Source organism: Bubalus kerabau, chromosome 7 (assembly GCF_029407905.1).
Source record: "Bubalus kerabau isolate K-KA32 ecotype Philippines breed swamp buffalo chromosome 7, PCC_UOA_SB_1v2, whole genome shotgun sequence".
In the NCBI taxonomy this organism is placed as follows: domain Eukaryota; kingdom Metazoa; phylum Chordata; class Mammalia; order Artiodactyla; family Bovidae; genus Bubalus; species Bubalus kerabau.
In genome coordinates, this window is record NC_073630.1 from 94,854,435 (window position 1) to 95,368,892 (window position 514,458).

General features: G+C 40.9%; 9 protein-coding genes, 4 long non-coding RNA genes and 1 other non-coding gene across 29 annotated transcripts; 6 read left to right on the forward strand and 8 right to left on the reverse strand.

Annotated features, from left to right (window-relative positions):
* Window positions 1-15,944: 15,944 nt before the first annotated feature.
* LOC129657284 (uncharacterized) lies at window positions 15,945-30,220 on the forward strand. The gene is made up of 3 exons (XR_008716649.1): window positions 15,945-16,046; window positions 18,320-18,445; window positions 29,532-30,220. It is a non-coding gene; the product is annotated as an uncharacterized LOC129657284 (long non-coding RNA).
* On the forward strand, window positions 16,680-16,843 carry LOC129658222 (U1 spliceosomal RNA). The gene has a single exon (XR_008717321.1). It is a non-coding gene; the product is annotated as a U1 spliceosomal RNA (small nuclear RNA).
* A 14,100-nt stretch (window positions 30,221-44,320) lies between the features above and the next one.
* Window positions 44,321-47,296, forward strand: LOC129657987 (uncharacterized). Its single transcript, XR_008717212.1, has 2 exons — window positions 44,321-44,692; window positions 46,980-47,296. It is a non-coding gene; the product is annotated as an uncharacterized LOC129657987 (long non-coding RNA).
* PPEF2 (protein phosphatase with EF-hand domain 2) lies at window positions 46,629-92,333 on the reverse strand. Its single transcript, XM_055588824.1, has 17 exons — window positions 91,892-92,333; window positions 82,742-82,879; window positions 77,088-77,215; window positions 76,886-76,943; window positions 75,768-75,943; window positions 74,345-74,459; window positions 72,901-72,947; window positions 71,970-72,136; window positions 71,387-71,423; window positions 71,155-71,304; window positions 61,962-62,348; window positions 60,534-60,719; window positions 58,149-58,291; window positions 54,871-54,977; window positions 53,743-53,906; window positions 52,949-53,036; window positions 46,629-50,788 (listed from the first exon to the last, which is right to left on the reverse strand). The coding sequence occupies exons 2-17, from the start codon at window positions 82,794-82,796 to the stop codon at window positions 50,535-50,537; spliced, it is 2,262 nt and encodes a 753-aa protein (XP_055444799.1). The 5' UTR covers window positions 82,797-82,879; window positions 91,892-92,333; the 3' UTR covers window positions 46,629-50,534.
* LOC129657986 (uncharacterized) lies at window positions 60,671-70,248 on the forward strand. 10 transcript variants are annotated; one of them, XR_008717206.1, is made up of 6 exons: window positions 60,671-60,735; window positions 61,939-62,096; window positions 62,405-64,897; window positions 67,124-67,714; window positions 69,086-69,656; window positions 69,914-70,248. It is a non-coding gene; the product is annotated as an uncharacterized LOC129657986 (long non-coding RNA). The 10 variants fall into 10 exon arrangements; XR_008717204.1 differs by lacking the exon at window positions 60,671-60,735 and adding an exon at window positions 61,536-61,637; XR_008717208.1 differs by lacking the exon at window positions 60,671-60,735 and having other exon boundaries at window positions 61,728-62,096; window positions 62,405-62,459; window positions 62,753-64,897.
* A 14,122-nt stretch (window positions 92,334-106,455) lies between the features above and the next one.
* On the reverse strand, window positions 106,456-132,063 carry NAAA (N-acylethanolamine acid amidase). Its single transcript, XM_055588825.1, has 11 exons — window positions 131,734-132,063; window positions 130,984-131,148; window positions 127,915-128,041; window positions 121,789-121,879; window positions 120,173-120,249; window positions 115,957-116,129; window positions 115,749-115,811; window positions 114,449-114,515; window positions 113,005-113,033; window positions 107,364-107,472; window positions 106,456-106,529 (listed from the first exon to the last, which is right to left on the reverse strand). Exons 1-10 carry the CDS (start codon window positions 131,934-131,936, stop codon window positions 107,397-107,399), a joined length of 1,071 nt encoding a protein of 356 aa, XP_055444800.1. The 5' UTR covers window positions 131,937-132,063; the 3' UTR covers window positions 106,456-106,529; window positions 107,364-107,396.
* Window positions 132,064-146,292: 14,229 nt separating this feature from the next.
* SDAD1 (SDA1 domain containing 1) lies at window positions 146,293-177,897 on the reverse strand. The gene is made up of 22 exons (XM_055588826.1): window positions 177,634-177,897; window positions 173,250-173,354; window positions 172,678-172,776; window positions 169,923-170,033; window positions 167,776-167,847; window positions 167,452-167,552; window positions 166,218-166,275; window positions 165,608-165,679; window positions 163,778-163,879; window positions 163,171-163,240; window positions 161,974-162,077; window positions 158,892-158,949; window positions 157,637-157,695; window positions 156,960-157,036; window positions 155,317-155,414; window positions 155,134-155,210; window positions 154,304-154,433; window positions 152,790-152,884; window positions 152,508-152,698; window positions 152,316-152,400; window positions 151,373-151,534; window positions 146,293-147,196 (listed from the first exon to the last, which is right to left on the reverse strand). Exons 1-22 carry the CDS (start codon window positions 177,721-177,723, stop codon window positions 147,149-147,151), a joined length of 2,064 nt encoding a protein of 687 aa, XP_055444801.1. The 5' UTR covers window positions 177,724-177,897; the 3' UTR covers window positions 146,293-147,148.
* Window positions 177,898-179,931: 2,034 nt separating this feature from the next.
* Window positions 179,932-182,265, forward strand: LOC129657287 (uncharacterized). The gene is made up of 3 exons (XR_008716650.1): window positions 179,932-180,047; window positions 180,391-180,452; window positions 182,180-182,265. It is a non-coding gene; the product is annotated as an uncharacterized LOC129657287 (long non-coding RNA).
* A 19,059-nt stretch (window positions 182,266-201,324) lies between these two features.
* Window positions 201,325-208,686, reverse strand: CXCL9 (C-X-C motif chemokine ligand 9). 2 transcript variants are annotated; one of them, XM_055588833.1, is made up of 4 exons: window positions 208,333-208,686; window positions 206,856-206,982; window positions 205,323-205,407; window positions 201,325-203,725 (listed from the first exon to the last, which is right to left on the reverse strand). In XM_055588833.1, the coding sequence occupies exons 1-4, from the start codon at window positions 208,391-208,393 to the stop codon at window positions 203,621-203,623; spliced, it is 378 nt and encodes a 125-aa protein (XP_055444808.1). In that variant the 5' UTR covers window positions 208,394-208,686; the 3' UTR covers window positions 201,325-203,620. The 2 variants fall into 2 exon arrangements, with proteins under 2 accessions (XP_055444808.1, XP_055444809.1); XM_055588834.1 differs by lacking the exon at window positions 208,333-208,686 and adding an exon at window positions 208,132-208,279.
* Window positions 208,687-210,758: 2,072 nt separating this feature from the next.
* ART3 (ADP-ribosyltransferase 3 (inactive)) lies at window positions 210,759-355,436 on the forward strand. Of its 4 annotated transcripts, XM_055588831.1 has the most exons (13): window positions 210,759-210,897; window positions 310,672-310,780; window positions 311,945-312,022; window positions 316,533-317,244; window positions 344,824-344,856; window positions 345,783-345,809; window positions 346,817-346,846; window positions 348,968-349,000; window positions 349,594-349,626; window positions 350,260-350,292; window positions 352,034-352,066; window positions 353,365-353,394; window positions 355,036-355,436. In XM_055588831.1, exons 3-13 carry the CDS (start codon window positions 311,954-311,956, stop codon window positions 355,173-355,175), a joined length of 1,173 nt encoding a protein of 390 aa, XP_055444806.1. In that variant the 5' UTR covers window positions 210,759-210,897; window positions 310,672-310,780; window positions 311,945-311,953; the 3' UTR covers window positions 355,176-355,436. The 4 variants fall into 4 exon arrangements, with proteins under 4 accessions (XP_055444806.1, XP_055444807.1, XP_055444805.1 ...); XM_055588832.1 differs by lacking the exon at window positions 310,672-310,780 and having other exon boundaries at window positions 210,765-210,897; XM_055588829.1 differs by lacking the exons at window positions 210,759-210,897; window positions 310,672-310,780 and adding an exon at window positions 311,189-311,556.
* On the reverse strand, window positions 227,271-230,249 carry CXCL10 (C-X-C motif chemokine ligand 10). 2 transcript variants are annotated; one of them, XM_055588836.1, is made up of 4 exons: window positions 229,929-230,249; window positions 229,288-229,414; window positions 228,974-229,063; window positions 227,271-228,544 (listed from the first exon to the last, which is right to left on the reverse strand). In XM_055588836.1, exons 1-4 carry the CDS (start codon window positions 229,981-229,983, stop codon window positions 228,508-228,510), a joined length of 309 nt encoding a protein of 102 aa, XP_055444811.1. In that variant the 5' UTR covers window positions 229,984-230,249; the 3' UTR covers window positions 227,271-228,507. The 2 variants fall into 2 exon arrangements, with proteins under 2 accessions (XP_055444811.1, XP_055444810.1); XM_055588835.1 differs by lacking the exon at window positions 229,929-230,249 and having other exon boundaries at window positions 229,288-229,745.
* CXCL11 (C-X-C motif chemokine ligand 11) lies at window positions 248,641-250,183 on the reverse strand. Of its 2 annotated transcripts, none has more exons than XM_055588838.1 (4): window positions 250,074-250,183; window positions 249,366-249,492; window positions 249,182-249,254; window positions 248,641-248,940 (listed from the first exon to the last, which is right to left on the reverse strand). In XM_055588838.1, the coding sequence occupies exons 1-4, from the start codon at window positions 250,132-250,134 to the stop codon at window positions 248,881-248,883; spliced, it is 321 nt and encodes a 106-aa protein (XP_055444813.1). In that variant the 5' UTR covers window positions 250,135-250,183; the 3' UTR covers window positions 248,641-248,880. The 2 variants fall into 2 exon arrangements, with proteins under 2 accessions (XP_055444813.1, XP_055444812.1); XM_055588837.1 differs by having other exon boundaries at window positions 248,641-248,944.
* A 2,232-nt stretch (window positions 355,437-357,668) lies between the features above and the next one.
* Window positions 357,669-390,014, reverse strand: NUP54 (nucleoporin 54). Its single transcript, XM_055588827.1, has 12 exons — window positions 389,861-390,014; window positions 386,198-386,281; window positions 385,954-386,106; window positions 378,119-378,345; window positions 376,342-376,529; window positions 375,447-375,643; window positions 373,690-373,744; window positions 373,177-373,270; window positions 365,025-365,132; window positions 360,872-360,991; window positions 360,455-360,565; window positions 357,669-358,510 (listed from the first exon to the last, which is right to left on the reverse strand). Exons 1-12 carry the CDS (start codon window positions 389,925-389,927, stop codon window positions 358,382-358,384), a joined length of 1,533 nt encoding a protein of 510 aa, XP_055444802.1. The 5' UTR covers window positions 389,928-390,014; the 3' UTR covers window positions 357,669-358,381.
* A 7,657-nt stretch (window positions 390,015-397,671) lies between these two features.
* On the reverse strand, window positions 397,672-477,065 carry SCARB2 (scavenger receptor class B member 2). The gene is made up of 12 exons (XM_055588828.1): window positions 476,645-477,065; window positions 450,834-450,991; window positions 430,163-430,310; window positions 428,112-428,300; window positions 421,796-421,887; window positions 415,736-415,855; window positions 411,631-411,800; window positions 407,341-407,459; window positions 404,675-404,748; window positions 402,451-402,502; window positions 399,722-399,880; window positions 397,672-397,974 (listed from the first exon to the last, which is right to left on the reverse strand). The coding sequence occupies exons 1-12, from the start codon at window positions 476,759-476,761 to the stop codon at window positions 397,936-397,938; spliced, it is 1,437 nt and encodes a 478-aa protein (XP_055444803.1). The 5' UTR covers window positions 476,762-477,065; the 3' UTR covers window positions 397,672-397,935.
* Window positions 477,066-514,458: the final 37,393 nt, after the last annotated feature.

A 514,458-nucleotide genomic window follows, 5' to 3' on the forward strand; every position in this document is an offset into this window, starting at 1 on the left:
TCACAGTAGGTCCCCAGGTTCCCAGGTGCAGAGGCCTCTCTGTTCCCTTCCGAGGTCTTGGGCTGGACGGAGGGTGTGAGGACAGGGTCGCTCACAGCTGTGCTCCCAGACGAGGAAGGGGCCCGGGTGGATGCACTTGGTCTGGAAATGACGGGCACTGGCTGAAGCTGGACGTGTGCCACCGTGCTGACTCTGGGCCTAATTCCATCTGGCACTCCAAAAATACTGGATGGCCACAAAACTAGCAAGGGCACTGCCCCCCTGTTGTAAGCATACTCTGGTCGCTCCATCGGTCTTTGAATTGGCTGTAAGGAGGATGGAGAGACCAAGTTAGAGAAGACACTTCCTGGCTGGAATATACAAGCCGCTCTGTGCTAATTGACCATTTTGGTCTGAAAGAACTTTTTTTTTTTTTTTTGAAGGAGCAGTGCACAAGAATTGGCTCAGTGGCAAAGAATCTGCCTGCAATTAAGGAGACCCAGGTTTGATCCCTGGGTCAGGAAGATCCCCTGGAGAAGGGAATGGCTACCCACTCCAGTATTCTTGCCTGGAAAATCCCATGGACAGAGGAGCCTGGCGGGCTAGAGTCCATGGGGTCGCAAAGAGTCAGACATGACTTAGTGACTAAAACACACATGCAGTGCATGTATGGCTTCTGCAGGAGATGAAGAGGGTGTCTGAGACTGGGGTGACTTGCAAAGTGTGGTTGAAGTTGGGCTAAACTGGGAAACTGGTTTGACTTTTGCCTGCTTTGCCTAGGTTTTGAATGCCATCTGTCCCCAGAGATAGAGACATAGAGCGTAAAGAAGCAAGTCCCGAGGACAGGTCTACATCAATGTCCCCAAGGAGAAAGGTTCTAACGTGTCCTTAGATCCCTGCTATAGCCTGGTCCCTTCCACCCACGGCCCGAGTCGTGTCCATGCTGGTGCTTTGACCAAACAGTTACAGTGGGCCAGATATTTTGTCCTTTCATTTTTTCTCCCCTTTAGTATTAGTGTGTCAAAACGGTAGGACATTTTCAACAAAGAAATCCTTTTGGCATGACTGTGCTATATTCTACAAACCCTTTCACCAATCAGTGTCCTTTAATTTGGTCTAATATTTTGTATGTTTCTTGTCTCCATTGACCTGTTTCTTGTCCCCAGTTTCCTATTAGAATGGTAAAGTGCCACAAGCAAACACAAATAGGTCAAACTTTTTCTTTCTTTTTGTATTTTGGCTCCGCTGGGTCTTCACTGCAGCGTGTGAGCTTTCTGTAGTTGCAGCCCATGGCTTAGTTGCCCCATGGCATGTGAGATCTTAGTTCCCCATAAGGGATCAAACCCACGTCCCCTGCATCGGAAGGCTGATTCTCAACCACAGGACCACCAGGGAAGTCTCACGTGGTTTTTATGGCGCCCAGGTTCTGTTGGTCTTTCTTGCTAAGGGAGCCACAGAGTTTTTTAGGTAGCCTGCAAATATCCTAGTCATTATGTCCTAAATGATTAAATATTTTCTTGATGTAGCTATTATTGTAGACTTAGGATTTCCTTCAGGATGATAGTGAAATTAAAATAGTTTCAACTTTATATCTTCTACACTAAAATTCCCAGTACAGAATTTTTCTGATATGATAGAAGAATATTATAAGAAAAAAAATATGTTCTCGCTGAATCTAAAACATTTCTCTCTGGGTTCAGTACACAAAAAGTTTGAAAATTTTAGACACCTTAATTTTACCAGTCCCTCAAATATTAACAGTGTGCTGTTTCTACAATTCAGATATGAACTTCTCTTGTAAGTGATCTAAAATAAGGATTCTAGCCTGGGAGAAATTCTGCCCTCCAGGGCACATTTGACAATGTCTGGAGACATTGCTGATTGTCCCATATAGAGGATAAGGGTGGTAGTGGCATCTAGAGTGGACAGGTCAGGGATGCTGGCTAAACATCCTACAACGCACAGCACAACCCAGCCACAAAGAATTATCCTGCCCCAGAAGTCAACAGTGCTGCTGTTGAGACACGCTAATCCAAAGTAACTGAATTCTTTTAGGAAACATGAATGCCCCAGACTTACCAGCACTGGAACTATATAGTAGCCTTTTCTGTATCCAAGACTGCTGTCACTGCTCTCTTTGGACAAACCAAGCACTCCTTTCTGTAAACAGAAAAATGCAGTTGTCTTAGAACCCCTTTTGTTCTTTTGGTCTGTGACTTCCTTTCCAAATATTTTACAGATACATATATTTTAAAACTTTGAAAATGATCCACAAAATGCTAGAAAAGGAAAAGGTATTGTATACATGGCTGATGAAAGAGAACTGATTAGAAAACAAAACCAGAATAAGTAGTGTTTAAGATCCTGAGGTGATCTTTAATGTTCTGACTTTGTAAACATTAAAAACAGTATTATAATGTTATTTCATGGATTCACGTGGTGGTTTTCTTTCTTTTTAAATAATTTTTACTTTTTGGAAGCAACACTCAGCACGTGGGATTTTAGTTCCCCAACCAGGGATCAAACCCGTACCCCATGCATTGGATTCATGGACTTTTAACCACTGGACTGCCAGGGAAGTCCAGAGTGTTGTGTGAGAGTTTGTGTATGTGTATGGGCTAAGTTGCTTCAGTCATGTCCAACTCTTTGTAACCCCATGGACTGTAGCCTACCAGGCTCCTCTGTCCATGGAATTCTCCAGGCAAAAATACTGGAGTGGGTATCTCCTTCCCACTGAAGTGGGGGAAGCCATTTCCCTCTCCAGGGGATCTTCTGGACCCAGGGATCAAACTGTATAGTCCATGGGGTCACAAAGAGTCAGACACAACTGAGGGACTTTCACATTCACTAGAAAAAGAGAATGTAGCCATGATTCTTACACAAACATGAAAGGAGCAAGTGTCAAGGATTATATTTAATTCATTAATTAATGGGGGCACTGGCAAGCTGTTATAACAGTTTAAAAAAGAACTCAATACCACACATTTCTGCTCATATAATGGAAACTGAAATGAATTTACAGATAGTGCAAAATGGGCACAACTGGTCAATATCCACAGGCAATAATCATGTCCTACCAGACAGTTCTCATTTCTATGCACAGGACTTATTACATTACTATCAGTTTTGTGCAAGTTAACTTCTATCTCTCCAGTGTTCTAAAACAGTCAAAGGCAGGGCTCCCCTGGTGGCTCAGTGGTAAAGAATTCACCTGCTGTTGCAGGAGACAAGGGTTCTATCTCCAGTCCTTGAAGATCCCACATGCCTTGGAGCAACTAAGCCCCTGAGCCACAACTGTTGAGCCTGTGCTCTAGAGCCCAGGAATCGTAACTTCTGAGCCCACATGCTGCAACTGTTGAAATCCGTGCGCCCTAGAGCCTGTGCTCCACAGCAAAGAGTTAACCCCCCACTCATTGCAACTAGAGAAAACCCTGTGCACCAACGAAGACACAGCACAGCCAAAAATAAATAAATAAAATTTAAAAATAAAACAATCAAAGGCAAAATGACAATAACTGGAATAAACGCACTAGCCAGATTGTCACTAAATGTCAGTCTTTCATGATTTTTCTTTACTCTGCCCTTATTCTTAGGATGTTTTCTTCTCGACAAGCCTTATGTTGCTGCTGCTGCTGCTGCTAAGTCGCTTTAGTCGTGTCCGACTCTGTGCAACCCCATAGACAGCAGCACCCCAGGCTCCCCTGTTCCTGGGATTCTCCAGGCAAGAACACTGGAGTGGGTTGCTAGTTCCTTCTCCAATGCATGAAAGTGAAAAGTGAAAGTGAAGTCACTCAGTCATGTCCGACTCTTAGCAACCCCATGGACTGCAGTCTACCAGGCTCCTCCATCCATGGGATTTTCCAGGCAAGAGTACTGGAGTGGGTTGCCAGTTCCTTCTCCACGACAAGCCTTATGTTAGTGGCCACCAATTCACTATGATTTGGGGCACTGAGAAGACACTTTCTTATCACCTGACTCTACCTACCTGCCTGTAAGGTACCTGAAATCCCACACGAGGACCTTTAGTCTCTGAGCAGACCTGGCTTCATGCCACACAACATAAATGAATCCCCACAGAGGGCAATGTTCACAAAGTGCCTTTTGGCACACAAAGTTCTTTCACGTGTGTGATCATGTTTGATTCTCAAGGTAGTTCATTAAAAAAAAATGACGAAACTGGGAGGCTTGCCCAAGGTGATGAGAACCTGGTGAGTGATGCAGTGGGGACTTGAACCCCATCCAGGCTTCAGATGGTGTCCACTTCCTGCCATGCTCACATGCCTTACAAGACTGGTGCTTCTGGGACAGGTCTTACCGAAGACAGATGGAGGCACAGGAAGAGGATTCACACTTGCTCACTAAGTCCCCCAACACCACCATCAATACTGGGAAGTTCCTTCAACACTCATGACTCACACATTTATTGAGCACCCACTATGTTGCCAGGCGCGGGGGTCACAGTATTGAGCAAGACAGAGTCCCCATCCTTGGGAACATAAATTATAGTAGGGAAGACACACGTCAAACAACTAAGTACAATATGGATTATTCAGTCAGGGCTGTTAGAAGTGCTACAAAGAATTGCAGGGGGTGCAAGTGAGCCTGGGGTGATTTGACTAGACTGGGGATGGGGAGGGAGGATCAGGGAAGCGAAGTTCAAACCACACTCCCAGGGATGACTAGAACTTAAGGGTTTAGGGATGGGGAGGAGGGCAGCTCTGGGGCAGGCTGGAGGGAAAAAATATTTCAGAGGAAGTAAGCAGCAACAGTGGAGACTGAGTCAGATCTTTGTTGATCTCCTTTTTCTTCTGCCTCTGTGCCCATGGGCTCTTCTCTGAGTCTTCAGAAAAAAAAACCTAAACTTAAATATTTTTTAGGTAGAATGTGTTGTGGAGCTGTTATTGAGGAGACAGACCTTCCCTTTATCCAAGTTAGTCTATCTTCAAGCCTTGGAGTCAGTAACTTAAACAATAACCCTGTATACGAGACAGCAAAAGAGACACTGATGTATAGAACAGTCTTTTGGACTCTGTGGGAGAGGGAGAGGGTGGGATGATTTGGGAGAATGGCATTGAAATATGTATAATATCATATATGAAACAAGTCACCAGTCCAGGTTCCATGCATGATACTGGATGCTTGGGGCTGGTGCACTGGGACGACCCAGAGGGATGGTATGGGGAGGGAGGAGGGAGGAAGGTTCAGGATGGGGAACACATGTATGCCTGTGGCAGATTCATTTCGATATATGGCAGAACCAATACAATATTGTAAAGTTTAAAAATAAAATAAAATTTAAAAAAACCCACATCACTTCTGAACATTTCATTTCAGCTCATTCAGTCGCTCAGTCGTGTCCGACTCTGCAACCCCATGAACCACAGCATGCCAGGCTGCCCTGTCCATCACCAACTCCCGGAGTTCACTCAAACTCATGCCCATTGAGTTGGTGATGCCATCCAACCATCTCATCCTCTGTCGTCCCCTTCTCCTCCTGCCCTCAATCTTTCCCAGCATCAGGGTCTTTTCAAATGAGTCACCTCTTTGCATCAGGTGGCTAAAGTATTGGAGTTTCAGCTTCAACATCAGTCCTTCCAATAAATACCCAGGACTGATCTCCTTTAGGATGGACTGGTTGGATCTCCTTGCAGTCCTAGGGACTCTCAAGAGTCTTCTCCAATACCACAGTTCAAACGCATCAATTCTTCTGCACTCAGCTTTCTTCACAGTCCAACTCTCACATCCATACCTGACTACTGGAAAAACCATAGCCTTGACTAGACGGACCTTTGTTGACAAAGTAAAGTTTCTTGCTTTTGAATATGCTATCTAGGTTGGTCATATCTTTCCTTCCAAGGAGTAAATGTCTTTTAATTTCATGGCTGCAATCACCATCTGCAGTGATTTTGGAGCCCCAAAAAATAAAGTCAGCCATTGTTTCCCCATCTATTTGCCATGAAGTGATGGGACCGGATGCCATGATCTTAATTTTCTGAATGTTGAGCTTTAAGCCAACTTTTCACTCTCCTCTTTCACTTTCATCATGCTACTGCTGCTGCTGCTAAGTTGCTTCAGTCGTGTCTGACTCTGCGAGACCCCATAGACTGCGGCCCACCAGGCTCCTCTGTCCCTGGGATTCTCCAGGCAAGAACACTGGAGTGGGTTGCCATTTCCTTCTCCAATCACTTTCATCATATGGATACCTAAATTACCCTTAGGGCTTCCCTGGTGACTCAGCAGTAAAGAATCCACCTGCACTGCAGGAGATGCAAGAGACACAGATTCAATCCCTGGATCGTAAAGATTATTTGGTGGAAGGCATGGCAACCCACTCCAGTTTTCTTGCCTGGAGAATCCCATGGACAGAGGAGCCTGGCAGGCTACATACAGCCCATGGGGTCGCACAGAGTTGGACACGACGAAGCAGCTGAGCACTCATGCAACTTACCCTTGGTTGCTTTCATTTTAGCATAAATGAATTTAGATCCTTTCTTGAAAGACGGAATGGTTATAAAAGGGTGGAGAAAGGGGAGGGGGGAAGAATTGATATAGTCACTCATGTCCAGAGCATGAGAAATCTAGATGTCACATGCCTTTGTGTTCCTATAGGCAAATCTAGATGACCTGGAAGAGAAAGAAATGTGAAGACATCAGTGGCTACTCACCATCTGAAATGTGAGAACTCCATGGAGGAAGACCAGAAGACTCACATGCTGCGCCATGCTGAGTGGCTGAAAGCACAAGGGAAACTTTTTCATTCATGTAAATGAACACAAGTGTGTATATACACAGATGATGTCTTGATCAGTGTTTATTTAACAGCGACCATGTACCGTGAGCACAAGGTACTAGAGCAGGTGGGGTTTGGAATCCTCACTTTGAAACACTTGCTAGCTGTGAGACCTGGGACAAATTATTTAACCTCTTTGTGCCTTATTTTTCTCATCTATAAAATGGAGAGAATATTAAAAGCTATTTCAAGGGTGATTATGAAATTCAAATGAGGAAGTTCATATGATGCATTTAAAATAGTACAGGAACGCGGCAGCCCTCTATACATTTTTAGCTTTTATTGTTATTACCATGCTCTGAGCTGGGCAGCAAATAGATAAATAAAATAGAGGCCTGGCTGTGAAGAATTTATAGTCTGTTCAAGAGACTAAATAAAAGGAGTGGATTTCTGCCTCCACTGCTTACTGCTTTATCCCTCGTGTTAGTTGCTCAGTCATGTCCGACTCTTTGTGACCCTGTTAGGGGAAGCACACAGACTGAAACCGCCCACCCGGGCCAGGCTCTCAGGTAACCATTCACATGAGTCGTTTTATGCCAGGAGGTCCTGGTAAGGAATACGGAACTAATAAGCGATTTGTGTGCCACCAGGAAGGACTCTGAGTCAGAATGATTGACCAAAGACAACCCGGAAACTAATCCCATCACCATAAGACCCGAGACTGTGAGCCACATAGCAGAGCAGCTCTCCTGGGTTCCCTTACCCTGCTGCCCAGGTGCCTTCCTCCAATAAAGTCTCTTGCTTTGTCAGCATGTATCTCCTCGGACAATTCTTTTCAACACACTTTTCAGAGTGTTAGACAAGAGCCCGATCTTGGGGTCCTGGAGAGGGGCACCCCATTCCTACAACAATCCCACGGCCTGGAGCCTACCAGGCTCCTCTGTCTATGGAATTTTCTAGGCAAAAATACTGGAGTGGGTTGCCATTCCCTTCTCCAGGGGATCTTCCTGACCCAGGGATGGAACCGGGGTCTTTCCTCATGCAGGCAGATTCTTCACTGTCTGAGACACTAGGGAAATGGGATAAAGAGGATCCATAAACTGGATGCAACTCAGAGTTTGACCTGAACAGTGCTTTGCACAGCTGTCTAGATCAGAAGCTGAATCTTTCAAAATTGAAAAATATTTAAAGCAACCTAATGGTCGCATGGGTCCTAGAAAATCAGGTTCTGGTTAAGCACTGGACACTGCTGAGATCCTGGCTGCTTCTTGACATGCATAACTTGTCCCCTCCCACTCAGAAGCCCCAAATCACTTTCCTTTGTGTTAGCACAAGATAGGCTATGAGCCCAAGTTCTAACAACACCTTTAAGGTTTTCATCGCTGGGTGCGCCCTTGTGCACATGTGCAATGCACATGTTAACAAACTTTTGCTTATTTTTCTCTTGTTTATCTGTCTTTGTCAGTCTTCGAGGGTTCCAACTGGAGATCCTAAAATGAGTAAAGGAAAATGGATTTTTTCCCTTCCCTATTTCCTGCCTACCTGTCACCCCAAAATCCTTTTTATTTATTTTTGGTTGCACTGGGTCTTTTTGCTATGTGTGGCTTTCTCTAGTTTCTGCAAAGGGGTTACTCTCTAGTTGCAGTGGGAGGACTTCTCCTTGCCATAGCTTCTCTTGTTCCTGGAGTGCAGGCTCTGGGCACATGGGCTTCGGCAGTTGTGGTGTGCATGCTTAGTTGCTCCGCGACATGTGGAATCTTCCCGGACCAGGGATCAAACTCGTGTCCTCTGCATTGGTAGGCAGATTTTTATCCACTGAGCCACCAGGGAAGTCCCACCCCAAAAATCCTTTGAGAACTTTCTATACTCCAGGTCCCCTGTAGTGTACTTTTCACATATAATTTCATTTGATCCTTTGAGTGACTGCATCAGGAGGGTATTTTATATGCACATTTTGTACATGAGGAAGTCAAGGTTAGAAAGGTTAATAAGTTCTCCAAAGTCACACCAAAGGAGGTGGTACAGCAGGGTTTGAATGTCTGTCTGATTCCAGCTGATTTTTTTCTGAAGCCCATGCCTGTTTCTTACTTGGCTCTTCGGAGTTGGACAGGGTAATGGGCATGCATAAATATTTTACCATTTACACAATCCCTTTCTCAAAACAGCCTAAAGCTGTGGTTCTCAGATAGATCCAGGCAAAATTGAACTTTGGAATTTTCCCAGGAGTCGTCCACCATTTTGGAAAATCACAATACCAATGGCCAAACTGCCTGCCACAAGCGCTTATTGTATTCATGGCAGTCTGCCTGGAAGCCACGGAGCTGACAAACATTGTGTTCTGGGATAATAGTTACAGGTTGGCCTTTGGGAGATAAGTAAGTTTAGATGAAGTTATAAAGCTGGGATCCTCATGATAAGATGAGTGTTATTCTTTCAGTCTTGTCCAACTCTTTACAACCCCATGGACTGTACCCTGCCAGGCTCCTCTGTCCATGGGATTTCCCAGGCAAGAATACTGGAGTGGGTAGTGATTTCCTTCTCCAGGGGATCTTCCTGACCCAGGGATCAAACCCAGGTCTCTGCAGGCAGGTTCTTTACTGCCTAGCCACCAGGGAAGCCCTTGGTAAGATTAGTGCCCTTAAGAAGAGATCAGAGAGATTGCATGCTTCTCTTTCTCTGTGTCTCTATCATGTGAAGATACAGGAAGAAGGTGGCTGCCTGCAAGCTAAGAAGAAAGCCCTCACCAGAACCTGACCATGCTAGCCCTGACCATGCCTAGCCTCCAGAACTGTAAGAGACAAATACCTGATTCTCAATCTGCCCAGTCTATGGTATTTTGTTAGGTATGGTATTCAGCTTAGGAGCCCAAGCTAAGACACAGGCCCACTGTACTGCTCCCAAGACTTGCTCTTCAAGCCCCTTGGTTCTAGTGTGGTACAGTTCCAGGTGCTGAGATACCTCTGCACCTAGGAGCCGCCTGCCTGTCATGCACAATGATACTGTCTACTTTTATCTTCCCATGAATCTAGGGTCTTCCTCTAACACACCCCAGACCAGCACCCCCAGAGTAGGCCATTCCCTACCCACCACTCAGCCTTCTGTATTAATGAAGGACAGCTGGACTGACTTTATGGAGGCCGATTAAGCTGATTCTCTGAGAAAAATTAACCCACAGAGATGAGCTCTCTGTCCCTCCATATGACATCGTCTTGATATTCTACCTTTAAATAATCATTCTTTTGACTTAAGTTATTGCCTCTCCTAATATTTGGTTCAATCCAATAAACATTTACTGTGAAAGGTGATAGGGATAAAGAGATGAAAGTTAGTATCTTTTTACTGAAGGCTTGTCAGGTCTGCCAGTTACACTGGGCCCTTATGAAGGAAAAGCAACCTGGCCCAATCTGCTTATTAAGAATGCTCCATGTCAGAGGAGAATTAAGCATTCATGTTTGGTCAGGGACAATGAGAAGTGAATCCAGAACTGCCCGGAGAAAGGGTCACAAAGAATACATTTTTCGGGGTCCCAAATAGCTTCCAGAAATCTAGAGAACCACCTCAAGAAAGGCCAAGTGGGGAGCTCTGTCATAGCGATAAAAAATTTTAAATAATAATTAAAAAACCAATCGTAGTAAAACTAATCCTCACTAAGCTCTCATTACAGCTCTCATTACTGTGCTATCCGTTTGACCTTCCTACAAGCTACAAGGGGCTTCCCTCATAGCTCAGTTGGTAGAGAGACTGCCTGCAATGCAGGAGACCTGGGTTTGATTCCTGGGCCAGGAAGATCCCCTGGAGCAGGAAATGGCAACTCACTCCATTAACCTTGTCTGGAGACCTGAGTTTGATTCCTGGGTGGGGAAGATCCCCTGGAGCAGGAAATGGCAACCCATTCCATTATCCTTGCCTGGAGAATCCCATGGACAGAGGAGCCTGGCAGGCTACAGTCTGTGGGGTCCCAAGAGCTGGGCACAACTGAGTGACTAGGCACACACACACAGGCTACAAAATAATCAATACATGTTTAAATTACCTGCTCTGTTTACTTTTTTTTTTTTAAAGCATAGCTGGAATGACTTTAGGAAAGTGAACAGTCTAAGTAAAATGTCCCTTTTATCCAGTAGATCCTAATTTTTAAAACGTCTTGTAGGATTGGGGTAGTTTTGGTTCCTTCAGCGCTTCTACTAAACTATACACTCCTCTAGATGTTTGGCAAAGGGGAAAACATATAATGACCTAGTCTTACCATTTCAAGTTTGAATAACAAAGAAATGCATGGAGAAATCTTTCGCAGCCACAAACTTGGCTGATTCCGTTTCTGCCTTTTCCCTTCAGCAAAACTGCAGGGGGAGGACTTTAGGGAGAAGGAACTGGAAAACTTGCAGGCAAATCAGGCCCTCTTGCCTCACAGACTTCTACCACCATGGTCTTGTTTCTTGTTGGTTTTTATCATACATTTCATCAGTAAAAAATTTTGAGCATGCACTATGTATATATAAATGTATAGATATAGATATCATTTAATTATGTATCCATCCTTAAGCATGTTCTACTGCATATTTATTATGTACATTATAGAAATCACTGAAAAGTAAGTTTAAAAGTATGGAATTTAAAAATATAAAAATCTTAAAAAGTTTTCCTTCCCTAGTGGGTCTGTTGCCCATCCCCAAGATACAAACACTCCGCTCTACTCCAGTGACCAGCTCCTGTTGCCACATCCACCAGAAGTCGTTCCCCCTCTAGCTGACACCGAAAGGTTCACTAAGCCTCAAATCCATAAATCAATAAATCTGAGGGTAGATGTTTCCCTCCAGACTCCTCAAGACTCACCTGCTGCCGCTGGAGCTTTGTGAGATAGACAGGAAGCTCCACCGAGAGTAGCACCGACCAGGCCTTCTCTCAGCCCCACAAAATGCCCAGGGCTTTGTGCGCTTTCTAGACAGGAGGCCTTACAAAACATGATGTCAGATGGGGAGTGACAGTCTGTTTTCAGGATTTGCTTTTAAAAGAACTGCTTACCCCTGGCTTTGCAGCCAACCACACATCCCTGATTTCACATAATTATACGGAGGCTGGAGGGGACTGCACACGTCAGAAGCTGGGTGAGGCCCGGGTGTACTGTACATGAACCGACAATGAATTCCTAACCGGCAGAGAACCCATCAAAGAAACAGAACCAAATTCTGCAGACAAGTAACATTTGAAAGGCTTTGTGTGTCAGTTTTATTTTTTTCCAAGTTGAAACTACCACAGTTGTCAGAGAAAAATACAAGGCAGATGTCAAATTCTAATTGAGTGAACCTAAGTCCTATCACGGGGCTTCCCTGGCAATTCAGCGGTAAAGAATCTGCCTGCATTGCGGTTCGATCCATGGGCCGGGAAGATCCCCTGGAGAAGGGCATGTATTCTTGCCTAGAGAATCCCATGGACAGAGGAGCTTGGCAGGCTGCAGTCCATAGGGTTGCACAGTCAGACACAACTGAAGTGACTAAGCAACAGCAGCAAGTTATATCACATCCCTGGTGCTGGCCTTTGCTCCAATGTTACCCTTGGTAGGCACATAGAAATGTACCAGAAAATGTACACATCCACAACCTGCAAGGGGAGTTCCTCCAACAGAGATTTCTAGACAGTGAATTTGTATCCTGCATATATGTACAGTATACTTATGTGTACTTCAGGCCTATGTTCCTGGTGTGAATCCTATTTAGTTATTGCATATGTCTTTCAATACCCTTCTAGCTTCAGTGCATAAAGATTTTATAGGTTTAGTTAAGAGTTTTACATTTTTGTTCATAGATGAGATTTATCTATGAGATTATTATGTCTACTTTGGTTTTGGCACGAGGTTTGCAACCTTTGTAAAATGACTAAAGAAGCTTTCTCTATGCTAACTTCTGTTAGTATTTAACACACATGTATATTTCCTTATGTTTTTCTAATCAAATACGACTCTCCTCAAAGGATATTCAGATCTTCAGGGCTTCTGTGAGGATTATAACGCTAATGCTTTAATTAACCCGCTTGAGCTACCAGAGAGTGGAGGAACTTCTTTCCCTGAGGCAGACGGTCTTGGACAAATATTTTGATTACTAGGCCAAAATCAATGAATTTCTTTAAAATTTTTTAATTTAAATCATTTATTTTTGGTTGCACTGGCTCTTCATTGCTGCATGTGGGCTTTCTCTAGTTGCGGTGAGCAGGGGCTTTTCATTGTGATGCCCGGGCTTCAAATTGTGGTGGCTTCTTTTGTTGCAGAGCACTAGCTCTAGGGTGCTTCGGGAGTAATGATGAACAAGCTTCAGTACTTGTGGTGCATGGGCTTAGTTGTTCCATGGCATGTGGGATCTTAGTTCTCTGACCAGGGATTGAACCTCCGTCTCCTGCATTGGCAGGTGGATTCTTAACCACTGGACCACCAGGGAAGCTCCTGAATTTTTTTGTAAAATTTTGAGACTAGTCTTGAAAGACTATGGGTTCTTGAACAGCTCTATTATTTAAGAAAGCACTATTAGTCGCAAATATGAAAATGGCATTTTACATTTAAAATTTGTTTGATAGTAACAGTAATCTGGTGGCTCAGGTGGTAAAGAATCTGTCTGTAATGCAGGAGACACAGGTTTGATCCCTGGGTTGGGAAGATCCCCTAGAGAAGGGATTGGCAACCCACTTCGGTATTCTTGCCTGAAGAATCCATGGACAGAGAAGCCTGACAGACTATAGTACACTGTTACACAGAGTTGAACACAACTGAAGCAACTTAGCATACACACACACATACACTAGACTACTGTTTTAGTATAGTGTGTTAGTCGCTCGGTCGTTTCCAGCTCTGTGGGATCCAATGGACCGCAGCCTGCCAGGCTCCTCTGTCCATTGGATTCTCCTGGCAAGAATACTGGATTGGGTTGCCACACCCTCCTCCAGGGGATCTTCCCAAGATGTGGGATTGAACCCACATCTCTTAAGTCTACCTGTATGGGCAAGAGAGTTCTTTACCACTAGCACCACCTGGGAAGCCCAGTCTAGCACCACTTTTTCCCCTTACACGAGTGGTTCCCAAACCAGAGTTCCAAGTATCTTAACTTTTATGTCACAAAACAAACTATATATAGATTTTATCTATATATAAGTTTATGTGGGTGTATGTATGTATCATATGTATGTCTATATTACATAATACTTTGGAGGAGATAGTCTGTAAAAAATCAAACTAGTAGACTGTCAAAAGGTCAGATTTCAGGAATAGTTGCAGCTCACCTTATTACCAAGTCCAAGCTGGCTCTGCTCCCGGCAGGACAGGCCAATGAATCTGAGTGAGGAAGTGTTGAGGCAAGGAATATGAGGAAAGCTCAGAAAGCTTCCCAGGGAGAAGATAGCAAACTAATGTTTCAAAATGACCATCTTCTAGGGGGTCGGGGGCGGGGGGGGGGTGGTGTCCTCTGAGTGCCAGGTTCTTTTACTGAACAGAGATGGGGGAGGTGAGGAAACAAAGTAAAAAGGTCATTAATCCTTTCTAATATGTCCTAGAATGGCAAGCCTCAGGCAAGGGGATGTGTTAATTTCTTCCTTCTTGCCATCCAGCAGGTGGACAGGGTCAGGCTGAGACGGCAGGATTCTCTGAGGCAGGCCATTCTGTATGATTATAATAATAAACGTGAGGAAATGCAAGTCAAAGAACAGTTCCAACATGGAGTCAGAATTGGCTTTTCCCTTCAACAACAGAGCTCGCTCCTTTCTTACTCTAATAGTGTTTGTGTCTCTACCCACCTCAGACACCTCTGTGTTCTCAGTTATTCTGGTTCATTTTTATTAAGATTTTTAAAACATCATTATTTCTTCCTGTTTTAAAGATATAAAACTCTGGCTAATTTATTTTGGCCAAAGGGAGAATACCAGAAGAGTACTGGTGCTGCTGTCGCCACGCGTTCCAGGAAACAAACTCACTCAGAAGGACAATGCAGACAGTGGAGTGCAGTTTATCACACTGGCAGGGCCAAGGCAGAGTCTCCTCTTAGCCAAGGACCCCGACCAGTTTTTGTGAAAACCTTATATACCCTAAGTGTATAAGGTTCCCTGAAACTAGTCTGAACAAAGGAAAAAGAAAGATACAATCAAAGTTAATCCGTGATCATATGCCTCAAGCCTAGGTAGTTAACAGTGAACAATTATCAATAGGCCTGTGGTCATACCCCAATAAGCATAACAGAATGTATGATTCTATTAGGTTACACAGATAATTAGGGTATTCTTTTAGGCGATGGAGGGCCCTGGGGCTCTTCCTTCCAGGGGCCTGGTTTTCCAGTTGGTATATCATTTCCATAGATACTGGGCATATAGCTCAGAGTCCACAGTCCAGCCCAAGACAGAGTCCTGCTTTCAAGATGGAGCCTGTTCTGTTTCCTCCTTCAGTGCAATCCCAGGAAAGACAATTCAAGACTAGGTAAACTTGGAAACTCCAATTCTAATTCACAGTGAAGAAGTGAGTCAGGCTGGGACCTGGGACACTTTGTTTCAATGTTTGCACCTGGACACACCTCTGAAATTCTATGGGACTAAAAATCACTGTGTGCTTGCACAGTTGCAGCAAATTTGGGACCCAAAAGATGCAGAGAGATAAAAAAAATCCAACTTCCTCTTTCGAGGGAAGCTGGAGCAAAAACAGAATGTTAGGAGCAAAAGCAGAGTATTGAGCATTCATCTTGGACACAGCACCACCCGAAGGAGTGGGCAAAACACCTAAATCACTCCTTTGACTCCAGCCATATACCCCTCCCCTCACCCCATATAAGAAATAAGCTTCTCCCCCACTCTGGGGAACCAGCATTCAAAGGGACCTGTTGTTTATTCTCCCTGTCTCCGCAGCATGGGCCGCTAGTCAATTTCTATTGACTGGGGAAGGCCAGGACCTCTGTTTCCTAACAGAGGGAGGGAGAGGACTGGGGACACTCACTGATAATATTTATTTCGTGAATGTGGAAATGTGAATTACTAACTGCTGCCTGAGACAGGATTTGCTCTTTTGGAAGTCTAATATGAGTCTAGGAGGGCTCAGAAGTTTCTTTCTTGCAAGACGGATTCTCCTGCAGTCTTGTTTTGGACTTCAAAGGTCTGTGAAAAAGGGAACAGATGACCCTGTGCTTGTAGTGTTGAGCACGAGAGGGTTTAAGAATACAAGGAAACGCAGTTTATTCTTGTTTGGGAAGGAAGACACTGATCACGAAGCTGGTTTCCACTGGCGGAGTGTGATCCCTACGGCTGTGCAGACTCCGGAGACTGCACAGATATGAGGGAGGGGGGCGCTTGTGTGAGGTTGTCCGTCTAGTTTGCCAAAGTGAGTGTTTATGCAACTGACCTTTCAGGTTAAGGGCGACCATTTGCTGCTTGTTTGAAAGAAAGCATGTTTTGTCCTTGGGCTTGAAGCTTTAAACTGACAACCTACTTTTATCGACCCAAAGACTGGACTGTCAAACGTAGGGTTTTGTGTGTGTGTGTGTGTATGTGTTTTGTCAAGTTTCATCTTTCCTGACTTGCTGTTTTAGTTACGTGGACAGCGGCTTGTTGAACCGCGCCAAATGTCAATATCGACGTTACTTGTCCCAAGGCTTTCAAGATAGAAGCTAACTTATATTGTCTAAGTTTGTGCAGCGTCTTTACCTTTATAAGTTTTACTGGAACTGCGCCACTAACAATTTGCTCTAGGAACGGGACGCGCGTTAAATGAGATCACGAAAGGGGTGTGGAATATGTAGATACGCGCAGTGACTGCTGGTCGTGCTTAAGCAACATATATATATTTCCTAAGAGTTTAGACAATTTCCAGATGTCAAATGCTGCTGGTGGTAATTATCTCTTGGAAACTCTTTATACTTCAGAAGGGGAGTAGTATAGACTGCATGAGAAAAGTCGTCCTACGTACAGAGTGATTTGAATCTGATGGTGTGGTACCAAGCAATGAGAATGACTCATACTTACCTGGCAGGGGAGATACCATGATCACGAAGGTGGTTTTCCCAGGGCGAGGCTTATCCATTGCACTCCGGATGTGCTGACCCCTGCGATTTCCCCAAATGTGGGAAACTCGACTGCATAATTTGTGGTAGTGGGGGACTGCGTTCGCGCTTTCCCCTGGTCTTTGTTTAAAAGTTAGAATTTTGGGTTTACTGTAGTTTTTAGTTTTTTTTCTAAGGTGAGGTTGTTATTATCTATCTCTTAAGTGTTAAGTTAATGTTTTGCACGCTTAGCTTTTTCTGTCGTTAACTGTTTTATAGAACTTATTTGAGTTCAGCGTCGTTGAATTGCTGATATTTTCTTCTACTGTTCTTTTTGTCGTTTCTTTTTTCTTTGGTTTTCGGTCTTTTCTAGAACCAGTGTTTTCCCATGAATCGTTTTTTTCTTATGAGTACTTCACTGAGTAAAGCGCGCGTCTTGTTTTTCGTCATTAGCTCCGCCCTCTTGTGGGTGTGCGTAGAGGCGGTTGTCAGACCTCAGACCGGCCGCGCGGTTTTGGTTTCTGATTTTCAAAGCACTACTTTTTGAGAATGAAGTACTTTAACCACGGCTTTGAAAGTGTTCAGCGAAAAAAAAAAAAAAAGAAGAAAGTGTTCAGCAAAAGTTAGATTACAGGTCGAACGTCGAAATGCAGGAGCTCCCTTTTTTTTCCTGAGAAGAATTTCCACTTTACTTTTCTTTCTCTCCCACCTCTGTGCATTACTTGCTGTTGCTCTTTCTTTCATTTTGAAGCCAGCAGTGTTAGCGTCTTGTGTCCGCTGACATATAGGCCGTCTTGGTAATTTGCTATGCTTATCCGGCTCAAATCTTTAATCACATCTGCCAACATTTTTTTTTTTTAAACTTTACATAATTGTATTAGTTTTGCCAAATATCAAAATGAATCCGCCACAGGTATACATGTGTTCCCCATCCTGAACCCTCCTCCCTCCTTCCTCCCCATTCTATCCCTCTGGGTCGTCCCAGTGCACCAGCCCCAAGCATCCAGTATCGTGCATCGAACCTGGACTGGCAATTCAACATTTCTTTTTTTGTATGAAGTAACAACTTCGCTGTGGTGTTGCAGAAGACTCTTGAGAGTCCTTTGGACTGCAAAGAGATCCAACCAGTCCATCCTAAAGGAGTCCTGGGTGTTCATTGGAAGGACTGATGTTGAAGCTGAAACTCCAATACTTTGGCCACCTGATGCGAAGAGCTGACTCATTTGAAAAGACCCTGATGCTGGGAAAGATTGAGGGCAGGAGGAGAAGGGGACGACAGATGATGAGATGGCTGGATGGCATCACCGACTCAATGGACACGGGTTTGTGTGGACTCCGGGAGTTGATGATGGACAGGGAGGCCTGGCGTGCTGCAGTTCATGGGGTCGCAAAGAGTCAGACACGACTGAGCGACTGAACTGAACTGAACTGAACATATTTGCAGGTTCCAGAGATTGGAATGTGGGCAGTTTTGGTGGGTTGTCATTCAGCCTTCCACCTTTATAAAACCTGCTGGTTTTTTCGTCATTCTCAGGAGTGTGGAGCATGTAAATTTGCTGAGTGTCTCCGTCTCCTGTCCTTGTTCACATTATACGTATATTTATGATTTTCGCAGATACTGTGAGATCCAAAATATTACTGCCTGGCTTTTGTAGTACGGAGAAGTCTTTCTTTTGTAAATGACAGACTAGAACTTGTATGAAGAGAATGACCGTATATTCGGAGTGTTCAGAATCTGAAGGTAAGCGGTGTCAGGCGCACTTTCTACTTCAGGTGTTTGGAGAGGGGTACGAGGTGAACCATTGAGAGCTCGATGACGAGGTGAAATTGTTCAGTCGATCACTCGTGTCCGACTCTTTGCCACCTCGTAGACTGCAGCACGCCAGGTTTCCCTGTCCAACACCAACTCCCGGAGTTTACTCAAACTCATGCCCATTGAGTCGGTGATGCCATCCAACCATCATCCCTTGTCGTTCCCTTCTCCTCCTGCCTTCAGTCTTTCCCAGCATCAGGATCTTTTCAAATGAGTCAGCTCTTCGCATCAGGTGGCTAAAGTATTGGAGTTTCAGCTTCAACATCAGTCCTTCCAGTGCATATTCAGAACTGATTTCGTTTAGGATGGACTGGTTGGATCTCCTTGCAGTCCAAGGGACTCTCAAGTCTTCTCCAACACAGTTCAAAAGCATCAGTCCTTGGGTGCTCAGCTTTCTTTATAGTCCAAGTCTCACATCCATACATGACTACTGGAAAAACCATAGCTTTGACTAGAGGGACCTTTTCTTATTTGGCATCAATCTGTTGTTCCATGTCCAGTTCTAACTGTTGCTTCCTGACCTGCATACAGATTTCTCAAGAGGCAGGTCAGGTGGTTGGCTATTCCCATCTCTTTCAGAATTTTCCAGTTTATTGTGATCCACACAGTCAAAGGTTTTGGCATAGTCATGAAGCAGAACCAGATGTTTTTCTGGAACTCTTTTGCTTTTTCGATGATCCAGAGGATGTTGGCAATTTGATCTCTGGTTCCTTTGCCTTTTCTAAAACCAGCTTGAACATCTGGAAGTTCACGGTTCACATATTGTTGAAGCCTGGCCTGGAGAATTTTGAGCATTTCTTTACTAGCGTGTGAGATGAGTGCATCTGTGCGGTAGTTTGAGCATTCTTTGGCATTGCCTTTCTTTGGGATTGGAATGAAAACTGACCTTTTCCAGTCCTGTGGCCACTGCTGAGTTTTCCAAATTTGCTGGCATATTGAGTGCAGCCTTTTCATAGCACTATCTTTTAGGATTTGAAATACTCAACTGGAATTCATCACCTCCACTAGCTTTGTTCTTAGTGATGCTTCCTAAGGGCCACTTGACTTCACTTTCCAGGATGTCTGGCTCTAGGTGAGTGATCACACCATCGTGATTATCTGGGTCGTGAAGATCTTTTTTGTACAGTTCTTCTGTGTTTTCTTGCCACCTCTTCTTAATATCTTCTGCTTTAGGTTAGGTCCATTCCATTTTAGTCCTTTATTGAGCCCATCTTTGCATGAAATGTTCCCTTGATAGCTCTAATTTTCTTAAAGAGATCTCTAGTCTTCCCATTCTATTGTTTTCCTCTATTTCTTTGCACTGATCACTGAGGAAGGCTTTCTTATCTCTCCTTCCTATGCTTTGAAACAGCATTCAAACAGGTATATCTTTCAGTTTCTCCTTTGCTTTCTGCTTCTCTTCTTTTCACAGCTATTTGTAAACCCTCCTCAGGCAGCCATTTTGCTTTTTTGCATTTCTTTTTCTTGGGGATGGTCTTGATCCCTGTCTCCTGTACAGTGTCACGAACCTCTATCCATAATTCATCAGGCACTCTATCAGATCTAGTCCTTTAAATCTATTTCTCACTTCCACTGTATAATCATAAAGGATTTGATTTAGGTCATACCTGGATGGTCTAGTGGTTTTCCCTACTTTCTTCAATTTAAGTCTGAATTTGGCAATAAGGAGTTCATGATCTGAGCCACAGTCAGCTCCCAGTCTTGTTTTTGCTGACTGTAAAGGGCTTCTCCATCTTTGGCTGCAAAGAATATAATCAATCTGATTTGGGTATTGACCATCTGGTGATGTCCATGTGTAGAGTCTTCTCTTTTGTTGGAAGAGGAGGGTGTTTGCTGTGACCAGTGCATTCTCTTGGCAAAACTCTATTAGCCTTTGTCCTGCTTCATTCTGTACTCCAAGGCCAAATTTGCCTGTTATTCCAGGTGTTTCTTGACTTCCTACTTTTTCATTCCAGCCTATAATGAAAAGGACATCTTTTTTGGATGTTAGTCCTAGAAGGTCTTGGAGGTCTTCATAGAACCATTCAACCTTAGCTTTTCAGCATTACCAGTCAGGGCATAGGCTTGGATTACCGTGATATTGAATGGTTTGCCTTGGATAGAATTGTTACAGTGGGTTTTCTTGGTTTGGAAATTTGAGAAGTTTGTGGCAGCTTTCCAACAGGTGCAAGTGTTGAGGGGTCTGATTTTCAGCAAGCGTGGCACTTCCAAAGGGAACAGTTTTCTATTATGTAACAGGTCCTGGCTGTTACTGAGCCTCTTCTGAAGCATTCATTATCTATAATCAGGACCCAGTTCCTCCCACTGAGATGATCCTTCTGATGTTCTGTCAGAAGTTCAGCTTAGCCTGAAATCTCAGTGCCAGACATCCATGTGGGCACTGTAGGCACCATAAGGCAGTGGTCCTTGGCATCAATGACATGGTTATCTAGGTTTATCAGGAGAGAAAAACCAGGGTTTTGGTGAGTATTAACAGTGTATGTGTGTGTGTGGAAGACAGAGGGAATGAATTTATAGTTTCTTTATATTTTCTCTATGTACTTGTGTTTTAAATATTGTTTTGTTCTCTGTAGTTCTCTTTGAGGTCATTAAACAAAAGCAATCTAAGTGTTGAAAGAAAATGTTAGGTTGTTTTTTTGACCTGTACTATGTAGTTAGGCCAATGATGGTTGTGTCTGTACTGAACACAGGCAGCCTTCTTTATTCTTATCCTTATTTCCTAAAAAATACAATGTAAAAACTATTTACATAGTACTTAACGTTGTGCTAGGTATTATAAGTGGGCTTCCTGGTGGCTCAGTAGTAAAGAATCCACCTGCTAATGCAGGAGATCAGAGTTGGATCCCTGGGTGGGGAAGATCCTCTGGAGAAGGAAATGGCAACCCACTCCAGTATTCTTGGCTGGAGAATTACATGGACAGAGGAGCCTGATGGGCTACAGTGCATGTGGGCCCAAAGGGTCAGACAGGACTGAGCAACTGAGTACCCACCACGAATTATAAGTAATCTAGAAATGATTTAAAGTATTCAGGGAGGAAGGGTGTGTATAGGTCATATGCAAATACTAGGCCATTTTATGTAAGGAACTTGAGCACCCCCAGGTCTTAGTATCTGTGGGGGTCCTGGAACCAATCTCAGAGCAGAGGGACCTCTGTGCTTCCGAGAATCCGTTTAGAGCTGTGGGTCTCAAACCCCCACTACATGTTAGGACCACCCCAGGCAACTAAAAAATGGTGATGCTCTGGTTCCTTCCGCAACCAAAGATGGTCAATTCAGTAGGCTTGGAATGGGACTTTGGTGTATTTAAAGTCCCCAGATGATTCTGAAGTGGAGCCGGGGCTGGGTAGTTCTGGATGAGCATTTTCGTACAGGACCCAGGTGTCAACATGCATGTAACATATCCTTTATTAGCCAAGTAAATATTTGCTTTACTAAGTCCTTCTTCTGTTCATTCTCAGTGCTCATGAAACTGTAATTTACAGCCCTTAGGGTATCTGCTATACCATCAAATATATTTCATTATATTTAATAGCACCCTCCCAGGGATGGCAAATACTGCTTCAAAGCAGTGAGAATCAGAAGAGGACAGAAGCCCAGAGTGTCCTGTTCTCATCTGTTTCCCCTGAAACTGAGGAGATACTTAAAATTTTTGGATGGATAGGTGAACAGAGTTAAGACCACATATTGAACTACTGAACTCAAATTTATTTATTGCTTTTTAAAAAGATACTTATTTAAAAAAATTTTTTTTCAAACTTTAAACTTTTTATTTTTTACTGTTTTTTTTTTTTTTTTTTTTTTGTATACCAAAACAAAACTAACCATGTTGTGATGGTTTCAGGTGGACAGTGAAGGGACTCAGCCATACATATACATGTATCCATTCTCCCCCAAAACTCTCCTTCTATCCAGGCTGCCTAACAGCATAACATTGAGTAGTGAACTTGAATACATTTAAAGACTAGAGCGTTACATTTAAAGACTAGAGAATACATTTAAATAATTAGAAATATCTGTGTGTGAGAATGCTGATCTGGGTCTAATCACATAAGTGATAACAGGAGTAAATGTAAGTGAGGCCCCATCCTTCTGTCCAAGGGTTCGAGCACAGAAGACATCTGCCATGTTTTTAGCAATGCATGGAAAGGACTTTGTGGTTACCCAGAGAGACAGCCCTGGATCATATTAACAGGTGTAGGATCTGGAATGTCAGAAGCAATCATCCCACTTTTGTCCTTTTCCACATCACATCTGTGGTATTATGTGCAGTTCTGAACTGTCCCCATTGAGGGTGGGGACAGTATAAAAACTAGAGAATATTTGGCAAAGACTCCCAGGATGTGGGGGGAAAAATCAAACCATGTCACACAGAGAATAGTTGGAGGACTGGGCAAGTTTTGCTTGGAGGAATGCAGGACTGTTTAAGTTATTTTTATTTATTTGAAAGGTTAACATTGAGAAAACAGACTGGATTTATCCGATATGACCACAAAGAGTGGATTAGAACCAAATTTTAATTCCATACAAAGAATAACTTTTTCCAAGATCAAAGTTAGCCAAGAAAGGACTATGGAATGGCTCTCTTACATAGACTGAGGTATTCTGGCAGCTGTCTATATGTCAGTGATATTGTGGAGGAACACTTAATCAGGGGCTCCTGAGTAAATGCAGATACTGCTTGGGTTGGTCCCCAGTGGAGCCTGATCTCACCTGCATTTCTAACAAGCCCCCAGGTCATGTCGACTCAGTAGCCTCTAAGGTTCTTTTCAAGTCTGAGACTTTGACTTCTATGCAGTTGATTGTGTGTCCTCTCCTCTGGGCTTCCAGGTGGCGCCAGTGGTAAAGAACTCACCTGCTAGTGCAGGAGACAGAAGAGATGAGGGTTCCCTGTGTCTGGGATGATCCCCTGGAGGAGGGCATGACAACCCACTCCAGTATTCTTGCCTGGAGAATCCCACAACAAAGGAACCTGGTGGGCTCTCTCCACAAAGAGTTGGACACAACTTAGAGATGTAGCATGCACACACACCTTTCCTATGCAGACTTCATTTCCTTTGATTTCTAAGTATAGCCTGCTGCAACCTGGTGTAAGGAGAGACCTTTGGGAAACTTCCCAACAAAACCAAAGTTCCCTATGAATGTCATGCAGTGGTTTTTCACTGTGGAAGAACAGAAAGGACTAATAGACTGTGACCATTGTTCTTAGTTCAGAGGTGCCAAACCATTCTCTTTCCTGAAAAGTGGGCCTGGTATTTGTAGAGATGGAGAATGAGTCAAAATCTTTCTTCCTTTTTGGAAAGGAAAAAATCTTTCTTCCTTTTTGCTTTGTACATCTGTATAAACAGATCAGGGAGAAACTTGTAACTTTGCCTCTCAAATAAGACAAAAATAAATTTTAAGTGCATTTCCTCATGGCTTCATCAGTTTCCCTCCCAGTTAAAAGGGTCAAAACGCCATCTCCTCTTGCTGGAAAGCATCCCAGAAGTCTCTCAAGGGCTTGGATGTAGGCTGGGGATGGTCCTGTCACCTCTCACCTCCCCATGTTTGGCAGAGACTGCAGCCTGCATACCTCTCCCCGAAATTCTTTTTCCTTCCTTCCTTTGTCATAGAACCTCTGGTTCTTAACTATAGGCCTGTGACTTCCCAGAGAAAGAGATCCTGTTTCTGAGATTCCTCTGCTCATTTTCCTGATCTATCTTTAAATGTCAATAATGATGGAAAATGACATTCCACTCAGGAATAATAGGAATGATAAAAGCATTTTTTTTTTAATGAAGCATTGCCGTTTTATCCAGGATGCTGAAAAGGGTGTGCTGTGGTCCAAGGAACAGAGAGAGTCTTTGATCATCAATTGTGATAAACAGTGCAGGAGAAAGAATGCTGTGTTTGGCTAGGAAGTCTCTGTGGAACTTCATGAATCACATGTCTCCCCGTCTGTTAGGGGTAAAGGGGCCTGGTGGTGTAAAGGGGCCTGATGGAGTAGGAGTCAGAGAAGGAGCAATTTCTGTCACTGGTGAGAACGGTGGCATGGAGTCTACGGTAGTCCGTCTATTCACTGGTGGTTTCCTCTGATAAGACAAAAATCAAGACACAAGAATGCATCTATAAATACTCAACATAAAAATATTACATAGCCATTACTTGAATAATAAAACATTGTTAAGTTTATTATAGATAAGAGAATTTTCAGTCAGTACCATTTTTTTTTTTTTTAGTTTTATTAAAAGTATCAGCTTCTTCTAGTTCTCTGTATGTGTAGGACAGTTAATGAAATTTCATTGTTTATATTTGATCGTTGAAAAGAAAATCAACTACTTTCTTTCCAACCTGTTGTTCCAGCCAATCCCTTTGGAAAGAACAACTGGAAGAGTTGGAACCCCCACCGCCGCAAATGTTTAAGCATGCTTCTGAAGGTAGCAGAGTTATAAGAAAGTGAGGTTATGGACTTGAGATTCCGGGGAGGCAAGAATCCCAGGGAGGCAATTGGCAATCCCAAAAGTAGTGGCTGAAAGGCTGGAAGCTGAGCAGGACTTTTAACAAACTCACAGGGCTAGGGGACAAAAGTTCCAAGTTCAGGGGCTGCCGGGGAGAAGGAGTGAAGGAAGGGCATTGCAACCCTCTCCAGTATTCTTGCCTGGAGAATCCCACGGACAGAGGAGCCTGGTAGGCTATACACGTTCCTGGGGTTGCAAAGAGTTGGACACGACTGAAGCGACTTAGCACGCAGGGAGAAGGAGACTTAATAAGTAACCAGTCTTACAGCTAGAACTCCAAAGACCTCACCCTGGGAGTAAGAATGAACCAGGGGGACTTGTTCTAATCAACTCAGTCTCCGTATGGATCAAGGTGGTCTGTGAATGTTGTGTCCATAGTCTACACAGTCTAGGAAAAAAAAAAATACTTTCTCTTTGGAGGAAGGCAATTTCATCTAGAACCTCAAATTGTCTACAGTTTTCAAAAACAATGTTAACTGCTCAATCAACAACAACCAGGTTTAAAAAAAGTATCAGAGGGAGTGGTGGGGGACAAGACTGGACTGACAATGAAAAAAAAAATTAGATCAGAGAGGCAGATCCTCAGGAGATCTAAATAGTTGTAATTACTAGACACTGACTTTAAAATAGCTATGATTAAAATGCTCAAGGGATTAAAAGATAAGATGGTGACTTTGACATAAAATGGACATTTTAGAGCTGAAAAGTGGAAGGAAAGAAATACAATATGTTTAAGAAATTATGATTTATTAAATGGTTTCACGTATTTATATATATGAATATATGTATTTTTTTTAAATTGAAGTTCCTTCTCAGATATTATTAGTAGGATACATGTAATGAAAATTTGAGGGGACTTTGGCTTAATAACTGTCTTCAACATTTTCAAAAAATTCTAAGGCTTTTCAAACAAATTCACAAGTGTTCTTCCATTAATTAGTATTTTGTTAGTATGTGGAACATTCTTAATTCATAATAAGTGACTTAAAGTTGTATTAAAAACAAGATATAAATGGGAAATTAGCCAATATTATGATGCTTGCTTGCTTGCTAAGTCACTTCAGTCATGTCCAACTCTGTGCGACCCCATAGACAGCAGCCCACCAGGCTCCTCTGTCCCTGGGATTCTCCAGGAAAGAACACTGGAGTGGGTTGCCATTTCCTTCTCCAATGCATGAAAGTGAAAAGTGAAAGGGAAGTCGCTCAGTTGTGTCTGACTCCTCGCGACCCCATGGACTACAGCCCACCAGGCTCCTCCGTCCATGGGATTTTCCAGGCAAGAGTACTGCAGTGGGGTGCCGTCGCCTTCTCCGAATATTATGACGACAAACCCTCAAACATGATTTCACGTTTCCTATGTCTTTCCCTTTATTTTCCTGAGCCTTCATTCTTCACTCAAGTGCTGATAGTGATAGAAAAATCAAGAATGAAAACTTACACAGGTATTGCAGAGTTCATAAAGCCTCTGAAGGCACTGTAAGGGGGAAAAGAAAAACCAAAACAGTTATCTGACACTTAATTGTTAGGAAATTTTGTTTCAGTTCAAAGATTTTTTTTAAGTTCTCAAAAAAAAAATTACTTCCAAGAGGAAATTACAAAAATTACTTTAAGGTCTGTGAATAATAAAGGAGCTTGTTGTAATGTTAATTGGACAATCTTATGAAGAGAATGGAGTTAGGAGTTAGCCGAGAAGAGTACTGGTACAAAAATTTTCCAGAGATGAGCAGCCTCACTAAAAAAAAAAAGCAACAAGGATCCATAGAAACATAGAGATTCATCCCTGCCTATGAAAGGAAAGGACAGTCAAGTATCAAGGTGAGAAACAGAGAGCTATATGCTTTGGCAGTTCTCTCTGAGCAGAAACCTGAGCTTTCAAAGATGTTCCAAGCATCTTCAGGGAGATGAGAAGAAGCAAGCAATATACCAAGAAGCCGCCATCTACAGATCAAAAAGTCTATATGAAACATAATTCCTGAAAATAAGTATAAATTGATCTCTGAGCTTGTTTAGCAAAAGAGAGAGAGACAAAGACATTTGTCAGTTGAGATAAAGTGTTCTAAAAGGAATTAATTGCACGTGTAACTTTTTAATGAGGACTTTTAGATATTAGATTGAATGAGTTTACCATGTGATACAAGAATAGTTGATATGGGCTCATTCTGTGATGGATCCTCTGAAAAGTAAAGACATAATATTAAGTTGTAAAAACAAAATATTCTGGTGATTTCTGGGTTCTACATTATTGAAGTCAGATTATGCTAAACTTGTAAAAGCAGTTTTACGACTTACGTTGTCCCCTTATTTGCGAAAGAGAAGAATCTAAATCAGTTGCACACTGAGAACGGTGGTGTTCACTCAGACAAGAGATAACTCAAGGCTGATGTTCTGATTTTCACAGGCCTAGAAAGGTCTGTTTCTCTGGAGATGATTTTCCCAACTGGCAGAACTGTCCACAGAATTCCTAGCCATGCCAGTGAGGCTGGTTCCTATGCTTCCCACCTTAGATTTTTTTCATTTTTACCTTGGAGAAAATATATTTTTTAATGTTTTTCAAATATAGTTGATTTACAGTATTGTATTAATTTATGCTTACAGCAGAAATTATGGCACACTGACTCAGTTATGCATATATATTCTTTTTCATATTCTTTTCAATATAGGACGTTGAATGTAGTTCCCGTGTGCTATATAGTAGAACTTTGTTGTTATCCATTTTATGTGTGGGCTTCCCTAGTAGCTCAGACTGTAAAGGATCTACCTGCAGTGTGGGAGACCTGACTTTGATCCCTGGATTGGGAAGGTCCCCAGGAGAAGAAAATGGCAGCCCTCTCCAATATTCTAGCCTGGAGAATTCCATGGACAGAAGAGCCTGGTGGGCTACAGTCTGTGGGGTCATAAAGAGCTGGACACGACTGAGTGACTAACACACACATTCTATACGTAATAGTTTGCATCTGCTAATCCCAAACTCACAATCCATCTCTCCTCCATCCCACTTTCCCTTGGCAACTACAAATCTGTTCTTTATGTCTATGAGTCTATTTCTGTTTTGTAGATAAGTTCATTTGTGTCGTATTTTAGACTCCACACATAAGTGATATCATATTTGTCTTTCTCTGTCTGACCTAACTTCACTTGGTATGATAATCTCTAGGTTCATCTGTGTTGCTACAAATGGCATTATTAATATTTCATTCTTTCTTATGACTAATACTCCATTGTATATATACTACATCTTCTTTATCCATTCATCTATCAGTGAACATTTAGGTTGCTTCCATGTCCTGGCTATTGTAAATAACGCTGCTATAAACACAGAGGTGCACGTATCTTTTCAAATTATAGCTTTGTCTGGATATATGCCCAGGAGTGGAATTGCTGGATCATATGGTAGTTCTATTTTTATTTTTCCAAGGGACCGCCATACTGTTCTCCATAGTAGCTGCACTAATTTACATTCCCATCAACAGTGTAGGAGGGTTCCCTTTTCTAAGAGAAAATCTTGTAATCATACTTTATGCTCCTGAAAATATTACTTCTTGAAAATGTCTCACATATTTTCTCTTTAAATCACATTTTCCTAGGAGACCACAAATATTCCTAATTTAGGTGGTTTTTAAAACACACACACACACACACACAATTACCTGCCAGTTTAAGAAGTAATCATGGTGAATTTCAGGATAAAATTCTTGTACCTGTGAAAATTGAGAGACAGAATATGGAGACTGAGGAAATAGATGTAATGATAATAATAGTAATTAACTAGGAGGCTTGGACTTTGAGTTCCCAAAAGGCAGGGACTATGTTTTGTCATCTGAGTAGTTCTGGCACCTTGCATGATCGCCCATCTCAAGAAACATTTGTTTTTAGAATAAGCAAATGAATATTGTATCTGTTAACATCAGTCACTAATCTGTTTTAGTACCAAAAATATGATCTCAAATACAAGCATACCTAGTTTTATTGTGCTTCACAGAGAGTACATATTTTTCAAAACAAATCGAAGGTTTGTGGCAACCCAGTGACGAGCAGGTCTACTGTCCATGTTTCCACTAGCACTTGCTCACTTCGTGTCTCTGGGCCACAGTTGGGTAATTCTCAAGTGTTTCAGGCTTTTTCATTATTATTATATTTGTCATGGTGATCTGTGCTCAGTGATCTTTAATGTTACTACTCCGACTTGCTAAAGGCTCAGATGATGGTTAGTGTTTTTTAGCAATAAATTATTTTTCAATAAAAGTGCACATGGTTTAAAAATAAATTTTAGAAAAGGAAAAATTTAAGCAAACAAAAAATATTAAGGTGCACATTGTTTTGCAGATATAACGCTGCTGCATACATACATAATAGGTTATAATATAGATATAAGTTTTATATGCACTGGGAAGCTAAGAAATTCATATGACCCGCTTTCTTGAGATAGTTGCTTTATTGTTGTGGTCTGGAACTGAACTCGCCGTATCTCCGAGGTAAGCCTGTAATCATCTCATTGTGTTCACTTTCTCCTTTGTTCACAGTAACAACCTGAGCTGCAGTCTTCCTAAACCACCATGGGGCTTCCGATTGTCTCAGAGTTCATCAAGGGCTTCTCCAGAGCAGTCAACGCCCCTTCCTCCACCAGCACTTCTCAGCCTTGGCTGCCCAGTGGAACAGTCACCTGGGAAGATGATAAAAATCCTGATGCCTGCATCACACCCCAGGCCAATTAAGTCAGGCTTGGGAGGGCAGGACCCAGGCCTTAGAACTTTGTAAAGTTTCCCAAGCAATTCCAAAATGCAGCCAAGATTGAGAACCACAGCTGTGCTCTGAGGCCAGGCGAGGTTCCCTGCTACGTTTGACTCAAATCTGTTGCTTTTCTGACAGCCTTCTTTTGATTTTCTAACAGGTTGTTGTTGTTGTTTTTTTTTAATATTTATTTGTATTTATTTTTTTGGTTTCTGTGGGTCTTTTGCGGCATGTGGGATCTAATTCCCTGACCAGGGATAGAACCCAGGTCCCCTGCCTGGGGAGCTCGGAATCTTAGCCACTGGGCCAGCAGGGAAGCCCTCTAACAGGGTTTTTAAAGCTACCTTGAAAGAGCTACTTTTAGCTCCAAAGAACTGTGACTTTGACTCCAATGATAGATTTATTTTTTTTTGAAGATTTGAGTATTAAAGGCTGATTTGCAGAAATAAACATTAAGAGTTTACTTACTGGTGTGCAGTGAGCCGTGACCAAAAGGAAAGTGATCAGAAACACCACTTTCATCTTTAGACTCTATCTGTAAGTAAAACAAGAGTATTAATTCTTAACTTAGAAAATATGTAACCCTTTCCTGCTTATGTAGCCTGACCCTGGATCAGGCACGTTCTTAAGAAACTTGACTGAAGCTTATGCTATTAGGAACCAAAGGATGTATAGATTAGAGATTCTGGAAGATAATTTTGTTGTGGTTGTTTAGTCACTAAGTCTGTTAAACAATTGGAACATAGATTATGATTCACATGCCTTATGAATGGTGTGTGGCTCTAATTCAAGATCTACATCACACACACACACATTCAGGTACAGTATGAAACACTTCATAAAGGGAAGGTTGCTCAGTCGTGTGTGACTCTTTGTGACTCCATTGACTGTAGCCCGCCAGGCTCCTCTGTCCATGGAATTCTCCAGGCCAGAATACTGGAGGTAGTTGCCATTTCCTTCTCCATGGGATCTTCCCAACCCAGGGATCAAACCCAGGTCTCCCACATTGCAGGCAGATTCTTTACTGCCTGAGCCACCAGGGAAGCCCAAGAATACTGGAATGGGTAGCTTATCCCTTCTCCAGTGGATCTTCCTAACTCAGGAATCAAACTGGGGTCTCTTGCATTGCAGGCAGATTTCATACTTATTAGCAATATTTACCTAGTGAAAGGCAATGGCACCCCACTCCAGTACTCTTGCCTGGAAAATCCCACGGACGGAGGAGCCTGGTAGGCTGCAGTCCATGGGGTCGCTGAGGGTCAGACATGACTGCGCAACTTCCCTTTCACTTTTCACTTTCCACTTTCCTGCATTGGAGAAGGAAATGGCAACCCACTCCAGTGTTCTTGCCTGGAGAATCCCAGGGACGGGGGAACCTTGTGGGCTGCTGTCTATGGAGTCGCACAGAGTCGGACATGACTGAAGTGACTTAGCAGCAGCTGTTTATAAAAACACAGTTTTTGAAATACAGTTATTATTCCATTTGATTCTTACAGTGACTTTGATAGGTAGATAGTAGTATAATATCCACTTAGAAGTGGGTATTTGTCTTGTCTATACTCCTATATTATGATATAGAGGGTTTATTTGATGTGATAGTAAATTCTAATAGATTCACAGTTTTCTGTTTTCTACTATATCATGGTAACTTTTATTTCAATCATTTTCATTTTTCTTGAAAACAAGAAAAAAGCTACACTGTTATTAAAACATCTTTTAAATGGTATACAAAATGCCCTTTATTGTTGTTTTGTGGGAAGAGAAGAGAGATGAGGCATTCTGAAGATAAATAATTGTTTTCCTTCTCTGTAAGAATGCTATAATTTTTACCAACAGTATATTAATTTTTTTTCAGTATATTAATTGATTCACTTTTATAAGAGGGGTCACTTGGTAAATGTTTATTATAAAAATTAATTCTGTCATTTAGAATACTTTTTACAAAGGGAGCTATAATTTTAAAATAAATCAAAACAGAAAATGACAACGCATATCCAATAACCATAGATCTGTGAAATGCCATAAGAGAATATGTCTTGAAACAAGCTGCCAATGATTGATTTAAAAAAATCCATCTTTGAGGTTAAATTATATTTGAAATGGGGAGAGAGCCTTCAAGAGGATGATATCAAGACCAAATTCTTGTAACTATTATTGCCTACTGGAAGGCTTGCATCCTTTATGTTCCCCTCTTATAACTGTTGATTGATGCTCCTCTTTTTTTCCATATATTCATTGCTCTAAATATGGAGGAGGGAAATAGGCATAACTTCTAAAATTCCACCTATGTAGGATTTTTGTGATTGCTCTTTTTCTATAATTTGTTTTCACTCACTATTTTAAAACCCTAATACAACCCAGAACAAGTATCAGAGTAACATATTTAAAATAAATAAAATGTGAATCCATGGGATAATATTTAAAGAGTTAAAAACATAGGCCACATGACTATAAAAGAGAATTAAAATGTTATTGTCAATATATTAAATTCTTTAATTCTCAGCCTTTCCAGTTGTCTATATTTTTGATAAAATAATAAAATTTATAATTGAAAGGATATTTATTACCTTGTACACCAGGAAAAACAGAATGTTCAAGATGGTTGAGATTTCCTTGACGCCTCGTTTCCAGATGATCTGGATAACTGGAAGGTATTTATATATGTGGATTCTAATGACGTGTAGTATCAGCACATTAAAAACCAATGAGTCCTTATGACCCTCATTTGCATGGGACTAGGATAGGGCCAATACTTCATTCTTGGCGGGGCCAAGACACTTGTCTCTGATCAGAATACGTTTTTGTGGTTGTTCTTGAGATATGAATAATTCAGGAGACCTAGGGTTTGCTAATGAACAATCAGGACAAATAATTGCAACAAGTAGAAAAGTACCAAACTGTATTAGTAGCTTGGCTGAAAGATACATGTTGAGAATTTCAGCTTAAAAGATTTAAGGTAAATCCATTGACCTTTGCATGAATCATGCCTTGACAGAGGAAGTCTTGTTCTGCCATCTCATTCATGGTGGAGACAAGAGGCTATGAGCTGGATAAGCGGAGGGAGCACTAGCCCCTGAGTCTAAGCTCAGCTCTGCCGGTGCTGGCGTCACTTGTTGAAGGTCAGTTCGATTTCCCACAGAGAACACACCAGGGGTCTGCTTATCTCAGAGTCCAGGTCCCTGCTAACTCGGTACCAGAGAAAAGACATTCTTCCCTCCTCTGACAAAACCTCACTCATCTCTTGCTCTGTATGTTTGGTAGGATAAATATTTAGTTCCTTTTGGGGAAGTCCTGTACTCTCCACGTCTACAGGTTTTACTTCTGTGGTCCAGGTATATTGGTCTGCTGCTGCTAAATCACTTCAGTCGTGTCCAACTCTGTGCGACCCCATAGATGGCAGCCCACCAGGCTCCCCTGTCCCTGGGATTCTCCAGGCAAGAGTACTGGAGTGGGTTGCCATCACCTTCTACGAAATTGATGTGCAGTATTTTTTTTTAAATCAAAATCTTGGTTATTCACTCTTGAATAACATCACCTGTGAGACACTAACAGCTTAGCTAAGGTATCACTTTGCCAAACCCAATTCCTTTCACAGGATTTCTTTCTAATGAGCAGTCTTTTATTGGGCTATATAACCTAGTTCTGTGAAAAGGTTCTAGTACTTTTAAGCTCAAATGCAAAATGAAATAAAACGCAAGCTTCACAACTTTGCCTCAGAGACCTCCCATGTTCTAGCTATGAAACTATGTGAATAATGTAACTGCCTGCAACCCAGAATTCACTCTTTCTCTCTAGTTTGATGAAACAGATTGAGCCCTTTTAAAGCAGTATCCCCTCTTCTCTTTCATCTTATCTGGAACAGAGATAGTGATGAGTGAGAAAAGTCAAAGAAACCTCTGGATCTATCATCATGGGGACCCAACCACCCTACTAAGCAGGAGCAAACAGGGTAGTCTGGGAGCCATAGAAGAACCTTGTTTGTTTTTAAACCTTAAGGAAATTTTATATTCGGAAAAAAAAAGAAAGGTGCGGTGTGGTGTAAGAACAGAAAATGTGGATAAAGACAGAACACGAGAGATGTGGCACCACTCACTTGAGGGGCAAATTAACAGCCAACATGGCCTGCCAATGCCAGGATCACAAAACCTGGCAGCCTCCAAGGAACAGAAGCCATCTCCAAGAAGCAACCAGTCCTGAAAGATACAGGTTTCACCTTTTCCAATCTGCTTCCTCAGGACCACGTTGTCAGAAGACCGTGCTTGTTCCTCCCGCCTTGGCAAAAGGGTGGCTGGACCGACGAGAGAACCTTGCTTGTTAACCTATCTGCGTCTCCTAAAATCAAGGCACTAACTCTTGGCTTCTCAACAGTGGGGATCAAAAGTGTGGTCCTTCAGGAATAAATTTGAGGGGGTGGACCTCTCAACTTTCTGAGGTGTGACATCCCAAAGGAGTGTGTGCTTTCCCTTTGAAGACTCACAAGCTCTCAGCACTAGGAAGCACAGACTACCACCTGGAGTAGAATGTAACACATTTTCTCAGTGTGCCTGTTGTTCTTTTTTTTTTTTTTTGACTTGATTTATATATTAGTTGAAAATATACAACATAATAATTCAATATTTTATAGGTAATACTCCATTTAAAATTATTATAAAATATTGGCTATATTCCTTGTGGGTGGTGGTGGTTTAGTTACTAAGTCACATCCTACTCTTGCAACCCCATGGACTGTAACCCACCAGGCTCCTCTGTCCATGGGATTCTCCGGGCAAGAATACTGGAGTGGGTAGCCACTTCCTTCTCCAGTAAATCCTTATATCTTATTTTATACAAAGTAGTTTGTACTACTTTAATCCCCTACCCCCATCTTGCTCTTCCCTCTCCCCACTGGTAACCATTCATTTGTTTTCTGTATCTGTGTCTATTTCTGTTTTTTTAATATTCATTTGTTTTATGTTTTAGATGCCACATATAAGTGATGTAGTATTTGTCTTTCTGTTATTTCACTAAGCATGATACCCTTCAGGTCCATCCATGTTGTTGCAAATGGCAAAATTTCACCCAGGCTTAATGGGAAGGACAGAAAAGACATTCCAAGCAAAGGGGACAGTGTGAGCAAAAACATGGAAGTGAGAAGAACTTGGTGGGTTGGTGGATCCATAGGTGGTTCAGTCTTCTTAAAGGATGAGATGAAGCAGGAAGTGGCAGGAGTGTCTGCATGCACTGTGGTGTTTTAGAAATCCTGACTAGTTGAGTGATTCAGAAGCCACAAGAGATAAGCAAAAATCACCAGATCCTCATTCTCCCTTAGGAAAGAGGAAACCAGTCATTAATGAAATCAAAAGGAAAGTGTCATGGATCAGTTGACTCAGTCTCTTCATATATTAAAATCTCTTAAAAATTAGAACGCTAATTTTGTAGATAAAACTTTCATCTTTGGAGATGTCATTTTCCTAAAGCATGTTCAACCAAATACTCCTCCTGATAGAAGGGAGTATGTGAAAGTGGCCAGGAAATCCAGAAATCAAGTTTTAATCCATATTCATCTTAACAGAATTTGGTGAATGTGTCAGTAGTTTTCCCAGTTCTGCTGAGTTTGCTGTCTACGTCATGGAATGGTTCATTCCAAACTTGCCTCTCAGATAAAGAGATTAATTTTGGGAATTCTTTTATAGTTTACAATGCCTTTTATTTCAAAATTCAATGCATCCAGCCAGTGTGAGTGAGGCACACCAAAGCCTCTTCCCTGCAGGTCCTCCCCTTGGGGCCGGGTCAGCAGCCAGGGCTTCCCAAGGTGGGAGCTGGTCTTTGGTTCTATGCCCTCACTGAAGAGCAAATTATCCTCACCCTTGGAGTAAACACACTTACACCATGATTACAGTTCATCCCAACTACTGCTGTGCTCAGACACAGTGTTCCCACTGTGTCATTAAAGACATTAGAATCTTGTGTTTTGTAATGAGAGGCTCCTGCCTCTTGGTCATCATAATTTTTGCTCTAAAGTCTGAACAAAACAGAAACCCCCTGAGGCGGCGGTTTTCAATATGGCCACACATTAGACTGACTTTTTAAACAATTATTTATTTACTCCTGGCTGTACTGAGTCTTCGTTGCTGCTCAGGCTTTTCTCTAGTTGCGGCCAACAAGGGCTACTCCCTAGTTGCTGTGTGCAGGCTTCTCATTGCTCTGGCTTCTCTTGTTGTGGAGCACAGGCTCTAGGTCACACAGGCGTTGTGGTGTGTGGGCTCAGTAGTTGTGGCTCCCAGGCTCTAGGGCACAGGCTCAATAGTTGGGGCACACGGGCTTAGTTGCTCCATGGCATGTGGGATCTTCCCAAACCAGGGATCAAACCCGTGACTCCTGCATTGGAAGGTGGACTCTTTCCTACTGAGCCACCAGGGAAACCCTAGACTGACTTTTTATAATAGTTGTCGATGCCCAGTTTCTACCCCCAGACATCCTGATTATCTTAATGTCGATCTGGAATGGGGCTCAGGCATCAGTAAACGGTTGCCTCCCCAGATGATTCTAATGTGGAGAACCAGGTTCTCAGGGACTTGAACCCTGGGGTATCTGTCTTACCTCCTCTCCCTTTGAGACTGGAGACCCCTGAGAATTCCTGCTGCTGACTGGAGGGAATCCTACTGTTGGATGGGCTGGCGGCAGGCACTTTGGCCTCAACAGCAGTTTCTTCTTAGGTTAGATTGTGGACAGGACAGCTTTTTAAAGTGGAATTAAGGATGCCGGGTGACCTTGTTCTTGTGCCTAGTGACCTTGATCCTGTTCCCAGTGGCTAAGGAAATGGACCCATTACTGCAGGATTCCTGCAGACCACTCCATGGAGAGATACACACTAGTGGCAGCCCACGGTCTGAGGCTGTGTCAACCTCTGGTGCAAGAAACAGCTGTGAGCAAACGCACTAACTAAAGCTCCGTTCGCAGCTCTCCAGGGAAACACGCTGTCACTCGCTTACGCAGGCACGTTTGGAGAACCGTTGCTTTGGGCTGCCGGTCATGCCAAGCACACAGTGTAGCTGAGCACATCCAGTTCTGTTTTCACTTGCTGATACATAGCAGTGACGACTGAATAAAAACTAGAATTCTAATGAATGCTGTCAGGTCCCACACTCAACAGACACGCTCAGCAGTTTTCCATGTGTCCTGTCAGTAAGATGGTAAATACAGAGATGTTTGACACGCCCCCGGTCAGACTGGGAGGAAGGCCAGCATCCAGTGGGTGAAGCAGATGCTCCCTGCTTAGGCTGGTGCTGTCTTTCAGTCATGTCCGACGCTTTGTGATCCCATATAGCCTGCCAGGCTTCTCCATCCCTGAGATTCTCCAGGCAAGAGTACTGGAGTGGGTTGTGATGCCCTCCTCCAGGGGATCTTCCTGACCTGGGGATGGAACCCAAAGCATCTCTTGCATTGGCATGTTGATTCTTTACCACTAACGCCACCTGAGAAGCCCCATTTAGGCTGGAGAACCTGTCTTTACCCCAACCATAAATGTAAGTGGGGAAGGAAAGGCTAAGGTGATATGGGAAGCATTTGCTTGGGAGAGTTCCCTAAAAAGAACAGTCAATACAGGGAAAAAAACAAAGAGGGCCTTAAGTAAGATCCTGTCTGCTTACATAGAGAAACAGCCCTGATTTGATATAAGAGGGCTGTGACCCAAGATCAAGGTTTTGCTTGAAGGAGAGGAAGAATTGCATTGGCTCCGAATACAGTTATCATGTGTTGTTATTCTGGGGATCACAGAGACAAGGGATGTAGAAATGCCTTATGTTAACTGTAAAGTGTAATATCAATTTGATGGTGGTGGTTCAATACCCAGAGGACCTTGCTACTCAAAGTGTGGTCCACAAACTATCTTCATCAGCCTCGTCTAGGAGCTTATTCAAAGTGCTACTGAAAGTGCATTCTATTTTTTCCTTTAGGCTGTGCTGGGTCTTCATTGGGCATCCCTGGTGGTTCAGATAGTAAAGAATCTGCCTGCAATGCAGGAGACCCAGGTTTGATCCCCTGGAGAAGGAAATGACTACCCATTCCAGTATTCTGGCCTGGAGAATTCTACGGACAGAGAAGCCTGGAGGGCTACAGTTCATGGGGTTGCAAAGAGTCGGACACTACTGTGAGGGCTGTTGTCTAGTTGCGGTGTGCGGGGATCGCTCTCTTGTAGCAGAGCACAGGCTCCAGGGTTTGAGGGCTTCAGTAGTTGAGGCATGAGGGCTCGGTAGTTGCTGCTCCCAAGCTCTAGAGCACAGGCTCAATAGTTGTGATGCAGGGCTCAGTTGTTCCCAGGCATGTGGGACCTTCCCAGATCAGGGATTGAACCCATGTCTCTTGCATTGGCAGGTGGATTCTTTACCACTGAGCCACCAGGGCAGCCCCTGAAAGTGCTTTTAAGTTGTGGCAAAAATGTACAGAAGATTTGCCATTTTAACCATTTTTAAAAGTACAGTTCAGTGGCCTTAGGTAATTCACATTGTTGTGCAACCTTACTATCCATCTCCGGAACTTTTTCATCTTCCCAAACTGAAACTTGTACCCTGAATATGCAAAGTCTCCAGATAATTATATGCACAAAGTTTAAGAAGCACTGGCCTGAGGGATTTCTGGCAGTAGATTGTGTGTTAAACTTAATCGTAGTTTACTATGCAGCGGATGCTGTTCTAAGTAGTCTTTATCTCAGTCTCATTTACGCGTAATCTCATTTAATCTTCCCAGCAACTTGACTGAAGTAGGTATTATCTATCATGAGCCCCACTTTACCGAGACAGAAATTTTAAGCATTTTATTCAAGGTCACACAGTGGGTAAGGGGTAGAGCTAGGGTGTCACTTGGTATCTGTAGTTTCAGAGCATGTATTGTCTTCCTTCTGGACTTGCTCTGTGCCCAGAAAGATCCCACTCAGGTGTTTGCATTTGAGGATATGCATTGAGGAAGAAAAGATACCTGGATATGTAGAGAAAGAGGTAAAATAAGATCTGCAAGTAAATCCATATTTCTGTGGTTTTATATAACTCATGCATCTAGTAATGAGACTTGGAGAATCTGGGACTCTGCTTTCAGAGCATTATTTTACTTGTTTCTCCAGAAATTTTACTCTCAACCTGATTTTCTTTCCTTTCTTAAGCATTTCAGCAGATCCTATTTCTCTCTTTCCAGAACCTTCTGGAACAAACTGGAAAGTCAAACAGGAAGTGTTTGTGGGGAATTCTGTGTGGGGTAGACTAGTGTGGTTAGGCTCACTGATCTCTTCCTTCACACCCCGTGGTTTCAGGGCTCAGTGTGACTCAGGGTGCAAACTCTGGAAAGTCTGACTTCAAATGTGAGTCAGGACACTGACCAGTCTCGTTTGTTCATGTCTGAAACTGAGAAACTTGTACAACCTCAAACTTTTTATCACCGACTCAAGGGACATGAATTTGAGCAAACTCTGGGAGATAGTGAAGGACAGAGAAGCCTAGCATGCTGCAGTCTATGGGGTTGCAAAGAGTCGGACATGACTTAGTGACTGAATAATAACAGCAAAACCTTTTATAATCAAAAAAAGATAAATCCCCTCTACGGAAGAAAAACACAATGGAAAATTCCAGGGGGATCACCTGAAATTACGTGACTTTGTCGACCACTGGGAAGTCAGGTATGGCCAGATGGCCATTTGGTGCACAGCTGGACAAGTCCTTGTCCTTTCAGAGATCAAACAGCTAGAGGGTGTCTCTAGTCATTAAAAGTTGCTTGAAAATTACATAAACCAAGACCCAGGTTTCTTTTTTTTGTTTTTGTTTTATTGGAGTGTAACTGATTTAAAATGTTGCCTTAGTTTATGCTGTACAGCAAAGTGAATTAGTTACACATTAGAGGAGCCTGGTGGGCTACAGTCCGTCGGGTCACAAAAGAGTCCGACATGACTTAGTGACTAAACAACAACAGATACATAGATCCACTTATTTTTAAATTCTTTTCCCATATAGATCATTACAGAGTATTGATTAGACGTCCTTGTGCTATACAATAAGCCCTTTTTAGTTATCTATTTTATATACAGTACTGTGTGTATGTCAATCCCAGTCTCCCAGTTAATCCTCCCCACCTTTCCCCACTGATAACCACAAGTTTTTCTACATCTGTAGCCCTACTTCCATTTTGTACATAAATTCATTTGTACTTTTTTTTTTTTTTAAGACCCAGGTTTGTAAAAGATTGCTTAGAACTACTCATCGAAATTGATGAGAAGACTGGTTCTCAACCCTCGAAGCTGAATCAATCACTTGTGAAGCTCTAAACAAACAACCCTATAACCAAGACCCACACCCAGAGACTATGGTCTGGGTATGGATGCCCAGGCACTGGTGTTTTTAATGTGTACCCAAGGTTGATAAACATGGAATTAGACAAAGCAAGGCTAATGTTCCATCTTTGTATTCACAGTGCCTAACACAGTATCCGGCTCTTCATAAATGTTTACAGAATGTCTGTGTGAATAAATGAATTAGTGTTATCACATGAACTACTAATAGTATATCAAGTAGTATGTCATGTAGCACTCCAGTAGTATGTCATGGGTTTAAAAATACTTTTATAGGCTTCTTTCATTTAAGTCTTCTGACTCCCCTGGAAAATCCTGGGTCAGTCGTGTCCAACTCTGCGACCTCATGGACTGTATCCCACCAGCTTCCTCTGTCCATGGGATTCTTCAGGCATGAATACTGGAATGCGTAGCCATTTGCTTCTCCAGCGGATCTTTCTGACCCAAGGACCGGGAGATTTTTTACCATCTGAGCCACCAGGGAAGCCCTAAATGAATTAGTGTTATCACATAAACTATTAATAGCACTTGGTAGTACGTCTTGGGTTTCAAAATACTCTTTTATATGTTCCTTTCCCTTTCTGTGACTCCCCTGAAAATACTGATGTGATGCCCATTTACACTTGAGGATGGAGGCTTAATAAGATTAAGTGGTTTCCCCTCCCAAATCCCACAAAACTGATGGAAATTGTGTTTAACTCTCATCCACTGAGAGATTTCATGTCTGCTATGGTTCTCATCTGGCTCTAGTAGTGCCTTGAGAAAGTTTCTCTGTTTGCTTTGTCAAGTATGTCATTTATTCCTCCCGCCTTAACACTGATGTTTAACTTTATGCTTTAAAGTAAAATTCAAACAGAAAATTATTTTAAAAAAAAAGTATAATTAACTCATGTAATCACCCAGTCAACAAGAATCAACTTAGGGTCAATGTGACTTTATCTACACCCCCACACACTGACCCCTCTTTTGAAACAAATACCAGTAGATATTCCAGTGTGTTTCTCTAAGGACTTAAAAACAAAATAACCTCAGTGTCATTATCATACTTAAAAAGTTAACAGTAATACTTAAGTATCATCAAATACCCAGTCAGTGGGGCTTCCCTGGTGGTTCAATGTAAAGAATCTGCCTGCCAAGCAGGAGCTGCGGGTTTGATCCCCAGGTTGGGAAGATCCCCTGGAGAAGGAAATGGCAATCTACTCCAGTATTCTTGCCTGGAGAATCCCATGGACAGAGGAGCCTGGCAAGAGACAGTCCATGGGGTTGCAAAGAGTTGGACACGACTTAGCGACCAAGTAACAGCACGATCCAGTCAGTATTCACACATCCGATTGTCATTTTTTTCCCCCAACAGTTTTTTTGATTAGGGGTCTAAATAAGTTCTATATGTTGCAGTTGTTTGGTTTGCTCTTAAGTCTCTTTTAATCTGAGGGTTTTCCCTTCATCTCTTTTTGCTTGTCTCCTTATAATCTATTTGTTGAAGAAACCAGGTCATATGTCACATACTGCCCCCAGTTGTCTGGGTTTTGCTGACTGTAAATCGCTCTTGTATTTCATACTGTCCTTTGGGCTCTGTAGCGCCTATAACTTAGTAGGTAGATCCAGATGTTTGATCAGATTGGGATTGGATTCCTACTCCTCTCCCCCCGGCCCCCAAATACCTTCCTAAGTGCTGGAAAAGTATTGCCTGAAGGTAGAAATTTTGGAAGCAAAATCAATAGTGAAGGCCAGGCAGCCAATACACATAAATTCATGGCCCAGGAGGAAGACGGGGCCGGCCTGCCTGTGGCCACGGTGTGGCCAGCCCCTGCCAGGAGGATCCCTGTCCCAGCTCAGGGTCCAGGTGCAGCCCTGCCTCCCTCAGACATCCTGCCTCTACCTGGGTGATTGTGCCTCTCCTTTCCGATTGTCGCTACTTGGCACCGAGTGTGGCATCTGCAGTTCAGCGGGGGCTCTTCCCCAAGTCAGCATTTCCTGAGACCAGATGACATCTGTATTTCTAGCTAGTTGGGATCATCAGAGGATCAGCTTTTTCTACAGCTACAGCTTTGTGATACAGAACATTTGCTCAGAGTGACATCTAGTGGCTTTAAATATACAATTTATTGAGGTGTAGGGCCCCCCTCTTTTCTCTTGACTACACTGCTGCCAGTGGGATCTGAGCCCCCCGCCCCTCCTCCGCCTCCCCACAGTGGGAGCACTGAGTCTTAACTATTGGACCGCCAGCTAAGTCCTAGGGGCCCTTTACTGAAGGAATATCAAACTTCAGTTTGGTTTTAAATTTTGTATTTTTTAATTACAAAAGTATCTCACAATCAGAAGAAAAATCTTAAAGGATACTGAATAGTAAGTAGCCTTGGCAATTAAATTTGTTTCCAGAATTTCATTCAAAACTTTCCTCGTGCACTGTGTGAGTAGAAAGTCAAAGTCCCACAAAACCCACACCCCAGGAGTAGCCACAGCTAATGGTTGATAGTTCTCTTTAATAGCTGCATAGTATTTCATAAAATTTTCCCCTCTATTCCTCACTAATGAACTCTGGGGTAGATTCTAAATTTTTTTTTGCTATTACAAACCATGCTACCAAAAACATCTGTGAACGTGTGATTTTCATACTCCTGAGAATGTTTCTGAAGATAGTAATCTTGAAGACAAATTACTGGGACAAAGAATTCTTTGCATTTTTTGCATCAGTTTACACCTCTACCCACAATGTATGAACGTACAGTTGCCCTGTGTGGTCAGATCAGTGCATTATCATTTAAATAAAAATCTGTGTAGCTTGTTTTGATCTTTAAAAAGAACAGGATTTTTTTTGTTGCCATGACTAGGCTGGATTGTGTGTGATACAGTTTTTTCTGTTAATCTTCCTGGAAACATTTCATGCTGAGTTTGTAATTTGTGTGTGTCTGTGATCAGTTGTGTCTGACTCTTGCGACCCCATGGACTTGTAGCCTGCCAGGTTCTTCTGTCTGTGGAATTTTCCAGGCAAGAAATAGTGGAGTGGGTTGCTGTTTCCTACTCCAGGGGATCTTCCCGACCAAGGGATCAAACCAGTGTTTCTTGCATCTCCTGCATTGGCAGGCAGATTCTTCACCACTATTCCACCTGGGAAGCCATTTGTAACCTTGTGGTGAACAAACCTAGAAAGAAGGAAATTTTTGACCCTTACTAATAGTAACAAATCGGAGAAGGCAACGGCACCCCAATCCAGTACTTTTGCCTGGAGAATCCCATGGATGGAGGAGCCAGGTAGGCTGCAGTCCATGGGGTCGCTAAGAGTCGGACACGACTGAGTGACTTCGCTTTCACTTTTCACTTTCATGCATTGGAGAAGGAAATGGCAACCCACTCCAGCGTTCTTGCCTGGAGAATCCCAGGGACGGGGGAGCCTGGTGGCTGCCGTCTATGGGGTCACACAGAGTCGGACATGACTGAAGTGACTTAGCATAGCATAGCATACAATAGTAACAAATGGTATCTGCAGAGTGTGTAGCCAGGTTGCTGGAGACGCAATGAGAATAGGCTATGAACCCTGCCTTAGGTTCCTGGGGAGTCAGTGGAGCCAGCATGTAAGCCAGTCACCGTGAGACTGCGAGTCGGTCTCCAGTGGCAGGAACCTCAGGCCAGCTCCCTGGAAGGCCTCACAGAGGAGACGGCATTTGAGCTGGGTCTTGAAGAATGAGGCCAGGCCAACAGGTGGGGAGGGTTGGGTAGATCAAGGAACCAATATGTGAATAGTAGGGTATAACTGGGGTACGAGATCCAAGTGGCTAGAAAGAGTTTGGGAAGCAGCTCAGATTTGAGACTATAGAGATGGGCACAGGCTGGGTAACAGAGTTTGTACTTTGAGAGTCTGGTGTTTCTCAAACTCTGGACTCTAAAAAAAACATTACCCTAATGCTCTAATTGAAAAATCAATATCCTTTGCCATAAATGTAAGACACCATAAAAACAACTTTGGTAAAAAAGGAAAAAAATCCAAGTGAGTACCTTTGAAATAGTTTAATATTACAATACATATAACAATGAATCTAATGTTTAAAAACGCACACCGAAATTATCTTCATCTGGGAAAATAAAGATTTATAATGAAGAGATTCAGCTCTGTGTCTTATAGTTTCAGACCAAGATGAGGGTTCTGTCAAGACAGTTGTTTCTGATTCTGTGTTAATTAACCCCAGACCCCAACACACCTGTGGGTGTGTTAATCGCCCACCCCCCCCAATCCTCCACCCCACCCCCGCCCCACTTACCTTGTAAAGAGCAGGAACAGGGATCTCAGATGACCACCCAAGTCCCACAGCTGGGAATCAAAATCTAGCGTCTTCTGACTCCAGATCCTCATACAAGGCTGATACTTGACGCAAGGAAAACTTACTAACACATATTAGCTCTCCAAAAACAGGACTAAGCTGCCTCTAGGAGCAAGGACCTTCTGCCTGGAACATTCCAGCACACATGCTAAGTCGCTTCAGTCGTGTCCAACTCTTTGTGACCCTATGGACTGCAGCTTGCCAGGCTTCTCTGACCATGGGATTCTCCAGGCAAGAATACTAGAGTGGGTTGCTGTACCCTCCTCCAGGGGATCCTCCTGACCCAGGGATCAAACCCGCATCTCTTACGTCTAACCTGCACTGGCAGGTGGGTTCTTTACTAGCACCACCTGGGAAGCCCGTTCAGCACATAGCTGTCTGTAAAGTGGTGTTGAGATTGTAGGTTAGTGTCTAAAGTCTGTGTCTTTGGGAATATTTCAAGACACTCGCTCAGAGATTAAGAAATTTACAACCTTGTGTGAATCATTAAAACATAGATAAAAGGTTTTGACTTCTACAGAAATAAACGTTCAGTTTTAAAGCAATGATTGTTAAGAGATTTAAGGAACCCTAATTATAACTGTGTGTGAATTCTGTGTCCAGCAGCAGTAGTATTAATAATTGCTTTGAAAAACTTCTATAATATTTATAATTTGATATGTCAAAAATCCTGAAATAGAAAAAGACTGTTAGTATATTCTTTTTTTTAATATGATGTTTTTTTGTTTGTTTGTTTTTGTTGTTGGCTGTGCTGGGTGTTGGTTGCTGCGTGTGTCCTGAGCTGTTTGTAAATTTTGGAGACTAATCCCTTATCGCAAAGAGTCGGACAGGACTGAGCGACTGAACTGAACTGAATCCCTTATCAGTCACGTCACTTGCAAATATTTTCTCCCAGTCTATGGGTTGTCTTTTCTGTTTATTGTTTCCTTTGCTGTGCAAAAGCTTTTGAGTTTAAGAAGGTCTCGGTTGTTTTGTCAGTTTGGTTTTGATAATGTTCTGTGGCTAAGATGTCATCCCTGGGGGAAGCTGGCAGTTTCCTCTTCTAAATCTAAAAATATTAGGTTTCTGAATTGGCCTCTCATACTTAGTTATGCCACTGCAAACAGCAGTTAATGTCTTACCAAATAATCATCCTTCTCTATTGCAGGGTAAACCAGTTAGATAAGCAGTATTGGAGCCCGGCTGCACTTCAGGATTACCTGGGGAGTATTTAAAACATCCTGACAGTGTGGTCTCTTACTCAGATTTTGATTTAAGTGGTCTGGAGTAGGGCCTCAGGCATTTTATGTTTTAAAAGCTCCCTGGATGATTTTAATGAGCAGTTAAGGCTAAATCACTGGATTAGAGGCATGATTTTCCTATTTCTTCCTAGGACAATGTAAATGTTCCTTTTAAATAAAAACTCCCCAATCCCTATTAATTTTGAATGTTAATCGATAAAGGAAGTTTTCTGTAAGCCTTGAGTGTGCAAATAGGACTCGCCTATCACAGGACACAGAGTCGAAAGGGTGTAACTAGCAAACAGTGAGGGCCCCTGAAGAAGGAACCAGAGCAGCTACTTCCCAGAAAACTGGTTAGGGTGAGCAGACGCGAAACCCAGAGTTAAGCCATCAGCCCTTCAAGCTCCACTACAAACAGTCAATCCTGAACTGACAAGCCAAGACCTTGTTCATGCTGACCCATCATTTTACCTGGTGAAGCTCTGTGGCTTTTGCCTTTGTAAGCCCCATCCTTGCCCTTGGTGGCAGAGATTATCTTCATGGGCTGCTCTCAGCAGTATATTCCTATACATACTCACCGCCCAGGGCCCTACTTATCCTCCCTGAGTTATCTTGGAGCTTCAGAGTCCTTGTTTAGCTTTAATCATAAAGAACAGTGTGGGGGAGGTTGTTGTGGAAATAACACATGCTTTATTTGTTGAGTTTGAACTGTTTTCACGAGATAAGGAAAGTGAAGTCGGTCAGTCGTGTCCGACTCTTTGTGACCCCATGGACTGTAGCCTACCAGGCTCCTCCATCCATGGGATTTTCCAGGCAAGAATACTGGAGTGGGTTGCCATTTCCTTCTCCAGGGGATCTTCCCAACCCAGGGATCAAACCCAAGCCTCCCACATTGCAGGCAGATGCTTTAACCTCTGAGCCACCAGGGGGTCAGATATAAATGTGAATTCATTAGTATGCTTGGTCTCTCAGTTAGTGACACAGGCAAGGCAAACACATGGGTCACAGGTATTCACTTAAAATATTTGAACTCTTCTCCAGATTGTACTCACTGATGGAAATCCAGACTCTTCTGGAGTGATGGAATAAGAAAATGAAAAGTTTCCCAGGAAGCACACTGTGTTGCTTCCCTACGCTCAGAAACTAACCACAAACAGTCGATTAAAACCACACACGTTTATTATCTCAAAGTTTCTTTGGGTCAAGAATTCAGGCACAGCTTTACTGGGTCCTCAGCTCAGGGTCTTACAAGTCTGCAGTCAAGGTGTTAACCAGGCTGACTTTCACCAGGAGGTTCAACTACCTCTGGAAGAATCTGCTTCCAAGTTAAGTCAGGTTGTTCGAAAAATTTATTTCTTTGTATGAGGGAAGGTCCTCGCTTTTTGTACCCATCAGCTGAAAACCATGTTTTGGAACCAATGTGGAACCACACCATCAACTCTGGAGTCTCCAACTTGCTGACTGAAGATTTTGGGACTTCTTGGCTTCCATAATCATGTGAGCCCTACAGTAAACCTTCTTATAGACTAATCCAACACCTGACAAAATAATCTCTTGCCTGGGAATCTAGCCTAAGAGGATGTATAATTTGAAAGATTTTTATGAAACAAGCCATTGCATAAAGTTTTGAACCAGTGTTATTTATAATAATGAAAACCTGGAAATACATGTTTAACAATTGGAGAATGGCTAAATAAATTAATTACATCTATGTGAAATTATGCAGCCATTAATAAATAATCATGAAGACTATGTAGCAACACAGATGTGAATTTATAAAACAAGCAGAACATTAAGTTACATAAACATTATAGTTATAACAAGAAAAAGTAAATAAGGAAAAGGATACATATATTTTGGTCATGGGATTACATAATTTCTTATACTTTTACCAATAAGACATCATAAAAACAATAAATAAAAGGTATACAATGAAAACAATGAAGGGGTTGAATTATTAGTAGTTCTTAACTAGGATAGACCTCAGAATTTCAGAATACTTAACACCTGGGTGCTACCTTGTGAAAATTCTGAGATGGGGCTGGGGACCTATATATTTAAAAATAATCTCATCCTCCATACCCAATACACAGGTGATACTTTTTTAAATTGAAGCAGAGTTGAGTTACAATGTTGTGTTCATTTCTGCAGTACAGCAGAGTGACTTGGTTGTATACATACATTCTTCTTACTATTCTTTTCCCTTATGGTTTATTACAGGATATTGAATATAGTTCCCTGTGCTACACAGTAGGACCTTGTTGTTAATCCATTCTCTATGTCATAGTTTGCATCTACTAACTCCAAATTCCCAATCCATCACTCCCCCGTCTACCCACCTTCACAACAAGAAGTCTGTTCTCTATATCTGTGAGTCTACTTTGGTCTTTAGATAGATTCATTTAGATTCTACATATAAGTGATAGCACATGGTATTTGTCTTTCTCTTTCTGACTTATTTACTTAGTGTGATAATCTCTAGGTCCACCCATGTTGCTGCAAATGGCATTCTTTTGTTCTTTTTTATGACTGTAGTATTCCACTGGGAGTGGAATTGATGGGCGTAGTATTCCACTGTGTATACACACTGCATCTTCTCTCTCTATTCATCTGTTGATGGGCATTTAGTTTGTTTCCATGTGTTGGCTATTGTAAATAGGGCTCCGGTGAACATAGGGGTGCATGTATCTTTCTGAATTGTACTTTTGTCTGGATATATGCCCAGGAGTAGGATTGCTGGATCATATGGTAATTCTATTTTTAGCTTACTGAGGAACTTCCATACTGTTTTCCATAGTGGCTGCACCAACTTACATTCCCACCAACAGTGGAGGAGGGTTCCTTTTCTCTACACACTCTCTAGAATTTGTTATTTGTAGACTTTTTAATGATGGTCATTCTGATAGGTGTGAGGTGGTACCTTATTATAGTTTTGATTTGCATTTCTCTAACAGTTGGCTATGTTGAGCATTTTTTCATGTGCCTATTGGCCATCTGTATGTCTTCATTGGAAAAATGTGTTTAGGTCTTCTGCCCATTTTTGATTGGGTTTGTTTTTTTGTTGTTGAGTTTTATGAGTTTGTATATTTTGGAAAGTAAACCTTGCGGGTCATATCATTTGTAGACTTTCCTCCCATTTTATAGGGTGTCTTTTCCTTTTGTTAATGGTTTCCTTTGCTGTACAAAAGCTTGTAAGTTTGATTAGGTCCCATTTGTTTATTTTCATTTTTATTTCTGTTGCCTTGAGAGACTGATCTAAGAAAACACTGGTACAGTTTATGTCGGAGAATGCCTATGATTGCTTCTAGGAGTTTTACGGTGTCATTTCTTAGGTTTAAGTCTTTAAAGCATTTTGAGTTTATTTTTGTGCATAGTGTGAGGGTGTGTTCAAACTTCATTGATTTACATGCAATTCTCCAACTTTCCCACTAATTGAAGAGATTGTCTTTTTTCCATTTTATATTCTTGCTCCTCTATTGATGGTTAATTGACCATAGGTGTGTGGGTTTATTTCTGGTCTCTATTCTGTTCCATTGATCTGTGTGTCTGTTTTTGTGCCAAGTCCACACTGTTTTGATTATGGTAGCTCTGTAGTATTGTCTGTAGTCTGGGAGAATTACATCTCTTGCTTTGTTCTTTTTCTTTAGGATTGCTTTCAGCAATTCTGGGTCTTTTATGGTTCCATATAAATTTTTAGGGTTATTTGTTCTAGTCCTGTGGAAAATGTCATGGGTAATTTGATAGGGATCACATTAAATCTGTAGATTGCTTTGGGCACTATTGCCATTTTAACACTATTAATTCTTCCAGTCCAAAAGCATGAGATATATTTCCATTTCTTTGAATCAGCTTTAATTTTCTTTATTAATGTTTTATAGTTGTCAGCATATAAATCTTTCACTGCCTTGGTCAGGTTTATTCCTAAGTACTTTGGGGTTTTTTGGTGCAAATTTTAAAGGTATTGTTTTTTCTTACATTCCCTTTCTGATATTTCATTGTTAGTATAAAATGCAACTGATTTCTGTATGTTAATCTTGTATCCTGCTACCTCGCCAGATTCATTTATCAGTTCTAGTATTTGTGTGGAATCTTTAGGGTTTTCTCTATATAGTATCATGTTGTCTGCATATAATGACAATTTTACCTCTCCCCTTCCAATAAATAAATAAATTTATAAATAAATAAATTTGAATACCATTTATTTCTTTTTATTGTCTGATTGCTGTTGTTCGGACTTCCAATATGATGTTCAATAGAAGTGGTGAGAGTGGGTACCCTTGTCTTGTTCCAGGTTTTAGTGGGAAGGGTTTCAGCTTTTCACTGTTGAGTATTATTTTGGCTGTGGGTTTGTCATAAATAGCTTTTATTATGTTGAAATATGTTCCCCCAACCCAGTTTTTATCATGAATGGATGTTGAATTGTGAAATGCTTTTCCTGTATCTTTTGAGATGATCATGTGGTTTTCGTCTTTTCTTTTGTTGATGTGGTGTTTTCCATTGATTTTGCTTATGTTGAACCATCCTTGTGAACTTGGGATGAATCCTACTTGGTCACGGTGTATGATCATTTTTATGTGTTGTTGCATTCAGTTTAATAATATTTTGTTGAAAATTTTTGCATTATAAATACAAATATCTATATTTATCAAAGATATTGGCCTGTAATTTTCTTTTTTGGTGATATCTATCTGATTTTTGTATCAGGGTGATGGTGGTTTCATAGAATGATCTTTAGGAGTGTTCCCTCTTCAGTCTTTTGGAAAAGTTTGAGAAAGATTGGTAAAAGTTCTTTGGTAGAATTCACCTGAATACACAGGTGATTCTGTTGCATATTGGTAAGCAAATTCTCAGCATAAAGTTCCATGAATTTACGGAGAATAAGGAAGACATTCCAGCAACGAGCTCGGCATTGCTTCCGAGGCACCTTGGACGATGGGGACAAAGCTGGCCTTAGTGTGCACCTGGGCTGCTGCAGCCACTGTTACTACTGTTTGTGACTTGTGGGCAATCTGAGACATCACCCCCTGAGCAGGATTGCTCCACAAGGCGGAAGGCCTCCAGGAATTCATTGATGTCAATGTGGCCATCCTTGTTGAAGTCAATGCTCCGGGCAAGGTCACAGATGCAGTCGTCTGTGATGTCAATGTTCATATGAGAGCTGAATAGCTTCCAAGTATGCCTGAACTCGTCCAGTGAGATGGACCCTTACCAGAGAGAGCAAGTCACTTTAGTGAGTCAGTCTGGTCTTCAGTGCTCATTTCCTCTGATATTCTTTCAAGGACCGCCTATTCTCTACTGTTACAACAAAGACACCCAAGGCCTGCCAGCCACTTTAAACTCCCAAGAGGATCACACTAAATCACTTGATTAGTGGTTCTTAGCTGGAAGCAGTTTTGCTGCTCTTCTTATAGGGACGATTGGAAATGTTTTGAGACACTTTTGATGGTCGTGACTGGAGTGGGGGTAGGGTGTTACTGGTATCTAATAGGTAAAGGCCAGGGATGTTATTAAACAACCTAATAGGTACAGGGTGGGCCCCAAAACAAAGAATTACTCAAGCCCAAATGTAAGTAGTGCCACACTGAGAAACCCTGCATTAAATCATCTCAAACATATGCTAATTTATTCTACTTATAAAAGGCCTATGGCTCTATACGTCTATGGTCAGTTAATTTTTTACTAGGGTTTCAAGACCATTCAACAGGGGAAAAATGATTTTTTCAACAGATGGTAGAGGACAATTGGATATCCACATGCAAACAATGAAGTGAGACCCCACCTTGCACTACAAACAAAAACTAACTCAAGTAGATCAAAGAGCCCACTGTAAAAGCTAAAACTGTAAGACTCTTGGAGGAATAGGTACAAATCTTTGTGACCTTCAGTTACATAACATTTTCTTAGATACAATACCAAAAAAATACAAACAGCAAAAGAAAAAGGATAAATTGGACTTTTAAAAAATTAAAACCTTTGTACACCAAAAGACACTACCAAAAAAGTGAAGAGATAACCCATAAAATTAGAGAACATATTTGCAAATCTTACATCTGATAATGGACTAATATCCAGAATATATAAAGAACTCTTACAACTCACCAATAAAAAGATAACCCAATTAAAAAATGGGCAAAGGATTTGAATAGACATTTCTCCACAGAAGATACACAAATTTCCTATAAGCACATGAAAACATGTTCAACATTGTTAGTTATGAAGGAAATGCAAATCAAAACCATAATGAGATATTTCACACCCAGTAAGATGGCTATGAAAAAAAATTTTTTTAATGAAAAAAAACAAGTGTTGGTGAGGATATAGAGAAATCAGAACCCTCATACATTGTCAGCAGGAATGTAAAATGGTATAGCCACTGTGGAAAAACAGTTTGGCAATTCCCCAAAAAGTTAAACACGGTTTTTCCATATGGTCCAACAATTGCACTCCTGGGAATATATCCAAGAGAACTGAAAACGTATGTTCACACACAAAGTTGTATATGACTGTTCATAACAATGTTATTCATAACAGCCCCAAAGTGGAAACAATCCAAATGTCTATAAACAGATGAATGGATAAACAAAATGTGATGTGTTCATACAATGGAATATTATCCAGGTATAAAAAGAAAGAAACTGATACATGCTGCAACATGGGTGATCCTTGAAAACAAGCTAAGTGAAAGAAGCTGGACACCAAAGGCCAAGTGTCATGACTCTATTTACATGGAATGTCCAGAATAGGCAAATGCGTAGATACAGAAAGCAAACTAATGATTGCAGGGAGAAGGAACAGGGAATGGGGAGTGATAATGGGTATGGGTTTCTGTTAATGGGTATGGGTTTCTCTTTAGAATGACGATACTTACACAAGCTTGTGTACATACTAAAGAAGCACATTGTAAATGAGTAAGTTATATGGTATGTGAATTATATCTCAAAGAAATAATATTTGAAAAGGCCTTTGAAACAATGAGGAAATAGGGTGAGGGTATATAAGACTTCCTTGTACAGTTTTTTGCAAACTCCTTGTTAACCTGTAATTATTTAAAAATTTAAATAATACTTTAGGAGTGAGTGCCAAAGCTTTTCTGTTCTAGACACTCTTCATTCCTTTGTGGCAATCTCTGATAGACCTATAAAGGATATTACAGCTAATATAATTCTTCCTGTAAGATGTTCTCATTCAGTTTGTCTTCATTCTCTTTTTGCCCAACCCCTCATCTATAGGGACAGCTGATGTGGGTCAAATACTATTCTAGTTTCTGTTTTTAGCACTGCCACTAATTTTACTCCAAAAGATGCAAGGGTGGGGGTAAAATACTTGCCATGTATCAGAAGTGACAGGACGGTGAGTGCCTTTACCTGAGTGATCACTGTCTATGATCCTAAAAATGGTCTCCAGGTTGGATCGGTTGCGATACAGTGTTTCCAGCAAACTTGACTGTATGTTCTGCAAGAAAAGAAATCTCAATTTCCTTCTGTCTCTTATGTTTACATTTTTCTTAATACATAGTTACCACACCATCAACCCTGACAACAAGACTCCTGAAAGTTTTATGATCCCTCCACTCTAACCCCCTCTAGCCTGCTAAATAATCTGATGGTTTAAGAAGCACCTACCCATGAGAAAAAATATAAAATTCATCATGATGGTGATGTTTGCACATAGCTGCAAATATACTAGAAACCACTGAACTCTACACTTTAAATGGATGAACTGCATGATACATGAATTATACTGCAATAAAGCTTTTTTTTTTTAAGTACATAGCCCAAGGCCTCACATACATTACATGTAAGTATTTACTGAACAAATAACTTTTTAAATGGGGGATAGACCTGGGTTTGAGTTCCAGTTCTATAGCTTAGAAATTCTGTTCAAAGTTATCCTAGGCAGGTTATCTAACCCCAGTGTTCTCTTGGGTATGTTGGTGCTGATTATATGTACCTCTTGGAGACGGTTTTGAGAATAAACTGTGAGCCAACATATATAGGTCGCTTAACACAAAGTCTGACACACAGGAACTCAACAGATAGTTGTTTCCATTCATCTTCCCTCTGGGCTTTTCAGTATTTGGCTGTTACTGATTCAAAGTTCTCCACAAGGGGCTTCATGGTCCATGATGTGCTTTCATCAACCATTTTAACATCCTTACCTGTTGGCTCAGTTTTTCTTTGGCCAAGTTCTCCAGCCAGGACTTGTACGCCAGCTTGTTATCCGTCAAGCTGCTCACCAGCTGTGGCCTCAGCATCCGCCAGGGCAGTCCCAGGTGCAGCACAGACTCCACGGCTGCAGCCCAGTCGCTCAGGGTGATTAGACCTGTAGGAAAGAGCTGACTGGTTGACTCATCACCTATAAATCTTCTATCCCGACATTCTTCTTAGTATCTGTAGGTAACAGCAATGGTGAGTTCTGTCACTATTCTTGTTGGTTATGGAAGAGCTGGCTGGAAAGTAGGGTTGCCAGATAAAATACAGGGTGCCCAGTAGATTCGATTCTTAGACTACAGACTATAAGTATGTCCCATATATTGCATGGGATATACATTATATATATATTTACATATATATTACATATTTGCATATATATTACATTTATAAACTATTTGTTGTCTATAATTCAAATGTAATTAGGTATTTTGTTTTAATTTGCCATATCTATTTGGCAATACTCCTGGAAGTCACACAAGACTCTTATAAATAATATTATATATATATAATGTCATATATATGCATATACACTCACATATACACATATGTATGTATACATAGCATTAATTATTTCTGTGTATATGAAAAGATAGTGCTATGAGTTTAGGACTGTTACTGCTATTTTTTGAACTGGGCTACATGTAGTCAGAGTCCATTAGACATTCCACTGAGTTGAGAAAAGAAAATTTCCAGCTTGGGTAATAGAACACAGAACAGGTGATCACACACTTACTGATGAGAAACCAAATTATTGGTCTTTTTGGTCTTGGATCCACTCTTGTAACCTGTCCCCCGTTGCTTTTTGCCTAGTTCTGGCTTTATCACCCTTCCCTTGACTCCATTTCTTTTCACCATCTTTGTTTATATTTAGCCAAGTTTACATTCTGTTAAAAGCTTAGAATCAAAAAATTTAGAAAAGATAGCTAGGACATCAAGTTGAATAAAATGGAGGAAGTAGTCAAAGAGGTCTTCTGGTCATTTAATCCTTAAGCCAATATTTATTTGCTAATTACTGTGAGACAGGTTTTTTGACCAATTTTCTTCCTCTGAATATTTTACTTGATTAGTCTTACCAGTTTCATCTTTATCATGCTTCTTAAATTCAACTAGAATATCTGAGGAATGGGCAAATAACTTCTCCCGTAGGGCTCTCAGAGCTGACTCCTCCACTCTGCTAATCCTGGTACAGGAGATGACAGGGAACATTAAAAAAAAAAAAAGAATCAGTATAGAAGAAATCAGTTCAGTCCCTCAGTCATGTCTGATTCTTTGTGACCCCATGGACTGCAGCACGCCAGGCTTCCCTGTCCTTCACTATCTCCTGGAATTTGCTCAGACTCATGGCCATTGAGTCGGTGATGCCATCCAACCATCTCATCCTCTGTCATCCCTTTCTCCTCCAGCCCCCAATCTTTCCTAGCATCAGGGTATTTTCCAGCGAGTTGGCTCTTCACATCAGGTGGCCAAAGTATTGCAGCTTAATTCAGCATCAGTCCTTTCAGTGAATATTCAGGGTTGATTTCCTTTAGGATTGTTAGTCATGGGTTTTTACTACACTGTCCTCTCTTTTTCTTAACATCTCAACCTCCCAAGAGCTCCATGTCTTACTTCTTTCCACTGCTCTCCTGCTTTTCCCTATTGTGCACAAACAGGACTGGTCTGGGGAATGCTGCTGTCCTTCCCAGTGTGGGACAGTGGTTAGGGCAGAAGTCCCATAATGTGTTATGGAAAAATCCAAACAGACTTTTGGGCCCACCCAATACACTGTACCTCATTTTCTCCATCTGCAAAATAGTGACAAAAATGGTACCTAACTCATACGATTATTGTGAAGATTAAATAAGTAAATTCATGTAAAGCACCTAGAAGAAAGCCTGGCGTGTAGAAAGCACTCAGCAAATGGTATCTATTATCATAATCATATATGTTTTCCTTATATTTATTATTTATATTAAACATGGCAGGATTTATGAATCACAAAATATCACTAATTTAGTTTTCTTATACTTATGGAGTCAACACAGTCCTGCTGGGCATGGCACTTGGCCTAAAATAAGTGTTCAAGAAATATCTGTAGTTGAATGAACAAGAATATTACAAGAGATAAAAGGTAAATATAAACTCTGTCCTGTCTCATTGAAGAAGCAGCCATTCTATAAATGGTGACCAGATAATCTATCTTTAGAAGTGCTAAAAAAAAAAAAAAAACCCAAAACATTTTAATCATCTTTGATGAAAGTCTTCCTTGAGGTTTAAGGTACTTCACATAATAATCTCCATAGACCCTCAGAATAGTGTGAGCTGCCTAAAAAATTCATCTCAAATTTCATGGGTATGTGATTGTATGTACTTTTTCTGGAGAATTTTTTGTTTTATCAGAGGCTAAAAAAAGTATGAGAGCCCCTAAAAGTTTAAGACCATTTAAACTATTTTAAATGCAAAGCATTTAAACTATTTCTGGTAAATCATACTCATTGATGGTTATCATTCAGGGATGGGGTATAGCAATGACCTTGAAGGCTGTCTCAGTGCACAAGGCTCTCTGTTCCCTACATCAAGCAGCACATATTGAGCCCTACATGGACCATCTGATTAATCCTCCAACACCCACTGAGGTAGGTACGACTCTTCTGCCCACTAGAGTGTAAGTAACTAGCCTAAAGTCACATAGCTAACAAGTTGCGGGAGGGCAGGAATCAGTCTTGATAGGTGGACTCCAGGCTGGCTAAGCTTGAGACATGGATTTAAACCAGAAGTAAATGGATGCTGGGGATTCCCTGGTAGTTCAGCAGCTAAGACTCTGAGCTTCCACTGCAGAGGGTGTGGTTTTGATTCCTGGTCCAGGAACTAAGATCCTGCATGCTGCACAGCACAGCAAAAAGTTAAAAATCAAATAATAATAATAATAAAGGATTCTGAATGAGGGTTCCCCTAGGAAAAAAATGTTATCTTGAGTTGATGACCATGGAAACATATGGTTGGTCAAAGGCATTTCCTGCCTTACTTCTCAGTTCTCCATTTGTGGTCCAGAGTGTTGAAATTGTTAGGTGACTTCCGTGTAAATTAGGGGATGTCGTACTTGCTTTAATACAATCAATGAATATTTTAAAAAGCTGAGTGTTCTTTAGCTATGGTATTAAAGCACACTATTTATAGGATTCCTCACAGTGACTCCTTTTGTAGTGGCAACATCTAAATCACTTGGAATTATGGTATTCCAGGTGCTGGGGTCACACCCCCTGGAGATTCTAATCATAGAAGGCTGGGATGAGGCTCCAATAACGACTTTTTAATAAAGCTCCAGAGACCATTCTGCTGCATAGTGGGTTTGACTATCATTTAGTGAGCTAAGTTTTCACATCATACTTCTTTTTGAGTGATGCTGGCTCTGATTGTGTAAAACCTGAGTGTTTAATAACTGTTGAGTATTTAATAACTCAAGAGTGACTTAATGCCCTTTTATAGCACTCACACAAAGGGCAGATGCTAAATATTCTTGTGTTCTTTTCCCACTAGATTTATGCTGACTTTGATTTCTAACTTAGTTTGTCTGATAATTAAATGAGCTGGTTCAGCAGCATTACAACTGTATCTTTCAGCAGCTTACACACTCTAGGGCCAGCTTCTTAGTGGGCAGCAGCACTGCAGAGCTGTTATGTATGTGGGTTCTGAAATAAGATTGTCTGGGTCAGGGCTTACTTTCACCACTTACTGGCTGTGTGACCCAAGACCACTGATTTAACCTCTGTTCCTTAATGGTCTCATCTATAAAACTGAAATTAGTAACACTATTTTATAAGCTCACTGAGAAACAATATGTAAATTCTTTGTAATAACACTTAGTGTATATTCAATAGTAAGCTCTCAACTAATATTAGAACTCAGGATTATAGCAACAGAAGCCATTTAAATAATATTATATGCTCCCTTCCCAGGAAGAAAGAAGCATTGGTAACAAATGTGTGCAGATGAGAGTCCATCTGCCAAACCCCCAGACAGTGAAGGAAGGTTTGTCTGTGGTTGACTGGGTATTGCAAACACTTTAAGAATGAAGGAAAAAGGAAAAGTGATCTTGGAATGATTTAGTGGCCTGTCATATGGATTTTACCTAAGACATACCCACCGAGAATAATTTCTACAGGAAATAAACATGTCACTTCCATTAATGATGGGTAGGCAGAGTATATTGGAGGACAAGAAGAGCCCCCGTTTTAAAGTCTATTCTAGGTCCTAGTGCTGACATAGCTAAATTTTGACTTAGCATCTGGATAAATTTAACAACATTTGCACTTCACAGTTTCCACAAACACTGTAATTCTCTTTATGAAAATCATTCATTGACAAGTCTTGCCTTTGCCTCATGGTAAGTGTGTGGGTTGCCTTGTTAGCTTGAAACTGCATGATGTGTGGGGTCAAGTCTGGCCCTAGTTTGACATAGGCTCCTCTGTTGCTGCCAACTTCGTAGTAGTTGGAGGCAGAAAAGATGGTTAACACCTAAATCAAAACAGAAGAGAGACGGGCATTCAGGTTCACTGAAGAACTGTTCACCCTCAATCCCGTAGGGCCCAACCCAATTTTGGAGGTAGTTATTCCTTCTGTTCCTTCTTGATTTCATCTGTGTTGTTGTTGTTCGGAGAAGGCAATGGCACCCCACTCCGATACCCTTGCCTGGAAAATCCCATGGACGGAGGAGCCTGGTGGGCTGTAGTCCATGGGGTCGCGGGGAGTCAGACACGACTGAGCAACTTCACTTTCACTTTTCACTTTCATGCATTGGAGAAGGAAATGGCAACCCACTCCAGTGTTCTTGCCTGGAGAATCCCAGGGACGGGGGAGCCTGGTGGGCTGCCATCTATGGAGTTGCACAGAGTCGGACACGACTGAAGTGACTTAGTAGTAGCAGTTGTTGTTGTTGAGTTGCTAAGTCATGTCTGACTCTTTTGCAACCCCATGGACTGCAGCCCACCAGGCTCCTCCATCCATGGGATTTCCCAGGCAAGAATACTGGAGTGGGTTGCCATTTCCTTCTCCAGGTGATCTTCAAAGCCCAGGAATCAAACCCGGGTCTCTTGTATTGGCAGGAAGATTCTTTACCACTGAGCCACCAGGGAAGCCCTATCTATCTATCTATATATATATATATATATATATATATTTTTTTTAATCCTCCATTGCAGGCAGATTCTTTACTGTCTGAGCCACCAGGGAAGCCCAGTTTATTTATGTTAAATCACTAATGCTAGCAGGGCAGGAGTTGTGAGTCATAAACTTGAATTCTGACAGGACATCCACAACATGTTTTCTTCACATTTTTATCCCAATAAAAAACAGCAGTGGTCATAGATAACACTTTATTTGGTCCAACTCAGAGGCAAGCTAGGCCTGATAAACTGGGATGGCCATTACAGCTAGTAGGCACATCGGCTGTTAACACTGGCGTTAAGCCTCAGAGCAGAGTTTACTGAGGAGCACTGAGCCTCCTGAGATGCCCTGTGAAAAAAAGTTTCTGTTGTTGATACATTGGGAAATGCTGGACCCTGGGGATTCACAGTGAATATAGGAAATTAAAGGCTCTGAGAAGTTCTACAATATAGAAATGTATACAACTATTTAGTTTAGATCAGATAATGAATCCTCTTGGAAGAATTATACATTGTATACTCTCTTGTTTTGTGTCTCACTTGTAATTGAACATTAAGGGAATGTAGCATTTTAATCATAGCTCTGCCAGTATGTTTATCTAGAGGCCTGTTGCCGTTTTTGTCTTTGAAATTTTTTTCACCAAGAAAGGCAAGATGACATTTTTTTTCCTTCCAGATTGAGTTGGTGTAGTGTATTCTTGGTTATCAAAATACTCATAGCTTTGGACTTTGAAATGGTAAATATTCATTATGTGTGAAACAGGATGATATATAACTGTATGATCTTAATTATGTTAAAATGGATGCCTAGTTGTGAAAATACATAAATGAGACCTAGAAGGACATGTCAAATGGTAAACTGCTTGTGATTAGGAATGACTTTGTTTTTTGCTTCTTGTGTTTTCTGGTTTCCTATTATGCACATGTTAACTTTTTTTTTTTTTTCACATGTTAACTTTTAAGAAATAAATGTTATTTTAAAACCTTTAAAAAAAAGAAATGTATACAACTGTTTAACATTCCTGTTAAACACTGTTTACATTAGTTGACCTCAAGCTTTGTTTTCTGCATGGAAACATGTAATTCTCCTGCAGGATTAGTATTCTCGGGGATAGTCTCATTGTAGTAGCGTTAGACCAGCAAATATTGAAGGATTTGGAGATGCCCAGAGATTTAGACAGGATGTTAATTATGCTCCCAAGAAGACAAACAATCCTGAATTCCTGCCTGGGGTGCCGTGCAGAGATCCTGTGACCCTGTTGTGTAGTTGGAGACCTGTGACAGTGGGCAGTGTGACAAAGAGTAGCAAGGTGGCTGGGAAAATACCCAGCCATATTTTCATCCATGAAATGGGGCTCTATCTGCTCTTTACTTTCCTTTCAGTGTATGTATTGGTCGGTGGTGGCCTCAATCAAACTTTGAGTTTTAAAGAGGCTACAAATGCCAAGGATAAATGACAGTAAAGGGCCTTGTTGCTTTGAGCAATGGGTAACAAATATCAGGCTCAGCTGTTTGTGAGGAGCCAGGGCCTTGGCCCATCCATGCCCTGGAGGGGCAACAGGACCACTCCTGTGCTGTAGGAAACACCCACCCACCTTGCGACTGTGGCAGAATTCATAGCCTTCAGGTTTGCACTCGTGTGAGCGGATCAGGAACTGCAGGTGGTACTTCTGTAGCAACCGCTCTGTCACATTAGGCCCAAAATAACAGCCGCCTCCTCGAACAGTGTTGGCCCTGCAGCCCTCCTGAGCCATGGGGTCACTCCACAGTATATCCACCACCTGGAGAGAAAAAAAGGTATGTTTTGCGAAAGGAGACTTGTATTTTAAAGTTTCAATTCTAAGTGGATGTTGAGGTCCCGATCCATAACTCAGTGTAACCCAAACTGACCATCTTTCTTGGAGGTTTCTAGCCTCAGAATCACCTGCGATTCCTCCTCTTTCTCACCACCCTCCATCCAGTCAGCCAACAAGTTCTGCTAATTTTAACTCTTAAGTAATTCTGGATTCTCTCCTTTTCTTTTCTTTATTCAATGAAGCATAAGAAGCTGCCATTTTTGTAGATCAAAAGTGGTTGAAAAAAAACGAGTTCAAGTAATCCTGTTAACTCTACTACATGAGATCACCAGCAGCAGCATCTCCCACCTAGATTACAGTCTCCCTGCCACAATCTTGCCCTGGTGAAATAGTCCATTTAACTGCCAAAGTCATCTGTTTTGGCAAGCACTGTGTGTTCCTCCTCAGTATCCATTCTCCTCCCTTTTCCTTGCTAACAGAACTCTTAGACTGGGGTATTTGGCATGGCACTGTGCTGGCTAAGTACGAGCTTTTCCATTCCCCTTGCAGCTTGGGGTGGCCATGGGATGCAGTTCTGAAGATTCTGGAACAGGTTTTAGTTGCCTGCAAACACAGAGGACGGAGGCTGCTGATATGCTACTTTTGGCTTTGGGCTGCAGCGGTCATCTGATACATACGTCAGCTATGCATAAAACAGCAGCCGATAAATTGTGGCTTACCTTCTCCCCCCAGTGATGCTGAGTCACTAAACCAAGCTTACTCAGACAATACAGCCCACCTGGCACAACTTCCATCTTTATAAAACTGCAGACTATAGGCGTCACTAGGCAAATACTGGGCTTCCCAGGTGGCACTAGTGGTAAAGAAACCCGCCTGCCAATACAGGAGACCCAAGAGATAAGGGTATGATCCCTGGGTTGGCAAGATCCCCTGGAGGATCCCTGGGTCGGGAAGATCCCCTGGAGGAGGGCATGGCATGGAGGGCCACTCCAGTATTCTTGCCTGGAGAATCCCATAGACAGAGGAGCCTGGCGAACTACATATAGCCCAGTTCGCAGGGTTGCAAAGAGTCAGACACGACTGAAGCGACTTAGCACACCAGCAAATACCAGTTTGGGTGCTCTGGCCTCAGGGAGAGAGAAATAAGGACGAAAAGAGCCAGGAGGAGATTGGTTGGGTTTTGTGAAATCCTTGCTTTTTGCAGAGAGCGGCGCCGGCCACACCCACCTGCCTCCACTCCTCCGGTGTGGGTTGCGGCTGCTCCTCGGCATCTGAGTCCACTTCTGACTCCGAGGACGAGGGCTCCTCCTTCTCCTTGATCGCCGGGAAGCCGGCTTGCTGCCGGCACCTCTCCAGCTCCAGGTCTACAGAGCGCCGCACCCTGCGGGAGAGCTCCTTGGGGTCCAGGGGGACGCCGCAGGGGACGCTGGAGGAGCGCCCGGCTCTGTGGGCCTTGTGGGTGCTGGGGCGGAGGGGCGAGGAGGGCAGAGAGCGGCTTTGGGGGAGAAACCACGGGGAGGGTTTCCCGGCAGAACCCGTCTGGTTGGCGTTTCCCTTCTCCTCCGCCTGTTTCTTATTCTCCTTTCTTGTTTGGTACCTCATGGTGGAAACAATCTAAAAGTTGTCAGAAAAGATACAGATGCTTCAATGTAACTTTCTCCCTTTGACAGCAGCACTTTGGCATCAAGTCAGCTGGGCCCCATGGATTGTCCCGATGGTGACAATGTCAGCATAGAACTGAGACTAAGCCTTTCCAAGCTTTTATCGCAATTTGATATCACTGTCATTCAAACACATGATCAGTGGGCTTATACTTTCGGTTTGCATTTCATTTTTCTAGTAATTCACATTTATCATATTTTACAACAGTACTGGTCTGTGACAAATTAAAAATTTATGAAACCTGGCCCTCCACCACAAATAATTGGAGAAATGCTGACCTGTTTCTAGGAACCTAGCGATTTTTAGACAGAGCACCTCTTAGAAGGCGAGCCCTTATTGACTCTCTTGTGCCACAGATGCAAACACAAAGGGGAGGAAATGCAGCCTTGACTGAGGATGGCTGGAATGGGAAAAACCTGATACCTGCTATGACTGGCCACTCACAGGAAGTGCCTGCTGAGGAAGGGCCCGTGAGGGCACCGGAGCGCCTTATTTCAACCTGGACCTAATCGGGAAGATGCTCTTCTTGCCAAAGGGACCAGGTGTGGTTCCTCTCCCTGCCTCAGAGTCATCGTGGTACTGGGACCAAGCTGACAATATAGAGAACACAAGCAGGAGGAATTCTGATCCTGAGCAAGAGTTGGTTCAGGCCGCAGCGCAGACCTGGGGCATCCAGCCAAAGGCAAGAGCAGCCATTCCCAGCATGCCCGAGTGCCGCAGCATCCACAGGGATATCAAGAGAAACGTCTGGTTCACAAAGAAAACGCTTCAGGTGTGTGTGTAATCAAGGAGCGAGAACTTTCTGCAAATAGATCTAAGGACTGCAGTACAAGAAAGCCACATCCCGGTGTGGACTGACTGCGGGCGGGAACAAAGACGGGCACGTGATGTGGCTCGGCAGTACCTGACTGACATTTCAAGAGGGATCCTGATGCAAGAGAAGAGAACAGAGGTTATTCTGTAACACTGGACAAGTGCTAATTACTTCCTAGGCAGTTCTGGCCCTGGGCGAAGACAGCGGGAGTCCAGAGAGTGTGACCGGACTCCTAACCACCTCTTCCCCTCCCTGTTGCCACCTCACAGTCAGGGCCAGTCCACCAGTCCCGCCCCTTCCAGTCCTCAGGTAACTTTATAAGGATGTGTTATCTGCTTCAAGAGGTGTCCCTGACTTTTATTCTTAAGGATAATAGTGTTAATATGTATCGAGCCTCTTCCAAATAGGTGCTATCCAGGGCCCTTTTATGAATACATTGATTAGCCTGAACACCCCTATGCAATAGCATTCTCACTTAATAGTATGTGGGCTCACTCAGTCATGTCCGACTCTGTGATCCCACAGAGTCTGCAGCCCACCAAGCTCCTCTGTGGGATTCTCCAAGCAAGAATACTCTAGTGGGTTGCCATTTCTTTCTCTAGGGAATCTTCCTGACCCAGGGATCCCACCTGAGCCTCTCACGTGTTCTGCATTGGTAGGCGGTTCTTTACCACTGCCACCTGGGAAGCCCTCACTTACAGTACAAGTAAGAACCCCAAGGCACAGAGATATTAAGACTGCACTGGGATGGAATCTAGATAGCTGACTCTGCTGCTGCTACTGCTGCTAAGTCGCTTCAGTCGTGTCCGACTCTGTGCGACCCCATAGACGGCAGCCCACAAGGCTCCCCCGTCCCTAGGATTCTCCAGGCAAGAACACTGGAGTGGGTTGCCATTTCCTTCTCCAATGCATGAAAGTGAAAACTGAAAGTGAAGTCGCTCAGTCGTGTCTGACTCTTTTCGACCCCATACCAGGCTCCTCCGTCCATGGGATTTTCCAGGCAAGAGTACTGGAGTGGGGTGCCATTGCTTTCTCCGAGCTGACTCTAGACCCCCTGCTTCTCTAAGTTTCTGAAACAGTGGGTAAGCGTTAGTGAAATCCATTTCACCTGTAACCTACCTTCACTAATCAAGGCTGTTTTAATTGTCAGTACGGAAGACATGCATGTCCTCCAAGCAGCATGTGGCCTAAATAAGATGTTTGCCCAAGTTGTTTTCTGGGAACTTGGAATCAGCTGTGTCTAGTTCCAGCTGAGCTGACTAAGACTGGATGGGACCACTGACCCTTCAACCAGGCATGCACGAGAGTTCCATTAGTGCCCTTTTGAAGGTGCAGAGCCTGTAGCCTAGTTACGCCTGCTCAGAACCATGATTACTGCAGCTTTTCCTTATCATCTCCCCCCAACTACTCTCACAGCTCAGGTGCCCTGCTTCTTTCTCCCATAAATACCCCGAACCCCTGCCTTCAGGGAAGAGGATTCGAGATTTGTTCTTTAGCCTCCTCACTTGGCTGCCTTGTGAATAAACCCTCTCTTTGCTATAAACTGGCATCTCAGCATTTTGGCTGCAAAGCTAGGGCAGAGGGAACCTGGTTCGGTAACAAATACGGCACACCAGCCAGGAGATAAATCCAGATGGACCTGCTGCCCATGGTTGGTCAACCTGTTGCTGGTATTAAAAGCCTGTGGGTGAGTCCAAACAGTCCCCTTGTCCATCTGTTCCAGGGAGGATCCCCTGGGTTTCCTGGCGAGGTGCAGCCAACATTCAGTGCTTAGTTTTGTAGCTAGGAGGTGATTTGGAGGATTTGGGGTTGGAAGACATCTTGGGGTGAGACGATGTCTTTTGGATGAGTAACCCTGTTCAAGAAATTCACCTGTACCTAGACTGATCGGCAGCTCTGACCTCCATACCCGAGTGAAAAGCCCGGGGCCCATCTGGGTTTGGTTTCATTTTGGTCTTGTCCTTGTCCATCTGTATCTGATTAAGTTGTTAATGACTGGCAATTGGGGATTCAACTTTTTGGTGACTGTAACAGGGACCCTTGGAAAAATTTCTTTGCTGCAACCACCTGAAAGTTGAGTCCATTCAAAAGGGGGGAAAATTGATTCAATTCCCCCTGGAACATGATTTAATACATCCCTGCTGTCACTTTATAATACTTCAGGTTTACTGTCTGGACACCAGGCACAGATGAATATCGGTTTGTGCACAACTTAAGGGATATTAATCAAACTGTAGAAGATATTCATCCAGGAGTCCCTAACTCATACACTCTGCTCAGAACTTTTTCTGGAGATTTGTGTTGGCTTACTGCATTAGACTTGGATTCCCTTTTTTTGTATACCCATGAGTTTTGAATCCTAAGAATCTTTAGATTTGAATAGTAAGATCTAGATACAGAAGTTCAGCAAGAATACCGCTGGATAGTAGTCCCACAGGGATTTTAAAATACTCCCACGATATTTGGAGAAATCCTGGCAAAAGATTTGAGGGACCCTCAGCTAAGCGAGGAGAAGGCAATGGCACCCCACTCCAGTACTCTTGCCTAGAAAATCCCATGGACAGAGGGGCCTGGTAGGCTGCGGTCCATGGGGTTGCTAAGAGTCGGACATGACTGAGCGACTTCACTTTCACTTTTCACTTAGAGAAGGAAATGGCAACCCACTCCAGTGTTCTTGCCTGGAGAATCTCAGGGACGGGGGAGCCTAGTACGAGGCCATCTATGGGGTCGCAAAGAGTCGGACACAACTGAAACGACTTAGAAGCAGCAGCAGCAGCAGCTAAGCGAGGCAGCCTTGATCCAGCTTGTGGATGATATTCTGATTGCTAGTAAGACAAAGGGCACCTCAGACCAGGACACAGTTTTGACTCTGAACTTTCTGGTTGAACAAGGCTATAAGGTGTTCAAGAAAAAGTCACACTTTTCTGTCCTCTGCTAAATATTTGGGTTTTGAACTCCCGCAAGTACAGACCTGCTCCCTGACAGGAAGCTCTAGCCAGGATTCCCATCCCTACTACCAAAAGACAATTGCAGGGGGACTTTCCTGGCTGTCCAGTGGTTGAAACTCCACACTTCCACTATAGGGGGCATGAGTTTGGTTCCTGGTCAGGGAATTAAGATCCCACATGCCATGCAGCACAGTCAATACATAAATAAATAAACTGCAGGGGTTCCTAGGAATGGCCAGGTTCTGCCTCATCTGGATCCCCAATTTTGCACTCGCTGCAAAACCCTTTTAGGAAGCTCTTTTAAAGGAGGCTTCCCTGCTGGCTCAGATGGTAAAGAATCTGCCTGCAATGCAGGAGACCCAGGTTTGACCCCTTGGTAGGGAAGATCCCCTGAAGAAGGGAATGGCAACCCACTCCAGTATTCTTGCCTGGAGAATCCCATGGACAGAGGAGCCTGGTGGGCTACAGTCCATGGGGTCACAAAGAGTTGGACACGACTGAGTGACTAACACTTTCACTTTAAAGGAGGAGACATGAATCTCTAGACTCAACTAGGGAAATGCCATAGAGCATTCCAGGTTATCAAAGAAAAAAACTAACTGCCCTGGCTTTAGGTCATCCAGATATCAGAAAGCCCTTTGACTTATTTGTTCATGAGAGACAAGGAATCAGCCTTGGAGTCCTGACGTGGAACCTGGGTAGCATAAGGAGCCTGCTGAGTATTTCTTAAAGCAATTAGATACAGTTACTAAGGGATGGCCAGTTTGTCTTTGGGCTGTAGCAGTGACCTGTGATCTTTTACCAGAAGTGGAGAAATTTATATTAGGACAACCTGCCACAGTGCATATCCCTCACTGTTTATTTTTCCTCCTAGAACAGAGGGGGAGGATATTAGTTAACTTCAGGAAGATGTGGAAAGTATCAGGCTATATTATTGGATAATCCTAATGTCACTCTGAAAACAGCCTCCACCTTGCATCCTGCCAGTGTGCTCCCAAATAATGCTGAAGAGCTTATGCATGATTGTATTCCGATAATTGAACCAGTCTATTCCAGCCATCCCAACCTGATGGACCAGCCACTGGAGAAACCAGACCTTGAGATGTTCACAGATGGAAGCAGCTTTATGGATCAGGAAGAATGCAAAGCTGAGTATGTGGTGGTAACTCACCAAAATACCCTGGAAGCAGAAGCTTTTCCCCCAGGAATCTCTGCACAAAAGGGAGAACTAAGATGAGAGCCCTCCATCTATGTAAGGCTAGGAGAGTAACTGTTTTCACTGATTCTAAAGTATGCTTTCTTGGTGACCCATGTTCATAGGGCCATTTGGAGAAAGGACTGTTAACTGCAGGGAATAAGGAACTTAATCCTGCTGAAGAAATTTTAACCTTATTAGAAACTGTCATGGAGCCAAAAGAATGAATGTCCACTGTTCAGGACATCAGAAAGCAGATTGTGTGACTGCTGGAAGGAATAATCTGGCAGATCAAGCAGCAAAGCCAGCAGCCAGGAGCACCTAGGTCCCAGAGCTGGCTCTGGTCGCCGATGTAGATCTGGTAAGATACTATCTATTTTCTTGAAGATTTAAGGCCAATGAATGGGATCTGATTGGAGTCCTGGTCATTCTCAGGATGCTGACTCTGGGAAGGCTGGGATTATAATGCATATAGTAAGGTCCTTGTACCTGAACACCTTACAGAAGGTGTAACATTATGTACACCCGAGTACCCACTGTGGGAGAGATAGCACCCTCTAGTGGATTTGCAAATGTATTACAGGACCAAACATGCAAAGGACAATTCAAAAGCTGATGCACGATACTGGATGCTTGGGGCTGGTGCACTGGGACGACCCAGAGGGATGGAATGGGGAGGGAGGAGGGAGGAGGGTTCAGGATGGGGAACACATGTAAACCTGTGGCGGATTCATTTTGATATTTGGCAAATCTAATACAGTTATGTAAAGTTTAAAAATAAAATAAAATTTAAAAAAAAAATAAATAAAACCATAAAAAAAAAAAAAAAAAAAAAAAGCTGATACAGACATGCATGGTGTGTGCTAAAAATAATCCTAAAACTGGGACACTGCCTTTAATCAAAGGAGTTCAGACTCCAGGTGCTTGACGGGGAAATGATCAGTGACTTCACTGTGATGCCAGTAGTCACTGGAAACCTTAGGCCCTTATTAGTTATTTGTGAACACTTGTACTGGCTGGATAGAAGCATTTCCTTGCTGGCCTGAAAACTCATGAGGTTGTTAAAGCTCTCATAAAAAAAATAATTCCTAGGTTTGGGTTACTTATGTCCATTTTGAGTGACAATAAAGGGGCCTTTATAGCAAGACTATCTCAAGAAGTATCTGGAGCTTTAAACCTTCTTTGGAAATTACATGCTTCTTGACAACCCCAATCTACTGGCAATACGGAAGAGGAATCGCACTCTTTTTTTTAAAGACTATAGCTAAAAGTTGTCAGGAGATTACTTTAACCTGTGATAAAGCCTCACTGGTTGCCCTACTTCCAGTTGAAGGTAGCCCTTAGAAGTGAAAGTTGCTCAATCGTGTCTGACTCTTTGTGACCCCCATGGGCTATACAGTCCATGGAATTCTCCAGGCCAGAATACTAGAGTGGGTAGCCTGTTCCCTTCTCCAGGGGATCTTGCCAACCTAGGGATTGAACCCAGGTTTCCCACATTGCGGGCGGATTCTTTACCAGCTGAACGACGAGGGAAGCCCAGGCCTTAGAAGCAGGTGCCAGTTGAGCAACTATGAAATGTTGTTCTAGAGACCCTGCCATTGTTTCAGAACTAGTTTGAGATCCAGAAGGAATTCAATTAAGGAACATAGACACTGTCGGGTATGTAGAATCACTGGAAGCTACTTTCACAGCTCTATGTAAGTTTACTTCTAGCGGTTAATGTTTCCCACAGATGTTCGCCCGTGCCACTGCTGTCCTGGAGGCTGGATCCTGGAGAAATCTTGGGAGAATAAACATCCAGAAAACCAGCCCAAGTGTTGGCCCTGATCACTGATGTGGATCTCATAAGATGCTATCCAAAGTATTTTCCTGAAGACTTAAGGCCAATGAATGGGGATCAGATTGGAGTCCTAACCATTCTCAGAATGTCGACTCTAGCAAGTGTGGGTCTTGTAATGGACATAGCAAGGTCCTTGTACCTGAACAACTTATGGAAGGTGTTATTTTTCTTTTTTTAGAATTTTATTTTTAATTAAAGAGTAATTAGTGGAAGGTGTTATTATTTTTAGCACATACCGTGCATTTCTGTATCACCTTGCTGGACTGGATCTTGTGATACTCATGACCCATTTCCCTGGTGAAGTTGAAGGGAATTAAGCCATGGATCCATCACACTGGAGTTAAGATGGTCCCACAGAGATCAAAGGAGCCACCACATCCTGCCTACAGGAATGCACTAAGTTCTGACCAATGGGATGAGAGCAGAAGAGATGTTTGCAACTTCTTCACTATGTCTTTAAAGGGTAGGATATTCTTCTTCCTTTCATTCCTCTACTGTATTGCTTGGAATGCAGGTGTGGTGGCAAGCTATCTTGAGCTATGCACATGAGGGCATGGGGATGTCACTCTAAGGGTGGCAGAGTAACAAGACATAAGAAGCCCTGGTGCCTGGACAACCGAGTACACAAAGCTGCCACACCAGCCAAGAAGTGCTTGTTTCCAGATTCTAACTCAGGTCTGTCTGATTTTAAGGCCACACTCTTTCATTTATGTCTCATAGGGGTCGCAAAGAGTCGGACACGACTGAGCGACTGAACTGAACAGAAGAGTGTGACAGAGGATGAGATGGTTGGATGGCATCACAGATTCAATGGATGTGAATTTGGGCAAACTCTGGGAGATGGGGAGGGACAGAGAGGCCTGGTGTGGTGCAGTTCATGGGATTGCAAAGAGTCGGACACCACTTGGCAACCGAACGACAACAGCATAGACTTTTACAGTAAGTCTTTGTATATATGAACCTACAGGTTGCAAACTTCCAAAGACGTGCCTGCCAGCCCCTGTGTGCCAGCTATTAAACTGTACTACTGTACTTTTCAAGGTACTGTCCTGTAAGATTTAAAGTGTTTTTTGTGTCTGTTTTTTAATGTATGTATTATTTGTGTGAAAAGTGCTATAAACCTATTACAGTACAGTACTGTATAGCTGATTATGTTGGGAACCTAGGCTAACTTGGGACAAATTGGACTTATGAATGTGTTCTTAGAACCAAATTTGTTTGTATATACAGAACTTACTGTACATCAATTAGAGTTGCCCAGAGTAGACTGGCTTATGTGGAATGAGTTCTCTGTTTTCGGAACTGCTCAAGGATGTCATAGCAGGGATTCATTCCTGTGTGGATGGGCAGTTGGAGGAGAGAGGCTATAATATACGATTCAAGGGTAAGAGTCTATGATTAAGAGAAAACAGAATCATTGCTTCTTTTTTTGGCTGCACTACACAGCTTGCAGGGTCTCAATCCCTGCAGTTAAACTCAACAACCATGTTTTAAGCGCTTACTATATGCAAGGAAAGTGCTAGCACAAATACAAAATAAGCAGAGATGGTATTAATACTTGTCCTAAAGGAACTTAACAAAAACAAGCAGGAGGAGGGGGAGTGTAAAAAACAGAAAACCTTATACCCCAATAGTTTCTATTTTTTCTGTTTCATTTTGGAAGTGGAAAATTAGAAAGCAAAGGTTCTAGGGAGTTCCCCGGCAGGTCCAGGGGTTAGGCTTCAACAGATGGCAGTAGCTGCCATTCCCCACCATCATCCATGGCAAATGTGAATGGATCACAGCACACCTGCTCCAGCAGTGGATTCCCAATCCTCCGTTCAAAGATTTAATGTATTCTCTTAGCCCTTATTAGTCAGCTGGAGTCAGCATGGAGTCAAGATGACATCTGTTTTACGTTCGTTGGCAGTGACGCCTGGCATTATACAGAAATCCACGTTAGTTTAATGCTCAGTCAGTACCTTGTGCCTGTCTAGTTTAGCCAAGAGCTCCAAGTCAGTCCTGTCTGACACTCCACCGTGAAGAATCAGGACTTTCTCATCAACCAGAGTGGCCAGTGGAAGCCAGCAGAACACATCTTGCAGTAGTTTTAGTATTTTCTTGCCGTGTATCTGAAAACATGATACTAAGTTTTAAATAATGCACTTGATTTATCTGCACTGAGAGAAACTTTTGCTTTTAAGAGCTGCATACCTTATATTTATGCATCACTTCCTTGGTAAAACCATATCTAGAGTTAGAAGCAGAAACAGATATTAAATTTAGTGATATTATGTATGGCACAGTTGCATTTTTATAAAAATGCATATTCTATATGTATACCTATGGCTGATTCATGTTGATGTATAGGAGGAACCAACAAAATATAATAAAGCAATTATCCTCCAATCAAAAATAAAAAAAATATATAGAGAAAAAACATTGCAAAATAATTGCCAACTGTTTAAAATTATAATATTATCTGTGGGTAGAAATATGGGATACTTCAATTTTCTTTTGCTTATCTGTATTTTGTACATTTTCTATAGTGAACCCTTACTGTTTGTATGATTAAAGTGTTTGGCCATGTGAAAACAAATGTAATAGTTTTATTAGAATAGTAGGATAATGTGTAAACTTTTAAGAAAGTCTTTTAAAATGGTATCTATTGTGTATTCCACTTTATAAACTTGAAGACTGCTTTAAAAATGCATCTAACAAATAAGAAGCTCTGGAAAAATAACTTCACAGTTGCAACCAGTAAAGACCAAATCCCCAAGCGTGTTTTGGTTTGTACCGTAAGTTCACAATATGGTCCTCATGGTTTCCTCGGTTAAGATGGAACTCTTTTGGGTAAACCAACATGAAGGCAAAGAGAACCATTAGGATCTCGACTGAATCCTTCCCTCGGTCCACAAAGTCGCCATTGAATACATAGGCCCGCTCTGGTGATGGGAGGCCGTTCTTCCAAACGAGCGTCAAGTCCAAGAAGAAACAGTGGGAGGAAGGAAATAGGAAATCAGGTCAAGCCATTGTGCATCTGACAGTCACATCAGGCCTGAAAGCCAGTACTGTGCTGTCTGGCTCTTTTCCAAACGGGAAATGTCAGTAAAGGATGTAAATATTGGAAATACTTGCTGCTGGTCTCGTATTTCCTTTCTAGCCAGGCCGAGGTTATGACATGCTCACCAAAATAAATGTGTTCATTATCCAAATGCACAGTGTTGCCAGATGGTTTGTGCCAAGGGCACTGAACTTGTAATTCCAAGGCTCATTTTAAGTTCTGGCCATTCTGTCTCTAACTGGCAAAAATAATAATAGCTGCCATACATTTCTCAGGATTTAACAAGACAATACATCAGAAAATGCTTTGTGTTAATTACATTAGTGGAATAGTTATCACATACAAAGCATTTGGTAACTAAAAATAGGTATGAAAATAGCTTTCAGTTGCTTTGATAATAAATAATTTTCTCTATTTAGTACTTGATTTTCTTTTTCCAAATAATGATTTTATTAACCATAGATTTTCTGTTTTTTAAACAGCCTACAAAAATACACTATAATACAATAATCATTTTTATATTCTGCATTTGCTACAAAGTAGCAAATATTACTCAAATATTTTAAAATACAAGTAATACTTAAGCATTTTTTAATAGATACTGTATGTGAACTTCTAAATTAAACCTCAGAACAAGACAGGAACATAATTTGAGGGTTCCTACCTTATAAAATATAAATATTAAGTCATCCAACTGGCCATGTAAATCTCCTAAACAAAGAAAAAAATAACAGTTTTGAATGATCTTCACCATTGTTTCTAATTTTTACTATAAAAAAATACTCATTGTATACCTAAAACTAATGCAATTATGTCAGCTGTAACTCAATTTAAATAAAAATACCCAGGAAAACATGATAAAAATATGGTCACTCATTTTTCCATATATAAGACAGGGACAAATAATTAGCTGCTTCCTAGGTGGTTAAGTGGCAAAGAATCCACCTGGCAACGCAGAAGACGTGAGTTTGATCCCTGGATTGGGAAGATCCCCTGGAGAAGCGAAATGTTACCCACTCAAGTATTCTTGCCTGGGAAATTTCATGTACAGAGGATCCTGGTGGGCTATATAGTCCCATGGGTCAGAAAAAGTCAGACATGACTTAATGACTAAACAACAAAATATTAGCTTCCCTGTTGCAAGGTTAGTTAATATTGAAAGCAGAAAGCATGATATTTCTTCTGTATGAGTATCACAAACAGTAAATGACAAATTTTTACTAAAGCAGAAATGGGACAGAATGGTGTAGGGCTGAAAGCCTGGATGAGAACTGGAGAGATTTCTGCCCCATCTTAAAGTAAGAAGCTGGTACTCACTTATGTGGGTCAGTGTTACAAGATTTTTCAAGAAGTTGGAAATCTAGATTTTAACATGAAATCCTTCCAACTTTCAAACGCTGGAAACTAGAAATTTAAGAATATTTTGAAGCAGACAAGACACATCGCAGGCTGCGTGTGGCCCTGGAAGTGCTGGTTTACAGCCCCTGTGTGTTCTCGTCTCCCCTATAATGGGTATTGGATGAGGAAATGGCAACCCACTCCAGTGTTCTTGCCTGGAGAATCCTGTGGACAGAGAAGCCTGGTAGGCTGCAGTCCATGGGGTCGCACAGAGTCGGACACGACTGAGGCGACTTAGCAGCATAATGGATATTAAAACATCACTGATCATATAAGGAGATGGAGAAAGTTGTCATTAACAGGATTTCTCTCTAAGAGGAAATGTAGATGGAAGGCATCATTTGCTAGGCATTTAGACCTGTTCAGGTACAATAAATAAACTTGTCTTCTAACAAGCGAAGGTCTAGTTATTTGCTGGAATTCTGTTCTGAATGGACAGCATAAGTTTGGGGCCAAATCTGAATCTCCTGGAAAAATCAAGAAGAGGCTGGGCCCTCTGGCCTACAGTTCTCCTTCATGGCACCTGCCCTCCCCACCCCCATTTTAAGAAATTGTGGAATAAATATGTAAACATATTCAGTATGAAGGCATGAAGCTGGCCTGCCCACATGGCCATCAGGACCCCTCTAGCCCTCCCCTCTCTCCCCCACAACAGGCAGAATTTTCTGGTTCGTGTCCAGCACATAAAGCCACTTCTGACTGGCTCTTACCACACACTGTGATTTCCTCGCTGTAACAAGTGGAGACCCGGTTGATGTTTGGCAGTTGTACCAGGTGTTTCCTGGCTTCATGCAAAAGATTCAAGACATAGCGAGCATGGAGCCTCTACTAGGAAGAAGAGCAGGGAGGGGACAAAGAAACACATATTCATGAAGGAAGACGAATTTACCACTGAATGACCCCAAGACCGCGTTAAGTGACCCTAGTAAACTGCTCCTGGGACCTATGCACAGATCGTTTCTTTTTCACTCATCCTCTGCCCTTGCTCACGTTTTTCATCATCCTTCAAATACTGAACCAATGTCCTCTTCCTTCCTACCCTGTGTAACCCTTCCTTGCCTTTAGCTAGGGAGAAACATATGATTGTTTTATGAAGAAGTGCATATACACTGATGGTATCAGTGATCCTGACATTACTGGGAAAATCATCCCAGCTTCTGCAGTGAATTGTCTTCATGTGAAATAAGGGGAAGGATTGGAATCTGGCCTAAGAGCCGGAATCTGGCCACTTTTCACTACCTCTACCGCCCGGGTTTCAAGCTTGGACTATATTACAGTAGTCTCTTGACCCAACTCCCTGTTTCAGCCCTTGCTCCCTACACTCTATTCATCAAACAGTATGACTATTTTAAAAAGAAAGCTGGATTATATCATTTCTGTGCTCATGGTTTCCCCATCTCCTTCAAAAGACTGAGTCTACCCTACTTACCCCTCTGTCTCCATCTCCTGATACTTGTTTCCTGGTTCCCTCCTCTCCAGCCCCAGTGGCCTTGCTGATGTCCTGGAGCAGTCCAGGCGAGGTCTTGCCCAGGGCCTTTCCATCTATTCCCTCTGCCTAGAACTCTTTCCCCAGATGTACACGTGGCACACTCCCTCGCCACGTTCGACCCTTGCTCAGAAATCACCTTTTTAGTAATGCCTTCCCAGATCACTCTGTAAAAGTGCCATCTCTCCCACCAGGAACTTAGCTTTTGCTCTGACATAGCTCTATCACCTAATATATTACATATTTTATATATATATATATAATGTATATATGATATATTATTTATTACTAATTTGTTATTTATTATGTCTCCCCACTAAAATGTTACCCCTCTGCAGGCAGAGATTTGTGTCTGTTTTGTTCACTGTTCAGTGCAGTATCTGGAACAGTGCCTGCCCATGGCAGTGCTCAATATCTGTGAGATGAATGAACAAAGAGATTACACGATTAGGAGGAGGGGTTTTCAATATATAAAACCGGGCTGATCAACCACAAGGTCCTGGCTAAGAAAAGGGCGAGTGGCTCTCTCTGGTGGATCCCTGACATGAACACCCTAAATCCAGGGCCATTCCTTTTGCATTGCCTCTACTCTGCTGCTACACTTTACATGCGATAGCTGGTGACCCAGGACCCTGGAGTGAGCTTACTTGTTTTCCTCTGAAAGCTTCCACCAGGGCAGTTGCATGGTCAGGAAGGAGCGGGAAGGAGAGGCGTGGCCCTGTGTAACTGTCCGGTACCTCGATGGAGTCATAATCACCGCAGTTCTGCGTTTCGAAGGCCTGGGGGGATCGCTCCTCAGTGAACATGCGGTTCAGGAAGTCCCCTAGGCAGCACAGAAAGGGTGGGCAGGCTTAGAGCAGGCCTTCAGACTCAGGCAATACCGAGTCTATTCCCTGGACCGTGTTCATTCCCTGGAGGGGACGTGGCCGGTTGGGCAAGGTCGCCAACACGGGAGGAAAACGTAGAAGGCCAGGTCATGGGAATCTAGGATGGGCAGGAGAAAGGTTATGTTATCATGTCAAAGCCATTTGACTTTTATTTTAAGAGACTGACTTAGAAAGTACAGAGACTTAGGGGCTTAGGTTGGTAAGCAGGAGGAAAGGGGTACTGGGGAAATGAACATATTTTCAATATGTTTCCCATATTTTTCTACATTTACTTCTTTTTGTCCCCCTTCTCTACAAGGATGGTGTTTTAAAAAAAATTAATGCACATTTAATTTTCTTAAAATTTTAAGTGGAAGTTCACAGGCATTTCTGGGGTACTTAGTACGGCAGATGCCTCAGACTCTCGGGCAATTGATTTCCAAAGGCCGACCGAGCATTGCTGCTTGAGGGCTTCCCCTGGATCTGCAGAGAGGCCGGATGCACGTGAATGACCCCTCCCATCCGCCCCTCCCAGCAGCTCCCACCAGAGACTCTCAGGAGTTGATATAGACTCCAGTTCCTGCCGCCTTCAGGCTGGAGGCTTCCTGGGCTGTGTTTTGCGTTATTTCCCTGACAAACTGCCGGTTTAGCTCCCCACTCCTTCACTGTGTGCCTCCCTTTTCCTGAGCCCCTCCTCCACCTCCCAGTGCTTCCTGTATTTACCAAATAAACTCCTTGTGCTCAAACTCTTGTCTCCAGGTCTGCTTGCAGGAGAACCTCCTTGCTCATTCCCTGGCCGTCACTAGATTCACATTCTCACTCCCCGTGCACCCCCGGCCTCACCCTGATGTCTCTGACCCTCAGACCGGAGGACCCGCCGGGCGGCATTTCATACTCACTCTCATTGTGACTGCTGGGGGTGAAGTGATCCACAAGGTAGCTGAAGAAATTGTGGAGCTGCAGAGAAACCCAAGCAATTATGGCTTTAGAGACAGAAGGGGAACCCAGGAGTGATCCACATCCTTCCAGGCCCCTGGGGCTTGCTGCCCGGGGTGCTGAGGGGCAGAGCTGGAGGTGGTCCCGTCCCACATCCCGGCACACCTTGACCTGGTCTTGCTGCCCGGCATACTCGATGGACTGGAAGATGCTCCAGGTGCAGCGCCGCCTCATCTCCAGGCGGGCCACGTAGCGTCGGTACCACCTCTGGATCAGGGCTGCCGCCCTGAAGGCTGTGACACAGATGGAAAAGCCAGTCTGTGAGATGGGACTCCTGGGGCCTAGCGGGAAGCTGAGGGTGGCGGGGGCACGATGGGGCGAAAGCACTACATTGTGCCATCAAATAGGAAGGATTTGCCCCACTGATGGCCAGGGAGCCCGAGTCCCCCTTCCGGCCCCCATCCCTCCTCCAGTCTTACCTGTTATACTCATGTCACTGGAGGGTTATTGGAATTCCCACTGTTTAATGAAAACTTTTATACATGTAGAGGTGGAAAGCTTGGATTCTGAGAAGGACATGTAAACTGGGGAGGCTGCAAGGTTGCAGTATACTTGAAGAGTGGGAAGATGCAGATAGTACTCAGCCATTAACAGAGAATGAAGTTTTGCCACATGTGTCTGTGTGTGTATGTGTGTGTGTAACTTGGATGGACTTGGAGGGCATTAGGCTAAGTGCAATAAGTCAGAGATAGGCAGATACTGTGTGATATCACATATGTGGAATCTAAAGACTACAACAAACTAGGAAGCAAACTAGTATAACAAAAAGGAAGCAAACTCACAGATCTAGAGAACAACTCCCAGATCTAGTGGTTGCCAGTGGGAGACGTAAGTGGGTAGGGGCAATATAGAGGTGGGGAGTATGAGGTACAAACTATTAGGTATATAATAAGCTACAAGGATATATTGTACAACACAGGGAATATAGCCAATATTCTATAACAACTGTAAATGGAAATTCACCTTTGAAAACTGTATAAAAAAATAAATACATTCAAATGCAAAAAAAAAAAAATGGAGTGGGATGATGCGGGGGTCACAGGGTGGGAAGGATATTTTGATACCAGGTGGCTCAGATGGTAAAGAATCTGCCTGCAATGCAGGAGACCCAGGTTTGATCCTTGGGTTGGGAAGATCCCCTGGAGAAGGGCATGGCCACCCACTCCAGTATTCTTGCCTGGGGAATTCCATGAACAGAGGAGCCTGGTGCGCTACAGTCCATGGGATTGCAAAGAGTCGGACACGACTGAGCGACTAACATAATAGACAGGATGTCAGGAGTCTGGTTCTGAGCCTGGAAATGCCCTGACCAGCTATGTAGCCTCAATCCAGTCAACTTTCTGGGCCTCAGAGTCCTCATCTAGAAAAGGAGATGAACTAGATGATGAGTGGGGGGAATAAACATGCATCACTACATACTATCATGTCAGGTGGGGGTCAGGGCTTGCTGTCCCCATATTCACTCTATCCCTGTGGCTTGTATCCCCATCACCTCACATCCAGGATGGTGCTGACTGTCCAATCCGAAGGGCAGTCTGTGGACTTAAGACCTGTGCTGGGTGCTCATGTACTGCAGGATGGCTTGAGGAGGTTTCATTCTTCCTTTGAGCTTTAGGACCTTTAGTCAACTACTGCTGCCAGAGAAGAGGACAGCTGTCCACATGAGTGACTAGACTCTCCTTAAACTCCTGGGCCTGAAAGTGCCCCCAGGGATGAATGGAGCCTTTGTGGATAAAGCTGGATTACAAAGGAAACCCAGCAGGTTCACTCAGGTCAACCTCGTGAAAAGCAGACAGATTGATTTAATATATTTAGCTGGCATTAGAGGGCTTGTGGAATTCTTGCTGATATCCCTAAGAGGAGATCCAACAGTGAGTGGGAAAAGAGAACCTTGAGAGGAATTTAAGCAAAGCTGAATTTGATTTTCCGTGAGGAAAAAAATGTCATACACTAAGTATGTTCCAAAGGCACTCACAAAATAATAAGTGACAAAGACTAAATTATGTAAATCCCCATTCAGAATAGTGAATGCAACATCCAGAATAAGTGGTCCTTACCTAAAGTAACGCTTTAGGAATTCAGGGCAAACACACAGACATCTGCTCCTCACTATGACTCTGACATGGAGCCCAGGAATCTGCAGGTTCAACAAGCTCCACGCATCATCCTCACTTGTGCCGAAGTGTGAGCAACACTGAGGAACATCATGGCCACCAAGTTTCCGTGAAAATGTCGTTTGCCAACTCCTTGCCTCAGGCATTTTAAGGCAAATGCTGCCGACTAGACATACACTCAGCTCCGCTTCGGCTACTCAGGGCAGGGAAAGCGGGTAGTACCTCTGTGTCCACTCTCCCAAGCCTCCATCTAGAACCTGGGTTAGCTTTCATTGAGATGGCCGCTGTGAGGTACAGCGTAGTCTAAGGACCTCCACTCCATCCTCCGTTCCCTACAGTGCAATATAAGATGCTTGGGTTTCCCCTCCTCAGCCATGTACAGAGTACATCCTATAGGAAAAGTTACAGACACACCTGGCTGCGAAAACTCCACACTGAGGACCAGGCAACCACCTGGGGAGACAGAAGTCCAGGTGAAGAACCATCCCGGAAGCTGAACCTCCAGCTGCAGCTGTCCTGAGGGTCATAGGCAAACCATCAAGCTGGGCCCTTGGCAAATTCCTGACCCACAAAATCACGAGCAGAATAAAATGGTTGTCTTAAGCCACTAAGTTTTGAGGCCGTTTATTATGCAGCACCAGATAATTGGAATGTGAATTGTATACATGTTTTATAAAATTATAGAACAAATTTAAATCAAAACAAAAAAAATCAATGTTTAAAAAGCAAATGTTAAACGAGAGAATCTAACCTTTTATGCACTGGTGGAATAACCATGTAGAAAGGAGTTCTTTCAAATGACTTGGAAATTCAGGAATTGTATATGACTAAGTGGATATACTCAAAGGGCAAAAAGAACTACAAAAAAGTCTTAAGGAGTTTTCAGTAATCATATTGTTGTAATAGTACTGTTATTGTATTTCTGATACTGATTTATATACTGTAGGATAAAGTAAATAATACCATACTGGTATCATTATTAATAAAGAGAAAGGAGATAGAATGTCAAAGTTGTTAGGTAAAATTATTGTGATCCTAAGTATAAATTGTCCATTAAAATAATGCATATTTTCCAGATCTGTTCATTGAAAAAGTATAGGAAGTAATGACCAGCCTGGTCACGAACACCCCAAACCCTGGAGAAATAGTGATTTCTAATCTGGAGACAAAAGTATGCAAGATGAGCGTGGGATGTGTTGCCAAACTAGAAAGGAGGCCATGAGTTTATAAAGATACTTAAGCTCATAGTAACAAGTGAAAGTGAAAGTCGCTCAGTCATGTCTGACTCTTTGTGACCCCATGGACTATACAGTCCATGGAATTCTTCAGGCCAGAAAACTGGAGTGGGTAGCCATTCCCTTCTCCAGGGAATCTTCCTAACCCAGGGATCGAACCCAGGTCTCCCACATTGCAGGCGGATTTATTACCAGCTGAGCCACCTGGGAAGCCCCATAGAAACAAGGTGCTAGCATCATTTCCCTTGCTTCCTTCTACATCTCTGGTTGCCTCATCCTCTTCGACCTGATGCTTAAGTACTAGAATCCTTCATTGCTCTGTCTTTACTCTCACTCTAGGCTACTTCAGTGACCCCCATGGCTTCAACAATCACCCATACTCTGATGCCTTCCAAAGGCATGGATCTCCACTGACGTCTCCAAAAACCAGATCTGAATATGCAACTGTCTACTCAGCACTGCCACCTGCATGTTACATGGGCACCTCAAACCCAATATGTATAAATCATCATTTTCATTCTACCTGAACTTGGTTCTTCTCCATTAATTTTATGTCAGAAATTGGCATTATCACCTACCCAGGTATGCTGGATTTCCCAGCTAGCTCAATGGTAAAGGATCCGCCTGCCAATGCAGGAGACCCAAGAGAAAGAGATGTGGGTTTGATCCCTGGAGTAGGAAATGGCAACTTACTCCAGTATTCTTGCCTGGAAAATTCCATGGATATGGGAGCCTGGTAGGCCACAGTCCATGGTCTGCAAAGAGTTGGACATGACTAAGCACAGGACAGGTATCTAGAAACCTGGATGTCAATCTTTTCTTTGTTAATACTTTATTTTGTTGCTCAAATTGATTTTTTTTTTTGCTTGTTTGTTTTTTTAACTGCTGTGCTGGATCTTCATTGCAGTGCACAGGCTTAATTGCCCTGTAGCATGTGGGATCCTAGTTCCTCAACCAGGGATCAAAGCTGCATCCCCTGCATTGGCAGAAAGAAGAAAAAAGTGTAGTTGCTCAGTCATGTCCAACTCTTTGTGACCCCACGGACTGTAGCCCTCCAGGCTCCTCTGTCCATGGGATTCTTCAGGCAAGACTACTGGAGTGGGTTGCCATTCCCTTCTCCAGGCTGCATCGGCAGGGGGATTCTTAATCACTGGACCACCAGGAAGTACCCCGGACGTAAATCTTGATTCATCCTTCTCCCCAACCCCATATATGTAATCAGGTGGATCCTGTCCATTCCACCTCTTGAGTATTGTAGGAATTCATCCTCTTCTCTCCCATCTCTATAGCCACCAACTCTGGACCATGGCATTATCATCTCTTGCTTAGATGACTTTTGTTCTTGTTGTTCAGTCACTCAGTTGTGTCCAACTCTTTGTGACCCCTGCAGCATGCCAGGCTTCCCTTTCCTTCACCGTATCCTGGAGCTTGCTTAAACTCATGTCCGTTGAGTTGGTGATGCTATCCAACATCTGTCCTTTGTTGTCCCCTTCGCCTCCTGCCTTCTATCTTTCGCAGCATCAGGGTCTTTTCCATTGAGTCAGCTTTTCACATCAGGTGGCCAACGTATTGGAGCTTCAGTTTCAGCATCAGTCCTTCCAATGAATATTCAGGGTTGATTTCCTTTAGGATTGATTGGCTCGATCTCCTTACTGTCCAAGGGACTCTCAAGAGTCTTCTCTAGCACCACAGTTTGAAAGCATCAATTCTTTGGTGCTCAGCTTTCTTTTGGTTCAACTCTCACATCCATACATGACTATTGGAAAACCCACAGCTTTGACTATACAGACCTTTAGCTTCTAAATTGTTCTTCCTTCTACTCTTACACCACCCACTCCAATCCCTGCCACAATCCCTTCTTCATGGAAGCCAGAAGAGTCTTTTATGGATGTTTTGAATTCTACAATGGTTCTTCAAGCCTTTAGAATGAAGTTTAAATCCTACCTGCTCCTGAGTGATCTGGGCTCTGCACAGCTCTGCACAGCTCTGCAGCCTCATGTCACGCCATTCTCCATCTGATTCACGTCAACCATTCAGTTCCTTGAAAATGCCTTTCTTTTTGCCTACTTCATGACCTTGTTACCCTCTACCTGGAATACCTGGAATGCTATTTCATCCCCTTTTTGCCCAATCTTATTTCTCTCACTCGTAAAGGTGGAGTTTGGGGTAAACTCAATGGACAACACTGACTCCTTGAGTAAATTTTAATTCTATTAAATATAGTTCATCAAGTCCTAAGATATTCAGCTGAGTATCCTGTGGTCATGTCACAAGGAAGAGAAGCTGATTTTCAGGAGTCAGCATGAGGAGCAATATAACGATTTCCTGTCCACCCTGAGAAGCCCCTCCCTGTGCAATGCAGGCTTCCACTGAGGTCCCCACAGTTAGGCTGAAGGTAGGAAGCACATACCTTTCTCTGCATTCTGGAAAGCAAAGTGGTGTTGGGTTGAGGTGCCGCTTCCCATAACTTAAGTGCGATGTTTCTGCAGGACGCAGATAGCAGGTCCAAGGAAGAGTGAATTGTTTGCTGACAAAAGGAAGAGGGAACCTGCAACAGGGAGATTTGGGTAGAATATTAGTTCAGGTAGAGCAAACTACCTATGAGCCTTGTCTCCCACATCATGAAAATATATATAAAGTTATCATGTGTTAGCACCCTCCTCCACACCTCACCAGCACATGAGATGTCCTTCCCCTGAAAACTCCCTCCATGCGTCATCTCATCTCTCTCCCCTGTCTTCATCCTTCCTACTAGCTTCTCCTTTTCAGTCTAAAACATGCTGAAGTCTCATCTCAGAGAAGTTCATCACCACCATCCTTTGACCTCCTCTATCCCTCCAGCTATAACCCGACCTTTATTTTCTTCTCATCCAGACTTCTCCCGAGCAGACCACTTATCTTCTCCTTAATTCCTCTTAACACCATATTTTTCATCCTCACTATTGATCAAAACATTTTATGCTGATGTCCCCAATGCTTCATCTTGTCAGACTTGACCTTGCCAGAATAGCAAGGCCGTCATCTCATAAGTCATGCCTTGATTTAAATTTTACTCCATGGGTCTCCATGAGTCTACTCTTTTGTATGTTGACAAAAAATTAATCAGTCACTCTAAGAAAGAATTGGAAAATTTTATTTGAGCCAAATTTGAGGATTATAACTGGGGAAGAACACCTCAGAAAGCGCTGAGAACTGCTCCACTGGTGAGAAATCAAGGCACTGTTATATATGTTTTTTTTGAGACAGAGGGCTGTACATCAAATGATGTATTATCGACAGTTTATGCAATCTAGATCATGGTTGGTCATGTGGCCCCTTACAGATTCAAGAAGGAATATTATCTTTAAGGAGTCATCTTGTTGGTGCTAGGAGAATGTTGCTCTTTTGGTCGAGCAGGCATTCCTGTTAATGGGGGAGGTATGGCTGATGCATATTGCAGGTATACAATGCACAGTGTGGGGAGAAAGGAGGTCAAGGGCAGAGAAAATTTTTTATGTTGAAATTTTTCTTGTCTTGCCATAAAATATGAATTTTATTTCATTTTATTTATTTTCTCTCCTTCTTGAGCTCATTTTCCTCTATCCATCCCTTGAATGTCAATTTTATTTGTATTCTACTCTCAACTGTCTGCTTTCTCACTCTGTATATGCTTCCTACATAACTGAATCAACTCACATTTTCAACTATTACTTCCTCCCTCTTAAATCTCCATCTCAGCTGCTAAACTTTGGGGTGCCTCAGACTCCATGTAACACAAATACAACTCATCTTCCCAAAAGCCTTCTCCTTTTCTCCTTTCTTCAACACAGCTCTTACCTAGAATTTTTTTTTTTTTTTTCTTTCAGGGAGAAGCTTTTTTTTAAGTTGCAGCAAGTGGGTTCTTTAATTCTGACACATGGCATCTAGTTCCCTGAACAGGATCGAATCCAGTCTCCCTGCTTTGAGAGCACAAAGTCTTAGCCACTGGACCACCAGAGAAGTCCGCCTAGGATATTTTTGCCTTTACTGAGTATGTTCTTCCTAGCTGACCCTTGACTAACTTTACTCGTTTCTTAAGTAATGAGTAAAGATGCACTTCAGGCATCATCTTCCTTAAGCAAGTTTGACATGCGCCTCCTCTGAACTCCTGCATGTCCTAGTCACATCTCTGATGAAATATAATTTGCATTTTAAGACAGGACAAGACAAATTGAATACAAACTTCTCTCTGTGTTGGTTTGGGTCTTCTCCTCTCCTCCCTGCTGTGGAGTGTGCCTCCACAAGAACCAGACCTCTTTTGGGAGGTGGGAGTGCCCGCTGAACTGTCGAGAGCGATATTTTTTCTGTCTTAGTACAGTGTAACTTCTTAAATGAATAGCACTCTTTCCCAGCTCGCTTTGCACCACGTGCTTACCTGGACTATGTACCCTTGTGTTTACCTGGACTATGTATCCTTTTGTGTTTACCTGGACTATGTATCCTTGCTGAACTGTATGTAAAATACCAATATGTCATTTCGATGTATGATTCTTTGTTTCTAAAATGGATATAACCATGCCTTTGACTTCTAACACGTGGAGCAAGTCCTTAGAGCTTTTGGAAAAGCTGCTTCCTGGTTTATAATCCTCAGTTTGGCTCAAATAAAATGACTTTTTTTCCTTCTTAAGTTGATAACTGAATTTTCCTTGACATTTTCTTGGGGTAGCCAGCAAGCTTCAGAGACACCCAGCAGCTGACATCTGGAGTCTACCCTGAACCAGCGCTTGGTACCAGCATGGGCCCATTAAGCCTTGTCCACGTCTTGGTATTCCTCAGGTGTTTTTGATGAGTTCTCCTCATTGCTTTAAATGATGTCCTGAATTTTATTCAAGCTGTTTCTCTTGGGACTTGGAATACCGGTCTATTTCCTAGGCAGGGGCCTAAGTGGAAATTCCTAGGCAGGCATGCACCTAGGAGGAACTTTGGAGTAAACTGGGTTGGCTGTCCTCTTTAAAAATTTGGCTTAAATTGGGAAGAGTGTGTTCATATGGTCTGAACAAATTGTTTGCTGGTGAAATGAGAGACTGAACCTGCTCAGCTCTTAAGAAAAGGGACTTTGCTTCTTCTAGCCATAATGTGTCTTCAGATGACTGAGAAGCTGGCAGAAGTGTCTGAGAATCAATTCTCATGACTCATACTGGTCCTATAGGGCATCCCACTACAATCATCAAGGAAATTCTGCTCACCAAGGGCACAATAAGGCTGATCACCCAGTGCTCTGAGCACCCACGGCAGTTTCAGACTGCGGGAGGGAGAAACCCAGACTTGTAAGAGAGTCGAACGGACCCAAGGGTAACTCCTTAGGGAGTCAGAAGCAGCTCACATTCGATCCATCACATTGCCCTCAGTTGTTCAGATTATATCTGAAATAGGCTACCAAATGAATAATGAGAAACCACGCTTCAGAGGCTGAACAGCTTCAGATGGGCAGTCACTCCTAGAACCCCAGCTGGCTTCCTGGACAATTAGAACAAAGTCACTGCTTACATTTAACTCTTAAATGGCCAGGATGGGACTCTTGACATTCCAAAACTATAGAGAAAGCCTCCTTGATAAAACATCTTTTCAAAATTCTGACCCTAAGAGAACAAAATTATTCCTAGGAGAAAGCTTAAAGTTATAACTCTTATCATTGTCCTTGAAATGTAAACACAGCCCACATTGCCTAAAACTATAGCCTTGGCTCAAAAAGTAGAATTTAAAACTAAAAAGGGAAAAAAAGAGGGTGGGAAGCTTTTTAAAAATCAAGCAAAAAAGCTATCAGACTCTGTCTGTGTCTATCTGGATATACATATGATTGTGTATCAATACATCCCTACCTCTGGATGGTGCTATGAAAATTAATTTGTAAAAGAGCTTTATTTAATTGATTTAGAAGTAAGTGCTTACAAATAAAATATTTCTAAATGTAACTTAGACTCACTCAAAATTCTAAAGGATCGTGTGATCTAGGATTAATCTTTGCTGGAAAAAAAGCAAGTTTAAACTGATAGTTTAATTAATATAGACATGTCTTTAGAGTTGAGTGGGCTCCCCTTGTGGCTCAGCTAATAAAGAATCTGCCTACAATGTGGGAGACTTAGGTTTGATCCCTGGGTTGGGAAGATCCCCTGGAGAAGGAAAAGGCTACCCACTCCAGTATTCTGGCCTGGAGAATTCCATGGACTGTTTAGTCCATGGGGTCGCAAAGAGTCGGACACGACTGAGCGGCTTTCACTGTAAAGTTAGGTATGCTAAGTCACTTCAGTCGTGTCCGACTCTGTGCGACCCCATAGATGGCAGCCCACCAGGCTCCCCTGTCCCTGGGATTCTCCAGGCAAGAACACTGGAGTGGATTGCCATTTCCTTCTCCAAAAGTTAGGTATAACAACATTAAATACAATACTTTCATTGTACATAGGTTTACTGAAAGTCAATAAGCTTATTTATCTATGTTATAAAATCCAACAACAAGAAAATTAATGGCCTGATGATATTTTCACAAGTAATGAAAGAGATAAATGAGATGAAAACTTTTGAGTAAACTATTTAAGAACAATTATGTTTTATGCTATGTCTACCTAAAAACAGTTTCTCCATATTTTTGGCAACTTGAAACTTTAGAGGTCTGATAAGTTAAATGATGAAAATTCAGTGAATGTCTAGATCATTTTTTCTCTAGATTATTTTTAATAGGATAAAACTAGAATTGGTTTCTTCTCTAGGTTTTCTTGAATGTTAATCTGCTTTTAATAACAGATTGTGAAATTTCTTTACCAGTAACTTTCTGCACGTGCCTTTGGAATCTTTTACCGTCATTTTGGTTAAGTGAATAAACATTGTTCATAGTAACTTATGATCCTACTTGTCAAACATTTAAAACCTTTTGATATCTTTGACAAACTTTCTCAAATTCCAAAGGAAGTTTTTTTGACCTCTTACTGACCGTGGGATCCTTCAAAGGACCCCCTGAATATCTCAAAGAGAGACATTAAACTAATCAAGTTTACAAGTTTATTTGGTCTGCTAAATTACATGGAAAACATTGTCAAATGAGTAACAGTAAACCTTCTTAAGTTATATTCTATGGATAAACATTATTAATATAAATGTTCTAGAAATTATAGGAAGTTCCTAAAATTTGAAGTGTCCTGGTATGTTGTCATTCATAATTCTAGTTATTATCTTAAAATTTCAAATGTCACAGAAATAGCCAATTTCCTTGATGACTGCATTATAATCAGGTCTTTAACGATGCTTTTTAAGCCTTTTGTCACTTACAGATAGCTACGGTCCCACTCTGATACTTTTACAAAAATGCTTGTAGATGACTTACTTTTACGCTCCCAAACTAACCTGGACTCGGTAGTACAAGGACTTCCGCCTTGTATGTGGCCTATTTCAGCAAGGGCTCTCTTATATAAGGATACTGAAGAAATAGTAATGGGGTCTCCTTTAACGAGTGATGTGCCATACTCGGTTGAGTCTCTTCTAAACTCTCACCACATTTAGCACCATTCTGTATGCCACCTAACTTCTTACGAAGTATTGTTGTTTTCTGCACCAAATACTATCTTGAGTCCATATAATAACCTTAACCTTACAGTTTTGTTTCCAGTACTACAGGAAGAAAACAACCAAACTGCGTTTTGTTAACAGATTATCTTTTTACTCCCAGAAATGACTTAGAAGATTCTATTGATAGGCTGATCTTCTTGATTTACAAATGGATCCTACTTAAGGGGTGAACAGGACATGACTGAGCTGGTTTGCAATAACACCCACAATAGACATAACTAAGAGCTCTTATTGACCAGAAAGAAAGTGAGCACAACAAGCTGAACTAATTGCCTTAACCCAAGCTTAACCCACAACTCCCCCGCAAAAATGGAAAACAGGTCGCAGTGTTGTTCATTCTTACACAGCTGCCAAAACAATGAGCCATTATGAAAACACCAGGGCATTCTGAATCCGACGCTGTGGAAGCTAAAGCAAATCAGTTCACTGATACTACAGTCAAAGAAGCAACTTTAAACACTGGTTCTGCCCAGCCTCGATAATGTTCACTGCTCTCCATGAACCCTGCTAAGGAAATATGATTTTTTTCTACAGGCTCAGGAATCTACCATGAAAGAAAAGAAACAGATACCATATAGCAACAAAAAGGGAAAATTAACTCCATCACACAAATATTGTTGAGACCTGATAAAACGCCCCTCCCCCCACAAACCTTATAGTGTCTATTGAAGCACATTTGCCATTACTCCAATATGTACATTCTTTAACCCACTGGGCATCTGAGAAAATGGTTTTATGGAAAAACAGTATTTTTGGAAACTTTCACCCACAGCAGTTGAAAAGAAATATTATTACATTATTTACAGAGCCTTATTGAGACACTTAAAAAATGGTAACCAACTCTTTTTTCAGCAAGCTTCTAGGATATGAAAACCTTAAGGATCATGGATTACAACATAAAGGTTTTGTTTATTGGAAAGGACACCAAATTAAAGATTCTTTGTAGCCATGATGGCAAGAACATTTTCAGGTATTATTAACTAATCCATATGCAGCTAGACATTAATGGATTCACAGCTCTCATTTTATTTATTTATTTATTTTTGGTTGTACTGTGTGGCTTGCAGGATCTTAGTCCTCCAACCAGGGATCAAACCCATGCCCCAGCAGTGAAAGCACTGAATCTTAACCACTGGAAGGTCAGGGAATTCCTTCACATCTCTCATTTTAAAAAGGCCCCTCCACCCAAATGGACTTCGAGCCTGTTTCTAGCACCTGACTTCAACTAATTCAAGAATCACCAAGCCTAGATGAGAAGAAGATGATAACAGTAGCAGAGAGCTAACCCAAGCACCTGGACCAGGCTTGTCAGACCCATCTTACTAGTTCAGTTGCTGCTGCTGCTGCTGCTGCAGCTAAGTCGCTTCAGTCGTGTCCGACTCTGTGCGACCCCATAGACGGCAGCCCACCAGGCTCCCCCGTCCCTGGGATTCTCCAGGCAAGAACACTGGAGTGGGTTGCCATTTCCTTCTCCAATGCATGAAAGGGAAAAGTGAAAGTGAAGTTGCTCAGTCGTGTCTGACTCTTGGCGACCCCATGGACTGCAGCCCACCAGGCTCCTCCGTCCATGGGATTTTCCAGGCAAGAGTACTGGAGTGGGGTGCCACTGCCTTCTAACTCTTTACTAAAAGTTAAAATTACTTTTATTTCTAGGTATTCTTTTGGAAGGAAAAGATGAGATGGAAGGAAATCCTATCCTTCCTATCCAGATGGAAGGAAAATTCTTTAAAGTTGTCACAAAGTACAGTCACTGGAGACAATTTAACCAATGGTTGGATCTATCATCAAATAAAAGGCTGATATAAATTTTTTTTTAATTTTTGGCATGCTGCAGTCCATGGGGTTGCAAAGAGTCAGACACAACTTAGTGACCAAACAACAACAGGCCCCTCATAATTCTTGTCACTGACTTCAGATGTTCCTCTTATCTATAAAATGTTTCCTTTTAGCATATACCACATTTGTTTACTACATTTGATTAATTTACTCAATTCTGAAGTTTCTATAATGGGAAAGTGAGGTTGCAAAATCAAATGGCTCTTGATTTTTAAAACTGTTTTGTAATGGGAAACTTGTTCTATAATTCAGACTGAAATTGTGCTTTCATACCAGATTAGTCTGCCAATTTAACTATCTACTGACTCACATATAAAATCAGATTTCTTCATTGAACAATCTCCTCTCTAGTCTAAATGAAATTCTGGGTAAATGAGTAAGCCCTGAGGAGTCACAGCTTAAATCTTTGCTTCTGACTTCGCTATTGTTGTTGGCTATCTATATTGACTGGGCTCTGTGTCATTCATAGAGTAATAATCTCTTGTGCCTCTCAATGTATATTCAAAACTCCAACTAAATCAATGATGTCTAAATGACTTGAAACTATTGATTATATTTATAGTTCAGCATTAAACAGTGGGCATGCACAATGTACATACAGGGTAAAACTGTCAAAGTCCTATTAGACAACCTAGAATTGACTATCAGTCCTTGCCAAGAATCCAATTAGCCATTTTGATGTATGTATGATCCTTCGGCTCCAAAATATATATGACTGTGCCTTCAAGAGGCAGAACAGTACTCAGAGCTTTCTGAGAATTTGCTTCCTGGGTTGTAATCCTCACTTTGGCTCAAATAAAAAAAGAATTTTTTTCTTGATAATTAATTGAATTTTTGTCAATATTTTCATCACTGTAACACCATATTATAGTTTTCTATTTTGTGTCTTTATCATTAGACTGTGAGTTCCTTGAGAGCAAAGACTGTATGTTAACAAATTCATCATTTTTATCTCCAGGACTTAGCACAGTAACTGACACAGAGTGGAGAGTCATTAAAAAGTCATTGAATAAATTTTATGCCAGGTTTATTTTTACACCACATAGATGAATCTTTCTCTAGCTCTTCTACAGGAAGCATTGTGAGATGTACTGACTAAATATTAAGAGTGGATTCCACTTCTGTATTTTTCCCCTCCCTTACTTTTATCCCATTCAACTTTATTTTTGAAGGTTATTATATCAAGGATGGTCAAAGAGTTGTTATCTTTACCCCTTGCATATCAAAATGAAAGGTTCCTCTAGCTTATGTTGGTTAACAATAAAGAAATAAAGAAAAAAAGCAGTATATCTTTTTAATCTTCAAAATGGTTCCCAGATATAAGGGATGTCATGAAAGCAGATTCTGAGTATGAGGTAAAGTGAGAAGCCATTATGACCAAACCAACCAAAATACACCTAGATACCTGTAGTTCTAGAGCTGGAAGGGACTTCAATAATGATTGACTCCACCAGTGAGTCACAGCTTGCTTTGATCATTGGTAACTTGCCTATAGAGCCATGCTGTATACTAAAATGTTTGGGTTTTGGAAGTGCACAGAATAGAAAGAAGTAAAATAATTCTCAGGGCAAAATCTGAAACAGTGAAAACTGTAAGATCAAAGATGAAAAATGAGCTTGATATGGCCTCAGACTGTTAAAGCAGCATCATTCAGTAAATGACTAAAAGATGCCTCTCTGGTGATTCTCCAGCTGAGCCACCTTCTCAGGTAACTGGCATATTTACACTGCATGGGTGAGAGTCCTTGCCTTCTAGGATCTAACTTAGTATCATCTATAGCTGACATTATCTCTTTTTTTTTTGCCACACCATTTGGGATCTTAGTTCCCTGACCAGGGATTGAACCTATGCCCTCTGCAATGGGAGCGCAAAGTCTTAACCACTGGCCCACCAGGGAAGTCCAACATTATCTTTTCTTTTTTTTTCCTGAAATGTCGGTGATTGTTTATCTGCCCACTAAGTAAACCCAAGAAACGGAAGATTCATCATCCAGGACTTGAAGACCTCGAAACACACACAGCAAACAAAGGGGCCTGCTCTGACTCTCTCCCCAGGCCAAATCTGCATCTCTTTCCCACGTGAAATGGAAGTTTGTTGCCCTCGTGGTCTCAACCATTTCTGTATATCAGGCTAGAAAGAAAGTTCTTACCTTCTTTCGTATTTTTTACTATGAGTCACAACGAGGCAGAAACCTCTTTAACACAAAGATATGGTCCCCATCTTATCTTCAAAGTTGACTCAGGGATCCCAGACTGATCAGACTTCTTCCAGATCTAGAGTCCGATAAATCAGGTGCAGGCCTAGTCCGGCACGCCTGCCCCCAGAAAGCAAGTGAAAACATTCACAGCCCTGGCCAAGCATCCAGGGCTCCCTGCCTCCTGGCAATATGCGGCTCTTGATCCCAGTCAGATCAGGCCTGGGGGAGGATTTGAAGGAGGAGGCTGCTCAGTTGGGGTGTCTCGCTCACACTCAGGGCCAACCCCTGAAGACTGTTCTCTGCTGCTCACTCCTGCCTCCTCCTCACTTCTAAGTCTCCTTAAATCCTGGATTAGGAGGCTATGTTTCTCAAGCCACATCTGAGAAGGCTGAGCTCCTTAACCTAGAAATAGAAGAGTGCTGACAAAACAGATGGGCCCGGGGGCTCCAGAGCTCAAGGCATCCCAGCTGGAGCCATGCAGGAGGCCACGGCTTTCTTCCTTGTAGCTGGCTTTTCTCTATTTGCAAAACCTGATTGGAATATCCTGTCTTTTTTTGCTTATTCCTACTACAGACACTTTCCCCAAAGTTTATAACCTAAACTATTCATATGTTAAAATATCAATCATTATTCCCAGAAAACTTACTTTTTCAATAAATCTAAGATGCTTCTGTGTGTGCTAATAGGCACTAAATAGTCCATGGGAATTTGTAAAAGAAAGAAAAATTATACTCTGTTTACTTACCTGTATTTAGTAGGTCAAACTCGTTAATTATGTTGTCCAAATCCTCTTTATCCTTATTTATTCTTCCAGATCTGTGCATCTTTCAAAGAAATATTTTAAAGATTTCTATGATAAGTACAGGTTGAGAAATTTATCTTTGCATTTCTGAATCTTTGCATTATATGTTTTGAAACTCTACAATTAAATATTAGTTTGAACCATATGACATTGACATTGGAAATTATATAATACTAAAGGTTTATGGCTATTTTCTTGGTAGAAGGTAACTTATAAAAATAAAATATCACTCTACCTTTTCAAATCCTTTCTGCCTTGAATTCTCTTTTCACATAAGTTCACTTTTCGTTAGTGGTTGACAGTTAAAATATTTTCCCTAAATTGACTAAAAGTTAAAAGATGGGTAAAATCCTATATTATTGAGAGTATGAGAAAAAGAGCCCTCTCCATTACAATATTGGTGGAAATATGAATTGTTTTACTTTTTTGAAATTAAACTAGATTAAATTTTAATTGAGATTTATTAAATTATGTATTTAACTTATTAAATTAGAAATTTGTAAACTGTAAACCCTTTGGTCCAGAAATCCCACTTTGAAGTATCTTATAAAGCTGCTGCTAAGTCACTTCAGTCGTGTCTGACTCTGTGTGACCCCATAGATGGCAGCCCACCAGGCTCCCCCGTCCCTGGGATTCTCCAGGCAAGAACACTGGAGTGGGTTGCCATTTCCTTCTCCAATGCAGGAAAGTGAAAAGTGAAAGCCCACATAAAAAGTGATAAGGATTTTTGCTACCATATTGTTCTTGATCATGAAAAACTGGAAACAATTTACAAGTTCATAAATTGTAGAATGGTTTAAGTTATTGTATATACAGGAGAATACTATGTAGTCATTTAAAAAATGTAGATCAATATCCCGTCATGAAAAGATGTTCATATTTCATGTTATATGGAAAACACAACATGCTATATATATAATCTAACCTCAGTTTGGAAGATGAAAATATATTGTATATTGAAACATGTTCTAGTTTCTGTAATTGATACTTTGACATCTTGGGGCTTTGCTGACCAGATAGGGATTGTCCCTCCCAGGGTTAGCTGATGCCTAGAGATAGCAATGAACCTGTATATGAATATTATTGTTGATTCCAGATTATGTTTAAGAAAAATTCTGGTCTCCCCATGGATGTTGAGTTCACACATGTGGCCTTTAACTCTAGGTTTATTAATGAACTAAACTGAGACCTCTGTCTTTTGGCAAAGAGAACTAGAATAAAATGAGAAACTATGTTCATACTGGAGTTGGTTAATTTAGTAAATCAGCTAACCTCCCCACACACTGTATAAAATGAGTTACAAAGAAATATTGTATAGGTTTTTCCCAGGTGGCGCAGTGGTAAAGAATCCACCTGCCAATGCAGGAGACACCAGAGACACTGGTTTGATTCCTGGGTCCAAAAGATCCCCTGGAGAAGGAAATGACAACCCATTCCAGTATTCTTGCCTAGAAAATTTCATGGACAGAGGAGCCTAGTGGGCTACAGTCCATGGGGTCACAAAGAGTCAGACACGACTGAGCGACAGAGCACAAACACAAATGTTGTATTAATACAACATGGATAATGTAGCCAATATTTTATAATAACTACAAATAACATAAATTTTAAAAATTGTGAATCACTATGTTGTACACCTAAAACTTATATAATGTTGTAAATCAACTATACTTAAAAAATAAAATAAAGGGATGACTAAAAAAATCCAAATGGATTCCTCAAAGCCTCACCCCAGAATTAATCAATACCCTACAAATAAGGAGGGCTTCCCTGGTGGCTTAGACGGTAAAGCATCTGCCTGCAATGTGGGAGACCCAGGTTTGATTCCTGGGTTGGGAAGATCCCCTGGAGAAGGAAATGGCAATCCACTCCAGCACTCTTGCCTGGAAAATCCCATGGACGGAGGAGCCTGATAGGCCACAGTCCATGGGGTTGCAAAGAGTCGGACACGACTGAGTAACTTCACTTACAGGGAATCAGACCAACCACAGTGGATTATAAAGTCCAGGGGGTTATAATCCCTTGTATTATTAGTCCTGCAATCAGTTACCCATTGGGAAACCCAGTGGCCATGGATAGAGATATGTGCAAGACCTCCACACTGTAAACAATATTGCTATCTCTTTTCACCTTGTTGTTCCCAGCCCTTACACCTTATCAGCTCCCATTCCTACTGAAAGCAAGCTTTTCACTGTGAGTGATTTTTGTTATCGTTTGTTGTTCAGTCGCTGCTGTGTCTGACTCTTTGCAACCCCATGGACTGCAGCTCGCCAGGCTTTCCTGTCCTTTATTATCTCCCAGAGTTTGCTCAAACTCATGTTCATTGAGTTGATGATGCCATCCAGCCATCTCATCCTCTGTCACCCCCTTCTCCTCCTGCCCTCAATCTTTCCCAGCATCAGGGTCTTTTCCAATGAGTCAACTTCTCGAATCAGGGGGCTAAAGCATTGGAGCTTCAGCTTGAGCATCAGTCTTTCTGATCTTTTTTTAGCATCCCTAGGGATAAGGCCCATCAATATCTCTTTGCCTTTAACTGGAAATGACAACAATACATCTGAACAGTAATTTAAGGTTTAACTAAAAGTCCTGATTTCTCACAAATCCTAAAGGCTTATTTTTATTTAGATGATGTAATGTTCTCTAGAGGCTCTAACCTATTGTAACATGTACATGACTTGCTTTGCTGCTCCCCTCTCAGGACTCCTCACAGAAAGACAGCATCCACCTGGCAAAGCCTCTAGCCTCAAAGAGACACAGGGTCTCCAAGGAGAAGTTGAAGTTTGTTCTAACTCAAGCTTGCTTTTTTAGGGGACTTCCCTGGTGGTCCAGTGGTTAAGAACTCACCTTGCAATGCTGGGGATGTAGGTTTGATCCCTGGTGGGAGAACTAAGATGCCGCAGAGCAACTAAGCCCACACATCTCAACTACTGAGACTGCACACTCTGGAGCCCTTGTGGCACAATTAGTGAGCCCACACGATGCAACTACTGAAGCCTGTGAGCACAACTAGAGACTCTGTGCACTGCAACAAAAGATCCCACGTGCTGCAGCTAAGACCTGACGCAGCCAAATAAATAAATGATTTTTCTTAAACATTTGCTTTTCAGACATCTGATTTCAAAACAAGGACTACACAAAGATCCAGAAAAACTCCATGGCATCCTGAATCTCCTAAATCCCCAAACTAAATCTCAGTTGTGAAGCTTTCTTGGGTTAGCTGGCTACTGTCATAACAGGGTTCCAAATTTTTCTCTCATGGTTCAGCCTATCTGTCTATCTATATAAATCTTGTTGAAAAACACTACAGTTCAATTGCTTAGTTGTGTCCCACTCTTTGTGACCCCATGGACTGCAGCACGCCAGGCTTCCCTGTCCATCACCATTTCCCAGCTGCTGCTGCTGCTGCTGCTGCTAAGTCGCTTCATTCGTGTCCGACTCCGTGCGCCCCATAGACAACAGCCCACCAGGCTCCCCCGTCCCTGGGATTCTCCAGGCAAGAACACTGGAGTGGGTTGCCATTTCCTTCTCCAATGCATGAAAGGAAAAGTGAAAGTGAAGTCGCTCAGTCATGTCCAACTCTTAGTGACCCCATGGACTACAGCCTACCAGGCTCCTCTGTCCATGGGATTTTCCAGGCAAGAGTACTGGAGTGGGTTGTCATTGCCTTCTCCACACCATCTACCGGAGCTTGCTCAAACTCATGTTCATTGAGTTGGAGATGCCATCCAACCATCTCATCCTCTTTTGTCCCCATTTCCTCCTGCCTTCAATCTTTCCCAGCATCAGGGTCTTTTCCAATAAGTCAGTTCTTTGCATTCGGTGGCCAAAGTATTGGGGTTTCAGCATCAGTCCTTGCAATGAATATTCAGGGATGATTTCCTTTAGGATTGACTGGTTTGATCTCCTTGCTATCCAAGGGACTCTCAAGAGTCTTCTCCAGCACCACACTTTAAAGACATCAGTTCTTTGGCACTCAGCCTTTTTTATTGTCTAACTCTCACATCCATACCTGACTACTGGATAAACCATAGCTTTGACTATATGGGCCTTTGTAGGCAAAGCAATGTCTCAGCTTTTTAATATGCTGTCTAGGTTTGTCATTGCTTTTCTTCCAAGAAGCAAGCATCTTTTAATTTCATGGCTGCAATCACATTTTGGAGAACCAAGAAAATAAAGTCTTCCAGTCTTTCCATCCTGATCCTATTATTTGGGAAGATCAGGACAATCTATGTTTTAAAACATTGATAGAAAGCTCAATGAATCTCTCTGACCTTGGACACTTTAATTATCAACTCTCCTTTTTCCTCAAAGTCTATGAAAAGGAAAGAAATGCCCTCAGGGTACTTATTTAGAAACATGGAGATGGCCATCACCGATAGGGTATTACAGTCAACAGCTAGACCCTGTGGTACTCCTTGCCTCTGAGCCATTCCTTCCACTGCCCTTTCAGTAAAGGCCACCAAGAAAAAGTCATGAGTTCCTCTCTGACTATCTTTATTCCTCACACTGTTGAAAGCCCTTCTGAATTCCAACCATACCCAACATCTGTCAGCAAGACTTCTTACTCCCTATGAAATTCTCCTGTTGACCACACCCCATATTACTCTTGCTCACTGTAATAAGCCTAACCTTGCCACCCTTTCTTCATCCTCTGTGTACAAAACTCCTCACGACCACTTAACTTCGACAGACCATCTCTCTCTCTCTCTCTTTGGCCATGCCACATGGCATGTGGGATCTCAGTTGCCTGACCAGGGATCGAACCCATGTCCCCTTCACTGAAGCATGAAGTCTTAACCACTGGAGGACCAGGGAAGTCCTCAAAAGACCATTTCTTGACCCCCCCCCCATATGACTTGCAAGAAACCCAAATGATTTTTCATGGCTTACTGATGGTTCTTATTTAAAAGATGAAATGGTAAATATTGTGCTGGGTATGCAATGTAACCTCTTTTGAAGTTATCAAGACAGTGTCTTTGCCTTTGGTTACCTCAGTACTACAGACTGAATGACATGCTTACTCAATCCTATATTTCAGCCATGGGCAAAACCATATATATTAATATTTATATAGACAGTAGATACTCCTTTGGAGTAGCCCATGACTTTGGAATATTATGGAAGTAGTGAGATTTCCTTACATCTAATGGGGATAAAATTTAAAATGTCCCATATATTCAAGATTTATTAGATGCTCTGCTTCTACCAGCCACTCTGGCTACTACTAAACTTCTGAGCATTTTAAACTTGATTCTCTGGAAGCTAAAGGGAACCACCTCACTGATTATCTGCACTAAAAATTCTCTGATTTCACAGAAACCAACAACCAAACCTCTGTGATGGTCCAAAAAGATGTTCCCCCAAATGATAATCGAGACAGATTAGCTAGAGATACCCAACAACTGGCCCCAGAAAAGGAAAAACAATATTGGAACTCTAGTTTGCTGGGAGCCGGCGAGAGACATTCCACTCTTGACAAAGGTCATGAGGAAGGAGGCTCGGCATACGCAAAGGCGGGATCGAGCCTCGGGAGTCCCCCCGGATATTCTCTATCTACCCCCAAAAACCAGAGTCTGCCTACTTTATTGCTTTGTGCTCTCACCTCTGACTTTACTGGGGGCTGTCCCCTACCACCATCTCACTCTCTCTGTCAAAGAGTTAACTTACAGCTCCAATTAATAAAGTTCCTGGGCAATTAGGAGTGTTTAAATCCAAACCCCTCAGATGGCTCTCTAACTCGCCTGACAAGTTTACCCGGACACCTACAGCTATGCAAGCTATGCATACGATTGTTTACAGTCTCCCAGCCTCGAGAGGCACGGGAAGCTTAAGATATTCACATAGCTTAGAGCCTCTCAGAGAGTTAGAAACTGTCAGAATAAAACTAGTAAAAGATTTCATTAATGAGCCAATGTTTGTTGCCAAGTTTCCACATCCCCTGTATTGTATCCTTGAATGTGTATTAATTAATATAGTTGGTATGTAGAAAAAATAAGTAGTGGCCTTGGTGCTAGTAACTTTAGACCCTTAAGGTAATAAATTCTTTCCTTTGTTGTAAACCCATTACACATCCGCCCTATAGGAATGCAATTTTATCTTCGGAAGATGGCGCCAAACCTTAAAATAATTACTCTTAGAGAAAATAAGTCTTTGTTGATAAGTCCTTGTCAAGAGTCATAAAATGTTAATAGGCCTTCTGGCCAGAAGATGATGTAATCACCTAAACCATTTGTATACGATAAATTTGCAGGAAAGAAACCCTAGTTTTTGATAAGCATCAAAGACTGCTGACTTTGCATCCCCTATTATCCTCTATGTGTAACTTAGGGTATAAAAGCCCCTGTTGAAAATAAAGCTATGGGCCTTGCTCACCAAACGCTTGGTCTCCCCATGTCATTCTTCCCCTTAACCTCCAGCTGAGTCTCCATCTGGAGCGTGGATATCCTCTGCGACCATTTATTTGCCTGGGCTTCTAAGACCCACTGGAGAAGGTGTCTAAGGTGGGGCACATTCCGCTATTCGAGAGGGCGTCTGCGGCCTCCGTGGTCAGAGCTAACCTGGTGTCACGGGTTATATTGATTTTCTGCGTAAACCAAGCTACTCAGCTTCTTTTCTTCACTGAATTTTCCTACTGAGCTATCCTCATTCTATTACTCTTTATATCTCTAATTAACATTTGAAAAGTCACCTACGCTGTCTCTCCTTCGAATACCCTGTATCAGCCGGGGCTGGACCCCGGCACTAGTTAGTGTTGGTTCGGTAAAAAAAAGCTCTGGTTTGGACCAAATGATGATCCAGTCCTGCCAGAGACTGACTACAGTTGACCCTTGAACAACACAATCCTTGAACTGCAAGGGTCCACTTATACTGGGTTTTTTTTTCAATAAATACATACTACTGTACTACACGATCTGTATTTGGCTGATGTAGAATCTTGAATACAGAGGGCTGACTGTAAGTTATACAGCTGCAGGGGGCTCTGTTGCCCTAACCCCTGCGTTGCTCAAGGGTCAATCATACTGTATATACATTGAATCATTGATCAACTGATAAAATTACAAACTTTATGAGCCAATATTGGGAAAATATTAATAAACCCACTAAAATTATCTACTTTATTTGCCACGCCCACCCAAAACACAAACCTGGAAAATCTATTCGTGCCACCTAGAACATTTTAAATTACCCAGTAGACTGTTTGAGGTTCAGCAAACGGATTTCCTCCAGCTTCCTCAACTCAAGGATATAAATAGGTTTTGGCAACAGTTGTTACGTTTTCTCACTGAACTGAAGCTTTCCCTTGTAGATAGGCCACTATCTCTTCTGGGGCTAAGATTCTATTAGAAAGGGCTTCCCTGGTGGCTCAGGCAGTAAAGAATCTGCCAGCAATGTGGGAGACCTGGGTTTGGTCCTTGGGTCAGGAAGATCCCCTGAAGAAAGGAATGGCTACCCACTCCAGTATTCTTGCCTGGAGAATTCCATGAACAGAGCCTGGTGAGCTACAGTCCATGGGGTCTCATAGAGTTGGACACAACTGAACTACTAACACTTTCACTTGCACCTAGCAAACCCCACCTCAAACATCATAGTGACCAGGGAATTCACTTCAGCCAGGTGCTTGGACAAGTCTGTGCTGGCTGGCCAATTCTACAATACTTTCACTGTGCTTACCAGCCAAAATCCCCAGGGCCAGTTAAATGCATGAATGGCACCATTAACTCTAAAGGCAAAAATCTGTAGAGACTCTTCAAATATCCTGCCCAAAGTCATTGTCATTGGTCCTTCTAAATCTTAGGTCCATGTATCCGTTTTGCAACCCATAAACTCTCACCCTTTGAGATAATCACAGATGCCCAATGCTCCTAGCTCCTGCTTCTTTTGATCTATAGCTAATAAGAGGATATATACTCAATTATTTTAGGGACTTCCAGACGGTGCAGTGGTAAAGAATCTGCCTGCTGGTACAGGAGACACAACAGACTTGGGTTTGATCCTCGGGTTGGGAAGATACTCTGGAGTAGGAAATGGCAACCCATTCCAGTATTCTCACTTGGAAAATTCCAAGGACAGAGGAACTTGGCAGGCTACAGTCCATGGGGTTGCAAAGAGTTGGACACAATTGAGCACATAGGAATATACTTTATTAAAGACCTAATTTTTCCTGTTGAAAAAGTTAACTATGATTTAGTAGAACAATCTTTTTCACAGCATGCTCTCTGGACACAAAGGTCTTCAGTATCATCTCTTACAACCTAGAGATTTCATCTCTTAGAAGAGACATCTTCAAAGACATCCCTTGGGGACTTCCCTGGTGATCCAGTGGTTAAGACTCAGTGCTTTCAATGCAATGGGTGCAGGTGTGATCCCTGGTTGGGCTTCTCTGATAGCTCAGTTGGTAAAGAATCTGCCTGCAATGCAGGAGACCCCGTTTTGATTCCTGGGTTGGGAAGATCCACTGGAGAAGGTATAGGCTACCCACTCCAGTATCCTTGAGCTTCCCTTGTGGCTCAGCTGGTAAAGAATCCACCTGCAATGCGGGAGACCTGGGTTCAATCACTGGGTTGGAAAGATCCCCTGGTGAAGGGAAAGGCTACCCACTGTAGTTATTTTGGCCTGGAGAATTCCATGTAACGTATAGTTCATGGGGTCACAAAGAGTCAGATATGACTGAGTGACTTTCACTCTCCCTTCACTTTGATCCCTGGTCAGGGAAATAAGATCCCACATGCTATGTGGCACAGCCAAAAAATAAAATAATTTTAAAAAATTTAATTTAATTCCAATCTTGCTGGAAGGGCCCTTACCAACTGTTGTTAACCAATCCACATACCGCTGAGATCCGGGGAACAGACCCTTGGATCCATATATCACATATAAAGAGAGCACCAAACCCCGATTGGACCTGCACAGCAACTGATGACCGGAAGTCAAGATTTCCAGGAATTGAAACAGATGACAGCTGAAGGAGACAGCTTCTCCAGGGTGGCCAGATCAGGCCAGGATACCTTTCCCCACTGTTTCTTGCCTTTTCTCCTTTTCTTGGAAAGACAATGCTCTTATGTGCCCTTCTCAACCTGCTGCTTATGAGGGAAACCTCTGATGGTTGGCTTTGCCATCAGAAACTCCAGTCTGTACACGACAGCCGTGACTCTTTAGTCTGTTCTGTGACCAGTTTTTCATTTATCCTTAATGGCACTAATTTCACTCAACTTCCCCTCAACGTTAGCTACAGAGTGAAACTGCCGTCAACATTCCCTCCCCTGCTGTTTCCTCCTGCACACCACACTGATGACAGCGACGAAAGTACCATCCTAGATCGGCTCAAAATGACGACACTACAGCAACCGCCCCACTCAAGCGCCTACTTTTATAATGTTTGTCCAAAAAAACAACTTAAAGTCAAGTACCCTGCGCTGTCATGTTAGAGAATGGTCTTTTTGGCTTGGAGGAATCCTTCCAGAATGCTCTCAAAACATCACTGACCCCTGGTTGACTAATGCCAACAGCTCCATTTCCACAAATTCACTAATAAACAACGACACTTCAGCTGGAGTCCTTTGTGCTCATCTGGTTTCATCTTTGTTTGTGAAGGATGTTATCGTCCCTGGGTTAATAAATGTCAGGATAGTTGGTGAATGGGAGGACAATGCTCACTAGGACATCTAGTTGTTCCACTGTCCATTTATAACTGATCTGAAACTGGACCAACCCCTTAAGCCTACATCAGAGAACCCAAAGTTAACTGGCTGGCAGGGTCCAAGACTCTGGGCTTGCCTCATCCGGAGATCTTTCCTCCTTTCTTGGTTTGGAGTATACATTAGTGAGCACATGATTGGAAACCTATCCATCACCCTAGGTAACACAGCTGACTCTTCACCGCCAGAGCAATAGCTGCTCAACAACAGCGTTAGATTTCTGTCCACCTTAGTAACAGGAGAGCCAGTTTTTTTGTCAGCAAGAGCAAGTTTATTTGGGAATAGCCACAGGAGTACAATTTGGGGTGTGCAAACTATGGCAGACCACAGGCAAATCCAGAGAACAAGAAAGAGAGGAGTTTGTTTTTAAAGGGAAAAGAAGGGGCTTGGGAGGCAGTGTAATCATGAAAGAGTTCACTGGAGGAAGCCAGCAGTCCAAAGTATGGAGACTTCTCATTGGTTGGGCAGCTACAGTCTGATTGGCTGGGCTGTCGCCCGAGTTTTCTTCTTCCTGTTGGATAGTAGAGTAGGCAACACCTTCCTGTCTGAGATGTAGACATATATCTCTTCCTGTGTGGAGTACAGTCCTCACATACAAACGAATTCCATTCCAAGAGTGTATTTGTAAGTCCAATTTGCTCGTATGCCCAACAAAGTTAGCCTAGGTATCCAACTAACACAATCAGCTATATAGTACTGTACTGTAATAGGTTGATAATTCTTTACATGCAAATAATACATAAAAACAAACACACAAAAGAAATAAAACATTTTAAATCTTACAGCACCTTGAAAAGTACATTAGTACAACAGCTGGCATATAGGGGCTGGCATCCAGTGAACAGGCAAGGAAAGTTATTGACTGGAGGAGGGAGAGGAGTTGGGAGATGTTAGGGATGAAGGGTGGTCAGCAATAGGAGATGGAGGGCAAGGGGCAATTTCACTAATGTCTGACACTGATGGCACAGGTTCTGGTTCCTTGCTGGAACAAATGCATGCTTGCTTCTTTGAGGATTGAAGGTTCGTATATAGGGGGCTTACTGTGATCAATGATGCATTGGTTGGGAGCGGTTCCCCTACGGGCCTGGCTCTGCTCCAGTTTTAGCTGAGGTTTCCTTAATTCTGCAATACCTTGGCTAAGGTGGTGTTAGGTAACCAAACTTCCCTTGACTACCTTGCAGAACAAGCACTGCTTGTTGCTCATGGATACATTTCTCTGGGAAAGTAGAAACTCAATTACAAAAAATCAGGGAACAAGAACACTGGTTACAACATTTCACCTGATTCCCCATGGTCCTTCAATCTTTAGGACAATTATACAAACTGGATTTGTCATTCTGCTTTTAATTTTGACTTGCATCACCATTTTAAGACTTTGTACCTGTTGGCTGGCAAATATCTGCAGGAATGATGCACTAAACAGTATGATGTCAGCTCAAAACTTCGCTTTCAGATTCCAAGGCTTACAACCTTGACAAGACGTAACTTAAGAACGGGAGATGCCTGAGAGCTCCTCTTTACCTTCCTTGTTGCTCAAATGTGGCAAATAGCAAATGCTCTTTGCTCTTTCCGCCAACACAACCCTTAGGAAAGGTCCTTCCTGGCACTGAGGGACGCAGACAAAAATATTTCAGCCAAAACAAACAACATGATGCTGCATCAGTGATGCTTTCAGAGAAAGGTCTTGATCAAAAGGGAGAAATGTGAAAACAGATAAAGCATACTGCTGCTGCTACTGCTGCTAAGTCGCTTCAGTCGTGTCCGACTCTGTGTGACCCCATAGACAGCAGCCCACCAGGCTCCCCCATCCCTGGGATTCTCCAGGCAAGAGCACTGGAGTGGGTTGCCATTTCCTTCTCCAATGCAGGAAAGTGAAATGTGAGTGTAAAGTTGCTCAGTCCTGCTCGACTCTTAGTGACCCCATGGACTGCAGCCTACCAGGCTCCTCCGTCCATAGGATTTTCCAGGCAAGAAAATCCTATGGAGTGGGGTGCCATTACCTTCTCCAATAAAGCATGCGAGCATGCTAAGGTCGCTTCAGTCATGTCTGACTCTTCACAACCCCATGGACTGTAGCCTGCAAGGCTCCTCTGTCCTTAGGATTCTCCAGGCAAAGATCCTGGAATGGGTTGCCACTTCCTCCTCCATGGGATCTTCCTAACCCAGGATCAAACCCGCATCTCTTATGTCTCCTGCATTGGCAGGCAGGTTCTTTACCACCAGTGGCACCTGGGAAGCCCAGATAAAGACTCGACACACGGGCATCACCAGATGGGCAACACCGAAATCAGACTGATTATATTCTTTGCAGCCAAAGATGGAGAAGCTCTATACAGTCAGCAAAAACAAGACCAGGAGCTGACTGTGGCTCAGACCATGAACTCCTTATTGCCAAATCCAGACTGAAATTGAAGAAAGTAGGGAAAACCACTAGATCATTCAGGTCTGACCTAAATCAAATCCCTTATGATTATACAGTGGGAGTGAGAAATAGATTTAAGGGCCTAGATCTGATAGATAGAGTGCCTGATGAACTATGGAATGAGGTTCATGACATTGTACAGGAGACAGGGATCAAGACCATCCCCATGGAAAAGAAATGCAAAAAAGCAAAATGGCTGTCTGGGGAGGCCTTACAAATAGCTGTGAAAAGAAGAGAAGTGAAAAGCAAAGGAGAAAAGGAAAGATATAAGCATCTGAATGCAGAGTTCCAAAGAATAGCAAGAAGAGATAAGAAAGCCTTCCTCAGTGATCAATGCAAAGAAATAGAGGAAAACAACAGAATGAGAAAGACTAGAGATCTCTTCAAGAAAATTAGAGATACCAAGGGAACATTTCATGCAAAGATAGACTCAGTAAAGGACAGAAATGGTATGGACCTAACAGAAGCAGAAGATATTAAGAACAGGTGGCAAGAATACACAGAAGAACTGTACAAAAAAGATCTTCACGACCCAGATAATCACAACGATGTGATCACTGACTTAGAGCCAGACATCCTGGAATGTGAAGTCAAGTGGGCCTTAGAAAGCATCACTATGAACAAAGCTAGTGGAGGTGATGGAATTCCAGTTGAGCTATTTCAAATCCTGAAAGATGATGCTGTGAAAGTGCTGCACTCAATATGCCAGCAAATTTGGAAAACTCAGCAGTGGCCACAGGACTGGAAAAGGTCAGTTTTCATTCCAATCCCAAAGAATGCTCAAACTACCACACAATTGCACTCATCTCACATGCTAGTAAAGTAATGCTCAAAATTCTCCAACCCAGGCTTCAGCAATACGTGAACTGTGAACTTCCTGATGTTCAAGCTGGTTTTAGAAAAGGCAGAGGAACCAGAGATGAAGCATACTTGATTTTAAATGGAGTGGGGAAGCCATGAAAAGAAAGTTGTTATCTATGGTTATACAGCCAGGAAGAAGAAAGATTTTTTGCATTTCTCAGCAACAGCAAACTAACAATCGCTTGCAACCAATGTGAAACTGCAACAACCTTGAACTCTCATTCTCTTCTAATGAACTTTTGTTCAAAACAGTGCTCCCCAATTTCCTCCCACATTCCAATAAAAGCTAACTTCCCCTTTGTTTTTTAGACTTGCCTATGGTTTGCCATTGTTTGCTTGTCTTGAATTGTTAACTCCTCTGCTATTCCCTAATAAACTTCTCTTTGCTTAAAAATAATTGCTGTTAATTTTATTTAAGGCTGGCAGATACTTCCAGAAGCACTTCCTAATGAATAAGGAGGTCTTACCTGCTCATTTCTTTATAAGCTGAGATATGACCACATAGGTATAAATAATGGTGAGAAGCTGGGAATAAAGCCTGAGAATATGGCTTGCCCTCTGAGATCAAAAAAATTATCTTTGAGTTGTTCAAGCTAGCATAGAAGAAGCTCAGAGAAGGTCAAGGCATACCTTGAAGAAAGGACGCCCATTACCCACTTTACCATGACAAGCTCCAGACGGATCCTCCTGCTCCCATTGCACAAGGTTGAAAAATTTAATGAGGAAGAAGCCTGTATTGGTCATAAAATATAATCTTTTCACTTTATTTTTTAAAGTGCAGCTCTTCAAAAAGTTCATTTAAAAAATCATCTGTAAGGGAAAAAAAAATAGGCTTAATTTAAACTGATTTTAATATCCTCATAAGTGAATGACCAAACATCAGTCTAGGTTTATAAACTTCACAAGATCCTTGCAATCAGAAAAGGTGTCCTGTCCATCAGTGGCTGCCAAGATGGTTTGATTTGAGGGGCAGCAGAAAGGACTCCTGCTTCTTCCTTACATCTTTCCTCTCACCTATAGACTCACTGATGCCTACAACAAATTCTGAGTGTCCTTGGTCCTTCAGGGTCTGTCTGCAAAGGAACTGGGCTTGCCTCCCTGTTACTTTGGACACACAGAAGTCTTACAGATATTTGCCCCTCTGTGTAAGTGAAGAGATACCACTTTGCCCTGAAAGCAGGTTTTAATAAAGGGCAAAGGTCACTGGGCATCAGATGATTAGCTTTCAATCAAACAATTAAAAATAAATACCTAATTGTGACAATAAGTACATGCTGTCACCTCAGTCATGTCCAACTCTTTGCAACCCCACGGACCGTAGCCCACCAGGCTCCTCTGTCCATGGGATTTTCCAGGCAAGAATACTGGAGTGGCTTGCCACTGGGGGATCTTCCCCACCCAGCGATTGAACCCAGGTCTCCTGCATTGCAGGCAGATTCTTTACCAGCTGAATCACCAGGAAAGCCCAATTGCAACAATAACCTGACACAAATGACAACCATACACCAGATACCTGTCAGAAAATATTATGTATATATTAATGTTGAGGATGCCACTGTCTTCCAGGAGAAATACCAACACACATCTACCTGCCCCTAGCCCCACCCCTTGGGGAAAAAACACAAAACAACAACTTTAGCAAACCTTCATAGAATAGGTGAACTCTCTCTTCTGCTTTTAACTCAGATTCCTGATCCTAGTCATGTACTTGTCTGGATTGGCAGCACTCATTACAGTAGTATAGATTGTATAGCTGAAAATAAAGAGAGGAATTTTAATATATACATCATTTTCTCTAATATCCAAAGAGGAAAAAAAAAATCCCAAGCCTTCCCCCTAACACTTGGGATCAGGGACAAGAATACAAATAGAAATCCACGTATGTCAGAATAATTAAAAGTTATAATTCAAGCAACCACACAAAGTGTTCTTTCCTATTCTGAAAACACTGTGGGAGGCTGAGCTTACATTTAAAATTCTCAGATCCCTCTGAGTTCCTCCGTGGCAGGAGGGAGAGCTGGCTTTGGCCTTCAGCCTCGTTCTGCCTGGCCCACAAGTGGCACATGTGTGGACACTCCCCTGTTACATCCAGGCTTCAACTGTGACACCCAGCCATCCCCCACCAGACACAGGACATCCACAATGGCTGCACACTGCCCTCAAGAGACCACCACCAGGAAGCAGACCACACAGGCCCTAGCAATGGCTTTGGTGCTGTTCAGGCTAAGAATTCCAGGGTCCTAGGTACTTGGGTCAGACTCTGAGTGGATTCCTTATATCATGGGAGAGTCAGAGGAAGGCCAGAGTGGGGCCCCTAGAGTTCAAGAATCAAGACCGGTGGCCCACTTGCTTAGATCTAAGGATGAAAAGTACAATGTCACTCATTCAACATTCTGCAGAGTAAGAGATCCCAATAACTTGTGTGTGTGCGCGCACACACACTCAGGTACTTCACTTCATTTCTTTCATCTACCTCTTGCCCCAGACACTATCTGGGATTCATGCTCAAAGCATCTGGAGCCAGGCTATTTAGGGATAGGTGCTGGCACCCTGCAGCTGAATCGTACACCGGACTGAAGACAGCACTATGAGCACATGCAGAGCTCATCCAAGGGTAATGAAGGTTCCCAGAACAGGATCTCAGTTACTTATTTGGTCACAATTCTATTCTGCATCACTGCTGCAATATTTCCTCTGCTGATGGCCACAGCAGAGGATGGTGTTCTACTGCAGGGGCATGTAATTTTGTAGCACAGCACAAGGGGGAAGCATAGAGATAACTGCTTCTGTTCAGACATTTCTATTAACCTCACACATAAAATAGACTTTAGTTCAGTTCAGTTCAGTCACTCAGTCGTGTCCAACTCTGCGACCCCATGAATCGCAGCACGCCAGGCCTCCCTGTCCATCACCAACTCCTGGAGTTCACTCAAACTGATGTTCATCGAGCTGGTGATGCCATCCAGTCATCTCACCCTCTGTCATCCCCTTCTCCTCCTACCCTCAATCCCTCCCAGCATCAGGGTCTTTTCCAATGAGTCAACTCTTTGCATGAGGTGGTCAAAGTATTGGAGTTTCAGCTTCAGCATCAGTCTTTCCAATGAACACCCAGGACTGATCTTTAGGATGGACTGGTTGGACCTCCTTGCAGTCCAAGGGACTCTCAAGAGTCTTCTCCAACACCACAGTTCAAAAGCATCAATTCTTTGGCGCTCAGCTTTCTTCACAGTCCAACTCTCACATCCATACATGACCACTGGAAAAACCATAGCCTTGACTAGACAGACCTTTGTTGGCAAAGCAATGTCTCTGCTTTTGAATATGCTATCTAGGTTGGTCATAACTTTCCTTCCAAGGAGTAAGCGTCTTTTAATTTCATGGCTGCAATCATCATCTGCAGTGATTTTGGAGCCCCCCAAAAATAAAGTCTGACACTGTTTCCACTGATTCCCCATCTATTTTCCATGAAGTGATGGGACCAGATGCCATGATCCTAGTTTTCTGAATGTTGAGCTTTAAACCAACTTTTTCACTCTCTTCTTTCACTTTCATCAAGATGCTTTTTAGTTCCTTTTCACTTTCTGCCATAAGGGTGGTGTCATCTGCATATCTGAGGTTATTGATATTTCTCCCAGCAATCTTGAATCCTTAGTTGATAGTAATCATTACATGTAAAGGGCCTGAGAGTCAGGGATCTGTGTTATTTCTGATTCAGGGATCATTATCATTTTAAGGTCGTTCCTTTTGGATTTTCAATTAGACAGTAGAGAAAAATGCTTCTTGGTAAACTTTAGAATTTCTGACAAATCTCTTTTGACAAAGCATTTCAGATGCCATTTAAACATTTGTAGTCTTTTAACTCAGTAATCCTACTTCTGGGAATTAGGCCAAAGAAAATAATAAAAAGCGGGGTGGGAGGGGAATAATGTACTAATAATATTTATTTCAGAGTTTTATTTACTTTACTTCAGAGAGAAAAATAACAACTGAATAATTTTTAACTCAATTATACTACATTTGATTGTCTATGATGAAACCATTTAAAGTTATATGGGCTGTTTACAGTATGGAAACTGCTTTATTACAATAAATATTGATTATACTATTAATCTGTAGAAAACATCATTTATATAACTTTTAAAAACTATAAGAACACAAAAATAGGTTTTCATATATATTTTTTAAATGAATATTGAAAGGGCAATATTGTGCCCTAGTGGAAGTGGGTTGGAGCTGACTCCGGGAGGCTAGTGAGAACCAATGGTTAAATATTCAGGAAGGTTATGAGCCAACTGTAATCCTGAAGTAGGTCAGGGTAGGTATTTACACCACGGAAGTCAATACATGCTACAAATCAGGAGAATCTTTTGTTTTTGCTCTCCCTGCCCTCAACGAGCTAGTTCACTAATACAGTACTGGGTCATTTGTGACCCAAATAACTCATTTGTTAGAGTGGGAAAATACTAATTTGTTTTTTCTGTTTTTGGCTGTTAGAATATGTTTATAGGAAATTTTTAACAATTATATTTTTATCTGCTGCTGCTGTTGCTGCTAAGTCGCTTCAGTCGCGTCCGACTCTGTGCGACCCCATAGACAGCAGCTCACCAGGCTCCCCCGTTCCTGGGATTCTCCAGGTTTGGACATACTTAAAAACAATTCCAAAGACATATATTCCTGTTGCGGTGCAAAGTGAGAAGAGTAACACCAGTTTTTAAAATATCATTGTAAACATACAGCTGATTCACTTTGCTGTACAGTAGAGACTAACATAACACTGTTAAGCAATTATACTCTAACAATTTTTTTTTTCTTTAAAGAAAGTGTCATTGTACCTAAGGAATCTTAGAACACCCAAATACTACAAAAGTTCTTTCAGAGGCCGTCAGGAAAACTGCTGTTTTACAGTTGTGTAAAAGAGGATCCTTTCAAAGAAAAAAATCAATTGGGTATTTGAAACTAAAACTCACTTTACAAATGTTATCTGTACTAGACTATTTCTTGAAGAATACCGTTTTAATATTCTTGCCTTGGAGAAAGAAGCAAGGATGAAACAAGTGGTGCTGGGAACTCTGGTCAACCACTTGTAAAAGAATGAAACTAGAACACTTTCTAACACCATACACAAAAATAAACTCAAAATGGATTAAAGATCTAAATGTAAGACCAGAAACTATAAAACTCCTAGAGGAGAACATAGGCAAAACACTCTCTGACATACATCACAGCAGGATCCTCTATGACCCACCTCCCAGAATATTGGAAATAAAAGCAAAAATAAACAAATGGGACCTAATTAACCTTAAAAGCTTCTGCACATCAAAGGAAACTATTAGCAAGGTGAAAAGACAGCCTTCAGAATGGGAGAAGATAATAGCAAATGAAGCAACTGACAACTAATCTCGAGAATATACAAGCAACTCCTACAGCTCAACTCCAGAAAAATAAATGACCCAATCAAAAAATGGGCCAAAGAACTAAATAGACATTTCTCCAAAGAAGACATCCAGATGGCTAACAAACACATGAAAAGATGCTCCACATCACTCATTATCAGAGAAATGCAAATCAAAACCACTATGAGGTACCATTTCACGCCAGTCAGAATGGCTGCGATCCAAAAGTCTACAAGTAATAAATGCTGGAGAGGGTGTGGAGAAAAGGGAACCCTCTTCCACTGTTGGTGGGAATGCAAACTAGTACAGCCACTATGGAGAACAGTGTGGAGATTCCTTAAAAAACTGGAAATAGACCTGCCTTATGATCCAGCAATCCCACTGCTGGGCATACACACTGAGGAAACCAGAAGGGAAAGAGACACGTGTACCCCAGTGTTCATCGCAGCACTGTTTATAATAGCCAGGACATGGAAGCAACCTAGATGTCCATCAGCAGATGAATGGATAAGAAAGCCGTGGTACATATACACAATGGAGTATTATTCAGCCATTAAAAAGAATACATTTGAATCAGTTCTAATGAGGTGGATGAAACTGGAGCCTATTATAGAGAGTGAAGTAAGCCAGAAAGAAAAACACCAATACAGTATACTAACGCATATATATGGAATTTAGAAAGATGGTAACAATAACCCTGTGTACGAGACAGCAAAAGAGACACTGATGTATAGAACAGTCTTATGGACTCTGTGAGAGAGGGAGAGGGTGGGAAGATTTGGGAGAATGGCATTGAAACATGTAAAATATCATGTATGAAACGAGTTGCCAGTCCAGGTTCGATGCACGATACTGGATGCTTGGGGCTGGTGCACTGGGACGACCCAGAGGGATGGAATGGGGAGGGAGGAGGGAGGAGGGTTCAGGATGGGGAACACATGTATACCTGTGGCGGATTCATTTTGATATTTGGCAAAACTAATACTATGTAAAGTTTAAAAATAAAAAAAATAAAAAAAAAAAAAAGAAGCAAGGATGATGAGAAAGTAGGAAATGCTGGGCTTGGGAATTTATTGAAGTATAAGAAGGAGACAGGACTCTGTATTGACTTGCTTCCTCTTTTATATTAGTAAATTAAGCCCTGCCTCACTGATTGTTGATAAGGCAATCAGGCATCACTGGGAGGGGGAGGGGGCCCTGAGGAGTGGGCTATTGGCCCATTTAGCCTTGCTAAGATGGTGACAGTGGACCTCAGAGAGTCCTGTTCAAGTTTGGCGGGGGCTACACATCAAGTTTAACTAAGAGCCTCCTGTGGCAGCGGCAAAACAGCCCAGCGATTCACCTCAGAAAAGGAGGTGGGTGAAATCCCAGCCTGTAGATCCGAGAAGCCATAGCTCACAGAATGCTACTGTCAAGGGCACAGGCTAAAAGAGAGTCATTCAGTTAGGCACTGAATCATCTGTGAAATGAGGATGAGGGTAGCAGAAACTCCCCGGGGAGATAAAGGAAAGCCAAAGGTGGCTATAGTTTAGTCCTCAGAGAGATGTGAAGGAGCTGACAACCAGGGAGGGTGGCCCCCAGCTAGCAGATGGATTTAGGATGAACATGTCATGCCCTCTTCTTCCAGATCACCCTATCCTCCTTACCTCTGGTTTTCTCCATGGACTTCCCACTTGACATGGTACATGAGTTTATCTTCCCCTCCCTGCCTCCTCCTGCTCCTGCCAGTAGAATGCTGGTCCCAGGAGAACAGAGACTTTGTCACTGTTGTGTCCACAGCACCTAGACAACCTGCTCTGTGGGAGCCCTCAGGTCCCTGCTGAGCCAAAAAGTGCATGAGAGAGCCTACCGTGCTGGGGTGATGCATGACGCATGCTTAACACATCACTTACTTGTTATAAACTGGAAACACTGATAAGACCTGCATGGGAAAAATCATATTAAAAGACATTTACAAATACATAAATTTAATTTTAAAAAAGACTACTAAAAACTTAAAAAGATACATGCACTCCAATGTTCAAGGCAGCATTAGTTGCAATTACCATGATATAGAAGTAACATAAGTGTCCATCAACAAATGAATAAAGAAGATGTGATAAATATATGTGTACTCAGTCATGTCCAATTCTTTGCAACCCCCTGGACCTCTCCTCTGTCCATGGGATTTTCCGGGCAAAAATACTGGAGTGGGTTGCTGTGTGAATACACACACACACACACACACACACACACAGTGGAATACTGCTGCTGCTGCTGCTAAGTCGCTTCAGTCGTGTCTGACTCTGTGTGACCCCATAGACGGCAGCCCACCAGGCTCCCCCGTCCCTGGGATTCTCCAGGCAAGAACACTGGAGTGGGTTGCCATTTCCTTCTCCAATGTATGAGAGTGAAAAGTGAAAGTGAAGTCACTCAGTCGTGTCTGACTCTTAGTGACCATACTAGTTAACCATAAAAAGGAATGAAATATTGCCATTTGCAACAACATGGATGGACTTGGAGGGGACTCTGCTAAGTGAAATAAGGCAGAGAAAGAAAAATATAGTATGATATCACTAATATATTGAATCTAAAAATTAAAAATGAATGTATATAGCAAAACAGAAACAGACTTATAGACAAGAGAACAGACTAGTGGGGAGAAGGAAGGAATGGAAGCAAATTAAGGGTATGGAATTAAGACATACAAACTACTATATAAAATAAGATTCAAGGATATATTATAAAACACAGGAAATATAGCCAATATGTTATAATGACTAGAAACAGACTATAACCTTTCAAAACACTGTGTTGTATGCTGTGCTGTGCTGTGCTGTACTTAGTTGCTCAGCCGTGTCCAATTCTTTGCAGCCCCAGGGAGTGTAGCCCACCGGGCACCTCTCTCCATGGGGATTCTCCAGGCAAGAATACTATGTTGTATACCTGAAGCTTATATAATATTTATAGCAAGTATACTTCAATAAAATACTACTATCAATAAATCAAAGACTATTAAAAGGTAGGAGAAATACATGCAGAATATCTACAGGAAAAAAATAACTTTGGTTTATCTTGGGGTGATAGTTTTGAAACCTTTCTTTTATTTTTTCTTTTAAACAAATGAACATATGTTATGACTATGCCTTTTTTTTTTTTTAACATGCAGAAAGGTTAAGATGGACACATTAATCTACATGGTTACAAGCTCAGAAAATGTCATCTGGCTTTTCTTTTACATGTTTTCAACCAGGTAAAACTTTAACAGTGTTTGATTTCAGAGAATTTTTTTTTAATCACTATTGAGAAAGACACCAAACATCCTGGGTAAAAACTGGATACTGTGATACAAGTTACCTGGAAGAGAGTCTCCAGGCTGAGGTTGGCCTGGCCCGTGGCATTCAGGGCTTTGATGGCAGGTGTCCTGTAAGGACAATGATCAAAGGTCATCTGGTACTTCAGGAAACCCTGAGTCCCTCCAGCTTTCATCTGGGGAGGCTCAATACAAAGCCTAGTCTCAGTATCGCCCTTTCCTCTGAACAGACGCTGGCCCCCACGTATGTGTGCTGCCTTGCCTCAGACCACCATGGTAAAGGCATTCAAGAGCCTGGCCCAGTGGCCCCATCTGCTCAAGGAAGCAGGATGGGGAAAATGTTTGCTGTGACCTGAACCGTTGCCATCCAACATATGGGCCAGTAAAATCAAGGAAAAGTATATGACTACTTGCTCTTTGGGGACACACTGAATTATAATTAAAGAGTTTTTCAAAATTAGAAGGGACATTAAGGCACCCAGTTTTATTTATTTATTGTTGTTGTTTGTGTTTTTGGCCACGTGCAGAATCTTAGTTTCCCAAACAGGGATCAAATCCAGGCTCCCACACAGGATTTCAGAATAGGCTTTCAGCACAAAGTTCTGAACACTGGACCCCCAGGGAATTCCTCAGTTTAAGTTAGGAAGTATCTTCCTTCCCAAAATAGTCTTACATAGAAAACCATGAATCTTGTTCCATCATTTCCTTTTAAAGATGAGTCAACAACAGAGAGACTTACAGACTTAGAGAACAAACTTATGGTTGCCAGGGAGGAAGGGATAGTTAGGGAGTTTGGGACGGACATGTACACACTGCTATATTTAAATGGGTAGCCAGCAAAGACCCACTGTATAGCATAAAGAACTCTGCTTAATGTTATGTGGCAGCCTGGATAGGAGTGAGCTTAGGAGAGAATGGATACATGTATACATTCAGCTGAGTCCCTTTGCTGTTCACCTGAAGCTATCACAACATTGTTAATCAGCTATACCCCAATACAAAATAAAAAGTTTTAAAATAAAAAAGGGGTGGGGGTGGGGGAGATAGGTCAACAGAGGCTCAAGAGGCCACCCAGTGAGTCATCAGCAGAGCTAGTGGTGAAATCTAGGGTTCCTGCCCCCGAGGCCAGAATTACCCTTGTCCTCCCAACTCCCAACCAGCTTCCTGTCATGCTCTCTACCACATACTACACTCTCCCATCCTGGCCGAGGCACTGGCCTGGGGCCCAGGTACATCTTCTGGGAGGGGAGAGCATCTGTAGTCCTTTCCATTTCCTGGAGCAGGAGGGGCACGTTCTCCTGACCACAAGAAAACACTGCAAACCAGGCAGTGTGCAGAGCCTACCTTCGGTCATCTCCTTTAGGCACTGGCTTCCAGTGGTCATAATTTGTCTCAACTCGGAACCACCTGCAACAAAGCACATCATCCTGAGATCAATTGGGACACAGCTAAAGAAAAAAAGCACATATAAAAATAAACAGTATCTCTAGGCTCATCAATTTAAAAAAAGGATTATTGACACAAAATGACCAGAGCCTTTAATTCTACTCACTCTCCATTTAAAGGATCTAGAGGCCATATGTCTGCAGGGCCACCTCTGTTCCTTGTGATGACCACTCCCTCCCTGGGGGATGTGCCGCCAACAATGTAATAAACATCAGCAATAAGCGGAGTCTGGGCCAGTTTGTAAATAGCTGCTTCAAAGTTTTCTGATTCACTCAGAGTCTGAACAGAAAGACAAACCTGCATTAGCATCATCATAGTTGTCACTTACCCACACCAGGTGATGGACAATTGGTCCAAAACACATGCTCCTGCTCTATGAACCCATGGCTATAATCTTGAACTGTTCTGACCTCATTCCCTCGTCATCAGGGCTCCTGAGATGGAGGAAGCTCTAGTGGAAAGGCAACAGCAGGAGGGTTTTTCTCACAAAAGAAGAGAACTTTGACATGTTATTTTGGGTGAGAGGGCTTCCCTTGTGGCTCAGCTGGTAAAGAATCCGCCCGCAATGCAGGAGACCTGGGTTTGATCCCTGGGTTGGGAAGATCCCCTGGAGAAGGGAAAGGCTACCCACACCAGTATTCTCACCTGGAGAATTCCATCAACTGTACAGTCCATGGGGTTGCAAACAGTTGGACACGACTGAGTGACTTTCACTTCACTTCACTTGGGTGAGAGACCCTGCTCACCAAAACAAAGGCTGTATGATTTCAAGGCAGATCACCCTTGCAAAGGTCTCCCCATGTTCTTCACTGATTTGTTCTCTCTGCAGGCATTTCTTGAATACCTATACTATGTGTCAGGCACTGTGCTGCTGTGGCAACTGAGCTGTCAATACGATGGGCCCAGTCATTATTCTCCCCAGACTTCCACAGATGAAAGTAAAGTCAACAGACAATAGTGACACAATGCAATGAGTGTCACCACCAGAGAAGGAGATGCTGCGGAAGTCACAGCAGGGGACTGGTCCTTACCCAGGCCATTGAGTAGACCTCCGAGGGAGGTGTCACATGAGCTGAGGTCAGAGAGACAAACAGAAGTCGGACCAGAGAAAGCAGTGATTGTGAGGGGTTGGGAGTGGGGGTGGGGAAGAGCTTCAGCTCAATGGAACACATTGGCAAAGGGCTGGAGAGGAAAGACAGCATGCTGGGTTAGAGTGGCAAGCTGAACTGGACTTCCTGAACACTTCCGCAGGTCCACAGCACGGATGGCTAAGGGGATCACTTTCCAAATCTTCTGCTTCCACGTGTACTCTTTCCTCAAGCTGATCTTGCTGCAGAATGTCCTGGCTAGAGGGCCAGTCCCTCCCACCTACACCTTCACCAACATTATTTCATCACTTTTAGAGGGTACAGCCATCTCACCATCCTGAATAGTGCCAAAGTCCAATGTCAAGGGTAGGGAGAGGGGCAAACAAAAGAATGATTCAAAACACTGGTGTCTGCAAAGGTGCCATCATTCAGCATCATAAACCATTAACCACGGCAAGCTTTGTGGACTTTTCCCAGCCTTATGTGTATCGCTTGCTGTCAGGGTAGGGTAGTGAGACTTGAGTTGGTTTGTTCTGAACTTGGCAAAATTATATGTGAGGCAATAGGAGATGATATTGTGATGGGATACGTGATGGAATATTTTTTGGATTATGTTACCTATAGCATCCTCTAAGTGCTAGCGAAGAATTCATTGCCTCTAACAGAATTCTGCAAGAACAAAGCAAAAGAACATCAGTAAGAAATACTGAAAGTAGCTGGACTTTCCTGGTGGTCTAGTGATTATGACTCCATGTTTCCAATTCAGAGGCCATGGGTTCGATCCTTGGTTAGGGAACTAAGATCCCACACGCCACATGGTGCAGTCAAAAAAAAAAAAAGAAAGAAATACTGAGGGCAGTGGTGACTGCTATTATTCACCCTAGTGGCACACTGAGGGGGAGATAGGAAGCTCATCTATCTCAGGGAACAGAGGAAATGGAGTGACTGCTAATGGGTGCAGGTTTCTCTTCAGGGGAATGAAGATGTTCTAAAACTGACCATAGTGATAGTTGCCTATCTGTGACTTATACTAAAAACTAGTGAGTTGTATACTTTAAAATGGATGAATAGTATGGCATATGAATTGTATGGCATTACTTCAATTAAATATACATCTACCTTATGACCCAATAATCCCACTCTTAAGTACTTATGTAACCAACCAAACTGGATATAAGTTTACAAAAAGACTGGTACAAGAATTTATACAGCAGCCTTATTCATAGGCACTGGACCACCAGGAAAGTCCAGCTACTTTCAGTATTTCTTACTGATATTCTTTCCCTTTGTTCTTACAGAATTCTGTTAGAGGCAATGAATTCTTCGCTAGCACTTGGGGGATGCTATAGGTAACATAATCCAAAACATATTCCATCACGTATTCCATCGCAATATCACCTCCTATTGCCTCACATATAATTTTGCTAGTTCAGAACAAACCAACTCAACAGCCCCAAACTGGAAATGACCCAATGTCCATTTATGAACAATAAAATGGATAAATTGTGGCATACTCGTACAATTGAATCTTCTTCAATAATAAAAAGGAATGAACTAGTGATACCAATAAGGATGAGTCTGAAAAACATGCTGAGTGAAAGAAAAAGAGTCTATTTACTACAATTTGGGGTATATGAATTCTAGAACAGGCAAAACTTTTTATACTGATAGAAGTCAGAGTGGTGCCTGGCAAGGAGGTGGGGAGTCAGAGAAGGTTGGAAGTTGACTAGAAAGGAGCACTAGGGAAAATTTCCAGGGACATTTGGAAACATCTGCCAACTAAAAACTGTCACCCACTGTGTGCCTCTACAAAGATCAGGTCACTAGCCACTGCAGTCGCTGACCTTCAATATACCCTGAAAGGAGTTCAAGGTGGAGAGATGAGGAATGAGGCATTTTGTGCTCCGGAAAAAACCGGCAGAACAGGGCCTTCAAATAGTTACTTTCAGGAGAAGATTTTATGAGCCCAATTCTTTCATTTCCTCATACCTAGAAAAGCATTAAAATAATCAATGATGACATCTGCTCCTTATGACTAGCAGCAAGCCTCTGCCAAAAGAAGTGCTTGACAGCCTGTTCCCCCTTCACTGAAATCATGTATTATACTGATCTTCCCCCCATCTCTTGGAGCAGTTTCTCAGAGATATCTGAAATGATGACTCCCTGGCTATACTCCTCATTTTGCTGCAAATAAAACTTAATTGACAACTCTTACATTGTACATTTTATTTTAGTTGTTAGGGTCTATATTTTGTGTATGTTTGGTGGTTACATGGATGGATAAATGAGTGTGTAAAATTGCCAAAACACACTGAATAAAACCCTTGATATTTCTGCATTTTATTATATGTAAATTATAAAATGAAAAAAAAACTCTTGGTATTTAGATTCCCCTGGAAAGATTTAAATTATAGTTTTATTTTTAAACGTCAATGCGTCCAATACACTGGATTTTTGCAGCTTTTTAATCTTAAGATAAAATACTTTAGAAGTCATCTTAAAAATATGTGAAGGGTGCAGTGTTTATTAACATATTTAGGGAATATTCAAATAAAAAGTTTAGGAAAATTTCAAGCCTAGAGAGTCTTGATTATTTACAGCAGGACAAGGAAAGCCCCAAAAGGCTAAAAGGGAGACAGGGCCAGCTCCTTTCACCAGAGGTGTGCTTCAAAAAAATGTGCTTTCAATTTATACATGACTTGGAACTCTGCTGACTAATAGGTAATGTAAAGCCAGATGTTCCTTTTGTTGTGCATAGAGTTATCTTCTAACACATTTGTTTTGCTTATTAAGATACTTGCCGATGGAGATGAACGCATTTGCAGTTGGAGATTCTAAAAGAAGGGTACATCTACATCCTTAGAAAAGCTTGATCTCTTATCGCAATCAGCTATTGTGGAAAACCGGAGCCTATGACAAAGATTCTCCTTCTTGACCAAACTCTCGCCAGGCACCTTGGAGTGCAGCCTCTTCACGCTCTGTGCGTGCTATGTGCTCAATTGCTCAGTCATGTCCAACTCTTGCAACCTCATGGACTGTAGCCCTCCAGGTTCCTCTGTCCATGGGATTCTCCAGGCAAGAACACTGGAGTGTGTTGCCATTTCCTTCTCCAGGGGATCTTCCCAAGCCAGGAATGGAACTCGCATCTCCTGCATTAGCAGGTGGGATTCTTTACCACTGAACCACCAGGGAAGCCTTGAGGGTGAGGTGAGCTTGACAGTAAAAAATACTCACAGTGCGGATAAGCCAGCTGACCGGTGAGTGTCTCTGAAAAAGGGCCGCGATCATATTCTCCCACCACCAGCCTTTATCTGCCAAGGAAGGAATCATAATGTTGACACACACTAGAATTGCTGCCCCAGAGGCAATCGTTCAGGCATTTTAACTCAATCTTAGCAGGCTAATGATAGAACTAGTTTTCATTAGATAAAAGAGGTTTGTTTTTTTTTAAATCTGCTCATACCATAACTATCAGTTAAACAATCTGAGCCACAAAATGATGGAAGCAAAGCCCCTTTTGTTCATTCTCTGTAAAACTTCAGTAACTGTCATGCTGTGGTTTGGGTACCACTGGTTGAGAATTAGTCTCATTCACAGCTGACACTTAAGGAAATGAAGAAATATAAGAGGATAAAGAACTATTATGGACACAGATACATCCTCAACCAGCATCTTCTGGTCAGGCTTATATAAAAAGGTAAGAATACATCAATGGAAATGAGACTCCTGGTACATGTCTTTCTCCTTTATTCAGCTGCAAATTCCCGAGGACAGAGACCAAGGACAGAGCCGAGTTTTCTCAGGGTTTCCCACATGTTGGGTAACTGAGTGGTGTCCCCTGAGCTTTGGGGCATGGCAGTGGGCTGTATAATAGAGCAACGAGGCAAGGACCCAGGATATCAATTTGAGAACCATCTCTCCCATCTACTAGCTGTCTTCACTTTGTAGCTTCAGTTTCCTCTTTTGCATAATAGATCCAGTTAATGAAATCAGCCCTGCCTAACTAACAGGACTGCTGGGAGGGTCTAATGAGAGAACTTAGAGAAAATGCACAGAAAATGGTAAAGTGCTTTATAGATGTTGTTTGTGTAATGCCATCACTATATCCTCTGATGACTGCAATCGTTTCCAGACAGTCTTCTGTATTCATCTTAACCCAACACGATCTAGCCTCTATAGAGCAACCAAATGAAAGTTAAGAATGTAAAAGCAAAACAGATCTGTTCACCCCGGCCTAAAATCTTCCTGTGAAAGTCACTCAGTTGTGTCTGACTCTTTGCGACCCCATGGACTACTGGAGTGGGTAGCTGTTCCCTTCTCCAGGGGATCTTCCCAACCCAGAGATCGAACCAGGGTCTCCTGCATTGCAGGTGGATTCTTTACCAACTGAGCTACCAGGGAAGCCCCAGAATCTTCCTAGGGCTTCCATTTTGCTTAGAACCCAAACTCCTCCTCACAACCCTGCACCTGGCCTCAGCCTCCTTCTCCATCTCTAATATACTCCCCCTTACTCCATCCTGTAGCCACATTACAGTCCTGTTTCTGGAATTCCTCGCCCAGGTTCTGTAGACCTGGGTCATGTAAGTCAAGCCTTCCCTGACTCTATCCCTGTAGTACTTGCTCCATGCCCAACTTCATTCTCTACCACATCTTCCTGTTTTACTTCCTTGGGAGCACTTATCAGTAGCTGAAATCATGTTCATTGCTCACATGCACTCTGCCCACCTTCCCCCACTGAACAGAAGCATGGGACATGGAAGGTGTTCCGTGTGCTCTGTTGGCTGAGTGAATGACGTGCTTGGATAAAACTGAACAGGGATAGGGCTAAAAATGCTTGGGAGTTTGAGTACCTCGTTCGTCACCAGAAATTGTAAACTTGTGTGGACTCTGACCCGTCCATAATCCTACATAGCCAACAAAGGTGGTTCCTGTGTAGGCAATCTGAAATCAAGAGATAAGACATCATCTCATTACGCCAACCAAAAGGACTTTGAAATACCTGTTTTGCCCCCAAATTTCATGGATTTCTTTTTTTAAGTTCCATCCTAATACTCTGAAATAGCCTTCTAGATTTAACTTTGAGGGCCCAGGGACAGAAGTCAGTGGATCTGTGACCTTGGATGAGGAAAAAAAAAAGATACATCTTAATTTTCACTAACTTCTAACTGAAATTTTACTCCCTCTGTAATGAATAAATGCAAGAACTCGTGTAGTTATAGAGTGTCTATGGTTTCATCACCAGGAGAAATTGCAGGTATTTTCATTTACATAATGGCATCATACATACATATCTTGAAATATCATTCATACTTATCACTATTCTGCATTTATGGTGGAGTTATTAGACCCATTGTTAAATTTTACTAGCTAATGTGTTAAGAAAAGTATAATATAGAAATAGCTGTATTTCAACATAACTGGTTTCTTCACAATGTTGTACATTTCATGTATTTATAAAACATTATTTTAAGACGGGATCAATAAGCTTCATCAAACTGCTCCATACAGAAAAAAAGAAGCTCATCCTAGAAGTAGCAAATGGGCTTCCATTTAAAAACTTGTCTTGACTCAATTATAAGAAATTAATATCATGCTCTTATAAACTCTACAAAGTAAAGGGAAACAAGTAAAACTGTTTAGTAATAATCAAATTTAAATTTTAATTATGAAGAAAATTTTTACATCTTTCACTTAATCCCCTGATTATTCCATGAGTTGTAGGGATTACTCCCAGTTTATTTATTGTTTCTTTTTTTTTTTGCTTTGCTCCCACTTTAAATTAAAGAAATGAACGCCAATGACTGCAAGACATTACTATATCCCTGAGAAAAAAAAAGACACTCTACTAGCTATTTCAGACACCAGATTTCATTTTTCTTTTTTGGGGGGGCCACATCACATAGCATATGGGATCTTAGTTCCCAGACCAGGGACTGAACTCACACTCCTTAAACTGAAGGCACAGAGTCTTAACCACTGGAACCACTAGGGAAGTCCCGAGATTTCAATTTTCAAAGAGGTACTTAGAAGAGTGCCCAGCTTATATGGTTCACTAAAAGTGAACTAATATTCTTATATTTTGAGAAATGAATGGACATAGCTTCATTTTTTCTTAAAAAGCTGAATTTTATGCCAGTAACTTTTCATTTAGCTGTATATTTCCACCTTGTTCGATTGTAAAACAATTTAAAGTGGCTAAATTACAAGAGAAAAGTAGTGGCCTCAATTTTCTAAATGACCTCTTACCCAAGACACACTGAGGGCCTTCCATGAATTCTCCCCATTTCCATGCATGGAGGTAAAATGGTAACAAGTCTACTCATTATTAAAGCCTTTGCAAAATGTAACTATAGGAAGAAAAAAGTAATCATATGGTCACTTCATTTTCATGATACACTCACATTCATGTAACTTTTGAAGAGTTCAGAAAATTAAAGTTATAAAAATCAAAATCAGTTGCAGTTTCCCAGATATTTTAGAATATGTAATTATAAGATAGAATTTGTAAGATATTGTATCTTGTAGCTCTGAAAGATAGCTTTTATTTCTAAATTTCTACACTTTCAATTGGGCTTCCCAGGTGGCCCAGTGGTAAAGAATCTACCTATCAATGCAGGAGATGCAGGTTCAATCCCTGGGTCGGGAAGATCCCTTGGAGGAAGAAATGGCAACTCACTCCAATATTCTTGCCTGGGAAATCCCATAGACAGGGTAGCCTGGCAGGCTGCAGTCCATGGGGCTGCAGAGTCAGAGATGACTTAGTGACTGAGCATGCATGAATGCTTTCAATTGTTTGTGACAGGTCATTTTGCATAGACTCTTAGCTGGGGCAGGAGACTAATTTACAGTCTGAGTTTTGTGGAGAAACAGCTTGAAGGTTGAAGGCCTGGGTTTGGTCCCACCTCTGCCTCATCTCCTCCTGTTGCTTGGAGCAAGTCACTGTCTAAGGCCCGGCCCTTTCATCTGGCAGATAAAAATGGAAGTACTGATTTGAGTCTGCTTCACAGGGCTGCTATGCAAATCAAAAGAAGCCCTGTATCTGAAAATACTTTCAAAACTATGACTACTAGATAAAAATAAGAGCTTAATTCAGTTCAGTTCAGTTCAGTCGCTCAGTTGTATCCGACTCTTTGCGACCCCATGAACCGCAGCACACCAGGCCTCCCTGTCCATCACCAACTCCCGGAGTTCACCCAAATCCATGTCCATTGAGTCGGTGATGCCATTCAACCATCTCATCCTCTGTCATCCCCTTCTCCTCCTGCCCTCAATCTTTCCCAGCATAAGCGTCTTTTCAAATGGGTCAGCTCTTTGCATGAGGTGGCCAAAGTATTGGAGTTTCAGCTTCAACATCAGTCCTTCCAATAAATAGCCAGGACTGATCTCCTTTAGGATGGACTGGTTGGATCTCCTTGCAGTCCAAGGGACTCTCAAGAGTATTCTCCAACACCACAACTCAAAAGCATCAATTCTAATTTCACGGCTGCAATCACCATCTGCAGTGATTTTGGAGCCCCCAAAAATAAAGTCAGCCACTGTTTCCACTGTTTCCCCATCTATTTGCCATGAAGTGATGGGACTAGATGCCATTATCTTAGTTTTCTGAATGTTGAGCTTGAAGCCAACTTTTTCACTCTCCTCTTTCACTTTCATCAAGAGGCTCTTTAGTTCTTCTTCACTTTCTGCCATAAGGGTGGTGTCATCTGAGTATATGAGGTTATTGATATTTCTCCCGGCAATCTTGATTCCAGCTTGTGCTTCTTCTAGCCCAGTGTTTCTCATGATGTACCCTGCATAGAAGTTAAATAAGCAGGGTGACAATTTACAGCCTTGACGTACTCCTTTCCTGATTTGGAACCAGTCTGTTATTTCATGTCCAGTTCTAACTGTTGCTTCCTGACCTGCATATAGGTTGCTCAAGAGGCAGGTCAGGTGGTCTGGTATTCCCATCTCTTTCAGAATTTTCCACAGTTTATTGTGATCCACACACTCAAAGGCTTTGGCATAGTCAAGAAAGCAGAAATAGATGTTTTTCTGGAACTCTCTTGCTTTTTCGATGATCCAGCTGATGCTGGCAATTTGATCTCTGGTTCCTCTGCCTTTTCTAAAACCAGCTTGAACATCTGGAAGTTCACGTATTGCTGAAGCCTGGTTTGGAGAATTTTGAGTATTACTAGCATGTGCAATTGTGCGGTAGTTTGAGCATTCTTTGGCACTGCCTTTCTTTGGGATTGGAATGAAAACTGACCCTTTCCAGTCCTGTGGCCACTGCTGAGTTTTCCAAATTTGCTGGCATATTGAGTGCAGCACTTTCACAGCATCATCTTTCAGGATTTGAAATAGCTCAACTGGAATTCCATCACCTCCACTAGCTTTGTTCGTAGTGATGCTTTCTAAGGCCCACTTGACTTCACATTCCAGGATGTCTGGCTCTAGGTCAGTGATCACACCATCGTGATTATCTGGGTTGTGAAGATCTTTTTTGTATAGTTCTTCTGTGTATTCTTGCCACCTCTTCTTAATATCTTCTGCTTCTGTTAGGTCCATTCCATTTCTGTCCTTTATCGAGCCCATCTTTGCATGAAATGTTCCCTTGGTATCTCTAATTTTCTTGAAGAGATCTCTAGTCTTTTCCATTCTATTGTCTTCCTCTATTTCTTTGCATTGATCGCTGAGGAAGGCTTTCTTATCTCTCCTTGCTATTCTTTGGAACTCTGCATTCAAATGGGTATATCTTTCCTTTTCTCCTTTGCTTTTCACTTCTCTTCTTTTCACAGCTATTTGTAAGGCCTCCTCAGGCAGCCATTTTGCTTTTTTGCATTTCTTTTTCTTGGGGATGGTCTTGATTCCTGCCTCCTGTACAATGTCACGAACCTCTGAGCATAGTTCATTAGGCACCCTGTCTATCAGATCTAGTCCCTTAAATCTATTTCTTACTTCCACTGTATAGTCACAAAGGATTTAAAAGCTTAATTATTCAATGGATAACTTGTTATTGGGCAGATAACCTGTTCTTTTATTTTTTAATGTTTATTTATTTGGCTGTGCTAGGTCTTTGTTGCAGCATGCAGGATCTTTGGTTGTGTCATCTTTTTTTTTTTTTTTCAGTTGCAGCATGCAGGATGCATGCTGACCAGAGATGGAACCTGGACCCCTGCATTGGGAGCATGGAGTATTAGCCACTGGACTCCCAGGCAAGTCCCAGGATAACCAGATAACCTGTTCTTAATTTAGCAAAACAATTTATTGGTCATGAGCCTTCATCAGAAAGACAATACCCAAGTGTAAACAGTTAAATTTGATAATAATAGCCTGAGCACTGAGAAAGTGAAATGAAGTCACTCAGTCATGTCAGACTCTTTGCGACCCCGTGGACTGTAGCCTACCAGGCTCCTCCGTCCATGGGATTTTCCAGGCAAGAGTACTGGAGTGGGTTGCCATTACTTTCTCCCAGGGGATCTTCCCAACCCAGGGATCAAACCCAGGTCTTCTGCATTGCAGGCAGTCTCTTTACCCTCTAAGCCACCAGGAGCACTGAGAAAAACCAAACCAAAAGACTATTTCCCATGGGAGCTCTAGGAGCAACAGAAACAAATGAAACAACTGTTGGATAGAGTGAGTCTAGAGTGAGCAGTTGATTTTTATTGCACTTATGTCAATTTTTAAGAATTTTTTCTTACTGTAAAATAATGGAGAAAAGCATAAAGTAGTAAAAGAAAATAATTAGTGTCCCCTCATTCAGTAATAATTACTAACATTTTGTCAGATGTCCTTTCAGAATTTATTTTCATGGATATTCTGTCATTGCTACCACTTAAAACCATTTTTGAAGTAAATCTTCAGCTACAAATCAAATTGGTAATAGTGCTGAAGTGAAGGAATGAAATTGGGAAAAGGAGCAATTTTCACCTTAAATTTCTGTACTGTTTGAATGTTTATGACAAACAATTATTGTTTGTAAAAGCAAATGAGTTTTTAGTAAATGAGTTTGTAGTATTTGTGACTCAACCTCTAAATGCAAAGAACAAATGAAATAAAATCCTTAAACAGTGTTCTCCCCACAAAGCCAAGATCTGACTTTTGGATGCTCTGCTCTGTTTCATGGCAATGATATGCTTTAGGTATTCAGCGAACACTGATTACTACTATATCCCTAAATATGTACACAGAAATGTGACAATAGTACACATTTGGTTGTACTTTTAAAGAAAATAAAAAGATTTAAGTATAATTTCTTAAATATTAAAAAGAGAGTAGTTTGGGTCAATTATAGTTGTAAAGAACTATTTATTATTTGGCCACTATTTATCAAGCATCTACCTTATGCTTGCATAGATCACTTCATTTAACCTTTATAACTATCTCCATAAAGTAGTTATTAACCTCTCTGAGCTGTAATCTGCAAAATGGGTATAAGTAATTTCTCAGGTTCACAAAGGGAGTAACAGAAGTAAGATTCAAACCCAGCCCTGTTAGATCCCCAAAGTAGGTTTTCCTAGCCACTGTGCTATCCAGCCCCTCCCTATTCTAGCAGCAGCCTGAACATGGAAAAGCAGAGAGCTGACTTCGTATTGTAAGTAGACGATTGGGACTTCCCTGGCCGTCCAGTAGTTAAAATTCTGCCTTCCAGTGCTGGGGGTGCGGGTTCCATCCCTGCTAGGAAACTAAGATTCTGCATGCTGAATGGTCCAGCAAAAAAAAAGAGAAAGAAACCAAGTAGATGATTGATCATACCGCCATAGAGATTTCCCTAGGGAAAAGTGATTGAGCTCTGTAAGTAGGTGCTCAATAATAATAAATGACTCTCATTTCTACAGGCATACTTGATGCAAATCTCTCCATAGTTTTGTTTTTCCAGGAGGTTGATGTTTTTTGTATCTTAAATTGATAACACACTTAAGCTGCAGACCATCTAAGTGATGCCCAACCAGTTAGCAAGTCTCTGATTTCTGAATCTCACACTGTACGGACTATACCTGCCCATTCTTTATGAACTGTACATCCAAAGTCAAGTTGCGTAAGAAACTTCCAAAAACATAATCCAGATTCCGGCCATGGTAAATGTGGCCTTTGGAGTCCTGAGCCACAATACTGGTGCAGAATCTGGGAAAAGGGAAAAGTTTAACACGAGTGAACAACAAAAACAAGAAAAAGGAAATGAACTTTTTATTTAAAAACTAAGTCCTCAAAGTGTTTTTTTTTTTCCCCTTTTATAAATAACACATATGCTATGTAATCCTATGGATTCATAATTCAAGATGAAAAAGACAACTGGACACAGCTCTAGTGCTTCTTCAGTGTTACTAGACCTTTGCTCTCAGCACACATGACATTGAAAATATACTGAGAGAGAATTTCATCCTAAATCTAAATCTGAAATGGACCTATTCTGGGCTCAGTGAGATCACTTAAATTTGCCTGTTCCTCTGCTTGGAAGCATGTATCTATTTAACATGCAATTCAAAGCTGGTTGAAGCTCATCTCTCTTCCAAATTTCTCAGAACAAGTACAGTGGCATCAAACTATTCTGCCTCATAAATTGCTTCACTTTCTCTTCTTGAGAAAGGGGTGAACAATTTACGGGTTTAGCACTTTTCCAGTCCTCCTTAGGGCTCCCTGCACAGAGCTAACAAAAGAATCTTTTAAGAACTACCAGCCAGAGAGATGTATTTTGAGGAAAAGTGGAAGAGGTTTGTTAAGATGTCTAAATGTCCATATTCCCTAAGAATATGTAATATTACATAAAAATATTTAAATATATCATGTTCAATTCTAGGGCAGGGGAAAGATACACACACACATACACACACACAAACTGAGAGTAAATATCTTGAAGGATGGATGGTCATTTCTGAGTAACAAGATGGTGGTTAATTTTCTTTATTCTTTTCTTTATTAATTTTCCATAATGATTACATAGTACTTTTATAATTAAGAGGAAACAAATTTTACTTTTTTGTCGTTTAAAAAAGGAAGCTTGGTCAGGTTTTAATTTTTTCCAAGGTTTCTGGTGGCACCTTCTTGGCAGTGGTGCCAAGAAGGAGACAAAAGAGACGGAGGTTTGATCCCTGGGTTGGGACGATCCCCTGGAGAAGGGGATGGCTACTCACTCCAGTATTCTTGCCGAGAGAATCTTATGGACTGAGGAGCCTGGCAGGCTACAGTCCGTGGGGTCATAAAGAGTCAGACAAGACTGAGCAACTAAACCACCACCTCCACCATCAAGATTTCTGATCTTCAAAGAGTTCATGTCAAGAAGGGAACTGACAGAACACCGGAAGCAGATAAAGTTTGTAGACTTTCTGTCCAAGGTGATTTTTTAAAATTGGGGGGGCAACAGTTCTTCTGTGTCATGCCAAATGTTTTTCATGAGAGGCCCCCAAGCACAGGTGACAACTAGGGAGCTGGGCTCTGCGCTGGGAGATGCGCCACAGTGCACGGGGGACAGCGCTTTTAGCAGCAGCTCTGATGACTCAACATGCACCTGACTTTCAGCAAATTGTCCCCTTTGAGGCTTGGTTTCCACATTACAAAATGTAATACCATCTCCAGGGCCTCATACCTAGGAGGCTCAATAAAGGGTAGCTAGTCTTACTTAAGTCTGAGCAAACTCCAGCCTGGCGTGCTACAGTCCATGGGGTCACAAAGAGTCAGACATGACTTAGCAACTGAACAACAGCAACCACAGTCTTGCTTAATCTTATGCAAAAAGTCTTATACCAGAAATGAGGACAAAACATTTCCTTTGTTAATGCTAGTGGAATCTGGTGGTGCTTTTCCTGGTCAGGCAATTCAGTATATACCTTAAAATCAAATCCAAAAGTTAGAATTTCTTTACTAGAACTTTTGCTTTAGTTGGTTTGAATACAGTGACTCCAACAAAAGAAGAGGAAAATGAAAATAACTGATTTTTTTCACTGAGACAGTCACGTCAGAATAGGAAAAAGATAGGGGTAGGAGACGAAGAATGACAAAATTAACTTAGGTCAATTGAAAAGCACTTTAACAAATTTGTGTCTATTTGTGTCTTAAAACATTTCCCTGAAGAGAATGGCAGTCACAGTGATTCTTAACCTATCCTGCCTAGGTATTCTAGGAGATGCCAAGAAGCAGCAAAGTTTCATTACCTAAAGGGAAAAAAAAAATGTTTTTTTAAATATCTTTTGCAGGCAGAAGTTATAAGTATCTAAAAGATGTTACTAGATGAAGCTGGTCTGGTGGCAAAACAGTAAGTCCTGAAGACAGAAATCAAGTCAAATCTCTCTTACTTCCAAGACCTGTTACTGAGCCCACAGACTTGAGGCTCCCCCCTCACTCTGCCTGGGATCAACCACACACTTCGATTGCTTTCCCCGGTGTGCACCACAGCCTATCATGCCCACTGCGGGTATCAAATACCCGCTAGGCCTACAAGCCAGAACAGTGTACTGTGCTCCCACCCGCGGAGGAAATGGGCTGAGAAAGAGGAGTCCTGATCACTAGCCATGATGAACATGGAGGGATAAAGTCAGAGAAACAAATGAATGCTGGGACAACCCCCCGACTATAAGGTTGGACCGTCACTGGGTTAACTTAAATGGGGGATTATTTCAAAACTTTCCTGGGAGACTACGTGTTAACAGAGTTTTGAAAGTGGGAGGCTACCCGGATTGGAGAAGGGAAAAAAGGGGGTTTCAGATCCAAGAACAGTTCAGTGTTGAGGTCAGAGAAGGTGCTTTTCTTCTTGAAGCTCATAATCTGCTGCTCAGACTCACCCAGAGAAGCAAAGAGGAAGCACTGTAGGTTTCTGGAGAGCCCGGTCAGCACCCTCTTTTTATCACACTGAAAGCATATCTCCTCCCACTCAAATGTCGCTGGCTGCTGCTGCTGCTGCTGCTGCTAAGTCGCTTCAGTCGTGTCCGACTCTATGCGACCCCATAGACGGCAGCCCACCAGGCTCCCCCGTCCCTGGGATTCTCCAGGTAAGAACACTGGAGTGGGTTGCCATTTCCTTCTCCAATCCCCGCTAAATCGCAAATTAATCCGCGCTAGCGCTGCGCACTCACGCGCTGAACTCGTAGGCCAGGTTGAGAAGAATGCAGTCAACCAGGGTGAAGTCCAGGGCGTCGCACACGCCGCGTATCTCGTCGGCGAAGGGCTGCGGCAGGAAGAGTTCCAGCTCCGGGACGACTTTTCTGATCAATGCAAGGACCCACTGCGGGACATAATCTCTAGAAAGGAAAAACCACTAGGGTGTCTGATCTGCTCGGAGGTCGGTACTATGCGTGTGTACTGGGGGTGCTGGGGGGTACCTAAAGCTTTCGTTCTCGGGGTGAGTTCTAGATGCCTCCCTTACCCAAAGAGCTGACAATCCAGGTCTAGCCAGCATCACCCGAACGCGGAGTCCATGAGAGAAAAGAACATCCAAGAGCGGGAAAGAGGGCGACGGAGAGTGGATCCCAAAGGGGTGAGCCTGGGGTCCCTCGAGGCCTGCTAGGAGTGCGTGGGGGTGCGTTCCCTACTCTGTAGCTGAGCAGCCGGGGCGACAGCCTGGTTGACAATACGCGCGCCACCTTGATCCAGAATGGCTGGTGGACGAGGATGCCATTGGTGACACCTGACTTGAAAGTTAAACCAGCTGCGCTGGGTCACCCCCAACCCCGACGCTACCGGCCTGGAGCAGTGGCCAATGCCAGTTCTGGGCGCCCCTACCCGCTGCCACTCCAGACGCCCGGGGATTGGAGAGTGTTTGGGCAGCACGTGTCTGGGCTTTCCCACACTCCCACCGGCGCCCGCGCCCCCTCGCCCGCGCTCACCCGATGATGTGGGCCATGGCAGAGTGCAAGAAGTCCCGGTCGTAGTGCTGCAGCACTGGCAGCCAGCGCAGCTGGGGAGCCGCGTCCAGGCTCACGTTGAAGAGCGGCGGGGCAAGGGGAGCGGCGGCGGCCGACACCCCGGCTCCGGCCAGCAGCAGCAGCAGCGCCAGCGCCGGGCGCGCACTTGGGCCGGCGGCTCTCATTGCTCGGCCGACCGCAATTGGGACCCTGCGGCCACCCGCTGCGCCCCGGAGGAGCTCTGAAGGAGGAGAAGGCGGAGCCTTGGGGCTGGAGGGGGAGCCTGCGCGCCACTCGGCCCGCTTGATCACCGGGACCCGGAACTAGGAATAGAGCTGCCTCTCTAGCCTCGCCTGTGGGCTCCCGCCCGGATGCCTCCTTACCACGCCCCCATCCCCGCCCCCGGCCAAGTGTGCGGCGGGGTTCCAGGTCCCGGGATGCTAAATGCGGCCGCCGGTTTCTCTCTCCAGCTCCCCGCCCCATCCCACCCAGGTGGGCCGAGAGCGTGTAATCGGCAGCGTTGAGAGTATTTGAGAAAATTATTTCAGCGGTGAAGCGGGACAGTCCCATTGGGGTAGGAAGAGTCCTCCTACCCCCCACCTCATTTGCTTTTATTTAAATTCTTCAAAGGTTTATATGGATTTTATAAGGGGAAGGAGAGCTTTTTGAGTTCAACAATCCCACTTCTCAGTTTCTTTTAAAAAGCTAAAAACTTAGCTAACATCTATGTGCCAAGTGCTTTTGCCCTTTTTGTCTCATCTAACCATCAAAACAAGCCAGAACACTGTATCACAATCTACAAGGGGTGGAATGGGGTGGGGGTGGGGGTGACGGAGGTAGAGGGACGTTCAAGAGGGAGGAGGTACATATAGTTATGACTGACGTTGATGTACGGCAGAGACCACAACAGCATTGTAAAGCAATTCATCTCAGTTCAGTAGCTCAACCGTGTCCGACTTTTTGCGACCTCGTGACTGCAGCACGCCAGGCTTCCCTGTCCATCACGAACTCCCGGAGTATGCTCAAACTCATGTCCATCGAGTAGGTGATGCCATCCAACCATCTCATCCTCTGTCATCCCCTTCTCCTCCTGCCTTCAATCTTTACCAGCATCAGGGTCTTTCCCAACGAGTCAGTTATTCGAATCAGGTGCCAAAGTATTGGAGTTTCGCTTCATCATCAGTCCTTCCAATGAATACTCAGGACTGATTTCCTTTAGGGTGGGCTGGTTGGATCTCCTTGCAGTCCAAAGGACTCTCAGGAGTCTTCTCCAACGCCACAGTTCAAAAGCATCAATTCTTCAATGCTCAGCTTTCTTTATAGTCCAACTCTCACATCCATACATGACTACTGGAAAAACCACAGCTCTGACTAGATGGACTTTTGTTGGCAAAGTAATGTCTCTGCTTTTTAATATGCTGTCTAGGTTGGGCATAGCTTTTCTTCCAAGGAGCAAGCATCTTTTAATTTCATGGCTGCAGTCACCATCTGCAGTGATTTTGGAGCCCAAGAAAATAAAGTCAGCCACTGTTTCCATTGTCTATTTGCCATGAAATGACAGGACCAGATGCCATGATCTTAGTTTTCTGAATGTTGAGTTTTAAGCCAGCTTTTTCACTCTCCTCTCACTTTCATCAAGAGGCTCTTTAGTTCCTCTTCGATTTCTGCCATAAGGGTGGTGTCATTGCATATCTGAGGTTATTGATATTTCTCCCAGCAATCTTGATTCCAGCTTGTGCTTCATCCAGCCTGGTATTTTTCATAATGTACTCTGCATATAAGTTAAATAAGTAGGGTGACAATATACAGCCTTGATGTACTCCTTTCTTGACTTGGAACCAATCTGTTGTTCCATGTCTAGTTCTAACTATTGCTTCTTGATCTGCATACAGATATCTCAGGAGGCAGGTCAGGTGACCTGGCATTCCCATCTCTTTAAGAATTTTCCAGTTTGTTGTGATCCACACAATCAAAGGCTTTGGCATAGTCAATAAAACAGAAGTAGATGTTTTTCTGGAACTCTCTTGGTTTTTTGATGATCCAGCGGATGTTGACAATTTGATCTCTGGTTCCCCTGCCTTTTCTAAATCCAGCTTGAACATCTGGAAGTTCTTGGTTCATGTACTGTTGAAACCTGAGTTGGATAATTTTGAGCATTACTTTGCTATCATGTGAGATGAGTGCAATTGTGCAGTAGTTTGAGCATTGTTTGGCATTGCCTTTCTTTGGGATTGGAATGAAAACTGACCTTTTTCAGTCCTGTGGCCACTGGTGAGTTTTCCAAATTTGCTGGCACATTGAGTGCAGCACTTTAATAGCATCGTCTTTTAGGAAAGCAATTACCCTTCAGTAAAAAATAAATGCGGGTGGGGGGTAGCCAGAAGATGGGTTCTACTGACTCAACCCCTTTTTCTTGACAAGAAATGTTATGTAATTTGCCCGAGGTCTCATTACTGGTGAACTAGCCTCAAAGCCAGACTGTCAGAATCCAAATTCCACCTCATAATCAGTAACTTGAAGCATCTTTACCTTTTTTGTGTTCCCAGTAAGGGAGACAAAACATGTTAGTCTTAGGAAAAATCACCAGACTTAATAAGACAGAAACATTCCTTAATGGTTAGCACTGTTTGTGAAGTGTGTAGGGAGAATTTGGAAAGTTTGCTTTTTTTCAGTAAGGTTTACTTTTTTTCAGCCACCCCTCTCCCAACTAGAGTACACCATCACTACTCCTGATTTTTATAGTGCTGTGTTAATTTCTGCTATACAGCAAAGTGACTCCACTGTACATATTCTTTTCGATTATGGTTTATCACAGGATATTGAATATAGCTCCCTGTGCTAAACAGTAGGACCTTGCTGTTTATCCATTCTATATAAAATAGCAGTTTGCATCTGCTAACCCCAAACTCCTGATCCACTCCTCCCCCTGCCCCCTTTGGTGACCACATATCTGTTCTCTATTTCTGTTTGGTAGGTAGGTTCGTTTTATGTCATATGTTCACGGATTTCCTCCATTTTTATGGCTTCCGTATCACTGGGCTGAAGTTTCAAGCCTCTGTTCCTGTTTCTTCCTAGTCTTTCTATAAAATTTAAGCGAAGACCCAGATGTTAATTTGCTCATTTACAAAGCCTGAGTAACAGCAGTTGCCCGTTTCAGCCAAAGGTGCATTGAGAAAAAAATCAAGGGAGCCAACAGGTTAGCTGGGTTGAAAGAAATGCACTTGCATTAAAAAAAAAAAGTGATTTCCTGTCACTTTGGGAGTGATATTAAAAAAAATAAAAATTAAAAACAAATACAAATTTTAAAACAACCATAAATGTATTGAATGAATAGATCTATAGTGTGGTAAAATAGGTATTGTTTACAATTAAACAATTTCATATAATCTATTACTCTTCTATTAAACAGCTTTACATAGGTTTATGGGACAGTTAAAAACAAAGATTAAAAGGGATATCTGGAGTTAAAAAACTATCAGCCCTCTGTTTTCTGTTGCTTCTCTGCTCTGCCGATTTCAGAGATGTTATATGCTAATTTCATGGCTTATCATGCCAGAATCTACAGTTTAAAAATTACTTCTGTGGAGAATTCAAAAAAGTAGATGATACATAGGAAACACGGAATATAATGCTTTTATAGCTGGCATCTCATTTTGTTCAGCTGACAAATAGTGTGGCAGTCTTAAACTAGATCTACGTGTTCTTCAATACTCCTCTCTTCCAATGGTGGAGCTTAATTCCCTTCCTCTTGATTGTGGGTTATATTTAGTGACTTGCTTCTCACATATAGAATAGAGCCGAAGAAATCATGGTGTCTGACTTCCTAAACTGGGTCACAAGACATTTTGAATTTCTTGCACTGTCTCTTGGATTGCTCACTCTGAAAGAAGCCAGTTGTCATGATCTGAGGACACTAAAGAAATCTCATGAAAAAGTCCCTAACCTAAGGAACTGAGACCTTCCACCAAGAGCCAGGAAGGAACTGAGACTTCTTGCTAACAGCTGTATGAAGAAGCCATTTGGGGAGTGGATCCTCTAGCCCCATGGAGAGAGACAGAGAGACCACAGGTTATAACCTGCTCCATGTGTTCAGTCATGACTGGCTCTTTGCAACCCCATGGACTGTAGCCTGCCAGGATCCTCTGTCCATGTAATTTTCCAGGCAAGAATATGGAGTGGGTTGCCATTTCCTACTCCAAGGGTCTTCCCAATCCAGGGATTGAACCCAAGTCTTTCATGTCTCCTGCATTGGCAGGCAGGTTCTTTACCACTAGAGCCACCTGGGAAGACCCAGCTAAGCCACCCAAAATTCCTGACCCACAGAAACTGTGAAATGATGTTCATTGCTTTAAGCCGCTAAATTTTGTGGTAATTTGTTATACACCAATAGATAACTGATACAGATCTGGTTAATGCAAGTGGAGTAATATTGAATACCTAAAACCGTGGGTGTGGCTTTGGAATTGAGTAAGTGGAAGCTAGAAGGAAGATAGTTTGATGATTTCTTACAAAACTAAACATATTCTTACTATATAATCTAGCAATCACTCTCTTTGGTATTTACCCAAGGAGTGGAAAACTTAGGTCCATAAAAAAAAAAATGCACATGGCTATTAATCTCAGCTTTAATCATAACTGCCAGAACTTGTAAGTAATCACGATGTTCTTCAATAAATGATTGGGTAAACTATAGCACATCCAAGCAATGAAATATTGCTTACACTAAAAAGTGATGAACTAGAAAACTATAAAAAGACACGGAGGAAACATAATGTATAGTACCAGGTGAAAGAAGCTAATCTGAAAAAGCTAAATACCATTATAATTCCAATTCTAGGATATTCTGGAAAAGGCAAAGCTGGTGAAAAGATCAGGGATTATCAAGGGTTAGGGGGAAGAGAGTTAAATAGTAGAACAGAGATGATTTTTAGGGTGGTGATATTATTAATAGTGGATACATGTCATACATTTGTCCAAACCCATGGAGTGTACAACATCAAGAGTGAACCCTTATATAAGCAAGATACTTGTGACAATGTGTCAGTGTGGGAACATCAGTTGTAACAAATGCATCACTCTGGTGGAGGGTATTGATAATGGCAGAAGCTATGGGTGGGGTGGGGGTGGGGGAAAGCAGAAGTATTGGGAGCTCTGTATATGCTGCTCATTTTTGCTGTGAACCTAAAACTGCTCTTAAAAAGTAGTGTATTAAAAGAAAAAGAATCCAGGACTTTTTAAAAAAAATTCCCATATCCAAAGTATATAGGGAACTTAGTTTATTACTGAGATGCCATTTCCTATCTGTAGAGTTACTTGCAACATAAGTAATTGACAAAGAATTTGTATCCAGAATATATAAAAATCAGTAAGAAAAAACAAAAGGCTGTAGAAAGAGGAAAATCAAATGGCAAAATCCACATGAAGCAATCTCAGCTTTACTGAAATGATTTACTCAGAATCACTGAAATGCAAATTAAAAGAATATGATTTTATCAGCAACAGATTATCTAAAATTTTAGAGTCTAATAACACCAAGTGTTGATGTGGATGTACTAAAATAGAAATGCATATGAGTTCTTGCTAGGAATGTGCAACTCAGCATTGCCTAGTTAAGTTGAAAGCTCACGGGAAAAAAAAAAGCGGAAGACTCATGAGCATAACACAGGAGGAATTCCCTTTCTAGGCTTTTATGTAAGCTTTGGATAAAAAAAAAAACTAAGTCATATGCCAGGGAGACGTACAAAAACACTAACTGGGGCAGGATTTTTAAATAGTGAAAAAGTGAGAAAAAACTAACTGCTCTTCAGTTCAGTCACTCAATCATGTCTGACTCTTTGCGACCCCATGAACTGCAGCACGCCAGGCCTCCCTGTCCATCACCATCTCCCGGAGTTCACTCAAACTCACGTCCATTGAGTCAGTGATGCCATCCAGCCATCTCATCCTCTATCATCCCCTTCTCCTCCTGCCCCCAATCCCTCCCAGCATCAGAGTCTTTTCCAATGAGTCAACTCTTCACATGAGGTGGTCGAAGTACTGGAGTTTCAGCTTTAGCATCATTCCTTCCAAAGAACCCCCAGGACTTATCTCCTTTAGGATGGACTGGTTGGATCTCCTTGCAGTCCAGGGGACTCAAGAGTCTTCTCCAACAGCACAGTTCAAAAGCATCAATTCTTTGGTGCTCTTCAGTAGGATAATGATAAAATTTTGGATTTATGGGCAAATAATGGAAAACTATTGCATCAGTTAAAATGATAGAATCTTTATTTATCCAGAATTTAATGTTGAGTTACATAGTCAGCAAAAGTATATATACAATGATAGTATTTATGTAAAATTTTAAGAGACTAAATGATACTTTTATTACATACACATATATATAGCAATGGCACCCCACTCCAGTACTCTTGCTTGGAAAATCCCATGGACGGAAGAGCCTGGTGGGCTGCAGTCCATGGGGTTGCTAGAGTCCAACATGACTGAGCGACTTCACTTTCACTTTTCACTTTCATGCATTGGAGAAGGAAATGGCAACCCACTCCAGTGTTCTTGCCTGGAAAATCCCAGGGACGGGGGAGCCTGGTTGGCAGCCGTCTATGGGGTCGCACAGAGTCAGACATGACTGAAGCGACTTAGCAGCAGTAGCAGCAGCATATATATCAATACATGTGTGTGTTAGTCACTCAGTCGTGTCTGACTCTCTGTGACCCCATGAACTTTCCAGGTTCCACTGTCCATGGAATTCTCCAGGTAAGAATACTGGAGTGGGTTGCCATTCCCTTCTCCAGGGGATCTTTCTGACTCAAGGATCGAACCTGAGTCTCCCATGTTGCAGGCAGATTCTTTACCATCTGAGCCACCATGGAAGCCCTATCAATACACACACATGCACAAATGTAGTAAAAGAAAAATACTTAAAAGAATAATAGACATCAACTACAAAATAGTGGTTATCCCTGAGGAAGGGAGAAAATTGAATGGGGCTTTAGCTATACTCTTAACAATTCTATTTCTTTAAAACAAAAATATATGGTAAAAATTACTATTGAATAATTTAGAAGATGGAAATGTTTCATTATTTTCTATATGTTTAAAAATATTATAGTTAAAATGGTAAAATGTTTCTAAAATTTTTAAAAAGAGGAAGATTCAAGTATCCTTAAAATAAGAAGTTGTGAAATATCACAAATTTAGTTTCCACGTAATTCTTTTATGCTTCCTCTTTTTAACACTTTCTAGAGTTAGGTTCCCATGTTGTCTTAATTTTTCTTTACCCCTTGGCCAAATGCCCTCTTAAAGCACTCCTGGATCTGATCTTAGTATCTAAATAACAGGAATACTAGGTACACCAAAACTGGATCTTGCTATAAGAATGGAACTAGAGGGGTTTTTATACTAAAAAGGGGCCGGGAGTAGAGGGGAAAGAGGCCACTGGCACTCCTGATTCTCAGGACTTCAGACTTGAACTGAATTACACCACCAGCTTCCCCAGTTCTCCAGCTTGCACCACAGCAGATTGCAGGATTTTTCAGCCTCCATAATCACCTAAGACAATTCTGATAATAAGTCTCCTCATTTACATAGTATATATAAAATATATATAAAGATAAATCCTATGTGAAAGTTCAGTGGTAAATAATCCACCTACAATGTAGGATACCCAGGAGATGTGGGATCAATCCCTGGGTCAGGAAGATCCCCTGGAAAAGGAAATGGCAACCCACTCTAGTATTCCTGCCTGGGAAATCTCATGGACAGAGGAACCTAGCAGGCTACAGTCCATCGGGTCACCAAGAGTCTGATGTGACTGAGGGACTGAGCATCCACGCATGCACACATACATACTTAATATGTAGAGAAAAAGAAAATCCAACCAGCTATATTTGAACCACACTGTTTACTTTTTTTTTTTTAATTTTGGTCACATTCCATGGCAAGTGGAACCTCAGTTCCCTGACCAAGGGTCGAACCCACGCCCTGCACCCACACATTGGAAAGCAGAGTCTCTTTCTCAGAGAGACAATAGTATTGAAGCAGGATCTTACTTCCCTTTCCAGGGATTAAGCCTAGCCACCAGTCCACCAGGGGCCAGAGGCTAGAAGTGAAGTTCCCTGATTCTTACCTGGTCTGACACCAAGAATGTTTCAAGGAGGCAAAAACTGCAAAACAGGTACAAAGTTTATTACTAGAGAGACACAGTACCGTGTATAGGAGAGCACACAGAGAAACAGTTTATTTATTTATGGCAGAGGAAAGGCAGAGATACACACCCGGAGAGGAGTGTGGGGGTCCTAATGAGGAGTACAGTAAAGAGGTGGTTTACATCACTTTATAGGATCTGGGTCTTTGTTTCAGTCAGTTCAGTTCAGCTGCTCAGTCGAGTCCGACTCTTTGTGACCCCATGAATCGCAGCACGATAGGCCTCCTTGTCCATCACCAACTCCCAGAGTTCACTGAGATTCACGTCCATCGAGTCAGTGATGCCATCCAGCCATCTCATCCTCTGTCGTCCCCTTCTCCTCTTGCCCCCAATCCCTCCCAGCATCAGGGTCTTTTCCAATGAGTCAACTATTTGCATCAGGTGGCCAAAGTATTGGAGTTTCAGCTTCAGCATCAGTCCTTCCAATGAACACCCAGGACTGATCTCCTTTAGGATAGACTGGCTGGATCTACTTGCGGTCCAAGGGACTCTCAAGAGTCTTCTCCAACACCACAGTTCAAAAGCATCAGTTCTGCGCTCAGCTTTCTTTATAGTCCAACTCTTACTTTGTTTACATATGGCCAATTAACTTCTTTCTTTCTCCACACCTGACTGGTCCTAGGATCCTCCCCAAGGTGCATGTGCAACTTTTTTCTAAGATGGATCCCATCCTACAGCCTGGTGGGTGCATGTCCAGACTTATTATGGGGTGGGGCCCCCCTCCTTTTTTGACCTCCAGAAGCCTTCCTGTGAAAGTGCAGAAGGGGAAGTCTTCCTTGACCTCGGGAGTGGGCCGGCCCTTTATCTCTCTACTCCAGCAGATCTCAGCTTTTGCCACTAGCTTTGTCCCTGGAGTGTCTGGGTGAGAACAAAGCTTGAATTTTACTCCACTTGACAAACACCAGGTGTCCAGCCCAGGTGCCCTGCCTATCTCTGATCTCAGTCTCAATCACTGGACCACAGGGGAAATTCCCAGACAACAGTATTTTATTTTTTTAAAAATCTGTATATTTATTTATTTGGCTGTGCCAAGTCTTGATTATGGCATGTAGGATCTTTAGGTTATGGCATATGGGGTCGAGTTCCCTGACCAGGGATGGAACCGGGGCCTCTACATTCAGAGTGTGAAGGCTCAGCCACTGGACTTCCAGGAAGTCCCCACACTATTTTCATGTGTATATTACACTTATAAAATTGTAAGTTGTAAGAAGCAGCATTATTTTATATATCTTAAAGAGGAACTTGCTAACATTTAAACTACAACACGATGCTTTCTCATTAGATAAAAATGTGTATGTGTTGAAAGAGTTCTATGTCTTGTCACAGACACTTAAACATCAAATACCTACATGTTTGAAAAAGTGAAACAAATTGATTAACGTATTACATAAGCTTCTTTGCATTCAAAATCAGACTCTGGACAATCTCCCTTTGAGTTGGCATCCTAGATGCCCATATTTTTCCACACGACACTTGTGCCATTAAGGACTTTGGCGGTGCAGCATTTCTTGAGTTCTCCACTCAAAAAGCGGGCTTCCTAGATGTTGGTAATATTGTTTCTTGATTTCGGTGCTGATATCCAGGGATGTATTCCATTTGTGTAAATTCATTGAGCTTGTTGTTGTTCAGTTTCTTAGTTGTGTCCGACTCTTTGTGACCCCAGGGACTGCAGCATGCCAGGCCTCCCTGTCCTTCATCATCTCCTGGAGTTTGTCAAACTCATGTCCATTGAGCCTGTAATCCATTCAACCATCATCATCTATCATCCCCTTCTTCTCCTGCCTTCAATATTTCCCAGCATCAGGGTCTTTCCCAATCAGTTGGTTCTTCACATCAGGTGGGCGAAGTATTGGAGCTTCAGCTTCAGCTTCATTCCTTCAAATGAATATTCAGGACTGAATTCCTTTAGGATGGACTGGTTGGATCTCCTTGCAGTCCAAGGAACTCTCAAGAGTCTTCTCCAACACCACAGTTCAAAAGCATCAATTCTTCCGTGCTCAGCTTTCTTCACAGTCCAACTCTCACATCCATACATGACCAATGGAAAAACCATAGCTTTGACTAGACTGACCTTTGTTGGCAAAGTAATGTCTCTGCTTTTTAATATGCTGTCTAGGTTGGTCATAACTTTCCTTCCAAGGAGTAAGCGTCTTTTAATTTCATGGCTGCAGTCACCATCTAAAGTGATTTTGGAGCCACTGTTTCCACTGTTTCCCCATCTGTTTGCCATGAAATGATGGGAGCAGATGCCATGATCTTAGTTTTCTGAATGTTGAGTTTTAAGCCAGCTTTTTCACTCTCCTCTCTTTCATCAAGAGGCTCTTTAGTTCCTCTTCGATTTCTGCCATAAGGGTGGTATCATCTGCATATCTGAGGTTGTTGATATTTCTCCCGGCAATCTTGATTCCAGCTTGTGCTTCATCCAGCCTGGCATTTTTCATGATGTACTCTGCATATAAGTTAAATAAGTAGGGTGACAATATACAGCCTTGACGTAGTCCTTTCTTGACTTGGAACCAGTCTGTTGTTCCATGTCCAGTTCTAACTGTTGCTTCTTGACCTGCCTACAGATTTCTCAGGAGGCAGGTCAGGTGATTTGGCATTCCCATCTCTTTAAGAATTTTCCAGTTTGTTGTGATCCACACAGTCAAAGGCTTTGGTGTAGTCAATAAAGCAGAAGATGTTTTTCTGGAACTCTCTTGCTTTTTCGATGATCCAGTGGATGTTGACAATTTGATCTCTGGTTTCTCTGCCTTTTCTAAATCTAGCTTGAACCTCTGGAAGTTCATGGTTCAGGTACTGTTGAAGCCTGGCTTGGAGAATTTTGAGCATTACTTTGCTTATGTGTGAGATGAGTGCAATTGTGTGGTAGTTTGAGCATGCTTTGGCATTGCCTTTCTTTGGGACTGGAATGAAAACTGACCTTTTCCAGGGGCCACTGGTGAGTTTTCCAAATTTTCTGGCATATTGAGTGCAGCGCTTTCACAGCATCTTTTAGGATTTGAAATAGCTCAACTGGAATTCCATCACCTCCACTAGCTTTGTTCATAGTGATGCTTTCTAAGGCCCACTTGAATTCATATTCCAAGATGTCTGGTTCTAGGTGAGTGATCAGACCATTGTGGTTATCTGTGTTGTGAAGATCTGTTTTGTATAGTTCTGTGTATTCTTGCCACCTCTTTTTAATATCTTGTTTCTGTTAGGTCCATACCATTTCTGTCCTTTATTGTGCCCATCTTTGCATGAAATGTTCCCTTGGTATCTCTAATTTTCTTGAATCGATCTCTAGTCTTCCCCATTCCATTGTTTTTCTGTATTTCTTTGCATTAATCACTGAGGAAAACTGTCTTATCTCTCCTTGCCATTATTTGGAACTCTGCATTCAAATGGGTGTATCTTTCCTCTTCTCCTTTGCCTTTTGCTTCTCTTCTTTTCACAGCTACTTGTAAGGCCTCCTCAGGCAACCATTTTGCTCTTTTGCATTTCTTTTTCTTAGGGATGGTCTTGCTCCCTGTCTCCTGTACAATGTCATGAACCTCTGTCCATAATTCTTCAGGCACTCTATCAGATCTAATCCCTTGAATCTATTTGTCACTTCCACTGTATAATCGTTAGGGTTTTGATTTAGGTCATACCTGAATGGTTCAGTGGTTTTCCCTACTTTCTTCAATTTAAGTCTGAATTTGGCAATAAGGAGTTCATGTTCTGAGCCATAGTCAGCTCCCAGTCTTGTTTTTGCTGACTGTATAGACCTTCTCCATCTTTGGCTGCAAAGAATATAATCAATCTGATTTCAGTATTGACCATCTGGTGATGTCCATGTGTAGAGTCTTGTGTTGTTGGAAGCGGGTGAAGAACAGAACATTCTGCCTGATTGAACACTGTGGTCAGCACTGAGTTGCCGTGTAACACGATATAGATTACACATTTTCAAAGAATTAGGATATGTGATAACAAAACCAAAATTTATATTAATCAAAATCTTCAAAAAATTATACCAACTTCTAAACCCTAAACTTTTATGATTTGTGAGTTCGTCTCCTACTGCTGTTCTGTTCCTAAGTATCAGTGTATTAGCGATCAGGCATTCTACCTTTCTGCCAGTTTAACTGTTCCTCTCTAGGCTGTCCCTAGCCCTGTGATGTGCCTTTCCTTCAAAGGATTAAAATTTTCTACATGGCAGGAACATTGTGTTTGTACAGCTTCTAGCTTCTAGCACCCCACACAGCTTCTAGCACATGCTTGGCCCACAGAGAGCATTCAATATACATTCAAAAATATTGTTTTGGCCACACCATGTGGCTTGTAGAATCTTAGTTCCCCGAACAGGGACTGAACCTGGGCTGCTGGCAGTGAGAGCATGGAGTCTCAACCACTGGACTGCCAGGTAACCCCCAAGATAAATTTTTATGTTTCAAACTAGTTGCCCCTAAATGGATAAGGGGTAAAACAAATATTTATAGCAACGTTAGTGATGCTAAAGCTGAAACTCCAGTACTTTGGCCACCTCATGTGAAGAGTCGACTCATTGATGCTGGGAGGGATTGGGGGCAGGAGGAGAAGGGGAAGACAGAGGATGAGATGGCTGGATGGTATCACTGACTCGATGGATGTGAGTCTCAGTGAACTCCGGGAGTTGGTGATGGACAGGGAGGCCTGGTGTGCTGCGATTCATGGGGTCACAAAGAGTCGGACACAACTGAGGGACTGAACTGAACTGAACAACTATTGTTTTAAGTAAATTAAGCAAAAAACCCAAAACTAAAACAAAAAAACTTAATAGGTATGTAATCTTTGATGAGAAATTTACTGAATGCTTTCTTGGTGGTAAATACCATGCTAAGTGCTTAGTTCTCAAAACAATGAAGTAGGTGGTATTTTATTTACAGAGAGAAGACTGACAGATAGGGGTTTTTATCAAGTATTTGTTGAGCATCTACTTACTGGGCACTGAACTAGCACAGAACAGACTCACTGCCTTCTGTGGAGCCTATTTTCTAGTAGAAATTGCTAAGATCACATATATGTATCAGTATTCTAGATTTATACTTTATATGAGTTTGGACAGTTGAATGTTCATCTCTGAAATGGCCCTATTCTTACTGTTGACAAAAATTTGAGACTCAAGAGCTGAAGTTCAAGCCCTGGTGACTTCTTCAAGGTAAAAGTCACCTTGAAGGTCACTCTACCCTTGTTGACAGCATCCAACCTTGTAAGGATCTGACCTCCCAACTTAAACAGAAAATATTCTCAATAATAATAAAAGGAATTATATGCTGTGAGAGTCTGTTGAACAGCAAGAAGATCAAGCCAATTCTAAAGGAAATCAGTCCTGAATATTCACTGGAATGACTGATGCTGAAGGTCCAACTTTGGCCACCTGATGCAAAGAACTAACTAATTGGAAAAGACACTCACAATGGGAAAGATTGAAGGCAGGAAAAGGGGACAACAGAGGCTAATATGGTTGGATGGCATCACCAACTTAATGGACAGGAGTTTGAGCAAGCTCCAGGAGTTGGTGATGGACAGGGAAGCCTGGCGTGCTGCAGTCCATCGGGTTGCAAAGAGTCGGACACGACTGAACTGATACTATGGGATTAAAGAAATAAAAGTTAAAGATATAGCTTTTAAAGCCAGAAATTTAGCTGCCATACAAACTTCAGTTAAGAGTAGTAGAACAGAGAGGAGACTACAGAATGGACTCTGGCCTCTCGGCAGCTCAGCGGGTGGAAAAATCTAGGGGAAGGATGAAAGTACCCAGCATCATTACAATTTCAAAGAGCAAAGCTACAGACCCTAGGCGATTTTGACTTTTATTTACTTCTTTCTGGAGCTAGACACATACACAGGGAGACAGCTGAAAAACGCAGAGGAAAGAGCAGTTTCAGGTCTGAAACATTCAAACATGCACTTCCTGTGAAACACGGAAGCTGCTGGGGGTTGATGGAAGGCTCCTTCTGCCAGGCCACTGCAAAGTAATCATTAATCACTGAGGTCTTCGTAACTAATCCCTAGTGGTATGGGGTGTCTTAGGAAAAGTCACAAAGTTTCACTGAAGTAACACTGAAGTTGAACTTGGAAAGCAAACAGAAGATGCTAGAAAATGAATAAGAGAAGTGGTTTTACAAGCTGCTGAGCGGGCAGAAAACTGCCTTTTTCTCTAGTTTGAAGCAATTTTTCCGACTATCACAATATTATCTAGGAAATTTGAGACAGAGGGCAACCATTTCCAAATGCAGAAACTTGTGAACAGCTGACCATGGCTCTCGTGGCCCTTGGAATCTACTCAAGTATGCCTAGGGGAGGGAGAAAACACACACCACGCAGCACACAGAGGACCTATTTGACATTAGAAACCTTTTATTGAGACAAGGCCAACAGAGAGCTGGACATATTACAGGATCAAGGAAGACTGAGGAAACTAATCTGATTTCTTTTTCCTCTGTGGGAGTGGGCAGCCCAAATAATGAACAGAAGCCACTCTGAGATTACTATTTATACTTAAGGCAATTTAAAAAATGACATCTCAGCCAAAAAGCCTATACCTGGCATTAAAAAAAAAAAATTACATCTTTTGGATGGATGGACTAAAAAGGCTAAATTGTCTACTCAAAATCTGTACAGCAGGAACCTGTTTTCAGCAGGTAAGCCTATTTACAAGTAAGATCCTCTTACTCTTGTAACATTGTCCTGTTTTAAGAAAATATATAATACCCATCCTCTGCAGAGTTAGTCCGTAAGGCCTCTGTGACTCCACAGAAGTATAAAACTGTCTCTACTACAGAACTATTTATACAGCAGTGTAAATACATATAAACACACTTGCCCCTTGCCCTATCCTACAAACAGGTTATAAATATCTTGAATGAGAAGTTATGGCTCATTCATTTTTATATCTTCAGTGACAATTAATAGGCACTCTCTCTCACTCTTTTTTTATACATGTGTATATAATTATTTTCTTGCATGAATACTAAATGAAAATGATTTTATACCATGACTGTATACATTTCAAGCATTCCCACCATTACCCATCTCTAAAATAAGAACACCAAAAGCTACCAAGTTTACTGTGGTTTTCACAACACAGTGCTTCTGGACTTTTTAATGTAAACAAATATTCTTAATTTGCAAGTTTTCAGAGTAATGATACAAATTTAGCATTCTCCTTGGAACAGAAGACTTGCTTGGAAGTTACTTCATTCTTTTTCTCTTTTTCAAGAGTGCATCTCGTAGCGCCAGCTATAAGATAAAGAAAAAATGATGTAAACATGATCTAGAGAAGAAGACCACTAGACCAGTGTTCAAAGTGAACCTGTAAATATACTCAGAAAGTTTCACAGTCCCCAAAAGAAAATAAATGGAATATTAAGTAAAAGATTATGAAGAATAACCTAAATATAAAAAGAAGATAACCAAGGCCAATGTGTACCTTTTAAGTTTGTGATGAATATTATTCCATTAATTCCCCAAGCACCCATCACCTTTTGAGTCCTAGAAACTTTAAAGCATTTTGGGGGGGTAGAAATTGCCTGGCTCTACATCTACATATTCAAACTTTTTGAATTTTATGATTTTAAGTTATTGATTTCTTGCCTTTAACTCAGGTCTGGGTCTTAGTATGTCTGTGTAGACACGCAGAATAACTGGGACACTTGTGGTAGAAAAAAATTAACAAGTTTCTTTCAACCTAAGTTGCATAGCTAAGAAGGTATTTCTGATTTTCATATCTGTAAAGTCAGTTTAATTATAGTATCTGTTCATATTGTTTTATATTGATTCAGTTCAGTTCAGTCAGTCATGTCCGACTCTTTGCGGCCCCATGAATCGCACACCATGAATTGCACACCAGCACACCAGGCCTCCCTGTCCATTACCAACTCCTGGAGTTCACTCAAACTCATGTCCATCGAGTCGGTGATGCCATCCAACCATCTCATCCTCTGTCATCCCCTTCTCCTCCTGCCCCCAATCCCTCCCAGAATCAGAGTCTTCCAATGAGTCAACTCTTCGCATGAAGTGGCCAAAGTTTCTGAGTTTCAGCCTCAGCATCAGTCCTTCCAATGAACACCCAGGACTGGTCTCCCTTAGGATGGACTGGTTGGATCTCCTTGCAGTCCAAGGGACTCTCAAGAGTCTTCTCTAACACCACAGTTCAAAAGCATCAATTCTTCGGCGTTCAGCTTTCTTCACAGTCCAACTCTCACATCCATACATGACCACTGGAAAAACCACAGCCTTGACTAGATGGACCTTGGTTGGCAAAGTAATGTCTCTGCTTTTGAATATGCTATCTAGGTTGGTCATAACTTTCCTTCCAAGGAGTAAGCGTCTTTTAATTTCATGGCTGCAATCACTATCTGCAGTAAATAAGTTCAAAACTGGAAAGCTGTGGAAGTCATACATATGGTTAAGAATGATATATTAGCTAATAATATGTCACCAATGCAATGGACATGAACTTGGGCAAACTTCAGGAGATGGTGAGGGACAGAGAAGCCTGGCGTACTGCAGTCCATGGAGTCATAAAGAGTTGGACACGACTGGGCAACTGAACGACAATCAGCTAATAATGTTGTAACTCAGGTTACATGGATTTAATTCCACTCATTAAACTCTGTGACAAAGCACAGGCTACTCTCACACATATATCAGGCCCCTTCCTCATTCACACCATCTGAACACACTGCTAGGTCCTCTTCTTTTTCTCTTCTCATGTGCTTTACCTTCCTTCTCTAGTCTCACCTCTTTTTGGAGATGCTCTATAACTGCACCATCCAATACAGTACGCTAGCTATACATGGCTGTTGGGCAATGAAACATGGCTAGTCCAAATACTCCCTGGTAGCTCAGTTGGTAAAGAATCCGCCTTCAGTGCAGGAGACCCTGGTTCGATTCCTGGGTCAGGAAGATCCCCTGAAGAAGGGATAGGCTACCCACTCCAGTATTTATGGGCTTCCCTTGTGGCTCAGACAATAAAGAATCCACCTGCAATGCAGGAGACCTGAGTTTGATCCCTGGATTGGGAAGATTCCCCTGGAGGAGGCCATGCAACCCACTCTAGAATTCTTGCCTGGAGAATCCCCATGGACAGAGGAGCCTGGCAGGCTACAGTCCATGGGGTCACAAAGAGGCAGACACGACTGAGCACAGCACAGAGCACAAGTGTAATACACACTGGGTTTCAATTAGCTCAAAAACAAGAATGTAAAATATCTCATTTAATAATTTTCATACTGATTACCCTGCTGGCCTAGAGGGAAGGACAGAATAGAGAAAATCAGGAACCCAGAGTCAAGCTTCATAATGAAGAGACCCTGAAGAAAATATAGGACAAGGAAACAAACACAGAAGTTCTGATCATGGCAAGAAAACCGGAGGAGGAAAAAGCATTCTTGAACCAACGTGTGCGCATGTCCAGTGAACTCTTAACTTCGTCTTAAAAAATTCTTTAAGACAAATATTTGATACTTCCAGAGGTGCTGATGGGAACAAAGCAGGGCTTCTCTATCATGTGAAAAAAAAGCTGCTAAAAATAGAGGAAGTAGGGAAGGGAACACTCCTAGCTAAGTGTAGCAAGATTACAAATATCTCAAAATAAGGCAAGGCTTGCCAACTGCCAACTATTTCCTCAACTGTAAAATCGTACAAAAGGCAGGGAAGGATAAACTAGTAGATTTAATCAATTCAACCATGAATTTAAATTGAACTGGGAAAATTCAATTTAAAATCTTTTAAAATAAATTAATTTTCGGCTGCACTGGGTCTTCATCACTGGTCTTCTCTAGTTGCTGTGAGCAGGGACCACTCCCCAGTTGTGGTGCACGGGCTTCTCACTGCAGTGGCTTCTCTTGTTGTAGAGCACATCGTATAGCACATGGGCTCAGTAGTTGTGGCACATGGGCTTAGCTGCTCCTCAGCAAGTGTGATTTTCCTGGACCAGGGATTGAACCCCCGTCCCCAGCACTGGCAGGTGGATTCTAACCACTGGACCACCAGGGAAGTCTGAGACTATTTAAAATCTTTAATGGCATCTTTCACTTCAGCTTTCAACAACTTCTATTCAGAATATTGTCATTTTATTACTTACACAATGCTGCTAAACAGTTGCGGAGAAGGCAATGTCATCCCACTCCAGTACTCTTGCCTGGAAAATCCCATGGACGGAGGTGCTTGGTAGGCTACAGTCCATGGGGTTGCGAAGAGTCGGACATGACTGAGCGACTTCACTTTCACTTTTCACTTTCATACATTGGAGAAGGAAATGGCAACCCCCTCCAGTATTCTTGCCTGGAGAATCCCAGGGACAGAGGAGCCTGGGGGGCTGCCGTCTATGGGGTGGCACAGAGTCGGACATGACTGATGTGACTTAGCAGCAGCAGCAGCTAAACAGTTGAGAACTAGCAAGTTTAAATAGATAGGGAGGCCTTAAGGGGTACCTTAATTTAGTTCATTCTGACTTGGTTCCCACACAGATGGAGCCCTGCCCTGGAGAGCTGGCTCTCACATTTGGAACTGAGGGGTTCATAACTGGCTTGCAATTTAGGAATGCTGGTTCAGGATGTGGCACTAATTTACTTTACCTGATTTCCTAGAGATTCTCCTGGGTACAATTAGATATATACTCTGGTACATGCTCAGTAGACAAGGATATACAAACAAAAATCTGTTTTACTACAATAACAGGACTACTCGCCCAAGACAGAAAATGGATAAAATAAAATGCCAAAGTCCTATAAGGGCACACAGAGGAAGGACCATGGCAGGGACGGACTGTTTAGTCTGTACTGCTCTCCTGAAGCTGTTTCTGAGACACTGTTGTTGCTTAGTCACTCAGTCTTGTTCCACTCTTTGCGACCCTGTGGACTGTAGTCTGCCAGGCTTCTCTGTTCATGGAATTTCCCAGACAAGGATACTGGAGTGCGTTGTCATTTCCTTCTGCCGGGGATCTTCTTGACCCAGAGATTGAACATGCGTCTCCTGCGTTGGCAGGCAGGTTCTTTACCACTGAGCCATCTAGGAAGCCCTTTCTGAGATACTACCACACATAATAATGTTTTTTTGGAGAAAAGCACCAGGCATATAACAAACACTCAAAAATTATTCTTCAGTTGAGTTCTATATTGTACTTCACAGATGCAACACCAAGAGACTCTTAGCATAGGAATGGACCTTAGCAATCATTTAGCCTAAACTCATTTACACAGGAGAAAAAAACCCAAAAGTCACACAGCTGAATCTCAACCAAGTTAGATATAGAATTTACATGCCCTGACTGCTCTCCATGCTAAGAATACAGCCCATTAATCCTGAGACACACATTACACCAGGTCTTAGAGGGCTCAATTCCACTCACACATAGAGAAGTCTCAGAACACCACCACCACTCTGCCTAGTCAAGCTTCAGGTTGAACTCACCTGCTTTTCTCGGAAGGAACGCTTATTTTTTGACCGGACATTATGACTATACCGCATCATCATGAAGTTCTTCTGCTTTTTCTTCTCTTTATTGGTGGAACTGGAAAATGGGTTCATTTTGGTTTTCTTCCTCACAAATTCTTTTCGGTCTGTTTTTCCAGCCTATTAGCACACGTGCACAAAAAATTACCATGGCAGGAGTTAACACATCAACACACACGTCTCCTCTGTGGCAGCTCTCCTGGAAGTCAAGGATATGAAGGTGGATGGAACCCAGTCCCTGCTCCTTGGTGACAGTTCAGTCCAGGGGAGACATGTGATGCACTGTAATGGGGCCGGGGAGCACAGTGGAACAAAGGGAGTTCAAGAGGTCAGAGGAGCCTCTGAGAAAGGGAGACCTCGTGAGCTGTTCATTGCAGGGTGAAGGCCTTTCTGGTGAGGAAAGGTGGGAAAGGTACAGCATTTCAGGAAGTAGGAATAGTTTATGCACAGGTGTAGAGAAGAAACAAGGGTTTTCAAACTTGTCTAAAGAGATGTCAGTACCAATGGAACAGAGGTTGACGTAGGGAGTGTTTGGAATGGTGTCTGAAACAATAAAGGCAGAGAAAATGAAGCTGGGAAGGCAGGCAGGCTCCAACTGTCTCTGCTTTTCTTTAATGATTATAAACATTCCACTGCTTTTCTCATAGCTTGGATAAATGGACTGTGAACTGTGCACCTCCTTTAAACTGGGAAAATGTCATGGTGCCTTTCTGCGCTCCACAGCTTGTCTTGGACAGTGGTTACATGGCTGTCAAGTTGCTAAAACTCATCTAACTTCCCATCTATGCCTTCTATTCTATGTTAATTATAGCTTTTCTGTGCCTATACAAGTTTTGAGTCGTATTTCACTTCACCGTATCTGCTGTCTTTAAAGAACCAGGCAATGACATGCCTCACTCACCATTGCAGTTGCTAGTCTTGTCTCCTTGTCAGACTTTGGCTTTTTATGAAGGCGTTCAATGTCCCGAAGAGAAAGTAACTCACCCCTGGGGTAAAGAAAAAAACCATAATATCAAACAAGGAGAGAATTCCTTTTCCTACGACTTTCATAGTCACGTAGCTAACTGAGGGCCTGGTGCATGTGCCGTCTTACCTGCGCTCCTCATCACTGTCTATTTCGATGTATTTCCTCTTTTGGGCTTTCCCAGGGGCAGCGTCAAGCTCTTTCCTCATTTGGGCCATTCGGATTTTCTGGAAGTCTTCCTGACTTAACACTCGGCTAGTGCTGACGGCCGCCGCTTTGGCCTTCCGCTCTTCCAGGGGCATGCTGTTCAGTTTCTCGGACTTGAGAGAACACAACACAGGCTTAAACGGCCATTAGCTCTACTGAGAGCATAGCCCCTCAACACTTGGGACAGGAACTTTTAGGACTTACGATCTCTTTCTGTTCTTCATCGGAAGAATGGTGCACGTCAACCCATTCACCATCAGAATCTGCCTCGTCACTGAGACTGGCACTCTCCCAGCCATCTGCATGAAAAAGAGCGTGTCAGCACCCCTGCCTTCGGCTCAGCGCTCATGGTACACTGAGGCAAATCAAGCAAAAGAAAACTTATATAATGAACCTCAAGTAGGGGCTCACCAAAAGTTGACCAGTAGTATTGTTAAATAAGTCACGTCAATTTAACTAAGTCAAAGAATGGAGAATAAGCACTGATTAAGTATCCACCATGAGCCAAAATCTGACAATCTTTCTCTGACGGTCGTGACTCAACAAAAGAGGAGTCGATTCTCAAGTTACATAACCTGCCCCAGGCCAAAATACTGCTAGAAATGCAGGCTATGCTGAAATTAGGAAAATCACGTATGATTCCAGAGCCTGTGTTCTTTCCACCAAACCAATCACGTCCATTAAAACTGTACCTGTATATTTACAGTGACTGCATATGAGTTATTTAACTTTTCTAAGCACACTTAAATGTTTGAGAAATTAGCTAGAAATAAATCATTCAGGGAACCAAGGCAGAGAATTCTGGTTGTGCAAGAACCTTGTAGACATCTCATTAAAAAGGCATCAGAGTTCCTAGGCATGGCACACCACCACTCACGAGAAGGCCCCAACTCCATCTCCAGTCTCACAGCTTTCTGTGCATCGCCTCGTATCCTACATTCTAAAAGTTTCCTAAATCCTTTGCCTGGAAAAGTCTCCACTATTCTACAATTGCTCACTCAGCATTCAAAGTATGACTCATGGCTCATCATTTCCTTGAAGATTTTATTGAACCTCTGAGGCGTACCTGACCTCTCTCCTGCCCTTATACCTGACTCTAATCATAAATCCTGTTAATGCTTTATTAGCTGTGTATGAAAAATTCTCAAAGATAGGAACCATGTCATTCATCTTTGCTTTGACAGTGGCTGGCTCATAGCTAATGTTTATCAAAGTTTTGTTGAAATAATGAACAAACAGGAAGAAGATAGGACTCTAGTAACCAATGCAATAAATGCTAGCCTTGGAAATCAGAACGGGGTTCCTCGAGCATTCCTCAACAAGTTCAACAAGTATTCTCCTTCAGTGGGAGGGCTGCTAGAGACTGTAATCCTCTCCTTCAGTGGGAGGACTGCTAGAGACTGTAATCCTCACCATTTTTTCTAGGCAATAACAACAACAAAAACCCATTATCTTTCTCAAGTATCAAACAGCATGCCCTTGATCAGGGGCAGCCAATCTGAAGGACACAAAAAGGCATTTCCTACAGTAGAATGTCAGTTCCCTCAGAGCAGGAACCATGCCCATCAACGCCCATCAATACCTGCAATGCCCACATCAGCAGTCATTACTCAGTTAACTTCAGCTAAATGAATGTCCAAACAGTATAAAGAGTTCAAGGTCAATACAGATATAGCAGGAGTGATTCTGTCCTGAATAATGGTGCAATAGAAACAAACCTTCATCGCCTTCAGCATTTTCTTCTTCATTTTCAACTTCCAGAATTTCTGCTCCTGGAATGTAATCTTTAGCATCCAGTTCTCCATATTCTTGCACTCTTGCTTCTATGGAGGCTTCTGTAGGTTTACCCTAAAGGAAAGGAATTAGTTTTTTGCTTAGACAGCAAAACATTATTCATGAAAAGGATTCTTTAGGATTATGAATTCAAAAGAATCACAAAAATGGAAGCAAATGAATGACAAAAACAGTTCACCAATGTCTTGGGTCAAAGTAAATTCCCTCTCAAAACTCTGCCCACTGTTTTCTTGCTTTCTTCTGAACTACCCCAGGAAACTTTGATTCTTCGGTCTCGAGATCTCTGCTTCCGTTACATACATACATCTCATTTCCTCCCACCTCAATAGAGGTAGTATCTGGTTAAGGAATAGCCTGTTCAATGCTGTCATCAGCTACAGATCTGAAAAGGTCTGTAAGACTCATTCAGTATCAAAGAGCATATACCAACTATAAAATAGTTAAGGAATAGTATTCAGCTTTCTTCTGAGTTTAAAGAATAAAACTATGTGTATCACCAACACTCTGAATGGAAGCATCAGAAATGTGCTCAGTTGTGCCCAACTCTTTGCAACCCCATCTAGTCCAGCCCTGACAGCCTGACTGTAGCCCCCCTCCAAGGCTCTGTCTGTCCATGGGATTTCCCAGGCAAGAATTCTGAAGTGGGCTGCCATTTCCTACTCCAAGCACCATAAATACTCAAACTCAAATTGGAGGAAATGACGCTCACTTTCTGAGGCCAAATCCTTGATCAATATATGTATGCTTCACCTACCCGGAATTTTTTTTGTAACATCTGAGGATTCAGTGTTCGGAAAAGCTGAATCAAAGTTCTAGCAGACATCATCACATCTGAAAAATAACAGCTTTAACTAGAAACTTCAGAGCAAAGAGTCTATTGAGACAAAAATGAGATACTCTATACTCCTTCATCTACTGAGAATAACACAGCACTTACTCTTATCTTTGTGTGTTTTATACTGAGCCAGGTCTTGCAGAAGTTCCTCAGTCATGGCTAAAGGACATCGTGCTGTTATCTCTTTTATAGCATTGATTCTAAAAAAGGAAAAAATGAAATTAAAAAAAACAGCACTTTCATGTGGTTCAACCTAAGAAGATTTTCTAAAAAGACTAAATCACAAGGAATATAAGGTTGGTTTTATAGGGCTGAGGTCTCTGGTGGGATGTGGGAGTGGGCAGCCTCACAAGGGTTTGTTTCCACAGAGTTTACTGCTATTTTCTCTATTAGAAGAATAAGCAACATTGTCACCTCTAAAACACAGGCACGCCTTGGACACAGTGCAGATCTGGTTCCAGAACAATGCAATAAAGCAAGTCACACATGTTTTCTGGTTTCCCAGTGTATATAAAAGTTATGTTTCAACTATATTGTAGTTTATTAAATGTGCAACAGCATTATGTCTAAGAAAAAAATGTACATACCCTTAATTAAGGCTTCCCTGGTGGTTCAGATGGTAAAGCATCTGCCTACAATGCGGGAGACCTGGGTTTGATCCCTGGGTCGGGAAGATCCTCTGGAGAAGGAAATGGCAACCCACTCCAGTATTCTTGCCTGCAAAATCCCATGGACAGAGGAGCGTGGTAGGCTATAGTCCATGGGGTCACAAAGAGTTGGACACCACTGAGCTACTTCACTTTCACTTTCACCCTTAATTAAAACATACTTTACTGCTAAAAATGCTAACCTTCATCTGAGCCTTCAGTGAGGCATAATCTTTACGCTGGTGGATTACCAAAACATTACACAGAGACATGGAGTGAGCAAATGCTGTTGGAAAGATGTGATGTTGCCATTAGGCTCGCCCCACACAAAGTTAACACAGACCTTCAATGTGTAAAGCAAAGGGCAATAAAGGGAGGTGGGCTCGTATATGTTGGCAGCATTTATTCGCCAACTCTAGGGGAAACTGTATTAGGTCAAGTAAAAGTCTTTTTTTTTTTTTTTTTTTAAATTGGAGGATAACTGCTTTACAATGTTTTGTTGGTTTCTACCGTACATCAACACGAATCAGTCATAATTACATATACATCCCCTCCCCTCCCCCTATTCCACCCAAAAAATTAGTCTTTAGAGCTGTTATCTCCCAGCAATGTTTTCCAAGTGAGATAAAAAGCAGCTGTTCAGCATACTGCTTAGTTATCAGGACAGACTGGACTTCCTAAACCAGTGCTCACACTCACTAAGTGTTTTTGAATTAATCAAAAAGGTCACTGAACTGCTTTGGGATTAAAGAATCATTTAATAATGAATCATTTGTTCCAGGGAAGACAGGAATTCAGGGTAGCAGGCAGGGGAAAAACATTTAGATTGCACACAAGCATTCATTTAAAAGAGTAAAAAGCTAGTTAAAAAACAAAATGTTGACTAGAAGGACAGAAATCTTTTCTCTGGCTCAAAATTCTAACCAATAAATTAAAAAATTACCAAGAGAAGAAGAAAAATACCGAGAAGGCGGAAGTCTATTTTAAGTTTTTCTCAGAGGGCATATTTTAGCTGAAATTTCACATCTTGGTAATGGAAAGCAAAGCCAGCAGAAAGCAGAAAACCACCGCCACCGCCTCCAGCCACGTTCTACATACCCTACTGTCATGACTTCTCCAGAGTTCTTGTCAGTAACAAAATTGTTGGCCACAGTCATGAGCAATGACTGGATGATCTGAATGGGATGGGAAGAAAGGATATGAGTATTGGTAACATGTCTCCACCTACTTAAATGCTTGACGATGAAGGGATGATATACTATCATAGTGGAAAAACAGCCCTTCACCTTCAGTCTGGGAGGTGGAAGGAGCAAGACTGAGGAAGGCAGAAAAGTACTCTACTTTGGGTGTCGCTGTCTTCTTGGCTATTATGAGATTAAAGCTGGCTCTCCTTTAATCTAAGTTCTCAATGTTGCTTTGACCCTGGTTTATCCAACACTGTTTTAATCAAAGAAAGGAACTACCAGCTTTGAAAAATAATCACTATATAAATTCACTGATATTCCTGCCTTCTCCAGGATAAAATTTGGCCACTCAACAAAACAAGAATTCTCAACCACTGGTTCAAAACAAACTTTATTTTCTATAGTAAAATGTTTTTATTTCTAAAAGTAAACTTCTCTATATAAGTGTCCTTAAGAGCTAGTGTCTCTTCTACTCAGTTTAAGAAGGCGGGGAGGACAGTAATCTCTGTGGGAAAAGCCACCATGATATACTCAGTGGCACTGCTATGTACTCACTAGAGCCTGAGAGAAGTAAAGTTTAAGAGTTCTCACCTCTGGGGGTACTAAGTGATGAGACGCTTGTGCAGCAAACAGGAGGATCTTCGTTACTTCTAACCGCGTAAGAGATCAGAAAGGCACGGTCAGTCAGTTTACAGCCCCGTCTCAGGACCACAGCAAACATGGCGAGCACACACACCGGCCTAGCGCTCCTGCTGAGTACTCCGCCTGGAACACCCAACTCTCAGACGTCTGCATGGCTCACTGCCTTGCTTCCTGCTCAGCTGCTGTTTCATCAAAATGTCTCTCCTGACCACATAATCCAAACAGAACCCACCCTGGCACTTTCTATTCCCCTTACCTGCTTCCTTTTTCCCAAAATACTTATCTTCACCTGGACATATTATATACAACACTCTGTGGATCTCCATCTAGAATGTAAGCTCTATGAAGGTAAGAGCAATACTTTATGTTCACTGATGTCTAATGCAGTGCTCACTAGGAATCACTAAATAAATGAAAAAATATAAACATACACATATACACACACTCCCCCTTTAAAGAAGCGGTATATATAAAGAATCTGCCTGCAATGCAGGGGACCCGGGTTTGATTCCTGGGTCAGGAAGATTCCCTGAAGAAGGAAATGGCAATCCACTCCAGTATTCTTGCCTGGAGAATCCCATGGACAGATGGCTACAGTCCATGAGGTCGCAAGAGTCGGACACGACTTAGCGACTAAACCATCCATATATAAAGAACGAGGCCTTTGGCAAACGAGGGGAGGGATCTTGGTCTTTCTTCTTTCTACACCTCATAGGACTGAAGTGAGGATGAAACAAGATGACTACATGTGAATCACTTAGCGCAGCATTTGGCTCATGCTAAATGTTCAATAAATGTTTACTTCTTTCCTACTTTGGTTCAAGTTCAAAGGCAAAGACAACCATTACTTCCTTCTTGCTTTTATTTATTTATTTTTTCCCCCAAACTTTAAACTCTTTATTTTGTATTGAGGTATAGCCTATTAACAATGTTGATGGTTTTAATTAAGAATACAAATAAGGGCAATGAAAGCAGTAAGGCAAACCCTGGTATCTATTACCAAGTTATAGTAAATAGTCAAAAGTCTTTTAAGTATTTTCCATATGAGTATGGTATTACAAACAGACTTGCTTTGAGAAACCAAATATTTTAGAGTCCCCCCCGCCACCCCCACCCCCAGTAACTGTAATTCCAGAACAAAAGACTCTGAATGGTTATTCTAACCCCAAGGCCACAAAAGGAACACAGCAAGTGGAAGTCTTACCTCTTTGGTGAGGCTGTAGAAACCTTTGCACAAAGGGGTAGAAGTTGAAGAGAAAAAGCTGTGGAGAAAAGAATGCACGAACTTAATATATAAACTCTGCTGAGCTGCAGCGTTTCAATGTTCCATGATGGAATTATATCACCAAGCTTAACTAACTGGGAGTCTTTTTTTTCCCCCACTCAACAAGTATGAGTGATGCAGGATGATTCAATGCACTGTATTAATCAAGGAAAGGCAGGCTATGTTCCTATCCTCATTATGTCAAGGCAGAAAGTGTACACAGAATAAACCAAGGGAGGAAAGGCAGTCAAAATGCAACATTCTACTTTTAAATTGGTGTGGCTACAGAAGCAATTTTTTAGTCTTCAAAGGTAATAGTAATTCAAACCTGAATAGCACCTAGTGTAATCTGATCACCAAAAAACCCACAGTCTAGTTTTCTTATTGTATACCAATCGAACCACACTGGAGAAATTACTCTGAGCTCCACCTAGATGTGGGCTGCAAAATCGCTGCAGATGGTGACTGCAGTCATGAAATTAAAAGACGCTTACCCCTTGGAAGGAAAGTTATGACCAATCCAGACAGCATATTGAAAAGCAGAGACATTACTTTGCCAACAAAGGTCCATCTAACCAAGGCTATGATTTTTCCAGTAGTCATGTATGCATGTGAGAGTTGGACTATAAAGAAAGCTGAGCGCCAAACAACTGATGCTTTTGAACTGTGGTGTTGGAGAAGACTCTTGCAAGTCCCTTGGACAGCAAGGAGATCCAACCAATCCATCCTAAAGGAGATCAATCCTGAATATTCATTGGAAGGACTCATGTTGAAGCTGAAACTCATTTGAAAAGACCCTGATGCTGGGAAAGATTGAAGGCAGGAGAAGGGGACGAGAAAGGATGAGATGGTTGGATGGCATCACCAACTCAATGGACATGAGCTTGAGTAAACTCCGGGAGTTGGTGATGGGCAGGGAGGCCTGGCGTGCTGCAGTCCATGGGGTAGCAGAGTTGGACACAACTGAGTGGCTGAACTGAACTATCTCGATGAAAGTGATGAGGATCCAGCTATTAAAGCAACTGTAATCTTTAACTTCAAGAAGAAAAACTTTGGAGATGGCTTAATCTTTTTCAAAGCTCATCATGTGAGAATAAATTTTTTTCTATTTTAGTCACAGAGCAAAAGTAGGACCAGAAAACTAAATGGCAAGACTTGTGTTTGATATAGAGATGGATGTTTAATTGCAGTCAGTTGTGAAGCTCCAGTTTTCATTTCTATCAAATCAGACTTCAATTACAAATCACTTTTGCTTTTGTATTGAGCTCAAATTCAGGTGTGACTTGAAATTACTGCACAAATGTAATAAGAATTGACTGGATGATCTTCCTTTAGAACTGCAGCCCATGGAAAAAAAGCAATTTATTTTTAAAATGTTAAATTTTTCTTTTAGAAATGGAATAAGTATATACACTCATGTCTACTTTCATTTTTATCTTGGTATTTGTCTATACTGCATGATATTCAATAAAGAAGCCTGTTTTAGTTTTTGAAGAAAGCAGCATATTCAAGGACAATCAGATCAGAACTATTCACAAGAGCAAAATGACAGGAACAACCTCATGGTCATTTCTTCATGGCCTGAATTTTTGAGAATTCCTCCTTTTCTATAAAGGCAGAAAGTCTGAGTATGTTCGATGTTTCCATATGTATACATAATATACATACATTATACCACCAAAAAGTTCTTGCAATCTAATTTAATATTAAATGAATAATCGGAGAATTTAGCTTTGTATATTGTCACCCTGCTTATTTAACTTCTATGCAGAGTACATCATGAGAAACGCTGGGCTGGAAGAAGCACAAGCTGGAATCCAGATTGCCGGGAGAAATATCAATAACCTCAGATATGCAGATGACACCACCCTTATGGCAGAAAGTGAAGAGGAACTAAAAAGCCTCTTGATGAAAGTGAAAGTGGAGACTGAAAAAGTTGGCTTAAAGCTCAACATTCAGAAAACGAAGATCATGGCATCTGGTCCCATCACTTCATGGGAAATAGATGGGGAAAAGTGGAAACAGTGTCAGACTTTATTTTTTTGGGCTCCAAAATCACTGCAGATGGTGACCGCAGCCATGAAATTAAAAGACGTTTACTTCTTGGAAGGAAAGTTATGACCCACCTAAACAGCATATTCAAAAGCAGAGACATTACTTTGCCAACAAAGGTCCGTCTAGTCAAGGCTATGCTTTTTCCTGTGGTCATGTATGGATGTGAGAGTTGGACTGTGAAGAAAGCTGAGCACCGAAGAATTGATGCTTTTGAACTGTGGTGTTGGAGAAGACTCTTGAGAGTTCCTTGGACTGCAAGGAGATCCAACCAGCCATTCTGAAGGAGATCAGCCCTGGGATTTCTTTGGAAGGAATGATGCTAAAGCTGAAACTCCAGTACTTTGGCCACCTCCTGCAAAGAGTTGACTCACTGGAAAAGACTCTGATGCTGGGAGGGATTGGGGACAGGAGGAGAAAGGGAAGGCAGAGGATGAGATGGCTGGATGGCATCTCTGACTCGATGGACATGAGTTTGGGTGAACTCCGGGAGTTGGTGATGGACAGGGAGGCCTGGTGTGCTGCGATTCATGGGGTCGCAAAGAGTCGGACATGACTGAGTGACTGAATTGAACTGAACTGAAGTGAGTAAGCCAGAAGTCAGGAAAGCTATGAAGGGGTAAATGGTGAAACATAGGAACAGTTGATAAAAATACGTGGGCTATGTTGGCTCAGAAAAAAGTATAAGTGAAACAAAGGTAAATAAAAGGAAGTAAAAAAAAAAAAGAACAAAACTGTCTGTCTATAAACTGAATACATGTACAATTCAACATTCATACTTACTGATAAGGAAAAGTGACAAAAACAGCTGTTTTCTAGTGAAAGATTTTATCCTTTTGTAAACTATATGGGTTGAAATGGTGTGCGAGGATAAAATTAAGCCATTGCTCTACCTTAGTCAAAGCTGTCCTTTTACCAAGAATAATTCTACTTCTAATATTCATCAAGAGAAACACAATGCAATTCAAACCTCGTGAATTCCCACCAATCTGGAGATGAGGTTCATGAGCATCATCTTCACTTCAAACCTCTCCTTGGAGCTCTCCAGCTGCTTCAGTAGCTTTTCTGCAAAATCTGGAAAGAAAGTAATCAGAGATGTACACTGTGGGCCCATGGTCTGCACAATATTATCCAACAAGTGTAGAGAAAATCGGAGGTTTGATCGTTGACTCTAGTGTGACTGTGCCTGAAATCACTGCAGAACCAGGATGGTGAAAACTGACAGGACAGGTGGAAAGACTTACACACAAGCAAATATACCTTCGATGGTGCCCAAAGTTAAGTCTTAAGGATTCCCAAGATTTTCAGCATCGACATCAAGCTACTGTTTGACAAACACTCTAAGACCGTGCTTCTTAAAGTGTGGCCTGCAGACCACCCACAGCTGTCCACCGTGTAGCTTATTACAAATAATGAAACACAGGACCTACCCCCAGACCTACTGAAAATCAGAATCTGTACTTTAACAGGATCCCACAGTGGTCTGTATATGCTTTAAAGTCTGAGGAACACTGACCGAAAGGAAGGGTCAGTAAACTGGAGTACAGAAAGCATTTAAAAGCCCCATTGCCAGGGGAGTGACAGATTCGGAGTTTGGGATTGACATGTAAAACACACTGTTGTGTATAGATAACCAACAGGGATCTACCCTAAAACAAACAAACAAAACAACAACCCCATTGCCCAATCATACCCCCTATCAACTAATCAGTCTCTGGGAATAACAGGACCTAAGTACCACTATAGTTTCATAAAATTCCCCAACTGATTCCATGTGCAATCTAGTTTGAGAACCAGTGTTCTAGAACAGGTTTTCCAAATTTTAGGTTTCCACCCGCCAGTTTTAAAACAAAACAAAACAAAAAAAATGCAAATAACAAGAGATTGTTAATTTTTCATTTGGTCAAGTAGAATGTCCTACTATTACTGCATTATGAAAGACATGAATTGCAAAGAGAGCTGTTCCCCCACATTTTTCTTATTTTGCTGTGGGCTGGGAATCACTGCTTTAGAACATAATTCTCTAGGCCACAACCAACAGGCAACAATTTAGCATTTATTGTCTGTTAAGTGCCAGGGATTTTATATTCTCTGATAACCTGGAAGCTGGGAAGCTAAATAGGCAGATAAAGCCAACAAGGAACTTGGGAGGTCATAATTATAGTACCTTGGGGATCATGAATCAAGTGAATAGCTGAAAAGTTAAACACCTCCGGTTTTTTCTTCTTTTTATGTTTCTGAAAGAAAGGGAGAGGAAAATATTTACATTCTGAATTATAGTGAAGAGGCCCTAGGCTGTTATCAAGTCTATCCCACTATTTAAAAAAAAAAAAAAACAAAACTTTGTTCCAAAAACCTTTCTTTCAACTGGAAGAACTAAAGGTGCTTTAAGTCTTATAAGAGTCAGCTTGGGAATGTTCCAGCTCTTAGCACCTGTGAGATTTATAGGGATTTGGAAATATAAACATTAAAAAACAAACTAGGGAAAATTAATGACTTCAAATAATCACTACAAAATATAAGATTTACTTCATTTGTGTTCTCTTCTGAGAAGACGTGATCAAAATAAATAAAAATGAATTTAATCAAATTAATTTATTCAAGTCACAGACTTTGCTAATCATCTAAAAAAATCAGGGCTTAAAAATTCATCACACATTTCTAAGTCTTTAACAAAAATGCTACTTTATTTCAAATGCCTAAAAGCTTTTCCTAAAGACCACATATTCTGCGTTTTAATGAATCCCGTCTCCTTTCCTAGGTATGAGTCTCACCGTGAGGACTTTCATAGCCTTTTCCAACTTTTTCTTGTTTTTAGAGCTTTTCTTCCCAGTGGCATACTGCACAAGCAGGTCTCTTGCTGTTGGTCCTTCATCCTGAAGAAAAAACTACTTTGTAAAACCATCAACAAGGAAAATCTGCATAAGAGCAGAGAATAACCCTTTCAGTCACTTCTTTGTATTTGTACTCTTTGCATGAAGCTATTAAAAATAAACACAACTTTAAAAATTCAATAAAATATTTGCCCATGTACAGAAACAAGCACATACAAGATTTCCACTACAGCACTAACCTGTTTTTCTGCTTTGAGTTTTTACTGAAGTATAATATATAGACAGAAGGCAAGTATGTTTTTATTTGAAGGAAAAAAACAAACCTGGAAACAAGTCTTTATCAATAGGGAAATGCTTGATCTACACTACGTTCATTTCATATTCTGAAACGTTATGTGGAGGTTAAAATACTGAGATAGATCTCTATGTACAAGTAGAAGACTATCCAAAGGCACTGATACATCTATCAATCTATATATATGTCATCACAAAAAAAACACAGTGCAAAATAAAATATATTGTTTATATATATTTTAAAAACAGACTACACACATAAGACAATATGTATATGTGTCCACATACATATGCATGAGAAACGAAATGGTTATCTATGAAAACGGAGGTGAGAAAGAAATAAGAAAGGATTGAGAAAACTTTTATTTTATTATATCTATAATATCTGAAATTTTTTTACAGTAGGAATGTATTGTTCATACATTATTTAATAAAATAATAACAAAACAAATTAGAAGATGTTATTTCATATTCCAGTATTATTACCAAAATGCAAAAATGAGAAGGGGCATTTTTTTAGAATTTCTTTTTCATCTTAATAAAAGTATTTTTAACAAAGAAAATTTCATGACATCATAAATCCTGATTCTTCCTTTTAAAGATGCTATACCACAGAATTCTCCCACTCCAGTACTCTTGCCTGGAGACTTCCATGGACAGAGGATCCTGGTGGGCTGCTGTCCATGGGGTTGCACAGAGTCGAACACGACTGAAGCGATTTAGCATGCATGCATGCATTGGAGAAGGAAATGGCAACCCACTCCAGTATTCTTGCCTGGAAAATCCCAGGGACAGAGGAGCCTGTGGGCTGCCTTTTATGGGGTTGCGCAGAGTCGGACATGACTGAAGTGACTTAGCAGCATACCGCCCAGGGCTTCCCAGGTAGCGCTAATGGTAAAGAACCTGCTTGCCAATGCAGGAGATATAAGAGATGCGAGTTGGATCCCTGCATTGGGAAGATCCACTGATGGAGGGCATGGCAACCCACTCCAGTATTCTTGCCTGAAGAATCCTATGGACAGAGGAGCCTGGCAGGCAATAGTTTTTAGGGTCACAGAGTCGGACATGACTGAAGAGACTTAGAACACACACACACACACACACATACAGCTTCCTTTCTCTACTCTATAAACTTCCATGATGTTTAACCTCAAAAATATATTGGCAGTAATTTTTAGATTTAATTATTAGTAAAATAATTAAATAAAATAGTAAAATTAGTAATTTTCTAGATTTAAACAGTGAGATATAGGTATAGCTCTAGAAAGAACAAGACTGAATGAATCTAAGTTTTATTAGTTATTTAACCAATCTTACTGAATGGGACAAAATCTAAATAGAACAAAATCTCAGCATGGCAGAACTCAATAAAGGATAAAGGTAGCATAGAAGTTTCTAATTTTAACAATCTACTCTGAGAACAATAATAAAATCCGATAAACTGTGAAGTTCAAAAGTATCTGTGGTTAAACTAACCTCAGACTCTGAGTCACTGTCTTGTTTCTCTTCATCTTTCCCAAGGAAGAATGTCAAAGCAGCAACTAATATCTAAAGACGAGTTCAGACAAAGTCAATTACTCATCCCAGCTTACAACAAAGAATAAATTCTTCTGTCTATATTTTATACATGCATATGAACTAGGATCTGAAGGGGAAAAAAAAAAGAAAAGAGTGGTAGGATTTGGGCTCATCTTTCTTAGCCAGGTTCTACAGAGTTGTTATCCTTCAAGCAGCAAGTCAAGAATTTCTACATCCCCCATAAGAAAAGTGATATTATAGCCCTTCTAACAGAAAGTCAAACATGGCCTTAAATTTCTCTCAGCTTTGTCCAAGCCCAGTCAAGAATTATAGGGGAAAACATAAAATAAGTGCTAAGGCTATTGTTTAATAGACAGCATTTTAAAAACTCTTAATTTTGTTTGACTGTTCTAGAGCACAGATAAACCAGGGCAGCAGCCTGAGCACAGTTTGGACAGTGTGTCTGCACACCAGTGCTTCCTTGCACATCCACTCCTCTCCTTCACCTTTCAGCTAGAAAAGTGACTACCTGCCTATGGCGCCTTCACACAGCCCTGCAGGAGCTCACCTTGGTGACCTTAGAGAAACAGGCCGTTGTGATCACATTGACAGTTTTGGCATCATTCCTGGGGGAAGACAGTTGAGTGTTTTAAAGTAAATTTTCATTCTACTGTACTTGACAATATAGACAATGGCACAAAATAAATAATAAATACTTCTGACATGTTAAAATTTATAGTTGGTACTACTTCAAAAAGTCATGGGTTGCTAAATAGCCAACTGTAGGTGAACATTTCTAGCCCAGTTCAATTCTAGCCCAGTTGTGTGTCAGAAAGCTATGCAGACATTAAAAAGTGGCTTTTTTGAAGGATTTTAAATGACATATAAACCCTATTCAAGATAAACTGGGGGGATAAATAAGAAAAACTACAATACAGCAAAATTCCAACCATATTTCAACATTCATATTAAAGAAAAGACAAGAGGAAATATCATATTAACTGTGATTATCTCCTTGTGACACTATGGACCTTAGCCTGCCAAGCTCTTCTGTCCATTGAATTTCCCAAGCAAGAATACTGGAATGGGTGGCCATTTCCTTTTCCAGGGGATCTTCCCAACCGAAGGATTGAACCCGTGTCTCTTTGTCTCCGGCACTGGCAGGTGGGAGTTCTTTATACTAGCGCCACATGGAAAGCATACAGGTGGTAGGACTACTGATAAATTAAAAAAACAAAAAACCCTCAAAAAACCCTAACTTTCCAGCTTTTCCGCTGCAACAAATATTACTTTTATACTTTTTAAAAAATTAGTAAATAAGAAAAGCAAAAGACATGAATTGGGGGCACTGTACCAACAAGCTGAAGTTTATAAAACATGATAATTTAAGTATAGAGGATAAATTGACTTGAAAATCTTCACAGAGGCAGACTAGGAAGAGCCTAGACTTCAGAGTTAGACAGATCAGGGTTTGAATTTCAACTCTACCTTTTATTAGCTACTACACTTAAGCTTGTGAACCTACAGGTCTCATTACCTGTAAGATGGGAATAATCCCAGATAAGCTACATTACACTGTTCTGCAGGTTGAACAGGGTAAAGCATAGTGCAGGTGCTCAAGAAATGGTAGCCAGTGTTATTATTAGTCATCTGGATTGCCTCTGTATTTTTACTTCCAACTTAATCTATATCAGTGATATATTAAAGAGCTCAAAATCAAGAAATATATTTGTGTATATGTTCTATGGTAATTACAGATGTATACAAGCCTATTTGTCAAGAGATAAATACATATATATTACCAGATGTTTCTTCTGTAGAGTTCAATCATGACATCCAAAGATATTTTGGCTGCAGTTGCATTGCTATCTCTTAACATGGTATACATGAAATTCTGCAATACCTGAGGAAAAGTGGAGAAAGAAGGCTTAATATATTGCACAATACTGCTGCTGCTGCTAAGTCGCTTCAGTCGTGTCCAACTCTGTGCGACCCATGGACTGCAGCCTACCAGGCTTTTCCATCCATGGGATTCTCCAGGCAAGAACACTGGCGTGGGTTGCCATTTCCTTCTCCACAATACTGCAGTACAACGCTGCAAACATGGAAAACAAAAGGGTACTTACTATATTCACTTTATTGTTCTTATGTTTTGCATTTATATTCTTGATATCAGTCACAATATGAGTGTATAAAGTCTGTGGAAAAGAAACAAAAACATGCACATTAACTGACATTTCTAATCTCACTTTATTTGGAGAGAAATACAAATGTACAAGAGGATTTAGCTTACCCGTTTTTCATTCTATAACAAAAGAGACCAAAAACAAACAAAACAAAAAAAGCGGCTAAAGGAAAGTTACCCTCAAAAAGGTTAAATATAGAGTTACATGACCAACAAATCCATTCCTGGTTAAATTCCCAAGAGATATGAAAATACATTTCCGATGTTCACACAAATATTCATAGTAGCATTATTCCTAACAGCCAGAAAGTGAAAACTAAATGTTCATTAACTGATAAGTAAATAAACAGAACGTGTATAACCAGACAATGAAACATTGTTTGGCAACAAAAAGGAATGAGGTGCTGACTCAAGCTACTTGAGTACAAAGTACTCAAAGTACATGCAGGTACTTTGAAACATGCTAAGTGAAAGAAGCCAGTCACAAAAAGCGCACATTATATGATTCCATTTATAAGAAACATGCAGGGTATGCAAATCTATAGAGTCCACAAGTACATTGGTGGTTGCCTAGGGCTGGGATTGATGGGAGGATAGATGGGAGGATGGGAATGGCTGCTAATGGGAATGAGGTTTCTTTTAAGGAGGTTATGATGTTCCAAAATTGACTGTGTTGATGGTTGCCAAACTCTGTGAATGTACTAAACACCAATGAATTGTACACTTTAAATGGATGAACTGTATGTGAATTATATAATTATCTCCATAAAATCGTTATTTTTTTTTAAATGGGCAAGTTACTCCCCTCAGTTCAGTTGCTCAGTCGTGTCAGACTCTTTGCAACCCCATGAATCACAGCACGCCAGGCCTCCCTGTCCATCACCAATTCCCGGAGTTCACCCAAACTCATGTCCATCGAGTCAGTGATGCCATCCAGCCATCTCATCCTCTGTTGTCCCCTTCTCCTCCTGCCCCCAATCCCTCCCAGCATCAGAGTCTTTTCCAATGAGTCAACTCTTCGCATGAGGTAGCCAAAGTATTGGAGTTTCATCTTCAGCATCAGTCCTTCCAATGAACACCCAGGACTGGCCTCCTTTAGGATGGACTGGTTGGATCTCCTTGCAGTCCAAGGGACTCTCAAGAGTCTTCTCCAACACCACAGTTCAAAAGCATCAATTCTTTGGCGCTCAGCTTTCTTCACAGTCCAACTCTTAGATCCATACATGACCACTGGAAAAACCATAGACTTGACTAGAAGGGCCTTTGTTGGCAAAGTAATGTCTCTGCTTTTGAATATGCTATTTAGGTTGGTCATAACTTTCCTTCCAAGGAGTAAGCGTCTTTTAATTTCATGATTGCAATCACCGTCTGCAGTGATTTTGGAGCCCCCCAAAATAAAGTTACTCCCCTAAACGCATGCAAATATTGGTACCTGAAATATGGACCACTTTTATTCCACAAGTTAGATCAAGAAGTATAACTGCTAAAATCAAATGAATACAGTCTCTTAACACTTTGAAAAACAATTTAAGTTAATGAATGTAAACTTTAGTTTCTCTTTCTGAAAATTCTTTCACAAATCTTCAGCTCCTGGTCTTACTTATATAAAAAGTCATATAGAGTGACTTTATATAAAGCAAACATAAAGTCACAGGGAAATATAAATAACAAAAAAGGTCAGTTTTAGCTGGTCAGTACCGTGCAGTGGAAAAGGGACTGGGTTCTAGAGCTAGGCTGCCTGGCTTTATGCTCCCGCAGGAGCTGTGTGACACTGGGCACGTTACTCTCTCTCTCTGTGCCTCAAATTTTTATCTGTGAAATAATAACAATAATAAGCCCTATCTCATAGCACTTTGTGAGTAAAAAAATATGTAAAATGCTCTGAAAATGGTAATTCAGCAAAAAGTAAACAATGAACATTAGCTATTACCACTATATTGCCCTGTACACAATGCTCAATTTTTTCCTATTAAAATTATTTCTTAGCTGTTTCCAATGATACAAAGCCTCAAGAATTCAAGAGACTCCAAACTCTTTAAGTTTTATGTCACTGCACATATGGGGGTAGGGAGTGGTTTTGTTCTTTACCTTTCGGAGAAGTTTATCATGGCAACGTAGAAGTTCAAAGAAGAGTTCCAGCAAACTTGATGGATTGATGAGATTCTTATTTCTCAGCAAGATCAAAGCTTTGCAAAATGTCTCAGGAAGGGAAAAAAAACATACTATAAGACAGTGATAAAGATGACAAAATGGAGGAGGAACATCCCCAAACTGCTTAATATCTTCTACTAACTAGGTATTATTCCAGGTGTTGAGACAGAACAGAAAGTCTCTGCCCTTGTGGATCTTATACTGGGGGTGGAGCAGAAGAGGGGACAGACAAGCAAGTAAGCATATAAACAGGTGAATCTCAGGAAGGAAATAAAACAGGGAGGTGTAATTACTACATAGTGACTGAGGGAGGGCTCCTTTACACAGGAGGTCAAGGAAGTATCAACATAAAATGCTAGTGATCAGTGAATCCACAGACATAAGAAAGGTGGGTAAAAATAATGTAACACTAAACTGGAATAATCAATCTGAAATTGTGACTTTACGAGGCATTTTTTTTTGAGGTACCGTTAGCAGTAAGAACAGCCCAATGGCAGTTGCAGCACTCTCACCACCAACTTCCATGAGTACCCTTAACCCCCCGAATTTTGGCCTCTAATACAATTCTCCATTAGATGGAACAAGCGATCCTTGGCGAATAGTTGATTTCAAGTCTTGGCACAGACAAAACAGTAAGAAAGGATTTGGAACTATTTCTGCCAGAATGCAAGGATGCTTTCAAACACATCATGGGGATTGTTAAAAGGACTGGCCAGGTTGTGACAATTTGAACTTAAATAATAGGTACCTATGATGTCAAAGATAGAGAAATATAAATTTTATTAATAAACCATGATTTTTTAAGTAAATGTTAATATACATGAGTATTTTGTTTCTTCCACTAAAAAACACAGTTGTTTATACCTATATAAGCAGGAAAAAGTGAACAAAAATTTGGGAATGATTCAAAAAGTCCTGGAAAAATAGCAAATAGGCTAGGAAGAAAAAGTCCAGGAGTTGAAAAGGATTGGTGGTTATCACTACAGCTAATTAAAAACAGGATTCACCACTGTGTTCTAATGATTCCTCTAAAGAGGAATGCTAATTATACTGATTCAATCCCTTGTTTCCTAGCAATCTCCTAATTATTTTAAAAAACCTACTAATCATCGTAAAACACTACAAAGAAATAACACACACATTTATTTAATAATGCCTGCACATCAATTTGGTTGGATACTGTTAGCACACAAAACAAAGAAAACCTAACTACTTGGAAAGACAGTAAGTCTCTACACTCAAAATCTCTATGGCCCACAAGGACTTGAAAAATCCATGACATGAGTAAAAGTCTTCCATAATGGTTCAAGTCTGAAGCCTCTCAGACTTTGCTGGGATGGTATTCTTTTTCTTTGGGGCCTAACCAAATTAAGATAATCCTGGAAAAGTATAAAAATAGAATTACAGAAAGCATGGGAAAATGAAAGAATAAGAAACAAAGTTGAATCTACAGACTTGGCATTTTTATAAGCTTTGGTAAAGGATATTAGTATGTTTTGTGACCATAATTTTTGTGTAAGTTCTACCAGCTGTAAAGATGTTTGAAAAGTTGATGTATGATATTTAAATAATGCTTCTGACTGGGTTCCCTAGATAAGAGTGCAATTCATTACAGAGGCTTGTCCAGTGTGTGCTCTTTTCTAGAAGGAAAGGAAAGAAAGCAGGAGAAGGCAGAGAAAAGCCGGGCAAGGATGTATCCGTGGCTGGACACAAACTTTAGTTTGATCACAGAAAAGCCCTGGCGTTGGATCCACCCTGTGGGAAGGGTTGGGCTTTTGAACCTCCAGGTTAGTCAGACATCACCTATGGGCTGGAAGGGCCACCCCTCAGGGGCTGCTGCTGCTGCTGCTGCTAAGTCACTTCAGTCGTGTCCGACTCTGTGCAACCCCACAGACGGCAGCCCACCAGGCTCCCCCGTCCTTGGGATTTTCCAGGCAAGAACACTGGAGTGGGTTGCCATTTCCTTCTCCAATGCACGAAAGTGAAAGTGAAAGTGAAGTCGCTCAGTCGTGTCCGACTCTTAGCGACCCCATGGACTGCAGCCCACCAGGCTCCTCTGTCCATGGGATTTTCCAGGCAAGAGTACTGGAGTGGGGTGCCATTGCCTTCTCCGCCTCAGGGGCTAGGGCTCCTATTTAGCTGAAGACAGTGCTCTAGAGAAAGGGCAGCTGGGTGCCTTTACACTTGACATTCTCCGCAGGTGGGAACACTGGCCAGGTAAAAGGGACCCAATGCTAGTCACCCAGGTAACAGTGTTTAAAATTGCACAGACTTAATGGATAAATGTCTCAATTCAGCTTTATAAAAACTATAAGTTGTAATTAGGGTTCTTCATGCATAGGAGATTTGAATGACTAAGAGGAATTACTTACTCAAAATGGGAAAAAGAACATCCTGACAGGGTTAGCAGGCTGGCAGAACAGAGAGATCAGAGGGGAGTGTAGCAGAAAAGGAGATGAGGTCAGAAACACAGGCAGGAAGCAGATCATGAAAGGATTTACAGGCTAAGTTAGTAAGTTTGAGTTGTTTTCTGTGTAGATGAGAAGCACAGAAGAGTTTTAATGAACGGGGACACACTGATCAACGGTTTAGAAAGATGTTTTGATGACAGACGGTTCTCATTTAAATATCCATACACATTATACACATACATGACCACAGCACAATTTATCAACCCAAGTACTGGTCCTACCATTCGGAGATCTGGATCCAAGACAGTGTGGTTGTAGGAGAGAAGATCTTTCAGCTCTTGAGGAAAGTTACTTAAATGTTCTGGATAACAGTGACTAATCTGTAACAAAGCAAAAGCTCTTCTGAAGTTTTCCTTTCTCTCCTATAATTCATATGCACAGATTAAGGATGCTCTGCAAAAGGAGAGTAAAAGGCTATGTTTCATAGAAGTAGATGCTCCAAGTCATCTCTTTCTCTTCTACACACTAGTCTCTCTTTCATATTTCTTCTAGTCTTAGTAAATTATATGACATGATTCAGAATCTGCTTTCATGATGAATGTGAAGAAAACAAATAGTTTGAAAGCTTTTTTTGCTCTGGTTGGTTCTGTGAAAAGTTCTAGTGAAATCCTCTAACTTAACATAGGAGAAAAATAAAATTTGCAAAAAGGGAAAGTAAAAAAAAAATTTTTTTTAATTAGGCTTCCACTTACAAATGGAATGACATTGGGTATAAGTGGGAAAATATTCTGCAAACTGTGTGTAACAGCTGATCTGTGATTTACTCCCCACCCTTGAAAAAAAATCTTCTTACCTGAGCCATAAACATCACCAGCTCTGCCAGTTCTTTGCTGGGTTTATTTGGTTGTAATTTGAAAATCTCCACATTGGATTTGTAGTGATTATATTGCTGTACAAACTGTAAAAAAAAATAAAATTTAAATTGGTCACCTTCTATTATAAGACTTTCTCAGTACAGAATAAGTTACTTAGAAATCATTGATAGTGGCATTGAGAAAAAGATGTGGTAAATGTATGTAAAAACACTGTTTTACTTTATCACTATTCTTCAAAACGAGTTTTGAAAAATCTGTGCACATCACAGGTAATTTAAAGGCCCTTTCCCTTACCATTAGAAATCTAGGTATAAAGGTATGAAGAACAGTGAAACAAGAGTCAAAGACTCAGATCTGGCTCTATACTGCCATTTACTATCTAAATGATCCTCTATTGTATTGTCTATGATATGGAGCCCCGAAACTTGCAAAAATATATGAAACAGAAAATGGGCAATAATATATAAAATTATACCTCAAGTACACAAAGCTCTCCAGTCAAAATTTCCTTCTTCCTTTAAATAAAAATTATGATTTTACCCTGGAGTTCTAGATGTGTTAACAGGCAAAAGCAATAGACATACAGAAATAATACTGATAATAGTTCCCCTTTATTCAGTGCTTGCTATGTGCCAAACTCATCATGTACATTACTTCATTTAATTATGTTTAATCCTAATAACAAACCAATAATCTAATGCTGGAACTCCCTAACTGTCAGTTCTATGCCCTACACCCACTTTTCATGCCTAGGTCAAGGCTTCAAACTATGTGTGTTTCTGTGAGATACAGAAGGGGAGAGAATGGAGAAGAGGGGGAAGGGAAGTGGAAGGGAGAGAGAGGGACACTTAGAAACAGAATGAATATTTCTTTATATTACCACCCCTGACTGGTTCAGTGAACTCCAAATTCACGTATCCAATTGCCAGCTGAGCTGTCTAACAGACATCTTAAACTTAGCTTGGCCAAAAAACATGACCCCTGATTTCCGTGCAAAACTGCTGGGCCTCCAGTTTTCTCCAAGAATAGGAATCAAAGAGGGAGACTTGCAGTCCCTACGTGCTTCAGTTAAGACCCTACTTCTCTTGACTCCACAATGCCACTGACAAGTGAAGAGAGGGCCCCATTACTCAGAGTGCTCCTGGCAAGATCCTTATCCCACTTCTTCCCCTAGATGACTAGAAAATAATTTAATTAAAAAGGTATACTTATCTGTATAGCTCACTACCATAGTCCCAGTACCTAGTACACAATAGGTACTAAATAGTATTTGTCAAATACCCAGACACAGAAATAAAAACACCTGAATCATTCTTCCTTCCTTTTTCCTTATCCCGCATGTCCACTCCACCTGGAAGTTCTACTAGCTCCATTTCTCCATTTCCATGAGACCTAGTCTCAATCTGTTCACTTCTCTCCACTTCTGTTGATAATTCCAGGGGTACCACCAACCCTCACTAGGCCATTCTGACAGCTATTACATCAGTCACCCTGCTTGCAATCTTTCTGCTCCACAACCTATAACCTCCAGAGTAAATTTTTAATAATATAAATCAGATCATGTCACACCTCTGCTTAACACTCTTCAATGGCTCCCTAACACACCAAGAGTAAACTCTTAACTTTACCTTGTTTTCAAGGGCCCCACATGACCCAATCTCTGTCTGCCTACATTTCCCAGGTCATATTACACTACCCTTATCTGTGCTCACTACACGTTAGCCACACCGGCCGCCTCTCTACCTCTTCTCCACTGAGAGCTTCTACACTTCCTATTCTCCCTATCTAGAATGCTCTTGATCTGCCTCAATATCATAGGAGAAAAGCCTTCCCTGTTTATGGGCAGCCAAATCAACAGCCTCCAATCCTAACATATTCATATCCAGTTTTACTTTCTTCCTAACTCTTACCACTCTATGTCTTCCATCATCAGAATATAAATCCAAGAAAAGAAGGCTCTCATATCTTATTTATCATTGCATCCTGAGTGCTTGGTGGTGACTGAGTTGGTAAGTCGTGTCTGACTTTTTGCAACCCCATGGCTTGCAGTGTGCCAGGCTCCTGGAAATTAGAATTTTCCAGGCAAGAATACTGGAGTGGGTTGCCATTTCCTTTTCCAGGGGATATTCCCAACCCAGGGATCAAACCTGTGTCTCTTGCATCTCCTGCTTGGCAGGTGGATTCTTTACCACTGAGCCACCTGGGAAGCCCAGTACCCTGAGTGCTTAGAATTATAAATACTAACACACAGGAGATACAGTATGTGTGAATTTGTATAAGAATTTCTTAAGGGAATGGATGGATAATCCTCTGAGGTAGGTATTATCTCTTTGCACATTAAAATACACATAGGCTCAGGTGGTTAAATCTCTGATTATACAATTGGTCAATAGTAGGCCCAGAGTCGGAGAAGGCAATGGCAACCCACTCCAGTACTATTGCCTGGAAAATCCCATGGATGGAGGAGCATGGTAGGCTGCAGTCCATGGGGTTGCTAAGAGTCGGACACGACTGAGCGACTTCATTTTTACTTTTCACATTCATGCATTGGAGAAGAAAATGGCAATCCACTCCAGTGTTCTTGCCTGGAGAATCCCAGGGACGGGGGAGCCTGGTGGGCTGCCGTGTCTGGGGTCGCACAGAGTCGGACACGACTGAAGCGACTTAGCAGCAGCAGGCCCAGAGTACATAGTGCTGAAACCAGTGCTTTTAAATACAGCATTGTATAGACTCTCAACTATGCTCTGTCTAATGGTTTATGCTGGGCTGTGCTTAGTCGCTCAGTCATGTCTGATTCTTTGCAACCCGCCAGGCTCCTCCGCACATGGGGATTTTCCAGGCAAGAATACTGAGTGGGTTGCCACGCCCTCCTCCAGGGGATCTTCCCAACACAGGGATCCAACCCAGGTCTATTGCATTACAGGTGGATTCTTTTCTGAACCAGCAGGGAAGCCCCAAAATACTGGAGTGGGTAGCCTATCCCTTCTCCACGGAAACTTCCCCACCCAGAAATAAAATCAGGATCTCTTGCATTGCAGGAGGATTCTTTACCAGCTGAGCTACTGTGGAAGCCCTTAAGGTTTACACGGCTCTACACATCTCAAATCCTCACCTACATTACTTAACTTCTTGTATTTGTTCCTAACTCTTGATTTCCACTTCCTTGAATCTTTCAAAAGGCTCTCTCTGCTGGTGATCTAAACCACTGAGACCACTATATGTGCTGCAGTCTATGACATCACAAAGTTGGATTCGACTTAACTACTGAACAACAATAGTTCATATAAATACTTCCATGTGAAACTCTGGAGGAGGGGAAATGAGAAGGGCAATCGAAAGATGAATAATTATGTTAGCCATTTGCACAAATAATTGCAGCAGATACCTGTTTAATGCCTGCCCGATAAATGGGTGTCTGAAGAAAGCACTCTCCAAATTAATACCAAAATCATCACTTTCATTTTGTCATTTCTCAGCTCAAACACGCGTAATGTTCACAGTTTGTATGAGGTCAGTATACAAAGCCCCTCAGAGTCTGGATCTAATCTCTAATTTTCAACTTTGTCTTTTCCCGACTTCAATTCTGACATTCAGGTCATGCCAGCTTCTGATGAGACTGAATCTGGTTTTAAATATATATACCAAGCTAGAAAAGACCCTGATGCTGGGAAAGATTGAAAGCAGAAGGAGAAGGGGACAAGGGTATGAGATAGTTGGATGGCATCACCGACTCAATGGACATGAGTTTGAGCAAACTCCGGGAGATGGTGAAGGAAAGGGAAGCCTGGCATGTTGGAGTACATGGGTTCGCAAAGAGTGGACAGGGCTGAACGATTGAACACCACCACCACCACCACCACCACCACCAAGCAAGCTACTTGAGAATCCGCCCCCTTCCCAACACAGTCCCTGGCACAGAACGCCGGCTCCCGTAAACAGACTTAGATCGAAAGTATTATAACAAAAGTTTCATCAAGTGTTAATGACTAATTCAATTTAGGGGTTTCAGAAAACAAAAGGCTTGGGAAAGTTGTCTGGAAATCGGAGGTTAAGGGGCGGAACATTTGTCTATCCACCTCAATAAGGTCCGGAGATAAAGCAAAATGAGGTCTTTTAAAAGGTGTTTCTGTGGCAGCGGGGTCTACCAAGCAATCAGAAAATCCAAACAGGCAGCAGATTTCAAGTGGTGGGAAAAGAACCCTGAGCCATGTCTCTCCCTTAACCTCTTTTCTCCTCGCGGGGAACCCCTGAACTTAAGAGACGAACACGCGGCGAGCCAGAATCCCAGCTACATACTACGCCTCGCTATAGCCAGCCAGCGTTTCAACCCGGGTTTCCAGCGTCACCGCGCCGCATTCCTACCTCCTCCACATAAGCCGGCGGGTCCCGCTTGATCAGATTCTGTAACTGAGGAAGGTTGCTGGGCAGCTTGTTATTGTTTCTGCTAGACATGTTGGCTGCTGACCGGCTCCGCGACGAGCAGTTTCAAGAAAACCCACAACGCTGGCAACTTCCAACCGTCTCAGGAGCGGTTCGGAGTCATGCTTCCGTGTATGACCGGAAACAGCACATGGGTAGCTCGGCGGGCAGCGCCATCTTGGTTTTTACAGCGAGCTTAACTACGGGATCCTCAAAGTGTCAAACTTACTCTCGCGGTTTACTGATTTCCCCGCTCCCCCTCCCTCGGCCAACCCTGCTACTACCTAGCGTTGCTGAAATTATCGGAAATGCAAAGACTCCCCCCACCACACACACAATAGTTTATTTCACTATCCCGACACTCTCATGAAACAGACAAATGAAAATTGTTACCAAAACAAACAAACAAACCCTCAGAGCCTAAAGTTTTAAAGAAGGCTAAGCGCAGAAGACTCGATGTTCTTCAACAAAGCTGTTGGAGAAGACTGTTGAGAGTCCCTTGGACTGAAAGGAGATCAAACCAGTCCATCCTAAAGGAAATCAGCCCTGAATATTCATTGGAAGGTCTGATGCTGAAGCTGAAACTCCAATACTTTGGCCACCTGATGCGAAGTGAGTCATTGGAAAAGACCCTGATGCTGGGAAAGATTGAAGGCAGGAGGAGAAGGGGACGACAGAGGATGAGATGGTTGGATGGCATCACCCACTCGATGGACATGAGTTTGAGTAAACTCTGGGAGTTGGTGATGGATAGGTAAGCCTGCGGAGAAGGCAATGGCACCCCACTCCAGTACTCTTTCCTGGAAAATCCCATGGATGGAGGAGCCTGGAAGGCTGCAGTCCATGGGGTCGCTGAGGGTCGGACACGACTGAGCGACTTCACTTTCACTTTTCACTTGCATGCATTGGAGAAGGAAATTGCAACCCACTCCAGTGTTCTTGCCTGGAGAATCCCAGGGACGGGGGAGCCAGGTGGGCTGCCGTCTATGGGGTCGCACAGAGTCGGACACGACTGAACCGACTTAGCAGCAGCAGGGAAGCCTGGCGTGCTGCAGTCCATGGGGTCGCAAAGAGTCGGACAAGACTGAGCGACTGAACTGAACTGAACTGAAAGTTAGAAGCGAAGTGTCGATGGGGCGTAGATGGGTGGATGCGAACTAAGTCGCTTCAGTCGTGTTCAACTCTGCGACCCTATGGACCGTAGCCCGTCAGGCTCCTCTGTCCATGGGATTTTCCAGGCGAGAATACTGGAATGGGTTGCCATTTCCTTCTCCAGGGCTCTTTTTTACCCAGGGCTTTTCTCTACCCAGGGATCTAACCCGCATTACTTGCATCTAGTGCATTGGCAGGCAGATTCTTTACCACTGGAGCCCCCTGGGAAGCCCCTGGGGAGTAGATAGCACTATCCGATTTTAGAGAGGGTGAAAAAGATCAATGAGGGGCATAAATTAGTTTTCCTGTAAAATTTAAAATACCTGTTCTTGTGTTGTTTTTAATTGTTTCAACCCAAGGGGCACAGTGGTAAAGAATTTGCCTGCCAATGCTGGAGACACAGGAGATGCAGGTTGGATCCCTGGGTCGAGAAGATCTCCTGGAGAAGGAAATGGCAACCCTCCAGTATTCTTGCCTGGAGAATCCCATGGACAGAGGAGCCTGGAGGGCTACAGTATACAGGGTCGCAGAGTCTTACAGGGCTGAAGGGACTTAACAAGCACTCAACATGACTCAGGAAAAGAGTGGATAAAATATAGTCATGTTGACTGATTTAAAATGAATTTGTATTTAAAACACCACTCTTGTTATAGCCTTTGTAAGTACTGTTCTCCAAGAGTTTTAAATTCAGATTCTGTTCATTCAAAGAGAGTACATTTCCACAATTTCAAAGTGTACAAAAATAAATATGTGGAGAATGAATTAATCCCTCACCCTGCACTTGTATTGAATCCTGAGAAGAACCCTCTAAAATAGGTGCTAAAATTACTTGTACTTTGCAGATGAAGAAACAGGCTTGGACAAGTTGATTGCCTAAGTTCATAGCAGGTGAGGAAGCTGGGATTTCAGTCCAAGCAGTCGTGATCATAACTAGATGAAGAAGAAAAATGTAGCCTGATAGTTGTCAGCTGGTTAGCTGGTCTGGCGCCAAAAGATGGACAGTGGTATTCCCTTGCTTAATATAAGCAGTTTCACAGAACACCAGCTTCAGTCCAGGTCATCTGTGGCCGTGTCTAAATGAGCCAAAACACAAGACAACTCTGTAATCACATCTAGGCACAAGCAAGTTCAAGAACTCTGTGCAAACCACTTGCAGTTTTTCAGCTACACTTGGAGAAGGACTATCCTACCTATCATTGAACCAGGTACTTGTGAAATTATTAAGAAGTAAAGGTAAACAATAAATTTTTTTAAAGCCCTTTCACAGATTTAAATTAAAAACATTGTTTTTGGTTGGTTGGATTAGTGAGGGAAAAAAGCATTCTCAAAACAAAATATATTGAAATAATTTAATTCCTATCAAAATTAAAAGCTTACGTACTATGAATATTTAAGTCACTAAAATGTGACTTATGAGTTAAGCACTCAGGCCATGTCATCAGCTTTTATTCATAGTCTGTACATCAGGCACTAGGGTAAGTGTTTGTCTGTTTTTGTTTTGTTTTTGGACATGCCTCTTGGCTTTCATAATTTTAGTTTCCCAAACAGGGATCAAAGCCAGGCCAGCGGTGAAAGAGTCCTAACCACTGGGCCACAGGGAATTCCCTAGGGTAAGTGTTTTGAATACAAAAATAAGTATTTTGAATACAAAAATAAATAAATTTCACCCTCAGGATATTCAGAGACTAATGAGAGAAAAATGGAAAATACATTCTTACAATGAATAACAGAGCAATGGAAGCAATAGAGAAGACAATCTACCCCGGAAGAATTAGCATGTTTCACTGGATCATGGAAAAAGGAAGAGAGTTCCAGAAAAACAGCTATTTCTGCTTTATTGACTATGCCAAAGCCTTTGACTGTGTGGATCACAATAAACTGGAAAATTCTGAAAGAGATGGGAATACCAGAGCACCTGACCTGCCTCTTGAGAAACCTATATGCAGGTCAGGAAGCAACAGTTAGAACTGGACATGGAACAACAGACTGGTTCCAAATAGGGAAAGGAGTATGTCAAGGCTGTATATTGTCACCCTGCTTAATTAACTTATATGCAGAATACATCATGAGAAATGCTGGGCTGGAAGAAGCACAAGCTGGAATCAAGATTGCTGGGAGAAGTATCAATAACCTCAGATATGACAGATGACAGATGACACCACCCTTATGGCAGAAAGTGAAGAGGAACTCAAAAGCCTCTTGATAAAAGTGAAAGTGGAGAGTGAAAAAGTTGGCTTAATGCTCAACATTCAGAAAACAAAGATCATGGCATCCGGTCTCATCACTTCATGGGAAATAGATGGGGAATCAGTGGAAACAGTGTCAGACTTTATTTTTTGGGGCTCCAAAATCACTACAGATGGTGACTGCAGCCATGAAATTAAAAGAGGCTTGCTCCTTGGAAGGAAAGTTATGACCAACCTAGATAGCATATTGAAAAGCAGAGACATTACTTTGCCAACAAAGGTCCATCTAGTCAAGGTTACTGTGGTCATGTATGGATGTGAGAGTTGGACTGTGAAGAAAGCTGAGTGCCGAAGAATTGATGCTTTTGGACTCTGGTGTTGGAGAAGACTCTTGAGAGTCCCTTGGACGGCAAGGAGATCCAACCAGTCCATTCTGAAGGAGATCAGCCCTGGGATTTCTTTGGAAGAAATGATGCTAAAGCTGAAGCTCCAGTACTTTGGCCACCTCATGCGAAGAGTTGACTCATTGGAAGAGACTCTGATGCTGGGAGGGATTGGGGGCAGGAGGAGAAGGGGACGACAGAGGATGAGATGGCTGGATGGCGTCACTGACTCGATGGACATGAGTTTGGGTGAACTCCGGGAGTTGGTGATGGACAGGGAGGCCTGGCGTGTTGTGATTCATGGGGTCGCAAAGAGTCGGACATGACTGAGCAACTGAACTGGCTGACAGTTGTGAAATTAGTTTCACACTATTTGATTGAAATTTTTGATGATGAGGAGTTTGTTTGTTTGTTTTTTCGGAGAAGGGAAAGAACGATTTTCTACATAAAGAAAATGACCAGTATAAAGGTGTGATGGCTTGGAAAACTCTGGTGGAATTAAAGGATGACCAGAAGTCTGGGTGTGACTCATGGTTGGGAGGAGGTGTGCAGCAGGGAAGGAGCTGAGGAGAATGAGTCAGGTGAGGTTATGCAGTCCTGATGATGAAAGGCTTTACATGCCCATCAGGAGGGCTCATGAGTCTGCTCATTTTACCCCCAAACACCCTGAAGCTGGACTTTTTGTTGTTACTGTTGTTAGATGAGAAGACTAAGACTGGAAGTGTTTAATTGAATATGTATTTTCTTCTTTTTTGTCCACATCTCGAGGCATGTGGAATCTCAGTTACCCAACCAGGGATCTGAACCCACGTCCTTTGCCTTGCAAATTGGACTCTTAACCACTGGACCACCAGGTAAGTCTGAATATGTATTTTGAATGGCTAACTAAATATGTATTTTTTAAATGTTAAATAATGGCTGCTTGCAAAGTTGCTTCAGTTGTATCTGACTCTTTTCAACCCTATGGACTGTAGCCTGCCAGACTCCTCTGTCCATGGGATTCTTTAGGCAAGAATCTTGAAGTGGGTTGCTATGCCCTTCTCCAGGGGATCTTCCAGGTCCAGGGATCGAACCCAGGTCTCCTGTGCCTCCTGCATTGCAGGCGGATTCCTTACTGCTGAGCCACCAGGAAAGCCCCAGATAATAGCTTAAACACAAGTAATTTAAGTATAATACAGTGTACATATGTTTAGTATGTATTAGCCAGATCAACACTGAAAAAACTCCGTATTCACTTCTGAACTTAATCTTGAATTGGCAAAGGAACGTTCCATCTTTTTATGATCCCCAAATGATTTTTAACCTAAAGTGAATTATTCTAAAAGAGAAAATCTTTATACCTTTGTAAAAGGAGACTATTATAAAATGGATCATAATATGTGGATTCAAATGGCTTTAAAAATGTCTTATTTGAAGGATCCTAGACTCAGTTCAGTTCAGTTGCTCAGTCGTGTCCAACTCTTTGCGACTGCATGGACTGCAACACTCCAGGCTTCCCTGTCCATCACCAACTCCCAGAGTTTACTCAAACCCATGTCCACTGAGTTGGTGATGCCACCCAACCATCTCATCCTCTGTCGTCCCCTTCTCCTCTTGCCTTCAATCTTTACCAGCATCAGGGTCTCTTCAAATAAGTCAGTTCTTCACATTAGGTGGCCAAAGTATTGGAATTTCAGCTTCGACATCAGTCCTTCCAGTGAATATTCAGGACTGATTTCCTTTAGGATGGACTGGTTGGATCTCCTTGCAGTCCAAGGGACTCTCAAGAGTCTTCTCCAACACCACAGTTCAAAAGCATCAGTTCTTTGGTGCTCAGCTTTCTTTATGGTCCAACTCTCACACTCATACATGACTACTGGAAAAACCATAGCTTTGATTAGATGGACCTTTGTTGGCCAAGTAATGTCTCTGCTTTGTAATATGCTATCTAGGTTGGTCATAACTTTCCTTCCAAGGAGCAAGCCTCTTTTAATTTCATGGCTGCAATCACCATCTTCAGTGATTTTGGAGCCCCCTAAAACAAAGTCTCTCACTGTTTCAACTGTTTCCCATCTATTTGCCATGAAGTGATGGGACCAGATGCCATGATCTTAGTTTTCTGAATGTTGAATTTTAAGCCAACTTTTCACTCTCCTTTCACTTTCATCAAGAGGCTCTTCAATTCCTCTTTACTTTCTGCCATAAGGGTGGTATTATCTGTATATCTGAGGTTGTTGATATTTCTCCTGGCATTCTTGATTCCAGCCTGTGCTTCTTCCAGCCCAGCATTTCTCATGATGTACTCTGCATATAAGTTAAATAAGCATGGTGACAATATACAGCCTTGATGTACTCCTTTCCTGATTTGGAACTAGAGGGACTAGACTAGAGGGCTATTTTAAATTTTTTTCCAAAAGAAACACACTCTTGACTTATATCTCTTTTTGGGGTGCCTTTTTGGCGATAGTCCAGGCAGCAGTTTGAGCACCATTCTTGAGCCATTAAATCTCTATTACAAGGACATTAATAGGAAGGAGGGAGGTGGGGGAGGGCAAAATGGTCACCTCCCAGCCGAATTAGTCCTACTTAGGAAAGTTCCAAACAGTATAATGCTTTTTAAAAAAATCTGTGTCACACAGTTTGTCTTCATTGCTTTGTTCAGGTTTTCTCTAGTTGCCGCGAGCAGGGGCTGCTCATTGTTGGAGTGCATGGGCTTCTCAATGAGGTGGCTTCTCTTGTTGAGGATCACAGACTCTAGGATGTGCGGACTTCAGTTGTAGCAGCTACTGGGCTCAAGAGCACAGACTCAACAGATGTAGCACGCACGCTTAGTTTCTCCACGGCATGTGGAATCTTCCCAGACCAGGGATTGAACCTGCGCCCCTTGCATTGGCAGGCGGATTCTTTACCACTACTGCCACCTGGGAAGTCCTGTATCCTTTTAAATCAAAACCCTATGATCCTTCAAGACTTCTCTCAAATACATCATCCATCCTCATGAAGCCTTTCTTCAGTCATCAAAATAAACACGACCTTCCTTTAGTTACAGCCTCATTGTATAAGAAACAGGCTAGAAAGTATACAATGTGGTAAGTTTTGATATATGTTTGCACCCATGAACCCATCATTACAATCAGGATAATGAGGATATTCATTATCCAAGTTTTCTTTTGCTGCATCATCCCAGACAAGCACGCATCTGCTTTCTGTCACCATAAATAAGTTTGCACTTGGAGAAATTTTATACAAATGGAATCATACAGTATCTGTTCTTTTGTGTCAGACTTCTTTCACTTTTAAGTATTTAAAAATGTGTCCATGTTGTGTATATGAATAGTTCACCCCTTTTATTTTTAGGTAGCCTTCCATAGTATGGATATACTGTAATTTGTTTATCTGTAATTTGTTTATTGAATATTTGGGTTGTGTCCAGTTTGGCGTTATCAATATTTGTGTTCAGCTCTTTATATGGATATGTGTTTTCTTTTCTCTTGGTGAGTGCCTAAGAGTGGAATGCTAGACCATGACAGGTTTGTATTTAACTTAAATACCAGTTAGTCTTTTGTTTCCACCGTTCCACCAAAACTGTTTTTATCAAGGTCACTGATCTCTTTAATGTTGCCAAGTCCAAAGGTCAGTTTTCGTCCATTGTCTTACCTGCAGCACTGGGTGTGCAGTTGGTCTCTCCCTCCTTCTGGAAACATATTTGGTAATTAATTGTCCTTTACATGGTCTCTCTGCTTCTTCCCTTGCCACACTATCATGTATTGGTATTGGTATCATGTATCTTGTGTTGGTTACCAGAGGGATCCTTAAATAGATTCAGTTACTCTTCTAGCTCCCCTTCTCTCTCAGATTTAAAGCTAAAGCAAGTCCTTCAGGAACACAGAAGATGGTGTATAACCTGACCCCACCTTACCTTTCTGGGCTCCCCTCCCCATCATGCTCCTCTTTGTCTACTCTGCCCTGGCCTTGTAGCTGCCTTCATGGTGTCCAGCCTCAGGGCTTCACGCTTCCTGTTTGCCCTCTCGTAAGCACCACATGCCTGGCTCCCTTATTTTCCTCAGTTCTCTGCTCAAGTGACATCTTTTTAGGGAGGCTTTCCCTGACCTCCCATCCTGCCTCCCCTCCCCACACTCCTTTCTCCTGCTTTATTTTCCTCTTTTACACTTAAAAGCCTCTGGCATAATATGTATTTGCTAGCTTAATTGTTTTTTTTTTTTTTTGTCTTTCTGCATAGATGAGTTTAATAAGGACCCTGTCTTGTTCCCTGCTCTGTCCTCCACACTCGGAGCCATGCATGGGCCATAGTAGGTAATCAGCTAATATTTGTTGAAGGAATGAATAAATCATTTCTAGTCTTCCAGTGCAATGGCACCCCACTCCAGTACTCTTGCCTGGAAAATCCCATGGACGGAGGAGCCTGGTGGGCTGCAGTCCATGGGGTCGCCAGAGTTGAACACGACTGAGCGACTTCACTTTCACTTTTCACTTTCATGCATTGGAGAAGGAAATGGCAACCCACTCCAGTGTTCTTGCCTGGAGAATCCCAGGGACGGGGAAGCCTGGTGGGCTGCCGTCTATGGGGTTGCATAGAGTCGGACACGACTGAAGTGACTTAGCAGCAGTCTTCCAGTTCTTCGTTTGTGTGATTTATTAACGTAAGAACTGAGCAAAGTTTTCCTCAAAATCAGTGAGTGACTAACATGCAAATTCTACTTATTGTTTCTCTCATTAGAAACCAGAGATGGTGACTATGTTCAGAAAAGCCAGGTGCCTGTCAGTCCTTTTCTAATTAAAATATTTTTAATTGTTAGATTGGCCACTGGAGGGAGCTCTTGCATTTCTTTTTAACAAGAAAATTATACTACTTGACTAAATACATACTGGCAACCCACTCCAGTACTCTTGCCTGGAGAATCCTACGGATGGAGGAACCTGGTAGCTTACAGTCCATGGGGTCGCAAAGAGTCGGATACAACTGGGCGATTTCACTTTCACTTTATACACAATAGGAAACTGGTATTGGAAGAAATTTTATTTTTCATATTTTCATCAGATCTTTTATTAATTTTTTATTGATTTTCCTTTTCCCTCCTCTCTTTCCAGATTTGTTGTTGCTGTTGTGCAGTCCCTAGGTCGTGTTTGACTTTTTGTGACCCCATGGACTGCAGCATGCCAGGTGCTTCTGTTTCCCACTGTCTCCCAGAATTTGCTCAAATTCAAATTATTTCCAGCTTTATTGTGAGTTTTATCCACAATCCCATCTATCCTCTCCTCCTTGTTGGGTTGGCCTTTAGGCGTATCTATCAACCCCAGGCTCAATAGGGACTAGTTCCACCATCTTTCTTGAATTTTTTTCTCTTAAACCACAGTAGCCAAGTTCAGAAAGTCAAAGTATTTCTCAGAAACCAGCTAATGGTTTTTATGTTCTATGTGGTTAAACCTAAAACCTCAAAGCAAGGTAACATTTCAGCTTTCTTGGAGTGAATGATTTTGCATATAGAGAAGAGAGTAACCAGTTCCTTTGTAGATAGACCACTGCATATTGTATCATCTTTTAATGCAGTCCAGTGGCTAAGATTCTGCACTTCCACTGAAGGGGACCCAAGTTCCATTATTGGTCAGTGAGCTAAGATCTTACACGCCACGTGGTCAAAAATAAATGTATAGAAATGTAATATTAAAAATAGCAAATAAATAACAGAGAAACTAATCTCATTATGGGTAACTGAAACAAAGATTTGCTTTTATGCTTTTGCCAGATTTCTTTTTTTTTTTTTAATTTTATTTTATTTTTAAACTTTACATAACTGTATTAGATTTCTTGAGTGTGCCAGCTAAACCTGATGTTATTCACTGCCTAATTCTGTAAAAATCTACTGTTACTGCTGGATTAATTTAGTCTGCGAAGACTATTTATCTGACTGAATTTGGATGATCCAGATTTTCAGTTATTGGACTCCATTAGGAAATTTTTCCTTTTGGGTCCCCAAATCTCCTATTACCACTACATAATTTTTCCATTTTACGGGAAATAGGGTAGGCTGTGGATAGTATTTTTAAAGTGCTTAAGCAAGGTATAAGATTTTGGGGTCCTTTTTCAGAAGATGAGTTATAGTAAGGTGAGAAAACATATGATATATATAAATTCCCTATTTCTTTCTTTGCTTATAAATTATGCTTGCTTGCTTTTTAAAAACTTTCCATAAATTTTTAGGGAGAAAACTGTTCCTCTGTGACCCAAATGATATAACCGTTGTGGAGGGATGTCCTTGAGCATCCACAACATCAAGGATTCTATTATTTGGGGGGGAAAATAAATGAAATTGATGAGAACACTTTTCACTACTCCCCTGGAATGTTCTCCTGATTATATCCTCATAGACTCAGTTACAAATGGAATGACATTCCCTCTTTTGTCTGTCCCCAACCTGAGGGACCCACAGGGATAACCAGACAATTGGAAAATTCCACTTTAAGGCTGAAAGATGGAGTAATGTGAGAACTACCTGGACATTACTTGGCATCAGACTTGCTGGAGAAGAAAGAATGAAACTTTTTTGAAGTCTTCCAATTTCCATCTCATGTTATCAAAATTATCTAAGATCAGAGAAATGGGCTTCTCATCTTTCAGCAGTCCTAAACTATTTCCGCAGTTTATCTTAAAATACAACTAAATTTTTTAAAGCAGTACAGGGGGCATCAATGTAAAAGGTGACCAGTTTAAGGTATCCATTAAGCAAAAACTGTGGTGTAGCAGGCAGAAACCTAAGAAGGGATAGTGTTTGGTGTGTGTTAGTCACTCAGTCATGTCTGACTCTTTGGGACCCCATGGACCGTATGGACTGTAGCTTTCCAGGTTCCTTTGTCCATGGAATTCTCCAGGCAAGACTACTGGTGTGGGTTGCCATTTCCTTCTTTAGGGGATCTTCCTGACCCAGAACTCGAACCTGGCTCTCCTGCATTGTAGGCAGATTCTTTACTGTCTGAGCCACCAGGGAAGTCCTGGTGTTTGGGGAGCCCTTAGAGAAATCTTAGAGATTATAATCTCTTATGCTTTGACAGTTAAAGAAGCAGCCATGAGACTTAGCTCCACAGTCCATGAGTGGCAGGACCAGAAATTTCTTCTAGTCTCTTGATTTTGAGGCTCTTGGTTGTTCTTCCATCTGAAAGTTTTCTCCCAGTGTTAAAAGTCTGTGTTGGGGGATATAGGAGATACTCATAAAGATAATAGCAGCTAATACTTATTGATTCAAATTTAAAAAAGTGTATGTAACTTGCATCATTTGGGTTCTCTGGCAGGCACTGAGACAGAATCAGATATGCAAGAGGTGTATTGTTGGTGACCTTTGTAAGAATAAAAGTGGGAGGAAGCAGAATTGGGCAGAGACTGTCTCACACTGGGATGCAGACCTGCCAAAGTTTTAGTCAATCCAGTGGGGAGCTCCTGATGAAAGCTGCCCATCTGGTGGAAATGATAGGGTTCTAGTATTTCTTCTATACTCAGTCATCGGCTGGAGGGTACCCAGTGAGAGCATGGCCTCAGCTCAAAATCTGGGGTAAGTCCACAGTTCTGCAGCTGGAGGTGGTCAGCTAACCACCCTTATTGGGGCTAAATAGCAAGTTCTTCATTTTTGTTGGTTCTTTTCCTTGGCTGTGCTGCTTAGCATGTGGGATTGTAATTCCCCAATCAGGGATCAAACCTGTGCCCCCTGCATTGGAAGCATGGAGTCTTAACCCTTGGGCCACCAGGGAAGTCCTACAAGTTCTCTGTTGAAGGGTAACCCAAGCAGCACACCTCCAAGGCTGCCATATAACCCAAGTGGCCCCAAAGATCTGTTTTTCTGGAGTTACCTTCAATATCCAAATAAAGTGACCTAAGCCCTGGTTCCCTCAATTATGAAAAGTTTAAAATCTTTCTTAATATTTTTAGAGTCCCAGGCAGGCTGGCATTTAAAACTAAATGTTACACACTGGTGGTTTAAAGCTGACTATCCCACTAGAGGAGATTTCTCACTGATATTCCATACCTTTATTATTGCAACCTGCTGTCTTTTTTTTTTTTTAAGATTTTCTTTTTTGAAGTGGACCATGGTGACTGCAGCCATGAAATTAAAAGACGCTTACTCCTTGGAAGGAAAGTTATGACCATCCTAGATAGCATATTCAAAAGCAGAGACATTACTTTGCCAACAAAGGTTCGTCTAGTCAAGGCTGTGGTTTTTCCTGTGGTCATGTATGGATGTGAGAGTTGGACTGTGAAGAAGGCTGAGCACCGAAGAATTGATGCTTTTGAACTGTGGTGTTGGAGAAGACTCTTGAGAGTCCCTTGGACTGCAAGGAGATCCAGCCAGTCCATTCTGAAGGAGATCAGCCCTGGGATTTCTTTGGAAGGAATGATGCTAAAGCTGAAACTCCAGTACTTTGGCCACCTCATGCGAAGAGTTGACTCATTGGAAGAGACTCTGATGCTGGGAGGGATTGGGGGCAGGAGGAGAAGGGAACAACAGAGGATGAGATGGCTGGATGGCATCACTGACTCCATGGATGTGAGTCTCAGTGAACTCCAGGAGTTGGTGATGGACAGGGAGGCCTGGCGTGCTGCGATTCATGGGGTCGCATAGAGTCGGACACGACTGAGCGACTGATCTGATCTGATCTGATCTGATTTTCTAAAAGTTTTTATTGAATTTGTTACAATATTGCTTCTGCTTTATGGTTTTTTTTTTGTTTTTTGGCTGCAAGGCATGTGGGATCGTGGCTCCCTAACCAAGGATTGAACCTGCACCCCCTGCATTGGAAAGCAAAGTCTTAACCACTGGACTGCCAGGGAATTCCCCCTGCTGTTATTTTTACAGCAGGCTTTGACTCCCATCTCCTTTGGCCTCTCTTTTTGCTGTTCTAGGATTCCCAACACCCTCCTTGCCTGCCAGAGGTTAATTTCTGTTTCCTTATTAATTTGGGGGAAATTTAGCTGACTTTCACTTTAACTTCCATTCCATAAAAACCCCCAGCCAGTCTTGCCCTAATCAAAAGCCCCATACCAGAGACATCTGCTTTGAGATATGTTCTGATGGTTTTAATATGGTAGAAGTGATTGCTGGCATCTTTCTTTTTAAGTAACATGTTTTTTCCTGTTAATGATTTCCCTTGACATTTCTCCTCTCACATGAATAGATTGTGATACTAGTTCCCTTTTCTGGAGGAAGTTCAGGTTGTCTACTCAGACAGTGAAGGGAAGCTGATGGTAGGTGGTTGGGCCTACTTGGTCCCACACGCTACACAGAAAGGCCTCATTCCCTGGAGATAGAAGTACCAGCAAATTTTCCTTTTTGTTGTTGCTTTTTTGTGTGTGTGTGAAACAAATTCCTTATGAAAACAGTCTGCTTGAAGCACTAAAGTGAAATAGCATATTTAAAGGATGAGATTTTTTAAATTATATAGCAAATTTTATAGTATCACAAATTTTGTATAGTATTACCTGACACCTTTCCCTCTAATCCCTTACCAGTTTGTCTCAGTTCACAATCTCATTCACAGACCTTGACTTGATTACTCATTTGTGATTCACTTACCTCCCTAAAATACAGGGTCAAACCCCAGCCTGGAAACTTGGTGCAAAATGCCTCAGGTGATCTTTTAGCCGGGTGACTGCCTAGGAGCTAATTAACTCCTTGTAAGGAAGCTTGCCGGAGAAGGCAATGGCAACCCACTCCAGTACTCTTGCCTGGAAAATCCCATGGACAGGGATGGAGGAGCCTGGTGGGCTGCAGTCCTTGGGGTCACGAAGAGTCAGACACGACTGAGTGACTTCACTTTCACTTTTCACTTTCATGCTTTGGAGAAGGAAATGGCAACCCACTCAAGTGTTCTTGCCTGGGATTCCCCAGGGACGGTGGAGCCTGGTGGCCTGCCATCTATGGGGTTGCACAGAGTTGGACACGACTGAAGTGACTTAGCAGCAGCAGCAGCAAGGAAGCTTGCTTGTTTTTCCTCTCACCTAATTTCATCCTCTCTATACCAGCAAAAAAAGCCCAAAAACCAAATTGACCATATTATCCCCTGGAGGAGAAAATGGCAGCCAACTCCAGTATTCATGTCCCGGAAATCCCAAGGATAGAGGAGCCTGTTAGGCTACAGTACACGGGGTCGCCAGTCAGATATGACTGAGCAAGCAAACAATAACAACGTAGAGGACTGTCCCCACATAAGTGGTGACCAACTGTTGCAGAAAGTGACTGACTGAATGAGGGCACATGTCCGTCCCTCCCCAGGGAGGAAGTCTCACTTTTTCCACAGGAAATCAGGATGTGACACAGGGTGACCTAACAAACGCATTGAGTGAAGCTGACTGTATCAATCACTGACTTCGGGTTTATAGTATACCTTCAGTTCTTTCTTATTTTTCAGATGAAATATGTTATAACACTATCATTACATCTACCCCATAGGATGCACACATCCCACTTTAGGAAGCATTACAACAGAGAGCCTGGGGAGAGGATGTCATTTCACTAAGGGTAGGTAGTAAGGGAAATGACAGGGTATTAAGTAAGGTGGTGGTCTTCTGTGACTTATGCTTTGAAAGGATCATTCTGGCTGTCATGAATGGTAAGGAATCAAGAGAAAAGTTGAGAAAAAGAAGCAGAAGAGAAAAGAGGATGCTACTGAGGTGGCCTAGGAGGGAGACAATGATGGCCCAGACTATGGAATTAAAATGCAGATAAAGAAAACTGGTTAGGTGGACTTTTGGTTTCATTTCTCCAACCTGTTTCTTCAGTCCTGGAAACATCTCTCTGTGTGCATGAGATGTGAAACACATTCTGTTGTGAAGAAAGTAAGCAGAGGTAAATGGTGGGGGGAGGTTGGGGCTGGCAGTGGGGACTTTCTATGCATCACGATCTATGCTGGGTCTGTTTCTCAAACACTCCTGGAGGAGGAACCTGGTGTACAGGGAGGTCAAAAGTGCACTTGAACCATGGTCATACATTTAATAAATGGTGGGCTTCTGATCTTAACCCAGATAGCTCAGAAGCCACAATCTTATCTCTTTTCACAGTAGCCTTTGAGGGCTTTGTCATATCACCATCAGCAGCTGTTAGCTGCCCAAATATCATATCTGTTTGGTCTATCAAGTGGACCTCAAATATACAAAGCTGATAGTCTCTATCCACTCCCAACTTCTAAAGACTCCACACTGCCCAAGTTTCCTGGACTCTAGAAAAACTTATCCTATATTTGGGTCTCTGTAACTTCTTGAGGCTTTATAAAATTTAAACATATATAGTTTTAGTGTATGGAAAAGAGTTGGGACATTTATGGTCTCTTGGATATATGTCTTATTGGAATGGTATTGCCCTTGAGGATTAGGAAATAAATTGCATTCCATATAACTCTTGTAAGTCAATGTTGTTATAAGGCATGTTGTCAAATGTTCTGTGAAGTTTTTTTTTGTTTCCAAAGAATCCTTTAAAGAGCTTCCATGTATTTATCTCAATTACACCTTATTTGAGATGAAAGCAAATGAATAAGGACACATGAGAATTACTGTTAAACATGTAATAGTTGAGGCACATATTCACGACATTAAAAAAATCAAGGGGAGGAGCCAAGATGGCGGAGGAGTAGGACGGGGAGAACACTTTCTCCCCCACAAATTCATCAAAAGAGCATTTAAACGTCGAGTAAATTCCACAAAACAACTTCTGAATGTCGGCAGAGGACATCAGGCACCCAGAAAAGCAACCCAACTCTTCAAAAGGAGGTAGGAAAAAATATAAAAGACAAAAAAAGAGACAAAAGAGGGAGGGACAGAGTTCCGTCCTGGGAAGGGAGTCTTAAAAAGAGAGAAGTTTCCAAACACCAGGAAACCTTCTCACTGCGAATCTGTGCCGAGCTTTGGAAGCACAGAGGGCAACATAACAGGGAGAAAAAAATAAATAAACAATTAAAAATCGCAGATTGCGAGCCCTACGGTAACTCCCCCAGCGGAGAAGCAGCGCAGACGCCTGCACACGACATCAGCAAGCGGGGGCTGGGCAGGGAAGCGCGGCGCGGGCTGCGTCGCTTAGGGTAAGAATCTGGCCCGAATGTCCTGAGCGCTATCTGAGCGAAATAATTTGGGCTAGCAAACCAGACTGTGGGATATCTACCATGCGAAAAGCCAGCCCTAAACTAAGATACTGCCACGCCCGCACACGGAACAAAGGACTGAACAGAGATAGCCGGCTGCAGACCTTCCCCCTCCGGTGACAGGCAGCCAGAGCCGGAAGGGGGCAATTGCAGCCTCAGAGAGACACTATCTATAAAACTGTAAGCAGGCTTCTTTGCCAACTAAAACTTCTTGGGGGGTCTGGACGGTCAACATCTGCCTGAGAAGGTGCGCCGGTTTTACACCCAGATAACCGAGTGGCGGGGAGGCGATAAGTCGCAGCATTGGCGTTCGCCAAACACCTCATCACCTGAGCTGCTCGGACCTGGGAAGAGACAAAACGCAGGCCCAACTGAGTCTGTGCCTCTGAGGACTACCCGAGTGCCTGAACCTGAGCGGCTTGGACCTGAGAGGTCAGCCCAGGGCTGGCCTCTGATTGTTCCCGGCGGAACAACCTAGAGCCCGAGCAGTGTGGGCAGGGAGGCTACACGCGCCGTGAGCGGGGGCAGACCCAGTGTGGCTGAAGCACTGCGAGCGCACGCCAGTGTTATTTGTTTGCAGCATCCCTCCCTCCCTCCCCACAGCGCAACTGAACAAATGAGCCTAAAAAAAAAAAAAAAAGTGTCCTCCACCGTCCCCTTTGTGTCAGGGCGGAAACCAGACACTGAAGAGACCAGCAAACAGAAGAAGCTATAACAGAGGGAAACGCCTTGGAAGCTACAGGCCATAGATTAAAACCCTGTGGTTACTACGGACTACATGGGAAGGGGCCTATAGATCTTGAGAAATATAAGTCGGACCAAGGAACTAGCCAAAAATGAACTGAACCCACAATACTCACAACAAAACCAGAGAAAGACCTAGATATATTTTTACTATTTTTACGATCAATCTTTCTTTTTTTTTTAATTTTTTTTAAAAAAATTTTAAGTCCTCTATTGTCCTTTAATTTTCACTTTTATAACCTATTACTTTGCAAAAAAAAGACCCTATTTTTTTCTTCTTCTTCAGCAAACTTCATATATATATTTTATCATTTTTTGACCATGTTTTTTTGTTTTTTTTTTTCTTTTTCTTCTTTTCTTTAACATTGTATTTTTGAAATTCCAAACTCTACTCTAGATTTTTAATTTTAGCCTTTTGGTATATGTTATCAATTTTATACCTATAGTTTTTTTTTATAATTTCTGTGACTTTTTTTTTCCCTCTGTTTCTTTCTCTTCTTCTTTTATATAACATCATATATCTGCAATTCCAAACTCTACTCAAGATTTTTAATTTATGCTTTTTGGTATTTGATATCAATTTTGTACCTGTATTTTCTTTATAACTTTTGCGACATTGTTTTTGTTGGTTTGTTTGTTTTCTCTCTTTATTTTTCTTCTTCTTTTTTTAACATTGTATTTTTGAAATTCCAAACTCTACTCTAGATTTTTAATTTTTGCTTTTTGGTATTAGTTATCAATTTTGTACCTGTAGTTTCTTTATAATTTTCACGACCTTGTTTTTCTTTGTTCGTTTTTTCTCTCTTTCTTTTCCTTCTTCTTTTCATTAACATCGTATTTTTGAAATTCCAAACTCTACTCTAGATTTTTAATTTTTGCTTTTATGTATTTGTTACCAATTTTGTACCTTTAAGAACCCAATCTTCAGAACCCATCTTTCACTAGGGAGCGAGATTACTGGCTTGACTGCTCTCTCTCCCTTTGGACTCTCCGTTTTCTCCACCAGGTCGCCTGTATCTCCTCCCTAACCCCTCTCTACTCTACCCAACTCTGAATTTCTGTGTGTTCCAGATGGTGGAGAACACTTAGGGAACTGATTACTGGCTGGATTTGTCTCCCTCCTTTTCATTTCCCCCTTTTATCCTTCTGGCCACCTCTGTCTCCTTCCTCCTTCTCTTCTCTGTATAACTCCGTGAACATCTCTGAGTGGTCCAGTTGTGGAGTGCACATAAGGAAGTGACTACTGGCTAGCCCACTCTCTCCACTATTGATTCCACATCATCTCATTTGGGTCACCTCTAACTCCCTCCTCCCTCTTCTCTTCTCCATGTAACGCTGTGAACCTCTCTGAGTGACCCTCACAGTAGAGAAACTTTTCATCTTTACCATAGATGTTTTATCAATGGTGCTGTATAGAAGGAGAAGTTTTGAAACTACTGTAAAAATAAGACCGATAACTGGAAGTAGGAGGCTTAAGTCCAAACCCTGGCTCCAGGGAACTCCTGACTCCAAGGGACATTAATTGACAGGAGCTCATCAAACGCCTCCGTACCGACACTGAAACCAAGCACCACACAAGGGCCAACACGTTCCAGGGCAAGACATACCAAGCAAATTCTCCAGCAACAAAGGAACACAGCCCTGAGTTTCAAGATACAGGCTGCCCAAAGTCACCCCAAAACCGTAGACATCTCATAACTCATTACTGGACATTTCATTACACTCCAGAGAGAAGAAATACAGCTCCATCCACCAGAACATCGACACAAGCTTCCCTAACCAGGAAACCGTGACAAGCCACCTGTACAAACCCACACACAGCGAGGAAACGCCACAATAAAGAGAACTCCACAAACTGCCAGAATACAGAAAGGACACCCCAAACTCAGCAATTTAAACAAGATGAAGAGACAGAGGAATACCCAGCAGATAAAGGAACAGGATAAATGCCCACCAAACCAAACAAAAGAGGAAGAGATAGGGAATCTACCTGATAAAGAATTCCTAATAATGATAGTGAAATTGATCCAAAATCTTGAAATTAAAATGGAATCACAGATAAATAGCCTGGAGGCAAGGATTGAGAAGATGCAAGAAAGGTTTAACAAGGACTTAGAAGAAATAAAAAAGAGTCAATATATAATGAATAATGCAATAAGTGAAATTAAAAACACTCTGGAGGCAACAAATAGTAGAATAACAGAGGCAGAAGATAGGATTAGTGAATTAGAAGATAGAATGGTAGAAATAAATGAATCAGAGAGGAAAAAAGAAAAACGAATTAAAAGAAATGAGGACAATCTCAGAGACCTCCAGGACAATATTAAACGCTACAACATTCGAATCATAGGGGGTCCCAGAAGAAGAAGACAAAAAGAAAGACCATGAGAAAATACTTGAGGAGATAATAGTTGAAAACTTTCCTAAAATGGGGAAGGAAATAATCACCCAAGTCCAAGAAACCCAGAGAGTCCCAAACAGGATAAACCCAAGGCGAAACACCCCAAAACACATATTAATCAAATTAACAAAGATCAAACACAAAGAACAAATATTAAAAGCAGCAAGGGAAAAACAACAAATAACACACAAGGGAATACCCATAAGGATAACAGCTGACCTTTCAATAGAAACTCTTCAAGCCAGGAGGGAATGGCAAGACATACTTAAAATGATGAAAGAAAATAACCTACAGCCCAGATTATTGTACCCAGCAAGGATCTCATTCAAGCATGAAGGAGAAATCAAAAGCTTTTCAGACAAGCAAAAGCTGAGAGAATTCTGCACCACCAAACCAGCTCTCCAACAAATACTAAAGGATACTCTCTAGACAGGAAACACAAAAACGGTGTATAAATTCGAACCCAAAACAATAAAGTAAATGGCAACGGGATCATACTTATCAGTAATTACCTTAAACGTAAATGGGTTGACTGCCCCAACCAAAAGACAAAGACTGGCTGAATGGATACAAAAACAAGACCCCTACATATGTTGTCTACAAGAGACCCACCTCAAAACAGGGGACACATACAGACTGAAAGTGAAGGGCTGGAAAAAGATTTTCCATGCAAATAGGGACCAAAAGAAAGCAGGAGCAGCAATACTCATATCAGATAAAATAGACTTTAAAACAAAGGCTGTGAAAAGAGACAAAGAAGGTCACTACATAATGATCAAAGGATCAATCCAAGAAGAAGATATAACAATTATAAATATATATGCACCCAACATGGGAGCACCGCAGTATGTAAGACAAATGCTAACAAGTATGAAAGGAGAAATTAACAATAACACAAAAATAGTGGGAGACTTTAATACCCCACTCACACCTATGGATAGATCAACTAAACAGAAAATTAACAAGGAAACACAAACTTTAAACGATACAATAGACCAGTTAGACCTAATTGATATCTATAGGACATTTCATCCCAAAACAATGAATTTCACCTTTTTCTCAAGCGCACATGGAACCTTCTCCAGGATAGATCACATCCTGGGCCATAAAGCTAGCCTTGGTAAATTAAAAAAAATAGAAATCATTCCAAGCATCTTTTCTGACCACAATGCAGTAAGATTAGATCTCAATTACAGGAGAAAAACTATTAAAAATTCCAACATATGGAGGCTGAACAACACGCTGCTGAATAACCAACAAATCACAGAAGAAATCAAAAAAGAAATCAAAATTTGCATAGAAACGAATGAAAATGAAAACACAACAACCCAAAACCTGTGGGACACGGTAAAAGCAGTCCTAAGGGGAAAGTTCATAGCAATACAGGCACACCTCAAGAAACAAGAAAAAAGTCAAATAAATAACCTAACTCTACACCTAAAGCAACTAGAAAAGGAAGAAATGAAGAACCCCAGGGTTAGTAGAAGGAAAGAAATCTTAAAACTTAGAGCAGAAATAAATGCAAAAGAAACAAAAGAGATCATAGCAAAAATCAACAAAACCAAAGGCTGGTTGTTTGAAAGGATAAATAAAATTGACAAACCATTAGCCAGACTCATCAAGAAACAAAGGGAGAAAAATCAAATCAATAAAATTAGAAATGAAAATGGAGAGATCACAACAGACAACACAGAAATACAAAGGATCATAAGAGACTACTATCAACAATTATATGCCAATAAAATGGACAACGTGGAGGAAATGGACAAATTCTTAGAAAAGTACAACTTTCCAAAACTGGACCAGGAAGAAATAGAAAATCTTAACAGACCCATCACAAGCACGGAAATTGAAACTGTAATCAAAAATCTTCCAGCAAACAAAAGCCCAGGTCCAGACGGCTTCACAGCTGAATTCTACCAAAAATTTGGAGAAGAGCTAACACCTATCCTGCTCAAACTCTTCCAGAAAATTGCAGAGGATGGTAAACTTCCAAACTCATTCTATGAGGCCACCATCACCCTAATACCAAAACCTGACAAAGATCCCACAAAAAAAGAAAACTACAGGCCAATATCACTGATGAACATAGATGCAAAAATCCTTAACAAAATTCTAGCAATCAGAATCCAACAACACATTAAAAAGATCATACACCATGACCAAGTGGGCTTTATCCCAGGGATGCAAGGATTCTTCAATATCCGCAAATCAATCAATGTAATACACCACATTAACAAATTGAAAAATAAAAACCATATGATTATCTCAATAGATGCAGAGAAAGCCTTTGACAAAATTCAACATCCATTTATGATAAAAACTCTCCAGAAAGCAGGAATAGAAGGAACATACCTCAACATATTAAAAGCTATATACGATAAACCCACAGCAAACATTATCCTCAATGGTGAAAAATTGAAAGCATTTCCTCTAAAGTCAGGAACAAGACAAGGGTGCCCACTTTCACCATTACTATTCAACATAGTTTTGGAAGTTTTGGCCACAGCAATCAGAACAGAAAAAGAAATAAAAGGAATCCAAATTGGAAAAGAAGAAGTAAAGCTCTCCCTATTTGCAGATGACATGATCCTCTACATAGAAAACCCTAAAGACTCCACCAGAAAATTACTAGAACTAATCAATGACTATAGTAAAGTTGCAGGATATAAAATCAACACACAGAAATCCCTTGCATTCCTATACACTAATAATGAGAAAACAGAAAGAGAAATTAAGGAAACAATTCCATTCACCATTGCAACGGAAAGAATAAAATACTTAGGAATATATCTACCTAAAGAAACTAAAGACCTATATATAGAAAACTATAAAACACTGGTGAAAGAAATCAAAGAGGACACTAACAGATGGAGAAATATACCATGTTCATGGATTGGAAGAATCAACATAGAGAAAATGAGTATACTACCCAAAGCAATCTATAGATTCAATGCAATCCCTATCAAGCTACCAACAGCATTCTTCACAGAGCTAGAACAAATAATTTCACAATTTGTATGGAAATACAAAAAACCTCGAATAGCCAAAGTGATCTTGAGAAAGAAGAATGCAACTGGAGGAATCAACCTACCTGACTTCAGGCTCTACTACAAAGCCACAGTTATCAAGACAGTATGGTACTGGCACAAAGACAGAAATATAGATCAATGGAACAAAATAGAAAGCCCAGAGATAAATCCACGCACATATGGACACCTTATCTTTGACAAAGGAGGCAAGAATATACAATGGATTAAAGACAATCTCTTTAACAAGTGGTGCTGGGAAATCTGGTCAACCACTTGTAAAAGAATGAAACTAGAACACTTTCTAACACCATATACAAAAATAAACTCAAAATGGATTAAAGATCTAAATGTAAGACCAGAAACTATAAAACTCCTAGAGGAGAACATAGGCAAAACACTCTCTGACATACATCACAGCAGGATCCTCTATGACTCACCTCCCAGAATATTGGAAATAAAAGCAAAAATAAACAAATGGGACCTAATTAACCTTAAAAGCTTCTGCACATCAAAGGAAACTATTAGCAAGGTGAAAAGATAGCCTTCAGAATGGGAGAAGATAATAGCAAATGAAGCAACTGGCAAACAACTAATCTCGAGAATACACAAGCAACTCCTACAGCTCAACTCCAGAAAAATAAATGACCCAATCAAAAAATGGGCCAAAGAACTAAATAGACATTTCTCCAAAGAAGACATACAGATGGCTAACAAACACATGAAAAGATGCTCAACATCACTCATTATCAGAGAAATGCAAATCAAAACCACTATGAGGTACCATTTCACACCAGTCAGAATGGCTGCAATCCAAAAGTCTACAAGTAATAAATGCTGGAGAGGGTGTGGAGAAAAGGGAACCCTCTTACACTGTTGGTGGGAATGCAAACTAGTACAGCCACTATGGAGAACAGTGTGGAGATTCCTTAAAAAACTGGAAATAGAACTGCCTTATGATCCAGCAATCCCACTGCTGGGCATACACACTGAGGAAACCAGAAGGGAAAGAGACACGTGTACCCCAATGTTCATCGCAGCACTGTTTATAATAGCCAGGACATGGAAGCAACCTAGATGTCCATCAGCAGATGAATGGATAAGAAAGCTGAGGTACATATACACAATGGAGTATTACTCAGCCATTAAAAAGAATACATTTGAATCAGTTCTAATGAGGTGGATGAAACTGGAGCCTATTATAGAGAGTGAAGTAAGCCAGAAAGAAAAACACCAATACAGTATACTAACACATATATATGGAATTTAGAAAGATAGTAACAATAACCCTGTATATGAGACAGCAAAAGAGACACTGATGTATAGAACAGTCTTATGGACTCTGTGGGAGAGGGAGAGGGTGGGAAGATTTGGGAGAATGGCATTGAAACATGTAAAATATCATGTATGAAACGAGTTGCCAGTCCAGGTTCGATGCACGATACTGGATGCTTGGGGCTGGTGCACTGGGACGACCCAGAGGGATGGTATGGGGAGGGAGGAGGGAGGAGGGTTCAGGATGGGGAACACATGTATACCTGTGGCGGATTCATTTTGATATTTGGCAAAACTAATACAATTATGTAAAGTTTATAAATAAAATAAAATTAAAAAAAAATCAAGACTTTTTTCTTATCAATGGTCCATTTATTGATAGCATTGTCTTTTTAAAAAATTTTAAAAATTAATTCTTATGGAGTATAGCTGCTGATAGCATTGTCTTAACAAAGAAAATAGTTGTCAATACTGCTTTGAATTAATATTTGCTTAGAGCATATATGTATATATATAAATGATAATATATATATCATAGCTAACTTAGTCAAAACATGTAGTCTTTGGGTATTAGTGATACACTGACCACTTTAGCAGTAAGATGCAAGGTAACTGGGTCAAACTCTCAGATTATGGAACATTTAGATTTTTCAGGGAGTTACATGAAAGGAGCTAAGAGTCTTATGACTAGTTAAGACGCTGTTTGGGATCGCCACTGGGCAGCACTGAAAATCATCTGCAGTGTAAGGAGTGACAACATTTGAGAAACTAGACAGGGGTTAAATTCTGGCCTGACATCCTCTCTTATACAGTGCTTGAAAAGTCTTCTTTAAGAGGGTTTCCAAGCCCTGCAGAGGCTCACTGGGCACTATCCATGCCTCCACTAACAGGATTCACTGCTCCCTCTAGCACTTGGTGACTTAATACACTCTTCATGAGACCTGGTGTGGTGATTGATAATCACAATATTCACAAACCTGGAAACAAGTTAAACTGACAGTGAAATTCACATTTATCTAAAATGGGTTTTCAGAAGGATCTTGGTGACTTTCTTGTCAGATCTCAGAAAACTGAGGGTTGTCAGGAATGATACTGAAGGAATTTTTATATTCTGTGGGGAAAGGTTAAACACTGGTTGGTCTCCAAAGTGCCTCTCCATTGTTAAGATTCTATGATTCCAGGTATCCTGTATATTTAATTAAAAACAGTTTAGAATATCCACAAATGATTTAAACGTTTCCTTCTTATCCTTTGGAGAGGCCAAGTTAACATCCTGTCACAATAAAACAAGGATGCATCCCCAGAATAAAACATGTTGATCATGTGCAATATTTCTTACTGTGCTGAGAAGCTGCAATGACCAAGATTAAAGCTGTTTACACACACTCAAAAAAGAAAAAAGAAAAAAAACAAGGATGTTGCATCACCCTCAGTCCTTGAAGTGATAAGGGCCTGAAGATAATGAATAAAAGATGTTACCAGGGTTAGACTACATGGAGTAGCCAATTAACTCCTCTTTCTTTGAGGAGACGGTCTATTGTCCTCCTACCTGTAACAACTGTGATTAAGAAATGATTCAAAACCTAGTTCCAAAGTATATTAGGCATGGTGGCAGATTCAGGGAAATAAACTGTGCCCCCTGCCCTCAAGGAGCTGACAATCTTGTTGGAGAATTAAAATGAACAAGCGAAAAAATAGTTAGAAAGCAATGAAGTGCTCACCTGTATGGTGTTGAACACCAGTGAAATAGGAGTCTTTAAAAGATCCAAGTGGAAAGATTTTGTTGCAGAGGCAGGATGAAAAAATGACCCTTGAAGACTGGATCAAGTGAGTATGTGTGAGGGGAAGGAGATGTTTCCATGGGCTGTTGGGGGAAGAGTGAGAAAGCTGTAGACCCAGGTGAGGCAGGATGTGACCTGTGTGGTAGAGGGGGTGGACACTGAACCGTGGGAGGATGGTGAGGAGCTGGCTTGACTGAAGCAAAGGGAACAGGAAGGAATGAAGCAGTCAGCGTGGGCAGGCGAGATGGAGTAACACGGCCTCAACACCAGATGGAAGGTTCTGAAAGCCAAGTGCTAGGGGTCTTCAGTGGTGACGCGCCGCTCCCCCCCCCACCAAGAGAAATAACCGGCATGAATCTCTCAGATACACTGTATATGAGGCCCACAGGCTGATGCAAATACAGATGCTGACAGCTACAGCAGCTTGGCAAGGCCCAGCTCGACTCCAAACTGCTTTGCTTGCCAGCACACTGCCAGGCTCGGGGCCTGCTGACCTGGGCCTCAGGATGTTCTCTGGAGGCCTGGGAAGCCTGCAGCTGTTCTCCCGGGCAGCTGTTGTGTGTGGGCCGTAGCTGTGAGGACATTTGTCCAGATGTGGGTGTTGCTAAGACTGTGGGCTTAAGCATGAGGAAATTCAGAGGTCGGAGGTGGAAGAACAAAGACAAACTATAGCCTCTAACAACTGTTCACATTCGGATTTTGAAAAGCAGTTTTCCAGATTTAATTACAATTACACAATAATGTTTTAAATTTTCTAGTCAGATCAACAAGCTTTTGTATTAAGATGCCATCCCTTTCAGGAATTATTTCAGTTAGTTAAAAAGAACCTGTTTTAACACAAGATAGTGGTTGGTGAAGTGGGAGCTCATGTAGTCTTCTTTTGAGAAGGACGTTGAGATCTTTTAACTTTTGGAACTTTCTTGTTTTTTTTATATTTTTTCCCTTTCTTTTGCTTTTTCTTTTGGTTGACCTGTGAGGAGACAGCAAAAAACAAACAAACAAACAAAAAAACGGGGGGTTAGTGTTTCTCTATCTTACCATTTTTCCTTCCTTATATTATATTTGGACTCTCTAGACTGTGGTCTTTATTCATCCTCATAACCAGTTTAAAGTTGCATCACTCTCAGAGAGGCTCCTTTTGATTCTATTTCAGTTATTTCGATGAAGAAGCAATAGCCTTCTAACTGGTTTTCTTTTGCCCATTTTCTTGGCTACCCCCACTCCAACCTTGCTTATGACTTACCTCTACCAACTGTGGGGCTTCCCAGGTGGCACAGTGGTAAAGAATCTGCCTGCCAATGCAGGAGATGCAAGAGACCTGGGTTCAGTCTCTGGGTTGGGAAGATCCCCTGGAGTAGGAAATGGCAACCCACTCCCTGGAAAATTCCATGGACAGAGAAGCCTGACGGGCTACAGTCCATGGGGTTGCAAAGAGTCAGACACGACTGAATGACTATTGTTTTCTGAGAGGTTGGGTTATCATCCAATTTTTACAGACAAGGAGATGGAGGCTCGGAGCGGGTGACTTGGCCAAAGTTGCACAGCTGGCATGTGCCAGAACTGCTCCTCTGTCAGAGTCCAGAACCAAGTTCCTATCTACATATGCTGTGGCCCTCTTCAAATTTAACCCCTCAACATTTCAAACAGGATTCCTCTGGCTTTGTCCTGGTCTACTTTTCTACCTCAGTCCCTTCATTCCTTCCACACAAACTCAAGCCATATTACTTAAGGTTCCCTGAGCACAGTGAGCTCTCTCATGATTCTAGTCTTTTTTTTACATGCTGTCCTTACCCTCCCAGTGAACTACTTATGCTTCAAGATCCAAATCAAATCACCTGATATGAAAAGTCTTCCTTAACACCTTCTCCTTGTCCCCACTCCTTTGGCAAAGTTAATTACTCTTTTCTCTATTATCTTCAAGATTCTTTTTTTTTTTTTTAAATTTTATTTTATTTTTAAACTTTACATAACTGTATTAGATTTGCCAAATATCAAAATGAATTCGCCACAGGTATACATGTGTTCCCCATCCTGAACCCTCTTCCCTCCTCCCTCCCCATTCCATCCCTCTGGGTCGTCCCAGTGCACCAGCCCCAAGATTCTTGTACATACCTTTATTTTATATTTTCCACATTGTACTATAATTAATTGTCAGAGAATCTGCTACAGCAGGAAGGGACCTTATCTCATTACCTTTTTTTTTTTTTTTTTTGGCTATGCTATGAGATAGTTCCCTGACCAGGGATTGAACCTGGGCCCTGCAGTTGAAGTGTTGAGTCCTAACCACTGGACCACCAGGGAATTCCCTATCCTCACGATCTACCATTCAATATGTATGTACTATATTGGATAAGAAAGACAAGCTCCCTACCCACATGGAACACACATTCTAGTGGAAGAGACAGACAGGTGATACCATAAGCAGGAATACAATTCCACATTCTAGGGGAAAAAAATGATAGCACAATAACATGAATGAAAAATGTAACCTTAAAGGCACTCCATAATTCTTTGACTTCCAAAGTTAATTTCTAAAAGAAAGAAAATTTTGTTTCTTTTTCACCCACCTGTTTCTCCCACTCTTTAATCAGTTCTTTCACTTCTGGTAAATCTGGGTTTAGGCAGGCTTCATTCCCATTCTTCATTGTAGCACTACCAAAGAAACAGCAACAAGTTGTTTTTTTTTTTTTTTTCTACTTTTAATGCTTCAAATGCTTTCTCTTATCCACAGAATTCAATTCCCCAATTAAAATATATTTGTAGCATCTGGGACTTCGGTCTTTTTCCTGCCTTTTCATTTCTTTAAGTGACTGGGGGGACTTAGATACATTTCTAAGATAGCACATAACCCTAAATTTAAAAAATCCAACAGATGTATGCAATGGGAGAACTTATATCTAAAGATAATATTGGTTCTGTTAGGCTGGAAAAAGCTATTTATGTTTAAATGAAAACATAAAATAGAAAAGTTGTGAATATATCTACTTTCCTCCCAAACAAGGAAAATGAGCATGAATTTTACTAAATTTTCTAGTAAAAGAACTTAAAACATAATAAAATGTTTTCCTAAGACAAGATTAATGGACTGGTTGAATTTTTTAAATTACATCAGACTCTCCAGGAATAATTTAACGACTTTTTTCTTTAATTTCTGACTAATCTAAGAATAAAAGGAGTCATTCTATACATCATCCTTGATTTAGGCTTCAAAAAAATTTAGAATATGCATATCTTTAACCTAGCCTGGAATTCTAGGCTCCCTGTATCTCAGATGGTAAAGAATTCTCCTGCAATGCGGCAGCCCAGGTCAGGAAGATCCCTAGTTCTCCAGTATTCTTGCCTGGAGAATTTCATGGGCAGAGGAGCCTAGTGGGGTACTGTCCATGGGGTCACAAAGATTCAGACACGACTGAGTGAATAACACACACATCTTTAACCTACCAATTCTAATCTCTAGAAAAATATTAATATAGGAGAGAATTAAATAATATTGATACAGTAACTATTTTATAGCAAAAAAATTGACCTACATTTAGGTTTGGTCATATAGATTATGCTACATGCATATAATAGAATAAAATTTGGTTATTAAAAATGACATTATTAGCAAAAATGATGTTATTACACAAGACTTAATGACATGAAGAAAAGTTCATGATATAGTGCTAATGAAAAAAGCGGCTTACAAAAATGTATATGGTATATGATTTTGTTTTTGTGTACATATATTGTGTATATAAATATATGTATATGTACATATATGTTTTGTATCTATATATGTACACACAAAGCAAAAGTGTGTATATATACCAAGAGAATAACTGGATGGTAGAATTTAGAGAATTTTTAATTTCTTCTTTTGGGTAATTTACATTAAACATTTTCTTCAATGAACACATAATACTTTGGTAATATATCATCCTTGGTTCCTTATCTCTACCAGAAATTGCTTATTTTTTTTAAGAAGAAAAGAAAGAGGTATACCGGATTTACGGAGGGGCAACCATCTGCATTTTGAGTGTCTGAATGGGCAAGTATTCCCAGGGTAGTACTCACATTAAATTTAATGCTAGATATGTGTTGAATGAGTTTTTACTTACATGATTTCAGTTTTCTCACAAGAAGGGCTTGGAGCAAATTGTTTAAGGTCCTTTAAGGATTTTGGATGGATCACCCCTTGGCTGGTGTTGATGCAGGAACAGCGTCCATTCCTTATTGCTGGGACTCCTAAGGGAAAAACAGAGGGTAGAAAACATCAATTGAAATATATGTCTTCATTTTGGTGATCCACCAAAACAATACATTTGACTTAGTAATGATTATTACTATCATCTACTGAGTGTCTTTCAATCATTACCACAAGATTTTGAAGTAGGTGTTATCTCCTTGGTGTTATATCCATGGGATTCTCCAGGCAAGAATACTGAAGTGGATAGCCATTCCCTTCTCCAAGGGTTCTTCTTACTGGGAGAATCCCACGGACAGAAGAGCCTGGTGGGCTACAGTCCATCGGGTCTCAAAGAGTGGGACATGACTGAGGGACTAACACTTCCACTTCATATCATATTTTACAACCTTAGGAAAAGAGATTTTAAAAATATTCAATAAATGCCTATGATAGGTCAGATACATGTATACCTAATTCATGTGTGCTATGCAGATCATAGCTTCTCAAACACCTCCCAAAGCCATTTTTTAATCTGACCTTAGTGTAATGAAGTTGGTGTTAGTTTCAATAAAAAGGTCTATTTATAGTAACTAATTACCACTAATCCTAATCTTCCCCACTGCCTTGGTTTTCAGTAGTGCTTTAAACTTTCAAAAACTCTTTACACTATTTTCATTCCTTAATTTTTTCATTTAGTAGTAGGTAGAAAAAGCATAGTTATACAATCTCCATTTTACAGCTGAGGGAACTGAAGTCTAGAAAAGCTCATTAGAAAGAAAGAAAGGAAGGAAGGAAGGAAGGAAGAAAGAAAGAAAGTGAAGTCGCAAAAGAGTTGTGAAGTCCGACTCTTTGCAACCCCATGGACTGTAGCCTACCAGGCTTCTCTGTCCATGGGATTTTCCAGGCAAGAATACTGGAGTGGGTTGCCATTTCCTTCTCCAGGGGATCTTCCCCACCCAATGATCGAACCCGGGTCTCCTGCATTTCAGGCAGACGCTTTACCCTCTGAGCCACATTAGAAGCAGAAAAGCTCATTAATTTGCCACAAATAACAAAGGTAGTAAAGGTTGTTCCTCATTATCAGATACTTAATTGGTTAATCACAGACATACTTATCAACAAACTGTCAGGGTGGCAAAAATTATTGAGGAGACAAAGTCTCCCATCTCATTACCAAACAGTTCAACAAACATTTACTGAACACCTACTGCATGCCAGGAATTCACACATGTAGGCTGAGAAGATTTGTATTTGACTTGGCAGGTCTATCCAAGATACGAACTTTGGATAACTGCCCACAAGTGACTCACATCACTTTCTGATGCATGCAAAGCAATGCAAGTCAAAAGGCTTTTATAGCAATTTACATCTCTGACTTTACCAACTTAATATAACTTATAATCCCTTACCTTGAACTCCAGTCAGAGTCAGGAAGATGATACCCAAAAAGAGAGGAGCACTTTTCTTCATATTGGTAGAGTGAAATCACTCCTGTATTTGTTCTAGTGAGTCACTCTTTTATTAGATTTTAAGCCCAAGAAAGTCTTTAGAGAACATGCTCTTTGAAATCATATTTATTTAGGAATCCATTTCCCTCCTAAAATCTGATTGGCTGGTGGTATTAGCTGATCCAGCTAAACTGGCCACAAACTTAATTGTGCTAGGGGAAACCCTACTCTCCTATCCAAGGGAATTTCTGCATATTTTATTTCTTTCCATTTCACATAAATGGGTAGTTTATAGTAAGAGATGTGAAACCATCAGCATTAGCAGCCTTCAGCACACACAGCGGCTCACCTGGATGAGGGACAAGTTATATAATGAATATAATAAAATTATACAAGAAGGGTTGGAAGTGTTTCCAGATGGAAACCATGAAAGTCCAGATAAGAAAAACACTCTTCAAATTTTCTTGCTATTTGTAGAATATCTTTATGAATAATATATGGCCATATTTATTTTTTTTCTAATAATGCTTACCCAACAATCTTAAACTATCAAAATACATTAAAGGTATCTTAACTCAGGGACTAGGTAATTTTCTACTTTGGTAAGTTCATTTTGTTTTTATGTGATTTCTGCTAGGTATTATTATTATTTTTTAATGGTTAGATTAATTAGAATAATTGATTATTTGAAAATAATTGGTACAACATTGAACTTAAAAACCTCTGTGTATCAAAGAAAATAATCAACAGGGTGAAAAAGCAACCTATGGAATGGGAGCAAATAATTGCAAATCATATACCTGATAAGGAGTTTATATATATAATAACTTCTACAACAAAATCCAAATAGCCTGACTGAAAAATGTGCAGACTTGAATAGACATTTCTCTAAAGAAGATACAGAAATGGCCAATAAACACATGTATAAAGCTCGACATTACTAATTGAAAGTGAAAGTGCTAGTTGCTCAGTCCTGTCCGACTCGTTGTGACTCCACGGACTGTAGCCCGCCAGACTCCTCTGTCCATGGAATTCTCCAGGTGAGAATACTGGAGTGGGTAGCCCATTCCCTTCTCGGGGGGTTCTTCCTTATCCAGGAATCGAAACCTGGGTCTCCTGCATTTCAGGCAGATTCTTCATCAGGCCACGAGTTATTGTAATATCTAGGAATTTTTAGCACCCCAAAAACCGATTATTGTCCCCTTGAGGGCAACCCTTCCTCCCCCACATTGAGAATGCATGCTGTAGAGTGTGAGGGGAACAGATACCAGCATTTTCTGTTACATGATGCACATGTTGGAACTGGTTTCTAGACGGATTATTATGCTTAAATACAATATTAAGAATTCTTTTTGAAGAAAACTTGTGGTGAACTTTGACACAGCTTATTCATTTGGTTTTGCTTAATTTTGGTAACAACTGTGACATGGGTAGGGTGCAGCTGGGTTCTGGTCCCAGCTTTGCTACTTGAGTATATGTGACAAAGTCTGTGAGCTTCACTTCCCTCAGCTGAGAAAACTGTTACTGATCTCACAGGCTAGTGAAATGAATGGCAACAAAGAATTTCAACTGCAAAATACCACAGAGACAGTGACCATTTTTTTTTCTAGCAAAGAAAGTTATGTGGAAACTTCTTAGAATAAAGATCAAGGCCCAGAATGGTCTGCCCATGCCCACCTTCAAGTCTCTTCTTGCATCACTCTCTACTCCATCAGCTCTCCTTTTCTTCCTTCATTTCCTCAGAGGGGCAATGCTCCTTTCCTATCACACGGCTTTTAGTCATGCTGTTCCCTGCCTGGCATGTGTACCTAATCTACCTCCCTACCCTACTGCTTACCCACCTTAGATTCTCAGCTTGGCATTTCCCTCGGGGAAACTTCCCTGATCCCCACACTTGGTCGGGTCCTCCACCATGCCATTTCATGGCACTACGTGCCTCTTCTCATTCAAATGCCGTGCAAGGCAATGTTATTAATACGCTATCAGCCATCTTATGCTTAACATCTCTCTTCCCACATGGCATTAGTGGTAAAGAACCGGCTTGCCAATGCAGGAGACTAAAAGAGGTGGGTTCAAATCCTGGGTCAGGAAGATCCCCTGGAGGAAAGCATAGCAACCCACTCCAGTATTCTTGACAGGAGAATCTCATGGATGAGCCTGGACTCCAGTCCATAGCGTCTCAAAGAGTCAGACACCGCTGAAGCGACTTAACATACACCACCACTAGAACAAGGAAGGCTTGCGAGGGCCCACACCTGAGTGTGGTGTCGAGCACAGTGCCCGTAGGCATTCAGTTAACCAGCGCGCAGCTGCGAAGGAACCTGAGAGCGAACCGAGGCTCCGGCCCTGGCTCCGTACTGCGCCTGCCTGCGAGGTGCAGCCAGGCTCTAGAAGCGTGAATGCACTGCGCATGCCCAGCCAGCTTCCAGAACCTTCTGTGGGGAAGCATCTTGCGCCGCTCGTGGCCGTGTTGGGTGTTTCTGCTACCTCCGCTGCTCCCCGCCGAGAAGCCCGTCGAGAGGAAAGGTAGTGGTCGTGCGCCTCGGATCTCTGCCCTGTCCCCGCTTGTGTCCCCCTCTTCCAACCCGAGGGGGCCGCGCTTCCCTGGCGGACGCCGGGAGTGGGGTCCGGTTTGCAGCTTCGGCGCGTGGCTTCGGAGGCCGCAGGGAACGTTGGCCTCGGAGGGGCCTGGTCATGGGGCAGAAGCCTAGGAGGGTCGTTCGGCCTTGGTGACTGGGACAGAAGACTTCTGAACAAGAGGAGGGGCGTTGGGGTCAGTGAGGAGTCACTCGAGGCCACGTCGTATTTATTTATCCGGAGTGGTAAACTTTCCCCGGGGCTTTAACGTGTTTGGCCTGAGGGCTGGACTCGCCGCCCTCAGAGTAGGCCCGTACCTCCCTTGTTTCCCAGGCCTCCTGTGGGAAATTGTCCCGAAAATTTTGTAAGAAAACATGTTTCTGACCGAAAAACCCCAGCGAAGCGGCATTTATGGCTCGATGGGGTATTTAGGAGAAACAGAAACCCAGAAGAGGACCTTTCTGGCAGTTTTCACAGCCTTGGGAAGGGAGCCAAGGATTTTCAAAGCCTTCGAAACCAACAGATAATTCCCAGTTTCCCTTTGGATAGAGTTTTAAGCTCTTTTGAGTCGGAAAAAACCTCCAGTTCCTGTCCCCGGGGGGAGGGGGGGTGCAGGGGGAACCAAGCGCTGTGTCAGCCTCCCGAGCAGAGCAGCGTTTTGTCTTCACATGTGCTTGCCCGCCTCCCGCTTCCGTCTGTTTGGTTATGGGGTCAGTGCGGTCTGTTTAATTATATGCCCAGTGTGACCGTGCCGGAGTGAAAATCTGAGTCTTCCCTTTTACTTTGAAAGGAGAAGCAAGTTTCTCTCATAGTGAAACTCCCCAGGCCTTTTTGAATTTCTCGCAGTGTGGACTTCCCCTCCTCTCAGCAGCTATTAAAGGATGCTTACTTGAAAAGAGTTTATTTCTTGAAAGTCTCTCCAGCCCCTACTTAGCATTCTGATTTTTCCTTTCCTCCCTATGCAGGGAGTCATTCCTTCTAAAATATTATAGTATGCCTGCAAGCACATCATAGTCAGTGGGGGCTGTGGTGGGATTCAAGTCATGTCTGCATTCTCAGGTTAACAGAAAGGAACAAGTTCTTCCTTTAATGATCTTAACATCTGGCCTCCTTGTTTATATGTTTTATCTAAAGTTTACGAACTGGATTAAATATGTGAATAAATTGTCCTGAGATGGAATGTAAGTGCATCATTTAAAGGACAGCTGCAGATGAATGCTGGCAGTAACATAGCATTTTTGCTCTATGACTTTTGGCAAGTCAGCTTATAGTCTGCTAAAACATAACCACAGTGGTTGAAGCTGCTGTGTGACTTGAAAAAAAGTTATCCTGAAAAGGAAGAAAATATCTTTGTTTAAAATAACCATATTTCTTTGAAGTGATTGACATTAAGATTGCTTATCTAAGTAACTTTAGAAGAGGAAAACAATCTGTGTTCTTGGAAACCCTTCGTTTGCTGTTCATTTATTTCATCAAGCTTTTATGATTATTCTAGGACACAAATATGAACAATAATCTCTGCCCTTAAAGAACTCAGTTTAGTGAAAGAAAGCAGCATGTAAACTAGCAATTACTGCAGAAGTGGTACGATAAAGCATTGTACACAAGTTATTGGAAGTGCAGAGAAGGTCACAACTTTGGCTCATGGCTTCAAATCACAGTTGTTTAAATTAGGTCTGAAAGAGGGCTTTGGTTGGAATTAGTTACTCAGAGAAGGTGGGAGGCATGAAAAAGTATGCTAAGTTTTAGAAACTGGAAAAACTTCAAGAACTTTGATAAGGGTGAAGGGTAGAGTGATAACAGGAGAGTGGCGAGCAATGAGGCTAGAAATGTAGCAGGATCTAGAGGATGAAGGCCCTTGTAAATCCTTGTGGTGAGGACAAGTTAAAGGATTTTACCAAGGAAGTGACATGAGAACATTCACAAACACATGCCACACACACATACACCTATGTCTACATCTGAGTCTTGTCACTAAACAATATCATTTTACATAAACATTTCCCAGTATCTATGTAGTTTATATGATTTAAAAATGCTTCCTTTTATTTGTAGTCTGTTTATTCTCCGTGCTGGACTGAGCAGTTTCTGATGTTTCTGTAATCAGTTCAGTCATGTCCAACTCTTTGTGACCTCATGGACTGCAGCACGCCAGGCTCCCTTGTCGATCACCAACTCCTGGAGCTTGCTCAAACTTATGTCCATTAAGTCGGTGATGCCATCCAACCATCTCATCCTCTGTCATCCCCTTCTCCTGCCTTCAATCTTTCCCACCATCAGGGTCTTTTCCAATGAGTTAATTCTTTGCATCATCTGTCATCCCCTTCTTCTGCCTTCAATCTTTCCCACCATCAGGGTCTTTTCCAATGAGTTAATTCTTTGCATCAGGTGGCCAAAGTATTGGAGTTTCAGTGTCAGTCCTTCCAATGAATATTCAGGACTGATTTCCTTTAGGGTTGACTGGCTTGATCTCCTTGCTGTCCAAGGGACTCTCAAGAATCTTCTCCAACACCACAGTTCAAAGGCATCAGTTCTTCAGCACTCAGCTTTCTTTATGGTCCAACTCTCATATCCATACATGGCTAGTGGAAAAACCTTTTGACTGTACAGATTTTTGTCGGCAAAGTAATGTCTCTGCTTTTTAATATGCTATCTAGGTTGGTCATAGCTTTTCTTCCAAGGAGCAAGCGTCTTTTAATTTCATGGCTGCAGTCACCATCTGCAGTGGTTTTGGAGTCCAAGAAAAAGTCTGTCACTGTTTCCATTGTTTCCCCATCTATTTGCCATAAAGTGATGGGACCAGATGCCATGGTCTTAGTTTTCTGAACGTTGAGTTTTAAACCAGCTTTTTTACTCTCTTCTTACACCTTCAGCAAGAGGTTGTTCAATTCCTCTTTGCTTTCTGCCATAAGGGTGGTATCGTCTGCATATCTGAGGTAATTGCTATTTCTCCCCGTAGTCTTGATTCCAGCTTGTGCTTCTTCCAGCTCAACATTTTGCATGATATACTCTGCATGTAAGTTAAATAAGCAGGGTGACAATATACAGCCTTGACATACTTCTTTACCAATTTGGAACCAGTCTGTTATGCCATGTCTGGTTCTAACTGTTGCTTCTTGACCTGCATACAGATTTCTCAGGAGGCAGGTAAAGTGGTCTGGTATTCCCATCTCTTGAAGAATTTTCCATAGTTTGTTGTGATCCACACAGTCAAAGGCTTTAGCATAGTCAATAAAGTGGAAGAGGATATAATAGGGGTACTCTTATTTTTGTCAGAGATTCTACTTTCTTGGGATATTTTCTTTCTTTAGAAGCTTAGACACAAAGATTAAAAACATTTTTATATCTTTTGAAACAATTTGACAGTAAGACTGGACTGATTTTGTAATACCTTCATCAGTGTGTAGATGTACCAGTTTCCCAATTCCCTTGTCATTTCATTTACTTTTGTTAGTTTAATGTATGAAACTTGAGATCAGAGCTTATTTCAGTTTTTTGTTTGTTTGTTTGTTTGTTTACTTATTGACATTTTAGTTTGTATTGGCTTAATTTCTGCATCATCTATATTGTGAGGAACAGTTGTCAAGTGGAGTCAGGATATTAACATTATAAATGTATGCCATTTCTTTACAGACTTTGAATAGGAAGATCTAATCCATTTGCAGTTAAAATACTTGCTTTTTATATTTTGTTGCCTTCATTTCTTGCATAATTTTTTCAAAGTGTGACATGTTATGTGAGCTGAATTGTGTCCCCCAAAATTCATATGTTGACGTTCTAGCTGCCAGTACCTCAGAATGTGACTTTATTTAGAGATAGGATCTTTAAAGAGATAATTAATTTAAAATGGGATCATTAGGATGGTTCCTAAACCATTATGACTAGTGTCTTTATTAGAAGAGATGAGGATGCAGAGAGGTACAGGAAAGACCACATGAGGAAGACATGAGGAGGAGATGGCCATCAGCAAGCCAAGGAGAGAGATTTCAGAAGAAGCCAACCCTGCTGACTCCTTGGTCTTGGACTTCCAGTATCCAGATTTGTGAGAAAATAAATTTCTATTGCTTAAGCTGCTCAGTGTGTGATCTTTTGTTATGACAGCTCTGGCTAAATAATACAACATCCATACTGGAGGAAAAAAAAAAAAATATATATATATATATATATAGAAGAGTGTACCGGTATGGCTTAGTGAATTTTAACTGAGTGTTAGTAGCATGACAGTACCCTTCCCAGCTTCCCCAAAGGTAACTTGTATCTTAGGTGAGTTTTGTCTATTTTTGAACTATATAAATGGCATTATATGATATGTTCTATTTAGTGCCTTATTTCTTTCTCTAAATATTATATTTTTGAGATTCATTCATGTTATGTGTGGAGGAGTTGTTTGTTCATTTTATTTTTTCTTATAATATTCTGTTGTATGACTTACAATGGGGTGTACATCCAGTTAATGGACATTTTGATTGTTTCCCATTTGGTGTTATGAGTGTTCTTGTGTGCATCTTTTGGCCCACACGTATATGCATTTCTCTTGAGTGTATCATTGGGAGTGGAATTGCTAGTTCATAGTGTGTGTATATATTCAATTTAAGAAGTTATACCAATTTATGCTTCCACTGTTAGTGAGTGAATGAGAGTTTCATTGACCCTCCAGCCTCATATATATTTCATCAGGCTCAATGTTTTTTTGCTTTTAATGATTTAGAAGTTTTTCATCATTATAAAATATTGACTTTTATTTCTATAAAATAGAGATTGTCCATAATTGATTGTTTCAAACTATGAATTGTTGCCTGATATAGTGTGAATTTGGAGAAGGCAATGGCAACCCACTCCAGTGTTCTTGCCTGGAGAATCCCAGGGACGGCAGAGCCTGGTGGGCTGCCATCACTGGGGTCGCACAGAGTCGGACACGACTGAAGCGACTTAGCAGCAGCAGCAGCAGCATAGTGTGAATTTAAGTTACTTGATCTCTAAATTAATACCTAACTTACCCACCGAAGTTTGTTAGTGATTTTTCTCTGTTGCAATCAGCTACTGGGGCTAGAGTCATCTGACGGCTTTACTGGACTGGATGTCCAAAATGACATCACAGGTCTTATCCATGTAACTTCTTTCTTCAGCGGTATAGTCCCGGCTGTTAAAGGGCTCCTGAAGCCTCCTTCATGTGGCCTCTCCAGCACTATAGTTTAGGTGGTGGTGACTCCACCGCTCCTCCTCTCTCTTCTTCACTATGTAATCACTTTTGCCAGTGTTCTCTGTTTTGTCATAGTTTCAGTTCATTGTCTAGTGTCCTTTCTCTTTGGTCTGAAGGACTCCCTTTAGCATTTCTTGTCAGGCGAGTCTAATAGCAGTGAACTCCCTTAGTTTCTGTTATCTGGAAATGCTTTTATTTCTCCTTCATTCTTAAAAGATAGTTTTCCCAGATTTAGAATTTTTGATTGACAGAATTTTTTTTCTTTCAGAATTTAAAATACGTCACCTCTCAGCGTTCTGGTCTCCATGGCTTTTGATGAGAAGTTGACTATTAATCTTATTAACGATGCTTTGTATATGATGAATCACTTCTCTCTCAGTGCTTTCAAGATTCTCTCTCATTGGTGAGAATTTGATTATTATCTGTCTCTTTCAGTTTATCCTGCTCTAAGTGCACTGAACTTCTTGGATGTGTAGACTCATGTGTTCTGCTAGATTTGGGAAATTTTTGGTCATTATTTCTACAAATATTCTTTCTATCCCTTTCTCTTTTCTCCTTCTGGGACTTGCATTGTATTACTTTATTTTATGGTATTCCATAGGTCCCTTAGGCTCTGCTCACTTTTTTCCATTCTTTTTTTTTCTTGCTCCTCAGATGCAGTAATTTCAATTAACTTACTTTCAAATTTGCTGAGTCTTTCTTCTGCTGGCTCAAAAATGCTGATAAACCCCTCTAGTGAATTTTTCATTTCAGTTTTTTACTTTTCAGCTCCAGAATTTGTATTTGGCTCCTTTTTGTAATTTCTGTGTCTTTTGATAGACTCATTTTCTTCACACAGCCTTTTTCCCAGTTTCCTTTTATTCTTTGTACATGATTTCCTTTAGCTCTTTGAGCATATTTTAAGGTGGTTGATTTAACATTTTGTCTAGTAAGTCCCATGAATGTCTGGGTTTCTTCAGGAATGGTTTTTCGTCAGTTCTTCCTTTTTGAAAGGGCTGTACTTTTGTGTTTCTTTGTATGCCTTTCTTGTTGAAAACTAGACATTCTGAGTATAGTAGGAACTCTGAAAATCTAATTCTCTCACTTGATGACTGAAACCATCCATTTGTTTCTTTACCAAGTATTTTTGCAAAGTGGGTATTCTTTGTTATGTGTAGTCACTGAAATTTGTTTACTTGTGTTGTGGTCAACCAGTGACCTGACATGACTTTATAAATGTAGGTCAAGACAAGTAGAATGACACACAAAGTCTACTCATGTATGTTAGGATAAATTTTATCCAAAATGAATTTCAGGAAGTTATCTTAGAGATCTGAATTAAAGTTGAATTCCAGATATTACTTTTAGATTTCTTTTCTCAAAATGAGATTAGATTGCATCCTTTGCAATATATACTAAATTTATATGGGAAATAAGTGAATATTTTATTTCTTTTGCATGTCAGTGCCCATAACCACGGAGAAGGCAATGGCACTCCACTCCAGTACTCTTGCCTGAAAAATCCCATGGACAGAGGAGCCTGGTAGGCTGTGGTCCATGGGGTCGCTAAGAGTCAGACATGACTGAGCAACTTCACTTTCACTTATTACTTTCATGCATTGGAGAAGGAAATGGCAACCCAGTCCAGTGTTCTTGCCTGGAGAATCCCAGGGGTGGGGGATCCTGGTGGGCTGACATCTCCGGGGTCACACAGAGTTGGATACTACTGAAGTGACTTAGCAGCAGCCCATAACCTAAAACCATTCCCTTTTGATTCCATCACTTGTTGGTACCTCAAGTCAGAATCTAAGTGGTATAATTTTGAAAATGTTCTTGGTTTACACCTTGCAGGCTCAAGAGGATCTGGAAGTCTTGAAATAGAGGAAGTAGCAGATGTGACAAAAGTTAGCTTTGGGGAACTAAGAGCACCTTTTGTATTCTACTATAGTACCCAAAATTTCAAACTTGATTTTAAAATAAAACATATACTCCCTTGAAACAAAGAATGCCTGTTATGTTAGTAGGAAGCAAATGTTAATATATAGCATTTATGCTAAGGCTTACTCTGAAAACGTCCTTATCCTATCTTTGAGAATTCCTACAGCAAGCCAAGATGATTGTATAAACTTTGTTTTTTTTGTAGTTTTTATTAAAAAAGTAATGTTGCTGATTTCCAGATTACAAAATTGGGTGTTTCAAACTGTATTTGCTACTCATTCCAAGATTCAAATATATTTCTCGTGGTATGTGCTCCCAGTTGAAAATTATGATCTAACATTTCAACTAATGTTATAGTGTCTGCCATTGTGAATATATCTTGTCTGTCTTTTCTCCTCTGGTATTTGTGGTATTTGTTAGTTAGGCTTTGTGGTTGCTGATGTGTAATTTGTGAAAATTCATTTATTACTTTAATTGTGAATTTTTTTAATTGGAGTATAGTTACTTTACAATTTTGTTAGGTGAATTTTTATTTTGAGTGATTTAGTTAGATGTAATGCATTGTGTTATTACTCATAATTCTGTTTCAACCAAAATGTATAATTCCAATTTAATTAGGTTCTGTTTTTATGTTCTAAAACACAGATGAGATACTTCAGTAAATGATGGTCTTTGACTTGGAATTTTATTTTCTGTCTCAATCCATTCTTTCCCTGCAAGCTAAGTAATTGTTTTACTTAGTCCCAAAGTATGGTGAGCTATTTACAGAGGTCTTTGTGTGTATATGAATGGTGGCTGTCTACAGTGCTAATGCTGTGATTCTTGCTTCTTGATCAGGCTGAACTTCAGCAAGCTCCTCAATAAGAATTTCACTTAGAATTCTGTTTTCTTTGTCAAATCTTCCCTGAACACACCACAGCCCTAGGTCATCTTTCTTTTCCTCAGTAGCTCTTAAACTTAGTTTAGAATTTATTATGTTGACTGTCTTATCCTGCTCCCTTTAGTATTCCTTCTGAGTGATGATGAGCATCAGTTAGAGTGAGACAATGTAGATCCATATGCATTTCATTTTTTTGTACCTATTAGTCATCAGGAGGTATAATTGATCTGCATGGTCTAAATTCAATAACATAAATACTATAATTCCTTATGACTGTAATCAAATTTTTAAAAATGAATTATTAAGGTAATTAAACAAGGAGGCCATTAGATTGAGGTGGCTTTAGTGCCTTGGTAGCCTACACCAGCAAACTAAAACCAGAGTCAGTACACTTGAATCTGAAAAAATGAAAACCAGTCAACTAGGTTTTCCCAAGTAAGGCAGCTATTTAAGCTGTAGTCAATCGAATACTTTCCTTGCTTTGCTTCTGCATCTTCTCTGTAAAAACCTCAGCCCTAACTCCTGTCAATGGAGTGTTTCTAACCAGCTTTGGTTTGGCGCTGCTTGATTTGACTTAATGTTTGCTCAAATAAACTTTTGAAAAATATCAATGTGTGTGCCTCAGTTTCCCTTTTAACAAGACTGTCTTTGTTTGTTGTACAGAAGCTTCCCAAACGCCTTCCAGGTACCACTATAAGGTGGATCTAGCTAGGCTAGGCTTCCCAGGTGGCTGAGTGGTAAAGAATCCACCTGTCATTGCAGGAGATGTGGGTTTGATCCCTTGGTCAGGAAGATCCCCTGAAGAAGGAAATGGCAACCTACTCCAGTGTTCTTGCCTGGCAACCCACTCCAGAATTCCATGGACAGAGGAGCCTGACAGGCTACTGTCCATAGAGTCACAAATGAGTCTGACATGACTTAGCAACTAAACAACAACCAAGCTAGACTACATATTGTTCTGCCTCTGTTTATGGTTGACTTCGTTACTATGTGGGCTTTTCTTAATAAAACAAAATTAACAAGATGAGAAGTCCAGTTACCTACACAATTTAGAATGGCACATTCATGATTTAGTCTCAATTTTACCCTTACTCATATAGTCAGAATATGACTTTGATCTCTTTATATCTCCTGTGATTGTAATAATATAAGCATTCTTTTATCTTGAGGAAAGTTAATATGTATCCCTGTAGTGTTTTAGTGATAACTTACATGTTCCTTTGAATTTAACACAAGGTATTTCTACTAACTGTATGTAAGATGTTTATCACTTCCAACATAATAGATTTCTTTTTTGATCAGCATTATTTACAATACCAGTTATCTAAACATCAGTGTTTCCTACCTTTGATTGCTGGTGATATTTGGTTTATATATGTGCTTTTTTCCCACTGGAGTATAAAAATTTTAAGGTCAGATATCATGTTGTCTTTGTTGCCTCATTGGATCTTGACGATAGTAGGTGCACAGTTCGTTAAGTTGAATTTGATTGAGTTGAGAATATGCCAGGAATCCATTTAGTCTCATATAGTAATCTGAAGGATGTCTTTAATTTCTAACAGCAAGTTTGTGCCCTCAGTGGTTCTAGAAGTTTTTTAAAAAGGTGGTATTATGGTTAATAGTTCAGATAGTCTTGAAATTCTAGAAATACCTTGGAAATAATGACTATTTATATCTCCTTTAGGGCCAGATCTTGAAGTCAGCTCAGGTTTCTAAATCCCTAGACTGCCAAATATGTCCAGAGTCATTTGCATGTAAGATTACCCAGATTGAAGTGTGTATACTGATGTCCCTGGGGCCTGAAGTGAATGTTCTGCAAACTGAAATGGTCTGTTCAAGGTCTTGAATGAATTAGTACAGTCATGGTTTTTAGCCATTTGGAGGTTGTTGAGCTCTCTGACAGTCTGGTAAAGGCTACCTATATGTGTGCATTTGTATGTTTTGCTTATAATTTTAGGAAACTGTTGAGCCTTGAAAACCACACATACCAAGGTAAAATCCATGCTCCTCACAGGGTTTCATTCTGAAAGACACTTATTTCAAAACCAAAAATAACTTGTCTTATTTTCACTTGTGATAGAGACAAGCATATTGTTTACATATAATGCAACATTTTCCCAGTTTGTTCAAATTTAATTAGAGCCAGAACAACATGGCCATCTCATTTCCTAGGCTCAGATGCAAGAGAAAAACTCCCTTACTTTTACTTTAGTTACTGCTGCTGCTAAGTCGCTTCAGTCGTGTCCGACTCTGTGCGACCCCATAGGTAAAAGTCTTCTGGGAATGATGGAGTTGGACAGACTCTTTAACTCTCCTTAAGATGAGATTGATGTTAAACTTTTTTCAATTTCTCCTTTTGTCCTCTTTTCCTATTCTGTAGTAACTAAAGTCTCCAGTACTCTTGCCTGGAAAATCCCATGGATGGAGGAGCCTGGTGGGCTGCAGTCCACGGGGTTGCTAAGAGTCGGACACGACTGAGCGACTTCACTTTCACTTTTCACTTGCATGCATTGGAGAAGGAAATGGCAGCCCACTCCAGTGTTCTTGCCTGGAGAATCCCAGGGACGGAGGAGCCTGGTGGGCTGCCGTCTATGGGGTCGCACAGAGTCGGACACGACTGAAGCGACTTAGCAGCAGCAGTAACTAAAGTAAAAGTAAGGGAGTATTTCTCTTGCATCTGAGCCTAGGAAATGAGATGGCCATGTTGTTCTGGCTCTAATTAAATTTGAACAAACTGGGAAAATGTTGCATTATATGTAAACAATATGCTTGTCTCTATCACAAGTGAAAATAAGACAAGTTATTTTTGGTTTTGAAATAAGTGTCTTTCAGAATGAAACCCTGTGAGGAGCATGGATTTCCCCTACTCTTAACAGCTTTTGGTGCTGTTAGAGCATTAAATTTAGTTTTAAAGCACATTTATTTTTGAAAGTCGTGTAAGCCGCTGCCTAAAACCTAACCTTAATTCTGTTTCCAGTCGGGGCCTCTCATGGTTTAGTAAACAGTTTGCCAGTACACATAGTGGATATTGTAATGGGAGAAGGTTGTCATGCCTTCTGTGCCTGTGATGATTCAACAAAACTAGTAAGCTTCTCTTTATTTCTAAGTTGACTTTCTCCTAAGGTTTAAGAGTGTCCCACCAAGGGATGCTCCTCTATTTGGGGCTTCCCAGGTTGAAATTAAAAGACGCTTACTCCTTGGAAGGAAAGTTATGACCAACCTAGATAGCATATTCAAAAGCAGAGACATTACTTTGCCAAAAAAGGTCCATCTAGTCAAGGCTATAGTTTTTCCTGTGGTCACGTATGGATGTGAGCACATCCATGGTGGATCCACAGTATGGACTGTGAAGAAGGCTGAGCGCCAAAGAAGTGATGCTTTTGAACTGTGGTGTTGGAGAAGACTCTTGAGAGTCCCTTGGACTGCAAGGAGATCCAACCAGTCCATTCTGAAGGAGATCAGCCCTGGGATTTCTTTGGAAGGAATGATGCTAAAGCTGAAACTCCAGTACTTTGGCCACCTCATGAGAAGAGTTGACTCATTGGAAAAGGCTCTGATGCTGGGAGGGATTGGGGACAGGAGGAGAAGGGGACAACAGAGGATGAGATGGCTGGATGGCATCACTGACTCGATGGACGTGAGTGTCAGTGAACTCCGGGAGTTGGTGATGGACAGGGAGGCCTGGCGTGCTGTGATTCACGGGGTCTCAAAGAGTTGAACATGACTGAGCAACTGAACTGAACTGAACTGAACTGAGGTGGCTCTAGTGGTAAAGAGTCTGCCTGCAGTGCAGGAGACCTGGGTTTGATCCCTGGGTTGGGAAGATCCCCAGCAGGAGGGCATGGCAACCCACTCCAGTGTTCTTGTGGAATGCTATGGAAGTGATGGGAATATGCTTGCTGTATTTGAGAAGTATAGGAGGCTGGTATGGCTGAAGTAGAAAGGTAGAGGTGGAGAGTGGCAGGAATGAGGCAGGAGAGTTATGCAGAGCCTTACAGACCATGATGAATTTTGGATTTCATGTCAAGTGTGGTGGAATGGTATTGGAGGGATGAAACCAGGGGAGAAATATAATTATATTAATTTTTTATAAATGTTGCAATGATTTGTATAGTGAATAACCTGTAGCAGGCAAGAGGTTAAGCAAGGAGACTGATAACAAATACATTTGGATCACCATACATTATTATATGATGATCCAAAATACATTCACTAATAGGTTGGTGATTTTTAACACGAGCTGTTAAGTTTTAGTCTAGCATGGAGAAAGAAGTTCTGGTATCTATATGACTCTGTTCTCAGTTTAGATCTTTTTTCAGAGATGATTAGTTTCATAAAGGTCCCTGAGAGCATAAATCTTAGTCCTTTAAGACTGATGCTTAAAATTCAGTGCCTTTGAAAATTGCTTAACTTTTTCCCTCTTATTGTAATTAAAAAAAAAAAAAACAGTAAAAATGTTCTTATAGGAAACTTGGAAAATAAAATTTAAAAAAATTATATATAATCCTATCATGTCGTTCAGTCATTCAGTTGTGCCTGATTCTTTGTGACCCCACAGACTGCAGCATGCCAGGCTTCCCTGTCCTTCACCATCTCCCGGAGCTTGCTCAAACTCATGTCCATCGAGTCAGTGATGCCATCCAACCATCTCATCCTCTGTTGTCCCTTCTCCTCCTGCCTTCAATCTTTCCCAGCATCAGGGTCTTTTCGAAGGAGTCAGTTCTTTGCATCAAGTGACTATGGTATTGGAGCTTCAACATCAGTTGTTCCAATGAATATTCAGGACTGATTTCTTTTAGGATTGACTGGTTTGATCTCCTTTCAGTCCAAGAGTCTTCTCCAACACCACAGTTCAAAAGCATCGGTTCTTCAGTGTTCAGCTTTCTTTATGGTCCAACTCTCACATCCATACCTGACTACTGGAAAAACCATAGCTTTGACTAGACAGACTTTTGTCAGCAAAGTAATGTAGAAATAGTATTTTAATTAGCTCTTGATAGTTTGTTGTCTTAGCAACATTTATGGAGGATTTCTACTTCTCTTTTATTTGAGAAAACAGAGGCCCATACAAGCTGTAATGACTTATTAAATATTGTATTCTTACTGCTTTATTGAGGTTTCAGCCAGTCTCTGAATGGAGGGAGAACAGTGTTAATCAGTTATCAAGGTCTAGATATGGGACATGAATTAACCAAATATGGTTTGACAAAGAAAATTAAGAGGCAAAATTACAATTACTTTTCCCTTTCCCATTTTCCCTTCTTTATAGGAAGCCAGTGTTCTTAAATCAGGTTGCAACATATTGGTCATTGTAGGCCATATATTCCCTCCCCCTGCCAAAAAAAGAGATTCTCCCCTTGAGATTTACAACATGACTGTAATACAGTAGATATGTCCGTTTTGTTCACTGTGTACATCAAATTTTACTTACATCAGCTTTCTGCTTAGAAAAGATGTTCTTTTTCACCTCTTAACTTCCCTAAGAATAGAGACTTATTTTTTAAAATATCTTCATAGATTTCTCTTCCTGAACTAGATTTCTGCATGAGCCTTGTCTTCTGGCTTATAATTTTTAAAAATCTCATTAAATTTTTTTCTATTTGTGTAAGAGACAAGTGCACATTCGAAGGATGTGTACTTGTGTCCCTCATGGCAATTAAGTAAGGGAGTCCCTTGTTGTGGACAAGGCGGTGTAGACTATATATCATTTAAGAGCCAATATGTCACTTCCATCCTTCTCTTCCTGTCATGGCGACTCTCAACTGAGATTGAGGGAGACTGTTCTTGAGTTAGCGTAGAGGCCCTGTCCACCTGCATGGAACTTGGTGTGAACAAGAAATAAATTTTTATTGTGGTGCATATTTAATATTTTGAGAGCTTTGTTACTACAACATAGTCTGGCAGTCTTGAACATTTTTTCAAGTATGTTTTATAATATGTATATAGTTTATAAATATGTACTGATAATGATGGCATACATAGAAAGAATTTTTCCTGATCTGATTCCTGTCTGTCTCCTCAAAATCATTTCTCACAATATCCATTTAAACTTCCATTCTTCCAGACTGAATGCACTATGCTGTTTCACACCCGTGTCTTTGTACATGCTCTTTCCTTTACTAGAATTCGCTTTTATTTTTCTACCTATCAGATACATACGTGTCTTTCAAATTTCAGATTGTCATCACTTTCCCTGATTTCCTCTATTTCCTTTGTACATTTGGGATTTTTTCAGTTCAGATTTATTTACCTTTGTTTCTGTCATTAATAGTAAATTATGAACTTCACAGAGTAGTAATTTCTTTTAACCTGGGTATATAATGGGGATAAATGTTTGTTAAACAAATGCCCTGCCTTTGAACAGAGAACAATTTAAAGCTCTGTTGGTTAATACCTTCCTGAAAAGTAGTTGGCAGTTGGTTGAGAATAAAATAGGTGATCTTTTGTGTAAATTCATGGGGTCAGGAAGAAAAAGAAAATGAGAGGGCAGGAAGGAGAAATTCTGCCACTTCAATTTTGCTGTGATCCCCTTAAGGTTTTCATAGTAAGGGCCATGTAATGTGGTGTTAGTGTTTGTGCTTTCTCTGCATTAGATTTTTATCTATCTTTTCAGTTTCCTTCATTGGGTACAGTTGACATACTGAACTGGTACTATCATATTAGTTTCAGGTTTAGAACCTAATGGTTCAGTATTTGTATATATTGTGGAATGATCGATCATCATGTCACCACAATAAGTCTAGTTAGCATCTGTCACATAGTTACAGTTTTTTCCTTGTGATGAGAACCTTTACCATTTACTGTCTTGCATAACTTTCACATATGCAGTACAGCGTTATTAACTACAGTCGTTATGCTGTACATTACATCCCCAGCGATAGCTCTATTATTCTGTCATTTTTGCTATGTGAAGTTGCTTGATGTTCGTGAAGACATCTCAGAGTTGGTAATATTCTGAAGTTCTTTGTTTCTTTGCTAGTTTGTTTTGGCTTATTAAGTGTAAAATAGAGCATGTATTTAACAATTAAATGTGTAGGTACAGATTAAAGAACAAATTCTCATGTACCCATTATTTAGGTGAAAAATAAAACTTTACTATAGTCCAGAAGCCCCTTATGTGCTATTCCCTAGTTTCATTTCCTTCTCACCTCCTGAAATAATCACCATCCTGAACTTTATGGAAATGATTCCTTTGTTTTTGTTTTCATCATATATGTCTCTACAGTTGACCCTTGCACAACATAGGGATTGGGGTGCTGACCCTTGCACAACATAGGGATTGGGGTGCTGACCCTTGGACAACATAAGGATTGGGACGCTGACCCTCTTCCCCACCCAAGTCAAAAATCCATATGTAACTTTATAGTTGACTCTTTGTACCTGTTGGAGAAGGAAATGGCAACTCACTCCAGTATTCTTTCCTGGAGAATCCCATGAACAGAGGAGCCTGGCATGGGGTCGCAAGAGTCAGACACGACTTAGCGACTAAACCACCACCACCACCACCTCCATATCTGTGGTTCCATATCTGGGGATTTAACCAGCTGCAAATCATGTAGTACTGTAGTACGTATTGAAAGAAATTTCGATGTAAGTGGATCCATATAGTTCGAACTTGTGTGTTCAGGAGTCTTTGTCAGTGTTTATTTCCCCTGTTTTAAAACTTTATATAGTAAATGGAACCTTGCTGCATGTACTTTTCTGTGGCAAGCTTCTTTTGTGCAAGACTGTTTTTGAAATTCATCCATGTTGATGTGTATAGTTGTACTTCATTTATTTTCACACTGTATAATATTCCATTGAATTAAAATACTCTTGTTTACTTATCCATTCTATTTATGAACATGTGGCTTTATATACAGAATTTTACTATTGTAAACAGTGTTGCTAGAACATTCTCTCTGTATATCCTATGTAAGAATTTATCAGTGGTGTCTACATAGTAGTTGAATTGGTAGAGCATAGAGTGTGCACATGTTAAATTGTATGAAATAATACCAAATGGTTTTCAGGGTAGTCATAGCTGTTTTCTCTTTCATCAAAAGTGGAGGTATCTCTTTACTCTAGATACCTTCCTGATACTTGATATTACCCAACATAAAGTTTTTTTTCTAATTTGGTGGCATGAAATGGCATACCATAATGATTTGAATGTATGTGTCCCTGATTACTAATGAAATTGAGCATCTTTTCATATGTTAAGGGATTGTGCTTTTTTCTTTTCTGGAATTCCTGTTCATTTGTTTCCTGTTTTTCAGCTAGTTGTCCTTTCCTTTTCAGATACTAATAATGTGCCAACTAAATGCTTTGCAAATACCTTCTCAGTGACTGATTGGATATGGGAGGTGAGGGAGAAGTAGTGTAGAAGTGCTCAGAAAAGTCTGGTTTTGGGAGCTGAATGGATGGTGCTGCTGTTCATCTAGGGTGTAAAATAGAGGAGGAGAAATAGATCTGGGCGCAGGGGGAAGAGGCATTAATTTAAGATATTTTGGAGTTTGATGTTATCATGTTGCAAATGTCTCAAAGAAAGTTGACTCTTAAGGATCTGAAGCTCAGGCCAAGCTCTGCTTTGCCACATAAGCCCTGGAAGAATCCTGTATAATGGGCCTTCCAGGAGACTACAGTTGGAAGGAATGTGGTAATCCTCAAACTAATTTGTCCTCCACCTACCCCTGCTTCTTTGGCTCTGGATTCTCCGGTGTATGCTTTTTATGAAATAAATGTCCCAGTCAAATGATCCACCAGACACTTCATCTTAGTTATAATTATTTATTATGTTTTTGGCTTCTAAACAATTACATAATCTTTCTTAGTTTTTCTAAGAGAGAACATTACTTTTATTTTGGAAATCATTTAGCATATTTGTCTTACATAGCATGCAGAACATGTATCTACATTTAAAAATTTATTCCATTGCAATAATTACACAAGTTAATAGTTGTATACAAGTTATTCCATGAACACTGAAAATCATATAAAAAACATATATCTTTAAGAATTCTACTTTGTATAGTTTTTGACTAAGTACTACTATTTTCACCTACATTTCCAGATATTTCTGGCTGCTTCTATATATTTGGAACTATGTGCATAACACCTGAAAGAATACAGGCCCCTTGGAGGGGTGGCAGTGGAAGCTCCTGGAATAAAGATCTTTCTTTAAAAAGCAGATTGTGTTATTGGTTTGAGTATCTCTTAGTTATTTGAGATCCTAAGGTCTCTAATAAGCCCAGAGCTGGAAAGATCCCTTAATTACCTAGAAAGATTGGAAAGGGGAGGAAACTGTCAGTAGCAAGGCTGGGACTTAGCACATTGACTGAGAAAGTAGTGCCTCGGTGTAGCTTACAGTTATAGTGCCCGGGCAGAGTTACTACTGAACAGCTCAGGGTGATGAGCCACCCTCTCCCTTGCAGGAGTAGTAGCAGCTGATTTGGTGACTGGCTTGGTCACCTTTTAGGAAAACCGAAGTCCACGGACAATTAGGGCTTGACATATACTGTACACAGGGAAACAGTTGTAGAGGTAGCTTCTCTCTGGTCCATCCTTATCAGTAGTGCAGTGATTATGCCTCTTTCTGTGTTCGAGGAGATCTTTTAGTCCTGTAAGAAGAGAAAGAGGGTGTAAGGGACTCTAATGAGTCCAGTCTAAATTCTGCTAGGAACGTACTGAGTTCATAGGTAATCCTAGGTCCTTAGATGAAGTGTGGTGAGACAATCATTGTGGGTTACACAGGATGCTTTTTTAAGGCCAGGAAAAGCTTATGGGAAATTTATCTTTGCTTGCATTGTTATAGCTCTGCTTCAAGGTTGAAGTGGCCTAATGACACTTCCAGACAGGTAATTAGGGTAACTTTTGATACCAAACAAGATGACACCTGAAGTATAGAAGCAGATGGAGGTAGTGGAAGCATGGTGGTAGCACCGTTTTAAGCCAAGAATTCCACCGGAAAGCCCAATGCAAATATTTCTAACTTCCCAAAATCGACATTTCTTAAAAAGCAGTTCTTCTGAAAGCAATAGCAAACCTACCTTTGCTTGTTAATTGCTTTCAGTAAATTCTTGATGGTCTTAGATTCTGGATTCAGACATCTTTTCTCCCCATTCTTTTTCATTGTGGCACTGTAGGAGTAAAAAAGAGTGAAAATATTTAAAACAATGTTGGGCCAATAAAACAGATGGAATATATAATTTTAAAGTCAGGCATTTAGGTTTCACTTTAGATGTTTCTCTTTGCTCTATGGAAGTCTTAGGATCAACATAAACCCTTTACTGATGTTTGGAATAATCATCACGTATTTATTGTTTGATTACAGCCAGGGAGATGATCATTAGGTTTTACTCACATAATCTCAACACGTGGGCAGGATTGACTTGCAGGAATCACTTCAAGTTTTTCTAAGGACCTTGGATTAACAGATCCATTACTGATCTCGATGCAGGAACAGCGTGTATTCCTAGAGAGAGGTATGCCTGCAGGAAAAGAGACAGGTATAGCAGAGGACATTAGCACAGTTTTCATTTTAGGCATTTAATGTGGATTTGGTAGTACTTAGCAGAACCTCTGCCTCCATGTGTAATCATAGTCAATCTGTGATCATACAGCTCTGTTTGATTTAATTAGTTGATTCCCTGAAAGAATGGAATTGTAACTTGTTGATTGTAAAATGCATTGAGCCCCAGTCATATAGTTAATTACACTTAAGTTAACTAAGGAGATACCTGTCTCTTCCTCTTTCTCTTCCTTCCCTCATATTTTCTCTGTATATCCTTCTTTCTTTTCCACTCCCACCTTCCTCCTCCTCTCTTCTTTTATTCCACTTGCTTCTCTGATAATAAGCTCTGATCAGAAGCAATCTCTTCATTTACCCTTCATTTTTAGGCAGGCTGTAAAACTTTTGCAAATACATTATTTCTGTACTTCAAAAATCTATACCCTAGTCCTATTTCTGTTCTTATAAGTTAAGTATCCCTTGATGTTCCTTACCTTGACTCAGAGTCAGAAGGATAAGGCAGAAAATAAGAAAACCGCTTTTGTTCATGGTGCTGCAACTGAAGGTACTTCTGCAGTAGGCTCAGACTGCCTGAACAGTTGAGGAGTGTCTCAGAAAACGTCGATCTCAGATGCAGTATATATTTGCAAAGGCACTTTCCCTCTCTAACTCTGATTGGATGACATTACAGTTGACTTGGCAAAACCTGCACTCTGTTCTTTGGGGAAGTCCCACACTGCAGAATCGAAGATATTGTTTATATTTATTGTGGCTTCTGAGGTACGGAATTTCCCTCTCCCTCCTTTGTTTCAATAAGAGTGAGTTAGGTTTCACTTTCTAAAAGATGAACAGTTTCTTGAAAACCATAACTTTATTGCAAGTAGAATTACTTTAAAAAAAGGAACTTATATTCTTGCACTTCCTGCAAAATAAAAATGTCAACTTAAACTCAAATCAGAGTCCTAAATACAGTTTTGTTTTTTTTTTAACTATGTGTTGCACAGATCCATCTCTCCTTTATTTTGTTGTTCTTACAAATATATCTATACATTTGTGTCCATTAAAATTAATTTATATTGATGTTTTATGCCTAAATACAGTTTTAAAATGAGTAAGCCTTAATATTTGTTTCAAATCCATTTAAATTTGCATCAGTAAAGCATAAATAGGAAATCTTACTTTTATTCACTTTTTATACTTTTTATGGGTTTCAGCGATGTCATATATGTTCTCATTTTATTTCTATAATCTGTAAGAAGATAGGAAATTATTTTATATGTGGGAGAGTAATTTTAAAGATTAGATAATAGTGTTAGGTTTTCATCCATTTATTTTAACTATGTTGCTTTTCTCTCAACATTTTAAATTTTGGTAATACTTTCAGAGGCTCAGCAATTTAAAAAATGTCCTTAGTAATAGCAATTTCTCCTCCTTTGGAGGTAAATTTAATTTTTGGAAACAATAATTTTGCCAGCACTGCAGTATTTGATCAAATAGCGGAGAGTTTGATCAAATAGTACCAAGTAATAGGTTTGGTCTTCTGGAGAAGGTCAAAGACATGGAACTGGCAAGTTTCAAGGAATTCTAGAAGTGCTCCGATTATTCAGTAACATCACTAAAATAAGTGAATAACCTCCAACATAATTATTTCTAGGTTAAATACTATGTATTTGGATATCTGATTTCTTGTATGTTAGTAAACAAGTTTCATGTACTACAGTCCATCCCTGAATGAAAACATCATAGGATCCAGAATGGAGTAAGAAAAGGATTTGTAGCTATAGTAGGGTTAAAAGCTTTTTGAGGAAATAAATTTAAAATAGGGGCATAAATAAAGACAGACCTTAGGAGAACAGAATGGAAACAGAGATTGGTTTAAGATGGGTACAGCTCTAAGAGAATGTCACATGCAAAGCAGAGGCAAAAATGTGATAGCCTTAGAGCTGGTAACATTGATAACTAAAATAAGCACACTTTCAGCTGGGCAAATAGGGTCAAAACCTGGTTTCTTATTTTAGCATTCAGTAATGCTTGGCTGATTATTCACAGCAGACATTATTAGTAAGAAGTAGGTAATACCCTTTTATATAACATGTGTTAGAAATTCACCAGTGTTCAAAAGACAAATAGTCTGGTTGTATTCTTGGCAAGTGATTGACAACAGGAGATACAAAATTAAATACTATTCTAAATGCTGGCATCCAGATGCAGGTGATACTTGGGACCTAGGAAAATATCTGGGGGGGTCTTTTCATAGTCAGCCTGGCTGCAGCAATGTAGGAATGGTCCAGGGAAAGGTAGGGCTTCCACACTAGGGTTAGACTAGTGTACCTGGCAGGAACTGGCCTAAAAGTTGGCATAGAGGCCAAGATAAAAGCCCATATTTGTAAACTGAACACATGTAAAACTTGGAACCTCATATGCAGGGGCTCCATCATCAGAACAGTGTATGAGTTTTGCTTCGGGATGCAGAAATTTCTGGATTGTTGAATCTCAGGTTGGTCTGTTCTAAGGACTGGGGTAGAGCTAAGCTTGCAAGTGGGTAAGTCAGTAGACTTAGCTGTGGGGAAACTGGAAAGTAAAAAGGAGAGTGAAGTGAGGCAGAGACTGATACAACTGGGAAGACTTTCATCCAGCAAAAAGGCCTTCTTCTGATGAGGGAAAGGGGTGTGAGAGACAATGACATGGAGGAGCCCTCCCATAACTGTTTGTGTAGAATAAAAATTGGACTGTGAGTAAAAATGCCAAACATTTTTTGGGGAAAATTCTTGACATCATGGATGGAAGAGGCACTGGACAGTTCAACATTAAACAATAAACAGATACATGGTGATAATTTTATTTTTGTTAGTATCTAATTTCACAAATAAGATGCTATCTATACAGCACAGTAGGAGAGTTGAGGTAGAGATGCCCAATAATGGACTGTTAGTAAGAAAATATTTATTACTCATTTAATTGATCTTTAGTTAAATATTCAGTTCAGTTCAGTCACTCAGTTGTGTCTGACTCTTTGTGACCCCATGAATTGCAGCACGCCAGGCCTCCCTGTCCATCACCAACTCCCGGAGTTCATTGAGACTCACGTCCATCGAGTCAGTGATGCCATCCAGCCATCTCATCCTCTGTCGTCCCCTTCTCCTCCTGCCCTCAATCCCTCCCAGCATCCGAGTCTTTTCCAATGAGTCAACTCTTCGCATGAGGTGGCCAAAGTACTGGAGTTTCAGCTTTAGCATCACTCCTTCCAAAGAACACCCAGGGCTGATCTTCAGAATGTACTGGTTGGATCTCCTTGCAGTCCAGGGGACTCTTAAGAGTCTTCTCCAACACCACAGTTCAAAAGCATCAATTCTTCTGCGCTCAGCCCTCTCACAGTTAAATATTACATAGCATTAACTATATGCCAGGCATTGTTTGAAGTGCTTTATGAATACTGACTTCATCCTTAGTTCTGGGGTCCATTTTCTTGACAACTTTGTTGTGTTGTCTTTCCAGAGAGAACATTGTCCTTGATTTGGATTTCTGATTTTTGTTCTCTCTGTCTTAATTAGCTGAAGACATCATTGAGGTTATTTTGGTGCCTCAATAATTAAACACCTAGGGTTTAAGATGGGTCTGTTTTACACTGAATCTCATACTGAAATGAAAAATACTGTATTGTATATGTATGTTACACACATATATTCAGATAAACACGTGTTAGCCAGTAAACAATCACACAGATACACATTTATTTACTTATACTATTTAATATGGTAGTTTCCTTTCCTGAAACAGATCATGTTCTATTGGATTTGTGTTAGAATATATTGAGCATTGTATATCCTGGGATTTTTGTGATGGGGAAAAAGACATTTATTTCTTCCTAGTTCTGATATTTGCATTTTAATTCTGTTAAAATATGTAAATTTTATTTGAGTTGAGTTTTATTGTGGTTTTAAAAATACTGCAGATAGATTTTATCATTCAGCATCTTGTCATTTATTCAGCTAGATAATTCCTCAGCTATATTCATGAGCCTGCTCAACGTCTCTTTCATCAGAAATATAGACACTTCCCAAAGTTTTTTGTATTCTTGTGTTTAACTGTTATGACTTAATGAATCATTATAAATTATCTTTCTTTGCCTCTACTAACAGTGTTTTGTTTGGTCTGTTAAGTGTAGCTACAACTATTCAGCTCTCTTTTGGTTACTGTTAACATGAAATATCTTTTTCTGTTGTTTAACTTTTAACATGTTTATGTCATTGAATATAAATTACATCTTTTGTAAAAACTGTACAGTTAGATCATGTTTTAAAAAAATCCATTCTGGAGGATAGTGGCCAAGATGGTGGAGTAGACAGATCCTGAGCTCACCTCCTTTTATGAGCACACTAAAATCACAACTATCTGCAGAACAATCATCAGTGAAAAAGACTGGAACCTGCCAGAAAATATCTTCTACAACAAGGACGTAAAGATGGAAACATAACATGATAAGTAGGAAGGGCAGACTTGTGATAAAAATCAAATCCCATTGCCCTGGGAATGCAACCCACAAACCAGAGAATAATTATATTGTACAGATTCTCCCTTAAAAGTGAGAGTTCTGAGCTCCAACACAAAAGATTTCAAATAGCCAAAGCAATCTTGAAAAGGAAAAACAGAGCTGTAGGAATCAGGTTCCCTGACTTCAGACTATACTACAATGGTACAGTAATCAAAACAGTATGTTAACCATCACAAAAACAGAAATACAGATCTATGGAACAGGACAGAAAGCCCAGAAATAAACTTACTCACTTGTGGTCAATTAATCTACTGTAAAGGAGGCAAGATTATACAGTAGAGGAAAGACAGTCTCTTCAAACAAATGATGTTGGGAAAACTGGACAGCTACATGTAAAAATGTAAATTAGAGCATTCTTTAACACCACACACAAAAATAAACTCAAAATGGCTTAAAGACCTAAATTTAAGACTGGATACTATAAAACTCTTAGAGAAAAACATAAGCCAAACACTGACATAAATTACAGCAATATCTTTTCCACACCATTTCCTAGAGTGATTGAAATAAAAACAAAAAATAAATGGGACATAATTAAACTTAAAAACTTCAGCACATCAAAGGAAGCCATATATGAAACAGAAAGACAACCCATAGAATGAGAGAAAATATTAGCAAACAAAGAAACTGACAAGGAATTAATCTCCAAAATATGCAGACATCTCATGTAGCTCAATAGCCAACAAAAAAATGAAAAAACCCAATCCACAAATGGGCAGAAGTCCTAAATTTCTTCAAAGAAGACATGCAAATGGGCAAGAGGCACATGAATAGATGTTTAACTTTGCTAATTATTAGAGAAATGCAAATGAAAACTGCAGTGAGATATCAGCTTACACCAGTCAGAAGGGCCATTATCAAAAAATCTACAAACAATAAATGGTGGAGAGAGTGGAGAGAAGGGAACCCTCCTACATGGTTGGTGGGAATGTAAATTGGGATAGCCACTATGGAGAACAATATGGAGGTTCCTTAGAAAACTAAAAGAGAACTACCATATGATCCAACAGTCCCATTCCTGGGCATATATCTGGAGAAAACTCTAATTTGGAAAGATACATGTACCCCCAATGTTCACTGTAGCGCTGTTTACAATAGCCAAAACAAGGAAGCAACTTAAATGTCCATTGACAGATGAATGGATAAAGATGTGGTATATACATAACAATGGAGTATTGCTCAGCCACAAAAAAGAATGAAATAATGCTGTTTGCTGCAACATGGATAGACCTGGAGATAATCATACTAAGTGAAGTACATCAGACAAAGACAAATATCATATGGTATTGCTTATATGCAGAATCTTAAAAAAAAAAAAAAAGATGCAAGTGAACTTACTTACCAGACAGAAACAGACTCAGAGACTTAGAGAAGAGAACAAACTTATGGGAACTTATGGTTACCAGGGGAAAGGGATAGATTCAAAGTTCAGGATTGACATGTACACACTGCTGTCTATGTCAAACCTGCGTCCCCTGCCGTAGGACTGCAAAGTCTTAACCACTGAACCACCAGGGAAGTCTCCAGCCACTATATGTAAAACAGATAATCAACAAGGACCTACAGTATAGCACAGGGAACAGGGCTCAATATTCTGTAATAATCTAACTAGGAAAATAATTTGAATCACATCACTGTACACTTGAAACTAAGACAATATTGTTAATCAACTATGCTCCAATATAAAATTAAAAAAAAAAATCCGTAAGTTGTCATGTCATTCTTCTGCATAGGACCTTTCAATAACTTAGTTATATTTAGAATTAAATCCAATTCTGTATCTTGTTTTACTAAGTTCTCTGTAATCTGGTTACTACTGATTTCTCCACCCTTATCTCACATTTTCCCTCTCAGCCACTATACTCCAGTCACGGAGGCTTTTATACTAGCAATTTTCTTTATTTGGAATGTTTTCCCCCTTGTTCTTTGCATTGGTGGTTCCTTCTGGACGTTTGGATTTTATCTAAATAGTCCCTTCTCTTACCAAACAATCTAGAACATCCATGACCTTATTTTAATTCTCTGGCATTTCTCACACTCTGATACTTGCTTAATTTACTTATTAATGTCTGTTTTGTCTCATTCAATTATAAGCCCTCAAAGAACAGGGACCTTATCAGTCTTTTTCAGAGCTCATACCTTTCACCTTTGCATGTCACCTGGCATATGGAAGGTACTCAATAAATACTGGATGGATGGATAGATGTATACATCTTTCCAGACTTTAAGCAATGATGCAAATAAGAATTATACATCTTCAAAAAGAATTTCCATTGACTCATCACATGTCTACATTAAGACATGAATAAATACTACTGTTTCCTAGCTTTAGAAATCATGTTTAACCTAAGAAAGCTATAATTTCCCCAGAAGTTAGCATAGATTCAGATAAGTGGAATAAATACAGGTATTCTCAGCTAGCTATAGGTCAAAATCTTTATTTCTAGGACAGTGGGGTAAATAAGTAAAAGTTGGTACACTAAAACTTTTAAATTATTCATTGGAGGTTCTCTGCAATTATGTACTGAATGAATGAAGGAATGCAGGTCTTTTCAATGCATATTGCTTACGTGTTCATTGATGGTTTTGGAAGCAGAAGAACAAGGAGGATTGTACTTGTTCTCATTATTGTCTCTCTACTTTATGAAGGGAACCAAGCTAGTCTCATGGGATACTAGGATAAGATCCAGTGTCTGTCCTTGATGGATTTGCATTCTAACTAGAAAAGCCACAAATATGAAACAGTAAATATCAATTTAAAAAACTGTGTGATCAATGACAAATGAGTGGTATAGATAATATATGATATGGGGGGTTATAGGTGATTATATTTATTAAGACCAGTAATAGATGAACCTTAAAGTGTGGATTGTATTTAGACAAGTGGCCAGGAAGGGAAGCATACGCAGTTAGAGAAGTGTCACCAAAAATGGACTAGAGAGATGCCAGCCAGCCAATCAGGCAGATTGCTTCAGTCTCATAGGGTTGGTAATATCTTGTTAGGATTCTGTAGGATCTGGTCCTGAGGTTTACAGGTCTGTAAACTCATTTTTTTTCTAATAATTCAGGGTAAACACGTTCTTAGAGTTAATTCTGCAAACCAGATACACAAGAACGTGAGATGAAAATTAAATTTATTCATTTATATGAAGACCTTCCAGTGACTGGAATGATTGAGTCTGATAACCAATTCACTCTTTTCTAGTATCAGAGTACCTGAGAAGTTGAATTAGTTATCAGGTTGTTTTCTTGTGAAAATAGAATGAAAACAAAGGACTGTTTTCTCCTTGTTTTTAGTGGGGCTCTGCTCAGGAGAGAAACCTTTATAAGTGTGATCAATGTGGAGAATTCTGGAAAAAAAAAACCTTTAGAGACAATAGTAAGCCAACTATTACTTGTTATATCCACTGGCAGCCTTACATGAATCATGTGAATAAAAATCTAAGTAATAACTTTTAAATTTTAAATTTTGCATGACTTTTTATATATTCACTTTCTTAGTATTCACTGATCTGAGTCTAGTTTTTAAAAGAAAGAATTAAGGGGAAAAGTACATCTGTAGTTTCAGTTTCATTTGCTTTTGGTTTAAGACTATGGCATCAGGCCAAAAGAAAGTGTCTGCTGTAACAGACTTGTTACAGACCCAGAAAAAAAATGCTTTCCGAGAAACTAATGTGCTTAGAAGAAGTTTCCTAAAAAGTGAGCAGGAGCAATTCAGTGATTTCCATAGGCTGAGAATCCCCTCAGCTGATTTACAGTACGCCTTGGAGAGTCTGGGAGAGGAGGGTAAAGCTTTGCCTTGAGTTGTCAAAAGAGCCTCCTAGCTAACAGTGGCTGGTAATACTGGTTATATACTTTTGAGTTACCAGTGTGTCTCATCATTCACAGCCAGGGCAAAGTTGGTGATGTATACTTAAAATGAGCATGCTTGGGAAGGCCTGCAAATAAATAACTTCTGTTTGTATGCATACTGAAACCATGCCGTGCTTTGCTTTTCTCACACTTAATGGGATGATGAGATGGTCTGGGTCTCTACAGATAGCAGTGTATAGTTTGGTCTCTTACTTGCTCTGTAAACCTGGACAAACTGTTAGGTAGGTCTGTGCTTCAGTTTTCTTATTTTCAAATATGCATTATAATACATACCTTGCACATTGTTCTAAAGATGACAGATTATTAAAAAGGTATTTTAAGAAGTCTAAATGAAGTTTTAACTGGCCAGCATTTTAAAAATATAGCCAGGTCTCTGTCCAAGTTTAAGCTTATCTCCTAAGTGCAACAGGTAGTATTTTCTCTCTAGATGATGTAGTAACTCGTATGATCAGATGTGTCTGTTAGTCTACAGCATTGACCAGCCATAGCATGCCTCTCCTGGTGGAACTGAGGGCTGGAATCATGCAGCATTTAGTCTTAGGAAAGGGCTTATTTAGGTAACTTGTCTTACCTTCAGTGCATAAGAGTATACCATGAATTTACTAAACAAGACACAGATGCTCATTTTTTACTTTTCTTCTTTGTGCTATAGGTCATAGCCTGAAAAATTTAAAAGAAAGAAATTCAAGCCAGAAGTATTGATAAGGAAGAAATAAAATTTTGCATAGAAGATTTTTGCATAGGAACCACCCCTTCAAATTTAGAAATAATCAAATTTATCAAAGTAGGTGGCTATAAGATCAGTGTACTACGCATTCTCCATCAGAAACAAAATAATTTTAATGTTATTTTATAAAAATTTACAGAAGAAACAAATTCTTAAAAACATGAATATTAGGAGTGAAACTAACAAAAGGCAAGCAAGACTTGTTTGCAGAAAATGTAAGTGAATTTTTCTAAAATACTGTTGAGATTAAATACAGAAAGATTACCCTTTTGATAAAGTTAAGCAAAACTAAAGTTAAATAATATTTTAACTGTGTGTTTATAAATAAAAACTAATTTTAAAATGGCTTCCCAGGTGGTGCAGTGGTAAAGACTCTTCCTACTAATGCAGGAGATGCAAGAGACATCAGTTCGATCTTTGGGTTGGGAAGATCCCCTGGAGGAGCAAATGACAAATCGCTCCAGTATTCTTGCCTGGAGAATGCCATGGCCAGGGAAGCCTAGTAGGCTACAGTCATAAAGAGTTAGACATGACTGAGCAGCAGAACACACACAATTTTAAAAAGCAAGGGAGTGATGGTTGCACAATAACATGAATGTACTTAATATTGCTGAACTGAACACTTAAAAATGTTTCAGTTCAGTTCTGTTCACTCGCTCAGTTGTGTCCAACTCTTTGTGACCCCATGAACTGCAGCACGCCAGGCTTCCCTGTCCATCACCAACTCCTGGAGTTCACTCAATCTCACGTCCATCGAGTTGGTGATGCCATCCAGCCATCTCATCCTCTGTCGTCCCCTTCTCCTCCTGCCCTCAATCTCTCCCAGCATCAGAGTCTTTTCCAATGAGTCAACTCTTCGCATCAGGTGGCCACAGTACTGGAGTTTCAGCTTTAGCATCATTTCTTCCAAAGAACACCCAGGACTGATCTCCTTTAGAATGGACGGGTTGGATCTCCTTGCAGTCCAAGGGACTTTCAAGAGTCTTCTCCAACACCACAGTTCAAAAGCATCAGTTCTTCGGTGCTCAGCTTTCTTCACAGTCCACCTCTCACATCCATACATGACCACTGGAAAAACCATAGCCTTGACTAGACGGACCTTTGTTGGCAAAGTAATGTCTCTGCTTTTGAATATGCTATCTAGGTTGGTCATAACTTTCCTTCCAAGGAGTAAGCGTCTTTTAATTTCATGGCTGAAATCACCATCTGCAGTGATTTTGGAGCCCCAAAAAATAAAGTCTGACACTTGTTTCCACTGATTCCCCATCTATTTCCCATGAAGTGATGGGACCAGATGCCATGATCTTAGTTTTCTGAATGTTGAGCTTTAAGCCAACTTTTTCACTCTCCTCTTTCACTTTCATCAAGAGGCTTTTGAGTTCCTCTTCACTTTCTGCCATAAGGGTGGTGTCATGTGCATATCTGAGGTTATTGATATTTCTCCTGGCAATCTTGATTCCAGCTTGTGCTTCTTCCAGTCCAGCGTTTCTCATGATGTACTCTGCATAGAAGTTAAATAAGCAGGGTGCCAATATACAGGCTTGACGTACTCCTTTTCCTATTTGGAACCAGTCTGTTTTTCCATGTCCAGTTCTAACTGTTGAGACATGCATACAGGTTTCTCAGGAGGCAGATCAGGTGGTCTGGTATTCCCATCTCTTTCAGAATTTTCCACAGTTTATTGTGATCCACACAGTCAAAAGCTTTGGCATAGTCAATAAAGTGGAAATAGATGTTTTTCTGGAACTCTCTTGCTTTCTTGATGATCCAGCGGATGTTGGCAATTTGATCTCTGGTTCCTCTGCCTTTTCTAAAACCAGCTTGAACACCTGGAAGTTCACGGTTCACGTATTGCTGAAGCCTGGCTTGGAGAATTTTGAGCATTACTTTACTAGCGTGTGAGATGTTAGGTTATGTGTATTTTACCACAATTTTTAAAAATGCAAGGGAAGAAACAGTTCAGAATAGTGATTGTCTTGGGGTTGGCAGAGGCAAGGCAATAGGATAGGGAAGAAACACATAGTTACATTAAGTTATTAATGTTCTAGTTCTTGATTTGGGTGGTGTGTTCATGGGTCTTCATTTTATTATATATATGTGTATGCCTCAGAGGTAACAATGTATGTATCATCAACTACAGTGATTAATCCAAGTCTGTATACCAGTGGTCCACTGAAAAATTAATTGACTGTAAAGTTCTCATTTCAGAGAAAGTGTGAGAGTAAGTTTTTATTCCTGGTTCCTCCTTTTGAGAGGAGCAGAAGAAATGTGGCATAGATATGCCGCTGCTTTTCTGAGTCATTTCATATATTAAAAATGGAAGTTTCCAAGAATCTCAATTAAATTGTAGCAATGTTTTGACTTAACAGAGTGACTGATGGATTTAAATCATTGTGCTATTCAGAAAGGGACTTGTTCAGTCACTAAGTAGTATCTGACTCTGTGAATCTTATCCAGTGAACTGGCTCTTCACTTTGGGTGGCCAAAGTATTAGAGCTTCCGCTTCAGCATCAGTCCTTCCAATGAATATTCAGGGTTGATTTCCTTTAGGATTGACTGGTTTGATCTCCTTGCTGTCCAAGGGAGTCTCAAGAGTCTTCTCCAGCATCACAGTTTGAAAACATCAATTCTTCCAGGGAAGCCCCAGATCACATCTTTATCCATTCATCTGTTGATGGTCGTTTAGGTTGCTTCCATGTCTTGACTATTGAAAATAGTACTGCTGTGAACACTGGGGAGTGTGTATCTTTTTGAATTAGAGTTTTCTCTGGATATATGCCCAGGGGTGGGATTGCTGGACCATGTGGCGGTTCTGTTTTTAGTTTCTTAAGGAACCTCCATATGTTTCTCTGGAGTGATTGTACCAGTTTACTTTCCCAGCAAGAGTGTAAGAGGATTACCTTTTCTCCATCCTCTCCAGCATTTACTCTTTGTGGATGATGACCATTCTGACTGGTGTGAGGTGATACCTCTTTGTAGTTTTCACCTGCATTCTAATAATTAGCAATCTTGAGCGTCTTTTCATGTGCTTTTTGGCTGTTTGTTTGTTTTCTTTGGAGAAATATCTTTTCTCCAAAGGTTTTTCTTTGGAGGAAGGTTTTCTGTCTGTCTTTGGATTGAGTTGTTTTTCTTTCTTTTTTTAATATGTTGAGCTGCATGAACTGTGTATTTTGGAGACTAATCCCTTGTCAGTTGCTTTGTTTACAAATATTTTCTCTGATTATGTGGGGTGACTTTTTGTTTTGTTTATGTTTCCTTTGCTATGCAAAAAGCTTTTATGTTTAATTAGGTCTCATTTGTTTACTATTGCCTTTATTTTTTATTACTCTAGGAGGTAGATCTAAAAAGATACTGCTGTAACTTATGTCAAAGTGTGTTCTATGTTTTCTTCTATGAGTTTTATAGTCTGGTCTTACATGTAGGTCTTTAATCCATTTTGAATTTATTTTTGTATATAGTATTAGAGAATATTCTAATTTCATTTTTTAATGTGTAGCTGTCCAGTTTTCTCAGAACCACTTATTGAAGAGACTGTCTTTTCTCCATTGTATAGTCTTGCTTCCTTTGCATAAATTGTCCATAGGTGTGTGACTGTATTCTGGACTTTCTATCCTACCCTATTGATCTGCATTTCTTTTTTTTTTTTTTTTTTTGACTGAAATGTCTTTGTTTCACTATCATTCTTTAAAAAAATTTTTTTATTATTATATATATATTTTTTTTTACTTTACAATATTATATTGGTTTTGCCATACATCAACATGCATTCACCATGGGTGTACACGTGTTCCCCATCCTGAACCCTCCTCCCACCTCCCTCCCCATACCATCCCTCTGGGTCATCCCAGTGCACCAGCCCCAAGCTTCCTGTATCCTGCATCGAACCTGGACTGGCGTTTCATTTCTTACATGATATTATACATGTTTTAATGCCATTCTCCCAAATCATCCATCCCCCTGCCTCTCCCACAGAGTCAAAAAGACTGTTCTATACATCAGTGTCTCTTGCTGTCTCGCATACAGGGTTGTTGTTACCATCTTTCTAAATTCCATATATATGCGTTAGTATACTGTATTGGTGTTTTTCTTTCTGACTTACTTCACTCTGCCTAATAGCCTCCAGTTTCATCCACCTCATTAGAACTGATTCAAATGTATTCTTTTTAATGGCTGAGTAATACTCTATTGTGTATATGTACCTCAGCTTTCTTATCCATTCATCTGCTGATGGACATCTAGGTTGCTTCCTGGCTATTATAAACAGTGCTGCGATGAACATTGGGGTACACGTGTCTTTTTCAATTCTGGTTTCCTCGGTGTGTATGCCCAGCAGTGGGATTTCTGGGTCATATGGCAGTTCTATTTCCAGTTTTTGAAGGAATCTCCACACTGTTCTCCATAGTGGCTGTACTAGTTTGCATTCCCACCAACAGTGTAAGAGGGTTCCCTTTTCTCCACATCCTCTCCTGCATTTATTGCTTGTAGACTTTTGGATCACAGCCATTCTGACTGGCGTGAAATGGTACCTCATTGTGGTTTTGATTTGCATTTCTCTGATAATGAGTGATGTTGAGCATCTTTTCATGTGTTTGTTAGCCATCTGTATGTCTTCTTCAGAGAAATGTCTATTTAGTTCTTTGGCCCATTTTTTGATTGGGTCGTTTATTTTTCTTGAATTGAGCTGCAGGAGTTGCTTGTATATTTTTGAGATTAGTTGTTTGTCAGTTGCTTCATTTGCTATTATTTTCTCCCATTCTGAAGGCTGTCTTTTCACCTTGCTTATAGTTTCTTTCGTTGTGCAGAAGCTTTTAATTTTAATTAGATCCCATTTGTTTTCTTTTTTGCTTTTATTTCCAATATTCTTGGAGGTGGGTCATAGAGGATCCTGCTGTGATGTATGTGGGAGAGTGTTTTGCCTATGTTCTCCTCTAAGAGTTTTATAGTTTCTGGTCTTATGTTTAGATCTTTAATCCATTTTGAGTTTATTTTTGTGTATGGTGTTAGAAAGTGTTCTAGTTTCATTCTTTTACAAGTGGTTGACCAGTTTTTATATTTCTTTTATGGTTTATGGTACCACAGTGTTTCGATTACTATAGCTTTATAGTATAGTCTGAAGTCAGGGAGCCTGATTGCTCCAGCTTCATTTTCTTTCTCAAGATTGCTTTGTCTATTCAGGGTCTTTAGTGTTTCCATATAGATTTAAAAATTCTTTGAAAAATGTCACTGGTGTTTTGTTAGGGATTGCACTGAATCTGTAAATTGCCTTGGGTAGTGTAGTCATTTTGATAATACTGATTCTTCAGTCCAGAAACATGCTATGTCTTTCCATCCATTTCCACAAATGACATTTGTGTCATTTTCAGTTTCTATAGTTTTTGGAGTAAAGGTCTTTTGCCCTCTTTGGTAGGTTTATTCATAGATATTTTATCCTTTATGATATGATGGTAAATAGGACTGTTTCCTTAATTTCTCTTTGTGATCTTTTGTTAGTGTATAGATATGCAACAGACTTATGTATATTAATTTTGTATCCTGCAACTTTATTGAATTCATTGATGAGCTCTAGTAGTTTTCTAGTAGCATCTTTAGGATTATTTTTGTATAGTATTGTGTCATCTGCAAATAGTGACAGTTTACTTCTTTCCAATTTGATTCCTTTTATTTCTTTTTCTTCTCTGATTTATGTGGCTAGGACTTCTAAAATTATGTTGAACAGAAGTGGTGAGAGAGGACATCCTCTTCTTCCTGGTCTTGAGGAAAGGCTTTCCGCTTTTTACCATTGAGTGTGATGTTAGCTGTGGATTTGTCATATATGGCCTCTATTATGATGAGGTAGTTTCCACTCTGTGCCCACTTTCTGGAGAATTTTTATCATAAATGGGTGTTGAATTTTGTCACAATGATTTTTCTACATCTATTGAGATGATCGTATAGTTTTTATTCACCAGTTTTTTCCAGTGTTGTGTGTCATACTGATTTGTGGATATTGAAAAATCGTTGCATCCCTGGCATAAATTCCACTTGATTGTGGTGTCTGATCCTTTTATTGTCTTGTTGGATTCTGTTTGCTATTACTGTGTTGAGGACTTTTGTGTCTGTGTTCATCAGTGATACTGGCCTGTGCTGCTGCTGCTGCTAAGTCGCTTCAGTCATGTGCGACTCTGTGCGACCCCAGAGACGGCAGCCCACCAGGCTCCTCTGTCCATGGGATTTTCTGGGCAAGAGTACTGGAGTGGGGTGCCATTGCCTTCTCTGCATACTGGCCTGTAGTTTTCTTTTTTGTGGTATCTCTGTCTGGTTTTGATATTAAGATAATGGCAGCCTCATAGCATGAGTTTGGAAATGTTCCTTTGCAGGTTTTTGGAATAGTTTCAGATGGATAGGTGTTACCTCTTCTCTAAATGTTTGATAGAAATTGCTGTGAAGTCATCAGGTCCTAGACTTTTGTTTGTTGGGAGTTTTTAAATCACAGTTTAAACTTCAGTTCTTGTTATTGGTCTGTTCATATTTTCTATTTTCTCCTGGTTCAGTCTTGGGAGGTAGTACCTTTCTAAAAATTTGTCTTGTTTCCTTTTATTGTTACATTTTATTTCTATAGGAAGTGATGTTGATTTCACATGTACAGTAGTGAAAATTTGCTTTTTATGAACATGAAAGCAAAATAAAAGTGTTAAGAAGTTGCTGAGAATAATGAAGATTGATCAGAAATATGATAAAAGAAAATTTGTGATGATGGTATGAGAATAATTTGAAGTTTGGGAAATACAGACCTGAGCTATGGCAACATACTCCTTTTCCCAAGCTCTCCTAGTTCCAGTCAATCTTCTAAGCCATCCCCAGAATTACCTAGAATAACTAGGAAATAACTTAATTAGGGTCCTTATCTTATTCATGAACATTTAATGAATCCCCATTTTATAGATAGTAAAATTCAAGGTTGTTCAGTTAGACATTTGATATCCTTCATCCTCACTTCAACCAAACTAATTTAATTATTATTTTTAAAACTCAATTTATACTTTTCTACCATTATGCATTCCTTCATAATATTCCTTGATGTAAGTTCCTTTCCTTTAGTTTCTATTGCCATTTAGTTATTCCATTCTTAAATATTTATCAAGAATCTGATATCTGCTAGACAGTATACTATGGGCTAGGATTATAGTAACTTTCTTACTGAGCTTGCATTTGTGGAAGAGCATATATTAAGCACAGAAATACTTCTTTATTTGCAACAAATAGTGTCATGAAAAAGTGCAGTGTTCTGAAGACAAATAGGGAAGAAAATGTCATTTAAGCTGAGATGTAAGTGACAAGTAGGAATTAGTTTAATGAAGAAACAGGCTAAGCAAATGGTATGTGTAAAGGTACTAGGACTTCCCTGGTGGCTCAGATGGTAAAGCGTCTGTCTACAAAGCGGGAGACCTGGAGACCCGGGTTTGATCCCTGGGTCGGGAAGATCCCCTGGAGAAGGAAATGGCAATCCAGTACTATAGCCTGGAAAATCCCATGGATGGAGGAGCCTGGTAGGCTGCAGTCCATGGAGTCACTAAGAGTCAGACACGACTGAGTGACTTCACTTTCACTTTTCACTTTCATGCATTGGAGAAGGAAATGGCAACCCACTCCAGTGTTCTTGCCTGGAGAATCCCAGGGACAGGGGAGCCTGGTGGGCTGCCGTCTATGGGGTCGAACAGAGTCGGACACGACTGAAGTGACTTAGCAGCAGCAGCAGCATTTTAATTATGATGATGAGAAAGATTGAGGGCAGGAGGAGATGGAGGTGACAGAGGATGAAATGGTTGGGATGACATCACAGACTCAGTGAGCATGAGTTTGAGCAAACTCTGGGAGGTAGTTAAGGATAGGGAGGCATGGTGTGCTGTAGTCCATGGGGTCACAAAGAGTCGGACACAACTTAGCGACAGAATGACACAACTTAGCGACAGAACAACAACAGCATTAATTCTTTTATGTCTTATTTTGCTGTGAACAAATTTAAGTATTATATTGTTTCCCAATGATAACGTACTGATCTATGCTGCTACTGCTAAGTCACGTCAGTCGTGTCCGACTCTGTGTGACCCCATAGACGGCAGCCCACCAGGCTCCTCCGTCCCTGGGATTCTCCAGGCAAGAACACTGGAGTGGGTTGCCATTTCCTTCTCCAATGCATGAAAGTGAAAAGTGAAAGTGAATTCACTCAGTTGTCTGACTCTTCGAGACCCCATGGACTGAAGCCCACCAGGCTCCTCTGTCCATGTCCATGGGATTTTCCAGGCAAGAGTACTGGAGTGGGGTGCCATTGCCTTCCCCAACTGATCTATGCTACTTTACTTTAAAAAATATCAAATTTATAATGTAGCTCTTACTCGGTTTTTTTATTTTCAAAGATATTCTTTAAAAAAAAATCACTGTAAATTGTCAAATGTTAGATCCAAGTTTTAAAACTATCCAGGGAATTCTTATAGAAGTCCTATATCTGTATAGAAATCTATGTAGATTTATGATATATACACACGTAATATTTATGCTGTATATCTATACAGTATACCATAGAATAAATATATGATTTAGGTATTTATTTATTTATATACAGATATTCTGGATAACATTTTTGCTTCTCATTATTGCTTGTAGGCACAGTCAAAAGTTAGTCAGTAGGACTGTTGGGCTCTAGGCACCCTACTGTTCTCTTTACTTTTCTGTTCATTCTCTGATCTGTTTTATGGTTGGCTCTTTGATATTGATAAGAAGGATACACAAAAGATGCATTTAAATTGTTCTTTTGTTTTCAAATAAACATAACATGATTTTTGGTAATTCTATAAATATTTTAGTTTTCCCAATGTATGGATATCTATCTAAAGAGTGCTATAACAGCTAAGGTTTTTGGATCCACACAGAGAAACCAACTCTGGCTCACTTCAGTGGAAAGAAATTTAATTGGTCGTTGAAAATTTCACAAAAAGACTGAAGAATTGCATTTGGAAAATGTACAAAACCTAAGGGTGCTAGGTGGCAGGAAGGATTATAGCCACAGTCATGCTACAGGGACACGTTAGGGAGTCACCACTATCAGACTTACACTGTTACTGCTGCTGCTTTAAATATATCTTAACTGATAGCATCTTTGTGGTGCCTGCTGGAGTTCAAAGTCTAGGGTAGGAATGGTCTTGCTGAGACCTTGTTCTGGCCTTCAGGGAACGCCTTCCTTTGGCTTTTTCCTTTTGGCCTCCCGCCAAAGCTCACATAAGAAGAAATTAGCCCTGAGTAAGAAAGCAGTTTGACTGTAGGAAGATCCTTTAAAAAAAAGAAAAGAGATAGCTGTCCTTCACAACTACTCATTAAAATATATTTCAAAACAATTCTTTGTGATGACAGGTAGCTGTGTACCTCTTGAATTACAAGATAAAATTGTTTATGGTATCTTATGTTTCTGAAAAACATGTATTTGTTTCTGTTTTAAGGAGGGTTGTGGTAGCTTATTAGAGAAAAATTACTTGATTATTTTCAAAGTGAAACTACCTTAGATATCTCTAAATTTTATAGTACAGGCATGACTAAAAAAAAGATATTTTTCTAAGAAAAAGAATCACAGAAAGTAAATGTGGTTGCGAGATATGCACATATTATTTATTTTTCAGTATTTTTCTTTGGTAGACAAAAATATGTCATATTTAAAATGTGTCCAATGTATTAAAGAATGGATAAAACCAAAATTCATGGTTAACACATACATCCTAATTGCTTCAAATATCTCAATGAAAAAACGGTTATTTAAAAAATTCAAAACACCAGAGCTACTCATTTTGTTTTGAAATATTTGCACTCTTACCAGTTACCATTAGTTTATAATTGTTTTCATAGTACATTTCATGAATTACAGCCTTCTTTATAAAATAAGATAATGTTTAAGGACTTTCTCCATATATATATATATATATATATATATATATATAAAACTTCTGGGAAAAGGACTATGAATTGACATAAAAATTATTTAAGGAATGATTATTATACACATGGATGCTTTGACTTATGAGTCATGGTCTTAATTCTAGTAATAATAATATATTGTAATATGAAATATAGGTCAGGTATAGACAGATAACTTCTAGAGACAGAAGTGCATTCATAGCCATAGCAAAATAGTTATAAGTATCAAATCTCCTGGAGAGTTTCCTAACCTAGAAATGTGTGAATGTTCATTGCACCCGGCAGGAGAAAGTCAGTTTCCTTACTGCAGAGTTCTTATCTTTTCAGTAGTCACAGTTACACTTGTTCTAGGTTTTCAGATCCTCTTTTCCAGGACTTCATATATTTTTATATTTTTCAGAATTCTTTCTTTGAACTTTCTGTAATGAGAAAATGAGAATTTTACAGACTTGGACTGTTCTTGTTTCCTAGTGATTTAAGAGTTGACATGCAAAAATGTGTAGCAGGAAAGGAAAGTCGATAATAACCAGAGATCCCTTATCAGAACACTTCACACAGGATCATAACAAAACCATTCTGCAGTTGTCAAATTTTTTTCCCAAAAGATTTGTCTTGGATAAAGCAGATTATAAAATAGAAGTAATCTGGTAACCTACCTTGATAATAGCTTTTGCTTGCTTTGCCTTGGGATTTAGGCATCTTTGTCCTTTATGTGTTTTCAGGGTGATACTGTTAAGGGAAGGTCCAAAACAGTCTTAAATTTTCAATGGAAAAACATAAGAAAAACAACACAAAAAAGCTCCCCCCGCCACTATTATCTTCACCACGTCCATTACTTACATCACTTCTGTTTTGTCACAGTTATTAGTTGGGTAAATTATAGAGACTTTCTCAATATCTGCCACTTTGACTGCTTTTACTCCAGGGCCTATGCAAAGACACCGTCCCCCTTTGAACATAGGGAAGCCTAGAACAGATCACAGCATCAGTTACTAATACATTTGATTGCAGCAGTGGGCTCTGTTTTATAATCTTGATGAAGAATGTGAGCCAAGTTTTTAGTGAGACTAGAGATAGTAATTTGACAAATAGCACTCAACACTGCTGTTACTAGGAAAGAACTTAAGAAGTTGACAATTTTCTCTTTGAATTTGTAAGCAAACTATTAAAAAATAAAGAGAAGAATAAAAGAAGTTTATTAGAGATCAAGATTATTTGCCTGTTGCTTTTATGCTCAAGAACTTTTCCAGAAAGCAAATAACATTATCTCTTAAAATCTTCTTGGCAGACGTTTAAAACTGTTCCTAAAGGCTCTTGCCAGATTTTGTAGCTAAATAAATTCTGTTAAACGTATCATTTCTAGTTTCAGTTAAACATTTCCAATATTCTCTGCCAAAGCTGTAGCAACTGCTAATGTTTGAGGGTAAATAAAAATTCACTGTATATTTTGAGATAAAAGTGAACGAAAAGACATTTGAAGCATTAGAAAAGACATTTGAAGCATTAGAAAAGACATTTATAGGTTGAGAAATAAAAGGTACCATATACCTTGAACAATTGCAGCACATAATATCACAGTCAGGACTATAGCCATGCCCTTCACACTCATGCTTGTTGCTGCTGCTTTGGCTTTGATATTCTTCTTGGAGGAAGGAGAAAAGCAGATCGTGGAAGAGAATTCTTTCTGGCATATTTAAGGCACTTTATACACCAGCAGTCCTCTCCTACGGCAAGAGGAATTTCCCTCCTTGAGTCATGTTCCTTTCTTCCAAGAGATTCTATTTTGTTCTCATCTGTCGTTCCTTCCTTTTGTTACAGTATTGAAAGTAATATGAATGTGAAAGCACTTTGTAGACAGTAAAGGGCTATATAGAGTATTCCCAGCCTTCCAGTAGCATTTCCTAGAAATGTTTATTGGACTACCCTGGGCAGTGAAATTCTGATTGCCATTCATTCTTCCATTTAGGAAGATTGTCTTCTGATTTTCAGTCCTTTCACCTCCATCCTTCTCAGAACTATATAAAAGAACATTCTGTAAAACAAATTATACTTTTGCTTTTAAGTCCAAACTTTTGAATGGGAGGCCTATTTTGTTTGACATCAAATGACATTTTATTTCAACTTATTTATATTTTTTACTGTAATTTATAATTTATTTATTTATAATTTTTGACTATGTCTGAAGAAATCTTCTAAAGACTTGTACTTCTGAATTTATATCCATTTATTTTTGCATGTTTAACAGTTTTTGCACATATGTATTTCTCAAGCATTATTGTTTAGTACATAAAGTTGTGTGAATTGTGGATTTTTAAAAAACGGTTCTTTTTTTATTTTTTATTTTTTTTTCAAAAAAAAGTCACCTATTTTATTTCAAATTACAGTTATGAACATACAGAGAAATTATGTAATCCATGGATGACTTTTTAAAAAACCTAAAGCACTGAGAAGAATATAAAGCTTCCCCATACACTCCTCTTCTATTCATCAGTGAAATAACTACCTATTTTTAAGGTAACATAACAACCAATTACTCTTGACAAGTCGTTTATACAAAACACCTGAACACCTGTGCTAAGACATTCACTAGCAAATCATTATTCAAAGGTTATGATTTTTAAAAATCTAAATAAATACACCTTGCTGTTGTAAGAGTGCTCTTTAATTGCAGGGCTTTTTTCCCTTTCAAGTTCTGAAACAGTTTTATGGCACACCACTCCCTTCTCCACACCCCCCAACTCCCCTGAATAATTGCTATGTTCACTGCCAACATTATAACCATTTTTTTGAGTCTAAAGTACCCATATTTAAGTGGCAGTAAAGAACAAATACTCAGCCTTTCTAAACTTGCTTTTGCAATCAAGGCTGAAAGAAAAATATTAAGTTTTCCACTTTTTTCCTCTGTAATCTTCCTGGAATAAAATTAAAAGCTTCTGCACAACAAAAGAAACTATAAGCAAGGTGAAAAGACAGCCTTCAGAATGGGAGAAAAATAATAGCAAATGAAGCAACTGACAAACAACTAATCTCAAAAATATACAAGCAACTCCTGCAGCTCAATTCCAGAAAAATAAATGACCCAATCAAAAAATGGGCCAAAGAACTAAATAGACATTTCTCCAAAGAAGCTATACAAATGGCTAACAAACATGAAAAAAATCTCAACATGACTCATTATCAGACAAATGCAAAGCAAAACCACAATGAGGTACCATTTCACGCCAGTCAGAATGGCTGTGATCCAAAAGTCTACAAGCAATAAATGCAGGAGAGGATGTGGAGAAAAGGGAACCCTCTTACACTGTTTACACTGTTGGTGGGAATGCAAACTAGTACAGCCACTATGGAGAACAGTGTGGAGATTCCTTACAAAACTGGAAATAGAACTGCCATATGACCCAGCAATCCCACTGCTGGGCATACACACCAAGGAAACCAGAATTGAAAGAGACACGTGTACCCCAGTGTTCATCACAGCACTGTTTATAGTAGCCAGGACATGGAAGCAACCTAGATGTCCATCAGCAGATGAATGGATAAGAAAGCTGTGGTGCATATACACAATGGAGTATTACTCAGCCATTAAAAAGAATACGTTTGAATCAGTTCTAATGAGGTGGATGAAACTGGAGCCTATTATATAGAGTGAAGTAAGCCAGAAAGAAAAACACCAATACAGTATACTAATGCATATATATGGAATTTAGAAAGATGGTAACGACAACCCTGTATGCGAGACAGCAGAAGAGACAGATGTATAGAACAGTCTTTTGGACTCTGTTGGGGGCGGGGGGGGGGAATGATTTGGGAGAATGGCATTGAAACATGTATAATATCATAAAAAAATAAAGATATAGTATCAACATTATTTTATAAATCAAGGCAGATTAAAGAACAACTAGAGAAATCAACTTCTTCTCTAAATTATTTGGTTAGAAATATGCTTTCATTCTCTTGTGTGCACAGTTTTATAGAATACTAGTGATACTACTATTTTTAAATGAGTTGGGGAAAAAAACAAACTACAAGCAACTGAAATGGGGATATGGTATTTTTTTCAGCTCTTCTGTGGAGTAAATTAGTTTTGATTATACTCCTAACTTGTTTGCCATGATTGATACCCATGTGGTCATTTATTTCCTTCAAAATCATCTATTTATAAACAGTTGTTTTTAAAAAACGGTTCTTTCTCATGCTGTGTTTGTATTTCTTGGATTCTACTTTGATATAACCCTGCTTTCTTTTTATCTTTACCGTTTCCTCTTAAGGGGCTTCCCTGATAGCTCAGCAGGTAAAGAACCACCTGCAATTCAGGAGTCCCTGGTTCAGTTCCTGGGTTGGGAAGATCCCCTGGAGAAGGGGTAGGCTACCCACTCCAGTATTCTTGGGCTTCTCTGCTGGCTTAGCTGGTAAATAATCCACCTCCAAAGTGGGAGACCAGGGTTCCATCCCTGGGTTGGGAAGATCCCCTGGAGAAGGGAACAGCTACCTACTCTAGTATTCTGGCCTGGAGAATTACATGGACTGTGTAGTCCATGTGGTAGTAAAGAATCGACCGGACTGAGTGACTGTCACTTTCACTTCACTTTCCTCTTAAGCTTTCTAAATCTATTTGTTTTAAATGTCTTTTGCAAACACTTAAAATATCATATCAAAGGGATTTTTAATAGGTGAATGTAATTATTTACTATGTAATTGGTAGAAGGCAATGGCAACCCACTCCAGGACTCTTGCCTGGAAAATCCCATGGACGGAGGAGCTTGGTAGGCTGCAGTCCATGGGGTCGTGAAGAATCGGACACGACTGAGGGGCTTCACTTTTCCCTTTCATGCATTGGAGAAGGAAATGGCAACCCACTCCAGTGTTCTTGCCTGGAGAATCCCAGGGACGGGGGAGCCTGGTGGGCTGCCGTCTATGGGGTCGCACAGAGTCGGACACGACTGAAGTGACTTAGCAGCAGTAGCAGCAGCAAGCTTTATAAAATGCTTCCTAGATGTTTCTTTTCTGTCTTTATGTTTCCTGTGGTTTCTTTCTAACTTTAAATATATATTTTTTTAACATTTTCTTATGTGATTTGGACAGAATACAGCGTTTTGTGTTCTGCTAGTAATATTAATTTTTTTTAACCTGACTTTTTCTGGTATTTTACATCAACCATAAATAGAATCTTCTGGTTCCTCCCTTTGTAAGATGAGAAAAATCAATGTAATTTTCAAACCTTTCTTCCTATTTCCTAGTTTTGTATTTTCAGATGGTTATTTCACATTACTCAACTTCTTTTTTGGGAATTATCATTACATTTTATTCTGAAATCACATACTTATTTAGATGTGTGTGTCTTAGTCACTCAGTCATGTCCGACTCTTTGTGACCCCATGGACTGGAGCCTACCAGGCTCCTGTGTCCATGGAGTTCTCCAAGCAAGAATACTGGAGTGGGTTGCCATTCCCTTCTCCAAGGGATCTTCCCAACCCAGGGGTCAAACCCAGTTAGTTCTCCTGCATTGCAGGCAGATTCTTTACCATCTCAGCCAACAGGTCCTACATTTATCAATCATTCAAGTCTTTAAAACCTCTTAGTCTTTATTTTAATTAATCTCAAAGTGGTTGGAATATTATTTCTCTTTCTCATTGATTCATTTAACATTTTTCTCACAGGAAAACAAAGTAAAAGGAATATGTTCTTTGATTTCATAAATCCTTATCGATTATTTTTTCTTCAAGTTCTTAGGTAATACATAGAACCAAAATTATGCAGAGTTGGTTTCGTGCTCTAACCTTTTTACTTCTTTTTTTGAGCTATACAAAAAGTAAACTTAATTAGACTCTGGCAGGTACTAATATGGATGCTTTCTCCTTCCTTCACACTCTTTCCCTTTTTACTGCCTTTTCCTCCCAGGGTCTCTGCCTTAAAGATTACTGGGAAGCACCACCCCATTCTATAGTATCAATAGTTCATTGTTCATTCATTCATTGGACAAATATTTATTTTATTACATGCCTAGCACTCTTTTTTTTTTTTTTTTTTTTTTAATTTTTTTTTTAATTTTATTTTATTTTTAAACTTTACATAACTGTATTAGATTTGCCAAATATCAAAATGAATCCGCCACAGGTATACATGTGTTCCCCATCCTGAACCCTCCTCCCTCCTCCCTCCCCATTCCATCCCTCTGGGTCGTCCCAGTGCACCAGCCCCAAGCATCCAGTATCGTGCATCGAACCTGGACTGGCAACTCGTTTCATACATGATATTTTACATGTTTCAATGCCATTCTCCCAAATCTTCCCACCCTCTCCCTCTCCCACAGAGTCCATAAGACTGTTCTATACATCAGTGTCTCTTTTGCTGTCTCGTACACAGGGTTATTGTTACCATCTTTCTAAATTCCATATATATGCGTTAGTATACTGTATTGGTGTTTTTCTTTCTGGCTTACTTCACTCTGTATAATAGGCTCCAGTTTCATCCACCTCATTAGAACTGATTCAAATGTATTCTTTTTAATGGCTGAATAATACTCCATTGTGTATATGTACCTCAGCTTTCTTATCCATTCATCTGCTGATGGACATCTAGGTTGCTTCCATGTCCTGGCTATTATAAACAGTGCTGCGATGAACATTGGGGTACTCGTGTCTCTTTCCCTTCTGGTTTCCTCAGTGTGTATGCCCAGCAGTGGGATTGCTGGATCATAAGGCAGGTCTATTTCCAGTTTTTTAAGGAATCTCCTCACTGTTCTCCATAGTGGCTGTACTAGTTTGCATTCCCACCAACAGTGTAAGAGGGTTCCCTTTTCTCCACACCCTCTCCAGCATTTATTACTTGTAGACTTTTGGATCGCAGCCATTCTGACTGGCGTGAAATGGTACCTCATAGTGGTTTTGATTTGCATTTCTCTGATAATGAGTGATGTTGAGCATCTTTTCATGTGTTTGTTAGCCATCTGGATGTCTTCTTTGGAGAAATGTGTATTTAGTTCTTTGGCCCATTTTTTGATTGGGTCATTTATTTTTCTGGAGTTGAGCTGTAGGAGTTGCTTGTATATTCTTGAGATTAGTTGTTTGTCAGTTGCTTCATTTGCTATTATCTTCTCCCATTCTGAAGGCTGTCTTTTCACCTTGCTAATAGTTTCCTTTGATGTGCAGAAGCTTTTAAGGTTAATTAGGTCCCATTTGTTTATTTTTGCTTTTATTTCCAATATTCTGGGAGGTGGGTCATAGAGGATCCCCTCAAGAAACAAGAAAAAAGTCAAATAAATAACCTAGCACTCTTTTGAGTATTGAAGATAGAGCAGTGGACAAAACCAAGTTCCTTCTTGTGTCTTTAAAGTTTTGTAGTGTTCTAATTTATTGTAGAAGGCAGTCTGCCTAATTTCAAACGTGTTCTTTAAGTGTGTCTTTAACCCTATGACTTTTTCTGACCTAAACACTTTCTATTATCACATGAGGAGGATTAATTCTTTGAGAACATCCCCTTCTCTAGTGAGTTTGAGAGATCCCTCTTATTTCTGTCATATAATATAGTTCCTTTAAGATGGAATGTACTTTCCTCAGCTTTCCTGAATCCTTTCCTTAAGTTTTGATATCTTCATAAAGTTTTCTTTAATACCTTGATTTCTTCTGGCTTGATAGCATTTACTGTCTTGTCTAGCTTTATCTAGAAGTATAATGATTAACCACATACTTAATTTTAAATATTCTAGTAGCCACATTTAAAACATTTTTTTTCTCTTTATTTTTTTGGCCTTGTTGTGCAGCTTATGTGGTCCTAGTACTCTGACCAGGGATTGAACTCAGGTCTCTTCCAGTGGAAGTACAGAGTCCTAACCACTGGTGCTGTGCTCAGTTGCTTCTGTCGTGTCCGACTCATTGTGACCCATGGACTGTAGCCTGCCGGGCTCCCCTGTCCATGGGATTCTCCAGGCAAGAATACCGAAGTGGGTTGTCATGCCCTCCTCCAGGGGAAATTCCCGACTCAGGATTGAACCCATATCTCTGGTGTCTCCTGCATTGCAGGCAGGTTCTTTACTCACTGAACCACAGGACTGCCAGGAAATTATCTTTAGTAGCTACATTTAAGGAGTAAAAGGAAATAGGTGACATTAATTTTAATAATATTTTTATTTTGTTTAAAACATGAAAGATTATCATTTCAAGGTGTAACCATTATAAAATCATTAAGTAAGATTTTAATTTTTTAGTACTATTATTTATTTATTTTTAAATATAAATTTATTTACTTTAATTGGAGGCTAATTACTTTACAATATTGTATTGGTTTTGCCATACATCAACATGCATCTGCCATGGGTGTACACGTGTTCCCCATCCTGAACCCCCCTCCCACCTCCCTCCCCATACCATCCCTCTGGGTCATCCCAGTGCACCAGCCCCAAGCATCCAGTATCATGCATCGAACCTGGACTGGTGATTTGTTTCATATATGATATTCTACATGTTTCAATGCCGTTTTCCCAAATCATCCCACCCTCTCCCTCTCCCACAGAGTCCAAAAGACTGTTCTATACATGTGTCTCTTTTTCTGTCTCTCATACAGGGTTATCGTTATCATCTTTCTAAATTCCATATATAGGTGTTAGTATACTGTATTGGTGTTTTTCTTTCTGGTTTATTTCACTCTGTATAATAGGCTCCAGTTTCATCCACCTCATTAGAACTGATTCAAATGTATTCTTTTTAATGGCTGAGTAATACTCTATTGTGTACTACACTTTTAAATTGGACTAACCACATTTCAGATGCTTAGTAGCCACATGTGTTTCAGTTCAGTTCAGTTGCACAGTCGTGCCCGAGTCTTTGTGACCCAATGAATCGCAGCACGCCAGGCCTCCCTGTCCATCACCAACTCCCGAAGTTCACTCAAACTCATGTCCATCGAGTCAGTGATGCTATCCAGCCCTCTCATCCTCTGTCGTCCCCTTCTCCTCCTGCCCCCAATCCCTCCCAGCATCAGAATCTTTTCCAATGAGTCAACTATTCGCATGAGGTGGCCAAAGTACTGGAGTTTCAGCTTCAGCATCATTCCTTTCAAAGAACACCTAGGACTGATCTCCTTTAGAATGGACAGGTTGGATCTCCTTGCAGTCCAAGGAACTCTCAAGAGTCTTCTCCAACACCACAGTTCAAAAGTATCAATTCTTCGGTGCTCAGCTTTCTTGACAGAAACTCTCACATCCATACATGACCACTGGAAAAACCATAGCCTTGACTAGACAAACCTTTGTTGACAAAGCAATGTCTCTGCTTTTTAATGTGCTAGCTAGGTTGGTCATAACTTTCCTTCCAAGGAGTAAGCGTCTTTTAATTTCATGGCTGCAATCACCATCTCCAGTGATCTGGGAGCCCAAAAAAATAAAGTCTGACACTGTTTCCACTGTTCCCCATCTATTTCCCATGAAATGATGGGACCAGAAGCCATGATCTTAGTTTTCTGAATGTTGAGCTTTAAGGCAACTTTTTCACTCGCCTCTTTCACTTTCATCAAGAGGCTTTTTAGTTCCTCTTCACTTTCTGCCATAAGGGTGGTGTCATGTGCATATCTGAGGTTATTGATATTTCTCCCGGCAATCTTGATTCCAGCTTGTGCTTCTTCCAGCTCAGCGTTTCTCATAATGTACTCTGCATAGAAGTTAAATAAGCAGGGTGACAATATACAGCCTTGATGTACTCCTTTTCCTATTTGGAACCAGTCTGTTTTTCCATGTCCAGTTCTAACTGTTGCTTCCTGACCTGCATACAGGTTTCTCAAGAGGCTGGTCAGGTAGTCTGTTATTCCCATCTCTTGAAGAATTTCCCACAGTTTATTGTGATCCACACAGTCAAAGGCTTTGTCATAGTCAATAAAGCAGAAATAGATGTTTTTCTGGAACTCTCTTGCTTTCTTGATGATCCAGCGGATGTTGGCAATTTGATCTCTGGTTCCTCTGCCTTTTCTAAAACCAGCTTGAACACCTGGAAGTTCACGGTTCACATATTGCTGAAGCCTGGCTTGGAGAATTTTGAGCATTACTTTACTAGCATGTGAGATGAGTGCAATTGTGCAGTAGTTTGAGCATTCTTTGGCATTGCCTTTCTTTGGGATTGGAATGAAAACTGACCTTTTCCAGTCCTGTGGCCACTGCTGAGTTTTCCAAATTTGCTGGCATATTGAGTGCAGCACTTTCACAGCATCATCTTTCAGGATTTGAAATAGCTCCACTGGAATTCCATCACCTCCACTAGCTTTGTTCGTAGTGATGCTTTCTAAGGCCCACTTGACTTCACATTCCAGGATGTCTGGCTCTAGGTCAGTGATCACACCATCGTGATTATCTAGATCGTGAAGATCTTTTTTGTACAGTTCTTCTGTGTATTCTTGCCACCTCTTCTTAATATCTTCTGCTTCTGTGGGTCCATTCCATTTCTGTCCTGTATCGAGCCCATCTTTGCATGAAATGTTCCCTTGGTATCTCTAATTTTCTTGAAGAGATCTCTAGTCTTTCCTATTCTGTTGTTTTCCTCTATTTCTTTGCATTGATCGCTGAGGAAGGCTTTCTTATCTCTTCTTGCTATTCTTTGGAACTCTGCATTCAGATGCTTATGTCTTTCCTTTTCTCCTTTGCTTTCTGCTTCTCTTCATTTCATAGCTATTTGTAAGGCCTCCTTAGACAGCCATTTTGCTTTTTCACATTTCTTTTCCATGGGGATGGTCTTGATCCCTGTCTTCTGTACAGTGTCACGAACCTCCGTTCATAGTTCATCAGGCACTCTATCAGATCTAGTCCCTTCAGTCTCTTTTCTCACTTCCACTGTATAATCATAAGGGATTTGATTTAGGTCATACCTAATGGTCTAGTGGTTTTCCCTACTTTCTTCAATTTCAGTCTGAATTTGGCAATAAGGAGTTCATGATCTGAGCCACAGTCAGCTCCCAGTCTTGTTTTTGTTGACTGTATAGAGCTTCTCCATCTTTGGCTGCAAAGAATATAATCAATCTGATTTCGGTGTTGACCATCTGGTGATGTCTATGTGTAGAGTCTTCTCTTGTGTTGTTGAAAGAGGGTGTTTGCTATGACCAGTGGGTTCTCTTGGCAAAACTCTATTAGTCTTTGCCCTGCTTCATTCTGTATTCCAGGGCCAAATTTGCCTGTTACTCCAGGTGTTTCTTGACTTCCTACTTTTGCATTCCAATCCCCTATAATGAAAAGGACACCTTTTTTGGGTGTTAGTTCTAAAAGGTCTTGTAGGTCTTCATGGAACCGTTCAACTTCAGCTTCTTCAGTGTTACTGGTCGGGGCATAGACTTGGATTACTGTGATATTGAATGGTTTGCCTTGGAAACGAACAGAGATCATTCTGTCATTTTTAAGATTGCATCCAAGTACTGCATTTTGGACTCTTTTGTTGACCATGATGGCTGCTCCATTATTTCTAATGGATTCCTGCCTGCAGTAGTAGATATAATGGTCATCTTTAGTTAAATTCACCCATTGCAGTCCGTTTAGTTTTGATTCCTGGGATGTCAATGTTCACTCTTGCCATCTTCTGTTTGACCACTTCCAATTTGCCTTGATTCATGGACCTAACATTCCAGGTTCCTATGCAATATTGCTCTTTACAGCATCGAACCTTGCTTCTATCACCAGTCACATCCACAACTGGGTGTTGTTTTTGCTTTGGCTCCATGCCTTCATTCTTTCTGGAGTTATTTCTCCACTGATCTCCAGTAACATATTGGACACCTACCGACCAGGGGAGTTCCTCTTTCAGTATCCTATCATTTTGCCTTTTCATACTGTTCATGGGGTTCTCATGGCAAGAATACTGAAGTGGTTTGCCATTCCCTTCTCCAGTAGACCACATTCTGACAGACCTCTCTACCATGACCCATCCGTCTTGGGTGGCTCCACATGGCATGGCTTAGTTTCATTGAGTTAGACCAGGTTGTGGTCCATGTGATCATATTGGCTAGTTTCCTGTGATTATGGTTTCAGTGTGTCTGCCCTCTGATGCCCTCTTGCAACACCTACTGTCTTACTTGGGTTTCTCTTACCTTGGATGTGGGATATCTCTTCATGGCTGCTCCAGCAAAGCGCAGCCGCTGCTCCTTACCTTGGACGAGGGATATCTCTTCACAGCCGCCCCTCCTGACCTTGAATGTGGACAGTACTTGTCTAGTTATTCATTTAGCATATTATACTACCTTGATATTATATTTTAAATAAAGATGGGGATAGAGCTAAGAAGAGATACTACGCTTTTTAAAATTTTTTTAGTTTGTTTTAGAAACTTTTCTAAATCTTCCTAGTCCTTTTGTTCTTTCTCTCTTCACTAAGTGGTTATATCTCATTGTGTCTTCTCTTTGATTAAGCAGGACAAAAATTAAACTTCATTCTCTCTGTTTGTAGTAGTGTTTGCCTTTTTTGTTGTTGTTGTTTCTGGAATTGAACTATTTTAAGTTCATCCATTCAAACAAGTTTCCATTTGAATTTGAAGGAGAATCTCTGAATGTAGTTCTTATGATTAATTTCCAAAAAACTTTGCAGCTTAACAGTTCTATAATCTGTGATTCATATGAAGTTTTAGTTATGATTCTCAATTATGCAATTAATATAGAGTTTTAAAGTGTTTTCAAATGGGGAGAGATTAGCGCAAGGCAGTTAAAAATAATTCCCAACTCAGCATTCATTAAGTCTTTGAATAACATATTGTTTGCGGAAAAAATTAATCAAGACTGTTTTGCTAGTTAAATTAATTAAAAGTGGGTTAGAAATAGAACAGTTCTCGTTTATTATAAAGCAGTATAATGTAACAGAGGGCTTCCCAGGTGGTGCTAGTGGTAAAGGACCCACCTGCCAATGCAGGTTAGACTCAGGTTCCATCCCTGGATCAAAAAGATCCCTGGAGGATGCCACAGCAACCCACTCCGGTATTCTTGCCTGAGAATCCCACTCACAGTGGAGCCTGTGCAGTCCATAGGGTCGCACAGAGTCAGACACGACTGAAGTGACTTACCATGCATGCATTATGTAACAGAATCCTGTTGTTTTGAGTTTATAGAAGACAGATGACTCACTCCTAGGGTAGAGGTTGCCACACATGTGATAGGCACCTAAAATAATGTGAATAGGTTGAACAGATTGATGTAGAGTCCTTAACTCTTAAAAGTACAGTAGTACAAAACCTGATGCTCTTTCATAGAGGGATTAAGGGGAGTTGGTGATGGACAGGGAGGCCTGGTGTGCTGTGATTCATGGGGTTGCAAAGAGTTGGACACGACTGAACGACTGAACTGAACTGAACTGAAGGCATTTAGGGAGCTGCCAGTGGATTTTTTCAGAAACCCTTAATGGAATTCTACTTCTGTGATTTTCCTTTAACATTAATAAATACCTTTTCCAGAAATCAGAAGATCCTGCTGGCTATATTCAAGGCAGCTATTAGGCACTGGGCAAGGCTGTATTTTTTCCAAATTAAATTTTGGGAAAAATGGTATAGACAATAAAAAAATTATTATGGCATGAAGGAGTAGTGTATGTGTTATTGCTATTTGAAAGCATTCCACAGAAATAATGAATTTTGAGAAGGATTTTTCTGAGCTTATACTTAGTCTCCTTCTGGGACTTTGACATAAGACATTTTCAAAATGTAGTGTAATGTAATCTGGCATTTGTGAGTAAGATGTACAAGAACTCACATTTCATAAGGATGATTTCATCTGTGATATGCACTGCCCCAAACATTGCAGTCTCAAATACATGCACAAAAGAAGGGCCAGTTTTCAGTGGCCTTCATCTCCATACTGACCCAGCTGACCCACTGCTAGCCATCTACTTTTCCTCTCCTTTTCAGAATGATAGAAGGAATCAGAACCTGATGCACCTTGTGTGAAAGATGACTGAATTCTACCAAATTTCTGATGTTAAAGGAGAGACAGTTATTGGTACTCTAAAAGATGAGCACAAAAAGAAAAAAAAATGAGCTTTTAGCTTTCAGGGATTGAAGATTTCAAAGTTACTGTCAGTTCAGTTTATTTTGCTTTTTATCTGTGCCTTTTTGTGCTGGTCAGACACAGGCTACCTGTATCTTGTTCCTGGAGTTGGATGGCTTCCCATTGTCTTAATTAGATTTATTGCAAAGGAAAGGGTTTCCTGGAACAGCTAAGCTGCAGGTGATTTATTAAACTGTAATTCTTTCATTTTCTTGGAAATAAGTTAAGATTTCAATCTACCATTCTTCTGAAAAGGAAATTTAATGTTTTACCTTTGAGGAAGGAAGAGTTATGAAATAACAACCATTATTCACTTTTTTCAACCTGTTTGTTTTATGTAGAACCAAACTTACTTGCCTTGAAATGTTAACTTTTTGCCAAGTTGATTTTATTAAAGTATAGTTACTGCTACTGCTAAGTCACTTCAGTCGTGTCCGACTCTGTGCGACCCCACAGAGGGCAGCCCACCAGGCTCCCCCATCCCTGGGATTCTCCAGGCAAGAACACTGGAGTGGGTTGCCATTTCCTTCTCCAATGCATGAAAGTGAAAAGTGAAAGTGAAGTCGCTCAGTCGTGTCCGACCCTCAGCGACCCCATGGATTGCAGCCTACCAGGCTCCTCCATCCATGGGATTTTCCAGGCAGGATACTGGAGTGGGGTGCCATTGCCTTCTCCGAAGTATAGTTAAGTGTCAGATAATTCAGAAGGAAACAAAGAACATGGGTTTGAAAGTGAATTGCTTTCCTTTAGTATTTTAGGTATGATTTTAAGACCTCATATGTTGAAATTTAGAAGACAGAGAAGTTCTGTTATCTCACTGAACAGATTATCAACCCTCTTTTCCATGTCCTCTGTACTCCTCACAGAATGTTTGCTGCTATTTGAGCCAGGAGCAGTGGGTTGTATATAGCAGCTTCAGCATCACCATAAACTTCAAAGAAATCATTTTTCTCACAACAAAGGCATCTCTATTCATGGCCTTAAATTGGCCGCCTGGAAAATGACTGCAATCTACAACTGCCAGGTCAATGTGGACGTTCATGTTAATTTTCCAAGTTGGAAAACAGCATGCTTATTGTTAGGGGATAGAAACATGTGAGAGATTAGTGATGAGCAACTTTACAAACAACTAACTGAAAGAAGCTTGATTCAATAAGAGGAAGAAAAATTGTGCAGTAGTCTCCCTTATTATCATTAGTTCAGGTTTTCTGCTACTCAGAAAAGCTGAAGGAGAGGAAAGAACAGATCTGGCAATATTATTTCAGAGCTAGTTGGAAAGAGTGTGCATGAAAAGATCTTGCCTGGAGAGATGAGTCCTGCATGTGAATGTTAGAGGAGCTGTGTATGTAAGGTATGAAGTTGCACTGGATTTGTTTGTGTTGTTTAGAAATAGGATATCTAAAATGGTGATTTGTAAGAAGTATTTCAGTACACATGGCTTGCCAATTTAAACTTTAAATGTAATGTTTTAAATAGGAGATATAATGAGGAATGTGAAAAAAGAATTGGAAGGACCTTTTTTAGTGCAGATCTTTTATTTCTTATATTATCTTGATACTTAGAATAAATGAATGTCTTGGAGTCAAAACAAGAACAACACTTAAAAATATTTAGATAGGCTGTGTATTGTTTTTATTTTATAGATTATGCTGAATGGTATTTCCCTTTTTAATAAAAAGCCAACAAAAGTATTCTAGCTTACTTTCCATGATTCTTGCTTCTGTAGTCTTTTAATATGTGGGTAGGTGAGCAGTAAGAGGTGTGGTGAGGGAAACAGCTCGCTCCTCAGCTCTGGTCTCCTCCCTCTCAACCTTGCACCCGTGCCAGCTGGAGGTAGCGGGGTGGTGATGGAGACCATGGTAATTGTCATTTGTTGGGTGCCTGCCACGTGCCAGGTGTTGCTCCTAGTGTCTCACTAGTCCTTGCAGTAATTCTGTAAGAGCACCAGTGTCTTCTTTTTAAAGGTAGTTTAAAAGAGTTACATCCCACAAATTATGTAACTCTTCCTGAGTCATTTAACACATTTAATAAGTACTGGAGTCAGAGGACAGCAGCAGTGAAAAAGCCTACTCAAATTCTTTCTTCTGTGATGAAACAGGGAAGTGAAAGGCAACCTCTGAGGTTTGACTGTGTAACTCCAGATCCAGACCTCCCTAGAATATAGAAAGTTCAAGAGTATTGGAGTAGAGGACTAAGTATGGAACAATTCAGGATATAAATAGAATCTGAGGTTTCTGGTAAGAGAAATCAGGAAACCTTGAGAAAGTCTAGAACCCCATTTCATTTATATTTCATTGAATACCAGGAGAATGATTATTGTGACTTCTTAAAACTTAATCTTTGTTAGTAATGTTTTTACTCTTATTTTCCCATCATGACTAGTAGTAGTAACCATTAGAAAACTTGGCTTATTCCAAGAAAAAAGAAAGATGGAAGAAGCCTGTATTCTTTTTTAATTAATTAATTATTTTTAATTGGAGACTAATTGCTTTACAGTATTGTGGTGGCTTTTGCCATACATTGACATGAATCAACCACGAGTGTACATGTGTCCCCTATCCCAAACCCCACTCCCTCCTCCTTCCCCATCCCATCCCTCTGGGCTGTCCCAGTGCATCAGCTGTGAGTGCCCTGTTTCATGCATCAAACTTGGACTGGTGATCTGTTTCACATATGGTAATATACATGTTTCAGTGCTGTTCTCTCAAATCATGCCACCCTCACCTTCTCCCACGGAGTCCAAAAGTCTGTTCTTTATATCTGTGTCTCTTTTGCTGTCTCACATATAGGGCTGTTGTTACAATCTTTCTGCATTCCATATATATAAGTTAATATAATATACTGTATTGGTGTTTTTCTTTCTGGCTTACTTCACTGTCTATAATAGGCTCCAGTTTCATCCACCTCAATAGAACTGATTCAAATGTGTTTTTATTAATAGCTGGGTAATATTCCATTATGTATAAGTACCACAACTTTCTTATCCATTCGTCTGCCAATAGGCATCTAGGTTGCTTCCATGTCCTAGCTATTGTAAACAGTGCTGTGATGAACATTGGGGTACACGTGTCTCTTTCCCTTCTGGTTTCCTCAGTGTGTATGCTCAGCAGTGGGATTGCTGGGTCGTGTGGCAGTTCTATTTTCAGTTTTTGAAGGAATCTCCACACTGTTCTCCATAGTGGCTTTACTAGTTTGCATTCCTACCAACAGTGTAAGAGGGTTCCCTTTTCTCCACACCCTCTCCAGCATTTATTGTTTATAGACTTTTTGATAGCAGCCATTCTGACTGGCGTGAGATGGTACCTCATTGTGGTTTTGCTTTGCATTTGTCTGATAATGAGTGATGTTGAGATTTTTTTCATGTTTGTTAGCCATCTGTATGTCTTCTTTGGAGAAATGTCTGTTTAGTTCTTTGGCCCATATTTGATTGGGTCATTTATTTTTCTTGTATTGAGCTGCATGAACTGTTTGTATATTTTTGAGACTAATTTTTTGTCAGTTGCTTCATTTGCTATTATTTTCTCCCACCCTGAAGGCTGTCTTTTCACCTTGCTTATAGTTTCCTTTGTTATGCAAAAGCTTTGAAGTTTAATTAGGTCCCATTTGTTTATTTTTGCTTTTATTTACATTACTCTGGGAGGTGGATCATAGCGGATCGTGCTGTGATTTATGTCAGACAGTGTTTTGCCTATGTTTTCCTCTAGGAGTTTTATAGTTTCTGGTCTTACATTTAGATCTTTAATCCATTTTGAGTTTATTTATGTATATGGTGTTAGAAAGTATTCTAGTTTCATTCTTTAATAGGTGGTTGATGAGTTTTCCCAGCACCACTTGTTAAAGAGATTGTCTTTTCTCCATTATATATTTTGCCTCCTTTGTCAAAGATAAGGTGTCCATGGAGAGAAGGCAATGGCAACCCACCCCAGTACTCTTGCCTGGAAAATCCCATGGATGGAGGAGCCTGGTGCGCTGCAGTCCATGGGGTTGCGAAGAGTCCGACACAACTGAGCGACTTCACTTTCACTTTTCACTTTCATGCATTGGAGAAGGAAATGGCAACCCACTCCAGTGTTCTTGCCTGGAGAATCCCAGGGATGGGGGAGCCTGGTGGGCTGCCGTCTATGGGGTCGCACAGAGTTGGACCTCTGGGCTTTCTGTTTTGTTCCATTGATCTATATTTCTGTCTTTGTGCCAGTACCATACTGTGTTGATGACTGTAGCTTTGTAGTAGAGCCTGAAGTCAGGCAGGTTGATTCCTCCAGTTCCATTCTTCTTTCTCAAGATTGCTTTGGCTATTCGAAGTTTTTTGTGTTTCCATAAAAATTGTGAAATTATTTGTTCTAGTTCTGTGAAAAATACATTGGTAGCTTGATAGGGATTGCACTGAATCTCTAGATTGCTTTGGGTAGTATACTCATTTTCACTAAGTTGATTCTTCTGATCCATGAACATGGTATATTTCTCCATCTATTTGTGTCATCTTTTATTTCTTTCACCAGTGTTTTATAGTTTTCTATATATAGATCTTTTGTTTCTTTAGGTAGATTTATTCCTAATTATTTTATTCTTTTCATTGCAATGGTGAATGGGATTGTTTCCTTAATTTCTCTTTATATTTTCTCATTGTTGGTGTATAGGAAGGCAAGGGATTCCTCTGTATTAATTTTATATCCTGAAAGTTTACTATAAGTATTCACTGATTAGTTCTAGTAATTTTCTGGTGGTGTCTTTAGGGTTTTCTATATAGAGGATCATATCATCTGCAAACAGTGATAGTTTTACTTCTTTTCAAATCTGGATTCCTTTTATTTCTTTTTCTTTTCTGATTCCTGTGGCTAAAACTTCCAAAACTTTGTTGAATAGTAGTGGTGAGAGTGGGCATCCTTGTTTTGTTCCTGACTTTAGGGGAAATGCTTTCAATTTTTCACCATTGAGGATAATGTTTGCTGTGGGTTTATCATTTATAGCTTTTATTATGTTGAGGTATGTTCCTTCTATGCCTGCTTTCTGGAGAGTTTTTATCATAAATGGATGTTGAATTTTGTCAAAGGCTTTCTCTGCATCTATTGAGATAATCGTATGGTTTTATCCTTCAATTTGTTGATGTGGTATATCACATTGATTGATTTGCAAATATTGAAGAATCCTTGCATCCCTGGGATAAAGCCCACTTGGTCATGATGTATGATCTTTTTAATGTGTTGTTGGATTCTGTTTGCTAGAATTTTGTTGAGGATTTTTGCATCTGTGTTCATCAGTGATATTGGCCTGTAATTTTCTTTTTTTGTGGCATCTTTGTCTGGTTTTGGTATTAGGGTGATCGTGGGCTCATAGAATGAGTTTGGCAGTTTACTTTCCTTTGCAATTTTCTGGAAGAGTTTGAATAGAATAGGTGTTAGCTTCTCTAAATTTTTGGTAGAATTCAGCCGTGAAGCCATCTGGTCCTGGGCTCTTGTTTGTTGGAAGATTTTTGATTACAGTTTCAATTTCTGTACTTGTGATGGGTCTGTTAAGATTTTCTGTTGCTTCCTGGTTCAGTTTTGTAAGGTTATGCTCTTCTAAGAATTCATTCATTTCTTCCAAGTTGTCCATTTTATTGGCATATAGTTGCTGATAGTGGAGAAGGCAATGGCACCCCACTCCAGTTCTCTTGCCTGGAAAATCCTATGGATGGAGGAGCCTGGAAGGCTGCAGTCCATGGCGTCGCTAAGAGTCACATGTGACTGAGCGACTTCACTTTCACTTTTCAGTTTCATGCATTGGAAAAGGAAATGGCAACCCACTCCAGTGTTCTTGCCTGGAGAATCCCAGGGACGGGGGAGCCTGGTGGGCTGCCGTCTATGGGGTCGCACAGAGTCGGACACGACTGAAGTGACTTAGCAGCAGTTGCTGATAGTAGTCTGTTATGATCCTTTGTATTTCTGTATTGTCTGTTTTTATTTCTCCATTTTCATTTCTAATTTTGTTGGATTTTTTTTCCCATTTTTTCTTGATGAGTCTGGCTAATGGTTTGTTTATTTTATTTATCTTCTCAAAGAACCAGCTTTTAGGTTTGTTGATATATGCTATGGTCTCCTTTGTTTCTTTTTCATTTATTTCTGCCTAATTTTTATGATTTTTTTCCTTCTACTAACCCTGGGGTTCTTCATTTCTTCTTTTTCTAGTTGCTTTAGGTGTAAAGTTAGGTTATTTATTTGATTTTTCTCTTGTTTCTTGAGGTAAGCTTGTAATGCTGTAAACCTTCCTCTTAGCATTGCTTTTTAGTGAATTCCATAGGTTTTGGGTTGTCATGTTTTCATTTTCATTTGTTTCTAGGCATATTTTGATTTCCTTTTTGATTTCTTCCATGCTTTGTTGGTTATTCAGAAGCGTGTTATTTAGCCTCTATATATTTGTATTTTTAATAGTTTTTTCCCTGTAGTTGACATCTAATCTTACCACATTGTGATCAGAAAAGATGCTTGAAATGATTTCAGTTTTTTTTAATTTACTAAGGCTAGATTTATGGCCCAGGATGTGATCTATCCTGGAAAATGTTCCATGTGCACTTGTGAAATTCATTGTTTTGGGGTGAAATGTCCTATGGATATCAATTAGGTCTAACTGGGCCATTGTATCATTTAAAGTTTGTGTTTCCTTGCTAATTTTCTATTTGGTTGATCTATCCATAGGTATGAGTGGGGTATTAAAGTCTCCCACTATTATTGTATTACTGTTAATTTCCCCTTTCATACTGTTTGCATTTGCCTTAATAGTGAGGTGCTCCTATGTTGGGTGCATATTTATTTATAATTGTTAAGTATTCTTCTTGGATTGATCCTTTGGTCATTAGGTAGTGTCCTTCTTTGTCTCTTTCTTGGCCTTTATTTCAAAGTATTTTATCTGAAAAGAGTATTGCTACTCCTGCTTTATTTTGGTCTCCATTTGCATGAAATATCTTTTTCCATCCCTTCACTTTCAGTCTGTATGTGTCCCTTGGTTTGAGGTGGGTCTCTTGTAGACAGCATATATAGGGGTCTTGTTTTTGTATCCATTCAGTCAGTCTTTGTCTTTTGGTTGGGACATTCAGCCCATTTACATTTAAGGTAATTATTGATAAGTATGATCCCATTGCCATTTACTTTGTTGTTTTGGGCTCAAGTTTATAAAGCTTTTCTGTGTTCCCTGTCTAGAGATGATCCTTTAGCATTTGTTAAAGAGCTGGTTTGGTGGTGCAGAATTCTCTCAGCTTTTGCTTGTCTGTAAAGCTTTTGATTTCTCCTTCATATTTGAATGAGATCCTTGCTGGGTATAGTAATCTGGGTTGTAGGTTTTTCTGTTTCATCATTTTAAGTATGTCCTGCCATTCCCTTCTGGCCTGAAGAGTTTCTTGAAAGATCAGCTGTTATCCTTATGGGGATCCCCTTGTGTGTTATTTGTTGCTTTTCCCTTTCTGCTTTTCATATTTGCTCTTTGTGTTTGATCTTTGTTAGTTTTATTAATATGTGTCTTGGGGTGTTTCACCTTGGGTTTATCCTGTTTGGGACTCTCTGGGTTTCTTGGACTGGGGTGGCTATTTCCCTCCCCCATTTTAAAGAAGTTTTCATCTGTTATCTCAAGTATTTTTTCATGCCCTTTCTTTTTGTCTTCTTCTTCTGGGACCCCTATGATTTGAATGTTGGGGCATTTATCATTGTCCCAGAGGTCTTTGAGGTTGTCCTCATTTCTTTTAATTCTTTTTTCTTTCTTTCTCTCTGCTTCATTTATTTCCACCATTCTATCTTCCACCTCACTTATCTTCCTCCCTTGGTTATTCTACTGTTGGCTCCTTCCAGAGTGCTTTTGATCTCAGTTATTGTATTATTCATTATTGATTGACTCTTCTTTATTTCTTCTAGGTCCTTGTTAAACATTTCTTGCATCTTCTCAATCCTTGTCTCTAATCTATTTATCTGTAACTCCATTTTGTTTTCAAGATTTTGCATCATCTTTACTATCATTATTCTGAATTCTTTTTCAGGTAGACTCCCTATCTCCTCTTTTGTTTGGTTTGGTGGGCATTTATCATGTTCCTTTACCTGCTGAATATTTCTCTGCCTTTACATTTTGTTTAGATTGCTCTGTTTGGGGTGCCCTTTCTGTAAGCTGGAAGTTTGTGGTTCCTCCTTATTGTGGAGCCTGCTCTCTGTGGGTGGGGTTGGACGAGTGGCTTGTCAAGGTTTCCTGGTTAGGGGAGCTTGCGTTGGTGTTTTGGTGGGTGGAGCTGGATCTCTTCTCTCTGGAGTGCAATGAAGTGTCCAGTAGTGAGTTTTGGGTGTCTTTGGGTTTGGTATGGCTTTGGGCAGCCTGTCTTTTAATGCTCAGGGCTGTGTTCCTGCTTTACTAGAGAATTAGTGTGGTATGTCTTGCTCTGGAACTTGTTGGCTCTTGGGTGGAGGTTGGTTTCAGGTTGGGTGGAGGATTTTGGATGAGCTCTTGTCTGTTAATGTTCCCTGGAGTTCCCAGGAGTTCTCTGATGTTTTCAAGTTTTGGAGTTAAGCCTCCTGCTTCTGAGAAGTCTGTATTCTTTTTTACAATTAGCTGATATGGACAGAAACTCTGGTCGGAGACAATAGTCGATGTCAGTGCTTCAGTGCACTAGGCAGCCAGCAGTCCCTGTCCCTGGGAATTTGTACCATATGAAGACCTTACAGCCTTCTGGGAAAAACAGGGAAGGATGGAATAGGGCAAGGAAACTATTTTATGACACTGGTACTATTACAGTCCTGCTCTCTTATTCCCATCCTTCCATTCCACTAACAGTTTTTTTCTAGTCTACATTCTTAACCCTTTCTAGAGTACTAGTTGGTACCTCCCCTCATCCCATGTCCCTTCCGGAATCTCTAAGTCTGAATTTACGTATCTGGGAGAATACCAAGGATCAGCCCAGCTAGTAGATGGAGCTCTGTAAGAGTTAAACTAGTGGAGGCAGACTTTAACTTACACCTGTGGCATCTTCTCAAAATCTGAGGAATGTGCAGAGTCTAGGCCTGAGTCTGGAAAGCCTCAGAAGAGAAGCATGTGAACATATTGCCAAACGTGAGGGCTCCAGAAATAAGTCTTAAATTGCCAGAAGTCCAAGAATTAGGGAAAGGGAAAAGAGAAGCAGTTTTAGAGTAAAAGGGGAGTGGTCCTGGGAATTGCCAAGAGCCAACATTGTTGTTTAGTAGTGGTAGAGTAAAGAGAAATCCCATGGACAGAGGAGCCTGGTGGGCTACAGTCCTTGGGGTCGCAAGAGTCAGTCCTGACTGAGCAACTAAACCAGCACCACCACCAAGGGTGTGCTGGATGTATTCAGATAGACCAGGAAAGAGGCAGAGTTCCTGTTGCCCATCATGTTGGGGACAGAGCGAATAAGGGAAAAAGATGTATTCCTGACATTTCTAATTGAGACCTATAATACATTTCTCCCTAAAAAAATGATATATATTAGGTTAGTTAGGTTTATAAGGTAGCCTGCTAAAGTAGAGTTACCTCTTAATGAACTTGAAATACAGGCTCTGTCATGAAGAAAATCATCTTGGTAGAAAATAATGGGTCTTCAGATGAATTGTGAATTAGGTTCCGTAGATAAGTGGGGAACTACCTGCAAATTTAGAATTAAAGAAAAGTTACCCAAACTTTGGGATGTTATCATGACTTATAGATATTGACTTAAAAAGATAATTTACTTTTAATTTTTAAAAAGTTAAATAATAGTGATACTTGTGAAGCATACTTATCAGTTATTTTATAGAATGTTTCTCAGTTTTGGCTTATCTTCTATTTTCTCATAACTGGAATGAAGTTATGCATTTTTGGCAAGAAAACAAACAAATGCTGTTATGTCCTGTTTAGTGTATCATATCAAGGAGCTTATATTGTTGATATGTTTTATGACTAGTAAAGAGTCATAAACATATGACTTTTACTACTAGTAAAGTAGTGATATTTACTTTGATCATGGGTTAAGTTTGTGTCTGCAAGGAGAAGCTGTCCCATTTGGAAACTAAGTAGAAATAACTGACTTAGTATGGGTCCTGGACAGGATCTTAGAAAAATAATGTTAGTGGAAGAATTGGTGGAATTTAAAATCTGTCATTTTGTTAACAAAATTGTACCAATGTCTGTTTCCTGTTCTTGAAAATTGTGGTATGGTAATATAAGATGTTAGCATTAGGGGAAGGGAAGTGATGAGATAAGGATACCTTTCCTTATCCTTATCCTAAGAATATTTTTGCAACTTTCTGTAAGTCTAAAATTAACTCCAAAAGTTAAAAATAGTGATATCTAATATTTACATGGTGCCTACTGTGCACCAGACTCTATCTATTAGCTCATTAATTCTTCTCAACACAGTGAGGGGAACTATTATTATCACCATTTGACAGGTGATGAAATTGGATACAGAGAAGTAAGAAACACATCCAGTATCACATGGTTAGTAAGTGATCACATAGCTAGAAGGTGGATGAGATGGGATTTGAACTGAGGTATTCTGGATCCAGAAAGCTTTCATTGTGGTATATATGCATGTGTATATATACACAAGTGGTTTAAAAATAATTCAGACGTGCAAAAAAAAGGCCACAGTATCTTCCCCCGAGGCAGTCTCTGCTACTAAGGGTTTTTTTTGTTTGTTTTAAACCTTCAGAAAAGAGTTTCTTCTTAAACAGTGATAACAGCCCATTTTGGGTTTTATCCATAATATTCAAAGCTGTTCCGTGGCAGTGTTCTTTTCTCTCTTCAGAAGCTTCTTGTGGTATGCTGACAATTATGGACAACAGCTGTGTTGGAAACTTAGGGAATCCCTTCTGAGATAGTTGGACAGGACACCTTTATGAACAGGATGCTAATTGCTCATAAGAACAAGGTACATTCTGTACCATAAGATTAAGTAGAACCAAATTTCATTTAGAATTTAGCCAAGAGCTTCTGCTGTGGCTCTCATGAATGCTTTAGTTAGTATAAATGCCTTTTCATCTTAGAGTTGAGATTATTTATATTTTAAAAACCCCAACTTGTAATAACAATGGCGTTGTTTGTATTCTGTTTTTTTAATTGAAGGATAATTGCATTACAGAATGTTGTGGTTTTCTGTCATACATCAACAAGAATCAGCCATAGGTACACCCATGTCCCCTCCCTCCCGAACCTCCCTCCCATCCCACCCTTCTAGATTGTCACAGAGCCCCTGTTTGAGTTTCCTGCTGCTGCTGCTGCTAAGTCGCTTCAGTCGTGTCCGACTCTGTGGGACCCCACAGACGGCAGCCCACCAGGCTCCCCCGTCCCTGGGATTCTCCAGGCAAGAACACTGGAATGGGTTGCCATTTCCTTCCTGAGTCATACAACAAATTCCCATTGGCTATCTATTTTACATATGGTATTGTAAATTTCTGTTTGTATTCTTAAAAAAGAAAGATTATGACATGTGGAGTACTGTAGATAGGACCTTTAATGAATTAATTACTTGAGTCTGGTTACCAGATAAGGTAGAGAATGAACTAGAGCTTCCTGTAACTGCTGGAGGTGGAGGTTTCCACAGGAACATACTGCTTTGAAGAAAAGATTTTATCTTTGAGTGAAATTGAAAGTTGGTAAAATATATGTTAATACTTATGGTTTCACTGAGTTTCATAATTCTAAGAATTAATCATTGCTGATGTGTATGTTTAAAGAAATTCATTTCTGTCTTTCACCCTGGGCCAAGAGAAACTATTTAAAAGGTGAAAAAAGAGAGTAGGAATTTTCTGCCAATTAATATACACACACAAACGCAGCAGGCACATAGTCTTTGCTGCAGAAGTAACTTTCCCCCTATGTTTTGAATTAAAATTTGTAAACAGCAGCAATAGTGACTTTTCCCTGTTAGCTTTGTGCTCATGGTGCAAGGAAAGAACCTCATAGCAGATATTTGCTTTGGAAAGTCCAAAGTTCTTTTAATTTTTGAACTATCTTCCCTTCTCTTTCTCTTGCTTTTATTTCAGAATTTGTTCATCTCTCCATCTTTCTCATCCTTTTTAATTGATTGTAATATGGAATTGAATTTTTTAAAATATTTGTAAAATTTGTTTTTAAAAAGTTACTTCTTGAAAAAAGACATTTCTTGATTTTAAATTTAAAGATTGTGAGTTGCACCTTTCTTGTTTCTCTAAAAACTTAGTATTAAGTGGCTTTTTGCTTTTATTCTCAATTGTTCTCAATTGACTTTTTTTCCCCTTTTAGGGAAAAAGAAATGTCTTTTATTTGCCACTCAGTATGCTCCTTACATATTCAGCGCATTCCAGATTGTGTGGATAACTTAACTACTCAGTGACTGTGGCAATTTAGAGAAATAGATTAGTGTGAAGTTCAGTAGCATTAAGGGCAAAGGGATATACTTAAGAAAATAAACAAGTAAACTATATAAATACGAAGTGGAGAACTACTATGTTTGTGCATGTCTGACAGAGAGGGATGAGGGACACAGAATAAACCGATAGCTAAATATGAGTTAAGTGTGTATCACTAACATTTATAAAATTAGCAAAAGGATTGTTGATGGCACATTGGTTAGGAAATCAGAACCTACTTTCCTATAGATGTTAAAATGATGGTGGTGATTGTTAAATTTGAGAGGTTTTATCTGGGAAAAGAACCTTCTCTGACTTATCTTTTATATCCTATTTATTTCCCTTGCATAAAGTGTATGTATGAGAATAAGTCGAGATTTGAAATATAAGACATAATAATTTGGTATTTGTATACATTGCAAAATGATCACCAAAATAAGTCTAGTAAATATCGCCATAATATATAGTTTTTTTTTCTTGCAATGAAAACTTTTAAGATATACTCTTGTTCATTCCCTAAGTTGTGTCCAACTCTTTGCGACCCCATGGACTGCAGGCATGCCAGGCTTCCCATCCTTCACTATCTCCCGGAGTTTGCTCAAACTCATGTCCTTTGAGTCAGTGATGCCATCCAACCATCTCACCCTCTGTCGTCCCCTTCTCCACGTGCCCTCAATCTTTTCCAGCATCAGGGTCTTTACCAATGAGTCAGTTCTTCGTATCAGGTGACCAAAGTATTGGAGCTTCCACTTCAGTCCTTCCAATAAATATTCAGGGTTGATTTCCTTTAGGATTGATGAGTTTGATCTCCTTGCTGTCTGAGGGACTGTCAAGAGCCTTATCCAGCACCACAGTTTGAAAGCATCAATTCTTCGGCTTTCAGGCTTCTTCATGGTCCAGCTCTCACATCAATACATGACTACTGGAAAACCCATAGCTTTGACTATATGGACCTTTGTCGGCAAAGTGATGTCTTTGCTTTTTAATACATTGTCTTGGTTTGTTATAGCTTTCCTTCCAAGAAGCAAGCGTCTTAATTTCATGGCTGCAGTCACTGCAGTGATTTTGGAGCCCAAGAAAATAAAATGTGTCACTTTCCATTTTTTCCCCATTTATTTGCCGTGAAGTGATGAGACTGGGTGTCATGATCTTTGTTTTTTTAATGTTGAGTTTCAAGTTAGCTTTTTCATCTCTTTTTGCCCTCATGATGGGCTCTTTAGTTCCTTTTCACTTTCTGCCATTAGAGTGGTATCATCTGTGTATCTGAGGTTGTTGATGTTTCTCCCAGCAATCTTGATTCCAGCTTGTGAGTCATCCAGCCTGGCATTTTGCATGATGTACTCTGCATATACATCATGTATGTATACATCATACATATGCATACATACACCCTGTTAAATAAGCAGGGTGACAATATATAGCCTTGACATATTCCTTTCTCAGTTTTGAACCAGTCCATTGTTCTATGTCTGGTTCTGACTGTTGCTTCTTGACCTGTGTACAAGTTACTCAGGAGGAGGTAGTGTGGCTTGTTATTCCCATCTTGTTAAGAATTTTTCAGTTTGTTGTGATCTACAGGGTCAAAGGCTTTGGTGTAGTCAATGAAGCTGAAGTAGATGTTTTTCTGGAATTCTCTTACTTTTTCTGTGATCCAGCGAATGTCAGCAATTTGATCTCTGGATCCTCTGCCTTTTCTAAATCCAGTGTGTGTATCTGGAAGTTCTTGGTTCACATACTATTGAATCCTAGCTTGAAGATTTTGAGCAATTACATTGCTAGCATGTGAAATTGTACAGTAGTTTGAACATTCTTTGGCATTACCCTTCTTTAGGATTGGAATGAAACTTTTCCAGTTCTGTGGCCACTGGTGAGTTTTCCAAATTTGCTGGCATATTGAGTGCAGCACTTTCACAGCATCATCTTTTAGGATTTGAAATAGCTCAACTGGAATTCCATCATCTCCATTAGCTTTGTTTGTTTGTAGTGATGCTTCCTAAGGCCTACTTGACTTCACATTCCAGGATGTCTGTCTCTAGGTGAGTGATCATACCATCGTGGTTATCTGAGTCACTAACACCTTTTTTGTACAGTTCTTCTGTGTATTCTTGCCACCTCTTCTTAATATCTTCTGCTTCTGTTAGGTCCATACCATTTCTGTCCTTTATTGTGTCCATCGTTGCATGAAACATTCCCTTGGTATTTGTAGTTTTCTTGAAGAGATCTCTAGTCTTTCCCATTCTATTGTTTTCCTCTATTTCTTTGCATTGATCACTGAGGAAGGCTTTTTTATATATCCATGTTATTCTTTGGAACTCTGCATTCAAATGGGTGTATCTTTCCTTTTCTCCTTTGTCTTTACCTTCTCTTCTTTTCTCAGCTATTTGTAAGGCCTCCTCAGACAACCATTTTGCCTTGTTTCATTTCTTTTTTGGGGGTATGGTTTTGGTTACCACCTCCTGTACAATGTCACAATCCTCTGTCCATAGTTTTTCCAGGCACTCTATCAGATCTAGTCTCTCGAATCTATTTGTCACTTCCACTGTATAATCATAAGGGATTTGATTTAGGGTCATAACTGAATGGTCTAGTGGTTTCCCCTACTTTCTTCAATTTAAGTCTGAATTTGGCAACAAGGAGTTCATGATCTGAGCCATAGTCAGCTCCTGGTCATGTTTTTGCTGACTCTATAGAGCTTTTCCCGGAGAAGGCAGTGGCACCCCACTCCAGTACTCTTGCCTGGAAAATCCCATGGACGGAGGAGCCTGGTAGGCTGCAGTCCATGGGGTCGCTAAGAGTCAGACACAACTGAGCGACTTCACTTTCACTTTTCACTTTCATGCTTTGGAGAAGGAAATGGCAACCCACTCCAGTGTTCTTGCCTGGAGAATCCCAGGGACGGGGGAGCCTGATGGGCTGCACAGAGTCAGACACGACTGAAGCAACTTAGCAGCAGTAGCAGCAGCGTAGAGCTTTTCCATCTTCGGCAGCAAAGAATATAATCAGTCTGATTTCGGTGTTGACCATCTGGTGTTGTCCATGTGTAGAGTTGTCTCATGTGTTGTTGGAAAGGGTGTTTGCTGTGACCAGTGTGTTCTTTTGGCAAAACTCTGTTAGCCTTTGTCATGCTTCATTTTGTACTCCAAGTCCTAACTTTCCTGTTGCTCCAAGTATCTCTTGACTTCCTACTTTTGTATTCCAGTCCTCTATCATGAAAAGGACATCTTTTTTTGGTGTTAGTTCTAGAAGGTATTGGGAGTCTTCACAGAAAACCATTGTACTTCAGCTGCTTCAGCATTGGTGGTTGGGGCATAGACTTGGACTACTGTGATGTTGACTGGTTTGCCTTGGAAATAAACTGAAATCATACTGTTGTTTTTGAGATTGCACTGAAGTACTGCATTTTGGACTCTTTTGTTGACTGTGAGGACTACTCCATTTCTTAGATTCTAAGGGCTTCTTGCCCACAGTAGTAGATATAATGGTCTTCTGAATTAAATTCACCTTTTTACTGATTCCTCAAATGTCGATGTTCATTCTTGCCATCTCCTGCTTGACTTCATCCAGTTTACCTTGATTCATGGACCTAACATTCCAGGTTCCTATACAGTATTGTCAGTATCGGACTTTACTTTCACTACCAGACATGTCCACAACTGGCTGTTGTTTCTGTTTTGGCTCAACCTCTTCATTCTTTCTGGAGCTGTTTCTCTGCTCTTCCCAAGTAGCATATTGGACACCTATCGTCCTGGGGGCTTATCTTCCAGTGCCATGTCTTTTTGCCTTTTCATACTGTTCATGGGGTTCTCAAGGAAAGAATACTGAGGTGGTTTGCCGTTTCCTTCTCCAGCAGGCTACATTTTGTCAGAACTCTCCAGCATGACCTGTCAGTCTTGTGTGTCTGTGTATGGTATGGCTCATAATTTCATTGAGTTACAAAATGCTGGGATCCATGGTATCATTTTGGTTAGTTTTTTGTCATTGTGGTTTTTGTTCTGGAGGCCATGGTACTGTAGTTCTTGCTTCTTCTGTCTGCCTTCTGATAAATAAGGATAAGAAGCTTGTGCAAGCTTCCTGATGGGAGGGACTGGCTGTGGGAAAAACTGGGTCTTACTCTGGTGGGCAGGGCCATGCTCAATAAGTCTTTAAGCCAATTTTCTTTTTTTTTTTAATTTTTTTCCTTTTTTAAAATTATTATTATTTTTTTTTACTTTACAATATTGTATTGGTTTTGCCATACATCAACATGCATCCGCCACGGGCGTACACATGTTCCCCATCCTGAATCCCCCTCCCACCTCCCTCCCCATACCATCCCTCTGGGTCATCCCAGTGCACCATCCCCAAGCTTCCTGTATCCTGCATCGAACCTGGACTGGCAGTTCATTTCTTATATGATATTATACATGTTTTAATGCCATTCTCCCAAATTATCCACCCCCTGCCTCTCCCACAGAGTCAAAAAGACTGTTCTATAAATCTGTGTCTCTTTTGCTGTCTCGCATACAGGGTTGTCATTACCATCTTTCTAAATTCCATATATATGTATTAGTATACTGTATTGGTGTTTTTCTTTCTGGCTTACTTTTCACTCTGCCTAATAGGCTCCAGTTTCATCCACCTCATTAGGACTGATTCAAATGTATTCTTTTTAATGGCTGAGTAATACTCCATTGTGTATATGTACCTCAGCTTTCTTATCCATTCATCTGCTGATGGACATCTAGGTTGCTTCCATGTCCTGGCTATTATAAACAGTGCTGCAATGAACATTGGGGTACACGTGTCTCTTTCAATTCTGGTTTCCTTGGTGTGTATGCCCAGCAGTGGGATTTCTGGGTCGTATGGCAGTTCTATTTCCAGTTTTTGAAGGAATCTCCACACTGTTCTCCATAGTGGCTGTACTAGTTTGCATTCCCACCAACAGTGTAAGAGGGTTCCCTTTTCTCCACACCCTTTTCAGCATTTATTGCTTGTAGACTTTTGGATCGCAGCCATTCTCACTGGCGTGAAATGGTACCTCATTGTAGTTTTGGTTTGCATTTCTCTGATAAAGAGTGATGTTGAGCATCTTTTCATATGTTTGTTAGTCATCTATATGTCTTCTTTGGAGAAATGTCTATTTAGTTCTTTGGGCCATTTTTTGATTGGGTCGTTTATTTTCTGTTGATGGGTGGAGCTGTCCTCCCTCCCTGTTAGTTGTTTGGCCTACTCACTTAGCAGCTTTCTTAGCAACTTGCAAATATGCAAAACAGTATTATTATTGTTTTGCACCCTTTCCTTCCTTTTTTTCCCCCTTCCTTTCATTTCTCTGGGGCTGAAGCTTTCATTTTACCTGGACAAGAGAGGGTGACTGAGTATGCCAACTTGATAGTCAAAGCGTTAGGTTCCAGTTCTCTCCTCCAATAGTTTCCCGGTTAATCAGTCATTGCTTTGAATGCAAAGAGTGTGGGATGCTGTGCTGAGACACTGGTGTGACAGCTTTAGTAGGGGCAGCAGGAGTGGGTGAATGGGGGAGGAGTGAAGGAGTGGGTGGCAACTTATTTTCTGGCTGCAGAGCCAAATCAATCAACGTTCTAATTTAATGTTTAGTGAAGGCTTATTTTAGAATGGATTATGATTTATTGACTTAGAGAAGCTTCAGAAGTAGTCAGAGGTTTGGTGAATGACGAAAGTAGTGGAGGTGATTCAATTTAAAAAGAAAAGCTGAGTCAAGTAATGGTCATCAGGCAAATAAGTGTATGAAAAGAGTATTGGCCTATGCATTAGGAATTACGGGTTTAATCTAGATTCTACTGGTTAACTAGCATATTACCTGAATCTTAATTCCATAATTTGGAAGATAATGGGGCACTGGACGATTTCTAAGTTCCCTTTCCACTCTGGTAGTTTGTGAATTGGTGTCTATCAGCAGCATTTCATACTTTTGAACCCCTCCTCCTTGATACTCTCTTCCTTTGGTTTCTATGATCTTGTACTCAGGATTTTCCTCCTGTCTCTCTTGCTATTCCTTCTTTGCAGGCTCATCATCTTCTCCCTGTTTATTAAATGTTGTATGTATCTTCAAGATTAAGACCTAGGCAGTTTTTTTATCACTTTCTAGCCTGTGTCTTCTGTATCACTAGCTATATCTTAGGCATTGTAGTCAATGGTCATGCTTCAGTAATTATGCATATATACATCAGTTGTTCCCAAATTATGCTTCTAACCTAGACCTCTCAGTTTTGACCTGTATATAAACCGCCTATTCAACCGCCTGTATTTGAGTAATTAAGAGGCACCTCAAACTAAATGTATCCAAAACCAAACTCCTAAAATCTTTCCTTCTACAGTGTACCTAATCTGAGTGTGTGGCACCATCAGTCATCACTTAACAACCAACTGTGCGAGCTAGAAACATGGGAGTCTGCAGTAGTCTCTTAATTGATCAACCTGCATCCGTTCTCTATTTCTCCTAATCTATTTTGTACAGTGGATCCAGAGGGACTTTTTAAAGGCAGATCTAATCTTGAGTCTCTGTGATACTCTTAAAATATTCCAGCAGCCTTTAAGATTAAGACCAAATTCGTTATAGCCTTGCCTGCCTTCCCAGCTTCATCTTCCGCTATTCTGCTCTTTGTTAGTTCAACACCAGCTGTGCTAACCTCCTTTCAGTTCCTCAAGTATGCCATAGTCCTCCCACATATCTCTCAGGGCCTTTGCCTTGCTCTTCCCTGTGCCCAGAATATTACCCGTCCTCTTCCCCATTGCACATATTACTCATCCTTCTGCTTTGAGCCCAGTGTTTACTCTGTTTTTAGAGTAACCTTTAGTAGTACACCCTCTATCATCTATAACAGGTTCTTTTATTATGTGTTCCCTTAGAAGTATGCTCTTTTCACTCATAGCACTTATCTCAGTTTATTATTATATAATCTTTTCTGATTATTTGATTAGTATTACCTTCTCCACTAGACTGTAAGTATTATAAGGACAAGGACAATTTCTAGATTTTGCTCACTATTACGAGATTCTTGTACAGTGCCTGCCACATGATAGGTAGTTAAGAATTACTTGTAGAGAGAATGATTTAACTAGCTGTGCAATATAAGTTTTATTTTTCAGTTTTTATCAGGATCAGGGCAGAAGCTAAAAGTGGAAGATTCTGTCTTCAACTGCTCCCTTATTCTCTGGACTTTTTTCTATTTAGTATATTACCTTGTTTTTCAAGCTATTCTTAGCTTTGGGCTAGTAAAAACAAGACAAAAGCAAAGGAAAAAACAAAAACCTTCCTCATTTTCATATTCTCACCTGTCTTATTTTTTTCCTTTCCATTACAGCTATATAAAAAGTAGAGATAGCATCATGTTTGAAAGAATGGGTTTAAGCTGAAAGACTAAGGTTCAAGTTTAAGCTCTGCCCCTTGCATGATTTTGCTTCAACTTTTCACATGATAAAATGAAAGAAATAATGGCCCTTTATAGGGTTTCTTTGAGAATCAAATGAAAATACATGTGAAGTGTTTAGTACTATACCCGGCATACAGTTAGCACTTCATAAATGTCAGCAGCAATCATTGTTGTCATCATTGTCATAGTTACAGTTATGTTCATCATCTTCATAGTTACATCATAGTTCATCTTCATAGTTACATAGTTCATACTTCATAGTTACATCATCTTCATAGTTACAGTTATGCATCTCCTCATAATTTATATAAATAGCTTGAAGCCCTAAACCCCATTGTGACTGTATTTGGAGATCAGACCTTTAAGAAGATAATTGAGGTTAAATGAGGTTATAAGAGTAGAGGCCCTAATCCAATGGGAACAGTGTCCTTGCAAGAAAAGAAAGAGACACCAGCAGCAAGTGCACAAATTAAAAGGCCCTGTGAGGATGCAGAGAAAAAAATGGCCATCTACAAGCCAAGGAGAGAGGCCTCAAAAGAAACAAAACCTGTTGACACCTTGATGTTGAACTTCCAGCCTCCAGGACGGTGAGAAAATGAATTTCTGTTGTTTAGGCCACCCAGCGTGCACTGTCTGTTACGGCAGCACTAGTGGGCTAACCACCACCACCATCACCATCACCGTCATTTCGTCCCGTTAGTAAGGATCCCATCCTTTTTCCCATTTTCTCTTTAACCTGCTGATGTCAAGTTCTTTCTCTTGTGGAGCTGTCAAAAGGTATTGGTTATTCTTATATAACCAAGTTCAAAAGACTCTTTTTATGTCTTATGTAGCTTGACTTCTTTGTGGTCCTTGAAAGTCAACTGTTTTCTCTTTCATAAAAATCTCTCTTTTTTTTTAATTGAAGTATGGCTCAGTTGTAAAGAATCCTCCTGCCAATGCAGGAGATGAGGGTTTGATCCCTGAGTCAGGAAGATCTCCTGGAGAAGGAAATGGCAACCCACTCCCGTATTCTTGCCTGGGTAATCCCATAGACAGAGGAGCCTGGCCTGCGACTGTTCATGGAGTCCTAAAAGAGTCCAACATGATTTAGAGACTAATCAACAGCAACATAGTTGCATTACAATATTTTGTTAGTTTCAGGTATACAGAAGAGTGATTCAGTTATGTGTGTGTATTTTCAGATTATTTTCCATTATAAATTGTTACAAATAATGAATATTGCTCCCTGTGTTACATAGTAAATCCTTATTGCTTATATATTTTATATATAGTAATGTATATCTCTTAATCCCACATTCCTAATTTGTCCCTCCTCCTCCTTCCTTTTCCTTTTGTTAACCATAAATTTGTGTTCTATGTCTGAGTCTGTTTCCGTTTTATAAATAGATTCATTTGTATTACTTTTTAGATTCCACATGTAAGTGATATATATTTGTCTTTGACTGACTTAGTATGGTATTGTCTAGGTTATCCATGTTGCTGCAAATGACACTATTTCATTCATTTGTATAACTGAGTAATACTCCACTGCACATCTTTATCCATTTGTTGATGAACACTTACATTGCTTTCATGTGTTGGTTATTGTAAATAGTGATGTTATCAACATTGGGCTGTGTGTATCTTTTTGAGTTAGAGTTTTTATCTTTTCCTGATATTTGCTCAGAAGTGGGATTGCTGAATCATATGGTAGCTCTAAAAAATCTCTTTTCTTGAAACTTCTGCTTAGTTTCCTACTAAATTTCCATCTTGAACCTTGTCTCCAGCTGCATCTAAAAACCAGTGTTTTCCAGGGCACTCTCCCCTGCATTCAAGTCTGCCACACCATTTGGCTAATATGGTAAGCAGAATAATACCCCATGCACTCCACGAATGTCCATGCTCTAAACTTTTGAACCTGTGAATATTTTACATTACTTCACAAAAGGAAAGTTGCAATTGGAATTAAGGTTATGGACCTTAAAATAATATACAGGCATTCATTAAGTGGAACCAATGTAATCATATGGGTGCTTAAGAATAAAAGAGGAAGACAGAACAGTCAGAAAGATACAACAAAAGATGAGGAAGCGAGGACTTGAGTGTGTGAGGGACTTCATCTCCTGTTGTTGGCTTTGAAAATGGAGGAAGGGGGCCACCAACCAAGGAGTGTGACATCCTCTAGAAACTGGGACTAGCTCTAAACTGACAACCATGGAAACAGGGATTTCAGTCCTGCATCAGCAAGGAATAGAAATCTGCCAACAATCTGAATGAGAAAAGAAATGGATTCTCCCCTGGAGCCCTTAAAAAGAATGATGAGTCACATAGAAGAAAGCTACCAGACCTATTCATGTAATCATTAACTATCTTGTCTTCCTAAGGGAATACCCCTTTTAGTTTTGATTCCTTTTTTTTTTTTTTTTAATAAAAAAAAAAATTTCTCTTCCAGAAGAGAGGAAGCTTAAATTAAAAAGTGGTAAGTTATCTTCAGTTTTCTTTTAAGTTTAAATGATGTTTCAATAGTAGTTGCTTTATGGGAGTTTCCAGCTTTGAGAAAAAAAGTTATTACTCTTGATTACAACATTAGCCATGCCTAGGGACAGAATTTTTCTCTGTTCGTGTTACATAAAATGTTCACCTTTTAAAATAGTGTTCTTCTATGCATTTAAAAAAGGTACAGGACTGAAAGTAAAAATTATTATTCCTTTTACCCCTTCTTATTTAGGAATGTATAACTTCCGCAGAGTTTTCCAATCAGTAAATCAGATCTTATTTACCCTTGTTTGTGTCCTGAATCCACAAAGGCCCCATGCCATTTTGGACATCGTACAGCTGATAAGTGAATGAAAACAGCTTTTTTTTCCATCCAATTTAAAAGCTTTTTTCTTTCTAAATCTTTAATCAATTTTGTATTGTATGGAGAAAAATGCAGATGGAAAATATAGCTACTGCTTCAGCTTCTCAAAAGTTTTAAAATTTCAGTTCACTTCAGTTGCTCAGTTGTGTCTCTTTGTGATGCCATGTACTGAATCACACCAGGTTTCCCTGTCCATCACCAACTCCCAGAGCTTGCTTAAACTCATGTCCTTTGAGACGGTGATCATCCAACCATCTCATCCTCTGTTGTCCCCTTCTCCTCCTGCCTTCAGTCTTTCCCAGCATCTTGGTCTTTTCCAGTGAGTCAGTTCTTCACATCAGGTGGCCAAAGAATTGGAACTTCAGCTTCAGCATCAGTCCTTTCAATGAATATTCAGGACTGATTTCCTTTAGAATTGACATATTTGATCTCCTTACTGTCCAAGAGACTCTCAAGAGTCTTCTCCAACACCACAGTTCAGAAGCACCAATTCTTTGGCACTCAACTTTCTTTATGGTCCAGCAGGAAAAACCATAGCTTTGACTAGACGGACCTGTGTAGGCAAAGTAATGTCTCTGCTTTTTAATATGCTGTCTAGGTTGGTCATAGCTTTTCTTCCAAGGAGCAAGTGTCTTTTAATTTCATGGCTGCAGTCACCATCTGCAGTGATTTTGGAGTCCAAAAAAAAAAAAAAAAAAAAAAAATCTGTCACCGCTTCCATTGATTCCCCATCTGTTTGCCATGAAGTGATGGGACTAGATGCCATGATCTTAGTTTTCTGAATGTTGACTTTTAAGCCAGCTTTTTCACTCTCTTCTCACTTTCTTCAAGAGGCTCTTCAGTTCCTCTTCACTTTCTGCCATAAGAGTGGTATCATCTGCATATCTGTGGTTACTGATATTTCTCCTGGCAATCTTGAGTCCAGCTTGTGCTTCATCCAGTCCAGCATGTCTCATTATGTACTCTGCATGTAAGTTAAATAAACATGGTGACAATATACAGCCTTGACATACTTCTTTCCCAATTTGGAACCAGTCTGTTGTTCCATGTCTGGTTCTAACTGTTGCTTCTTGACCTGCATACAGATTTCTCAGGAGGCAGGTAAAGTGGTCTGGTATTCCCATCCCTTTAAGAATTTTCCACAGTTTGTTGTGATCCACACAGTCAAAGGCTTTAGCATAGTCAATGAAGCAGATGTTTTTCTGAAATTCTCTTGCTTTTTTCGATGATCTAATGGATATTGGCAATTTGATCTCTGGTGCATCTGCCTTTTCTAAATCCGGCTTGAACATCTGGAAGTTCACGGTTCATGTACTATTGAAGCCTCACTTGGAAAGTTTTCAGTATTACTTTGCTAGCACTTGAGACGAGTGCAATTGTATGGTAGTTTGAACATTCTTTGGCATTGCTGTTCTTTGGGATTGGAACGAAAAGTGACCTTTTCCAGTCCTGTGGCCACTGGTGAGTTTTCTAAATTTGCTGGCATATTGAGTGCAGCACTTTCACAGCATCATCTTTTAGGATTTGAAATAGCTCAACTGGAATTCCATCACCTCCACTAGCTTTGTTCATAGTAATGCTTCCTAAGGCCCAGTTGACTTCACACTCCAGGATGTCTGTCTCTAGGTGAGTGATCACAGCATCGTGATTATGTGGGTCATTAAGATCTTAGATCATAGCCTTATCTAACTCAATGAAACTATGAGCCATGCCATGTAGGCTCAAGACATGTATGACCTAAGGTGGATAGGTCATAGTGGTGAGTTCTGACAAAATGTGGTCCACTGGAGAAGGCAATGGCAAACCACTAAAGTATTCTTGCCTTCAGAACCACATGAACAATATGAAAAGACAAAAAGATATGACTCTGAAAGATGAGCTTCCCAGGTTGATATGTACCCAATATGCTATTGGAGAAGAGTAGAGAAATAGCTCCAGAAAGAAGGAAGAGCCTGAGCCAAAATGAAAACAGCGCCTAGTTGTAAATGTGACTGGTGATGGAAATAAAGTCCGATGCTGCAGTTTCACTCACACCTGACACTGCTGCACAGGTGTGGTTCCCTGCTGGATTCAATTCTCTCTACCCTCTTGAATGGTCTTCTCTGTAGCTTAAATGGTGGAGAAAGCAATGGCACCCCACTCCAGTACTCTTGCTTGGAAAATCCCATGGACGGAGGAGCCTGGTAGGCTGCAGTCCATGGGGTCGCTGAGGTCGGACATGACTGAGCGACTTCACTTTCACTTTTCACTTTCATGCATTGGAGAAGGAAATGGCAACCCACTCCAGTGTTCTTGCCTGGAGAATCCCAGGGACGGGGGAGCCTGGTGGGCTGCCGTCTATGGGGTCGCACAGAGTCGGACATGACTGAAGTGACTTAGCGTAGCGTAGCATGGCTTAAATGGTAAAGAGTTTGCCTGCAATTCAGGAGACCAGGGTTCGATCCCTGGGTTGGGAAGATCCTCTGGAGAAGGAAATGGCAATCCACTCCACTATTCTTGCCTGGAGAATCCCATGGACACAGGAGACTGGCAGGCTACAGTCCATGGGGTTGCAAAGAGTCGGACACGACTGAGCAACTAACACTACTACCCTCTTGAATAAACAATCCAGTGATGTCTGGGGAGTAGCTCTTTTTCCTCATCGTAGATGACATGATCGCACTGGATTGCAATTTGTGAACAGCTCCTGCAACCTTCCTGTACTGTTCTGTGTTCAGGTCCCATGCCTCAAAAACTAACAGTGCCTCCTCAGATACAGAACATCCCCTGGCTGTTTCCTGTGTCATGCGTATTTTCAGTTTCTCAGTTACTTCTTCTTCCTCTTGTCTCTCTTCGTCCTTTCTCTGGGCCTCCAATCCCATCAGGTCTTCGTTAGCAAACTCCTCGTGTTGCACAGCAGGGCATTCAGTGAAGCTGTCCTTTGGCAGATCTAGCTTCAGCTGAGGATCACTAAATTGATAAAGACCTCTTCGGACTCCTCATTGTCTTCTCAAATCCACAAAAATTGGGAACAGACTGTGAGCACAGATTCTTCCAAACCCCATTGCAGTGATGGCCATAACCTCATGCCAAGCAAAGCCAATGTTTTTCATAGGTTTGTAGATGTCATAGTCCTCTCAGAATTGGCACAGGATTGTTCCTGTCACTTACCACTTCCACACTGAGAAGGTTGGCTCTAGCCTTAAACTGATAAAACCAGCCATGCACGCATGCTAAATCACTTCAGTCGTGTCTGACTCTTTGTGACCCTATGGACTATACCTGCCAGTTTCCTTTGTCCGTGGGATTCTCCAGGCAAGAATACTGGAGTCGGTTGCCATGCACTCCTCCAAGGGATCTTCCCAACCCAGGGACTGAGCCCACATTCTCTTTTATCTCCTGTGTTGGCAAGTGGTTTTTTTGTTTTTGTTTTTGTTTTTTACCACTAGTGCCACCTGGGCTGTGGCTAGCATTAAAAGATGTACTGTCTGATTCCTTACCATGTTTCTTCTTCAGGTCTTCAAAAAGGCTTTTAGCTTTCTCTTGAATCAGCATTAAGCTGAGCAGGACTCAATGCTGATGCTGATCCTGTGTCCACACACTGAAAAGTTTCTCCATTTCTTCCATCACTTTTGTATGCTTTGATATTATTGTTGACATCATCAGCACAGCTGACTTCATATGTTCATGATCTTGTCCTGTTCTTTAGACTCATACTGATGGTTGGATAATTCATGTAGATGGTAGAGTGACATCTACCATCTTTTTTCACTCTCTCAATTATTTTCACTTTTGTTTCCATTTTTATCTCTTGGGGGGTGTGTGTGTGTGTGTGTGTGTTTAGCAATTCCAGCTGTATCACTGCTGCTTTTACCTTTGCTTCTGGACATTCTGGGCTTAAAATAAAAATACTGTACTCTGTGCAATACTGTGCATGCATGCTTAGTCATTCAGTCATGTCTGACTCTTGGCGAACCCATGGACTGTAGCCTTCTAGGCTCCTCTGTCCATGGAATTTTCCAGGCAAGAATTCTGGAATGGGTTGCCATTTCCTACACCAGGGGCTCTTCCTGACCCAGGGATTGAACCTGAGTCTTCTGCATCGGCAGGCAGATTCTTTACCACTGCCCCACTTGGGAACCCCACAGAGTACTGTAAAGTCACACAGTCCCCCCGTTGGCGGAGGATGCATGCACTTGACAGTGTACGCCAGACACATGAGCTGATTTATGTGATGCTCATGCAAACGCGTGTTCATATCTTTGAGAGTTCACAACTTAAAGTCTGTGTGTACTGTACTTTGGAGTTAATACACCAGTAGTATAGAAGTGGTATGTGAAAGTCACTCAGTTGTGTCCAACTCTTTGCAACCCCATGGACTACACAGTCCATGGAATTCTCCAGGCCAGAATACTGGAGTGGGTAGCCTTTCCCTTCTCCAGGGGATCTTCCCAACCCAGGGATTGACCCCAGATCTCCCACATTGCAGGTGGTTTCTTTACCAGCTGAGCCACAAGAGAAGCCCAAGAATACTAGAGTGGGTAGCCTATCCCTTCTCCAGCAGATCTTCCTGACCCAGGAATTGAACTGGGGTCTCCTGCACTGCAGGCAGATTCTTTACCAGCTGAGCTATCAGGGAAGCCCATGGAAGTGGTATAGGCAAATGCTAATAGTATAAACAGAAGACCTGGATACAGAAGTGTTTATTTCTGGGAACAAATGAGGCACAGGCTGTTGCTTATCATTACACACCCTCTGAAATATTTGATGTTTAAGTTATATGTAAATATTACTTTTATAAAAAGGCCTTCAGTAATAAACACTTTGAAATCAATGTGTCAGAAGAAAGGATAGTTATAAGGATATCCTTTGGAGGGAAACCATATTATATATTTGTAAGAAAAACTCTTCCTATCAAAACTTTTCTTTTTTTTCCTAGTGATAATTGTGTCCCCAAATTTCTTCATCTAACATCTATTACCATCACCAGACAGTGTCTTGAGGCCAAGGACTCTCTTAAAAATTTTAATATCCATCACCTGACTTAACACATAGTACACAATAAATATGAGTCACTTGTTTGTGTAAACTTGTGTTCACTTTAAGGTTCAGGTTACCCAGTCAGAGGCAGAGTGAGGTACAGAGGTGTCACATTCACTTGGCCTTAGTTTCCATCCAGCTCCTAGGCGAATAGTCATCAGTTAACGCAGTGCTTCCCACTTACAAATGTTTCTCTCACCATGGTGAAGAAAATTAAGTTAATTTACAAATATTAGAACATTGACATTGAACTCTGTAGTCTGGCACATGGTGACACCTCAGGTTTTTTTTGAGTAAGTATTTGAGTGGATGAATAAATGAATGATTACTTTTGCTGAATCATATGGATACAGGGAACCCCACAATAATATAATCTCTGGATTGCCAATGTAATCAGTCAGTCACTCAGGAATGGACCCTTCTCTGGAGAAGAATTCTGTTGTAGTTGACACTTGTGTGCTGTGTTCTTACATCTCCTTTTTCTAGAGTTTCTTTTGAGTGTCATTTCCTAGATTATTGATGTGAAGTGAAAGTTGCTCAGTCGTGTCCAACTCTTCTCAACACCATGGAATTCTCCAGGCCAGAATACTGGAGTGGGTAGCCTTTCCCTTCTTCAGGGGATCTTCCCAACCCAGGGATTGAGCCCAGGTCTCCATTGCAGGTGGACTCTTTATCAACTGAACCACACCTTTTCTTACTCTTTTAAAGTGCTTCATGAGCTCAAGGGAATCTACAATGTTACTAATATCATATTTCAGTTTTTGTGTTTCTACCTTAGTGTCAACATTGTTCTTAAAAGTTCCATTTGTAGTTCATTGCCCCAGAATCATGATTTGCAAGGTTGGATATCTTCTAAAAGGAATGCAAGAGGGAATTGTCATACATCTTTCTTATTTTCCTCAGAGCTGGTTTACTGTCCAAAACAGAGGTTAGTATATGAGAAAGCAAATCCTCAAGAGTTACCATGTGTTCATTCATACTTGGTTGAGTGATTGTCTGCCTAGAACATTTGGGGTACTCAATAAAATGATTCTCTAAATAGATTTTTTTTTAAAATTATGCCACAGTAGTGTCAGATGCTCCGTTTCCATGGCGATTGTGGGTTGGACTGTGGAGCTTTATTCCGCATAATAGAGAATTGCTAGTAACTTCATATTCTTGGTCTAGATTTTTTGACACCAACCAAATTATTATATTTAAATAATCAAATGACTGCTTATAGTAAAAAAAATTCAGTGTAGTAAGAAAAGTTCCTTGGGTGAAAACTAGTACTGCAAAAGAGATTTGTAAGACTATAACAGGTTAAAAGACTCTTGCTCCTTGGAAGAAAAGGTATGATCAAACTAGACAGCATATTAAAAAGCATAGACATTACTTTGCCTACAAAGGTCCGTCTAGTCAAAGCTATGGTTTTTCCAGTAGTCATGTATGGATGTGAGAATTGGACTATAAAGAAAGCTGAGGTCACAGAATTGATGCTTTCAAACTGTGGTGTTGGAGAAGACTCTTGAGAGTCCCTTGGACAGCAAGGAGATCAAACCTGTCAATTCTAAAGGAAATCAGTCCTGAATATTCATTGGAACGACTGATGCTGAAACTGAAGCTCCAATACTTTGGCCACCTGAAGCAGAGAAGTGACTCACTGGAAAAGACCCCTATGCTGGGAAAGATTGAAGGCAGGAGAAGGGGACGACAGAGGATGAGATGGTTGGATGGCATCACTGACTCAATGGACATGAGTTTGAGCAAGCTCAGGAGTTGTTGATGGACAGGGAAGCCTGGTGTGCTTCAGTCCATGGGGTGGCAAAGAGACGGACATGACTGAGTGACTGAACTGATAACAGGTTAACTAATGACAGTCACAATGTGACTTGGCTTTAGCCTCCTTCTAGCTTGTAGGAAAATGCTCACCATATAGCTTAGTGTTTCCAACTTGGAAGTGCTCCTATCATAATAGTGAAGAAAATAAAGTTAATTTTACTATTATTAGAGCATGACATTGAACTCTATGGTCTGGAACATAGTGTTGTATGTGAACTTGTGACTGAGTTTGTCTGTGTAACAAGTATCGATAAATAGTACAAAACTAATGAAGTATAGAGCCAGACATCCTGGAATGCAAAGTCAAGTGGACCTTAGGGAAACATTACTATGAACAAAGCTAGTTGAGATAATGGAATTCCAGTTGAGCTGTTTCAAATCCTGAAAGATGATGCTGTGAAAGTGCTGCACTCAATATGCCAGCAAATTTGGAAAACTCAGCAGTGGCCACAGGACTCGAAAAGGTCAGTTTTCATTCCAATCCCAAAGAAAGGCAATGCCAAAGAATGCTCAGACTACCGCACAATCTAACTCATCTCACATGCTAGCAAAAAATGCTCAAAATTTTCCAAGTGAGGCTTCAATAGTACATGAACCATGAACTTCCAGATGTTCAAGCTGGTTTTAGAAAAGGCAGAGGAACCAGAGATCAAATTGCCAACATGTGTTGGATCATCAAAAAAGCAAGAAAATTTCAGAAAAACATCTACTTCTACTTTATTGACTATGTCAAAGCCTTTGACTGTGTGGATCACAACAAACTGTGGAAAATTCTTAAAGAGATGGGAATACCAGACCACTTTACCTGCCTCCTGAGAAATCTGTATGCAAGTCAAGAAACAACAGTTAGAACCGGACATGGAACAACAGACTGGTTCCAAATTGGGAAAGGAGTACATCAAAGCTGTATATTGTCACCCTGCTTGTTTAATTTATATGCAGAGTACATCATGAGACATGCTGGACTGGATGAAGCACAAGCTGGAATCAAGTTTGCCAGGAGAAATATCAATAACCTCAGATATGCAGATAACACTACACTTACGGCAGAAAGCAAAGAAAAACTGAAGAACCTCTTGATAAAAGTGAAAGAGGAGAGTGAAAAAGCTGGCTTAAATCTCAACATTCAGAAAACTAAGATCATGGCATCTGGTCCCATAACTTCATAGCAAATAGATGTGGAAACAGTGGAATCAGTGACAGACTTTATTTTGGGGGGGGGGGGCGGCTCCAAAATCACTGCAGATGGTGACTGCAGCCATGAAATTAAAAGATGCTTGCTCCTTGGAAGAAAAGTTATGACCAACCTAGACAATGTATTAAAAAGCAGAGAGATTACTTTGCCAACAAAGGTCCATCTAGTCAAAGCTATGGTTTTTCTAGTAGTCATGTATGGATGTGAGAGTTGGACTATAAAGACCAAATCATTTGAAAAGACCCTGATGCTGGGAAGGATGAAAGCAGGAGGAGAAGGGAACAACAGAGGATGAGATGGTTGGATGGCATCACTGACTCAAAGGACATGAGTTTGAGTAAACTCCAGGAGTTGGTGATGGACAGGGAGGCCTGGCGTGCTACGGTTCATGGGGTCGCAAAGTCGGACACGACTGAGAGACTGAACTGAACTGATGAAGTATATGGTTTCAAGTCATAGTTCATCTAAGTGTTTATTGAAGCTGAAATTGAAAGCCCAGCTTACCAAAACCAAGACATCTTACCACTTTTACTGGAAAGTCCCAATGAGTAAAACTTCTTCCCCAAGGAAGTGGGCACCTTAAATTTTGTTGCAGAAGCTAAATTGTTGCCCTTAGTATCTGTAGATGGTAATACTGTTCCTACTAATATTTATTCTCAAATCTTAAGCTCAGTAAGGCTACTGACTCTTTCTTCCCTCTCTTTCCTTGTTTCATAAACATTTTGAAATACACATAGTGTAAAAGATGTATACTAGAAGCATGCTAAGAGATTCAAAGATAAGTTACAGCATCATGAGGGACATGTGAAAGTATTCTGAAGGCATTTGAAAAAATGTAATTAAACGTACTCCACACATACATATAAACACTTTGAGATCATTGTCATAGAAATCCATTTTCCTTGATAAGAATGGGTCTCATTGCAGTAGGAAAAAAATTGAGAATTAAAGCCTAGAGGCTTAAAATTTACCAACAGAGACCTGTCTACAAATAGAATAATGTATTTTAATCATTTAATAGTGAATGTTATGGGGTAATGTTTTGGATTGTTTTGAAAATACTAAATATGCTTTCATTCCCTCTATAAGTTATGTTCTGTCTGTTCTCCAAACACCTTTAAGATTAAGTCATTAATAGTCCAAGGGAAGGAAAAGGCAGAAAACGCCAGAACAGCGAGGTTCATAGGATAAAGGAGGAAGAAATAGCATGTAGAAAGTACCCCTAATAGGAATTGGGAGTAGAAGAGTAAAACAGAAAAGAAGCGGGAAAGATCAGACTCCCATGTCCTGGCTCCTCTGACTGAAACTCTGGGAAAGGCTGGTGTAGGAGTTTAGAAACAAGTTTCTGGGATCCTAGCACAGTAGTGATTGTTTTCTTTTGCCTCTCCTTGGGCAAACTGGGCTGTTTTCAAGGTCTTTTAGAAAAGCATCATGTATAACATGAGACCACCCAAGCAATAAGTTGGTAATAGCAAAGTAACAGGATGGGTAGGGAGCAGGCAAAGGTTCCTTCTCTCCAGTTTTCTACAAAGTCAAGGTTGTGATGGAATTCCTAGGTTTCCCTTGGGGCCTATAAAGGTAACTGAGGCACAAACCAGCTCTCATCTTTTATAAGAAGATGCCCAACAAGGCCAAGGAAGCTTATCTAGAGTTTGTGGTAGGAACATTCAGTACAGGTGAGAGGACATATTTAGAATCCCCAGTGCCAGGAGACTGTACTGGGAGGGATATACTGTACTGATGGGGGGATTTACCAACAGGGCACCCAACAATCTGTAGAAAATACTAACTCATTAAACCAGCAGTTAAATGTCATCATTTCTGGAGACCATACCAACCGCTTGAGCTAGCAGAGAACAGGCTAAAGTTTTCCCCAGTAGCAGGGTGCCACAATGTAGGTGGGAACCATATGCAAAAAGGAAACTAATTTATCAATATTGGAAATACATGTAATTTACAAACTCTCATGTCCATTGGGGCATCCCTGGTGACTCAGATGGGAAGGAATCCACCTACAATTCGATAGACCTGGGTTTAGTCCCTGGGTTGGGAAGATCTCCTGCAGAAGGGAATGGCTACCCATTCCAGTATTCTTGACAACTCAGTGACTTTCACTTTCATGTCCATTAGTGATAGAACATTAATCCTGCCAGTTAAAATTTAGTTACTTGTGAGTTGCAGCAGTCTTCTTTAAGTAAAAAAATTAGTTAAATTCAGAATTCTTTTTTTCTCTTTTTCCCTTTTGTCTTTCTCATGCTTTGTTAAGTCACTTCAGTCATGTCAGATTCTTTGTGACCCTAAGGACTGTAGCCTACCAGGCCCCTCTGTCCATGGGATTCTCCAGGTAAGAATACTGGAGTGGATTGCCATGTCCTCTTACAGAGAATCTTCCGGATGGACCCCGTGTCTCTTAGTCCCCTGCATTGACAGGTGGGTTCTTTACCACTAGCACCACCTGGGAAACTGTCCTTGCCAAGAGCGAGCTAAGTCCTGCCAGTGTAGGTCGAGGTAACTTGTTCTGTTGCTGCCCTCTAGTGGTCTCTGACCTTTCCTGAAGTGTCTTATCCTGCTGGTCTTTGGATGGTGATAATTTCCATTCTTTGCTGTAATATCTTGCGTGGCCTTCAGTCTCTAAGATACATGTACTTTGCATTATCTGGTCACAATCCTGAGCTCCTTTGGATTTCCTAGCTCTCTTTCAAGCCTCTTCCTTTGACCATTGCATCATTTAGGTGCTTTCCGGTAGTAGTTTTCAACTGAGATACATACAACTCTGGAGGTACATGAAGACATTCCAAGGAGTATGTGGGTGAGGTTGTTGCTATTTTTTAAAATCAACTGTTTATGTATAATTTTTTAAATAAAGTTCATCAACTTTAAATGGACAATTCTATGACCTGCAACAAATGTATATATTATCATGTAACCACCAATACTATCATGATATAAAACATTTCATCACCCCAAAAAGTTTGTAGTCAGTCTCCTTGTCCAAGGCTCTGGGAGTCACTGCTTCCTGTCACTACGTTTCTATGTTTTCTAGAATGTCATCTAAATGTTATCATACAGTATGTAGCTTTCTGTGAATAACTTCTTAGTACAATGCTATTGAGATTCATCCATGTTGTATGTATCAGTAGGTCATTCCTCTTTTAAAGAACAGCTTTACTGAGATTCACTTCAGATACCATATATTAATAACATCATGTATTTGAAGTATATGATTCAGGGAGTTCCCTGGTGGGTCAGTGGTTAGGACTCTGCACTCTCACTGCTGGGGGCCCAGATTCAGTCCCTGGTCAAGGAACTAATGCCCCAGTGATGCATAGTGCAGCCAAAATAATAATAATAAAATAAAAAATACAATAAAGTAGCTAATTCAGTGGTCTTTGGTTTATTCACAGAATTGTGGAACCATCACTGTAGTTCGTTTTAGAGCTGTTGATGTGTGCAACAACATGGATGGATTCCAAAGCATTATGCTAAGAATTCAGTCACAACCTCACCGCCTTTACTCCTACCATCTTGGTTCAAGCCACCATAGTCTCTGCTTTCATTATCATAATAACCTGTAAACTGCTTGGCTTTCACCCTACAGACTATTCTTAGCAGAACAGCCAGGGGGTCATCATCTTAAAAAATAAGTCAAATCTTGTCATACTTCCATTCAAACCTTGTGATTTACTCCCTTTCTCTTAGAATAAGATCTGAGATTCTTATAATAGCCTACAAACTCTTATCTTCCCACTACCACCCTTACCTTGCTGACCTTATCTCCACAGCTCTTCCTTACCTACGACTCTTCTATTCCAGCCATAGCAGCCTCTTGTATTTCTTCCTCCTGACCACTCTTCCACCATAGTCTTTGTGGCTGATCTCCCTCATCTCCTTCAAGTCTTTGCTCATATATCATGTTTTCATTCCCCAAACCATCCGATTTAAATGGCAGACTCCCCATGGAAACCAGTCTCTTTTGTATTACTTTTTAAAAAAATAACAGTTACTATATTCTAACATATTTTCATAATTATTTGTTTTAGTTGTTGTTTGTCACCTTCCACAAGAATATGAATTTGACAAGGGCACAATGTCTGTTTTGTTCACTGATATACCTGCAGTACTTAAACCAGTGCCTGGAACATTTTGAGGACTCATATATTTGTTGAATGAATGTATGGATGAATGAAATAGAGTCAAAAATTGGAGATTCTGGTTCACGATGGCGATATAAGAAGATCCTGAACTCACCTCCTCCCAGGGGCATGCCAAATCTACAGCCATGTATGGAATAGTTGCTTCTAGGGAAAAACTAAAAACTGGTGGAACAATTCTTCACATCAGACAAATGTGAAGGAAGCCACTTCTAAATGGGTAAGAAAGACCATGGCACAATCTTGCCATAAACTCCCAACTCTGGTGCTGCAGCCCACAATTGGAAGGTAGCTCATAACTTGGAATTTTGTCCTGGGGAGTAAAGGGTTCTTACTTCACATTGGGCACCCTAACTTTAAAGACAGTCACCTGAGAGACAAGCCCTCAAAACACTTGGGTTTAAAGACTAGCAGGGCTCACATACAAGACTGGTGGGGCTGTGACAAACTGAGGTGCAGTCTTAAAGGGCCTGTGTGCAGACTCATCCGCTCTAGGGAGTAGTGCAGAAGGAGGCCTTTGAAAAGCATCCAGATTTATGTATAAAAGACTTGTTTGTTAATTTTAGAGCAATTGGTCTGAGGGGCAAAGGCCTGCTGGAGTATTCTCCTGGGAAGGAGGCTAATGGGTGCTTTCATCATGCCCTCGCTCTGCCCTGCTAAAACCCACAGGTGCCACTATTTCTTTATTTTCCTGCTCCCAATGGGTGTCATCTTTATGCTGTAGTCACTGGGTACCATTTTTCACAATCCATTTTTGCCTTACTAAAACCAGTGGGTACCATCTCCCCCAAATCTTTTTTCTTTAAAGATTTTCTTATATGGACCATTGTTGTTAAAGTCTTTTTTTTTTTTTTTTAATTTCTTACAGTATTGTTTCTGTTTTGGGTTTTTGACTGCAAAGAATGTGGGATCTTAGCTCCCTGATCAGGGATCAAACCCGTACCTCCTGCATTGGAAGGTGAAGTCTTAACCACTGGACTCCTAGGACTTCCTTCCCCAACTCTTAAAAAAACATGTATTTATTTTTTTCTCTTTGGTATGTTCCATTCTTGTACTCTGCTTCACTGTAGCTGGGCTTCCCTGGTGTTCAGTGGTAAAGAAACGGCCTGCCAATGCAAGAGACTTAAGTTCAATCCCTGGGTTGGGAAGATCCCCTGGAGAAGGACATGCAGCCCACTTCAATATTCTTGCCTAGAAAATCCCATGGACAGAGGAGCCTGGTGGGTTACAGTCCATGGGGTCACAAAGAGCTGGACACGACTTAGTGACTAAACAACAGCAATTGCTCTAGCCAGTGGGTGCCATCTTTGTGCTTTTGCTTTGCTGCGGTCCAGAGCACCAGTATTTCTCAGGAGGTTATGTACACATCCGCTGCTCCATTTTTATATCCAGTGACCCAGTTTTTGCAGCTGCCACTTGGGGAATCACCTGGCTTTGGAGGCCAAGAAGACTTGTGTTCCTGGGTTTCATGAGACTGTAACAATTGGAGATTTATTTCTTGAAAGACTACCACTCCTATGGCACTACACGGAGAGTAGACTGAAACACACTTCTAGTCCTTCTGAGAAAGAGATCTATTTGCTTGTCCAGGAGCTTTGGCTGGAGGGATAGACTTCTGATTTGGCATACTTTATAGGGGCTTATAGAGCTGTTTGCAGGGTATGGAGGCAGGTGGACTACATCTTTGCACCTTCCCTCTACCTTGTTCCAGCTTGCTGGTATCTTTCAGAAAGAAGCTTATATCCTTCTCTGGTGCCCTAATTTTTTCAGATGCTGCCAGGGGATACCTCTAGTCACTTGGTTCCAGTGGCCAGCCAGGCTTAGCTTGTAGGCTCCATGGGACTGTAACCAAAGAGAAATAGTTCTTAAACAGCAATCACCCCCAGGACACAGCAGGAGGTAGCAGACTTAGGAGCTCAATCTTTCTGTGAAAAGGGCCAATATTAGCTTATTATTGCTGCAACCCGAGGGACAGGTTTCTAATTAAACATATATAAGCTAACTGTAAACCTGAGACCTTGAAGGAGAAGCATTATCTTTCCCTTCTCCTGCTAGACTCCTGAGTGTCAGCATCTCTTGAAAGGGAGTGCTTATAAATATCTGGTATACCAGTTTTTGCATCTGGTACTCTGGTTTTTGTAGCTGCTGCCCAGGGAATATCCCTTGATTGTCTGGTAGCCAGGGATGTTCCTGGGTCCCCCAGGACTGTAACTATCAGAGATACAGTTCTTGGAAGGCTGCCACTCCCAGGTCACTGCACAGACAGCGGACTAAAACATTCTCCTAGTCTTTCTGTGAAAGAGTCCTGCTTGCCAGTCCTGGAGCTTTGGCCATAGGACAAGTCTCAGGTACAAAACACTTCCAGAGGCTACAGAGGTGCTCTCAGGTGATGTGGGCTGGGGAATACCATCTTTCTCCCCTCCCTTTACCATGCCACAGCTTAACTGGTTTCTCACCAAAAGGAGCTTACATACTCATCTGGAGCCCTGATCTTTATGACAGCTGCCTAGGGGATACCTCCAGATCACTTGGCTCTGGGGGCCAGTAGGGCTTGTACTTGTGGTCTGACAAAACTGTTTATTTGTATTTATAAAAGCTGCTGCGTGGGGGTCAGGCTTCTAATCAGGCTAAACTTAGATGCTGAGTGAGATCTTTCCCTTTGGAACACTAACTGATCTTGGTTCTCCCTCAACTATTAAAAATAAAATAGGCTTCTTGGATAATCACAATGGTGTTGAGAAGCAACCAAGAGTGCCAGGGCAGAGCTGAATGATAAGGTTTGTCTCCTGTACAGGGCCAACCCTGCAGGACTGGCAGAGGCAGCTGTTCATCTAATGCATAGAAACTGACAGAAAGTCAAACAAAGTGAAGAAACAGAGAAGCATGTTCCAAATTAACAAGATAAAACTGCAAAAAAAAAAAAACAATAGAGATAAGTAATTAACCTGATAAAAAGTTCAAAGTGATAATCATAAAAATGCTCCCTGAACTCAGAAGAGGAATGGATGAACACAGTGAGAACTTTATCAAAGAGATTAGAAAATATTTTAAAAATTCCAAACAGAAGTCACAGAGCTGAAGAGTACGGTAACTGAACTGGAAAATACATTAGTGGGATTCAACAGAAGATTAGGTGAAACAGAAGTAAGGACGAGTGAACTCAAAGACAGGATAGAAGAACTCACCAAATCAAAGTAGTAAAAAGGTGAAGATAGCATAAAGAACTTTGGGGCAACATCAAGTGCCTACCATTCATATTATAAGAGTGCCAGAAGGACAGGAGAGAGAAAAAGGGGAGAAAAATTACTTGGATAAATGATGATTGAAACTTCCCTAACCTGGGGAAGGACGCAGACATCTAGATCCAGGGAACTAAAAGAGTTCCAAATAAGATGAACCTAAAGAGACCCACAAGACTCATTATAATTAAAATGTCAAAAGTTAAGGACAAGGAGAGAATCTTAAAAGCAGCAAGAGCAAAACAACTTGTTATGTATAAGGGAACCTCCATAAGACCAGCAGAAGATTTTCTTCAGCAATGACTTTGCAGACAGAAAGGAGTGGCAAGGAAAGGAAGAAAACCTACAACACAGAATACCTACCTGCAAGGTTATCATTCAGAACTGAAGGAGAGAAAGAGTTTTCCAGACAAGCAAAAGCCAAAGGAGTGCATCACTCACTAAACCAGCGTTACAAGAAATGTTAAAGGGACTTACTTAAGCTGAAAAGAAAGGATGCTAATTAATAACAGCAAAACATATGAAAGTATAAAACTCCCTGCTAAAGGTAAATATATGGGCATACCTCAGAGATACTGTTGACTTGATTCCAAGCTACCACAATAAAGCAAGTCACATGAATTTTTTATTTCCCAGTGCATATAAAAGTTATATTTATTTTATGCTTTAGACTGTTAAGTATGCCATGGCATTAAGCCTAAAAAAACAGTGTGCATACCTTAATTTAAAAATACTTTAATTCTAAAAAATGCTAATCATTATTTGAGCCTTAAGCAAGCAGTATAGTAGTAACATCAAAGATCACTGATCACAGATCACCATGATGTAATAAAAAGTTAGAAAATTTTCAAGAATTAGCCAAAATGTGACACAGAGACATGAAGTTAGCAAATGCTGTTTGGAAAAATAGCACCTACAGACTTGGTCTGGGCAAGGTTGCCACAAACCTTTGATTTGTGAAAAATGCAGCACAGTGTGAAGCACAATAAAGCCAAGTTCAGTAAGGTGAGGTACGGCTGTATGGTAAAGGTAGTAGATTAGTCACTGTTAAACTTGTATGAAGGTTAAAGACAAAAGTAGTAAAAATAACTGTAACTACTATAATTAGTTAAAGAATACACACAATTGAAAGATGTAAAATGTAACATCAAAACCATAAAATGTGGAGAGTGAAAGAATAAAAATGTAGAGCTTTGAATGCATTCAAAATTAAGCTGTTATCAACTTAAAATGGACTGTTAGAAGTTGTTATATGTAAGCTTCCTGATACCACAAATCAAAAACCTATACTAGATACATAAAAGGAAATGAGAAATGAATATAAGATAACCACTAAAGAAAATCATCAACCACAAAGGAAGAGAGCAAGAGAAGAAGGAAGAGAGGAACTACATAACAGTCAGAAAACATTTAACAAAATGACAATAAGGACATATCTTTCAACAATCACTTTAAATGTAAAATGAACTAAATTTTCCAATCAAAAGATACAGAGTGGTTGAATGGATACAAAAACAAGACCATCTATATGCTGCCTACAAAAGACTCACTTAATACCTAAAGACACACACAAACTCAAAGTAGGATGGAAAAAAGATATTCCATGCAAATAGAAGCCAAAAGAAAGCTGGAAGAACTATACTTATGTTACCGGATGCAAGTCTGTGTGTCCAATGTGCAGGGAGGTGAAACAACACCAAAATGTTGGAATTTGGAGCAGAGAAAGGTTTATTGCAGAGCCATGCACAGAAATGAGTAGCTTATGCCTTGAAAAAAATCCTGAGCTCCCCAAAACTTTTGGCAAAAGCCTTTTATAGGAAAGGTGAGGGAGGGGGTATCATTAGTTGTTTCAGACTTCTTCGTATCAGATCCTTTGTTCTAGAGGTCACGTTACCATGTTCTTGTAAATCTCCAAAGAAGAAAATGGTATTCTTTGTTCTGGAAAGAAAGGATGAGGTCCCAGTGCTCAACTTCTGCCCTCCAAGGTCCAGGTCCTGGCTAAAAGGAGGGGGTCCCTATGTGGGACCTGTCTGGGAGCATTCATCCAACACCCAGCCTGGGTCCTTTTGCCAGTCTCTGGTCTGGCTGAAGAGGCAGATCTCAGCTGGCAGAATCCTCAGGGCCAGGTTCCCAGACCCTGCTCAGTCACTATCACTTAGGGGCCAAGGCACCTGGGACCCAGCCAGCTCTCAGGCTTTTCATTTAAGGTGGAGAGGATCTGAGGCCTTCACGGCTTATGACCCGTGGAGATTGCTACCACCGTCAGGTTGTAGAGGTGAGGACTGGGGAGAGATTCACTGCTGCTTCAAGGCCTGGTCCAGCCAGTTGGTGGCTGTTGTGAGGGCTCTGGAGCTCTGCAGGACACAGCCCTTAACCTGTCTCTCGGCCTTCCTAGCTGGCCCCAAGGGCCTGGGAGAAGGCTGCAATTCGCCTCTCCCTGCAGTCTCGATCCCAGAATCACTGTTGGCTGACTGTTGGTGGAATGGGTCCTCTAACCACCACGTGTTATCTCTTGCATGCTAACAGCCGTGTGGTGCTTCACCCCTATTCTAGTGGCAGGCATACCTGCAGGTCAGGGTCTCATTGGCCAAGTGGGCACAGGGGCATGCCACCTCCTTGCCTTCTTCCTGCTGCCTGCTTCACCTTCCTGTCATAGCTGTCCTTGCAGAGAGCCCAGTAGGAGTCAGGGACTGCTTGGCCAGGCCAGGCTGGGGGGCAGCAGTGGTAGCACAGGGTGGGTGGCACTGGGCAAGCTGACTCCATTAAATGTGGTACCCAAGGCTGTGGCTCACGTCCAGCTGCCTACCAGGCTTGCAGCAGAACCCTGGCCTGGGACCTGGCGCTGCTCCCACCTGAAGCCCCTATGCATCTGATGTTCTGATATCATTTGGCCTCACTGTGCATAGGGCATGCAAACTTGTGTTCAGTAACACTTATATCAGACAGAATATACAAAACAGACTGTAAAAAGAGACAAGGAGATTATGTAGTGATAAAGTGGTCAGTTGAACAAGAGGACATAACATTTGTAAATGTTTATGCACCCAATATGCTGTGTGCTTAGTTGCTCAGTTGTGTACAACTCTCTGCGACCCCATGGACTGTAGCCCACCAGGCTTCTCTGTCCATGGGGATTCTCCAGGAAGGAGAACTGGAGTGTGTTACCATGTCCTCCTCCAGGGGATCTTCCCAGCCCAGGAATTAAATCCAGGTCTCCCACATTGTAGGCAGATTTTTTACCATCTGAACCACCAGAGAAGCAGCCAATATAGGAGCACCTAAATATATAAAGCAAATATTAACAGGCCTAAAGGAAGAATAGATAGCAGTACAATAATAGTAGGGGACTTTAATATCCCACTTATATCAGTGGATAAATCATTCAGACAGATAATTAATAAGGGAACAATGCCTTAAATGACATAGACTTAACAGAAATATACAGGACATGCCACCTGAAAGCAGTAGAATACTCATTTTTCTCAAGTGTATATGGAGCATTCTCTAAGATAGATTATATGTTAGGCCACAAAATTTTAAAATTTAATAAAATTGAAATCATATTAAGCATCTTTTCTAATCACAATGGCAGGAAACTAGAAATTAGTTATAAGAAGAAAATTAGGAAATTTATAAATATGTAAAGATTAAGTCCTTATGGCAGAAAGTGAAGAGGAACTGAAGACCCTCTTGATGAAAGTGAAAGACTGAAAAATCTGGCTTAAAACTCAACATTCAAAAAACTAAGATCATGGCATCCAGTCCCATCACTTCATGGCAAATAAATGGGGAAACAATAGAAACAGTGACAGACTTTCTTGGGCTCCAAAATCACTGCAGATGGTAATTGCAGCCATGAAATTGAAAGATGCATGCTCCTTGGAAGAAAAGCTACGACCAACCTAAACACCATATTAAAAAGCCAAGACATTACTTTGCTAACAAAGGCTCATCTAGTCAAAGCTATGGTTTTTCCAGTAGTCTTGTTATGGATGTGAGAGTTGGACCATAAAGAAAGCTGAGCACCAAATTGATAACTTTTGAACTGTGGTGTTGGAGAAGACTCTTGAGAGTCCCTTGGACTGCAAGGAGATCAAACCAGTCCAATCCTAAAGGAAATCAGTCCTGAATATTCATTTTAAGGACTTATGCTGAAGCTGAAACTGCAATACTTTGGCCACCTGATGTGAAGATCTGACTCATTGGGAAAGACCCTGATGCTGGGAAAGATTGAAGACAGGAGGGGAAGGGGACAGAGGATGAGATGGTTGGATGGCATCACTGACTCAATGGACATGAGTTAGAGTAAGCTCCGGGAGTTGGTGATGGACGGGGAAGCCTGGCGTGCTGCAGTCCATGGGGTTTCAAAGAGGTGGACCCGACTGAGTAACTGAACTGAATTGAAAGATTAAACAGCATATGCCTATATAGTCAGTAGGTCAAAGAAAAAGTTGAAAGCAAAATAAAAAAAAATACCTTGAGACAAACAAAAAGGGCAATATACCAAAATTTGTGGGATGCAGTAAAAGCAGTTCGAGAGTTCATAGTGATAAATCCCTACTGCAAGAAGCAAGGAAAATTTCAAGCAACCTAACTTTATATCTCAAGGAACTAGAAATAGGAGAATAAATAAAGCCCAAAGTTAGAAGGAAGGAAATAGCAAAATTCATACTAGAAATAAATGAAAAGAAACAAAGACAATAGAGAAGATGAATGAAATCAAAAGCTGTTTTGGTAAGTAAGCAAAATGGATAAATCTTGAGCTAGATTCACTGAAAAGAGAGAACTCAAAACCAGAAACAAAGAAGACATTACAGATGATATCACAGAAATATAAAGCATCATAAGAGACTTGGAAGAAAAGCTTTTCCCTGGAAGAAAAGCTATGACCAAACTAGACAGCATATTAAAAAACAGAGACATTATTTTGCCGACAATGTTCTGTCTAGTCAAAGCTGTGGTTTTTCCAGTAGTCGTGTATGGATGTGAGAGTTGGACCATAAAGAAAGCTAAACACTGAAGAATTAATACTTTTGAACTGTGGTGTTAGAGAAGACTCTAGAGAGTCCCTTGGACTGCAGGGAGATCAACCAGTCAATCCTAAAGGACATCAGTCCTGAATATTTATTGGAAGGACTGATGCTGAAGCTGAAACTCCAAATACTTTGGCCACCTGATGCAAAGAACTGACTCATTGGAAAAGACCCTGATGCTGGGAAAAATTGAAGGCAGAGAGAGAAGGGGACGACAGAGGATGAGATGGTTGGATGGCATCACCGATTTGATGGACTTGAGTTTGAGTAAGCTCCAGGAGTTGGTGATGGACAGGGAAGTCTGGCGTGCTACAGTCCATGGGGTTTCAAAGAGTCGGACACGACTGAATGACTGAACTGAATTGTGAGAGACTGCTTCAAATAAAGTATATGCTAATAACTTGGGCAACCTAGAAGAAATGGATAAATTCCTAGTAACAACCTTCCAGCAGTGAATCAGGAAGAAATAAAAAATCAGAACAGACTGATTATTAGTAAGCAGATTGAATCAGTAATTAAAAACTTGTCCCAAATAAAAGTCCAGATGGTTTCAATGACAAATTCTACCAAGTATTTGAAAAAGAATTAATACCAGTCCTTTTCAGACTTTTCCAAGAAATAGAAGAGGAGGAAATACATCTGAGTTCATAACTCATTTTATAAGGGCATTCTTAGCCTGATACTAAATCCAGACAAAGACACAACAAAAAATGAAAATTTCAGGCTAATATCCCTGATGAACATAGATGTAAAAATCCTTAACAAATTATTAGCAAACTGAGTTCAACAATGCATTGAAAGTACTATACACCATTATCAAGTGGAATTTATTCCAGGGATGCAGGGATAGTTCAGATTCATAAATCAGTCAGTGAAATACTGCAGATTAAAAAAGTGAAAGATAAAAATCATGTGATCATCACAACAGATGTAGGGAAAGCACTTAACAAAATTTAACACCCATTTTGATTAAAAAAAAAGTTCTCAACAAAGTATAAAGGGAATGTACCTCCATGTAGTAAGGGTTGTCTGTGATGGATCTACAGCTAATACGCTCAGTGATGAAAACCTGAAAGCTTTTCATCTAAAATCAGGTGCAAGACCAGGATGGCCACTGTAGACACTTATTCAGCATTGTATTGGGAGTCCTAATCAGAGCAGTCCAGCAAGAAAAAGAAATTAAATCATCTGAATTGGAAAGGAAGAAGTAAAACTGTCTCTGTTTGCAGATGACATGATACTATATACATAAAGTCCTAAAGATTCCTCCAAAAACTAGAACTAATAAATTCAGTGAAGTTGCAGGATACAGAATCAATACACAGAAATTTCTTACGTTTCAATGCACCAATAACTATCATCAGAAAGAGAAATAAAGAAAATAATCTCGTTTATAGTTCACCAAAAATAATAAAGTGTGAATAAATTTAATCAAGGCGATGAGAGAAGGTGAAGAAGACTCAGATGAATAGAAAGATATTCCATGCTCAGGGACTAGAAGAATCCATATTGTTAAAATGCCTATACTACCCAAAGCAATCTATAGATTCAGTGCAATCTGTTTGAAAATTCCAATGGCATTTTCCACAAAATAGGACCAAAAAAAAATTCTAAAACTTGTTTAGTAAGTAAGCATTAGTTGCTCAGTCTTGTCCAACTCTGTGACTCCATGAACTGTATAGCCTGCCAGCCTCCTCTGTCCATGGAATACTGGAGTGGGTTGCCATACCCTTCTCCAGAGGATCTTCCTGACTCAGGGATTGAACCCGGGTCTCTTGCATTGCAAGTGGACTCGTTACTATCTGAGCCACCAGTGAAGCCCAAAACTTGTTTCAGTTCAGTTCAGTCGCTCAGTCATGTCCGACTCTTTGCAACCCCATGAATTGCAGCACACCAGGCCTCCCTATCCATCACCAACTCAGACTCAGGTCCATCGAGTCAGTGATGCCATCCAGCCATCTCATCCTCTGTCTTTCCCTTCTCCTCTTGCCCCCAATCCCTCCCAGCATCAGAGTCTTTTCCAGTGAGTCAACTCTTCGCATGAGGTGGCCAAAGTACTGGAGTCTCAGCTTTAGCATCATTCCTTCCAAAGAAATCCCAGGGCTGATCTTCAGAATGGACTGGTTGGATCTCCTTGCAGTCCAAGGGATTCTCAAGAGTCTTCTCCAACACCACAGTTCAAAAGCATCAATTTTTCGGCACTCAGCCTTCTTCACAGTCCAACTCTCACATCCATACATGACCACAGGAAAAACCATAGCCTTGACTAGACAGACCTTTGTTGGCAAAGTAATGTCTCTGCTTTTCAATATGCTATCTAGGCTGGTCATAACTTTCCTTCCAAGGAGTAAGCGTCTTTTAATTTCATGGCTGCAGTCACTTGTTTGGGACCACATAAACCTCCAAACAGCCAAAGCAATCTTGAGAAAGAAGAACAAAGCTGAAAGTATTGTGTGCCATGATTTCAAACTTAATTGTAAAGCTGTAGTAATCAGATGGAGAAGGAAATGGCAACCCACTCCAGTATACTTGCCTGGAGAATCCCATGGACAGAGGAGCCTGGTGGGCTGCAGTCCATGGGGTCGCAAAGAGTTGGGCATAACTGAGCAACTAACACACATGCATAGTAATCAAAACAGTGTGGTATTGGCATGAAAACAGACACATAGATCAGTGAACTAGAATGGCAAGCCCAGAAATAAACCCATGTGTATATGGTCAATTAACTTACAACAAAGGAGCCAATATACAATGGGGAAAGGAATCTCTTCAGTAAATGGTGTTGGGAATGGTGTTCAGTAATGGTGTTGGGAAAGCTGAACAGGCACATGCAAAAGAATGAAACCAGACCACTTTCTCACATCATACACAAAAATTAACTCAAAATGTATTAAAGACATGAATGTAAGACCTGAACCATAAAACTCCTAGAGGAAACATAAGTGGTAAGCTCCTTGGCATTGGTCTTAGCAGTGATTTTTTTAATTTGACACCAAAAGCAAAGGCAGTAAAAGCAAAAATCAAAAAATGGTACTCAGCTAAACTAAGGAGTTTCTGCTCAGTAAAGGAAACCATCTAAAAATGAAAATACAACCTGAATGGTGGAAAATATTTGCAAATCATACATATGATAAAGGGTTAGTATCCAAACTTTGTAAAGAACTCATAACAACTCAATCAGAAATAGTGCATATAAAAATAACAGAAGACCTGAAGAGATATTTTTTCAAATAATACACACAGATGGCCAGCAGACACGTGGAAAGATCAGTATCACTAATCATCAGGGAAATGCACATCAAAACCACAATGAAATATCACCTCACACCTGTTAGAATGGATATTATTTAAAAAGACAACAAATATTGGAGAATGTGAAGAAAAAGAAATACTTATGCACTCTTGGTGGGAATCCAAGTTGGTGCATTCGCTATGAGAAATATGGGGAGTTCTTCAAAAAATTAAAAACAGAATTGTGTTTTCTTGGGCTCCAAAATCACTGTGGAGGGTGACTGCAGCTGTGAAATTCAAAGACGCCTGCTCCTTGGAAGGAAAGCTATGATAAACCTACATAGCATATTCAAAAACAGAAATATCACTTTGCTGACAAAGGTCTGTATAGTTAAAGCTATGGTTTTTCCAATAGTCATATATGGATATGAGAGTTGGACCATAAAGGAGACTGAACACCAGAGAACTGATGCTTTTGAATTGTGGTGCTGGATAAGATTCTTGAGAGTCCCTTGGACAGCAAGGAGATCAAACCAGTCAATCCTGAGTATTCACTGGAAGGACTGATGCTGAAGCTGAAACCCTGGTAGTTTGGCCACCTGATGCAAGAGCCAGCTCATTGGAAATGACCCTGATGCTGGGAAACACTGAAAGCAAAAAGAGAAGAGAGTGACAGAGGATGAGATGGTTAGATAGCATCATCGACTCAGTGGACATGAGTTTGAGCAAACTCTGGGAGATGTTGGAGGACAGAGGAGCTTGGTGTGCTGTAATCCATGGGATCACAAAGAGTTGAACATGACTTAGTGACTGAACAGCAACAGTAACAACAAATGATCTAACAATTCCGCTTCTGAGTATTAACCCAAAGAAAATGAAAACAGTTGAAAAGATTTCTGTACTTTCATGTTCTTAAAAGCATTATTTACATGCTGGGAAAAATTGAAGGCAGGAAGAGAAGGAGACAACAGAGGACGAGATGGTTGGATGGCATCGCCAACTCAATGGGCATGAGTTTGAGCAAACTCTCGGAGATGGTGAAGGGCGGGGAAGCCTGGTGTGCTGCTGTCCATGGGATCTCAAAGAGTTGGACAGGACTGAGCGACTGAACAAGAAGAAGATACGGAAGCAACTTAAGTGTCCATGGACAGTTAGGTGGATAAAGAAGATGTGGTACATATATAATGTAATATTACTCAGCCATAAAAAGAATGAAATAATGCCATTTGTAACAACGTGGATGGCTCTTGAGGGCATTATGCCAAGAAATAAGTCAGGGAGAGAAAAACAAATAACATATGGTCTTCAGCATTGCAGGCAATGTGTTTACTAGGTGTACTTTACTCAAATGAGAGCTATAGTTGCAGATACTGCCAAATCCTTCCCTTAGTGCTCTCACTGGGCTTTGTACTTAAGATTCTTAACATGTATTCTGGATAAGTTTCACATCTTTTATTAGTTTGAGTGCTTTTCAGATTTGTTTTCCTTGTGCATCCCAGCACCTGGCACAGTACCTAAAATACAGTAAGCCGGTTGAGTGAATGGTGATAGCCATCACCGTTGCCGGTGATTAACACAGGAAGTCCTCTGAGTTATGTGAACCATCTAGCAAGGGTAAAATCCTTGCTTTAGCTTGACATCTCAGAATCAAAGGGTCAAAAGGTTAGGAATGGGAAGTGTGATCACTCTCTGAGAAGCCCAGATCTGAGGGCTCATACTGAACGCGCTGTGTGGTTGGAGGGAATTGCTGTGGCTTTACAAGCCTCTTGGAGATTTCATGTGTTAACTGTGGTGATTCCAAGGGATAGTGTGGGGGCCAGATATAAATAGCAGAACACAAATGAGGTAATGTGCCACTGCCAAGCTACTGCTGGGGATGTTTATAAAAAGAAAAGCATTCCCTTTTCAGCTCTCAGTGTCAACAACCTCCTATCCTGAAGACACCCTCACCACAACTGAGAGAGTGGGGAAACAGTGAGACCTAGCATCATTTAAAACTCCACAAGGAGAAAAGCCAGGTAAACATTTTGACTTATTTACGTTCAGACTACGGAAGTGAAGATTTTTCAAGAAAATCCTCATTCAGAGCTTGTCTTGTGACAGTTACCTGTCAAGTGTTATTTTCAAAATCTCTTTTCTAAAGGGATGATTAACACAGAAGTGGCATTTTTGTGCTTTTAATATCTTTAATGAAAGAAACTGCTTGTGAATAAAGATGGCAATCTGGGGCCAAAGGGAAGACTATCTTCTTTTCCCTGTGCTGTTCATCCCCACTTTCAGGTGCCAGAATATGGTGATTGGTAGGATGAAAAAGAGATTTCAGTTCAGTTCCAGTCATGTCAACTTTGTTTTAGGTATGTGGAAAAAGCCGAAAAGCAGTCTTTAATTAATTGAATCAGTTAGTGATTCTGGGACATCTTCAGCCCTTGATGGCCTCTTACCCTCCTGTTTACCTGCTTCTGTCTCATGAATGTTGGGATGAATATTGGGCACACAGCCAGTAGAGTTATATAATCTTACCAGAGTTGCTTCCTGTTCACCTCCTTTTTATTCTCATTCCTGCTTTCAGCACGTTATTCAGGATGCTTGTTTTATCCTTGGCTTCTCTTAAATGTGAATATTTGGGAGGAAGAGAACACCCCGGATAACCTTCTGGTTTTTACCACTACCTGTCTCCATCCTACCAAATGGGCGTCACTTGGTTTGCAGGGAGGATGAAGAATGGATGATGTGTGTGGATACTAACTCCTGGAGAATTCTTGGAGACTGGGAGCTAGGAGACCAATCTGCAATGGTGTTGCGTTTTTCTTTTTCTTTTTTTTTTCAGTTTGTGTTTTCCTGTGTATGATGAGGGGAGATTGAGAGGGAGGAAGAATAATTGACTCTCAGTGACTGTTGGTGGGAGAGACAACATGTCTAAAGGAGAATGGAAATTGACAGATTTAATCCTGAGCAAATATCTGAAGTTTTCTGAGCTTTTGTTTCCTCATGTGTAGAATGAAGGTGTTAGATCACCAGACAAAATCTAATGACCCTTTCAGCCATTGGGAATTTATTCATAATCACTTCCTAACTATCATGATACCGCTTTTACCCAGAATGAAAAAATGTGTATCGTGTGTGTCATCCTGTTCTACTTCTCTAAACTTCTACTAAATTGGAATTCCTTCATTTTAATTTAGAAGAGAAAAATGAAGACAGGACATTTTGAAATGGTCGTCGTGCTGTTGGCACCTATGATTCTAATGGACATCCTCCAGGTAATGTTAGGAATGGGAAGCACGTGGTCATTGGAACGGGAACTCTTGGTATAAGGTTGCCTGAGGCATTTGTGTGTGTTGATGATAGAAATGAAGACAGATAGAATAATAATAAGTTAGTGTTTTTAAATGTAGATCTTACCTTTTACACACTGATACATGTTAACTGTAGAAAATTAAAAATTAAAAGTAGACAATGGGAGGAAAGTAAAAATCATCCACAATTTTCCACCCAGAGGGAGTGAGTCTTAATCTGTTGGTGTGTAGGCTTCTCAGCATTTTTCTGTGTATTTATGTTTGTAATTTACAAGATAGATTCACACTATATATAGTATTTTGTTTTTACTTTTTTAAGTTAATACTATGCTACAGGTATCTGTCCATGGCATCAGATATTCTAAAAACTTTTTTTTTTTCATATACATTGACAATGCAATGTCTACTTGTTTCCCATGTTTTATATAGTGGCTCTTTTCTCCTGTTCAGTATTCTTTTTATTTTGATAGAACTTTCATGATTTTATTTTTTACAACTGAATCTTTAAACATTCTGTAACATGTTTTTATGTAAAATATGAGCCAGGTATCTCACTTGGGTTTTTTCTCCCACATTGTTAGCTCTCACATCACTACTGAGTATTGTCCACTGATTTGAAGCACCTTCTTTAAAATGTGTTAAATTCTTAAAAACTTAATCCATTTTGAGTTTAATAATCTGAAATATTGTTTATAGAATCATTGTATATTCTGTTACCTGTTTTGCAGTGTGACTTTTAAAAAATTGAAGTGTAATTCCCATATAAAAAGATACCATTTTAAAGTGTATAGTTGAGTGATTGTCATATATTCACTATGTTGTGCAGCCATCATCACTTTATCTCATTATAGGATTCCTATCACCCCCAAAAGAAGCCCTGTAGCTGTTAGTAGTCAATTCCAATTCCCTCTTCCCTGCATTCCCTGAGACCACTAATCTGCTTTGTCTCTATGAATTTGCAGATTCTGGACATTTCATCTGAATGGAATCATACAATATCTGGCCTTCTCGGTGGCTTCTTTTAGCATAACATTTTCAAGCTTCATACATGTTGCAGTGTATATTAGTACTTTGTTCTTTTTTGTAGTATAGTAATATTACATTTCTTGGTTATGTCACATTTTGTTTATCCATTCATTAATTGTTGGGCATTTGAGTTGGCCCCACTTTTTGGTTCTTATGAATGAATGTGAGCATGCATGCTCAGTCATGTCCAACTCTTTGTGACCCCATAGACTGGGGCTCCCAGGCTCCTCTGTCCATGGGATTTTCTAGGCAAGACTGCTGGAGTGAGTTGCCATTTCCTCATTCAGGACTTACGAATGAATAGTCCTGCCACAAACTTTTGCGTACAGATTTTTGTTTGTGTGAACATATTTTCAGTTCTCTTGGGTTTATACCAAAAGTATATAATTGCTGGGTCATATGGTGGCTCAATGTTTAACATTGTGAGGAACTGCCAAATTGTCTTCCACATTTTGTATTACTTACACAGCAGTGTATGAGGATTCAGTTTCTCTATATCATTGCCTACATTTGCTATTTTCCCTTTTTTCCTTATCTTTATATCCATCCTAATGGATATGAGGTGGTATCTCACTGTGATTTTGATTTGCCTTTTTAATATTTTTCTGCAACATAATTTTGATGTGTTTATTTATGAATGTTTCATAATTTAACATATCTTTTTAAATCACTTTTACATTTTTGTAATAAATTTTTGGTAATTAAGCTTCATCCATATAGCCTTGTTTCAGTGGATAACTGAGGAAGAAAATATAATTAGTGGGTTCACCTAGCCTTTGTACCTGTTCCTTAATATCCATTCAGTTTTCCCTGAATGGTGGTGGCATTTGTGGGCTTTTTCATTGCTCAAGGTACTCACTGTTCAGAACACACAATCAGCTGCGGCCTTGGGCCAGAAAGACTAGAAGTCTAAAATTAGACACGTGGAGACTGGTTAGAGGCACAGGGGAAAGACAGGAACATAGTGGATCAACTCTTGGATATGATGTGAGGAATGTGGGAGGTGGTTTCAGGGCATGATGTCTTATAATATGTTGAAGTCTTGAAGATAAATTAGACATTGGTGTCCAGGACGCACTCTGGTACATTCTGTGCTGTGGAGGAAAGTGCATTTCTTGGCTAGGAGATGGCAATGATTTGATCTAGTAAAGCTCAAATTCCCACTTCAAGAAACTGACCTACGGACCTATAATTTCAGGGGTCTCAGTGACTTTCCCAACAGAATATTTTGTGGCTGCTAATCAGACAGTTTCTGATGCCAGTACAGTTCCTAGTAGCACTACTTGTAAGATGGTGTTGTGAGTTTTATTCCAGACCTTTCATAAGTGTTGTTATAAAGACAAAGTTAAACTCTTTTTTTTCTAAGTACTATATAAATATCAGTGGTCTTTATCATCAGAAACATATTTTGGTTAAGAAACAGACTCTGGAGCCAGATTGCCTGGGTTCAAATCTGAATTCCATACAAGTTAATCTCCTTGCCTTAGTTTGCTCATTTTAAAAGAGGGACTAATAATAGTACCTACCTACCTATGGATGTGAAGTTGGACTATGAAGAAAATTGAGTGCCAAAGAATTGATGCTTTTGATTGTGGTGTTGGAGAAGACTCTTGAGAGTCCCTTGGACTGCAAGAAGAGCCAACCAGTCTATCCTAAAGGAAATCAGTCCTGAATCATTGAAAGGACTGATGCTGAAGCTGAAACTCCAATACTTTGGCCACCTGAGGTGAAGAACTAACTCACTGGAAAAGCCCCTGATGCTGGGAAAGATTGAAGGCAGGAGGAGAAGGGGACAACAGAGGATAAAATGGTTGTATGGCATCACTGACTCGATGGACATGAGTTTGAGTAAGCTCCAGGAGTTGGTGATGGACAGGGAAGCTTGGTGTGCTGCAGTCCACGGGGTTCTGCAGTTGGACACGGCTGAGTGACTGAACTGAACCTACCTCACAGGGTTACCATGAAGATTAAATGAGTTAATATATATGAACACTTGGTGCTGCACACACAGAAAGCACTCTGGAGAAGTTTTTTAGGCCTTAGGAGTGCAGGGCATGAGTGAGAAGGAGAAATTTAAGAAAATTCCACAAATGAATGGATGGTTTTATATAAGGACTAGGTTGATGCCAGCTGTAGACAGTAGGGTTGTAAGTTTGGCCTTGCTCTTAGATTGTTTTGTTTGAAGGATCTTTGAGCACCTCAAGTGAAATTATTAAGTAGGCAGTTGATATACAGAAGTCAAATGGAGTTATTAATTATGTAGTTGATATATAGATCTTACACTTATACAACAGGTCAGAGATATTCAGATGATCATTGAAACTGTGGGTCTTACATCATTGCCTAAGGGTAGACTTGAGATTTGGAAAATAAATAGCCTTGAGAAACTGACCTTTAATGGCCAATTGGAATATGCTGGACGTGCAAAGGAGTCTAAGAAGTATTCCCTTAGTGAGAGCTGTTGAAGCTCAGAAATGTCAAGTCCCGTAAGTAATTAGTACCTAGTTAGTAACAGAAATGGAATTAGAACCCAGATCTATCTGGCTCAAAGCTAGTGTTAGTTATACTACACTACCCTGCTGCTTATGTTCTGCGTATCATTTAAAGATGCTTAGTCCTTTTCCAGTTGAATAGAACATAAAGCCCAGATGAATAGGGAATTTACTGTTTCGAACAACTGAAGCAAAATACAGCTTTCAGGTAATGCTAGACTCAGGCCTTAAGTAATGTTATCAGGACCTCATCTCTCTTCACCTCTAAGCTCTACAAACCTTTCTTTGTTGGCTTTATTTGCAGACAGGATTCTTCAAGGGACTAAAAGAATAACTATTGGCTTCCCCAAGCCAATATTATCCTTAGAGCTTATGGTTGAAGGAAAAGAAAGCTTTTTGTTTATCTGGGAGTGCTCTGGTTTTTAAGCCCGCATCATTACTTATAATAGGGGCTGAAGATGCAGAATTAGTCCTAGCCACACCATACAGAAAAGGGAGGGGTGTCCTCAAAGAAAAAGGGGTAATATTTACCTTTATGTATTTATCCATCTAGTAAAGTATTTCATACAAGGTATTTCAGATTCACTCAATAGTCTTGAGTGGTTGAGGAAAGCGAGCTAAGAATATCATTCAGAGCCAGGACTGCCACTCATTTCTTTTGTTTCACACTCATTTTCTTTCCTCTATGACAGGGTTCAGATGAATGACTTACAGGCATGGTCGTACTCATACTTCCCATTTACTCTTTTCATATAAATATGTCACAGCTGGGAGAAGTTGTGACTAACAGTGGAATACACTTCCTATATAAAAAGATATCAGAAGTTCATTGTGAGCAAGGAAGAGAGTCTTGGCAGGGTTTGAGAGGATGCAGGATTCTTTGCAGAAAATCGAAAGAAAATGATACACACTGAATATTTTTATTTCAAGAGTACTAATTTCCTTTTCCTTTGCAGGTAAAAGCTGAAATGTTAGATATGGCAGATAATGCATTTGATGATGAATACCTGAAATGTGCTAACCGGATGGAAATCAAATATGTTCCTCAGCTGTTCAAGGAGGAAAAAGCAAGCCTCCAGCTCTTAGAAGACATGTGGGAAAATGCAGAAGCCAAGTGGGAAGCTCGGAAGCCTCAGCTCTTTCTCCCTGTGAATTTCAAGGATAACTATGGTATTGCCCTGATGGCCTATATTTCTGAAGCTCAAGAGCAGTCTTCCTTTTACCATCTGTTCAATGAAGCTATGGAAATGGCTGGCCAGTCTCGAAAAGATTATGTCTATGGCTTCCAGTTCAAAGCTTTCCATTTTTACCTGACAAAAGCTCTGCAGTTGCTGAGAAGATCTTGTGAGAACAGTTACAAAAACGTGGTGTACAGCGTAAGGCTGAATACTTCATTTACATTTGGAGGGCTGAACCAAGCCCGACTTGGCCATTTCACCTTGGCGTATTCATCCAAACCTCAAGCTGCTGATGACCAACATGTTCTGTTAACCATCAAAACATGTTTTGGAGTTGCCGTTGAAAAATTTTTTGATAAAGAAAGTGAAAGAATTGTTTTAATACCTCTGAATGAGGTTTTTCATGTGTCACAGGATGAGGCTGGCAATAACCTTATCCTTCAGAGCACAAACAAGACCTGCAGCCACTATGAGTGTGCGTTTCTAGGTGGTAAGTGTCTCTGGTCTGTCTGTGTGTGTCTGGGAGGGGAGCAGGGAATCTCTTAGGCCCAGGGAGAAGTCAGAAAGGAAAGTGGGAGTCTTGAAGGGAGAAGAGTCATTGGTGGTCTCCTGTCTAGCTCTCTTCATACCATTAGTTTCTTTTTCTATAATTTAGTTTTATCAAAATCATACAGTATTATTGAAAATTTAAAAAATAAAATAGTAATATAAGGTAATAGTTCTCAACCAGGAGCAGTTTTGTCTGGTAGGATAAGTTGGCCATAGTTGGAGACATTTTTAATTGTTACACCATCTCCCTGTGCTAGTACCATCTAGTGGGTATAGGCCAAAGAACACTGCCAAACTATTCACAGACAGCACCCACAACAAAGAAGTGTCTGGTTCAGAACCCTTCGTATAAGGCTACAGTGAAAAATAGCCCTACCCTTGCCCTACCCATTTCTGTCCCCAATTCCCACTCCTCAGTGGCATCTTTTTTGTTTTTTTAACTATTTTTTAGATACTTACTGCATGTTTCTAAGTAAATAACATGCTTCAGCATGTTTTTCTTGATTTAAAAATGTTAGACATTATTTATTGACTTCCCAATACTGATAGAGAATAAGTATTTAGCTCTAATGTACCCTACATTAATTAGGAGTTCTTTATTGCATTCAGTTGTAACAGAAAACCTGCCTGGTGGCTCTCATTTAATCAAAAAACTACAGGTGGGCTGTCCAGAGTTGGTACAGGAACTCAGCTACATCATGAGTAACTCAGACTCTTTGTTTCTTGCCCACCAACTTTAGCATATTGAGTTTGTTGATTCATGTTTTCAGTGTGACTGTTGGCAGATTTAGGCATCAATCCATGTCCAAGATGAAGGGAAAGGAGGATGGTGGCCAAGTCTGCCTGTTTAACCAAGAGGGTAAAGCTTCCCCAGAAACTCCAGGTAGATTTCATCAGATTGTGTGTTATTGACCGGAACAGCTACTTGGTCACCTGCTGACTTATTTGAAAAGACCCTGATGCTGGGAAAGATTGAGGGCAGGAGGAGAAGGGGACGACAGAGGATGAGATGGCTGGATGGCATCACCGACATGAGTTTGGGTGAACTCCAGGAGTTGGTGATGGACAGGGAGGCCTGGTGTGCTGCGATTCATGGGGTCGCAAAGAGTCAGACATGACTGAGCAACTGAACTGAACTCAACTGCAAGAAAATCTTGCAAAGACGGTAATTAGCTTTTCCAGCCTCTGTCATGTAAGGAGGCAGGGGAGAAGGGAATAAGACATAGCTGTTAGGTTAGTAAATTAAAAGTATCTGATAAACACCACCCTCCTCAGTATTTGTGCATTTTCCCTTCCCATTCTCCCAGTGTAGTCAAGACTGCTACTTTTTCTTTTTAAGTACTTGTTTTACTCCAGAGTTATTAGTTGTATGATTTTTTGTTTCCTTAGTTTTTTATATGCCATCAGTAATTCACCCCCTGAACTGTTAGAAATGCACATCTTCTCTTAATAAAATTTAGGCGTATCAGATACTCTCCCCCGCCCCTCACTGTCCTTGTACTCCATCATCCTACTTTGTGAAAATATCCTGAAATCTCTCCTCAATGCTGTTCTGAGACTTTCTTTTGCTTCTGCCCAATGAGGAATCTTGAATTTGTTCCTTTTTCTTGAATTACTCCTTACTTTGGAAGAAGTAGAGATTCTTAAGCTTTCCGAGGAAAGAGATAGGCAAATTTTCTAAGACTTTATACATCTGAAAAATCGACCTTTAAAGATTTGAATAATAGTTTGTAGATTTGTATTTCTGTTTGGGGAATTATTTTTCTTGGAATTTTGGAGCTATTCCTCCACTATCTTACTTTCTGATGTTGCTGTTAAAGAGTGTGAAGCCATTTTCATCACTGGAACTTTAAGTGAGACCCATTTTTTCCTCTGGGAGGTTCTAGATATTTTCTTATCCCCAGCATTCTGAAATTTTATGATACTGTGCTTTGTTGTATATGAGTAAAGGGTTAACAAAACCCTTTCTCCTTTGTCCTATGAAAATAGCCCCTTGTTGATCTTCTAGCACTTTTCTCTGTAATCTACTACAGAAGGAACGACAACTGTGTAACCATGGAACGCTGCCTAATGGTAAACATAACCCTTGATTGCTAGAGTGCATGAGCTGAGAGATTGTGAATGAAGTATAAAGAATTGGAGGGAAGCCATAGCTTTGGGCATTCCTGAATGTGGTGTGATGTCCTGAAGTATTCTTCTTGCTGCGTGCTGGAGTGTACTCATGGACTGATTGATGTAAGAGATGTTGTCTTCTGTATGTGGCACGAGGATACTAAGCTAGGATGGGTCCTGTACCCACCTGTGTAATCTTGTTGTCTTGTACCTGAGATGTCATTCTGGGGCTTGAAGAACAGCCCTGGGCTGCTGTGAGGACTTGTGTTGAAGGTTTATATCCCATGTCACTCTGAAGTAGTACGCTCTGTTCTCTGCCTACAAAACCAAGTAAACTGGTGAGGGGATGCCTTTGGGGTCTCATGAATGTGATTGTCTAGCTGAACCCAAAACCATGGCTGCTTATCAAGCAGAGAAAGTACTAAAGTAGGGCCTTGGAAGTGGGATAGAAGTTTAGACTGAAACTCAAATGTGCCAGCACATTATGAGATAAAGAAAGAACAGATAGAGAAGTGCTGATGAGACGTTATACCTGGAGGATGGAGTGGGGAGGGAAGCTGGTCCACTTTTAACTTAATGGCAGAAGCTGTGTAACCAATGAGATCCCTGGGGCACAAAAGGAAGACTTTAAGGAAGTCTTCATGCTTAGGGTCATATACATGCACCATTTGCACCTGCATGATCCAGAGAATGAGTGCTTCCTTAAATTTTGCACTTTACATAGCTTTTTTGCCTCACTCTAGTCCTGACCCTGAGTTGGAAATAAGACTGACTGTTCTCCTTGAGGGACAGATGAAGGCTGGAGTGAGCAAGTTAATGTTGAGAGGAAAAGTGCCCATTTCCTTCACCGAACATACATTGGACCTAACCAAAACCAAGCTCCTCAAAGCAGCTCATGGTCACTAACTGTGGGCATTTCTCTCTTCCCAGTTCCTCAGTACATCACAGTGGCTTGAAATTGGCCATGGTTGAGAGTTATACCATGCACATCAGCAAAAACTACAAATTGGGACCCGCGTTCTCCACCCCAGAACCTGTTCAATTTTACCAGCACGTTATGGACAGAAACCCAGTTGCAGCTGGGCTGACTAAATGATACCACTTTCAGTGGTGCATTCAGCCAAAGGCCCTTGGGGAGGCACTGGTTAACAGAAGCCCTGGCTACAATAGCTGCTGCTGCTGTTGCTAAGTCGCTTCAGTTGTCTCTGACTCTGTGCGACCCCATAGACGGCAGCCCACCAGGCTCCCCCGTCCCTGGGATTCTCCAGGCAAGAACACTGGAGTGGGTTGCCATTTCCTTCTCCAATGCATGAAAGTGAAAAGTGAAAGTGAAGTCGCTCAGTCATGTCCAACTCTTAGCAACCCCACGGGCGGCAGCCCACCAGGCTCCTCCGTCCATGGGATTTTCCAGGCGAGAGTACTGGAGTGGAGTGCCATTGCCTTCTCCAGCTACAATAGCTACAGTAGGCCAAATCTGGTATCTGGTTGAAGGACAGAGGTGGGCAGTGGAGCACAGAGAGTTCACATTTGTGAGTATGATTACGATAAAAGGGGTGGAGCCATCGGGTTGATCCAGAATGAGCCAGGACTCAGACCTACATGGGCTAGTGTGTTACTAGCCCAGTGTGAGGAAAGGGGAAGAGAATGGGCAAACTTCTGAGGGCCTGCCCAGAAAGTCAGCCAGAGGCTGCACAGCAGGTTAATCTTCAAACCAGCTACAAGGGAAAAACTTTTTTGGAGGCTCACGTGTATACTGTTTGGAGAGCTCTGACAAAGTCAGGCCCCTGCATTTGATTGTGTTGCTTTACCTTCCCTGGTGGCCCAGATGATACAGAATCTACCTGCAATGTGGGAGACCTGGGTTCAATCCTTGGTTAGGGAAGATAGTGGGCATGGCCACCCACTCCAGTATTCATGCATGGAAAATCCCCATGGACAGAGGAGCCTGGCAAGCTACAGTCCATGGGGTCACAAGGAGTCGGACACAACTGAGGAACTTCACTTTTACCTCTAAACTGGAGTCTCAACTGATGTCCTCTGCTGCCATCTGGAGATAACTAATGGAAACTCAGGATCGAAAACAGCCTGAAGTGATCATTAAAGCTAGGCTGTTTGAAACACTGTGAAGGATGATAACCAGGGGTTTTAAAAGCTCAGCCGGGAAGATGTGGTCAGAACCTTGTTCTACTGTGACTGAAGATAACTCTGGATGAAAAAAGGCAACATTTCTAAAAGTGATTTAAAAATTGTGCTGTGCTAAATTTAGTGTACTGACACAGTCCTGTGCTATTACTTTAAACTTGTTTGTGATTTCCAAGATAAAACGTTTGTGGGCCTTACAAAAACTAGTTAGCCAAAGAAAATAGTTCAGTTGGTTGGGAGTGGAGAAAATAATTCCTGGTAGTCAAAGAGATACTTGTATTAATCCAAGAATATAGGAGTAAGTAAGTGATAACAAACGATTTTCCTTATGGGAGAATTGCCACAGGTTAAACCTCTTTTGTACTGTTTTCTTAGAAGACCTGATAAAAGTAGAATGTCAGCTGTGTAATCAGGTTACATTCATCGTTTAAAATGACCCCATTTGAAAAGTTGGATTGAGAGGACTGTAGATGAATTATAAATATGTGGGGTGTGTGTGTTCAGTTGCTCAGTCGTGTCTGACTTTTTTCAACTCAATGGACTGTAGCCCACCAGGCTCCTCTGTCCATGGGATTCTCCAGGCACAAATACTGGAGTGGGATGCCAGTTCCTTCTCCAGGAATAAATATGTGGTAGGCTCCCCCAGTTTTGTAGGTACCATAACTGAAAACAGGATGATATAATTCTTAAAAATGGAACAATCTAGGATTCAGCTCAGTTTTAAACTGAATTCTTGGTATGGGCCAGGTACTGAAGATGGGGTCTGTGCCCTTGCAGAACTCCATACTAGAGGAGAGGCAGAATTTCCCAACAAATGACCAAAGGAGTAAAGAGGGGAGAAATGAGAGGAGGCCAAATTGAGGATAACTTCCTACAGGAGGGGAGGTAGTTTACACTTATCTGTGGATCACAGTACAAATTAGACCATTGATAAGAGGAACTTGGCAATAAAATTACTATTTAAGAATAAATATTAAGAATATGCATGAGATATAAATTAAATGCTTGAAGAGACACAAAATGTAAGATTTGAAGCTGTATTATTTAAGCTTGTACAAAGTGCTTTCATTCATGTTTTATACTTAGAGATACTGAGAGAAACCTAAAGCAAGCCTAGGAGAGCCTGTAATTACCATTTACCAATGGGAAGTCTAGGAATCGAGAGGTTAGATGCCTTGCCTGAGGTTATACTAACAAAGTCAGCCTCAACATCGGAACACATTTTTCTGGATTTCTTGCCTATGATGCTATCAACCCACTCAGCATTTGTCCAAAGCTGAGCTCTGAAACACTGGTTCTGTAGAATGTTAGCAAATTTCTGTTTTATGGTGTAGTAAGTATCGGACATGTGGAGTGAACAGAGTTAAACAGTTTATTACTGTGAGATTTCTCAGAGCCTTAAAAGTGATGATGTTTTAGGTTGATGCAAACGTAATTGCGGTTTTACATTGTTGAACATTTGATGTTCAACATTCCATGTGATGTTGGAATAAGTGAACAAATGTGGTTATGTTATACATCATTTTAATGCACATTTCTCACTTTATGTTTTTTTGCTAATGACTTATTTGCTGCTTGTTTTATATTTATTTTAGAGTAGGGAAATGATGTTAGACAAAAAGCAAATTTGAGCGATTTTTTTATTCAAGATCAAAATGGGTCGTAAAGCAGCAGAGACAATTTGCAACCTCAACAATGCATTTGGCCCAGGAACTGTTAACAAACATATAGTGCAGTGGTGGTTCAAGAAGTTTTGCAAAGGAGAGCCTTGAAGATGAGTGTAGTGGCCAGCCATCGGAAGTTGACAATGACCAATTGAGAGCAGTCATTGAAGCTGATCCTTTTAACAGCTGCATGAGAAGTTGCGGAAGAATTCAATGACCATTTTACGGTCATTTGGCATTTGAAGCAAACTGGAAAGGTGAAAAAGCTCAATAAGTGGTTGAGTCATGAGTGAGTGAGCAAAGTCGCTCAGTCGTGTCCGACTCTGCGACCCCATGGACTGTAGCCTACCAGGCTTCTCAGTCCATGGGATTTTCCAGGCAAGAGTACTGGAGTGGGTTGCCATTTCCTTCTCCAGGGGATCTTCCCGACCCAGGGATCGAACCCGGGTCTCCCACATTGTAGGCAGATGCTTTACCCTCTGAGCCACCACTGCAAATCAAAATATTGTCATTTTGAGGTGTTGTCTTCTCTTATTCTATACAACAATGAACCGTTTCTCAGTCGGATTGTGACGTGCGATGTAAAGTAGATTTTATATGACAACTGGTGACAACCAACTCAGTGGTTGGACTAAGAAGCTCCAAAACACTTCCCAAAGCCAAACTTGCACCAAAAAAAGGTCATGGTCACTGTTCATGGGCTGCTGCCAGTCTGATCCACTACCGCTTTCTGAATCCTGGGAAAACCACTACATCTGAGAAGTGTACTCAGCAAATTGATGAGATGGGCTGAAAACTGCAATGCCTGCAGCCAGAATTGGTCAACAGAAAGGGCCCAGTTCTTCTCCGTGACAATGCCTGACCACATGTCACACAGTCAGTGCTTTGAAAGTTGAATGAGTTGCGCTGTGTAGTCTTGCCTCATCCACCATATTCACCTGCCCTCTCGCCAACTGACCAACCACTTCTTCAAGCATCTCAACAACTTTTTGCAGGCAAAGCACTTCCACAACCAAAAAGAGGCAGAAAATGCTTTCCAAGAGTTTATTGAATCCCAAAGCATGGATTTTTATGCTGCAGTAATAGACAAACATTTCTCGTTGGCAAAAATATTATTGTAATGGTTGCTGTTTTGATGAATAAAGATGCGTTTGAGCCTAGTAATAATGATTTAAAATTCACAGTCCAAAACTGCAGTTACTTTTGTACCAATGTAATCCAATGTGAATTTCTAAGTAGGTGATGTAGAATGTGACTTTTCTTAAACTATTTGATCACAGAATACTTTTCTCGTGTTCTGTCTCTTAGACTTAGACTAATGAGGAACAGACTGGAAAATGCTGCACCAGTGTGGACTGATGTGAGCAAGAAGCTAAACATGTTTTGAGTGTGAGCAGAGAAACGTAAATTTGATGTAGAATAGTTATGAAAAGATGACTCTGGAATAAATTATCTGCTTGGAAAAACTTAACTATTAAGCAGAAAGAAGCTGGTACCCCTAAATTAGACCACTACACATCCATAAATACCTCAGCAATGCTAAATCTGAATGAGTGTGCGTGTATGTATTTCATGATAGAGAATTCCGATATATAAATAAAGTTTAGAGATAGCAATTGGTACGAATTGTGTGGCCAAAAGAGCCTGCTTGTTGCATTTGAACAGGACTGAGGAAAAAAACGCAGCTTGGAAGAAAGTATCATCAGAGACAACAGAAAAGATTGTGGTCCAGCACCTTTAGAAGCAGACTGACAGCTGACAAGGGGAGTGAGGCAGTAGCGGCAAATTCACCTGTGGATTATATATGATACTTAGGTGTTTATTGTTATCTTCCTCTACTTGAATGAAAACATCTAAAGAGCAGTTTTTGTTTTGCTTTTTACTTTTTCCTTCACTGACCTATGACCTACCCCAAGAGTCTAGAAAGGTGTCTGGCCCTGGAACCCATTCAGAGATAAATAAGCAGTGAATAAATGAGTAAAAGAAACTTTTAATAAATAAATTCCTGGTAGGAAGTCATAGCTTTGAGATTTCATGTACCTTACAGTGTAGGTATAGTATGATTTACTGAAAGAAAACTAATAAGAGAAATAGTAGTGCATACATCATCCTCTGAACTCTCATTATTTTACTGAACAGGCTGGTCATAGATCATCTGGCATTTTGGACAGTGTTTCTATAGCAAGGGACCAGACTATATATATGTAAATATACTCTACATGTTAATAGAGTGATCGGGGCAAGGAATGTCAACATTCTCTGACTCGAAAAGTAACCTTGTTAGAAAGGAAGAGCCCCTGGACTCCAGTGGCTGGGGTTAGTCTGTTTTGTTGAGCTTTCTCGGACTTGTTGAGCCATCTCTCTGCTAAGCCATCAAAAGGGGGAAGGAGCTATCCAGATTTATTTTTTATAAATTCACTCCTAGCACTTGAGGGCTCCTCAAATATAAGTACCTTCCTTGGTTCTGACAGACTCTTTTTTAGCCTTCCCTGGAAGTAGCGCAGTTTCTGTGCTATTGTCTGGGATTGGGGACTCAGTAAGATTCTGTATAGATAGACCAGATAGGAAGCGATATATCACATCCATCACCATGAGAAATTCACGTTGTGAATCAATCAAATGCCTAGAACATTTTGGAAGGTTGTTCAGACTATTTATTTCATATTTATAGGAAAAGGGAGACCTCTTTTATTATCAACCCCTTCCAGACTTTCACCCACCAGACTTGTTCATGCTATTTTATCAGTCAAGGCTCAACCAGAGAAACAAAATCAGTTGTAAGGAGTTGGCTTACATGATTGTATTGGCTAGCAAGACAAGTCTGAAATCCATAGGTCAGGCTGTCATGAGCTGAAGCTGTGTCCATAGGCAGAATTTCTTCTCATAGCTTCTGTGGGTCAGGAATCTGGGTTCACTGTAGCTGGGTCTTTTGACTCAGGATCTCTCAAAAAAGACTGCAGTCCTCATAATACATGACTGGGGAAGATTTACTTCCGACCTCACTTACATGGTTGATGGCAGGATTCACTTTCCTGTGGGTTGTTGTATATGTGGATGCTAAGTTGCTTCAGTTGGGTTGTTGACTAAGGCCTTAGTTCGTCATGAGCTATTGACTGGAGGCCTCCCTTGTTCCTTAGGCCTCTCCATAGACTGTCTCACAGCATGGCACCTTTCTTTATCAAAATGCCAGAAAGCCAGAGAGAGCCAACGAGTCATAGTCTCTTGCAGCCTAACCACAGGAGTGACATTGCATCCCTTTTGCTATATTCCTTTTGCTAGAAGTAGGTTACTATGTTCAGTCCACACTTGAGAGGATTACTAGAGTGTGAATATTAGGCGGCCAGATCATTGGGAAACATGTCAGAAGCTGCCTGCTGTCATCCCAACCCATTATAGTCTGTCACTTCCTACTGGGGATGACTCACATTGACTGTCTTCTTTCCATAATGATGAATTCTGTGGTAACCTGTACAGTCAGGATAGCAGCCCCAGAATGACTGGGGAAGCAAAGTCAGCATCTCATTTCATATACTGGTGATTTTGATCTAATCAGAATTATCTTTTTGCCAAGGTCATATGAAATATATGTTCATTTACTGAAGTAAGAACAGATGCTATATGAATGTTCATCTGTCCACTGAGGTCAGAGCAAGTACACCCACACAAGCATATCCCTGGGGCTTGGGAACTTGGCCGAGGCAGAAATTAACATGATTGTGTGCAGCTTATAAAAAGCTGAAGACAGCCATCCAGTCAGCCCTATAGAAATCTTCATTGGGGAGGCTGTTAGAATTTTTAATTTGTAGTCCTTATCCTTTACAAGTGATTTCCTTAGTGTAGTAGTTTTGTGTATAGAGCCAGAAGCTGTAATATAGACAGTGACCACACATGCTTGATTTCCTTTGTTGGTTTCCAGATGCTTTTCTTTAGATGCAGTCACTTAATATGAGCCTGTATGTGATTAACATAAAGACTGAGCTTATGAGTTGTATTTGCTGCATTTTTTTCCATAGTGAGAGATTGTGTAGAAGTTTATTAACCCAGTTCTGAGTGTCTTCATGACCTGATCATACAGCTAGTATTGGCATTAGTATTGGCAGATTTCAGTTAGTACCCCAGTAGGTGTGCTCCCTACCAGGATCACCATTTGAAGTTCAGCTTCTCACACAGAGCACCCAAGACAGTGAACAAGTCATTAATCATCATCTTTGTTGCTAAGTGGTTTTCAGCTCTTTGTTACCCCATGGACTACAGCATGCTAGGCTCTTCTTTTCTCCATTATCTCCCAGAGTTTTCTGAAATTATGTCCATTGAGTTGGTGATGCTATCTAACCATCTCATCCTCTGTCACCCCTTCTCCTCCAGCCCTCAATCCTTCTCAGCATCAGGTGGCCAAAGTATTGGAGCTTCAGCATCAGTCCTTCCAATGAATATCCAGGACTTATTTCCTTTAGGATGGACTGGTTTGATCTCCTTGCAGTCCAAGGGACTCTCAAGAGTCTTCTCCATTACCACAGTTCGAAAGCATCAATTCTTCAGCATTCAGCCTTCTTTGCGGTCCAACTCTCACATCCATACATGACTACTGGAAGAACCATGGCTTTGACTGGATGGATGCTTATAAACCATGGATCTTTGTAAGAAGCAAAGTAATGTCTCTGCTTTTTAATATGCTGTCTAGGTTTGTCATAGCTTTTCTTCCAAGGAGCAAGTGTCTTTTAATTTCATGGCTGCAGTCACCATCTGCAGTGAGTTTGGAGCCCAAGAAAATAAAATCTCACTGTTCGCACTTTCCCCCTTTCTATTAGCCATGAAGTTATGGTACCAGATGCCATAATCTTAGTTTTTTTAATGTTGAGTTTCAAGTTAGCTTTTTCACTCTCCTCTTTCACCCTTATGCAGGGCTCTTTATTTCTTCTTCACTTTCTGCCATTAGAATGGTATCTTATGCATATCTGAGGTTGTTGATATTTCTCCCGGCAGTGTCGATTCTGGCTTGTGATTCGTCCAGCTTGTGCTTCATCCAGTCCAGCATTTCACATGGTGTACCCTGCATATAAGTTAATTAAGAAGGTTGACAATATACAGCCTTGACTTACTCCTTTCACAGTTTTGACCCAGTCCATTGTTCCATGTCTGGTTCTAACTGTTGTTTCTTGACCTGCATATAGGTTTCTCAGGAGGCAGGTAAGGTGGTCTGGTATTCCCATCTCTTTAAGAATTTTTCACAGGTTGTTGTGAGCCACACAGTCAAAGGCTTTAGTGTAGTTAGTGAAGCAGAAGTAGAGGTATTTCTGGAATTTCCTTGCTTTCTCTGTGACCCAGTATATGTTGGCAATTTGATCTCTGGTTCCTCTGCCTTTTCTAAACCCAGCTTGTACATCTGGAAGTTCTTGGTTTAAGTACTGTTGAATTCTAGCTTGAAGTATTTTGAGCATAACCTTGCTAGCATATGCAGTGAGTGAAATTGTATGGTAGTTTGAACATTCTTTGGCATTGCCTTTCTTTGGGATTGGAATGAAAACTGACCTTTTCCAGTCCTGTGGCCACTGCTTATTTTCTAAAATTGCTGACATTGAGTGTAGCACTTTAACAGCATCATCATTTAGGATTTGAAATAGTTCAGCTGGAATTCTATCACCTCCACTAGCTTTGTTCATAGTAATGCTTTCTAAGACCCACTTGACTTCATACTCCAGAATATCTGGCTCTGTGTGAGTGACCACACCATTACAGTTATCCAGGTCATTAAGATCTTTTTTTGTACAGCTGTTCTGTGTACTCTTGCCACTTAATCTCTTCTGCTTCTGTTAGGTCTTTACCATTTCTGTCCTTTTATTGTGTTCATCCTTATAATGGATGAATGCAGCATTTCACTGGATTTGCCCAACGTTGCAATAGGCTGTTTTGTTCTGTGCTATCTTTTCAGGTGTAATGTCTTACAGGTAAGGACCCCATTGAGTGTAGTTTGGATAAAGTAGTAGGTAAGACTTTGTATTGTCTAATGCAGAGGTTCTCAGATTTTCTCGGTTCATGGTGTTCTTAGTGTTGTCATAATTTTTCAGTGTCTCTAATCTGAAATAAATATGTAAAAGGTCTATTTATTAAGTAAAATCAAATCAACCATCTCAGTATTTATGTCTTAACATCTTAGTAGATGTTTTAAGTTATATATATAAATTTTAAGTGCTGTTATTTCGTTCTTTACCATAGTGACTTGCTAATGTGATGTCTGTGCCTGTTGGACACTGACTGCATAGCTTCTCAAACTTTGGGATCAGAGTAGATACTGCCTTATTTCCTGATCATTGATTTTCACATGTATTTGCTTTTTATCACAATTGCTAAAAACCTAGCTTTGCAAATATATGATGTTATTGAACTGAATGTAATGTAATGTAACTTTGAAACTGTTCTACCTAAAGCTGACAGTTCATGCACTGTCTGAACGATATCAAATATGGCTCTGTTTGTCTTGAAATTTTTGAAATATCCCTTGGTGTCCCTGTAAATTTGCTAGAGCATTCAGGGACACCTCTACCACTGTTTGGGAACTGCAGGTCTAGTGGATGGGCAGCCATTTATTTATGAAAGTGGCTGAGGCTTTAGGAGCCAGGTTTGGCTGTTAAATTTCTACGTGACAATGAAACTTTTGGGAGTTTGTCCTACTTCATGGAAATGTGATTCAAAGAGACCCTTTGCACAATGAGATATTGGGTTGGGGAGTCATGGCTTCTTTTTCTGTGAGATAGTCTACATCATTAGGCCCAGTAACAGGCTAGTAGTGGTAGCCCTGCAAAGGGAAGAAGTCCTTGTGTCCAAAAGCCCAGTGGCTTTAACTGTTGTTGCCAGAAATTCCAGTCAGCTGTGAGTTTGGTCACAAACATCTGTGATTGTTTGAGATCTGAAGGAGATGGAAACCCAAGGGAGGGTTTTATTTACTATTGTCTGAACTGCTTCTGAGAAACGCTGGGCTGGAAGAAGCACAAGCTGGAATCAAGATTGCTGGGAGAAATATCAATAATCTCAGAAATGCAGGTGATACCACCCTTATGGCAGAAAGTGAAGAGGAACTAAAAAGCCTGTTGATGAAAGTGAAAGAGGAGAGTGAAAAAGTTGGCTTAAAGCTCAACATTCAGAAAACTAAGATCATGGCATCTGGTCCCATCACTTCATGGCGAATAGATGGGGAAACAGTGGAAACAGTGTCAGACTTTATTTTTCTGGGCTCCAAAATCACTGCAGATGGTGATTTCAGCCATGAAATTAAAAGACGCTTACTCCTTGGAAGGAAAGTTATGACCAACCTAGATAGCATATTCAAAAGCAAAGATATTACTTTGCCAACAAAGGTCCATCTAGTCAAGGCTGTGGTTTTTCCTGTAGTCATGTATGGATGTGAGAGTTGGACTGTGAAGAAGGCTGAGCGCCGAAGAATTGATGCTTTTGAACTGTGGTGTTGGAGAAGACTCTTGAGAGTCCCTTGGACTGCAAGGAGATCCAACCAGTCCATTCTGAAGGAGATCAGCCCTGGGATTTCTTTGGAAGGACTGATGCTGAAGTCACCTGACCTGATGCGAAGAGCTGACTCATTGGAAAAGACCCTGATGCTGGGAGGGATTGGGGGCAGGAGGAGAAGGGTACAACAGAGGATGAGATGGCTGGATGGCATCACTGACTCGATGGACGTGAGTCTGAGTGAACTCCGGGAGTTGGTGATGGACAGGGAGGCCTGGTGTGCTGCAATTCATGGGGTCGCAAAGGGTCGCAAAGAGTCGGACACGACTGAGCAACTGAACTGAACTGAACTGCCTCTAAGTCTTCTTACCATAGAGCTTCTTGCTAAAATGACAACTTACAAGGTTTCCAGTGTGGCAGGTAGGAATAGGCACTATTCTTCATCCTCTGAGTTCTTTCACTGTCCTTGGGTAGAGTCCTTACACAAGTAAACTGATCAGTACTTTGGTGAGTACTGGAAACCCTAAAGATATCTGGGGTTCTCTATGCAGCTCCTTTCTCTTTAGTATTCTGTAAAAACCAGACTATCCTGGTATTTTTCCTTTGTGCAAAAAGTTTAAACTGCTTAAAATAGTTAAAATACCATTTGAGTTTTCTGTTTATTTTTGATAAGCTACATTTTCCTAGGAATTGTCCATTTGACTTAGATTTCAAATTTATTGGCATAAAGCTAATCATAATAATCTCATGTCTTTTTACACGTGTTGAATCTGTAGTTATATTCCCTTTTTCAGTCCCTATATATGTGTCTTATCCTGTTTATTTCTGAATCAATCTCTTACCCACTTTTAACCCTGCTACTTTTTTATTCAAGTATAGTTGACTTACAATATTGTCTTAGTTTCAAGTGTACAGAATGATTCAGTTTTATGTATTTTTTCAGATTATTTTCCATTATAGGTTATACAGGACATTATGTATATAGCTCATGGTGTTATATGGTAAATCCTTATTGTTTAGACTTTACTTCATTTAGTGTGATATTCTCTAGGTCCTTCTGTGTTGCAGTGTCATTATTTCATTCCTTCTTGTGGCTGAGTAATATTCCATTGTGTGTGTGTGTGTGTGTGTGTGTGTGTGTGGTGTATACACACACACACACACACACACATACCCCACACACATCTTCTTAAGGCAGTCAGTTGGTGGGCACTTAGATTGTTTCCATGTCTTGGTCATTCTGTGTAGTGCTGCTGTGAACATTTGGGTGCATGTATTTTTCAAATTAGAATTTTATCCAGATATTTGCCCAGGAGTGGGATTGCTGGATTGTATGGTAGTTGAGTTTTTATTTTCTTCAAGAGCCTCAATACTGTTTTCCATAGTGGGTGTACCAATTTATATTGTGTAAGAGAGTTTCCTTTTCTCCACATTTCTCTCCAGTATTTATTATTTGCAGACTTTTTGATAATAGCTATTCTGTTCAGGTTGTGAGGTGATACCTCATTGTGGTTTTGATTTGCCTTGCTCTAATAATTATGATATTGAGCATCTTTTCATGTGCCTGTTGGCTATATGAATGTTGTCTTTGGAAAAATTTCTATTGAAGTCTTCTTTCTTTTTTTTTTTTTTTTTTTTTTGCTATTGAGTTGCTTGGGCTTCCTGTGTGGCTCAGTTGGTAAAAAATCCCCCTGCAATGCGGGAGACCCTGGTTCGATCCCTGGGTTGGGAAAATCCCCTGGAAAGGGGAAAGGCTACCCACTCCAGTATTCTGGCCTGGAGAATTCCATGGACAGTAAAGTCCATGAAGTTGCAGAGTCGGACACGACTGAGCGGCTTGCACATGAACATGAACATTGAGTTGTATGAACTATTTGTATATTTTTGATAGTAACTCCTTGTCAGTTACTTTCTTCAGGTTGTCTTTTCATTTTGTTGATGGTTTCCTTTGCTGTGCAAAAGCTTTTAACTTTGATTAGGTCCCATTTGTCTATTTTTGCCTTTATTTCATTTGCCTTGGGAGACTGATCTAACAATATTTTGCTGCAATTTATGCCAGAGAATGTTTTGCTTATGTTCCTTTCTAGGAGTTGTATGGTTCAAGTCAGTTCAATTGCTTAGTCATGTCCAACTCTGTGACCCATTGGATTGCAGCACACCAGGCTTCCCTGTCGTCAACAACTCTGGGAGCTTGCTCAAACTCATGTCCATCAAGTCAGTGATGCCATCCAACCATCTCATCTTCTGTCATTCCCTTCTCTTCCTGCCTTCAATCTTTCCCAGCATCAAGATCTTTTCCAGTTCACATCAGGTGGCCAAAGCATCAGTCCTTCCAGTAAATATTCAGGACTGATTTCCTTTAGGATGGACTCGTTGGATCTCCTTGTAGTCCAAGGGACCCTCAAGAGTCTTTAACAACACCACAGTTCAAAAGCATCAGTCCTTCAGTGCTCAGCTTTCTTTATAGTCCAGCTCTCACACCCATACATGACCACTGGAAAAACCATAGTTTTGACTAGATGGACCTTTGTCGGCGAAGTAATGTCTCTGCTTTTTAATATGCTGTCTAGATTGGTCATAGCTCTTCTGCAAAGGAGCAAGCATCTTTTAATTTCATGGCTGCAGTCACCATCTGCAGTGATTTTGCAGTCCAAGAAAATAAAATCTGTCACTGTTTCCATTGTTTCCCCATCAGTTTGCCATGAAGTGATGGGACCGGATGCCATGATCTTAGTTTTTTGAATGTTGAATTTTAAAGCAAGTTTTCACTCTCCTCTTACTCATCAAGAGGCTCTTCGATTCCTTTTCACTTTCTATCATAAGGGTGGTGTCATCTGCAGCTTGTGCTTCATCCAGCCTGGCATTTCGCATGATGTACTCTCCATATAAGTTAAATAAGCAGGGTGACAATTTACAGCCTTGAAGTACTCCTTTCCCAATTTGGAACCAGTCTGTTGTTCCATGTTCAGTTCTAACTGTAGCTTCTTGACCTGCATACAGATTTCTCCAGAGGCAGGTAAGGTGATCTGGTATTCCCATCTCTTTAAGAATTTTTCACTGTTTGTCGTGATCCACACAGTTAAAGGCTTTGGTGTAATCAATAGAGCAGAAGTAGGTGTTTTTCTGGAACTCTCACTGTTTCTGTGATCCAACGGATGTTGACAATTTGATCTCTGGTTCCTCTGCCTTTTCTAAACTCAGCTTGAACATCTGGAAGTTCTCGGTTCACATACTGTTGAAGCCTGGCTTGGAGAATTTTGAGCATTACTTTGCTAGTATGTGAGATGAGGGCAATTGTGCGGTAGTTTGAACATTCTTTGGCATCGTCTTTCTTTGGGATTGGAATGAAAACTGACCTTTTCCAGTCTTGTGGCCCCTGGTGAGTTTTCCAAATTTGCTGGCATATTAAGTGCAGTGCTTTCACAGCATCATTTTTTAGGATTTGAAGTAGCTCAACTGGAATTCGTCACCTCCACTAGCTTTGTTTGTAGTGATGCTTCCTAAGGCCCTCTTCACTTTGGACTCCAGGATGTCTGGCTCTAGTTGAGTGATCACACCATAGTGGTTATCTGGGTCATTAACATCTTCTTTGTGTAGTTATTCTGTGTATTCTTGGCATCTTTTCTTAATATCTTCTGCTTCTGTTAGGTCCATACCGTTTTGTCCTTTATTTGCCCATCTTTGCATGAAATGTTCCTTTGGTATCTCTAATTTTCTTGAACAGATCTCTAGTCTTTCCAATTCTGTTGTTTTTCTCTATTTCTTTGCAGTGATCACTGAGTATCAATGATAGCTCAGTTGGTAAAGAGTCTGCCTGTGATGCAGGAGACACCAGTTCAATTCCTGGGTTGAGAAAATCCACTGGAGAAGGGATAGGTTACCCACTCCAATATTATTGGTCTTTCCTGTGGCTCAGCTGCAGTTTAGGAGACCTGGGTTAGATCCCTGGGTTGGGAAGATCCCCTGGAGAAGGAAAAGGCTGCCCACTCCAGTATTCTGGCCTAGAAAATTCCATGGACTATATAGTCCATGGGGTCACAAAGAGTTGGACAGAACTGAGCAGCTTTCCTACTTTTGCATTCCAGTCCCCTATAATGGAAAGGACATCTTTTTTGGGTGTTAGTTCTAAAAGGTCTTGTAGGTCTTCATAGAACCGTTCAACTTCAGCTTCTTCAGCGTTACTAGTTGGGGCATAGATTTGGATTACTGTGATATTGAATGGTTTGCCTTGGAAACGAACAGAGATCATTCTGTCATTTTTGAGATTGCATCCAAGTACTGCATTTCAGACTCTTTTGTTGACCATGATGGCTACTCCATTTCTTCTGAGGGATTCCTGCCCGCAGTAGTAGATATAATGGTCATCTTGAGTTAAATTTACCCATTTCAGTCCATTTCAGTTCACTGATTCCTAGAATGTGGACATTCACTCTTGCCATCTCTTGTTTGACCACTTCAAGTTTGCTTTGATTCATGGACCTGACATTCCAGGTTCCTATGCAATATTGCTCTTTACAGCATCGGACCTTGCTTCTATCACCAGTCACATCCACAGCTGGGTATTGTTTTTGCTTTGGCTCCATCCCTTCATTCTTTCTGGAGTTATTTCTCCACTGATCTCCAGTAACATATTGGGCACCTACTGACCTGGGGAGTTTCTCTTTCAGTATCCTATCATTTTGCCTTTTCATACTGTTCATGGTGTTCTCATGGCAAGAATACTGAAGTGGTTTGCCATTCCCTTCTCCAGTGGACCACATTCTGTCATATCTCTCCACCATGACCCGCCCATCTTGGGTCAAGCTGGAATCAAGATTGCGGGAGAAATATCAATAACCTCAGATATGCAGATGACACCACCCTTATGGCAGAAAGTGAAGAGGGACTAAAAAGCCTGTTGATGAAGGTGAAAGTGAAGAGTGAAAAAGTTGACTTAAAGCTCAACATTCAGAAAACTAAGATCATGGCATCCAGTCCCATCACTTCATGGGAAATAGATGGGGAAACAGTGTCAGACTTTATTTTTCTGGGCTCCAAAATCACTGCAGATGGTGACTGCAGCCATGAAATTAAAAGACGCTTACTCCTTGGAAGGAAAGTTATGACCAACCTAGATAGCATATTCAAAAGCAGAGACATTACTTTGCCAACAAAGGTTCGTCTAGTCAAGGCTATGGTTTTTCCTGTAGTCATGTATGGATGTGAGAGTTGGACTGTGAAGAAGGCTGAGCGCCAAAGAATTGATGCTTTTGAAGTGTGGTGTTGGAGAAGACTCTTGAGAGTCCCTTGGACTGCAAGGAGATCCAACCCGTCCATTCTGAAGGAGATCAGCCCTGGGATTTCTTTGAAAGGAATGATGCTAAAGCTGAAACTCCAGTAGTTTGGCCACCTCCTGCGAAGAGTTGACTCATTGGAAAAGACTCTGATGCTGGGAGGGATTGGGGGCAAGAGGAGAAGGGGACGACAGAGGATGAGATGGCTGGATGGCATCACTGACTCGATGGACGTTAGTGTCAGTGAACTCCGGGAGTTGGTGATGGACAGGGAGGCCTGGCGTGCTGTGATTCATGGGGTCGCAAAGAGCTGGACATGACTGAGCGACTGATCTGATCTGATCTGAGCAGCTTTCACTTTCAGTTGTATGGTATTATGTCTTATATTTAGTTCTTTATACCATTTGAGTTTATTTTTGTATATGGTATAGGGGAGTGTTCTGATTTCATTGATTTTTATGTTAACTGTCCAGCTTTCCCAGTACTACTTATTGAAGAGACTTTCTTCATTATGTGTTCTTGCCTCCTTTGTTGCAGGTTAATTGGCTGTAGGTGTATTGCTTTATGTCTGGGCTGTCTATTCTGTTCCATTGACTTACGTTTTTGTGGCAATTCCATGCCGTTTGATTACTGTAGCTTTGTAGTATTGTCTGAAGTCTGGGAGGCTTATGTCTCCAGCTTTGTTCTTTTCTTCAGTATTGCTTTGGCAGCTCTGGGTCTTTTATGGTTCCATATAAATTTTAGGATTATTAGTTCTAGCATTGTGAACATGGAATGGAGATTTTGATAGGGTTTGCATTAAACCTGTAGATTGCTTTGGGTAGTATGGCCATTTTAATAATAATCCCAGTCTAAGAGCATGGGACACCTTTCCATTTCTTTGAATCATCTTCAGTTTACTTGAAAATTATCAATTTCCTTCAGTGTTTTATAGTTTTCAGTGTATAGCTCTTTCATGCCCATAGTTAAAAGTTTATTCCTGGGTATTTTTTGGACATGGTTATATTTTTTGGGGACTCCAAAATCACTGCAGATGGTGACTGCAGCCATGAAATTAAAAGACACTTACTCCTTGGAAGGAAAGTTATGACCAACCTAGATAGCATATTGAAAAGCAGAGACGTTACTTTGCCAGCAAAGGTCCGTCTAGTCAAGGCTATGGTTTTTCCTGTGGTCATGTGTGGATGTTGAGAGTTGGACTGTGAAGAAAGCTGAGCACCGAAGAATTGATGCTTTTTAACTGTGGTGTTGGAGAAGACTCTTGAAAGTCCCTTGGACTGCAAGGAGATCCAACCAGTCCATTCTAAAGGAGATCAGTCCTGGATGTTCTTTGGAAGGACTGATGCTAAAGCTGAAACTCCAGCACTTTGGCCACCTGATGCGAAGAGTTGACTCAATGGAAAAGACTCTGATGCTGGGAGAGATTGGGGGCAGGAGGAGAAGGGGACCACAGAGGATGAGATGGCTGGATAGTATCACCGACTCGATGGATGTGAGTTTGAGTGAATTCCGGGAGTTGGTGATGGATAGGCAGGCCTGGAGTGCTGCGATTCGTGGGGTCGCAGAGTCGGACGCCACTGAGCGACTGAACTGAACTGAACTGAATAAACAGCATTGCTTTTTTACTTTCTGATATTTCGTTGTTAGAGTAAAGAAATGCAACATTTCTGTATATTCATCTTATATCCTGCTAACTTGTTGAAATCATTTATTAGTTCTCATAGTTTTTGTGTGAAGTCTGTAGGGCTGTCTGTATTGAATATCATGTCATCTGCAAATAGTGACAGTTTTACCTCTTCCCCTCAAATTTGGATACCTTTTGTTTTTCTAATCTGATTCCTTTGCTGGGATTTCTAATACTATATTAGATAGTAGTGGTGAGAGTTGGCTTGTCTTATTCCTAAATGAGCAGGAAGGCTTTCAGCTTTTCACTGTTGAGTATGATGTTGGCTATGGGTTTATTGTAAATGGCTTTTATTGTGTTGAGCTGTGCCACCTTGGTGAGAGTTTTTGTCATGAATGGATATTGAATTTTATCAGATGCTTTTTCTGCATCTATTGAGATGGTCGTGTGATTTTGTCTTTCCTTTTGTTAATGTGGAATATCACATTGATTTACTTAGTGTTGACCATTATCATTATATAGTTTTTGTCTTTGTCTTTCTTTATGGACTTTGTTTTAAAGTTTGTGTCGCCTAATGTGAATATTGCTACCCCTGCTTTCTTGCTGTTTTCATTTGAATGAAATACCCTTTTCCATCCCCTCACTTTCAATCTGTGTATCTCTTTTGCCCTAATGTGAGTCTCTTGTTAACAACATACTATAGTTTTTTTTTTTTTAACTGCCATTCTGTTCTTTTGATTGGAGCATTTAGTCTATCAACATTTAAACTAATTATTGACAAGTATATGTTTATTGCCATTTTAAAACCTTGTTTTCCACATGATTTTGTAATTCTTGCTTGTTCATTTCTTCTTTTTGTTTTTTGATGGTTTTCTTTTGTTTTGCGCTTGAGTTGCTTTCTTTTTGTTTTTGTGACTGTTGTATGATTTTGATTTGTGGTTACCTTGGTTATACTTGCATTAGATTGGTAGTTATGTAAGTTCAGACACATTCTAAAAGATATACATTTTTTTCCTGCCCTCCCTCATATTTTTTATTTTGATGACCTGTTTTACATCATAATGTTTATCTTTTTGCTATTAATTGTAGTTATCACTTCTACAAAATTTTTTGATCGTTTTTTAATCTGTGACCTGGCTTATTTAGTTTGGTTCAGTTCAGTCACTCAGTCGTGTTGCTTATTTAAGTGATCTTCAATTCTTTTATGTATTTGCCTTTCCTATTATGATTTTCCCTTTTCTGTAGATTCTTGATTCTTTCCCAGTTAGAGAAGACCTTTCAATATTTCTTTTAGGTTGGGTTTGGTATTGCTGTATTCTGGTTTTTGCTTGTTTAAGAAATCCTTTATCTCTCCTTTTAGTCTAAAGGATAACCTTGCTGGGTAGAGTAACCTAGGTTGCGGACCTTTCCCTTTCATGACTTTGAATATATCATGCCACTTCCTTCTGGCTGCAAAGTTTCTGCAGAGAAATTAGCTAATAGCCTTTTGGGGGTTCCTTTGTAACTGACTCTTTGTTTCTCTTTTGCTGCGTTTACATTCCTCTCTTGAACTTTGTCCATTTTAATCACAGTATGTTATGGTATTGGTCTGTTTAGGTGCATCTTACTTGGGACCCTCTGTGCTTTCTGTACCTAGGTATCTGTTTCCTTAGTTAGGTTTGGTAAATTTTCAGCCATAATTTCTTCAAACACTTTTTTTTTTTTTTGGCTACACCATGCAACTTGTGGGATCTTGGTTCTCTGACCAAGGATTGAACCCAGGCCCATGGCAGTACAAGCACTGAGTCTTAACCATTGGACCACCAGAGAATTCCCTGAAAGGCATTTTTAATACCCTTCTTTCTTTTCTTCTGGAACCCCTATTATGTGTAGATTGGCATACTTTTATCTCATAGACCTTCTTTAATGCTATCATTTTTTAAAATTTGTGTCTTTTGTTCTGATTGGAGGATTTCCATTATTCTGGAAATTCCGGTATTCCATTATTCAGATCACTTATCCATTCTGCATTATTTAGTCTGCTATTCTTTACTTCTAGATTGATTTTTATCTTGGCAGTTGAGTTGTTTAATTTTGATTGGATCTTCTTTATAGTTTCTAGTTCCTTGTTACAGTGATTCTGCATTTCTGTCAATAATCTTTATTCCTTTAACATTTTTTTTTAACCTCCTTTTTGAAGTTAGAGTCAGGTAGACTGGAGAGGTCTGTTTCATCATTTGTTCTTTCAGAGGATTTCTCTTGTTCTTTTAACTGGGAGTGGTTCCTGTGCTTTTTAAATTTTACTTACATTTACCTGTCTCTTTAAATTTAGGAGAAACAGTTGTCTTCTGTGGTTTTGAAGAGCTGGCTTTTATGTGGGAGCATCCCTGAGTAGACTGTGGGTCCAATAATTTTGGTGTGAGGGCTTCTTTTGGCATGGCATCTTTTCCTTCAAAGTGCTCTGACTGTTATCCTCTTGATAAGGGGTGACTGGTGGTGTGGTGACCAGAGCCTGCACCGGATGTTGGGCAGGGCCTCCTTTTCGCTCCTTTTGTGGGGTGGGATCTGCTCCCCAGTAGAAATCCTGAGGGTCAGTTCTATAAGGCTCCATTGCCCTTAAATATGTGATCTGTCCCCAAGGAAGTGAGCACTTAATCAGGTGAGGCCCATGTGGTCATAGTGAATCTGTGCCCAAGCAGGCCCCCACAGTTCTGCCCAGAAGCAGTCCAAGGTCTCATGCGTTTCTTGCCTAGTGTTCAGCTGGTGCTGGAGGCTGGGGCATTGTGGCTGCAGGAAGTAAGGTGGTTGTGTTGCCCCCTGGCATTGGGGCTGCCTCTGTGATAGAGTTCTCCCCAGGACCTGTCTACCCTAGATCCAGCTCTAAGTTGCTATGTGAGGTGGGCAGAACTGGAACACCCCAACTGAGTACTCCTCCCAAGGGGACTATCTACCTTGCCTGCTACCCACTGTGAACACTGACAAAGTCCATTGCTGGAGCCCAGCCCCTCCATGGATTCTGGTAGTCCGCTTGGTTTGGCCCAGACCATTTGAATGCAGAGTTCCAAAGAATAGCAAGGAGAGATGAGAATGCCTTCCTCAATGATGAATGCAAAGAAATAGAGGAAAATAATAGAATGGGAAAGACTAGAGATCTCTTCAAGAAATTTAAAGATACAAAGGAAACATTTCATGCAAAGATGCACACAATAAAGGACAGAAATAGTATGGACCTAACAGAAGCAGAAGATATTAAGAAGAGGTGGCAAGAATACACAGAAGAACTACGCAAAAAAGATCTTCATGACCCAGATAACCACAATGGTGTGATCACTCACCTAGAGCCAGACATCCTGGAATGCAAAGTCAAGTGGGCCTTAGGAAGCATCACTATGAACAAAGCTAGTAGAGGTGATGGAATTCCAGTTGAGCTATTTCAAATCCTGAAAGATGCTGTGAAAGCGCTGCACTCAGTATGTCAGCAAATTTGGAAAACAGCAGTGGTCACAGGACTGGAAAAGGCAATGCCAAAGAATGCTCAAACTACCACACAATCTCACTCATCGCACATGCTAGTAAAGTAATTCTCAAAATTCTCCAAGCCAGGCTTCAGCAATCCGTGAACTGTGAACTTCCAGATGTTCAGGCTGGATTTAGGAAAGTCAGGGGAACCAAAGATCAAATTGTCAACGTCCGCTGAATCATCAAAAAAGCAAGAGAGTTCCAGAAAAACGTCTACTTTTGCTTTATTGACTATGCCAAAGCATTTGACTGTGTGGATCACAACAAACTGGAAAATTGTGAAAAAGATGGGAATACCAGACCACCTTACCTGCCTCCTGAGAAATCTGTAGGCAAGTCAAGAAGCAACAGTTAGAACTGGACATGGAACAACAGACTGGTTCCAAATTGGGAAAGGAGTACTTCAAGGCTGTGTATTGTCACCCTGCTTATTTAACTTATATGGAGAGTACATCATGCAAAATACCAGGCTGGATGAAGCACAAGCTGGAATCAAGATTGCTGGGAGAAATATCAATAACCTCAGATATGCAGATGACACCACCTTTATGGCAGAAAGCAAAGAAGAACTAAAGAGACTGTTGATGAAAGTGAAAGAGGAGAGTGAAAAAGTTGGGTTAAAACTCAGCATTCAGAAAACTAAGGTCATGGCATCCGGTCCCATCACTTCATGGCAAACAGATGTGGAAACAGTGTCAGACTTTATTTTTGGGGGCTCCAAAATCACTGCAAATGGTGATTGCAGCCATGAAATTAAAAGATACTTGCTCCTTGGAAGAAAAACTATGACCAACCTAGACAGCATATTAAAAATCAGAAAAAAAAAAAAAATCAGAGACATTGCTGACAAAGGTCTGTCTAGTCAAGGCTATGATTTTTCCAGTAGTCATGTATGGATGTGAGAGTTGGACCATAAAAAAAGCTTAGCACTGAAGAACTGATGCTTTTGAACTGTGGTGTTGGAGAAGACTCTTGAGAGTCCCTTGGACTGCAAGGAGATCAAACCGTCCATCCTCAAGGAGATCAGTCCTGAATATTCATTGGAAGGACTGATGCTGAAGCTGAAACCCTAATAGTTCGGCTGCCTGATGAAAAGAACTAACTCCTTGGAAAAGACCTTGATGCTGGGAAAGATTGAAGGCAGGAGGATAAGGGGACAACAGGATGAGATGGTTGGATGGCATCACCGACACGATGGACATGAGTTTGAGTAAGCTCCAGGAGTTGTTGATGGACAGGGAGGCCTGGTGTGCTGCAGTCCATGGGGTCGCAAAGAGTCAGATATGACTGAGCAACTGAGCTGAACTAACACCACAGGCCCTTCGGGCTGTCTCCCCCTGGCTTGACAGAGTCCTCCCTCAGGGTCCACCTCCTGGAGTTTCACCACCTGGCTACTCTACATAGTAGCAGCCCACCCAGCATGTCTTTCAGTCTCAGAAGGGCTGTGAGGTGGAAGCTGTTGGCACATCTCTGTCCACCTTGATGCCTAGCAGGCCAGTAGGTTTGCACACCTCACAATCAGAGTCCAAGCCCTGCAGCTCCTCTGACCTCCCAGCAGACAGAGGGCCTTTGCAGAGCGAGGGCCTGCCTTTGCAGACCCTCCCTGCTTCACAGATCTCTCCACAGGGTGCCTATCCCATCCTGATGCCTTTTCTCATTCCATCCGTGGGACTCTTTTTCACCGGTTTGGTTGTGTAAGAGCTCTTCAGACAGCTTCCAGTTGGTTTTCTGTGAGAATTGTTCTATGTGTAGATGCATTTTTGATGCATTCATTGGGATGAGGTGAGCTCCATGTCCTCCAACTCATCGTCTTGATCTCTCCCCCAACCTTGCTACTTCTTTAGAAACCCAAAATAGTTTGATTCCTGCTGCTGAAAACCCTAATGGGAAATTAAACCTAGGCTCAAAACGGGAGGAGAAATGCAGTCTCATATAAATGGATCTGTGTTAAACATTAAGAGATACCTGTCTTCTACAGTGGGATTCCCTGGTGGCTCAGTGGTGAAGAATCCATCTGCCAGTGCATGAGATGGGGGTTCGATCCCTGAGTTAGAAAGATCCCCTGGAGAAGAAAATGGCATCCCACTTCAGTATTCTTGCCTGGGAAATCGCATGGACAGAGGAGCCTAGCAGACTGCAGTCAGTGGGGTCTCTGACTTAGGTAAACAACAGCAATCTACTAAGGATGAGGCTTTCAGATTTTTTTGCCTAACACTTAGAATGCTTGTTTAAAATGTAGATTTTAATGCAATTAAGTTATCTTTCCCAGAAATTATGTATCAGTAGTCCCAGCTAGAGTCTTAGAATTTACAATTTTAATAAGTGCCTGGGTGGTCCTGAGGTGTATGATTGGAAGACTATATTTTGAGAACGTGAAAGTGTTAGTCACTCAGTTGTGTCCAACTCTGTGACCCCATGAACTGTAGCCTGCCAGGCTCCTCTGTCCATGGGATTCACCAGGCAAAAATACTGGAGTGGACTGCCATTTCCTTCTCCAGGGGATCTTCCCGATACTTTGAGAAACATGCTCTTAATTTGTGCTACAGAAAAAAGATGAGGGCTTTTAAAATTCCCCAGTGCTTGTCCCCAGGCTGAATCTATCATGTTGGTAGCTTTTTCATCCACAGCTCCCCTCACCTTCACCTTTCCCTCAACTAAAACTTCTGGGTAAGGCTTGCACCCACTCATCACCTGCTGAGACAGCATTTTCTAATAGTCTCTAGAACTTTCAAAAAATTTTCTTGTATAGCCAAACACCAAGGTTGGCCTCAGGGTACCATCCAGATTCTTACAGATTTCCTGGGCCAGTTGAAACTGGACCAAGTCACCTGGATTCTTGTTGAAACTCCATAAATGGAATAGGATCTGAGGGCAGTTATCAGTGAGCATGTCTCATAGTGAAGCCAGGTGTTTCACATCTGCATCTTAGATTGAGAGGTTCATTCTCAGGGAGTTGAAGTTCCAGATGAGGTGTGTGAGCTAACCAGACTAAGAGAAGAGAACAGAAGAGAACATATGACATCTTGACCTTCCTGTGGTGTCTGGGAAGCCCTCTATGACTCATGCTGGCACTAAAACTAAACACCCTTTCGTTGAATTTCTTGGCTTAGCCTTTGTTGGGCAAGCTGGCAGATTCCCCCTTTATGTCAAGTCTCAGAGGAGTCACTGCAGCACTCACTGGTGACTGTTTCTAGGGCATCATGAGCAAGAGGCTCGCAGGCCTATCCACACGTGCCATTCGATTTCATGTTCCTGCTCTCCAGAGTGTTCTGGGGCACATCAACTGCATCTCTCTATGTGAATGCAAAGGATGCTATTCACATATTCCAGGATCTTGAAGCTCTGATTGAGATTCTTTTTCTCCAATGGGTACAAATTGTCATAGTAAAGGGATAGGTTAACTGTTGAGGATATTTAGTATCTGAAGAGAGGGTTAGTTAAACAGATGAATTTTCTGCTAATTTTTTCAGACTAATCAGTGTTATTGTTACCTTTGGATGGGATTTTGGAGGTTATTTGAAGCAATCTCCCAAAAAAGACATAAATGAGGAAACTGAATTCCAGAAAAGATAGGTGTTGTATCTAGATCTACTGCTCTTTAGTGACTATACTATGAAACAAAAATGTAATTTACTTCCCACTAAGTTATAAGTCTCAGAGCTGACAGACTACAGTAGCAACAGACCAATTTGAAGTTTTTAATAGGGTAGATTATGTCTAACTAATAAAACTTTCTCTTTGTGTTTCAGGACTAAAAACTGAAAGTTGTGTTGAGAACATGGGTAAGATATGCTTTAAAGTATTATTTCTGTAATGGGAATTTTATCAGTGTTATTTCTCCCTGGAATAGGTCAGAGCCACCCCACTACACTGTCACACTGTCAGCCCTTGCTTTCTCAAGGCAGAGTTGTGCCGCCTCTCTTACCTTCTCAGGGGGAGGGTGCAGGGATTCACCTTAACCCTACCCCAGCTTTGCCTGTGGCTGTTCTCTCAAACACTGCATTTGCCTTATGCCGGGACTCTGCCAGCTCTGACCCTAGTCCATCATTACAGGAACTTAAGGGCTCCTAAAAACCCCTACATGACTCCTATGCACAGAGTAAGACTCATATTCCTATGTTTTGGCATCTTGGGAAGTAATATTTGGGAGACTGAAGAAGGAATGGAGTGAATATGGCTCAGGGGGAAAGACTCGGGGGGACAAAATGGTAACTTGGTCTGCTTTCTCAGAGGAAAATAGGAGAATATAACAAAAATAATCTTTCTTAGAGGACCATGGGAAAGAATTGGAAAGGTAAATAGGAATTCTAAGAATGTTCAGGAACATTTGATGATGTTCCTGACATCATCAAATTAGACTCAACAGATTTTAACTGAAGTTGCGAGAAAATGTCTTGGGCTGGTGCATACTTTGGATGGATCCTATTTGAAGATTTCTTTGTTTAAAAAGTTTGAAAAATAAGGGTCCATTTCTACCTGTTTTCCTGGCTAGTTTTTCTGTGGATTCTTCTTCACATAATTAAAATGAATCTGTAACCATTTGTTTTCAAAATAGAAATTTTATATTTCTCATATTGCCGTATTTTGTTTGTATCTTGGATGTAAACCAACTCAAATCTTTATAATTAATAAGCATGTAAAGATAGACTGAACCTGACATTCACTTCTGAGTATAGTACTATGTAATGAAAGCATGTTTGTATTTTAGACTATTTTCAACCTGTCTACAACCCTGGTAAGTATGCTCTAATTTTTAAAAATAACCTGTACATGGGTGTTTAATAGCTCTTTCCTGTTCAGCAAATTCAGTTCTTAGCTGAAGAAAAGGAGTTCTTTGCACCTATGAAGGAGTAACTTGGCAGATAGGAAGTGGGGAAAAGAATCTATTCTGGGGAAATTTACCTCCCTTCAAATGAGAGGGTGGGCTCTCTGGAGATCTGAACAATGTGGGAGTAAGGTTGGTGGGACCCAAAGAGCTAGGCACTCTTGACAGGTCCAAGGTCTCTTAATAGATAGAGCTCTATATTAAGTCGTTGAGGTTAGCCTGTGTGACACCACACATCCAGATGAAAGTATAAAAAGTTAGTATTTTTGCCTTTCTTAAATAAGCTGGTGTTTGGTATCATTTGACTAAAACATCTGGGTGTAGACGCGCCACTCCCCCCCACCCCCACCCCCGCCCCCGCCTGCCCCACCTCCCGCTGAGTTTCCACTTATGGTGATATGGCTCAGGTCACTTCTTTGTATCTAAGTTCCTTGATGACATGTTTGGCCCATGTGGCTACAGTGTGAAGAGAGAAAAGTTTCTAGTCTTTTCTTAAATATGCAGGTTACTTGATGTTTAGAAGGTATTTCCTGTCCTTGTGTGAAGCATTTCATGCATCTGAGGACTTGCTTAGTAACACTTCTTATTGGCTCAGGCAGCCACAAGTTTTACTGGTCTCTTCACAGGGACTTCAGCTACCTCTTCAAGACAGACGTTTTTCTAGCTTGTGGAGATTGCTAGAAGACTTGCTATATGTAACAGTTTTTCTTGGTAGAAGGGGCCAGAGGGCTGTTCCAGCCCTATTAGCCAACTGTGTTTAGTTTGTAGCTGACAGTTAAATTTAGTAGCATTAGTTTACTGGATATCAAGTGGATCTTTATGGCCATTTTACTTTAAAGTAGTTGTGCTGTAACTATGATAACTCCCAGTTACTTTGGTCTGTTTTTGAAACTGATGAGTTTCTTTTTGTAACTTAGGTGAGGAAAACCAGAAGCTGGAAAACCCTGGTAAGACATTTTCATAAACTCTGGGAGCTTACTTAGATTTGTAGGGCAACTTCCTTAGGGGTGGGAGCAGGTGGGCATAGAATGGTAAGGAAAAGTGGGAAGAGGCAGAACCCACCTTTAGCTTACGAGTTTGATGTATCAGAGGCCCTGTTCCAGGTACCCTTCTTAATAAGGATGATACAGCAGGTCTCTCTGTCTCTTAGCTGACAATCCATAGGTCATCCCAGCAGAACAGTTAGAGACATCACATGTGGAACTAGTTCTAGAAAACCTATTATTTTTTGCTTTATACTAGCTGTTACATGGATAGAGGAAGGTGTGATTAATTGTTTCACAAACTCTTGTAACCTAGGGTGTTCATCAGGGGCATAAAAATGACATTTTTTCCTAAATTAAAATGATTATATATATACACACACACACATATATTTAAATATATGCCAAAAAATATATATATATGTGTATATATGTGTGTGTATATAATTATTTATATATATATGTATAGTTGCTATTAGCTGTATTCATTTGATATTTAGTAAATTCTAACGTATGACTCATTCCCAAGTTTTATGGTCTTTTTAAAAATAATATTCTTCAGGGGTGCTGGGACACAAACATGCTCATAAATTACTGATGAGATTATAAATTCAAACTTCTCTGGAGGACAATTCCAATAATTTGTATCACTAGTCTTAAAATGTCCATACATTTTAACCTAGCTGTAACACTTTTAGATATTTGTCCTAAGGAAATAAACATAAAAGTTTGTGTACAAAATATGTATAGACATGTTTGTACAGTGTTATAGTAGCGAAAATTTTTAAATTTAGTATCCAACAGTTGGACATTGTTAAATAAGTTACATTCTTACTATGAAACACTAACCAATTTAAAAATCATGTTTTCAAAAAATATCTGAAGATATGTTGCTGTTGTTTAATCACTGAGTGTGCCTGATTCTTTGTCACTCCATGGACTGCAGCCCACCATTCTCCTCTGTCCATGGGATTTCTCAAGCAAGAATACCTGGAGTGGGTTGTCATTTCTTTTTCCAGGGCCTCTTCCCTACCCATGTCTCCTGCCTTAGCAGGCAGATACTTTACCACTATGCCACCAGGGAAGCCCAAAGATAAGAGAAAGTACTTACAATACAGTGACAGTAAAAATCACAGGATAAAAACAAGCTCTGCTCAGTACTGTGTAATGGCCTTAATGGGAAAATAATCTAAGAAAGAGTGGACATATGTGTATGTATAACAAATTCACTTCACTGTACTTCTGAAGCTATACATTGTAAGTCAGTTATACTCCAATAAAAATGTTAAAAAAGGATAAAAACAGCATATGGAATATAATGTAAAATTTATTTTACAGTGTTGAACAAACTTCCATTTATAAGATAAATAAGTACAAGGAATGTAATGTACAACATGACTATAGTTAACAGCTGTGTAGTGTATTTGAAAATTGTTAAAAGAGTAGATCCTAAGACTTCTCATCACAAGGGAAAAAAAAATTTCTTTTTTGGTATTTATATGAGATGCTGGATGTTAAACTAAACTTATTGTGGTAATCATGCCACAATATATGTAACTCAGGCCATTATGTTGCACACCTTAAACTTATACAGTGTTTTATGTCAGTTATATCTCAGTAAAATTGAAAAAGTAATGACAATGTATGTAGCATATACACATATACATATATTATAGCATATATTTCCTTCTTGTACCAGGAAATGTACCAGTATTAAGAATGAATAGCTCTGATATCTGGGATTATGAGTAATTTTTAATAAATTTCTATATTTTTCTAAATTATCTATAATTATATTACTTATATAATCAGGAAATTTTATTAAAAAAATAAATCATGACAAGTATAGGTCAGAGTCTAAAAATATAAATCAATAGAGATATTTCACTTTATCTAAAAAGTGCCTGGATCACTGGCTATGGTTCTCTCTGTAAGTTAGGCACCAGTGTGCTAAATCTCCTTCCTTTTTACTGAAAACTCTAAAAACTTTGGGAATGGGTCATCTCTCACTTGTAAATAGTTATATAAGGTTAATTTTCAAGCTTACTGCATTTATCATTACATAGTTCCTATTCTCATCTTTAGAAATGAAAAGCCAGGAATCCACTGTCTTTCCTGGTAAGTGATCCTTTATTTACTTTCTGAGACTAGCTTCAGGGTAAGAAGGAGATGTGAGGACTCCTAGAACTAAGGACATTACTGGACATGTAGAGTTTGAGGAATAAGTTAAGCCAAAACAGAGGAACTCTAGTTATTGAGAGCTGCTTATGTTCCATGTAATAATGTATTTAGCACTTCTATAATCATCACTTACTACAAACCTGCAAGGTGTTTCTTTTGCATAAATAAGGAAATAAAGGTCAGGGATTTATTAAGCCTGCCCAGTCAGAGAGCTAATAACTGTAATGACAACAGAACTAAACCAAGCAGAGTCTTAGACCCAGTACTGTTTCATTCAAAAACTGGTGTACTCAGATTGCCTTATGAAAATAAGGTTGGCTAGATCATGAAGTCCTTGAAGTCCAGCATCAGTTTAGGCTTTGTCCAGTCTGAGAATGAAGAGCAATTAGAAGGTGTTCTTATTGTTACTGTTCCCCACCCCCACTCCCCCCTTTTTAAGTCTTGGAGATGGGGGCTGGTATACACAAAAGGGAGCATTAACAATGCAAGATAGTTGATTAAAATTAACCAGTATTCATTTCTGTCTTCAGGTATGAAAAGCCAGGAAGCCACCCAGATACCTGGTAAGACAGCTTTATTTACACTCTTGGTCCAAGTATGAGAAGAGAAGGCTTCCTCCGGGTATTAAAGAGAATATTGTCATTAGACAACTAGTCATTAATATTTCCCTTACAGCCTCCTTCCTGCCTGTCTTTCTACAAAATTTTAGCTGGAGAAGAGAGTAGGAAAGTGCCTTTCCTCCCTAGTGTGTGTGCATTCTTGGAGCAGGACAGTTAGCTCTGTTGGGGGCAGGCAGAAGGCAGGCTGCTGCAACCTGGATGCGTGCAGTCCAGCCTTAGATTCCACAGCTAAAGGTATTTAGTAGAAACTTCGACTTTATGCAAAAGCTGATTGTTAGCTTTGGCTATTAATAAAAGCATCTCAGCATCTAGGATCTGCAGGTAACTAAGCATAGTATTCTCCTGGCATAGAGGCAGACTTAGTGAGGTGCCATGACAGAAGGCTTTTCTGAGTCTGGCATAGATTTGCAGAGTGAGGGTTCATGTAGCCAGAACTTTGTAAGTAAAAGCCAGAAACTACAGTGCAGGTGGGCTCTCTGGTGCTTGTATCACTTGAGTTCATGAGACAAGAAGCAGTTTGAAAATTGTACTTACTGGAACAATCTGCAAGTCACTGAAAATTTCTTTCTCATTTAGGAATGAAAATTCCAGAATCTTTTTCACTACCTGGTAAGTAATGTTAGGCATGCTGGAGAGGAGACTGCCAGTCTGGGAAGTACAGATATAATTGTCACCATTACATATGCAGGGAGGCTGAGTACTTTGCGCAAGATCACATGAGTGGAAGATCTAGGTTCTTATAACCAAACTGTTGTTCAGTGGCTAAGTCATGCCCTCCTCTTCGTGGCCCTGTGAACCGCAGTGTGCCAGGCTGCTCTGTCGCTGTTTCCTGGAGTTCGCTCAAACTCACGTCCATCGAGTTGGTGATGCTGTCACCCCCTCCTCCTCCTGCCCTTAATCTTTCCCAGCATCAGGGTCTTTTCCAGTGAGTTGGCTCTGTATCAGGTGGCCAAAGTATTGGAGCTTCAGCATCAGTCCTTCCAATAAATGTTCAGGGTTGATTTCCTTTAGGATTGACTGGTTTGATTTCCTTGCAGTCCATGGGAGTCTCAAGTGGGTAGCCATTCCCTTCTCCAGGGAATCTTTCTGGCCCAGGGATCGAACCCCAGTCTCCTGCATTACAGGCAGATTCTTTACTGTCTGAGCCACTAGGAAAGCTGCCATGACCAAGAACCAGTTTCTTAAAATTTCTGGCTCCTCAAGTGTTTTTCCAGTATATTTATCATGCATATTTAACCTACCTTTAAGATATAACCATGAAAACAAGTATTTTAAAAAGTGTGAGGCTATTGCTGAATGCAAGGCTTGTGAGGGGCCTTGAGTTTCTATGGCAGGAGTGTGTTCAGTCACACTGAAGAGTGTGACTCCCATCAAGTCAAAAGGACGTCAGAACTTATGCTAATAGGGGAGGAAAAAATATTAAAAGGCCCTCAAACTTAATTTTTATCTCTGAGACAAGGAGAAGACAAGGAGAAGGTTAAAAAAAAAAAAAAAAAAAAGACATGATCTAGTATTTTACCAGAGAGCTATGGACAGTAATAAAACTTCTCTATGCCTAAGAATTGTCATCTTTCAAATGTGGCTAACACACATATGTTGCCTTATGGAGATACCTGTAAGGCCTATGAAAACACAAAATCTCAGGGCGCAAGCCCCTATCCAGTGCTTATAAATCCTTTCTTTTGAATTCATAGGCTGTTTTGAAAATAATTTTTGGTAGGTTTTGTTATTATGGAATGATCGTCTGTTAAGGAAATAGATTTCTGGCATCTGCTAAATGGCATCCATCCACACAGCACTGAGCTTTGCTTAACATTGCTGCCTTTGGGTACTGTGTGCTGTGGGCAGGAACCAGGCGTTCACAGTTCACTGTGACCCAGAGAGAGAGGTTCCAGCAACACTTTTATATTCACCCAGATTTGAATGATTGAACTTACTTGGCCACAACTTTGGAAGTGAACCTCTAGCGACCTTGACGGCACACTGTCTACATCTCTTCAGCTCGCTGGACCTGAGTTTACATAGTACTCTCATTGGCACCTTACTAGGCACACTGGGTTTTGAAAGGCAGTTGCTTAGCAAAGTATGAGGGATGCACACAGACCCAACTTCATGAAGTCTCTCCTCTGCCATTTTCCTCTTGGTAACTTTGTATAAGTTATTTCACTTTTCTGGACCTCTGCTTCTGCATCTGTAAAACAAGGAAAGCTTCTGTCTTGCAGGACTAAAGTCCTAATTTAGGATTAAAGTCCTAATGAGATAAAGCACTGACAAAACAAATGTTGGGTTAAAATAGTAAATGGTAGTTGCCTTTATTATTATCTGAATAATAAATCTTTTTCTCATTTAGGAATAAAAATGTTACAACCGGATGAAAAACCTGGTAAATTCTTTTTAGAAGATTCTTTTATGTATGTAGGGGTGGAGGCACCATGGGGTCTGAGTCCTTTACTGTAATCGTTCACTGAGCTCCATCTTAAGGGGTCTGGACACTTGGGCTGTACGCTTGACATCCAGTCTGCAAGCCACAAGGGAGGCGCTGAGGACTCCTTTCAGTGTGAGCAGCGGACTGCTCTTAGGGCTCCCTGGGTCAGGCAGAGACAAAGGCAGTTGACCTGAAGCTGGGACAGTTGACCTCCAGCTGCGCCTGTCTATTCCAGAAGGGGCAGGTTTCTCCAGGTGAGCAGGCTACTGAGGGAACCTGTAGTCACAGGAATGAGAGCATCAAGGAGGGGTGTGTGAGCCCTGCACAGTGTGGGACATACTTTCTGCACTCCTCACTGCACGCTCCATGTCCTCCAGCAATAAGCTGCTCAGTTTTGCTGGGACTGTTTTGTATGTATTGTGCCCTTTCTTAGAAAACTGTTATAGTGCAGGCTTTTTTAAAGGTGATGTCAAAACATTTACACAGAATCTCATATAATCCAATAAGAGAAGTACTGTCACCATTTCAGAGATGAAAACATGGAATATAGGGAAGTTAAGGAACCTGTAAAAGGCTAGAACGAGACAATCAAGACCCAAACTTCTCAAGTTTTGTTCATTTTCTGTTGCATGACACTTGTCTACCAGCTGGATGTAGTTACAGAAAATACACCTCTAATCTGGGCTTCTAGAATTGGCATTTGGCTTCAGAGCTGTCAAAATATGGCAATATTGCAATATTTTAATTTTAACACACTTGGAGTTAGAATAGCATAGTAATTAAGAGCAGAGGCTTTGAAAGCAGGTATTGCTCCCACTGATTACCAAGCGTAAAAGTTGTGATTTTATGCAACTTTTGGGGAAATTTGTATAATATGGATAACTCGACTACCTCGTAGAGCTGTAAGAAGTAAAAGTGTCAATGTACACTAAGTATTGGTTCAGGGTGTGACACAGTAAGCATTGAGTAAATGGTAGGTGCTATAGTTGCACTTGGGCATCTGAGGTTAATATGTAAAAAAGACTTCTCTATAAACAAAATTTTAACTTTTTAAAATGGAAACACACATACATTGTTAAAAAAATTTCAAAGCATGCAAATAAGTAAACTTAGACCCTCCCCCCAATACCTGTAAGTCTAATATCCTGACCTTCAGTCCCACACCCAGAGATAACCAAGTTTGCTTAATCATTTAATGAGATTTTTTTTCTCTTTGGTGTACAATGCAATTAACTGAACATCTGTTTCTATTTTAGAAGACAAAAGCCAAGATATCAACCAGCCTAGTAAGAAATATTTCTTTTCCTTAGTTGATAATGTCTGTTTCTGCAATATACAAAAACTGAGAAAGTTTTTTTTAAAAAAAGACACCAATCTCAAGTTTAAAGCATCCTAACAGAATATAATGTCACATCCAAATACTTCTATGTGCGAATGGTGGGGGCAACTTGATTTTGTTTCTTAAGCAGTGATTTTCAACTGTATATAGAGACTACTTTTTCAAGCAATGGTTCTCAACTCTATCAACCCAATTATTTTAGAACAAATATTTTATAAAGGTATTCTGAAATAAAATTCTTAGATAAGACCCACTTGCACCCATAAAAAAATCAAGTAATGTCCTAATGATATAACAAAATTATAAACATTTCAGTATGTAAATAAATGCCTACATTATTCTACATAATGAAGTAGTCAGATGATTGTATTTAATTACACAAATAAATTTGGATTTAAGAGAAACCTAGAAGCTATTCTATATAAGAAAAATGAAAGTGGAGAAATACTGTGGGCTTATTAGGTAGAAACTAATTAGATACTAAACTAATAATCTAAACTTATTATATAGAAACTAATGTTTATTAAAACTATCCAAATATATTTTGCCTATATGTAAAACAGGTTCTGGATATAAATACATTTTTAATTTATATATATGTCTACCAGTGCATTTGAAATTTATGTGGAAGTGGGTCAGTTTTTCATTGTGCAAGACTGTCCACAGCATGGTACTGGTCTTCTACTTCTATACCCCACTGCTGTGATAATCACAAAATATCCTGACAAGTTTGCGAACTGCCTCGTAGTAGGCCCTTGAGAACCCCTTGAGAATCACTGCTCTCTAGTAGCAAACTAATGCAGGAGTGCGTCCGCCTGTCCATTTTCCCATAACTGCATGTTTATGATTATGGCAAGCAAATACATTTATGGTTTGAAGGTTTTATAGTATTTCCATGGTTTCACTTATGAAATGTGAATGGTGAGCCCATCTGGGTCTTTCCAGTCAGTCTTCCCTGGTAGTCTAAACCAGAACACAGTCAAAAGTCAGACGTCTACATTATGGCAGTGTGAATCACACCATCCTGGATGGCTGGACTCTACTGAACCTCTCTCTGCTAGTTCAGATAGAAGGGAAGTGGTTTTCTCCAGAGTAGTGTTTTATGTATAAAGGGAAAATTTTTTTCTTTTTTTTTTAAAATCAGCTTGCAGGGCTTAGTGTTTTAAAAAATGCAGCTATATTCCATTGTATACTGGTAAAATATACATATGAAATATACCATTGTACTCAAAATAGATAAGACACAGCATTAAACTTTATCTTTTATATACAGAAAATGAAAATTTTCAATTGCCAAGAAATTCTAGTGAACTTAAACAATGAGAAATTACTTTTGTCTACTTAAATACTAAAAAGGCTATGGAAACCTGGATAAAACCTAGGTCAACACACCTTTATGATACATATGAAAATATAGCCCCCAGCCTGTAATGAACTGTATTTATTTTAAAGTTGTCCTGGTTAGAAGTACTTGATATATGTTTCTAATCTAACTTGTCTGTTCATATATTCAGGAAATATGGTGTCAGTGGATGAAATGTGATACTCAAAATGACGTGTGTCAGTGACTGTGTGTTCTCATTAACAGCTCCAGCTCCAGCAGTTCCAGTTCCAGGTCCCAAAAGCCATCCCTCTGCATCTTCTGGCAAAATGCTCCTTCCCCAGTGTGGGACATTCATCATTTTAATCAGTGTTTCTGCTATAAATCTTGGTCGCTCTGTAGTCTGATACATTCTTTACTTGTACTTTACATTGTACTTGAAATACAACTACAGGTATCCCACAGAAATCATCAAAGGGAATGATGTATTTTTCACTTGTTGGTCAACATTCAGTTGATAAAACGTGAATTTGTTATTCACTTAGCAAATCTGGTAGTAAACCCAGATATCATAGAATTTGTTTTTCACTTATTTCTATATTAATTTTATGATTGTAAAAAAAACTGTATACTTTTAATTCAATAAAAGACCTTTAATTTCAGTAGAATTGCCAGATACTGAAAGGCTGTTGCTAAACCACGAAAAGATGCCGGGATTCTTGGCCTCTGGAGGAGAAGAATTCAATCCGGGGCCAGAGACAAGGCTTGATTGCTCAGAGCTTTTGTGTAATAAAGTTTTATTAAAATTAAAGGAGATAGAGAAAGCTTCTGACATAGGCATCAGAAGGGGGCAGAAAGTACCCGCTTGCTAGTGTTAGCAATGGAGTTATATACTGTCCAGTGAATCAAAAGAATGTCTGGAGGTTGTAAAGACCTCACCAGACCTACTCCCATAATTTACATTTTAAGATAACAGGATTAGCCAGAAGGTTTAATCCAGAGACTGTCCTCAGGCAGGATACATTATTGTTATATAATCCTAAAGAACGTAGAGGGAAAAAAAGTTTCTCCTTTCTTCCTCCTTGAGAATTCCAGACCCCTCTCTCCTTGGGGACCCCTAGGCTTCTTATCAACCTGCCTAGGAAATGACTCTCAATACTAAAATATCAATAATGCTAGTGGGTAATATGAATTTAATTTCTGAATTAGAATTTTAAAGGTGTTTTACTCATCTTTAAAGGATCAGACTTTGACTTCAAATAGTATATTCTTTCAGTCTCTTCATTTTCCTTCTATATAGGAACACTTTGTATTTTTACAAACACAAGAGTTTACTAAGTATTTCACATACACAGTCCCTAACTTGAACCTCATATTAACCTAGGAAGGCAGACAGTACTAAATGAGTATGTGGGCTCAGTAAGAAAGGAGAATGAGGTAAGTACAGTAAGGTGCTCTTTTCCCCAAGAAAAAGAGTGGTTGAATGGTAACTGATTTAGGCATGGGCTTTGATAAGTGACACTTGTTTACACTGCCAACGTTTCAAAAAGAACTTAGGCCATTTTCAGAGATACAGAAAAACTTCATGAAGTCTAAACTAGGTATTAAGGGTTCAGTGTGCTTTAATTCTACCATTTACCTCTCTTCATGTTGAGAATTTTGAGTGAACTATCCACAAGAACCATTACGCAGTTCACAGAACGTGTATAAATTGTGCTAGAGAGCACAACTTAGTCCTGAGGCCAAAGTGAGTCTGATTTACATCCAAATCTAGAACTTGGTTATCATTTGCTTGGAGCACAAGTCAGGTACACACCAGGGCTGCTTATCTATCTAACCAGCTGCATGAACAAGGCCTGTAGCCTGCCTTACACATGTAGTCACCAGCAGAATTGAAACTTAGGAGGCTAACTGGACCTGTCTTTAAAAGGCAGACCCTGAGCCCTGTTTAGGGCTTGTGAAATTAGAGATTAAAAATATGACAGCACAAAAAATGAAAGGCTAGAGAGATGAGCATGGTTAGCCATCTGTCCAACAGGATGTTGCTCACTGAGGAGCAATTCTCATTTGTTAAATCACCAGTTCTTCCTACAGTAAGAGGGTGTGCAGAGGGGCAAACTCCTTTCACCTTTGGCTACAAGGATGAGAAAGACAGAGGTGTTAGAAGAAACAGCCCACGAGCCTTGTTTGTGGCTCCTACACAACTGTTAGCTAGTCTGCATCTGGACAGATTCCTCCAGTGGTATCTCAGAGGGGGCCTCTGGATACACAGCACACCACACTCCTCGCCATCCTCACAGTAACACAGTGGCAGGGTTCACAGGCTGTTTATGACACCTCTCATCATAAGCCAAAGCATGATGCAGAAATGCAGCATGAAAGCATTCCAAGAGGGGCTAACATGATGCAGTGAGATCTGGTTTTAAAGAATCACTATTGCACATTACCATGTCTAATTTAGATTTTCCAGTGTTTTCAGATGCTAATGATGTATTAGAGAATTCTTATATATGAAGTAATTTCTATTTGCTGTACCCTGGTCAAAATACATCAGTACTGAGGGTGAAGTGAAAGTCGCTTAAGTCATGTCCAACTCTTTGCAACCCCATGGACTGTAGTCCTTGGAATTCTCCAGGCCAGAATATTGGAATGGGTAGCCTTTCCCTTCTCCATGGGACCGTCCCAACCCAGGGATCAAACCCAGGTCTCCCGCATTGAAGGTAGATTCTTTACCAGCTGAGCCACAAGGGAAGCCCTTCACTTTGAGGGTGAAGTCAGACTTAAAACCAGGTTAAAACTGAAATACTTGAGTTGTGATTATGATTTAATACTTGTATGAACATGAATCATCTTTCTCCCAGAACCAAATAAAGCACCAGACAGAATTATATAAAAAGTAATTATAATCAAGAATTTATTTATGTTTTCATATTTTTTAGAAATAAAGAGGTTTAAAAAACAAAAAACGGTGCAAAAATGATAAAATGTAATTCTTCTGTTATATCCTAATTGCTTACGTGTGTTCTGTAAATTCCAAATAAGTAAAATAATATAAAAATATATATTCAAATCTTTATAGAATGAAAAGAAAACCACATTAATCATTAAATACTCTTGGATTTTCTTTACTCCTCCCACAGATGAATTCACAAATATAAAAACTGACATTTACATTCTGAAGTACAAATCTCCAGCAGCCAAGTAATTATACAGTTTATTTTGTTATGTGCAAAGTAGACATTTCATATTTACTTGCTATGGAAAGCAGAGTACAGGCTCAATGGAGAATAATCATTAAACATTGATTATTTTTAAGAACAATGCTGTTGTAAAAATGTAGAATAGTAAATATTTTTTGGTAATTATGTATTTCTCTTTTAAAGTAATTTACAGCTTTTAGATATAAATCTTTAAAAGGCTATCTCTGAAGAGCAGTGAGGTGACTGTTATTTCAGATTTGATGAATAATAATTTTTCAGTAACCTTCTCAAAAACCAAGTCAGGAGAGAGGATTGTTTTCCCCCCCCTCCATGTGGTCAGTTTCATTTTTAAAGAAGCCCTGATGTAACACGAAGATGTATTTCACAAACCTTTAACACAAGTTTGTGAGCTGTCAACTGAAGACACCACCTCTGATGTGGATGGTTTCATTCAATCCATGTTCTACCAACTTGATATCTTCTAAGTCATCTTTTATGATGCTAATCAAGTGGCTAAGGCCTTCCTGTTGTTGTTTCAAATGCTAGAAGGAATCAAAAAAATATCAATGTATTTCTCTATTAAACTGCAAGCTACTTACAAGAAAAAGGCTTATTTTTCATTATTTTACTAGCAACACAGGACTCAGTTGCTCTCATATGCATATTTCAAAAATTTGCATTGTATCTTTTGCTAACACTTAAATACAGTTAAATACTGTGAAAAGCAAAATCAAATATGTAATAAATATAACCGATTTTACAAAAGATGCAGATTTTTACAGATTCCTTTTATCAACCTGTGATAAAAAAACAGTTATATTAAAACAATGCAAGAAGGTACTCAAATATAGATTAACAAAATAATCATTCTGAGGATTTCCATGTTTTCAAGTACAAAGTATAAACTGATAACGGTGGTAACTACTATTGCTAACATTTCAGGTGTTTATATTCCCAATTTTATTGCATACATAAACTCATTCTAATATGTTGGAATTGTTCTCATTTAATTATAAATATGAATATAATCAGGTATATGTATAAATTAAAAGATGCTTACTCCTTGGAAGGAAAGTTATGACCAACCTAGATAGCATATTCAAAAGCAGAGACATTACTTTGCCAACAAAGGTTCGTATAGTCAAGGCTATGGTTTTGCCAGTGGTCATGTATGGATGTGAGAGTTGGACTATAAAGAAAGCCGAGCGCCGAAGAATTGATGCTTTTGAATTGGGGTGTTGGAGAAGACTCACGAGAGTCCCTTGGACTGCAAGGAGATCCAACCAGTCCATCCTGAAAGAGATCAGTCCTGAGTGTTCATTGGAAAGACTGATGTTGAAGCTGAAACTCCAATACTTTGGCCACCTGATGCGAAGAGCTGACTCATTTGAAAAGACCCTGATGTTGGGAAAGATTGAAGGAGGAGAAGGGGACGAGAGAGGATGAGATGGTTGGATGGCATCACTGATTCAGTGGACATAAGTTTGGGTAAACTCCGGGAGTTGGTGATGAACAGGGAGGCCTGGCATGCTGCAGTCCATGGGGTCACAAAGAATTGGACACGACTGAGCGACTGAACTGAACTGATAACTTTTTGAGAACCCAAGAGCCAAACTAGTTTTTAGTTGCATAAAACAGCAATATTCATTCTAAAGCACATAATAAAATTAGATAAATAAGGACATTTATAACTACCTAAAATCCTCAGGACATGCCAATTAGTCCTATCTAATATGTTCCACAAAGTTTGCCATCTTAATATTTTTAGACAGTTGCTGAATGGATGAACAGCTTTCATTAAACCAATCTGTATTTATACTAATGAAAGTAAGCTACAGTAGTACTTCCTAATGTTTTCCTAGAAGTGAGCCTTAGGCAAGTGGTCTGAGGTCTTGGATCCTGTAGCCTCCACCCAGGTCCCCTGAAGGCTGATGGGATCAGTAACCCTCCCTTCAGCAACTACCATTCTACTCTTGGGTACACCATATAAATGGAATCCTAAAACTTTTGTCCTTTCAAATAACTGGCTTATTTCACATAATGTCTTCAAAGTTCATCCATGATGCGTATGTGTGTATAAACTGCCTGCCTTTTTAAGGCTAATATTCCATTGTATACATATACCATATTTTGTCTACTTACCCATCTGTTGACACCTGGATTGCTTCCACTTTGGCTACTGTGAATAATGCTTCTATGAACATGGGCATGCAAATATCTGAGTCACTACGTTCAATTCTTAGAGGTACATTCCAGAAGTAGAATTGCGGGACTGTATTATAATTCTATATTTAATATTTTAAGGAAGCATTTTTCACACTGCCTGTGTATATCATTTTACATTGCCACTAGCAATGCACGACAGTTCCATTTTCTTTACATCCTCTAAACGTGTTATTTTCTGGAGGGTGTTTTGTTTTGGATAATAGCCATCCTTATGGACGGGAATTCACCTTTTAAAAAGTGCACTCGAGTGGAAAACTTACCTGCTTGATTTCTCGTAACAGATCTGCGTCTATGTAGTATCTTTCTTCAGATTTGACTGCTCCAAAGTGATTCTGCATCCTGATTTGGGACATCAGTTCATTTAGTCGGCCCTTAAAAATAATACTGAGTTGAATTATAACTGCTCACAACAGCAACCATTTCTAAGAGAATGTTTTAAAAGGATGGATACTACTATAATTAAAGGCGTTTCAATTCTCCTTTTGTACTTCATTTGAAACATTAATACAATCATACAATTAATACACGTCCAGTACATCATGATTAAGAGTCTACTTTAGAAAGCAAGTTTTAATTAAAAAGAATATGTACTTAATAAAGAACATGTACTTGGTCTTTTTGAAGACCAAGTAACATTTCTGAGCCACCTGAAACAAATTCTAGCTTTATGGTCTTACCTTAAACTGAGTAGGGGCATTTAGTTCACCCTGAATTGTATCTAGCTGAACTCGCAACTGCTCTTCATCAGCTTGGATGGCATACCCACTCTTCCTCTGAATTTCCTGTTTGATTAGGACCTACACAAAGAAAGCCCAACAATAACAATAGAATTATCTCTTTTCATTTATGCAGGTAATTTTATTACACATCAACTGTTGAAAGAAATTAGCTAAATACAATAGTTAGAATCATAACAGTTCAAGATTTGAATTGTTTGCCCATTCTTATTAGGCAAGTTACATGAATTTACTTTTAATGACCACATAATTTTCATGATTAGCCAATAATTAAGCATTCTTATATCGAGGGGGATATATAGTTTCTAGTTTTTTTACTGGTATAGACTGTCATGAATTCAAGATTGCTGGGTTTAAAGGTAGGTGTGTTCAGTCTTCAGAAGCTGCTAGATTGCTTTCCCAAATATCCTAGCAACTTATGTATTCGTAAGACACACATAAGACTACCCTTTTCCACACATTTCTGTCAGCAATAGGTAATGACGTTTAAAGTTTTTCCAATCTGATGAGTACTAAAGCATCACACAATTTTTCTTTTTTAAAAATCTGCATCCCCTTGATTGTTTTTTTCTTTCTTGGCCACTTGGCTTCTGGGATCAGTTCGGATCTTAGTTCTTTGACCAGGGATTGAACCCAGACTCCCTGCAGTGGAATTGGGGAGCTTTAACCACTGGACCACCAGGGGATTCCACCCCCACCTTGAATGTTGAAGGACCATCTTCCACCAGGTAAGAACTACTCCACATCTGCCCTTCTGTGAATTGCCTTTACACATTTGCCTGTATTTCAATTGGGGTTTTAGGGGTCAAAATGTAGCACTTCTTTGTAAGATACAAATATTTAGAACAAAAATCAGTGCTGTTTGCAAATTCACAATTTTCTAAAATCACTTGACTACTAACAAATGGCTTCCGTTTTCTTTTGCTATACAAAATTTTTGTTAGTCAATTTTGTTTTACAGTTTCTGGTTTTCTGGCTACATGTCTCTTCAATCCCTAGGTTGTTCATGTAGCTTCATAAATTTCTTAAGAGTTAAGTCTTTAATACCCCTTGTTTTTGTATATGGGCTTCCCTGGTGGCTCAGATGGTAAAGAATCGGCCTGCAGTGCGGGAGACCGGGGTTTGATCCTTGGGTTGGGAAGATCCCTTGGAGGACAGCATGGCAATCCACTCCAGTATTCTTGCCTGGAGAATCCCCGAGGACAGAAGAACCTGGAGCTAACTGGTACATGGTGTGATACAGTGGTCAAATTTTCCAGATGGACAGACAATTACTAGCATTATTAACTAAACCCAGTGAATTGAAATATCACCTTTTTCATATTAAGATACAATGTGCATCTATTTCTGGATTCTCTATTCTGTTCTGTGGATCTTTATGTCTAATCTTACACCAAGCCCATGTTAATTTGATTACAAGAACTTTAAATAGTTTCTAAAATTTGATAAAGCAAGTCCGCTACATTATTTCTTGTTTGTTTTCCTGAATCTATTCTCAAAAGTTATCCTTACTTATGTACTGAAAGATTTTAATCAGTTTGTTTAAAGCTGTAATTCACTCTTAAAATTTATAAAGTAGATATTTTCTCATCTGAGAATATGGTTTAATCTATCTGCGAAAACGTTAATTCAGATTGTATATTTTCCTCACAAATTTATTCCTAAGTATTTTACAGTTTTTTCATGATAATGAATGGAATACTCTTATTTCCTTTAATAGTATAAAGAAACACTGATTTTTAAAACACTGATTTTAAAACACTAACACTGATTTAGTATAAAGAAACACTAAAAATCTCATATTTAGCCATCTTACCACATTCTATTATTTATTTCCTTGGGTTTTCTAGATACACAGTCATATCATCAGCAAAGAGATAATCTCTTTTCATTGTTTTATACTAGTTTAATTACCCTGCTTATTTACAAAAACTTACATATTTTCCTTCCATGTGTTGCTAGGATAAATTATGTTCATAGATCCTGTTATAGAACCAACCTTCCATTCCTGAAATTAACCTTAGTCAAAGTATATTCCTTTAAGAAAAAAATTACATTCCTTTAGAATTTGATAATAGCTGGATTCTCTTATATTTCACTTAGGTTTTCTGCACTTGTTTTCTTTGGTCAGATTTACTGAGTTATAATCCACATACAACAAAATTCACCCTTTTTAGGAGTACAGTTCTATGTATTTAGATGAACACAGGTTACCCATCACCATAATCAAGATATAGAACATTTCCATCACCCAAAAAGTTCCCTCCTGCTCCTTGTAGTCTCCTCTCCTTTACTGCCGCTCCTAGCAACTACTGATCTATTACATACCTGTCGCTGTGCCTTTTGCATGATATCATATAAATGGAATAATATATAGCCTTTCAGTCTGGTTTGTCTTACTTAGTATAATCTGCACCTCTATTAGAATTATCTGTTTATAAATTTTTATTTGGGGGTACTAAAAACTGATGTAAAATGCTGCAGCTGCTCTGGAAAAATAATTTGGTTATTGAAAAGGTTGAACACAGAGGTACACATTACCAAGCAATTGCCAACCTTGGCTTATGTATCCCAAGAGAAACAAAAGCATGTATCCACATAAACACTTGTACACAAGTGTTAATAGTAACATTCAGAATAGCCAAAAAAGTTTAAACAACCAAAATGTTCATAGATTGATGAAGAGATAAAATCTGTTAATCATACAATGAAATATTATTCAGCAATAAAAAGGAAGTACTGTTACATGCTACAACATGAATGAACACTGAAAATATTATTCTGAGAAAGCCAGTCAAAAAATACCACATATTTTATGATTTCATTTACAAGAAGCGTTAAAAAATAGGCAAATCCATAAAAATGCAAAGTTGTTGCCTACGGCTAGGGGGTTTAGGATGAAATGGGGAGTTGCTGCTTATGGGTATTGTGTTTTTTTTTAATTTAGAGTGATGCAAATGTTCTAAAACTTGATTGTGGTGATGGTTGTACAAAGTTGTGAATATACTAAAAATCAATTAAATAGGTGAATTGTATGGTATATGATTATATCTCAAACTGTTAAAAAAAAAACAGCTATATTTTTCTTTTTGTCTGAAATAAAGTAACTTTAGAATTAGCTCATTAATGTTTAGACAAATGAATCTATTTGACCTTTGTGCTTTTTCCGCTGTTGGATCTTTAATAACTTTCCCAATTGCTTCTATGGTGTTTGTCTATTTAAGATTTTTTTTCTGTAGGTCAATTTAAATAATTTCCATTTTGCTAGAAAATCATCTAACATCTAAATTTATTGCTTTGAATTCCACTGTAGTATTTTCTTATTTTCTTGTGAATGTATGTGGTATTATCTCCTTTCTTACTTCTAATTTTTCTTTTCTGTCTTTAGGCTCATGAGATGAGTCTTTTTTTCCTTCTTCAGATTCATATTTAGCCATTTTAATGGTCTTTTTAAAGAAACAGCTCTTCAACTTATTCTACTATGATTGTTTTCTGCTTCAATCATTCCACATCATCTTTATTTCCCTCTTACTGGTTCCTTTTGGCTTATCTTGATAATATTTTTCCTTGAGTACTAAGTTCTCTATTTTTTGCATCTTGTATCTTTAAAAAATGAAGTTTTTTAAGGCTATAAATTTCCATCCAAATTTCTGCTATATAATGTTTGTTTTCATGATAATTTCAATTTCATGATAAATTTCAAGTTGGTATTCATTCTTTTATTTCCTTGTTAATTTGCAAGTTCTTTTGTTGCTTTTCATTCATTAATGGTTATACTTGCTATTTTTATGAAAACAAGATATTAATGATCTGATGCATATTTTTGCTACATCATAAAGATGATTCATTTTCTCACTGCTTTCCTCCTACCCTCTCAATAAAATGCAAGTTTTAGAATATTTTCACTTTCTTCACCCAATCCTCTCCAGAGATCTAACCTCAGTTATAAGTTTTAATGAGAAAGTTTGGTACTTTCAGACTATTATTATTTCCTTTTAGTCTTTTTTTTTCTATTGCAAAAATCCATATTTAGCACTTCCATCATGTATATAGTCTTATAAATGTTGAAAAAAAAAAAAATCCAAATCACTACCTGTAGAGTTCTGTGGGAAAGGTCCATAAGTTTCCTCTTGTATTGTGCAATTTTGGCCATGGTTGTAGTTTGATTCTTCTGTAATTCACCAATATCTTCGGATATTATCTGTTTAAAACAATTTTTTAAGGTAAATAAAGTAGCACAACTATTAAGTTTACTACACACAAAAGATGAGCCTGAGATTCATCTCTCAAAATATAAACTCCTTTAAATCTACTTTTGTATTTCTTCCACTTTTGTACATCCAGAAGTTAAAACGTACCATTCAAAAATTTCTTTAGAGCTCCAGGAACTTTAGTGATGAGGCAAAGTGTATAGAATAATAAAACATATTCTTCTGAAGTAACTAAGGAATTTGAATACTATGGAACAGAGCCAACAACCAGGCCATGAAAAGTATAAAAGTTAAGATCTATAAAGTGACATGCAGGAGCCTTAAGAGACAATTAAATCTAACTACTTGAAGAAAGTATAGTATACACTGCTTAGTCGCTCAGTTGTGTCTGACTGTTTGCGACCCTATGGACTGTAGCCCGTCAGCACCTCTGTCCATGGGGATTCTCCAGGCAAGCATACTGGAGTGGGTTGCCATGCCCTCCTCCAGGGCATCTTCCCAACCCAGGGATCAAACCCAAGTTTCCTGCATTGCAGGTGGCTTCTTTACTGTCTGAGCCACCAAGGAAGTCCTGTATAGTATATGGTCCGATAGTAAGTTTAACAGAATACTATGGAGAGATAGGCTCAGAGTGGAGGGAGAAAGGAAGGATATTAATTACACAACTGAGACATTTTTATGTCTCTGCAGATATTTAATTTGTTCTTTGCTTGGCCTAAAATCCTACTGTTCTACCTTAACCTTACAGAATTAGTTAAAATCCTAGTTCATTTAAGATTCCTGATCAAAATTAAGCCCATTATGATTGTTCCTATCATCATTAATCATTCTGTGACACTGGCTTATATTGAGATGTTATAAGTAAGAGTGTAAGAAGATTGTACAAGACATATTTTAGCATGTTTACCTACACATGTCACCTTTTAAGGAAACTTCAATGCCAGGCCATGTTGAAGGGACACAATTAGGTGACCAAATTTTATGTAACCCAGGCACCCTCTCCATCCCAATTTTGAAAAGTTTGCAGGGCTTCTAGACAACAAGAGTAATTATTATTCTATAGCAGCAGTAGTAATAAAAAATAGAAATGTTACCACTCAAAGTATTTATTGACAAACACTAAAACAATCTAGAAATTAACCAAGAAAAAATGCCTACAATTTTTAAAATTTATTTTAAAACTATTACAAAAGACACAAGAGACTTCAATGAGAAAAGGAACATGTTCATGATGGAATAACTTAATATTACTAAGATTCAATTATATATTTAATGCAATTCCAACTAAAATTCTAGCATTCTGACAAACTCAATTCTAAAACTGTTATAGAAGGATGAAGATCCATAAAGAGCTTTAAAAGTGTGAGAAGAACAAAGGCTGGAGATCCACTCTACCACATATCTTTAAAATATACTGCAAAGCTGTAAGAGTAAAAAAAATGTGAAACTGATTTAAGAACAGACTATATCACATATATATGGAAACTTTGTTTGGTAAATGCTTTGATAAATCATTGAGGAAAGTATCTGTGTTTTGTGGATAACACTGGAAAAAATAAGCTACTATTTAGAGAAAGTTCATATCATATAGTATATAAAGTGAATTCCATGAGGACAGAAGACTCAACTGTGAAAGGTTAAACTCTACAATAATAGAAAAAAACCTGCAGACTCTAAAGACCTTGAATGAGGAATGATTTCTTAAGAAAATTCCCCCAAAATAAGACAAGGCCAAAAAAAACAATGGCTATCATTACATTAAAATTAAGATTTTCATAAACAAGACCCTACTTATCGCACAGGGAACTGTATTTAATATCCTGCAATACACCAAAATGGAAAAGAATATGAAAAAGAATATATATATAAATATATATAAAAAAACGGAATCACTTTGCTGTACAGGAGAAATTAACACAGCATTGTAAATAACAACAAAATAAAACTCTTCAACTATGGACACTACAGACAGAATTAGCAGAGAAATAAGAAAAGTAGGAAATTTTAAAAATGTTAGACGATGGATTAAAATCTGGAATAAAAGATGAACTCCTGAAATTCAAAAAGAAAAGATATGCAGTCCATCAGAAAAACAGGCAAACAATATGAACAATTTTGATCTAGACCAAATGACTAGATACATGCTGCTCTCTCTTTCCTGTTGAAGACAGATGTAAAATGAACAGAATGCATGGGCAACCATCTGAGGACTCTGAATTTGAAGTACCACTGAACTAGCGGTGAGTTTACCATAATTTTGCCCTCAGTTTGGTTTCAACACAGCCCTAAACCTAGAAGTGGCCATCATGCTGATAACTCCAAGAAAACCTATTACCTCTGGTGCAAGGAGATACATTATGGTATACAGAGAAGAGTTTCTCACTTTTAACACTATTAATTTGGGCCAGATAATTCTTCATTGCAGTGGTACTGTTCTGTCCACTGTAGGATGTTTATCAGAATCCTGGCTTCTACCTGCTAGATAACTGTTGCACACACCACCATCATGACCATAACCACCACCCTCGCCCAGCTGTAACAACCGAACAAGTGTCTGGATACTGCCAAATGTGTCCCGGGGGACAAAATCATCACCACACACCCCAATAAGATCTAACACTCAACCAATTACTAAAACAAATGATAGGTGAAATGACAATAAATTAAAAACAGAATACTAAAAAATGTCCAAATAACCCAGAAGAAAAGAGAGGAAAGAAAAACAGAGCAAACAGTTAACAGTAAGATTCCAGGCCTAAGTCTAAATTTTATGCTATCTACAAAAAACTTACTTCAAACATGATAAAGGTAAGTTAAAAGGATGGAAAAGATACAAAATCACTAGTCAAAAGAAAGCTAGAGTGGCTTTATGTGATATCAGAGAAAGCTGACTTCCAAGCAAAGATAATTGCTAAGCATAAAGAGGAACATTATGGTGTATGCCAAGAAAATATAACAATCCTAGATACATACGTACCTAACAGCAAACCTGAAAGGAGAAAAAGACAAATCTATAACTACAGCCGGAGACTTCAACTCTCCTCTTAAAACAGAACTTGTAGGGCTTCCCTGGTGGTTCACTGGTTAAGAATCCGCTTGCCAATGCAGGAGACATGGGTTTGATCCCTGATCTGAAAAGATCCCACATTCCACGGAGTGACCAAGACTGTGCCCCACAACTGTTAAGCCTGTGCACCGCAGGAGAAGCCACTGCAATGAGAAGTCCACATACTGCAAAACTAGAGTAGCCCTCGCTCTCTACAACTGGAGAACGCCATGTAGCAGTGAAGACTCAGCACATCCAAAAATAAACAATCAGTAGAAAAATCAACAAGAACTTAGAAGAACTGAGCAATGTATCAAATGGATCTCACTGACACCAACAGAAGACTCCAAGAACAGCAGAACACACATTCTTTTCATAGGCCTATGGATTAAAACCTTTACAAAGTTAAAAGAACTGAAATCATAACAAAAGTTCTCTGACAATAACAGAGTTAGATTAGATAACAACAGAATAAAAGGAAAATCTCCAAACACTTAAACCACAATAGTCAAATAGAACCATCAAAGGAAATAAAAAATATGGCACCTTCCTGGTGGTCCAATGATTAAGACTCCGAGCTCCCAATGCAGGGGACCTGGGTTCAATCCCTGGTCAGGGAACTAGGTCCCACGTGATGCAACTAAGAGTTCACACGTGCTAAAGATCACATGTGCCTCAAGGAAGGTGGAAGATCCCGTGTGCCGCAACTGGGGCCCAACACAGACAAATTAAATTAAAAAAAATTTTTAATGAATCAAAGATGACAAATACAACATTATCAAAATTTTGGGGATTCAGGTAAAGCAGTACTTAGAAGAAAATTAATAGCATCAAATGCCTTTATTAGAAGTCTCAATACCCTAAGCTGCTACCTTAAGAAACCAGAAAAAGAAGAGAAAAATAAACCCAAAGCAAGTAGAATAAAGGAAATGGTTAAGAGCCAAAATTTATAAAACTGTAAACAGAAAACTAGAAAAAAAAAAAAAAAAAAAAAGTAAAACCAAGAACTTGCTCTTCGAAAAGATCAATAAAATTGACAAACTTCTAGCAAAACTGACAAAAATAAGCACAAATAATAGCTTCTTTGTCCTTACTTTCAAGAACTTTGGTCACACCCCATTTATAGTACTATGCACAACTCATTTTAAAAGTGATGCCAATAAATTCAGTATACCTAGTCTAAGATAATCAGTCTGATTTCTGGTGTTGACCATAGGGTGATGTCCATGTGTAGAGTCTTCTCTTGTGTTGTTGGAAAAGGGTGTTTGCTATGACCAGTGCGTTCTGGCAACTCTATTAGCCTTTGCCCTGCTTCATTCCGTATTCCAAGGCCAAATTTGCCTGTTACTCCAGGTGTTTCTTGACTTCCTACTTTTGCATTCCAGTCCCCTATAATGAAAAGGACATCTTTTTTGGCTGTTAGTTCTAAAAGGTCTTGTAGGTCTTCATAGAACTGTTCCACTTCAGCTTCTTCAGAGTTACTGGTTAGGGCATAGACTTGGATCACTGTGATACTGAATGGTTTGCCTTGGAAACGAACAGAGATCATTCTGTTGTTTTTGAGATTGCATCCAAGTACTGCATTTCGGACTCTTTTGTTGACCATGATGGCTACTCCATTTCTTCTAAGGGATTCCCACCCACAGTAGTAGATATAATGGTCATCTGAGTTAAATTCACCCATTCCAGTCCATTTGAGTTCGCTGATTCCTCAAATGTCAACGTTCACTCTTGCCATCTCCTGTTTGACCACTTCCAATTTGCCTTGATTCATGGACCTGACATTCCAGGTTCCTATGCAATACTGCTCTTTACAGCATCGGACCTTGCTTCTATCACCAGTCACATCCACAACTGGATATGTTTTTGCTTTGGCTCCATCCGTTCATTTTTTCTGGAGTTATTTCTCCACTGATCTCCAGTAGCATATTGGGCACCTACCGACCTGGGGAGTTCCTCTTTCAGTATCCTATCATTTTGCCTTTTCATACTGTTCATGGGGTTCTCAAGGCAAGAATACTAAAGTGGTTTGCCATTCTGTTCTCCAGCCAAAGATGGAGAAGCTCTATACAGTCAGCAAAAACAAGACTGGGAGCTTACTGTGGCTCAGATCATGAACTCCTTGTTGCCAAATTCAGACTTAAATTGAAGAAAGTAGGGAAAACCACTAGACCATTCAGGTATGACCTAAATCAAATCCCTTATGATTATACAGTGGAAGTGAGAAATAGATTTAAGGGACTAGATCTGATACACAGAGTGCCTGATGAACTGTGGATGGAGGTTCATGACACTGTACAGGAGACAGGGACCAAGACCATCTCCATGGAAAAGAAATGCGAAAAAGCAAAATGGCTGTCTGAGGAGGCCTTACAAATAGCTATGAAATGAAGAGAAGCAGAAAGCAAAGGAGAAAAGGAAAGATATTCCCATTTGAATGCAGAGTTCCAAAGAATAGCAAGGAGAGATAAGAAAGCCTTCCTCAGGGATCAATCCAAAGATATAGAGGAAAACAACAGAAAGGGAAAGACTAGAGATCTCTTCAAGAAAATCAGAGATACCAAGAGAACATTTCATGCAAAGATGGGCTCGATAAAGGACAGAAATGGTATGGGCCTAATAGAAGCAGAAGATATTAAGAACAGGTGGCCAAGAATACACAGAAGAACTATACAAAAAAGATCTTCATGGCCCAGATAATCACAATGGTGTGATCACTCACCTGGAGCCAGACATCCTGGAATGTGAAGTCAAGTGGGCCTTAGAAAGCATCACTATGAACAAAGCTAGCGGAGGTGATGGAATTCCAGTTGAGCTATTTCAAATCCTGAAATATGATGCTGTGAAAGTGCTGCACTCAATATGCCAGCAAATTTGGAAAACTCAGCAGTGGCCACAGGACTGGAAAAGGTCACTTTTCATTCCAATCCCAAAGAAAGGCAACGCCAAAGAATGCTCAAACTACCGCACAATTGCACTCATCTCACACACTAGTCAAGTAATGCTCAAAATTCTCCAAGCCAGGCTTCAGCAATACGTGAACCATGAACTTCCAGATGTTCAAGCTGGTTTTAGAAAAGGCAGAAGAACCAGAGATCAAATTGCCAACATCTGCTGGATCATGGAAAAAGCAAGAGAGTTCCTGAAAAAACATCTATTTTTGCTTTATTGACTCTATGGAAAATTCTGAAAGAGATGGGAATACCAGACCACCTGACCTCCCTCTTGAGAAATTTGTATGCAGGTCAGGAAGCAACAATTACAACTGGACATGGAACAACAGACTGGCTCCATATAGGAAAAGGAGTACGTTAAGGCTGTATATTGTCACCCTGCTTATTTAACTTCTATGCAGAGTACATCATGAGAAACGCTGGGCTGGAAGAAGCACAAGCTGGAATCAAGATTGCCGGGAGAAATATCAATAACCTCAGATATGCAGATGACACCACCCTTATGGCAGAAAGTGAAGAGGAACTAAAAAGCCTCTTGATGAAAGTGAAAGAGGAGAGTGAAAAAGTTGGCTTAAAGCTCAACATTCATAAAACTAAGATTATGGCATCTGGTCCCATCACTATATGGGAAATAGATGGGCCAACAGTGGAAACAGTGTCAGACTTTATTTTTTTGGGCTCCCAAATCACTGCAGATGGTGACTGCAGCCATGAAATTAAAAGATGCTTACTCCTTGGAAGGAAAGTTATGACCAACCTAGATAGCATATTCAAAAGCAGAGACATTACTTTGCCAACAAATGTCCGTCTAGTCAAGGCTGTGATTTTTCCAGTGGTCATGTATGGATCTAAGAGTTGGACTGTGAAGAAAGGTGAGCACCGAAGAATTGATGCTTTTGAATTGTGGTGTTGGAGAAGACTCGTGAGAGTCCCTTGGACTGCAAGGAGATCCAACCCGTCCATCCTAAAGGAGACCAGTCCTGGGTGTTCATTGGAAGGACTGATGCTGAGGCTGAAACTCCAGTACTTTGGCCACCTCATGCAAAGAGTTGCCTCATTGGAAAAGACCCTGATGCTGGGAGGGATTGGGGGCAGGAGGAAAAGGGGACGACAGAGGATGAGATGGCTGGAGGGCATCACTGACTTGATGTACCTGAGTTTGGGTGAACTCCAGGAGTTGGGATGGACAGGGAGGCCTGGTGTGCTGCAATTCATGGGGTTGCGAAGAGTCAGACATGACTGAGCGACTGAACTGAACTGACGGAGTCTAAGATAAGGCCTGGGTATCATGTAACATTCAAAAACCATGTTGGAATTTTTAGCCAGAGAAAATACTAAGAAGAAAAAATGATCATGATGTTCAAATATCTATAGGGATGTCATAGAAACATAGTGGTTACCTACAAAGCAAGCCTGAGAAAATGGATATAAATTATAGTAAGACAGATTTTGAGTCATTGTAAGAAAGAGAACCAGCATCAATCAGAGCGAGCTGACAAAGAAATGGGTTGCTTCATAAAACAGAAGCGCTTCATTACTCAAATAGTGTCTGAATGAATACCTAATTAGGAGTTCCACATAAGAGGACTTGGAAGTGACCTCTAGAACCTTTAAGCATTTGATTACAAAAGTCTACTTTAAAAATGTTAAGATTTAAGCATTCAGTAATTTAAAATTTGCTTCGTTAACCTATGATTATAATGTACTATGACAACACAATCATAATTGTAGCCCTCATTTTTATAAGGCCCCATAAATAAAAGTGTTTAATAAAATAATCTTTTCAATTCCAGCCAAAGAATCAATAAGTCTATTTGCTAAAGTCAACAATTCTAAACTCATTGTTAAATCAGATTTACATGATTTTTGGAGGTTCTATAAATAAATAAGTTGTGTAAAAGTATAATTGTTAATTTGTAGTATACACTATACAGTTTCTCATAAGACAAAACAGTAACTAAAACACATGGTAAGAACCAAGGTTTGTAACCCCTCTACTACTCCTAGGCCCAGAGAACGAAGCTAGATCCTTACATCTAATCTGGTCTGATGCTGCTTAGTCATCTGATCTTGAACCTTCAGTCTTCGAAGAAGTTCTTTGAAACCCACCATTGGTACAGGAATTAACCTGAAGAAACACAAATGGTCAATTTTCAGACCAAAGCCTATATTATTACGAAATACAAGGTAAGGTTTTCATAATAACATTCCTATAATTTACATTTCTAGGGTTAAAAGGCAGATCTATGACTATGAAATCAAGTGTTACACCACAGAAATTTCATCCAACCTGATTTTATGAGTGAGGAAATACAGTGTGGTAAAAAACTGCAGTATTAAATGCAAATATATAATTAGAGCACTATGACTCAGATTTTAATCTTTTCACTGCACAATGCGGCCTGATTATAATCAACATTCTTTAAAAAAGAATGAAAAGGAAGATAAACTCACTTTAAATGTAAGAATTATAGTTAACAGCTTGCATCTGCTTCCCTGGTAGTAAATATTAGTCTGTATAAAAAAACAAGATGAAAATACACTTACTTTTCAGAATCAGGGTTATCCACCTTGGCTTGTTCCCAGATAATAGGATCAACACCTACCATAAAAAAGAAATATTTTTTCTAAAAGGAACTATTTCCCATTTTTATAATATTTGTATGGGAAAGGCCCTCCTAAAGTGAGACACAAAACCTAAAATCTATAATGAAAAATGATTGCCAAATATGACCACAACAAGAACAAAAAATTGTTTTGTAAGATACAGATTAAAAAAAAAAAAAAAAAGTACCTCAAAAACAAGTATCTATAATAGGATAATAGATTAATCTCCAGAATATAGGAAAAGCTCCTCTAAATCACAAAGACAAAAAATTAAATAGAAAATGGGCAAAGAACATGAATAGGTAATTCACAAATATTATAAATGTGGCTAATATACAAAAAGCTGGTCAACTTTAGTAATAGGGAAATGCAAATGAAAGTATTAACTTTTTGCCAAAAGAGTGGAAAAATTAAAAAGACTGATTATCTCCATTGTTGGCAAAAATAGAGCAGAATGAGAAAACATTAGAAAAATAAAAAATGTGAGGAAAAGTAGCACACTCCTATTATGAATGTAAATGGCTGAACTTGCTCTGGAGGGCAATTTGGCAGTACCTAATAACAATACATGAAGTACTGCTGACCCTCTGATATCTGCAGAGGGTGGGGTTCAGGACCCACCCCACTCCCTGCAGATGCTCAAGTCCCTTGTAAGAAAGGGTACAGTATTAATAATATTTGCATATAACCTACACCCATCCTCCCATACACTTTAAATCACTTGTGGGTTACTTGTAATACCTAATACAATGAAATGCTATGAAAATAGCTGCCAAGGTGCAGCAATTCAAGTTTTGTTTTTTTGGAGCTTCCTAAAATTTATTTCCTGTTTTGGACCTGTGGTTAGTTGAAGGTGCAGATGTGGAGCCCCCGGATACAGAGGGCTGACTGTATACATAATCTGGACTTGAAAATTTCACTACCAGGAGTCTATTCTTAAAAAAAATACACTGCTGTGCATTTTAAGACAACTTTACAAGGAGGTTAACTGTTACATAGTTTATAATAGTGCAAAGGTAGAAATAGCCTAGAGGTTAAATACAGTAAGGTACATCCACAGTATTCCACGCAGTTTTTTAAAAAGAGTAAGATTTATCTTTATGTACTGACATGGAAAGCATTAACGAATACTATAAGCAGAAAGGCAGGTTGTAGTAAATGTGTAGTTCAGAATTCCTTTTTCAAGGACTTTATATATAAATATAGACAGAAATGCTTACAATAAAATCACAGATAAAGGATTGATAAAGTTCAATAAGTTATTAATAGTAGTTACTTCTGCGGAAGAGAGGTAAAGATCTGTCACTCAGTCAATTGAGATATGCCATCTGGAATCTTTTACATGAGAACACATTCAGGTTTTACCTGAATACTCAGTTATAAGTTAAGACATAAGCTAAACAAAAATAAAATATTAAGACTGAATTATCTTTGGGTAGGTGGATTATGGGCTATTTTCCTTTAGTTCATCACTGCTCAACAAAATTTCTAACAAACATAATTAGCTATACAATACAAAAAATTAAATAAATGAATAAGTACAATAAGAACATTCAAACCTATGTCCCAAATAAGCAGATGTGATAGGCTGACACTGGTTTCATTAACATTAATAACTAAGCAACAGCTCCCCAAATAGAGGAAGCATGTATTTCCAAACTTTTCATTTCCTCAACCCCATGACTCTGGAGACATACCAGCAGGAGGATTCTGTAAAAGCTGTTTGATCTGTGCAGGAGAAAGCTCTGTTCTAGTCATAGAAAGGGTTACACCAAGTTGCTGCAATTGTGTTTTAATATTGGTTTGTTCAAAATGGGCATACAATGTTGTAGCTGGAACTCTTCTTGAAGTACCATTTGGAGAACGCTCAACAACATAAATGACAACTTCTGTCCTGGGGGAAAGATAACCAAGTTATAAAATACGGAGCATACAACTCACAGCCACAAATATTAACGCAGTATGTGACTTTAGAAGGGTGCTAGCTGAATTCAGAAATGAGACAGACAAATAAGATATTATCTGTAAAGGTATGTTTAGCTGCAAGTCCTATTTTAATTTTTTTTCCCCACCAGAATCAAGAAGTACTTTGGAGATTCTGTTGAAACTTAATGGTTGCTTCATTGCAGTTTATAGAACAAAAAGTAAAATCTGATTTCAGTTACTATATCTAACTAATAATTCTTCTAACCCAAAATATTCTAAAGCAAATGTCTTGCCACTAAGTATGACAATTATATACAGGACAAGGGAAGTTGATATTTATCCATGAATGAACATGAACAGTAATCAGTTAAAACATTGCAGTAACATCTTTGTGGCCCCTGATTTGCACACAGCCACGATTATGTTTCCTCCTATTTCTAAATGAAAAATTAAAGAAATTATTAGCATCTAATGAAACCCAAGATTAAGAAAAAGACTTTTAAATAAATGTTTCTATAAATACTGAAGAATCACTAGCTAAGAAATAACATTCTGCTTTGAGATTTAATTTGTGCTTTAACAACAAAAACACTGTTTTTGTTGTGTTGATCACTCTTTTTGAGCCAAGGTACACAGAAACAAATAGAACATTTAATGTATACTTACTGATCATCTGGCAATGTTTTAATACCCTCTACATTTACAGTAAGGGTCTGGTTTCCTCCCAAAACTTTATGCAATGATTCTACCAATTGCTGTTGCTGGCTTCGAATATCTGTTTCTTTTTTGTTGAAAACTAAAACCACTAGCCCATCTTCATCTTTATTATTGGGCATGCAACTATAACCTACAGCCTGTGGAATGACAAAACAATATCAAAAACATGTACAGATCTCAAATCAAGTGTTTAATATTAACAGCTTACTATCTGCTAAAATGGGAAAAATAGCTTAATGTCTGGTAACAAAGGAACTATGTAATGATTCCCTCCGCCACTCTGTGCCCTAGGAGGTCACAAGATTACAAAGAGAAACTTTCTTACCCAAGAATAACATAGAGAGTGAAATTAAAATTTTCTCTCCTACAGAGTAACTAAATAGCTTTCTCCGCTGAAAACTGATACCCAATGTTGGGTGTTTCTGAACACTGTGGAAACAACTCTGCATGCCCTAAAAATGGCTGCCAAAGTCATGGATCAAATGTAACTTACTTTTTACTATCTATCTGACTCATGAAATTTAAGCAAAGTTTAAAGACATATAAAGAAATTATTTACTAAATAAATACTTTTAAAGTACCATAATAATACCATCAACTTATAAATGCTACAAAGAATGTCTACATTATTTTATGGTTTCATGTAATATAGAACAGGTTAGCTGTTTACATAATTTATTAAATATGACAAACTATACTTTTTTAGAATTACTCTTTTAGACAGAAGTCTTTTTTCTCTTTTGTCATCATTTATAATGTAATTTTTAAAAAATCTAAACTCACTTTAGACTAGTTCATTATGCATTTTACCATATGTATATTAATATAGCAATTATAAAAAAATTAAATTGTTATATTCAACCTATGTCTACTACATATCTCTTAATATTAAATTTTCAACTATATACACTCGAAAGACATACTTTCTTTTTGCAGAGAGATGAGATAGAGATATTCTCTAACAAGATAGGTTGGTCCCTTTTTGTTGTTTAGCCATGTTCAAAGGTCTAATTTTCAGCCTTGCAATTCTAAACACCAGCTTATATACACAATAATTAGGTTTAAGAGGCTGACACAGGCCAACAAAACTTGAAGAATATGGGAATATGTAATGATTCTTTCCACCAATCTGTGCTCTAAGGTCACATAATTATAAAGAGAAACTTTCTTACCCAGGAACAACATTAACCTAGGGAGCGAAATTAAAATTTCCTTGGATTGCCACGTAAACTGAATTGTAATATGCTAATTTTTTATGAAAAATACATCACCAAGCTGACCTAATACTCTCACTGACTGAGGAGCAGAATGTCTAAGAAGTTAAATTCAAACAAGAAAGTTGTTTGGTAGGCATGGAATCAGAACAAAGAAAATAGACCATATTGTTGTAATGGCTTTCACATCCAGCTAAATTCTAGTTTTGGGTCTCTCCTTTACAGGTGCCAAGCAGACCATTTAACATTTTTTTCCTGTTAAAAACGACACTCTAGTCACACTTTTCTTCAGTCATATCCTAGCCATCTCAATCACACATACATAAGAAATTACTCAATTTTATCTCAATTTCATATTTCTGTACTTTTAAAACCAAAGTGTTGTTACTGTACCATGTTCAACGAGTACTAAAAAAAAAAAACCAAGCAATTGTTTCCTTAGTATTATTTTAACCCAAACATCACATTCTCTCATACACTCTTCAAGTGATGATCAAAAGCAGTATCAATACCTTAAACCGGCAAAAGGGATTTTCTAGTGTGAATTCTACGGGTGGAATGTTATTGTTGAAATATCCTTTTCCTGTTCCCCAGAAGGCTTGTAGTTGATTCCATTTTGCCAAAATAGCATCTCTTTCATCTCCCAGTAGTGTTGGAGCAGAAAGGGCACTTGCAGTATTTATCAGCTGGTTGGACTGGGCAGGAGCTTGTGTAGGCTGACTGAAGAGACCACCTAATGCTAAAAATTTACCCCCAAATTAGTTTGTTTTTTTTTTTTTAAATCAATCAATTCAGATGCTAGATACAGTTAGCAGAATAAAGCCCACCACCTCACCCCAAAAGATCCACATCTTAATCCCCAGAACCTGTAAATATGTTACCTTGCACAGAGAAAGGGACTTTGCAGATATGATTCAATTAATTAAGCTGAGACCATCCTGGATTATCAGAGTGAGTTCAACATAATATAAGCATCCTTAAAAGGGAAGAGGAAGGTCAGAGTCAAAGTGAGATTTGCAGATGCTATGCTGCTAGCTTTGAAGATGGGAAAAGGAGCTATAAGCCAAGAAATGTGGACTCCAGAAGCTGGACAAGGCAAGGGAATGCATTCTCTCCCAGAGCCTCCAGATGTAATGCAGTCTTCTCAGTGCCTTGATTTTAGCTCAGTGAAACTTTTTTCTGGTTTTCTGATCTCCAGAACTGTAAAGTAGTATGTTTTAAGTTATAAAGCTTGTGACATTTAGCTACGGCAATAATAGAAAACTAATATGCTAGGACAATCTTTATAATGTCAAAGTGGCATGTCTAATATCATCTTAATGCAACCAGTTCCATTAGACACAAATTAGATTCATGAATTAATACTAGACCCACACCAAAAAAAGGTTAAAGTCTGTGAAGTTGCAGAATTATTTTTTAAAACAACATTTACTACTGATATATTTATACAATATATACAAATTGGAGGACACAAAATAAGCAAAAAGAATAATTATATCAATGTCATGTAATATCAGCTTAATAAACAATTTCATTTTCTTAGTGCAAAGAAATATATAGTGAAAAAAAATCAACAAATGGACAAATCCTAAGCTAAAGCTTTAGCTGGCTGTGTAACTTTAGACAAGTCATTTACCCCGTGTTACAATTTAAAGAAGGGCTGAGTTGTTAGATCAGTATTTCCAGAGTGCTAGATAAGGAAATAACCTTGGTATATGAAACTATAGATGTCAAGCAATAGTGGAATCACTAAATGAAGTAAATCATATAACAAAAACTTCTTTTAATTAATTATATATATAATTGTCATCTCATGTCATCTGCTTATCTCACTTTTTAACAAAGGGGCGAACAAATCTAAGACTCAAGAGCTTAAGCAAAGGTATCAAGCTAGAATTCACACTATTATATTTTCTGTGGACTTAAGTTCAATTATTGTTTCTTTATAGCAAGTGATACTGGTTTTCCATTTGTAGCAGCAGTATTAACTTTTCTTTCAAAATAAACACATTTAATGTTTAAAAGTAAATTGATTTAAAGAAAATTATTTAACAAGAATACAAATAGTATGTAGATAGAAGAAAAATCATGAATACCAAAATGACCCAAGTTTTAGGACCACTATATTGGATGACATTTAAGTTTTCCTTCAGCTCTAAAGATTTTAAGTACCAAAAGGCCAGTGGGCCTTCTACAGGGCTAAAGAGAGGCTGCTGTTACCCTCCACATGAGTATTATTAATTCCCAAATGGGCATTTATGAAAATGGTAAAGAAGTGGACTAGAAGCCAGAAGACTTGAATACTGATTTACTATAAGCTCACTCTGTAGCCTCTAACAAAAAATCCCTAGGCTTTATCATCCTCAGTTTTTAAGTAAGATTAGCAAACTATCATCTGTACTAATCTACACTTTACATTGGATTCCAACCACACTAGTCTACTCAGAGTGCACTAGTGAGTAGGCATTTCAGAAACACAAATAACAAAATCTAATAGATTCTTTGAAAGCCTTACCATATTAGACTTCTCACACCATTCTATCTTTTCAGGGCAGGGCCCTCATGCTATTGAAAATCTTCAGCTTTCATGGAATACATATCCTCCTTGAAAAACTATTCTCCCTTAGATTTCCTGACAATATAGTCTCCTGGTTTTATATATCATACACATATGTTAATACATACTTTCATTTATTCTTGCACCATGTATTCATGCAACAAGTATTTACTGAATACTTCCTAAGTGTCAGACAGAGAGGCAAAAACTAAGGATATGGTGGTAAACAAGACTGGTTCTTTAAACAAACTGAGCATATCGAACAAATACTCACAGTTGTGATAAGTGCCTCAAAGAAGTAGAGGCCCTGAGAGTCCTAAATGAGGGAGCTAATCAAGCCTCGGGCAGGAGGGTCAAGAGAAGGCTACTCCATTAGAACTTCAGCTAAGGTCTAAAAGAAGTAGTCAGCCAGGCCAGGGGTAGCAGCAAAGAATAACAGCATATGCAAATCTATGTGTCAAAGAAGAGGGGAAGATGAGCTGGCAAAAGGAATATGGACTACTAAACAACAGGGTAGGAGAAAAAAAAGATCAGACTATCACTGAAGCTGAGGGCTCACACAGGCCAAAAATGTGACAATCTCAGCATCAAAAAGAATAATGAATGTAACCAACTCAAACATATCCAATTTATTAATCTCATGCATTCAAAATGATAATTTTTAAAAGTAAAAGTAGAAAATTTAGAAAACTCTCAACTCCTTGGATACCACTGGAAATAATCAAGAACCAAAAACTTCTTACAAATACTATCAATTAAAAAGAAAGAATTTATTATGCCTTTCCTATACAAATTCTATTTCAGGGTGACCAAGCAGTCTTGTGGGGAAAAGGGATAAAGAAAAACTCCTTTTACAGAAGAATTTCAGTGTGGAAGACAGGGCAGAATTAGAAAGTCACCATTCTGCAACTCCTAATAAAGTAACTGATTGAGGCAATGACCATCAGTTAATGAGCGCATTAGGTTAAGAATGATGGGGAACTTTATAGATCAGCTCTCACCACCTGAACCAACCGGTCAATCTTAGCATCTCGAAAGGAGACAGTCTCTTAACAGGAAGCACACAGCACCACCTGCAGAGTATTCATGCTAAAAAGTCAAACTTTTTATTACCTAAAAGCTAACTTCATGCACCAGAAATATGGGGCATAAAGTTAAATGATTCTACAAGGAAACAAAGAAATGTAGAATAGGGGATATTTCACAGCACAACTGGTTCAATTTCTTCAACAATTCATGAGCCAGGTTAAAAAAAAAAAAAAAAAAAAAACCTTAAGAAAGAAGCTATCTATACTAAGAAGAATTCTCTATACTAACAGACATAACAAGAAAGTAAATGTGTGACTTTGGATCATGATTTCAACAAGCCAACTGAAGAAAACTTTACTGAGACATAAGGGGAAATCTGATTAAGAAATGGGTATTAGCTGATACCAAGGAGTTGTGAGTTGGAATGACTCCATGGTTTTAAAGAGAAAAGTACAGTAAAGCAGTAAAATAGGGGTGAAATGATATGTTTGGGGTTTGCTTTAAAGTACTTCAGCAATTAAAAAAAAAAAGACGAGGAGGGAGGAGACAGAGAAAGCAAATGTGGTAGATTCTGATTTTTGTTCAATTTATTTGGTAGACCATGGGGTCATTTTACTGTTCTATTTTTGTATGTTAGACTTTTTCACAATTTAAGAACAGTGGATGTTCAGTGGATTTGAGAGATTAATGACCTTAATTACTTGATTGGGCTTCCCTGACGGCTCAGATGGCAAAGAATCTGCCTGCAATGTGGGAGACCAGGGTTCGATCGCTGGGTTAGGAAGATCCCCTGGAAAAGGGGATATAATACCCATTCCAGTATTATTGCCTGAAGAATTCTGTGGACAGAGGAACCTGGTGGGTTACAGTCCAGGAGGTTGCAAAGAGTCAGACACAACTGATCAACTAACACACACACTTGAATGGGTAAAGAAAGAATTTAGAAACCAAACAGTGTAGTCTAAGAGGTAACAGAAGATAGCAGCAGGGGATCCCATTCTTTTACATCTGTTCCAAGTAGATTATAAAGGGGAGAAGAGGATGATAGGCAGCAATAGCTGAAGTGAGATGTGAAATAAAAGTTGTTTTGTTTTCACTGTTAAAAGAAAAAAAAGAAATTTCAGACTGTTTAAATGTGGATGAGAATAATCCTTGGATAGAGAAGCTGAAGACTTTTTTTGGTGGGGAGTAAGAGGTGGAATGGGGCAAGGGGTTGCTGGGAAAAATAATCCACAGCACAAGGGGCCCCAGAAGGTGGGAGGATATGAGATCCAAAGCACAGGCACAAAAAGAAAAGAATGGATACAGAGGGAGATAAACTAGGTTTGGCAATGGGCAGCTGAAGGAATTACAATGAGGGCTTCTGTTTTCTCTCTGAAGTAGAGGTCGAGGCCATCTGCTAAAAGTGAGAACAGAGAATTTGAGATTTGAAGAGAATAAAGATTGAAAATAACTTACAGAAAGCAGGAGAATAATCTGAAAATAGAAACCTCACAGGATTACCAAGCAATGTTGAGGGCCCAATTTGGGTTGGTGATGAACAATTTGGAGGTACTATTCAATCTCCTGTACTGTATGATTTTTTCAGGCAGTATCTAAATAGATACTGGGCTTACACAGGCTTCATGTTGTTCTTTCAGGGAAACGTGATACAAGGATAAGAAAGTTTAGCATCTTGGTAAGAGTGACTGAAATGGAAGGACTAGGACTCTTAAGCTAGTTAGAAAGAACAGTGAAGGAGCTGATTAAGTGTAGAAAGTGTCAGTGGTCTAAACATCAAAACAAGGTCTAAAAACAGCTATGTTGAAAGTACCTGACAAGGTAGGCTTAAAGAGCAAAGGTTGTGGGATATTTACATTAGTGAATTATGGAATTAGAACAGTTTCAGATGTTGCCAAAGTCCAAGGTAAGAATTGTGGCTAAAGTGAAATGGAGGTCTTCGGACTAAAACTTTGGTATGACTGTCTGAGTACATACGTACGTGAATGCTAAAATAACTCAGATTGACAGCACAAGTCGAAAAGCAAAACTCAGAAGAAGATAGCGCTAAGTGGTGTCCAACTCTTGCGATCCCATAAATTATAGCCTGCCCGGTTCCCCTGTCCATTGGATTCTCCAGGCAAGAATACTGGAGTGGGTTGCCATTTCCTTCTCCAGGGGAACTTCCTGATCCAGGAATTGAACCCAGGTCTCCTGCACTGCAGGCAGATGCTTTACTGACTGAGCCACTCAGCAAAACTCAGAGCCAGCTGCCAAAGAGTTCAATGAATAAGAAGGACTGTCCAGGAACTCAGCAGATAACCGAGATTAGGCATATCAGAGGCAGTGTAATCAGACAGCAAGCACCTTATACAAACAGGAGTTTTTAAAAAATGACGCAAAGTTTCACAATCTTTGCAGAGTAAACTCAAACTCCTTACAACAGCAGGTCCCAAATTCACCACACTGTGCTAGGCATTCATGCCTTTGTCAATGTTAGTCCCTCTGCCTAGAATACCCTTTTCTGACTTTATCCAGCCATCTAAGTCCCTTAAGAGTCACCTTTTCCACTACATTCCAAAGCACTTTGTATGGTGTATTTTAGTGCTTTCACACATATATTTTTTATAACTGAATGTTTATTAGACAATCTAATTGAAAGTTTGTTTCTCTATCTCCTTATAGACTATGAGCAACCTTATAAACCCAGTATATATACCCTATATACCCAGAGTCTTGACATAACAACACACACTTAGAGGAGAATGAGCCCTTTCCATTCTGAAAATGAACAGCACCAGATTCAAACTCCCGTTTTTCCAAAGACAAATAAGTGTAACTATAACAACATAGTTGAAGAGACTTCATGCCAAGAAACAAAGAAAAAACTTCATTTTTCCTTTCTTCTTCTTAACTATTTGGATTTCCATCTAACTTCCTATTGTTGCAGGAGGAGAGTAAGAAAGATATATTACTTTATTGTAACACAAGAATGAAAAATTCTATTTTCTTCATTTTATTGGTTAATAATTCTTGAAATTCATGTTTAATAAGTTACTAAGCTTCCATGACTGAGTAGGGTGAATTCTAGCCAATCAATCAAGTCACCTAAGAAAAATGAAACAGAAGTGATTTTAGGAGGTAGCGAACTGCAGAAAAGCAAACGGAGCATTACAGAGGAAGTCAAGGAACCTGAATCTGTTTTCCGGTACAACATCTCAGAAGACGTATGGACAAGGCACAATTCTCTCTGTTATCTCTCTCCATCTATAAAATGGAGTAACAAGAGTTCTATTTCATAGAGTTCTTGTGATAATTAAACATACTAATCCATACAAGATAAAAGGCTTCCCTGGTGGCTCAGTTGTAAAGAATCTGCCTACAATGCAGGAGACCTAGGTTCAATCCCTGGGTCAGGAAGATTTCCTGGAGAAAGGAATGGCTACCCACTCCAGTATCCTTGCTTGGAGAATTTCATGGACAGAGGAGCCTGATGGGCTACAGTCCATGGGGTCGCAAAGAGTCGGACACAACTGAGCGACTAAGCATATAAGCATACATACATACATACAAGATAACCCTGGAACATACTGCCACACCAGCTAGTAAGAAAGTTATCAAAGACTAATTCTACACATGTACCAACATGACTTGGGAACCAACCTGAAGAGGCTTACACTGGCTGAAGATGGAACAATTTAAACATCAATATGGAAAATAGCAATGGACTGAAAAATATCAAATAATTTAAATACTTCAGTTCCTGATATTTAAAAAAAAGGTTACCTTTGGAGAAGAATAGGGAACCAAATCTTTATTTTGAAAGTTAGGAATAAAGGGAAATAATTATTCAAATAGGATGAGGAGAATTTTCTCTTTACAGAAGTATTTCAACAAATAAAGGGAAAAGGAAGCACACGGTTGGAATGCCATTTGGCAACCCCTAATGAATTAATGGATCTTGGTAATCATCACCAATGGCCGCTGGTAACATCACAAAAAATAGAGACAATCAGACATTATATGCCTCTTGATAAAAAAAATACAACACTCTTTATAAAGTAGGCTTGCAAACAAAAAACTTAATGATCAATATAAATAACCCCTTAGATCCTACCCAATTTACAAGAAATACAGAGGACAAAGGTATGTTAACTATACAAATGGAATGCAATCATAAAGTCCTGACTGTCAACTTCTACAGGATAAATGATCTGATTTCATCAACAAATTGAAAAATAAAAAAGAAAACTAAAAAGGGGGACTTTACAGAGATTTAAGACAAATCAAAGTGAACAATACTGTTCACACACTTGAGTAACAAAACCATAAAGAAAAGTAAGGAAGTGATCAACATAAAAGGCAAAACTATTTCCTCTGATGGGGAAACGACTAGGAAACTGTGGAGGGTTTCTGAAGTGGCTGGTTAGGGTCCATCTCCTGACATGGGCAGTGGTTACAAAGGGCATTCATCTTATAAACAATTCGTGAAGCTGTATTTCTGTACAGCTTTACATACCTGTGTTATTTTTACGAACAACAAAAACTTTAATAGAATGACACTAAACACAGAGGTCTTATAATCATGCCAATCTGTCTTTTCCCCAGTTGCTATCATTATATTTGAACATGAGAAGTAGCTTTTGGAATCCTGTGGAATATGATATTTATAACTCCTCCCCCAAAAAAGTTATCTACTCAAATGTTTTGAACAGTGCACTAAATAATATTGTCTACATTGTTATGGTTTCATATCTGAAAATGAAAACCTCTTGTACTTACTAGTCTGTTGCTGCTGTTGCTGCTGCTGCGTATTAAATCCTCCAAATCCAAGTCCGGTCCCCAGACCAGTACCTAAGCCAGTACTAGTTCCAGTTGTCGTGCCAAAACCAGTCCCAAATCCAAAACCTTTGTTCTGAGTACTACCAAAGAATCCTTTGAATGAAAAATTAGCAATTTTAAGTTAAAAAAGATATCTGATCTGTAGCTCATTTTCTTCTACAAATGATATAAGATATCTTCTTACCAGTAGTGCCTGTGTTAGCTGGAGTAGAAAAGCTGAATGCAGAACTCGCTGTGGTAGATGTTGTCCCAAATCCTCCAAACCCACCTAATTAAAAAAGCATAAATAAAATAGAAATGAAGAATTTTTGAATACATATGAGGTAATTTCTTTTCCAAATTATGTAAGTATTTGCCACAATGCAATATATACCTTTCAACTAAAGAGGTGATTAAGTTATGGCTAAGAAAACATGTTAATAAGCCTATTTAGTCAGTGTTTGTGTACACGAAAATGACTATGTACTTTTAGAGCAGGGGTTGCAAATTCAAATGTCTACAAGACACAGGCTGTTAATATTAATGAAATAGGCTAGGTGTTTACTGACTGGTGGAACTGATAAATGTGGACAGTTTTTTTAAAAGGCAGCAATTCCTAAATTCCAACAGATGACTGCTACAGGAGAATGGTAGTTGAGTAGTGTTATATGTTCCCATTTTCCCCAAGAGAAATAGAAAAATTTAGATTTTTTTAATGTGAAATTCACATAATTTTAAACCCAAATTCAACTAATTTTTTGCAACCAATTCAAATATTTTTAAGACAGTGTGATAAACATCGTATCAGCAGACTGTGTTGCCAGTTTGCAACCTTGGTTTTGGTGAATTAATTTATATTCTAACTTACATTTCTACTTGGTCTCCATCAAGACTCAGCAACTTTTCAAATTAAACATACCAATATAATGACTTTTATACAAGAATGTTACCTCTTGAAGAGATATGGAAAAAAAAATCAAAGGCGGCAGCGGCCTCAGAGGAGAGCAGAGCCACCATCAGACCCGGCACCACAGTTTGGGAACTGACAGATACACAAATTTCATTTTCAGATAAATCTAAAGACAAAATTAATCTTTACCGATGCAACTTGACATATGAGTGGAGAGGAATGCTAGCCAATCTAAAATTGCTTTTTCTCCCCTTACTGTCAGAATTTGATTACCAATGAGATTGCCAAAAAAGACTTTTAAGACAGATGTTTGAACCATTAGTCCTCTCTGAGTTATACTACAGACTTTCTGGGATTCTAATTTTCAGTCTCATTTATTTCTGGCATAAAAGACAGAGATTCATTAATATTGTAATATAAGAGATACAAAAAGGAAAAAACTCACAGCCCATTGATAGTCATCATATGATTCTGACTGGGAAAATTATTCAAGAGTAGACAACATGTTGCATCCAGGCACAACCAAATACTCTATTTACTTGTAGATTCTACTGTGGTACTGCAAACTGCAAACATTTTGATAAAAATCACCTAAAATACTAAATATTGTTCCTAATCTTTTTCATTACTTCTAAGTGTCACAGAAGAACTAAGATATAGTCTGAATTGGCTATACGATAAAAGCACTGGTATCTTAACATGCTCCACAATATGAAAAATACTTATTAATAATAATGAATCTGCCAGGATATAAAATTTAAAAAGTAAACAAGAATTTCAGTCAATCCTTTGCTGAAGACTAAGTTAATGAACGTACGTAAAAGTAGTTAAAACAGTTATCACAACTCAAAACTTAACAGTGACAACTCCAAATGAAAATGAAATCAAGCAAATACCAACTGGTTTATTTACTGTTGTTGAGTTACAAGCTGGGTGGGTTTGTTCGGAAACACAAATTTCAGAATAATGTTTCTGTTTTACCCAGTGCCAATTTTAAGCAAAGAAGGAAAAGTAAACATACCAAACAACAGTGATATGTGATCACTTTAAATATACCTTAATGATAACTGATTCTTTAATCTTTGGAATACTCAAGTATTCTTCAAAATGTTTTCAAATCAAATGCCAAGGTCATATTCACATTGCAGTAACAAGTGACCGCACAAAATGCCAGACTTCCAAATAGGTCTTAGGGAATAAATCATGATTACCAAATGCATATAATTGGCATGGGCATAAGTGGCATATGTTAGAGAATATGAACAATAAATTCATATACGAGCAGCTGAAGAACAAGACTTTTCTATAGGGTCATTGTATGCAAGGTACAGAGACCTACTTAAAATTTTTTCATATATATATAGAGACACACATAGTTTGTGTTTTGCAGAATTTTCAATGAGCTTCAAATGATCCATATAGATACAAAATCTTCAAAATTATCTTTTTTAGTGCAAAGATGTCTAGCCTACATTTTAGAAGTCAGTGCTATCTGAAAATAAACTGCTCTGGTCATTTCTCAAAAAAATCCAGTAAAGAACTGGGGATTCTTACTATAATTACATTATCTTACAGAAATGTATCCTAATCTGCTCAGTTTATTAAAGAAAGACATTATTATTATTATACAGATTAAAAAACAAGACAGGTTGCTGCTGTTCGTATAAGATTTGTTTCTCTCAGGAAACACAAAGACAATCAAATGAAATTCCAATGAAAGATGCAGGAAAAATGGGAAAAAAAATGACTGCAGGAGTCCAAGAATTCCAGGAAAACGGGCCTCACTGTTGAACTTCTATTTTGAAGAGATATTTAATAATTTGGAAGACGTGTTCCACTCAAAATAAAAATCCACTCCAATTTCGTATCACTCAGAAGGTACATTCTACTCAACAAATGCAAATTTAACAAAGGAATATTATATAATAACTTGCAAGACTTCCCCAAACCAAATCTTTTAAGAGTCAAAACCTAATACAAATGTTTTTGATTCGACGTTAGGAAATGATTTCCCTTTCCTTATTAAACAAGTCTCTGTTCTTTCTCAAACTCTGGAACCACAAAATATTCTTGGACTCCAGCTCCCAACATTCGTTACACAGACGACCCGCATATCTACCTGCACTTGCCAGACTGTTACCAAAATTGAACGGAGTCGCCGAGGTGGTAGAAACACCGAAATTCCCAATATTAAAGTTCACTGCAGGATTAGCAGTTAATCCGAAACCCCCAAAATTAAACCCACTGGCGGTGGAGTTGGCAGTCTCAAGGCCACCAAATCCTGATAGGCGTGCAGGCAAAGAAACAAACAATTTTAAAAGGGGAGAGAGGGAAGAAAAAAGAAGAAAAAGAAAGCAAGATAAGGATTAGAAGAATCTGCAAGAGGTTTCATAGAAGTGAACAAAGACAAACCCTGACTTTGCTCCAACATGAGTTAAGAAAGCCGAGGAGGCGGGGACAGGAGGAAGGGGCAGGAGTCTGCAGTCCCGCAGCGAGAAGCTAAAGGGCCAGGGCCAAGGGAGCCACAGGGCAGCGCCTCAGGCTCCCCAGCCGGATCCTCGCCGAACCCAGTAGCGGGAAACCCGCGAAGAGTTCGCGCAAGTCCCGGAGGCTGCGGCGGGGAGGGGAGGGAGGACGGGTCTCTGGCAAAGAGTGCGAGAAGCCTCCTCGGGTCTCTCCCAGCCCGACTTCCGGATGGCGGGAAACGAACCCTAGGAGGAGAGGGGCCTGCGGGGCCCCACCCGCGCGCGCGAGCACCGGGGTTGGGCCCCCATTCCTCCCGCGGCCTCCTCAGGAGCCGCCGTCGCCCGCTCGGCTACCGCCCGCCCTTTTCCGAAGCCCCCAAAGTCTCCGCGCGGACAGGAGACCCCAGGATCCCCAAGCCGAAGAGTCTCGGACGGAAGGGCCGGACCGAACACCTCCCTCTTCGCCGGGAGAAGATCCGGGGCAGTCACTCACCCGCGGGAGCCGCGGTGGCTGCAGCGGTACCTGAAGTGCCAGACGGAGTACCAAAGTTGAAGGCCATGTCGCGGGAGCAGGGGACCAAGGTGCTGCTCCCGCGACACTCGGTGCACTCCGCTTTTCAATCCGGCGAGGAAACCGCCTCCAGATCAGGGAGTTCCGCCTCTTTTCTGGCCTAGCCGTAGAGGCCGGAACGCTGGAAAGGCGTAGCGGGTGGAGGGTAGAGAGGGAACGCCCCCGGCCCGGCTAGCTTCCGGGAGCCTTGTGGCTTCACCCGGCGTGGAGCTTCACAGCCTAAGTGAGATACCGGGAAGCTTGCTGTGACCTGCCACCCGAGAGCCTTTAAAAACGGCTTTAGGGAGGCCCCCTTGGGAAAGATGTGCAAGCAGGCTGGATGCCAGTGTCTAATGAAGACAGGGTAGGAAAGAAAGCTAAATCCTCCTCCGTAGTGGAAAGTCAATGTGAAAGTCGCATCCAACTCTGCGACCCCATGGACTGTAGCCCGCTAGGCTCCTCAGCCCGTGGAATTCTCCAGGCAAGAAGCTGGAGTGGGTTGCCATGCCCTTCTCCAGGGGATTCCCGACCCAGGGATCGGACCCACTTCTTCGGCATTGCAGGCAGGTTCATTACCATTTGAGCTACCCAGGACGCCCTTGGCGAGTCGATGGAACATTCACCAAGCACCAAGTCACTTAAAGTTATGTGGTAATAGTGGGGGTGGGGCGGGGGGGAGAAAAAGGGAGAAAGAAGTGCCTTTGGGAATTTAGGTTTTGGGTTTTTTGTTTTGTTTTGTTTTGTTTGTAGAATTCTTGGTAGGTAGGGTGAAAGGCAAGTTCAATAGGGAGGGAACATAGCGGTACTTACGACTGATTTATGTTGATGTATGGCAGAAACCACAACATTGTAAAGCAGTTATCCTCCACTCAAAAATAAATTTAAATTAGAAAAAGAGAGTAGAGGGAGAAAAGAATTCTTGGTGGACACTTTGTAGAATTATGTGATTCTTAAATCTATGTGCTTGTAACTTTAATACAAGTAAAACCAACAAAAAAGCCATATGTCTATTAAAATTGTCTTTGGACCTAGCAATGCTACTTCCAGGAATTTATTTTGTAAATTATTTGGCAAAATTAATGGAATACAGGTTATCTGTTACAACACTGTTTATAATAACAAATGATTGGAAACAGTGTTTTGCCTAAATAGTTGCATTCATACAAAGGAATACTATTCAGCGATGCAATAGGAACAGTAACGCTCGGTGTACCGAAAAGAAAGATCTCAAAGGTAAATTACATAAACACAACACCTTGAATATGGTATGCTACAATTTCGGTGGGGAAAAAAGAGGGCTAGAATATGTAATTACACATAGTTGTATAAAATATACCTGGAAAGTTACATTTTTAAAAATGAATAACTTTGGTTTTCTGAGAAGATGAACTGGGTGGCAAGGAGATGGGGTGGAGGAAAACTTTGCAGTATAAAACCCATTACAGGTTTCGAAAATTGAGTGAGTAATTCTAAAAGTGGTCATTCCAGGAGTCTCAGTGAGAACACTGGTATATGGATGAGGACAACAGGAATGGAGACTGAAGAGCAGGTTGGCTTAATGATTGATGGGTGTGGAGAGGCAGGCAAGCAGGAGTCTAGCAAGAGTCCCTGGTTCCTCGCTTGTACAGCCAGCTACACTGTGATGACACTGGAACTTGGGAGGAAGATAAGGAAAAGAAAAATGAGTTCCTTGCTTTACTTACTGGATTTGAGCGCAAGCTGGTTGAGGATATCCAGCAGGTGCTTGGATATGTGGGATTGAGGTTAAACAGAGGTCCATGAGGCCTAGGTTGTTATTGAAGCCTGGGAGCCAATGGGATTGTCAGGGAGAGAGGATCAAGTGAAAAGAGGTTACAGCTGAGCACCAGTAATATGACCAGAGCAGAGCTCAAGAGAGAAGAACCAGCCGAGCCAAATCACAGAAATTATGGATAGAAAGAACAATTTCAGATGGAAAAGAATGGACGAGCATTTCTTCAATACGAAGCCTCCCCTGATTCCACTTCCGTCTCTGGCTATTTTAATATTCTTAGCAGTTACCACCACCAAAGAATCCATCTGCCAATGCAGGAGACAAGAGATACAGGTTCCATCCCTGGCTCGGGAAGATGCCCTAGAGGAGAGCCTGGCAACCCACTCCGGTATTCTTACCTGGAGAATCCCATAGACAAGGGAGCCAGGCGGGCTACAGTCTATGGGGTTGCACAGAGTCAGACAGGACTGTGTGGTCTTAATCTTAGCGCCATGAGGACAGAAAACTTTGCTTTGTTTCCTGGTGGTGTTCCTAATGCTAACAGAGTGCCCATCCACATGACAGGCTCTTATTCAGTACTGTGGAGTGAGTGAATGGTTTCCTTGATGTGTTTCTCTCCCTTGCCTTTCCCATTTTTATCTCCAAGTCCCATTATTTTGGTTGCAAAGAGTCGGACACGACTTAACAACTGAACAACAACCTATATATTTTATCTTTCAAATATTTCAAAAATACTTCATTTCCACTGCCATCTCCCTGATTCAAATTTCTGTCACCTCTTGCCCAGACCCGGGATCAGCAAATGACAGCCCAGGGGCCAAATGTGGGCTGCTATTTTTGTAAACACAGTTTCTTTGGGTGGCAGACATATGCATTCACTTACATGTTGCCTATGACTGCTTTCATGCTCCAAGAACAGAGGTGAGTAGTTGTGACAAAGAGGCTTGCAAAGCCTAAACTATTTTCTAAGTGGCTTTTTACAGAAAAAACAATGTTTTCCAGTTCCTGCCTAGACTACTGCAGTAGCCTGTGCTGTGCAATGAGCAGGACTGTTGGACCGTGACCTTGGCTGTTCATTCTAGGTTGCCTGGTGAATGAACGAGCTGTCACTGGGGGTTCCCCCTTCTCCTAGGGGAGGGGAAGGGCTGCACCCAATGATAGGTCCCATGTAACTGGTGTCTTCTTCACCCCAGCAGTGGAGATTGTAATATTCCATAGGCAGCCCAAGTCCAAACTGCCTGTTTTCACTTGCTTGTGTATTCCTCCATCGACAAGACTGCTTTTTCATGCTCGCCCTATAAAAAGGTAAATATGCTCTCTGCACTGAGACCAAACAGAGCTCTGACCCTCAGCTTACCTCTCCATGGGATGACAGGAAGATGGAGGGTCTGTGCTTTCCTTTTTCTATAATTTATTTTTCCATATTAAACCCATTACTTAACCCATGCTCTGCAGCTTTGCGGAATTCACCCTGCCAGCTGGTTCATGATACCTAGACAAATTCCATCTTAAACGTCAGTGGGGACCCCAAAGAAACTACCTATCACAACAGCCTCGTAACTGTATCCAGGTTGACTCTTCCACTTTATTCACCCCGCAGCTAGAGTGAGTTTTTCCTAAACAAACCTGTCACATATCCCATTCTTCTCCCTGTCCTGCACTGGCCAACAGCCCAGTTCACAACCCTTTAATGGCTTCCTGTTGGCCTCAGAAATAGTGGTGCTAGTGGTAAAGAATCCGCCCGCCGACTCGAGTTGCGAGTGTGAGCCCTGAGTTGGAAAGATCCCTTGGAGCAGAAAACGGCAACCCACTCCAGTATTCTTGCCTGAACAATCTCAAGGACAGAGCAGCCTGCTGGACTACAGTCAGTGGGGTCACAAAGAGTTGGACACAACTGGGGCACACAATAACCCCACTCTCTCAGCCCCCAGTAACCACTCTTTCTACTCTTTGTCTCTATGAATCTATTTTAAGTACCACTTGCAAATAGAATCATACAATATGTAACAAAATCTTTAACATGGCACAATAAGGCTGCCTTTCTTTCCAGCCTAATCTCCCACTATTCTTCCTCTGAATTCTAGACAAATATTATCTCAGTCACATGTAACATGTTCCTTCCTGCTCCCGCACATCCAGTTACCTTTGCAATGCTTCGCTTGCCTGTTCTTCAGTCTCAGTCAAATGTTGCTTCCTTAGTCAAGCCTTCCCTCAGCTCCAAGTCAGGTTCCCAGAACATCTTGAAACTTCATTGAAAGTTTACATTTATGATCCCACAACTTCTCCTATGACTTAAGCCAGTTGAAATCAGCTTCGGGGGTCCCTAGGAAGCACATCGGAGAAGGCAATGGCACCCCACTCCAGTACTCCTGCCTGGAAAATCCCATGGACGGAGGAGCCTGGAAGGCTGCAGTCCATGGGGTCGCTGAGGGTCAGACACAACTGAGCGACTTCACTTTCACTTTTCACTTTCATGCGTTGGAGAAGGAAATGGCAACCCACTCCAGTGTTCTTGCCTGGAGAACCCCAGGGATGGGGGAGCCTGGTGGGCTGCCGTCTATGGGGTCACACAGAGTTGGACACGATGGAAGTGACTTAGCAGCAGCAGCAGCAGGAAGCACATACACTGAGGTTTTCAAGTATCCTTAATAATATAAAGATGTTTGTAACACTGAGCTAAATATGTTATGATTGATCGGGATTGGCTCTAACTTCAGAAGTAAGTTGCACTATTATTGGCGTGGTAAAGGTTTTAAAGAGAATCTAAACTTTGGGGCTAATAACTTCAGTCCAAATGTCTGCAGACACAAAGGTCTAGTATTTCTCCAACAGCTCTCTGACCTTGCTGAACCCTCTGGGTGGATTTGTCTGCATTTCAGTTTATGTTTACCTGGAAACAGACCTGAATAGGGATGTTAAAACAGGTAGATTATTTGGTTGGAAGGAGCTGTGCAGGGGTAAGGAGAGGCCGGGGATGAAGGAGTGATAAACAGGAGCAGTTTCTGGTCCGGGCTACCCTAGCTGAGGAACCAAGTAGAGTGAGCCTGAGAACTGGCCCTCTGAGAACAGGAGCCCTTATCAGTTGACCCCTGCCCACTCTGGTTGAGCATCAGTTGTTGCTGTTCAGTCACTAAGTCCTGTCCACTCTTTGCAATGCCAAGGACTGTAGCTCATCAGGCTCCTCTGTCCATGGGATTCTCCAGGCAAGAATACTGGAATGGGTTGCCATTTCCTTCTCCAGGGGATCTTCCCGACCCAGGGATCAAACCCGTGTCTCTTGCATCTCCTGCATTGGCAGGGGGATTCTTTACCACTGAGCCACCTGGGAAGCCCCAGAGCATGAGTAATTGGGAGTATTAACCCCCATGCTCCTGAGGGGCTTCCAGGGCTCTGGAGAAAGACTTGAGGCAAAAAAGCACAACATGGGACCTACTTGAAGTGAGGCTTGGCAGGCTGCCTATAACTGTCCACCACAGTTTGAGCTCAAATTGGAGGTGGCCTATGGGGTATGACTCAAGCCTGATTCCATCCACAGGGCGAAGAGCACCTTTCAAATGAAACTCCATAGACCACTGAACACCTGATGACATAACATACAGTTTCCAGTGCAATTTCATAGAAAGTTTTTTATTAGTGAAATATTCCATTGCATTAAGGGTAGAAATACACATGTCAAGAATCACATGAAAGGAACCAGCAGTATAAACTACAGGAAGAACATTCTGGGCAGCATTCTCTTTAATAGTCACAAGTAATCAATCCCAGTGATAGTGCCCAGAGGGCCGAGGATGGAGGTCACCTTTTACAGAACTCTCATTTCAAGCAACTGAAATAAAGAATTAGTCTCTCTTAAGTAAAAACCCCAATAGAAGTTAGTTGTGTAGTACCTGCCCTGCTTGATCATTAGTGATCTTTCTAGAATAAAGTCTAGTGGGAGAAGCCTGGAGTGGAAGTGGCATTTCCTGTCCTGTGTTTAACTCCCAGTTTTCCTCGAGAGAAGGGAGGTAACCTCTCTCTGTTGGGTTTCTCTGTAAATTGAGCATCATAGTACAGGACATGGTATTCTTTGATTGTGACAATTACAAAGATTTTGGGAGCCTGTCTAGGATAATAGCTCCACAAAAATGATCATGAGGAACCGTTTGTTATTTTCAACCAAAAACCAAATAGGTACATTCGTTCTTAACCAATCTATAATCTTAACTGCAGCGTATGGGTTTGCCACAGATTTTTTAGGAGGAAAATATCAAATGTGATTTTTTTTAAGCCAAGTAACTATTAAGAATCATATGAAAATAATATGGTTTGGGGTCCCTGGCTGTGTGGGATTCAGTCAAAACGTGTACATCTTTAACTGTTATCATAGTATTTAAAAATGTCATCTCAGATGATTATATCTTGATAATAGAATGAATCAATGGGTATGCACTGACTTATCAGTTTTATTTGTGTGAATAAGTGGGTGCATAACAATAAGATGTACCAATTATTTAGTTAAATGTTGATGAATTAAAACATCTAGATACTTGGCATTACTAAAGACAAAATAACTTCAATTTAGCATCTCACATTTTGGTGATTTGGGGTATCTATAGGTTCCATCTTAATTTATAGAGAAACTGAGAGTTTAATGAATTGCTCCTTCAAAAAAGGGAAACATTACATATTGCTTTAGTGTAGAGGGTAGGAAAATTGGGGCGAGGAAATGATTTATTGCCTCCACACAGGGATAAGAAGCTATATTTGTGAAATCTGTGGCTTTTTTCCCTCATTTGCTTACACTGAAATCCCATTTTAAACAAAAAAAATCCTGCAGAATGATTCAATTGTTGAGAAGTTCTCTGTGCGGTCTGCCAGATTAACTATACAAGTTTCTCAATCCAAAATGAATGGTAAGCATTAAGAATCAGAGAAACTGCCCTTAAATATGCTTGAATTCTGTGACAATGGATGGTTTTCAATCCTGACTCAGGTTACATTGAGAGTCAAGAGATCTTCTGCAGACAGGTGGCTCTGCTTTTGACACCAAGCAACCTTTCTTAAAAGTACTTCCTGTGCAATATTTTAAAACACCATCACTCTGTCAGCAAAACGATTGTCACAGGAAGCACAGGGCACATTTTTCTCTACTCAGTGAGTGACAGTGAGCCACAAAACATCAGAAGGAACTGATCTGAGGTGAGAACAACTCAAAAACAATTTCAGAGTTACCAAGAAGACTGCCCCAGAAGAAATGTGTATTTAGTGCAGTAAGACTTCCTGAAATTTAAGTGTAAGTTAGGTTATGGATAGATGGAGTTCCTATATTGATAAATAATTTTACAAATAATCACTCAACAGTATTGTAGTTAATACAGTCATTTTGGTAAGGGTGGTTCGGGGGGGAAAAATCAGTTACTGATTACATTTTCCCAGAAACACCTTTCCACATCAAGATCATTCTGACTATAAAAAAAAGAAACAAACTACCCACAAAAGTCATAACTAGCACTCTATTCTACATGAAATATCTGTACTTGTCCTCACCAACATTATTTATGCATTCTTTCAATTTACAAAAGTACAAGTCAAAAATCCTCAGGTGCTTGTCACTATCAACTCATGGGGACCACCCCAACAAGCCCTTCCCCACTTATCCCTATCCTGGGTGAAAGTTGGTCAAAAGACTGAATTATTATCCTGGAGCAATTATGAAATGAAGATTCGCAAGAAAGGCAATATGTACTTTTTCAAAAGAGGAAATTAAATGCATTTGAATACTACTGAATGATGTTTACCATTTTACCCTGCATTCCGAACTCTTATTTACTTCTGTTTGGTGGATGAAATGAATGGAGGAATACAACATAAAGTAATATTTATGTATTCTGAGCACAAAGTCTGGTGAATGAAGAGTACTGAATAAGGTTAGACATAGTAGCATTAACAAGTGATGCAAAGACATTATAACCACGACAGTGGTCACAAAATTTTGGAGCTACCAGCACCCAACAATAACAAAAAATTACAAGCGTTTATTAAATACTTGCTAGACACACGAAAAACAAAACAATCTGTCAGGGACCACAGGATCCTAACGGCCAACTAGGTCAGCCTGTTCCTGAACCTCTGCTGGAAGGTGCTCGTCACACGCCGGCACAGGGTGCCCTCCTCCTGTCTCACCAGGCGACAAGCCCGTGAGGACACAGACGGTTGCCCCATGTCATCGTGGCCCAGGTCACAACAGTGCGCATGCTTCCTTCCCCAAGCACGGCTCACGGTCTGACTAGGTTCGTATGAGGGGCGCTCTTTCGTCTGCAGTTCCCTGAGACCAGAAGAGAGAGGACAGTGGGGTTAGGCGGTCACGTCACCAGCTTCTCCCCAGATACAAAAGGTGTGGGAGGGGATGGAGGAAGGTGGAAAGAGGAGAAACCGCTAGGAAGGATGTTGTCCCGCTCACCTTCTCTTGGCCTGCTTCCTCCTGTTCCTTCTTTAACTTTCAGCTCTAATCCTCTCCAGGAGGCCTGCTCTAACACCCTCACCCTGACACTGGAGCAGTACCCGTCCCTGTGTCAACATGAAACATAATCCTCATCACACATTGTTTAATTTGCCTCCTTCAAGTGGAAGTCCATCAGAGAACAATGTCTTGGAGGTGGTGGGTGCAGTAATTATTTGCTTGTTGAATATGTGAAGCTGGTTAACTGTAGGAGCACTCATGACATTTACGTGGGCTTTCATCTGTGTCTGTGGCAGTAAGATCCATTTTACAGTGACTTTAAGATCCATCGGAGAAGGCAATGGCACCCCACTCCAGTACTCTTGCCTGGAAAATCCCATGGACAGAGAAGCCTGGTGGGCTGTGGTCCACGGGGTCGCTAAGAGTCAGACACGACTGAGCGACTTCACTTTCACTTTTTGCTTTCATGCGTTGGAGAAGGAAATGGCAACCCACTCCAGTGTTCTTGCCTGGAGAGTCCCGGGGACGGCAGAGCCAGGTGGGCTGCCGTCTATGGGGTCACACAGAGTCGGACACGACTGAAGTGACTTAGCAGTAACAGTTAAGATCCATAGATAGAAATGAAAAGATTGCTGCCTCACCCCTAATTCATGCTAATGTGATGGTCATGGGTCGAAAGGCATACTGGAAACATGCAGAAGACAGGGAAATCTGAGCTAACATGATTTAGATGGTTTCAGCCTGTTTCATTTCCTACTTCATATTTGCCTCAGACACTTAGTGGAGGCGGTGAAGAGAGAAGGGGAAAAAGCCTTTGTTGCCAACTGGAAAGCTGGTGGCAATTTAAGAAAGGCTCATTGAAGATATTTAGACCCTGGGTTGGCCTGTTGGTCACTTAGGGAAGCCAAACTGACCATTTATCCCATCCATTTGGGGATGTTCCCATCCCTCCAGAAAAGGAACCACTCCCCCATGCCCACCATTTATTGTGCAGTAACGACTCAGTGGTAGGTATCTCCTGACACTAGGGATTCTTTCCAAGCAGATCCCTGGCTGCCTTGCTCTGTAATCATGGAGCTGTTTTGTCCTATAACTAATATTTATTGAGCTCTTACCTAATGTTTACACTGTGCCAAGTGCCCAGTTTATGTTTAAAGTATCATCAAGTCCTCACAAAAAATTCCTAAATGAAGCTCAGTTATCCCATTTTACAGATGGAGAAACTAAGGCATGATTTCTAGGATCACATAGCTATTAAGAGTCAAAACTGGAATTTGAACCTGGACACTCTGACACCAAAGTCTGGGTGCTCGGCTGTTATACATTCTTCTTTTCAAAGACATAATTCTTACTCCTAGGGGTTCTAGTCCCAACAAGAGAGTCTGAAACACTGAACGGTATTATTCTATCACCACTCCATCTTTGACACACTTCCCTTGCCTCTCCTTTGGCTCAGCTCAGCCTAAGTAACACAATCATGAGATCACTGTGCCCAGCATCAAACCTCAGAGTCCACCCTAATGAGCCCACCGACACCCCTTCAATGAAGCACAGCTGAAGTCCTCAGGGAACATAATCCAGTAAGGCAGACATTCCTGCAGCCACTGCTCACCTCATCTGTGGATCCCTGTCCTCTGCACGCAAGCCAGGTGAAGATCAGACCAAAGAACACACCCAGCGCCATGATAATGTAGGGTATGTTGGTGACAATCAGGGTAGTGTTAATCACAGACTTCAGTCGACTTGCAGTCTCTTTATCAATGAGAACACTCTGCGGAGAGGAGCAAGAAAAGAGTATTCCCTTGATTACTAATAAATATCCAGGGGGCAAAGCTTTTTGCACTATCTTTCTTCCAAATCATTAAACACAATTTGGGTATGTCCTCCTGTCAGCAAACCAGAGATACTGAAAATCCATTTATAAGTTAGAATAGCCAGAGAGGGCACTGAGTCATTAATGTCTCCTCTTTTCTCTTGAGCATGTTTTACTCTAAATTCGTGGGGGAAAGCAGGGAGAAAATATTCAGATAATACCAGGAAGTATTTCCTCCTCCTGATAAAGGAGGGGGAAATATTGGGACGATACCAGCTTTTCTTTTGTATCAGACTCCAGCTCATCCTTCAAAGTCCAGCTCAGCATAACTTCCTTCCAGAAGTCTTCTCTGGCCACATCAGGCCTCGTTCAAGGCCCCTTTTCTGAGCTGCCATCTCACATTCTAAAATTCTCCATCACTGTCTTCACTTCTGCATTGTAACTGTCTATTTACCTATTTGTCTCCTCTTGACTGTGAAGTATTCCTGAAGTCAAGGCTTTTATTTCAGTCAACTAAAAGCTGGATATAGAACCCCATACACAGTAGGTGCTCAATTAATGTCAGTTGGTTAGATGAATAAATGAATGAAATACTCCCAACAAATGGCATGTGGAAAGTATCATTTCTCTCTTAGTTAGCTATATTTATCGGGACCAGAGATCTCAACAGAGAGTGTTCGGAGAAGTCTTCAGGCTAACCAGAATTGCACAGGGTATTGATAAATAAGGAATTGTTTTAGAATAACACTTTCTGGATGAAAGGCAAAGGTATTATCACCTTAAATTGTCATGGCTAAGGTATCTGAAGAGCTTAATACTATAACAATTATTAGCAACAACTGGGAGTTTAGGCTTAATTTAGGCTCAGTTTGCAGGTGAAGGGCCATCAGAGTCTCCTCTGGAAAAAAAGGGGTGAAAGAGCAGTCTCCAAGGTCGCTTCCGGGTCTAATGTTTTACTTTTCTAAAGAAAAGTAAAGTTCTTTCTGGGAGGGAGCATAAGCACGAGGTTTCACTCCATCATTCCCTGGACGCAATCCAGTCTTTGGCAAAAAGTCAGAGCAAAGGTTCAGGTGGAGGGGACTTCAGATATGCTGCAACTGGGCAGAACAGGGCCCTTCCACACTCTCACAAAGCCCTACTTCCAAGGCGCTCCCCACAAACAATAAGAGTGATGACCAAGGAGGAACAGCAAATAGGTCCTGTAAATGGTAAATATTGCCTGAATTTTTCCTATGAAACAATAAAAGCCTTGTCTTAGAATTGTAATCACAAACCCTTCAAAAGTTTATCAGTGTGGCTACCAATACAATGCTAAGTGGAAAAAAAAAAAGATATCAAGCTCAATCTACTGTATGGTCTCCAGTTTGTAATATCAAAACCAGAAAAATACTGAGGCAAATGTAAGCAGATGTCACGTGCATTTTTCTCTGAGGGATGGGCTTGCTTATTAAGCAGTTCACTTTTTAAATGTTATTTTTAATTTCCCAAGAGTTCCAGAAAGAGCATGTGTTATTTTTACAAAATGCAAAACATCAAATTATTTTTACAAAGCTGTTTTGGAGAACAATTTCTATAACACATTGTTGAGGAAAATAAAGCAAGTTAAAAACAGTTTATCAGTCTGGCTCAGGTTTTGTGAGAAATCATTGTTAATTTGTCTCTTCTTGCTAAGCTCTGTTACTAAATCTTCTACAAAGAAAAAATATTTTTATGGAAGACAGAAAAATCACAAAACTTTAAAAAATGTTACTGTTAACACTGGAAGCCAGTCCAGTCAAGAATTTGAGGAGGAAAATCCTGCAACTTTTCTCTCAAAACTGGGTGAAAGAGAGAATGGAAACTGAGGAGATATCCCTATAGTACGTGTGATATGTGATTCGGAGAAAAAGTTATCACAGGTGTTTTACATAGTGGGTAGGTGTTTTCTGAGCCTTCAGAATATGCTTTATTTACAAAACTTCAATTTATGCCTAACAATAAGGGATAGTATTTCTCTGGGTACACTGTCAAAGAAATTTCTTCAGATAAACTCCTTTTGTTTGAACTAAGACAGGATCTGTTTCCTATAATTCATGATGTATGCTTGTTTATCACAAAGCAGAAGAGACTTCTATGCTGTGATGAAGGATAAGGCAACCACATATCACTGCAATCAATGGGCAAGTATCCCATTTTATTTAATCATTTCTCAACCAGCTCACACTCTTTTTCACTCTATTTTTCAAGTAATGAATGGTAAACTGATCACTTTTACATTTTGGTTCTTACACAACCAGCTTCCAGAAAGGAGCTTCACCCATATAATGTTCTTGACAAGGGAAATTTCTTTCTGTCATTTTCAAATCTCACAGACAGATTCATGTAAACATATAAACAGAAATTTTCTGAGGACAAACAGGTTTTTAAAAAATCACCTTTGCCCTTTCTCACATCTAAAATTACACATAGCTACAATCACAGACACCATAATGGAAGGTCCCCAAGCTTCCATAGGAGAAATAAACCCGTGGCTCCCTCCCAGGACTTACCTCATTGATATACATCACTGGGAAAACCAGGGTTTGAATGTTTCCTGTTTCACTATAAAAACAACAAAAAAGATTGTTTGATAGACATCCTCACTATGATGGCACACTGGCCTGATGAGATAAGTGTACACGAAAATTCCAGCATGAAAATTAAATTACCAGAATTTATGCAGCCTTCTTACCTTTGCAAACACATAACAATCAGCAGTTAGATCACAAACAGTCTAGCAATTTGAAGTGTTGCACATTTATGGAAAGTGTCTTTACCAAAGCACAAGATGCTGAAAGCAAATTCATCAAAATGAAAACTATACTCCCAAGAGTTACGGGAGGGGAGGCTCCAGCAGAACAACGCTATCATTCCTCAGAATGTTTTATAACCAGAAACTCCAGTACTTTGGCCATGTCATGCAAAGAGTTGACTCATTGGAAAAGACTCTGATGCTGAGAGGGATTGGGGGCAGGAGGAGAAGGGGACGACAGAGGATGAGATGGCTGGATGGCATCACCGACTCGATGGGCATGAGTTTGAGTGAACTCTGGGAGTTGGTGATGGACAGGGAGGCCTGGCGTGCTGCGATTCATGGGGTCGCAAAGAGTCGGACACAACTGAGCGACTGAACTGACTAAGTATTGTCTTTCCAAGAGCCTGGAGCAATCAGCTAGTGAACACGTACTAAGCACCAGCTCTGCACCGGGCATCTTGGGAACACATCTTAATTCTCACATGCAGAGGTATTACTGCCCCAGGTTTAAGACAAGGAAATGATGGCTCAGAGTAAGCTGCCCAGAACCACCACAACGAAGTGCTGGAGCCAGGACTGTAGGTCCATTTTGATTCTAAGGCTCTAGATCATAACTACTAAATTATATTCCCTCAGAAATACACACACAAAATACATTCTTATAAACCACACTTGCTTCCTAAAAAGATGCAAAACACCTGGGCTTAAATCTGGCAAATTCGATGAGGGAAACTAACCAAGTCTGATTGACAGGCAGACAGAAAAAATTGATAAATATGATATTAAAGATATATACTATAGTTTTGGATCCAGTTTTTTATTTGCCATTAAGTCATAATTAGCATTTTCTCAGTGTCCACTGAAAAGTCTGAGCAGGAGATTGTACTCAGGAATCCTAAATAAGTAGTGGTTTTTAGATGGTGTGTGGGGACACTGAGCTCCATAGAGTTTTAAATCACCCACAGGAAAGCTCATGGCTGGCCCTGCATGGGAGCAGTGGAAAGAAAGGAAGGGAGGAAGGGAACCAGAGTCATGGTGTGGTTAATGTTTGCTGTGTGCTGTGCTTAGTCACCCAGTCATGTCTGACTGTGACCCCATGGACCATAGCCTTCCAGGCACCTCTGTCCATAGGGATTCCCTAGGTGAGAATACTGGAGTGGGTTGCCATGCCCTCCTCCAGGGGATCTTCCCAACCCAGGGATGGAACCCAGGTCTCCTGCATTGCAGGTGGATTCTTTACCTTATCTATATGGTATCTATATAATAGATAGATATACCATATCTAGCCTTCCCTGAGCCACCAGGGAAGCCCGTGAATACTGGAGTGGGTAGCCTGTCCCTTCTCCAGAGGATCTTCCTGACCCAGGAATCAAACCAGGGTCTCCTGTGTTGCAGGTGGATTTTTTACCAGCTGAGCTACCAGGGAAGCCCATGGGAAATGCTTAGTGGATGGGTAAGAACAGCCTCTGTAGCTTTACTAGCTGTGTGAGTTCTAGTTCTAGCAGGTTATTAAACCTCTCTGTGCCTCAGTTTTCTTATCTGTGAAATGGGGATGAAGTGAAATGAAGTTAGTCACTCAGTTGTGCCCGACTCTTTGCGAACCCATGGCCAGGCTCCTCTGTCCATGGGATTATCCAGGCAAGAATACTGGAGTGGGTAGACATTCCCTTCTCCAGGGGATCTTCATTCTTTACTGTCTGAGCTACCAGGGAAGCCCCACAGGGTTATTGTAAGGAATAGATAAGTATGTAAAGAACTTAGAACAATGGCTGATTCATGGAAAGAATTCTATACATGTTTGCTTAAATAAGTAAATTCTAAGACCAAGGCAGCCCATGAAAATGCTGACTGTGCCTCATCCCTGAAGGACAAGGGTGAACAGACTTAGAAGTGCGCTGTGCCCCTCCCGACGGCAACCCCACCAGAGAGTCAATGTAGCAAAACCACCCTCTGCCTCTGCAGAAAGAAGCAAAACTTACATGAAGTCATCTAATTTTCTGACATAAACGTTGATTTGGAACCTCTTGGCTGCTCTTAGGATAATTCCAGTCAACTGCAAATGAGAAAAGCAGAAAGAAAACATTAGGATTTATTAAAACCACACACAGAGTTTTGTTCAATAGAGCACCGTTTCTGTGCGGTTCTGATAAACAGGGCAGCCACTGCCATGCTTGCTAGGCAGAGTGGAACAAGGGACAACTGTTCCCCAAGACAGAATGAGAACTGGGGGTTGGGTTAGGAGCCCGGGAGACCAATGTTTCTCACACTTACTACACATGTGAATTCTTGGGGACCTTGTTAAAATGCAGATTCTGATTTGGTAGGTCTGGGTTGGGGCTTGAGATTGGGTAGGATGCTGTCACTTTGGGGTTTTTTAAAAATAATTTTATTTACTTATTTCTGATTGTGCTAGGTCTTCGTTGCTGCATAGACTTTCTCAAGTTGCAGCAAACTGGGGCTACTCTCTAGTTGCAGTGCATGGGCTTCTCATTGTAGTGGCTTCTCTTGTCATGGAGCATGGGCTCTAGCGTACATATGGTTCAGTGGCTGCAACTCTCGGCTGTAGAGCACAGGCTCAATAGTTGTGGCGCGTGGGCCTAGTTGCTACACAGCACGTGGGATCTTCCTGACCCAGGCATGGAACCCATGTCTCCTACATTAGCAGGCAGCTTCTTTACCACAGAGCCACGTGGGAAGCCCAGGATGCTGTCACTTTGAAAAGCAAAGCACTAGAGGACCTGGGCAGGAAGGAGATTTAACAGATACCCTGTAGGGTCTCGGCTCCAAACTCACCATAGATGGTGACTGCAGCCTTGAAATTAAAACATGCTTGCTCCTTGGAAGAAAAGCTACAACCAACCTAGACAGCATATTAAAAAGCAGAGACATTACTTTGCCAACAAAAGTCCGTATAGTCAAAGCCATGGTTTTTCCAGTAGTCATGTATGGATGTGAGAGTTGGACTATAAAGAAAGCTAGCCCAGAAGAATTGATGCTTTTGAACTGTGATGTTGGAGAAGACTCTTGAGAGTCCCTTGGACTGCAAGGAGATCCAACCAGTCAATCCTAAAGGAAATCAGTCCTGAATATTCATTGGAAGGACTGATGCTGAAGCTGAAGCTCTAATACTTTGGCCACCTGATGTGAAGAACTGACTCCTTGGAAAAGACCCTGATGCGGGTAAAGAGTGAAGGCAGGAGGAGAAGGGGACAACAGAGGATGAGATGGTTGGATGGCATCACCGACTTGATGGACATGAGTTTGAGCAAGCTCTGGGAGCTGGTGATGGACAGGAAGGCCTGGTGTGCTACAGTCCATGGGGTCATAAAGAGTCGGATATGATTGAGCGACTGGACTGAACTGGACTGTTGGGCCTGGGTATGCAGGCAGAGGGTCAGACCAGTATGAGGAGGATGTGGTCACAGCCAGAGAATGGTGCCCATGCACAGCCAGGCCCACCCCACAGAGCCCAGAGGGCAGATGCAGCATCATCCCCCCATGGCCACTCCACCTTTGCACCAAGGGTGTGGGGCTGTGCCTTGCCCTGGTGACAAGCACTCGCAAACAGTTTGGTTGCTGAAAAGGAACTGACTGATGGCTAAGAGAGAAAAGGGAGAAAACCACACCAGATCTTATTCATAAGATGTGCTGTGTGTGCTCAGCTCAGTCGTGTCCGACTCTTTGTGACCCCATGGACTGCAGCCTGTCAGTCTCCCCTGTCCATGGGGATTGTCCAGGCAAGAATACTGGAGTGGGTTGCCATTTTCTCTTCCAGGGAATCTTCCCAACCCAGGGATCTAACCCTCATCTCCTTCACTGGCAGGTGGATTCTTTACCACTGAGCCCTCATATGAGGGAAGCCCTCATAAAGAAGATAAGGGCACCAATTTCTCAAATGTAAATGCAATGAGTAGTTATGAGCGAAATGCCCATAAATTGCTGTGCTCAAAGAATGTGTTTGCTCTTGGGTGACTGTTCCATGCATGTGTTCAGAATGCCAAGAAAGACGATATTGCGTTCAGTCCCTACAGTGAGAGGCTCTCATGCTATGAAATGATAACTCACATCCTTTTAACACGGTTTTTAGTTTTTCTCCTCTGTGAACATGGGATTACAGTGTATGTATATCTGATGCCCTTTAAATTAACATTGTCATATACTAATTCTCAAAAACACCTGTATAAAGTGTTTCGCCAAAAGCAACTAAAGCTTATATATATATATTTAAATTTCAACTAAAACATTCCTGGCAGCAAGTAAGCAGAGGAATATCTTCACCCTGATGATCTGTGGCCCAGTGGGAGAAACGCATATATATGTTCAGGCCACTCTTTAGGCAACAGAAGAAGATCTGGGTTACCTTGTCTGATTCCAGTGGTTTCCAGTGATGGAACTTTCATTGTTGCTTTTGTGTTAAAGGGGATTTGCTGGTTTTTTCTGCATATTAGCTTCACAGAACTTAGCGTTCTAATGGCTGGGTCATGAGACTACGCATCACATTGCACTGAGCCGAGTTCCCTCCACTTGAATATATAAATGAAAGGAAGACAATATATTTCTCAAGAGTGCTCAGGGCTAAACTGGTGAACACCGTGTAAACAGAATAAAATGTCTGCTTTTTAACCAGGAAGACGTGTGTACTCACGGGATTGATGTCCACAAACGTCTCATGATATTCCTTATTTGGATGCATGCCTCCAATGGCAGAGACAAACTTTTCATCTGCCTGGTAGAAGTGTGGGAAAGACATAATAATAGGTGCACCTGCAGTGTGAGGAAAACAGAAATGAGCGATGTGGTTCTTTCAAGTCTAAGTTGAATATACAGTTCCTGACCACAAATCTGGTTCCTCAGTGAGGGGTGGAAAGCTGGATACAGAAAACTTGAGTGGAGGCGAGGGTCAGGCTAAAAGTCCTAGCTTGGAATTTATACTTAAAATTCTGACATGTCATTTACCCCTATTTTATACCAAGAATCTGCCTTCAATGCAGGAGACCCGGGTTTGACCCCTGGGCCAGGAAGATATCCTAGAGAAGGGAATGGCAACCCACTCTAGTATTCTTGCATGGAAATTTTCATGGACAGAGGATCCTGACAGGCTTAGTCCACAGGGTGGCAGAGAGTCGGATACGACTGAGTGACTAACACTACTACTACTAGCTGAATTATTTATTTTTCAACTAATATGTGCTGTACTTATAAAGTACAAGTGCTTTATACACATTATTTTAGTTGACATTCCCAGAAACCCTATTAAGTTAGAACTGTTACCTTCCGTCTGCATTTGAGGAAAGGGAAGTTGAGAGAAGTTACAAAATTTCCTGAGGACATTCAGCAATCAGGTGATGGAGACAGAATTCTGAGCGAATGAGGGTCGGCTCTTCTTTAAGCATTTGTTTCACTTGTGATTCTCTATCCGTAAGTGGATTTTCCTCACTGCCCTCCTCACCTGCTTGCTTTTCTGTTTTTGTTTTACCCAAGATAGGCTTTGTTCTCCTGCATGTGTTGATACAGAATACTTTTTTGGGTGGGGTGGGGAGGCTGTGTCTCGTGGGATCTTAGTTCCCCAACCGGGGGTTGAACCTGCACCCTCAGCAGTAAAAGCATGGAGTCCTAACCCACTCTACCACCAGGGAATTCCCTATGCAGAATTTTTTTAAGAGTCTGCCCGATCCTGCCATCAGCCCAGCCTCTGACTAGATCCAGGTCTGCCCACAGGAAGACACTGGTTTTCTTTTCTTTCTTTCTTTTTTTAAAAATATTTTCTATTTCTTTTAAGAAATAAATAAAGAAGCAAATTATTAAAGGAAACCTATTCTAGGTTTTGCTCTTGAAAAGAAGAGTGGGACCCAGTCACTCCTGCCAGGAAAATATATTTGGGGAAAAATTAGCCTGTGTGTTAGCTGCTCAGTTGTGTCCGACTCGTTGCAACCCCATGGACTGTATAGCCCACCAGGCTCCTCTGTCCACGGGATTTTCCAGGCAAGAATACAGGAGTGGGTTGCCATTCCCTCTTCCAGGAGATCTTCCCGACTTAGGGATCAAACCTGAGTCTCTGGCATTGCAGGCAGATTCTCTACCATCTGAACTACCTAATGGCAAGTAATTGAAGTCCGAGTCCATGGCTCAGATGGCTCACTTGTCACACATAGAGTTTTGTTCTCTATTGCTACACAGTTTCACAAAGACATGATTTCCTTCTCTAAAGGATGCTGACCTTTAAAATGTATTTTTAAAGATCTGTTGAAGACCATTAGGGCCAGACACTGTCCTGAGTGTTGGGCATACATTTATCTCTCACCTTCACACAGTCTTCCAAGAAAGTTATAATCATTCCCATTTTACAGATGAGAACACTGCTGTCCAGAACCCTCCTTCAGCAACAGGGCCAATTTGCTAACGAACAGAATAGGATTCAAACCCAGATTCCTCTGACTCCAGAACCCTCACTCATCCCACTAGCCAACATATTCCCCTGAGGAATTCAAAACACTGGAGGACAGTCCTGGAGGCTACCATTTTAGTCCACACCTGGGAACACAGGAGAGGCAAGAGGAAAAGGACTAAAGCCGGAAGTTTGTTGTAAAATAAAATCCTTCTGTGGGTTCTGACATCAACTTCTTGAGGAAGCAGAAGGTTACTGATGTGTGCCTTGAACCACAGAACCATGGGCGATCAGGCACGTGCTGCATCAGGACTACCCCCCAGTGAGTCTGCAGGAGAGGTCTAATCTCCGGGTTGGGGTGTGTGCTCCCCAGAACAGTCATTCCCAATCGTGCAGGCACCATCTTCATGAGAATCATATGCAGCCCATTAAAAAAATACCGATTCTGGGGCCCTAGTATGTGGGCTCTGGGACAGATGCTTTTAATGATTCTCCAGATCATTTTGATGTATGGCTGATCTTGCGAGCCATGACCTCAACAGACAAGCAAAGGGAGGATTAGCCCAAAGGGAACTTCCAAACCACACAGACAAGGGGGTGAAAGCCAGCACATTACTCAGAAAAAAAAATATTTTTTTTAATCAAGAGAAAGGGGTTACCAAGTTTCTCAACAGAAACGAAAGAATTGAAGCCCAAGAAACATCACAGTACAAATATGAGGAGACCCTAAATTCTAGCAGGAATTTGCTCAGATAAAGATTTTATAAAAAATCCTATTTCTTCTCTGAGCCTTGGTTTCCACAATTATAAAAAGAGGCCACTAGTTGTCTGTCTAACAAGGCTATTTTTGCAACTTATGATTGTGAAAACTATCCTTGTGGTGCAGAACATGCTTTTGTCAGCTGCACCGCCGGTCATTTCACCTCATTCACAAAAAGGCGCAGGCCAGCTCAGACATTTTTATGAAACAGTGGGAACTTTGTGGTCAGGGTTTAAAACTAACTTTGCTTAAAATTAACTCTTAGTTTTAAGAGTAATGAGAATCATTACCAAGGTATGAACTTTCCTATTAGGTACCCGAGTCTTTACTTTCTGTTTCAGCCTTGTTTTGAACATGAAATCAGTTAATTCTTTACATGTACTAACTATATGTAAATACGTGAAGCACTTACAACAATGACTGGTACTAGTAAGCTGCTAGTAATATGAACAATTATTTCTATTAAAACTGTAATCGGAAAAGATACATGCACCCCAATATTCATAGCAGCACTATTCACAATAACCAGGACATGGAAGCAACTTAAATGGCCACCAACAGATGAAAAGATAACGATGTGGTATATATTTACAATAGAATATTCTCAGCCATTTAAAAAAAAATGAAATAATACCATCTGCAGTAACATGGATGGGCCTAGAGATTGTCATACCAAGTGAAGTAAGTCAGAGAAAGGCAACCATCATATGATATCGCTTATATATGGAGTCTTAAAAGATGGCACAAATTAACTTATTCACAAAACAGGAATAGCGTAACATGAAGAAAATGATCTTACGGTTACCAAAGGGGAAAAGGGTAGAAGGAGGGATAAATTAGGAGGCTGGGATTAACATATACACACTGCTATTTATAAAATAGATAACTAATAAGGACCTACTGCATAGCACAGGGAACTCGACTCAATATTCTGTAAAAATGTATACGGGAAAAGAAGCTAAGAGTGCGTGCATATATGTATATGTGTAACCGATTCATTTTGCTATGCAGCAGAAGCTAACACAACATTGTAAATCAACTCCAACAAAAAAACTAAAAAACAAACAAAAATGTGCTAAACTGAAGAGCCAAAGGGAAAAAAACGAAGGACGCCTAAGCTACAGCCCCGCCCCCTTTGGAGCGGCGCTGCACCCGTGCCATGCGCATGTGCAGGAGACCCCGGGTGCCGCGGGGTCCAGTTCCCCAGGCCAGCGCCTGGTGCCAAGGAGACCCACAGAGCACAGGCGGCCACCAGCCACTCCTAGCCCAGGACCAGCTTGAAAACAAACAAAGCCAAAACCACTCCTGAACTACTGCCCAGAAAAGACACAACATGGCATCCTAGCAATAAAAGCATTACAGGAAAGCCAGTGTTTTTTAAAAAAAACTATGCGATAGCCATGTTACAGAACTTTCCTTTAAATTGTAGTTAACTTACAATCTTGTGTTCATTTCTGGTGTACAGTGAAGTGATTCAGTTATACATATATATATATATATATTCAAGATATTGAATATAGTCCCCTGTGCTGAACCGTAGGACCTTGTTCTTTATTTTATATATAGTAATTTGTATCTGTTGGTCTTAAATTCCTAATTTATACCCTCTGCTTCCTCTTGGTAACCATAAGTCTGTTTTCTACGTCTGTGAGTCTGTCTCTAACAAAACATTATTCCTAAGAGGTTGGGACTGCTCTTTCTATTGGGCTGACAACCTTCTTTGTTGCAGAACATCAATCGTACATCCAGACCCCCGGACCCCCACCCATGTCCCCTCTCTGAATTCTTACCATTCTTGCAGACGCTGACATTCAAAACTCCTGAGCCCAGGCAGTTTCCTTTAGGTATACAGAAGCCAGCGTTGTCTGAGGTATTGGCTAATATTTCTGCAGGCACCTTATACCGCAAGGCAGGCAGTCCCTGGACACTCTCAAAGTCACTGAAAGTTATATACACTGACCTGTTAGGAAGTAAGGATAAAAAGTCAGCTTGGGTCCCCATCAGCATGGTCTGCCTGAATCAGTAAGTCAGCCAACTGTTCTCAGGTGTAATCCGGCTAAACACTTACAGGATACACAGGAAGTGAAGAGGCCAAAGAAAGACTGAGAGGAGCTCAAGCCACTCAGTGTATAACAAACTAGGAGATGGACTGCAATGAAAGATGTTTTAGAGGTAGCAACTGTGCTAACGTCCCAAAGAGACTGAGAAAAAGACATAATGTGTGGTAGAAAACCAAGAAAATGAGTTAGAATGGATGCTTATGCTAAAAGAAAGAAGAGTCGTCCAGACCAGCAAGGGCACATGCCAGTGTGGATGGAGCAGAAGCAAAGGAAAGAAAGCCAGGGAGAAGCTGAGACAAAGCGAAGCAGAGGAGGTGACAAAGGTGTGGCCCCGCAGATTCCCAAAGGCCTGGACAAGCGCCCCATTAGACAGATACTTGATTAGATATACCCATTTCCCCCAAGTAAAAATAGTTTCCATATTTTGCCATGGTTATTTATTTCAACAGAGTAGAACATCAATTCTGCCCTCAGAGATTAGAGTTTCAATCAGTGGTTCCTTCTAACACAAACCAGCCAGCTATCTGCATAGCACCTGAGTGACAGCTGGGCTTCCCTTGTGACTCAGCTCGTAAACAATCCACCTGCAGTGCAGGAGACCTGGGTTCGACCCCTGGGTTGGGAAGATCCCCTGGAGAAGGGAAAGGCTACCCACTCCAGTATTCTGGCCTGGAGAATTCCATGGACTGTATAGTCCCTGGGACTTTCGCTTTCACTTTGACAGCCAAAGTACTTTCACATGCCCTGTCTTAGAGCCTTCATCCCTGCATCCGACGTTGTCTGAAGGCTACGGGGGGGCCTCACGTTTCATCTCTGAACCACAGGTGGGACACATCTCTCACTGGGTTGTGACTAACGCAGGAGTTGCCTTCTACTGTACATCTCACCCCTGCAGCATTTCTTAATGAAAATTTTAAGCAAATAGAAACCTAGAGAAAAATACTATAATAAATACGTTTTATAACAAACACCACTTAGATAAATAAAATGTATATTTATGGCTACAACTGAAGTTCTCTAAGTAATACTCCTGACTCTGAGCTTTCTCTGCATCCCCAGAGGTAACCACTATCCTGAATTTGGGGTTTATCATTCCCATGCAGACCTCTATGCTTTAAAAAAAAAAATTAATTTGGCTGTGCCGGATCAAAGTTGGCATGCAGGATCTTTGCATTTTTAGTTGTGACATGAACACTTAGTTGTGGCATGTAGGATCTGGTTCCCTGACCAGGGATAGAACCAGAGACCCCTGCATTGGGAGCACAGCATCTTAGCCACAGATCACAGGGAAGTTCCCAGGCCTTTATACTTTTACCTACATACATACTCAAAAACAACATGTGGCCCTGTTTATTTCTAGATGTTATTATAATAGTATACCATATTGTCTTTCTGTAATTTGCTTCTTCCTTCAACATTATATTTTTAAGATTTCTTGCATTAAAGTACATGGCTCTGGTTGCTATATTTTACTTTTTATATGATATTCTATCATACAAAGATCCCATTTATTTATTTATGTTCTCCTTTTCATAGGCACTCAGATTGCTTTGGATGGAAGAAATTTTTACATATTGAGATATGGGGAAGTGATTTCGGCTTATACATGAATTAACTTAAACTTTATGCTAACGAGAACAGCCTGTCTTATGGCCTGTCGAACATGCACAGTACATCTGCTTTAACCATTAATGAAGAGAATGTATTTAAAAACCAAAATGGAGTAGCTGTGGTTCAGACATCCAGGAGGGAATTGGGTGACCACTGTGGATATGGTTTCAGACACACTCCTGCATCACTGAAAACTTGAACTTTCTGAACTGCATTAAACTCAAGGACACCACTAGCTGTTCTCAAAACAGTATCTCCTAGCAGCGGTCAGCTGCAACTCTGCAGGGTCAAGGTCTCCCCTTGCAATTAGGCAAACATTTCAGATCCCAGCCAACCCTCGTTTAACAAGCACCCTTACTTCTCGACAGGTCCAGTTATATTTCTTGATAAACAACTCATGTAACTAACTGTAACCTTGAGGTTTTTGCCTTGTACGCCTCCCACATTTTGTAGTCTGACAAAATACAATTCAAGTCCTCTCTGAATTAGCGTCTCCTGGGCTACAGCCCTCAGTTTGACTCAAGTAAAACTTTTCTATTCCAATTATAGATCGTTTATTGATTATTTCTGGCAACACTTCCAGTGTTTTCCTAACTACAATTGATGTGTAAGTCTCCTTCACATAGGTACCCAAGTTCTTCAGGCTAGGGAACCCATGTTGGAGAGGCGTGTGAAACCATGGGGTTGGAGGTCTTTGGCGTTACTAAGTGCTGCCAAGTGGCTCTTCACAAGTGGTGGTACCAGACAAGAAAAAGTTGCCTCTGTGGCAAATCTTTAATAAGCCCCTCCTGCCCTCCTAGGTTTCCTTGTCTCACTCATCGCACTTAAACATGTTCTCTTTCTTTGGTCCTTCCACAAATACTGACCAGGTAGAACAGCTGGCTGGAGGGTGACAGATAGTCTGCTCCAGAGCTGGAAAAGGTCTGCACTGTGGCACAGAGACTGGGGATGGAGTGGGGAGTGAAAGAAGAGCTCTTTCTGAGGAGGATGAATAGCACTTGCGGCTAATTTAGTGCAAGAGATGAGGGAGATTTACAGTGATTCTCACAGGGCTGGCTGGGGAGGTGCTCAACTGTGTGAGATATGACAGTCCCTCGGACAGCAAGGAGATCAAACCAGTCCATCCTAAAGGAAATCAACCCTGAATACTCTTTGGAAAGACTGATGATGAAGCTCCAATACTTTGGCCACCTGATACGAAGAGCCAACTCACTGGAAAAGACTCTGATGCTGGGAAAGATTGAGGGCAGAAGGAGAAGGGGGCAACAGAGGATGAGATGGTTGGATGGCATCTCCTATTCGATAGACATGAACTTGGGCAAACTCTGGGAGATGGTGAGGGACAGGGAAGCCTGGCATGCTGCAGTCCACGGGGTCATGGACACGCTTTGGTGACTGAACAACAATAAATGAAAGCCAGAAGAACAGCCATTCTTGAGAATGTAGATGCTATAGAGTCAAAGGTAACTAGGTGACCTCCAATGTAGGAGGTCTCATAAAAAGCCTTGCAGGAGGGTGCGGGAGAGGAAAGGGAGGCTGCGTGATCGGCTACTCATCTGAGCAGTGTGATGGTGAAGGGTGGAAGGAGAGGTAACGATGGGGAGATGGGAGTCGGGGTGTGGAGTAGGATGCCTTCCTCCCACGGAGGGGGCTTCATCATGGGTGTCTGGAGAGAAACAGCAGGTGGGAGAGAGGGACAGATGCGGGCAAGTGTGAGCAGATATGCTCAACGGGAAGGTTAGTGCTCAGCAGAGACCTATGAACTCTGAAGTAGGGACCACGGTATGATTTCTTTATCTTCTGTGCAGCAACTGGAAGAAGACCAGAGCAAATTTCACATCCGATAGAGGATATCATAATAATGAAGAACTAATATTATTTACTGTGTGACAGGCCCTGGGCTAAGTATTTTATTAAAGTAACTCATTTATCCTCAAAACAACTCCCAAAGTAGGTAACTATTTCTGTCCCTACTTTATAAACGAGGACAGTGAGGCAAAGAGTAGTTAAATGTTTCCAAGGTCACACAGCTGTTAAGTGGTGGAGCTCCTATTCAAACCAACACAGCTGGTTTGTGAATGGCTACACTTTCTCTTGTTTTTCAATATGCCATTATCGCTGGTCACTCATAGCCTAAATATCCTCATCAAATAAGTGCAATTATATATATCCCTCATATTTTTGACGGCCGTGTAGTCAAAGAACTCACATTTCAAGTTCTTACCTGCAAAAATCAGATGGGAAGACATAAAGGACTTCATCTTTGGTGATTAATGGGTGAAAAGTGTCTCCATCTGTTCCGTTGATCATATTGCACTCATCTGCTGTCCACCAGTCAAGCGACCTGTCACAGGGAAACAAGCAAGAGTCCAGATGGTCACACTGGATTTTAGGCTTTTTTTAAAGATATATTTACCTATTTATGTATTTTTGGCTTTGTCGGGTCTTAGCTGTGGTGCAAGGACCCTTTGTTGCGGCATGTTGGCTCTCTAGTTGTGGTGCACAGGCTTAGTAGCTCCGCAGCATGTGGGGTCCTAGTTCCCAGACCAGGGATCAAACACACAGCCCCTGTATTGGAAGGAGGATTCCTAACCACTGGACCACCAGCAAAGTCCCTAGGCTTTTTTTTTTAATGGTCTGGACTTCTCAAGACCTAACTGGGACTTGGCTACCCACAGAACCTTGTTCACACACAGACCAGGGTGATATTGGATCAAGAGGGGGAAAAGCAGGGCCCTGATTTCCAAATATCAATTCTGACAGAGAAAACAGTCAAACATCCTTCTTCCCTTCCTTCAAAACTGAGGGTCTCCTGTAAAGGTTTAGAGATATCCATGTGCTTTAAGCAGTGATCCAATTTGCCATTCACAACAGCCGTGTTCACAGCCAGCCCACAGTCAGATGAACTCTGGACAGACATGTTCAGGAAGATAATATTCACAATAGATCATTAACTGTCTCCCCTCCAAACAGCTCTCTGATCCAAAATTAACAGAAGACTTCTCTTGGGTCACAAGAAAGTTTAATTTTGAGTTGATTTTATACTCACTAAGAGCACAGTTCAGATAGCAGGTTTTTAAAAATTAATTCCTTGAATAATGGTATAAAATGCAAAAGATAGGAAGGAATGGGCAAAAAACAGGAATTCTTCCAACTTCTGGTCAAGGTGAAATTCTAAATTCATGTATTAAGGGTCTCTTCCAAGTAAAATCACAGAGCAGTGGTTGATAAACCATAAAAGGAAACAGTTAAAAGGTCTATACTCTACTCAAGCACAAACATCTTTTTCGACAATGAAAGGTGACAAATGCCAAGTAGTGAGAAGGCTACAGCTGCTGGCCTACTGGGCTGCAGGTATGGAAGCCAAGAGAAAGATCTGCAAGTCTAGATTCTGAGGTTGGTGAGGATTAAAGGTGGTCCATCAAGGGCTTGAAATCAGGATCTAGGGCAGGGATTTTTTCTGCTCAGCTAGAAAGGCTGAAGAAAGCAAAGCTGAGTCGCAGGGAGGTAGAAAGCCCCAGACACCTTACAACCAGAACCTGGGCCAAGATGCCTGCTGATTTTTTGGTGAGATCTGTGATGTTGTTCAGTCACTAAGTCATGTCCGCCTATTTCCAATCCCATGGACTGCAGCACAGCAGGCTTCTCTGTCCTTCACTCTCTCTCAGAGTTTGCTCAAACTCATGTCCACTGAGTCGGTGATAATATCTAACTTTTTCATGCTCTGCATAATTGTGAGATGGAGGTCTACCATGTATACTGGTTTGGGGGGTTACTGGGTGGACTACTGCATACCTGCTACCTAGGGAGAGGTGAGAGGATGGATGGATAGTTGGATGGATGAGCAGGTGGATAGATAACAGACTTACCAATGAAAATAATTCTGCAAGTTAACATTTTTTTAATGAAAGCAACTTATGCTAAGAGATAGGCAACAAAATCAACAATGATAAGATGAATTCACTTTTGAAGAAATTAAATTAATTGAACAATCTGGTTAATAAATAGGCTGTTTAGTATCCTCAAAGAGACAAACGAAAGAACAGCATCCTTCAAAAAGAACAGCAAACTACTAACAAATAAAAAGAGAAGAATAAAATAAATGTTCAGTTCAGTTCAGTCGCTCAGTCATGTCCGAATCTTTGTGACCCCATGAACAGCAGCACGCCAGGCCTCCCTGTCCATCACCAACTCCCGGAGTCCACCCAAATCCATGTCCATTGAGTCGGTGATACCATCCAACCACCTCATCCTCTGTCATCCCCTTCTCCTCCCGCCCTCAATCTTTCCCAGCATCAGGGTCTTTTCAAATGAGTCAGTTCTTCACATCAGGTGGCCAAAGTACTGGAGTTTCAGCTTCAACATCAGTCCTTCCAGTGAACACCCAGGACTGATGTCCTTTAGGATGGACTGGTTGGATCTCCTTGCAGTCCAAGGGACTCTCAAGAGTCTTCTCTAGAGAGACCCAAAGAATAAAAAGTAGAAGTCTTCAGAATAGAAACAGTTTCTGTAAGAAAAACTCTCTATTGGGATAAACGCTAGACTGTACATAGTTGGAAAGAACAGGCTAAATCAAATATTACTTCCAAGAATTTACACAGATATAATCTTAGGAAGATTAAAAATGAAAGGATCAAGACATAGAGACTATATCAAGAGGCTTCAATAAACGTTTAGTGGGAGTTTGGGGGAGGGTAGTAAGAATAGAGTGAACAACAGAGAGGCAATAATTTAAGATATAATTGTTGCAAGTTTTCCAAATTTTAAGAAAGATAGAAGGCCTTAGATTTAAAGTATGCTCCAAGGGCTGAACAGAATAAATAAAATAAATTCAAATTTGGATTATGTTGTAGTAAAACTGCAATAAAATCAAGGAAAAAGATAATCAAAAGTAAATGGAGTAGTAGTATCTTCATAATTTTGAACTGTCAAACTAGAATTCCATACCAAACTAGAATCATTAAAAACTGAATGTGAAATAAAGATATTTTTAAATATGCACAGTCTAAGAAATTTTACCACCCACAGATCCTTACTGAAACGACTACTAATAAAGGGTTTCCCAACCTAGTATAGTCAAGCTTCGGTTTTTCCAATAGTCATGTATGGATGTGAGAGTTGAACCATAAAGAAGGCTGACTGTGGAAGAATTGAGGCTTTTGAGTTGTGGTGATGGAGAAAACTCTTGAGAGTCCCAAGGAGATGAAACCAGTCAATCCTAAAGGAAATCTACCCTGAATATTCACTGGAAGGACTGATGCTGAAGTTGAAGCTCCATCACTTTGGCCAACTGATGTGAAGAGCCAACTCATCAGAAAAGAGCCTGATGCTAGGAAAGACTGAAGGCAGGAGAAGGGGACAACAGAGGATGAGATGGTTGGGTGGCATCAATGACTCAATGGACATGAGCTTAAGCAAGCTCTGGGAAATGATGAAGGACAAGGAAACCTGGGGTGCTGCAGTCCATGGGGTTGCAAAAAGCTGGACACAACTTATCAACTCAACAACAACAAACAACCCAGTAACATTTTGAGCCTGATATATGGATGTGAGCATTGGATTATAGAGAAAGCTGAGCGCTGAAGAATTGACGCTTTTGAACTGTGGTGTTGGAGAAGACTCTTAAGAGTCCTTTGGACTGCAAGGAGATCCAACCAGTCCATCCTAAAGGAAATCAGTCCTGAATATTCACTGGAAGGACTGATGTTGAAGCTGAAACTCCAGTACTTTGGCCACCTGATATGAAAAGCTGGCTCATTTGAAAAGACCCTGATGCTGGGAAAGATTGAGGGCGGAAGGAGAAGGGGACGACAGAGGATGAGATGGTTGGATGGCATCACCAACTCAATGGACATGGATTTGGGTGGACTCTGGGAGTTGGTGATGGACAGGGAGGCCTGGCGTGCTGCAGTCATGGGGTCGCAAAGAGTCGGACACGACTGAGCGACACAACTGAACTGAACTGATGGAATTCTCTGTAGGGGACTGTCTTGTACACTGCAGGATGTTTAGCAGCATCCCAGGTCTCTACCCAGTAGATGCCAGTAGCGACCTCCAGTTGTGATGATATGTGTCCAGACATCACCCAGTGTCCTCTGGGGAGCAAAACTGCCCTGTTTGAGAACCACTGTACTAATGATCTTCAGCAATAAAAAAAAACTAAACCCAAAGGGAAGATGTGAGAAGAAAAATACTAACAAATTAATAAAATATATTGGCATTTTAATTTACTATAAAAATAATAAACTTTTAAGTTATATTTGGCTTCCTAAAAAGGTGAAACAAGTTGTAGACAAGAATAACACAGAAGCTGTGTTAAGAAATGGGTAAAGATATTGTTTCATTGGAAGAAGAAAGATAATAGCTAACTTATGATTCTGTTAGGAAAAAAAAAAACTATTAAGTATAATCTAAGGGTAGAATCGGAGAAGGCAATGGCACCCCACTCCAGTACTCTTGCCTGGAAACTCCCATGGACGGAGTAGCCTGGTAGGCTGCAGTCCATGGGGTCGCCAAGAGTCGGGCACAACTGAGCGACTTCACTTTCACTTTTCACTTTCATGCATTGGAGAAGGAAATGGCAACCCACTCCAGTGTTCTTGCCTGGAGAATCCCAGGGACAGCAGAGCCTGGTGGGCTGCCGTCTCTGGGGTCGCACAGAGTCAGACATGACTCAGGCGACTTAGCAGCAGCAGCAGCAGCAGCAAGGATAGAACAGACATAACCAGCTAAGGGTGAAAAAGAATGTCGAAATAAGTGTAAATATATGAAATAATATATCATTATATGGTAATTGTATCAGTAGTTACAACACATATATAGAAGGATTAAAAGACTGAAAAGAAAACAACAGATTGGCTTTAAAACAAAATCTAGCTATATTATGCTGCTGCTGCTAAGTCGCTTCAGTCGTGTCCGACTCTGTGCGACCCCATAGACGGCAGCCCACCAGGCTCCCCCATCCCTGGGATTCTCCAGGCAAGAACACTGGAGTGGGTTGCCATTTCCTTCTCCAATGCATGAAAGTGAAAAGTGAAAGTGAAGTCGTGTCTGACTCTCAGCGACCCCATGGACTGCAGCCCACCAGGCTCCTCCGTCCATGGGATTTTCTAGGCAAGAGTACTGGAGTGGACTGCCATTGCCTTCTCAAGCTATATTATGTTCACAAGTAAATTTCTCTGTTAGCCTAGTACCCAGTCATCTAGTTATGCCTCCAAAGGCAACACTGTTGCCAGTTTCTTATATTCTTTCAGGGTTCTTACGTCCTTGGGAATGAGTATGTGTATGTGTATGTAAATATATGTGTATGCACCTGGATATATGTGTTATAACAAATTAAAAACATTTTTTTAATTTAAAAAGTTTTTGCTTTATAGAAAATTGTAAAGATAATATTCCACACCAGTTTTCTTGCCTGTATTTCTGGGAAGCTTTAAAGTAAATTTAATGTTCAAGAAGAAAATTTCTCTTACCACAGTCCCTGAATAATTAATCTCCATTTTCTTGAAGATTTCTAATTTCTATGACCTAAAAAAATTATTTTGCTTTATGTGTGACTTAATTGCAAGCTGCCTCAGTTCCTCTTTGGAGAAATTTGGTTTTGGAGGCAGTTTGTTTATAAATTATAAATGTGAAATAATGTTGAAATTCTATAGCAATGAACTGAAATGTATTTCATCATAAAAGAAAGATACACAAACAATGCACAATCACTAAATTAAAAAAAGAATCTCTTTCCTTCCCCCTACACAGCAATTTGAAAAATAGTTGCCCAGCAGCCACACATCACTCAACGTGGGTTCGATCCCTGGGTCAGGAAGATCCCTTGGAGGAGGAAATGGCAACCCACTCCAGTACTATAGCCTGGGAAATCCCATGGACAGAGGACAGTCCATGGGGCTGCAAAAGAGTTGGACATGACTGAGCGACTAAACAACAACAAACAGTAACAAGAGGAAGAGTGAACCTTTTCACCGGCTTGTGATTCATGCTTTAACCGTGAGAAACCTACATATCATTATATGGTAATTGTATACTAATACTAATAATTTAGTATTTAATCTGTGGAGTACTTACCCCAATCCTGATTTACAAAATAATAATTTTACATGTTAGACTATATTATTTATATTATAGGATATTTTGCATAATTATAGATTTTTAACTGCTATATTTTTTACCCAAAAATGATTGTGCTAATTTAAAAAAAAAATAAAGCAGAAGTGGACATTCAATTTAAATGAAAATTGAAAAAATAATTATACTGATAAACCATTAGACTTACGTTTTCCCATTCCATTCCACAATCTTGGAAAAGTTAAGGTAATTGTCTTCTCCAGTTAGAAAAACATAGTCTCCATCATTAGTCCCATTTTTCTGAAAATAAGTGAATATGGTTCTTTAAGATAACTGTGGTGGTTCATTTTATGTGTTGACTTGGCTACGGTGCCTAGTTGTTTGACCAAACAATACTCTAGATGTTGCTATATATTGTAGATGTGATCAGTTCAGCTTTAGTAAAGGAGATTACTGTTGATAATGTACGTAGGCTCATTTAATCAGCTGAAAGCTTTAAAAGCAAAATCTGAGGTTTCCCAGAGGAAAAAGAATTCTCTCCTCAAGACTACAGCATAGAAATCCTGCCTGAGTTTCCAGCCTGCTAGCCTGTCCCACGGATTTCAGACTTGCCACTTGGCAGCCCCCACAATCATATAAGCCAATTCCTTCATCCTGGGTTTGCTGGAAGTTCATCTGGGTTTTTCCATAATATCCTAGGGTAAAAGCAAAATGAACTTTCTGGCCAACCCAACATAAATCCCTCAATAAATATACAAATCTCTACTGATTCTGTTTTTCTAGAGAACCCTAAATGATACAGTAACTAGCACATTGAATCTTTATGAAACTGCCCTAGTGGAACCTACATGCCTCATGAGACTGAACCAGAACTAGGGAATAGAGTGACTATTTGTTAAATCCCATATTGGCCATATTATTACTTTATGGTTTTAAAAAGTATGAGCCCAATTAAACAATGGACAGAGAACTGAAGAGACACTTCTCCAGAGAAATCATCCAAATAACCAATAAAAACATGAAAAGATGCTCAATATTATCAGTTATTAGAAAAATGCAAATCAAAACCACTATGAGATACAACTTCATACCCATGAGGATGGCAATTTTTTAAAAAAGGAAAAGACCAAGTGTTGGTGAAGATGTGGAGAAACTAGAGCCTTTCTACACTGATGGTGTGAATGTAAAATGTGGCAGTTGCTATGGAAAACACTTTGTCAGCTAGTCAAAAAGTTATACATAATGTTGCCATAAGACTCCAAAATTCCACTTCTGTAATATACCCAAGAGAATTCTACTCCAAAATTTATATCTAATGGCCATACAAAAACCTGTATACAAACGTTCATAGCAGCATAATTCTTAATTGCCAAAAGTATAAATAAATCAAATATACATCAACTGAAGAATGGATAAACAAAGAGTGGTATATCCATACAACAGAGTATTACTCAGCCATGAAAAACAATGAAGTGCTGATATGTGCTACAACATGGGTGTGAAATCATTTATATGATTTCATATAAATTCCATTCCATTTATATGTATGTCGACAATGAAGTGAAGTCACTCAGTCGTGTCCGACCCTTTGCGACCCCATGGACTGTAGCCCATCAGGCTCCTCCACCCATGGGATTCTCCATGCAAGAGTACTGGGGTGGGTTGCCATTTCTTTCTCCAGGGGATCTTCCCGACCCAGGGATCGAACCCACAATAGGCATAGCTATACATAGAGAGAGTAGATTCAAGTTACCAGGAACTGATGGGAATGAGGAATGGAAGAAACTAACAGTCTGTGGGTTGGGGGCAGGTGATGAAAATGCTCTGGAATTACACAGTGGTGGCAGTCGCACAACTGTGTGAATGTGATAAAAGCCACTGCACGGCACACTTTTCAATGCTGATTTTATGTTGAGTGAATTATATCTCAATTAAAAAATAAAAAAAGCATAAATCCAGGACCAGGACCTGACTATACTTGAATAGAAGAAAGTGACATTAATATAATTCCATTCTTCAACCAAAATTTTCTTGAGTTGTATATTCGTTTCAGGTTACACTTCTTAATGACACAGATACTCTGTACATTCCTACAAATTCTTCACCTGGAATGGAGTTTTGGTTTCCCGGAAATAGCACGCATTACTCTGAAACATTTAAATGTTTAACCACTTAGCTTAGACCACATTTGAGTTAAGTGGAGGACTTTAAGAAGCAATATACACTTTTTTATTTTTTAGTATTTTGGTCTGTTTCTTCTTCGTCTTTTTTCTATAGAAAATTTATTTATAGAACTTATACATATATATATATATGTACTATACATATGTGTAGCATATGCTACACACAATTTTTATACATATATACAATTTCTTTAGTTATGTGTATAACATATCTCCTGTATTATTAAAAGTTCTTCCTAGCTACAACTTAATGACTTCATATTAGGTGGAAATAATTTAACCACTTTCTTATTACTGAATAGTTTAAAAATTTTTGCTACTATGAATAATGTATGTATATCTTTATGATTAAAAACTTTTCTGTGCTTTTATTTTCTAAATAGACCACTAAAGGTGATATTGCTAGATAAAAGAACATTACATTTTTAAAGCTTTTGAAACACATTAGCAAGTTGCTCAAGATCACTCAGTGGAAAGAGCAAGATACATCAATTTACATTCCTCAGATGCCTTTTGTTAAACTTTGCTTATTGGGTCAACAAAAAAAAGGGTTTCTTATTTCTTTTTGCATTTCTGTATTCAGTGAGGTTGAATTCTTTTTTCATTCAATCATTTGCCTTAAAAAACATTCATACCCTTTGTGAATTCTCTTTTCAATTTTTTTTTTTTTTTGCCTACTTGGGTTCTTTTTGTCACAATATTATTTCACCAACTATGTCAATATGTCAACACTGTCCACATACAAATAGTCACATTGTGTTCCACATATGAAATTTTACACGACTTTAAGATATGAGAAGGGACCTCTCTTTGAGAGCAACAATGTGAACATACAATAAACTTAGAAGCATACTCACACAAAAGAATGTTGAACCACCAAGTTTTAAAAAGACACGTGTGTTACTTCTTGCAGTCCTCCACCTAACTCAAATGTAGGCTAAGCGAAGTGATTAGCATTTAAATATTTCAGTCACTCAAAGAGTTCTCCCCAACTGTTAGTGGCCTAAGAGTCAGACACAGAATATCAATGCTTCCTTGTTACTCACTAGAACTTTTGTTGTTTGAAGACAAATAGGAATAAATAGGTTTTGTGTTACTGCAGTAGGGATGTGGGTTGGATACAAGAAACATATTACTGCAGGAGGTGGAGAAATGTTCTGAGAATAAGACATCATTCATACTGCTAGCATAAAACATGCATAATCCATCCATGCAATAGGACTTCTCAAAGATACTTCCCAGCCACCATCATTTTATATAATACATCAAGCACTGGGAGGTGCTTAAACTCTTTTATGCCAAGGAAAACAGAGGTACCTTAAAATCAACAGGTACAGATATCCTGACTGGCTTTCCAGTACGCAACTAAGAGACACCCAGCCAGGTCTCTTGCTCTCAGGAGCTGTCTTGCTCTCACACTGTCTGTATCACCTCTTCCGACTCACTCTCACATTCTGTCCCGCCATTTAAAGATGAAACAACCAAATCATTTGATTGTTTCATCATTAAAGTCTTTGAAGGAAAAAATGTTCAATGGCCTTAACTAAAGTTTTCTTCTTTAGTCACAAGGTGCAGTGGAGCAGGTGGAATGGTCTAGGGGATCAGAGGGATATGTGGTAGATATCACTGGGATTAAGGAAAGGCTGGAGGCCAGGCTCAGACAGGTGCAGAGCGGTAGGTGCCAGCAAAGTACACAAGCCCACGGTCTGTCCCAGTCTTGAATGAATGGCAGCCCAAGTGTGGACCTCTGTACTGCTGGCGATAGAGTCAGTATTTGGCTAGAGCAGATAAAAAACTGAACAAAAAACACCTTTGCCTTTTTAAAAACAACAGTAGAGAGAGTTTATTTGGAAACACAGACCTCCAAAATGGAAACATATACCAGCCGTTCATATGATTAGTAATTCAGGGTCTTCTTTTCTAAGTGAGTCACAGAAAAGAAAAAACCGGTTCCTGATGTGTGTGTTGCAATTTATAGTTTGCAAAGCACTTTTGTGGACTCTCATTTTGGCTATTTCAAACAAGCTTTGAAGTGTGGATACCTTTAGTCTCAAGTTACAAATGATGAAACTGAGGTTCAGAGAAGTCCCTTGGTTATTAAATTAAACAGTCAGGATGTGGATCCAGACCCTCTGAGTCGATGTCTCGTGCTCTTTTCCTGAATGTGGGAAATCCTTGCCAGGTACTAATCCAACTGAGCAATGCTAGGGTTTTTCACTAATGAGGTTTTATAGAGATACAGTGGAGGCAGAGAAAGAAGAAAAAATAAATCAACACATTCTTCCTGTGGGAAAGCAAAAGTACCAATTTCTTAAATCAGCCTGTAAATGTGAATTACATTTTTAATAGGTATTTAAGGATATTAGTTGTAAGTCTGAGGCATGCATGCTCAGTTGCCTCAATCATGTCCGCCTCTTTGTGACCCCATGGACTGTAGCCCACCAGGCTCCCTCTGTCTCCAGGATTCTCCAGGCAAGAATACTGGAGTGGGTTGCCATGACCTCCTCCAGGGGATCTTCCTGACCCAGGGATCAAACCCACATTTCTTATGTCTCCTGCATTGGCAGGTGGGCTCTTTATCACTAGCGCCACCTGGGAAGCCCCATAAGTCTGATGAGGTCAGTGTAAAACAAAAAGCAAGCTATACAACAAAAATTATCAGAGAAATACTGAGGTATGAGGAATAGAATCTACTTGGCAGATGGGTGGTAGCCTTTGTATCTCTCTGTAGGGAGTTTCCCTGAAATTATTTCTAGACAGGAGTTTAGTCACAACTTAACAAGAATTCAGTGCTTCCTCTGGTCCCATGGAAGCTGGGCTCCTGTCAGATGGAACCTTCCAGGCAACATCGATTGAGTCTGCTTGCCCAGAGTGAAGGATTAGGACCCTCCTCCTCTTGTGACGGTAATATCTAAAAGTTGTTTACCATTTTGTTTGAATAGTTTTTAAGTGTTATATATCCCTGACAGCACAGGGGCTGTGTTACCACCATTTACCAACTGAAATGCTAAGAGATTACAGGATGAGGTGATATTCTTCAGTAGTTAGAGCCAGAGAATAACCACAAATTTAAAGATGGGGAAATTAATCACAATTACATATCCTGCCCTGAACTTACCCTCTCTTCCTGAGTTTAAGTCTGTCATTTATCAACCTTTCAACTATCCATTTCACTCAAGTGTTTTTTTTTTGAGGGGGGGGGCAGGGGGATACAGACTTTAATTGCTTTTAGGTGGCACTAGCAGTAAAGAATCCACTTGCCAATGCAGATGTGAGACACACGGGTTCAATCCCTGGGTGGGGAAGATCCCCAGGAGAAGAGAATGGCAACCCACTCCAGTATTCTTGCCTGGAGAATTCCATGGACAGAGGAGTCTGGAGGGCTACAGTCCATGGGGTTGCCATGAGCTGGACAGGACTGAGCAACTAACACTTTCACTTTCAATTTTAGTTTATTTCAAGCTCGAGCAGTTAATAACATACACTTCAAATAATAATTACTTGAATGCTGATATTTTTGGTTTGCTCATTTGTGTCCGTCTCTTTGCAACTCCATGGACTACACAGTCCATGGGAGTCTCCAGGCCAGAATACTGTTGTGGGTAGCCTTTCCCTTCTCCAGGGGATCTTCCCAACCCAGGGACTGAACCCATTGCAGGCAGATTCTTTATCAGCTGAGCCACCAAGGAAGCCAAAGAATACTGAAGTGGGTAGCCTATCCCTCCTCCAGTGGATCTTCTTGACCCAGGAATTGAACCAGGATCTCCTGCCTTGGAGGTGGATTCTTTACCAGCTGAGCTACGAGGGAAGCCCATTTTTGGGGTTGCATATCAAAGTAAATAAAATCTGCAAAGAAATGATGCAAAATTCCACATATAAGCTAAATGAATCATAGGTGAGGGGCACACGGCGTTTCAAATTATCCAACATCTTTCACAAATGAGATGTCTGAAAATATAATAAGTACTTCCCATCCCTAACATACTATCACATCCCTATTTAGTTTCTCGTTTGCCTTTGTCAGGCTGATCAATGGGTTTAGTCGCTAAGCCATCGAAACAAGACTTGACATTGATCACTCATATTTACGACACTTTGAAAGATTAATGACACAGCCCCACTTCATACGTTTTTTTCACACTCATTCAAAGTCAGTGCTGGTTAGCATGTTGAAATTGTGGGAGAAGTTTTTCTTCCCCTACTAAAGCACTTTCTTATTTTTCACATACTCTATAAGAGATCGAGAATGCCAAGCAATTCACCCAAAGTGAAGATACAATCTGGCTTGGAATGCCCTCCTCTTCAGCTGAACACAGTTTCTGAAAAGAAAAATCGACTTACCCCATAAAACAGGCCAAAATAGGGAGAGACGTCGTGTTTGAAAGTGTTGATGAGGGATAAGATTTCATCTTTGTAACCCCAGAGCAGTTCATCCACCGTGTGGGTCACAAAGAGCTTCTGCTGATAGGCCCTCAGCAGGGCCTCGATGATATCCCGAAGTAAGGGCAGCTGGGTCCATTCCATGGCGGTCTGAGGAGCACAGGCAAATTCAGACAGCTGTGTCTGCGCCCCAACCACCTACTGCCCGTTCAGCAAAGGGGGCTGCAGACCTAAATGTAAGTATTGAGATCAAACAGCTGAAAAATCAGCCAGTGAGCTCCTCTCTGGCTGAGAGTGAAATCTCTTCACTTATTGTCCTTTCTCAATATTACATTTCGTTAAATGTGATCCTCACTTGCAACCCAGGAACCGCAGAAAGGGAACAACTCTTGCAGTGCATTGGCATCGTTGCCACAAGGTGGCACCATCTTCCTCCTGATCAAGGCTAGAGGCTGGGGGTGCCCCCATAAACTGCCCCATTAGGCAGCTGGGCTGGGCCTGATCTGGGGTCTAATACTTTCCAGGTCCTGGGTCCACCATAATTGTCCAGGCGCATATGTAGTGGTCACCTAGGAGTTAGGATGGGAGCCTCCGAGGGAATGAGTAGAAATTTCTTGGGTCTCATGTATTTTCATTAGCTATAATTGCTGTTAAAAACAGAGCCCAATAAATCATACTAGGTTGGCTTCAACAGCCCAGTCTCTGCTATTTAAAAGGAGGTGGGGGAAAGTCAATACATATTTTGAGGATTAAAAAAAAATCCATCATAGGAAGCTAAATATGTACACACTACTATATTTAAAATGGATAACCAACAAGGACCAATTGGAACTCTGCTCAGTGTTATATTGTGCCAGCCTGGATGGGAGGGGAGTTTGGAGGAGAATGGATACATGTCTGTGTATGGCTGAGTCCCTTAACCAGATATACCTCAATACAAAATAAGAAGCTAAAAAAAAAAAAGTAGCAAGTAAATGCTATTGCTAGAGTTTCTGAACAAAAACAAGAGGGAAAATAAACACTTTAAATATGATCAGCTACCCTCCAAAATCCTAGAGACACGCTTATTTGCACAAGTCTGATACTGAATACACAGGAAGAAACTGAAAAAAAAAAAAATCTTAAAATTTGCACTTTGTCACCATTTGAAGAGACCACATTTGAAAGACCTCAAAAAGAGTCTAAAATGAACTTTAAAGAACGGAATTGCTAAGTCACTTCAGTCGTTTCGGACTCTGTGTGACCCCATAGACAGTAGCCCACCAGGCTCCCGTCCCTGGGATTCTCCAGGCAAGAACACTGGAGTGGGTTGCCATTTCCTTCCCCAATGCATGAAAGTGAAAAGTGAAAGTGAAGTCGCTCAGTCATGTCCGACCCTCAGCGACCCCATGGACTGCAGCCTTCCAGGCTCCTCCATCCATGGGATTTTCTAGGCAAGAGTACTGGAGTGGGGTGCCATTGCCTTCTCCAAAGAATGGAAGGGGAAATATATATATATATACACACACACATATTAAAAAATTAAAATATATACATATTAAATATATATATATATATACACACACACCTACATATATAACTTAATAGCTCCTAAAAGCCCCTTGGACTGCAAGGAGATCCAACCAGTCCATCCTAAAGGAGATCAGTCCTGGGTGTTCACTGGAAGGACTGATGCTGAAGCTGAAACTCCAATACTTTGGCCACCTCATGTGAAGAGCTGACTCATTGGAAAAGACCCTGATGCTGGGAGGGATTGGGGGCAGGAGGAGAAGGGGACGACAGAGGATGAGATGGCTGGATGGCATCACCGACTTGATGGATATGAGTTTGGGTATACTTCGGAAGTTGGTGATGGACAGGGAGGCCTGGCGTGCTGCGATTCATGGGGTCACAAAGAGTCGGACACGACTGAGCGACTGAACTGAATTGAACTGCAAAGTAAAACTGTAATGGACTTAGCTTTTTCCTTTCTTCTAAAATCCACAATAATGAAATTTAAAATGCCTACTTACCAATGCAGGAATATTTAATGTTCTAAGTAAGTCAATTTTTGGGTCTCCAACAGATTTGTCTCGTTCAAAAACATAGGCCTTGTTGCTCACAGCGGATATCGTTGTTCCATTATCTCCAAATTGAATATCGTCCTTGTTTCTGAGTTCCCTAAAAGAAAGAAAAGGATCTTGTTTGAAAATAGGCAACACTTTGTTAAGTAATACACTTTTCATTTTTTTCATCATCAAAGTTATTTTCAATATAACATTCTCAGTATACTGGGAGAAACTGCAGATACTGACCCCCCCTAAACACTGGAGATTCGAGCTATAATGTGGGAAGGAAATAAGACCCCAGAGAGAGTGAAAAACCTGTTGCTTTCCTTCTTTTCCCCCATAATTTGGAAAAGCAATATGGGGTTACTTTGACTAGGCAATCAAAGCCAATAACTCTCTCCGAGGTTATAGTTTGGTTCTAAAACATTTTCAGATTTTTCAGTTCATAGATTCAGTTTCCATTTCAATATGTCTACCAGTGTCTTTTTATTTCTAAGTTGAATTCAATTGAAAATTAATTTAACAAAATGAATGTCCAAGGCTTAGTCAATTAGAGGAGTTCATTCAGTGTTTTGATATCCAGTTCAACCTGGTCCAGGAGAGTGCCCCCAAATGAGGTATTGGCAAAGTTGGTAGGAAGTGCCTATTGCCAGGCCTGGGATTAGGGTGAGGGAAATGATGCACCTGTCTTGGGCACAAAATGTAAGAGGGGCCCAAACACTCCGTAATCAAAATAAATAATATTTTAGTGCAATTTTAAAAATCAAAATTAATGTGAAAAATTCATGATGAACAAAGTATCAGAATTTTACATAAAAACAAGACCGATGTTTTGTTCATTAAATGCCTCATGCCAGTTGTGAACCTGCCTGGTCCACAGTAGATGGTCATTAAATTCCCATGTTTTTCCTTCTCTCCCATGGTTGCGTACTATTCTTGCTGTTCCATCTAGGGCTGTGCTGTCTTACCTGGTAGGCCTGTGTCTGCTGAACGTTTGAACTGGGGCTAATTAGAACTGAAATGCGTTGTAAGGGTGAGATACACACCAGATTTCAAAAACGGTACCAAAAAAAAAGAATGTAAAATATCTCAATGTTTTAATGTCGATTACATGTTAAAAAGATACTATTTTATTCTGTTTATTTTTAAATTGAAGTATAGTTGCTGTGCAATATAAGTTACAGGTTTACAATATCAGTTCAGTTCAGTCACTCAGTCGTGTCCAGCTCTTCGTGACCCCATGAATCGCAGCACGCCAGGCCTCCTTGTCCATCACAAACTCCCGGAGTTCACTCAGACTCACATCCATTGAGTTGGTGATGCCATCCAGCCATCTCATCCTCTGTCGTCCCCTTCTCCTCCTGCCCCCAATCCCTCCCAGCATCAGAGTCTTTTCCAATGAGTCAACTCTTCACATGAGGTGGCCAAAGTACTGGAGTTTCAGCATCAGCATCATTCCCTCCAAAGAAATCCCAGGGCTGATCTCCTTCAGGATGGACTAGTTGGATCTCCTTGCAGTCCAAGGGACTCTCAAGAGTATTCTCCAACACCACAGTTCAAAAGCATCAATTCTTCGGCGCTCAGCCTTCTTCACAGTCCAACTCTCACATCCATACATGACCACTGGAAAAACCATAGCCTTGACTAGACGGACCTTTGTTGGCAAAGTAATGTCTCTGCTTTTGAATATGCTATCTAGGTTGGTCATAACTTTCCTTCCAAGGAGTAAGCGTCTTTTAATTTCATGGCTGCAGTCACCATCTGCGGTGATTTTGGAGCCCCCCAAAAATATAGTAATTCACAATTTAAAAAATTAATTTATAGTTATTATAAAGTATTGGCTACATTCCCTGTTTTGTACAATAAAACCTTGTAGCTTATTTTATACCTAATAGTGTGTACCTGTTACTCCCCTACCCTTAGACTGGCCCTTGTTCCCTCCCCACTGGTAACCACTAGTTTGTTCTCTATATCTGTGAGTCTACTTCTTTTTTGTTATATTCACTAATTTGCTGTATTTTTCCGATTCCACATAGAAGTGATATCATACAGTAATTTACCCTGCTGTGACTTATTTCACTTAGCATAATGCCCTTTAAGTACATCTAAGTTATTGCAAATGACAAAATTTTGGTCTGTTTTTATAGCTGAATAGTACTCAATTGTATATGTGTATGTTTGTGTGTGTGTATACATACCACATCTTTATCCATTCAGAAATGATACTATTTTAGAATGAGTAAAATAAACATATATTATTTAAATTAATTGCCTGTTTCTTTTTACTTTTTTGAATGTGGTTACTAGAAAAATCTGAAATTCATATGTGATTCACATTATATTTCCATTGAATAGAGCTAATTTAGAGTTTATAATTCTGACACAGGCATTGGGCAACAGGGTTACTCACCACCTCCTCCAGAGGCCTTTCCTGACCACAGTCACAAGTTGGGTTTCTCATCCCTATACCACACCTCTGGCACTCAATCATAAACCCCTTAATGACATAATTTAGATTGTAAATGAATAACCTTAACATCTCAGGTAAATTGTAAGTAAGTCTTTTTTTCCCTTGGGAAAGGGTATCTGGATAATTTTAAGGCTTTAATATAAATTTGAAAACTGTTTTGAAGACTCTCAAATATAATCATTTCATCACTTAATATAGTCATTGATCAAAAACAGCTCTGTGGGGTTTCTCTGGTGGCTCAGTTGGTAAAAATCCGCCTGCCAGTGCAGGAGATGTGGGCTTGATCCCTGATCCATAAGGAAGATCCAGAAGTTGCTCCATGCCTTGGAGCAACTAAGCCCGTGCCCCACGACTAGTGAACCTGTGCTCTAGTGGCCAGGAGTAACAACTACTGAAGCCTAGCAGGCCTAGAGCCTGTTCTTGGAAACAAGAGAAGCCACCGCAATGAGAAGCCAGCGTACCATGACTAGAGAGCAGCCCCTGCTTACTGCAATCAGAGAAAAGCCCTCGTAGCAATGAAGACCCAGTGCAACCAAAATAAATAAATAAAATTAAGAAACAAAAAACCAGCTCTGTGATGACCTAGAGGGGTGGGATGAGAGGTTCAAAGGGTAGGGATCTATGTATACATACAGCTGATTCACATAGTTGTACAGCAGAAATGAACACAACATTGTAATGCAATTATACTACAATTAAAAAAAAAGAGGCGGGTGGGAAGGAAAAGAAATCAGTACGCCTCTTAAACCTGTTCTAGATTTTAAAATAAAGAGACAAGCAAACAAGAAACAAATGCTTACCTACACATGCATGAAAGTAGACACGTCTCTGTTCTTCTCTAGTACTAAACAGCAAGTTATGCACAGTAATATAAATATCTGAGACTGCACAGCTCTTCCAAAGGTTTGACCATACAATGCTTTTTGATTTCACAGAGGACTCCTGAGAGTCCCTTGGACAGCAAGGAGATGAAACCAGTCAACCCAAAAGGAAATCAACCATGAACATTCATTGGAAGGACTGATGCTGAAGCTGAAGATCCAATACTTTGGCCACCTGATGGGAAGAGCCAACTCACTGGAAAAAACCCTGATGCTGGGAAAGATTGAAGGCAGGAAGAGAACGGGACAACAGAGGATGAGATGGTTGGATGGGATCATCGACTCAATGGACATGAGTTGGAGCAAACTCGGGGAGACAGTGAAGGACAGGGAAGCCTGGCGCATTGCAGTCTGTGGGGTTGCAAAGCGTTGGACGCGACTGAGCGACTGAACAATACCAACTTAAAACTACCTGGTATGGTCCCTGCTGCTTAGAAGCTGAAAATAAATCCCACTGATGTCAAAGGCCCAGGACAGCACAGGCTCAGAATACAGTTTACTATTTGCTAATCACAATGATGGTCCTGGTCACTCAGAAAAGGTTGAGTTATGCCCCATGAATTATTTTAATATGGCAGGAAAATAAATGATTGATTTGAGATTACTTCATTTAAAACCATTTTTAAAGAAGTTTTTACTTTTTAAAACAAACAAAAAAAAATTTTTTTTTTAACTCCTGAAGGTTCAGGCAAAAACCTCACCACACAGAAGGCAAACAATATGCCTGAGATCAGGAAATCAAAAGGAAAAATTTTAATCAGTTGAAAAACTAACATCTCTGCCGTATCTAATTTCTCAGAGTTGTTGGATAAATTGGATACATTCAATATCACCACATAATCCTATCTCCCTTGTCATTTCTGTCCTCCATTCACCCAAGGCTCTCTGTTGAGGATTCCTGTAAGAAGTGGCTGAGCACACTGAGTAGAGTGCAGGTTGAGATCTGACTGCCAGGCTTCGCATTTAATCCTGGCTTCATCTGTTACTAGCTTCATGCCTTGGTTTCCTCATTTATCAAATGGAAATAATAGCACTGCTTCCTTGTAAGGCAGGCTTCCCTGCTGGCTCAGATGGTAAAGAATCCGCCTGCAATGCAGGAGACCTGGATTTGATCCCTGGGTTGGGAAGATCCTCTGGAGAAGGGAATGGCTACCCACTCCAGTATTTTTGCCTGGAGAATTCCATGGAGAGAGGAGCGGGGGGGCGGGCGGGGCACAGTCCACGGCATCTCTAAGAGTTGGACATGACTGAGAGACTAACACTCTCACTTTCCTTGTAAGGCTGCCATGAGAATTAAATCCACAGAAGCTTGTCATCTAGTCAGAATACTACCGAGCACATACTAAGTGCTTTAGGAAACATTAGCTTCTAGTACCCAATGGGAAAAGCAAAGGAGAAAAGGAAAGATATAAGCATCTGAATGCAGAGTTCCAAAGAGTAGCAAGGAGAGATAAGAAAGCCTTCCTCAACGATCAATGTAAAGAAATAGAGGAAAACAACAGAATGGGAAAGACGAGAGATCTCTTCAAGAAAATCAGAAATACCAAGGGAACATTTCATGCAAAGATGGGCTCGATAAAGGATAGAAATGGTATGGACCTAACAGAAGCAGAAGATATGAAGAAGAGGGGGCAAGAATACACAGAAGAACTGTACAAAAAAGAGCTTCACGACCAAGATAATCACAATGGTGTGATCACTCACCTAGAGCCAGACATCCTGGAATGTGAAGTCAAGTGGGCCTTAGAAAGCATCACTACAAACAAAGCTAGTGGAGGTGATGGAATTTCAGTTGAGCTATTTCAAATCCTGAAAGATGATGCTGTGAAAGTGCTGCACTCAATATGCCAGCAAACTTGGAAAACTCAGCAGTGGCCACAGGACTGGAAAAGGTCCGTTTTCATTTCAATCCCAAAGAAAGGCAATGCCAAAGAATGCTCAAACTACCGCACAATTGCACTCATCTCACACGCTAGTCAAGTAATGCTCAAAATTCTCCAAGCCAGGCTTCAGCAATACGTGAACCATGAACTTCCAGATGTTCAAGCTGGTTTTAGAAAAGGCAGAGGAACCAGAGATCAAATTGCCAACATCCGCTGGATCATGGAAAAAGCAAGAGAGTTCCAGAAAAACATCTATTTCTGCTTTCTTGACTATGCCAAAGCCTTTGACTGTGTGGATCACAATAAACTGTGGGAAATTCTGAAAGAGATGGGGATACTAGACCACCTGACCTGCCTCTTGAGAAACCTATATGCAGATCAGGAAGCAACAGTTAGAACTGGACATGCAACAACAGACTGGTTCCAAATAGGAAAAGGAGTACGTCAAGGCTGTATATTGTCACCCTGCTTATTTAACTTATATGCAGAGTACATCATGAGAAATGCTGGGCTGGAAGAAGCACAAGCTGGAATCAAGATTGCCAGGAGAAATATCAATAACCTCAGATATGCAGATGACACCACTCTTATGGCAGAAAGTGAAGAGGAACTTAAAAGCCTCTTAATGAAAGTGAAAGAGGAGAGTGAAAAAGTTGGCTTAAAGCTCAACATCCAGAAAACGAAGATCATGGCATCTGGTCCCATCACTTCATGGGAAATAGATGGGGAAACAGTGGAAACAGTGGCAGACTTTATTTTTTTGGGCTCCACAATCACTGCAGATGGTGATTGCAGCCATGAAATTAAAAGACACTTACTCCTTGGAAGGAAAGTTATGACCAACCTAGATAGCATATTCAAAAGCAGAGACATCACTTTGCCAACAAAGGTCCGTCTAGTCAAGGCTATGGTTTTTCCAGTGGTCATGTATGGATGTGAGAGTTGGACTGTGAAGAAAGCTGAGCGCCGAAGAATTGATGCTTTTGAACTGTGGTGTTGGAGAAGACTCTTGAGAGTCCCTTGGACTGCAAGGAGATCCAACCAGTCCACCCTAAAGGAGATCAGTCCTGGGTGTTCATGGGAAGGACTGATGCTAAAGCTTCAACTCCAATACTTTGGCCACCTCATGTGAAGAGTTGACTCATTGGAAAAGACCCTGATGCTGGGAGGGATTGGGGGCAGGAGGAGAAGGGGAGGACTGAGGATGAGATGGTAGGATGGCATCACCGACTAGATGGACATGAGTTTGAGTGAACTCCGGGAGTTTGTGATGGACAGGGAGGCCTGGCGTGCTGCGATTCACGGGGTCCCAAAGGGTCGGTCACGACTGAGCGACTGAACTGAACCCAATGGGAGGGGCGCTTGTGCTAAGTTCTCCAGATGCAGAGATTTTAAGACCTGGGTCCTGTCCTCAGAGAACCCTAGGCAGAGCACAGCAGGCTGCTGTTTACAGGGCTACCTCACAGGTAGAAAGAGCTCTGAAGCTGATCCCAACGTGTCATGTCAGAGGAGGGGCGGCGACTGGAAAGGGCGCCCCGAGGGAACGCGGGGCTTGAGCGCACTTAGTTCTGGAAGGAGTCAGCTCCCCCAAGGTGGGAGGGTGAAGGGGCTTCCGAACAGAAGCAGAGCGAGAACAAGGTAGGCGGAACCACAAAACCGCACAGGATGTGTTTCTTAAGTGGAGAGTGAGAAAACTGCAGTGGGGCGGAAGGTTACACACTGCGGAGGCAGTTCAGAAAGCGCAGCCGCAGCTTTGGGCGTGGCTGGGAAGGGAGGTGCAGCCAGGGTCGATGGGAGGGCCCGGGAGACAGGGCGGAGCGGAGAGGCGGGCCAAAGTCCTGGTCTGAGCCGCGAGGTCCGGAACCTTCTGTCCCCAGTGCCCTGGTCAGCTGGGTTAAAGACTGAAAACCAGAGCAGGACACAGAGAAAAAGCACTGGATCAGGGTGGGGGTAGCCCATGTTTGTTAGAGATGTACAAGAAACAGCTTTACTCTTGAAGATGGAAATGGTTCCGCCATCCTCCAATTGCTACCCTGACTCCGCTGGCTCACCAGGACTGCACGTGCATTTAAAGCCCACCTGGTCACTTCCTTTTTGTACAGGATAAAAAGGCAGATATTTTTCTTACTTTTGGCTTAAAAAAAAAAAAAAAACTGATTTAGCTAAAGCTATTTCTGTTTCTATTTTGAGGGGAAAAAAGATATCAGAAAAGAGCAAGTCGGGTTTATAAAAAAGAGGTAAGCATTCTGTTAAAATAATGGAAACAATAACCATGGCATTTAAGATTTTTCTATCATCTCTTTGGCATTTATATAGTTTGGCTCTAGAGTTGAGGTAAGGACCAAAGGAATAACAGAACAGCATTTGAAACTTTAAATAGAATTCCTACCTTGGCTAAATTGCAAGGAAACAAATCCATAAGAAATTAAATGTCGGGAGGGGGGGGCGGGGCGGGGGTGGGGGTGGGAGGAAGAATACAAGAAAATAGACTCAAACCTTTGGAGGAAGTATGACTTTTCAAGCTCAGAAATGATATAAATGTTCATTAAAGAAGAGGTTTGGTTACATGTAAATTTAAAAAAGGCAGTTGCCACAATTATAACAAAGGATTAATATCATTATTATATAAAAAGTTTATAAGTGCCATGAACACACCCAGTTTCCCAGATAGGAAAGCTGGGAAAGGACAAGAACTAGCAGAGTGGAAACACAACTGGTTGGCAAACATTCAATCCACGTGGTGATCAAAGGATGGAACAAGAACTGACCAACATGTCTAAGAAGTGAGTGGGGAAGTATAGTAATATATTCCTCTATCTCTTGGATATTATCACAAAAATGTATTTGTACAAACAAGACAAAGACATACATGGGAAAATACCTATCACGTAATATTAAGTGAGTAGAATATACATGTATGTATATGAATATGTTTCCCAGGTGGCACAGTGGTAAAGAATCTGCCTGCCAATGCAGGTAGATGCAGGCAACTTAGGTTTGATCCCTGGGTTAGGAAGGTTCCCTGGAGCAGGAAATGGTAACCCGCTCCAGTATTCTTGCCTGGGAAATTCCACGGCCAGAGAAGCCTGATGGGCACAGTCCATGAGGTCACAAAGAGCCGGACACAACTGAGGGACCGAACATGCACACACGCACATGAACATAAAGAAGTATATACAGTATAAACCCAGTCATGGAAAAATGAGAATATATCCATTAGCACTGGTTATCTTAGAGACAGTGAAACCATGGAGGGTAGCAGTAGTTTTTTAATTTACTGTGCTTTCAAATTTATCTTTGCTGCTTATATATATTATTTTTATAATATAAAATATAGTTTACACTTTTAAAGATAATGCTGTATATGACATTGTACATGTTGATTACTTCATAATTCAGTATAACTTAATGGTCAGTGAATTAAAAAAGAAAACACTTATGAAATACTTATCCCTCACATCTTTTTCCTTACTATCAAAGCAGTAATATGACCTTATAAAAGAAATTAACAATCCAAACAGCAAAGCTCATAAAGTAAAAAAGGAGATACTTATCGGGATGTTGTAAATTTAGCAACTACATCTTAGAAACATGAAAATGACTTGAGAGGGCCTTTGGACAAATTAATTTTTAAAATGCGTGAAATGTCAAAGAGTAGGGAAAATAGAAACAGAAACCTGACAAAATGAAAAACCTCAGAAAGGATGCAAAAGTCACTGAATACACAAATTTAGGCAAATAGGTCACCAAGCAATAGGATCACAAGGCAAATTAACTTTGTGTCAACAGACCTGTCCCAGGACTGCTCAATCCACAGCTTAATAAAAATGTAAAAAACATGTACATTCCTTAAACCAGACTGACCGTTTTGTTTTTTTTTATCTACATGTGGAACTTCCACCATATTTTCCCACAAACAATATTCTGGACTCACGACTATGTGACAACTTTGGGAGACATAACACCGTAAACTGTGTCTGATCAGTCAAGCCCAGCACTGCCCAGTGCGGTCTCGCCCACCTCACAGACTCCCACCCCCAGACCAGTCCACACTGACCAGTGGAGGACCACAAGGCCTCCCCTTCTCTGCAGACACACAGCTGACTCAGTCAGGAGGGAACCGTGAGACTATCAAATGGCTGGGGGTGGGGTGGGTGGGCAGAGCTTCCAGAATGTTCTGCCTTTCCTGTGTAGGGAAACAATGGCAAATTCACAAGCGACAGAGCTCAGATCCACTAAATGATAACAAAAGCCCATTAGAGGGGCTGAAGGCGCATACTTTGCACTCTTGCTGGGGGTGGCGGTTGTGTGTTAGGGCTTCCCAGGAGGTGCTAGTTGTAAAGAACCTGCCTGCCAATGCAGGAGACATAAGAGATTTGGGTTCAATCCCTTGGTGGGGAAGATTCCCTGTAGGAGAACCCACAGCAACCCCCTCCAGTATTCTTGCCTGTAGAATCCCACAGGCAGAGGAACCTGGCGGGTTACAGTCCATAGGGTCGCAAAGAGTCGGACTGAAGCCACAGAGCACCGTTGTGTCTTATTCGTTCGTTATCACTATTAAGATACTACTTATCAGTGCCAGACAATGGTCCTTTAAATTGAAGAAACTTCTAAATTGGTAAATTCTTAGGGAGCTCGTATTATAAACGGCTGTTTTCTTGGTGCCCATGAAAAGAGCAAATTAAAAGGCAGATACAAAAAAATATAACTTAAGAATTCCCATATTTTAAAACAAAACTATTTGGAAAGCCTAATTTGTGGTCATGGCTTTCCCTTGATGGGTCTTTAGGGTACTACCAAAAACATTAGGTTAATTAACAGCAACCAGGTTAATTAACAAGGGAATAGGAAACGCTGAGGAGAAAGTCAAGAGACTGCTTCCCAACAAGGTGGCAATTTTATAGGGACTCATCCCAACAGAATAGAAATCACCCCAACAGGATAGAAATCCTTAGATGGTCATTTAAAAATGGGATTTTTTTTAAAAATGGACATTGATGAAATTAAAACAAAGCCTTTAGGGAATTCCCTGGTGGTCTAACAGTTAGGTCTCTAGGCTTTCACTGCCAGTGTCCTGGATTCAATCTCTGATCAGGGAACTAAGATCTCACAAACCACATGGCACAGCCAAACAAACAAACAAACAAAAAAACAAAGGCTCTGAACCAACACCACCTAAAGTTAAATGGGCCAAAGAGGCCTCTATTGGCCCCCTAACAATAAAGGGGCCCCAAACAAGTCTGATTTATTTACCCCAGTTAAAAATTAAAAAAAAAAAATGTTGGAAGAAAATTACACCAAGATACCTGACTAGCAGTTGCTTGGGTTAACATTTGGGACAGTTAATCAAGTTGGGGCTTCCCAGATGGCAAAGTGGTAAAGAATCTGCCTGCCAACACAGAAGCCATAGAAGACTCAGGTTCGATCCTGGGATTGGGAGGATTCCCTGGAGGAGGAAATGGCAACCCATTCCAGTATTCTTGCCTGGAGAATCCCGTGGACAGAGGAGCCTGGAAGACTACAGTCCATGGGGCCCAAAGACTTGGACATGACTGGGCAAGCATGCACAAGCAAGGATTGACAAAAGGGTTCAGTTCAGTTCAGTCGCTCAGTCGTGTCTGACTCTTTGGGACCCCATGAATCGCAGCACGCCAGGCCTCCCTGTCCATCACCAACTCACAGAGTTTACCCACACTCATGTCCATCGAGTTGGTGATGCCATCCAACCATCTCATCCTCTGTCGTCCCCTTCTCCTCCTGCCCCCAATCCCTCCCACCATCAGGGTCTTTTCCAGTGAGTCAACTCTTCACATGAAGTGGCCAAAGTACTGGAGTTTCAGCTGTAGCATCATTCCTTCCAATGAACACCCAGGACTGATCTCCTTTAGGGTGGACTGGTTGGATCTCCTTACAGTCGAAGGGACTCTCAAGAGTCTTCTCCAACACCACAGTTCAAAAGCATCAATTCTTCAGTGCTCAGCTTTCTTCACAGTCCAACTCTCACATCCATACACGACCACTGGAAAAACCATAGCCTTGACTAGGCGGACCTCTGTTGGCAAAGTAATGTCCCTGCTTTTGAATATGCTATTTAGGTTGGTCATAACTTTCCTTCCAAGGAGTAAGCGTCTTTTAATTTCATGGCTGCAATCACCATGTGCAGTGATTTTGGAGCCCCAAAAATAAAGTCTGACACTGTTTCCACTGTTTCCCCATCTACTTCCCATGAAGTGATGGGACCAGATGCCATGATCTTCGTTTTCTGGATGTTGAGCTTTAAGCCAACTTTTTCACTCTCCTCTCGCACTTTCATCAAGAGGCTTTTAGTTCCTCTTCACTTTCTGCCATAAGGCTGGTGTCATCTGCATATCTGAGGTTATTGATATTTCTCCCGGCAATCTTGATTCCAGCTTGTGCTTCTTCCAGCCCAGTGTTTCTCATGATGTACTCTGCATAGAAGTTAAATAAGCAGGGTGACAATATACAGCCTTGACGTACTCCTTTTCCTATTTGGAACCAGTCTGTTGTTGCATGTCCAGTTCTAACTGTTGCTTCCTGACCTGCATATATATGTTTCTCAAGAGGCAGGTCAGGTGGTGTAGTATCCCCATCTCTTTCAGAATTTTCCACAGTTTATTGTGATCCACACAGTCAAACGGGTATCCCTTGGCTAAAGTTAAAGGTATAACAATTGCTAAAAATGAGATAAAAATTTATTTTTTAAAAGTTTGCCTATTTGAATGGGCTTTATGTGAGACGGTTACATCTCTTTTGCCTGATTATATTGTGAGATAAACATTATGTCTCACTAGGGAAAGCTTTCCCTGCCTGGCATTATATCACAGAGCATATATATCTGCCCCTAAGGTAATACTAGTTAAACATATTAAAGGAAACCAATAGAGTTTACCTGAGTCCACACAACATGAAAGAAAACTGGGGCTAATATTCAGGGCTTAGTTAATAAAGGAATAGTGGAGATTTTCCCTTTTTTTTCCACTATGGAAAATTGCTCTGGGTTTGACTTGTGCCTTCAGAAAGAGGACTTTTGTGAAATGCTTTGTGCAAACTTTTGTAGGCAAGATAAAATGAACCCTAGAGTTCTAGAACACAGAACTCCTGATTTCCAGTAGTTGGAAATCTTCCCACTGATTAAACAAAGAAGCAAATTAAAGAAAATGTAGTTGGATGAATGAATTATTTGATACCATTTAGTCAGTAGAACCGGAGAAGGCAATGGCACCCAACTCCAGTACTCTTGCCTGGAAAATCCCATGGACGGAGGAGCCTGGTGGGCTGCAGTCCATGCGGTCACTAAAGAGTCAGACACAACTGAGCGAATTCCCTTTCACTTTTCACTTTCATGCATTGGAGAAGGAAATGGCAACCCACTCCAGTGTTCTTGCCTGGAGAATCCCAGGGACGGGGGAGCCTGGTGGGCTGCCGTCTATGGGGTCGCACAGAGTCAGACACGACTGAAGCGACTTAGCAGCAGCAGGCAGTAGAACAGTTCTCTGGGGAACTGAAAGCAACTGTCCCTGTAAAAAGTCATCTGAGCAAATAAATGTAACTTATTCCAACTGTTCTTTTATAAACTTATATTGTAATACCTGATTTATGACTAAGTTATAAAAAGAAGTTATGAGATCTCTGATTATGTCTGTTACATGTCTGTGTGTACATTATAGATATGTCTCTACCTCCAGACAGTGTCATCAATATTAATTTATAAAGGAGCTCTGGTTAATTGACTTAAAAGTAAGCACTTAGAAATTAAGTATTTCTAACTATATTAGAAATAAACCAAATGAATTTCAGGTTCATGTGATCTGGGAAATATTCAACATTAATACTTGGTTTAACGTTTAAGTTTGTTGGTTTAAATACTATAGATGGACAGGGAGGCCTGGCGTGCTGCAATTCATGGGGTCACAAAGAGTCGGACACGACTGAGCAACTGATCTGATCTGATCTGATCTGACTTACTTTTATTGCACCTAGTCAAATATGTTCATATTATTTCTCTTATAAAATTTATCAGCAAGAAAAATAGCTTGGAATGATGGCTAATTTGGTCTGATGTCTCCTGAAGTTTTCACAGGTAAAATATGATTGTTGAGAATAAACAAATTCAATAGATGCAAATGGGATAAGAACCTTTAGTGAACTCTTTCAGAATTATTATGTTTTACGGTATATCTACTTAAATAAGTTTCTCCAGATTTTTGGTAACCTAAAACTTTTAGAGTTTTGCTAAGTTAAGTTAAATGATGGAAATGTACTAAATATCTAGATCATTCCCAAATAAAGTAAGATATTAAAACAGTACTTACTAAAATTAGGTTTTCTTTTACAGAGAAATTAAAGATTTTAGAAAGTGAAAGTTGCTCAGTTGTGTCCGACCCTTTGCAACCCCATGGACCGTACAGTCCATGAAATTCTTTAGGCCAGAATACTGGAGTGGGTAGCCTTTCCCTTCTCCAGGGGATCTTCTCAACCCAGGGATCGAATCCAGGTCTCCCGCATTGTGGGCGGATGCTTTACCAGCTGAGCCACCAGGGAATCCCATAGAGATATTTAGGACCATTAATAAATATGTTTTGTGCCACCCTGAAAATTTTTCCATAAAAAGGGCACATGTTTTTAAAAAGTATAAGTGGTATTTTATGTTTGTCAATATACAGAATGCTAATGCAAAAGTTCATAATTGCTTACTTCTTAGTTTTCACTAGAAATAAGGTTTTAAAATTTTGTACTGAGGTATACTTGATTCACAATACTGTGTTAGTTTCAGGTGTATGGCAAAGTGATTTAGATAGATATAAATATACATGTATATATGTAGATATATGTGGATATAAATATCCTTTTTCAGATTCTTATCCTTTATAGGTTATTACAAGATACTGAATATAATTTCCTATGCTATACAGTAAGTCCTTATTGTTTATCTACTTTAAATACAGTAGTGTGTATCTGTTAATCTCATACTCCTAATTTATTCCTCCCTACCCCCTTCCCCCTTTGGTAATCATAGTTTGTTTTCTATGTCTGTGAGTTTCTGTTTCATAAATAAGTTAATTTGTTTTTTTTTTAGATACTATATTTATGTGGTATCATATAATATTTGACTTTGACTTACTTCAGTTAGTATGATAATCTCTAGGTTCATCCATGTTGCTGCAAATGGTACTAGTTCATTCCTTTTTTATGGATGAGTAGTATTCTACTACACACACACACACACACACACACACATTATCTTTATCCATTCATCTGTCAGTGGATCTTTAGGTTGCTTCCATGACTTAACTATTGTAAATAGTGCTACTATGAACACTGGGGTACATGTATCTTTTTGAATTAGATTTTTCATCTTTTTTTGGATACATGCCCAGGAGTGGGATTGCTGGATCATACAGTAGTTCTATTTTTAGCTTTTTAAGGAACTTCCATACAATTCTCCATAGTTGCTGTACCAATTTACATTCTCACCAACAGTGAAAGTAGGTACCCTCTTCTTTACACCCTCTCCAGCATTTATTATTTATAAACTTTTTGATGATAGACACTCTGATCTCATTGTAGTTTTGATGTGCATTTCTCTAATAATTAGCAATGTTGAGCATCTTTTCATGTGCCTGTTGGCCATCTGTATATATTCTTTGGAGAAAGAAATTAAAGTTTTAAAGGTTAAGAATTCTAATTAGAAAGATGGTAACGATAACCCTGTATGTGAGACGGCAAGAGAGACACAGATGTATAGAACAGTCTTCTGGACTCTGTGGGAGAGGGAGATGGTGGGATGATTTGGGAGAATGGCATTGAAACATGTATAATATCATATAAGAAATGAATTGCCAGTCCAGGTACGATGCAGGATATAGGATGCTCGGAGCTGGTGCACTGGGATGACCCAGAGGGATGGTACGGGGAGGGAGGTGGGAAGGGGGTTCAGGATGGGGAACACATGTACACCCGCAGCAGATTCATGTTGATGTATGGTAAAACCAATACAATATTGTAAAGTAAAAAATAAATAAATAAATAAATTTTAAAAATTAAAAAAAAAAAAGCTGTTCTAAGAAGGCAAGTAGAATTAACCCAAAACACTTTAAGATGGGAGCCTATCAAAGGGCAAGAGTAATAGAAGTGGGAAATTATGATAAATGGGAATTCAAAAATTAAAGTAAGAAATGAGATGGTTCATCTCTTTCATGAACTAATGGGGACAAAATACTATAAAAGAATAGAGTGCTTCATATATGGCATTTCAAAAGTGAGGTATACTATTTGTATGGTAGCAATAGAGATGCAGGCATAGAGAACAGACTTGCAGACACAGTGGGGTAAGGAGAGGGTGGGCTGAGTTGAAAAAGTAGCCATGAAACATATACATTACCATATATAAAATAAATAATCAGTTGGAATTTGTTGTGTGATGCAGGGAGCTCAACCTGGTGCTCTGTGACAACCTAGAGGGGTGGGGTGGGGTGGGAGGAAAGTTCAAGAGGGAGGGAACATATGTATACCTATGGCTGATTCATGTTGATGTATGGCAGAAACCAACACAACATTGCAAAGCAATTATTCTCCAATTATATTAAAAAAAAGAATTCTAATTAATATATGTAATTAAAACTACACAAATTAATAAGGAAAACATCTTTGTGTGAAAGGGAAAACAATGTAAGGAATGGAAATGCATTTTGTTAAAGGAAAAGAAGGTATTTTGTCCTGGAGAGAGAGGAAGAAAAAGAAAGCATAGGACAAAACCTGAAGACAAAAAAGAAAGTTTTAGAAGCATCGTGGGAAAGAAATCCTGAAAAGAGTTTCATACATGGTCAGGACTGGCTAAAATTAAAATAAAATTTAACCGAGTAAACAAATTTCAACATTAAAAGTTAGTACAAAATCAGAATTTGTTTTTTTCTCTGTGTTAAGAGAACAAAGTTTTCTTGGAATATTGATTTGCTTTTGATAACAGTTTAAAAAAAGTTTCTCTACCTTTTAAGTGATGTGTTGTAACAGTCTGTATTTGCCTTTAAAATCTGTCATTTTGGTTAAGTAAATAAGAGTTTTTCACAGTGACCTATTTGACCAAGTGTTGTAAACCTTTCGATATCTTTGGCAAACTTCCCCAAGTCAATTCTAAATGAAATTCTTTTGACCTCTAGCTAACATTCAAATGCCTTAGAGTGAAGGAGGAAACAGACAGAACAGGCTCCCTCTTGAACGCAGGACTCCATCTTGGGCCGGACTGTGGACTTTGAGCTATATGCCCAGTATCTATGGAAACAACATACCAACTGGAAAACCAGGCCCCCAGAAGGAAGAGCCCCAGGGCTCATACCTAGACTCTCCTTTGCCTAAAAGAACACCCTAATTATCTGTGTAAATGAATAGAATCAAACATTCTATTATGCTTATTGTGGTATGACCACGGGCCTATTGATAATTGTCCCCTGTTAACTACCTAGGCTTAGGGCATATGAATCACCGGTTAACTTTGATTGTATCTTTCTTTTTCCTTTGTGCAGACTAGTTTCAGGGAATCTGGGGAGGTGGGTTTGGGCACACACACTTAGGGTATATAAGGTTTTCACAAAAACTGGTTCAGGTCCTTGGCTAAGAGGAGACTGCCTTGGGCCCACTGGTGTAATAAACTGCACTCCACTATCTGCATTGTCCGAGTGAGTTTGTTTCTTGACTACAACAAGAGGAACCCTAAAACATCTTCAAAGGAGGTATGAAACTAATTAGGTCTATCTGATATGTTAAATTACATGGGAAACATTGTCAAATAAGTGGCTATAATGCATGGGTAAATGTCATTAACATAGTCTAGAAAATCAATGGAATTCTTAAAAATCTAGTATGTCCTGTATGTCCTGGTATAATTTTTCAGTTATGATTCTACTTATTTCTTAAAATGTTGTATTGTCACAGAAATAACCAAGTTTGTCAACTGCACTGTAATCAAATCTTTAATCATGTAATTTAAGTCTTTTGTCATTTATAGACAGCTACTGTTGTACTCTTTGATGCTTTTACAAAAATTAAAATCTTCAAAAAGATTCATAAAAATGAACCATAGGATGCCAGGAAAGTCCCAATGTGGGATTCTTTATTGACACTTTAAACAAGATGTAGCAGCAGGTCTAACAAGCACTATAATATTGAAATATTTATGATCATGGATGATATTTTGAGCAAGAGCTATCATGACACATAACAGTATCTGTGTTTCCCTAATGGTGAAGCCATGGTACTGTAACACTTCTGGGATTTGCCAGGGAGGCCTGGCGCGCTGCGATTCATGGGGTCGCAAAGAGTCGGACACGACTGAGCGACTGATCTGATCTGACACTTTTTGGGGCTTCCTTTGTGGCTCCCCTTGTGGCTCAGACAGTAAAGCGTCTGCCTACAACGCGGGAGACCTGGGTTCGATCTCTGGGTTGGGAAGTTCCCCTGGAGAAGGAAATGGCAACCCACTCTAGTATTCTTGCCTGGAAAATCCCATGGACGGAGGAGCCCAGTAGGCTACAGTCCATGGGGTCGCAAAGAGTTGGACACGACTGAGCGACTGAACTGAACTGAAGATGGGAACATGCGGGAGTACGGTGACAGTGGGACAGCATTTTGCTTCTAGGATTTACTTACCCCACGACCACATCTACAACAGCACAGGAAGGCAGCAGACACCATGGCCCACAACATGTCTTCAGGAAATATTGGACTTCGTTGGGTTATGACTAGAACCTACATCTTTTTTTCAGATGAGGATAACAATGACGGGAACAGGCCCAGAAGACCCAGAGGGAAGACTGTTGGGGTTTTCCTTTAGTTCTCAGGTGAGTTTATTTTTGCAGGGAGTCAGTCATCATCCCCACTCGAAGGAATTCAGTTAAACACAGCAAAAGACAAATACTGTATGATTCCACTTATATGAGGTGTCTACAGTGGTCAAATTCATAGAAACAAGCAGACTGGTGGTTCCTAGGGGCTGAGGGGAGAGGAGGAAGGGGTGTGATATCATGGCTATAACAGCTTCATATCTGCAAGAGGAAAAAGTTCTGCAGGTCTGTTTTTACAACAATATGAATATATTTAAAACTACTGAATTGCACTTCAAAATGGTAAAGATGGTATATTTTCTATTATTTTTTTTTAAATCACCATTAAAAAATGGTTAAAACTGCAAAACAAATAGGACACTCAAAAATCTTAATTCTGGCTCAACTTCAGTCCCCTGGCTGTACACCCTCAAATGCAGGCCTGGCTTAACCTAGTCCATGGAGTTTCTTGAGGCATTAAATGTACAAAAATGCTTTTTAAAATGAGGACCCAAGTGTTGTCTTTTTTTTTTTTTCAAATTCTACTATACAATAATACAGGCTTTCCCTCGTGGCTCAGCTGGTAAAGAATCTGCCTGTAATGCAGAAGACCTGGGTTGGATCCCTGGGTTGGGAAGATTCCCTGGAGAAGGGAAAGGCTACCCACTCCAGTATTCTGGCCTGGAGAATTCCAGGGACTGTATAGTCCATGGAGTTGCAAAGAGTCAGACACGACTGAGCGACTTACACTTCACTTCATAATGATAAAGCCGATCTTTACGATTCTGGGCATTGATTTACACAGACTAAGACAATCCACTAAGACTAATAATAACATGAAACACTTAACTAGCACTAATTCCATGCCAGACACTAATCTAAGTACTTTATAAATATTGACCCATTGACTCGGTCTTCATAACAATCTCATGGTGGAAGTCCTATTTTTATCCCCACTTTATAGATAAGGAAACAGAAGCACAGAGAACTGGTAAGTGGCCGAGGTGAGATTGACAACCGGCCATTTGACTCCAGAGTCAGACCCTTAGCACCTGAGGCAGGGACAGGGAACTTTTATCTCTGAATCCAGCACCGAGACAGTCCTGACTCACAATGATTGAATCAGTCAGCAACCATTTATTGAGCAATCGGTTACGACGGAATCTCGTCGTATTTTTACCACACAGCAGTTCTGAAGAAAGATCTGCTTCCTCTAATATTATTTTTTTTTTAACTTGGTAAAGAGAAACTTTGTTGAAAAGATGTTTGCAAAGGTTGTGGGGGAGGCTACTGTCTTGGAGGTGTGGGAGATATTGCAACAGTGGGGAAAATACTCTGACCATAAGATCCCCAAGCACCTCCCTCTACTAATCTTTCTAAAAAATGATTAAAGAAATTCTAACTCCCCAATGCTTGCAATCGGTGGTCACTGCCAACAACTCTAACCCACTCTGCCACCTGGTTATCTTTTGTACTCAGGAGGGGAGGAGAAAGAAGTAAATAAGAAGAGATAGAAAAACTAGCTTCTACTATATAACACAGGGAACTATATTCAATATCCCATGATAAACCACAACAGAAATGAATATAAAAAAGAATGTACACATATACATTCAGTATAACTGAACTGCTTTGCCGTACAGCACAAATTAGTACATGATAGATCAACTATCATCTCATCTGTGCTTGCTCAGTCGTGTCTGACTCTTTCACAACCCCATGGACTGTAACCCACCAGGCTCCTCTGTCCGTGGAATTTTCCAGACAAGAATACTGGAGTGGGTTGCCATTTCCTTCTCCAGGGCATCTTCCCTACCCAGGGATTAAACCTGGGTCTCCTGCATTGGCAGGCGGATTCTTTACCACTGAGCCATCAGAGAAGCTATAAATCAACTATATTTCAATTAAAAAAGAAAAAGAAGTGACAGAAAGGCCTGTCTTCAGACTAACAATGAATTCTGGGAGCTGGTGTAAGACTAGGTATGTGGGGAGAGAACAAGGGAAAGACCCTAAAGGTCACCATAGAAAATCACATGCATGTGCTTAGTCCCTTCAATCATGTCCAATTCTTTGTGACGCTATGGACAGTAGTCTGCCAGGCTCCTCTGTCCATGGGATTCTCCTGGCAAGAATATTGGAGTGGGTTGCCACGTCCTCCTCCAGGGGACCTTCCCGAACTGGAGATTGAACTCATGTCCGCCTGCATCTCCTGAATTGCAGGCGGATTGTTTACCCACTGAGCCACCAGGGAAGCCATAGAAAATCAGGGGCCACCTTAAAAGGGTAGGGACTGCAAGCAGCTATTCATGGCTTAGTAACCACATTCTCCAGCTCAGGAAGCAGCAGCTGCATTTCTAAACACAACAGGCTGGGACTGGCCCATCCACAAAGCCGTTCATTCACAGCGGTGTGCCCACCACCAGCAGAGCTGCAGACAGATGTAGTCAGAACCTGTGCTTCCCGTGCAGCACGCTGAGGAGACCACTGGGAAGAGACGGGGGCTCAGGCCACAGGGGGCGCCGCTGCGTTTTCTGGTTGGCAGGCAGGCAGGTGCTGAGGACTCACCTGTAAGTGTATGGTCCCACTTCTTCCAACCGAGGGGTCTCCCCGTTGAGGATCTCCTCTGGATTGGTGACATTGAAGAAATAGAACTGGGTGTACACAGGCAGAGGGGGCTTCTTCCAGGAGTCAAAGGTCTCGGAACCGTTCCTTAACACGATATTCTAGAGGAGGACAAAGAGATTTATACAGCATAAGGCTTTGAACACACAGGTGGAGCGAGAGATACCTTCTCCTTTGACCTCCCAGCTCACTTATTTTTTTCACAGGCTGCAGTCTCTTGAGAGCAGGGCCATGCCTTGTGCCAGTATGGAGCCCACAACGCTTATAAGCCATAACAGGTGTTCAATAAATATGTGTGGTAAAGAAAAGCTGCAAGCTAGAGCCATAGCTCATGGATGGAGACATGGCTAAGGCCACAGTTTGAGTACCAACAGGCCTTATTTGCTTTGTTACCAAGAGTCTAGTGGTCAGACAGCTTCCATGGAAGTCAGGACACTCTGAGAAGCTGCATGCATTCCCAGCTCACCCAGCTCGCCCAGGGAACAGGGCCAGAGGGCCAGAAAGCTGGTCCTTCCATTTGAGGTAGAACCATACCCACCCCCGGGGCTTCCCTGGCAGTACAGACATTAAAGAATCTGTGTGTAATGCCAGAGACCCAGGTTTGATCCCCTGGGTCAGAAACCCCTGGAGAGGGAAATGACAACCTACTGCAGTATCCTTGCCTGAAAATTTTCATGGACAGAGGAGCCTGGCGGGTTACGGTCCATGCGGTCACAAAGAGTTGGACGACTGAGTGACTGACACACACCCACTCCTACCACTTCCACCACTAGGGGCTTTAAATGCATTTTCTCATCCAGTGCCCAGCAGACCCCTAGCATAGATTTGCCTATCCCTGATTTAAAAATGAGAAAGCTAAGCTACACTAGTGCTTAGGGTATTCTTTGTCTACAATCTTTCCTTTGTTTCCCACCCTTACTATGTATTATGGTCTAATCTGTGCATGCCCCCCACCAAACAAACTTGTATATTGAAGTCCTAACCCCTAGTACCTCAGAATGTGACTGTATTTGGAAACAGGGTCTTTTATTTTTTAAAATATTTATTTATTTGGCTGTGTCGGGTCATTGTTGTGTTGCCCAGACCTCTCTCTAGTTGTGGCACCCAGGCTCTGCAGTGTGGGGCTCAGCTGCCCCAGAGCATATGGGATCTTAGTTCCCCAACCAAGGATCGAACCCACATCCCCTGCACTGGAAGGTGGGTTCTTAACCTCTGGACCACCAGAGATTCCCTGGATACAGGGTCTTTAAAGAGAAATGAAAGGTTAAAGAAGTCATTAGGGTGGGCTGTGATCCAATATAAAGGATGTCCTTATAAGAAGAAGAGATTAGGATATGCTAAGTCGCTTCAGTCGTGTCCGACTCTGTGCGACCCCATAGACAGAAGCCCACCAGGCTCCCCCGTCCCTGGGATTCTCCAGGCAAGAACACTGGAGTGGGTTGCCATTTCCTTCTCCAGTGCATGAAAGTGAAAAGTGAAAGGGAAGTCGCTCAGTCGTGTCTGACTCTTTATTTTCTCCTTGATGAGATCATGTATTTTCCAAATTTTTATAATGAATAAAAAAAAAAACCTTAACATTGAGAAAAAAAAATTGGGGGGTGGTGTGCCACACGGCATGTGGGATCTTACTTCCCCAACCAGGGATTGAACCTGTGCCCATGGCAGTGGACATGTGGAGTCCCAACCACTGGACAGCTAGGGAACTCCCAACGCTGAGAAAAATTTTTAAAGGAAGAGAGGAAAAGGAGATCTACGGATAAAGAGAGTATAAGTCCACTAATGAAACAATAACTAGATTGCATACGAAGCAGCTAATGACATCACCTGAAACCCCTCTAGTGGTGAGGATCTGAATCATAATAAACAGAGACATTGGCCTCAAAACAGGATGGAAACCACGCCCTGTGACACAGCACACCACCGGATGCCAAGGTTTTAGTAGTCCAGGCCTCCAATTTAACAGAAGTGGAGCTGTAAGGGAACTTAATGATATGACTCTAGTATTCAGTGGAAAATATCTCAAGACTCTGCAGGGAAAAACAAAGTGGTGCTGAAATAAAATGCATGCAGAAAACCCAAGCTTGTCAGAGCAAATACGGTCGTCTAGAGGGCTGGAAATCAATTCCTATCCGGAGTCGGCCAGGTCACAGGACTGGGGGCTCCTTGTGGTTTGGCACCAGCTGGAACATCTAATCATCCGATTTTTATCCAAACAGCACATTAGTGAAATATTCCTGGCCTTTACTATCAGTACTGATTTACCAATTTGAGGTCAGATTGGTGAGATGGAAAAATTTAAAGAGAAACCACAAAAACCCTTTCCTTCCAAGCTTGGGATCCAGTTCAGACTCACTTGTTGGGGAAACACCCCCCTTCCATTCCCCCCACCCCTGCCACACACACATTAATCTCTCCCCACCCCAGCCATAGAGCAGCCTAATTGATCATTTTAGGCAGTTTTTTTTTTTTTTTTTTTTAAGAGCTTTGTGGTGTTTTATATTATCTTCTAAATGGGAGTCTTAGCTATCTGAGAGGACCAAGGGAGAGAGTCAGACCCAGAAAGAGAGAGAGGAGATAGCAGCTGACAGAGGCTGACCAGATAGAACCCAGAGGCCATGGAAGGACAAGGAAGGGTCTGTGTCCCTTCATATCAGAGCCAGGCTCTATATGGTAACTCTATGCGATAGAGATATACCAGAGTTTCTCTGGTATAAAGTGCACACACAGCCCCTAGAAACAGCTCAGTTAACACTGAACAAAACCTACCTAAAACTGGTATGTTAACTATGAAAAGTGTAACACGGAAATCTACTACTGTGGGCAGGAATCCCTCAGAAAAAAGAGAGTAGCCATCATGGTCAACAAGAGTTCGAAATGCAGTACTTGGAAGCAATCTCAAAAGCAAGAGAATGATCTCCGTTCGTTTCCAAGGCAAACCATTCAATATCACAGTGATCCAAGCCTATGCCCCAACCAGTAATGCTGAAGAAGCTGAAGTTGAACGGTTCTATGAAGACCTATAAGACCTTTTAGAACTAACAGCCAAAAAAGATGTCCTTTTCATTATAGGGGACTGGAATGCAAAAGTAGGAAGTCAAGAAACACCTGGAGAAACAGGAAAATTTGGCCTTGGAATATGGAATGAAGCAGGGCAAAGACTAATAGAGTTTTGCCAAGAAAATGCACTGGTCATAACAAACACCCTCTTCCAACAACACAAAAGAAGACTCTATACATGGACATCACCAGATGGTCAACACCAAAATCAGATTGATTATATTCTTTGCAGTCAAAGATGGAGAAGCTCTATACAGTCAACAAAAACAAGACCAGGAGCTGACTGTGGCTCAGATCATGAACTCCCTATTGCCAAATTCAGATTTAAATTGAAGAAAGTAGGGAAAACCACTAGACCATTCAGGTATGACCTAAATCAAAGCCCTTATGATTATACAGTGGAAGTGAGACATAGATTTAAGGGCCTAGATCTGATAGATAGAGTGCCTGATGAACTATGGACTGAGGTTTGTGACACTGTACAGAAGACAGGGATCAAGACCATCCCCATGGAAAAGAAATGCAAAAAAGCAAAATGGCTGTCCGGGGAGGCCTTACAAATAGCTGTGAAAAGAAGAGAAGCAAAAAGCAAAGGAGAAAAGGAAAGATATAAGCATCTGAATGCAGAGTTCCAAAGAATAGCAAGAAGAGATAAGAAAGCCTTCCTCAGCTATTGATGCAAAGAAATAGAGGAAAACAACAGAATGGGAAAGATTAGAGATCTCTTCAAGAAAATCAGAAATACCAAGGGAACATTTCATGTCAAGATGGGCTCGATAAAGGACAGAAATGGTATGGACCTAACAGAAGCAGAAGATATGAAGAAGAGGGGGCAAGAATACACAGAAGAACTGTACAAAAAAGATCTTCATGATGCAGATAATCACAATGGTGTGATCACTCACCTAGAGCCAGATATCCTGAAATGTGAAGTCAAGTGGGCCTTAGAAAGCATCACTACAAATAAAGTTAGTGGAGGTGATGGAATTCCAGTGGAGCTATTTCAAATCCTGAAAGATGATGCTGTGAAAGTGCTGCACTCAATATGGCAGCAAACTTGGAAAACTCAGCAGTGGCCACAGGACTGGAAAAGGTCAGTTTTCATTCCAATCCCAAAGAAAGGCAATGCCAAAGAATGCTCAAACTACCACACAATTGCACTCATCTCACACGCTAGTAAAGTAATGTTCAAATTCTCCAAGCCTGGCTTCAGCAATACGTGAACCATGAACTTCCAGATGTTCAAGCTGGTTTTAGAAAAGGCAGAGGAACCAGAGATCAAATTGCCAACATCCGCTGGATCATGGAAAAAGCAAGAGAGTTCCAGAAAAACATCTATTTCTGCTTTATTGACTATGCCAAAGCCTTTGACTGTGTGGATCACAATAAACTGTGGAAAATTCTTCAAGAGATGGGAATACCAGAACACCTGACCTGCCTCTTGAGAAATTTGTATGCAGGTCAGGAAGCAACAGCTAGAACTGGACATGGAACAACAGACTGGTTCCAAATAGGAAAAGGAGTACGTCAAGGCTGTATAGTATACTGTCACCCTGCTTATTTAACTTATATGCAGAGTACATCATGAGAAATGCTGGGCTGGAAGAAGCACAAGCTGGAATCAGGATTGCCGGGAGAAATATCAATAACCTCAGATATGCAGATGACACCACTCTTATGGCAGAAAGTGAAGAGGAACTCAAAAGCCTCTTGATGAAGGTGAAAGAGGAGAGTGAAAAAGTTGGCTTAAAACTCAACATTCAGAAAACGAAGATCATGGCATCCGGTCCCATCACTTCATGGGAAATAGATGGAGAAACAGTGTCAGACTTTATTTTTTGGGGCTCCAAAATCACTGCAGATGGTGATTGCAGCCATGAAATTAAAAGACACGTCCTCCTTGGAAGGAAAGTTATGACCAACCTAGATAGCATATTCAAAAGCAGAGACATTACTTTGCCAACAAAGGTCTGTCTAGTCAAGGCTATGGTTTTTCCTGTGGTCATGTATGGATGTGAGAGTTGGACTGTGAAGAAAGCTGAGCGCCAAAGAATTGATGCTTTTGAAGTGTGGTGTTGGAGAAGACTCTTGAGAGTCTCTTGGACTGCAAGGAGATCCAACCAGTCCATTCTGAAGGAGATCAGCCCTGGGATTTCTTTGGAAGGAATGATGCTAAAGCTGAAACTCCAGTACTTTGGCCACCTCATGCAAAGAGTTGACTCATTGGAAAAGACTCTGATGCTGGGAGGGATTGGGGGCAGGAGGAGGAGGGGATGAGAGAGGATGAGATGGCTGGATGGCATCACTGACTCGATGGACGTGAGTCTGAGTGAACTCCGGGAGTTTGTGATGGACAGGGAGGCCTGGCGTGCTGCGATTCATGGGGTTGCAAAGAGTTGGACACGACTGAGCAACTGAACTGAACTGAACTGAGAGGATTTTGAATTGGAGGCCTGGACTACTAAAAACTTGGCATCCTGTGGTGTGTCTCCTATAGATACCTTTCAAGTTATCTGCTTCCATTCAAATAAAAACCTTTCTCTTACCCAGAAATTTCCAGAAAAATGCAGGGCAATAATTTCTCCTCCTTTGTGAAGTCCTTGACAATCCCCCTTAACTGGATGAGTCATCCATTTTTTTTGATTCTCATAACACATTATATAGGAATTCCTTAGGGAAAAAAGTGCTCAGGATGGAAAACATCTTCTAAAAAACTGAAGTTAATCAGAAGCAACATGACACAGGTGATATTAGCAGCCAAAAACGAGAAGTGCAGCTACTCAATATCGGAACATATTAGATTACCTATTGGTGCTGACCTACAGAAAAAGAGTAGGGTTTTGTTTTTTTCTTTAATCCTCACCACTCCTCCAGGACAATGCAGGTTTTGGAGAAATATTGGTTCAGGCAACAAAACATAGTAGAAGAAAACTATACTTTCCATCAGCTTTGCTTATAAGATGCTGGGAGAGAAGACCATGATGTGGGGCAACCAGAGAGCAGAAGAGAGGCATGAACAGTCACAGCCAAAGCCACAGTCAAGCTCCTGAGACAGCAGCTCGACAGCTCCAAGTCCAAGGAGCCCTTAAAGGGTACCCAGAGGAAGCAGTTGTCCCCTGCCATTTCGGCCACATTCAGAAAAGAAAGAAAGAAAGTGAAGTCACTCAGTCGTGTCCAACCCTTTGTGACTCCATGGATTGTAGCCTACCAGGCTTCTCTGTCCATAGGATTTTCCAGGCAAGAGTACTAGAGTGGGTTGCCATTTCCTTCTCCAGGGGATCTTCCCGATCCAGGGATTGAACCCGGGTTTCCCACATTGTAGACAGACTCTTTTACCATCTGAGCCACCAGGGAAGATATGAGAAGCCACCACATTCAGATACGAGAAAGCAATTCAGACAGATACATTAGAGTCAGAAACACACAGATCGAGCACCTATTAGTTTCTGTATCTTATTGGTAATCCAGCACCCTAATTTGTGCTTCCCTGGTGGCTCAGACGGTAAAGCGTCTACCTGCAATGTGGGAGACCCAGGTTCAATCCCTAGGTCGGGAAGATTCCCTGGAGAAGGAAATGGCAACCCACTCCAGTACTCTTGCCTGAAAAATTCCATGGACGGAGGAGCCTGGTAGGCTACAGTCCATGGGGTCACAAAAAGTCGGACACAACTGAGCAACTTCACTTTCACTTTTTTCAGCACCCTAAAGAGCTAAGGGGCTTCCCAGGTTGCACTAGTGGTAAAGAACCTGCCTTCCAAGGCAGGAGATGTACGAGACACGGGTTCAATTCCTGGGTCGGGAAGATCCTCTGGAGGAGGGCACGGCAACCCACTCCAATATTCTTGCCTGGAGAATCCCATCGACAGAGGAGCCTGGCGGACTACAGTTCATAGACTCACAAAGAGTCGGACAAGACTGAAGTGACTTAGCACACACACACAAAGAGCTAAACGCAGCCAGTTCCTTTTGTGGGTGGGGAAAAAAAAAATCTGTGTCCCTCCATGATCTCTTTTCAGAACAATTATTTAAAGCAATGCTATTACCATGGTTTTCTTGCAAAGTATAGAACTATGCATTCAATGCATCCAAACACAGTATGTGTGTGTGCCAGGCATTGCAGGTTCGGGATCCCTAGCAACCAGATCCCTGGTTTCTGTGTTCCAGGAGTTTACCTTCTATTTGGGTGATGGTGATATACACATGCAAGATAATTAACAATGTAAAGTAGCAGGTAATAAATGGCCAATGAGCACACCAAACAGTGGTCTCTGTAGTGTTTAGACAATGAATTCTACAAACTGAGATGGAGAAGGGTAGGGCTTAATGTGAGCCAGGAAGAAGGAATAAAAATTTGGCAAGCAGAGAAGTTCATGGGGGTGGATGCCTTCTGGACAGCTGGGGTTGATTCCACTATCCTGTCTGGCTGACAGAGTGAGCCCTTCCTCTGTGCTTGATCTATGTCCATCTCTTCTGGAGCCCTCCGTTTAATCAGAAAGAGTGGATATGGAGAATGAGGCAGTAAAAGATCCAGAGGAGTGATGGTATTAGGTCTGACTGGGTGTGGGTTTTATAGGGAGCAGGGAGAGTCATTTAGAGAGGTACATTGGGGTCACAGAAGTCTAGATTTTATCTGATGTATAAGGAAAGAGTATGGAAGGTTTCTGAGCTGCAGAATACTATCAAGAGCCAAGGGTTGTGTTGTCACTTTATCTCATCCAATCCTCTTAATGGAAGTGCTGGAGAAGACTCTTGAGAGTCCCTTGGACAGCAAGGAGATCAAACCAGTCAATCCTGAAGGAAATCAACCCTGAATATTCATTAGAAGGGCTGATGTTGAAGCTGAAGCTCCGATACTTTGGCCACCTGATGTGAAGAGCCAACTCATTGGAAAAGACTCTGAGAAAGATTGAAGGCAGGAGGAGAAGGGGGTGACAGAGGAGGAGATGGTTGGATGGCATTATCAACTCAATGGGTCGAGTTTAAGCAAACTCAGATAGTGAGGGACAGGGAAGCCTGGTGTGTTGTAGCCCATGGGGTCACAAAGAGTAGTTGGACACGACTTAGTGACTGAACAACAACAATCCTCTTAGTAGTCTTTAAAAGGAAAATCATCTTCCTTGTTTTACATCTCAGGAGAACAAAGCTCAAAGAGGTTAGGTGAATGCCTGGCATCTACTGTACTGGTAGAGGGTGCAGCCTGCCTCCCAGGCCAGGACTCACAGCAAACCTGTGCTCCTGGCAATGCTGAATTTTACCAGAGCCTTGTACTCCTGGAAGACAGCAATGGTTCTAGAATCTTTGCTTCTGTGTTCTGGGAAATAGCTGGCTTCAAAGAAACACCCTTCCCTGTATGACTTAGAATCACAGATGTCTCTCTTGTTTACCTAAGACAAGGCCAGACGCTGACCCTCCAGATTCCCATTTTTTGCCTCATAATCAATTAGCTGGACAGCCTGACCCCACTGATCAGTGGTAGCCAAATGTCTGCATGGTGACTACCATTAATAACACTGTGCTGTACACTTGGGGCTTCCCTGGTGGCTCAGTGGTAAAGAATCAGCCTGCAAATGCCAGAGACCTGGGTTTGATCCCTGGGTCGTGAAGATTCCCTGGAGAAGGGAATGGCAACCCACTGCAGTGTTCTTGCTTGGAAAATCCTATGGACAGAGGAGCCTGGTAGGCTACAATCCATGGGATTGCAAAGAGTCAGATACAACTGAGCACGCACATGCACAGGCCTCAATAAAGCTGGGTAAAAAAAATGCTTGTTAATCAAACTTCAGGTTTCTCTCCTTTCCAGCTGCAAGAATGCCTCATAAAAGGAAAAGCCTTCTGGTTAACTCTCAGGGTCCTGAAGATCATACAGTCAGATGTACTCCCAAATGCAAGATCCCCTCCCCCTACCACCAGGTCCTTTCTCCTTTACAATAATCCTTCTAAACAGCCTCTCCTTATCAAAGTCAGATTTGTGTTTTATCTGACACTCCTAACTATTGTGCCAGGCTGCCTATTTTGCATTGACACAGGCGAGACGTATTTTGGAAGCTTACACTGGCACTTTATGGCAAATAGATGGGGAAACAATGGAAACAGTGACAGACTTTATTTTTGGGGGCTCCAAAATCACTGCAGATGGTGACTGCAGCCATGAAATTAAAAGACGCTTGCTCCTTGAAAGAAAAGCTATGAGCAGCCTAGGCAACATATTAAAAAGCAGAGACATTGCTTTGCCGACAAAGGTCCATCTAGTCAAAGCTATGGTTTTTCCAGTGGTCATGTACAGATGTGAGAGTTGGACCATAAAGAAAGCTGAGTGCTGAAGAATTGATGCTTTTGAACTGTGGTATTGGAGAAGACTCTTGAGAGTCCCTTGGACTGCAAAGAGATCAAACCAGTCAATCCTAAAGGAAATCAGTCCTGAATATTCATTGGAAGGACTGATGCTGAAGCTGAAGCTCCAATACTTTGGCCACCTGATGCAAAGAACTGACTCATTGGAAAAGACCCTGATGCTGGGAAAGATTGAAGGCAGGAGGAGAAGGGGGTGACAGAGGATGAGATGGCTGGATGGCATCACCGACTTGATGGACAAGAGTTTGAGCAAGCTCCGGGAGTTGGTGATGGACAGGGAAGCCTGGTGTGCTGCAGTCCATGGGGTTGCAAAGGGTCGGACATGACCGAGCAACTGAACTAACTGAACTAACACTGGCACACGTGAGAAGGAGGGCTTGGCTAAGATTGTTATAAGGATTAAATGAGGCTTAAGCAGAGTGCTTATCTCCAGTCACACTCGAAATACTCAGTAAATGGTGACTGTGATGTTGACTATCACCATCTTCAGATTGGGGATGAGAGGGTTCCAGATTTTGTCTGAAGAAAGAAAGGAATCATGTCACTTCCATGAGTCTCCTCAAGTATAGACAACCCAACAAATGTTAAACAAAAGAGAAAAGAAAGAAAAAAAAGTTTTTAGTCACTATCTTCATAAAATATCCTACATAAGGTTCAGTTAAAGTTGAAATAACGAGGAGTTAGCATAAAATTGGAAATAACTAAAATGTTGAACAGGACAAGAATGACTTAGTAAATTATAATAATTCACAGACTAGAGTAGAAAGCAATCATTAGGATTATAAAAACTACTACACAGAAATAAGAAACATGCTCATGATTTATGTTAACTGGTAAAAGCAGACAATGCAAAATATGTATAAGTGTGGACAAAACCAGCAGATAAAATGCAAACATGAAAACTTATAGGGGGGGTGCTATATAGTAATGTTACAATTTCAATTTTTTAGCTATCTTCAAAATCATCAAGCCTTCACTAGATGTCTAATAGCATTCATCTCTATAGAACAGGGTTAGGCGGGGTCTTCCATTCTCTCTGTGATGTTTCTCTGCACTGTTTGGATTTTTTTTACAAAAAAAAGCTACTTCCATAAGCAGAAAAAATAACTGTTCCCTTAAACATATTTTTTAAAGTGAAAAAATCTAAGGAACTCAATTCTATAAAATATATTAATTAGACCCCCAAGGGAAGGCAGAAGTGGATACAGAGGACTAATTTCATCTAGCTTTGCCTCTGTCCTTGCAAAACAAAGGCGAGGCTGATGCCTCATCAGCTGTGGTCAGCTCTGCCTCACCAGGGCCAAGGGCCTCCATCCCCCACACTGGGCTTTGCAGTATTGCTCCTCCTACTATTGTCAGGATAGTTGATGTAACACTCTGTATTCCTGGCCAGCTTTTTCTGACAAGATATGGATGCTTGCTCATTTCAGAGTGAGAAAGGACTTGCTGCGGCAACATGGACAGACCTAGAGATTATCACACTAAGCGGAGTAAGTCAGAGAAAGATAAACATTATATGATTTCACTTATACATGGAATATAAAAAGCAATACAAATGACCTTATTTACAAAACAGAAGCAGACTCATAGAAATAGAAATTTATGGTTAGCAAAGAGCGGGGCAGGAATGGAGAGGGATAAACTGGAAGTATGGGATTAACAGACGTATGCTTGTCTATATAAAAAATATAAACAAGGAGGACTAACTGTATAGCACAGGAACTATATGCAATATTTTGTAATAAGCTATAATGGAAAAGAACTGAAAAAAGAATACGTATATGTATATACACACATACTGAATCACTTTGCTGTACATCTGAAACTAACACAATACTATAAATCAACTACACTTCAATAGAAAACAAAGAAAGGATTTGCAGCCTCATTTATTTATTAAAGTAAAGAAAATCATCTCAGAATTATCCATCCCCAAAGAGCCAGTCAGTGTGAGTTAACAGATGGTAAACAGCCTGAGTTTATCTTGCCTGGTTTGCATCCAGTTTAGGTAAAAAAAAAACAGTCCGAAGACAAGAGGAAGAGTTCCCAGAAAGAAGAAAGGCAAACTCGTTCCCAGAGGGGAGGGTAAAACTGGCTGTTCTCATGACAGTCTGACTTGAACTTACTTCTCCAAGTTTCAAGTTGATGACAAAGTTTCAGGATGGAAATAAACATCTGGTCGACTGGAGTCCTACGCTAAGCAAACCAAATAAAAACCTAACAACAACAAAAACACCAATGCCTGACAGCTTGCCAGAGCCACACTGACAGCAGGTGCTGTTACAATCGGGACTTCTCCTCACTGTAGGCCTCCACCCCTACCCCCGTCACTCTTAGCTGAGTCAACATCCTTACAAGCCTCACACCATCTTTGACTTTGAATCCACCCAAATTTTGCTCTCAAGAGTATTGGTTTTTTCTGTACTTTTTTATTTGGCCATGCCCTCAGCAGTGAAAGTGGAGAGTCCTAACCACTGGACCTCCAGGGAATTCCCTCCTGCACCTTTAACGTGTCCCTTGGTGCCCAACCTCCCCACTCACAATGGCCTTCAAGGAACCTAGCGTACACTGTAAATCCCAGAGTAGATGGTGTGGGGTGTGTACGTGTACACACTAAGTAGAGAGGAGGAATGAGAGAACAGAAGGCAGTTTATAAATACAGCTGCCAACGTTTCTAAAACAGTTGCTTCTTTATTTTTATCTCCTTCCCTGATGTTCAATTCAGAGAAGGACAATTATCATTACTACCAGGCTGCTACTGACTCAAAGTCTCCAGGAGGCAGGAGCTCTGCTGGGCATTATGGACACTTTAAGCCTTCCATTGGCCCCACAAGCTAAGAATTCCCATTTTGCTGGTAAGGAAATGGGGGCACCAGCTTTCCCAGACTCACAGAGCCAGTTGAGTCAAGTCAAATCCCACCAAGTCTAGGTCTGTGGGTTTACAAAGTCCATGCTTGACCGCTCTAGGAGCTGCTACCCCTTCACACTTCCAGAGTACAGCTGCCAGATTTAGTGAATAAAAACACAGGATGTCCAAGGATATCCCAAATATCGCATGCATGCGTGCCAAGCTTCAGTTATGTCCAACTCTGTGCAACACTATGGACTATAACCGGCCAGGCTCCTCTGTCCATGGGATTTCCCAGGCAGGAATACTGGAGTGAGCTGCCATGCCTTCCTCCAGGGCATCATCCTGACCCATGGATAGAATCCACATCTCTTATGGTTCCTGCATTGGCAGGAGGGTTCTTTACCACTAGTGCCACTTGGAAAGCTCAAAATATTGCACAGGCTATGTCAAAAATGCTTTAATTCTTAAGGATGCAATGCTGAAGAATTCAGGGGCAAAGTGTTGTAATATCTGCAACTTGCATTCAAAAAATTCAAGGAAGAGTATATAAGAGAAAGATGAAGTCAGCACAGCAGGATGCTAACAACTGATAAACTGAAGAGAATCAAAATATTGCTTAGACATACTCACTAAAATATTATCTGAAGTTTATCTGAAATTCAAATATAACTAGGCATCCTGAATTTTATCTGGCAACCCACCCCAGAAAGACTGTGAAACTGTGGAGAAACCATCACTTGGGCTCTAAGACCTCCCTGGGCCACTAGATAACCCTGCAACCAGCAGAGTCTTCCACTTATGCTAAATTAAAAATCAGCATAAGGTCCCAAATCAGTTTTACCATGTGACTTTGGATAGTGCAGAACATGATGAATTTTTCCAGGTGTAATGTGGTAATACTACCATCAGAAGAAATATTGGAGGGACTTCCCTGGTGGTCCAGTGGTTAAGAATCCACTTGCCATTGAAACATGTATAATATCATATAAGAAACGAATCGCCAGTCCAGGTTCGATGCAGGATACAGGATGCTTGGGGCTGGTGCACTGGGATGACCCAGAGGGATGGTATGGGGAGGGAGGTGGGAGGGGCGTTCAGGACGGGGAACACATGTACACCCGTGGCGGATTCATGTTGATGTATGGCAAAACCAATACAATATTGTAAAGTAATTAGCCTCCAATTAAAACAAATAAATTTAAATTTTAAAAAATACAAAAAGAAAAAAAAGGAATCCACTTGCCAATGCAGGGGACGTGGGTTTGATCCCTGGTCTGGGAATTAAGATCCCACATACCTCAGAGCAACCAAGCCTGTGCACCACAACTACTGAGCCCACGAGCCCTAGAGCCCGTGCTCTGCAACAAGAGAAGCCGCTGCAGTGGGAAGCCTACACACCACAGCCAGAGAGTAGCCCCACTCACGGCACCTAGAGAATGCCAGTGTGCAGCAACAAAAACCCAAAGCAGCCAAAATAAAATACATAAATAAGTATTTAAAAAAGAGAAATATTGTAAAGATGATTGAGTTATGTGGTCAATCTGCCACGTCAAAGCCAGGTCAATCATCTGGACTGAAAAACCTTTCGGTTAATTTGCCAATATGCATATACTGAGAGCTTTCTCTGTGCCCAGCAAGCATAGGCCCTGTTTCAAGAAGACATTCAGCTAAGGACATAACACTGACATGCACGTAACAGTGGACGTTCATGTGCACGGCCCAAAGAAGGGCTATGCCTGAAATTACCGGGATAATATCAGTTGTTTGGATCCATGGGTTTCCCTGATGGCTCAGACAGTCAAGAATCTGCCTGCAATGCGGGAGACCTGGCTTCGATCCCTGGGTCGGGCAGTTTCCATGGAGAAGCAAATGGCAACCCACTCCAGTAGTCTGGCCTGGAAAATGCCATGGACAGAGGAGCCTGGCAGGCTAAGTCCATGGGGTCACAAAAAGCTGGACATGACTGAGGGACCTACACTTTCATCCTAAAATTCCCATCTGGATACCTCGCAGGCTACTCAACATCAATGTGACCAAAAAAGGGGCTCATGATTTCTCCCCGAATCACTCAGTCCTACTGATGAGAGGAGTCCTACCTTGTCCTCCTCTCCATGTCTTTTCCTGTCCCTTTCTCATTACTGGGCTTCCCTGGTGGCTCAGACAGTAAAGAATCTGCCTGTAATGCAGGAGACCTGGCTTCGATCCCTGGGTCGGGCAGTTTCCGTGGAGAAGCAAATGGCAACCCACTCCAGTATTCTGGCCTGGAGGAATTTCATGGACACAGGAGCCTGGCGGGCTACAGTCCATTGGGTTGCAAAGAGTTGGACATGATGGAGCGACTAACACTCTCACTTTCATTTCATTACTGGCAAGGACTGCGGTGATACGGTTCAGTTTTAGGTAGTCTCCCAACTGGCACCCTTTTCTCCAGCTTTGCCCCTTTCAAAGGTATTATCTACATCAGCTTCCAAAGAGTTCCATAAAAAGTGCCTATCAGGGCAGACACTCTCCCCACTGCTAACAGGATAAACTCTGAGGTCCTGATGCAGCCCAAGACGTCAGTCCATGGGACCTGACTCAGCCCATCACCTGCCATCCCAACAGGCCCTTTAAGAACGAGCAACATGGAGTGTTCCACCTTCTCCCAGGTATGACTGGATTAGCTGCTTCTGCTGAGAGGTGTTGCTCAGTCATGTCTGACTCTTTGTGACTCCATGGACTGTAGCCCGCCACGCTCATCTGTCCATGGAATTCTCCAAGCAAGAATACTGGAGTGGGTTGCCATTTCCTTCTCCAGGCAATCTTCCCAACCCAGGAATTGAACCTGGGTCCTCTGCATTACAGGCAGATTCTTTACTGTCTGAGCCACCAGGGAAGCCCATGACTTGGTACAGCCACAAGACACAACACATCCACAGCAGCCTGATGGAGATCTTTCGGGAAAGCAGCAGAAGGATGGCTGAGGAATCAGCTGTCCTGATAAAAGCCACATGGAGATGATAAGAATAAGCCCTCAGGGAACTGCATTGGGCTTTAATGCAAGTAAGTTAATATTTTCAGAAACTTTCAGGCCTCAAGAGCACTGCTGCTTGTACTTTTAGTTCAACAAAGTGCTACTTAATAATTAAACACAAACTCAGCATCCACATTGCCATCTACAGAGTCTAAATTTACCTGGAGATAATGCAGACCAACTTTGAGAAAACATGATCTAATAGTGTGTGGAAGATTCTCATTGGATTCCACATTAATAAAATTCACTAAATATCAAAACACCAGTTGGTTGGCATTATTTTTAAAATTTCTCCCTGAAATCAAGCAAACCCAGTGCAGATTCTTGGAGTAATGTAAGTAGTTTTTACTATTTACCTTTCTAAATACTCTATTGAGGTAAAAGAAATAGGCTGCCATTAACATTTTACCCTTATTCTCTGACCTTATTTTAACTTAGGAACAAAAACACTAGTTTTCTCTTTTTTCTTTTATGTCATTGTTATTAAACTCATTTTGCTTTAATTGCAACTCCAATAATTTCAGCTAATGAGATCTGACAGTTGAGGCTCCAATGTCAGTTTATGTGTCAGCTGCTGCTCTGTCTATAAGTCACAATTAGGACAAGAGGGTAGAACAGTTATCGTGAAAAAGCTCCTGCTATGAAACACCCAGTAGAATACTTTCTAAATACTTCCAGGTAATTTCAAATGTGAACCCAAGGTCGAGAACTGCCAGCCTAAAGGGAGAAAAATCAGCCACCAGATAGAAACTTAATCAAAAGGAACAGGTGAAGAGTGGGGAGATATATGTGGATGCTGGCAGGGGATGGGTGTGGGGAGATGTAGGAACAGTTGAATGAGTAGATGAAAAACAGGATTTTAAGATGTGAATAAATAAGAAGTGTGGCCATGGTAATAATGCCAGGTTCTCTGTATAACTTGTAGAGCCAGTCTTATTATTTTACAACCTGTTTGGTTGTATCTCTCAAAGATGAAATAAGGGATGTTTCCCTCACCTGCTTATATCTACATCTCCTATTCCTTCCATTACTGTGGATTATCAGAATCATATTCTCTCAAAGATGAAATAAGGGATGTTTCCCTCACCTGCTTATATCTACATCTCCTATTCCTTCCATTACTGTGGATTATCAGAATCATATTAGAAGCAATAGCCTTAAAATGGGATTTGCAAGAGTAATGATGACATTCCTGTAACCAGGAAGCAAGGCATTCTGTCTTGCTTTCTTTAGAAAGAATGTAAAATTCTGAAGCTAAATAAGCCACATGGGGAAGGTCAAGGAATGAAGCAGGTACAGGTCTGTGCATGTTTGCATGCCAAACCCTAGCATTAATATTCAGTTCTCCACAGAAATATGCCCTCTCCCATTTTTGTTAACTGCATGTTAAATTCTTCAATACTAAAAGAATCAACCCTGAATATTCATTGGAAGGACTGATGCTGAACCTGAAGCTCCAATACTTTGGCCACCTGCTGCAAAGAGCTGACTCATTAGAAAAGACCCTGATGCTGGGGAAGATTGAAGGCAGGAGGATAAGGGGGTGACAGAGAATGAGCTGGTTGGATAGCATCACTGACTAAATGGACATGAGTTTGAGCAAACTCCAGGAAATGGTGAAGGACAGGGAAGTCTGGTGTGCTGCAGTCCATGGGATCACAAAGAGTCAGATACAACTGAGTAGCTGAACAACGAATGACCTCTTCAGGCTATCTTTTCATTTTCCTTCTCGTGGTAAAGAACATCAGATACAAACAGATATTTCTCCACTCTATGAAAGACAGCAGAGCAAACCCCATGACAAAGGGCACCTTCTCTGGACCCTGGGGTCGGGGACAACAGGAGTGTGACGGCGGTGGGGGCAGGGACGGAGGTCCTGTCCAAAGGGCAGCCTCCATTCTGCCCCAGCTGCTGTCACCCAGACTGTGACGGGGCCAGTACTGCAAAACAGCCACATTCGGGAAATTCAAAAACGAGGGGATAGATGTGTACGTACAGCGGATTCACTTTGCTGCACAGTAGAAACTAGCTCAACATTGTAAAGCAGCTGCGTTTGCTGTTGTTTAGTCACTAAGTCGTGTGTGACTGTCTGTAACCCATGGACTGTAGCCCTCCAGGCTCCTCTGTCCATGGGATTTTCCAGGCAAGAATACTGGAGTGGTTGCCATTTCCTTTTCCAGGGGATCTTCCTGACTCAGGGGTCAAACTTCTATCTCCTGCATTGCAGGCAGATTCTTTATTGCTGAGCCACTGGGGAATCCCACAAAAGCAACTACACTCCAATAAAAATTAATCAAAACGAACAACAAAAAAAAACCCAAACGGTCACATGTTCCCAGAGAACCTGGAAAGCTGGATTATTCAGCGAAATTTCCAGATTTTAAAGGTATAAACTATTAGTGAGGCAAACGTGACCACTGGAACAAAAATGTGTAGCAGAATAACAATATATAACCAAAATCATCCTGAAGATGTTAAGTTCTCATCTCTCCATTCATCCACATGATGTTTAATAACTATCTATTTTGTATTTTCATTTAACAGGTCGAGAAGATGATACAAAGCTACATATGGCCGGACCCCTACCTTCAAAGAGAACTTTGGGGCTAGCTTTAAATACTGAATTATGTCCTGTGGATAGAGAATCTTTAGCAGGGCTGAGGCTAGAGGGGAATTATTGAAGAATTCAATTGTGGAGCTACTAATGTTCTGGTCTGGTTTGATTAACACACAGGAAAAGACAGGAGATTCCCTGAACCTGATTCACTGATGGCCCAAACCCACTGTTCTTCACGCTGGACTCAGGAGGACACCAAACAAACATGTAAATATATAACAAAGTAAATAAGACCCTGGTGGTCTGAAAACATTAAAAACATAGTTCCCAAAGTAGCCTTACAGAAATAAAGCACGTATGTTATGTCATTTTAAAAATTCTAAAAGTCAACAAAATTAATTAAATGAAAACCAGATCAGTAGTTCTCAAAGGGTGGTCTGAGGTCCCCTGAGGGGCCCCAAGACCCTCTCAGGGGATTCCTCATGGTCAAAACTATTTCTGTAATAACATTAACTATCTACCCTTTTCACTCTCATTTTTTCATGAGCGTATAGTGGAACTTTCTAAAGGTTACACATGTTGTAATGATGTCATTGCTCTGACAGCTAATGAAATACGTGCTCATGTATACTTGTATTTTAGCTTCCCAGGTGGCGCTAGTGGTAAAGAACCCGCCTGTCAGTGCAGGAGATGAAAGAGATGGGGGTTCGAGCCCTGGGTCAGGAAGATCCCCTGGAGGAGGGCATGGCATCCTACTCCAGTGTTCTCGCCTGGAGAATCCCATGGACAGAGGAGCCTGGTGGGCTACAGTCCATGGGGTCACAGAGCTGGATACAACCAAAGCGACTTAACATGCACATACCTGTGTTTTAAAAATGTATCAGTTTTAATTTCTAATATTATAAATATTTATAGATGTAACCAATAGAAACATAAGTTCTTTGGTGTCTTCAATAATCCTTAAGAGAATAAAGGCATCTGAGTCCCAGAATTCTGAATTAGATTATAAATTCCATAAGGGTAGAGACTCTGTCTCATTTACTATCATACCCATAGGTCTCAGCACACTGCCTCACAAATGATTCATACTCAGTAAATATTTCCTAAATAAATGGATGACTGCCAAAGAATATACCTAAAAGTGCTTTTGGATATAGAGAGCAAACACTGAAAGTAGCCTTTATTTTTCTCTGTTGCTTTTGACTAGCTACCAGCTTTGATAAAAAATGGTTGCTTCTTGTAATATATCATGGATATAGACTATGTATCTTGATGATACAGATCATAAATGCCTAGTCACTTGGCCAATATCATGTGTTTTCATTAATGGTTTTATAATCCCACCTGCTGATTCTTCCCTGGGAAACAAGCAAGTGTCTGGCAGAACAGATGGCCCCTTCATTGTGGCTTGACAGTGAAACAAGAAAGCAAAAAACAGTTCTCATAAGCAAAGACCTTCCCCTCCCTCCCGAAAGATATTTTCTTTGATATAAACCTGCAGAATAGTAGTAATTACTAAGAATAATAGCCCCAACTAGAATGATCAACTCTTTTGTATGCTAGTTATACCAGTTGGAATTAAAAATAAATACAGGGTGGGAACAGAAGCACCCCATTTCTGTAAAGTATATGTGCTACTATAATGCACAAAGAAAAAATGTGGATTAATCAACAGTATATTTAACAGTGGTTCTTTTTTTCTCTTTTTTTTCTTTGTTGTCTCTGACTTTTTAAAATGGCATATATATCTCTTTACCAGAAAAACAGGCAAAAATAAAGAATAAAATACAGGGATGTCCCTGGTGGTCCAGTGGTTAAGAACCTGCCTTGCAATGCAGGAGACACGGGTTCCATCCCTGGTCCAGGAGGATTCCACACGCCATGGACCAACTAAACCCATGTGCCACAACTACCAAGCCCGTGTGCCCTAGAGCCCGTGCTCCGCAATAAGAGAAGACACTGTAATGAGAAGCCCGCACGCCACACAATGAAGAGTAGCCTCCCACACACCTAGAGAAAGCCCACACATAGCAACGAAGACCCAGTGCAGCCAAAAATAAGTAAATAATTTCTTTTTAAACAATACAACACAAAGAAAAAAAGAATTGCCATCTCAAGGAGTGAAGACATAGGTTAACAGAATCAGTCTCGGTTTTGACCTGGGTGCTAGTCCCAAGGACTCTGATTCAGCACGGCTCGTGGGGTCTGGGTTTTTTCCATAAGTGATTCTGATGTGGTTCCCTAGAGTCCAGGAAAAACACCAAGAACTGCTGACTTACTCCCTTGTCTTAACCTTTAGTACTGCATACACCCACAGTCACCATTGAATTAGTAAGATGCTGAAAGAAACATCATAAGATTTTGATATCACCAGATCACATTTCCAAAAGCCAGGGAGAAGTTGGATGATTTTGTTGAGCAGTTAAAGCTCCGGCAAGGATATGGCCTCTGTTTATAGAGTTATGGTTTCTGCTGGTGGTGGGCCAATCACACGACTTTGTCACGAATTTGGAAGGAAGAAACTGAGAGATGAAGCGTGTTCATGGGAGGCTCAGCAGCTGGAGCATCACAGAAGGTCAAGGGCTAGGGAAGCCCCAGATGAGGAACCAGCCTGGGCCCGAGGACACAGAGGAAGCTGGTGGGGAAGGCAGAGGGAGAGGAGAGAGACACACTGGGCCTGGATCCTGCTGACCGTCCAGTTTCTACTGGATTCGCAGGAGGCCTTACTGTGCTGTGGTTCTCACCCTTTGAGTTCTACCAGCTTCCTCTTCCAATCTTAGGGAGAAAAAAAAATCCTCTTTCTTGAGCTAGCGTGAGGGTGCCTCATTTCCTCCAAGAGCACTGCTCCTCTTTAATGCTAAGAAGTGGAGGACAATGTGATGTGTGAGGGTAGAATTTATGGTCACTAGGAATCTTTTGAAAGGGAAGAAGGTGCTAGTAATTGCTCTAGGATAACAGGTGTAAATAAGCCAGAACTGTCACAGGCAATGGGATGTATGATCACCTTCAGGATGGGAAAAGTGAACTAGAAGACCCAGTGTGTGCACCTAACTTCATCATGTGGTCTTTGATAAGTCACTTCTCTACGTTTCCAGGGTCATACAGGCGTAAAGGTAACTCAATACCCTAATATGTGCATGCATTCTAAGTCGCTTCAGTCATGTCCAGTTCTTCGTGACTCTAGGCTATAGCCCACCAGGCTCCTCTGTCCATGGGATTCTCCTGGCAAATACTGGAATGGGCTGCCATGCTGTCCTCCAGGGGATCATCCTGACCCAGGGATCGAAACTGTATCTCTTAGATTACTTCATTGCAGGCAGATTCTTGACCACTAGCGCCTCCTGGAAGCTCCTAATTTGATACCCACCACTATCCATATTCGAATTTACAGTCTCAGTTTCCTTGACTAGAAAATAACAGATTAAGCGATGCCTACTCTAAGATTCTATGTCTTTATAACCCTGAAGAGAGGCAAATCAGGAAATAGGGTTGCTAGGCAAGAAGGAGCCCTTGAAGATTATATATAGTTGACTGTCTTTATATAAACAAAAATGAAGATATTTTACTCATTTGACTCTTTAAAAATATCACATAGCTTCACCAATCAGTGTTATTTGCTTAAACTGTCAGGGATTATATCTTATCTCTTCGAGCTCCAAGGCTGCTCTCACTCCCTGCGCAGGCCAGCTGGTATTTGCCCAGGGCCTCAGGTTTCCAGTGAAGGTAGGTGACTCTGTCATGTTCGTCTCATCCCTGAGCCCTAATGCTGCCGTCCTTCCTTGGTCTATGAATAGGAAGCAAAGTGTCAACAGTCTCTTGCCCTCTTGCTGCTTCCCCTGCCAGCCCACCTCTTATTAGCCAACTTTGCCCTTGGCCAGCTTGCGCCCTCATTTCTGGGAGATATTCAAACTGTCAGCAAGCCGAAAGGCAAATTTAATATCCTGCACTGCAGAGTTGCTCTCAAGCACAGGTCACGTACCTGTGTCATAGAATCTCAGGATTTTGGAGCTAGAAGGACCTTTATCTACTCTTTAGTTCCTGTCTGTGAAAAGAACAGCTGGAAACAATAAATGTTTGTCGGCTGTGCAAATATGTTGCCAATACAAATAACGATAACAAATTCAGGCACCAGGAAGGGACTGTACTATATGCTTTACATCAATCCTTTTATTTCATTCTTGCAACAACTCAAAGGTAGGTATTCTTATGACCCCCATTTTCAAGATGAGGAACCTGAGGTTTTGAGGGGTTCAATAATTTGCTACTTGGCTTGTCCAATTTAATCCAAGTATTTGTTAGTGACTGAAAAAGGAGTTTTCACCAAGCTCTGCTGATTCTTAGGACACTGTTCTTTCAACTAAAACAATCAGAAGTGAAGCAGCGGGCAGTTAGCTTACCCACCACCAGTACCAGGCACTGCCCTAGTTGCCAGGATGAAATGTAACATAAAACCCTGCCCTTCCAGGTTCTAAACAGAAAAAGAGATTGCTGGGTCCCTGCAAAGCTCTGTCTTCAGGGAGGTCAAAATGCTCAACAAAGAGGGCCTGGCCCATGCTCCAGGATGTGGGTGTGAGCAGCCAAGAAGGGAAAAGTTTCTCTGACTCTTCTGCAATTGAGAAAAGTAAACAGAAACAATTGGGCTTCCCTGGAGGCTCAGTGGTAAACTATCTACCTGCCAATGCAGTACATGCAGGTTTGATTCCTAGGTTGGGAAGATCCCCTGGAGAAAGAAATGGAAACCCACTCCAGTATTCTTGCCTGTAAAATCCCACGGACAGAGGAGCCTGGTTGGTTAAGTCCATGGGGGTCACAAAACAGTCAGACACGACTGAGTGACTAAACAACAAAGAGAAAGAGTTACAGGGCTTTCTCAATGTAAGGCATACTATAACAAGCCAAGGATGGAACCAGACCATCTTGGTTCTTTCCACTCTACTCAATAGCCGAGATCAAAATCTCCCTCCAGTCATCCTCTGGCTGTTGTGGGCCTCAAAGACAATTATCAAATGAGACAGAGTCTTCTAATAGGAATTATGTTACTAAGCTTCTCACAATTAGCCCAACCTACTCATTTGATTTTCATCCTTTTTCTCTCTCCTCTTTTTTGATGTAGACAAAGCAGGACATGGACAATCTTCAAAGGAAAAAAATTAAGAACTAGGAATATCAGATTGTATTATAAGTATATTAAAGTAAGTTATGAATGAATTTTCCATAACAACATTAATGGAAATGATGATGGAAGCTGTCCTTGGGCACCTGTTCCAAGCCTGACATCATGCTTAGTGCTTTACACAGGTGACCTCACTCAGCTTCACAACAGCACACACACAAGCACATCCTAGGTCTGTGTGAAGCTCATACAGTGTATGGAGGCTGTCCCTAAGAAAAGAAAACGCTGCATACAGAATTAGGTAGAGGGCCTTGGAAGCGCCCGTGCAAGTGAGGGACCCAAAGTGTAAGCTTTGTGAGTTTCATGGTGAATGCACCCCCTAGATGGCTAACATCCTCATTGCTCTCAGGAATGAAACTGAGGTTCAGAGAAGTTACGTAACTGGCCCAAAGGCCAAGAGCCTAGAAATGTCAGGGCTAGGATTTGAATATAGGGTGTCTAACCTCCAATCTCATGTATTTTTTATTTGCTTCTAACAAAAATAAAACTGCTATCATTTACAAATAACTATGGTGCTGGTGGTGGTTTAGTCGCTAAGCCATGTCTGACTCTTTCAACCCCATGAACTGGAGCCCTCCAGGCTCCAGTGCATGGGATTTCCTAGGCAAGAATACTGGAGTGGGTTGCCATTCCTTTCTCCAGGGGATCTTGCCCACCCAGGGATTGAACCCATGTCTCCCGCATTGCAGGTGGATTCTTTACTGCTGAGTCACCACGGAAGCCCTACAAATAACTATACATACTACTGTATCCCATGAAAAGTACACCCATTTTCTCTAGTAATTCTTATAATTCTACTATTTACATGAAGAGTTGTTATCCTTATTTACAGATAGAAAAGCCTAGAATTAAGAAAGGTTAAGTACTAGCCTAAGGTTACCCAGCTAGTACACAGTGGAGCCAGATTCATGCCTGTGAATTGACCTGCCAAGTCCTTTCTCTTTCCACCATCTCATGCTACCCGTCTACAGGCGACCCAGGAAAGCGGAGTGGTAATGATGGTAAGGCGTGACCTCTGGTTGCCTTACCATATTTCCACACCTGTCCACACCTAGCCCTGTCATGAGTCTCACATACCACGTGGTGCAGTGTTCCTCAACAGGGTGAGGCAGTTCTGAAAGTTCACTTCTCCTGTACTTTCATTTACAGTCAGATCGGACTCCATTCTTCATGGAGAAAACCACCTTTAAAAGCCAATCACCAAACATCAGTGCAAACTTAAGCCCCAGCCCAGCTGCCTTACAACTGCCCTCCACCCCCACCACCTCCCTACCCACTGCCCATGAATGTAGACCCACAGAGCATCCAAAGGCTGACAATACCTGAGGCACAGGGTGGGGAGATCACCCATCTCACAGACCTCTCCTGAAACAGCCTTTCAAAGCCACACAAGAAAATCCAATTGACTATCATTGGATTGCTTAACTCTAGACACCCAAGCAAGAGGTTACATCCTTAAAGAGGTTATATCCTTAAACTACCTAGCATGGATTTGCAGGTGGACAAGGGTGGAGAGATTCAATTTAGTTTTTTCTTTGAACATGCTTTGAACAATGGCCTTTGAGAAGCTCAGACAGTGGGTCCTGTCACCCCCTTGACAATGAAGACTTTTAAAAATTAAACTATGCTTTGCCATGGCATTTTTTTTTTAAGTGGCTTCAGATTTCAAGTAATTGATGACTTTTAGAAACCTCTATTTAAAAAATAGGTCTGTTGCCACCTGGAATGAAACAATTTTGCTAATTGGGAGCGCAGTGACCAATTTTGGAGGCCCCAGCTTTTATTATCTGGCCAACAGCAAGTGTAAACGAGTGGGAGAGATCAGGCAGTGATGGGTGCTAACAAGAAAGGCTTCTCCAATAACTTTTTTAAAAGGAAAAAGTGACCCCAGTAACTCTCTCTGGTTCCTCTTTCCACACGGATTGGTGGATGTGGGTGAAAGGGCAGGAGAAATGACCACTGGTGAAATCATAGGATGGAGAGGTCTGAAGTGACCAGCTCTCCAGCCCACTCATCTGAGAGGAAGAAATGGGCTCAGATTAAGAATTTAAATGCAGCTTTGCCTAAGCTTAGGGTTGTTTGCGGAGAAGGTGATGGCATCCCACCCCAGTCCTCTTGCGACTTAGCAGCAGCAGCAGCAGCAGCAGGGTTGAGAAGAGCAAGAAATCCATGATGAGACAAAGCAGCAAGCTGCTAAGTCAGCACAGGCTCTGATGAACTGAAATGTCACCCAGCCCAGAGGCCTGGCCTGGCTACCGAGTGCGGGGCTCAGCCCAGGAAGGCCGGAACACAACAGACTAGGCACCAGCCTCCCATCCCCACTTCACACCACTTCAAAGGCCAGGGCAAGCAGCCAACACACTTGCGGGGTGGCGGTGTCTTTCATTTAGTTTGTTTCCTCATGAAGTGGGAGGGAAATGAGTTTGGGCCCAACAGAGATTGGGGCGCGGGGAGGGCCCAGAAAACAAATGACAGAATTTAAGTGAAAGCCTTCTTTCAAAGTCTAGACCCACAGTCTTGTTTATTACTCTAAAAGGAACAGAATTATTCCTCTCCAGCCTTCTTTAACTCTTACCCACCCAGCCCAAGAAGACAAGGAAGAAAGGAGGGCCCTAGCCTCCGGACTAGGGTTATAAGGGGTGCAGATCCACCCTGCACAAGATTCAGCAGTGGGAGGGTGGGCTAGAAGTGTCCCCCCAATCCCGCTCGACGCGCGCGCGCGCACACACACACACAGCCCGCCACGCCTCACCTTCTCGATCGTCTGGTCCACGGCCTTCTGGAAGACTCGGGCCACCAGCAGCGTGATGCTGGTCACCAGCAACAGCAGGGAGAGCGTCCCCACCGCGTAGAAGCAGCACCTGCCCATTCCGCGCACCTCTCCGAGGCCGGGCGGCCGGCGACCGGATGAGAAGGAAGGAGGGAGAGACGGAGGGGCGCCGGCAGAGCGGCCGGAAGACCCGGGACCCTCGGGCGCCCGCGGCCCAGCGGAGGGGCCCGGCTCCCGGCTCCGCGACTGGGCGAGAGCGGCCCCGCTTGCACCCGGCCGGCCGGAGGGGAGTGGGAATCTCGCTTTGGTTTCGCTTTCTCCGGCCGGGGCCGCCGCGGCGCCCGCCTGGCGCAGCTCGCGAGGCAGAGGGAGCGCGCAGCGCGGAGACGCTCGCCGGCCCGGCACTCCGCAACCCCGGGAGGCGACAGGCGGCAGCTGCGCGGGGAAGCGGGCGGGGCGGAGGCTGAGCCCGCAGTCATGTGCCCCGCGGCAGCGGCCGCGATTCGGCCCGAGCGCCCCGCGGCCGGTCCCGGGAGCCGCCCAGCACCGGCGGCTCCCTGACCCTCGCGCAGCGACGCCCCCGCCCTCTCGCCGCAGGCCCCGGGGTTACCGCGGGAAAATCGCCTGCTCTCCCGGTCTCTACTCTCTCCCCAAGATACGAGCTGGGGGCTGCCGAGCACCAGGGATTCAGCATGGATACACGCTGCCCCTGCTATGTACATGAGCTCACAAGTTAGCACGACACTGTTACAGCAATTAAAGCACAATGTTAACTAGTGCTTTTAGAGGTGGATGAGGAGGTCTGTGCCAGCAAGCACCTCTACCGGGGTGATCTAGCACCCCACGACTGAACTGGTCGTGGGGGATGCGTAAGGGTTTGTCATGTGAAGGGTGTGTACAAAGGAGCGGGGAAGCTTTTGGAGAAGAAAAAGCTGTGTTAAGATATCGGGGGTGGAAAAAAGAATTGTATTGATCAACCATGCTAGAGGTCTCTCCATTATTTCTATAGAAAAAATTGTTTGTATAGACATAATTATTCTATAGAATAATTAAGCTTTTATAATTAAGAATATGCTTTTAAAAACTAAAAAAAAAAAAAAGATATTGGGGTTGAAAAACCCGAGATTGCCAGAGGAAAGTCTTTTTTGACTCTAGGCTCTGGTGTGCAGTGTGGGGTAGGGGTATGGAGGCCCCTTGGGGTCAGACTTTGAAGGACTCTTGTGTCCTGTAGGAGAGTTGGGACTTTATCCCTCCGCATTGGGGTCAACGAGAAGCTTCAAGCATCTGCTTTGCTCACCAATGTGTTCCAGTCACCCCAGCTAAAGTCCTCACTCAGCAGAGACTCAATAAATATCAGTGGAATGAACATCAACTATACCCCAGGCCTTGATTAGGTGCTCACACACCTATTTAATACCGGCAGCAGCCTGGTGGCTGTTTGTCCCGGTCCCCCCCAAAGCATCTGGTGGGGAGCACTGCTCTAGAGATTTATGAGGGAACAGGGTTGGGGAGCTAGACCTCGGGTGCAGGTGTGGCCTTGGTGAAGGAGAGAGATGAGGAAGGAAGGTTGAGTCGAAAGAAGCATCTTATGCTACAATGAAGTTCTAAGAAAGTTCAGCAAGGCCTTGGGGGAGTCTTCAAGCCAAGCTGCCCTGTCCCAGGAGCCCAGCACCTCCCAGGAATAGGCTTCTTGTATTTAGTCATGGGCTGGGAGCAGCACTAGGAAACTGGCCTCTACACCAAGCTGGGGATGAGAACCAGATGACAGATTTTAGGGCTCAGCAGCTGGGGCCATTGGTCATTTGTGCACGATCTGAGAAGTCCATTTTCTTGGCCGCTATGGTAGTATTAGCCCTCTTTTACACACAAGAAAACCACACGGCTCTTAGGGGCGAGTAACCTAACAAGCTCAACTGGTTGCTGAGTGGTAGGTCCTGCCTGAACCAGAATGCAGGCCTGGTGGCTTCCAAAGCCCTTCCCTTTTCTACCCTGTGCATTGCTGCCTCCCAGCTGCCATCAGTGAGAATCTGGGACCTGGAGGTTCAGTTAGGAGACTTTGCTGACCACTTGATGAGATGCTATGATGCATTAAAAATGGTGGCAAAAACTTTGATGCTCCTTCTACTGAGTATTCTTGCCTGGAGAATCCCATGGACAGAGGAGCCTAGCAGGCTACAATCCATGGGGTTGCAAAGAGTTGCACATGACTGAAGCAACTTAGGGCAGCACACAGCACTATTGAGAGGAGGGTCTATACGGTTTGCCTTGAACTTCGGCTGGATTTAGGGATGGAACACACTAAATCACCATGTCCTAGAACTTCTGAAGATAGATCATAAACACTTGCAGTTTCTTCCTGGGCCTCTGAAAATAGTAGCTTTTGGTGCCCTGAGCCACCACTAAGCCCAGCTACCCTGAGGCCTCCAAGCTGGAGTGAACAGGGGAAAGACTATGGGGTGATGCCCTGCCAGCCTCTTGCTGCCCCCAGTCTCCTGCTGCTGCTGCTGCTAAGTCGCTTCAGTCGTGTCTGACTCTGTGCGACCCCATAGACGGCAGCCCACCAGGCTCCCCCATCCCTGGGATTCTCCAGGGAAGAATACTGTAGTGGGTTGCCATTTCCTTCTCCAAGGCATGAAAGTGACATCGCTCAGTTGTGTCCGACTCCTAGCCACCCCATGGTCTGCAGCCCACCAGGCTCCTCCGTCCATGGGATTTTCCAGGCAAGAGTACTGGAGTGGGGTGCCATCGCCTTCTCCGAGTCTCCTGCTATCCCCAGCCATTTGAGTCTTGGGCCCCAGACATATGGAGCAGAGTGGTCCCTACCTTGCCCTGCCCTGCCTGAAATGCAAAATAAACCACTGTTGTTGTTTGAAGCCACGAGGTTTGGGCATGTTACTAGGTTTTAGACAACTGGAGCAGATTGTGAGGGCAGGTCTGAGCCTGGACTCTGGCAATGACAGTGGCCGCCCCTGTTCCCAGGTCTACCCATCTATAGCTACCAAAGGTCAGCAGCAGCTGCCCTAGAGAACCAGGCCTGGGTGGGGTCTGGAATGATTCAGCTCCTCCAAACCTCATGGCCAGGATGTCTGGGTGGTCCCTAGTAATCCTGACACCACCAGCAGCCTTTCCCTACCTCCAGTCCTGGCATGCTAACAGCCTGTTCTTTCCTCAACTCCGCTTTGGATTCTAGCTATCTCCCTGGGCTCTGTCCTGTGCCCCAGTTTGTTCCAAGGGCTGTGCCAGCCTAGTAGTCCTCACTTATCCCTTTCCTCAGCAGCCTGAGCCTGTGTGTGTCCTCTCCTGCATTAACTAGAAAAAAGTTTCGGTAACCTGCTTGCTTGAGTATTCGGCACCCAGTGGTCCAAGTTCACATTGAATCCCCCTCCTCCGTCTTCAGACTAAGACCAGTTTTCTGTTTGCAGGTTCCGTTAACTAGGCAAATGCCATAGTTACCCACCTACTCAGCCCTGGCCCACCAACCTCAGGACACAGCTCCTTCTCATTGTTCAATGAGGTCCCTTCTTGCCTCTTGTCTGGGCCACTAACAGACAGTGGGGATGGAGAGATGGCTCCAGATTTGATAAACACATCTTGGGAAGAGGGGAGCGTCTGAACCAGGGTTTCCAACTCAGTTACTCTCGGTTCACCTTCCCTTTGAGGTGCTTTCACTGGACAAGAGCATTCCACCTTGTCAGGCAGCTGGTAAGCTGCTTCCCCTTTAAAACTCTGGTCCAAACTGGACAAAAACCTCTTTCTTGGTTCCTCTTAGCACAGCTGACTAGACTAGCATTTTAAAAATGTACTAAACACTAAGAGAGAACAAAAAGGACCTAAATTACAGAAAATATAAACAGCTTAAAAAAAAAAAAAAACCCTCATATTCCCAGAATAGCCATCTGTGATCCCACAGCAATTTCTTTCCTATTATAAAGAGCTGAGGACTTCTGAGCTCCTGGCCTGGCTGTCTTTCTGTTCAGTTTCCTCTTCTCCATCCCATGGTAACTACTGATGGAGACTTTGCCCACAGCCTCCCAAATTCTCATACAAGCTTCCAAAGCCCCTTGGGAGATCCTCTTCATTTCTGATCTGTAGGATGGGTCACCTTCTCTGTTCACTGGCGTCGTTAGTTTTCTTTGAGCTGTTGAATCATCTTCCCCTCCAGATGAGCCTCCATCTCTGCTTACAAGGAGTGGGTGTTGCGTGGCAGGTACACAGACTATTAAGCTGCTCCCACACTCTGGAGGGTCAGATGGTGGAGGAGGGTTACTGCTGCAACTGGTTGAGTCGGGAGACTGATGCTCTGTTAGGGAGATAGTCAGAAAATTTCCCAGAGACCCCTATATACCTAAAATCAGAAGAACAGGAACTTGAGAACAAGTGCTCTTGTGAATGAATGATTATTGGTGCCTGCTACAAATTACACAATCACTCAGGACTCAGAAGGAAAAAGAACTTCCTGCAAAGAGTGTAAGACAGGCTCCAGAACAACAGACTCTGAGTCAGGAAGCAATACTCTTTGGGCCCCACCTTAAATTTAAAATAGTGTTATTATACTCAAAACAGGTTAATTATATAGTCAACTGTATATGGTTGTGTGAAAAGTGTTGATGTGTTAAATGTAAGCATTTAAAATGCACTGCAGTTTTTACAATCTTGTGTGGAAGATAGTCTCTAAATGTGACTATCAACAACCCTTCCTTTCTTTGTAGGCTCCTGAAGCTCCTCCAGTTAAAAGTGGTGTTTGTTCCCCTCCCCTTAAATCTGGCCTGGCCTGCGCTGACCAGTAGAATGGGTGGTGGGATTGATGGGAGTGTGTCCATTCCAGGTCTAGGTAGCTCCTTCCTTTACATTTTTGGGTCTAACTGCCATCTGGTTTTTGTTCATTTTGTGTTTTAATTTATTTGGCTGCACTGGGTCTTAGTTGTGGCACACACAAGATCTTCAATCTTTGTTGTGGCATGTAGGATCTTTAGTTGTAGCATGAGCACGCTTAGCTGCAGCACGTGGGATCTAGTTCCCTGACCAGGGATTAAACCAAGGCCCCCTGAATTGGGAGCTCAGAGTCTTAGCCATTAGATCATCAGGGAAGTCCCCCAACTCTCATGTTAGAAGCTCAGATTTCTGGGTGATGAGAAGCCACATGGAGAGAGACCCTGGAGAAGAAGAGAGGATTCACAGTCCATCTAAGCTCCCAGATGACCACAGCATATGCCACATGGAACAGAGATGATACACCGTCCCTGTGAGCCCCGCCCACATTGCAGAATTGGGATGTGGCCAAATGCGTGGCTGTGTATTAAGCAACTACATTTTGCTTGGGGTGGTTTGTTATGCCATAATGGACAACTGAAACACCCTATTTTGTTATTTATTAATTATTCTAGGAGCTTGAAAAAGAACAGAAGTGGCCCTAGGCCTTGCTTGCTTTGTGACTGGCCAGCTCTAAGAGGTTTCTAAAACTCTTAGCTTTCTTACTGCAATTTGAAGGTGATCTAGAAAATGTACCTTCACACCCTAGTGATCTGATATTTTTATTTTTAAATGTTTGTGGAACATCCTTAACCCAGAGCAATGTGGGATCCATAATTAAGAATTTCTGTCTCCTCCCTTTCCCCTTACCAGATCCCAAACTTCTCACATTTACACAACTTCTTTTAAGACAAGGTACAGGCTCATGGATTAGAGCGTCTTGGTCATTTTTACGCTATCACACTCGTAGCAAACCAGGGCAGGGGGAAGCCGGGACGTTGTCCGTGGTCTGTCTGTTGCCTCCTCCAGCCAGGAAACCCTATGGCTTCTCTGTTATCATCTTTGTGCCCCAAGTGAGGGGAATCTTTTCTAGTTTGTTTGGTTTGGGTTTGGTTTTATTCTTTTGGGGTTTATGGGAAAATGAGATTCTCCCTCTTCAAATGTTTCTTTTTTCCATGTTTCTTTTCTTTGTTCCTCTAAAGCTGCAGAGTATTTGAAACACAACAACTAGGAAAAGGAAACATTTTTGTCTCATTCCCTTCCTTCCCCTGAAGCCACAAGCAGAGTCTCTCCTAACTGAGACTGGGGTGGGCGGTGGGCAGTAAGTGAAAGCAGAGGAGCGAAAGAGGGAAAAAGAAATACTGGGGAAAAAATGGTTACCCTGGGGCTTCTCTGGTGGCTCAGTGGTAAAGAATCCACCTGCCAATGTAGGAGACATGGGTTTGATCCCTAATCTGGGGTGATTCCTACATGCTGTTGAGCAACTAAGCCCACAGAGCAACTAAGCTCCCACGGGCAAAACTATTGAGCCTGTGCTCTAGAGCTCGGAAGCCACAACTGCTGAGCCCACATGCTGCCAACGACCATACCTGAGCATGCTGGAGCCCATGCTGTGCCGCAAGAGAAGACACTGCAACGAGCAGCCCGAGCACCGCAACTAGAAGGTAGTCCCTGCTGGCCGCAAGAGAAAGCCTGTGCAACCACGAAGACCCAGCACAGCCAAAAATAAATAACTTAAAAAAAAGAAAGAAAATGTATGGATTCTTTGGGGAAAAAATGATTACTATGTCAACAATTCTATCTGCTGCTTGGACATATACCAAGCACTGTTAGATCCTGGACTTACATTATTTCATTTAGCCCTTATAAAGTCCCATGAAGTAGATACTTTATCTCTTTTTTTTTTAAGAATGTGGGAGCTGAGGCAGAGAGGTTGACATAGTGGTTCAAAGTCACATGGCTTGTAAGAAGCAAACGAGTTTTGAAATCTGAATCTGTCGGACACTTAAACTCTTAGCCCCATAACCATTGCTTGGAACTTGTGGCTTCGCATTTATTGAGAGCTAAACAGAAACAGTGAAAATTGGTGAAAAAGCTGTGGCAGTACCAACATTCTCAGTCACATGGGCAACCAGGAGGGGCAGTGAGATCAGAATTCATTGTTTGAGAGACAGAGTCCTTCTGCTTGCCTGGACTTGATGGACTAGAATTACAGGCCAGGAATGAGCTCCAGGTTCCCCTCAACTACAAGCTGGCTAAAAACACAATCCTCAATGCATGCGGTCATGTGAAAAGCATTCTAATCTGATGTCATGAGGCAGTCTGGAGGTATCTTCTAGAAGCAAATGACACTTGGGGTGTGTGTTTAGATAGCTGTTCAACTCTCGGTGTGGCAAAGCCAGAACATTATGAAATATCAGGGCTGTCTGATTCCTGCACATTATGAAATCAGCACTAAGTAAACCACTGAAGAGTTTACAGTTATTTCTTAATGATGTATTCCATGATTGGAAGTTGTTTTAAATGAGAAAGTCAAGTATACTCAGTATGTGTCTCTGGGTGGGAGTAGGACAGGCCAATGGGCAGTGAAGAGGGGGCCTTGTGAGTGTCAGAGAGGACACGTTTGGCTGGGTACAGGGTGTGCTAAAGGTAGGGGTGGGGGCCAAGGTATTAGCCTATAGAAAGGATAAATATCAGAGCTGTATTTCACCTCTAGCCTAGTGCCTGCAGGACTTCTGGCCACCACACTGACCACATTTCCTGAGTCTCTGACATTATCAATCAGAAGCCTCCTGTAAAGTTCCAACTTCAAAGAAGATTGTTAGCTATCAGTTTAGAAACATCTCCAATTCTCTGCTAAACAGCAAACACACTCTCTTTTTAGCCTCAGTGAAGAATGTTTCAGAATATTCATAAGGGATTGCTTTAACTGCATTACAAGCTATCTTGAGCAGCATTGTTTTTCTGCATTTCTAATTAAACCAGAGGAGACAGAGATCTCACCACCATTCTCCAAAAATTTGAACACAGACAGACCATATGTTGCAGAAACTCCATGCCTAGCTATGTACCCGAAAGGACTGAAACTTGGTACTGAAACTTATCTTTGTATGCAAATGTTCATAGCAACACTATGCAGAATTGCCAAGGGTGGAAACAAGGCAAATGTCTATCAGCCAGTAAATGGATAAACAAAAATGTAGGAATATGTACAATGGGCCATTATTCCGGCACAGCAAGGAATGAAGTACTGACACGTGCTACAAGGGTGAATCTTATAAACAGTATGTCAGGTAAAAGTTGACAGATGCTTAAGGTCACATTTTGTATGATTCCATTTATGTAGAATATCCAGAGTAAGTAAATCCTCACAGACAGAGAATAGATCAGTGGTTGCCAGGGAAAGGGCAGGAGGGAATAAGGAATGACTGTTCAATGCATAACATGAGGTTTTCTTTGGGGCTGATAAAATGTTTTGGAGCTGGAGATGGTAGTTATACAACAAGGCAATTATACAACGGTCACTGAATTGTGTGCTTTAAAATAGTTTCATGGTATGTGGATTTCACTTCAATAAAAGTGCAAACCACAGGGGAATTTTATAAGGAGAGGCAGAGTACAAGAAGGAGATATGAACTACTACTTCCAAGGACTTTTTTTTCTTCCTCATATCCCTTGGATTATCCCTTGGATAATCACCCTTGGAATATGATCTTTGGAAAATTCAGTGATGGTAGGGAATTCTAGAAAGGTCTAGCATCTTTTTCTTCAGGGAGAAAACAAAAAGGAGCTCCCTCATTCTCTCAGCAGGGAGATGGCACTCAACACTCTAGTTTTCATAGGACTGTGACTTGCTCTAAGCCTTCCTTACTTCCTCATGGGACTCTGCGTATTTGCATATCCCACAGGCATGTACATCCCAAAGTCCCCAGGTTCAGGATGGATATATGCTATGTGCTGTGCTTAGTTGCTCAGTCATGTCTGACTCTTTGTGACCCTATGAACATTAGCCTGCCAGGTTCCTCTGTCCATGGGGATTCTCCAGGCAAGAATACTGAAGTGGGTTGCCATACCCTCCTGCAGGGGATCTTCCCAATCCAGGGATCAAACCCAGGTCTCCCGAGTTGCAAGCAGATTCTTTACCATCTGAGCCACCAGGGAATATTGGAGTGGGTAGCCTATCCCTGAGCCACCAGGGAAGCCCAAGAATACCGGAGTGGGTAGCCTATCCCTTCTCCAGGGGATCTTTCCGACTCAGGAATGAATTTGTGGTCTCCTGCATTGCAGGTGGTTTCTTTACCAGCTGGGCTACCAGGGAAGCCTGCAGGATGATTGGCATTCCTAATCAACTCAAGTAGAGAGCCAGTGCCCTAAACCCTGCCTGCCTGGCACTGAGCAATCCATTTATTCCCTTACAGGGAATAAAGGTCCCTTTCTCACACTTGCCCTACTAGAAGGGAGATATCCATTGTGGGGAGGGGGTATATGAGAGAGGGTGGTAGGGAGAAGCTACCCAGCAGCTTTGGCCCTGGTATTGTGAGTTTTCCTTTTCATCAACAAAGCCTACTCCTTAACCTACGCTGGGTGATACTGTGGAATTAGTTCCAGACTCTTTAACAATAGACAACAGCCTGAAGGGATCTACCTGGCATGCTAATATCTAAAAGAAACCATAAAAAGAAACTGCTCATTTAACAATGAGAGGCCTTGGGAATTCCCTGGAGGCCCAGTGATTAGGATTTGGTGCTTTCACTGTCAGGGCCCAGGTTCAATCCTTGATCAGGAAACTGAGATTCCACAAGCCACCGTGGTATAGGAACAATACCAAACCAAACCAATGAAAGCCCTCAACACAAGGATGTTCTCTGTCACCACTTCTATTCAACACAGTACTGGAAATTGTAGCCACAGCAATCAGGCAAGGAAAAAAAAAAGTACCCAAATTCTACTGTATATAGAAAACTCTGAAGATGCTACACAAAAACGACTAGAACTTCACCATTAGTGCAAAGACATGCAACCGATTTCTGTATGTTAATCTTGTATCAGTTGCATGTCTTTACACTAATGGTGAAGTATCATAAAGGGAATGTAAAAAACACTACATTTTAAAATTCCATTAAAAAATACTTAGGAATAAACCTGACCAAGAAGGTAAAAAACTTAAATGCTTGGAGATAATTCAAAGAAATGGAAAGATATCCCAAGCTCTTAGATTGGAAGAATTAAGATTGTTAAAGTGGCCATATTATCCAAAGCAATATACAGATTTAATAAAATTCCTATCAAATTATCCATAGGTCTTGCCTGTAGCTCAAACAGTGAAGAATCTGCCTGTAATTCAGGAGACCCAGATTCAATCCCTGGGTCGGGAAGATCCTCTGGAGAAAGGAATGGCAATCCACTCCAGTATTCTTGCCTGGAGAATTCTGTGGACAAAGGAGCCTGCTGATCTTACAGTCTGTGGGTTTGCAAAGAGTCAGACACGACTGAGTGACTAACACTACACTACTACCACATTATCCATGGCATTTTCCACCAAACTGGAACAAATGATCTTAAAATTTATATGGAACCTTAAAGGACCCAGAATTACCAAAGCAATCCTGAGGGAAAAGAACAAAGCAGGAGGCATAATCTTCCCAGACTTCAGATTATACTACAAAGCTACAGCAATCAAAACAGCGTGGTATTGACACAAAACAGACATGTGGATCAATGGAACAGACTACAGAGCCCAGAAATAAACCCACACACCTGCAGTCAATTAATCTTGGCAAGAATATACAATGGGGAAAAGACAGTCTTTTCAGCAAGTGGTATAGGGAAAGTTGAACAGCTGCATGTAAATCAATGAAGTTAGAATACATCCTCACACCATACACGAACATAAACTCAAAATGACTTAAAGACATAAATATAAGACATAACATCATAAAATTCCTAGGAGAGAACATAGGCAAAATGTTGCCTGATATAAATTGTACCAATGTTTTTTTAGGTCAGTCTCCCAAGGCAATAGAAATAAAACCAAAAAATAAAAAACAAAAACAAATGGGACCTAATCAAACTCATAAGCTTTTGCACAGCAAAAGAAACCATAAACAAAATGAAAAGACAACCCTCTGAATGGGAGAAAATACTTGCAAATGATGTGAATGACAAGGACTTGATTTCCAAAATATACAAATAGCTCATACAACTCAAAAGCAAAATAAACAAACAACCCAATCCAAAAATGGACAGAAGACCTAAACAGACATTTCTCCAAAGAAGATGCCTAATTATTAGAGCATCTATGCTATCCTAAGTCACTTCAGTCGTGTCCGACTCTGTGCGGCCCCATAGATGGCAGCCCACCAGGCTCCCCCGTCCCTGGGATTCTCCAGACAAGAACACTGGGGTGGGGTGCCATTGCCTTCTCCGATTAGAACATCTAGTCATTGCTAATTATTAGAGAAATGAAAATCAAAACTACAGTGAAGTACCACCTCACACTGGTCAAAATGGCCATCATCAAAAAGTCTACAAATAATAAGTGCTGGAGAGTATGTGGAGAAAAGGGACGCCTCCTACACTGTTGGTGGGAATGCAAATTGGTGCAGCCACTAAGGAAAACAGTATAGATATTACTCAAAATATTAAAATTAGAACTACTGTATGATCCAAGATTCACACCTCTGGGTTATAAATGAAAGAATTGAAATCGGGATCTCAAAGAGGTATCTGGAGTCCCATGTTTACTGTAGCACTATTCACAACAGCCAAGACATGAAAACAACCCAAGAGTCCAGGGATGGCTGGATGGATAAGCAAATGTGGCATGCACATATCATTGTCTTTCAAAAAGGACATTTGAGACAACATGGATGAACCTGGAGGGTACTGGGCTACTTGAAATATGCCAGTCACAGAAGGACAAACACCATGTGATACTACTTGTATGAAGAATCTAATATTGTTAAACTTATAGAACCAGGAAGTAGAATAGTGGTTACTAGGAGCTGTGGGATGGGAAACAGGGAGTATTAACACAAGGGTACAAAGTGTCAGTTATGTAAGATAAATAAGTCCTAGACATTTACTGTAGAGCATAGAGCCTATCGTTAACATTGAAGGCAGATCTTATGTTATCATACACAGAAAATAAAATAATAAAGAGTGTGGGAGGAAACTTCTGGAGAAGATGCATACGTTTGTGGCACAGATCATACTAATTGTGGGTGTATACTTATCTCCACGCTTATCAAGTTGTATGCATTGAATATGTACAGCTTTTCATAGGTTGATTATACCTCAATAAAGTGGTTTTTAAAAGAGGAATGAGGGTCCTAACCAAATATAATGCCTTCAGGGGACTGAGAAGGCCTAATCCTTTACCTGAAATAAAGTCTTAGTATTAGATGGTCCAAAATACCACTTTTTAAATTGAGCCTCCAGTCCTTCCAAACAGCATCCAGCTTGTTGACGTGAGGGGATATTTCTCTGATCATCTCCTTAGCTTTCCTCTTTTCCCCTTCCCTGCACCCCAGCTTTGTCAAGGATGGTCCTATATAGGCACCAGAATCTCGAGGGGGTCAACAGCATAAACCCAGACTTCTTTGTGCTAATGTTGAATGCCTCTCAAATTCTCTATTTACTGTTTCACCAAAAGTTAAATATTACCTGCTATTACATCTATAACAATGCTGAGTGTAGCTAAAGCCCTTGCTAAGAAATGACATGTGCCCTGTTAATGGGCCATAATTTTTGTAATAAAGGAGAAACAGCAGTGCCCCAAACCTAGATAACTGTTGTCGATGACATAACTATGCTGATGAATGACCCTACAGTATCTGTTCCCCTCTAGTCATTTCCCCAATTTATCTTAACTAAGAGCTTTATTAGAATTGCCCCACTTGTGTGTGTGTATTGGTCATTCAGTTATGTCCGACTCTTCGTGACCCCATGGACTGTAGTCCACCAGGCTCCTCTGGCCATGGGATTTCCCAGGCAAGAATACTGGAGTGGGTTGCCATTCCCTTCTCCAGGGGATCTTCCCAACCCAGGGATCAAACCTGGGTCCCCTGCATTGCAGGTGGATTCTTTATTGCCTGAGCTAAGATTACCCCACTTAATTAAACTTAAAACCTTTGCATAGCAAAGGAAACAACAAACAAAATTAAAAGACAACCCTCAGAGTGGGAGAAAATAATTGCAAATGAAACAACTGACAAAGGATTAATCTCTAAAAGCTCATGCACCTCAACACCAGAAAAACAAACAACCTGATCAAAAAATGGGTGGAAGACCTAAACAGACATTTCTCCAAAGAAGACATACAGATGGCCAACAAACACATGAAAAGATGCTCAACATTGCTCATTTTTGCAGAAATTCAAATCAAAACTACAATGAGGTATCATGTCACACTTGTCAGAATGGCCATCATTAAAAAGTCTACAAACAATAAATGCTGGGAAGGATGTGGAGAAAAGGGAACATTCTTGCACTGTTGGTGGAAATGTAAATTGATACAGCCACCATGGAGAACAGTATGGAGATTCCTTTAAAAATTAGGAATAGAACTACCATTTGACCCCAAAATCCCACTACTGGGCATATACCCTGAGAAAACCTTAAGTTAAAGAGATGCATATACCCCCATGTTCATTGCAGCACTTTTTTCAATAGGAGGACATGGAAGCAACCTAGATGTTCATCAACAGATGAATGGATACAGAAATCATGGTACATATGTACAGTGGAATATCACTCAGCTATAAAAATGAATGTATTTGAGTTAGTCCTAATGAGGTGGATGAACTTAGGGTCTATTATACACAGTGAAAGTAAGCCAGAAAGAGAAAGACAAATATTGTATACTAACACATACATATGGAATCTAGAAAGATAGTACTGATGAAGCTGTTTGCAGGGCAGCAGTGGACACACAGACATAGAGAACAGACTTATAGACACAGTGGGGGAAGGAGAAGCTGGGATGAATTGAGAGAATAGCATGGAAACATATACATTATCGTATGTAAAATAGCAAGTGGGAATTTGCTGTGTGACACAGGGAGCTCAACTCAGTAATCTGTGACAATCTAGAAGGGTGGGATGGGGTGGGAGGTGAGAGAGGGGATCAGGAGGGAGGGGACATATTATACCTATGGCTGATTCGCGCTGATGTATAGCAGAAGCCAACACAATATTGTAAAGTAATTATCCTTCAATTAAAAAAAAAAGAGAAAAAACTTGAAAAAAAAGAAGAGAGCAATGATAAACTAAATTGAAAAAAAAAAAGATTGTGCCAAAGAATATTGTAAAAAATAATTTTTTCTTGTTTTTTGTTTACCACCTACGGTAATATTAGAAGAGAAAGCTGGATCTTGAGGAAGTGAAAAAGTATAACAGTACCAGATATGATAGACCTCTAGGAATGAGATGGAGGTCTTTGCTGTGTGTCCTGAAGTTTTCCCTCCTGGAAATTGAAAGCAAATGTTATGTGGAAGAGGAGATAGGACTCTTCATTGTGTTATACATGTGGCTTACTCTTGACATGGTATAAGAATGGAGAAACTGACGCACAGAAAGTTTCAACCCTGTGATTATTTCTGCAGTGCCCGGAAAGGTTCCTGAAACATAGAAGGTTCTTAATATCTGTTGAAAGTTTAATTTCAAACTTTTGACTAAGGTGGGAGGAATCTAGTTTAGGGAAAATGAAAACTTCTTTTGTCTCAGTCATCTCTGTACTTGGTATTATTCATTATTCTAAAGCACTCCCTCTATAGCTGTCCTCATCCAATGTGTTTTCAATAATCAATAATCAATCGTATAGAGACAGCTTTAGGATGGAATATACCCAAATTGAAACTCAATTTCTTCTCTTTCTTCAAAATACTTTTTAGCCACATCACATGGCATGTGGGGTCTTAGCTCCCCGACCAGGGATCAAACCTGTACCTCTTGCATTGGGAGCACGGAGTCTTGAACACAGGACATTCAAAGAAGTCCCCCTGGAACTCTATTTCTGTGTGAACTCTATGAGAGCAAGATTTTACTTATTTCTGCACCCTAGAATGTAGTGAAAGTGAAAGAAAGTGAAATCACTCAGTCGTGTCCAACTCTTTGCAACCCCGTGGACTGTAGCCCACCAGGCTCCTCTGTCCATGGGATTCTCCAGGCAAGAGTCCTGGAGTGGGTTGCCATTTCCTTCTCCAGGGAATCTTCCCGACCCAGGGATTGAACCCAGGTCTCCCACATTGCAGGCAGATGTTTTAACCTCTGAGCCACCAGGTGGTACATAATGGATGCTAGTAAATGCTGCTCAAGAATTTTACTAAAGCTTTCTATTGAGAACTTTTGCATTTGGGTGACATTTTGGAAGGGAGAAAAGCGGCGGGGCAGGGGGGTGTGGAGAGAAAGTGATTTGGGGAAAGGAGATCTGATTTCAAAACCTGAAATCTGTTTATACTCTCTTTTAACAACAGTGGACAACTTGAGCAGTCTTTGTTTTCTATAAAGTAAGCTTACCTCCCATCTTCCCAGGGATCTGTCTTCTCTTCCCTTTGGTAAAGAATTCTGAATTGATTATGACAGGCTGGATGAAATGTGTGTGGGCCACTTTGCCAGAAAAGGCATTACCTACCTGACTGCAGTTGAGGACTCTCCAAACTGGATTTTATTTTCTCAGGTATTGGGCGTCTTGTCCTGAGTGGGTAGATTTGTGATGTGAAGACAAAACACACTGGAAAAGTAAAGATATCATCTTCTTTAGGCTATTGTAAGGGGGAAAATGCTCATTAAGGACAGATTAATGTCTCAAAAAAAGAAAGAAGGTCTGGAGTTTTGTAGAGACAGGTAAACAAGAGAGTCCTGAGGAAGGGTGATGATAAATCTTATTTCCCATAGGCAGGGTGGTACTTTGAGATTAGCTGGAATGCAGAAAGGCCAGGAGATATCTCAATTGCTTTTTTTAGAGCACAGGGATCAGATAAAGTTCAACATGGTCAGTAGACACTGAAGGCCATTTATGTTTGAATTCTACTTTCACTGTCTAGTAGCCCCGTGACCTTAAGCAAATTACTTACCTTCTCTGTGTGCCATCTCTAAAATGGAATAATATATAGTACTTACCTGATGGAGATGTTTTAAGGATTCAATGAGATGAAGCATATAAAATTCCTGGTCCTATATAAGTGTTCAGTAAATGTTATCACCCTTCTCAAGTATTCTATATAGGATAGAAATTACATTTATAAGGAGGGATAAAACTTGCTGATGCTCTCATCTGAAACTTCACAAAAGTCAAGAAGCTTAACTCAGATAAGACAAATTGTTTTTTCTGTTTGTTTTGGTTTGGTTTTTTGGGCCATGCCATGCGGTACTGTTGTTGCCATTGCTGTTGAGTCTCTGAGTTGTGTCCAACTCTTTGTGACCTCAAGGACTGTAGCATGCCAGGCTCCTGTGTCCTCCACTATCTCCTGGAGTTTGCTCAGATTCACATCCTCTGCCTCCTCTTTCTTCTTTTGCCTTCACTCTTTCCCAGCATGAAGATCTTTTCCAATGAGTTGGCTCTTCTCATCAGGCCGCCAAGGTATCGGAGCTTCAGCAACAGTCCTTCCAATGAATATTCAGGACCGATTTCCTTTAAGATTGACTGGTTGGATCTCCTTGCTGTCCAAGGGACTCTTCAGAGTCTTCTCCAACACCACATTCAAAGGCAATAATTCTTTGGTGCTCAGCCTTCTTTATGGTCCAACTCTCACATTGATATATGACTACTGGAAAAAACATAGCTTTGACTATATGGATCTTTGTTGGCAAAGTGATGTCTCTGCTTTTTAATATGCTGTCTAGGTTTGTCATAGCTTTTGTTCCAAGGAGAAAGTGTCTTTTAATTTCATGCCTACTGTCCACTGTGATTTTGCAGCCCAAGAAAATAAAGTCTGTCATTGTTTCCGCTTTTTCCCCTTCCATTCACCATGAAGTGATGGGATCAGATGCCATGATCACACAGCACACGGGATCCTAATTCCCCTACAGGGGAAGTGTGGAGTCTTAACCACTGGCCCACCAAGAAGTCCCAGAAAAATTGTTTTTATGCCTCCTTAAAAAGTTAACACACAAGAAATGCTGAATAGGTACAAATGAAATAACTTAAAGACTTTCTTTTAAAAGGTTAAATTAATAGCCAGGACATGGAAGCAACCTAGATGTCCATCTAGGTTGTCATCTAGATGAATGGATAAGAAAGCTGTGGTACATATACACAATGGAGTATTACTCAGCCATTAAAAAGAATACATTTGAATCAGTTCTAATGAGGTGGATGAAACTGGAGCCTATTATACAGAGTGAAGTAAGCCAGAAAGAAAAACACCAATACAGTATACTAACGCATATATATGGAATTTAGAAAGATGGTAATGACAATCCTGTATGTGAGATAGCAAAAGAGACACAGATGTATAGAACAGTCTTTTGGACTCTGTGGGAGAGGGAGTGGGAGGATGATTTGGGAGAATGGCATTAAAACATGTATAATATCATATAAGAAACGAATGGCCAGTCCAGGTTTGATGCAGGATACAGGAAGCTTGGGGCTGGTGCATGGGGATGACCCAGAGGGATTGTATGGGGACGGAGGTGGGAGGGGGGTTCAGGATGGGGAACACGTGTACACCCATGGCAGATGCATGTTGATGTATGGCAAAACCAATACAATATTGTAAAGTAAAAATAATAATAATAATAATAAATTAAAAATATATAAAAAATCAAATAAGAATTTCACAGTAAAAAAATAAATAAATAAAAGGTTAAATTATAAAGTCAATTAAACAATAGTTCAAATCTTTGTGTGTGTGTATTCACCATGTGAAAACTCCCATGAACCACTGGAATTTGTTTAAATTATTATTTAATTACTATTATTATTATATATTTTTATATTTTATTATATATTATTGTAATTATTATTATACTTATTAACAATTACTAAATTATTATTTAAAACCACTGGAAATTGTTTAAATGATTCCCCATCATTATTTCATTTGGCCTAATGTTAGTCTTTCTTTAGAATTGTCTTGTGGCTGATTCAAACAGTAAAATTAAATGAAGAACAGTTTCATTTTGGGGAAATCGTTTTAAAATATAATTTCAAGCTATCGATCCTGGATAAGCTTAAGGCTGTCATGAGGAGGACCAGGCCTCCACTGTGTGCCAGGGACAGTGGGCGGCAGTCTCCACAGTCTCCTTTCCTTTTCAGTACTCCCGTGAGGGAGCGATTATATCCCAATTTTAAATTTGAAAAAAGGCCAGGGAAATCTCAGAGAGTTCAAAGAATCTGCCCAAGACTATGAAGCTAGTCACTGGGCACAGCTATGGATTCTCAGTGCAGGGCTCAAGAGACCCATCAGCCTCTTGAGGGAAAAGAAAGCGGTTTTGATTCTCATGTCACCTTCTTTGTTACCGTGTCCTGCTGTGTAATAAAGCTGCTCTGGGGCTCTCCAGATTCACAGATCACTGCAATTCACTGGTTAGTTCTATTTAAAGTCCCTGTTTCAGAAATCCTCTGAATTACAGCCCTAATATTTACTAGAAGCTTAATTACACGCTAGGCACTGTTTCAGGCAATTAAAAAATATTAATGAATTAATTTTTGGCTGCGCTGTGCCGGGAGCCATCACGGGAGTTCCCACCCAGGACAAAGGTCATGCGGAGAGGACCTGACATGCAAAGGCAAATCAGGACTCGAGGGGCCCCCTAGATCTGCTCAAGCATCTACCCCAAAACCAGAATTAATCTGTTTTACTATTTTACGACTTTCACCAACTCCTTTGACATTAACGGGGGGCTATCCCTGACCACCTTTCTCTGAAGGAAATCAACTTAGAGTTCTAGTTAATAAGCCTCCTGGGCATAATAAGAGTGTTTCAATCCAAACCCCTCAGATGGCTCTCTAACTTGCCTGACAGGTTTATCCGGACTCCTACAGCTACGCATATGATTGTTTACAGCCTCCCAACCGCGAGAGGCACGGGAAGCTTAAGATATTCAAATAGTATAGAGCCTCTTGGGGAGTTAGAAATTATTAGAATAGAGCTAGTAGGAACCTGGAATGTCAGGTCCATGAATCAAGGCAAATTGGAAGTGGTCAAACAAGAGATGGCAAAAGTGAATGTCGACATTCTAGGAATCAGCGAACCGAAATGGACTGGAATGGGTGAATTTAACTCAGATGACCATTATATCTACTACTGCGGGCAGGAATCCCTCAGAAGAAATGGAGTAGCCATCATGGTCAACAAAAGAGTCTGAAATGCAGTACTTGGATGCAATCTCAAAAACGACAGAATGATCTCTGTTCGTTTCCAAGGCAAACCATTCAATATCACAGTAATCCAAATCTATGCCCCAACCAGTAATGCTGAAAAAGCTGAAGTTGAACAGTTCTATGAAGACCTACAAGACCTTTTAGAACTAACACCCAAAAAAGATGTCCTTTTCATTATAGGGGACTGGAATGCAAAAGTAGGAAGTCAAGAAACACCTGGAGTAACAGGAAAATTTGGCCTTGGAATACGGAATGAAGCAGGGCAAAGACTAATAGAATTTTGCCAAGAAAATGCACTGGTCATAGCAAACACTCTCTTCCAACAACACAAGAGAAGACTCTACACATGGACATCACCAGATAGTCAACACTGAAATCAGACTAATTACATTCTTTGCAGCCAAAGATGGAGAAGCTCTATACAGTCAACAAAAACAAGACCAGGAGCTGACTGTGGCTCAGATCATGAATTCCTTGTTACCAAATTCAGACTGAAATTGAAGAAAGTAGGGAAAACCACTAGACCATTCAGGTATAACCTATATCAAATCCCTTATGATTATACAGTGGAAGTGAGAAATAGATTTAAGGGCCTAGATCTGATAGATAGAGTGCCTGATGAACTATGGACTGAGGTTCGTGACATTGTACAGGAGACAGGGATCAAGACCATCCCCATGGAAAAGAAATGCAAAAAAGCAAAATGGCTGTCTGGGGAGGCCTTACAAATAGCTGTGAAAAGAAGAGAAGCAAAAAGCAAAGGAGAAAAGGAAAGATATAAGCATCTGAATGCAGAGTTCCAAAGAATAGCAAGAAGAGATAAGAAAGCCTTCCTCAGCTATCGATGCAAAGAAATAGAGGAAAACAACATAATGGGAAAGACTAGAGATCTCTTCAAGAAAATTAGAGATACCAAGGGGACATTTCATGCAAAGATGGGCTGGATAAAGGACAGAAATGGTATGGACCTAACAGAAGCAGAAGATATTAAGAAGAGGTGGCAAGAATACACAGAAGAACTGTACAAAAAAGATCTTCACGACCCAGATAATCATGATGGTGTGATCACTCGCCTAGAGCCAGACATCCTGGAATGTGAAGTCAAGTGGGCCTTAGAAAGCATCACTATGAACAAAGCTAGTGGAGGTGATGGAATTCCAGTTGAGCTCTTTCAAATCCTGAAAGATGATGCTGTGAAAGTGCTGCACTCAATATGCCAGCAAATTTGGAAAACTCAGCAGTGGCCACAGGACTGGAAAAGGTCCGTTTTCATTCCAATCCCAAAGAGAGGCAATGCCACATAATGCTCAAACTACCGCACAATTGCACTCATCTCACATGCTAGTAAAGTAATGCTCAAAATTCTCCAAGCCAGGCTTCAGCAATATGTGAACCGTGAACTTCCAGATGTTCAAGCTGGTTTTAGAAAAGGCAGAGGAACCAGAGATCAAATTGCCAACATCCGCTGGATCATGGAAAAAGCAAGAGAGTTCCAGAAAAACATCTATTTCTGCTTTCTTGTCTATGCCAAAGCCTTTGACTGTGTGGATCACAATAAACTGTGGGAAATTCTTTAAGAGATGGGAATACCAGACCACCTGATCTGCCTCTTGAGAAACCTGTATGCAGGTCAGGAAGCAACAGTTAGAACTGGACATGGAACAACAGACTGGCTCCAAATAGGAAAAGGAGTACGTCAAGGCTGTATACTGTCACCCTGCTTATTTAACTTCTATGCAGAGTACATCATGAGAAACGCTGGACTGGAAGAAACACAAGCTTGAATCCAGATTACTGGGAGAAATATCAATAACCTCAGATATGCAGATGACTTATGGCAGAAAGTGAAGAGGAACTAAAAAGCCTCTTGATGAAGGTGAAAGTGGAGAGTGAAAAAGTTGGCTTAAAGCTCAACATTCAGAAAACAAAGATCATGGCATCGGGCCCATCACTTCATGGGAAATAGATGGAGAAACAGTGTCAGACTTTATTTTTTTGGGCTCCAAAATCACTGCAGATGGTGACTGCAGCCATGAAATTAAAAGACGCTTACTCCTTGGAAGGAAAGTTATGACCAACCTAGATAGCATATTCAAAAGCAGAGACATTACTTTGCCAACAAAGGTCCGTCTAGTCAAGGCTATAGTTTTTCCTGTGGTCATGTATGGATGTGAGAGTTGGACTGTGAAGAAGGCTGAGTGCCGAAGAATTGATGCTTTTGAAGTGTGGTGTTGGAGAAGACTCTTGAGAGTCCCTTGGACTGCAAGGAGATCCAACCAGTCCATTCTGAAGGAGATCAGCCCTGGGATTTCTTTGGAGGGAATGATGCTGATGCTGAAACTCCAGTACTTTGGCCACCTCATGCGAAGAGTTGACTCATTGGAAAAGACTATGATGCTGGGAGGGATTGGGGGCAGAAGGAGAAGGGGACAACAGAGGATGAGATGGCTGGATGGCATCACTGACTCAATGGATGTGAGTCTCAGTGAACTCCGGGAGTTGGTGATGGACAGGGAGGCCTGGTGTGCTGCAATTCATGGGGTCACAAAGAGTCGGACAGGACTGAGCAACTGAACTGAACTGAGTAGAAGATTTCATTGTTGAGCTAATGCTTGCTGCCAAGTTTCCATATCTCTTACCCACTGTGTCCCTGGGAGTATATTAATTAATATAGTTGGTATATAGAAAAATAAGTAGTGGCCTTGGTGTTAACAACCTTAGACCCTTGAGGTAGTAAATTCTTTCCTTGCTACAGCCCACTGCACCTTTGCCCTATAGGAATGCAACTTTATCTAGTGCTTTCGGAGAGTGCCGCCAAACTTTAGAAAAATTACTTTTAGAGAAAATAAGTTTTCTGGTTAACTAACCTTTATCAGAACAAACAGTCATAAAATGTTAACAGGCCTCCTGGCCAGAAGATGATGTAAATCACCTAAGGCCTTTGTATACGATAAGTTTGCAGAAAAGAAAGCCTGGTTTCAATAAGGGTCAAGGACTGCTGACTTTGCATAACTCTGCACCCCCTATTATCCTCTATGTACAACTTAGGGTATATAAGCTCCCTTTGAAAATAAAGTTGCGGGCCTTGCTCATCAGGCTTGGTCTCCCCGTGTTGTTCTTGTTTCCTTTTCTCTCCTTTTCTTCTCTGTTCTTGCTTCAGGATGACTAATTTGGAGCGTGGGGGCCCTCTGAGACCACTTACCTTCCCCGGGCTTCTAAGACCCACTCGAGAAGGTGCCTAAGGCGGGGCACCTTCAGCTATTTGAAAGGGCGCCTGTGGCCTCCGTGGTCAGAGCAAGTTCGGTGTCACGAATTTTATTGGCTTTCCGCGTAAACCAGTTGGATCAAGCCTCTTTCTCTCCCCTTTTGCTATTCTTTCGCCAATGCCGTCCTCCTGAGGGAATCCCTGGATCCAACTGGGGCTGGACCCTGGTAGCGCTGGGTCTTCACTGCTATGTGCGGGCTTTCTCTAGTTTCGGCGATCCAGGCTGCTGCTCTCTAGTTGCCGTGCGGGGGCTTCTCTTGCTGTGGAACTTGGGGTGTAGAGCATGGGCTCAGCAGTTGTGGTGCTCAGGTTTAGTCCCTGTGTGGCATGTGGGATCTTCCTGGGCCAGGGATCGAACCTGTGTCCCCTGCACTGGCAGGTGGATTTTTAACCACTGCACCACCAGGGAAGTCGTCGGGCATTTTATACATAATAACTCCTTTAATCCTCAAAAAATCCAATGAGGTCAGTTCTGGTACTGGTCTCATTTTTACAGATGACAACACTGAGGTATAGAGAGTTTAGGTAACTTTCCTGAAATTATACAGCTAGGAAACAGTTGCTGCTGCTGCTGCTGCTAAGTCGCTTCAGTCGTGTCTGACTCTGTGCAACCCCATAGACGGCAGCCCACCAGGCTCCCCCCTCCCTGGGATTCTCCAGGCAGGAACACTGGAGCGGGTTGCCATTGCCTTCTCCAGTGCATGAAAGTAAAAAGTGAAAGTGAAATTGCTCAGTCGTGTCCGACTCTCAGCGACCCCATGGACTGCAGCCTACCAGGCTCCTCCGTCCATGAGATTTTCCAGGCAAGAGTACTGGAGTGGGGTGCCATTGCCTTCTCCAGGAAAACAGTAGAGCCTGGCACTAGTGTTCATGCTCTCAGCACTCTTCTATATAAGCTCTGATGCTGAGACAAAGTGGGATATTCAGTTTGAACTTTGTATAAAGTGGTACACTGACAGAAACCTGTCAGGCTGGTTATTCAGGTGAAGTCACTTTCTAGCTTTCACAAGGATTGTAAAGGAAGAAGATAGTGACAACAAACAGGACTTGGATGATTCATCCCAGTGTAAACACAATTATAACTATTCCTTATTTTCTGTAGCAATCTAGATGTGTTGGGACCTTGAGCTGACCAAGTCTGGACCTTTGCTCCATGATCTTTATTTCATGTAATTAGATGATCAAAGGTGAAGTGAGAACACAGAAACTGCTACAGCCTGGTAGAGTCCACATTTAGTTAAAAGCTGGCTTGACCTAGTATGAAGAACAGCGAAGGTGTGTATGACTCAGGGTTAACTTTAGTCCTTTAGATGCCTCTCTGTCTCAATCTTGTTTCATATACTGTCAGTATCACAGAAAGTAAAGTCCAGTCATTCTAAGGATAGAAATTATAAAGAGATAAGCAGCAAAGATTTACTATATATATATAATGCAATGAATAATATTCAGTATCTTGTAATAATCTACAATGGAAAATAATCTGAAAAAAATAACTGAATCACTTTGATACACATCTGAAACTAATACAATATTGTAAGTCAACTATACTTGTATAAAAAATTATAATGATAAATACCATTGAGGGTGTGAGAAAAGTCTTTTTTTCCCCCAGCCATTGAATTTACATCAAATACTGGATCAAGCTGAACCAGACCCCGATGGAATGCCATGCACATGTGGACTTGGGCTGGGTAGCTGTCTATACCTGAACCAGTCATAAGTCAAATTCAATTACAGTAGTTCCTAGCAATTTATCTTAATTAAAATTTCAATTAATGTAGTTTCTAGCAACCTATCAATCATTAGAGCTGGGTGCAGTCATTCTCTGCACATGAATGACTGCTACATAACGGGGAAGGGGTGGTGTGTGTAGTGTCCACTAAAAATGCTAAATCTTTATTCTCAATAGAAGGGAGTATCAAGGGAGCTCTATTGGAGGTAAAAGTAGGAAGGAAAGATTCTGTCTCTGGAAATATGTATGGTTAGAGTTGGGATTTCAAAGATAGTGGTGGAGACAACTACTGAGGGGTTTTTAGGTAAAGGGTACCATAAGAACAGGGGCTTCCCAAGTGGCACAGTTGGTAAAGAAGTCTCCTGCCAATGCAGGAGACATGAGTTTGATCCCTGGGTCGGGAAGATCCTCTGGAGTAGGAAATGGCAACGCACTCCAGTATTCTTGCCTGGAGAATTCCATGGACAGAGGAGCCTGGAGGGCTGCAATCCATGGGGTTAAAAAAAGTCGGACATGCTTGAGCAACTGAGCATGGACGCGTACACAAAATGAACAACATAAGAAAGAGAGAAGGTGGAAGGGAAAAATAGAAAGTAGAACAATGTAATTGGAGGGAGAAGGAGTGGGACGTAAGGGAATGGTGTGAGCAGGCTGGATTTGGAAGGTTCTGACTGTCAACCTGAGAAGCCTGAAGGAAGGTTATGGCATTATTAGTCTGCGCTTGCCAAGACTGAAGATTTTTCTGTATCCAGGTTGACCTAGCTCAGGCTGAGTGTCTCCAGGTCACCTTGGCTTAGGCTCATGTTTCCAAGCCTGACTCATCCTTAAGGGACTAGGGACAGAGTTTCCTTTGCTGTCTCATTTTGATCTTGCCTGGGGAATCTGTTTCTACCATTCTACAAATATAAATGCTGTCTTTCTAAGACAGCTGCATACTGCCTTGTGGGCTTTCTAAGAGATCTGTCCAGGGCTATGGGGAGTCTGGCTCCTCATTCCACATTTATCTTTGGGCTAGCCACTAGCAGAAGGGAGGGTTCCTAGCTCAGCTTACTGATCACCAGGCAGTGAAGGCATTCAGCAGGTGAAGGCATTCAGCAGGTGAAGGCAACAATGATACCACGTGCTGAGTTGTTTCAATTGTGTGTGACTTTGTGCAATTCTATGGACTGTAACTTGCCAGGCTCCTCTGTTGATGGGAGTTGGGGGCTCCTCTCCAGGCAAGAATAGTGGAGTGGGTTGCCATGCCCTCCTCTTTAAATGACACCATAAGCAGACATAAAAGAGGCATTTCAGATGAATTAATTGTAGCTTTGGGGGCCAGATTACCAAGAGAGTCTAGGAGAAATGTAATGAGAAGGATAAAAGGAAGGTGTTTACCCATGTCAGGTTCAAAGAAATAAATTTTATAATATAATTTTGACTCCAGGCATATACCAGTGGTAATAAAAGCATGTTAAATATCTACCCAGCTGAATGCAGTTTGTTTAATAGGACAAAGTCCTGTGAAATCCTTTATGGAGGCTACACTCTTCCTCTTGGTTCTCAGGGAAAGTCCCTAATCTGAAAAAGCTAACAGAGCTAACCACCCTCTGCTCATGTCAGAAGGAAGAAAAGGAAACATTCCCTGGAGTAAACAGTACAAGTATAACGGAAATGGAGGAAGTACATGATTTCAGGCTTATGTGACTAAGAAATATTTTCTGTGCTTATAATAGAGTAAGGAATGCAACCAATCTGTGGATAAGCCCGAGGAATGTTTCTGAGTCAGTACTTTGAGTGCTGCCTTTGTGCCAGGAACTTGGCTACATACTCAATATTTGTCTTGGGCTTTCCTGGTGGCTCAGACGGTAAAGAACCCACATGCAATGCAGGAGACCTGGGTTCGATCCCTGCGTCGGGAAGATCCCTTGGAGAAGGGAATGACTACCCACTTCAGTATTCTTGCCTGGAGAATTCCCATGGACAGAGAAACCTGGAGGGCTATAGTCCATGGGATCACAAAGAATAGGACATGACTGAGCGATTGACACTACTTTAACGTTTGTCTTGCCCAATAGGATAGTCACCAGCCACATGTGGCTCCTGAGCAATTGAAATGTGGCTGGTCCAAACTGAGATGTGCTTAAATTTAAAAGACAGTATGAAAAAAAAATGTAAAATATCTCATTAATATTTTTACACTGGTTGCCTGTTAAAATAATATTTTGATACACTGGAATAAATAAGATATGTTATTCAAGTTAATTTTATCTGTTTTTTTTTTTTTACTTTAAAATATGACTGCTAGAAAATTTAGTTACATAAATGGCACACATTTGTGGCTTGCATTGTATTTCTATTGGAGAACACAGCTTTAGACAATTTCCATTCTGCATCCCCACAACAGCCTTACAACATAGACTATTACTACATCTATTTATCGAAGAAGAAACTGCTGAGGCATAGAAACTGCAAGAGACTTGCCCAACATGGTTAAGTGATGGAGTTGTGATTCAAACCTGGGTTGTTGGTCTTAGTCACTATATTAAATTGCTTCTTCAGCTTGCTTTATGAGTCAATATTTTTCTGGGTGTCTCAAGTGTAGAACTCTGGGTTAGGATGTGGTTGCCCCCACTAATTGCTTGCATGAGCTTGAGTGATTATCTTCATCTCTTCATGTCATTAGCCATGAGCCTAATAAATCTAATGAGTCCATAATGCCTTATTGTTTTATTTGAATCACTTCTTTGGCTTCACAGTCTATGGAAACAAAGATTCAGTTCAGCTTAACAAACATCTCCTTAGCATAACTATGTGCAATTGTGTAAAAGCCCAAATAAACACCATCAAATATGTTAATTCCTGAGAGGGAGTTAATTATATTTGGAGTAACACCAGAATGAATGAGCAAAATACAATTTAACTTTTCCAGTTACTTTTTTGCAAAGCAGAAACAAAAACCTAAAGAACAAATGTCTGGAGCCTAAGAGGCCAAGGGGGCATGCTGGGATAATTTGGGAGATTGGGATTGACCCTACTGTAGAGCTCAGGGAACTCTACTCAATGCTCTGTGGTGACCTAAATGGGGAGGAAATCCAGAAAGGAGGGGACTGGTGCGTGCCAAATCGCTTCAGTTGTGGCCGACTCTTTGTGATCCCACGGCCTGTGGTCCCCAAGAGTCCTCTGTCCATGGGATTTCCCAGGCAAAAATATTGGAGTGGGTTGCCATTTCCACCTCCAAGGAATCTTTCCCACCCAGGGATCAGACCTGCATCTCCTGCATTGGCAGGCAGATTCTTTACCACTGAGCCACCTGGGAAATCCCAGATTTTAATTACATTGGTGAGATTTCATGTCCTCTGTAAGACACTCCAAATGTTTCTTGTTTCCAATTTTTTAGTGCATAGATCATAATCTGAGCCCCATTTGAGAAAGCAGCTCACTCTTCAAGGCCATAGTTGATCCTTAAAAGCTGTCAGAGAGGGACTTCCTTGGTGGTCCAGTGGCTAAGACTACATGCTCCCAATTCAGGGTGCCTGGGTTTGCTCCCTGGTCAGGGAACTAGATCCCACATGCTACAAGTAAGACTTCATATGCCACAACTAAAAGATCCGGTGTGCTGCAATGAAAATCTTGTGTGCCACAACTAAGATAAATCACAGCCAAATAAATAAATAAAAATTTTTAAAAAGCATGAAGGAGAAATTTTTGGTATCGTTTATATTTAGCTGTGAGACTCCAAGTCATAATCTCTGCTCATGCTTGAGTACAACTGACAAAAATTTCAGACCTAGAATTCTCTTCGAGCTAGGCTCACATAAATTTATTGCGGAATTTTGACAGTGCCCCCACTTTCTCCAGTACTTGTCACTACGTCTTTGCTTCACCATCTGTCTTGTGCTGTTCTTATTACTGAAGCTAACTTGGCTTTCGGAGAAAGCAATGGCACCCCACTCCAGTGCTCTTGCGTGGAAAATCCCATGGATGGAGGGGCCTAGTGGGCTACAGTTCATGAGGTGGCTGAGGGTCGGACATGATTGAGCTACTTCACTTTCACTTTTCACTTTCATGCATTGGAGAAGGAAATGGCAACCCACTCCAGTGTTCTTGCCTGGAGAATCCCAGGGACGGGGGAACCTATGGGCTCCCGTCTATGGGGTTGCACAGAGTCGGACATGACTGAAATGACTTAACAGCAGCAGCAGCAGCAGCAACTTGGTTTTGGAGCGGATTTTGTTTCAGCATTCCACAAGTCACAGTGTGTTCTTGGAAATTATGTCTCAGTGTCATCTAGTAACTATTTTCTGGCAACTTTTTTTAGCTTCAGGTACAGCACATTGGTTAATCTTTAATTAATGGTATTCTATTAGCAATTGGGTGTACAAGGCCCTCTCTTAATCATTCATTCATATACTCCTTTTCTTCTCGATTTTCCACTATTCCTCTGCCCTCTCCATAAGCAATCATTCTTGAGTATTTAAAGTGTATCCTGCTCACTATGTGCTTTCTGTAAAATGTCTACTTTGTTTTGTATGCATACATTTTTTGTACTAACTCTAATTTTTAAATTTATTTATTTATTTATTTTTAGTTGCACTGGGTCTTCGTTGCTGCTCTCGGGCTTTCTCTAGTCGCGGCAAGCTGTGGCTGCTCTTCGTTGCGGTGCACGGGCTTCTCACGGCAGAGGCTTCTCTTTTTGTGAGCACAGGCCCTAGGCACACGGGCTTCAGTCGTTGCAGCACTCAGCTGATTAGTCGTGGCTCCTGGGCTCTCATGCTCATGGATTCAGTAGCTGTGGCACAGGGGCTTTAGCTGTCCTGTGGCATGTGGAATCCTCCCAGACCAGGGATCAAATCCATGTTCCCTGCATGGTAGGCAGGTTCTCATCCACTGTACCACCAGGGAAGTCCTGTATGCATACATTTTTAATTTATATAAATCATCTTGCAGTAAAAAAACAAAACAAACTCTCTTTCTTTTGTTACCCAGTATTACATTTTTTAGAAATCTAACCATGTAGTTGAGTAAAATCTATACTGTTGTATCTGGGACCTAGTTATCCATCCATTTTACCCATCTATATTACAGAAATGGACATGCACATTGCCCTCAACTAATATTGCTAATAATGCTGTGACAAATGTCCTCATACATCTTCCCTTACAGGTGAGAATCTCTCTGGATTCCTACAGAATAGTAATACCTGGTGGCAGAAATGCTAGAGTGTAGGTAATATATGTATCAGTCTGGGTCCGACCAGGAAAACAAGCCACTCTAAGCATGTAAAACCAAGGGACTTTAATGCAAAGAACATGTCACAGAGATGATGAGGTAACTGAGACATTAGCAAAAGCAGGAAGGCTCCTGCCACATCCAAACTGCAAGAATTACTTGCATAGGAGCCTGAGTTTGAAGGAAGCTGGAATCATATCAGGGCTGACCAGTGGAAGCTGAAAGAGGAGGAAAAATATATATAGATACTGTACCCTCTTGGAGACAGAGGGAAAGAAAAATAGCCGAACTTTTCCCTTCCCCCATTCCTATCAGCGCTGTCTGCTACATTCCCAAATGCATCTTGCAGCTTTCAGGGCAGAGCAGGGACAGGTGAGCAATAAATAGGCAGAGCATTGTAAGCACACCATATATTTGATTTGACTAAGTTGTGCCAGACTGCTCTCCATAATAACTAGTACCAGTTACGTCCTCCAGCAGCACGTCCCCAAGTACCATCTGCCCTTTATGGTCTGCTGCTGCTGCTGCTTAGTTGCTAAGTCTTGTCCGACTCCTTTGCGGCCCCGTGGACTCTACCCCACCAGACTCCTCTGTCCATGGGATTTCCCAGGCAAGAATACTGGAGTGAGTTACCATTTCCTTCTCCATACTCCAAAAAGTAGACATCTCTTCTATCTTCCTTAGAATGTGTCTAGCCTATTGTAGATGCCTCAGGTATCTCCTTAAATCTAGCAGCCTCCTGGAGCTCAGGAGGCCATCCATCCATCTGGCCATAGTCTCTTTTTCACTTTATTTTTGAGCCATAGCCTCTTGAGGGCAGCAACCTCATCTGTTTTATTTGTAAGCCCCTGCTTGTCATTATACTCAATGTCACTGACCAAGTGATAAAGTGGTTTAGTTATGCCTTACTCCTTTTTATTATGATTTGGCTTGCAGACTCAATTGGTGGCAGTTTTCAAGAAACCACTTGTGAAATTGTGGAGGGAAATCTCTAGGGAGATCCTGTGGGTGAAGGAGAGAATTGATATTCAGCCAGCAAACACAGTTTAAGACTGTGATGGTTGTCAAAGCGCTGAGTTGGTTGGTCAATAGTTTCTGCTCTGAGCCGTCCCTAGTAACTGCTGTGCCCTGACTGCCTCAGCCACTTCCTTGGAGCCATCCCTCCATCCAAAATCAACAACTAAAGGGATATATGGCCTGGCCAGGGACCCTGCTGTTGCAACCTGGCTGCCACTTTCCCGATAGGTTCTTTTGTCTTTCTTTCTTTCTTTCTTTTCTTTTTTTCTTTTTTTTGTTTTTTTGATGTGGACCATTTAAAAAAAGTCTTTATTGAATTTGTCACAATTTTGCTTCTGTTTTATGTTTTGATTTTTGGCCAGGAGGCATGTGGGATCTTAGCTCCCAGACCAGGGATTGTACCCACAGCCCCTGGACTGGAAGGCAAAGTCTTTACTGCCAGGGAAGTCCCCTGATTGGTTCTTGCATATGCCTTGTGTGTGTGTGCATGTGTGCACTGTCATGGGTTGCCACCCCATAGGTTGTAGCCCGCCAGGCTCCTCTGTCCATGGGGATTCTCCAGGCGAGAATACTGGAGTGGGGTGCCATGCCCTCCTCCAGGGGATCTTCCTGACCCAGGGATTGAACCCCGATCTCTTATGTCTCCTGCATTAGCAGGTGGGTTCTTTACCTCTAGTGCCACCTGGGAAGCCTTACTGGTTGTTAAATATTTAAAATATCCTTCCAAAGGAGTATCACAGAAGAAGTGCAGGGGAAAGTCTGCAGACTTTTGTGTTCTATGACTCCCAAGATCCTGGCTTCTATGTGTGATAATGGCAGAGAGAATTCTCCAGGATTATATTCTGGATAGAAAACACTCCATCTTTTTTGCTTTTCTAGTCATTTGCAGCATACACAATAAACTGCACATGGCTGCAGGGCACAGCTCATTGCATTTTCACATGTGTGCACCCATGTATCTCCCACCAGATCAAGATATAGAACATTTTCAACCTCCCAGCGGGCTCCCTTCCGTCTCCTTTCCATCAATTACCCCAAATAACCACAATACCAGCATCTATCACTATAACTTAATTCTGCCTGTCATAAAACTTCCTGTAAATGGAAGCAAAGAGTACATACTCTTTCGAGTCTGGTTTCTTTTTCTCAGTGTGAAAAATGTACTACTTTTACATTTGATTTGGCTATTTCCCCAAATTTTTAAATTGGAGTCTTAGCTCGCTAATTTCAAACTTTCTTCTCTTTTTTTGCATTTTTTAAAACAATTTTTTAAAATTATGGCAAAATACATGCAACATAAAATTTATCATTTTAACCATTTTTAACTGTATGCTTCAGTGGCATTAATTACATTCATAATGTTGTACAGCAGTGGCAGCAACAATGTTGTACAACCATCAAGATTATTTCCAAAATTTTTCCTTCACCCCAAACAGAAATTTAATATATTTGTTAAGGGATAACTCCCCATTCCTCTTCCCCTTGAGTTCTTGTAACCTCTAACTTAATTCCTGTCTCAGGGAATTTACTTATTCCAGATATTTCATATAAGTGGATTTATACAATATGTATCCTTTTGCACTTGGCTTATTTCATGTAACAGGATATTTTCAAGGTTCATACATGTTGTAGCAGTATCAGAATTTCCTTCTTTTTGTGGCTTTATAGTATCCCATTACATGTATATATCACATTTTATTTATCCATTACTTGTTGATGGACACTTGAGATGTTTCTATCTTTTGGTTACTGTGAATAATGGTGCTATGAACATTTTGCATGAATATCTGAGTCCCTGTTTTTAATTCTTTTGGGTGTGTACCCAGGTGTGGAGTTGCTGGGTCATATGGTAAGTCTTGTGCTCAGTCACTCAGTTGTGTCTCACTCTTTGTGACCCCACAAACTGTAGCCCATCAGGCTACATTGTCCATGGAATTTTCTAGGCCAGAATACTGGAGTAGATTGCCATTTCCTCCTCCAGGATATTCCTGACCCAGGGATCAAACCAGCATCTCTTGAGCCTCACGCATTGGCAGGTGGATTCTTTACCACTGCACCCCCTGGGAAGCCCATGGTAAGTCCATGTTAGAACTGTCCAACTGTTTTCAAATTGGCTGCATCATTTTACATTCCTAGCAGTAATCACAAATGTTTCAATTTCTCCACATCATTGCTAATCTATGTCATTTTCTTTGTTTTTATATCCATCCTAGTTGGCATGAAGTAGTATCTCATTGTAGGTTTGATTTATATTTCACCAATGACTAATGATTTTGAGCATCTTTTAATGTACTTACTGGCCATTTGTGTATCTTTGGGAAAATATCTATTCACGTCCTTTGCCAAAATTTTTTAATTTGTCTTTTTGTTAATGAGTGGTAGGAGTTTTTTTGAAAAAATATTCTGGATGTTATACTCTTATCAGATATGTAATTTGTAAATGTTTTCTCCCATTCTGTGGATTGTTTTCTCTCTTGATTACCTGCACATGCTGCAACGAAGATCTGGTGCAGCCAAATTAAAAAAAAAGTGAGGATGATGGTGTTTTTTTCTTGCCTTATTGGCAGATAGTGTGATCATTTTATTTCCAAATGCCCACTTTAAACTATTTTTTAGAATTTAATTTATTTGTTTATGTTTGTATTTATTGTAGCTGCACTGGGTCTTTGTTGCTGTGCATGGGCTTTCTCTAGTTGTGACAAGTGGGGGCTATTCTCTAGTTGTGGTGCGTGGACTCCTCATTGCCATGGCTTCTTGTTGCAAGCCCAGGCTCTAGGCTTACAAGCCTCAGTAGTTGCCGTGGGTATGGGGGCTCTCAAATGCAGACTCGGCAGCTGTGGAGCATGGGCTAAGTTGTTCCATAGCAAGTGGCATCTTTCTGAACCAGGGATGGAACCTGGGTCCCTTGCATTGGCAGGAGGATTCTTAACCACTGGACCACGAGGGAAGTCCAGGCAGGATCTTAAGTTGTGGCATGGAGATCTAGTTCTCTGACCAGAGAACTTGGCCCCCCTGCACTGAGACCAAGGAGTCCTGACCATTGGACCACCAGGGAAGTCTCCATCCTTCCTCTTAAAAAACATCTACTTGTTAGATTACTATATGTAACACATTTTTCCTTTGTGGTGCAAAAGGGAAAGAAGGGAAGAGAATGAATGAGAGATTCGCTGAGTAATGACTTTAATTAAGGCATGGGATGTGGTGAAATAGAAAGAAACTTAGTGCATCCAGTCCCATCACTTCATGGCAAATAGATGGGGAAACAGTGAGAGACTTTACTGTCTTGGGCTCCAAAATCACTGCAGATGTGACTACAGCCATGAAATTAAAAGACGCTTACTTCTTGGAAGAAAAGCTATGACCAATCTAGATGGCATACTAAAAAGCAGAGACATTACTTTGCCTACAAAGGTCCGTCTAGTCAAAGCTATGGTTTTTCCAGTAGTCATGTATGGATGTGAGAGTTGGACCATAAAGAAAGCTTAGTGCCAAAGAACTGATGCTTTTGAACTGTGGTTTTGGAGAGCCCCTTGGACAGCAAGGAGATCCAACCAGTCAATCCTCAAGGAAATCAGTCCTGAATATTCATTGGAAAGACTGATGCTGAAGCTGAAGCTCCAATCCTTTGGCCACCTGATCCTGGGAAAGACCCTGATCCTGGGAAAGATTGAAGGCAGGAGGAGAAGGCGACAACAGAGGATGAGATGGTTGGATGGTATCACTGACTCGATGAACATGAGTTTGAGCAAGCTCTGGGAGTTGGTGATGGACAGGAAGGCCTCGTGTGCTACAGTCCACGCATGGGGTTGAAAAGAGTCACACACAACTCAGCAACTGGACTGAACTAAGCAGATATGAAATCAAAATTACTACATGAAGCAAATATCAACTTGTGAGAATGCAAGAGTCATGAAAAACAGGTGGTTTCTTATTTACACAACACTACAAAGTAACAGGATGACAAACACCAAGTCTGTTTTATTCCCCCATTGCATCCCCAGTGCCTCAGTTCAGTTCAGTCCCTCAGTTGTGTCCGACTCTTTGCAACCCCATGAATCGCAGCATGCCAGGCCTCCCTGTCCATCACCAACTCCTGGAGGTCACCCAGACTCACATCCATTGAGTCAGTGATGCCATCCAGCCATCTCATCCTCTGTCGTCCCCTTCTCCTCCTGCCCCCAATCCCTCCCAGCATCAGAGTCTTTTCCAAAGAGTCAACTCTTCGCATGAGGTGGCCAAAGTACTGGAGTTTCAGCTTTAGCATCATTCCTTCCAAAGAAATCCCAGGGCTGATCTCCTTCAGAATGGACTGGTTGGATCTCCTTGCAGTCCAAGGGACTCTCAAGAGTCTTCTCCAACACCACACTTCAAAAGCATCAATTCTTCGGCGCTCAGCTTTCTTCCCAGTCCAACTCTCACATCCATACATGACCACAGGAAAAACCATAGCCTTGACTAGACGAAACTTTGTTGGCAAAGTAATGTCTCTGCTTTTGAATATGCTATCTAGGTTGGTCATAACTTTCCTTCCAAGGAGGAAGCATCTTTTAATTTCATGGCTGCAGTCACCATCTGCAGTGGTTTTGGGGCCCAGAAAAATAAAGTCTGACACTGTTTCCACTGTTTCCCCATCTATTTCCCATGAAGTGATGGGACCGGATGCCATGATCTTCGTTTTCTGAATGTTGAGCTTAAAGCCAACTTTTTCACTCTCCACTTTCACTTTCATCAAGAGGCTTTTGAGTTCCTCTTCACTTTCTGCCATAAAGGTAGTGTCATCTGCATATCTGAGGTTATTGTATTTCTCCCAGCAATCTTGATTCCAGCTTGTGCTTCTTCCAGTCCAGCGTTTCTCATGATGTACTCTGCATAGAAGTTAAATAAACAGGGTAACAATATACAGCCTTGACGTACTCCTTTTCCTATTTGGAACCAGTCTGTTGTTCCATGTCCAGTTCTAACTGTTGCTTCCTGACCTGCATACAAATTTCTCAAGAGGTAGATCAGGTGGTCTGGTATTCCCATCTCTTAAAGAATTTCCCACAGTTTATTGTGATCCACACAGTCAAAGGTTTTGGCATAGACAAGAAAGCAGAAATAGATGTTTTTCTGGAACTCTCTTACTTTTTCCATGATCCTGCAGATGTTGGCAATTTGTTCTCTGGTTCCTCTGCCTTTTCTAAAACCAGCTTGAACATCAGGAAGTTCACGGTTCACGTGTTGCTGAAGCCTGGCTTGGAGAATTTTGAGCATTACTTTACTAGCGTGTGAGATGAGTGCAATTGTGTGGTAGTTTGAGCATTCTTTGGCATTGCCTTTCTTTGGGATGGGAATGAAAACTGACCTTTTCCAGTCCTGTGGCCACTGCTGAGTTTTCCAAATTTGCTAGCATATTGAGTGCAGCACTTTCACAGCATCATCTTTCAGGATTTGGAATAGCTCAACTGGAATTCCATCACCTCCACTAGCTTTGTTCGTAGTGATGCTTTCCAAGGCCCACTTGACTTCACATTCCAGGATGTCTGGCTCTAGGTCAGTGATCACACCATCGTGATTATCTGGGTTGTGAAGATCTTTTTTGTACAGTTCTTCTGTGTATTCTTTCCACCTCTTCTTAATATCTTCTGCTTCTGTTAGGTCCATACCATTTCTGTCCTTTATCGAGCCCATCTTTGCATGAAATGTTCTCTTGGTATCTCTAATTTTCTTGAAGAAATCTCTAGTCTTTCCCATTCTGTTGTTTTCCTCTATTTCTTTGCATTGATCGCTGAAGAAGGCTTTCTTATCTCTTCTTGCTATTCTTTGGAACTCTGCATTCAGATGCTTATATCTTTCCTTTTCTCCTTTGCTTTTCACTTATCTCAAGGCCATAACAGACAATATTTGTTGAATGATGACCTACTGTGTGCCATGCACAGTACAAAAGGCAAGGTGGGCATGACTCTAATCCTCAGTCCTAGGGAGAAATCCTATTTCCTCAAAGTAATAAACATTTGAATTTGCAATCCAACAATATTAAAGGTATTATCAAAGATAATAAAAACAACTAAGAGGACCCCTTATCATGATTACATTTGTAGCTTTCTACATTAAGTCTTATAACAACCCTGTGAAGTAGCTGGGCAAATATTATCATCCCCAGTTCACACCATCTGAGCCACCAGGGAAGCCCAGAGATAATAATCATATTCAGTAATTCTTGAGCGATTCCTACTTGCCAGCACTGCATTAAATGCTTTACATTCATCATCTCACTGAATTTCCCAATAACCCTATAAGTTATTACTTCTTATATCCTTTTATTTCCCCCATTTTCAGGCTAGAAAATCAATGAAACTAAAACAAATTTAAGCAACTGTGCCAGGGAGTGGTGTATGTGTGTGCATACTTTTTTAAAGAAGTCATTAAAAAATATTCATTTGTTTATTTGGCTGCACTGGATCTTAGTTGCAGCATGCAGGATCTAGTTCCCTGACCAGGGATGCAAACTGGGCCCCCTGTGTTGGGTATGCAGAGTCTTAGCCATTGGGGTGGGGAGTCCTTGTGTGCTTAATTATTAAACAGCAGAGTTATGGGTTATCTCAAGTGGTGGGACTCCAAGGCATTCACTGTGCCCAGAAAAGACAGCTGAACACACATGGCAGGTGAAGATGCTGAAATTAGAGACAGCTGGGGCACCTTTACTACCATCCAGATACTTAACAGGTGCCCAGATGAGACGCTAATTTATTCCCGGAGAGTTTGAAGAGAAGACTTATCTTTAAATGGCCGCAAAAAGTATCCCACCATAACAGACACAATTTAACTACTGCAATAATTTTGGAAGAGAATGTTTTGCTGCTATTTTCTCTAGAAGCAAGGCTTACTATTTAAATCAGGAACACTCAGAAGTAGCAAGAGAATTTAGCAAACCCCAAAATACATCCTCATGCAATCCATATTTACGAGGGCATCTGCCTACCAGGGCCAACTGGATGGCATTTTCACTGCTTTAGTGAGTCCAGCCAGAAGGAGCAAGTAACACAAGAGCTAGGAGGGACTCTGGGAACCAGCTGGTGACTAGTTACCAGTGCACAGCCCCCGATTTACAGAGGCGGTGAGTTACGGATTTCCGGGACCTCCAGAAAAACATTCCGTGCTAAAAGGCCTTCCCACCATTACAAGTCAGTCTATTCCTTTCGCTCTCTTTCCATTCTTTCCTTTGTTCTCACCCCAGCTGCTTTCTTCCTTCAACACAGTTTTTGAACCAGTAGTGTGCAAGAAAAGCATGAACACTGACCCCAACAGATTAAATCCGGATAGATTTAATCACAACAGATTAAAAACACACACACAGAAATAAACCAAGAACCCGATTCTTCGAGCTTCCCCTGCCACTGTCCACGCCTCCAGGCATTGGAGGAGGGGTTGGGGGTGGCGGGGCGCAGGGACGCCTCGGGGTCCCTCGTTCCCCGGTAGCAGCAGGGGGCGCCTGGGCTGCTCCGCGCCCCGGGCAA

What these genes read in the sequence shown, in the direction of transcription:
- CXCL10 (XM_055588835.1), bottom strand. Translation starts at nt 229,472, where the DNA reads ATGCCTAAAATGAAAACTGTGCTAATGTCCTCTGCTATACCTGTCTCT. An exon ending in TGCCCACGTGTTGAGATTAT is followed by an intron (nt 229,064 to 229,287) that starts GTGAGTAAAACC and finishes TTACTCCTACAG; the next exon opens with TGCCACAATGAAAAAGAATG. An exon ending in AAAGCAATTAACAAGCAAAG is followed by an intron (nt 228,545 to 228,973) that starts GTAGGTTTGCTA and finishes CTCTTCTTACAG; the next exon opens with GACTAAAAGATCTCCTCGAA.
- CXCL11 (XM_055588838.1), bottom strand. Translation starts at nt 250,134, where the DNA reads ATGAGTGTGAAGGGCATGGCTATAGTCCTGACTGTGATATTATGTGCT. An exon ending in ATGTGCTGCAATTGTTCAAG is followed by an intron (nt 249,493 to 250,073) that starts GTATATGGTACC and finishes GATCTGTTCTAG; the next exon opens with GCTTCCCTATGTTCAAAGGG. An exon ending in AAGCAAAAGCTATTATCAAG is followed by an intron (nt 248,941 to 249,181) that starts GTAGGTTACCAG and finishes CATTACAGAAAG; the next exon opens with TTCAAAGAAAGAATTCTGAA.
- PPEF2 (XM_055588824.1), bottom strand. Translation starts at nt 82,796, where the DNA reads ATGGGAAGCGGCACCTCAACCCAACACCACTTTGCTTTCCAGAATGCA. An exon ending in TAATATTTATATTTTATAAG is followed by an intron (nt 72,137 to 72,900) that starts GTAGGAACCCTC and finishes CTCGTTTGGAAG; the next exon opens with AACGGCCTCCCATCACCAGA. An exon ending in AAGAAAAACTGAGCCAACAG is followed by an intron (nt 53,037 to 53,742) that starts GTAAGGATGTTA and finishes CTTTTCTTGCAG; the next exon opens with AACATACAGTCAAGTTTGCT.
- NAAA (XM_055588825.1), bottom strand. Translation starts at nt 131,936, where the DNA reads ATGAGAGCCGCCGGCCCAAGTGCGCGCCCGGCGCTGGCGCTGCTGCTG. An exon ending in AATTTCTGGTGACGAACGAG is followed by an intron (nt 120,250 to 121,788) that starts GTACTCAAACTC and finishes CTTCCTTGGCAG; the next exon opens with ATAAAGGCTGGTGGTGGGAG. An exon ending in GCCTGGAGACTCTCTTCCAG is followed by an intron (nt 113,034 to 114,448) that starts GTAACTTGTATC and finishes TTTCCCATGCAG; the next exon opens with GTCTTATCAGTGTTTCCAGT.
- SDAD1 (XM_055588826.1), bottom strand. Translation starts at nt 177,723, where the DNA reads ATGTCTAGCAGAAACAATAACAAGCTGCCCAGCAACCTTCCTCAGTTA. An exon ending in TGGTGATGTTTATGGCTCAG is followed by an intron (nt 172,777 to 173,249) that starts GTAAGAAGATTT and finishes GCTTTGTTACAG; the next exon opens with ATTAGTCACTGTTATCCAGA. An exon ending in AAATGCTGAAGGCGATGAAG is followed by an intron (nt 152,885 to 154,303) that starts GTTTGTTTCTAT and finishes TTTTTCATGCAG; the next exon opens with ATGGCTGGGAGAGTGCCAGT.
- CXCL9 (XM_055588833.1), bottom strand. Translation starts at nt 208,393, where the DNA reads ATGAAGAAAAGTGCTCCTCTCTTTTTGGGTATCATCTTCCTGACTCTG. An exon ending in GACTCTGACTGGAGTTCAAG is followed by an intron (nt 206,983 to 208,332) that starts GTAAGGGATTAT and finishes TTTTTCCCTTAG; the next exon opens with GAGTCCCAGCAATAAGGAAT. An exon ending in TGTGAGAAAACTGAAATCAT is followed by an intron (nt 205,408 to 206,855) that starts GTAAGTAAAAAC and finishes TTTCTTTGGTAG; the next exon opens with TGCTACAATGAAGAATGGGA.
- ART3 (XM_055588829.1), top strand. Translation starts at nt 311,488, where the DNA reads ATGATGTGTGTGGATACTAACTCCTGGAGAATTCTTGGAGACTGGGAG. An exon ending in TCAACCTGTCTACAACCCTG is followed by an intron (nt 345,810 to 346,816) that starts GTAAGTATGCTC and finishes TTTGTAACTTAG; the next exon opens with GTGAGGAAAACCAGAAGCTG. An exon ending in ACAACCGGATGAAAAACCTG is followed by an intron (nt 352,067 to 353,364) that starts GTAAATTCTTTT and finishes TTTCTATTTTAG; the next exon opens with AAGACAAAAGCCAAGATATC.
- NUP54 (XM_055588827.1), bottom strand. Translation starts at nt 389,927, where the DNA reads ATGGCCTTCAACTTTGGTACTCCGTCTGGCACTTCAGGTACCGCTGCA. An exon ending in AAAACATTGCCAGATGATCA is followed by an intron (nt 375,644 to 376,341) that starts GTAAGTATACAT and finishes TCTTTCCCCCAG; the next exon opens with GACAGAAGTTGTCATTTATG. An exon ending in ATGCCCCTACTCAGTTTAAG is followed by an intron (nt 360,566 to 360,871) that starts GTAAGACCATAA and finishes ATTATTTTTAAG; the next exon opens with GGCCGACTAAATGAACTGAT.
- SCARB2 (XM_055588828.1), bottom strand. Translation starts at nt 476,761, where the DNA reads ATGGGCAGGTGCTGCTTCTACGCGGTGGGGACGCTCTCCCTGCTGTTG. An exon ending in GTGGGACCATACACTTACAG is followed by an intron (nt 430,311 to 450,833) that starts GTGAGTCCTCAG and finishes TCTTTCTTTTAG; the next exon opens with GGAACTCAGAAACAAGGACG. An exon ending in CATTAAATATTCCTGCATTG is followed by an intron (nt 428,301 to 430,162) that starts GTAAGTAGGCAT and finishes TGTGCTCCTCAG; the next exon opens with ACCGCCATGGAATGGACCCA.